General features: G+C 35.0%; 1 protein-coding gene across 4 annotated transcripts; it reads left to right on the top strand.

Annotated features, from left to right (window-relative positions):
- The first annotated feature begins 212538 nt into the window (after positions 1-212538).
- MGAT4C (MGAT4 family member C) lies at positions 212539-573006 on the top strand. Of its 4 annotated transcripts, XM_054057037.1 has the most exons (7): positions 212539-212818; positions 215693-215785; positions 289598-289702; positions 531672-531800; positions 558646-558801; positions 563843-563990; positions 565822-573006. In XM_054057037.1, the coding sequence occupies exons 5-7, from the start codon at positions 558703-558705 to the stop codon at positions 566976-566978; spliced, it is 1404 nt and encodes a 467-aa protein (XP_053913012.1). In that variant the 5' UTR covers positions 212539-212818; positions 215693-215785; positions 289598-289702; positions 531672-531800; positions 558646-558702; the 3' UTR covers positions 566979-573006. The 4 variants fall into 4 exon arrangements, with proteins under 4 accessions (XP_053913012.1, XP_053913013.1, XP_053913011.1 ...); XM_054057038.1 differs by lacking the exon at positions 215693-215785; XM_054057036.1 differs by lacking the exons at positions 212539-212818; positions 215693-215785; positions 289598-289702 and adding exons at positions 428783-428910; positions 524847-525042.
- Positions 573007-576716: the final 3710 nt, after the last annotated feature.

Genomic DNA, 576716 nt, shown 5'->3' with positions numbered 1-576716 from the left:
TAGCTTGCTTTGAAGATCTAATTGGTAATGTGGGTTTAAAAGCCTTCAGGTCACTCAAGGAAAGAAGCAAAACAAAGACACTAAATTTTATATTAGGTGAGAAACAAATCAAATGATTTAGTAAAAATGTCTCATCAAACTATTGCTTGCCAAGAAAACGTACTGTATTTTTAAATTGATTGATTTTTTAAAAATAAAATATAACAGAAAAAAGGAAAAATATCTAGTATTCAAAATATATGGTGAAGACAATAAGTAGCTAAGGATTTCTTATGCTAACAAAATTACTTATTCCTGCTGAGCCCTATATTTAGATGCACAGGATTATAGACCACAGCTTCAGAAATAAATTGAACCGTGTACTTCCATTTTCAAAAAGTGTTGCAGAGCTCTAGACATTATGGGATGTGTTTGCATAGAAATGTTATCTAAGTCTGAACTGAGAAATTGATGGTGTCTTTTGATGAGAACACCTGCAAGAGAGATTTTGAACAACAATTTAATAATCTGCTTTGCTCCTTTTCATTCATCGTCCCAATAAGGCAGAATACTATGCATTAAATTTTTGTGAGTATTGAGATTTGATTGTGGAGAAAGAATAAACTACATCACAACAGGGTCCCTTTGCCTCCTTCTAGCAGAAATATGTTTATATTAGAATATCTTTCTTAAAGTTCACATAAATAGTTTATGTTCTCTTATAAAACTTGTGATGACTAGAAAATCCACCATGGTATTCTTTGCTAGTTCTTTTCTGTTTTACCTACCTCTCCTTGGCTATTTTGCTTGGATTTTTTTTTGGTTTGGTTTGTTTTTTTTCAGAATGCCCTTTCATTTTACTTTCAACAATCCATTACACCAAAGAGACGGAGGATTCCCCCTTTCTTTCCCCCTGTCCCCACAGTCCTTTCCAACCCAAACCATTCTATGATTCTATGACTCTCATTTGTGGATAAGAATTATACAAATAAATTTCTTTCCTCTGTCCTTTACATGAAAAATTTTTTTTTGCATACTAAATTTTCAAAGGAAAAATCTCTTCTTGAGATCTTGGGTGAGTTAACTGCATCTGAGCAACTATAACTACTTGATTACTGATGGCATCAGTACAAATCACTGTGCAGGTGACAAGTGATATGAAACTTACTGGTTTTCCAGAGGGAATTTTGTTTGAAACACAGACCACCCTTTTAGTAATGATTAGAACAATTTGAATCAGACTTGGACTTCTGATCCTCCATTCTTTCAAGGTGTAAATAAAAGTCTTATTTAAGTGAGCCAATTTTTGCCATTTGCGATGGTGAGTACAGCTGGCCACATTTTATCATTTGTCTGACAGTGCTAGTGCACCTCTTCCATGTTTTATTTGACTAAGTCCATAACTTAGTCTTGTTGAATATTGGAAAAGCTACAATGAATAAGACTTTGGAGAGGAATATGTCTGAGTGTGCTTTCCCTAGTGAGTAGATGCTAGTCTTATTTTACTCAGCCTAGTGTATATTGCAGTGGTAACTCATGGGTAGTGGAGTAAATATTCTTCCTTTGTTGTCAGTCTCCTTGGAGATTAGAATCACAGAATGATAGAGGTTGGAAGGGACATATGGATGTCGTATAATTGTTTTCTCTGTTTGTTCTTCTATTCTATGTTAAAAATTCAGAAACATTTTGGTCTGAATAAATTAGCAAAAAAAGTCATAAATAATAGCAGAAGGCATAAGTGTTGGTACAAAGATTAGAAGCTAGAAAAAGGGAAAAAAAGACTGGTCTGTGGAGAGTTCGTTTCAGTTTTACGTAATGAATGTACAAATGGTATAATAAAGATAAAAAAATTATGAAAAATAACAACAGTAAGATAGAGTTAAAAAGAAGAGATTCCTAGTTAGTTTTAGAAAAAAGTTTTCAAGTATCTTGGCTTCATATCTTTTCATCAGACTGCAGAGGAAGTAATAGCTAAAATAAAGAACACCTTCTTCTCAGTCTTTTTGTCCTAACAATGCAAAGTCTGATGTGAGGTTTGTCAGTGATGTCCTTCAGAATAATTTGCTGCTCTGCTTGGTGGAGAAGAAGGTGGTGGATTGACTTTGGATGGATGTTAGATGCCCATCTCACTGCTTTCTCACTGCAACTCTTCAGAAGGACAGAGAGAGAAAATAATATTAAAAAGCTCACGCATTGAGACGAAGACAGAGAGATCACTTACCAACTACCATCACAGGTGAAACAGACTCAGCTTGGAAAATATCGATGCAATTTATCGTGAATTAAAATAGTATAGCATTGGATGGTGAGATGGTGAGAAACAAAGACAAAAACTGAAACTTCTTTCATAATGTCCCTTTTTCCCCAGGCTCAGCTTCACTCTTTTTTTCCTGACTTCTTACATTCCTCCTCACTCCTGCTGAGCAGATCAGAAGGGGATGGTTCTTGCAGTCAGCCCATAAATATTTGCCATGGCAGCCAAGAGAGCAAACTGATTGGTATATCGAACACGGCATAACCAGATGGTCAAAAAAAGTGATTATCCCAATGTATTCAGCATTTGTGTGGCCTCACTTTGAGTACTGTGTACAATTCTGGGCCCCATAATTTACAGAGGTGCTTGAATGAATCCAGAAGAGGACGAAAAAGCAGGTGAAAGGACTGGTAGGAATGTCCTCTGAGGAGCTTCTAAGAACTTTCTGCTTGTGTAGTTTGGAGAAAGGAGGCGGAGGGGTGATATTATTGCTCTCTATAGTTTCCTGAGGAGCAGAAGAGTAGAGGGAGATGCTGATCTCTTCTCCCTGATAGCCAGTGATAGGACATGTGGAAATGGTTCAAAGGTGCACCAGGGAGGTTTAGACTGAACATTAGGAAGCATTTCTTGACCAAACACTGAAACAGACTTCCTAGAGAGGTGATAGGTGACCCAAGCCTGTCAGTGTTCATGAAACATTTGGACAATGTCCTTAATGATATATTTTAACTTATGATCAGCCCTAAAGTGGTCAAACAGTTGTACCAGATAATCCTTGTATGTTCCTTCCAACTGAAGTATTCCATTGTGTTCTGTTGTATTCTATTCAATCAATTTTATTCCCAAACTGGACATAGCATTCCAAGTATGACCACACTAGTGATGAATAAAGGAGGATAACCTCCCTCGACCTGCTGGTAGTGATCTGTCTGATGCAGCCCAGGCTACCATTGGCTTTCTTTGACATAAACACATGTTATGAGCTCATGTTCAACTTGGTATCTGCTGGGACTCTCCGGTCCTTCTCTTCCAAACTCTTCCAGCCAGTCAGCCCCCAGCATGTACTGGTGCATGGGGTTGTTCTCCAGTTGCAGGATTTTGTACTTGCCTTTGTGAAACTTCACAAAGTTTCTGCCAGCCATTTCTCCCTCTTGTCAAGGTCTGTATGGCTCTATACGGCAGCACACCCTCCGGTGTATCAGACATTCCTCCCAGTTTGACAGTACCCACCTGGTCTCCTCCATGGGCTGCTGGAACATCTCTGATCCTGTGCCTGGAGCACCTTCTCCCACTCTCTCTCTCCCCTTGGTGTCTGCTTTTTTCTCACTCTTCTACCTCAAAGCTGCTGTACTATATAGATGTACCCAATCCAAATTTTGTCTCAAATATGTTTTAAAAATCGCCCTTGTATCTTCAGAAAGATTATTTGCTGATATCCTGTGTCATATTATAGCAGCCAGGAAATTAAAGAGAAATAGATATAGGTTTCCATTCTAGCTCCTAGAGTTGTTCTCTCTGCTAGTATTAAAGCAAAATGCACAGGTGGTGGCTTTATTTAATAAACTCTTGATTTATATTTTAACAGACTCCATTACTGAAAGAGATGAGCAATTCTCTAAGGCTGAATTAAATCCTGTGGTAATTCTATAGATTTTAGCCAACTGGAATACTTCTACCACTTTTTAAATTTTTTATTTTTAAAGAAATTCTCTTTTTTTAAAAATTATTCTGAATAGTACTTTTAATGTGCCTAGTTTTCCCAAATTCAAAAGAAAACCACGTGTATTTCTGAAAGAATATGAAGGATTAACTTGTCCACTGGAGATTTTCAAGCATTTATTTTCATAAAAGAAATTCTTTTTTTTTTCTTTGCCCTTGAGGGAGAAAAATCTCATCTAGAATCTCTAATCTTAGTACTCCAGGTTTGCTTGGACTCTCTGTTGCTAAAGTGTTGTGCTGATCATGATTAATGTTTTACTTTTATAAAGGTGTTTTTTGTCGATGTTGGAGAGTAATATCCACCATAAAGGTCATGACTTGTGAAGATACATGAAATGAAGTGAGTGGCACAAAACAGTTGGTAGCAAAACATCACACAATTCAGTGAACTACAAGGTCAATTACTTCATTACTACTTGTAGTTCGGCACAGCTGGACTGAAAAAAAGTTGTAATGCCTGGCTGGCATTCTGCAGCATTTTAATGCAGAATAATAACAGAGTTCAAATCAGCAGTTTACCAAAAAGTGTCATTCTGAGTGGGCAAGTACAGAAACAAGAATCAAGCTGTCTGTCAGAAAGGTATTACAAAAAGAATGAAAAGCATCAGCAGAACAGAAAAGAAATAAAATAGCATACGGTACATTTCTTGTTAAACTATGGCACCAGCATCCTAAATTTTCATACAATTTTCTATATTAAAACTGACTGGTCAGACTATTACAGGAATTCTTTACTATTCAAGCACTGCTGGTAGCTTTTTTTAAAGCCAAATTACCTCGGTAAAGAATTTCCAAATAATCAACATTTGAGTTCAAAAGTTCAGTTGCACTAGTAAAATCCTTTAAAATAAACAAATGTAGTGATTATGTACATTACTTCAAGTGCTGCACTTTATTGGAAAATAATTAGAAACACTGAAGATTAACTCCCTAAATCCATAAGAAATATTAAGCAGTACTTTAATAAGGAGAAAGGAAACTAGAAAGAAATAGAGGAAAGTAAAAAAGAAATCTAGCACATACTGATAACTCTCCTGAGAGAATCTCTAGTACATCTTCCAGGTAGTTGTAATAAGATGGACCTGTCAGGTAAAGCCATATATATCCTTACACAAATTTTGTAATTTTGTAAAATTGACAGGAACTGCTACAAAAGTACAATACATTTGAGTTATTCTTCTCAAATTTTATATCAAGTCCGTTGTTACAGGCATTTTAATGCTTGTATGTAAATTCAAATATAAAGTTACTTTAGAAATTGGACAATATTTTTGTAAGAATATTTTTGGCATTATGTAAAATAGATTCATTAAGATGGAATAACATCATTAGTATAGAGAAAGCCATTGCAATTTAATGGTTCTTAGCTGTTCGTATATAATTTAAGATACGTCATCAGGTTTTTATTTTGGCCAGAAATTAAGTAAAAAATTGTTAATGTTTTTAATGATATCATTTTACTGAGTAGGTTAAACATATTTTTACTGATGACTCAGAAACATGAATGCAGTGTTAGGATCTGGAAAACAGATTTAATGGAAAAAATTTAGCCTTTCTATATTCATTATTTTCTTGTCCAGCCAGTATAGAGTTGTAAAATTGTAAGAAAAAGCTTAACTATGACATTTATACTTTCTCTATTTTATTTCTATTTTTCTCCAACAAAGACATCACTTACAACATCCGTTCTGGATTGTCTTTCCATTGGTGTTTCCAGCCATCCTATTTAATATGTGATTTTTGTGTTACAATTTGTAACCCTGTGTTCCTTATTGAAAGAATATGTAGTATATAATACTTCTATAATATATAATATAATACTTCTTCTGCTTTTCTGAGTCCACCAACTTCTGGCTCTTTTGCTTCACCTTCTTTGCAGGTGAAGTCACTGTGTGGAAAAAAAGTGTTTTCACCCATATTTCTGTCTTCACATCGTTGTCCTGCTATTTCACTGTGTCAGCTGGGATGGAGAAGCAAGAATTCCAGAAGCAGGTGGGATGGGAAAGGTAGAGATGCAAAAATAAAGGGTACCTGACAGCAGAAAGCTTTTTTTTGCTATTTATCTTCAGTTAGTGGGACAGCAGTGACCGTGCAGGTTAGTGGCCAGTGTTCTGATTATTTTTAATGAGAAATCTGGCAACCAGATTTCCAATCTATATCTAACCAAGAAGAACATATTTTCCCTCAAACATGTAAACTATGAAGTTCCTTTACTCAGGGGAATAAATTTTATGCATGATAGGGAGTTCTTTCTTACAAACCTTCTCAAATCCAACCAATATATTTTCACATGCTTAATTTTTCTGAGTTATAGGGTACTAAGAGCATGGTTGATGCCAGCTCATCCACCTCAGAAATCAGAGTAGTAACTAAGGATGTTTCTGCTATTATCACAGCTTTTACTTTCATACTTTCAAACGATGAAATTTGTTTTGGCTGGTTGTTAGGTCAAACAGTAATTATAAATTAGTTTTCTTCACTGAAGAACCACAGAGTTTGTGCCAAAGATATTAAAATCTCATTCTTTTAGAGACAGGGTAGTTATTGTACTGGTAGTATAAGGATTGTTTCTCACACGAATGTAGTAATTCACATTGGGATTTTTGCAGCATGAGAACATACATTTACAACAGATTATCCATTGCTAGAAGCCTGCTGCTAGATTAAATGGATAAATGGCCTAATCTAGTGTGGCAGCATTCCTAAATTGACTAAAACAAAATTAACTTTAGTACTATTAGCAGCGTACTTGGCTGTTGTGTATATGACAATGCCCTGAGAAAATTATGATTGACTGCTCTCAAGGCAGCAGTTCCAATACAAAGTGCAAGATGCAAGATAATAAGACAAAAGTGAACAAAATTATGTGTTCTTGTAGTTGCTGAGATGACAATGTCAGCAAGTTCTGATAGTTTCATTCAGTCTTGCAATGTACTTAAGGTTTTCAACAAGCAGTTAAACTGTACCTTTGACTGATTCTAGCTACATGTTTTTTTCTCAGGTAACACCATTTTTTTTTTACCTAGATAATGCTCTTTTTTTTTCTGTCATCAGAAGAAAACTTCTCTTCCCAATCAAAATTTATACTTCAGGAAAGGATCAGTCATAAATATATTCTGCATGGTTATGCCAGGTGTTCTAGGAGAAAGGTGATTTAAAAATTTTCCCCATACATGATACTGTGATGTAAATATCACAAGGTAAAACCAGACAGCTACAAGTGGGCTTTCTCCTAAGCTTCATATCAAGAGTTTTTAGCTTGTTATCTGTAGTAAGGATTATGAAGTACATAACTTCTAACTCTACTAGCTAGTTCTGGTTTTTCTTTTCCCACATCTCTTAGTAATAGACCAAAAAATATGTGTGAAATGAAATAAATCCTCAATTGTCTAAACTTTCTTTCCCTCACAGGAGATTTTTAAAAAAGTGTAATTTAACTCCCTTTTTTCTTATTTTTTTTTTTGTCCTCCAGTTTCTACAAAATTGCTAGATAGTTATGGAATATTGTTAGAGACCACTTTCCCATATGAAATTCTAAAGAGGGTTAGGAGAAGAGCAATTACTATTTAATGACATTAATTTCCTTTTCAACAATAGGATTATCTAAGATCTCAAATACCAGAAGAATTTCTGTAAAAATTATGTATTATTTAGCCTCCTCAGAAGCAAGGTCAAGAAACTCACTATTACTTGATTGAACAGATTTTTTAGTAATAGGAGAGGAATAACGCATATTTCAAGGGTTGCAGTGGTCCACCTATGCACTGAAGTGCACTAGTGCGTAGAAGTACCTCAGAGGTTTCTCACTGCAATTGCTACTCTGAAGTTGTTCATTTACAGCATTTTGAGAATGCATGAAAATGCTCCTTTCTTTCTTCCAATACGCATGTCTTCTTCTAAAACCAAGATAAGAAATTTGCTTTAGAACTTAAGTATTAAATTAATTTATGGAAGATTTTGGATTTTTTTTTAATAATTTTCATGAAATTTATTTTGAGAGATAAAAAGTAAGAAAAATAACCCACAACATTCTCAGCTATAACCTGAGGGAAATATATATTGCAGATTGTCTTTGATAGACAACGACTTACATCATACACAACTGTCTACACCCATTAAATAACCTGCTACGGATAAGAAACTACATAATGACATCTTAATGAAGAGTGACCTAGAAGCTCTCATACACACTGAAACTGCACCTGCTGCCAATGGTGCATCACTTCATATGTAGCCCCACTGAAACCAATTATGATAAAAATTATTTTCTTAAATTTGGAAGAAATGCATTTAAAATATCTATATTGGGATGTATCTATCTCATATTGAATTTTAGGAAGGGACTGTTAAATGACCACGTCAAAATTGATATGAGTTTTAACTGAGCAAATACTAGAGGATCTAATCTCCTTAATGTAAATTTTCAGTGACTATCTGACAGAAATCAACTGAAATAAATAGAGCGAGATGAGGAGGAAAAAGTAACAATTAACTGGCCTGCAAGTAAGCAAACAGCTCCAGCAACCTGCTGTTAAATTATTGCACAAACCCTCTGGTTATAAAATGAAGCTACAGCTATTTCACATTACTTTTTCATGTCCTTTTATGAGGCCAGAATGCCACTAAGTTAGAGTGATAGATCCATTGGGAATCTTTCCAAAGCATGTTGCACTCTTATGCATATACTGCTAGTGTTTTCACAAATGTATGGGAAATTATAGAACAGCAGCAATCACAAGTTTATAGGTGAGAACAAGGGGCCCTGAAAGTCTCAGAATAGAGAGGGAACACCTGGGTTTTGTCGAAAAGTAGCAGTTGGTGCTTGAATTTGTTACTTATAGCCTCTTCACAAAGGAGTGGTCTCTGCAGTCTACTTAAGAGCCTTAGTATTGTAAATATATATGTGTTCTTCGGATTGCTACATGACAAAGATTTTCAGCATTTTGGAAGAATCTGAGAACACATTATGGAGTTTTGCTTTGATTTTTGCTTTCTGAAACATAGCACAACTGGAGAGAGATGACAATAGAAAACCTACATTGATTTTCTCATGTTTAGATGCACATAGTGACCTCCAATATGCTAACAATTTTGTGAAAAATACTGTCCCCTGGACCCTGCAGATCCTGAAAATTTGATACCACAGTTTGTGGCTTAATGACTCACCTGAATGGAGGGCAAAACAAAGCTGTATTGTTTGGAAGAGCAGGGGGAAGACTGAGATAAAGGAACCTTCCCTATCAGAGTGCAGAAAAAGTGGTGTTAGCCCCGTTACTCTTTCTAATGATTGCCTGTTACCTTTCCTCGTAAGCCTCCTCTGGGGCACTGCCAACCCAAGCAACTGACTGAGCAAGAAATCTCTTTCCCTTTTGGAGTACAAAATCTATAACTGAACTTAAGGGTCTGCCTCAAGACCTTAAAAAAGATGGACATACATTAACCTTTCTTCTAGTCTAAGTTTTATCATGACTGATTGTTTGATGATCATTGTAATACTACAGATAATGTGGCACTTGATTTTACTGTAGTCTGTATGTAAATAAAATATATTGCATGAAATAACTTTTACACATGAGAATTTAAGAGAGAATCTATGGATTTTTTTCTTCAATGGAATAAATATACATGATAATGTATAATTTTCTGCAATTTCCTTCCTTCCTTCCTTCCTTCCTTCCTTCCTTCCTTCCTTCCTTCCTTCCTTCCTTCCTTCCTTCCTTCCTTCCTTCCTTCCTTCTCTTTCTCTCCTTCTCTCTCTCTCTCTCTCTTTGTCTCTTCCTCTCTTTCTTTCTTTCTTTCATAATTTTAAAACCCTTGTCTTTTCTGCGAATATAGGGGACAATTTTCAATGAGAATTAAAATTAAACAGGAGATACGTGGGTTTTAAAGCCAATTTTCCCTATCATAAAGTAAATACATGCATCTCTTCTAAAGGATAATTGCTCTTCAGTATCCTTTACATGTAGGAATTATCTTCATTGAATTTTCAGATTATGTCCTGAGCAGTGACTTTAAGCTGTTACAGCTAATGCTGTAGTGCACTCACATAACCATTTAATAAATACATATATACCCCTAGTTACTAATTAACTACTTAAGACTATAATTTTTAAGGTAGGTTTTCAGAAATAACAGGTAGAGAAAGCGCAAGTTTAGGAATAAAATGAATTTAGCAGCCCAACACATGGATGTATGCTGGTCTCAACAGGAGTCTATGACATAAAATTATTTTCTCATCTCCTCCTTGCACATCCTGTGTCAGTACTCTTTCTACAGGAAGCATTGCAGTAAATGGTATTTGTGACTCCAGCACTCTGTGCTGTATCGGTACCACATAACCAGAAAAGACAAAAAAATTTTAGATGCTCCGTTGTGTCTCTGTGTGTTTTCTTTCTTTTTTTATAAAAAAGAAAAACAAACAGGCCTTTATTCAAGTCCGGGCATCAGAAGATATTGTATGTATATATATATATTTAAAATGGTGCAAAATGATCTGAAGATATTCTGTTCTTATAACCAAAAGTCTCTGTTCTGACAGAGGGTATATTTCTATATATTTTGCTCACAATTTTTACTCTAAACATTACCACATCAAGAAGAGGACATTTTTTTTTCTATAATATAAAGAGTATGGAGTTTCTGCATACAATAGTTGATCTCGGCAGAACAGATATCCAATTGTTTCTATGCTTGAATAAGAAAGAAGTGCAAGGCCTGTCGAAATAATAAGTACACAAAAATTGTAGCAGGTCCTTCAGCTAATTCATCATGCAAATCTAATTGTAAATGGAAAAAGCCAGTTTTAAATCCCGTACTGAAAGCAGCATCTGCTGTGGGATCCAATATGGTGATAAGTTTTCTTACCGCCTTGAAGAGTTCAGCTATACAGCATTGCAATGCCATTATATAATCTCCTATTAATACCTTAATTAGAATGTCTTATATTTTGTGGCTTCCGACTTTAAGTATCCTTGACACTCAATATAAAAGCATCTTCATTTTTAATCAACTTGGTGGACAGATGTCCTTAACTGAGCTAATAACCCACAGACAGGCTAGAACACAATCCCAACCCTCCTGATTCCTCTGCAGCTAATAGCAGAGAAAGTCTGAAATCTTCCTTGCCATAAACTAAAGCCCCACTTAAGCCCAGGCTACTTATTTAAGCAGCCCATTTAGGGGTGTTGGAGGGCCCTGGGGATTTTCTACACAGAAGACTGTGGGCATAAATATATTACGGCAAGGAGGTGTCCACCTTCTAGGCAAAAGCGTCCACATCTGCTAGATATTTGTGAGGGAGAGCTTAATCCAAATATGGATCAAGTTGTTTGTGCTATTGCACATTGGAAAAAAATTATTTTCAAATACATATAGAGAATTCCTGTCTGCACTGTGTCATCTACACAAATGAAGTGGATGCAGATATTACAGCATATGTATATACATTGGAACAAAACCATCTAAACCAGTGATAAGAAATGTCGATGACAAGATTGTGAGTTCTTGTTTGGTAAGAGTAAAAAAATCCACTAAAATAAAAATATCTAAAGATATGGCCTTGTGTATGCGACATAAAACGACCAAGTTTAAGGGATTCGGTTTTGGTACTTATGGCTTACAGCCATTGCACTTACTTAACAAACATTTCATCTCCTTTAATTTCCCCTAAAAACTAAATAGGGCATCATCACTTCATCTGCAGATGTTGCTTAATACATTTAGGTCAAATGGAAGATTTTCTTGAAGTCAATAGCTATATTGCATGTACACCTGTGCACTTGCATATGAGATTTTCCCGTCTTACTCATCTACAACAAGATTTCCAGGGGCAGAAATTTAATTTGAACATTCATTTTCTGCCATGAAGGACATAAGAATCCTAAATTGACTATGAATCTAAAGGCATCGGATTTTAAAGTTGTTAGACACTAGTAATGACAAGTCTCCTTCTTAATTAAGATATCTTAATTTCATTCAAGAGAGTGAAATTCATTAAATCTCTTATGCTAATTGAGGGTCCATCAAGCTGACAAACATCATGTTATTCATTTAAAAACAGTCAAAATGATCACACATCTCAGTGATTATAATAGGCAGTTACTGACATTTGTGACAGGACATATTTCATTAGTAAGACTTCTATAACATGTTGGTAGCTGTCCTGCCCTTAAAAAAAAAAAGCCCCTCAGTAATGGAATCAGACTTATGTTGTCAGTCAGAGCAGCCAATAAATCACCTGTATCTATAACTCTGGCTCAAATCTAATTTTATTGCCTGAGCACAGAGGCCACTTAAAAAAAAATCAATAAATCCCTAAGGCCCAATTTTGAATTGCAGAGTAGTTATAAGACATATTGTCTTTTTGGATGATACAAAATAACTACTGTATTTAAAGTTTTGAGGTACCAGTTTATCAAATATTTTAGAAGCTGATTACCTCAAAAGTAGTACTAGCTAAAAGCAGATTCCAGCTCCACAGTTCACTCATATCTTGGTATCTCACAACTGTATGTAAGCGGAATACCTTATCTTGATGCCTCAAGTACTAGTAATATGATTTATATTGTTTTTTGTACCTGACATTTATTTGTTTCTCTTCTCTGACAAGATGAGAAAATAACGTGTCTTGTCTTGTCTCAACACATACAACTCAAAATCCATCTTACAAATCTGGAGAAACATGCATCTTTTTGTTATATATATAATTCACCTACAATCAGTTTAGGTATTTGTGGACAAGATTATACTTACTGTCTTGTTCAGTATACCATGTTCTTTCTCTATCACCCAAAGCCTTTAAAGTGTACAGGTTAGATACTATGTTCAGTAGTTGTCTTGGTTCCTTTAGATTTCATAACAGTATCTTGGTTTTGGCAATTCATCTACAAGTTGTGACAATTCAGTCAGGTATTACCGCTAGTGGCTTCACACAGTTTATGTTCTTAGTGAGCTAGCGAATAGCTTGACCACTGTTGAGGAGATCTTTTTCATATATCTTACCAGGAAACAGTAGAACACGTTTCAGAATGGACAATGAAATTACATTAGACTGGCAGAAATTAGCAGCAAAATTCTTTTGAAGACTTGAACAACGGCACAGAGGAAACAACAGAATGAGTTTAGGCAATAATAAAAAGAAGCACGATTATACATGCAGAATATGCTGCAGTGTCAGAATTATACTGTCTTGGCTGATCCAAACAGGATTCAGTAACTTTTGTAAAATCAGTGATTCTGAATTTCAAAAGTTGGAATCACTGCCTGTGGTATCATTTATCTCATTAAAGAAGACAACACAAAGCCCAATTAACTCATGTTATCTTTAGTCAAGGTCAGGAGATAACTAAAGCAGAAATCATGTAGCTTTCATGTAGAGGCTAAACCTAAACTGATTATTCCACTTTTCTATCTTAGAGTGTCTTGTTAGGAGTAGAATGTTGTGACAACTGGTAACAGCAGTCTTGGCAAAGGTTTGAGAGAACTGTGTAAATGTGTCTTTTATATCTCGTCTTTATATTTGCAAAATCCTTCAAGTGGTTTCTTTTATATGTTAAGGTGTTCATTGCTGATAAACTTAATGTGTAAAACCATTTTATTATTGTAATTAAAAATAGAATTGTATTAATAATTGACCTACATTTCCTAATTTATCTTTCCATCACCAACTTGTATCCTCTCACTAAAACAAGGCCACCATTCTCTGCTAATGCTCCTAAAATACTATCAATTTCTGTCAAAATCCTAATGTCGATAATTTACCACCTTCCATTTCTATGGAGCTGTAGTCCAACAAAGGCCAAAACCAACAACTGTTCTTCTGGCCAAGACCTTACTTACCATGCTCATCAAAGCCAACCTTCACTTAAATTTTTCCTCAAACCCAGAAGTCAAGCTGAAATTTTCTGACACTCCAGAAAGAGCTCTGGCTACGAGAACTGTGAGAAGGAGTGAAAAAATGGCTCCCTAATGTTCCAGATCAGAGGAGGAAAGATTTTTCTGACTGCTTTTTGGCAGGAGAGGGAAGAACACAGGATGGATTTGGTCTCCCTTTGTGTCCAAATATGTGTTGTCTCCAATGTAGCAATATTCTAATTAAAAATGTGTCTGGAAAGAACACCAAATGGACATAGGCTGTTAAAGCGCATATTTGGCAATGTCTTTGTGATTAATACAGCCTGTTGGTGAAACTTTCAATTCACATCTTTCTACCTGTTTTCAGTAATTTTCAAAGCCATCTGGTTTGGGTTACGTTTTTAAATACCCTTACTCCAATATAAACCCAGTAAGATCATTTTCAGGTATACTGCTCTAAAGAAGAGAGAAAAAGACTCTAAATGGTAACTAACATGTGGTCAATATTTTACATACTTATACTTCAAACTCAATTGAAGTTTTGTACAAGCCTAGAGTGGTAATATTTAATTTTGCCATATTATATCATGCTACATAGCTTTATTTGACAGCTTAGCACAGATTGCAATAAAACTACCTTGAAATTCAACACTCAAATACTTTAAAAGCAAGAAATTGATGTATGGCTTGAAAATTAATTTGAAGTTCTTCTTGAACATCCTATAGAATCATAGAATCACAGAATGACTAGGTTGGAAGGGACCCACTGGGTCATCGAGTCCAACCATTCCTAACAATCCCTAAACCATGCCTCTCAGCACCTCGTGCACCGGTCCGTTAAACACCTCCAGGGAAGGTGAATCAACCATCTCCCTGGGCAGCCTCTGCCAGTGCCTGATGACCCTTTCTGTGAAAAACATTTTCCTGATGTCAAGCCTGAACCTCCCCTGGTGCAGCTTGAGGCCATTCCCCTTGTCCTGTCCCCTGTCACTTGGGAGAAAAGGCCAGCTCCCTCCTCTCCACAACCTCCTTTCAGGGAGTTGTAGAGAGCAATAAGGTCTCCCCTCAGCCTCCTCTTCTCAAGGCTAAACAACCCCAGTTCCCTCAGCTGCTCCTCGTAAGACTTGTTCTCCAGCCCCCTCACCAGCTTCGTTGCTCTTCTCTGGACACGCTCCAGAGCCTCAACATCCTTCTTGTGGTGAGGAGCCCAGAACTGAACACAGTATTCAAGATGTGGTCTCACCAGTGCCGAGTACAGAGGGAGAATCACCTCCCTGGACCTGCTGGTCACTCCATTTCTGATACAAGCTAAGATGCCATTGGCCTTCTTGGCCACCTGGGCACACTGCTGGCTCATGTTCAGTCGGCTGCCAACGAACACCCCCAGGTCCTTTTTCTCCAGGCAGCTTTCTAGCCAGACTTCCCCCAGTCTGTAGCACTGCATAGGGTTGTTGTGCCCCAAGTGCAGGACCCGGCCTTTGACCTTGTTAAACTTCATGCCGTTGGCCTCAGCCCAGTGGTCCAGCCTGTTCAGATCCCTTTGCAGAGCCTCCCTACGCTCCAGCAGATCCACGCTTCCTCCCAGCTTAGTGTCATCTGCAAACTTGCTAAGAGTGCACACAATGCCTTCATCCAGGTCATTGATAAAGACATTGAACAGAGCTGGACCCAATACTGACCCCTGAGGAACTCCACCTGTAACTGGCCTCCAGCTGGAGTTAAGTCCTTTTACCACCACTCTCTGGGCCCGGCCATCCAACCAGTTTTCCACCCAGGAGAGTGTGTGCCCATCCAGGCCAGAGTCTGACAGTTTCTGAAGCAGAATGCTGTGAGAAACTGTGCCAAAGGCTTTACTGAAGTCCAAGAAGACTACATCCACAGCCTTTCCCTCATCCAGTGGTCGAGTCACTTTGTCATATAAGGCGATCAGGTTAGTTTGGCAAGACCTGCCTTTCATGAACCCATGTTGACTGGGCCTGATCACCCGGTTCCCTTGCATGTGCTTCATGATAGCACTCAAGATGACCTGTTCCATGACTTTCCCTGGCACTGAGGTCAGACTGACAGGCCTGTAGTTCCCTGCATCCTCCCTGCAACACTTCTTGTAGATGGCCACAACATCAGCCAGCCTCCAGTCTAGTGGAACTTCCCCAGTCAGCCAGGACTGCTGGAAGATGATGGAAAGGGGTTTGGAAAGGACATCCACCAGCTCCTTTAATACTCTTGGGTGGATCCCATCTGGCCCCATAGTTTTGTGGATATCTCGCTGGGCAAGCAAGTCTCTAAGCTCCTCCTCTTGGATCATGGGAGCCTCATTCTGCTCCTCTAACTCATGGGTTTGTACACAGGGGGAACAACTTCCCTTACTATTAAAGACTGAGGCAAAGAAGGCACTAAGTACCTCAGCCTTGTCTTCATCCCCTGTCACTGTTGTTCCTTCTGCATCCAATAGGGACTGAATGTTCTCCCTAGTCCTCCTTTTCCTGTTAATGTTTTTGTAGAAAGATTTTTTATTATCTTTCACAGACTTAGCCAGTTTGATTTCTAGTTGGGCCTTAGCCCTCCTGATTTCTTCCCTGCACAATCTCACTTCCTCCCTGTAGTCTATCCAAGATGCCTGTCCCTTCCTCCAAAGCTCATAGACATTCCTCTTCTTTTTGATATCTCTCAAGATCTCCTTACTCAACCACGCTGTTTTTTCCCCTGCTGGTTCCTTTTCCGGAACATGGGGATGACTTGCTCCTGAGCTGCTAGGATTTCATTTTTGAAGAGCACCCAGGGCTCCCTTGCCCTTAAGGACTGTCTCCCATGGGACTTTGCTAACCAGCCTTCTGAACTGTCCAAAGTCTGCCCTCTGGAAGTTTAATGTGACTGTTTTGCTAATCCCCTTCTTCATCTCACCTAGAACTGAAAACCCTATCATCTCATGATTGCTTTGTCCCAGGCGTCCTCCAACTGCCACATCCCCCACAAGGCCTTCTCTGTTCTCAAACAGCAGGTCCAGGAGGGCACCCTCCCTTGTAGGCTCACTCACCAGTTGTGTGAGGAAGTTGTCTTCCACACACTCCAGGAACCTCCTAGACTGTTTCCTTTCCTGGATGAAGGCATTGAGTGCACCCTCAGCAAGTTTGCAGATGACACTAAGCTGGGAGGAAGCGTGGATCTGCTGGAGGGTAGGGAGGCTCTGCAAAGGGATCTGAACAGGCTGGACTGCTGGGCCGAGACCAATGGGATGAGGTTTAACAAGGCCAAATGCCGGGTCCTGCACTTGGGGCACAACAACCCTATGCAGCGCTACAGACTGGGGGAGGAATGGCTGGAGAGCTGCACAGAAGAGAAGGACCTGGGGGTGCTGGTTGACAGCCGACTGAACATGAGCCAGCAGTGTGCCCAGGTGGCCAAGAAGGTGAACGGCATCTTGGCTTGTATCAGAAATGGGGTCACCAGCAGGTCCAGGGTGGTTATTCTCCCTCTGTACTCAGCACTGGTGAGACCGCACCTCAAATACTGTGTTCAGTTCTGGGCTCCTCACCACAAGAAGGATGTTGAGGCTCAGGAGCGTGTCCAGAGAAGAGCAACAAAGCTGGTGAGGGGGCTGGAGAACAAGTCTTATGAGGAGCGGCTGAGAGAGCTGGGGTTGTTTAGCCTGGAGAAGAGGAGGCTGAGGAGAGACCTTATTGCTCTCTACAACTACCTGAAAGGAGGTTGTGGAGAGGAGGGAGCTGGCCTCTTCTCCCAAGTGACAGGGGACAGGACAAGAGGGAATGGCCTGAAGCTCCGTCAGGGGAGGTTCAGGTTGGATATCAGAAAAAAATTCTTCACAGAAAGAGTCATTGGGTACTGGAACAGGCTGCCCAGGGAGGTGGTCGAGTCGCCTTCCCTGGAGGTGTTTAAGGAACGGGTGGATGAAGTGCTGAGGGACATGGTTTAGGGAGTGTTAGGAATGGTTGGACTCGATGATCCAATGGGTCCCTTCCAACCTTGTGATTCTGTGATTCTGTGATTCTTTCTGCTGTATTGTACTTCCAGCTGATATCAGGATATTTCCCATGAGGACAAGAGGCAGCGATCTAGAGACTATCCTCAGCTATTTATAGAAGAGCTCATCCGCTGCTTCTTCTTGGCTGGGTGGTCTGTAACAGACTCCTTTCACAATGTCTACTTTCTTGTGGGCACCTCTGATTTTAACCCACAGGCACTCAGTCCCTTCCTCACCATAATTGAGCTCAAGGGTATCAAAGCACTCTCTAACATAGAGGGCTACACCACCTCCTCTCCTACCCTTCCTGTCCCGCCTGAAGAGTTTATGACTCCCCATGGCTGCACTCCAGTTATACGGGTCATCCCACCATGTTTCCGTGATGACAACGACATCGTAGTCACCTTGCCCTACAACAGCTTCCAACTCCTCCTTCTTATTGCCCATGCTGCATGCATTGGTGTAAATGCACTTCAGCTGGGCTGGCAAACCTTCAGCCCTCATAAAGGGAATAGAGCTCATTCCCGATTGACTGGTCCTTGGAATAACTAACTCCACAGTGCCAGTTACATCCTTACTGTCCCCAAGTATAATCACCCCCACTTGCTCTGAGGTGATGTACTGGCGGTCCTCTCCAGCACACCATCTCTCAGTTACTGGAGTCCCGCACTTCCAGGCTCACTCCTAACTAGCCTCAGAATTATTATTCTACCCACAGAATTATTATTTTTGGCACAAATATTTACCCATGTAGACAAGTGGAAGTTATATTCAAAAAGCATCAAAAAGGAAAATAAGCTAATAACATGAAGATCCTATTTTTTTGCCTAGTAAAAACTTAAAAAGATTTCATATCTTAATTTAAAATGTGAGCAGTAGTTTCTCAAAGTTGTTTTGCTTATTTTACATATTTCTTCACTGAAAAATCATTTTTCGCTACTGAAGTTCAGTGTAAAATACAAAAAAATTCTGGATGGTCTGGCTAGCGACATTTTTATTAGTATTGTTCTATGCTTTTAATTATAAGGTTAAGGTTATAAATGCTTACTAAAATATAACTATCTGAGATAAAATATTACAGAGCAAGTGTAGTATTAATATTAAATCCAATGATTATTTTATGTTCAGCTGACTGATTTCTCAGGATAAGTTTAAGAAATGTATTTGTGGAATTCTATCATAAAAATCTTTGTTTTCTAAGCAAAGAACAATCGGTTTGCCTGACTGGGTTTAAAGTAAATGCAGGATTTTTGAACTTACAGATTTCAGTAGCTGTTTATAGGTCTGTTATTCTTCATAAGTTGTTTTGCATCCAAAGGAAAGTGACTTGTTTTCTTTTAAAGCAATTGTAACATAGCTTTTTCCTAACTGGTTGGTATTTGATGAAATACTTTCTATCAAGTTATCAGACATTTATAAAAAGCTAAAAAAATTAAAGTCCCTCTAAAGCGGTAAATAAGGAAAAGAACAGTAAATTATACCAGCAATAAATATTTTCTGTTACTATCCCTCTTTTTGAGTTGAAGTATATACTAGATGGCTTTTTATTTGTATGAGTTATAAGCAATGCTTATGCAACACAGTTCTTTCCAATTCCAGCATGTTTCCCTGAGCTAAAAAGGTATCACACAGTATGGAATACTAGAGTGAGCTGGTGCCAGTACTGTCTCCTTGCCACATTTGTGGTCCTACACAAGGAGAATTCTGACTGCTGGAATTTTCATAACTCAGGAGGATGAAAATGGGAAGGAACCTGCACATTGGCATCATGGCCTTAGGACCACTCTGACTAACCAGAACTATGGAAGACACAAACCCTCTACCAGATCTAGTAACAGGTGAAAGGAAAATATGACCAAAAAACCTGAGCTGGATTAAGAGTGTAAGAGTAGTTTGATTTGATATTCAGGAATTCTAAAAGGATTGTATCCAGATCTAATGAATCTCCAGTGTTTCATGGATGAGACACATCTTCAAAGGGCATTTCAGGACACCTAAGCTAGACTCTTGATCTGAATCCTTTGAAAAAACCCTCTTTGTTTCCCTTTTTTCACCCTTTTTTTCCCCTTTGGGGAACCATCTCCTTGGCTTAAGCTGTCCTTTGCAGATATTTCCATCTAGTCAATTTAACAGAAAAGATAATAATAAGGGCAAGTTGCATCTTCTAGTTGGATCTCTTTATTGATCAAATAAAGTCATTTGTGCAATAATTTTCATGAGTATTTGAGTTCAAAAGACAATATTTTTGGGAATTGATCCATTTTATTAAACAGTGTATTGGTTTTGTAGTCAATAGTTTGATGAAAATGCATTTGTCTCCCACTTGCTTCAAATACGTGTGCAATTAAACCTGGCCAATCAGAAGATGGCTAATAATGTTCCAGCTGTGTGAAAGTGATAGATACTTCTTTAGTGCATTGTTAGCTTGATTGGATGATATACTTAGTTAAAAATAGGTAAAAGATTTTCCAAATTGCATAGGTAATCTGTACAAGTTAAGATTTAAAAGCTTGGACACAGCCATTTTTGTAGGAAAGGGATGAAGGATACAGCTTAACTATATTACTTTGAACACTGCTTCAACTTCCAGTCTGTGTTACAAGTGAGGTTCATAATGTGAAAATAGGATGGCGTGCTAATCACAGAACAACATACAAGATTATGGGATAATATAAAAATATTTATTCACATGTAGGTCAACTGAATATGAGAGTAGAAAACTAGAAGTCATTCAGTCCAACCACTACTACACTGGGTAGCTAATTAATGGGATCTTTCATAAGCTATAATTTATGGCGTCTTTCATAAACATATGAATTCCCATGGTAAAACTAGAAAAAATATTAGTAGGTAACAAAAAAAAGCATATTAAAAACTTCATCTTCTGCTGGATAGAAATCTTATTTGCAGCTTGAATGTATTCATGGGAGTTTCTGCTCGCTTTCTTTTCTGCCAACAGTGCCCTTCAGCTTAAATGACTCAGTCCTTTCTGAAGTTTACCCCCCAGTGTGTTTAGAGATAACAGTCATATTCTCCCTCACTGTTTTGTTAGGCAAAACAAGCCTTTATCATGTATTCTCCACTGATAAGATAGATAGTCATTCTCCTGCTGAGAGACAGGGTATGATTAGCTCAAGAGCAGTTCTACTGCAGCCGCACAGCTTCTGAGCAGCACTTGGGCTGAATCTGCCCGGCTGGAAGAATGTAAATACAGTTATGTCCACCTATGTAGGCTAAACCTTCTTAGCATTTTCTGTGTCTTGGCTTGAGTTAATCTTTAATGGAGATACATTGCCAGAATTGGAGATCATAGGCATGAAAGTAAGGGTGTTGAAACGATGAATAGACCGTGCGAGCAGGAACTGAATTGAGTCTGCTGAAAGAATGGCCTGTCAAAATATTTGCCTAGTTTAAATAAGCACTTAAATCATATTTTCTTTCTTACTGGAATTTTGAAATTTGTCAGGAACTTGCTTTCATCTCAACAATTTTGCAATACATGAAATTAAGCAAGAAAAATATACTTATATAAACTTCACTGTAATCTGAGGCTACCATCTCAACCAAGCTCTTAACCAAGTGAAAGTATTTAGAAACAAGAGACAATAATTTTGACTGGCCATGGTATACTTTGATTAAAAGGGAATATAAGGCTCATATCTTGATGTTGAATACTTTGATTGATGTGGAGAGGGATGAGTTGGGGGTTTGTGTGTTTTGTTTTTTTTTTTTCTTTAATGGCCACTTATTTTCCTAAAAGCATAATCTCTATATTTTTCAAAACTTTTTACACACCTCACTCTTTTTACATACCTCACTCTTAAACATCCAGAGTGACTACACCATTTTTTATTTCCCTTCTTCTAAAATAAAACCAAGGTTGCCTGAATTTTGCTGAAATATTGTTTATCTGGGATAATTATGAAATGGAAGAAATGCTAGTTATGAAAAGTTTGGTCTACAGTTTGCTTTGATTTCATTTCAAGAGTATTTGGAGCTGAAAGGACCCAAATAATATACTCTGAATCTCTCCCTTCCCACACCTGAATGCTCAGCCATATCAAGCTAGTAATAGTGGTCTATAATCTGTTTAACCTTAGTTTCAGAAAATATGTCTTATTAATGTTTTGTGATAATGTATTTTTGATACAGTGCATAAAGTAAGCAGCAATAAAGAAATGTTTGAAAGATCAGGAGGGTTATGAGGAGGTGCATATGTGGAGGAAAGGTAGAGAAGAAAGGAACATTAAGGAGTGAAAAATATTATAACATCCTTTTCTATTAAATGTGACTTTTTAATCACTGCTCACTTAGAAGGGTCTGTGACACATGGGGTCATTCCTGTAGAAATTACTATTCAGTCAGCAGAGACTATTGCTTTATGGCAAGATGTTCTAATAGCAGCGAATTGTCATAATGTCATTGCAAAACTTAGAGGTGGATTTGGCAGATGCAATTTCTTTTTGGAGCCCTATGATAATAAGAGCAAGCTATGTGTTATGTAGTGTAAAAAATCACAGCCAACAAGGTCTTCAGCTGGCACAGTGACACTGACAGAAATATCGCATAGATTTGTGTTGAGATAGTAAAAGGAAAAAGTTTGCTAGGATAAACCTGAGAGTGAATTTTCCAGGACAACCAAAGTGATATTCGTTTCATTTTTAGCGCCATAATATCTAACATAGTGCTAGAATTCAGGTTATCTGGTGAATTACTTAAAGCTGTGACAGAACAAATGAGACTTCTGTAAGTCTACAATGTCAAAATACACAAAATGGAGCCTAGATTTCCAGAGTCTATTGCACGACTGAAACTATCAAAGGAAATAGGTCATTCCACAATTTCTTCAGGTTGGATGTAAGACACTCATTTGAAAAACAAATACTTCCCTTATGGCTTATGGAATATGATATTGTTAAAATTGTGTGAAAAAATAGAGAATATTTTCTAGGAGATAGATATAAGCAATTAATACAGTTTTCAGTAGCACCATACTGTGAGTCAAAAGGGAGGAAAAAAAGTACTGTTTGGAGAACTCATTTAAGTGAAATAGTTTTATAAAAACAAGTTAACTAATCTTCTCATTTGTCTGTGAATCTGTCTTCGTGTGAGAAGTCTTAATAATGAAATGTTATTTTAAAATGCACATAACTACTTTGTCTTTCAACAAGAACACGTAAGCAGTAGTAAAACTCTTTACAGAAATTACAACAAACCATTATGTCAAAACAGAATGACTTTGGGCAATATATTTGTATGATAAAGAAAGTACAATGAATGGCCAACCTGCACGTTTAAGTGTGAGTCGCTCTCTGTGTCAGAGAAAGAGTTTGAGGGTACACAGTATAAATTAATATTTTTTTTTAATAGACATATTATAATTAATTTTTGTTGCTCTGCTTCTATTACAAAGAGTGAAACTTCTGTTTGTCAGGCAGGTTTTTGTGGAGTTTTTCAAATAGTTCATGCTGTGTTTTGAGACAGAGAGATCTTTATCATTATATTCTTGGCTGCTGAATATATTGTCTTGCAAATTTTTCCTGTTAATTCACTGTGTAGCAGTAACTACACTTGTTTCTTTTTGAAAGTGTAGCTTTATTACTTTCAAAAGTAAGGCACAAGAAATATTTTAATATTCTTCATTCTATTTCATTCTCTGGGCAATAAAGACAGAATTAAGTTGAAATAACTGGGAAAAGGTGGAGAAAATATCAAAAGATATTTTACTGCCGTGACAAAACAACACTTCTGACTAAAAAGCCAAAATTTTGAAAGATTTAACATTGCTTCCTTGATTCACAGCAGTGCTAGGATTGTTTGAATAAAAATTCAAGGGCTTCTAAAGAAGAAAACAATGTATTTTACCTCACCTTTGCAAAATGTTAATATACAAAGATGTAAATAAAACTATGTACCGAAGTAGACAACTACTGTGGGAAATTTCAGTTCAAATACTGGAAGGCTGTCTAGCAAAATATAAGCATTTGGAAATGTAATGCAATACCAGAAAGATCCTGTGAAATTTTTAATCATATTGATTCTACTAGCTTCAGGCCTTCTGTGCTCTTTTTATGACAGTGCTCTATGCATTTCAGGTTTAAAAATATCTGTACAGATATTGATAGACTATGTTTGGTTCTAACAAAACAGGATTAAGTTTTTATATAAATTTTACAGATTTTAAACTACATTTCTGAAAATGATAGTTTGAATTTTGAGATCCTTCATCTCTGAAAGTCAAATATCTCTATTGCACGGTCATTTGTATGAGAGCAGTAGTACAGCAAGAAATCTGTGATCCAAAGAACAATGCATAATTCTTCAAACAGTCATTGACTAGAATAGCAGTGATGATTGATGAAAATGATTTAAATGCTAAGGACTTGCAGTACATATTATTTTAGCAATGGTATCTTCCTGTAATGATACATTAAAAGAGAATATCCATAAAAATACTTTGGTTTAATGAACAGAAAATCATATTTAAACTCTTATGTTGATTTACTGGAAGTGGTTTTGGTGGGTTGCTTTTATAGAATGGCAACTTGTGCATAATTAAATAACTTATGACATATTTTATAGTTATGTATATGTAAAATCATTGTTCTGTACATGTTATGTAAAGTTAAGTTCAGTCAAATATTTCCTATGAGTCAGGGATATGACATAAGTGAATATTATGCAACATTATATGATTTTTTTTTGACCTCTAGTATGCATTCAGGCAGTATCTTAGAATTCAGTATGCTAACTATCTACAATGTTTAAAGGATGGAATTAACACTCCCTATTTTTTTCATGTTTGTTTTAGGTATCAGATTAATGAAAAACAAAATTTGATTAAGGTGGAAATTGGCCTCCAAGATTTTTCACTTATTTTTTAAGATATCAGATTAATTAAAAAAGAAATTATTAATACTTTGGGTAGAAATTGGTTCTAGACAGACACCTTAGCTACTCAGTTTACAAGAGAGTACATATCTATTCAGAGTAAGTTTATTTCTAATTATAATTGAAATTTCAAGCCTAATTTTTTATTGTTAACACCAACATTTAGTTGCCTTCATTTTGAATAGAATCCCTGCCCACTTAGAAACTTCTATTTTCAAGATAAACACAGATTTTCTTGTAGATAGTTTTCTGATTTGAATAATATACTTGTTAACAATTTAGTAATTTTTGCAAATTCCGAACGATGTCAAGAAAAGCTTTTGTAGACATATGTAATAATTTTTAAACAAACAAGAAAAACACAGACGAAACTCCTCTTCACCAATATAATTTAATTTGATACAGTTCTCCTAATCTGATCATCTTCAAAAGTTTGGTTTTTTAAAAAAAATGAGTTCAGCAGGTGAACTTATGTTTTAACCACATCTGTGTAGCTGCTGAAAGTTAAGCCTCTTGGATCTTCTCAGCTGAGGTTTTTGCCTTTGGGAAGCTGTGCTGGTGAAACTGCTTGAAAGTTTACAAAATCCTTAATTCAGCCTGGCTCCCAACAGTTTTTACCTGTTCCTTTAGTTTCTATTTTTTAAAAGAATTGTTTTATTTTACTAAATTTCCAATAAATTCACAGTAGTAATCAAACCGTAACCTACAGGTGAACATGAATGCCTTTAAGCCATTCTAATCGTATTGTGTGTATTTTTAAATTTTATCTCACTATGTATGAAAAAACTCAGGGATTTCATGAATATTATATGCAACGCATTTAATCACAGAGGACTTCATCACTTCCCTGTGTTCCAATCACAATGTTCTGTTTATAAAGCATATAAAATAGAATATGTAAGTGTGGGGGAAAATTATATGCTTTATTAGTACAAAACATGCCACAACTAAGACATTTGTGTATTAAATGAGTTTTGTCATTTACTTAAATCTTCCCTGTAAAATCATATTTTCAGTTGCAAGCTAAGAGCTTAAGTTTAGGAATTCTGACAGCTTAAAGTATTCTCACACAACTCCCCAGCGAGCTTTCTTAATCCTAGACTTCTCTCCAGAACAGGCATGGAGCTAGACTACGTGATTTCTGTGACACTTCACCAGTGTTTTTGAAATCCTGGATCATAATATCAAGTGTTAACTCGCACTGTATCCTTCTTTTTAATATTATCTAAATTTTATTCACAGACTAAAATGTTTGTAACAAAACCAACAGCTTCATAAACCTCTGAAATAAACCAAAGAATCCAAGTCTCTTAATGATGTGTAAATTTAGGATTATAAAAGTTGTTGCTTTGCTGTTATCCTTTGATAATTCAATAGATCTCTATCATTTGGCTTCTCTCTATGACAATTCTTGGTTGTATACATCTCTGTGAAAGTTTTAGATTTATTTAAACACTCTATTAGGAAGGTAAAATCTCTTATGTACTCATCAAAAATATAAGCACGAAAGTCCAGCAGCAAAGAAAACAGTACACTGAGTTTTACACTGTCTAAATTACTGATATTTATAAATAAAAAAATTATACTTATTTTTCCTATATATTAAATTTAAGTATATCTTATAGCTTTTATTATACACTAATACTGAATTAGTGACTCAAAATTTACTGCAGTGTGAAAACTAGAATTATATTCTTCCAAAATCAACGTATTATATGTGACACAGAAATTTTTGAAAAATCACTGCCAACTTTGCTACCTGTCTTAGAAACATAGTTTTAGACAGATTTCACAGTTAGAGAGCAGTTAATTTTCACCTCTATTTTTCTGGTCATGGCAATTAATCTTTTACGACTGCCAACCGGAACAAAACATTTGCATGTTTGATACCACATATATTCCAATTACATTATATGAAAATAAGTGATGACATATCTATTTTCAGTTTGAAAATTCAGAAAGGTCTAGCGAACTTCACAAAACCCTGCCTTCTGTGTATATTGCTGATTATGAGGCAAAAAATACAACAGCCATTGGAGGAGAGATACTGTTAAAACAGAACCATCCTTTTAAGTATTATACTAAAATGAGCTTCTATAAACATTTCTGGTATTGTGTAGTGATTAGTGTAAACTTTTAAGATTCAAAATAGTTCTGAAAAAGAGAAAAAATCAGGAAAAGATTCATTCTGTTTCCTGACAGAAATAACAGACCCTTATTACCTATTACCTGTATCAGTAAAATGCACGGATGTTCAAGGCGTGCAATGGTTGTGTTTTCTGTTCATTCAGTGTCATAAAATACATTGGATCTTTTTACAAAGCATTTTGTTGACAACTAAATTGAAATATTAAAAGGCTCTGAATTCTGATGAAGTAAAACTGTTGGTTTAACTAAACAACCATCTTATCTATAAGAATAATGAAACCCTGTTCTTCTTTCCTGGCTTCTGTTTCTCTGAAGGCTACAAATGCATCCTGATCTGTCTTGATTATTGAAATTCTCTTATTACTGTAAATGTATTTGTTTAAAGGAATATGACATTGCTAGTATGTTATCTCACATTCTTCTTTCAAAGAAATCTGACTTTAACAAAGGCAAATGGAGGAAAACTGGGGAAAGAAGAGATTGGAATTACTATATTGTAGAGGTAAATCATTTGGATTGTGTAACATCATACTGTCTACCTTCAGGAAAATATAATCGAATGTCATATTTCGTACTGCCTTTTCACATGTACATCCTGACTTCTTTGCCATTTGGATGATAGTACTAATTAAAATGAAGATAAGCTATGTTAAGATCTAATGTGTTTCTTTCTCATCTAAACACAAGGAATTAGTAAAAAAATCCCCATTAAATGACACATGGAATCTAGCTCAGTTATTTCCAAGCTGCTTTTCTTTCCTTTTTATATTCACATTAGAATAAAAAGAATTAATAGTACCACAAATGTGGATACTGGAATTATTCAGAATTGTACTAGTATGCAAAAGTCAGCATATTGCAAAATACTAGATAATGGTTGCACCTCTCAAAAATTTGTCTGCTGACTTCAGTGGCATTGGAATCACCTGTTGAAAAGTGTAAAATTCAGTCATGTACTTACGATAACTTAGGTGTCTGTAGATAATTTATAAATTGCAGCTGTTCAGTTTCCCACTGATCAGACCACGTTAGGGAATCAGATGGATATACTGGTTTTGGTTAGGCTAGAGTTAATTTTCCTCGTACTAGCTAGTTTTGTGCTGTGTTTTGGACTTGTGCTGGAAATAGTGCTGACAATACAGGGAATGGTTTTTGTTATTACTGACCAGTGCTCATACAGAGTCAGGGTCTTTTCTGCTTTTCAGTGAGTAGGCTGGGGGTGCACAAGAAGCTGGGAGAGCATACAGCTGGAGCAGCTGTCCTCAACTGACCACAGGTATATTCCATACCATAGGATGTTGTGGACAGCACTATAAAGCTGAGGGAAGAAGAAGAAAGTGAGGGTCTTTAAGAGTGATAGGTTTTGTCTTCCCAAGTAACTGCTACACATGATAGAGCCCTGCTTTCCTGGAGATGTCTATCCCATCCCTGCCAATGGGAAATAGTGAATGAAGTCCTGCTTTTTCTTTGCTTGCATGTGGGGCTTTTGATTTGCCTATTGAACCGTCTTTGTCTCAAATAATTAGTTATCTCACTTTTACCCTTCCAATTCTGTCCCCCATCCTGTGATGGGGCAGTGAGTGAGTGGTTGTGTGGGGCTTAACTGCCTGCTGGGGTTTAAATTACAGCAATGGACTATTGCATCTAAGAAAATTAAAAACTGCACATGAAGATGTTTGGGAGCACAGATTTTCAATGTTACTTACTTTAATTTTAAAGATCAGTGGATTATCTTGCTTAAGACTACTGGATATGAGTCAGGTATTGTAAACAGCTAACCAGCTGATGATGAAACTATGGTATGAGTTTTACCAGATTGATTTCTGAAATGGATCCAGCGTTTTACAAGATCTAACTATCTATCTTTCTGTGAAGGGAAATGGAGGTATAATAAGGAACAATGCAGTCTGCAAAAATTTAGCATCTCGGTCACTTACAGATTTATGTAAGTTATGTAGTTCCTCTTGGACCACATTTAACATGGATTGTTGACCCTTGAAGAGCCTTAGTATGTCTGAACACTGTCAACTGAAGCTGAACATTCGTCTGCTACATTTCCTCCCTTTTTCTGTGTATTTCCTAATGATACCATAAATTTTACTTTTTCTGATGTGAGACCTCATCTGGAGGTCTCACATCATCACATTTCTTTCGTGAGATCTCATCTGGAATACTGTGTCCAGTTCTGGAATCCTCAACATAAGAAGGATATGGAGCTATTGGAACGGGTCCAGAGGAGGGCTACGAAGATGATTGGAGGGCTGGAGTACCTCCCATATCAGGACAGGCTGAGAGAATTGGGCTTGTTCAGCCTGGAGAAGAGAAGGCTCCAAGGAGATCTTATAGTCACCTTCCAGTACCTGAAAGGGGCTACAAGAAAGATGGAGAGGAGCCATTCATAAAGGCTTGTGGTGATACTATGAGGGGGAATGGCTATAAACTAGAGAGGGGCAGATTTAGACTAGACATTAGGGAGAATTTCTTCACCATGAGAGTGGTGAGGCAGTGGAAGAGATTGCCCAGGGAAGCTGTGGATGCCCCATCCCTGGAGAGTTTCAAGGCCAGGTTGGATGGGGCCTTGGGCAGCCTGACATACTGGGATCTCCCTGCCCGTGGCAGGGGGGTTGGAACTGGATGATCTTTAAGGTCCCTTTCAACCCAAACTATTCTATGATTCTTTGATTCTATGTTTCTATGAGCTGGTCTTTGTGGTTCTGCATATAACTGTCTGACTAACTTGCAACCATTGTGACATATTTTTGTTCTTACTGTTCATCTGCAAAGTATTGTGGTGTTTTTCTAAGAAAGGAAGAACTGAGCAGCAATGATGGTTACTTTCATTTTCCAGTCTCCTAGAGGCATGTTACTCACTGGATTGATTTTTAAATGCATTTCAAACTACTTGAACCGTTATGGATTTAATTTTATTTTTACATTGTATCTATTTTACATCACTGACAGATAAATCTATCTTTAAAAGTCAGAAAAGAAACTTTGCACAACACACTCAGAAACAACTCTGTTAACATATACAGACAAGTTCATTTTCTTATTTATAATTATAATAAAGGTTAAAGAATTCAATAAAGAAAATATTTTTAAAAAACACAATATGCACTAGAGGTGATTTTTTGATTACTCGCACATTAATAATAATTGAAAAGTGTCAGAATATTTTATGAAACCGGAACAGCAGTTTTCAAATGGGTTTATTTACCTTATAGTGCTTTATTAGGTAACTATATTGAGCTTTTCTAGTGCTAATATTGAATATTTATTTTTTAAAAATATCTTTGTGAAATAAAGACTCCATTATCCTCATTTGAAAGCCAGGGAGAGTATTAACAATATGTAAAGGTATTTACTTAAGATCAGCCACCTACTGTCTGCAGCAATCTCTCTTTCTTTTCTCCCTTCTGCAGACACCTTGGATGAAAGATGCTAGGTCTAAAATTAAAAGAATGACAGAAGTTGTGCAGTTCAGACTTTGTCATGTATAGAGCAATTTTCATAACTAATGAAGCAGCACATCTGCCATATGCAGCCTTTATTAAGTATATTTAAGAACTGTCATCTGTTTGTAATCTCTCCTTTTTTTTTTTTTGTTTAAGAAATAAAAAAACCTAGAAGAAACAGAAACACCCACTGACAGACCTTCCATTTGACAAAAAGTATTAAGTAAAATGTCCTTGCAAAAATGTCAAGTCAAATTGTTTAGAATCTCAAATCTCTAATGTTATGGGGTTTATTTTCTTGCCAGTTTATTATTTCAATTTCACTTTAGTGATACGTTTGAGTACAGCAAAAAATATTGCATTCCTAAGGCTCCAATTCATGTTGAATTGAAGAGTTTAAAAATGCTGTATTGGTAAGAACTGATAAAAATTCATTTGAATCTCATCTCTGGAGGATGCCAGTATTAAAGTAGCTCAGCTACTTCAGGGTGAACGGAGAAGGACCTGGGGTTCTCAATATCTTACAGTAGATTATCATAACTAAAAAATAATACTTTGCATACAAAGCTAAGAGATCCTTGTTTTCTTTTAGTAGAGATTATTTTAGATATGATTACAGAAAAAATTCAGATCACTCCTAGAAAACAAAAGAAAGTTATATGCAATTTCATAACTGCTGAGTATATTTTCCTGAATATCAAATATCTTGATGACTTGTCAGGTATGGCATTCATGTTATCTTCTCAGACTTCAACATTTAGGCATTTTAAACAAGGAAGGTGTTGCAAAGTATCTTTAAATGTAATAGCAATAACCAACTGGATTTGAATTGTATCATACAAATGTGAGCTGTATCTTATAAGAAGTCACAGACTTTGTTAAGTTTTGTTCTAGGGAAAGCTATGACTCTTTCTTTAATTGAACTTTTTGTTTTGCTTCGTTATAAAGAGTTGTAGCTATTTTAATGTCCTTTAAACACAGCTTGAAGGCCGAACCATAGAAAAGGACCAGCATTTTATCTTAGCATGCAGATCACTATGCCCTCTTAGAGATAAACTATTACATTTCTTGTCATCTTTATGGCAAACTTTAAATCATTTCTTGCCATAATTCCTAAGTGAGTTGTAATCTTTCCCAGGATTTGCTCTTAGGCTAAATAATAAAATGAAAAAAAATTGTCTGCAAAGTTACTATAGTACCTATAATCTTCTGCTGATCATTATTGATCTGTTTTATAAAACTTTGGTGAGCTATACTTTCATGTTTTGTTCATTTGGAATTTGAAAATTTGAAGAAGTTTGACTTGATATTGTTTTTCTGTAATCTCAGTGGCACTGTGACATTTTAACATTATGTGTAGATTTACAAGCGGATACAAGCAATAATATCTAAAATGTAGATCCTCAGATCCTTGTTTGGTCTGAAAAAAAAGCTCAGTTCTTTGGACAAATAAATTTCTGCTGGCAATATCCTATAGACATCTAATTTTCCATTGCGGGGCATGGACAGACGGTTGAAATTCTGACAACACAAATCTGTTTGGAAGCTATCTATAAACTGCAGTGGAAGTCATAAATTAGAGATTTCTGTACCTGTCTCTGTACAGAGTGTAATCCTGAAGGCAACACAGGCAGAAAATAAAATGGTAACTTTCAGTCTTTATTGTTTAACAGTTTTATGCATGACGTGGTATAGCATGATACTGAGATACATCAACTGATTTAACAATAATAATAGAAACCAAAACCTTCATAAAATTTTCAGTTATCTCTGTGTTGCCCACCTGTTCTCTCTTGTTCCATGTATGTCATGCATTCCTTTAAAGCCCTTCCAAAAACTGTCTTAAACCTATGTATCACATAGGAAACTATTACTCCATATCTGGCTATGGTAAGCACTCCAGTACAGACTGATAGTAGAGTCTATTAGGAAAAAAAAAACCAAGTTGAAATAAAACAAGCTACCAAAACCTCCAATCCTTAACTTCCTAAATAAGCTTAGCAGGAAAATTGCTTTCCAGTTGTCTCTAAAATACAAAATCTGATTTCCTTTTCAAATTTCTTAGAGAAAATAATTTGCTGTTCAAAGCAACCTCATTCCACATCAGTGCTTAAAAACACTATGTACAGCATATTTTTTCAGGATAATACATAAATCTTAAAAAATACATTAAAAATGCCAGTATGGAATTTTTCATGACTTCTGAAGTTCTTTTCAGATTTTTGGTTTTCTGTGTTTCTGATTATTGGTTACATCATGTAATTCTGTGTTCATTTCTGGGGCAAACAATTCCTGAACTTTCCTTCTGGATTATGAATTAAAGAAGGACTATGTAACAAAACTCAAACAACATTTTCAGTATGGAAGGATGCATAGGAAATGGTGTGATTACACAGAGGAAAACAACTTGTTAACAGTATCTTGCTGCAACATATTTTCTTTAACTTCTAATATAGTAGCATAGTGATTTATCTTAACAAATAGATGACACAAAGATCTTATGAGTAATACACAATCAACAGTCAGTCTTTTTTAACCCTTTTTATGCTTTTTGTGATTTTTTTTAACCTCTATCACATCTCCTGTAAATCACCTCCTTTCTAAGTTAAAAAGCCCTTGACCACCTACCTTTTCAAGATATAAGGGCTGATTCCTACCTTTGATCACCTTTGTTGCCCTTCTTTGAACAATTTATGTTTTTCAGGCCTGTATTCTTTCTGTAGATGAGGGAAAATTACTACATGCCATGTGCAAAATGGAAAAAACTCATCTATCTGTACAGTGGAATAATGAAATTTTTATTTGCTTCCTTGTTATTTTCTAATAAAATAAAGCAAATTAAATGCTAGAATTGGGTCTTTACTCCTGAGCTGCTGGTTTCATGGAACTGTCTGTCATCAACATCACTCCCACACCCACCCTCTGGCCATGATCATTGGCTGGTTAATAGCATTCTTTTCAGCATCTCTCATGAAGAGAATATATGAAACTGTGATTATTATTATAAGCCACTTTATGTTTCTCTACCTTAGGCTTCATAGGACATCTTATTGCTGAGTCAGTCAACCTTATAAGATGCTTCTAGAAGCCTTTGAAATCTGCCTTTATCTTTACAGTAAGTCTGGTTCAGTAAGTAGACTTCAGTTCTTGGTGTGTTTTGCTATCTTATGCACGGTTATGTGAATTGCTACAGATCCCAGCTCAAATTTCTGCAAAGGGCTTCTGGTGATATTTCTTTGTTGACTATAAGAAGACTCTAAATGTACTCCTAGCACTTGTTTCCTGCCTTTAAGTAAATTATTTAGGTGTGCAAGGATCTCCACACTTCTGATGTGCTATGCTCATTGGCTTCCTTTGTCAAAAGTACTTTGGCAATCCATAGAAATTATACCATCTAGTTTACCTTTATTCTTGCATGATTAAGTATTATATCTGCATGATAGCTTAGGCAGATAGCCGAAAGCACAACTGCCTGTAAATAAACACACAGAAATTGCATGGATTCAAGGAAATTAATGTAAGACCTAGAATGGATAGCACAGTGTGCTGAAGTTCATTGGTCTGGAGACTTGCCTGGAGACTTGTCACTGCTTCATGTCTTTATTCTCTATATTTGGTTTCAAGGAGATTATATCAAAACCTGCACAGGAAGATCAGGAAGATGAGGAAATAATGAATGTCAGGGAAGTATTTCCACCAGAGATTATTTTTAGGATATGAAGATACTGTAAGTCCTTTCCTAAAGAGTTTGCAGCAATGAATCAGCTGTCATTTGTGTAGAAGTGCTGAATTTTTATCCAGCTATTATAGCTTCACTATTTCATCCTGGTGACAATCATTTTACAATTCTATTATTCTGTCATTGCAAACTGGACTTAGAGAACAAAGTGATAACATGTCTTATTTCTGTTCTGAGAATCCAGAATAGCTGATGAAATGCAGAGGCATGAGAGTAGTTGGTTTGTTTTGCATTTTGTCACTTAAATAATGACTGTTTGAAACACAACAGAATTTAACCAATACGCAGTCTCTTGAGAACTGCGTCTTTTGAAAGCTTCTGTTGTTGAAACAGAAAACTGTATGTGGGACGGGCAGAAAGAGAACTCAAAATCACCTATGAAATGTAGGTAATAATTTTTCACTGAAATAAGAACTGATTTCATATCTTTCATTTATTCCTTGACTATCATAACATAAATCTCAAGCAAGTGTAAACAAACAAACCCTAGTAAAAATGAAAAAATATAACAAAACACTTCTCAGAAATAATTTTAAAACCTTTGCATTCTATATTTTAATCAGCATTGGCTAAATCGTTATGTTATTGTATTAAAATATAATTGGAATATAAGTTCTACTTGGCTTATTTTAACTTCTCCATTGATAGCCGTGGCAGAAATACACATCAAAACTGAGACATCAGTGCTTTGAATTAGCAAGGGTTACAAAACTTGGAATGACCTATACCATTGCTGCGCAACTGCTGTATCTCAGGCAACTAATTGGAGAAATTATTACTAATTGTGTGGATAAACTACCTTGGTTTTTTTTTTTTATCAGTAAGTATTTTGTCTTACAGAGGCCAATTATTTTGATGAAATAAAAATCTGAATTTTTAAAGTACATTTACTAGGGAGAACTTTTGTACAGCATCTATATAGTAAAGGACAGCTAATAAGAAAAGTATTGGTTAAAAGATTGTGGGGAATAAGCCCGATCTTTCATTGTGTGCTCCATTAAAGTATTATTTACTAAGGGAAACATAAGCACTTTTATTAGCTAAGTGGTTGTTTATAACATTTTTCCATTTAGCAATATTAGCTCACATATAGCTACAACACAGAATATTTTTAAACACATATAACTATTGAATACCTAGGAAATTAATTTAGTTTTAAAGATTCTTATATGTCTGGGTCTTGAAGTTGTGTAAATGAAACTTCTGCTTCAAGGCTTGACCTACAAAAGAAAGAGGAAATTATGTTTGGATTCCAGGCCTTCATAACATTTTCGTTACACAAGCATCATATCACGGAATGAATGCTCTATGTCTATATGACTTTATGCTGATTTAGTGATATTGATCTCAAGACCTATGCTACATTATTTCCTCTGTGATACAAAGTTGTCCTGCACTACTTTGTGAACAGACCTTCTCCATGGTTCTCCTTTTTTTGTCGAGCAGCATTTTCTGTTAGAAAAAAGTCCCTTAGAATCTAAATTGCTTTTGAAGGCAGTGGGCAAACCCCCATAAACTGGCCTACTGTTGTTTTCAATCTATTTATTCTGCCAATGAAAAGAAGAGTTTCACTTGTTTCAGATGAGATGATAGCTTTTTTCCACTGTTTTACCAGCCTTATTCAGAAACTTCTGTAGTGACTGAGAAAGAAACAACAGTTTCACAAAAGGACATCTTTCCTTATTTCATTTCCTGCTGTACATATACTGTTTTTCCTTTCCAGACTGTCACATTGACTGTTGTACTGAAACCTGCAACTACTTTGTATTTCCCAGTTCCCTTTGACCTCCACATGCATTTTTTTTATGAAACCTAGAGAGAAATGAAATGGAATCCTGAAATGCATTATCAAATAATAGAAGTTGAAAACAATTCAGAAAAATCATTCTTTCTAATTTTAAGGTTGTCTTCATCCACTTTTTCCAACAAGGTGTCATCCTTTGAGCGTTTATACCAGTTATCCATGTAAATATCTCCTGTCTTTATCTTCTGAAAGAGAGAAATAGTCTCTACTTAGTTTTGTAAAAGATATTGTTTTTCCCTTTTTTTCTTATCTTTCTCTTCTCTCCAGTCCCTCCTAAATCAGGTACTCACATCAAGTACTAAGTTTTAGAGGTAAATCTTTTTTACATTATGTCAGGCTTTAAAAAAATGATTCTGTAATCAGCATTTTCGCATCTATGTACTCAGAGTACATCTTCAAGTGACAAGAAAATACTTCTGTCCATTCTCTTATAGTTCAGAAATATGACATTAGTGAGGGAAAAAATGTTTAGGAAATGTCATGGAGAAAGGTAAAGACACATCTAGGACAACTGGGTCATACTCTGACTGCTTTATTTGCTAACCCTGCTTGTACTGTCTATGGAATAGATGAAGTCCCTTTATTGCCACACTCTTTGCTATATAGACATGATTTTGTAAGGACTTTGTAAAGTCTTCAACTTTGAACTGTTGGAAATATAATTGGAAGATAAGGGTATGTCTTTTTTTTCATTACTACAAAAAGTAGCGAAAGAAAAGCATTTCTCTGCTCAATTGTAAACTCAGCTTTCAGATCTTACAATGAATTCATTGTCATTTCCAAAGGATGCAGCAGTAAATTTGGCTTGTTTGGTGTTTTTAGCTGACTTAAAAGGTCAGGCTCCCTGGTTATGATAGACAGCACCATCATAATGGTCTAAGCAATGAAGCAAGTAGATGTCAGATCTACCTCATTATGCTGAAAAGCAATTATCCAATGAAACATTAAACTTCCAATAACAATTTTTGTCATTCATTTAACAGGTAATTTTTAAAGCTGGCAGATATTTTGGTAGTTTTATTCCCACCAGTAAGGGTCTATCTTGTACTTGTCATCAGGTCTATCTTTGATTAGCAGGGAATTCTTCAGGCAGAATTATTTACAATTATAAAGAAATATTAATGCAAAATTAATGCAAATTAATTTTAAATTAATTTGCATTAAATGCAAAAAAAAGCATGTAGAATCCAAACATTCTGACATATATTTCTGATTCTGAGGACAAGATGTGTTATGTTTATATTTCCATTGTTCTTCACAAAAAAGCACAAGATAATTCAGTCTGGAAGGAATCTCAGAATCCAAAAACTTCTAAGAATGGAGCCTGCATAAGCTCTTTAAGTGGTCTGTTGGGGTATTAAGGGACAAATGATTTATGGAGATGCAAAATAACCTGTTGCAAAACCAAGAAAAATTTGAGTGTAATCTATCTTGAATAAAAAAATTTCTGGCAAAGGAAATCTTATGTTTTCATTTAAATCAGTCTTAAGGCCAATATTCTCTCAAAGATCTTAATTTTTTATCTATGCAGAGAGATTTGAATAATATTGCTTATATTTCTGCTTTTGTCCCTGAAAGAATTTTAATTTCAAGTCACTTTCCAAGCAAAGTGTCTGATTATGACCAAATATAGGCAAGTTAAATGCCTGTAGTCTAAATTCTCCACAATGTACTCAGTATTTCTTTAAGTTGCTATGCATGCAAGTGACTCTCTATCTTGTATATTAACCCAATGTATTATTATTGGTTGCTTGAGATATTAAGATGAAGTTATGCTTCCTTCAGTTACTACCTTGAAAAATAAAGATGACATGATATGCATGAGACTAGTAAGATTGTGCTACATGTGTTGAAGAATCTTCAAGGAAAAACATGAACAACTTAGTAAATACCCTTCCCCAATTATTAGTGTAATAAGAAGGATTAGCTTAATTCCAAGTAATTAAAATCATCCAGCTAAAATATTAAATGATTAATCTGTCTCTTTATGATTGCTAAATATAGAAATGCAAATTCTAGTGGGATGCAGGCAAGAAATAGTTATTATATTTTGAAATATATTGATGTCAAATAAATTATTTGTTCATATATTGTAATAAAACCTGCAAGGCATTTTTAACAAGTGTTTTCCAGAGCAAATCTCAGCTATAAAACTGAATGCAGCTAAAACCTCAAGCATGATCAATCTTTGCAATGGTTTAAATTCCATTTCTCCACTTCTAGCTTTGCCTGAAAGGGAAATTATACTTCTTATGTGAAGCCCAATTAGAAAAATGTATCCAAATAAAGTCTAAAATCTTCCTGGTTCTTTTTCGACACACTTAAGATTACTCTTAAAAATGATGTTGTATACGATCATATTGTTAAAAAATATTTGTGATCCATTAAAATAGTTTTAGAATCTTAATTGAACGATTGCTGATTATATGGGATGCAATGTCTTGCTTCTGTAGGATTAACCACAAACAGCACTTCACTTATTCTCATTGCTTAGAAGACAGACTAAAAAGGTCAGCATTTTATCCATTAAGCCATCAAGGTTTTCCTTCTTAAACATTAGATAAGAAGCTTTAACTTGAATGTAAAGTTCAGCCGAGTTTGTCGCAGTACATATTGGTATTCAGTATTCTAAATGTCAGCACACAATGACAGTGTCAAATGTGTTGAATCATATCACTTTAAGCCAGGAGACAGAGCAATTTTCAGCTAAGTCAAATTTATGTTTATAAATGGAAAGCTCAGTTTGAGCCCTACTTAACTGAACAGACAATGCTTGCATTAGGTTAGATTTTTATATGAGCCTGCTTGTTTATCTGTAATTATATGCTAATCAATTTGATTTCTCATTTAAACTCAAACTAGGCTGTTTCCATTTAGTAATCAACCTCATATTGAAGCAACAAAGCGGCTTTATATTTACCCCATCAGCAGGATTTAATTGCACATTTGGACAATGAGAATGAAGATGGATTCAGTTTCATTGTCCTTACAATGTAGCAGTATACAATGCATTTCTAGTTTGAGCTGACACATTTATGGTGGAGATATTAAACTGTTACATACAAATATTTGCAAACATACTGCCAAGCAATCTTGTTCATATTATTTTCTAAATGATGTATATTGACTCTGCTATATTTTCCACCATTTAAAAATATTGATACTAATTATATTACTTTGGTACAGCATAGGTCAAAAGAATAAAATTATGAAAAGGTAGCTTTCCAAAAATGAAACAGAAATAGTCCAAATTAAATATGAGGAGCACAGACTTACTTCTTCCTGCAAGTCTCAAAACAAGTTGTTGCACGAAAAGCATGCTGTATTGATAAACCTATGTGCAAATGCCAGCTACTGCATGCGTACTGCAGGAAAAAAATTGGAGTGGTGGAAGTACATTTTTTACTACTCCTACAGATACACAGTCATGATGATTGACAGTACAGTTGAATCAGTGCAGTTAAAAGTTTTATTTCTTAATCAAGTCTTTTCGTTACGCAAACCTTTAAACAGTTGCTACATCCACCACTGTGAATGTGCTTTACTGAGTCCAGTACAAGACAAAACCAACAACCAAATATTTGTGTGAGTTGATCTTGTGAAATGCTCAAATTAATATCATCAGGAAATGCACCTGTTTTATTTGATTTACTTGTGAACCTTTTGACACTGAACACATTGAAATTATCTAGTCCTATCACTACATGCCCTCTTAAAAAGTCCCTCCCCATCTTTCTTGTAGCCCCCTCTCAGGTACTGGAAGTTACTGGTTTCAGCTGATCACAGGAAAATAAATCTTACGACTTGTTCGTAGACAGTTCAGATACTTTAAAAGGAAAGCTACCAATTTTTGTTACTAGTTATTAGCCCATATGGGTGCTGTCCTTAGGATTTTCCTTTCATGGATGTGAGCAAGCTTTCAATGAATTCCAAGTGAAAAACTATGCCACTGTACTAACGTGATACTAAGCTACTAAATACAGTGCTGCAGCACAATACCACACTGAAATGACTGACGTTCCTTTTAGTTTGGCATTCAGCCACCTAAGAGAAGGGACAGAGCTTTCACGTGCCTTGTAGAAACAAAGTGAGAACAGAATCACTGTAAGTTTCAGTTGCTGAAAACTTCATCTAATTGCCCCTATTTTAATACTCTTTAGGATATGATACTGTCAGTTTTAAGGAGAGGTCAAAACAGGCCATGTCAATCATCCTTTATTTCATCTGGACAGATTACATCAAATACTCTGAATATGATGGTGGTAATGTTTTGCAAAATATAACGGTGAAAATATTTAACAAAATGTGTGGCAGTCAGGCTTCCACCTAATCTCACCAAAAGTATAACGACTCTGCACCATGTACTCTAAATGAAGAAATGATTTTTTTAGATATTCTTCTTGTTAAATGCTAAGTTCACTGCAACTCTTAGAAGGGACTCTAAAAGAACCATCTCTTGATTTTGCCTTTGGAAAAAAATATCTTTGAACTCATCAGGCTTCGGTTCCTTTGCCCAGCAGTTTCTTCATTCACAGCAGCTTTAATTCTGTTTTGTTTCAGTTGATGCAAAGCCATTTCATGCTACTTCATCCTTGAACAAATCTGCTGCATTTTATCTTCTCTGCTTGTCTGAACACATTCTCTTTCTCTATTAGTTCAGGAAGCAGTATGATCTCACCCATCAGGACCCTCCCTTGTGGACTCTGTTTTGTGCTATATCCCCTTCTTAGCACAGGAATAGCTTGTTTGACTCCTGTCTTGGTAAGAAAACAAAGACTATGTAAAGCATGCGTGATAAAAAATTCAGCTGAGCTGAACCTTGGGGAAATAGTGTGGAAAATAGGAAGGAAGAATGGAAGCATCAGTTGAACAAGAGGTATGTCATACAAGGAAAGAAGGCCAAGTAGAGCATCTCTATTTACATTTTGATAACATTGGAAGAGAGGCTATCATATGATTGCTTTGCAAGGGTATAACAGAGGGATGAAAAGTGAACAGTAAGATGTTCTTAAATGAAATGAGTATATATTAAGTATTCAGCAAAAAAAAAATGGTGATATAAGTGTCCTGTGGATAATACAAAAATATATATTGTGAACTGTTTCAATATGTTATACAGAAAAGGAGGTGAAGTGACCTGGAAATTATAATGCTACTCTTTCATTTATTTTATATAGGTTATTAAGCCGAACAAGTGCCAAGAACCAATTAAAGTTCATATCTAAAAAGCATTTAAGACTATAAAAAAGAGCTATGATTCCACTTTCTAAAAGTAAAATATCATATTTCAGATGAACAAACATCTAGTTCAGCTCCTTCTCTCTTTCTGAAAAGTATTTGAGAACATAAAGAAAAAACCACCTGAAACTATGTTGTAGTGAAAAACGTGAGCTGTAAACTGACTAGCAGGAAGGGAAAGAGAGAAGGATGAAAAAGCAGAGTGTATAAAGAGCCAAAAGGCGTGTGTGAGAGAGAAGAGCTTATCTCTTTATAACTTGCAAAGGACATTCATAAGTGTTTGACATTGTTAAATAGTAATGTGGATACTACTCAGCAGGAAGTCTACAGTTAAAGAATAAAACTACAGGAGTCTGATTTGGGGTTTTTATCACTACTAATAAAGAGTTCAGAACAATTGGCAAGATGATTTCCAGTGTATTACCTCATATGTTGTACTTTTGCCAGAATATATTATTGATGCAGATCTCATTGAGATCTGTATAACTATGTGCTCATGTTATTGTACAGGATTTAGGAATATTTTCCGAGTTCCATCAGCAGGCCATATTTATAAAACAATGCTTTAATAAGTCTAGTTTTAGTAAAAAAAGAAAAACAAAAGAAGAAAGCAGAAAAGGTGTTATTCATTATTTAAACTAGGTGCACATTTCCAAAGAATCACAGAATGGTTGAGATTGGAAGGCACCTGTGACAAAGCCCTCCTGCTCAAGCAAGGTCATCTAGGGCCAGTTGCCCAGAACTGTGTCTAGATGGCTTTTGAATATCTCCAAGAATGGAAACTCCAGAACTACTCTGGGCAGTCTGTGCCAGAGTGAAATGTTTCCTGATGTTTAGAGGGACCCTCCAGTGTTTCATTTTGTGCCCATTGCTTCCTGTCCTGACACTGGCAATCACTGCAAAAAGCCAAGTTATGTTTTCTGTGCATCCTCCCTTCAGGTGTTTGTACATATTAATGAGATCTCTGAGTCTTCTCTGCTCCAGACTGAACTATATCACCTCTTTCAGCCTCTCCATACAGGAGAGAGTCTCTAGTCTTCTAACCATCTTCATGGTTTTCCCGGTCTCTCTCCAGTATGTCCATGACTCTTTTATACTTGGGAGACCAGAACCGGATTCACCATTCCAAATGTGTTTTAACCAGTTCTGAGTAGGTGGAAAAGATCCTCTCCTTTGATCTGCTGGCAGTACTTTGCCTTATGCAGCCCATGTTACCGTTCGCTCTTTCCTAACATCCTAACTACATATAATTTGGGGACAAGTCTAAGCTTACTTTTGGGTTTCAGTGTAACCTAAACTTAGACCTACAGAAGGATTGTGATATTTTGTGCTGCAACACTGAATGAAGGCTCATTGGCCCTGGCTTGAGAATAGCTCTGAATAAAGCCTGTCCTTATCTCAGCTGGTATATACCTTTGGAACTGTTTTTCCCACAGAAATATTAGTTCAGAAACCAATATATCTTTGTTCATACCACATAATGGCAAGTGGCTCAAGGAAATAAAATCATTCTTTTCCATTTGGAATGTGATCGAAAGGCTTCCTACTCAGCAAAAATATATTTTGCAGTTCTATATTCTTGAAACATGTTTCTCTCATAGATGATGGTTTCATTTCTTATTCAATATTGGGAATATTATTTATCTTAGATGTTTAGCTGTTGACATCTAGAAGATCACTTATCTCAGAATGGGACACAGAACTGAGTAGAAGAATGAGATTCTTGAAGTTTCAAAGGAAATTTCAGAGGAAAATAAAAATTCCATAGAAGCTCTGTTTTGATGTTGACTTCAATTTCCTTTACCAACCTTTTGATTCTCAGAAGGTAAGTGACATCCAGATATTTCTTTCTGATATATGACAAAACCTAAAAAGCAACACTTACCTGAAACCAGTGTGATTAGGCAAGGTAATGTTCACCCGCACCTTTGTTAGCCTGTGGTATTGCAGAGAAAAAAGACAAGAAAGAAAAATCAGAAATCAGAATTTCTTTTACATTTTGTTATACTTTAAGTTTTTTTCTACTTTTAATAAAGAAGAAAACCAAATTTATAAAAGAATTTGAACATAGCTAACAAGATATTTTTGAAACTAAAACCTTCCTATTTTCTAATGATAACAATTTCATGGTGTATGTCTAGAATATTGTCTTCAAGAGAAATCCCTAAGCACCCTCTGTAAAACAGTTTCATTTAGAACTCATTCGGTTCACTCAAATGCAGCCATGGGGTATAATGAGTTTGGTATTTGAACAGTAGAGAGCAACAATATGTTCCATTTAGGGAAGATGGGAGGAGTAACTTTTCCCTGTGAAATTTCTAAGATCATTTAAGTGGACAGAATGTAATTACTAAACTGGAACTCAACCAAAGGACTGGCACTATCTATTTCTTGCTTGCCAAAGCAAACAAAAAAGATAAACAGAACCACCAAGATGTCTTTCATGACAACGAATCAGGATCTGAAACTTGAATCACATTCAGTTGATTTAGTAGCCAGAATTTAAAATGCTAATCCCTACTACTTGTTACTTTGTGGGTTTTTTTATTCTAAATATAATGGCAAACAGTTGCTTTCATGACTGTAACAGCCACAAATGAAATTAATCTTGGCTGACTAAGAAAGGATCTTTGTCAAGAGTCAGGACTGCTATATTTCTGTCCAAAAAATTATGCTTTTCTATGTTGTGCGGAGAAACCAATCTATGGCCTAGAAATCTGGGCTTAATAATAACAACTCAATGTTATCTCAAAAATACTCCTGTGCCAATCTTGTTTTTTAAACTGGCCATCAATTCTTTGACAAGTCCATCCCTTCCCATTTTACTAGTGAATTTCTCTGATATGTTCCTAGGTTCTTTATGTCTTTTAAAAAGATTTTTGTACCCTTTCATTTGTAGTTCTAAGCACACCTTTTCTGAGAATCTCACTGCTTTTTAGCTAATACTAATGATTATTCCACAGCAATATAGTCTTTGTTGGATTTACAGATTATTTTGTACTTTTTGTTTGTATGAACTATGATGCTTTCCCATGTGAAATTGCAATGCTTCTCTCTGACAGAAATATAATAGGCTGTTAGAGGCTTGAAAGTAGTGCTTTTAAGATTTGGAAATCCAATTAAACTTGTACTGGAATTGCCAGTGTGTGGGATAGGAGAAACTTTTAAGAAGGAAGTAAGATAATGAAAGGCTATGTTGGCTATTAACAGAAAAGAAGCCTTGGGTGAAGATGACAAAAAAAATACAGAAAGTTTCTTGAGTGGCAGAGATAGTAACATTTCTTTGAAAGAAAATGTAACACTAAAAGTATTCAGGAAAGAGTCATTTTGTGGAGGTTAAAGTTTAAGAAAATTGTTCACTCATTCACTCTCATTTACTGTTAGGGTGACTGAGCACTGGCACAAGTTTCCAAGAGAGATTGTGAAATCTCTCTCCTTGGAAATATTCAGAAGGCCCTGCAAAGGCACAGGTCTGTTCAACTGGCTCTAGGCTCTAAGTGACCTTGCCTGAACAGCAGAGGTTGGATGAACCAGATGACCTCCAGAAGTTGCTTCCAGCTTCAAGCATTCTATTTTCTGTGATTCATTGATTCTGTGAAACTAGCAACTAAATTAAACCTTTTTTAGCATACTTAGCTTGTAGTTCAGACAGAACCTCCTCTATCTCGCTTTGTGCCCCTTTCCTCTCGTCCTTTCAGCAGGCACCACTGAAAAGAGCCTAGATCCATCCTCAGTGCATCTTCTATTTAGCTGTTTATATACATTAATAACATCCCCAAGAGTCTTCTTTACTCCAGGCTAAGCAGTCCCAGATCTCTTAGCCTTTCCTCAGAGGAGGGATGCTTCAGTCTTTTAATCATCTTCATGGTCTCTTGCCGGATTTTCTCCAGTAGCTTCATGTCTCCAATATGAGCTGTCTAAGCAATATATTGTTCCTGAGTACATCAATCTTTATTTCAAGTATATTAACCCTTCTATCCTAATTGCTCATTTAAGTAATTTTCAAGGTAATTTTGAATTAAACAAGGAATTCATATGACCCTAAAACATAATGAGATTATTAAAACAGGTGGTGTGTGTTTATTTACAACACACAATGTCAACAAACCTAACATCCATTTTGAAAGGATAACTGATCTCCTGGAAATTCAAAACCATCAGAAATTAAGAACATATGCCAGTAACATTCCAGTAATATCAAAGTTAGACTGATCAAGGTATTATTCTCTGAGCCCTCCTTTTCCTCATGGCACATTTGGTGGCCATCCAGCTCCATGGAGTCCTCCAAGCTTTGGTTTTACTGGCATTGTCTGTAAATATTACAACTTGATAGGGCAGGAAACCCCTCCTAAGAGTAGAAGGTACTACAAAGACTCTATTTGAAATGTTAACTCCCCCAAAAATTTATTCTTCTATTGAGAATGGTAATAAAATTCTCCATAGAATCCCTACTAAACCTTTTGTTAGGCTGAATAAAGCCCCAGGGAAAACTTAGAGGAGTTATGTATATAGTTGTAGTTAATGAGGTTTTTTAAAGAACGTATGTGTTTACAGAAGAGTGCAATGAAACATTAAGTTTACAGAAAATTGCAGTGTTTCAAAGCAATGTGTCATATCTCAAAACCAAGCGGAAGAGCCAGCAGCCAGCAACAGGAGGACACCAGGTAAGTATATTAACAATCTTTCTTATTTGCCAAGCTAGATTTATATAATTTTTGTTACAACCACATTAAAATAAAGATCCTTGTGATTTTACTTTTAGCTGATGGAGTCTCTTGAATTCCTGGTTTTAGAAAACGTGGTCAATTCATTGCTGCTTTTTGTTAAACAAAAATATTCACAAATGTAAGGGTCCTACTTGACTTTCCTTAAACTTCAGTAACTGTTCTAGCAGTAAGTTGTAAGCCTTTTTGAATTTTATTTTGATCACTGTAATTTCTTCTATGGTACAATCATGTTTTTCTGCAGTCAAACTAGCGATACATATTTACTTTCATATGACTGCCATTACAAAAGCTGCTGACAGATAATAATATCTGTCTGATGAATTACAGAGCTTTGATTTCTGTTGTCTACTTTACTATTGTGCTACAGAGATGGATATTAGAAGAAAATACATACATTCAGTTCTTCATGTTGTTTGTTTTCATTTATCAAAGTTATGTGTCCTACTCTTTATGGAAACAGAGTAGGACGATTTCAACAATATTTTGTATAGTGATAATGTCTCTTCTCTTTTTACTTTTTAATTCTGTCTGCATAAACTTAGTCTTACCTGCAGCTGTATACAATCTCCAGTTTTGAGGTGGTTTTTACGCACTAAGTGCTGCAGGTTTTTAGTCTTTTTAGTGTGCTAACAGACTGTTCTGCTTCATACATACCCTCTGGATGGTTTTCCAGAAGAGCACCAGCTAAAATTATTATTAAAGACAATATTTTTGGTGCAAACTTCCCGCTTCTGTTTTGCAGCTAATAATGATAATGCTTCACTATGTTGTACTGAACCACAACTATATAGTTTGTTTCATACTTTTTTATATTGTACATTTCTGAAGCCAGCACATTACATCTCTTCTCACATACCTTCAGTATTTCCTATCCAGCCACGCAGAGATTATTCTAGAAATTTAGCATTTTCCTAGCTTTAGATTTTTTAAGTACTAGGCTCATTTCCAGTCTTTAGTCAGGAGGCTGTTAGAAAGCTCCTTCATGGTTAAACTGCCTAAGGTAGTAATACTGTTCTGAAAGTACTTTCTTTGTAATGCTTATCACTGAGGAAGAGAAAAGGAGTAACATGTTAAACTAAAATTTTGATTCTGTATTTGGTATTATTCTTTGATTTTCCTGACTGAATTTTATAGATGCAAATATAATACATTTCATAAAGCTTCTCTGTACTATCCTTTAAATCTGGTTATAAAATATACAGCAGCATAAAAAAATTCCTTTTTCCTGTTTTGCTAATTTGCATAATGTATGCAGCATTTCCCCCCATGTTGTTTCGTTTAGTTGTCATCCATGTTTAAGCTTTGTATCTGCTCCCTTTTGATATACTTTACCTGGAAAATTAATTTCAGATTTCTATATAGCATTTATTTTATCTTATGTATTCTATACTCACAAATTAACACATTTTGCTTAATAGAGATCCTTTACTGGATCCAAGAACATTATCTGCTCACTGTGCCCTGAACAGGAATTTAGAGCAGCAAAGTTTCTTTAGCAGTTATGGTACTGATTTACTGCCTCATCTGTAATCTGAAAATAATTTTCAGAGCAAAATTCACTGAAATATCTACTTTATAGTAATCAGGAAGAAAAAAAATACAACCACAGTATTCTTTATAGCTTTAATATTATGCAAAATATGTAATACGGAACAAATAACATTGCCAATGAAGTAATAATTTTGAACTTTTTAAACTTTTCATTATTTATAAACACTTAATTCAAATTATCTTAGTAGTTTAGAATAGACTCCACTGGTTTTATGAGTTTTTATAAAGCCTGGTGACAAGATAAAGTCCAGGACCTTGTTTCTATTGCAATTTTTTAATATTGCCATATGTATTCATAAAGTCTTTCCATAAAAGGGTACTGAATTTTTTATTAGGGCTCAGAACTTCAGAGGTAGTACCTGGAACTGCATCAGAGAAGATTGCACTTTTAAGAGGTGAACAATTGTTTCCTTGTATGAATGTAATGCTTTCTGATAATGTGGATTCACCTTCAGTTGTTTATAATTATGTAAAAAGACAGATTCTAAAAAGTAAATAACTGATGCTTGTAATTTTAAGTTGGATTTATTGCTGCAGTTATTCACTGGAAAGCATAAAAATGCAGTAACTGAAAATATACTTTTAAAATCATAACAGTAATTACTGGATGCATATTAATATTTTGAGGAGTGGATTCATAAAGTGTATGTTTTCCATGAGGTACACTGTCATATCTCGTGAATGTGTCTTGATAATGAAAATCTTTTTGTTTTACGTGAAGCAAACCCACGTCTCAAAGAATCTGAGAAGCAGCTGTTCTTGAAACCCACCAAATCAAGGTTCCGTAAACCCCACACTCTCTCATAAAGATTGCCTGTTTAGTTTCAGCTAAGGGGTTTATAGGATCTTTGGCTCTATGACTTATGCCTCTTTTTTTCCCTATTCCACTGAAGAAAAGAGGATAAGATCAAAAATTGCTAGGACTGAAATAAAAAATCAAAAAAGAAAAAACCAAAAGATCTATAAAAGCAGCTCTTCCTGTTTTACTCATTATTCCATAGCCATAGCATCTTTGAACTGTGGTCATAGGCAAGTCACTCTGTCTGTTAGATTCTGTGCAAGTAGAAAACAAGAAGATCATCCTGCCATATACGGTTTACAGAATAATGCTTTGCTCTTTATTCAATCCTCAGACAAATCCTTGATGAATGATATCATGATGCATCAAACATTGAGGCCATGAACATTTATAAAGAATGGTGAATTGGACTGATGGGCATAGAAAAGCAGAGTCCTGAGACATCACACATTGTAGATAACCTACTTTACCCACATTAGAATTGTTGTATCTGTACTGTAGGCTGTATCATCTTTCTTTCCCTTCCTTTTTCTTTGCACATAAATTTATCCTTACTGTCAATATTCTCTTTCCCTTTAATACATGAAACAGACGCCATAACCAACTTTGTATATTCCTCTGAAGCTAAAAAATGTTAGAAGCCTGTCATAGTGCTGTAAGGCAACCTCATTCCAAATACATGCAGTACCCTACGGAAATTTATCCTCCTCTGCTGAAGTAATATTATTTAATTTGCATGAGAAGCACTTTTCTTTTGAATAAAATGACAATAATAATCATGATAGGCTTATACTTTAACCCCCTAATTGCAGGAGTCATACTTCTAAGGGAAAAGGTTCCATTTTCTCATGAAATTTCCTGTTGTGAGAAACAATTTTTACATGCATAGAATAAACTCTATGGATTATTCATGAAGCATTGAATTTGGTTATGTCAGAATGTATGTTTGAATTTGGTTATGTCAGAATGTATGTATGAATTTGGTTATGGCCTGGGTTGCTCAAGTTACTGCATAATCAAGCTATTGGGTGTTGGAGTGTCTAGATTTTTTCTTTTTTCCTCAAAAATACCAAATATTTAATTCTGCGTTTAGATGTCCATGGTGTACAAAATTAATAAGTATTTAAATCTGAAAAGCTTACACTGCATGTTTCATAAAGAGAGTTTTCTTCATTGTTGGAGTCCTTTAGGGCTTAAGGATATATATCTACCGTATAGAGTTTTGGGTATCCCCTTTTAACACTGAGGTGGGAAAGATGACAGTAATTCAGTTAAAGATGAATCTTTTTTCATCACTTTTTCTTTATTCTGCTATATCTTCATGAACCCTGCTTCTCAAATAAGCTGTCATTCATAAATTACTTTTACAGAGATTGAAACTACTTTTTTTTTTTGTGTTTGGGTAAAAAGTTGATTTAACTCCCTAAAGAACTTTGGCTATGAGGATGTCTTAATAATTACTTAAAGAAAGAGTCTGGAAAGTGGTAAAATACATATAATATACAAGTAAATGAAAAGGAGCCATAGGCAAAAATATGTACGAAATCCTTGGATTTATTCACACTTACCCTTTGCAATGCTTCATGTTAATTTTTTTCTTTTTTTTAACAAACAGCATGCATTCCTTTTTATATCTATTGCCTCCTCTAGAACTGAATCATCGTGAGCAGTTATGGTAAAAATGTTGCATTAGCATTTGATAATTCCCTCGTTATCTTAGATCATTAGTTTTTTACGGATTGTGAGTCACTGTAAGTTATCTTTTGGCAGACGTGGTACTCATTTGAATTTTCCAAGAGGCTTGTGATTTTGGTAGTTGTTGCTGTTAACCTAGGAGAAGTCTATGCTCAGGGATGACGGTGACTGTAGAGATTTTGTTGAAAGCTCTTGTTCATAGCGTACTGTAGATATTGATTCAAAACTTGAGACAATGGGGTATGTTATAACTGTGCATCTTAAATTGACTGCAGTGGTCTGGAAAACTAGGGGTTTTTTTAGCTCCTTGAGCCTGTTGTAAATTATCTAATCAAGAGCAGTACTCAAACATACTATTGCAAAAAAAAAAAAAGCTGGGGGAAAAAAGCAATCTAAAAGCAGATTAAGCCTAGCTATGAGCATTGTGCCTTGCTGGGCTGTGCTTGGTGGTAGTGATGCAGCCACTGTGAGGTCCTGACCTATCAATTGTGCAAGATCTAGATATTAGACAATTAGGCATTACAGAATGGACAACATGTGATGAAGAGGAGAGGCATGTGGGCACTTTGACTGTGTTTAGGAAGAGGACAAGGAGTGTGGAGATATGGAAATTTTCATGGAAAATCAGAAAGGAGATAGGAATTGAGAGCCAGAAAAAAGGAGGAATATATTGAGGTACTCAAGTTGCTTAGTAAGAGGGTATTGGACACAAACTCAGGAGGGCATTTTGAATTTGTCAAAGGACATAATAGTTTGAGAATTAATAGGACCAGTGAATCGTAAGTAATGAAAGTAATAAGCAAATAAGATTATCTATTAATTTAAATGGAAATATGTATTCCATAAGGATCAGTTATCGAGCAAGTACTGTAAGTACTAGCAATAATCATTCTTTTTCTTTGGCTGGATGGAAATTTGATTATTCCACAGAGAATGAAACATCTTTGAAGAAGAGATTCAGGATAACATTATATCCCATTTGTCAATCTGATAGATTATTGATATCAAACTTTTGCTCCCTGCTCTGTCTTCTTTTCTGATCATGATCCCTTTTCTTGTTCTGGGGAGCCTCTGAACCTGCACTGAGTGAGTTTGCTAAAGTAACTAAACATTAACATGACAAAGGCTACTTTTTTCCCCTGCTTGGTGGGTTGGATCAGATCGGTAAGGGGTCTAATGAGTGCCAGAGTCACTTCAAAGAAAGGTTCAAGAGTACGCAAACGGTAAAATTATGCAAGAAGGAAGGAGAACAAGCAGCAGCAAATAGTGAACTGGTAGATTAGCTGAGACATAACACAGGATTTTATTCTGGGAGAAACAATATAATTGTTTATAGTTCAGTGTTGTAATCCATTGACGAATAGATTTATAATCAGATTTTGATTAAAATAGACATGTTGGACCACAAAAAAAGAAAAGAAGAAATAGTTGCATTTAATTTTCCTTCATCCTTGAAAAATTTAGACAACTTAAAATGTTCATTTTTTATTTATTATAGAATTAGCTTACAACACTAAAATAAAATGGTAGCATTTGTGAAACCTCTTGCTTTCCTTCGTCCAGTGTCAGGTATATAATGACTGCTCTGGTGCTTCCACTGGCTCTCCAGAACAGGTTTGCTGTTTTTTTTTTTTATGAGGTGGAATTTATAGATACTAGCATCTACTGTCCTCCCACAACTGAATGCTCATGTCATTCCCAAAGGAGGCATCATTTGAGCAATACTGCAGACAAGCTCTTTAAGCGCACAGGTCAGCAGAAGGAATCTATTTGTAGTTTCTCAGAAAATAAAACTGACACTGATGACTCGTAACATATCACAGTATAAGGCAGTTTGTCTGGCTCTGCGGTTGTCCAAGAAGTCTTACTGCTAGTCCTCCTTCATACTGCAGTCCTATTACTTATATAACTTATATTGCAGTATTTACTTAAGGTGTGTGGAGACATTATTGGTAGATTCTCTCTCTCAAAATAAAAATAAAAAAAAAGACGGGAAAGGTAGCTCAATCTGGAGAAAAACAACAATATACCATACTAAGCCTGGGAGCTTGCTTGCTTTCCACAGCATTTGGGAGGAACTGTGACCACCTAGGCTTCTTTCTTCAGGGCTTTCTTTGCATAGTGTGTTTTTCAACCTGTAATTGTCCAAAATGGTCAAAATGATCTTATTTTAGTGGTCCAAAAAGAATTGAAAGTGTACTGAGGTCAACGACGTTTTTTGGTCTTCTTTCTATAATAGACTCAATTTTAGAAAAGATGACAGGGATAGTTTCTGGTGCTGCATAATATCTGCAAAAGCTTTTCACTAGTGCCTCCTCCATAATATGAGACATAGGTGATACCTAAATGTTGTGTCGCCTTGATCTACTTTAAAGAAATTCCCAAAGCATACTGACTTGCTCAGATGGAAGCAGGGAAATATGGAAAAGAAAGGGTTATTTATGAGCAGATTTGGTATCATTCTAACAGTATGGTTTAGAAGGTTTAATATAATTGCTGATTATTTTCATCTATAAACAGAAGTGGATTAGTATATTACATACTGTCAAAACAGATGAAACAGTGGGATGCTTTTCAATTAGTAGCTTTTTTAGGTCAAAATATGTGAGTTTTTCTTTGATTCTTGCAATTCCTGCTGAGATAGAGATAATATTGTGTTTTGGAGCAGTCTTTAATAACAGTCCTTTACTTTCTTTCTTTGCACATAAATGAAAAGTAAATAGAAAATATATCTTGTTTATAGAGAGGTAATTTAAAATTATCTCCTAATTGAGCTTCCTATATTGTATTTTGATTTTTTGTTTATACCTGCAGTGGTTCTAGCAAAATCAGTCATGTTTGGATGAAAATGTAACTTTTAAGAGAGGATGTAAGAAAAGCAATATTAAAAAACTTCCTTACCATAAGAGCCCTTGACATTTGTAACTTCAAGTTAACACAGCTGTGTCACATTAAAAAAAACATCTTCTTTTCAGATTTTAATTACAGGGAAATTCGTGACTTTAACCAGGATTTGTGATTTTATGATACGAACCAAACATCTAAAACTATTTCTAATAATGCATATTAAGAGTCAAAACTGCACCCTAATTATATTATTTTAATGCATTGTTAAATGCATTTAATCTACCTTACATCTATTTAATTGAAACTTGTTCAAAATATAATCCCTAGGAAGAAAAAAAAGAGAAAGAAAGATAATGAATGGTCATACCTCCCATCCTTCAGCATTATTTTGATCTTTTTGGTTTTGTCTTCATGGATCAATGTGTGATTTATGCATAAATACGTAATGGAAATACTTTCCTTACTGTTGCATAGTGTGATTAGAACTGTTTCTGAATCACTATGTATTATATTATATTATATATATTATATATTATATGGTCTGTAATGACATGAAAAAAAGCTTATAGCATGTAATATAAAAAAGTTGTTTAAATATGCACTCTTTCTCAGTTACACTTTTCCCTTTAACCTTTGCAACAGAAAATAATCTCTGCTCAAAAGTGCATACATTTTAAACAGATAATAGGGTACTGAAAACGTGTTACTTGTTCACTCTCATGCATCAGGTCACGAGCACAGGGAACACAGCTTTGCTCCTCTGAATTTACTTCTGAGGAACATCGTATCAGTGGTTGAGGGATATAATAATAGAAACAAAATTTATGTTTATAATAGTGAAGAATTTAAATTCAGGCAGATTAGATAAGAACTCACTCTCGTTTAGAAGCAAGTAAAGACTTGTCTGAACCCAGTTTAGTGAAAGGGAAAAAAGTCTTAAAGAGATTTTCTGAAATATCAGAGAGAGTTCAACTTAGGAGGAACCAATGGGATTTTGAAAAGGAAGCTATGTAAGAATTTGTGAGGCTTCCCAGACTTGTACTTTCTCTCCTGTTAGTCTCTGTTCTCTCTTTACTTGGATGTCCTACGCCTCTCTTAATGATCTATGCAACTTCCATGTTAACCATTACCCCAAAGCACTCTGTCTCTTTTAGCAGTGTTTCTTATCTATTTCAACACTCTTTTACAAGAAATAAGCCGCCTTTACTCACATGTCGACCCTGTTCCACTCCTTGCATGACCTGCTGAGAAGGGAAAGGAAGAACATTCTGGGTTGTGACTTCTTTCTGCTTCTGGAGGAGTTGTAGATGGTAGGGACTGTCATCTCTCCCTGGAATTGAAAGAGGGGAGTGGTGATCACTGCTTTTCAAAATGATTAGTCAAAACTGTGAGACAGAAAGTATTACATTTCATGGTCTTTTTCAGACACTAGTGTTAATTAGAGATTTAAGATCTTGTCTCTGTTGTCCTGCTAAACTAGGATTCCCCTCCAAGACATTTTCTAAACTCTTGACCTAAGAGACTCTTGAAAGGTTAAACGGACTTAGAAACTGCAGTACCAGAAAAAGACTTTCAAAAAAATTTGAATCATGATATTTCCATTTCAAAATACTTTCAAAGGAAACACACTTCAAGGTACTTTCAAAAATATAGCAGTCTTTGAACTTGTGAACCAGGAAAACTTCTTTTAATAATTTAGGAGTGGCTATGGCCCTACAATGGCACACATATCTCTTACTAAGGGCTAGCTTTATAGCCTGATTTGCTCATTGTCAAATTTACTTAAACAGCAGAAACATTTTTCTAGATTGAAATACTGTCTATCACTCAACAGGAATTCATTTTGGTAATCTGTTATCTCCTTTCTCCTACTTACTTTGGTGATGCACAATTTCTTTGAAGTAAATAAGTCTCATGTAGTTAGATTTTAATATCGCTACCTTTAATTATTTATCTTTTACACGTCTATCCTTATGCAACACTAAATTGCTTTCCTCATTGGAAATAAGAGTTTATTACATATAACCTCCACATCTTTTTCAGTAAACAGAATGATCTAAGAGTAATTCAGAGCTATATTGTTAAAGAGCTGAGAATATCTTACTTAAGAAATAAAAATAAATCATGCCCTTTGATTTTCAACTAGATTGTGTGAGAAATATCTTCAAAAGTCCTTTCTAGGTATAAAAAATAACTACTTTTCCAGAAAAAAAGCTGGAAAATTGCCATTCTTCCTTTCATGCAACATACAATAGTGTTAATGATTACCATGTTAAGTGTAACTGTTTTTTAGAAATGTATCACCCATGCATCAGTGTTATTATTATTCGTTTTGTAGGCACTTTGAATTTTTAAGGAAGAATTTTTCAAAACAGTCAACCAGTGTAACCGACAAATAATCTGTTTTCTGTTTTAAATAATTCCTTTTTTTCCAATAAAAAATAATGAGTTACATTTAACTAAGGAAAAAAAAAAAGAGTGGAAAATAAATCTATAACATATAACAGCCTCACTTAAATACCTAAACAGATACAAAATGCTACGAACTCAATCATCAGTTTACATGTGTGTGTCAACATACAACTGATTTTCCCTGTCTATGTATGCTCATAAATTTCATAACATACTTCCTTCCTCAACCTAACTGATTCTTGGTCTGTGCTGTTTCCTGTCCTATACATGTATGGTACAAGGAAGCTAAATAATATTTATAAATAATAAAATATTTATTTGAAATACATGGACATTTCAAGGAATAAATGTTTCTAAAATAGTGCTTTTCAGCTTCTCTTATGTCAACCTCTTCGTTCCATAAGAGAGCAACTGGCTTCTGCCACAGCTGGTGATTTTTGCTGCATTCATAGTTCCATGGCCCAGACGTGCTTCTCTTAGACTGATGAGGTCAGTTCAAAAGGTTAATGTCATTTTTTAGTTCACCACTGTTATCAGTAAGGTTAGTTAGTGTGCTATTTGCTTTCTTGGAAGATGTAAATTCTACAATGCTAGTATGCCCTATAAAAGTTCAGTTTATTTATTTATTTATGTTTGTTCTTCATAACATGATTACTCTTCTGCTGGAGGTGCTAGCTAGTGAGGTTTTAATCTCTGCAAGAACTTCCCAGAACTCTTTCCTCACCCTTATGGAATATACTTAAATAATAGACTGTTGACTTTGTTTGTCCAGCTGCCTTGACCAGCTGTGATACGCTGTTCAAACTAATTAAAACACTTTTGGTGCTGAATTTCTCTCCAAAAGCCATCCAAGATGAACTTGCCAGTCTTCGCTGCATTTTGACTCTTGATTTCTCTAACAAACCCTAAAGAATGTAGGACAGACGTGCCAGTCTGTCCTTTGTTACCTTGCATGTCAATGTGAAGCACTAAAAACAACAGAATTTTCCCCAGCTTCCGAACCTCTGTTCCACAACTGATCACAGAAGGACTAATTCACTCATTCTTTAAAGCAAGTCAGGAAAGTTCGACATGAGTTGATCTTACCTATATTTTTTTAAGAAACCATAAGCAGGATGAAGCTGGTAGTTTATTTTTTATTTTCCCAATTATAGTAAAAACATTTCTTAAGAATTTAGTCTTTGGACAACTCAGATGTATTTGTGATTCGAATGCATCTGTTCCAAGTATCAGTTAGAAGTCTATCAAAATACTTGCCTTAACATGAATACAATACCTTTTTTAGACCTTTTTTTCCTTAGGATGTGGAAGAAATTAGAATTCTGCTGCTGCTATTTCCAGTTTCTTTATGAGAGAACATCAGTTCAGTTCAGCTGACCCTGAAGAAAAAGGCTAAGATATGAGTCATTTATTATTACCTTCTGGGTTTCACCTATTGTGCTTTTTAAATGCTAACAAGTAGTTAATTATCATCCTTTACTTGTGTGGGATATCTGTGCATATTCAATTTTATATTTTCAAAAATATGATTTAATATCCACCATTTTCTGCTGCTGGTTGCTAATGCAAAGTGTATTCCTTTTATTACTAAGAAAACAATAGTGCTAGATGTGATAAAATATAGTTGATATCCTCTGCTCTTTTTCATCCCAGCATTTAAACTTTTTTAATTTTTCTTACTGAATTTCATCTTATTTTTCATGCTAGCAAGGTCTTGTTATTCCCTCAAACAAATTCAGACAAAAATGATATTAAGTAGATTTTTCTTGGTATTAGTCCCGAAAGGAATCTTCAGTTTCAAGTACTATCAATAATTGCCAGTGATACAGACTTTTTCTAATATCTCAACATAGTTTACAGATATTAATTTCCCCTTACAATAAATTTGTGACATGTTGTAGATCAACATTTGGATGACTTATTAAGCAAATACAAGAGAAACATTATTACACCTTCTGACTTTCTAATTTCAGTTCCAAGTATATGTATTTTGCTTTGTCAGGTAAATTGTTGTTCAATTTTATCAAGGCTACTTTGGAAATTGTTGTGGGAACTACAGGTGGATAATTGTGGGGGGTTTCTTTTAATGCTTTAAATGTAAATTTAAAATTAATTTTTACAGTATATTTGCTTTTTCTCTTGGAATCAAGATTTTGGTTTTTTTCACAGAATCCATAACTTGATTTTATTTTAGTAGAAAAATTAATTCTAGTTGGATAGCTTGTCAAATTCCTTCAGATTAGAGGAGAGAAAATATTGAAATAGTCTCTTTCTGACTTTGGAAAGTATATTTACAATCTTGATTAAAGCAAATTTAATTACTCAAGAGTATAGTGAATAAAATGATTGAGAATGAGGAGTTTTCACTTAATAATACTGAAGTGACATTTTACAGCGGTTTTTAAGAGACAAAGATGAAGAATATTCCACATTGTTCTCACAATTCCTACAATTGCATGAATTTTAGAAAGCATGTTCCAGAAGATACAAATCTGATTAGGAGTTGTGCTTACTAAATTAAGAACCATTGTTATGCAGATAGACATTGTTGTCACTTACAGATTTCAATCTTAATCTCTTTCTGCAATTTTTATACTTAAATTTGCAAGAAAAATTAGGACAGTTCAGAATTGTTAACTGGAAGAAGAGCTTTCAGTTCTGTGTGTTCAGAGGTTTTCCTGAAACCCGTGGGCTTACTAATGGAGAAAGAAGGATCCTTTCTCAGTTGCTATGTACTGGGACTTTGGAAAAATAAATTTGCTGTTAAATGCAGATATTTTTATTATCTTTTTGAGCACGTCTATTCCTTTTGGAATTACATAATTCCAATTTCATATTCTGATCTCTTTACTTCCATTATTTATGTGGCTACAAAACTTGTTTTATGATAATTACCTTCTGCCTTAAAAAGTATGTTATTGTCATATTATCTGCCTGTGAGGTAGGCGAGTATTTTATGACTTCTTTTACATATTTAGTTTCTTTTTTCTCTTATCCAGAATGGTATACTATGAAGGAAACAATTTAAAAATCTTTAACATTTCCTTTCTTGTTTCATGTGGAAGGATCTCTAGACTATGTCGTGTTCAACACATGCTTATTTATATTTTAAGGTTTATGCATTTATAGATTAAGGTATATGATATATTTTCACTTGGAAAAAAGATTAGTTACTAGATTTGTTAAGAAAGTGGAAAATATGAACATTTTCATTCAGTAAGGTAAAGGAAATAAAGATATTAGATAGCATGCAAAATAATATCTGTTAAGAAAGTGGAAAATATGAACTATCTCTGCTTTTTTCATGACTTCACAGTGGCCATACTAATACAGGGTAGTGATCTAAATACCACCAGGGAGAGGTCAGATAGTGTCTCTTCTGCTGCTGAAAAGAAAACAAAGTATTAGTCTGCACAGCTACAAGGAGAAAAAACAATGTGGGCAATGTTAAAGAGTCAAGTAAATCAACAGTATAATTTCATTTGAAATTATACATGCCTTACCAATTTATAATGTAAAGTTACATTCCCAATACTTTATCATTACGTAGAATTTAGGGATTGCCACAAAAGTGGCCAGTGGTATTGAAAAACTCTCATAGGAAGAAAAAGAAAGATTTAAACTAGAAAAATGAAGAATGAAAACAGAATGTTAACTACCTAAAATAACGAACTGCTGAAAATGTGACCTTAGGTAACCTAAGGTAGTAAGTAACCTGAGAGGGTAGTAAAGGATGGACTCAACAGAAATGCGTTTCATTGATAGTGGTAATTTATCTCCTTTAAGGAAACAAAATCAAAATAATCCCTGCCAAATACGTCTTCTGTTTTTCTTTTTTGAGCAATGGAAATTCAGGAGAAACAAACACTACATACATAGGGTAGCATTCTGATAAAGAGGTCTGTGAAATGTGCTGGTTTGGGATTTTTGTTGTTGTTCAGGATAAATTAACAGCTCTTCTTTTGCATATTTCTCAAAAGACTTCTCCTCTGAAGGGAAGACTTCATCTGATTCTCTGGTGAACAGGGCTTGAGGGTACAGACATATTAAAGAACTTAGTAATATTCAAGAAATGTACAACTGCTTTCTATAAACTTTTTAAATTATGAAGTCAGAAAGATATATTGCAGTAAAGGTTGCCCTGAAGTACCATTATGAGTTTATTGATTCACTTCTAGAAATCTCATAGACTTCATTTTCAACTTTATCATACATGTATATCAATGTGAAATGCTGAAATACAAAGACACCTGTCCAAAATAGTCAACTATAATTGTCAGTACCTTCATAATTGATGCTAATACTTGCAAATCCCTTTCTGCAGGGCTGGTCTCCAGGCTCCCGCTCCCTCGTCTGTGTGTGTATTCAGGGATGCCATGTCCCAGGTGCAAAACCCGGAACATGCCCTTATTAAAATTCACGTGGTTGGTGATTGCCCAGCTCTCATATTTGTCTAGATCCCTCTACAGGACATCTTTGCCCTCAAGAGTGTCAACAGCTCTCCCCAGTTTCGTGTCAACAGCGAACTTGCTTAGTAAATCTTCAAGTCCTTCATCCAGGTCATTTATGAAGATATTAAATAACATTGGTCCTAAGATGGATCCCTGCAGAATCCTGCTAGTGAATGGTTGCCAGCCCAATGTAATCCTACTTGGTATGACCCTTTGAGCCCGACCCATGAGACAATTGTTCACTCACTGCTTTATGTGTTAGTCCAGGTGTATGATGGACATTTTGGTTAGGTGGATCCTGTGAGAGTCATTATCAAAGACCTTCCTGAAACCCAGACAGATTACATCAATTGGTTTGCCTTGGTCTTCTAGGTGGGTCACTTTGTCATAGAAGGAGACTAAGTTAGGCAGGACCTTTCCTTTATAAAGCCATGCTATCTGCGACCAATGACTCTGTTGCCTCTCAGGTGTTTTTCACTAGCTTCTGGAATAATCCTCTCCATAATCTTACCAGGCACTGAAGTGAGACTAACAACTCTGCAGTTATTGAGGTCATCCCTGTTGCCCTTCTTGAAGATAGGGACAACATTTGCCGGCTTCCATTTAACTGGTACTTCTCCAGATTCCCAAGAGAATTGAAACATCTTTGTCAGTGGTCTCACTTTGACATCAGCCAGCTCTTAATGTACTGTTGAATGAATGCCGTTAGGCCCCACCAATTTATAACGATCCAGCTGGAGCAGCAAATCCTGCACAATCTTGGGGCTGATTGAGAGTTCATCATTTGCACACTGATCATTGTAAATATTCATATTTTGAAACTAAATGCTTTCTCTTATGTTATGACAATATATCAATAACCAATATCTCCCTTGTGGTTGAAAAACTTTAGCTTAATAAGACTTGTTCAGACCTCAATTTTTCTGACAAAGTGGAAATACATATTTCAAATGAACTTTTTCATCACAAATTTAACAATTCTTTTTTTTCTCTTAACTTTACTAATAATTGTAAAAACAAGACTACTATTTATTTGAAGTAAGATCTCCCCCATACCCTGTGGAGAAAAATACCCCTTTTTTTATTTGCCATTCACCACATTTTATTACTGCAGACTCAGTAGTAAAAAGAAAAGTGGTATATTTTACGATTCGTAAATTAGGGTTAAATTGTTTATGAGTTCAGTGAACTAGAATTTTAAGAGTGTGCCTTTCTGTGTGCATCTACGTGTGTACTCTGCTCCAGACTCCCTCACAGAAAGACGATTGATGCCAAATCACAAAGTAAAGAGTAAGCCGGAATGCATCAGATGTGTAATCCTACTTGGGTGACAGCTGACTAATCCTCAAGTATATCTTGCACAAATTTGAAGTCACATCACATTTCCAACCTGAGAAAAATATTTTAGATCTAAATGATAAAATACTTCACATCTTACCTCTATGCCTCCATTCTTCTTCAGTACAACAAATAAATTGTGTGGATACTTGATTAAAGTTCTGGAAATATAATCCATGCTATTTCTCGAAACCAGAGATGGAATATAGTTTGATTTGTGTTTGACCTCTTTGAAGTGTCTACTGCTGATGAAAAGAAAAATAAATTACAGATGATCCACAGTATTCTGTCACATACACATAAATAACTACCTTCAGAAGTTATCAGTCTAAAATAAGGGTTCTTTCTGTCTGTTAATGTATTTAGTTTGAGAATTTTTATTCGGGTTCGAAAGTAGAATACTCTTGGGACCATTATGTTGTTTACTTTCCTTGAGACCAGTCAAGTAAGAAAAGAACCATCAAAAGAAGGCAGTGCAACTAATTGCTTTTTTGGTTCAGTTGCTTGAATGAAACAATTGTAGAAACAATCAGGTCAACCTGAAGATAAAAGTTTTCTGTTTTCATGATGAAACAAACAAACAAACAAGTTTAAAATATTTAAAATATTTTTATTTTCTTGAAATAACTACTGTATTCTTCAGTTACATGCTAATATTTGATACTTTGGTTAACAAGTAGTCCTTCTATGACCCTAAAGCAGATATTTTTTTCTCATTCTTTTTATTGTAGTGGCAGTATTAAGAAGGTCATTACTGTTATAACTACAGCTTTTCAAAAGTATGAGATTCAGCTCTATTTCCATAAAATTTATTTTCTGTAATTTCTGTTATAAAAAACATTTGATGATGCAGTACCCTTCTTATACCACTGTCATAGTAAAGATGAACAAAATTCTCTTATCATAGAATGCAACTCTATTAATCATAACTTTGACAATTTAGTGCTTAGACAGCAGCATTAAGATGTAATTCATTAAAATTTGTTCCAGGCAGTGTGAGTCATGCAGTAAAATATTTATTACTGTTTTCAGCACTTCTGGCAGAAAATTAATTTAAAAAATAAAGAATTATTGTATATACCTTATATATTGGAAATATCAGCCTGTAAGAAAAAATTACAGGAATGTGTGATACACTCTGTAACACAGCAGTTTTGTTCCACCATTCTTGCATGTCTTCAAAATCATCCTTCCAAACTCAATAAATGTGTGATTCTGTATACTACTTCTGTTTTATGCCTCTTCCTATGCAGAAAATATACACTTTTAAGTGATATAGATGTAGTAGACTTTTTAAGGGCTGTATTTGAATACTCCAAGTTTGTACTGTTTATCTGGATGTTGATCCAGTGCTCAATGTATTTCCCTTGAAATTAGTAATATAGAAAATGAAATTAATTCCAACACTGTTCTCTAACACAGGAAGCAGCAACTTCTTCCTAAATTTTGCAGCATTTGAACTAGTGGAGTCAGACTTACTTCCAGCACAGGCTGAATCGGTCTGAGCTGCTTCCCCTTGTACCTTGTCAGTCCAATTCTAACTCCAGCTGCAAGTGCCTTCTCCCTTTTTTATGCTAGCATTGGTGCTTGTCTACCCTGTAGAAAACTGAATCAAAACAGCAGACCGGAAGAAATCTAATCCAGCAGAGAAAAAGAATATTGTTTATGTCAAGAAACATAAATGGATAAACTCTGCATGAAAGACAAGGCTTTAAATACTGGTTTTGTATGTGTAAGACATTGACTTATATGTTCAGAGCTGATGTGTTCTGTGAATACAGAACATTCTGCCTCAAGGAACCTGAAGTATTAACTCCTCTCCAGGATAAGCAGGAATGTAGGGAACAATGATCTTCCCTCCTTCCTGCCTGCCTCTGCCTATGAAATAACTTCATTCATTACCTCTTAAAAAATGTACTGGCCCTGTAAGTTTGCTAACCTCTCTATTATCCGAAATCACTGACTTCTAGTGAAGCTTTACTTTCAAAATTTGTCCATGTTCCTTGCTTACTGCTTACCACCTGATTTGATTCAGTCTTCTAAACTGAATGAATAAAATAAAGTGTTTTCAAGAGGGTGCACTGTTGTCTTGGTGATAATTCATGGCTTTTCCTCTAGATGAAATATTTTACTGACTTGTAGATTTGGTAATCTATCTTCACAAAAATTAGAAGATTGTTTAAGATGAACAGAACACCAGTCTTATTGTCTCTGAAGATATTTTTCTTGAGAGAGGTGAATTTCAGAGGACAGTAAAACATCTGTTCTAGTGATCCATTTAAGATTACAACACTGTAGAGAATTATTTGTCAGAAGGAAAAGGAGGAATGCTGTTATTGCTTGTTGTATGGAGAGACTCTTGCTCTGTGAAACATCATTTACAGTTCCAGAGATAAATTAGCTAGCTATGCTCTTGCAGACAGCCTTCTCTTTCAAACAGTGTACTACTAGCTTATTTCAGTCGTGAGATATCCCCCCCGACGTGTTGCACATTTTCACACAATTCATGCTGGTTAGATATTAAAGCAAAGTACTTAATAGCTGTGAAATAATAAATACAGTATATTTATTAATTTTTGGGAATGTTAGAAGAAGTTACATATGTAAAAATTATGTACATATATTAACTATTTAAATATATTCTGGTTCAACAAAGTTTTAATAAAAATGTGTTCATTTTCCTATTTTATTTCATTAGGTGGAAACAAGATACAGAAAGGCATTTAATTAAAATTTGAAACATTGAAGGCCAGTCCTTTTCCCTCGGTGTATACTGTGGACAGATTTTGAAGTCACACTGTTCTCTTCCCTGTCCAATGAAGTATAACAGATCTAAGAAGACAGTGTAAAATCAAGATGTGCTGTAAGAATCTGAATGCATTGATCTTGACAGAGTGATAGATCTGTGCATTTATGAGATCTGTTACAAATACTTGACTTGCATTCTTGGACACGTGATTGTTTTGAATGTCATTTAACAACTTCATATTATTCAAGTGTTCGGTATATTAAAGGTCTGATAACTAAACTGTAATAAATCACTGTGCCTTCAGTGATGAAGGGTTTCAGATTTACAGAGGAAAAGAATTATGCGATGTATACAAATATATTACTACATGATAAGTACTGTAACCACTTTAATTGATATCCTTTCCTTCAATATTCACTTTATTTTTTAAAATTCCAAAATATAACTTTCCAATGTATAACTTGTCCATTGTATCTAGACAATAATTAAGTATAAGCCTAGAAAAGGACCTGAATCACTTTAAGATTATTCAAATGTCTTCTCTTCAGTTAATGTTTTAAGACATACATATAATGGTTTATTATACATCAAGATAATGCAATGGAAGGTCTGAGAGACCCTTAACTACTGCAGAGTTGAAATTGTACAATAATCTCAAGAAAACTATGTGAGAAGTGTTTTGTTATTGTAAAGAAAAGATGAGCGCACACATAATTTGATTTCATGTTTATAAAAGAAGAGGAGTGATAAGGTAATAGGAAAGCAAGTGTGACTGTATGATAGCTGCAGGAGTAGATGTTTCGGAAAGTCTGCTGCTTCAAGCAGAGGGGCTTTCCTAGGTACATGATATTTTTAAATGGAAGATTTTTAGTTCTGGATGTTTCTTTCTTCTGATCTCTCCAAATACTGTTTGTTGACTTTCAGAAGACAATATAAAACCTCCTGGTTAAGTGAATAGGAAGAAACATTTTTTTTCGGAAAGTAGAAAATGCAGTAATCACTTTACAGAAGTGGATTAGTTTGCATATCTGTAAATAATTTCATAATGTGTAAATTAATGCAAAATTTTAGATTCAGTATGTGCCCATAGAATTAAAATGTGTTATAAAAAAATCTTGCAGCAAGACTCATTTACAGATCTCAGTTCAGTGCATTTATAAGCATTAACATAACAGAATGTGTTATACATTGTTGTCAGATATAATGACAGCAACACTGAGCACAGATTGTAGCCCTACTGGGTAGTATTTGATAGTACAAAAAAGAAAATTACGAGACGCTCTCTGCCCAGTTCTGCTTAATTGAAATATGACTGAAGACAGCTTTGTGCTAGTCCTACAGCTAGAAAAATTGGAAGTTCTAACTTGAATAAGGAAAGACTGAACCGTACAGGCCATATTAGGCTACAGCATTTATCCAGGCAGCTGAACCATGCAGCAGGTTTTGACAGACTGTGGCTAGGCTTGTGAACCAACAAAAGTACTCTTCCCTTTGAATCTTTCCTCACTAGAAATGACCTGTGTAATAAGGTTTTGACTGACTGCTTTAAATGATAAAGTATAAAATGTGTATAAAATATGTGCCTGCATGTAAAATGTCTTCTATAATTTCTTATCAGTCAAAGAAGTCATGCTTTTTTTTATTAAGAAAAAAAGTAATATTTTTATTAGAATTATGCTAAAATTGCTATAGTATTTCAATTCAAAAACTGTAAGAGAGCAGGTATTATTTTCAGTTATATGGAAATAACTTATGAAGGATTTAGGTCTTACTTGTGCCTGGTTTTCTACTTATGTAAGAATTAAGATAAGATCATTGCAGACGTTGGAGTATTTAGTTGATTTACACAATGTGGTAAACAAAACAAGTATATAAGCAATTGAAAACCAACTAAGTCTGTGAGATATATCTAGACTCTCTGGAAAAGGAAAACTGTTTAAGTAAAAGGCTTGTTTCAAGTATACAAAAATGAAGATTTTCAGATCGAAATATATACGACATGTCTTATATGATTCAAGCCTTTAGTACTGTGATAAATGTCTGGGAGAAACATACAGGGACTGTTGAAGTTCATCGATACCATTCATGCCTACAATTAAGCATCTAAGTTACTCGATGATGAGAGTGCATTTATGATGATTCACTTATAAAAAAGTTCTGCATAATGTAAAAAATGCCTTATCAAATGCTATCATTATTTTTCATGCTTTAAAAATGTCTATTAAAAGTGTCATCACCATTGGATCAACGCTATTGAGATGTCCTAAATACTACTCTGTTTAGGAGGTTCTGTAACAGAATATTTCTTTACAAGATAAAGGCCTTTAAACATCCATATCAAACCTCATATTTCATTTTCAGAGACTGACTAAAAGAACGTTGGGTAGCTAGTCATCTAGTTTATTTGTTGTGTTTGCTAACATTGCTGCTGTTTCTGAAAATAATATCCTTTTTCTTCCCACTACATTGGAGTCAAATTTTTCATCTTTTCTAAAGAGCAATAACATCTGATGCAAAATTTTAAGCTTTCCCACATAAAATGACATCTTTTCTTACTATGTTTTCAAGGGCACAAAGAATTATGAAATCAATCCCTTTAGTTCTCCTGACAGAGGTTTAATACACTGTAAACAGTACTAGGGGACAAAAAATATTTTGCTTAGCTGTGTAGTTGTAGAGTACAGATTTCATGGATTTACATTATTTCTAAATGTTCTTGATGACTATTTTAATATTGGCAGATGGATAGTGATTTACATAATTCAAGTATATTTTCCAAAGGAAAAAGAAAAGAAAGTAGCTTACGTAAAATATTGAAAAAGTGATAATGATTTCTACAGGGAGCTAAGAATATTAAAGAGCAACTGAAGGTTTCATGTGGAGGAACCCATATCATCTTTTCCTCAAGGAGTTTTGCTTTGGAAAAAGAAAGTGATATCTTTGCATTTTTGGGGACTATAGCTAAATAGGTCAGTCTTAACTCAGCATCTCTTTCTATGGCTTTGGGCACAAGTGAACATGTGCACAGAATACATAACTTCTTTGTAACAGGAATACCTTCTTTTCTGAATTCTGCCACTTATGTTTTTGTTCAGAAACCCCTGCTTTTACTTACAGAAAAGAATACATTATGAACTAACTCTCTTTTCAGGTTTTATTATTAATTTAAAAAACAATATCAGTGTGGAATTGCGTTTGCAAATGATTTTACATCAGTTGTCTAAAAGTACATTTCATATATTCTTGTGAAATTATGCTGAAAACAATAAATAAAGTACACTAGCAGCATAAAAAACCCATAATGGAGACAACCATATACATGACAGTCATCACTTTAATAAATACTTGCTAAAGCACAGCATTCCGTCAATAATAAGAAGAAGCTCTATGTGCTCTGGAGGAAAGGACAGGCATCTCGGGTGGACTACAGGGACGAAGTGAGATCGTGCAGGGAAAAAATCAGGAGGGCCAAGGCCCAACTAGAATTAAAACTCGCTAAGTCTGTGAAAGACAACAAAAAGTCTTTCTACAAGTATATTAACAGGAAAAGGAGGACGAGGGAGAATATCCAGTCTCTAGTGGATGCAGAAGGAATAACAGTGACAGGGGATAAGGACAAGGCTGAGGTACTTAATGCCTTCTTCGCCTCAGTCTTTAATAGCAAAGAAAGTTGTTCCTTCTGTTTACAAATCCAAGAGTTAGAGGGGCAGATTGAGGCTCCCGTGATCCAAGAGGAGGCGGTTAGAGACTTGCTTGCCCAGCTAGACGCCCACAAGTCTATGGGGCCAGATGGGATCCACCCAAGAGTATTGAAGGAGCTGGCGGATGTCCTTTCCAAACCCCTATCCATCATCTTCCAGAGGTCCTGGCTGACTGGGGAAGTTCCGCTAGACTGGAGGCTGGCTGATGTTGTGCCTATATACAAGAAGGGTTGCAGAGAGGATCCGGGGAACTACAGGCCTGTCAGTCTCACCTCAGTGCCAGGGAAAGTCATGGAACAGGTAATCTTGAGTGCTATCATGAAGCACATGCAAGAGAACCGGGTGATCAGGCCCAGTCAACATGGGTTTACAAAAGGCAGATCTTGCCAAACTAACCTGATCACCTTCTATGACAAAATCACTCAACTACTGGATGGGGGAAAGGCTGTGGATGTAGTCTTCTTGGACTTCAGTAAAGCCTTTGACACAGTTTCTCACAGCATTCTGCTTCAGAAACTGTCAGCCTCTGGCCTGGACAGGCGCACACTCTCCTGGGTTGAAAACTGGTTGGATGGCCGGGCCCAGAGAGTGGTGGTCAATGGAGTTAACTCCAGCTGGAGGCCAGTCACAAGTGGAGTTCCTCAGGGCTCAGTACTGGGTCCAGCTCTGTTCAATGTCTTTATCAATGACCTGGATGAAGGCATCGAGTGCACCCTTAGCAAGTTTGCAGATGACACTAAGCTGGGAGGAAGTGTCGATCTGCTGGAGGGTACGGAGGCTCTGCAAAGGGATCTGAACAGGCTGGACTGCTGGGCCGAGACCAATGGGATGAGGTTTAACAAGGCCAAATGCCGGGTCCTGCACTTGGGGCACAACAACCCTATGCAGCTCTACAAACTGGGGGAAGAATGGCTGGAGAGCTGCACGGAAGAGAAGGACCTGGGGGTGCTGGTTGACAGCCGACTGAATATGAGCCAGCAGTGTGCCCAGGTGGCCAAGAAGGCCAACGGCATCTTGGCTTGTATCAGAAATGGGGTTACCAGCAGGTCCAGGGAGGTTATTCTCCCTCTGTACTCAGCACTGGTGAGACCACACCTTGAATACTGTGTTCAGTTCTGGACCCCTCACCACAAGAAGGATGTTGAGGCTCTGGAGCGTGTCCAGAGAAGAGCAACAAAGCTGGTGAGGGGGCTGGAGAACAAGTCTTATGAGGAGCGGCTGAGAGAGCTGGGGTTGTTTAGCCTGGAGAAGAGGAGGCTGAGGGGAGACCTTATTACTCTCTACAACTCCCTGAAAGGAGGTTGTGGAGAGGAGGGAGCTGGCCTCTTCTCCCAAGTGACAGGGGACAGGACAAGAGGGAATGGCCTGAAGCTCCGTCAGGGGAGGTTCAGGTTGGATATCAGAAAAAAATTCTTCACAGTAAGAGTCATTGGGTACTGGAACAGGCTGCCCAGGGAGGTGGTCGAGTCGCCTTCCCTGGAGGTGTTTAAGGAACGGGTGGATGAAGTGCTTAGGGACATGGTTTAGGGAGTGTTAGGAATGGTTGGACTCGATGATGCAATGGGTCCTTTCCAACCTTGTGATTCTGTGATTCCCTAAACATACAAAAGCAAATTAATGCTGTGAAGCAAACACGTTAAGAAGGACTTTCAAACTACTGTTTGAGTTGTGCAATAGCAAATAACTGGAGGCTTGAAAATCCATTGTGTGGAGCCATGTCATCATTCTTTATGTTCAGAAATCCTGAATATCTAACATGATATTGTTTACTGGAGCAGGGGTTTATCCATGCATTTGCATGGCATCTTGATTCCTTGTCTGGAGACTCGTCCTACCACTTCAATAAAATCCTACTGAGTTCTCAAAGCACATTTGGTAGCATATAACTTCATTCTACCTGTGGTCAGGCTCTGAAATTTATAGCCATGGATTCAAATATTGTCTCTGGGAAGACAAACTTTCAGTTCGAATACCTGAATTCCCTTTGAGTGCTGCATTTCTTACCAGCTTTTCTTTTTATCAGTCTCCTTCCTAGTGATCTCCTGCACTCAGACTAATTACTTCTTTCAGTAGGGTACCCACACAGAGGCCTGATGGATGAAACTTATCAGTCCTGAGAAAGGCTCAGGCTTCCCATAATTATTCTGTGCCTTAAGTTAAATACTCGCAACAGCAGCAAGATCTGTTGGCCAGCATTTTCAGAGACACTGTGTGACTACTTACGACCATCAGAGACTGTATCTGTCCTATCCGTCAGACAGCAGACATACAGAACTTGTACGTTAGCCTTCAGAATACCTGTAAAGAAACTCATCTCCTCGATCCCTTGGTGCCGACAGTCAGGATGTTTGCCAAGCTTTATTTTGAGCCTCCACAAATCTACATACTTTTGGACCCACTTAAGAAACTGTTGTTCTTGCCTTAAGTAACTTCCAGCAAGAGATACTTGTTTCCCAATTCTATCTAAAAGAAGACAGCATTTTTTTCTCTGAAAAGTATAATCTAGTCCCTAAGGTAAATTTATGTGCCTGCGCTCTGTAACCCCAATGCAAGGAGCCCCTTTTGTTTTAGGAGTGGTCCTAAAGGGTCTCAAACTGATGGTTTTGATATTTAATATCCATAGCATAAATTTCTCAATGCAAAAGCTCTTGAAGTGGTTACTGGACTGTGTTAACACTTTTGATGAGACAATAAAACTTCCCATCTAAGAGTATTGGGTATGAAACAACAACTTAGGTAGTTCAGTGGTCTCTCATATGCTTAACTGTCCTTTGAAATTTTAACCACAGTTATAGGAAATGAAACTATCAGAAAGTTTGTCTACACTGATGAAAGGCACTCAGAACGCACATTCTGGCATTTTAGTAAGCTTGTCCTTTATTTTTTTTTTAAAAACACAGGACTTTGTGATCTAACTTCAGAAAACCATGAATGCTCTGGGGTTACTGGCTGACTAGCTCACTGTGTAATTGGTGTATCTCTTGAATACTGAAAGAGTTTCTTCAGTATCTATAGGTCTGTACATCCATACAGAAAATTTTCTGCCCTTTTTTCGGTTTTCAACAGAACCCTTAAAGTGTGTGGCAGCATCACAGTTCTCTGATTGAGTCAGATCTGAGAAGGCACATTTAAGTTCTACCCTACATAGCTCTATAAAACACACAAAAAAGGAAGTCTAACAAAGTAAAAAGCATCTCATCTTCACTGCCTGCGTATATATGTATACTCACTGTGAAAATGTATGTCAGGGTTATGTGTTAAATGAAATATACTTGTTGATTAGCTCTTTTGCATTTTTATTTCCAAAGAGTTTGGCCTGTATTTTGAATACCGTAGTCTGAAACATTCAAGTGTATGCCAGACATTAGTCTTCAACTAAGATAGTTCCTGCTCCCTGTCATAGCTCAAAGGGTAGACTACACATCAGGCAGTTTGGATTTTTGTCTGGAAAAATGATGTGAAATCGAATCTCTTTACTTTACACGATAAATAAAATAACAACAACAAAAAATCTGTTTTGCTGGCAAGTAATCACTCATTTTTCTCTATCTTATATTTGGAAGGTATGATGCCTAATAGGATTCACTTGTCATACTAAATACATTCTGTGACGCATTTTAAAACAAGGATTTTAATTATACTTGTCATCTTTGAGTTCCTTTCTGGCAATGACAATTTCTTGCAAATGCAGCATTCGTTCTCTTTCTATTTTCTTTGATTTTAAGCATTTCTTGTACAAGTAGTTGTAGTGTAACAGCAGATACATGTATCAGTTAGGAAATCAGAGATCAATGGGATAGGACTGTTTAGAAGACAGAAAACCAGACCATTTTTAAACTATAAAACTGAGTTAATTCACTAATGACACACTATTTGTAAATGGCCAAGCCTGTTAATAAATTCAATTAGTTCTTATTATCAGTTAAATGCATCATTATTTCTATATAGACAAATCTTTTATCCTTTGGCAATTATACTCTAAATTAACTGTGAGTGTACCATACCGGAGACCTGAAACTGTGTAGTTAGCAGCTATATATGTTGCCTCTGTTGGCTTTTAGCCATATAATAAAAGAAGTCATAACAGAAATAGTCTTGTCATTTTTCTTTCTCTGATTTTGTTCATGCCTGAAATTTTTATGGTATTTCCTTGTCCTTTGAAAAAAATCTTTTTTTCTTGGATCCTACTTGCAACTACTCTGATCTCTGTATATATATTGTTCACATACTCATATAAATTTTTTCTGACTATGGTATGCTATGCTATTATGCTCTTGCAAAACAGATATATGACTTTGTTAACTGTAATATTTTAGTAGGCTTATATTCAGGTTCCAGGCAAGCTAATATCAATTACATACTTATTAGTGTATTAATAATTTATTATCATCACAGGCTTCTGTTTTGGCTACAGTAGTAAGATTGTAGCTTTTATAAACAATGATAATTAATGCAGTGTATTCAGCACACTCTAAACAGTCATCAGGAAGCAGAGGAAGGGATTGTGTGATTCATGCAAATCACAGAATCACAGAATCACCAGGTTGGAAAAGACCTCCAGGATCATCGAGTCCAACCATTCCTATCAAACATTAAACCATGCCCCTGCATATCTCATCCACCTGTCTTTTAGATACCTCCAGGGATGGGGATTCAACCCCCTCCTTGGGCAGCCTCTGCCAGTGCCCGATGACTCTTTCTGTGAAAAAATTTTTCCTGATGTCCAGCCCGAACCTCCCCTGGTGCAGCTTGAGGCCATTCCCCCTTGTCCTGTCCCCTGTCACTTGGGAGAAGAGGCCATCCCACTCCTGTCTACAGTCCCCTTTCAGGTAGTTGTAGAGAGCAATAAGGTCTCCCCTCAGCCTCCTTTTCTCCAGGCTAAACAACCCCAGTTCCCTCAGCTGCTCCTCGTAAGACTTGTTCTCCAGCCCCCTCACCAGCTTTGTTGCTCTTCTCCGGACACACTCCAGAGCCTCAACATCCTTCTTGTGGTGAGGGGTCCAGAACTGAACACAGTACTCAAGGTGCGGTCTCACCAGTGCATTTAGGGTACGTATCCAATAAATTTAGTGATGTGGAGATCTTCACTCTAGATGGTAGCATATCTTTTGATCAAATTTCATTGCATTTCAAATATATCATGAGGAGAATCCTATCATCTTAAGTGCAGTGATTTTGTTGACAGTAGTGTCTAGATAGTGCAGTATTCAGTACAGAAAGATATTTGCAAGCATTTGCTTTTTATTCAGATGTAATGTAAAAAAGCAAAGCAGAACTCAGGGTGGGGACCAGATCCCCCAACCTTTCTTCTCCATGCTTAATGCTTCACTTAAAAGATTGAAAAGTTGGCTATACATTTGTCATCTGAATACTTCATTCTTGTTTTCTTGTCTATGCAGCAGCTGTACTTCTACAAGAATTACAGAGAGTGTCTGGCTATGTTATAACCTAGAGGATAAGACACTTACTAGGGAATTGGGTAAATTAAGCTGAATTCCTCTAAGATTTAGGAAGGAAATGATCCCTGAATGCTCACTTCCTAGATGTGCTCTCTATCTTACTGGCTATTATTATGCAAATGTAGGCACTGTGGCCATCATTATTTTTAAAAGTGATAGCTGCCCAGTCGTATATCTAACCACAGCAGATGATCCGGTGCACTGCATTCAGAATAGAGGAGCTTGATAGAAGCCTTTTGTCAGGTGTCTAAATTCAGAAGGGAAAACTTCCTCCATTTCACGGACTGGCAGAGGAGAGGGGGCTCAGTGCTTAAAATTCAGGAACATTCTTTGGAGACACGTAGCTTTCACTAGAGACAGTAATGGTTGTGCTCCTAAGGGAGTTGCCTGAACTACCCATCCAAATATAAGGATGGTAAGGAAAATAGATGCTTTCGTTCTGGACGTGTGTCTCTGACACAGTGAGAACATTTGGCATAGGTTCTATTTATTTTTCAGTGCAATGAATAATTACTCCTACTGCAGCCAAATCCCAGAAAGGGCAGGGCTCCAAAACTCTTCTGCAGTCTCAGTATCTCTCATCTTTGCTAATATAAAAGCTTAAGGCCAGATCCTTTTGATCAGAGAATAAAAGCACTTAGGCTCAGTTGCCCGTGTTCACGCACCCTTCTTGTGCCCACCTTCTAGACCCAGCCAAAGTATTTGTTCAAGAATAATCCATAAGATTTTCCTAAGCACCTCATTTAAATATTTATTGCAGTGTTACTCAGCATTTACATAACTGTTATACACATTATACAACAATTCAGTAAGAATGACCTGCGAGGTTAACGTTTCTTGATAGTTAATGACTATCGAGAGGAGTTTGCCCCTAAAGTGAAGTAATCACTTACTGTGAGAAAATATTAATCCCAGAGGCCATTATTTATAAACTATGCAAAATTAAGGATATATAAAGTGATATTTTCTTACACCTGCTGCACCTTATCCTCTCTATGTGACACTGTTGAAGTAATTTTCTGGCAGTTAATGACTGATATTGTAACAATAGGAAATCATGGCTTCATTTTTAACATTCTAGTATCCTTATAATAAACTTCGAATCTCATATTCCTTCTCCCTTTCTTCCTTTAACAAAATCCTTGTCAATTACTGATTGAAAAGCTCAAATAAATATCATTTTAGGAGCCATTTTAACATTGTACCTTTTGTTTCTTTGTTAAATTTTAGACAGGCAATAGGCAAGACTTGTTTTTTCCATTTCTTTTTTAAAAGCTTGCTCAGAAAAAAAAAATACCCAGTTTCCATGTAGCATATCATAGCTCAGTTCTGTATCAGACAACTCTAGCTCCAATTCAGCCTGTGCAAAATGTCTTGCTGAGATATCATTGGTATCACTTATGTAACAAACTGGCTTTTTTTTTTTTAACTTTTTCTGCAATTTTTGTAATTTGATGCTTAAGTAGAGTACTGTTCTTATGGTGATTACTTCAGGATGAATTTCGGCTTACATTCTGGAGGGAACCAAATAAAAATGTTATTTTGATGTGCAGCTTCTTAAATTCTTTAATTTCTTTGATTTTCTATTATAAATATTTTAAATATTTAGGATTTATTTAAATTATGTGTTATAAATTTCTCATACAAACCGGATGCATTCTGAATTTTCACCTTAACGTAGCGAACTACTCCTGGACAAAGCCATTGTACAGACAGATTTAATATATTGTATCACTGAAGCAACATTTTTACTATCCAAAATTTTGGCATTTCTTGACAGTATTCTTAGAACTGTATCTAATCATGGAGTTTTTGCTACAAAGAAACATCAGGGATTTACATTTCACAGGCTGACACAAAACACTTCGTTTCTTCAGTAATTGATGGAATATCTGTATCTGGATATTTTAGCAACTGAAGACACTGTTATTTATTATTCTGAGAAGTGTTTTAAAGATGCAAATCTGTCAATATAAATCTGTAAATATTCTCAGTGTGTTATTCAGTTATTTTTGTAAAGTGTTTACAGTCTTCTGTTTAGTTTTCCAATACAAATGTGTAATAAAACTGGTCCAAATACATTTCAGTGTATTGGAGCAGTGAAAACAATCCACAGTACCTTTTATAATAGATCTGTTCAATTTCTTTCCTTGTTCTTCACTGATTTATTTGATGTGTATATTTTCAGGCTATTACTCACTAGAAAAAACTGTAGGTAGTTAAAAGTAATCCATTGCATAGTGACAGGAAGATGGATATTACTCATTCTCAACATTTTTGCAGTCATGTCCTTTTATTTTCCAAGCAAATGTACTTGATAATCCAAATTGAAATATGTTTACCTTCCTGAAAGAAAAATTAGGAGAGTTAAGACCATAATACTCATTACCAAAAGATTATTTATCATTTTTTTCTTATTTGAAGTATTTGTTATTGAAAATAGCTACTCATTGGAAATAATTTAAACACAGTGGAGATTGTTTTGAGTATTTAATGTGTACAAAAAAATCACCATAAGCTTAATATTAAAAGCACTGTATGTGTACAAGACATGATAATGGGGAGAGCATGAGACAAAATGTAGTAATGTTAAATGGATCAGTATGACAGATAAATATAAAATTAAATTATATAGGGAAAAAAGAAAGAGATCAGATCTGATTAAGAAATAAACTCTAGCCAAGTGATTACAGGGTTTCAGGATTTTGAAAACGTGGGAAAGGTTTAATGATGAGGGCAGTCAGTTCCTTCTCATGCTATCCCTGTACTACATTTCTGACAAATGATCAGGAAAATCAGAAATCTGTTATTCTCAGAAATTATCTGGAGCATCTGCTGAAGGAATATCATGTTTTTTCTTATTTAAATGTTATTTCTTCATGAAGCTGAAGAACAGAATATTAAAATCATGTAATACAGATAAGAAGGTAGAAAGCAAGGATAAATTAATTTTTGAAAACATTTCTAAATAAACACAGTGCAAGGCAAAATTTAATTACCTACTTGTACAAAGGTTAAAGTAATGCAACCTAATAGCATTTTTAGTTAATAGCAAGTCAGGTTACTAAAATCTTGAAATCAACGCCCTTTTGAATAATACCTAGACTATTGTATTGCATATTCTTTCCATTAGTGCTAAAACTTCAGACAAAGCACTGTTTGCTCATTGTCTGTCTGTAGAGAGAGTATATTAGGATGTAGAATGCTTCATATAAAAATCAACCTGCGTGAAGATGGGATGTTGTGAGAACACCCATAACAACCAGTCAATTTGTAAATATGTTCTTTAATTTTACTAAAGATAGGTCTTTTTTCTAATGTAACATTGTCCCTGCCTGGAAAAAAAAAATTAAAAAAAATAATAAAAAAAAGAAAGTAAAAAAAGGTGGCTTGTTGTTTGACCTAGCACAGACAGTTTTAATAGAACTAAGTATTTGGAGCAGTGATCTTCAAACTTTTAAATGAGTAGAGATCACTTGTAAGTATCAGAGTTTAACATGACTCTCACGAGTTCTTACTCAGTGCTTATTTGAAAACATTTTGAAAGTTATTGTGTCGTGCAGATTAGTTAAAGGCTTCAAGCTATGGATTGCAATCTATTAAATGAAAACTACAAATATTGTAAGTTCTTGTTCTGTGGGGGAAAGGAACAGAGGACCCTTTAGGGGGAAAAAAAATCATCTCAATAACTAAACACAAGTCCCAGAAAATGTTGCAAGTGAATATTAATATCTGAATTCTGAGAATCGGGAGAGGATTTGCTTAGAAAGAAGTTCAAACAGATGCAAAGCAAATTAGCCCTGAACTCAAAGTTCAGAATAAACTGATGTTTGCCTCATTAACCAATTACCATACTGAAACTCGGATAGTAAACTGATACATGGTTAACATATGTTCTTACCATGAAAAAAAGGCCAAATGTGAAGGAATACATTTTATTTTAGCAGTGTCTCATTTTCAACTGTACAGGAAGTTTAATACGGGCAAGACCATCTATTTAACAGTCATGTTATATTTCAGTGCTGTTCTGTCTCTCAGCAACTTATTAGTTCAACCAGAACACATAGATTTTCCATCAGTCTTTAATTTGCTTAATTTCAGCAAGTTGTTGTCTCAGAAATTTTTCCATCTTTCAACCCTGTGACTGCAGCTTGATGCCTTCTGCTATTGTTTCTTTGTCATTTCCATTTCAATATAGATTTTATAGTTCATTACTTGTCAATCAGTTTTAAATTGTGAAGTGTTCGTTTTGTCATTTCCTGTAAAGGTGCCTTGGCTTTTTTCAATGTCTTACATTTATTTTAGTTTGAGCTCTCTTTATTTCTCTAAGTACTGCAGGTATCTGTAGCTAAGCTCATTTTAATGTGCATTTATTTTTGAAAATGCAATACTTTGTTTCATATTGCTTTCATTTGGCAAATTTATTCAAATAAGTGAACTTTGACTCAACTGGACCCTGAAATAGACTTAATTGTAGCAAACATTTTTTCCACAATAGTTTGACTTGTTGTAGACCTTGACGCTTATATTTTGAGTCTTTGTCCTAATTTCCCCAGAACAAAACCAGCAAATTAACACAGAGATAAGTACTTCTGTGTAAGAAGTTTCTGATTGTTCTTCTTCTGAAAATTTGCTGCATGCCTTAGCTCACAAAAGAGCCTCTGCACTTTCCTGGAAAGACAAAATTGCTTCAGTTATTTGGTAGAAGATTTTCTTCTTGGCATTTTCTGCTGACATTAAACTACTTGCTTTGGTTTCCATTGTATGCCATTATGTTGAGGATTGTTACAGAGAAATTGTATGAGCAGAGACAAAAAGACTTCTCAGATATACTGATGCACGACAATCTGAAGCAGTTGAAAAATTTTATGTTATTCGCATTGCTAGAAACTCTAAATTCTGTGCGAATTTTACAAGATGAGATTAGGGACAAAAAATAGTATTCAAGTTAGAATTATAATGGAATTATTTTTAATTAGTTTGTGTCAAAAATATTGTCAATAATCAAGTATATTTATACAATTTATGTCAACTAGAGTGCTGAATGCTAGCAGTGTCACCTAAAGCTGTTGCATAGTTTGTAGAGATGACAGGTTGTTCTATTATTTCTGCTCCAGGTACAGCATGCTATCTCTGTTATCCAGCAATAGAGTTAATATTTTTTAAACCACATTGCCTTTGTTTTCTGGAAGTACTTTGCTTAGCGAGGCTATAAGGCAAGGTCAATAGTGGTTGTGAATACTTGGAGAAGTAGATGGCATGGACAGTTTCTGTGGAAGTTTGAAGTATATCTTGGTTGTTGGGAGATGTATCAATTCAGGTGAAAACGTGAGCTTGAATATGTACATTTAATACACGTACTTTTAATGAACAGTCATTCAAAAATAGGATTAGCTGTTGTCAACTTCATAATAGTTTTGATAGTTACTTGCACAAGTGAGTATCTGTATCTGTATTTCCTTGCTTTCATCTACCTATTTACATTTGAAGTAAACAAATGCCTTCAGCCTTGGCAAGGTACATTAATGATAATTTTAAAGATATTCTTTATTCATTCTACTTTTTTAAAAAAAAGTATTTTCTAGTGCACCTCTATTAAGCTAGTATTTTTCTGTTTTACCATCAATGTGATTTTTTTCATTCAGTGTTGATACACTGCATTTCTCATTGACCAGTCCTTGAAACTGCCACACTTATCCTAATTCTCAAAATGTAGACTCTGATCTAATGTATTACTGACGCACTTGTTTAGCTTTAAGCATTGAAAGACTTATAGAATGCAATGCTGTATTTGGAAACTGAGTGCTTATAATTTTTTTTGGACTGTGTATAATTCTTGATCTCTGTGGAAAAAAAAATAACTAAAGAACTTCTAATTCAGCAGAATTGTGTGAAAGCCAAGATTTTGTACTAACATTTTCTCTGCTTCAAGAAACTCATATATGCTGCTAATACTGTCAAATTTTTTTTTATTATAGGAAGAGAAAAAAAACACTACTGATTTTTTTTTTGTCTGATGAACAGAAAAGACAAATTAAGGCTTTCCTATTGGCAGAAAGCACCATGCAGTGGAAAGAGCTATAGAGCGAAGCAGCTGGCATGAAAAATAGATTATTCTACACTACATTTCAAGGGGGCAGAATTCAGTCCTATGGACTGAACAATTGTAATGTTTGCAGCACATTGAGGTTTATTTCAGTGGTGCATCTCTCAGTTTATTTTCACTCGATCAGGCTGCTCAAGGCCACATCCAACTTGGTCTTGAACACTTCCATGGATGGGGCACCCAAAACTTCCTTGGGCAACCAGTTCAAGTGTCTCACCATCCTCATGGTGAAGAATTTGCTCCTCACATCTAGTCTAAATCTTCCCCTCTCCAGTTTATACCCATTCCCCCTAGTCCTGTCACTACAAGCCTTTGTGAACAGTCCTTCCCCAGCTTTCTTGTAGACCCCTTTCAAGTACTGGAATGTTGCTATAAAGTCTGCTTGGATCCTACTTTTCTCCAGGCTGCCTCTCAGGCTGCCCCAATTCTCTCAGCCTGTCCTCGTATGGGAGGTGCTGCTGTCCTTTGATCATCTTTGTAGCCCTCTTCTGGACCTGTTCCAACAGTTCCATATCCTTCTTATGTTGAGGATTCCAGAACTGGAGACAGTACTCCAGATGAGATCTCACAAGAGAGGAATAGAGGGGCAGAATCACCTTCCTCGACCTGCTGGCAACACTGCTATTGATGCAGCCCAGGATACAATTGGCCTTCTAGGTTGAAAATGTGCATTTCTGGCTCATGTTGAGCTTCCCTTCAGTCAGCACCCCCAAGTCCATCTCCTCAGGGCTGCTCTCAGTCTCAACATCCTCCATCCGGTATTGAAACCACGGATTGCCCTGACCCAGGTGTAGGACCTTGCACTTGGCCTTGTTGAACCTCATGAGGTTCTCAGAGGCCCATTTCTCTAGCCTGTCCAGGTCCCTCTGGAAGACATCCTATCCTTCCAGTGTGGCAATTGCACCACTCAGCTTAGTGTTATGTGCACACTTGCTGCGGGTGCACTCAATCTTGCTGTCAGTATCATTGATGAGGATATTATACAACACTGATCCCCGTATGGATCCCAGAGGGACACCACTTGTCATGGATCTCCATCTGGACATCAAGCCATTGACCACTACTCTTTGAATACGACCATCTAACCAGTTCTTTATCCACCGAACAATCCACCCATCAAATCCATATCTTTCCAATTCAGAGAGAAGGATGCTGGGATGTTGTGAGGGACCTTGTCATAGCCTTTACAGAAGTCCAGATAGATTACATCCATTGGTTTGTGTAGTAGGTATTTTTTAAGTGACAAACACAACACCTAATTTACAGCAAAGTATTGTTTTTAAGATAAGCAATAAGCCTTCAAATCTGTGCGATCAGTTAAATGCCATCTTAAGTAGGGTCAAAAAGTGATTAACAACAAAAAAATGAAAACACTCCCCCAAAAAATTATAAGTGAGGCTTATTTGAAATCAACATAAATATTTGCAAATATCTGGGTTTCAGGATTATAGTAAAAACAATTGAAATTAAACATCTGTAACAGAGCCTAGTGCCTGCAGTTAATGTGTCGTACAATCATAACTCTGTTTCATAGGGTAACTAAATTAAGTTTAGCTGTGGTTTCCTCTACTGTTAAGTGAAGTGTTACTATACAGTCACCTTTCATTTAGAGTTATAAACCTTATCCCTTCTGGTCAACATTATTCACAGTAGACTTAAATCCTGTCTGTCAACTTTGTCATTGAACTTGAATAAAAATTCTCTCTCCATGATATTTAAATTCTTGAGTATTAGTTGAGAGCAATCATTTATTCTGACTGCCTTAATTCTGTCTGGCTAAAAATCTAAATGTTTTAAGTCTTTATTGTAGGATCCATTTGAAGCTTCATTGTTTTAGAATGAAGACTATCTGACCTCTCAATTCAAGTCCACTAAATTCTTTGACCTATTTCTATTTATGCGTTCTTATTAACTTTCACACAGTTCCACTTGCACTCCACTACGTTCAGAATAAAATCTGAAACAAAGAATTCAACTAACATTTGGTTGTGTCTGGAGTATCTTAGATGAAACCTTATTTTCACAAAGCTATTGTAGTCGTTTATTTCAGATCTCAGCTAATTCTGTAGGTTTGCTGACAGTTTCTGCTTTATTATTCTATTCTTTTTTATTCAAAATACTGCTTTTTATTATGCATAGTATTTTACATGTATGAGATAATTGTTCTTTGTTTTCTTTGTTACCCTTAAAACAAGTTTTACCCAGCTTAAAAGGCTGTTTTTCTGCACTGACCGTCAACATCTCTTTCTAGACCTAGGGCCTCTGGTATTTTCAAGGACACTATCATCCAGTACTTTTATACACCACTTCCTCCTCCCCCAAGGTCATAGATACCTCACTTTGCAAAGAACAACTGTCCATAGTTACTATCTGCTAGTCGCAAAAATATGCAAACATTATTATAACAACAGATGTTCAACCGTGTAATTGCACAAAGTTAAGAAAAAGCTAATACAAGATAGATAGCTGTCACTTGGTTGTTAAAAATCTGAGATTGTTTGGAAATCCTGACAAAAACTAACAAGTTCCGAGGGTTTGCACCATTGAGCTAACACAATGTTTCTGGGCCTGTCTCTAGAGATGATAATGTCTTATTTACAGGGCTATATGGTCTATCAATTGAATAATTTCAGAGGTCTCATTTCTATCTTTTTTCCTACCATTATTGCTGTGATTATTTAATTTTCTACCACCTATTATTTTTTTTAGCATTATTTTCTTGTTCAACATTGATAAAGTATTTTTTCTTTTCCAGTATTATGATGATTAGCTTCTTTCATTATCATCATCTTTCTTCTGCTGACGTGGCCTTCCATGTTTTTTTCTTCTCCATATTTACTCATAATATATTTAATTACTAATGAACTCTCAGTAATAATTTGAAATATTTATTGCTTAAAAAATTACAATAAATTATTCCTTCAGCCTGCAGGGATTTGGTTTTTTTTTGTTGCTGTTGTTTTTAATATATTCCTGTCAGGAAAGCATGAATCTAACACTACATTGAATTTTGTACAAATAACAGTTATTAAAATGTACGGAACCATAACATGAATTTTTATTTATAAAACTATAGCAATTGACAGCTTTAAAACTTTAAAAAGGTTGAAGATACCTGACACTTTTTATCTTTTCTAATGTCAGTTTGCTGGTGATGGTGACATGTGAAGCATGACACTAAAATTACTAACCAAAATCTTTCCATGTCCCTTGGTCATTTTCAGGAGTAAAACAAAAAATGTTGTATAAGAATGTCTACAAAATGGGAATCACTGATTTACTTACACCACATTATCATTCTTGGAAATACAACTTCAAATGCTCCTTTGAAGATTAATGTGTGGCTTGGAGCACCACAGCAGCTCAGGTAACATTTGTTTTGAAGCCCCCTTTGCTGTGTCAATAGAGTAGGAAAGGATTAAAACAATGGAAAAACTGTGGTTTTGAATCCTTCCATTCTTCTTGTAGCTTAGTTAATACAGCTTAGTTAACTTAGAAGTTTTTAATATTCCAAAATCATCCTTAGTTATACTTTCTTATAACAGGTAGAAAAGGGTCGTGAAGGGGACCCTATGAAATATTACCACTATCTTGAGGCAATTGCAAACCACAGACAATAAAAAGTAAGAGTCTATGTGTTTTTTAGAGTGCATACTAAGAAGTATTATCTGTATGTGACTAGCTTTCTGTATAATGGCATTACTGCTTCAATTACCTGTAACCTGTTGCTGTAAATAATGATAGGCCATGAAACAAATGTAACCAAGTAACTTGACCACAGTATTATGTCTTTGGGCTATTTTATCTATTTGAGTTTATTTTGAAGGGTAAGGGAAAAAAAACCAAAACAAACCCAAGGAGTATGACTGAGAAAGGGAAAATAAATTAAGGTTTGGTGTGTCTACTTAAGACTTTCAGAGAAGTTTTATTGTGAATTAGTCCTTGATCATGAAACCTGGGTTCTATGACATTGCTGTGTATGAAAGTGCCTTTTGATGCTATTTGTTTGCCTATAGACACTTTTATGGTACTAACTAACTTAGTATCTGAGCATTTAACAGGAAACAGTGTAAAATAAAGTTCCTTTTGTGTTTCTATTTTACATAGTAAAAACTGAGCAAAACTGGTTTGTCTTTCATTCTCAGAAGACAACAAATATTTTATTAGCACAGGCTAGTCATGCATATGTCCTTGTTCCAGGGTCTTTGAATAACACCCAACAGAAATAATACACTACTAGAAGCAGAGTTCTGCTATCTACTTGCTGCAAGGATCTACTAGTTATGATAACATCACTATAATGGTATCGAACTTGCTCTGCTACAGGCTTTTATTCATCAGACGAGGTTGCAGAACCCTTGTGGAAGGCTGTGATATCCAATTCTGCTTTTTTTTTTTTTTATTTATTTATCTTTAGGCTTACAATCTGAATGAGATAACCAAGAAACATATGAAATATGTGTCTTGGTCAGCAATGCTTTTTGGCTTGTAGAGGGAAAAAGTATGCTGTATGTTACTCCTTTTACTGTTCCTTCATCTAGAGCCTTAAAGAAATTCCCTAGCTTTTATTTCTTCCCTGCTAAGTTTTTATTTCTTCTCTGCTAAGTATCAGTCTTGTCTCTGAGCTCTTCTCTTCTTCTAAGTGAACTGAAGAAATGCCAAAATCTATCAATATCCAATGCTATGTTTTATTATATTATGTATCAGAATGAAATGACACCACCTACAGAGAAAATAGAGATATTTTGTATAAGACTAAAAGAAATAAAGAAGTCTGAAAACTTCTTTATGCTCTGCCATTTTATGATTGCAAAATGGATCTCTTCTTCCAGCAATATTCAATGTCATTTTAGCTTTCACTGCATTTTTGCACATTTTTGTTTCTAGGAAAAAATATTTTTCATTCACCTCCAAAAATTTTTTCTACATTAACATTTTTTTTGGATAAGTACTATATTTTGAAAGCAACTCTACACATTACCACTATTTATTGTATATTGGTTTACTTACAGCGTGCTCTCAAAAAATATTCAAACTAGAATTTCTTAGATGTTATTCAGTTAGGAGATACATTTCAGAAGCACATGTTTGTAGTTCTAATGTGCTTTCAGTTCACCAGACTGAGGTAAAAAATTAAGCTGAAATAAATCCTGCTGAAGTATATATACTGCAGACACCACGTCCTTAGCATCAGTTTGCTCCACAGGACTACTAATACTGGGTCACGCTAGCTGCTACTGGAAGATAGCTTGAGGTGCTTGGCTTTAGAAACAGTACTTTCTCAGAAGCGATAGTTTCCAGTCCTTAGAAACTGAGTTTTGTTGATTTTCTTGAACTACAGGCTTCTTCCTTACTGGTTGCTCTCATTCTCAACCTTCAGTCCAGGAGTCTATTCCAGCTGACCATGCTTGATTACTGTTAAGGATCATCCTTTCTCACCAGCTTCACAAACAGTCAGCAGTCAGAAGGAGTCAATCCACCCAACTTTTGATGTAAAATATAATACACTAAAAATATTGTACTGTAAATAATTAACAAAGAAAGATAAGAGATACTGTCACAAGTGAAGTATTCGTTGGAAATCAAAATTTGAACTTTATGATTTGTTTGATTGATTTCTTGGAAATGTTATTGAAAGTGGTTTAAACATTGTAGCCTTACTTAGGGGTTTTCGATGACCTGGATATTTTGAGTCAGTTATCAACTGCTGTCATGCTTCTGCATATTACATATGTATATATATATAGATATTAAAATTTTAGATTATATATGTATGACTCTCCATAAAGCACAACTCAGAAGATAATAAATGTTTCAAAACCTCAAAAATTGTTTCAAACCCCTTGTGAACCTTTTGGTGTTTAACAATGACTTATATTTTCAACAATCTTCCTATGAAAGGGGAAATGAACGCACAATACCAGTGTCATAATTTAATGCATTTAATATATGGCAGTCTTTATCCATACATTCCTTACAATATACCAACATTCAGACATGAATTATTATCATTACTTGAAAACAGAGATTGTTTGTGATATTACTGTTGTTACCTACGTAAGTACTTTAACAAAACATATTTGGACTTATTTCACAATGTTCTTATTTTTCATATGATTCAGAATTGTGCATTGCCTCCTTATAGCAGATGGCTGAATTGTGATTTAGGATGATAATTAGTCTTGTGCATTTTCCAGCTAACCTTAGGTAGACACATTCCTCTGAGAGGTGATTAAATTACGTGGTTTTAAAGACTAGCAGATATTCTCTAAAAGACTTTTGTAATGAACCCTTTATAAACAATAAAATAGTGATTAAGTCTGGTATAGTAAAAACATGATACCAGCAAGACAGTAATTAACAGCACTGTGACATTTTAAAGGAGTGATTTACATGTTTTAGCATTCTTTTACTGTGAGGGCTCTTCAAAAAGAAGTAGGAAATGCTTGCAGAAGTTCAGCAAAAGCCACTAATATGATGGACACACAGAATCTGTTTAGGGATCTGGTCATTTATTAAGCGGCGACATAGAAGGGAGAAAATGTGTTACAAAAGCCAGTCATTGTAAACAAAGCATAAACAGAGGGACACATGAAATGAAGGCTTGGAAATGTACACAAGATAAGAGCCATGACTAAATTTATGTGAAAATATATGTTTTGTTTCATACAGAAATTAATGTATTGAAACAAAGAAACAACATTTCTGTTTAAATGAGAAATTAGTCCAATAATTTGATTTGCATCTCTATCTCATTAAATAAACATAATTTGGAATCATATCAGAAATAATTAAATGTCTAAGGACAGCGAAGCATCAAAGTACCCTGACTTAATGCACCTTATTTGTGAGGTCATATATATTCTTATATCCTCATAGTATTAGTATGCAAGTAATTATTGCCCAAGCGAAGGGAAGAAAGTCGTAAAATATCTGGATACTTGTGTCTTTACTGCAGATATTAATGATTTTCAGTATTGATAAGGTAGGATAGGAATGAGAGATTCACTTTGAGAGGGTAAATTGTAATATTAACATTTTGAGCAACCTTGAACTCATTGTAAGAGCTTCGTCAAAAATATTCTTCTTTTTCTACCATTTCCTACCGTACCAGAAAATGTTTCTTAAAGAGAATATCGTATGCTGACAATCTGTTCTAAAATGCACATTTGAGGTGGTATCACACTTGGTTAAATTTATGGGTCAAATGTTATTTTGAAAAGAAAATGATTATGAGGAGAACTGGTTCTGAAAGGTTAAAGAGCGTGTGCTAGGGGGAATGTATAAATTGGAGATTGATATAAAGCAAAGTGTGATTTGAATCTTTGCTTTATCCTTTCAGCACTGCAGGGAGAGTCAGATAATTGACAATTTCATGGATGGCTTCTAGTCTTTGTAATCCTAGCAATTTAATGTCATGTTTATTATTTGCTTATTAAATATAAATATTTGGGTTGTTGATACTGTCAGAAAAATACATATTTCCTGGCTTGCTTGGACACATTCTGAGGTCATTTCGGCATGTGACTTATTATATTGTTCACCACAGGAGGTATTTTTTTAAGGGTAAGAGGTAATAGCTAATAGGAAAACATTCTTATGAAAGGAAGGTTATTTTTCTGCAATAACTATTTTCAGTTTTGTTCTCATCCTGGCTCTCTGCATTTCACAGTATTTATTACATTTCAAGAGATAATTGGCAAATATTTTAAATAAATACGTGAATACCTTATTATTTTGTGTGTAGGCCAGATCCTCAAACCCAGATATTTAAAACTGAACTTATAAATCCATATTTAAGCATCACTCGTGCAATATCCCCTTTTTTGAAGATGATGGATCAGCTAGAATTTTTCTTTCCGTTTTGAAACAGAGCAGCAGCTGCTCACTTGAGTAATTCAGAGGAGGTCACTTCATTTCGCACTTCTGTAACTGTAAGGAGAACATTTGAAAAGCAAAACATTGTTACAGAGTACTGCATTGCATCAATGTCTAGGTCTATTTTAATTAATTCCAGAGCAGAAGACTGTTGAGAGTATCTATGGTTTGGTTTGTTTTTTTCCTGAAATGCTCAGAAATTGATAACACTCTTTGCAATTCACACATTCACAGAGGTTATTCCTTTTTAGCTTAGCTATTTAGTCCGGATTGAAATTATTAATGAATAGATGGCAGCGTAACCTTAGTTACGGTTGCTTTTGTTGCATAAGTAGTAGCAGGACATAATATATAAAGAAGAAGGATAATCACACCACAGTTTGGCCAAATGACACTCTCATTCAACACTAGCCATTTGTTCTAACCATCAAATTTAACATGGTCCAAATGATACGGACTTCATGTTAAATTTGGGGATTTTGAAGTCACGTTGACATTTATCCATCATGGGATTCAGTCTATCTAATTCTTGGTAGTTTTAGTCTGGCCGTCTAGATCTCACTTAGTTATCCTAAAGTCTGCTTTTATAAAGGATTTGATTTTTTTTTTACAAATCTACTTTAGGCTTAGGAAATTCACAGTGTAGAAATGACTGTTTCTTTTACTGGCTATGGAAGATGGCAAATGACTACTTTAAGTGACAGACCCTTATTAAAGTGATCATATTTCTCATCATCTAGTTATGTTTCCTTTTCTAGATTTTTTTTTCCCCAAGATTTCTGGGTATTTGGCTATCATATGACCAGAAATCTCATGCTGTGCCTGTAAAGCATATTTAGCACATGTTTATGTATAGCACAAGTCCAATTGCACTTATCTCCACTCTCCTAATATTCTATAAGCCGGACGACTGCCAGATTACTCGATACAGAGCAGATATCACAGGCAGAAACCTGCTATAACTGTTACCACGATCGATTTTTTTCTAAACCTGAAACTACAATGCACTGGACTGGAAGGAGCTTCACGGATCATTTAACCTAATCCCTTCTTTGAAAGGCATCTATATAGCAATAATGCATAATTCCTAAGAAGATCTGGCAATAAAAACCAAATGAGATACAGAGACCAAATACAAAATTTACAGCTTGGAAAACATCATCCATCAGTCAGTAACAGCAACATGCAATAAGGGAAAGATAGATACCAAACGCAGAATGATAGCAGAGAATGTCTGTCTACCTCAGGTGAACCAGTGTGTGTATGAGTAATTTCTGGTCAAAAATTCGTGTTCCTGATAACAAACACTGTAAAATGGTTTGCAGTTGCTTTGATATTAGTCAATGAATATCTATAAGTTTTACTATTGTTCACCTGTATTCAAATGTAGAAGGAAAAAGGAAAAACTTCAAAAAAAACAAAAGCAATGAAGATAAAATTTCACTATCTGTTTATAGTGGGGAAATAAGCAATTGCTTCTTCAAGTATATTAACTTGACTTTCCAAAATACTAATCGCATAATTGTCTTGAGTTTATATGTCAAGGTTCTGGTAGCCAGGGGAGCTGCAGGGGTGGCTCCTGTGAGGAGATGCCAGGATTCCAGGAGTTCCCTCCATGTCAATAGAACCAATTTCAGCCAGATCAGTTCCAAGATGGACCTGTCACTGTCCAAGGCTGAGCACAACAGCCTCTGGCAAGGAGGATTGAGAATATGTGAGAGTAACAACTCTGAGGACATGAAGGTCAGTGAAGGAGTGGAAGGAAGTGCTTCAGCTGCACATATCGATATTACATATCTGCTGCAGCCTGTGGGGAAGATCACGGTGAAGGAGGTTGACCCCCTATAGACCACAGAGGACTACAATGGAGCCAATATCTACCTTGAGGCATGATCTCATGCTAGAGCAGGTCTATGTGCCCTGAAGGAAACAGTAACTCCATGGAGAACTGTGGCCCCTGGAGAGAAGCCCACACAGGACCAGATTTTCTGGCAGGACCTGTGACCTCAGAGGGGCTCCAAGCATCAGCAGTTCATTCCTGAAGGTCTGTACCTCATGGAAAGGACCCATGATAGAGCAGTTCTTGAAGAACCACAGCACATGGGAAGGACCCACATTGGAGAAGTGCGTGAAGGACTGTCTCCTGCAGGTGGGATCCCACACAGAAGCATGAGAAGAGTGTGAAGAGAAAGGAGCAGCAGAGACAAAACTTTATGAACTGCCTGCAACCTCCATTCATCGTCCCCCTCCAGGAGAAAGCAGAGAAATTGAGAGTGAAGTTTAGCTTGCAGAGAAGGGAGAGGTGGGGACAAGGTGGTTTTTGGATTTGTTCTAATTTCTCAATATCCTGCTCTATTTAAAAGACAATAAATTATATTAATTTCCTCAAGTCAAGACTGTTAATTTATTTTTGAAGACTAGATCCATAAGCATTGGTTTATGTTTATGAAACAAATAGGATTTCATTTTTTTCCCCAGAATCTCTGGAAATACAGAAGCCTGTCATATATCTATTAGCTTCAAATGGGCTTTGGATCAGGGCAAAGGGAAAAGAGATACATAATGAATGATATTGATTTCTTTTTCTTCAGGCAAAGATATACATTGTTGTTATTATGAATGTGCACCACTAAACAAATTCAAAGAACAATCATTTTGAAGCTCACTAAAATATATACTGGTTGCCTATGTCTTTTTTTTAAACTGTGAACTTTGTCCATAAGTGTAGCACTGGAAGCTTTAATCAAGATCAGTGCCCTCTGATATTGTAGTGAGAGTCCATTCTTATGGTGAAGAACTATCAATCCAAGTAGATAAACAGAATGGCAAATGTATTGTTATTACCCTCATTGCATTGATAGAAAACCAGAACATAAACTTAAAGTTCTATTCTCTGGGTTTCTTGACATTAATAACTAATTCTCTTTGATTTCACTGAGATAAAATTTAGTTGGTCTGTTTGCTCTGAAGTCTCTAGGAATAGCTGTGGCAGAGCAAGGAATTTTTCACTTCCCATACACTTTTTTTTCCTAACAAAAAGATAAGTCGATCTCAGATCTTAGCATTTCATAGAGTATTTTTATAAGCATCTAGATTTTCTTGTCACGTTTTATTACTCACATTCCAGCTGTTGAAACTCTTCATAGACTTACAATGGTATTGCCAAAGAGTCTCTAAAATCTTCAAAGAAGGAGGAATAAAGGAGATTGGTTTCCACATACCTGTATGAATAACTGGTCAAAGGCACAATTTCTGGGACCAAACTGAAAGTTATGTGCGGAGAATAAAACACAGAAGCTAAATGAGCATCTGTCACAGAATATTAATAAAAAGAGGTTATGATAATTTACTGAAAATTCTGCCAGCAAATATAATTAATATATGTCTTTAAACAATCTAGACTAACATAGTGACTTTCCATGTATTAACAGACAACTCATTTGAATCCTTTTTACATTAGTTAGCTTGTGTTCAGAATGATTGTTGGAATACAGTTTGCTAAAACTTTCACACCCAGGTAGGAACTGCAGTGTTGCAATTTCTTTCTGTTAATTTTTTCAAAGGATATAGCTGAAAAAGGCAGATTTTAACAGGTTGATTTATCTGGTGAAGAGAATAAATATTGAGACGGTTCTATTTTTGTGAAACGTAACCATTAATCAAATTTTTACTTGTTGGGTTGTTTTGGAACTGGTATGTTTTGATTTTCATTGACATAGTCTAAGTAAATACAGAAAAAATTGCATCTCTTTCCCATATAATTTCAAAGCATTGATTGTTTTCAAACTACTGACATACATAAACGCTGCAATATTGCTCCAGATAGATCAAGTAATGTACTTTACAGTATAAATGCAACTTCTGAAGAAAAAGTCTTCCATCTTTTAGTAACATTCTACCACACATAGTGTAGGTTTGTATACTTGAAGTTGATCAGGCACTTTGGAGACAAAATAGTGTGGCTGTCCATTTTATCTGATGAACAATAAGAGTCAAATTTTCTTTAGGCCTTAACTTTTGCCTGTGAAAAAATATAAATGTTATTACTATCTTTAATGAAGAAAGGCTAGGCCTGTAGTTTTCACATGCATGATTCATGGGAATTAAAAAATTACTATGAATTGGTTTTGCACAAAATGTGTTCTGAAATGGTTTTGGGTTTTTTTCCTGGTTTATTTGTTTGTTTGATTGTTTTGTGGGTTTTGTTTGGTTGTTTATTTCTTATACTGAGTCTGTGTACAAAGTCATAAGAATGTATAACTTTTAATACAAAATTTACTATAGTTATGAGATACAGAGAAGACAAATTTACCCAAAGCAGACTGCTGTTGGAATGGTGTTAAGAGGGTAGTGTTAGCATAATAATTTAAGCAAAACACCTAAAGAAAACCATTTCTCAAGCATATCAAGAAAGGTTCTACAAGAATCAAAATTTATAAAAGATACGTATGCATAAAACGTTTGTTAATTTAAGGATAAAAATGTTCTATTTATGATGTGAAAAGATCAATGACAGCCTTATATTTTTTTTGATTCATAGGAAATTGAACTAGATTGACCTTCACCTAAAATAGCTATAGACCCTTGTTTGATGTCTTTTAGGTTTTTATTTTTATTATGTTGGAATTCGCAACTTCTGTTACAATCATACTCTCAAATGAGCTACAACAGCATGACACTGTTTAAGCCCCTGTCCTCTACTCACCACATTTCTGCAATGTGTGAACAATTAAACCACTAAAGCATGAGATGGCAAGTTTTGGAAACAAGGATGTAATTCCAGGCATTTTCTCACAGCTATATCTACTGCAGTTGTTATAATTAGTCTCTGAATCAAGACTATCAGGTCAGTGGGTTTTATCGACAGGCATTCTACAATAATATACTGAAGAAACCCACATAGCATAAACAATGCAAGTAAAAATTGATTTACAAAGGATTTAATTTTGTCCTCAGTACATCATATTCTGGTATACCTTATATCAAATAGTTGACATGAGATAGCAGAGTTGGAAGACATCAATGAACAAACAATACTCAAAAGAAGCCTCTGAATGTATCTTTATTGCTCACTATTTGTCTTGAATTTGGTATCTGGATATTAGTAATGGGAGCTGGGGACCAGGTAGGATTAACATATTCATAGTCTTCAGTTATAATAAAGTTATAAGTTGAGCCAGATCTTAGCATTCATACCTCTCCTCTAATTCAAGTATCAAATGCTGCAGCCGTTTTTCCCAGATGCGTGTTTTGATTGTAACAATCGGAAGACTACCTGTCATAGTCACTTTAATTTTTACAGCTTTGCCATCATGAGCTGTCTGACTCTGCAAGCAATTTTTTCAGTGGAAACACAGAGGTGAATAATACATACCACTACCAGTGAATTTCTTCAAATGAGTCTAGATATACTGCTTTGTTGTATTATTGGAAATGTGCACCTACTTGGTCCTGAGAGAGAACTTATGGCATGGGGAATAAAATAATGTGTTCTCCACATCCAAGGATGGCTGATTAGCTTTCAGTACTTGTAAAGTTAGAACTAGTTGTGCTTTTTGCCAACTTCCCATTTGCTATATTTTCATTATATGTGACATTTAGATTTGTTGCAGTCTATTAGCTGCAAGCTGTGGGCTGATAAAAAGGAATTTAATCCAAATATAAACCTCAAAAATGAAAATCTAAAAATCTGAAATGACAAGGTTGTCGCAGTAACTTTACCTTAAATACAACTCGAAGAAAAGTGTTGGCGGTAACTCATTTCAAAGCACTGAATGAAATCAATGGTGAATGCCCAGTGGTAGTGCTCAACGTTATAGAAAGTACAAAAATTATCTTCCTTTCTCATTATAATTTTCAAAGCCCTGCTGCTTTTCTTAAATTGCTGTCATGTACATTCTAAATGAGGTAACAATGGAAATTTCTCTTCCTGGTGTACACTGCAGTCCTGACTGTCTGCAGCAGAACATGACCAGAACTGCTCAGACATAATGCTCTGAACAAAAAGTGGCAATGGATTAGAACTGCATTAAATTATTGAGTTCATTTCACTTTTGATAGCTTAACTCACAACAGATGGTTGTTATAGTTATCAGTCATTGCCAACAAGTATTACTGAACATATGGTTTTAAGAAACTGGATTTTATTTTCATGTAAATTTTGGGGTTATCCTACGCAGGGACCGGATTTGGACTCTATGATCCTTGCGGACTCTTTCCAGCTCAGGTAATTCTGTGATTCTGTGATTCTGTGATTCTGTATTGCTTGCACCTTGTAAGAGATAAAGGGTGATATCCGAAACTAAATCAGCTAATAAGTGAAAGTACTATATTTAAAAGTTCACAAAAAATTAGTAAACACAGGTTGCATATGAGAGTAATTAAAAGGTAGATGCTGTTCTTAAGACAGATTTGCAGTACTGAAGACTGTGGACTTTCTCATAACACTTTTGAGAAATAGTCTCAAATTCAAGGGGAAAAGAACTTTTTTTCCATTTGTATTATACGCTTTTACTTAACCACTTTCTGGGCACTCTTCCTCTTTAAAGATTTTCTTTTCTTTTCTTTTTTTTCCTCTTCTTTTCTTTCCTAAATCTGTGGATTTGTTTCCTAACATTGCTGCATATCTCATAGGTGCCTATACCACATGAAGACTGATGCCATTTTCACCACAAATAGAAACAGATAAGAGAATTTCCATTTGTAAACATATTTTGGAATTACTTCCTGATAATGGTGAATCATACACAATTATGTCTACCAAATCAGTAAAAATGGAGGACATTTGCTGTGCTTGAAGGCATAAGGTGGTTTCATGAAGACAATAGAAAGCTTAATGCAGACAATTAGGCTTACTAGACTGTAGTGATAAACTGTTGCTAATCATAAATAGTTTTACATGGATTTAGAAGTAAATTTTGAAAGATGTTTAATCTGGATGCTAGTACATAAAAGTGTACAATAAATATTGTACTTTTCTTTGGATTTAAGTTGCATTTTCGTACTTTGACAATAAAGGGGGAAAAAGAAGGAAAGAAAAGGAAAGAAGGGGTGAATATTTTTTCTGAATGTTTCCTTGCATTGTCATTTGATAACTTTGTTTTAGTTATTTTGACCTCTTTACATATCATTTATGTATCTCCAACTTTATACATCTTTGTTATTTGTCCCTCAGTGCAAAGACTGTGAAGAATTCTGACTGCTAAATGTGTTCCTTTATAACTGTTCAGAAATGTTCACCGTTATCTATGAGATCGCATGGTAAAATAACCCCAAAACCTTGACCCTTTCTCTGAAACAGTAAGTAGGCTACCAGACTATCTTGATTCAAGTAATCCAAAAGGTGAACTGTATAATACGTGCAGGTCTGAAAGTACTCTTGGGATAAGGATTCAGTATATATTACTTCCTACTTACCAGTGTATTGTTATCCTGGTAAAGAAATTAGAGTGGGTCTGAAATAAATTATCTGTGAAGCTAGATGTTGTCTTTATCTGTAAAATGTTCTTGATGCAGTGTTGATGGTGTTCAGTTGGTGTTCTGAATTTTGTGAAGAGAAAATATGGTCCAACATGTCTAATTTTGATACACAAATAGTTCTGCATGAAACAGTTGTAATTCAGTCCATGGAATATGGAATGTGAAACTTGTGCAGATACTGATGATTGATAAAACAAGAAGTATTTTGAAAGGACTTGCAACTAGTTTTTTGAAGCAAGAATACTCTGGAGGTATCGGGTACGATGAGCCTCATAAACACAGAAGTAAAAGGTTATAAACCTAAAAGTTCTGGTGTCCCTGCCCACAGCCAAGGGCAGTGGAACTAGATGATCTGATGATCTTTAAGGTCCCTTCCAACCCAAACTATTTTATGATTCTATGATTCTATGATAATATTTTCTGCCAAATTTGGAGGTTTCTTTTTAATATCCTATTCCTGTTTAAGATAGGTGGGAAGAGGAAAGGCAGTTCAGATTGTAAATGGTACTTCAGCTTTACCTTCATTCTTAGAAATAGCCTTTGAAAGATAGTTAACTGCTGATTGCATAGGAGATACCAAAATTTCTTGGAAAACACCCACATATTTATGAAGTCGTTTCATTTTGCATGTCATTCTTTGAAATGAGATTGTAGCTTTTCAGGTCAACTTTCTAGAAAACTTAGGCATTCTACGGGCATGTTGAAAATCAAAAGCAATTTACAACATGATAAGACAGAGTCTATTTTTTTGGGTTTTTTGTGTGTTTCGAGGTTTCTTTTTAATTATTTTTTTTCTGGTTCTAGGTTTATGTTTTTCTTTTTTACTGTTAAATTAAGATAAAGTTAGAGTTAGGGAATTGTTCTGTCTTTCCAAAGTTAGAGAGTCAGAGATTCAAACCATTCTGTATAAGGTGATTTTTAAGATGGTGAGAAGAAGCAAAAAAGTTACCAGACTTCCAATATTGTTACAGGAATCTTAACACTGTGTAACGTGCCTCATTTTATATATTATGTCTGTTTCAACCTCAATAAGAATTTCTTCAGAACAAATAGTAAAATGCACTTAAAATTCAGTACATGTTCTTGAACAAAATTGTAAATTTGTTTTCCTTGGATTTAGTACTAAAATGATGAGCCTTATTCATCTGTTCAGTGGTAATTCTCTCCTGCTATTCTCTTTGGCAAGGCACACAGGGACATCAGTCTTGCGTTTACCAGTTTGTCGCAGCCTTCTTTATGCAGCACAGTTCATTACAAATGTTATCTCCCTCACACCAGATACCAAGACCCAAGTGGCTGCACCTCTGCAACCACATATTTCCATATGAAGAAAGAGCAAAGTAACTATTTATACAAAGAATATACGTTTTATCATCATGTATTCTGAAAGCTTCTACTTCTGTTGATTGATTATGAAAATTATCCGTATCTTGTAAACTATGCAGTACATCTAAATTTGGCTCCTAATGATTCTAAGAAAGGGGGACAGTGACATTTTTATGGATTTAATTACAATATGCATAGATGAGGGTAAAAAGCCTTGGCATTTCTACAGTATGCATATGGAGGCCAAGACACTTAATACCGGAGGAAAGAAAAAAAGAGGGAGTCATAGTATTTTATACAGTACACAAAATATAGTAAAGCAGGGGCAGCTAAATCCATAGTTGTTCGTTTATGGTTTTTCCTCTTTGCATGAATAATATTATTTTAATTACAAAGGACAAGAGTAATTAATTTCTACTCATATTTTAAAAATACATTATTCGCGGACTCCATTCTTGCCCTTTGCTTGTGGCTTTTTTCTGCTGTAGTGAGTAAATAGACTTTCATTTTCTGCAAAATATTGTAACATCAGGGAAAATCCTGTGATATATTGGAACAGGCCTTCATTGAATAATTAACAGTGTATGAGATAATAATTAGCCTGCTATTGTGTAAAAACCTGATCTTTTTTTTGCGATGAGCTAACAACTGTCAGTATTAATAATTCTATCAATCATAAGGACAAAACTGAGTTACAGAAATAAACATTTACTATGAGTGCATATTTGATATATGAGCACTGCATACTCTTTTCTACTCCTTGATCTTGAATAGTGTGTGAAATACATTAATATATTTTACAATACTTTGCCAAAGCTTGTTATATTTTTAATTAGTGCAGAGTACAGATTTTTGTAGTGACAGAGATTTAGAATGCAAAAAATTACTTCTTTTTTTGGTTCTTAGAAGACTGTTTTGAAATATGCAGTATATAAGAGATACTTTGAAACAGATTGGAATGCCAAGCATTGATTTTACGTAAGTAAAATTTACAGGAGTTACCTGCTTTTCTCATTTATGATCATTTAAGTTGCTTTGCTACTAGCAAAATTGCATAGTCATCTTCAGCAAAAATACTCTTGTGGTGAGAATGTTCTTAGAAAACTTGAAGATACTAGAAAATTCTGTTCATATAGATAGCACAGTTGTGCCTGCAAATATTTGGCAAGTCTGTTGTCTCAAACATTGGTGAGAACTGGCAGAATCAGTTGATTTATGAGGTAGGCAAAGCACCTGTTAGAGACATGACACTGGACACCTTTATGTCTTAAAGACTTTAAAACACTGCTTTACCAAATTGCCTTGATGAGTTGCTGCAGTTGGTAAGCAAATCTGATTGAATAAGAAGCAGGAAACATTGATATGGTTATCTTTGAGAACATCATTAAAGGTCATATCTAAGAAAGCATTTTACCTAAAAACTAGGCTTCAAAATTCTTAAATGACTGAGAACTTGTACTTGTAAGGCTGATTGTAAGGGATTACTTCCAAGCTGTGTGTGAGCTATGCGCCTATAGGTACCTATGCTGAAATCTGACCAGTTATGTCTAAACCCAAGCAAGAAATAGTACTTCCAGCATATATATCACTTTATTATTTCTTATTGGTTGTTTAGTTGGGTATGTCAGTGCTCAGACAGCTGAATTTTGTGACCGCTGAGTACAGTGTGTAACTTCTTATGTTCAGTGACACAATACTGACACTGTGAATCTCTTTCTTGGAGCCAAAAGCTTACTTTTATCTGTTTCAGTGCTGAATTTCCCAATGTCATTCTAGTTACTTACACAAAAAGCTTTAAACAGGAAAGGTTTGATCTAACCCTGAGCAGACTTTCTGATGTTCTTCATTCTTTTATGTTTGTCTCTTTCAAAATATGTTTCCAAGACCTTGGGAAAAAATATCAATTAGTTTTCATTTTCAAATGATAATGAATTCAGTTTTAATGATTCTAAAGGGAGTATTGACCAGAAAAGAAAATAATCACCAGCCACTGTCAAGGGCTTCCAAGGTAGCACCTCAAACAGTATAGGAAAGTCTGCAAAATTTGTTGATAGGCACCAAGTAATTGAGTATTTTTCCTGATTTTCAATGGCCTGTTAAAAATGTTCTGAAATCATGCTGTAAAATATACTGTTGAAGAATGTTTATGAGAAACAGACATGTTTTATTCACTGACTTCATCATAATGATCAGCAAGACAAGATAAACAATGAGATTGTTAGTAACCAAATAATCTAATTCATAATTATTATTTCCATGCCATTAATTATTTTGATGTTTTCATGCTGTTAGAATAGAAGATCAGAGTACTGTGAAACATATCTGTCTGAAGGAGTTCAATATCAGGTTGGCAAACCTGTGATGTCACGATGTTTCTGTGCTATCATGAAGCTGACAGCGAATAGCATAAACTGTAAATTAGCTACATGTTCTTTAGGATGAGGAACAAGTGTAGGTGGCAATCAGTCTTGGAAAAGGCTAGATGTAGGTTGTTTCTTTGAAAACAGCAATACTGATAGATAATTACATTATCATGTTTTCTCTTAGTTGTCATTATGATCTTTATGCATATCTAAAGGAAAGATAAATTCCCCCATGTATTTTTTGTGCTTGTTTTTTTCTTAATGGGTCCTGGTCCTATAAAACATTTCAAATTTTTTAGGAGGATATTTATTCTCTTATTAGTTTATGTTAAAATTTAAGAAAAAAGCCCACACTTTGCTATTTAGCAGTTATGCCAGGACTGTAAAAAACACTGGGAAAACATAAAGAAAACATCTGTTTTCTCTCCCCTTTCTACTTCTAAGTTCATTACTGTCAAGTAATTATCTTTTTCAAATTTTACTGTCTGAACTTTACTTTTGATTCTTTTAGAAATCAAAATTTTCGAATGAAATAATTATCATCTGGCTTTTCCTCTAATAGATTTAATGCATGTAAAGTATAATGCATGATTAATATTTCAAATGCAAGATTATGTGTTTTCTTTCAAAGGAAAACAACCCAGTTTGCTATTTGCTATTTATTTTTTAGTAACCTAGAACAACGGATATCTATAGTACTTTCATGTTTAAAGTCTAGTGTGACCACTACTGACCAATATTAAACTATTATTAAGGTCAAAATTGGTGTTATTTATAATATTCTGATTACTTTGAGGACACTGGTGAAGCAATAGATCTGTGTAGATTTTTGGCCAGGATTTGTGCTGTGTGGTGACTCACTTTAATTAGATGAGTGGGCTTCTTTATTGTCAGTTATTTTCTCTGAAACTTTACATTAGAAATGTACCAAATTTAAAAAAAAAAATCTTTAAAGCAAAGGAAGGATACAGAAAAGATGTGCACTATAGGCAATCAAGCCTTTACAATGAGATTCGTTTTAGTACTTTGCTGTAACTTGCTGTAAAATTTTCAGTACATCCTTTCATATAACAATTTTGAGAATTTAACACTATTTAGCAGGTTTTAACAAAATGCTATGTAAACCACTTCCAGTTTTGCATATGAGGTAAAGAGTTTACATCTGTTTATGTCAGAAGATAAACTAGAACTTGAACTATCTTGGAAAAAAAGGTCTTTACACTATGAAATATGACTTATAACAGGAAACATAGGAATACAATAGATCTGGTTAAGAATTCACATCGAAATTACAATATTACCCAATAACCAACAAAATTATAAATATTTTAATATGAGTTGGAAAAATGTATTTCTGAAATATTTTTTCTCATTCAGATGGTTTCATATTATCTTAAACTAGATTTAACTCATTCAGATTAAATGTACGTAAGAATAATGCAATGTTTCCATTGTTTGTTAACAAAGTTTACAAAGAAATTATGTAGAATGAAAAATTTCTGGATTTGTTCCTAGCTTTTCCTACACTTCACTATGATATTACTGAGCATCTTCACATTGCATGGTTCTACCACAGCTGTTTACCCAAATATATTGGCTTGCAGGTCCAAAACTATGTTTTGCTGTTACACTATTACATCTTTTAGAAACTGCTTGTATCATTACTTTTCTTGTCCCTTATGTCAGTATTTCTTGAGAGGACCAATACTGAAATGTGAAAAGGTGCTGCCAAGGGTCTATAGCAGAAACACCACAACTGTCATATCAGATTATGAATATTTACTTTTATTAGGTCCCAGAAGAATATTTAACAATAGTGAAACTTTCATAATAATTGCAATATTCTTAAACATACTCTTCATTGTACTGTCTGGCTTATTGCATCATGTTCACCTAGAAGAAATCTTTCAGAATTCATTGCTTTGTAGAGGAACTAAGTAGAAACCAGTGCATGTACTTTTGAAAAGCTACGAAGTTAAATTAAGACACTTGTTCTGCAATAAGCAGTACCTGAGAAGAGATACTTGCATAATGCCCTTAATACTACATAAAACCACATTCCTGACTGATTTTTTTTGCTGCAGCAGAATATCTTTTAAATTGACAATTGTAAGATTTTAAAGAAGCGTTTATGAAAAATAATATAATGAAATAAATACTTAAGAGTTTTAATAAATATTGTAATTTAATACATATGAAGAAAATAATTTTCCTGTCTATGTTCTTTATTGTGGCTTCTAGATTCTGAACAGGAACTCTACCTGCTTCTTTCAATACTAGAAAAAATAAAAGAGTTGAATTAATAGAAAGTGAAAGAATTTTACTCATACCTAAACAATTCAGGAAAAAAGTCTTTCTGATATAGAATTCTTTTCCTACTACGATGCTAAGATCATGCTACACAAGTTCTATGCACTTATGCTCTGTGATACAAGGCAAAAGTCATAATTTCATCTAACCCAGCTTTGTCGTTGCCAAGAAAATGCTAAGTAGACTGTTAATAACAGTTTTTTATTGGAGGCTGTTCAGGAATGGAGGATTCAAGTATGGATCTTTCTCAGTCAGTTTATTGTTCTGGCCTTAAATATGTTTAGGCAGATTTAGAAGCTGCTTGAATTTTAGTGTCCTAGATTTCAATGACTGACAGCACCCACTGAATAATCGGGGTTTAGGAATATAGTTGTCTTGTGTTTGAACTCTGGAAACTGTAAGAATGTAATCTTCTGCAGTTCTCTCATTATAATTCTCCGAATTTTACATATCCTAGTAGCAGTATGATAATACTTTATTTGAATGAATAAAAGAAAAAATCAGAACCTCAGTTTGAATACTGTGACTTTTCCAACCTTAGAGTTTAGATGGGAAAAATACTGATAGAGAAGGCACAAGCACTGAACCCATGAGCATCTGGCCAAAACCTTCTTTTCTTGATTTTGTTATACAACTGTATGCAGGTAATATTTGGATTTGTTTTTCAAAATATTAATTTCAGATGTAACTTCATTACATGTTGATAAAATTTTGTCTTAAATTATAGGCGGACCTCTTAACTCCTATATTAAGCACAAGCTTCCAGCTCAGAGAATTGTTTCTGTCATACAAAAGAGTCATATGTAATTTCACCTGGGGAATGTAGAGCATTTCAGAGAATGGAAACTAAATCATATTTTCTGTCAGTTGCACCACAAAATATTCTCAGTGGAAAAAAAAATCAGATTCAAATATATTGCTTGAAGCTGAATGGAGAAAAGCAGAGGAGTCTTGAACTATTATTATTTATAATACAGCATAACAAGACGATGAGAAGAAAAGATATGAGTAGATCTCTCAGTGAAAAACTCTGATTTGTTCCTTCTGGCAATGGAGTATCTTATTACAACTTGCTTTAAAAACCTCGAATGCTGTCCAGGATACATTATAGGATACATTTTCTAGTGGGAGGTAAAAATGAGTATAAAATGGATTCCTGATTTCCCCTTCCTTTGTCTGTTTTTAAAATCTGCACAAAGGATCAAAGAGATAAACTCAAAAATTGCAGAAGCAGAAAAAGCCCAGCCACTTATATTTCAAGTAAAGCTCAGTTACAAAAAGCATTTTTTTTTTATTTTTTAAATAGACATTTGAGATTCCTATGTCCCTTTAGATGCTTTTGAAAATCTTAAACATTCTCCTAAACATTGACTAGACTGTGGGGTGTTAGTTGCCTCATTAGGATTGGAAGATTTTATTTTCTGGTAATGAGCACCAATTGACAAGGAAGACTTGTAATCTTGTTTTTGAATCTGCTGCCAATCCATACTGAGCTGTTTTATCCTTTGAATAATTTGATGCTACATAGTTAGTTTCTTTCTTGTGATTTTATTGATTAAGGCTCCATGTCCTGTACAAGGCTTCCACCTAAGCTGTCATGCATTTCCGCTAGCCAAATTAATGAAAACAGCTGAAGACAATATACTTTCCTGATATATAAGGGATCTAGAAGGTTTACTTACCTCTGTTGACTCTGCCCATGCTACAATTATTGTAGGACAATGCTGAGAACTATTTTTGTACATTTGTGGTAAGAAGGTGTCTTAAATATGTGGGGTCAATGGTAGGAATCTATAGTAAAAGAAGGGAAGATAAAAGAAGAGTTATAATTAAGAAAATTAATCACTTTGTATGGAGCAGTGGGGATTCTTTTTTTACCTCTGTTACAAATCCACTAATAAGGGTTGTCAAAGTCCTGCAGATCCTCTGTCACTCTTCACCTTGTATTGCAAACAGTAATATCTCTTCCTATCCTCTTTTTCTTATCATTTCCAATACATTATACGGATTTTCAGCACATTACCTTAATAAGCTCAGAATAAATGCATTTATTCAAAACTCATGGAAAATTTTATAGTTGCTTCCATTTTCATGATAGTCAACAATAACAAAGATTGCTTTATAAGAGGTGAATTTCTTTTCAGGAGTTACCAGGAAGGAGAACTAGGAAGTGTTTTCCATTCATGACATCTTTCATACACAATTTTTACACCAAATACTCTGGATGTTAAGCCTGTATGTTTGTATTTTGTAAATAGAGCAATAACACAACAGCAGGTGATAAGCTTACACATTCCTTTGCCTGCATATCATCTGATGGATTCTTTTGTGGGTGGTGTACTCCCTGTACAGAGACTACAACCACAGGTCTTATTGCTGCTCCATGGAGCAATTCCCGCTTGGGTAGGATCGAGTACATTTACCTTGTGAGGTGGTTACTGGAATTCCACAAACTAAGCCTTCATTCCCAAAGTCTTTAATTTCACTACACTATGTTTCATTTACTGTACGTTTTTCCTGGTGATGCTTTAGTATAGTTCATTCTGCAATATTTGACTGTGCTCTACAGAATTATCTTATTTTTATAAAGATGGATTTAATTCATCTACATAGAGAATTAGAAATCAAGATTTTCATTTTATCCTTCATTTGAATTTTCATTCATTTTCATATTTATTTTCCCCTGCAATACTTTATAAAAAAAAAATCAAATCTTCATGTAAATAAGAAGTCAGTTGAATTTGAATTAAAAAAATACTTCAAATCTCTTGAAAAGTGAGAAATTTTATACTGATATTCATTGATCTTCAATAGGAAAATTCCTATAAATAGGAATTTCCATTCCTATTATTTGATTGAATTATGTAGCAGGCTGAAGGCCTAGTAGGGTAAATGCAATATGTTTTCTACATCTGCTAACTTCAGATCTCTGTAGGAAGATGCAGGTTCAGTTCTGATAACTTACGAGGGTAAATACACTATAGTAAGTTTTACCAAGCGCTGGTAGGGTCCAAAATCACCTTTTTGGCAGTTGCAGCTATAAATGCAGATTACTACTAGTAAACATAATAGAATAAGAATCAAGCAGAAGGGGAGAGAAAAGGATGTTTTTGTGTAGTTGAGAGACAGAGATGAAAAATTCAGTCCTATGTTTGCCTCTGTAAATTCCTTATGTATTAAGATAAACTCGGTATTTTTTGTGTGAATTGTTTTTTTTAAAAAGAATAATTCTTTACTGCATCCTAGTGGTGTTTTACAGAGTGAATAACAAATTTCCTTTGTTTGGTTTCTCCTTTTGAGAGCCTGCATCTGCAGAAGCATGTACAATACTCTCCTGAACAACAACTCTCACCACATCTATGTCTATTGAACAATATATTCAATAACCAGCAGAGTGGAAAATGGAGCTCACCTTTCATTCTAAAGATAGTGTTTCCATAAGGCAGAAAAGGCACTGTAAAACATCACAGCAATTAAAGAGGATCCGACTATCTTTGTCTTCCTTTTCAGTGAAAAACTTTATTGGTACTTCTCCTTTTATATACTAACTACCCTACTGCAATATCAACATCAGTACATAAATTCCTCTTTATATAGAAGGTATCATTAAGAACTGCTTTAAACAGTCCTACCTTCAGGGTTTATCCAAGATGCTATCATCCTTTTATTGATGGGAACAATAACACTTCACAGTTCAAAAGGCAGAGAGGAAAAAATATCTCTTCAGAACTTTTCCTTCACATTAAATATCATGAACAAAATATTAAAAAAGATACAGCATAAGAACTTCCACTCCCTCAGAAGGATCAAACTGCAGAATAAAAATGCAGAAGGTGCCTAATTCTCCGTTCATTTTGTTAATTTTATGTGGATCCAAATATTTTTGTGTACAACCAAGCCTTCCTTGTGCATTCTGCTGATAATATAAGCATCATGAAAGCTTTGTTTATATAGAAACCTTTGTTTTCTTTAGGAGTGGCATTAGTTTGAAAATTGAATTGCTTTAAAACAGTTTGATTCTTATTATTAGTAATATACTCAGAATATACTTTATTTTGCAATAAAGGATTAATAAGACTATTAGAAATTTTTATTTTCCATATGAAAACATAATGTACTGACTAAAATCCTAATTTCTCCTGCTATCTCAGCACAGACCTATTTAAATGAGTGTTTAGACAGCTGTTATTTCAGTGAATTCCAATTAGAGATGTGTGAGGACATTTAGCAGAGAAACAAGATTTTGGCAAGTAAAAGCATCCTTGTTTTCTAAAAATGTGTATTTGGGCTATCTCAGAGCTATAGAGACTAGATAGGAATATAAAATGTTTTTCCTGAAACTAATGCTAATTTAAGGACTTTTCAGAGCCAATTTTGATATCTGTGTCTAAATAGGAAGCTGTTATTTTCTAGTTATGTGCTAACAATGGATGGTAAAAAAGGCAAAATGTATGTGTTAGTCATGTTCCATAGCTCTAAATTTTGTAAGGCATGTCTATGCTGCAAAGCTTTCTAAACATCTGAGTGAATTTTGGGAGAGTGGGAAAAAAAAATATAAATCTTAAGTGTAGGAAAAAGCTGTAATCATCTATATGAGATAATACTGCAAAAAAAGAAGATAGCTGTCATGTGGGGACTGGTTATTTATTTTATTTTTGATTTTGACACTTTGTCTCTACTGGAGAACATCATGCAGCTACTGGCAATACCTTTATTGTAGTGGTCTACAAGACTTAAAGAGGCTGGTCTCTTGTAAGACTGAAAAAAATTACAGGAAAATTTGTGTTCTTAGGAGGTCTTCCTAGGAGTTACAAGCCTGAACAAGTTTTAATGAATTTAAATTAGTGATGAGGAGACTCTCATCCAGCAATAACGCATTAGTAAACTTGATATTTGTATGGTGGTATAACTTGTAGCATTAATTAAACAGAAAATGTCTGAAATGAGGGAAGCTTCAAGGCTCTCAAAAATAAAGGCATTTACATTTATTTTTGCAGAGCTCTGGGAGAAAGCAACAACCACTTTGATAAAAGAGCTCTTGAGGACATTGTGTCTGGCTCAGTACTTGACTACCCTCAGTGCTTATGAGCCCCTTCTTAAGTTTTATATTTTCTGATTTATATTTTGTATTCTCTAAAATAAAAGTAATGTGCAGATACCAGGGAAGAGTTTTATTTACTTTTTAATTTAATATCAGGGACATAAATCCCTATAGCAACAAGGTTATAGAAATAATTTAAAGTCAATTAAATGAATGCAAGCTTCGAACTCCTGTATAATACCATATTTACTACTTGCAATTGGACTTACTTTTGTTCTTCTGTTAATAAAAATTAATTTGTAAGTCCTTAAGGGTATTGATATATCCCAGTCCAGAAAAAAAAAAAATAATACATTTGACTGTCAAATGAGTTATTTGAACACATCAATATTATTTTAATAACAAAGCTTGTTATAGATATTTGAGCAATTTTCATTACAGTATTCTTTTTGTAAGAGTGTTACAATTATAATAGAAACAGAATAAATCACATGGTGTAACTCGTTTCATTGGATCACCGTAGATTAAACTCTTCCTTACTTAAAAAAAATGTACCTCTGTCTGTGCAGATGACACTGTAGCCATAAGATGTAGATATAGCAGTCTCCAGTTCCGCCTGATTAGCGGAGGGTTGTAGACAAAATGTTGTTGTCCATGACAGAGTTTGATACAGAACAGTCCTTCAGCTTCAGAAATTGTAGACACCAGCTTGGACAATACTTCCACAACCAATTTGGCACAAAAGGTGTTGTCAGGGTAGCATCTGTGAACCAAAATTATTGAGATGACGGGCAATACTCACAGCAGGTGTAGCATGTGGTTCAAGGAGTGTGGTAAGCACATGGTTAATCTTGAGCTGAGCAAAAAGATTTTTTTGTTTTCTTTCTCTTATAATTCTCTTAGGATTGCTCATTTCATGTGTTACATATGAGAAATGACATTTTTTACTAACCTACAAAGTAATTAATTGTTACAGGAATTACCTGTATTTGAGTGGTAGTTTTAGTAAACACACAAATTCTCACATAAAGTCAGACAGTGGTCCAGAAAGAGGACTTTAGGCCTATATATAACTTCTTCTATTCATTTAAACTGCAAGCACTAGAAATAAACTCTCATGTACAAGTGTCACTGGGACTTTTTCCAGGAAGATGTAAAGAAACACTAGCTGATACTCAAAAAGTGCAAAAAAAATGTATATATCCATCAACTGTAGTAATTAAAAGTTGTTTAAAACTTTCAGGTGCTGTAAAAATACAGATTCATCTCTTTCAGCTCTTTCCAATATCACATTGTTTTTTCTACCCCCAATACGTCTATCATTGTTTAATTGTATGGAAAATTAGCACCAAATCTTTCTCTCAATCTCAAGATAAATCAGTACACTGAGAAGTGTTACAAGGTTTTCTTTTTTTTCCTGTTAACTACAGATGATCATCTGAAGTTATTTAAAAAGGAAAGAAAGATGAATGGAGTGTAATGAAAAGAGGGTGATATCAGGATGAAGATTTCAACCTTCAGCAACATAATTTAAAGTATGGAAAATGCTTTAGTCAAACAGGAATTTTCATTAAGAAATATTGTAAAACCATATAACAAAATATAATTTATTATATAGTGTTTTGTGTGATTCTGCTTGTGTTTCAACAGCTTCTCTTCTGAAATTTATATCACAAGGCACACGTCATTTCAAGCTCTGTTTTCTTGTAGACTTCTGTGTACCATGCAAAATAAACAGCTTGATTATTCCTCAGAGCAATTAAGAAATGCACCTAAGAATTGTGTGACTCACAGACACTCTTATGCCTTTATCTATTGCAATGTTCCTTGTGTGACAAGACCCGAAATAATTCTTCAAAAGTGTAATTAGTGTACTTTTCATCAGTTTCCTGTTGGCACATAAGATAGGAATGTACAGTTCTTTTAAGATGATTTCTGCCTAAAACCATAAACTTTAATAACAACACTACTCAGTTCAGGATCTTTACAACACAGCCGCCCTTTATACTTTTTAAAGGTATAGTATGCCTATTGTGGTGCCCTAACATTAGTACAGAAGTTTCTGCCTTTGCTCAAGGCAGTAGTTGAACTTCTAGTTGACATAAGTCGTCAAAACAAAAATAAACAGAAAAATTGAATGAAAATTCATTAAAATAATCTTAAAATTCTAGTACTTCTAGAAAATGGTTATCTTATTACTAATATTAAACAACAGATACTGATGTGACAGAAATAGAAATAAAATATACTTGGTTCTACATTTCCTTTTTTTATCACAGCACGGTGTAAAAAGGAATCTAAATTGTAGCCCTAAATAGGGAAAGCAAGTATTGCCTGAGGGAGGCCCTCTGAATAAATATGAGAAAGGACAGATTCCATAATACAGGATTAATTAATTAAAAAGATGACTTTAACAGGTTAGAGAGCAAGAAATACCATACAAAGGACTTGGTCTTTTCTTAAACTAAAACATTTTCTTCCACAGTAAATTCATAGCTCCAAAGCAATCTATGTGTTCAGCTATCAAATGATAGCCAGAAATGTAAAGTATGGGCTTTCTTCAGATCTGAAATTCAGTGGATACTGCACTCACATGACATGCAACTGATTTTTTAGCTTTCATTTTTAGCTACCAGGAGGAAAGACCCCACTAGGTTCTTTTACACTAAGTACTCAGTATCTCTGACTGGTCACATACTCCGTCTAAAGCTGGTTTTTTGTGTAGTTAATTACAGTGGGTTTTTTTTTAAGAGGAAAACAAAGCATGAGAGAGAGAAGGCATATGGCATGAGAGAAACAGAATAACTCATGCTAAATTCTGTTTCAATATTTATTTTGATTTCCTGAACAGTTACTATTTAATATAAAAGATAAAACATTGGCTCAGGTACTAGAACATCCAGAGTGAGCATCCTCATCAGTAGAGTGGAGAGGCATGATAACTTACATGCTCTTTTTCGTTCTGTTCATCTTTATTTATACATTGTGGAAAGAGTCGAAATTCTTACTGTTAGCCCTTACTCCCAGCAAAAATCTCCAGTAGAACACATCATCCTGGAGTGTCAAGGGAGTTACTAGGGAAGAGTGGGAAGTCTGCATCATTTTAGGCGAAGCAGATAATTGAATCCACATTCACTACCTCTAGAAATACTTGCTATATATTTTTACAGAAAACCTGATCTTCAAAATCTGTTTAGAACACATCAGATTGCCTCAAGCAACTCTGGTTGATGAACAACTATTTTACTTATTTTAACTGGACTTATAGAAGAGAGAGATGCAAAACTGTATACACTGAGGAACATCAGAACATGCTAGGAATAGCTATGTCACAGGAGTTGAGGAATCTCTGGATATTACACGTGCCCTTAAAGAGACGAAATAGCATGCAGAATGAGAATAAATTCACTTTGTACAGTGCAAAGTCATCTGGATAATTGCAGACCAGCTACTCAGCATTTTTATAGTAGGAAAGACCCAGGATGAACAATCCTTTATCAACTGAATGGCTGAGGCCCTTTCATTCCTGACCCCCTAAAGCACAGACAGAGGAGTCATGCGTGAAGAGGTATAATCTGCTGCCGAAGAACTGTTATGACCCCAGAAACTTCAGTAAAAAGCCTTAGACTACGCATTTCTGACGTGCTTCTCAGATAAGGACACTTATAGCTCTCAGAACATTAGGCACACAAAATTAGCTAGGTAGGGCTTCTTTGCCTTTTACTCTGGGAGACTAAATTACCTTTTAATGAAACAGTGGGTGTATGTCAGTCCAAAATTAGTATAATAATTGGTTATATGCAGTGAATGACTGTGCACTGATTAAACTTTAATGTCAATGATTTAAACTCACAGGTCTTTGAATCTGGATCAGAACTTTCTTTAGAATCCTTTTGTGTTGTAAACTTACCAGACTCCTTGTTAAACTGGACATAGGTCATATGAAATGACAGAGGTGGTTACAAAAATATGGATAGAAGTGAAATAGAGCCAGGTGAATTCTTTTTTTTCCCCAGTGCAGCCAAGATTTAGTACAAATACTTTGAAAAAGCTATCAAAGATTCTTCTAGCATTCTTTGCAAGTTATGCAGAAATCTTTATATGGTAACAATGTTTTATACGAGTATTTTTGTGCCTGTTAAACTCTAAAGGTAAATGATGGTGATTTTGTTGGGGGAAATAATATTTTCTAGTTTTATTAACCCCATCCATACAATTGAACCCCCCATCCCTCCCATTTTCTTCGAGTGTGTATTGAACCTCATGCTTAGCTTAATTCAAAATCAAACAAAAAGCTATGATCTGTTCATAATTATTTTTAACTAACAAAAACATTTCAGTAATGGGATCTAGAAACTGTTGAGGGGGTTCTATATCCCACTTAGTGCCTTACTTCTTCCTAGTAGGTTTCTCTTCCCCATATTGATATTTCAAAGTATATATAATTAAATAATTCATTCTTGCTAGGTGTCTAATAACAAAGATAGTAGTTGGAGGTTTTTTTTAATGTATGGTATGTTACTGCACTTTGATACATATCAGAGCCAGCAAATAAACTCCATTAATTTATGTGATTTTTCCTTTGGACTACAATGTGAATAAATTCAGGGTTGCATTTTCCACTCCAAAAAGTAAATGCTTTCAACTTTTTTTGTTGTTATTATTATTATTGTTTATTTGTCTAGTTTAAAGTGTCTTAAGTAATTTTAATATATTTAATTGTTATAGATTGACTTTTTCCATTTTCCAAGAGGCTACTGAGTGGCTGAATAATCATAACTAGAACTAGTGGCTGAACTTGCAGAACAAATATCAACCACATCTAACTAATATGTAAAAATTAAGAGCACCAGTTTAATTAAATTGTCAATTACTACACCTAAGTGAGTAAAACCAGCAGGAATCATATAGATAAAAAAGAATAGGAGAACAATAGGAAGTACAGTAATCACATAGCTGAAACTTATCTTTACTTACCAAATTAAGGATTTAGAGCTTACCTGTCTTGAAGTATTTTGTCTTTATCTTCATGTAAACAAGAGAATTGGAAACTAGACATTTTTGCCAGCAAAAATCATAATGCCTAAAGTGATATCTATTCTCCTAAGGATGTCACATAAGACTAGACATAATTGCCTTGAAAATAAAGCTTATTTGCATTTCAAGATTTGTCAGCTGCCTTTTGAAGAAATGAAATAATTTTGAGGAAAATCAGGAATACTTCTGCAAAATTATTGAATTATTTTTCAACTGAAAGTGCTCAGATATTTTTAGATATTGTAGCTAAGGATGCACCTACTGCACAATTAATATTGTTGCTAGACTGATTTAATTACTCAGTGACTTGTTTATCTAGATTTAGGAAGGAAGGTAATGTTAAACCCCTACAAATTACTGCTTTGATTCCAAATACTAAAGGAATGAGTGCAACAGAACTTCTACTTCACAACATTTCAGGAATTTTTGGAAGGATTAACAGATTGAGAACAATGACCCTATATGCAATATGTTTGAGCTTGCAAGGACCATGACATATTAGTGAAAGGGAAAGCTTGAATCTACCTGTAGTCTGTAAGGTAGCCTGGATTTTATCGTGTAATTCTCATTCTTCTCCATACTGTGACTGAACTATTCTTTTGAGGTTGACTGGATGAAAACAGACATTTTTAGGTCATTGACATCAAAGTCAGATGGCTGAGTTGATGGAAAGATCATGTTTGAAGAAAAAAAAAGTGACAGCAAGAAACAACATTACAGATATTCTCCTTCTGGGTTTAATATGCTTAAATTCTATGACTCACACTAATTTATGTTTTCACTATGCACGGCATAATTGGGCCACGATATAGACTTGGGTATTAATAAAAAATCTATAGATTGTTTGCATTGTATCTCACTGCATCAGAAGAGTTTATGAAAATTGTTTCCATTAAAATGTAAATATATTTCCAGTATGTGAACATTCCAAGTAATTCTAGATGTGTCAACATGTCAGAAGAAATTTCTTCCTTCACTGTTGTCTTTTATACGTCCTTCAACAATCAAGTTCCCAAAACTCTGATCCCAAGAGTCTGCATTGATTAAATAACTCTTTTTGTAAATTTTATTTTTAAAATTATGGATGAGCTTTTAATGGGCCTTTATTTACTTATGCAACACAAAAAAAATCCATGTTTACATATGTAGCAATGGGTACGGTTTACGTGATATTCTCTTCACTGCACAAGTATTCCAGATCAGGTTAATTTTGCTCAGTTATGAGTTGATTTAAAAGAAATAGAAGAGGCTGGAAACTTCTTTCTCTTGTTCTTCTCAGAAATGCTGTTCCTAGAAAATCTGGAATAAATAATGCAACTGTTTACTTTGGCGAGTCAGATTATATTCTTAAAATCAAAGGGAATGTGAAAAAAACCCAACCAAACAGAATTCTCAGAACAGTCAAACTAAAAATAATAATAATAAAAATCCTTAAAGAAGCAGTGTGATATAACCATGAACATTTCCTTTGTAAAGGAATTCATAAGGATCAACTCTGTCTTAAATATTTTGACTTCTAAGTAGATAAGAGGTGATTAAACAAACCATTGTTCATTATTGTTAATAATTGACAGGTATTCATACCATAGGTAAAAGCAGAAATATTTATACCTGAGGATTTATTTAGGAAAGATATACAGAGACAGCAGGAATTATCTCAAGTGGACTTGTTATACGAAAGGAAAATATGAGTTATTATTTATATTCTCTTTCTTAGGAGCTGAACTCTTTATTTTTCCTTTTTTTCTTCTTCCCCTTCCCCTCCCCCTTCCTCAAATTCATTTGATCATTGTCAAAGTAGCAAAAATAAGTATCAAAAATGTGTGAAAAAAGTAATAATTAGCAAAATAGAAAAAAACACAGATCTGCCTCTAGTTTTTTTTAAAAAAATCCATTTTTTCCTATTCTTTTTAACAACCTAATTAAATTAATATATATCTAGTGAGCACACTTAATTAGCTTGACCTGTTTTTTTCCTGGGTAAAATCCAATCCTACTACATTTTTTCTATTGCCTTCTGGCAATTTTTTTAAGAGATACAAATTAGAAGTTCTTGTCAGTCTACCAAAATTGCAACCAGCATAGTATTTCATGCAAACTCCAGTATATTTTATGTGTCATACAATGTCCTTTTTCTATTTAAATTTCTCACAAAGAACTTGTAAGTTGCATTCTCAAAGCAACTGTACTACTGAGACAAATGTGGAAATAAGGAAAATAAAGGTTAAAAACAGCCAATAGACCCGTTAATTTCCAGCCATACACTCTCAAGTGGACAGCAGAGATAGGTAGATGGTCTGATCAACTTCTGATAAGCAATGCAAAACAATTTTTTTTTGGCAATTTTGGTGATATTTATATTCTCTCATAATTTGAATTCCTTAATCTGTTCTTGAAATCCTACCTGAACTTTATTTTCAAAGCGGAGCAGAGCTTAATTGCTCTTGGGAAAGGATTTTCCATTTCTGTGTTTAGCGGGTAGGAGCAGGATGTGGGCACTTTGAGGGAATAATATAGGAATTTTTTTGTTCCTTTTAATTTCTTCCACTAGTGCATATATATCAGGTTGGAGCACAGGTAAACGCCAAATCTAATGACTGGGATTATTCTGAATTCCAGTTTCTACTAGGTTGAGGTAATACTACAGCAGTTATTAGAACAGAATACAAAGATCAAGACTCTGTCATCTGTAGGAATATTCTAACAAGTGGCTGAAAAACAGTTCTTATTCTTGAACTTTAGCTTAATAAATGTGTAATTATTTGCTATCTAATTAAATGGTTTCAACAAGCGGGGGAGAGTGCTCTGCTCAGAGATACCTCAGTTACTGTGCTTGGAAGCTTGAAAAGTGGGTTTAATACATCTCAGGTCAAACAGGGGAACAGAACTTGATGACTGCATATCCTGAGTCATCAAGTGAATGTGGCTGCTCAGTGGTATAAGGAGAGGGACTTTCTACACGAGATTTAAGAATAATGCTAAAGAATCATAGGTTCAGCAGGATTCTCTTCTCTTCTCTTCTCTTCTCTTCTCTTCTCTTCTCTTCTCTTCTCTTCTCTTCTCTTCTCTTCTCTTCTCTTCTCTTCTCTTCTCTTCTCTTCTCTTCTCTTCTCTTCTCTTCTCTTCTCTTCTCCTTATGAAGGCGGTTGGATGTCTCCATTGACTACTGAGATTAGTTACAGCTGTGTTTTAAATAGCTGATTTACCAACAGAGGAGAATGGACACAGGACCAGGTGAAAGAATAATCAAATAAAGCTATGCTGGGGTGATCTGTCTTTTATGCTATTTCTCCTTTTCTATTTGTTTATGCTTTTATTATATCTTTACTCTAATAGGTTTGCTTGGGTAAAATTACCACAAGTGGTAGGATTTTAAAAAGGAGGATTAATTTGAAAAGATACAATGGGATTATAACAGGGATAGCTGACTATTGTTAACCTATCATTTATGTACAAAATGGACACAACTACATTAAGGATTTTAAATATGTGTTTAGCCACACTATACAAACACACTTTCATTTCATTATCTTATCATTGTAAAATGGCTTGTTAAAGTCCTTATGCTGAGCAAAGAAACATTTTGTTAAAATAACTTGAGACAAAAAAGAAATGGTAAGAGGTGAAAGTCTCAGGATGACTGTGGCATTGAGAGTTCTAAGGTCAGGGAACTATAATATCTGGTTAAATGCCTTATCTAAGTCTCATTGTCTTTATATTTGGGTCATACTCATCCCTTACGCAGAGCTGCTGAAGCAGTAGATGAACTGGATTCTTTCATCCTCATCCAGCTGACCCGGCTGGGCAAACATGTTTTTAAAGACATTCTTTTGGTGTACACTGACTTCATTTTGGCAGAATGTATCAAAGAAAGATAAATTATTTCTGTAAAAAGTACTTGTAGCATAAATATGAAATAAAACATTCTGAAAATCCTACTGTTGAAATATAGACAGCTCTGTCTCACAGGCTTACATTTTTAATTCATCGTGATTGGTATTTTTGCTTTTTTCTCTAAAGCTTATTTTGCTCTGTAAAGCTCATGTAAATGCTGTCTCCTCAGTTTCTACAGCACTATGTGCTTTTATACAACAGTATACAAGTCTCAAAACTAAAAGAAAAAAGTTAGTGAAGAATACTAAAATAGAATAAGGAGTGTGCTCTTGATTCAGAAACGTGCAATTACATCAAAATACAGGAACGGATGCAAGCACACTAACCTATGACACAAGAATACAAAATTCCAAAGGAAAAAAAGATCAAATTAACTTTCAGTAGTGTAGAGTTATTCAAAACATTCATAGAACATTGTACTCAGGAAACACTGAAATCAGTAGGAAGACAGTGTTAAATACTTCAGTATTTCAATAATTGGTAAAATAATATTTCTCATTTTTATGGTTTCTTGCACCTGCTGCTCTGTCTTGAATGCTAGTGATGCTATGAGTGGTTACTGAGGAAACAGAGATTCTTGGATTTAATTAGGACTTGTCAGGTAAAGCTCTTTAGGTTATTTGACTGCTCTTTTTTTTTTCTAAGAAAAAAAACAACTTTCAAACCAATGTAGCTGAAAATCAGTCCGCATACACCCAGTTGCTAATAAAATCACCTAAATAGATTTAAAATAGCTACAAGCAGTTCTGCTTCATTCCAATTCTTAAAAATAAACAAACATAAGAAACCCCTGAACACATACAAGCAATTAAAAATAAGAATGAGGGTGACAATAACAAAATAGCCACTCTAATTTTTGCTTTATTCTGCAATTTCATTTCAGAATTAAAGTAAAATATATATGAAATATCATTTGAATTCCATTTAAAGTTCTTGTGTGTTATAATATCTATCACAGCAAGAAATAATATCTGCTTATAGCTCACTGATATCAGTATTTCGCATTTCACTGATAGCTCAGTTTCCAAGATTTCATGTTGAATGAGTTTGTCATATTGAATAAACTTTCCAAGGGGACAATTACATGGCAGTAAAATTCTTATCTGTCAGTTATCCATTTCCTCCTCTCCATGGCAGGGAAGACTCTGTATGATGAAAAAAATATAGTCACTGTGATAATACTGAAAAGTGCTTAGGCTCTGTAAAGTTGACTAAAAAATCAGGCAAGGATTTTTAGGCAAGTACCAGTCCTATAGGAAACTGTTAATAGTAAACTTAAAAATGTGAAAGGAACAGTGTTTTTAAACAGGAGATTTTGAAACAAATTACGTTTTTTTCCTTTGGGTTCCATATGCAATATACATCTTAAATATGCATCATCAACAAGTTGGAAAACGAGTAAATTTTCATGTTATTTTATATATATATGTTTATATTTATATATTTGACATTCTTCTTAGTGGCTGAAAACGTTCTATAAAACAACAAAAAGTAATCAGAAAAAGGAAGGAGATTAGTTTTTGTTTTGTTTTGGTTTGTTTTGTTTGTTTGTTTCTAAATTATTATTATTTTTATTTGTTTTCTCCCTTGGTGGTTACTTCCTGTGCTTCTTTGTCATACATTTCTCAGTTAGTTCTGATGGCAAGGTTGTACAGAATATATTTTCACAAGTCTCAGATTTTTTTTTCCTAATCTCATATTCCTTTCAGCAAATGGTCTCTTTTCTATGTCCCTTGAGTCCTTCTTTTTGTACCTTCTTTTACATTTTACTGCTTTTCCTGCAAAGCTAACTTTGACCTCAACTTTCTCTTCATGAAGAGGACTTAATTTTATACTAAGTGATTATGAGGTACCGATTATGAATGCTAGTATCCTAGGAAAACTCAGGACTCCAGAAACATAGCAAGCATTTTTTCTATACAAGAAACAGAAAAAGAATCTGAAATAGTACTATGCTCAACATTGGCATAGTTCTGTTTCAGAGCTTTCTATTATTATTTTTAATTATTTTTTTAATTTGAGTTTTGCCAAATAAGCAAGCAAGAAATGCAAATGGCAGGTTTTTCCTGTGTGGAAAGAGAATCAAATAATACTCTTAATGCAGCTCACTGTTTGGTTTGGATTAAGTTGAATATGGATTATTTATTTGCATCTTCCATACATTCCTGTATTCTACCGTGGCTTTATATTTTAACACAATTTATCTTCTTCATTGGTTTGATGAACTGCTAGATAGACTGTGTGTGATCTCATAACTTTACATAGATACTATCTCCAATGAATTCATAGAATTATAGAACGGCTTCAATTGGAAAGGTCATTAAAGACTATTCAGTTCCAAACCTTCCACTAGATCAGGTTGCTCAGAGCCCCTTCCATACTGGTCTTGAACACCTCCAGGGATAGGACATCCACGACTTCTCTGGGCAACCTGTCCCAATGCCTCACCACCCACTTCTTCCTGATATCTAATCTAAACCCACCCTCTTCCACCTTAAAACCTTTACCTCCCATGTTATCACTACGCTGCCAGACAGAAAGGTCCTCCCCATGTTTCCTGTATCTCCCTTGAAGTGTTGGAATGTCTTCCCAAACCTTGTCTTCTCCAGGCTGAACAAGCCCAACTCTCTCAGCCTGTCCTCTTATGGGAGGTGCTCCAGCTCTCTGATCATCTTCGTGGCCTTCCTCTGGACTTGCTTGAACAGATCTATGTCTTTTCTGTGTTGTGGACTCCAGAACTGAACCCAGTACTGCAGGTGATGTCTCATGAGAGCAGAGTAAAGGGGCAGAATCACCTCCCTCAATCTGCTGGTCACACTTCTTTTGATGCAGCCCAGGATATGATTGGCTTTCTGGGATGCAAGCACACATTACTGGCTCCTGTTCAGCTTCTCATCCACCAACATCCCCAAGTCCTTCTCAGCAGGGCTACTCTCAATCCATTCTCCATCCATTTCTCAAGGAATTTGGAAACAGTTGTTGTCAAGATTTGATGCTGTCATTATGTGACAATGTACTACTCAGTATGCAAGGAATATTTAATCAGTTCAGAATATGTAAGATCTTAATTAAGACAGGGCATGAGTATGGAGTATAAATATATAAATCATTGTAGCTGAAGTCCAGTTTTACCAGAGGACTTAATTTTAAGTGGGAATTCTAGCAGTAAGTACTAATGGTTAAGTTATCTAGGCACCAATCTATAGCACTCCTATCATACACTAATTACATGTGCTGATTTTAATTATTAACGAGTTGATAACGCCAGTAAAAACAATTGTCCTTCTAGAATTCTGATCCAGTACTAATATGCAAGAATAAGTTATTCACAGGAGTCACAATTAGTAATTTTTTTGAGTACAACAAATGAATAATTTCTGGCTACATCCTGTCCAAGGTCCATCAAGAACATTCCTACTTAACATTTAAATGGTGCCTTAAATCTATAAACCATGGTGTAAGAATGTGTTATTAGTTAGACATAGCGACATTCACTAGTGGCGTAACAGTCCTGAAAGTATACAATAATTTTGAATAGCAAAACCAATTTTAGAATTGGGTTTAACTAAATAGTGGGTTTTTTTTGGAAACTAACTGGATTCTATAGTAATGATGCATTTAAAACTGTATTTTTGCTAGAAATTGTAATAAAACCTTACCTACATAATATTCAAATTTAAAAAGAGGAAAACTGAACAATAAGAAAAGTATCAATTGAATAGCAATTAATTAAAATTATTGATATACATTTATTTAATAGATATTTAATAGATATTTAATGAATATAATTAATTAAATGCATTAGTATCTTCATCAATGATATAGACAGCAAGATTGAGCGCACCATCAGCAAGTTTGCAGATGACACCAAGCTGAGTGGTGCGGTTCTCACACCAGAAGGATGGGATGTTATCCAGAGGGACCTGGGCAAGCTGGAGAAGTAGGCCTGTGAGAACCTCATAAGGTTCAACAAGGCCAAGTGCAAGGTCCTGCACCTGGGTTGGGGAAATCCCTGATTTCAGTACAGGGTGGAGAATGATGTGATTGAAAGCAGCCCTGCAGAGATGGACTTGAGTGTGCTGGCTGATGAAAAGCCTGACATGAGTCAGCAATGTGCGCTTACAACCCAGAAGCCCAACCGTATCCTGGGCTGCATCAAAAGAAATGTGGCCAGCAGGTCAAAGAAGGTGATTCAGCCCTTCTATTCCTCTCTTATGAGACCTCATCTGGAGTACTGTGTCCAGTTCTGGAATCTTCAACATAAGAAGGATACCTAACTGCTGGAATGGCTCCAGAGGAGGGCTAAAAAGATGATCAGAGGGCTGGAGAACCTCCCATATAAGGATAGGCTGAAAGAGTTGGACTCGTTCAGCCTGGAGAAAAGAAGGCTCTGAGGACACCTTATAGCAACCTTCCAGTGCCTGAGGGGGAGCTTACGGGAAACTGAGGAGGAACTTTTTATAAAGGCATGTAGTGATAAGACCAGTTTATAGCAATAGCTATAAACTGGAGAGGGGAAGATTTAGACTAGACATAAGGAAGAAATTCTTCAAAATGAGAATTCTTCAAAATGAGAAATGGTGAGACACTGGAAGAGGTTACCCAGAGAAGTTGTGGCTGTCCCATCTCTGAATTCATTTTCTGAATCTTCCATGATAATACTTAAATAAATACTTACCTAAAATTCTATTTAATTTGTAGGGGAAAAAATATAGTCTGCATTTCTACAAAACTTGTTGTTTGGTGTTTTTTTTTTTTTCTTTCTTTTATAGGGTAATTCTGCCTCTTAATCTCAAAACTTCTGTGTAAATTGTCATTATTACACTGAGGATAGAATGGTCCTAAAATTGTATTTTTGTCACAACAGATTATTTACAATTTGAAATAGTTGATGGGCCAAATAATTAAACATATCAAAGTAAAATAGTTTGTTATTTGGGTTGTTTTTATTTGTAACCTCCCTTAAACTGGATTTTTAAAAATGGCTTTACTAAGAATTTAAGCAGCCTAAATGCTTTTGAAATTATACCTAGACGCATGGAAATATTTCGGAATACTTTGAATAAAATTAATAACTGAGAGGGTAAGAATTCTGGACTAGAATTAGTACCCAAATTACTGTGTTTTCATTATGTGGAAGTGAAATAATGGTCATCAACAGCTTACTAAGTTACAGAAAGAACACCGTAGGGGCTCATAAGTGAGCCATTTGAAAAGTATGTGTATGATCACAGCCGAAGGGTCTGGATCCAGAGACAGATTAGTACTCCCTGCCGTGGATGCTTCTTCTCATCTCCCTCCCAGAGGTCAACACAGATATTAATTTGCAACTTATTATTTTGATTGATTAATAAAGGCAACTCAATGACGTGTTTAGCTAATTACTGCTTAGTGTCCCCTTAAGACAGGTAGATAACTGTACAAGTTTGAATTACTTTTATTTGTAACACAATACTTTCTCTTCATGTACTCTTCTCAAAAATGTTTCCCTAACAAACAGAAATCTGATCACTTTTACAAGTTTTCTTGAAGGAAATTAAGATTGCACATAATTTAAATACTCTTCCCTGCCCTTTGAACCATAGAGGGCCAAAGAAATTTTAAAATAAGTTGCACTGCTTTGCTTATATGTTGAAAGATACAATCAGCTGCCTCATGCGTCTATAGGACTGGGGTAATGAAGTATAGTACTTCTTCTGTGGCATAGTTTATCAAAGATTTGAATAATTTTTAAGTGCTGCTCAAGGATTTTCAGTATGTAATTTGTATTCTGTATAAAGATTGCACTGCAATGCAAGTGGAAAGAAATATTATCTGCACATTATATGTAACAGCTTGCCCAGAGATCAGGGATCAGGATGCATGTAGATATTTCAGTCCTGTCTACTCTTTATCAAAGATCGACTGCTCCATATATCTTTCAGAAGGGAAGTTTATGAGGTACTTAAATAACTTCTCCAGCAGTGCAAGACCTTATCATGTAAATTATCCTGTAACACTTCATCGTAGATGCACAGCATAATTCAGTTTGCCAAGTGATAGAAGAGTGTACAAGATACAAGAGGGATAATCTAATTCTTGCTCTCTTACTTGTAAGTATAGTAATTACCTGGGTTGTAAACTTGACCCTTGCTATTTGTTGGTCCTTGAAAATGCCTGTAACTGAGTAGTATTCCTCTTGCAATTAAATGTAGCCTACAGTTTGATAATGTTTCCTACTGTCAAGCAACAAATACTCCAGCAGTTTTTAATGTTCTATAAGTCAGATTAATAGAACTGATCTAAAATATTCCAGTAAATAAAACTCATTACCATTTATCTTCCTCTAAAATCAAACTTAAATAATCTCACAATAATACAATTTAAAAATACAATTAAAATACTCATTTTATTTGTATGCACAGTTATTATTTTAGGAATATAAAACACATCTTTATGCTATAGTATTACATTTATATATATATGCACAATGACAGTTTATTTTCTTATGTGTTAAATAATAAAGTAGATCACATAGTCATGCATTTATCTTAGACTCTTTAAATCAGTCAACACAGTCATAACTATAAGTAAATACATTATTTATCTGGTAGGGTAAGATTATAAATAAAGAATACTAAACAATCTGTAGGAGAAGTTCTGGTTTTACATTTTTCATTCTCTCTCATAAAATGAAATCTCAGGCAGTCACCTGTTGCTTGTACTGACAAAATATACTGCTGGTCTTAGTACAGATATGCAACCAATGAATAGGAATTCACATCTAAAAAAGGGGAAATAAACTAGGAATTGAGGCAGGCAAGCTGAGAAAGGCAGAATGCTACTGACATGTAGAACCACTACTGAACATACTGCTAAATATTATCTGCTCACTTTGCTTCTCTGTAAAGTTACAAAAGATCAAATAAATCAGTAATTAGAATGAAATCATCATTGCTCAACACAAATGTCTGGTTTAAAGAAATGGAATCAATCACAATCCTTTAAAGAAGTATATTTGACAGGGAATTATCCCATATGTTTGGTTTTCATTTGATCACTATCAAAAATATTCATGGGCTATACAAGTTTCAATCAAATTCTAATCAGTAAAAGGTTTTTGTGTCAGCAGAGTTCATCTCAATCAAGAAAGAAATGAATGCATTTGAGTTTTATGAGGACATGTGAAACCTTATTGAATATCCTACTCAATAATAAAAGAAAAAGAACTTAGTACGTAGGAAACCTGAATTTCATCTGTAACTCAGCTTGAATTGGAGTGGTTATCTGAAAATTATTATCAGCTTCTTTCCTTTTTTATCAGAATCTTTTACAAATCTTTTTCTTATCGATGCCAAGCAGTTCTTCTTGTAAAATTTGAAAACTAAGTCGTATAGAAAAAATCCTATTTCCTCCCCACTCTTTTAAAGGATTACTTTTGAAAAATTACAGACTAGTATCTCTTAGCCATAGAAGAGGTGTCCATCTACAGATAGTAGAAATGGCGTATTTTGTTCATATTCAAAGATTACCAAAGACTGAGGCAAAGAAGGCATTAAGTAGCTCAGCTTTTTCCTCAGCTGTGGTCACTACATTTTCCCTCCCACCCAATAAAGGATGAAGATTCTCCTTGGTCCTCCTTTTGTTGCTAAGCTATTTATAGAAACATTTTTTATCGTCTTTAGCAGCAGTAGCCAGATTAAGTGGTTTAACACACATTTTTCATCTGGAAGGAAATATATTGAAACTTTAATAGATATATTGCATGAATGGAAATGCTTTTTTTGTTGCTAGAGAGTTTCCATTTCTGTTTTTAGATTGCCTTTCACTTGAAACCTGGCACCTCCACACCCTGGTGCTGTTCTGGGGTAACTTGAGATATCTTGGCCAGGTGCTTCAAGTGCTCTTATCCTTGTGGCCTTGCACTAGTGTAGTTTGAAATGTTGTCATTAACCTGAGGAAAGGAGTGTTTTCTGTCTAAGTCATCCTGTGTATCCACTGCCTTCTTACTTCATATATAGTTTCATTTTACCGCAATGCTCCCACCTCCTTTTCCCCTACAGTACCTGTCAGTTTCTAGTTTGTTGATTCCATAATACAACAAACACAACAGATAATAAGCAAATAACGGTAATTTTAATATCCAATAAATATTATCCCCAAACAGATGTGCTTAAGATCTAGCAGTCAGGTAGGGTACAGATTGTACCTCATTAAACATCAGTGCCAGCAGTGTCATGAAACGGAGACCAATAGAAATCTTGAGTGTCAATAGAAAGTATTACTCTATAGGGGAAAAAATGCCATGGTGTTTCTTCTTTGTTTTGTTTTGAATATGATTGTGATCTGTTGCTACAGAGAGGAGGAACCTCAGGAGAGAACTCTTATTGGAGGGCCTCTGCCACTTCTTGTATAATCTCTTCCCTATCTGTGTTTTTTGGCAAGATGACCTTGAAGTGGGTATATACTATCAGTGGAGGGCCATAGGAATAAAATTTGTGTATATCAACTTACCTCAACTTTCATTAATCAACAAGATTTCTTTATTGAAATGTAAAAGGGAAAAAGAAATTAATGTATTAAGTGGAAATAGTAAAACTCTCTCACTTCTGTTGTTTCTGCAAAAGTTTGTGTAGCAGAAGTGAACTGGCTACTTACTTTTACAATAACATTTGCAGTTTTGCAGCTGAGCTCAGAATAATGTCTTATTTCAATTTACGTAAAATAAAACATGCTACTAGGGTTCCTAACTGTGACTTTGTGTAAAGTAGAATAAATCAAATTGATATTGCTCTAAGAATACATGTTCTAAACGATATGTTTTGAATATCTTTTAGGTGAGTAGCATTCATTGCTGTTTGAGGTGAATGAACATTTTTTTATTAGATAGCTATGTAACTAAAACCATTATGTTTGATGCATCTCATGTTAATGAAGGAGACAATTATAGCTCTCTCTGTATAGGCAATTATATAAAAAAAATATCTCTGCAGAGGTTTGCAAAGTCTAGACTATTTCTATCATAACGTTCACATTGCGTATGCATCTTGTTCTTATTTAAAAGCCTGAATGTGGTCTTAAGCTGCAGAATCTGTGCACAGACTTTCAGCCTTCGATTTTTATGTGATTCTGGTGCATGAATGGATTTTGTAGCGGGGATCTGAAGTTTTATTTATGCAACTCTCATAAGAGTAATATTTTCATTTTGTTCTTAAAGTCTTAGTGTCAGGAAGTTTCCAGACTTGAAGAGTAAACATCATGCATTTAATCTCTGAAGTGCTTTCCTAACGTCTAACATGTCCTTTAGAGTTTTGTTTCTTTGTGAAGCTTTATCATGATTCTATCTTTATCAGGATCACTGTTTCTTACATGGTTTTAGGTACATGCACAACGGTACTGATTCATCTATATGGATTCACCTCTGTGTTCAAAATAAGCTACATTGTATTTTCTGTCTGACAGTTTAGAAGACCGAATACATCATTTTAAATAGCAGATGTTCCCTATGTAAACCTAATCTTAGTCAGCTTCCTCAGCTTCTTCCTTTTATTTACTATTCAACTCATTGAAGAGACAGTAAAAAAAGAGAAGTCTTAGGAAATATTCTGAATGTGCTGAGTACCTATATCAGTTTCCTGTCCATTTGTATCTAGTCTACTCAGCCTTTCACATGAAGGTTATACAAAGATCTTCCAATTTCTTTCATCCATAATATTTGAAAATATTGACTTCTTTTCGCATAGACTGCTAAAATTCCATCAAAGGCCTTTCTTTTCTGCTACTTTTCCCTTTGTAGAGCAGAGAATATTATTTTTTTTCTTCAGACATCCGTTTATCACTAAAACTTTCTATTGAATATAGGGTAAGGTTCAAAATGGCCTCTCAGTAGAGCAGCCTTCATAATTATTGCTTCCTCCAAACGTAGATATCAATTTGCAAAAGTGTATGAACCCAATTAAGCAGCAGCAGCGCACCTTGACGTAGTCTCTGCTGATGACATCTCCAAAGGACATGGAGGAACTTGGGAAAATTTGTGGCACAATCTGTGAAATAGATCAATGTGAAGATACAAACTAGTTGTTTCATCACCACAGTCTTACTGAGAATGTCATGGTATCCTCTTTTAATATTGTCTATACAAGGCTTCTGCTCAACAAACCAAATAATTTGGAAGATGGCTGCCTGAGTAGCTATCTCCATAGCATGTATGTTCTGGCAAGATGACTGAGAATTACATAGCAAAAGAACTCTTGTGGTGTTAAGTTGTGCCAGTTTTAGCTCTGTGTCATTGGTTCTCCTTCAGCTTTGCCTCAGACTTAGGCATGCTAAGTGGCATTAAAAACCCTGAAATTTTCTGGTAAAATTTGAAATTTGGCTTTTTATGCACAGATGTTTTTAGGTGGAGTACTGATATTTTACCCTTTCAACCTTGTTCAGAGAAAGAGATGGAACCATCTATGTATTAAAATAACTTGACTCTATATCCCTGTTTTTTATAGACAGTATTTACAATTTTTTTAAGTAAATATTTTGCATATCTTATTTCAATAAGTATATGTATATCTATGTTTTTCATACAAATTCCATTAATGGTCTTGTTTTCTTCATTCATTCATATACCCAGACTTTGGAACAACAGTGTGTAAAAAAGTAAAGTTTAAAAACATCAAGCATCTGAACTGCAAAATTTCTAAAAGGGTTTTAAAAACCCCATATCTATGCTGTGCTTTTGCTTGTTGATGACGTGAACATGATTGAAACAAAAAATTGAATCATTTTTATAGTGTTTTCTACAACATAGTGATAAGTCCAAATCAAATATATTTTAAAGAAAAGAAAATCAAGATCAATTTATATTGAGTTTTCAGAAGAGAACTATACGGACTAATTTTTTTTCTCTTTTTCTTTTTACCCTTGACCAGCGCATTCCAATGGGAATAGAAATGACATTAAAGGGTCTTTTTTTGAAGTATTTCCATTTCCTTTCATTTTGCAAATCAAATTTAAGTTAAAAGTTATTACTGGAAATGATACATGTGAGAAATACAACATCTAGTTCTCTCTAAAAACTACTCAGTGTGATTTTCTACACCTATCCTTCCTTTTTTTTGGTAATGTAGTCTCTGCAAAACTGCTATTAATTGAAGAGATTATGAATTTTTTGTCTTGAGTTTGGAAATTCTCTACTGGAATAAAATCACTTGGACTATGACAGTCATGATCATGTTTATGTCACATCTTGCTCTCTTCTGGAATTAAATGAAAGAAAAAGTGTTGTATTTGAAGCGATGAATTCAAATTTAAGGACTCAAAAAGTGGAGCCATCTATTCTTTCCTAGTTTAAAACAGTTCAATCTTGAACTCTGCAGAGCAGAGCTGCAGATACTATTCATTGTAGAGGGGAAAGCAGAGAGAGGTAAACATGAGATGACTATGTCTTGGTGAATGTTTAAATTATTATATATCAAGCCGGGATTTTTTAGTGTGTTATGAGAGACAGATTTACTGTAGAAGGGCAAAACCACAAACTCATGGATTCCAATAACTTTTCATGTCAATAGAGCTCTTAATTGAACCGACAGTGATCTCAGATACCTACTAACTATGAAGAGCTGGTTATAAGGACAACTAGTTTTCTGCTTCTTACTGTTATCTTAAAAAAGCATACAAAATATCTGTTACAGCGATGCAAGAGCCTAGGGGAAGCTTTGTTTAAATAATTGTTTAAACAATTTGTGTTTTAATTATTTCTCTTAGAGTATGTAACATTCTGTGAAATAAGATGTTTCACTATTAATGTAGTCACTGCCTGATAGTGAAAGCATTGACATGTCAGAAGTCTTTTATCACCTGGGATAAGATACCTCTGCTAAACTCAGAGGGATTCTGTTAAATACAGCTAAGGTGCTTGCACATGCAAAGCCCACAACAGATATCAGTTGTACCTGAAATCTGAGCTAGAGCACATTTTTTGTGCGGATTTTTGTCACAGGAACAAACTTCTCCCAAAGACACATGCCTCAGTTTGCCCGAAGCTTTGTTTCACCCTTCAATTTAAATGTAGAGTGCAGTATCAGTCATGGGATTTTTTTTTAAACTAGCAAACATGGAATATTTTATGCAACCATTTCTGAACAGTACTAAATGAAAACAAAATGTCTATGTATACAGGTTGAACTTTTTAGCCCACACTAGCACTTATATCATCATAGATATGCTGTTATTAGTACCTAAGATAACTCAAATATATCTACAGAGGTAGTTAACAGAGATCTGAACAGTTAGAAAAAACATGCCATTAGTTACATTGACTGGTAATGTATGTGATTATTGCTAAGCTAGAAATATGATTAATTTATGAGTACAATTTTCTTGGTACATGGAATTCAGAAAAATATAATATAGCTTATATAAATGCAAGGCACACTATACATATGTGTAAAGATAAAGTTACTTTATTTCTAAAGGAACTAAAACTGAAATAGTGTGGGCTGAAAAATGAATGAAGAAATTGCTAAATGATGATAAAACTAAAGCTGTGGATGTTAATAGGTACATTTGTGAATGTCTTGTAGTGAAAAGCACGGATTATAACTGATGATTGGTTTGGTTCAGATAAAGAACGAGGTACAATAGTACTGTCCGTTTATGTTTTGATGTGTTGCAATATGGAACTTGTACTGGAATTGCATATATCAGAGTAGAACATGCAGGAATAAACACTCCTCCCAATGTCTTCAACAGTAATGAAGATTGATACAAAGCCAAGAAATATGCAAATAGCAAAGCAAGTTAAACTTATTAAAAGTGAAAAATAGTGTACATTCAGGGTCAGTTTTTGGAAATTATAGGAAAGCCTGTTTTTCGGGATAACTTCTCTCAACTCATATTTTTCTTGAACATGGTTATGCAGTAGCTTTTATTTCTAGTACTAAGGTAAATCAAAGCGTGAGCCTGGAAGAATAGTGATTATTTGTTTCTTGATTAAAAAGCTACAGAACAGTCACCGTCGAGCTGGAAATAAGTACAAGTGCTCCAATTCGTCTGCTCAGTTTATTCTAGATCACACTCTCTCCCTGTAACTTTCATTTCTTCCAAAGGCACAATCAGAAATTTGATCTTTGTATGACAAACTCAAGCTGGTGTTTGGATGCTGTATAAAAAAGTGCCAGTCTATTACTAGACAATTTGTGACATAGTCTCTGCAGTACTTGCACAATATTAATTAATGTGTTTGCATTTCATTGGCTTTGCAGAGTGTTTCACTGATTTTAATGGAGGTATCTGAATCTTCCACATCTACTGAGTCAATGGGAATTTCACTGTGGCTTGAAAAGAACAAAGATTTTACCATTCAGTTTCAGCTTTATAATAGCTAAGAGTTTTTCAGCTATCCTATATGCATCCTGTTGCAGTTGTCCTGTACAGTTCTTTACCAATAGTTGTAGCCTTTCATATTTCTACAAGAAATAGAAAGAGCAGTTAAATTCTGAGTTTTCTGTTATGCCATGGTTCTTCAAACGATAGAGGAAAAAAGTATTTAAATGTTTAAAACAACAGCTCTCTTTTGCTCTACTGACTTCCACCTTTTCTCTTTCTCCTTCTCCCTCAGTAAAATCGAACAATGTCATTCGTGGCCTATTTAGCCAGAGGAATAGGCTGCATTTTAACCATAGATGAAACATGACCCAGAGCAAACATACCAGTCCAGGTTTATATCTTTCATTGCTCTCAGTCATGATGGGTAGTACTAGATTAATTTTTCTTTAAATGTAGATGTGATTGTCCTGAGTTCATATTATTCTCACTTGCTGATAAAGGGTTTGTGACAATTCACAAACCTTACAATAACTGCGAAAAGTGTTATATAGTCCTTGAAAGGTAGTAGTAAACAGAATTACTTTTGATTTTGTTAGCTTTTTAAAATTTCATTTGCTAGTGACAATTTTCCATGATTACATCTTTAGTCATCTGTAACCAAAGAGAGCAACAAACGGGCAACAGAAAGCATAATATTGCAAAGGCTAAAGCAGTACAGGTAAGATGCAGATACTGTAGTCTACCTCGAATTTTAAAATTTAAGGTTAAATTAGAATCTTAGAACTATAGAATCATAAAATTATAGAGACATAGAATCATAGAATATTTTGGGTTGGAAGTGACCTTAAAGATTATCTGGTTCCAAGTCCCCAGCCATGGGCACGAATGTCTCCCACTAGATCAGGCGGCATCCAAAGCTTCCCTGGCAACCTGTTCCAGTCCCTCACCACTCTCATGAATAAATTCTTCCTTATGCCTAGTCTAAATCTGTCCCTCTCCAGTTTATAGTCATTGACCCTAGTCCTATCACTACATGCCTTTGTAAACAGTCCGTCCCCAGCTTTCTTTGTAGGCTCCTTTCAGGTAGTGGAAGGTTGCTATAAGATCTCCTTGGAGCCTTCTCCAGGTTGAACAAGCCCAACTCTTTCAGCCTGTCCTCATATGGGAGGTACTCCAGCCCTCTGATCATCTTTTTAGCCATTCTCTGGACACATTCCAACAGTTGCATATCCTTTTTATGTTGAGGACTCTAGCACTGGACACAATACTCCAGATGAGGTCTCACAAGAGAGGAATAGAAAGGCAGAATCACCTTCCTTGACCTGCTGGCCACGCTTCTTTTGATGCAGCCCAGGACATGGTTGGGCTTTTGGGTTGTAAGCGCACGTTGCTGACTCATGTCAGGCTTTTCATCAGCCAGCACCCTCAAATCCTTCTCTGCAGGGCTGCACTCAATCACATCATTCTCCACCCTGTACTGAAATCAGGGATTTCCCCAACCCAGGTGTAGGACCTTGCACTTGGCCTTTTTGAACCTTATGAGGTTCTCACAGGCCCAATTCTCTAGCTTGCCCAGGTCCCTCTGGATAACATCCCATCCTTCCGGTGTGAGAACTGCACCACTCAGCTTGGTGTCATCTGCAAACTTGCTGATGGTGCGCTCAATCTTGCTGTCTATATCATTGATGAAGATATTAAACAGCACAGGTCCCAGTATGGACCCCTGAGGGACTTCACTTGTCACAGATCTCCATCTGGACTTCAAGCCATTAACTACTACTCTCTGAATACGACTATGAAACCCATTCCTTATCCACTGAACCGTGGGGGCACCATGTCATAGGCTTTACAGAATCTGTTGGTTTACCCATGTCCACTGCTGTGGTTCCCCCATCATAGAAATCTACCAAGCTGGTCAGGCAGGACTTGCCCCTGGTAAAGTCATGCTGGCTGCCTCTAATCACCTCCCCATCCTCCATGTGCTTTAGCATAGCTTCTACGAGGATCTGTTCCATGCTCTTCCTGGGCACAGAGGTTAGGCTGACAGGCTGGTAGTCCCCAGGGTCATCTTTCCACCCTTTTTAAAAACGGGCACAATGCTACCCTTCTTCTAGTCACCAGGGATTTCTCCTGATTGCCATGACTTCTCAAATATCATGGGGAGTGGCTTGGCCACCACATCTCCCAATTCCCTCAGGATTCTGGGATGCATCTCATCAGGTCCCATCAGGAATCTGATATGTTCAGGTTCCTCAGGTGGTCGTGAACCTGATCCTCCTCACAGTGGGAGGTGGTTTACCCCCCTGGTTCACATCTTGTCCCATGACCCTGGAGGTGTGAGGAGAGCAGCTGTCAGTGAAGACGGAAGAAAAAACTTGTTAACCACCTCAGCCTTCTCCTCGTCTGTCAATACAAGGTCACCATTTTCAACCATCAGTGGGGTACATTCTCTTTAACCTTCCTCTTTTGATTGACATGCCTGTAGAAGCCCTTCTTGTTAGTCTTCACTTCCCTTGCCAAGTTCAGCTCCAGCTGCACCTTGGCCTTCCTGACCTCATCCCTACACCACCAGACAGTGTCCCTATATACTTCCCAAGTTCCCTGTCCCTGCTTGTACTGCCTGTGCAGTTCCCCCTTGTTCTTCAATTTGATCAGCAGATCTCAACTCAGCCATGCTGGTCTCTTCCATTTCTTATCAAATTTAAAGCAACACTCCTATGAATGCTTTATCTCCACCTAACATTATGCATCAAGATACTATATCTGAGAAAAATAGTATTAGTATTAGTGTTAGTCTTAGTCTTAGCATTAGTGTTAGTGTTAGTATTATGTCTTGGTGCTCTTTTTCCTTGCTTTCTTTCCTACACATATGGCATTTTGAGAAGCAACGGGAGATGATAAATTCATACTCTGGTTACAGAGCTGTTCAACAGAGCCAGGGGGGACTAAATTAATTCCTTTTAGGCCTTTTGCATTGAATATACACTCCTGCAGGACTGATAATCTCAATTTGCCAGGGTTTCAATACAGAAAACGGTGTGGCTCCATTACTATGAAGGATATTTATTAATTCTGTGAACTGTTAGGATGTGACTGAGTATAGTCCAAAATCAAAAGAAAACTGAAACTTTATAATAATTCTGTTGGAGCCAAGGAAACCCTTGTTTGGGATATCAAATCACTTACGTTTCTTTTGTCTTTTTTTTTTGTCTTTTTTTTTGGTCTTTTTTTTTTAATATAACTCATGATTTTTTTCTATTCTGTTGCAAGATCTAGGCATATTTTCAGAAGTTTCTAGAATTTTAAGTGGCTACGTAAATCATTAATGCAATTATAACCTACTAAATTGTTATCAGTCATGATTTTTGCTGCTTCTGTAACATCAGTCCTTTATGTCTGATACTTGCTGGCACACTTTCACAGTAGGGAGCCAGGGAATTCAAAACGGTATTTAGTGCATCATTTATAACTCTTACAGTGAGATTTTTCCTAGCAGTATGATATAAGGGCTGCTTTAGCAAATCACAGCAATACTCTGCTGAAGGCATAATTAATGCCTGTGCTAAAATCCCTAGGGTACAAGTATCATTCTCTTTATACTATATGCTAGCTTGTTCATGATATTTATTGGTCTTTTGCCTTTCATTTGTTTTTGCTAACTAGAACGTCTACTCTGCAGCTGCAAGATACTTTGGATAGTTGTTGTTCTACCTTAGCCTTGTGTAACAAAAATTCATTTTGAGCTGTTCTACGACTTTTTCTTGTTCAGATGGAATACAAACTACACAATCTTGTAAATCATTTGGTTTCAACTACTTATCTCTGACTTAAGTCATTAGAACTGTGAGATTTTGTGGTTATTTGGGTTTTTTTTTAAGGCTTTGTTTAACCTTCTGTATCACAAGTGTAATATGGTCCAAATATATAATTTTGATGATGGAGTTGATGAATGGGCATCGAAGATGAGTTTTTTTGGATGAAATCCAGACTTAGATAAAAATGCAACTTAACAGATTTCGATAGTATGTTCACTCTGTTACTGCTTGGAGGAAAGGTACAGAGGAAAAATTGGGTTATATCTGTTTATAGCTAAAAGCTTGTATGTATTTATAGTCAAAGAATTTTATGCTTACGCTTGATTCCTTATATCACTTAGCTAAGATTTCAAAGCATTATCATGTTTGTCCTCAATTCATTTACAGTCAGTCTGTGTGTCCAGCATGAGTTCTCTTCGAAGTTTTCATCTGAGGTTCCATGAAGCAAAGGCGTAGGCATTTGATTTTACAAAATAAACCATTTAATAGAGTTGTGTGACAGTATGGTCAGCTCCAGAGTCTCTTTTGGAGACTGGTCTCTTTTCCAGAGAAAGGGCTGACATGAGTGAAGAAATTCATGGACAATTATACGCTTACAGACTACTTACCTACCTCTCATGTGATGGTTCAGTCCAGTAATAATATTTGGGCTGGAGTCTTCTTGTTCCTCATTGGGTTATTTCTCTGTCTTTCAGACAGGTCATTATCTTAGCTTAGTGCAATCAGTGTTGATGGTCTTTACCTTCTGTTTTTTATTGACTCTGGAGGCCTTGTTTTGAATGAACAGTTTTTACACAGTAGAAAATTATTTAAGTGGAAATTCCCAGTTTGTGGTCTAGTGTTTCAGCAAACTTGCAAAACAAAGCTAAGCAAACAGCATACACAATATTATTAATGATTTATTCTCTTTAAAATGATGTTTATTTAACCTAAACAATGAATCAGCTGAGGCCTATGTCTCTTCTGGAGCCTTTACCAAACTGCTTCTTGTTTTGTTAAGGGGGAGATGACGTGTGGGTAGGATTCGAGTGCATCCATCACATTGAGAAAGCTTTAATGGGAAAAGGAATGAGGGAAATACTTGAGCGTGGAAGTGTGAAAATCCATTGTCTGTCATCTCACTGATATAGTTGTGAAGATGAATTTTATGTTTTTTACTGCTTAGTTTGTTAATGCTCAAAATAAATGTTGATAACAGTGATTTCAAACATGGATGAGACACAAACAAATATATTTGTTATTTTTTTACTTCTCTTGGTCTGCAGGTGATAAGTGCTGGCATGTAATCATACCAGCTGCAGCTGAATTTAAATCAAGTTTGCAGTAGTGGACACAGCCCTGACATATCAATCAAAGTCCCTTGGGGAAAAAAAAAAAAAAGAAGAGGAAAAAAAAAGAATTCTGATTATAGTTTGAATCTACAAAGTCAATATTCCCTGTAAGATTTTGTTTGGGTAGGTCTAGAGATGTTAATGAAGAACATGCTATGGTTTCTATGAATATAATTCTGCATTTTCAGTTGATCAACAGAGTGAATGTTACCCTAAATGTTATTAGGTAGTCTGTTCTGTTACTTTCTGCTGTGGTTTCCAAAATATTAACAAACTGACTGCAGTTGTAATATGTAGAATCCAGACAACTGTTTTAATGGTATTCCTAATGACGTTCAGATATCAGGTTTTTACTAAACTTGTATAATCTGATGTGTATAATAGAAAGTCAAGGCTGATACCAAAGAAGTTATCTACCACTTTTGATACTTTGAGGTGTAGGTCAGTTTTATCCTGCAATGTAAAGGAGACACAAGGCATATAATGAATTGTCCTGCATACCAAAGTAAGTATTCATTGCTAGTTAGCATCACAAAATGAATATTAATTTATACCTATGATTAAGTATGCTCATAAATATTTCCAGAATTTATATCTACAACTGTGTGTAAGTTGTAGAACAACTTCATAATCCATTTCTCGTTTGGGGTAAACCTTCATGGCTTTGTAGTTTCATTAGAGCTGTCTTGAATAAACTCATCATCATCAACTTTAGTAAGAAACTTATCACGGTTTATCACAATTTCTTCTGAGAGGCAGTCAGCAGGCTTGTGACATTCCTTACATTTCTTATAGCACTGTGTCTTAAGAATTGAAAGATTTTTGTTAGAGATACTGTTTTTGTGATGAAAGACACCACCTTGCTCTTCATGATCATAAAACTGCAAGAAAAGCATTTTGAATCATTACACTTATCATTTACCTGTAAAAAAAAATGGAAGCATAATGATTACTTTATTAACGTCCTAGTCCAGCAAAGTTGATAAAAAAAAATTTAACTCAAAGCAGTTGTGCAGTTCTTTTGATGTAACTGGACTTCCTTACATACTCAGGTGCTTAACTACTTATTTAGATGAAGAATTCAATTTCACCAATATATATTTATGTTTTTCTCTTGCTCAATTTCTGCCTTGAAATGAGGATGTAATTAGGATTAAAGTAAGTCTTTCTCTTGCATATTAAAATTTAAAATGAGTTAGAGTCATAGGAATGCAGAAAGCGGTCCTTGATACACCAGCTATTACAGGGTGTAAATAGGAGCTGTATTTCATTCAGTGTTACAGAAGTCAGTTCATTTAACATAGTGATGAGGAACCTGTATTTTTAATTACTTTTATGCATCACCAGTCTTACTGAAATGCATAAATTGTAAGTTAATTTGATTGGGTTAAAATGGTCTTCAGGTTAAAAGCAAAACAACCCCCCAACCCCAGACCCCGAAATTACACAATCATACACAACGGTGGACTGCCGCATTGGTAAATGTTTACATCACTACATTAAGTGTGAATTACTTGATTTTTCAGGAAGTCACTTCCTTTGTTCACAATGACTGAATGAATAAAATGCCCCTGGATCTGCCTGCATCTTTGGGGCAGCAGTACAAATTGAAAAGTAGTTTATAAATCTTGATCATTGGCTGCAAAGACTATGGTTTGGTTTAATTTTGGTCACATTTATGATGATGTTTAAGTTAGAGGATGGAATGCTTTGGTGATGATTACCGAGGGAGAACCAGAGGAATTTTTACTTCAGTGGGCAGGAATTGTTTCACAGCTTCACCATAGTATGTAGTTTCAAACTTAATGCAATTGCCTAACTGTCAAGATTATTAGGATAATAATAAAAATAAATTTAATTTCTAAGTCTTCTAAATGAATATACCAGTCCTCTTTGCATGGAATACCCCTGAAAACTCATAATTAGCTCTCATATGTTTTAATAGGTCTATCTTATTCAACAGCTGTGAATACTAATACAGTTATTAGTCCAAATATACAGTTATTATTCAGATTTATATTTTATCCGTTTCAATGAAACTGTATGGGAAATAATGGATCAAAATTATTATTAACCATTAACTTTTATGGATTTATTTCAGGCTCACATTACAGGCTGGTTGGCTGGGTTTTTTTCTTAGAATTGCTGACTGGCGGGGACTTTATGTGGGGAAGATAACATTCAGGAAAGCAAATGTTAATCTGGGAAGACTGGGCTCCTTCTACAACTATGAAGAGAATCCCTCCAAGAAAGGACAGGCTACCAAGATTAACTTGTAGATTTCCAATAAACTTCAAAAGAACTTACCCCTGCCTGTATCAGGAATCCGGCTACATTAATCTCAGTAGGTTAAATTGTTGCTGCTGAATATCTTGCTCACATCAGCTCACTGATGATCTCTATTTTCTTATCCAGATATGAAGAATAATTTCATTCCCATTAAACATCAAAAACAATCAAAAGTTCATGATTCTTGCATGAGGCCAAAGGTAGAAATATATATGCATGAATTAGACAGTATCACAATAAAATGAAACACTAATGTGCTTTTAACCCTTTTTGGAGAAGAGATCAAAAACTGGTTTTTACTTGATTGTGACTGAGGAGTCTCTGATCTCCGTGTTCTCACTAACATCTTTTTTCCTCTGGAAACTCCACAATACAGGGAAGGCAGCAGCATGCAGTAAAGGTGGCTCTGCAACACCCTGATGGTCTCCTGCTCTTCTGAGACACGGAACAGCCTCCCTTACCTTCATTGACTAACTCCAGTGCTTGCTGCATCTATGGTCAACTTCTGTACTTGGCCAAAAGGAGAGGTAGGAGTACTGCTAGCAAGGGGAGTACATGGAGTGGCCTACCCCCACCACTTTCCTACCCACAGCCCCCTGAGCCTGCTGCTCTGATCAAGTTGTATCAGCCTGGAACTGTGGTGCACAGTTGAGAGAAACAGGAGAAACAATGCTGCAATGCTGAGCTGAAATAACAGCAGTGGTGCAGAAAAGACCCTAACTAATAAGAAATGTGGAAATACATTATTATGATAAAATTTCCTCCCCTACCACATTCCCTAAGCTGCTTAGAATTAGTGAGAGGACATGTAGAAGATCATAGAATCACTAGGTTGGAAAAGACGTCCTGGATCAAGTCCAACCATTCCTATCAACCATTAAACCACACCTCTGAGAACCTCATCCATGCGTCTTTTAAATACCTTGAGGGATGGTGACTCAATCACCTCCCTGGGCAGCTTGTTCCAGTGCCCAGTGACCCTTTCTGTGAAAAATTTTTTTCTGATGTCAACCTGAACCTACCCTGGCGGAGCTTCAGGCCATTCCCCTTTGTCCTGTCCTCTGTCACTTGGGAGAAGAGGCCAGCTCCCTCCTCTCTACAACCTCCTTTCAGGCAGTTGTAGAGAGCAATAAGGTCTCTCCTCAGCCTCCTCTTCTCCAGGCTAAACAACCCCAGCTCTCTCAGCCGTTCCTCATAAGACTTGTTCTCCAGCCCCCTCACCAACTTCCTTGCTCTTCTCTGGACACACTCCAGAGCCTCAACATTCTTCTTGTGGTGAGACCCAGAACCAAACACAGGGTTCGAGGTGTGGTCTCACCAGTGCGGAGTACAGGGGGAGAATAACCACCCTGGACCTGCTGGCCACACCTTTTCTGATACAAGCCAAGATGCCATTGGCCTTCTTGGCCACCTGGGCACACTGCTGGCTCATGTTCAGTCAGCTGCCAGCCAAGACTCCCAGGTCCTTCTCCTCTGTGCAGCTTTCTAGCCACTCTTCCCCCAGTCTGTAGAGCTGCATAGGGTTGTTGTGCCCCGAGTGCAGGACCCGGCATTTGGCCTTGTTAAACCTCATCCCATTGGTCTCAGCCCAGCGGTCCGGCCTGTTCACATCCCTTTGGAGAGCCTCCCTACCCTCCAGCAGATTGACACTTCCTTAGCTTAGTGTCATCTGCAAACTTGCTGAGGGTGCACTCTATCCCCTCATCCAGGTCACTGATAAAGACATTGAACAGAGCTGGACCCAGTACTGAGCCCTGAGGAACTCCACTTGTGACTGGCCTCCAGCTGGAGTTAACTCCATTGACCACCACTCTCTGGGCCCGGCCATTCAACCAGTTTTCAACCCAGGAGAGTGTGCACCCATCCAGGCCAGAGGCTGACAGTTTCTGAAGCAGAATGCTGTGAGAAACTGTGTCAAAGGCTTTACTGAAGAAGACTACCAACACAGCCTTTCCCTCACCCAGTAGTCGAGTCACTTAGTCATATAAGGCGATCAGGTTAGTTTGGCAAGACCTGGGTTTCATGAACCCATGTTGCCCGGGCCTGATCACTGGGTTCTCTTGCACGTGCTTCATGATGTAAGCACTCTGTTTCATACACACATCCTAAACAACAAAAACAAAGAATATATTTTGGAGTATATCTTATTTAGTATAACTGATGTTTCAGCAAAGTCCTTTCTGCTTTGTAGTTTCCTTAGCAAAACAGTATGACTTTTGAAAATAAATCATGACGATATTAAACACAGAGAAATTGTTCAGTACTGTTTACAAGAAATAATTGGAAAGCAAATGGGAATAAAAAAGAATCTTCTTTGCTTTTTTATCCTTTCATTTGAAGTGTCATCGTTGATTATTATCTACTGGAGTTATCCAATGTAGTGTTCCTTATTGTCCCTCAGGTATGCACATTTAATTGTTTCAATTACATTTCTAAACTACCATTTAGAAATTGTTTCCAGGATTCAACTCACTTTCTGAAGATTCGTGTCTTCCATGCCTCTGATGACCTAGTTGTTTTCTTTGAATTATTCTTTCCCCAATAAACTGAAATAATTTTTCTTTTATTTAAAGTCAGCAGTAAGAAGATTAAAATAAAAGTGCTAATAATGATTTCATATTCAATTTGTATACCCTTCACTGTACCCAGAATACTGCCTTCATTTACAACTATTTCAGAAATTTTCTTCTGTGAACCATCTTTACTCAAAGCAAGTGTTGTTGATTGCCAAAAAGTTGTTATAATAGTGCTGAGACTGCCCTTTCCTAAGCAGTTATAAAATGACGTGAGTTGGTAAAGTGTATTTCAGCAGCAGATTCCCTGTAATGTTCTATTTAAATTAATCCCAGTGCAGCTTTCACTGTTCTTGATCATTCTGCCTTTTAGGGCAAGTCTATTCTACAGTTCGGATAGTTCTGCTAATTAATGGATTGAATTTAAAGGGCATTGTATTCCTGTATGAATGTCTCTTCTTTTTCCTACCCTCAAAGAGGTGAAGCTGAAGCAGATTAACACTACCTGTCTTTTGAACGAGAGTATCAAAGAGGTATTAGGTATATTTTATATCCACATCTTTAATTACTGCAGCTTAATTTTCTTTAGAATACAAAACCACGTAAGTGTAAATTCTAAAGTTTTAATCCCATTATGACTTTAATGACTAAGCATTTTATTATTACTTTCAATTAGAGAGTGCTCCTAAACTCTGTTCTCTCTTTCATCAGTTTTGTCCCCAGGGGCTATCAGGATGTTACTCGCACCCTTACTGTATGTGAACAATGAACTGTTCTACTCTTTCTTCCTTTGCTCTTGTCTAAAATGTTTCATATTGAAAAGAACATAAAATTCAGACAGTAATGAGACTACAGAAATGGTGATGAAGACTGTAGTAGAATGACATGAAGAAAATTGCAGCAGAAGTGAAAGGTGAATGGACCCTGTATTAAAAATAAAAGGAAAGAAGATTGAGGCAATTGAAATTAAAATTTGAAGTACACATGATAACAATACAAAGGTTATATTCAATATCACTTTTATTCTGTCACCCAGGTAATGTAGGATTTTAATATAGAATAATACATTTACCACAGAGTGTTTATAAAATCATTTCAGTCCAAAAGAATACTAACAGAAATCACTAAGGTGATCCTTCTCTTTTTTTAAAAAAAACCCCTCCTTATTTCTTTCAAAAAGGCATGGACTCTATCTCTTACATGTGATAGGAGATTAAGCATGAGTATGCTAACAGATCAGAAAAATGTAACAAAATCAAAGAATGAATGAAGATGCCTTTTCCAAAGGAAATGTGGGAATGGAAGTGGGCACAGAGATAGGATAGAGAAGGAAAAAAAAAAGAAAAGCAATTTTACTATTTACTACTATTTATCTAGCGTATTTGGTATTGCACAGAAAATTCTAGAGATGTGTTGCCTCATATTAGATTAGGAAACAGATTTGTTTGCATGAAATGAACCAAAATATTTTTTGTTTAAACTGAAACTTCTTTCTTTCTTTTCATTATTTTCCTTCCTTTTTTTTCCCCATCTCTTCTTTCTTTAATTCCCTAGTCTTCCATGAAATGTTTGGTTTAAGTGTTGTTCATCTTTTGAAACATTGGTTACTGTTTTTTATATATAATTTCGTTAGCTCATGCAGTGTTAAGAGCAGAGTTTTAAATTTGATTAAAACTAAGCCACCAGATGTACTTTTCTGGTCAGTGTCCAAAGAAGGGGAAATATTTGAATCAATGAATATATGTGCAATATTCCTCAAAATATTCCTCATTATTACAGAGCCTCAATGTGCTATATTGCTGGTTTTTATCAAATCTCTGTTTGTTCCTTGGATCTTCCTTGCAAAGTAAACATTATGTTCGATCAGTTTGTTCCCAGCAACAGGGCAACGATTTCTGCATGCTTCATCTGTTTTTTCTATATGTACCATACAACAGAAGGATAGAGAAAGGTCATCCACCTCAGAAGTATATCATCTTCTAATAATTACATAGATCCCTTTAAATGGTGAAAGATGAGGGACAGACACACTATCAAAGTTAGCCCAGCTGTCACCACTATGATGGCTTTGCTAAGGACACACTTCCTGAAAAGGCAGGACTGTATTTTAGGGTTTTTTCACACACTGATATCCCTGTGGGGTTTTGAGCTCTCACTCCTTGTTCTGCCTTTCTGGCCCAAGCCAACATGCTTTTTGCTGAATTCTTGATGGGCTTTTATATAATTCAGAGTTGTATATGTATCAGAAAACTGGAGGAATAATACTCTGAAGAATCTCTAACTTTCTGAATCTGATTGAGCATGGACAAATCTAAGTTTCATTGAGATTCCAGTGGAAAGTAGAAGAAACAAGAAATTACAAAATCAGATTCCAAGAGAGAGAGAGTTTTGCACAATTAATAATTTAGATAACCACTTACATTTTGTGGCAATCTTATAAAAAGTTATTCTAGGAAGAAAACTTTAGGGAATATAATTCAATTGAAACAATACTGCATTATATCTGTATAGGACCAACCATTATATCTGTATATCTGTATAGGACCAACGCCGTTTGGTGAAAATGTTATCTAGTACTTATAGCTCATTCATAAATTAATGTTAAATTTAGATTGTGTTGAATGTGCAAGCTTTAATACTGAATAGGATCAAAGAAACTCATTTTATTCCAAAATTCTTCAGCAATTGTTCAGGTTAGAACTCTGAATGAAATCTCTTCCCTTCCCTGTTTATGAATTATTCATGAAGGCCTAAAACTGTCCCTCTGTGACCAGGAAGATTACTCTTTTAAAATTCTAATGTGATTCTATTCTTATGTACTGAATTATGGAGCCATCAGATCAGCACCTATGGAGTAAGGAATTTCAGATGATTAGAATTCTTAATGATTAACTCCACAGTGTACATTCTACATTGCCTCATTTGTATGGAAAAATTCTCCTGATGCTCCGCAAATGTCCTACTGTTGTATTTTAATGAACTGAATTTTAACTCCATATCATTTTAAAAAATCTGTCCTAACCCTGCTCCAGAATTTTTAATGGAAAACGATTAAAATTTCAGCATTCTTGTCTGAATCCAAGATCTGTCTCAGTAAAGGGGCAAAATAATACATGAAGAAAAGAACATTTGACTTACTTACAGTTGGAAAAAAATTATACATTTCCAAGTGTTTTGAACACTTTCTTCAGGACAGTTTTCTATCATAAAATGCCACATTTGTGACTTGTTTAATTTAAAAGACATAGGTTTTCTGTGGTTTTATTTTTCTCTTTTTTTAAAAAAAATACAGGGTAGTGCTTATTTTCCAATATAAAAAATAGCTTTTCTTTACTTGTGAATTATTTTTCCAGTAAAAAATATCTTATATATGTGTGTGTAAAATCCATGAAATATAAACCAATCACGTTCATGTCCACTATGTTTTATACATATTCATATATAAAAGTATTATATATACAATAATATATTTTATATATGCAATGATATATTATTTATATGAAATTGATTTTTTACATAATGTAATTATAATGTATTATACATATAGACTATATGAAGTCGTCTAAATAATATAAAAAAATATTTTCTTCTCTTGTCCATTTAAGTTTTGAACATTAACTCGACTTTTTTTGTCTCTCGCTTAAGCTTTGTAATTAAAAAAAAAAACCCATAGACCTTAAAGATTTCTTTTAAAGAAAACTCATTCTCTGACTGGATCTACTTGGCCTCATTTACGTCCATGCAAATCTACAGTTAGCTGATTTGCATCAATGAATAGTATGATTGCTAATGTAATTGAGAATAAAATTTCCTACCCTAAACTTCCTAGAAGTCAGTTTAATTTTCCAGTGTTAGTAGTTTTATGCCCGAGGTATCCTTTAACAGAAATATTCAACTAGCTGTATTTCAGTGATTGTGATTTTAATTCTTAATTTCATTCAATTATCTTTCCCTCCACAGTTTCTCTCTCCCACTCCATTTCAAGATTTAATCTATCCAAAAACTGCTGCTGCACCTATTGATTCACAGGTCACGCAGGTTACCGAATGTTATCTTCATTATCAGGTTTGGTGTTCAACACTAACATGCGAAGTAATTATTTGCCGCTATAAATAAATGCTAAATTAGGCATTTCTTTCTGCCCATGGGACTTACGTTTTTGTCCAGCCTATACGCTGTTTGCAGTAATCACATCATGAGATAACACCATTAGGAGAGTGTAAAAATAAATACAATGTGCTTTGTGAAACTTGATTTTCTACTTTTCAGCACTCCACAGCAGTCACGAAGCTAAATATTCAATGGGATGAAGTGAATTAGCAACACTTAAAGTGAAAGAGTGGGAAATTATAACCCTCAGAAAATCAGCTGAGTCTTTTGAATTCTTGAATTAACTGTTCCAAATGGAATAAAATAAGATTTATTTTTTTTTTATGCAGAATGATGTTATGACTCTAGAAAGTAAAGAATACCATATGAAATATTCAGATGTCTTTGTGCACGTATTTCTATATGAACCAAGGACTCTGTTCAGTGCTTTGTTGTGGTGGGTTGAACCTAGCCAGAAAATAAGCCTCCACCCAGTCCATCACTCACTTCTACTCCAGCAGGATGGGGGAGAGAATCAGAAGAGGAAAAGCTGAAAACTTGTGGGGTGAGATAAAGTTTAACAGGTGAAGCAAAGCTGTGCATGCAAGCAAAGCAAAATAGGAATTTACTCCCTATTCCCCATTGTCAGGCAGATGTTCAGGCACTTCCTGGAAAGCATGGCCTCAGTATGTGTTGATGTTACTTGGAAAGACAAACACCATAACCACTAGTGTGCACTTCATTTGGCTTAATTGAAATACTTAACTATATCTTCATTTACTGCAACATGAGGCTCAACAGCTGACTAACACAGAGATGGCTAAAATCTAGATACACAAATTTTGGATTTTTAATCTGGATGTGAGTCCTCTTTCAGAAGTTTAATACTTGCTTCTAGGAATGATATCAGTGAGAATTTAAATTGACCATAAAAATAATATGTCACAATATATTATAATTTACAGAAGGGAGCAGTAATATTAAAAGGCAATACAGTATTTAAGCAAATTAAAACTATAAAAGCTTTAAGCACATAAACAAAAAGGCTTGAGATATATTTTCCTCACTTCATTTGGGAGAGGTTAAATTGATCTCATAAGAGTTATTGATGGTGCTTTTCCCTTTTCAAATTTCTTCACCACCTCAAATGCTGCTCAGAACCAGGAATTTCTTCACTGGAGGTGTTCTGAAAGGATGAGGGGGAAAAGTTTTCCACTGAAAGAGGACAGATTTAGATTAGCTATTATGAAGGAATTTTAACTCTGAGTGTTGCGAGGGACTGGAATGTGTTGCCCAGGGAAGTTATGGAAGTCCCATCCTTGGAGGTGTTCAAGAAGAGGTTGAATGAACTTATCAGTGACCTGGTCCAGTGGAAGGAGTTCCTGTCTATGACAGAGGGCTTGGAACTGGTGATCTTTAAGGTCCCTTCCAAACTAAATCATTCTATGATTCTATGAATTAGGGTGAATTTTTTTAGAAAGTGTTTATTTTTAGAGGAACCTAGAATGCATACCACAGAATTGAAAGTTTTAGATGAACCCATACAGAAAAAAACCCTAAAATAATAATCTCAAGTTATTACTAATATATCTGGAGTTTGTTTTACCATTTTGATGCTGACTTTCTAGTCTTTGTTTTATTTTCCTTCTTTTTCCTAAAGACTTGTCATGTGATTTCACAAATGACTTGGCTGGGTCTGTGCATTTATTCATGTTTATTTCTTTTTCAATATTTTAATGCTGTTAAGTATGTGTGCATGTACATTCATGTGTTATATACTGTACCTCTTTTTATTTTCACGTTTAATAAATTTTTTTATCACGTTTTCTTTCCATTTAAACTATCTCTAACTATTTCTTCTTTTATTCTATTCCTCTCTTCTTTCTTTGAATGTGTTTCTTCATTTCTGTTTTTTTTCAGTCTCCTTCCCATATGCAGTTCACGTATACATATATATTTAAAGTTTTCTCCTCTTATTCTGCTCTAGATGCTGCCTCAATTTTTTCCATTTTATCTTAAATATATTTTGCTGTGATTGCGGTTTCATTAATGAATAGATTATGAGATGGTGTGTTGAAAGTGTTCTCATTCCAACGACCATTTTTCGGTCTTGCACATACTGAATGCTTAATTGATTCAGGTCTTGACCCTGAATTCAAGCTCCAGTGGGATTCCACCCTGCAGAGTAAGGAACAGAACTGGATATACAGCTAACTGAGATCTGAAACATAAGGAGATAACGTTTGCAGATAGTCTATTTTAATAGGTATTTAGAAATATTTTTGCGCTTTTGAAAAGGGATGATGCAGTCATCAAAGTTGTACATCTTAATATCTTGATGTAATAGGAGAAAAATAGACACTGGCTAGCCAAATTTCTATTACTTTGTCAAAGGAATCCTTTTGAAAGACGAAATGTTTGAACTTTGCAGAAGTCTAGTTCTAGTTTTACTTTTAAAAGATAAGATCAAACATCTGCCAAAACAGATTATTCACAGTGAAACATTTCACTGATTCTGTTCTCTAGGTACTTTGAGGCCTATATCTTCTGGCAGTATTACTGCAGCAGCAGAACTGCCAAGAGGGAAAGGTTATTTACAGTCACTGGGAACAACTCTTCCCTGACTATGGGCAGGCTTTTGAAACTGAGCTTGTATATTGGAAAATTGAGAGAATTCCCTCTGTATATTTTATCTCAAAGGACAGCAGGGAGCTGCAGTGAATATTTTTCTTTCTGATTTTGCTTTCTGCATACCTCTGGTGACATGACCTACTTCTTTTATACATCTTTTTTAAAACCAAAACAAAATAAAACAAACCCAACAATTTTAAAACCCCCCAAAAGCACTCTCTTCTACATCTTATGTCTTCATTAAGGACAAGGTTGCCTTCTAACTTTTCAGTATAGTGAAAATTCAGTGAGATGAGTTGAACCTCGAACTGTGTCTAAGCTTATAAGCTGAATTTTACTCTTGGCTATGCTACGATTGGTTTCAAAAATCTAAGAAAAAAAGCATATATATATATATATATACACACACACACGTGCACATATAATTTCATCCTGCTCTTATCACCTATGCAGTTGTCCTCTGTGGCACTTAACCAAGGACCTATAGGAAAACCTACATTTGGAGACTGCAAAAAAACAACTACCCCAGATCCATAACTACTTTGAGAAGGTCTAACAATTGAATTTTGCCTAGGTTCTTCTCAGCAGGTCTAGAAGACCTAGAAATCTTTGGTGAGACTTCTCAGGCAATTACTTTAAAATTTTAATGCTCTGAAGTTCAATTTCTGGTACTTTGCTCACATTTGCTACCATTAGAATTTGGGGTTTTTTTTAGAGAGGCAGGGCCTGTGTGTGTTTATTATTTCAACGTATGCTACAGAGAAACCAGAATGCTTGCTAGTTCTCAGAATTTGAGAGGAATTGGAATATGAAAGGCAAGTTAATAAATGCCAACTGCTTCTAGCTAATTAATAAAATAATTATATTTCAGCTTTAAGTACTAATTAAAATGTGTATTTCTTATAATCCTTATTTACATATGTAAGGAAGTTGTATAATAATCATAATTCTTACCTGAGATAAAATATCAAGCTCTGTTTGCCTACTCCGAGCTAGTTGTCTTCTCTTTATAGCCAAGGGAGACACACAGGCGTGCAATGACTTATTTCAGCCTGAACCAAGCACCTAAGATAAAAAAGATACTTTAAGTGAATCTTTTTTGAAAAGTTTAGGCATAGATTACAGAGGGATTTAAACAGATTAATTTATAGTAGCCCCTACATTTTAAATATCTGGGGATAAGAAGGCTCTCAGTCAGGATTATTAGATAGAAATACATGATGCTATCAAAGGAAGAAAGTTTAAATAGACCAAATTCCATATTTTTTTGCTATATTACTTTATAAATATAGCAGATGTGGCATTAAATACTGATGTTCAAGTGGTTATAGCAGACAAGTAGAAAAATGAAAAGCCTCTCTCCTGTTGATTGTTTACTAAAACTAGACATAATTACAAATAAGAGAATCACTGAATCCTTTCTGAAAAATCACAAAATAACTCTTGGCAGTAACTAATATATCGAATGATATCTTGCAATTATTACGCCAACTCATCTAACAAGTCTGAGGTCACATTCATTATTCAAACTATATAAAGGAAAGACAGAGTGATTGAGAGGAAGTGTCAAATTTCATCTAGCATTGCATACGTAAGTGATCAAAGTTTAATTAATTAGACTTTAAATATTTATCAAATGGAATCCAAATATTTCCATTCTAATGGGACTACAAAACATGTTGCACAGGCCTATTAGACATAGAAAAGATAATTCAGAGTATTTTTCAAATTATTATCATTACTTATTTGTTTCTCATGCATATGACTGTTGTAGACTCGATTCAAAATTTTCCCTTGCAAAAAGCACTACAGTATTTTATAGATTTAACTCTCGTTTAACATAATCTTTAACAATAATATTTTTTTACTGATTTTTTTTCCTAATCATAATGGAATATGATAAATAGAAGGTGTGAAAATTTTTGCTTTGCATAATTTGCTTATGGATTCCTCTATATTGATTATATTTTAAGGTGAAGTCAACTTTTGTGCCAGTTGCTATGCAAAATATCTCACTTAGCCTTTTTTAAAATCTGATTCTGCAAAATATGAATACTTTTAGTCATGAGTATTTTTATCTGAAATAAACTAGAAGATAAAGAATACAAGCATTCATACAGATTGAGCACAACGGAGCCACCATGAGAATGCACAAAGTCGAGTAGGTTACGCATTTCATCCTGCAAATAGCATTAATATTACTAAGATCTGTACATATTTTTTTTCCTCACATGGAAGTCTAGAAATAAAATAATGTGTCTCTTTAAAATAGCAGTATTTTAAAATAATTTAAGAAAACTCCAAACACCACAGCAATATTTTTTGAATTAATAAGAACTGTGTTGGTGATGGACATGAGTGCGTTTACTCTGATACCTTATTATGTGATTCTTAGCATTTAAAACATTTTAAAAGATTATTTATTGTTTTCATATCTAAGCTTTTTTGAGCTAGCAATTAAAACTCATTATGGGTTATTATTGACAGACTGTATTTTATAGGATGCTAAATTCATTTTATAGAAGCAGCACTGTAGCTTTCAACACTTTATAGTTATACTAGATTCTTATATTACAGTGTATAAACTGTGCTCAGGAATTTAATTTTCTTCATATGAAGGTTGCTAAGCAACAGTGCTCACAACATTCCTGTTGACCATAAACGTAGCTCTGTGTGGTCTCAGAAAGAAGAATACATTTTCATTTTTATGCTTAAAAGAAGCTTAATATTTATTTCAATTTGCTCTGAAATAGATATAATAATAAGACAAACCTGACTAAAATTATATTAAAATTTTTCACTCAAAGTTCACTGCTTTTACTCAATAACAATGTTAAATTACACTTTTTAATGCAGGAGGAGTTTGGTACCAGGAAAATGCAACTTAAATTTATGAGTAAAAATTTATTGTAAGTTTGACTGCTTTGTATGGTTTGACCTTCCTAAAACACTTTGGTTATATGGTGTAGGGAAGGAGAAAAAGCAATTTTGTATTTGAGTACGTGAATACAGCTAAAAGGTCTGTGAATACAGATAAAAATCTATAATAGAAACAGACGTTGAAAAAAGGTGTAGGTAAAACCACACAGAGACACATAGCTTTTGCAATTCCCTCCATCCAGTCTCCCTGAATTTGAAAGAATTGAGTATCACCAAACCCAGAACAGACACCAGATTTCACCCTGGCTATGCCTGTGATCTTTAACAATAGCGAGATCTGGCCTCAGCGTATAACTAATCTTTACCTTCAGCAACCACTCACTGCTTCTTGCAGATGCCTCATTACAACACATCACAGGACATTATACATAAAGAAAAGGCGTTACCATTGCTGTCTTATTAGATACATCATCTAGTATATAAGGATAATGCTTTTAGTACATAAGATGATTCTGAATTATTTTCTTCTTAGCAAAAGTATTAGCTACTTATAATGGCTGTTTTGTTTGTGGTTATGTAGGGGTGTGGGTTTTTTTTTAGTATACCTTGAAAACTTTGCAGTTTAGGCTCTTTGAAGCATAATTTTGATTGACACTTTCTGGATATATAGTTTTAGACTAACACCTGTGGGAGTATTATGATATTTTTGTCAGCAGATGATTTACAGGTAGATATGTTAATGTACTGTTAGTAGTATGAATTGTTACTATACTGAGTGACTAAATATAGTAAAAGTAAAACATACTAAAATATACTTATAATATGGAGAACTAAATTCTGAGTTCTCCTTAGATTATAATAAAATATTAATTTAAGCTAAATAGAATGAATTCTTTATGTATTATCATCTAATGTGATTAATGAATAGCAAGCCTAATAGAAACCTTTTGCAACTAGTTAGATAAAAATAATTCTTAAAGCGTTAAAGCCACAGATGACTTGCAAGAGTAAATTTTACATTTTTGGATGAGTATTTCAAAGGTTGCATGAAATGAAGTTTCTCTTCTGATCCATATCAATTTGTATAGGTAGGCAATTCAGCTTGCTTCATGAAATATATTCTTATGAAGCATGACAAAATCCAATTTACCAGTGAAATCCTTTTAAATTAAAATCAAAGTGTAATCTTCATGAGATTCACTACTTGTACCATAATGATAAAATGAGATAAGATACCTGTGCTGTACATTTTTGTATCCTAATTATTTTCAACCCTATTCAGCAGAAATTATCCTCAGTGCAAAAGCTGCAAGAAGATCATAGAACTTACTTTTTCACTCTGCTAAACCATTCAAGCAAGAAACTATACTAGGGGTCATTTGACAGATTTACCTGAGAACTGCTAGTAGAGCTGATATGAATATACCTACCTCACTAGGAGAGAGGATTTATCTTTATTCCTTCTCTTAAACACCACTTCAAAATAATTTTAGAAAAATAAGTTCTTTACATTACTGTAAGAAGCTCTTTGGGATGTTTTAAAACCGTCTAAATTTTGGGGGGAATATATTTTTTGTATTAAGTCTGTGTTAATATCTGGTCAAAATAAATTAATCCCCTAGTATGACCTGATTTTGCAGAGGCATAGGGAACTTTAAACTTCAGACAAACTCTGAAAAATCAGCCCAGGCCTAGCACTGCATCTAGTCGGTTTCTCACTACCTTTTGTGTTGTTCTTCAGTTTTATCTTGACTGACTGCTACCACATTTTTGTAAATATGGGCTATGATGTATTTTCTACAAAGGTTTATACTTATGGCAAAGTTTTAGCAAAATTTCATTCCTAATTCACCAAAGTACTTAAGCATGCATTTGGTTTTGATATCTACAGTCAATGAAAAAATGCTTGTGCTTGGTTTTACACACGTGCTTTTTTGTAAGATGATCATCATTTGCCTACTCAAAATCAGGCATGAAAAGTACGAGTTACTTTCATTTAAATAGGGTGCATAGTTCTAGACTACTAAGCATATATTGAAACATGAAATTGTTCATGATTAGAATGGATCCTGGAAACTCCTACCTGAATTAAATTTAATATTGGAGATTTTTAAACATTTTACAAAAATATTAGTGCCCATCAAACATTCATTACTAAATTCTTGACTGCAGCTGTATAAATTTGCTCTGATCATGGTCAATCAGAAAGAAGGAGTTACAGTACTCATCTATAGGGAAAACATGCTTAGAGGTGCTTAAAGGGATCAAATACTTTCCAAATAAAGCAGTTAGAATGTACTTGTTTTAAGACTGTAAATATTTTTTTGAAGAAGACAGAGGAAAGTACTTTCTCTCTTACCTAATAAGAGAGTAAAAGCAGATTAAATAACTCAGTTATGACATGCATGATTCTGTAAGATATTGAGGTGTGTTAGGTGAAAAACGAGGGTGAGTTCCCACAGTAAAATATTTTTATTAAATTTTAAAAATCCTGTATAGTTTAAGACAGAGTTAAAAAAAACCCATAAATGTCCGTGTTTATTTTGGTTTAAGTTATAAAGCTGTGATGCTTTTGTTTCCTAAAGATTTTTTTTAAATTGCATATATGAAACCACATATGAAAGAAAAATCATGCCACCTAAGGAAAAATAGTATGCAATTGTAAAACCATTAACATAATTATTCTACTGTTTTTAATTGCTAAGCAGTTTAGAATTTGAATCTGCATATCAACTAAAATCAGTCAAAAAAATTGAACTCTTATCAGTTTTGATATGGCTGCACATTGTTGTAGATTTCTTGTTGGGTACATTGCTGCAAAGGATCTTAATTGTTTATTGATTTAATTTAGGAAGTCGGTTACCTGTTTAAGGAGTGCAACCAACATATTTGTCTTGATCCGCTTATTCAGTCAGAGCATCTTGGAAGCCTAGGAGAGTTTCTGAATAGAACAATCCATCATGAGATAATTTTTCAGTAGAAAAACTTCTCTTCAGTATGGAAGTTCATGTAGTTCTTTTTCTGGAACTCTGCTGGCTGTGTGATAAATAATTTCATAAGATATTGGATTGATTCTTGTCTTTCTTGCAGAAGTAACAGTTGAACATTGTTCCTTGAGTCATCTCACTGACCAATATTAGGAAAAAAAGCAGAATTTAGATCTTGAAAAGTTACATGGATAGAACAGAAAAAGTAAAAGATAGTTGTGTGAAACTCAGTATCGACTCACTTTGAATTTTGACTTCCCTTATTTTTTACCTGAACTGTGAAAGTTTTTAGGTTTGCATTAAGTAGCACACTGTTTGCAGTATAACCCTGACTAAGTGAACCTTGTCTATTGGCAGGTGGAGTGTTGGTTTAGGACCATGTTTATAAATATCATATTAGGTGGACAAATCCATCTCAGTAGAATGTATTTTTCCTTAGGATATGTCTACTTGCACAGTGCTGAGGAGTATGAAGTCTGACACAAGAAAAACAAGACCAGACCTATAGCTCAGGAATCAGGAGTGGGAGGAGAGAGACAAAGAGATAGTTACATGAGGCCTGACACACAAAAAAGAGAGTATACCTGTAGCTCTTTTCATTTAACAAATTAAGAAAATCAGCTATGATCACCTTCAAAATAGTTTTCCCTTCTGAGTTGACATGCAGCTGCATATTATGCTGCCAATGTTCAAAGCAATTCCACAGATAATTTTCTGAAAGACTCTTGGGTATCTCTGCTGGTTTTGCTTTCACATCTTCCAACAGCAGAAAAATGTGTTCCTTCGAGCATCTACTTGATCTTTGTGAAGAGGTAGCTATTAGCTAAAAACTGAAGTGTGGGCTGGTACATTGCCTTGATGCTAACTGGCTGTTCATTATTGCACATCAACATTTCCCAAACAAGGGTAAGAAAACACCTATATTTGAACACACTTCCACTCATATTGAGTGAAGCAGTAGAGTTGAGCCTTCTCTCACTGTGATAAGTTTGAACATGTTCTATAACCATCTCTCTGTCTTTTCCCTCTGACCCTTTGTTCCTGAGCTGCAGTGTTAGCCTCTTTTTTTGTGTGTTGGACCTCATAAATAATTTTTCTTGCTTATAAACGCATCACATACATTTGGCATAGAAATCTGGGGAAACTAGCAACTGATTTTTCAAAATACATACATGGATCTGTTTTCATTTGACTGACCAAATGAACCAGGGATTTGAGGTAAAATTTATGGAGAGTGGGTTGTAATATTTTTAATTTGGGCTTCTGATTAGTTTCAAAATTTCAGTGCATGTTCTAGACATTAATTTGTGGAATGCACAAAAAATCACACATCTGATTAGCCAACTACAGACTTTTAACGATTTGTATATATATATTTGTAGAGCAAAGAAATGATTGATAGCAACTGTTGTCATATTCAAACATAAAATTTACCCTCTCCTCCACTCCTTTTCGTCACTGTCTTCTTTCTCTAGAAATAAAAGAGAAAAGAAGTATGAGATCCAGCATAAAGATACAAAAGAGAGGGTCTGGGGAAGAAGGCAGAGCTGCTGGTAGAGGAGCAGGTGCAAAAATAGTGGTCATAGTGCGACAGAAAAAGGAATAACATGTCAGAATTCCTTCCTCTGGTGCCAGGAGGGAAGGAAGCATAGTCTGTGATTCCCTGAACTGATGGAAACAGGTAGCTTTGGCACAGATTTCCTGCACACACTGTAGCAAACAAGTTAATTAGCAATTTTAAAAAAGCACTTACTACTTGTTTGAGTTCATTCAGTTTTTATTATCCCATAAACTGCTGGGAGTTAATGTTCTGTTTCAGAGAATATTTTTATTTGGTAGAGAAACTGAGAAATATCTTTATTGGGATTTCCTTAAGACAGAATTTTAATTCCATTCCTGTTCTGCATAGATAAGATCAGAATCAATTAATCAGGATCTGAATTGGAGTCTACACTCTATTTTTGTGATCTTATTCTCTCTGTATTTATCCAAAGTATTCATAATAATGATTTTATCATTTGCCTATTTTTTTTGAATATAGTTTCTTTAATGTTTGCAAAATACCTGGATTTAGTTCTTGTGTGGGCTTTCTAGGTAAGTAATTACACATAATATTATCTCTCTGATTCATTTTCACATCTATAACAGAATATAGACAGTACTCTCTGGATCAAGTGATTTCAAGGAATTCAGTTAAGGCAAGAAAATGGAACAGAAAATTAAAAAACGGTATGATTGTCTGGTATTGTAAAATAATAACGGGAATAAAACCCCTATTAACAATGAACACTTGATTGATAAAAAAAAATCCATTTAAATGGTAAACAAAACTGAATTATCAGAAGGGTGTTTTTATATTTTAGTTTTTAGCTTTTGTCAGAAAAAGTCTGTGCTACTTCCTCTGAGTGCTGTGGGAGGGGAAAACATCTTTCCCCCCGTATCCAAACCAAAGTCATCGTATTTTGACAAACATGTCTTAAGCATGTAGTGTACCAGAGGTAAGTTTTCTCTAAGCTGACTAAATTAATTTTTATGTCTTTTCACAGTGGGATTAATTTAATCTATTTTTATGTCTACAAAACCCTAATCTTGCCTAAATTCCTAGGTTCTTGGTATTATCACTGGAAAGCACCAAGTCTCTGCAGAGAGTGATTTTTCTCACTAATTTCTCTTCAAGAAATATTAAAAATGCACAGATTAACACTTTAGACTTTTAAGTGGACAGAAATAAGCAAATTAATCTCTCCCTTCACAAATTATGGTCTCCTGTCTTGAGGCAATTGAACAATTCCTATTAGACTGGAACTCAGATAGTCTCTAGTCTAACCTTCTGCTTTAAAGCTGGTTCAGGTCTGTTTTTTCAGGACTTTGTCCAGTTAGAAAGACCTGTTGGAGCAAGTCCAGAAGAGAGCCACAAAGATCATTAGAGGACTGCAGCACCTCCTATATGAGGACAGGCTGGGAGAGCTGGAGTTGCTCAGCCTAGACAAGACAGGACTCTGGGGAGACATTATAGCAGCCTTCCAGTACTTAAAGAGGGTCTATAGGAAAGATGGGGAGAGGGTCTTTATCAGCAATTGTAGTGATAGGATGAAGGATAATAGTTTTAAGCTGAAAGAGTATAGATTTATATTAGATATTGGGAAGAATTCTTTTTACTGTGAGGGTGGTGAGGCACTGGAACAAGTTGCCCAGAGTACTCATGAATTTCCCATCCCTGGAGGTGTTCAAGTCCAGAATGGATGAGGCCATAAGCAACCTGACCTAATGGAAGCTGTCCCTGGCCCATGACAGAGGGGTTTGGAACTGGATGATCTTTAAGGACCCTTCCAACCCAAAAAATTCTATAATTCTGTGATTCTATGATACTATGGTTCTAGTCACCTACCCCAAACAATCCCAACTATTGCAATATCTTGTCTACAAAAAGATGAAGTATATTTAGAATTCATGCAAGATAGCGATACAGCGGTGTGTGTGCTGTGAGGGAAGTTAAGGCGGGAGAACAGGGTGACAGCTTGGCAGATAGGGCAGTGCCGTCTCTAACAAGAGGTCGGCCCTACACAACCTGAGGACGAGCAGAGCACATTTGGTGATAACAGCCAAACCCATAATTATAGTCTATGTTTGAAGCCAATTCAGGTAGACTAGCTGTGGTTATAAGGAAGACCACAGGTATTTCTAGAGTGTAGATCAGGATGGGATCAAGGGCAAGTGTTTGAGTGAGCCTGAAGGCACAGGTAAATGTTTCCTATCTTAGCTTCCTCACACAGATCCTCTCTCAGCAGTGTGATTCATAGTGACTTGGCTGCACCATAGAAAACCTGGCTTTGAGCACAGGCAGCCATAGCTCAGGTGGGTAAAGACTGCAGAGTCTGATAATCTGCTCAAGGTCCTAAAAATAGAGTTTCAACTGTCTTTCTTGCCTAACATCACTTGTCATCTCTAGTGATGAATTTGTTACTCTAAGAATGGGGAAAAGACACGTTCAGAGGAATGATGTGCAGTGTGCTGAATGCCTTACCAGTTGTTTTACCGACGGCCTGTGTACATTGAAGTGCAGATTATTTACATTTCTCTCACAAAGTAGTCTGCAGTGGAGAAAATTGTGTTCATCTGATTTTGAAAACTGGGGGAGAAAATCAGTTTTGTTGGTTATGCTTTGTCTGAACGGGCTTACACAAGCCCATAGTTAAGTTTCCAGATAGTAGTTTAATAACAGAGCCATTTCATTACCCCTTAAACTCAGGCTGATTTGTATTTTGAAGATTGTAACCCAAATTGATTTAAATCACTCCTCAGCAGTTTGTGTCAGAAGAATAACAAAGAAGTATGTTTCTTCAGTGAATGATAAATCCAAGAATCTTTTAAGACTTTTCATTTAATGTCTCAGCCAATGCTTGTTTCCATTCATCACTGAGGAAACAATACTCTTTTTCAATTTATTAGTACTTAAAAACTAGTACTCCCCCTAGCACAGAGTGGCAACCTGCAGAGAGGGAATGCATAGTTTGTGCTCAGTTCTTTCTTGTTCCAACTTTCTTTTATTTCATAGGTGTTAAATAACCCAGAAAGCATGCAAAGTCAGAACACTTTTTTGTTGTTGTTAAGTTCTGTTTACTTTTGTGTTGACAAAATTATCATGTTTTGACCTAATCTCTATTTTAATTGCAAGCTCAGTTTTACTTTGAAGTGTTTTTAAAAGGAGGAAAAGAAAAAAGAAAAAAAAGTAAAACTGTGCAAGCTGGTGTACTATGTTTCACATTGAGCAGGAAATTCAAAGTAAAATTTCTAGAAGATGCATAAAGCCTGTATATGTTTTTATAAATATGTAACATAATTTATCTTTTTGTTACCATGTCTGAATCAACAGGGTCAAAAATTACACATAATATTGTCACTGTAAGGGATTGTAAAAATAAGCGCAAAGAGTAACTGTGATGATAAGGCCTCAATCTGAAAAAAACCAAAATTAGGTGTTCTAAGAATTTCTTCATTTTTTATCCTGAAATAAGCTTTTAATCGACACTCATGACAACTTTAGATCTCTTAATAATATTGAGTGGGATTCATTAAATATAGCTGTGTTAAAATTAGCTATCTTGTCTAAGTTAATTATGTTGGCCTCTTCTGCAGACAACAGGGACAGATCAACAAATACAGACCTCTGGGACAATTACTTCCCAGTAACAGAGATATCTGTGATTTATAGAATCATAGAATAGTTAGTGTTGGAAGGGACCTTAAAGATCATCCAGTTCTGACCCCTCTGCCATGGGCAGGTACATCCCACTAGATCAGGCTGCCCAAGGTCCCATCCAAAGTGGCCTTGAACACCTCCAGAGATGGGACAACCACAGCTTCTCTGGGCAACTTCTTTCGGTGTCTCACCACTCTCATAGTGAAGAAATCCTTCCTAAGGTCCAGTCTAAATCAACCCCTCTCCAGTTTATACCCATTCCCCCTGGTCCTATCCCTACAAGCCTTTACAAATAGCCCCTGCCCAGCTTTCCTGTAGGCCCCCTTCAGGTTCTGGAAGGTCGCTATAAGATCTCCTCTGAGCCTTCTCCAGGCTGAACAAGCCCAACTCTCTCAGGGAAGGAGCTCCAGCCCTCTGAATTGCTAGGTTGTTGCTTATATCTCTCCATTGATTACAGAAAGCGTTTAAATAGTTAGCTTAATTTTGATCATCTGCCATATCTAAAAGTTTAAACATAGCTAAGCTTTCCTAGCAAGTTCATTTGTCTCATCTCTGCTCTGTGTCCAGTTCATCTTAATACATGAATAATTAAATAAAGGAATCTATTGCAATAGGCTTTAACTGGAAACATAACAAGCACACATTCAAACAATCATCTCCTGTTGCTTTTGTATGGTTTAATATTGTAAAGTATAAATTTCATCAAAAAGAATGGAAAATTAACTAAAAACCTTTGACAGGGACTCTTTGGTCATAGGCTCATCAATAAAATTTCTCTGTGGAGAGAAAAAAACCTTGCTTAGAGTCAGTGACTAGAGTGAATATTGATGAGAGAAAAAAGTACCTTGTCACAGGTTGCTTCAGCAGAGATGAAACTTTATGTTAGGGTTTTTTTTGTGTATGTCTTTGTATGTACTTAATGAGTAAAGTTTATCAGACCAGCAAGAGAGCCTTTAGAAAAGTAATTCTTGATTTTCAATGAAAAAATGATGAAAATGCATATACCCACAAATGCAAGTAGAATTATTTTTTTTTAAAACCTTCATTTCTGTATATTTCAAACTTTTCTTTTTTCTTCTTCCTTTTCTTCTTTCTTCCTACAAATAAACACAAATTCACATTTCCATTAGAAACACTTTTTCAGTCACATGAAAGATCTTCAGAAAAACTTATTCAGACCTATCACTTCATGCTACAATTGTTGAACATCATAGTTGTCTCTTGAGAATCTTTAAAAGGATGCAAATCATTTTCTACTTGTATATGTCTCCAAGAAATGAGAAAAAATACTGTACTGAGCTGCAACTGAAATTTAGCACATAACAAACAATAAGAAAAATAATGTTTAATATTTTTGCATAGGTTGTATTTTCCTGATTTTACCTATATGTGCTTTAAAGTATCTTTGGCAACTTATTGATCTCTGCAGTGTGCTGTTGTGTATTATGAGTCTGAATGAGCATTTTGAACAATGACACCTTCTGCAGTTGACACTAAAATACAGCTTAGTTGTGATGTCTCATCTGGATTGAGTGGGATCTTTCCTTTGTGGCCATATTTATTTACTAAAGCTTAAGTAGCAAAGTTTGATTTTAAAAATTCATCAGAAAAACATCAATTTTTTTATAATTTCTGATATTTTAATTGTTACAATAATTCAGAATAAAATCCTGTGGTGGTAATTAATTCACTGATAGTATGTATTGATATCAGAGACGTTATATGGATGTTTTCCGAAATTAAATTTAGGGATTTTTTTTTCTGCTATTTTCTGAGTATTTTCTAAAAGCTGGGGTACTTTGAGATCAGATTTTATGGTTTTCTTCTTTTAATTAGAAGCAATGAGAGAGCTGAGACACCTGAAGGTTTTATTAGAGCTTTAGAGAATACAATTAATTCAAAAGGAGAACAAAACTCGTCCTGTATCATCTCCCAGTCCTCCAAAGTCCTCACAGATGTATACAGAGTACTAGGTTCTCTACCACCTCTTAACAAGGAAGAGTTAAAGACCATATGAAGAGTTAAGGAGCTTAAATAACTGGAATACAAGAAAAAATCTGCATAACAGGAAAAGGTAAAAGAAATAGGAGTGCAAATGTTTTCAAAAGAAAAACGGATTTCCCTCACTTCAGTTTCTGCAGAGAACAAATGTTTCCAAGACAAAAGGACTCTGCCATATTGATTCAAGGGAAAAGTGTCAGCATCAAGAGGCTTTAGAAAAAGGTCAGAGAACAGTGTGGTAGCTGAGATGAGGTTAAAACTATATTTACATAACTGTGTCTTTTAAGTAATTGAGCTCACGTTCTTTCTCAGTCATGGGATCAGACAAGAAATGGGTACCTAAAGCACGCTTTGTGAAGTGAATTAAGTTAACCTAACGAGTAGGAAATCATCCTAGAGTTAACCTAATTCTCTCACCCTTTTTATGCAAATTGAATTGCTGAATTTTAGAAGTGTAAGAAAAGAAATACATGCTGAGAATTTTAAAATATTTAATTACTATAAAATTTTGCAATCTACAGTACTGTTCCAGGTGTGGAATTTATTAATTTCTAACCACTTCTCCCTTCTCCATGCTCACAAGAGTAACCTTGGCTTTTCAGCATTTTTATCATTTCAAGTGTAGATTGCAGTTGAATTTTTAAATGCTTTTATCGCCCTTGTGCTTTCATGACTACTTCTAGCAGTCAACAGAAAAATGAAAATTTAAGAGACATAAAGGTATGAATTTTGACATTTACAACAGTTAGCAACTGTTAGCGTTCCTGGTTTGTTAAGAAATTCAGGTTTAAACACTCCCATGGATCTGCACATCTGTGAGTTGTGTCAAAAATACTTCCAGCAAATTTCATCCCAAATTTCACTGAGGTGTAGAAAAGCAGGTTGTAGTGAAACCAAGATACTTCAAAGCCCTGAAGTCTCTACAGATTCCAGGAAAACTGGTTATCTAGAGGAAAGAATAAAAGCTGAAGCAATTACCCCCACTGGACTTTACTCTTTATCATGTCATAGAATGATAGAGTAATTTAGATCAGAAAGGAGTACTGGTGTTCTATCTCTGTCAGTCTTACAAGTCCTGGCCTTCTTCCTTATTACATGTGTAGAAGCCATTTCACATCTTTCATAATTTTCATTGGTGTTGTCTGGGTCTTTTTAAGTGCTACCTTAGCCTTTTGGAAATAAAGAGACAAGAACTACATACTATATTTAAGGCACAGGTAAACCATTGGAAGTGATGTATTTATGTATTTGTTTTATTCTTTGTTCCTTTCCTGCTAATCCATGACACTTGTTTTGCCCTTTTAGTCCCCACTGAATACTAGGCTGATGTTTTAATGAAGATATCTTCTCTACCAAAACTACAGGTAGGGGTTAACTGCAAAAGACTATTAGTAAAAGACTAAAAGATTATAGACCTAGAGAAAGAAGAAGAGTTTCTTAGTTCTGGTTTTTTTTCACACTCTAAAGAAATCTTAAGAAGATAGAAAATAAATAAATATGGCATGAAACATGTCTTGATTCTGAATAATTTATTCACTTACAGAAAACACTGAGGGGTTTGTTTTTAAACACTACATAATTCTTGTTTTATTTTTCTGTGCTTCAGTGTTACTTGCTTATAGTGAATCTGGAACTTCAACAATTTGGGGTTTATTTTGTTGGCAAACCTAGGTATGTTTGTTGATCTTTCAGATAGTTTTACTACTAGATTTTCACCTCCTCATGGAAAATTAGAGCAATAATTAGGAGACAAAGCCTAAGTTTAAAGAGATTTTTTGTCATTTTATCTATTATATCTTACTTTAAAATCTAACTTTATATTTCTGTTAATTTAAATGGAGCCAACTATGTGAGGCCCTAGCCCCCAGCCAGTCCCACAGGTGGTACTGTACATACAGCCAAAAGAAAAAAAATTAAGTCAATGTAATTAATAGTTGTGTAATCACAGTTTATCTTTAAATGTTTATACATAAAGATTCTGCATGTATTAAGTTGCACAAATTACCTGACTTTAATAACTTCCTAGCTTGAATGCTTTCACTTAGCAGTCTTAAATTTCTTAATAAGTTTTTGTGTTTAATAATGGATTCACTGAAATGCCACCAGCTTTTTGGAGCCACAGTTTCTCTCAATGAGTTTAGGTCTGATCTTTTGCAATGAAGAATAAAATGACTGCATTGTCTTGAAATTAGTCCAACAGAACACATTTATTATTATAGGACTAGCACATTGACTTGATAACATGAGTTAAAAATCATCTTAACATGTAACTATGCAGTACATACTTGAATATTTAGTAGGATGATGGAACAGTTAATCATTTATTATAGTAATTGATAGTGTGTGTCAAAGGCAAGCAAAGAACGGGCCAGAATTATTCTCAGTAAAGTATGTGAAATTTCCTTCTGTTGGAAAGCATATGGAAATCGGTACGTGCCAAAGGAAAACACTCTTCTTGTGCCATGACAATAATCAAAATCTAACTGAGAAGTCTGACATTTTCATGATTGCAATTTCTGTATATTCAGTAGCTGCTCTATTAATTTAGGATAATAGAAGAGCACAAAGTGTACTGTACAGATTTCATATAGGTAATCTTAAAATGAAACTCACTCAACTTTTCATGACCACTTAGCAGAAATTAAAAAAAAGGAAGTTTAGATTTTCTGGTAAAAAAACAAATAAACTGAATTTATTTTTGAATAAAAATGCTGTGTGATCAGTTTTAGTTTCTTCACTTAAGACGATCACATGACAGTATAAAATAATGTTTTACAAAATTCAAAAGAGCAACATGAACTTTTCATTTATTTGTGTAGGACTTTGATATTATAATAATATTTAATACTTACCTAGCAAACATTCCATGATTTAGTTAAAGATATAAATGTAATCTCATATCAGAATGTAATGGTTATTTTTCTGAGATACTTGCTGAATTCTGTGTTTTTATGTATATGAGTGTGTTAGCATGCAAAAGACTTTCTGAAACTAGAGCTGTGAGGGGTGCCCCTTAATACTAGTCAAGCCCATAAAACACACTGTATGGTCCAGGGGCATTGAAATTTATACTCCCAAAGGATTCGAATTTTGAAGGCATGTTTCTCCTTCAGATTTGTTTCCTCCCATTTTTCTCTTTGACAGGCTCATATTTCTGAGCCTTTTTAGTCTTCCAACAAAGCCCCAGAAAGCATGAATCATCATAAAACAAAAACTATTTTACTTTTAATATTTTGTGCCATTACCAGTATGATATAACATTTTTCTTATTCACCTGGAAAGTACACTTCAGCCCGTGGTTGTATGGGTTACTATTCTAAAATGTTGCAGTCCAGCAGAAAGAGGAGGATAATAAGTTTTGATGATAGACCAGAACACAAAGGCAGGTTGCTAGAATGAAGATGCAGATTTGAATGCATATCAACTGTATGTCGCGGCCTTGGACTTTTTTCTTAAAGATAGAAAATCACCTTCAACTGAACCAGTTTCTCGTCCTGGAAATGGATATCTGGCATTATCCATGTACTACCCATCAGAGAGTTAGCTAGGCTGCCAAATGTTAATGAAATGCAAATATAATTGTTGAAATCCTTCTGCCTGTTTTTATCCAGTGTTTGTGACTATGTTGGAAAGCAATTTCATTGACTCTGGCCTTTACTTTATACTTACAGAAAATAAATTAAGTTTTCTTTGTGACTGTATTTGGAGGACATGAAAAGCTCTGAGCTGGAAAAAAATCTGAACCTATTGTTCACTCTAGCCTACTCAAACCTACTCGAACAATTTTTAAACAACTTATATGTAGTTCTGAAGCAGTTCTGTCCCATCCCCAGGAAAACAGGCCTGGGGAATCTTCTATAATTACATGATAAGATCAATATTGATACAATATTAAAAGAAGCTCGTAAAAGCAAGAATCTTTTTATACAGCCTTGAAGGTGTCTTGGAGATTAAAACTAGTATATTTTGCCATGTTTAATCAGGATTTTTTCCAAGTTAGGCAGCCTTAAATACGTAATAGTCCCTGAGGGTAAAATTGAATGATGTTTCTCTTTTGATTTGCAGTGGCTGTACAGGGAGGATAACTTTGAATATGTGTGTATTCTCTGAGTGATTTACAGTTCTTCCAACACAGATTTCAAATACACGCGTTGATATATATATATGCATTCTCCTTGGTGGTTATCTTTTAATATATATATAAGCTGAAAGGTAAAGAGAGTAATAATATGGAGATTTTATGAGAAAAATCTAAAATATGCTATCCCCAGCAAAAAAAATATTATGAATTATTTACTGATCTCAAAAATTGTGATTTAACACCAGGTTCCATGCACAGATATTTGAGAAAGCTACAAAATTTACATTTTTAGTAGAAATCCCTTGTAAGGTAACACAATGTATTTCTAGATTTCAGAGGTGTTAGATTGTTATGGGATTAGGACATAATTTAGAATATCAATATTTCTTACAAATAGTCTTTAAATTTCCATCTCAAATACTTTCTTGTCTTTTATTCAGTAAGTAGTGGAATAAATAGAATAGTATTATATAAGTACCTCTAAAATGACACCCATATATACAAAGTTTGACACTGGAGTTGGAGTTTATCCTTGCTAATAACAGAAGGTTATGCAATCTCTAATACCTCCTACATGCCTAATTCAGCTGCAGTTGTTAGAAATCCTTTAAAAGTGTTCACCTTATTTATAGTTAGACCCAGATTTTAGTCGTATCAGTGAGCATGTTACTGATATAGGGCATGAATATATCTTTATAGAAGAAAAACAAATAAAAATTATGAAACAAACATCAAAAATGCCCTGTGAAAGATCGGGTACAAAATAATTCTCTAGAAATGTTTCATCTTAATATAATCAGTATTTTATTTTTGAGAAAAATGACACATTGGATACTCTTGGGACTTTATTGCTAGTCTTGTAAGAAACGCTTACTGTTAGAAAACTTGCTTGGATTTAGAATTAAAACCTTAATAAATTCCAGCTCTATGGATATTATTTCTCCAGGAAGTGAGCTTCACCTTCTTGACAATACTAAAGAATATACTAACTGCTGATATTCCGACGACATTCCTCTTATTCTTCCCTGGATGCCACTGAAGCTGCGCAGATTTATATTGGCCAAAGAGCTCATTTGTTATTCTTTAAAAGTCAGGTTGCATTTGTAAGTGAAATACAGAAATGATGAATGGGACATTGAGTTCAAGACTAGCTGAATTTTGCCTAGTAAGAATATTGTCTCATGACGGATGGCAAGGCTATGTTTATTTATTAAAACATGAAAGCAATCTCCTTCCTACTTTGGGTCTATACTCTTTAAATTATCCTGTGTTCTTACAACAAATTCTGTCTGTACTTGGAGGAATGCAGCAAGTGTGTACATCTTATTATACAATGAACAAAAATGACATGATCAAGCTATGTGAATGCAAGTCACAAATACACAAATTCAATAACTTATGGGTTTTTGGACTGAGTAATTTTTGACTTCTCAGTTCGTCAATGAGGTGCACATGGAGGCTGAAGTGACTAGTGACATTTTCTTCAGAATATGTCCTTTCACAAAATCAGTTTCAAATATTGCATTTGTAAATTGTTTTATTTTCTTTTTTTAATCCCTTTACCCTCAGAGAAGTGGAGAAGAATTGAAACTTATTATGAATTTTCCAATAAATCTTTAGCTGAAAACTACATAAAATATAACAAAGAAAAAGGAGTTTAGGATTCATAGATAATCAAAATAACAGACCTGCAGAGAGTTTAATAGAGGTATTTTCCTGAATTACGTGAGTTTTCTTCCATAAAGAAACATTTTCCTAGGGGATAGATGGAATTTTTTCTCTAATAAATGAGACAAAAGCAATGAAAATTGTGAATATTTAATATCATAATTTGCTAAAAAAAAAGTTACAAAATGGATGCATACTTGAAGAAGGAATGTGTTTTTATGATTCTATTGTTAGCATCCCTGAAAAGGATAGATTTCAAAAATATCTGGGTTTTGTGCAAAAGTAGTGTAGTTATATGACATATAGAGAATTTACTAGAACATAAAAGTTTATTGGTAGAATCATTTTATTCATTACATCTTTTGCAGAATTAGAAATAAAACAGAAGTTTTATGATAATTTGGTTTGACCTATTGCATAACGTGACAGGGAATTTCAGCTGAAGAAAAAATGAATAAAGTTTATACTCCCTGCAGAAAATGAGCATGTTCTTTCAAATAGTATTTAATTACTCTCAAATCCTGAAGCAACAGAGAACTCATTGTATTACTCAGTAAATTATTCTAGCTCTGTGATCACTCCCATCCTTTAAAAGTTGACACATTGTTATTAACCTGACTATATTATTCCACATAAATGTTAAACTTTATTTTTGTTATGTTCTTTTTTTCCAGGATTAAAAATCAGCATAATCTCAGAAATCTCCTTTTTACATCTCTATATGCAGAGGTAGATCATAAATCACGTATAAAGCTTAGCTTCTTTATTGGGAGGGAAGATTTTGACATTTTTTTTCCATTTCCAACCTCCATCAAAGAAAATTAGAAGATGGTACATTCTAAGTAATACATGCCAAGAAGAAAGTGATATTTGTCTTTTATGTCTAAGAGTTTTAGATGTTTCTGCATTTTCTCAGATGAATTCCTTAAAAAATGGAAAAGTGGATCTTAAAAAATAAGCATTATCATTTATATGCATCAACTGCATCCAGGGAAAGAGTCTAATTACTTATCGTCTGCTCCAGAGTTACATTGGCTGTGTTCCACCACTGATTCATTGCCATTTACACACTATTAAACTGAGGGTGGCTTGAGGCTTTTGGAAAATGTTTCTGTGCTCTATTCTACACACAGGTTTAAAACGCCTGGTTGTTTTTGGTGGAATTGAGGGTGAGGACAGGGGGAGAAAGAAAAAAGCTTATCTATTTGCAGTACAATCATGTGCTTGTTGTCAGCAATAATCAAAATCAGATATTTCAGAAAAAAAAAGAGGAAAAGATTTAAAGACTTCATCTGTTTGTGTACTATTTATGTTTGCATGGAAAAAAGTTAAGAAGGAAAGGAAAAATGGGAAGATTTAAGATGCCACTTTTTTAACCTGGGAAGAAATCAAATGTGGGAAGGTAATTTCACCAGCAGAAAGGTGAAACCTTTATGCTGGAAGTGTACTGTGTGGTGTTTACCAAGTAGGAGTGTACCAGATTGAAATCCTGTCCCGGTTAACATTTACAGCAAAATTCCTATTAACATCATTACAGACTTAAGTCTATGTTTAAAATGGGATTTAGTCTTCCACAGAATCCAAAGACAAGAGTCATATTAACAAACTTCACCTTCCCTAAGGAAACCTAAACACATTAACAGCTGCAGAGTAACATGAAAACAGGTGGCACGATACAGTATCTCATAGTTAATAGACTGTTTTACAGAACATGTGTCCAGTCACAGGTTCACAGCTCTGTATAGTTGTCATGAGCCATGAATTCCAAAAGAATAGATCAGTGCTAGTCTAATCACATCCTTGTCTCAACAACTTCATGATATCTTCAAAATATTTTACAAGCACCAGCCCTCCTCAACTCCACGTGCTGGAAAAGCATTTGTTTTTCCAATTATGGTAAAGATGGGGTTTCATTATTTATATAAAGATACGACAATTAAACAGGTATTCAAATCACAGAGATAAGAATGACAAAGGTGAAAGAGAAGTACAGGAAGAGAAATGACATATAGATAAGGGTAGAAAATGGAACTGAAAAGGAATGCGTATCTCATTTTTTGTGTTTCTTTTCTGCTGATATCTAATTGCTGCTCCTTATTTAAATGATGTTCTGCAATTCATAATCTGATCAGCTTATTTCTCCATTGTTTACTTAAATATCACATGATTCTTTTCTTTTATGAGAACTATAATGAATGAAATTGCTGAATTTGATATTCAATATACATGCCAAAGCTTAAGCTGAATTGAGTCTAAAAGGTGCAGAATGATCCCAAAGAACTATGTCAGAATTTGGGCTACTTTCACTAGTTCTGGGGGAGGGATGAAATGCAGTACCTTCATTAAGCCAAACAAAAATAAAATTGTAGAATAATTTCTTCTGCTCCAAATGCAGCTGTTCACTCTTAACTTTGAAATCATGATTTTTTTCATAATTTTTAATTTCTTTTACATTATTCTTCCTTCTTCAGCAGAAGCTTGTTATTATATGGTTTCTAACCACAATGGCAAAGATCCCATTGAGTGGGGTTCACTCCAAAGCTCCTATTTTTGTCTTTATGCACTCTGGATTTTTTTTCAGAATATCATACTTGAATAGTGCTGTCTAAATGAATTCACTTTGAAGTTATGATAAAAAAATAAAGGCAGCCTTGATGTCACACATCTTAGTATTTAACTAAGCATATTAACTAGAAAATTAGACAAAATTAAGTACACATTTAATTAAATTATTCTATTTCAAAATACTTTGCTAAAAAACTCCACTTTAAGATTTCATTTTGGTGCATGACAGAGCATTGTCAAAAAGCCAGGCTTTGAAATTACTTAAAGAAAATTTTTGTTTTACTTGCTTCACTCTCTAAAGCTAACAATGGTTATTTTCTTTGAATTATTTCAATTCTGTCTAAGAACCCATACAAAGCGTAAGGAGAAACATAATCAACATAAACCATAGCAATTGCAGTTATTCAGCATGTCAATTCATACTTTCAGTATTTTCAGAGTACTGAAATGCTGATATGTTTTTGTTGCTGAATTCTACTTCCTAAGAATCCATTTAAATGGTACTTTTAGGTCAAAGTAGTTACAGGAACATCAAGTCCCCTTTTATTTGTCAATCAAAATTCAAATAGATGGTGTAGTTATTCAATCTAAAAATTGTTTCAGTTGTGAACAGTTTTAAGTAGATGAGTGGAATTAATAATCTGCATAAACTCTTGAGCAATCCACTTGAACTCTGGAGTTATCTTACATGATACTTCTGAGAAATTCAGTTTTTCAAATAAATAACAAAGGAGCTACCAGTCCTAGGAAAGACTAAGAAATATAATCATTCATGACATTTTGTGATACCAGCATCTTTTGTGATGCCAGCCTTTTGAGTAAATTCTTCACCTTTTTTTTTTTTTTTTTCATAACAGTGGCAAAAGCATGTGAACAAACAAGACTGTCATTGGATCACAGTCAGTGGTTTGTGAAATACTGAACAAACAATGATAAAACTTTGAAAAACACTTATAGGTTCAATAAAATCCTTTATTTTCTGAATTGTCTTAACAAGTGATACATTTCAACATTTATGAAATTAACTCCTGTACTTACATCAAAACCAATACACAATATTTGTATTCCTTTCTCAAGACCTGGGGGAATTAAAGGAATCTTAAGTAAATGTTCTGAAATAAGCAACTGTTTGAGGAATTAAAAAAAAAAACAACAACCCCCACTCAAACAACAACCAACCAATCAATAACAGAAACAAACCCCATATCCTTAATATTCCTGAAGAAATTATTCTTTTAAATACAATTATTATCTTGAAGATGAAAATCACCTGTAGATATTATATACATGGCTAAGTAGCTAGTGGTAAAAAAGAGTATTTACTTTTTATTCTTACTGTCTATCATCTTTTTAAGTTCTAAGAGGTGGAAAACTAATTTTATTTACTTTCTATTACTTAGTTTTGGTGTATTCTTTGTTTGTTTTTAAGGGAAATATTCCCAATTCTGTTCAGTTTCTTGTCTGTATTTTTGAATTTTTTATTTATGCTCAGTTTGGTGAAGGGATGATCAAGGCGTCTTTCATTCAAGAAAAAATAAGGCAATATATTTATACATAAGACAATTACGACCTTAGTTATATTCTCAACAATAAAATCCTGGATTATTATGGGTTTTTTAAGACAGAATTAAGAAAGAGTCACACAGATCTTTAAGCTAAGAGAGATAGTTATTTTACAAACAAAAATTTCATGCCTGAAATTACACACCTCTTCAAAGGAAAGATTTAGTGGATTTCATCCTATGTTGTAGTGTCAAACATAAGGGCTAAGAAAGCATTTCATTAAAATGTTTTTCCATTTTAATTTTTTATCAGTTTGAATGAATTTAGGTTTCCAGGGTGAATATAATCAGATGTAACTGACCTGCACAACATAAAACCTTGCTGCTTGAATGTGTTTATTGTTAACCACATTAATATGACTTTTTAAGATGTGCCATCATGAAAAATGTCACCTTTTTTCCTTAATGCTTGAACCATGGCTCCATCTCACAGCTCCTCCTAATGGCAATAAAGACACAAAGAGTATATCTGCAGATCTATGCTTGCCATTTTTCTTAAATTTACCAGTTGAAGCATTTTGAATATTGAATAGAAATACTTTCGAAAAGGCAAAAAAGGATAGTGGTAATTTTGATTACCATTTTTGATTACCACTTTTGTTATGTCTTGTAACAGGCCACAGCAGCACACTTACCAGTTTGTGAGACGGGGTTTCTTGGAGAAACCGCAGTAACAGTTCCTCAAAGGTCATTAGTCACCGTTAACAGTCTGCTTGCACTCAAGTTGAGTTCAAGACCCTTCAGACATCTCTTTTCTGAGCTGTGGGCACTCCACATCCTGTAGGCATGGATGTGCAGAACTGAATGAACTTCTTCTCTAAACATTCAGCAGAAGATATATTAAAATGTGGGCAGCTAGGAAGATAAATTGCCCCTTACTCAATTTCAAACAAGGTACTAGAAGAGTTTTTCTTCTCAGAAGATGTAGCTGGGCTATATAGAAAAGGTAGCCAAATCTATGTCAAATCTTCAGTTAAGCCTTTTACTGGTTGGTCAGTTGTAAGTGTAAAAAAATCATACATTTCTGACCAGTGTAAGGATAACAGTAATACACATAAAGCCAAATAATAATTTTTATATTGTGGCTTAACTCTTTAGCACATTAGCTATTAGCAATTAGTCATCTGCAATACCACCATAACAAGAGGGATAACGAAAAAGACTTCTCTGTAGACTTCTGTCTACTAAGAGATTACATTTTTTCCAGCATTATCTTCATTAAATATAGTGTCATAAGAACATGAAAACACGAACTCCACATTTGGAAACTAGTTAAAACTAATTTAAACATCTAAACTCACCTCTCTTCTCCTTATAGCACTTCTCCCTAAAGAAAAAACTTTTAAACAGATGTGCTCAAAGGTGTAAATACATTACTGTAAAATTTATTAAAAATGGTTCACATAGATCTTGAGGGTGCTTTCTGCTGCTTTTTTTTTTTTTTATACACTCCTTGAGAACCATGTGTTTCTCTCCATTTGGAAGAAATGTTCAAAGAAGGCAGCTAACTTAATAAAATGCTAGATAGCAGACACTGAGTCCCAGAGTGATCATCTATATAATATATAATGAAAATGAGGAGGTTTATTACATTGGAGGTTATATATTTTACATCTTTTTCCCTCCTTAGCTTTTCATTTTTCCTTTTAAAAATTTGCAGCACATTAATATATACTTGAAAATTATTTTCTTTTATTTATGTAGCTGAATATATTGCATGAGTAATATATATATACAAATATAAAATATAAAATACAGGAATGTATTTTGCCAAGAAAGGGGAAATATGTAAGACTATTGACATTAATGAGAAAATATATCTCCTTATGATTACTATTATATACTATTTTTCCCTCACAGAATTATCATGCACTTTGATCGTTTGCCAGTTTTTCTCTACTGACCAGGAATTCGATTTTCCACTCTGGCTCTTATTTTGAATGATCACTATATCTAGGGCAATGGAGTTGTGATCTAGAAAAAAGGAACAAAGAGTAGTCTGGTAAGTAATTTTCATACAATTCAGCCTATACTTTAAATCAAGAAAAGCCTTACAAAAATATACTTAACTCTTTTCTGTTTATTGTGGCCTATTGAAATGATGAAATGATGTGAATTATTTCTGGTATTAACTTAAAAAAATAAAAAGTTTCTATATGAAGTGTCAAATTAAAAAAATTATTAGGCAAATCCCATGACCCTTCCAAAATTAATAAAACCAACTTCACTGACCTCTTAATACAGAAATTTCTGTGTGTATTATAGAAAACATATGAAACAAATGTCTCTCTGTATTAAAATGCCACTTTAGAAAGCCTAATTTGTTGTAAATCAGTCTAAATTAGATCTTACAATGAGAACATTGCTACCTTGCACTTAACATTAACAATGCTGTATCCTAACAGCATGTAAGCCATCACAAAATTTAGAGCTCAGCTCAATCAGGGACAACAAAATTAGAAATAAATGGAGAAGGATCAATACAAAGTGTTGTTTGGCATAATGAAACAGCCCTTAGGTAGAAAATCTATTTTATTTCTCTCTCAGCAGCCGTACTCTTTGACAATCTCTGACCCAGTTCAGTACACAGTCAGGTTGCTTATTTTATTGAGAAAAAACATAGAGTTACATCCCTTATATTACAGAAATATTATTTTGTTGACCAGTAATATGGTTTAAAAAATTAGATTTTATTGTTATAGATACTTGGATTAACACCGTTTTTATTTAAAACAAAATTAGGAATTACTTTGTATTTTATGCTGTTATGGCAATCAATGCTTAGCAGGAAATGTCATCCACCATGTTTTTATGGGACATTAGTATTTGTGCCAGATGTTGTTGATCCATTCTAATACTGATAGAAATAAAAACATTCCTTATATGACAGAACACTCTGTGTCTGATATGGAGTGCTCAGTGCTTATTCCTTTCTTTCCTTTTATATTTATGCTGAAGCCTGAGGAGACACTTGTCTGCCCGGACTGGGATTTTTAACTTAGAAATAAGCTTCCCTCATGTCTCTCTATGCTTCTCTTTCAGTGCCTCAGTGCTGAAAATTCTGCTTCTGTACCATGCCCTTCTGCACAAGTAGTTCAGGCAATAGTCAGGGATACAGATCATGATTTCAAATCTAGTTTTATAGGTACTAGGTTGTTCTTGAGAACTTCAGCTGCTCTTAAAGGATGAATTTGATGATTTTCCAGAGTTCTATTTACTGGCCTTGCAACTGCACTATCAGACATCTTAAAAATAATTGTGGAGATGCTCCTCTCTCCTTTATATAATATACTAATATGAAAGCTTTCTTCAATTTTCTCTCCTGTCAGAAGGCAATTAAAGCTTAATTCTCCCAAGAGAACCCTATGAGACCCTACTCACAGGGAAGTCTGCTGCCTCCCAGAAGCCTGGATTAGGGATATCACCAGGAAACTCCTCAGTCTTGTAAGGCCATCACACTACTACCTGTTATTGTTCTACCATGTGGGAGGTAGTGAAGCTGTAGTACGTAGCCCAAGGATGATAGAGATTTTAAGGTCTTGGGATGGCTAGTGAGGGAAAATGGGACCCAGGTGGTTTTTTTCATCCCTTCTTCCAGTTACAGGCAGTGGCACTTGAAGGCTCAGATGAATCCAGTCTATTAATACATGGCTCTGTGGCTGGTGTCACCGTAACTTTGGCTTTTTTGATGATGGATGGCCTACATGGCACCAGGTTTAGAGGTATCAGATGGAAACCACCTTTCTCAAGGGGGGAGGAAGATGCTCAGGAGCTTGCAGGGCTCATTGATAGGGCTTTAACTAGTTGTGAAGGGGGAGGGGGATAATATCAAGCTTGCCTGTGACAAGCTGCGGAAGGACACACAGTGGTTAGAGGGATGGGATGCTGGTATGGGCCCTCCAAGCATTGCCCCGGGACGTGCTGGGGATCACATGGCACAGTTGAAGTCTTGCTGAGATGAGTGAAGGGGCTACTGAGGTAGTAGGTGGCAGCAAGGAAGCTTCCACAGAACACCTTAAATTAAATAACGGATGTTCCATTAATAAGGTGATGCAGCCAACAGCCCAGCTGAAGTACCTCTATACAAATGCACTCAGCTTGGACTACAAACAGGAGGAGTTGGAAGATACCGTGCTGCTAGAAAGCTATGATTCACTACTGAAACTTCGTGGGACGAATCCCATGACTGGTATGAGGCTACTGACAGCTTCAGGCTGTTCAGAAGGGAAAGACCAGGAAAGATGTGTGGCGGCATTGCCCTCTATATCAGGAAATGGATAGAATGAGAAGAGATCTTTGAAAAGTAGCCACAAACAGGTTGAAAGATGGTGGGTCAGAATAAAAGACCAAGGCAGCAAAAGGAACTTTGTGGTTGGTGTATACTACAGGCCACCTGATCAGGGAGAGCCTACTGAAGAAGCCTTCTCCTTCCAGCTGCAGGAGGCTTCATGCTTGCAAGCTCTTATCCTACTGAGGGACTTCAACCACCCTAACATATGCTGGAAAAGTAGCACAGCAAGCTGTAGGCAATCCAGGAGACTCCTAGAAGATTGAAGATAATTTCTTAACCCAGGTAATAGACACCCCTACCCAAGAGGATGCAATACTGGACCTGATGATCACCAATGCAATTGAGCTCATCAATGATATCAAGATTGGAGGCAGACTGGGCTTCACACATTGGTGGAATTCAAGGTCCTGAATGATATGAGACAGGTGAGGAGTATAGTCAGGACCTTAAATTTAAGGAAAGCAGACTTATGGGTCTTCAAGGAGTTTGCCAATAGGACCCCCTGGTCCTCAGGGGCAAAGGAGAGGAACAGAGCTGCCAAATGTTTAAGGATGCTTTCTATAAAGAGTAAGGGGGGTTGGAACTAGATGATCTTTAAAGTCTCTTCCAACTAAAACTATTCTATGACTCTATGATTGTACGATTCTATTTACCAAGAAGTGCTTTAATTTGAGCACCCTATACCACTGAAACAGAGATTGGCTGAAGTTGAAAGGGACCTCTGAAAGTCGTCTCATCCAACATACTTGCTCAAGGAGGGCCACAGAGCTACTTGCTGGGACCGTGTCTAAATTTGGGTTTTTTTAACATTTCCAAGGAGACTACTCTCTCCCTGGGCAACTTGCACCAGTGCTCAGTTATCCTGACAATAAAAAAGTATTTTCTGATGTTTAGAGGAAATCTCCTATATTTCAGTTTGTACTCAGTGCCTCTGGTCCTGTCACTGGACATCACTGAAAAGAAAGATCTGGCTCTGTCTTCTATGCACCTTCCCTTCAACCAATTTCATCCTTCTCTTCTCCAGGCTAAATAGTCCCAACGCTCTAAACTTTCCCTCATAGGAGAGGTCCTCCAGCTCCTTCATGATCTTCATGGCTCTTTGTTGACTCTCTCCGGTATGTCTGTTTCTCTCTTGTACTGAGTAACCCAGAACTGGACGCAGTGTTCCAGGTGTGGCCTCAGCAGTGCTGAGTAGAGGGTAAGGATCCTCTCTCTCAACCTGCTGACAATAATTTCCCTAATGCAGACCAGGATATCATTAACCTTCTTTGAAATAAGGACACATTACTAACTTATGATGGGCTTAGTGTCTTTAAATTTCAAATCTGATGATGTGGATAGAATTGTACTCAGATTTCTTATATGATCTGTGAGCACTTAAATCTCTACAGTGTTTTACTCGAGGGGACAATAGTAAAGTGGAAAGGAGGAAGGTTAGCTTGGACAAAGGAAAAAACAAAATTAAACAGGAAAAGGATATGAGTTATGTAAATTTCCAAACACACAGAAGTAACTTATGCTTATAATTAAGACATAACACCACAGAGACTGGAGTTTAAAACATGACCCATTTCTTTTTGACTAGCTCTAGAAACTTCATCGTATATTCCATGACCTGTGGTATGTTCTAGATTCTCTTCAGAGCTGTCTCAAGTCAGTGCATCAATGTAGAGGCACTTCAGATGGTATTTCACTGGTGTTTCCGTGTTTGCTCCTATTATCCCCCTTGGTTCATCCTTAAGACTTAAAGTGTGCTGCAGTGTAACCAGCATGTCTTAGAGAACAGGCTGAGTCAAACTTCCTGTGCCACCACCAATCTGAAATAAGATGAAAGAACAACATTTTTCATAAGATTCTCTAAGGCTTTAACAGTAATCAATCCTTCTCCTGCTGGAGCAGTTTCAATTTATTACTGCTTTAAAAGTGACTTGTTTAAAAGTCTATAATGTGATAAGTTTACACGCATTTGTTAGATTGATAGCATTAAAGTCTTTCTACCAAGTGAAAAAGTATCAAGTTTTTTTGGTATTGGGGATGAGAGTGAATTGAATATGTTTGCTATGGGTGTTGATTACTGAACATACAATGATATTATTATGAACTTTGCAAATATGAACTTAGAGGCCTCAAACTGCCAAAATAGATGGTAAATTTACATCCAAGACTACAACCCCCCCAGCTTCTGTGTGCTTATTCTAAACTTTTGAGCTGTGTTTCAATAAAGTGCTTGTTTTAAGTAGTTGATAATCAATGAAAACTACACAACTAGTTTAACCAGAAAATGTTTTGCCAAAAAAAATCATAGTCATATTCATCTAAAGTTCTGATTTGGTCTAATAGTATACTCTGGGATTTTTTTAATAAATCTGTATAAATGTTATATATTTAGTTATGTGATTAATAAATCCAGAAGTGTCTTAATCATTATTGTAAATATGCAGATTAGAAAGAAAGAATATCTATGACCAGCAGCATTGAATCCATTCTGCTTTTTGCAGAGTCATTAATAAGGTGGAAACGGTGCATAATTACTCTTTCAGCTATATATTTGTGATGACATACTACTACTGCAACACCTCAGCTTTGTGTGAGAATGGAAACCATCTGCCTAGTTTTCATTCTTTTAGCAAAAACCCCCTGAGACATCACCTCTTCCTCAGCTACTCATAAACAGGTCATTACTTTCTCTGACTTCTCAGACACCATCTGTTAAGAAGTTTTATTTATTTTTCTGATTGTTTACTTGTCTTCCTTCCATGAAAATGGAAAGACAGGAAAACCAATAACCAATGTTTGTCAGAGATGTCTTAGAAATCTTTTACCAGAAATTAGAAATCCAAATGGCTAAACTGCTGCCATTTATTCTTTATTCTATAGCTCTCTGGATTAATTGATTAATTCTATGTGATTAAAACGTGTTGTAAAAGCAGAGTATTTCCACCATTTGTTATTCTTTTGCCTTACACATGGTTTATTGTTCATCTTCCCCATCTCAAAAATTTTATTTTCCTATTCTCTGCCAGTGGCAAGGTTTTGGGTAAACTTAGCAACTGTCTCATGCTTAATTTGAGGAATTTTTAGCACATGGTTTTAATTATTTTATAACTGTTTTTTTCCACATTTTTATAATATACAATTTAAATGTTGTTTTAATTTAATATTTGAAAGAAATAAAGTCCAGTATTTCCCACTTGAATCAGAATTTGTATGCATTCAGTTGGGCAATGTGACTTTGTATGGTCTGGATATGGTATTTTTAATAATTTTTTCCCCATTATATTTTCATCTGAAAAGCTTCTCAGAAATGCAGTAGCTGAAGAAGTTCAGTGATGTGTGCTCTGAATACTCAAAGACATTTTGGAAAAAAAAATCCAGACAAACCCAAAATCAAATGAAAACCAAACCCTGTAAAAAGAACTGAAAATATTGTGAATTTTTTAAAAAAGATACAACATAAATTGCAAGAGGTAGATTGGAAAATTTATCTACCTTATGCTGAAAACAGGAAGGGATAAACTAAATTGAAGCAGTTTTACTGCTAGCAAAAGAAAACCATACATAATTAGTTAATTAAGCACAAAATCTTGTTTATGAGAAATACATTTTTCATTAATATGTCCCTAATAATCTCTGCAACTTGACTTCAAAAAGGAGTGCACATAGAGTTAATTCAAAGCGTCTGAAAACACATGGCATCCAACATAATGCACATCGAAAAACTGTTATTTGGAATTTGTATTAATTCTGGTAGTTCTAAATATTCCTGACTTTCCAGTGAATGGAAACTGTATTTAGGTGATCTATTTTATAAGCATTTTCCAGAATATTTTTCTCATTTCTCCTAATACAGCAGGCACAGACTCTTGATATAGAAAAATGACTGGACTAGACAGATGGGTAATCTGGCCCTGTATGACTAATTATACATTCTCTACCAAGGTACTTCTCTATATCGACATTTGTTTTCCAAAGCATTCATTTTTTTCTAAGTATTTTATAAAATATTTTCTACATCTTTAAAGAAGGTTGTAGATTCATGTATAAATTGCTATGTAAGATTTTTAATTTTGATACCAATTAGGATTAACAGGAAAAAATTGTCCTGCTAGAATATGTTCTGATGATATAATCTGTTTAACTTAATAATTAAAACAGAGTTATAAACAAAGCAGCTGAGCCACAGGACATTATCTACCCAAAAGAGAGATCACTCTTGGGGTATCTGATCCAAAAGCGTAAAGGCATGGCTGGGTTTGTTGGTTGGAAAATGAAAACATTTTTGAAAAATATATACTATTTGATGTTCAATGTGTTCCTGCACTACACCTTATGGAATTGTGCATCTGGGTTTGATCTGCCTCATGGGTAAAACTTTGTTTGTAATTTGAATATCATATGGAGACAGGCAGGGCAGTAGTAGTTGAAAACTGGATCCTATCCTTTTGACATCGTCACAGTAGGTTGCATTTGCAAGTTTAATAACTATAATAATGTTGTATCTGTCTGACCACAGTTTAGTGTCTGTATCCATAGCTTTGGATACCTGACAGTTACAAAAAGTAGTTGTCCTTCGCATTTCAAATGCGCTTAATGATAACCTACTGTAATTCTTCTTTCTGAATGGATATGTTAAATTTTTGCTCCCTGCTCACATTTATAGGTGTTCCAGTGAAGGACAGAACAATGGAAGCCATCAAATTACTGATGTGTTATCACCTGGTAACATGAGAAAGGTGTAACATTTTTAATAGCAGAGACTAGATTAATGTCTTTTCATCCACGAGGAGCTGAGAATCAATTTCAATGCTAATCAGTGGTTTAAAGAATAGATTAGTAACGCAGTAAATGCCATTAACCTTTCAAGCACCGCCACTACATGAAGCTTCCTGCAGAGGCATAAGGCAGTGTGCAGCTGTGGCACAAACAGAGCAAATACAGTATCAAAAAGTAATGAAGTCTTTCTCATTCTATTTTATGGCAAAACTCTGCTCTGAACAAACCTTACTTAAAAAGCAGAAAAATCTTGTAAAAATAAAATCTAATAAAATGTTTTGATTTGAGTTTCATTTTTCTGAAACATGAAGCATCACCTATACAAATTGGGTTTTGTGCAAATTATGTAATATTCACTGGCATGAAGTTTGCTTTCTAAAATACAATAGGATTTTTACAACTTCAGAGTGAAATAGTGTATAAGGAAATATGTATGTGGCTTTTAAAACTGCTGTGCACACATGGTCATGGAGAGATTCTAACATATTATTTATAAGTCTTCTCATCCATGTTATTGTAGATGATGCAGTCAGTACAGACAGGTATTGTGATCATGATGTTCCTCTTAATGATGTCAGCAAAAGGAAAATCAGATTTTTACACTTTCTGATGGTCAAGAAAAAAATGGTATCCTCTTGCATGAGGCAATATACTCCATTGCTACTGGAATAATTCAATTTCTGTCTGCAATGTTCTCCTAGAATGACACTCTACACCACTGGAAAAGAGAGGGATTTAAACAGAGGTCACAATAACTGAGAAAGGTCTCACAGTCTTATAAATATATATTCTTATCAATGACTCATTCTAGTGCATAGAAAAGCATGTAAACAGCTAACCATTGTTTTTACATAATTGTTCCACAGTTAAATAAATGTGGAATAGATAGGATATACTCATAGAAGGTAGAACTCATTAGTTTTTATATGATCTTGGCAGTACAGTACCTGTAAGACATGCAGTATTTTCTGTTATATTCATTAAAAATTGTTCTCTGAGTACTAAAAATATTATCCTGATATCAACATTTTAACAAGACTATCATCTCATTTTTAATCCTCCAAATGATACGTTATAAAAGTAATTTGCAACAACACACATTCCATGTGTAAGAAAGTTCTGTGACCTTATATAGAAGAAAATAGAAACTTTAATTCCTCTTGCATAAGGGCATAGGCCTTGGGAATCTAAGCTTTAATTTTTGCTGTTCTTTTATTCACTTTTTAATGTTCAATCAGAATGGTGAGATGATGATACATGTTCCCCAAGCTGTTTTAGTCCTGGCATTCCATCATTTTGAAAGCATTGTTGATACAATCAATGATGATAAATGATTCATCTCACTTAATTAGGCCGAGTAAGAAGTGAGATACTTCAAACAAAACTATTTTTAAAGGATTTAATGTTTAGTCCTACCTATTCTTCTTAATTTCCATGTATGTTAACATTTCTTCACATTCCCATTAAGGAAGACATACCAATATTTCATATGTCGAAGATAAACAAAAAAAAATATTTAGTCCCTTAAATGCAGATTTTTCCCCAAGCATGATCTCTCTTCTGTTTGCATATTTTTTCATCTGATGGAACTGAAAACATGTTATTTGGTTCATTTGTTTTGCTGCTTCAATCAAATGGTCATCATAAACACCAACTTCACCAAATAATCTATATATTTATTTGAGGAAAATTAGAGCTTATGACCATGAAGCAGCAAACAAAAATGGTTAATGGTGCACTGACACCTAGGCTTAGGTTTATAAAATGCAGAATAAAAATGACTACATAGCTTATCACGACAAACATTGTCCTCTAAGCCACAGTTAACTCCCTGTTATCACCAGTTCCAGTGCTAAATCAGGCTATGTTTAGTCAGGACATTATTGTTACAGACAGGAAAACAATGAATTTTGAAAGAGCGAGGATGGAGGAGGCTAATGATTATATTTTCATTGCTGATTCTTTTTTATATTACAGTGTTAAACTAAAGATGTAGGAAAAAAAAGGAAATTTGAATGATTTTGTTACATGATTTCAAAAATGAACATGTAGCAGCAGAAGCAGCAGAAGCTGCTAGCGATATCAACCATGCACTTGGTCAGGGGACTGTCAACACACAAATAGGTGGACACTGGTTTCAAAACACTTGTAACTGAAATTAGAGCCTTGAAGATGAGGAGGATTGTGGATATATTTCTGCCATAGATGACAACCAGTTGAGAGTCATTACTGAAGTGGACCCAGGCAAAACAGCTCAAGAGGTCGAAGAACTTCTTGTTGACAATTCAGCAGTTGTTAAGCATTTGCACCAAGTTAGAAAATCAAAAAAACTCGAAAAATGGATGGCACACAAGTTGAATGAAAATCAAAAAGATAGCCAGAGTGAAATCTGCTCTGCACATTTTGCACAACAATCACAATCTATTTCTTATTCTCATTGTGACATGTGAAGGAAAGTAGATTCTATATGACATCTAATAACATTCTGCACAGTGACTGGACTGAAGTGAAGCACCAAAACTCTTCCCCAAACTGAAGCTGCATCAAAAGAAGTTGATGGTTACTGTTTGTTGGTCAGCAAGTGGAATCATCCACTACAATTTCTTGAATCCTGGTAAAACCATCACAGCAGAGAAATATGGCCAGGAAATTGACAAAAAGCATCAAGAACTGTAATGCTTACGTCCAACGTTGGTCAACTGAAAAAGATCAGTTCTTCTCCGTGACAAAGACTAATTGCATTTCTCAATAATGACTCTGTCAAAGCTGCATGAATTGGGCCATGAAAGTCTAGGTCACTCAGCTTACTCACCAGACTTCTCTCCCACTCATTACTGCATTTTCAAGCATCTAAACAACTTCCTGCTGGTAAAGACAGACTTGTTTCTTGTTGGAAAAAATTGCATTGATTCCAGTGGTTCTTATTTTGATTAACACATTTTATTCTAAGCAGAGATATACTATTTTAAAGTTGATGGTTAAAAAAACAATTACTCTTGCACCAACCTGTTGTGTGGAGTTTAACTCACAGAGTAATAATATTAATCCTGGGTTTTCCACTCATACTTTCTACTGAAAATTGTGATAACATAAAAACATTTTTTAATGTGAATGAAATTAACTAAGATGGAGAAGAGTTCTCCCTCAGTCAGAAAAAATCTGCACTTAACAGACATTCAGTACAGTGTTAAATGGCAAAACAATGGGTTTCAGAGGGACCACTGATACACACTTTTTTTAATTAAAACATTTTATGTAGATAAATGACAAGAAGAATTTTTCATGTAAATAGTTACTCAAATAACAATGGAAAAATTAGCCAGATGACTAGACAAAATCCCCATTCATCTTAATTTGAAATGGGAATTTTTGACAATCATTCATCTCCTCTCAGAATTATACAGTTCTATTTAATATAATTTACATATTCAGGAAGAAAAATATAGAAACTTGATTAAAAAAGCTACAGCTATGACAAAAAACTAGTTTCAAGGAGAAAAGTATCATAAAAATTTTAATACTCATTACATCATTAAAAAATCAGTCAGAATACGTCTTTGACCATGTGTTTCATTTACTATTCCAAAGTTTTCAATTCTTTCAGACATATGAAACCATAGATATAATAACACAAAAATATCAACTAAATACTACACAGGTGTTTTCCCCCCCAGCAGAACATCTATTTCGCCTGGACTGGTCACCTCCCCATTGGCCTCATATGCTAATAAGGCATATATTTTTACAATCAGCAAAGACATGCCATGAAAGATGGAGACATTAAATATGGGTAGTAAAAATACGAAGTATCTGTGAATTTGGCAAAAGTTAGATATGTCTATTACAGGGAGATGCAAATCCCTGCTAAAAGTAGAAGTAAAATCATAGTTGCAATAAAAATAATGCACTTGTTACCCATTCTTTACTTTACATTTATAAAACTGTGGTAATCTGTATGGACAGAAAAAACAAGCAAACATAAAGCTAACATAATTTTAGATAATTCCTCTAATGAGAAAAGATTTGCAGAAGAGTAAAAACATTGTGTTTCAGCTTCATCTGGCCTGCATATTTTTTTCCTCCCTATTCATTTCGTTCTTTGAAATAAAACAAATAATCAAAACAAACTTTTTGTGAGTAACACACTGAACTGGCAAAAAAAAAGGAGAAGTTTCAAAATAATTTATTTTAAATGAAGCTGTTATTTTTATATATATTAAAATATATGCTTATACTCATTTAAGAAAAAGAGAGTTTTTAATAAGAAGAGAGTTTTTAACAAGAAGAGACCACTTTTTATTCTTCATTTTACCACACTGATACTGCCATGGCTGAGGTGGGACAGGGATAGAAGGGAGGTTAATGTCACGATGAGTAGTTGTAAATGGCAATTTTTCCATCTTCACATCAGTGTTTCAAACTTTAGGAAATTCTAGTTTACATGGGTTAGTTCGACACTTGGGTCAAAGGTTTTATAAGCATATATTAAAAATACCATCACTGTATTTGCTAACAAAACAAAAAGATCCAAGATCTATCCACTGTAGATGAACAGGAATTGATGTTAGTGGTCAGATACGATTTAGATAAGATAGTACCAAACACCTATTAACTCCAGTAGTTTTATTTCACTGAACAGCTTCAGAGATAACAACAAGATACCACAGTTTTATACAACAAATGCTCAAGCATTTGTTAGTGTGCACCATCTTCCTGTCCCTGCCTTTTGTATCTTTGTACTCTTTATTGTATTTTGGAAAAATTTCCGTATTTACAGCTTGTTAGGTGTCTAGTTCTTATAGATTATTTATATTACTAAATTCCATTAAGTCAAATTATTACAGCATTTACTGTATTATCATAATTATAGAGTTACAGTGGCTTCATTATTAAACGAAATCTTTTCTAATAGCTGAGATGTCATAACCTCACCCAACTGTCTTGTTTTTCTTCCATAATTAACAGAAAAAGACCTCACAGCCTTTGATTCTATAAAAGCTAAGAGATTTTCTAGTGCCTAGCAGAGTTATTAGACCTAAATTTTGTATGCATTTCTTGTAAATGTTAAAAAAAGGAAGAAACAAATACACTCAGGCATAGTACTGATATGCATGAAAAATAATATTAGCTTTCAAAATGTATTCACAGGGCAACCTTCATAGATAACTCTCTTGAATGAAGAATACTTTATAAAATTCTCACAAGCGGGTTATATGGACTTGGGAGACCACTTTTTTTCCACAACAGAGAAAGAAACAGAGTATTCTTTGTTTGGAAGAGAAAATCTGCACTGTCTCTCATAGAAATTCTTAAATTATTTGATTTACAATTTATTTTATTTTCATAATCTCTTTAAATTTACTGTTTTAAAGAACATTAAGCAACCGAAAGTTGGGGATAGTTATTAAATTGAACAGTGGGAAGTTTTCCAAAAAACTTTTTTTCCCAGGACATTGTCATTCAGACATTGTTCTTTTTTTCATCAGACCCATATACAGTCAAATCTTACTGAAGGAAAGATGGTTATTAAGAAATCAGATTTTGTTTAGAGAAAGTTTATTTCACGTGCTTTGTGAACACTCTATGTTCAGGCCATAAAGTAGACCTCAATTTTGAAGTTCTAGTAGGCTGCAGAATAGAGATCTCTCTTCTATAGTAATCTCTGCAAGATTTTCTCATAGATTCAAAACTTAAAGCCTTAATTTGCTAGAACTTAATGTTTCTTATTTATTTAATAAGTTAAACACTTATCCACTTGAGTGTTCCGACATAAAAGGTTTTCTAGTAATTAGGTTTTAAATACATTTATAAGAAATATTTTACATGTCAGCAACTGCACTGTTATGAGTTCTGGTGTGGTATGTCTGAGAGTCTTCACTTTGAAAGATAACCTAACTAGTTTATGAAAAAAGTGCTCCTTCTAGCAACTACCTCAGTTCACACAGTTGTAAATTTACCAGTCCCTGTGACAGAATCTTTCGTTTCAGTATTTCATGAGAAAAGTGTTTGCATAATTGTCTTTCTTTTGCAGATGATGTATATAATTTCTGCAATCTGTTTTTCTTAATCCAGTTAATGAGTTGCTACCAACTCAGTGAGTTGCAACAAAGTGTCCACACAATATATATTCCAATATATAAAATATTCCAATATAAAAATATTCCAATATTCATGTTCTATCTGGGGACAGTCACTTCTGATAGTTCCATTAGATGATGGTTTTAAATGATGTATTGTACAGAATCAAACACAAAGTTTTGTGCTGGAATTACCTATTCAGTTGTCTTATCTAGGCGATTATTTTGATTGAGCAGCATTATGGGATTTTTTACTAGGTTCAAATGATTTTTCTCCCTTTCTTGAAGCTACTTGAGAGTCACCAGAACTGGCTATATGTTGTCTAAGATTTGAAGAGGAAAATAAGTAGCTGGCTTATAGCATAGGATTTTTTTTTTAAATGTATGTTTTATAGATATTTTCTGAATGTTTTCTATTGATAAAAAATATTAGTATTATTTTCTTAGTCTTTGCAAAGACTCTGAGATTTGGGGTTTATTTCTTTGGTTAATACTTTTAATGGGGACTGAGAATACAAAGTCAGAGGTACAACAAAACAAGAAAAAGGTTTTAGTGAAACAGATTGTTCTTTTTCCAGTGTTCTAGTTATATGTAATTCATACAGATAATACATATTGAAAACTTTCTGTTATGAAAAGTTTAGTCAACATCCCTTTTCCACAGACAAATTCCTGAACACAGCAGTCAGCAGTAAAATTTGTACTGTCATGAGTTTTAGAAGTAATGAAAAATCTGTGGTGTACTTCGAATCCATTTTTGACAAACTTCTCTTATAGATTTACAACAATTTATCATGGGTGCTGAATAAGCTTCCTTTTGTTCACACCTCACCACACCACTATTGTGAGGCTTAATTACAATGCTGCCTCTTTTCCATTTAAATGTGTCAGAATTTATATTACAACTTTCACACTTAAACCACTAAATAGTCACATCATCCAAAACAGTGTTCCACTGAACCTGAAAAAATTAATTTTTGTTGCAACTAAGTCCAATCTCCTCTTAGTTTCCTTTTCCCTCAGGAAGGATATTTTAGCAACATGTTTTTGTTGCTAAAACATGTAACTATGAAGTGTATGCCTTTTAGTATTTTGTGCCAATTAATCTTAATTAAAAACACTAACTTCAATTTCTTAAAAACACATTCTAAATTGTTTAGTGTAAGTTGACTAGGATTTAGTTTTTTGCAGGAAGAAATAAAATATTTTGTTTCTAACATAAAAGTTAGTTTTATGATATTTAGATCAAATTGTGAGTCCATACCACTTTTGTTTTACACTCATTTTTATGTGGTATGTTCAAATCAAATAGCTTCTTGCTCAGAATGAAAAAAAAATGTTCCATACTTAAGAACTATTTATCAACTGTAATAACTTATCTAATATAGGCTTTATTCTTTAGAAAATATCAAGTGGGTCAATTTCAGCACCCACACAGGTCCCTGATGATATTATGGTATTGAATTTATTTCTTCATTTTAATTAATTACAGAAAAAAAGTCTCCAGAGGAACAGATCAAAACAACATTCTTGTGAGTTCTAAAAGAGCTGCCCTTACTGGAATAAAACCAGACATATTTAGTGGAGAAAGACATAGAATTAGGTAAAATTTTAGTAGCACTTGTGATTCTATACTAATTTTTACCGCAATGGAGTATGTGATGTCTTCATTGGAAAATACTCAATTGTAAAAAGCTGCTTCGATTTGATTCTTCTCACTTTTGTTTTTATTTGCCAGCTTAAGGCTGCTTTCTAGGAAAAAACAAAACAAAACAAAACAAAACAAAACAAAACAACCCCAAACATTCCTGTGCATAAATGTTTTATCAACAACATTAAAGATTATATGAACTCAGTTACTGACAGTCATCACAGCCCAAAATACTTTCCTCCTGTAATAATCTTATGCTACACCTAAAGCTGTTGTCTCCAATGCATCAGCAAAGGAGGTAACACATAGTGAGATCTAAGATCATTGGCTTACCTAACTACTCTATCCACACTGCCAAATATTCTGAACTTTCTCGTGTGTATTTGGCAGGATGCACTTTAACTCTGAATAACTATGAATTATTAGTTATTTTTTCTGTACAAATGATACTTTGAACATCCACTGGAATCTGCCTGGGAAAGTATTGGCAAAGTCTTAGTATTTTTGTGATTTAACCTTAAAACCAGACTCTATTAACACTAAAGAAGATTCCATTTTCCAAATGATATTTCCAGGCTGGTCAACAATCTTGAATTTACAGTATCTCAGTATCTTAACAGAAGGATTTCACCATATACATAAAGAATACCATATGTGGTGTACCTTCTGGTATCTGTGTGTGGATGCTTCATGGAAAATGACAAAGATGACATGAAGCAGAGCTGTATGTTCAGTGGTCTTCCTCATACAGACACCCGATATTGATTCTGCCAACCACGCAGCCGAAATAGTTATACTGATCAAACCCAAAACATGTAAACTCTCCACCCAGGTTTTTTTTTTTCATCTTTTTTTCTAGCACAAGATAATCCAATGAAGATTTTCACCTATGATAAAGTTTAAGTTAGGTCACTTTCCATTAAATTCCACCTTACTCTAGATGACATTAGAGATGATCTGTGCATTTTGCGAGGTTCGTAAATGGGAACTTTTTATAAATAAAAGGCCTGAAATCTTTCCTTACAATATGAAATGCATGGGGCAAATAATTCTACCTGCAGTGTTCTCACATTGTGACCTTTAAACCAACTCATTAGTTATCTCAATCAAATCTTTCAAAATTAACTAACTTGGAAACAAGGACTGTAGAGTAGTCTCAGAAAATCTAGCATTACATGATGAAAAATGCTAAAAACAACATGGAAAATGAACCAATAAAAATTTAATACTTAAACAAATCTGAAGGGTTTGTTTTTTCTATAAAATGTAGTTTACAAGTAGAAAGCAATTCTGTAGGATGATATAAATGGTTTTATTGGTATTTCTGTAGTTTATATAACATATGAAGTTGCTGTCACAGCTCTGTGGGTAACTCATTTATACAGTAACATATCAAACACTTGCTGTTTTTCTTCAGTTCTGTCTATCCCATTCTGTGTTCAATTCATTGAAGTACAGATCTGATTTTGCTATAAAAGTGAGGCAAAGTAATTTTTTTAAAGATTGTTAGCTCAGAAGGAGATAGTCCATCCTGGAGCTTCCAGATGCCCTGCTATGCATCTTTAGAAATGGGTGGTTGCCTCTTGCCTTTCAAATTGACATGAAGTTCACAGAACAGTTGGTCAACATGCTCATAAATACAAATGCATTGAAGAAAACAGAAGATTTATTTTATTTTCCCTTTCTCCTGTCCTAAATGTAGAACACAATGTGGTTTACATCACAATATTATGATTTCAAGAGTTCTCACTCACTGTTGGATATGAGAGCAGTAAAAGCTACCAATTCACAGAAGTGAAAAATTAATTTAAAATATGCAGAAATTTCACATACAAAAATGCTATTATCTTAAACTCTATGTGTTGGTATATCATATTGTCCATGCCGAAATCAAGAGTTGTAGTCTTTTAACACGTGAATCTATTTTCCACCACATCCACTGAACTTAGTTGGCTAATTAATAGGTAGTTCAAAAACCTGATACTTTCTGTTAAAGAAAAGAAGAGCTTTTTCTTATTAAATATTCTGAATAAGTTCTTCCTTGATTTTCTTAATTTTCTTTTTAAAATATAAATGATTAACTCAACTATAACGTATGTTTGACAGAAATAATTTGAAAGTAATTATACAGAGCCAAGCATTTAGACTCATGGGTAATTTGAATTCAGCTTCTTTCACCCTTTATAATTATGTACTTTTTGGTGTTGTGCTATTGAGTGAACATTATCCTTTAAAACATGCAGAGAAAGATTTAACTATTTACTCTCTGGTATGAGAGATCAAGTTATTGTGCAGAAGAGGAATGTGGAACAAAGCAAGCCTTTCTGTGAAGTCCAGTTGACTGACAGCTCTCAAAATCATAGGTATGTGATTTTTTTACTGTCATGAAAACAATTTCACTACTTTGAGAAAGAACTGTACAAACTGCTTGTCTACAGACACAGACCTGACACCTGTGACTCTAAGATAAATGATCTTACTTTGCCTCATTTTGATTTTGCCTCTGGTCATTCATCAATAGAGTGAGATGGTTAGCGTACTAATGGATTTTAAGCCTAGTTGCATTATTTAAAATTCAGGGATGTTTTACAATCAGTAGAACTGTTGTGGATTTACCTCAGTTAAAAGACAACAGTTATGTCCCTCCCCATGAATTTACTTCGACATAATATCAAAACAGTCATTACTATTATTCTAAGTGACTAATTACAAGCTTACAAGTAATTACTTTGTAATTACAAATTACAAGTTTCTTCTTTACTTTCTTGTTGAATTCTTCGTTTTGAACTGTACACAGGATGTGATGTGGAGGAAGTGCTACACTGAAACTCTAGAAGTGAAATATACAATGATGACAGGCTCGTTGTATCTGTTGGTTCCAACTAATAGATATTCCTAGTTCAGTTCACCCCCATAGGCTCCTGAGTTCACCGAAAAGATGTTTCTTTCAGAGTAATTTTATCTTTGATCTAAGACAATATTAGGATTTTACCGGGTCAGCTGTTCTGAAAATGTGACAGAAGCATAATTATACTTAATCCCACTGTTAGTTGATGGGTTTGGTTACTTTTTGAGTTTAAAAATAAATGTGTTATTTAAAAAGTATGTCCTAGAAAACTCTAATTAAGTACTCCTTTAACATGCGGTCCTCAAATCAAACCACTTTGGGGAATGAAGGCAGCAAAACTCCCTTACTGTTCTGTGGTGGGTTAACCTTTGAAAACCCTCAAAATCCCATCCATCTGCTCACTCACTTCCCCTCTATATATAGGAGAAAATTGGTTGAGAAAGCTCCTAGGTTCAGGTAAAGATGGGGAGATTGCCTAGCAATTACAACCTCTGGCCAAACAGACTTGACTTGGGGAAAACTAATTTAATTTAAATTTTTGTCAATTAAAATAGATTTGTGTAGTGAAAAGACATACATTAAAATCATCTTTCCTCCCCCTTCTCCCAGGCTCGAATTCACTCCTTTACTCCCAACAACTCTATCCATTCCCGCTCCGAGTGACGCACCAGGAATAGTAGAGTTTATGGTCAGCTCATAATGATTTACCTCTGCCACTCCTTCGCTCTCACACAGTTCTCAGCGTTCCTAATGGACGCAACTCGCCTTATTTATAATAAGAGTGAATATTACATAATCATGGCATCTGAATAGAGGTGTTGGCTCATAACCAGTCCAGCTACAGGGCCAGTCAGCCCTAGCAACACTATATTGAAACTTTTTTTAACTTCTCTTCCAGATACAAAAATTTACACTTTTTTTTTCTTGTTGAACTTCATGAGTTTTCTGATAGCTCAGACATCAGCTGTACTACAGATTGAAACTCTACTGTTTCTTGTGTCAGCCACTCCTCTAATTTAGTGTCATCTGTAAATTTGTTGGTAGTGCACTCTATATTATTATTTATATTTTTTATGAGAATGCTTCAAAGTAAAGACCTTGGTTTTGAACCAGAGTGTCCTCCACTTATTATGGGCCACTAGCCAGGTATTAAAGCATTGACCAACAACTTTTGAGCCCAGCCCAGCCAATTATGAACCCACCTAACAGTCAATAATTCCAGCAGATATTTCCTTATCTTACAAATGTGGGACACAGTCTCAAAAAGCTTAGAGAGGCTAAGGTATAGAACTTCCAACCCTCTGCTTTATCCATATAATCAGTCAATTTGTTAGAAAGGGCAATAAGTTCACCTAGCTGATATGCCATTGGTAAAACTATGTTGACTGTTCCTTGTTACTGTCTTGTCCTGCATATGCCTAGAAATGTATTTCAAAGGCCATGCTCCCTTCCAAGGACAGAGAAGAGAGAGCCCAACCCATAGTTATTTGGTTTCTCCTTCTTTTCTGTCTTACTGATAGGCATAATATGAAGCTTTTGCCCAGTCACGGATACCTCCTCCAGTTGTCACTGTTTTCCACAGAAGTTATACAATAGCAATACAACCATGATCCACCAACCCTTTCAACACCTTCAAGATGAAGAAGCTGTTGAAATGCTGATGCTCTTCGAGCTGATGGATTTACATGTATCCAGTTTCTCTATGTACTTTTGAGCTATTGCCCCCAGCTGTTATCTCTCTTACTCCTTCCCAGACTATGCTGTTACACACAGAGGACTGAGAGCAGGCAATATCTATGAAGATCAAGACATAAAGGGACTGAATTTTTTAGCCTTCTCCATGTACCCTCTGACTTGCTAGTTGCTCACCCACTAGTAAACCCACTTTTCCCCTGAACTTGTTTTTGAAATTAGTTTAACTGTAGGATCCATTTCTTATCTCCAATGTCCCCTACTAGATTGAGCTCCAGCCTGGCTTTGTTCTTGAATTTCTGTCTATCTGAGAAATGCTTCTGTAGTTCTCTTTTGTTGCCTCTTCTTTCCATCTCTTGAAGGCTGCTTTTCACATTTCAGTTCAAGAGGTATTAACATATGTGCAAAAAAAGTAGGTCATATTCAACATGAATAAGTATTATAGCAGGATAAAAACTTATGGAGTTTAAAGTCTAAGCTATGTGAAAATTTTGGTGAGACAGAAATTCTGTAGTTCTGAGTAGATTTTTTGAAAACTAAATGTGTTGCAGATACATTGGTGTATCTTACAGCCCTGTATTTTTTGGCAACTTTTAATTAACACAACAAGGAAAAACAACAAAACCGCAGATGACAACCTATAAAAACATGCAGTCAAAATGGAACCTCTGTATGCAGCTGACCTAAAAAAAAAAAATAGAAAAAATAATCAGCTCACTGTTTATTTCAAGCACAGAGCTTTTTAATCAGTTCTGTGAGGAAGGAAGGAATCTGCCACTTTGCTTGTCTGCATTGTTACAGGAAGTACTCTCCTGTGTTGCCAGACTCGCTGTGCTGCCTCTATCTGGCATCAAAGCACTATCTTTTGCTGCCATGCAGTCTGCACTATGCGATAAAGTGCAGTTCTCTGCCTTGCTGATTATCAACTCTGCCATAGGCAGTGCTCGCTAGTGCTGCAGTATTGCATTATGAAGTGCTGCTCTGTCCTGCTTGCCTCGCTTCTGAAATGCCAATCACAACGAATTTTTAGTTGACTGTTTTCACTGAGTTTTTGTATCATATGCTGTCTGCAAAAGTGTTATTGGTTTAATTTCATATTTGTGCATGTGTATTTGAGTAATGCGGTATTGAAAAATCAGTAATTGGAAGATGATACCCAAATTTTATTTTTAGGATTAAAACCATGTAGTACAAACAATTACGTCAGAGGATAAGCAGAGAATAGAAATAGTATTATGTTGAACTGATCCATTTTGAATGAAATTCACCTTGAAATAAAAAAAAAAGTAATCATGAATGTCTTATCCATAAAATAATAACTACAATTATTGTTCCGTCTTGGGCCCTGCACTACAAGAAAGACATTGACTTGCTGGAGCGTGTCCACAGAAAGGCAATAAAGCTGGTGAAGGGCCTGGAGCACAAGTCTTATGAGAAATGGCTGAGGGAACTGGAGTTTTTCAGTCTGGAGAAGAGGAGGTTGAGACAAGACCTCATCGCTCTCTACAAGTACTTGAAAGGTGGTTGTGGTGAGGTGGGTGTTGGTCTCTTGTCGCAAGTAACAAGTGATAGGATGAAAGGAAATGGACTCAAATTGTGCCAGGAATCCCAGGCCTTCAAGACTAGAAGGAAAGTGTAGAGCAGGGAAGAGTAATCCTTATTGGAGAAAGACCAAGTTACAGAACACTTAAACAAACTGGACATACATAAGGCCATAGTTACTAACGGATTGCACCTACCAATGCTGAGGGAGCTAGATAAGATTTGGGACACTGTCTCCCATCCTCATAGACTAGTTGACGAAGTACAGGTTAGGTAAGTGGAAGGTGAAGTACATTGAAAACTGGCCGAACTGTGCCTAAATAGTGGTGATGGGTGGCACGAAGTTCAGCTGTAGGTAAATCACTTATATTTTATCGCAGTGGTTGATACAGGGCCAGTACTGTTCAATATCTTTATTAATGATGGGACGTATTGCACCCTTAGCAAGTTCAAAACCAATACAAAACTGAGAGGAGTGGATAGATTAGATGGTTGCACTGACATTCAGAGGAACACAGACACGCTGGAAAGCTGGAGTATGAAGAATCTCATGAAGTTCTGCAAGGAGAAAAGCAAGAACTCCACCTCATGTGGGATAACCCTGTGCACAAATACAAAATCGGAGCTGACTGGATGGGAAGTATCTCTGTAGAGTAGGACCTTGGGATCCTGGTAGAAAACGGAGTGGTCCCTCATGGTACACACTCCTGGGAAAGAACACTAATAGCGTCCTGATATGCATTAGAAGGAGCTTTACCAGTGGCTTAAGGGAGGTGATCCTTTGCTCTACTCAGCATTGGGCTTGCTTTATCTAGAGTGCTGGGTCCAGTTCTGCTTTCCCGAGTTCAAGAGAGACATGGACTCATATAAAGAGAGACTGAGAGAGACAGGACTATTTGGCCTGGAGAAGAAAATACTCTAGAGGACCTTTCCAAAGTGTACAAACACCTAATTAAGAGAATGAAGAAGAACTAGCAAGAATCATCTCAGTGATGTCCACTGACAGAACAAGAGGCAGTGGGCACAACTTAAATAACATGAAATTCTTCATGAACACAAGAAAACACTGTTTTTTTGTAAGGGTACTCAAACATTGGATGAGGTTGCCGAGAGTCTCCATCTGTGCAGATATGCAAAACCTGACTGCATATGATCCTTGGCCACCTGCTGTAGCTGCTCCTGCAGTGAGCAGGAGAGTTGAACTAGACAGTCTCCAGAGATGCTTGAAGATTCTGTTTTTATCATGATAGGTAGAGAGTAGATTGTCACTTAAACTTCAGAGGAGTTTAAGCATGTTTCAGAGAAGCCATGTCTTAAATCTCTTTTCTGTGTTTCCAGGAGATTTCATTGTCCCAAGCCTCAGAAGTTTGAAAATTTTCTTTATTCAAAACACAAATTAGAGTCTTTCTTTGCCCTTTCCCATTGGCTTTTAATGAGTCAATTCTAAAACCACAAATGTCATCCATGTTTCAGAAGTAAAAACAAAACCAAAAAAATCCAAAAACACAAACAAGCAAACAAATTTAACTATGATAAGACAAACCCAGCTTTCTGGAGCGTTTCCTTTGTCAGTGAATGCTGTAACCATTAAACTAGTACATCATCATCAATATGTTACTTGAACATAATATTAGAAATCGATACCACTATTTTAACCTAATTCCTTGTAGATGAATATCAGGCTTCTAAATTAGGTTAGGGAGCAGCAGGAATCAAACAAATGTTGTATGCAGTGCTGTTCACAGGAAAGGTATCAGCAGAAAAGGCCAACATCTGTTTTGAGATGTTAAGAAGGATCCTAACTCATTCAAATATATATTTATTGTGTATCTGCACCACAGTATACAGAAGGGTCATAGCTTTTACTTTTTGCTTTTTATTTCTCCTACGTTAGTGTGCTGTTCTGTGTTGGCTGTGTTGTACCTATGGGCAAAACATAAAAAAAGGATTACCACACCAGTCACCTGGAAAAGCTGGCAGAGCACATATTGCTATAGATGACAAAAGCAGGAGCACCAGGTTCTGGAGAAAGAAACTCCATCTTGAGCCAGGTGTTACTCTGCAGTTTACCCAGCTTGATTAATTTTAAATTGTTTGAACAACAAATTTGTCCTTGGAATAAAAAGGTCTTGAAAAAAATCCTATTAGTGGGGCTTCCCTTGATGTATTAGCTGGCGCGTTGGCTGCATGATTTACAGAGGAAATGAATTGAAGAATGGAAAGGATCCGAGGATGGATTTGGAAAGAACTTGCTACGAAGTAAAATCCAGGCCACTCAATCAAATGGAAATAAAACTTCCCACATACCTGAGAATTGTTTGAATAATCTTTTTATTTGCCTTTTATATGCATATATATATGTAAAAGACCTACAATGTTAAACTTCTCAGCAAATTAAGCATAGGCAAGAGCCTATGCTTAATTGAACAATTAATTAATGGTTTATTTTTCCCCAAAATGTAAAAAAAAATAAGAAAACATTTTTTCTTGCTTTATTTTCTCCCAAACTGCCTGATTTACAGAATTCAGTTCCAAAAGAGGACACACTACTGGTGGAAAAAAAGCAAAACCAGAATCCTCCAACAAACAGAAAACCTCTATGGTCATCACTTAAAGACTGGAGTTAAATATGATTGACTTATTTTGTGGCAGCAAGGAGCTAAAAAAATCCCTCCTTCGACAGCTCGATTCTTTATGGTCCTCTGCTCTGTGGTCTTACTCTAGCAGTAGCCTACTCTTATAGGATTTTAATTTCCCTTAGTATGAAATGGACATCAGTTCTTCAAACAGCTACATGAATAATTCCATAAGCAGACAATTAAACAATCTAAATGACTACACACATGTTACAAGATAAACACATATACAGAATAACAATGTCCTCCATGCCCAGTTCATCCAACCACTCCAGTCTTTGTGAAATAATCTCTGTCAGTGCTACGTGTTGAGGATCAAAATAATTTTATTTTTACAGGGTTAGTATTACTTGTGTGATTGCTTAAGTTAAATTGTAACTTCTGTACCTTAGCATGAATGGGCTTTGTTTAAGACTTAGAGTAAGTGAACTTTGTTTCTTAGTATGAATGACTAAGTAGGAGAGGAAATAGAGGAGTATTGGACGTCCTGCACCACAAGATAAGAGGGACCAAATCTATACCTCAGAGAGGAAGACCTTCAAAACAGGCAGAAAATGACAGACAAAACCTTGATACAGATAAGACAGGAGGATGAGCTTAAGTTAAACTTTTATTGACTTATTGAGGGCCCCAGGGCTGGATCAAGCCAGAAAATAAGGGACATAAACCCAGCGGTAAAATCTGAAGATAGGGAAGGAGACAGTCTGCTTAGAGGCAAGGAAGGAACCCAGTGGGATGTGAGAAGACTCAGCTCCTGAAGCACCATTGAACCAATTGTTTCATAGACAGCACATGGCTGAAGTTTTAGATTGTAAGAATATAATTGGCCAGGGGGTTCTTTTTCTGAGGTCCTTCATTGGAAGGTCCCAGCTGAAGCTGAAATAAACCAACCCTGTGGCAGAACCTAGGATTCAAACTCTCATTACAGAGAGAAACTCAACAGAGTGGGAGAGTGAGTGTGTGGAAAAGGGAGTCAAAAGGACATCCATGGGGTGACTGGAGTTGCCCAGTATGTATGGGCCTTGGTTGTAGCAGTTGAAGTTTTGGGTAGTGTGAGTATGAGACGTAGTGTGATGTGTGCGGTGCATGTGCTCTGAGATTTTTCCTGTAAAAACGTGGAGGATATATTGCTTCCTTTGGGTAAGCAGGCTGTTTTTCACTCTCTCTCCATTCTGAGACTTGCAGGGGGAGGGATCTGGACAAAATGACAGGTTAGTGAAAAAATTAGTGCCCAGCGTTGAGGATGTATATATGTTATATGCTTTTTTGCATGTGTCTGTTTTACTTTTCTATCTTCTCTTTGGAAGTCCATAGTCCAAATTCTCCAAAGGTATTTCTCTCTGCTTTTTGGCAGTCTGTCACTGATTATGACTATGAAAGCCTGATTAATAAAATGGCAGCTATTAAATTTCTGTGACTTATAACATATCTAATTTTAAGGCTGCACAAGCTTCTTATTATAATATTCTTCTGTGAAAAGCAGTAGCAGAACAATAAAATTTGTAGCTGCGGTCTGAGAAAATCTCTGTTGGTACCATGAGGTATAATCTTTTTTAATTAAGGGAAAGGTTGATTAATCTGTTCATTGCCTAAGTGACATTGTTATTTAATAACTGTTCTAATTTTGCAAAGATCTACATTGTAAAAGTTTCTCTAATAGGCAAAATTAAGCGGGAAAAATTGGATAAAAACCAACTTTTTTCTCACTCACTATTTTAAATAAATTGTAGTCTTCTTAATTATTTATTGCTCTTGTCTTTCTCTTGCAGGTGGCAAAGTTTGCAGTACTTGGAAACATTAACACTGAAATTAACATATAATATTAGTTTATAGGGTTTCACATTACATCTTCATGCTACTGGACAGACATTTTAGTCTCAGTTGCTGGTGTCTGCAGAACATTGGAAATCATTAATACAAGATTTTACAAGGAAATGTCTAAAAACCTGTGTGCTTATTCCACTGTCATTCTTCAAACCTTCTTCTCCTTCACAGCTGAGTTCGTTTAAAGGTAGAACAGGTAGAATCCCACATGTTAGATCGAGTTCTGTATGTATCTATCTTGTACAGCCAACTGGAAAACTCCAAAGTGTTAATAACCACATAGAAGCTTTGTACTTATGAAATACAAGTATAAAACCTATGTTACAAATGGAAACAGGAAATAGTAGCAGCTTAGCTTGCTTTTACTTCACCTCCAGTGCAAACTTTTGCTAGTCAGAGCAGGACACAGCTGCAGCCCTTTAGCATTATCTGAACTGCAAGATCTCCAAAATCAAAATATAGTGAATAGCAACAGCTAGTTTTTATTGCTGAGTCATATTTTCCCCAAGTTTTAGTACAATTAAATTATTTTTAGTGGTATACTAAGGCCTAAAAATGGGCTTTTGTGAATACCTCTCTCTATTTTTTCTATGTAAGACGCTATTCAGTGTAACAGTACTCCTCCAAGAATGATGTTCCTTCTCCTTTATTAAAATCCTCACAATTCGAGTTAGTGTGTCCTTGTAGAAAAACAGGTAGATTAAAACTTTTCCTGCCTGTTTGATGAAATATACTGGTGTTGTTTTCTCTCCTAAATAGTCCTATGACTTGCAGAAACTATGATAAAGAATGAAAAACTGAAAAGAGAGATAAAAATCTACAAAATAAATGGAAAATAAAATATTATTATGGGAGATGTCAGCCACTGAGTGTTACAATTGTTGTCTACTTACCCATTCCAACCCTAAGCCCAATTTTTGTTAGTGGAAGAAGAAATAGAAGTATAAAGTATAAGAATAGAATAGAATAGAATAGAATAGAATAGAATAGAATAGAATAGAATAGACGAGCACTGAAATATTATTGCTTTAAAATCTACTAGAAAGAGTTAAAATTTAGAGATTTAAAAAAACTTATCTCTTACTTTCTTCCTAACTAACTTTTCTCCTCCCTTTTAAGCCTGCTTCATAAATATATCTGATGGTTTATATGTAAATAAAGGACAAACTGAAGGACTTTTTTCTACTATTATGAATGACATTATTCTTATATTCAGAAGTGGGCTTGATGTCAGAATTGGATGGAGAAGCATTGATTTATGTTTTTTTAAATGCTGAAAAACAGGAGAAAATAGAGGTAAAAATCTACAAAATAAATGGAAAATAAAATATTATTAGGGGAGATGTCAGGCACTGAGCGTTACAATTGTTGTCTACTTACCCATTCCAACCCTAAGCCCAATTTTTGTTAGTGGAAGAAGAAATAGAAGTATAAAGCACTTGTGAGAAACAGGTGGTATCTGGAAAACTTGGCCAATTCCAGTGATAATCTACAAATAGAATCCTTTAAAGCATGTTTACTGTTTTGACAGCTGATATTCCAGTCTCTGATAAAAGGTCTCTCACTTAATTGAAAGCAAACAGACTATATATTACTGATATTGCTTAGCTTGTTGAAAGGTCTGTGATGTAGGTAACATTGTGGAATTTGCTATGCCATAAAATTACTGGTCAAGAACATTCTTCGTAGATTCTGTCGCCTGAGTTTTCTCTTGCTTACGTAATAATTTTTGTAGTCAAGAAAAATAAAAGGATCAACTTTGCGAATAGGTATATGTGTGTTCAATTTATGTAATTTCTGGATGTCAATAGCCTTCCTTGTATATGTTAATTTAATCATCAGACCAACTATTTCCACTTTCATATCTTGAATTTACATGACACCTCAACATCTAATTACTAAATGCATTTCAATAAACTACATTTCAGAGATTCCTTTAGTAGCTCAGAATAACATAGATGTGGATGCATGCCCTGGCATGATTTCAGAGCTTTGACAAGTATAAAGTTAATAGTATACATATGGGTGTACGCTTCTTCTGGCTTAGTGCTGTGAGGAATTACAGGAAATGAAGAATGGGTGGTTACTTACTGTTATTTTCTGTCAGTAGTAGTAATTTGTTTTCTTCTTAAATATGTCTTACTAGGACAGAGCAGAGTAATAAACCAGAAATGGGCAGAGCTAAGGAGCAGTTAGCTTAACTGACATGCTTTATAGCAACTGTTGAATAAATCAACAAAACTTGTGTTAAACATTCATTTGCCTTTGCTTCCCAACAGTTATGGGTGAAATTTCTAAATAAAATGACTTTACTAACAGTATTTCCCTGCTGACAGCAGTAGTAACTCTACTTGTATAAACAGGTGGCTGCCAAAGACTACCTGAATCACATTATCTTCCTCAGCACAGAGTAGGTGTAAAACAACTAGTGTTTTATGGATCCTGATTAATTAGATCCAATTTTTAGTTAGGCTAGGATCTCTTGTTATTGAAGATGTGATGAAGCTGTGGTAGCTATGAGAAATAAAAACAATATTTATATTAAAAAGAATGTCATAGCAAAGGACCATGTCTGACAGGAAAAATGAGGAGAAATCATTCATCATAGTGCATGTTGCACATGATGCTTGAGCTCTAGAATAGTTTCTTGCTGTTGTTTTTATTGACCCTGTGTTTATTCTGTTTACATCTTCAAGCAGAAGTATGAGTCAGATCTTAAGTAAAATATACGCAGATACTGGTGTAATGATAGTGTCGTGAGTGTTACTGCTTGAGTCACTTGAGCTTGAATGTGTTAGAGCTACACAGGCAGGAACTTCTAAAAAAAGTTATAACATAGTAATTAAGTTCATAAGTCCTTCTAACCCCTATGTACTTCCAGTATTGCTCTTTTCCTCCAGTCTTGTGTTTCACATAGCAGCCTTCACTGACTTTTGGGGCTGCAACAAATTCCACACAGGTACCCCTGGATATCCAAAAAACCTCTTTTCAAGTTTCCTGTGAAGTCTGACTATTCATTTACTCACTGCTCTTCTCAGGATCCTCTGATCTCTTCTTGCTACACATTTCTCATTCTTTTTTTTCCCATTTCCTTTCACGTTCTGGAAAAATATCCAAACAAAGTAATCTCCCCTGATCTATGTGAGCATCAAGCATATGGCGAGCTGTTGATCTATGTTGCATCTTTTCACCGGAACATACTGTGCGATGTGTTATGCATAACAAAGACCTAAAATAGAGATCATCCATCTGAATAGCTTGTATTTGCAATGTGTTTGTTTCCTATCCAGATAGAAAAGCCTTTTTAATTTGTACTTGAGTAAAATATTCTAAATATCAAAGCAATGAAAAAAGAACATGGAGAGAAGAAGTTTATTTACTTATTTATTTGTATTATAAATAATCAGATGTAGACTTAATAATAGAAGAACACTGAAATATTATTGCTTTAAAATCTACTAGAAAGAGTTAAAATTTAGAGATTTAAAAAACTTACCTCTTACTTTCTTCCTAACTAACTTTTCTCCTCCCTTTTAAGCCTGCTTCATAAATATATTTAATGGTTTATAGGTAAATAAAGGACAAACTGAAGGACTTTTTTGCTACTATTATGAATGACATTATTCTTATATTCAGAAGTGGGCTTGATGTCAGAATTGGATGGAGAAGCATTGATTTATGTTTTTTTTAAATGCTGCAAAGAAATAACAAAGCAGATTTCAAAAAATTTCAACTAGTGCTGGAAGTACTAAAGTAATACAAATGTTTACAGTCATGATATACCCAGTTGTAGTCTACACCTTGAATCAATGGATAAAAACCTTTCTTTTCTTCTTCCTCTTTCTTATTTTGAACTTGCCAAGAACACCAAAGAAATGTTTTGTGTGGCAGCTGACAAGGAAAGGTGTGTAGTGAGGGTGCCTCTTTGAAGGGGAGCATTCCACTGGCTAAGCAGGATACTTGAAATACACAGAGCTTAGCATCTGGGCACCATTCTGAGATCATCCATATAGTCCAAGGGCACTCATCCTACCTCACCCTCAAGGCAGAATGGCGTGCATTTGTCTCAGAGCAAGATCATGGACCAGATCTTCCCGGAAATTCTGCTGACGCACATGGTGAACAGAGTGGTGACTGGTGACATCCAACATGGCTTCACTGAGGGTAAATCATGCCTGAAAATTTGGTGACCTTGTACAATTGAGCTCAAGTGTTGGTAGATAAGGAAAGAGTATATGACACCATCTACATGGACTTGTCCAAAGCATTTGACGCTGTCCCACACGACATTCATGTCTCTAAAATGGAGCAATATGGATTTGACAGATGGACCATTAGGTGGATATGAAGGAGTTGTGGTCAACAGTTCAGTGTCCAAATAGAGAACAGTGATGAGTAGTGTTCCACAGGGGTCATTTTTGGGACCAGTGTTGTTTAACATCTTTGTTGGAAACACGGACAATGGGATTGAGGGCACCCTCAGCAAGTTTGTTGATGACACCAAGCTGTGTTTTGTGGTTAACACACTGGAGGGAAAGGGTGCCATCCAGAAGAACTTTGATAGGCTTGAGAGGTGGACCTGTGCAAACCTCATGAAGTTTAACAAAGCCAAGCGCAAGGTCCTGCATATGAGTTGGGACAATCCCAAGCACAAATACAGACTGGGTGGAGAATTGATTGAGAGTAGCCCTGAAGAGAAGGACTTAAGTGTATTGGTGGATGAGAAGCTCAACATGTGCCAGCAACCTGCACTTGCAGGCCACGAAGCCAGCTGGATGAGGCTTTGAGGAGCTTGATCTAGTGGAAGGTGTCCCTGCCCAAGGCAGAGAGGTTAGAACTAGATGATCTTCAAGGCTCCTTCCAGCTCAAACCATTCTATGATTCTGTGATTGTGATCCTATAAAATATCTGGGTTAAGCGGTTTCTTTTCATTCTACATGCACATTCATTGAATGCATAATTTATTAGAATCATTTAACCATCTAAAAGATTAACCATAAGCATGTTCTCTGTTATGAAAGGTCAAATAGTCTTGAATTTTTTTTCTGAATCTGAAGATTTTGTGAAACATTTGTTTGAATGAAGTTTTTTATGTCTTTTCTCAGAACTGTTATGAGTGCCGTCCGTGCAGCTAACAACATACTAGAACAAAGGATTTATAAAGAACTTCTGTGCTTTTGTGTAGATAATAAAGGTCTGGCTGGATTCTGCACAGAACAAAGTAATATTAAAGTAACTCCAAATGTGTTAATTAACAATATTTTCAAAAAGACTTACACATTAGGTAAGAACACAGTTTTCCAGAAATGTTTTGACATTACTGTAAAGCTCCAAAACAAGTTTGATGAGACAGAAAAGTAGAAGAATGCCACACCCATCAGTCAAGTGCTTATTTTCTCATTCTATAATTTTTTAAGTCTTATTCTCTTACTATCCCAAATTCTAAGTTTAATTAATGCATTAGTAGAACTTATGTGATGTGCAATATGCAGGAAATGTAGATGTCCAAAATGCAGAAATAGTTTTTGAATATTCTTCATAGTACATGCATATGTAAAGTACTTTCAGAAAACAAAATTTTTTTTGATTATTGTACTGAAAACCTTATGAAGCTTATATAATGATCTTTGAATTTTATTCATAAAGAGAAAAGCCACTAATTAATGCAATAAGCCAAGTCACAAACAGTATAATAATATAATCTTTGTAAAAAAGCCCTTGCATTTTATCATACCATGAATGCTCAATTTGACTAAAATTTGAGGGTTTTCTTTTTTTTTGTTGTCTTTTATTTTTGCCAGCTAAAATCCTTATATTGTTTCCTTAGACCAGGGAATAAGTGTTAACCTACACTAACTATATCTAATCACTGTTAATCAAAAGGAACATAGTTCGTATCAGAGCTTAAATATTTTGCTCAAACTTCTTGTGAGTCCTAGTAAAATATAGCATTTGGTCTGACAAAAAAAAAAAAAATTGATCATGTGATGTTCAGTGTCAGCTGAACAGCTATTTCAATTTTTTTCTCTTTGCAAAATCCATTTCTAGATGTAATGACCTCCCTGCATGTGTTAGTAACAGAAAGCCAAAATATTTTGTGGATTAAGTTACAGCCCCAAGTGCGTGCTCTAATTAATTTTTTTTTCCCTAGAAGTTTTTGCTGTGTGACTGTAAGTAGGAGTAAAATTTTATTAAAAAGAAAAGGAAGAATAGAAAACAATTTGTCACTGGTCAATAGAACCCAGTGTAAACTCTGTTGTCTATTATGTTTCATGCTGAAATGAACGACATGAAAATTGTTGGTTGGCAGGAGTATTCGGTTTTCACTTTAAATCTCAAGCCATTTTATTTAATTTAGACTTTAATTCTAAGGTCCCACTGAAACACAAATTTCCTTCTGCTGAAAGTTGTGTGAGCAGCAAGAGATGTTTTCAAATGATAATTATCTATTTGCCAAAACCTGAATATGCAGTTGTTTTTAAGGAAGAACATGGGATGGAGAAAGTGTCTGCAGAATTTTTTTTTTATCTCTGTGATTACATGTAATCCAATTAGATGCATTTGAACCTGCATAAAAAAAAGAATAGGCTGCTTAATTTAAATACTTGTTGTAGCTCTTTGTGGCCCAAAGCAGTCATCTGCAAAGCATTTGAGTACATGAATGTATGCTTATATCTACCTGTAAGAAAATGTTTAGTATAAAATGTTTTACATCCCTATTTATTTTGGGGACATAGCATCACTATATTATCTGGAGTGTATTATTAAGTAAATAGATTTAGTTAAGAAATCTGATGTAGGCTGGAAATGATTAGCAGCTTTAATGATATTGATATATCAGATACTTTAGCGCTGAGGTGAAAGAAGAGATCTCCCACACAAAGCATGCTATATTAACTGTAACTAAATGGGGAAGAAAAGTTGCTTTGAAATAGTAATAATCTAAGATATTAAATGCATCAAGAATAAAATTACTCCCCTTGCTCTGTCTTATTGTACTGTATGAAATGTAACTGAATAATGAAAATTAATAACATGAATATAATCACATGTATAATATCATTGAAATTCATGATAAATGCAGTATATTTATGCTTAAATATTTGAAAAAGACTATCATAAGAATAAAATACGGTATTAAGAGCTTATTTTTTTTAAAAAAAATTATATTTTAATGCTGATATTGAGGTACTTCAGAGTTGAAAAACAAGGATAATTTCTCTTTTTGGTTTAAAGAGAATGGTCAGACTTCCTCAGATATGGTTGCTTAATGTTAGTTTCTTTTCATCCATGCACTTTGTGCAGGCCTTCAAAATTATGCTACAAATTGTCCACAGAGAGACTTAAGGAATAAGACAGAGAAAAGGAGGGTGCCTGAAAGGAAGGAAGAAAGAGACAATACGTGTTGGAGAGAGAGAGATCGCTATGCTGCTGGTATTTGTCTACTCACAAACAAAAGCAGCTGCCTGTAGGAGATAGAAGATATGTGTTGAAGAGAAAAAGTGTGACTTAGACTGACCCTTTATTCATTTGACATCCTACACTGCTGATGGTTGCAATTGTTGCATAATATTCAGAAAGGTGAAAGCTGTTGTTTTGAAGAGAAAAAAATAGTTAGAGCTCAGGGAAGATGTACTTTAGAGAACGTGAAAGGGTCTTTGAGTAGGAGCACACCATTGACCACTTGGCCAGACCTTTGCCTTCTGGGGTCTGAGAATGCACTGCTTCACGATCCACACCCTGAACTTAGCATAAGATTCTTGAAAGGGAATATAGATATGAGGAAGACCTTTGTCTGATTCTCACCAACAGCCCCAAGGACAAAAGTAAGCATAGGCTGAGATGCATTGCCCTTAGTTGGAAAGTAGAGCTATTAGCCTAAATCATTTTGCTTACAGAAATGATGCTCTGCCTTTGCCCTCACTTTCCAAGCAGCATGAATTCATGCAACATTGTTGGGTGTATAGAATGGCATATTCTTGATGATGAGACTTTCCCAGTCTCTGCGTAACTGTGAGCATCATGAAGTACAGGAGGCCCATGGACCTCAAGAAGAGTGAAGAAGCACTTTCATGTCCAGTTTAAGTAGGTAGCTTGCAGATAGGATCAGCTGCGCATGGTATTCCTCAAGAAGGGTCAGTGAAGATGTTCTGTCTCATTAACCGGTATGCCATCATATCCGATCAACAGGATGTCCATGGGACAGCACTTCGTTTATCACTACAAAATGGGAATGTGGACAAACTTTTGCACCAGGAGGAATTCCAGGGTGAATTTTTTTAACTACTGTGAAAGCAATGCTGGTGCTCTGCAGAACTCAAATAAGAGACAAGTTCAATCCTTCCTTGATCTAGATCAGTAGAACCTGGCAAGGAAAAGGCCACAGTAAATATGAGAACTTTTTGATCTGTTGAGATAGGTTCATATTCTCATCATGTTCCTCCTCCTAGATTTTTGGTTAGAAGCTGATAACATCTTCCTCATTCAGCTGCTCCAACGGTCACCGAAGTTGATCTGCATCAAGTCGATGAAAATGCTGCACGCAACTAAATGGAAGTAGTCACAATGTTTGCAGTTGTGTTTGCTTGAAACCAATTTTTATTCATTGAGAAGGTAAAAGTTTAAAAAAAAAGTGTCAAGAGCATAATGTTAAAATAGGTCATCAGTAAACCTGTGATTTTTTGAGAGTGGGCAAGTCAGAAGACCCATGTGGTAGCCATGGTGAGGAATTCTTTTTAAAAATTTGTCTAAGTGCAACAAAAATCTGTGTGTGAAGGATTAGTTGTTTTTTAAATGTACAAGCAATATATGTGAAAGAATCTCTTTTTTTTTTTTTTCACCAGTGAGAAGGAAACTGCTGTATTTATTTATTTCATAGTAGAAGCAGCACTGGGAGAGTAAAATAAACTTTGCTCTACGCTGAATTTAAATAAGTGCATGTTTCATTGGAGTGCGTATGCATTTTGTTGTTACTCTCCTTCTTTCATGTTCTCCCACATTCCTTAAAAAGAATTACATTAAAGTTAATTTTGGTACTTAAAAGTGTGGATGTTGAGAGCAAAAAAATATATAGCTAAACTGACAGCTTTAAAAATTCTTTTTTTTTTTTTGGCAGGGGTAAAATATAATGAAGGCTTAAAAACAGTGATTAGGCAGAAATTATTTTTCATTTTACTGCTTAGAGAAGAAGGGAGTTTCTCATCAATAAAGTTTTTATACTGAGGTAGACTTTATGTATTGTAAATTATTTTAAAGACAGTCACTGATTTCTTTGGAGAGCATTTGCATGTCCACAGAAGTGTAACAGTATGTTAAAACTGCAATTCAATCTACAGAAGGCTTTTTAATTCTGAGTTTTCAAGTGAGGTCTTTTTCTTATTGTAGTGCAATAAATATTCAAAACATACCTGACTTAGACATTTGGCAGATTTTCTGATGGTATCACAATAGTGAATGGCCTGCTCTTTACGCAAATTAACGTATCAAATGACTGGTGCTGCACCTGTATATCTTTCATGTCATTAATTATCAGGATGAGTAAAGGAAGTGTTAGCGACTTTTTTAAACAGAGATGTGCCGGTCTTGGAGGGAGAGTGATCTCTAAGTAATTTGTTGCTTATTTTCTAAAATCCACATAGTACAACTGGAAAAATCTAGTTTGACTTCCCATATGAATAGGGACAAGTCCTGCCTAAAATATTACTCTTTGAAATTCAATGTACTTTGTGATACACTAGAAGAATTGACCACCTCATTAATTTAAAAGACATAGTCTGTCATCAAAAGAAAGAATTTACTTTGATACGAATGGACAATAACAGATGTATTGCTAAGATTTACTTTAAGTCTGCCCAGTTTTTCAGAGACTCGCTTTAGTCTGTGTGCTACAATTCTCAGCAAAAATGCTATCAGATTACATCTAAAATTTCTGCTGAAAAAAAATTCTCTGCTCCCTACTGCATGTGAATCCTGTTGGATCATCCCCACTCTGATTCCCTTTTCCAATAACATCTTGGCACAGGTTCATTTTATGGAATACCACTAGAGGTTTTTTGCTTTGTTTTACTTGTTTTCCTTTGTTAATTAATGTATTCAGTTGTATTAAAAAAAATAAAAAGAACAGTCTAGGAATCAAAAGCTGAGTTTAAACTTGTTATTCCAATACAGAGATGATTTTGGAGATCTCACTTTATAATGTTTCATAATGAAATCCCAACTTTATAAAATAGCAAGTCTGAACTTTTTTGAAGCTTAAACTGTTCTCCTTGCAGCCATTAATCTGTTTTTGTGCCAGTTTTGAAAAATAAATTATGAGATCCATGTAGTCAATTGCAGTACTTTTCCTTATTTCTGGGGTTTTTTTTTGTTTATTCATTTGGACTGAAATTCTTTTGCAGCATATCAAAGGAATATTCTCAGATGTACAGTCATATATGATGAGGTTTTATCTTAAATCGTAGGTCTATTGAGAATTCATGTGTTCCGTACGAATTCAGGCTGGCATTTTATCTTTGAAATGCATGTCTTTGGATCAAAATCAAATCCAGATACATAAAACCCAGAGAACTACGTTCAATGTTAGACATGAAAAATACAGTTTTATTTGGCTAAATTTCTTTTTAAATATAGCCACCATCATTTCCCTTCCTTCTTTTTTCATAACGTAATATATTGAAAAAAATATATTAAAAGAGACACATTTACAAATCAGGTTTCATACCCTGAATTCTTGACTGTGAGCAAATTATTAAACAGTCCTCAGCAGTGGATACATGTGAGAGTCTGGTTAGTTGACCACTATTTTAATTAGAAGGAGAATTTCCCATGTTCCAGGATTGCTATTTTCTATATAAATTTATTATTGAATTAAAAATAAGAGCTGTTTTATCAAGATGAGCTTTCATTTTTCTTAGTTTTTAAGACTGATATCTCTCTGTGTTCTATATGTCAAACTAAACATGAAGAATAATACCTTGAAATTTTGAAAGAAATTCCAAGAGAGTCTATTTTTATGTGTAATGTATTCCATTTTGATGGGAGAACTAGAAATAAGATATGAACCTTTGTATTATATTCCCTACGTTTTTTCCTTAAATAATCTTCTATAACATGTTAAGTGGTAAAATAAGATGAAAGGAGATTTTTTTCCCCTCAATATCTGATTTGTAAGATAATCTTAAGATTAAAGGCAATTATTCAATTTCAGTAGACCAAATAGCAGTCTGTTAATTTTCTTCTTTATTGTTTTTATTTATTTATTTATTTGACATGATGATGCTCAGGGCAGGTTGATCACATTTTATCTTGGCAAAACCACTCAACTGTACCTTAGAGCTAAGCACAAGCTTTCTGAACAAACGAAAATATTTGGACATGCTTGAACATGCTCTGAATTCCACAATACACTCCCACAGGGTTCATGGTGTTTACATCCCGTGTTTCTTTATTTCTTAAGACATTATTTCCTCTTCAACTGTTTATTTGTATTGTAGCTGTCTGTAAGCTGTGCTCCACATGGCTAGAGTTACATATCAGGGGTTTTCTTTTGCCTTATTTTCCTCCAGTATTCTAATTACTTGCTCACAATTCACATACAACTACTGATATTTCAGGCTGTGTAACACAAGTTTTATGGATTTCAAGAGAGGCACATTAAACTTGCCCTGAGCTTTGGAGATGAAAGATGATGTATGAGTTCAAAGTAAGACCTTATTCACTATAATGCAAATAAGAGCTGAAGGAAACAAATATGTAGCTAAAAGGTTGAAAGCAGGAAGTTTGAAGAATCTTTCATCACTGATTGCTGAAATTGTAGAAGTGCATGTTCCCATTACAGTCTGGATAGCGGAGGCGAAAGGACAATGGGCACCAGAACAGAAACACATGTAACACATTTCTTATTGAAAAATTTAACACACCTGTAATTAAACTGAAATTAGATCTCTTAATCAGTAAGTTTCTATTTATTTTGCAATATAGGTATGGCATTGCTTTCAAGACAAAAACAAATTGTGATTTTGTTGTGTTTTTTTTTTTTTAAGTACCAACAAGTAAAATGTATGATTGACTGTTTTTTTTTTGAATGTATGATATTTGAAGCCATAAGTGGAATTATCTGATGAATTGAAGCAAAAAAAAAAAAACCAAAACAAAAACCAAATCCCAACCCAAACCCAAAAACTTCAAAACCCAAACAGCTTGAAAATGTTTATGAAAAACTGAAGTATGGAAACAGAATTATAGAATGGTTTGGGCTTGAAAAGGCTTTTAAAGATCATGTAATCCTCTCCCACCTGCCATGGACAGGGACATCTTTAACTAGATATTTCACTATAAAAAAAAAGTTTTTAATTTAAAAGACTGACTGTTAGTCAGTTAGCAGTAAACCTGGGAAAAAAACAACAGTGACACTAGACTTGAGTGAAGGAGAGGGGTACTTTTTTGGCGTGTTTGTACATAGGTTTTTAACTACTTGAATTATAACAAGTCATAGCCTCTCAGTGAATTGTTAAATTTTACAGATCTTATCTTTCCAGTATTCACATCTTGGTGTTAATAGATATGGTCAACTTCTCTTATAGCAAATATGAGAGTCCTTGCATGTATTCTTCCATGTATATACCTGTTCATGATGTATTTAAAGCATACACATGCTAGTAATGAGAAGTAGCTTGTAACAGAGATCATGTGACAAACTTTGAGTCTAAGATGACAACAATGAAATTATGTCTTCAGTTGTCAGACAATGACTGTAACTCTGTATAAGGCAGAATTAGGGTAAACACACCTTCATGCAGAACTTCAAATTAAGGATTCTTGGATTATATTGATTTTTATTCTCACGTCTTTTATTTATTTGTGGCCATCTAAACGGTTGAAAGACCTTTGGGTTATAATTGTTCTATTTCCTTCTGTTGGTGTGAAAATGGAATAAGGAAAGAGAACTGGATAATCTACATACCTGCTTATTTTGGGGAATGGAAAATAAAATCACACTTTTTGATATTGTATGTTCCAGTCCAAAAACTGTTGCCTTTCTTAAAACACAGTGAAGAAGTCTTGAAAGTGCAAAATTTAACAGTGGTCAAAAAGCAGAATGAACACTAGCATATTCAGAGCATATATTTGAACCGCTCTCACTACATCTCAAATGTTTCCTTCTAGGAATCAGAGAATGAACATTAGCATATGCAGAGCATATATTTCCAACCTTCTCCTCACTAAGTCTCCAGTGCTTTCTTCTAGGAATTGTAGAAGGCAGCAGACTGAATTCTGAAGAGGCCTTTTCAGCTGTCATTAGCCTAAACCACTCCCTGTTCCAGGGACACAGTTATTTCTCCCACTGAAGTTGTTGAATCAGTTCTAAGTAGCACACCACTATATAATCTTCCTCTTCAAATTTACATACTTCTATCTTGGATATCATTTCCCACATTACAAGCTGTTAGTGTATGAAAACCACTGGCAGAAGAGCAAACTATGTCATCCTTACATATTTGATTGAGGTGTACACATAGTGGAAGCTAATATTTTCCATACTAAATCTTAAGACTAGTAAAAATATTTCTATTAAAAGTAACTTTATCTTCATCCAGACCTAATTCTCTGTGGATCTAAGATAGAAAAATTAGCAACAACCTACAGACTGGAAAACATGCTGACACTAAGAACGGTGTAATGTGAACGGCAAAAACAAAACAAAAAGAAATTTATGTTGCTCCTAAAATTATGCAAAATCTCAATTCACAATGATGAAAAAGCTACTTCAAAAAGTTTACTAAATGTTTATATGTATACACACTGTGTTTTTACCAAAGTTATTATGTATATGCATAGAAAATACAATATATAGTAGGAAAAAAATTCTCACTTTCTGCCTCTGAGGTTTTCGTATTTGAATTGCATATCTCCACTCCCACCGGGGTTCACCATTAGAAGGTTTTCTCTGTTACTAAAATCTAATGCAAGAAAGGCAGGCTAAGGCATGGAGAAAATATTCTGAATTCATTAACTACCATTTTGTCTCTAGTGAAGAATGACAGGGAAATGGAAAAGACAAACCTTTATCTAAATTTATCTAAATTTAGTTCTTTCCGTCATTGATAATAACAAACTAGATGAGAGTTCCAGTTCTGAGGATTTAACCAAATACATATACATTTTTATTAAGTGTTATTAAGTAGAGGGATTTTTTTAATATTTTAAATAACTTCCTGGTAACTCTGGAGGCGCACTACTATTCATGTTTAAAAACGTAATAGGCCCAGTGTATGATTTTGGCTTCTAGAAATTAACTTTCTTAAAGTTCTAAGGTACACCTGGGTCAAAGTATTCTCAAAACAATTACAACTCCTATTATCCAAGTAGGTATCTTGTCACAGAGTTACAATATGTACCACTCCATCATCACCTTTTTCAGCCTCTGCCCATAACGCCGCTGTTGTCTTTGGTTGTTTTGAAACATGTTTTCATAACTGGATTACAGCACATCATAAATGTCTAGTATGCTATGCCAAACGCTTCCAGCCTGAAAATGTAGGATTGTCCATTTGATTTCAAAAGTATATTAAACTGTACCCGTAAACAACTTGGGAGGTGAAATTACTTTTCTTTTTTTTCTCCTGAAAAGTACTGAGAAATTGTTGTGAATCTATGTCTTGTTTTAAAACTCTGTAAACCTACTGACTATGCTTTGCTAAGTGGCTTGGGCCTATTCCCCAATTAACCTTCAGGGATTATTAAACCTCTTTTTCTGGAAAAAACACAATCATTAGTTCCAAAGTTCCCATTCTTTCTTTCTCCACTTATTCTCTTACAAAGAGAACGCTGAGCCGAATATGTGGTCAGATCTGAGAATTTTATGAAGATATTTAGAATTACTTTGTTTTGTTGGCTGAATTGCTTCCATGCCACACCCCAAAATCCAAGAAGAAGCCTCTCAGAAGCTGTCATTTAAATTTTACTTACTTAAAACACTGAACATGAATGAATCATATCTTGTAAAATAATGATACCATTAGAAATACTGGATTACAATTATTTTATTTATAAAATCTTTTCAAGCTAGTGGGTTTTCATGAACAGAAGCTGAGACACTAATGTGGCTGTTTGACCTAAGTTACTGAGGCTCTAAGGAAAAGAGTAGCTTGTCGCTTGTAGTTACATAAAGGAGTAGCTGTTGAGAGAGGGCAGATATAAATGATACTTATTCTAACCTTTATAAATACCATACAAACCAACCCTGTCTTTAAGGCTAGCAGATAGCTTCCAGCTCTAAGAGTCTTCCATCAAGCCTTAACTTACTATGAAGATGGACAGCCTTGGGATCTTTGCAGCTAAGCTCTTTCTCAGTGAAGTCTTAGTCAATATTTTTTCCAGGCACTTTCAGCAGGAGATGCAGTACCTGTGTGAGCAGAAGAGAAGAAGAATACAATAATCTGCCTTATTCTAGAAAGATGTTTTGAACAATAAAAATCTTTAAAAAATTAGGAACCATATTAACAGAGAAAAAAAATCACTGGTTCCATGAATTAAGGATTTTGATGGTTCCTAAACTAAAGAAGAAATTACTTAGTTGAGGTTGTAAGGGACCTCTAGAGGTCATCTGGTTTAAGCACTGTGCTCAAACAGGACCATCTAGAGCTGGTTGTTCAGAACCAAGTCCTGTCAGGTTTTGAATACTTCTAGGGAAGGAGGCTCCACAACTGCTCTGGGCAGTCTGTGCCAGTGCTTAGCCACTCTCATGGTAAAAAATATTCCCTGAATTTCAGAGGAATCTTTTGTTTCAGATTTTTCCCTGTCACTGGGCACCACTGAAAAGAGCCTGGGTCCATCTTCTTTTCAGCTATTTATACACATTGACACGATCTAACTGAGATCTCTCTTGTCCAGACCGAGCAGCCCCAGCTGTTTATGCCTTTATTCATAGGAGAGATGCTCCAGTCCCTCATTTTCTTCATTGGTCTCTCTCCATTATGTTTGTGTCATTCTTGTAAGGAGGAGCCTTAAACAAAGCAGGCTCACCAATGGTGAGTAAAGGTGAGGAATCAACTCCCTCAGCATACTGCCAAACCCTTAAAATGAAAACAGATGAAAAAAGTTGTTCCAAATGAAAAAGCTTTACTTAAAAATCATTACTGAAGCTGGGCATGTTTTCTTTCACTTACCACAAATCTCTTCTGAAGAACTCCTTAGAAAAATAGTTTTGCAGGATAAACTGTGTTTCATATGCCTTACAAAATGTAACTCACTTGTGTACTAGTGATGGTTAAATTCAGTCAACTAAAATTCATTTACTTATCAATGTTCTCTTTCTGATTTGCAAAACTGCATAAAAATTCTCTTTGAGAGTTTGTTTATATTGATTGGTTGGGTTTGTTTGGTTTTTTTTTAATTGTTGTGTATTATTTACACAGAGAATGTACAAACATTAGTGACCACAATTGCAACACATTTAGTCCACCTAGATTTAAGAAGTGTGATTGTTACAACACCAGAAATAAACCTTGCCTAGAGCAAGGCAACATGGGAAGATAATCAGTTTTTAATCCCTCCAGAAATATATGCTCTTTGGGGTAATGTCTACTTGTATTGCATTTACTGAACAATTTGGTCTCATCAAGTGCTTGTATATGCTCCAAGGGGTAATTGCTGGGACAAAGGCCAAAGGAGCATCTGTTTGAAAATTTAGGCTGGTTGTAAAGCCTTCAGCATGGAAGAAGGAGGCTCTGTGGTCCTAGTGGCTTTAGTGACACAGCACCTAAGGAAATCCGTTTATGTTGATTGTGTCTTTTCACTTCAACTGGTAGAGTTCTGTTATTGTGAGTGCAGTGTATGTTTTACCTCAGAGGGGTGAGGAACAAAAGAGACCTCAGCAGTCACACTCATGTCCCAAAGATTTTCAGAGCTTCTTCATGCCTGATTGATAAAAGCATGTCTACTTCTGCTTTTTGGTGGTATACTTATTATCAGAATACTCTAAGACTACAGTTATTCCCATGTATTCCCCTGCATCTCTATTTGTTTACAGTTTAGGGTAGAGGCCTAAATTTCCACGATACTGAGAATACAAACCTGAGAAATTTGCTAGTGGTAGATACGTAGGGCTTTAGAAATCCAGATCAGTTGAAGCTAAAGAAAGGATTTGCAAAATTGCCTGTTTAGTAGGAAGTATGACTGGCGCTGTCTCTTCGAAATTATTCCTTTTTTAAAAAAATATCATGTCCAAAGTCTGAGAAGATAAAATATTAAACTGAATCTACTAAGCGTAATGATAACCTCCTGCACCTTCCCTGTTTACATAACAACTTAATACATAACAGTTTGAAATTACTGACTTTGTCAAACAGCTCTGGCATTAAACTGATATCTACAAAACTTCAATTCTAGCTTCCTTGCAAACTACTGCAATCAGAGAAATGTTTTGTAATTAAAGATCAACAATTTGTCATAATGTTTTGTTGGTTTTCTTAACAAAACTTTTAGTAGCATGGCAAAATGTCGTTTTAAGTTATTATTACCTACTAAGGCTAATTATGTTAATTGTTCAGATTTTTAGTTGTTAGTTCATTTTTATTCAATAAGGAGAAAATACTCCCAGAACCTTCAAAATGAAGATAATTGCAAAGAAATGCTAACCATTAAAAGCAAAGCAGAAGGTAAGAGAACAATAATTAGAGCAGAAGCAGAAAAAGTTTGGAAAACAGTGAAAATTTCCCCTACTTAGATTATTGAACACAGCTATATCACAGAATATGCTGCCGTTAATAAGCTAAAAAAAGTTTTAATTTCTTTGAGATAGAAACATGTAGGGTGGTGTTATGTGTTCTCTTTCTTTTTCTAACCTGTGATTTGAAAGAAAGCAATAGTGAGAATGAATTTCATGCTAGTAGACACTTTTAAGACTAGATTTAGCTGCAGTCACATTAGCTTAGATAATGGGAGAATTTTTCTTCATTGAAAATGCTCCCTGTCGCTTAAGAAGAACTCACTGAGGCAGCCTGCCATCTAGCTTTTTCACAGCAAAATAGGCTTGCAGACTGCAGATGAGAGACTCGGGAGCAGAGACAATTTTAACTTAGCCATCCCTAATTTATCTCAAGCTTTTCAATTCATCTTCACTGCTCTGTGCACACTGGAACACCAGATTGTCAACCCCTGGGAGCAGAATGCAACCAGGGATCTAGAGAGCTGTCACATCCTGAGAAATATTTAAATTGTGCTGATTTTCTTCTGGAGTGCTGAGCAGAGGGAATGAAACTCTCAATCAAGTCATAGCTTTGCGGGCAATAGATCAGAGGATACTGCCAGTTTTTCTAATGGATTATTGTTATCGGGCAGGTTCTTCCTGAAGGTAGGTAGTTACTCTCTCAATTCATTACCCACAGTATTTATCAGGTAATGATCTAATGAACTAGTAATTCAGATACATTAAGAAAAATGTTAACTAAGTAATCTGTATTGATTGAATGATGGCACTTTATTGCAGCACGTTTGCAGGTAAAATATTCTGATCTACTTACTGTAGATGTGTTGTACCTACTGCCAAGTGCTTTGTCAGCAATCCCCCCAAGCAAAATACAATCCCTAACCTTTCAACAAAAAAAGCAAACATGCATTGTGCTGCATATAACACTGCCACAAGTTGATGCTGACTGTCCACAGAATGCTGCTTTTCTGACACAATGAATAGTGAAGGATAAAATCATACTTCTGATTTTAAATATGTTATAGGTGAGTACTTATTTTGCAAAATATTTTCCAAACATGAATATGGACAGAACATCCCTTAAAGTAATAGAAATTAATTGTGGAGTTAGACATTTTCTTGCTTACTATGATGTTCCACCCTTTCACATGAGGAGTTAAGATATTTAATTCCGAAAATCTCTGATGTTACATATGTAACAGAAGCCTGTTTTTGCATCTGTGCTGCCAGAATCAAGGAGCTTTTTAGTAAAGCATCAGCACTGTATACCACAGCAGTGATTTTCAAAATGAAATCTGTAAAGAAGAATTTCTTGCCTTTTAAACTTTTGTATTTAAATAGGTGTCACAGCATCTGTCTCCTAATCTGAAATGCTTACTGCATGTCTGTCAGTGTAGCTTGTGAGGCAGGCTGACCTAAAAATGCAAGATCTCTAATTGCAGAAGCAGCCAGACATTTTTGAACTATTCCAAGCGCGGGAGTTACTGCAGATATGGGAAAATCACTGCCACAATCAAGTTAACATCCTGGCCTTGTTTCATTCCTGAGTTGTCACTCATACCTGAGTACAAGCTCTGAGACGTGAACACAAAAAGACAGATGCAGGGCTAAGAGAGTTAAGCCCTGAGGAAAAATCTTACCTGTGGCTTCTTGTCCAGTGCACTTGCTCTGTTGCTGTGTTGCTGTCATGCTACCCAGAGTAAATGATGTATGAGATTGCATACGGTGTACTTGATAGTGCAGTGGGTCTGCTGAACTGGATGCTTAGTCACAAGTGGCAGATGTTTGTCATATTTTTTAGGGTACTGCTGAAAGAAAGAAATGTGGTAGGTAAAAATGATAAGGGAAGAAGGAGATTTAATATGCCTGCAAGGGTTAAAATCAGTAAGTCTGAGATAGAAGCATTTTCTAGTGTGTTTAACTTCCTCTGTTTACAGAATAGTTTCACAGCATTACTAATAAATTATGGCGGTATATATTGCTCCTGTATGCAATGTCTGAAAGTTCCTTTCTTCTAGATCTTTGGAAAAGCTAAGGGAAAAAGAAGAGAGATTGATTCTGTCTCATTTTCAATGAACTCTATTAAAGTATTTCCTTTCCTATGGACCTCAGAAAGAATGAGGAAAAGAAGCTTTCATTAAACTCTCCCTAGAGGCTCCTACCACCAGCAAGCTATTTTTTAAATGAATTACTCACACTAGCTGTGTTTTTCTCAATCTCCCAAGCTTCTTGTTTAAATATATAGAGGCCTTTTAAAATGCTTCTGTATACCCATGGATATTTCAGCATTTTGTGCAGTCACTTGTGAATGTCAAAGCCTGAGATGGTAACAGTGTCATTACTCATTATATGCTACTCATAAGAAAACCTAACTTTTCCAGGTCTGGTTCTATTTTGACCACTTTGGGTCCATTTATATATTTCCTTTTAAATGTTGGGTTACTTAAAACAAGTGTTTATTAAATATAATTATTTCTGATATATGACATTCAGGAGTACTCAGCAGCAACATAGCCATATATTTGGTTATCTATGAAGTAAGATGAAATAAAACATTAAAAATATTAAATAAATTGGTAATATTGAATAACAGGAAATAAATGGAAGATTAATGCCTTTATGCCCTATCTTTAACTTTACATTGTGATTTTTCTTTTTATCTATGTTGTACAGTAATAGCTATGCCCCCTTCTCTTAAGAGGAATCTATGACGTGCCCACATATTATGCCATTTTCATCTAGAACTTTCTGCTGCCTTCTGAAATCCTAGGCCAATTGTGTAAATAACTGTACTAAAAAATGTAGTATAGCATAAAGAGATGAAACTGTTCTGGGAAGAAAACTCAAACAAAAATTCTTTGTTATAGTGTTAAATCCAACCTCTTTAATACTTAGTCTTCTGCCCATCCTGGCTGCACTGGTATTCTTGTTCCACTATTAGCTTACTATTCTCTTCTCTTTCCTACATTAACAATTTCTTTAAAAAAAGAAAGATAAAAATAAAAGATAGTTTTACACAGGAATTTACATCAGTAGAGTGAACTGACCCATCTTGTTTACGTTCTTCAGTAGTCGTTAGCTAATGCCACTTATCTGCAGTGCTCCAGTTTGCTTGAGTAAGTAAGCTTAGTTGTTGACTCTTCTGATTCCTTGATATCTTATTAGGTTCTGCTCCTTTCTATTCTGCTGCGTGTTAGAAGAATCATGAAATCAAAAAAACAGGTTTTGTCTTTCGTTCAATGCTGTTGGTTTTCCCTTGTTCATATTTAACAGCTGTTTGAGTTTGGTGTTTATTCTTCCCCAAGAGTGATCCTCCAAAAGGTACAGGATGTTATGTAGGACTTTGTGCAAAAAAGGCACCTTTTTACTTGTGTTATAGTCTTCTTCCTTCTTGTTTTATATCAGTCTGTGATAACTATCCTAATTCTAGACAATGGATATAAAAAACTTTTATTAGGGACTTTTGGGGAAAAAAAAATCATGACTTTTTGACCTTATCTGTTCTTTGGACTCTAACAGGTACCTACTGGAAAAGGTGCTTAGAAAAAAAAAGGATCTAGGGACCTGGATAAGTACATGATTTGCAAAACCAGAATGAATGAATGCTTTCAGGTAAATCCTGTGTATTTCAAACATGAGGATGTGGTATGATCTCATTTGTTTCTTCCCTTTATATGTCTTTTGGGATTTCAGGAATGACTTGTGACAATTTACAGTATTTATGACGTGAAATCATTACTTTTGATTATGTAGTAATTTTGTTAAGTCTTAAATAGGTTTAATGACATAAAGAAATCTGTTTTCACACACATTTCACTATTTCGAGTGAGCAAGAGTGAAAAGATGGTTTCTCCTGAACATCATATTTGATTATTGTAAAGCATATCTAGAAACAGCAGTAGAAAGAACATACAAAGCTAATTCACGTTTGCAGAGCTGTCTTCTTTTGGTTGAAATGCTTTAGCACCTTCTCAGATTGTGATCCAGCTTCTTAAACAGTGGGATACCCTGCCTAGCTGCAGTTACAAGTCTGAGACCTCACATAAGTCTTATATTGTGTGTTCCAGACTCTTGTTTCAGTTACACAATATCTAAACTTGTGGTGGACTCTGATTTTCAAGCAACTTAGTAGATACCTGTTCATCTTTTCTTAAAAATAAAAAAATCCCCCAAAATAAATTAAATAAACAAAAGAAAAAAGGCAAGTATGTACCAAGATTCACATACTCTTGCTCTGTCCTCATCTTTGTAGAGAATTCTAATTGAGTAATAACACCATTGCTTCCTATCTTAAACTGTGTCTACTAATAAGCTTTCAAAGTTAGACTGTTTACACAAAACTGCTTCTGTTTGCTTGTTTGGCTGCAGCTGAAGATTAGTAACACTTTTCAACTGTTCATAAGTTCTCAAATTTTGGAACCTTCTTTTGTCAGGATTTAGAGTAGATGAACAAACTCTAGTTTGAAGAATTTTAAAGAATTCCTGGACTGCTTCTTATTAATTTGATGTTCCATTTTTTTATGACTTTAAGGATATGAAATATATGTATTTTATATGAGTATTACTTGGGGTACACTCCTAAGATGTGTTGTCATTACACACACTTCTTTTTAAAAACTTCAGTTTCTAATTTGACTACTTTTCGAGTAGCAATCAATATTAAGACGTCTTGGCATGCATACGCATTGTAACATGAACCAAGAAGAATTTCTAATCTGTGTTTTCAAATGTGTAGGGTATTACCGTATAAGAAATGATGGAAGAGTTCTGTATAAAATGAAAGTACACCCTGAATCAACAAGGAGTTGATAATTGTCTCTGCTTAAGTTTTGCTTTCTTTCTCCAATATTTGCTCTTACCCTTTGTCCTCAGCTTTCATTTGCCAGGTGGAAATTTTCGGGTACTGAATGACAAAAGTGAAATTCAAATTTAAGAGATTTTGCTTTATAAGGATGTTATTTTTTAAGAAAGATACAGAACACTAGGCTTTCTGCAGCTGTTTATTTTGTGTACAGGAGTAAAAAGGAGTTAATAAGCTATTTTATCTCTCCTCTGCTCATGAAGTCATGAAGAGAATAGACAGCCAAACTGAACAGAAAAAAAAGACTCCAAAATATTTAAATACTCTAAGAAAAATATTTGGATCCATTTTCTGTGTTCTGTATTTCCGAGAGCATCTATAGATCTGTTGCAAATTATGTAGTGCAGCCTTTGAAACTTGTTTAGCACTTTGAAACCACTGAAATGTCACTCCTGTATCTGGCCTTCCTTGCTCAGCAGTTGATTCGGTCATTCTCCACTCCCTCCTATGCACAAGTTGTTATTTTCCTTCTTGCTCTAATCCATATTAACCATCATATAATACATTTTAGTATTGTTCCTTGTAAGAAGTAAGGGTGTCTATGAGTATGGTGCAACAACTGAGCCACTTTAAAATCTTGCTAACAGTGTAGAGTAATCATGATATGTCCTTCACTCTTCTGGAAAGGCTTTTCAGCAGCCTTGGCTCTCAAGTTCGTCATACCCCTCCATAAGCCACTTTAAGCACAAGCCTGATGGAAATTAACTCAGCAGAAGAAATGCAGTTTTCCAATACTTTAGTAATTTTAGTCATGTCACCTAAGGGCATGATGAATCTGAGACCTGAATTGCATCAACAAAAGACCCAGGGAGACTGAGGTTGTTAGAGAAATGGGGTGGAAGGAGGGGTTTCCTCCTTTTTGCTGCAGTGAACTCTTAGATTACAACAGCTATAACATTTAACGTCACCTTAAAACTGTCTTTGTATTTCTCCCTTCCCTCATGTCAAAAAGCGTCAGTAAAGGAAAAACGAGATCTCTGCTCACTTTCAGAGAAAGTCTTATAGACCTAGTGTGTCCCTCCTTTGGGAAAAACAGCCTGGCAGCCAAACAGAGAGACTGAAATCACTTAGAGCTTTGAAGTTTCCCTTGCCATCAAAACACCCACTAGACAAATGATAAGTTAATAAGAATCTCTAAGAACCAGCTGTATAATTAATTAAGTCTACTTAAACAAGGTCCGAACCTGATCAGTTTTATTAAAAGGGAACATGGTCTTACATACTCAGTAGTGAACTTAAGATTTTATTTTGTACTTTTTTTCCTTGATAGACGTTGTTTTTCAAAAACCTCTTTGGGTTTTGTTTTTGTTCGTTTATTTGTTTGTTTTTGTAGTTTTGGGTCTGCTGGTCCTGTGCCCCCACTTTCAAAGTCTGAAGGTTTCTTTCTCTCTTTTCTTTTTTTTTCTGGCTACCACTGCAATGCTGAAGATTAAAAGGGCAGAGAACACTGCTAAATATCTGAGTAAATGTTGAAATCCACAATGATTTAAGTGTTTCCAAGTTTTATTGTGCCTATTGCTGCATCTTAATCTTCAGGTTGATAAGGACCCTCTTTTTTTCCCATATATTCAGACAAAGCATAATTCTTGAGTGAAAATCCTACCTAATACAGTAAAAAAGGGTCACCTCCCTCAATCTGCTGGCAATGCTTTGAATAATCCAACCTAAGAGTCTGCAGAAAAGGCCCATTACTGGCTCATGATCACCTTAGTGTCCACCAAAACTCGTGAATACTTTTCTACCAAGCTGTTTTCTAACTGGGTGGCCCCTAGCATATCTTGTTGCATGAGGCTGCTCTTCCTCAGGTATATTACTTTACACTTCTCCTTGTTGATATAAATACACTGCTTAAAAAGATTATAAAATATACTTGAATCTACCTCAGTTTTGGAGACACTAGGCAGAATTACTCAACTTGTTCCCTTTTTGTCTTATTTCAACTTAATAACTCCTAGCTCCTCTGTAGAGGTATGACACCACTAGTGATCACCAGTGGTGATCATCAGGTTTTCATTCTAGGGCCAGTTGTGTTCAATATATTTATCAACATCTTGGATGCAGGAGTTGAATGTACCATTAGCGAGTATCATTGTTATTGGTCGGTAACTGGGAGGTGTTGTTGACTGTTTTGAGAGACAAGAGGCCTTACAGAAAGATATAGATAGCTTGGAATATTGGGCTGTGATTAATAGGATGAAATATCGCAGGTCCAAATACCTTATTCTGTACCTTGCACAGAGTAATGCTTGGCAGTAGTGTAAACTAGGAGAAGACTGGCTAGAGGTTAGTCCTTCAGAAAGGGGTCTGGAAGTGATGGTCAACATCGTGCTTAGTATGAGTCGCCAGTGTGCTATGACAGCGGAGGAGGCAAACCGTATCCTGGGGCATACCAAACATAGCAAAACCAGCTGCCCGAAAAAGGTACTGTTCCAATGTGTTCAGCATTGGTGTGACCATAAGCACTGTGTGCAGTTTGGGGCTCAACAATTTAAGTAGAATGTCGAGGTCCTGAATGCATCCAGAGGAGGACAACAAAGCTGATAAAGGGGCTGGAAGGAATGTCATCTGAGGACCATCTAAGGACTTTGATCTTGTCCAGTTTGGAGAAAAAGAGGCTGAGCAGTGATCTGATTTCTCTCTCCATCTGCCTGAGAAAAGGAAGTGGAGAGGGAGGTGCTGATCTCTTTTCCTTGGTATCCAGTGAAAGGACTTCTGGGAATGGTTCAAATCTGTGTCAGCAGGGATTTAGACTGGATATTAAGAAGCATTTCTTTACCAAAAGGGTGCTCAGACACTGGAACAGGCTTCCAAGAGTGTGATCAATGCCCCAAGCCTGTTCGTGTTTAAGAGACACTTAACAGGACAGCACTGTTAACAATACCCTTTGGCGGCCCTGAAGTGGTCAGGCAGTTGGACTACATAATTTCTGTCAGTCCCTTCCAACTGAAATATTCTATTCTATCTTATGCTATGAAGAAGAAATGTGGAAATGATCTGATAACTGCACCTGTTGGTGAGAAAGAAGAATTAAATGAATAGGAAAGATATTGAATTTGAAATCTTTGGTTAAAAATGAAAGAAGGATAATTTAATGTAATTTTAACTTTTGGATAGTAAACAAAACTGCAGACAACGTTTCATTTGAGAGGTTATCTGAAGGAAGACTGCAGTCTGAATTCTTGTCCAAAGGAATGATTCAAAACTCAAGAACAGTGAAGGAGTAAGGGGCTCCTACAAAGAATCCCTCTCCTGCGGCTGTGATATCAGGGGATTTATACACAATTTACCTCTTAAGATTCTGAGTTATCTTCAAAGTGGCAGTGAGATCTGAGTAACTGATGAGAATACACACACCTATTGTAAAAATATGTAGCTGAAACTCAGCATTAAATAAGGAGCCACTGACTGCAAATAGGTCATCCCCCAAACTGCTTGTTTACCACTTTTTTCTGAGTAGAATTACCATGACACCTTGGGGGTTGGGGGAGGAAAACAGTGATTTATTGTTGGAATAAAGCTTATTCATAAAAGATTGCCAGTACTGAAAATGAAATTAAGTGTATGAGCCAGAATATTTCGAGAAGTTTAAAGCACCTCTTGCTTCCAAGGCCAAATTAATAACACTTCAAGAACACAGAAGAAAAAAGACCATATACATATTTATGTATGCATACATATATCAGACTGTATCATTATTATCATTGAACAATATGTATTATTATGAAAGTAGTATTGTCTAAATCATACTAGAATTTTTTTTTGAAAAATCAAAATTAAGTGTTTTGGAATAAGGCATGATGGAAAAAGCAAGAAACTGCTTGCACATTTAATAGTAGCACTAGCTGCAGGTGTCTAGCATATTTGAAACCTATCTGCACTGAACGGTTCTTGAACTGGTGAGATTAGTCTGTTTTTCCTGTAGTGGCTGAAATTAGCATAATGTTTAGTGTATAATATTATGTGCTATTTCATGTTACTTACATAGCTGGATCCAGCCTTCTGAGGACAAACATAAAACACAACATACTTTCCTTTTGAGTGATAATATATACATAGATAAGCTGAAGGACATTTTAGTTTCGTATTCTCTGGACATCTCTGTACTGGCCACTGCCAGGAATGTTTCAATAGTATACAATTTTTTTTTGCATTGTGATGTCTTTGTATATTTTAACAGAATTACTTTGCCATCATTGGCTTTCGCATTTCACTTTACTACTTGCAAATGCAATTACAAACTATATATTGCAAACATTATAATTTTCTATGAAGTTTCCAAGTGGAACTTAATCATATACACTTCCATGTAATTCTGTTGGTAGTTTTCTTTAGTTTACTATTATTAGAAGAAACAAAATAGCAGGAACAAAAGCTAAGCTTTCACTTGAACTAGAAATTTCCTAGCCACATAAAAGTGACAATGACATATTTTGTAATATTGATTTTGAGTAAATATTGATAGACAACCATGTTCACAGAAAGAGTGAACAATTTTTATACTGAAAGCATCTCCGCATGTCTGAAATGAAAAAGGGAATATGAAAGATGAGATGGATAGAAACTCAGATCAACATTTCATAAGAAATATTGAACACAAGGCAACATTCAGTATAGTGCATTGTTTCATAACTGTCTTGGTAGAGAAAACAGGTAGAATGCTTGGGTTGAACCATAAAGAGCAATTTTTAGAAAGACCACTTACTGGATTTGATTTTTCAACCCAAAATTTTTTATTCAAAATAAAAGAACTGCAAACAGTAGTTTGCAAACAGTATCTAAAAGTATAAGAATGGCAAGCTTCCAGATCATGTTGGGGAAATACTTGCTCTCTGCAATAAAGTAGTCTTCTAGATGCACACAGATGAAATCTATTAAATATTTCCTAGAGAGAAATATGAAAAAAAAACCCTACATTGATAAAGCAGTAGGCAAAATCAGTGCACATGAAAGATAAAACAAATTTCTCAAAAATTTATTAATCCATAATTCCATGCAGGTATCTGACATCTGCAGGATGCCTTTTCAAATCCTGTATTTGTATGAACACATAAGGACAATCTATTGATTTCTAGTAGCTTAAAATTTCCAAGCCTTAGATGTGTTTTAATTAAGGAAGGAAATCTTTTCTTGTGAGTATCCCGCTAGCCTATAATAAGAAATTTGTACAAGATATTCACTAGCACTAGATATTCTTCAAGTCAGCTTTGTTCCATAGCCAGGAATTCCTGTAGGGATTTCCTGTAGGTCTCTTACTTACTCTTTGGTGAAGATTTAAATTTTTCAGTATTGTCAAGTGGTGTAACTGAATCTCAAGAATGCACAGCTGATACACAGTGTCTATTCCCAAACACAGATACACCCTATGCAAGTAAACACACATTTGATTCAACACCAAAAGTGCATGTGAAAATTCTCAGCTTCAAATGAAATCTGCCTTATCCAAGTAATACACGTACAAAGGTTCATACAGAGAGAAATGAAATACTTTGGAAGGCCTTAAAAAGTATTTTATTTTTCAGTTGTGCACTTTTTCTAAAAAAAGAAAATAGGTTTAGTTAGCTGCAATAGAAAATGCTACTTCATCATCAAAAGAATTGGTTTTTGGCTAAAAACATAGAAAAGCTTAATTTCTGAAATTTATTGGTTTGTAGTGCCAAATTGAACTGGCTTATTCACCTGAAATTTTGTTCTTAGTGATTGAATTATTAATTTTTTAAAAAATCTCACTTTATTAACAAATTTACCACATAGAATTGATAATATGTGTGTAGTACATTGACATGTTTTATTTTCAAGTATATTATTTTAAGTACTTAGAACAAAAAAATGTTATGTATTTCATAAAGTGTTAACGCACGTCCTCCATCTTTTAACTTCATCTACTACTCCATTATTATTTAAAAAGAGAAAAAAGTGACTAAGATAGGCTTGCTTCTGATGTTAGATGACAAGAGGTTTTGTATGTATGTTTGTGAGTAGATAGATAGATATGGATAATAATGAAAAATAGTACCTTGTGAGAAAAATAATGAAGTAGAATTTGATACTGAAGTGGAATATTTAAACTTCATTTGAAAATCAGTTTGAAGATACACAACATTCTCACATACATAACTACAAAATCCTATATTTTCTATAATCTTTGCACGTAAGCACTAAAGAACCTATCTGAAAAATAAGGCACTCTGCTTAGCAATTAAAATACTGTTCAGCAGCGTTTTGATTATTATTCTTAGATTAAGAGATAACTGGTTTGCATAATGGACTGTTAAAAGAGAGTTTGTTTTACCTCTCAGAAATCTACAGTGTGGTTCATAAAAAAGTACAGACTACTTTATAAACACACAAATTCTGCTTATCTGCCTGAATAATGATTTTTCTCAAAAGTGGTGATATACTTCACTGCACATGTTTGGGAATAAGGAGTAAGACCCAGATATTATTCTCTGGATAACAATGTTTGCCTTTTCCATAGAAGCCCTCTTTGGCAAAGACAGGATGAAAGAATTTCTTAAGTATAGGAAGAACTGTACCTTTTAGTGTTCAAATAATAAAATTTGAATTGACCTGTGTCAAGTAACACTTCCGTGCCTCTTTTCTCCTCCATGTGTCCCCCACTGCTTCCTTGTGTCATAACTCAACAGCTGACTTAAGTCAAAAATTTTGGACTAGGCAATCTTGCCCTCTAATTTTTTTTCTGACACTGCTCCTCTTATTAGTATAGCAGAAAGAGATGTACAGGTGGCTACCTGGCTAACTAAACTGGAAAATATCACATAAAAGTGCCTCTGAAATATTTTCCATTTCCATTTAAGCCATCTAATTGAAGAAGCTCATGGAAGAATTTCTTTGGAAACTTAGGGTGATTGTTTAATCTCTCTATTCAACATTATTTCTCTCTCACTATAGCTGGTGTTTAAAGAGAAACTGACTGAAAGTCCTCTTACCTTTGTAAGAGTTTCTCCTGTTGAATAAAAGTATTAGTTGGAAGAAAAAACAGTGATGCACTGCACTTCGTTTTTTAATGCAGTGTAGTGTAACCAGGAGCAACTTCAGTTTAGTGGCCCGGGGATCAGTGTAGACACTCTCCGGAAGCTGATTAGATTACTGTTCAAATTTCTGTGGAGTTCAATGTCACAGCTCAAATTGTTACTGATTACTAAAACTAGTTCAAGTACCTGTGTTCTGCATTGCAGTGTCACTGTAGACATATATTTTGTATTGCATTTCCTTGATGCTGCAGCATTGTTATTGCACCCTTTCTCTCCAGATGAATCCTTAGAACAGTAGTAATGAGGCAATGTAAATGTGGCCTGCAGCATGCTTAGTGCTATTTTTGCTGTACGGAGATGGGGACTGGTATTCTGTTCACTCCTGACAGATTTAATCTGCAGATTACTACTGTAATCGACTGACATATTTTTATTAAGCAAAATTCACTTCAAGTTTCTTGCCCTGAAAACACTCTGTTCATACCACAGTCTTGCATGGATATTTCTTATATTACAGGAGTTTGATTAGAATCATAGAATCATAGAATAATTAGGGTTGGAAGAGACCTTAGAGATCATCCATTTCCAACCTCCCTGCCATGGGCAGGGACATCCCACTAGATCAGGCTGCCCAAGGACCCATCCAACCTGGCTTTGAACACCTGCTGGGATGGGGCATCCACAGCTTCCCTAAGCAACCTGTTCCAGTGTCTCACCACTCTCACAGTGAAGAAATCTTCCTAATGTCTAGTCTAAATCTGCCCCTCTCCGGTTTATACCCATAACAACTATTGAAGAAGTAGGTTCATTCATTCATTTAAAGATCAGTGTTGCTTAAAAGCCAAGTTATGTGTTTTAGCAACACTTATACTTATCAACTGAGATAGGTTCTGTTCCCAGACTGTTGACATGTATAGTGATTGTTTCAATGAAATTAGTTTTTATAATGTGGAAAGAATGTAAGCATGATGCTGTTTAATCAATTAACAGAGAAACAACAAAAATATCCTCTTCTTGTGGATACTTGACTCAATTTCTCCACATGCTGCTGTTGGAGCAGATGATGGATATTTAATATTAAATAGGTACTCTGGTTTGTATGCTGAAATATTACTTCATTACTTAAAGAACACAGTTATAGGACTGATATATTGCATTACTTTGACGTATTGTGTCAAGCTGAATTGACTTACAAAGTGAACTGTGTAACATGGCGTGATGCCCTGTAATATGCCATAATTTGACGTAATGTAATTTAGCAGGTCAGTAACGTAAAACAAACAAAACTTTGTCCATGATGAAATTCATGCTGCTCGTTTAAGCAAATGTGAAAAGAATTTTTGCCAGAAAATAGAATAGAAATATATTTCACATGATGGCTGTTTCCCTAGAAATATTCCCTCTACAACACAGAATTGTTTAAGCAAAATGATGAATGGTAGTCCCACTGACGGTAGGTCTAAGAAATGCCTTGAATGAATGCCAGTTTCCTCAGAAGCTATCAGAATATACCACACTAGTCTAGGATCTACCTGACATAGGTATGTTAATGATCAAGCTCAGGCAGAAAAAATATTTTTATATGTAGGAGTTAGTGGACTCACAGCTTCATATCTGATCGTTAAGTCAAGAGATTTGTGTATAACATGGAATCCATTTCAGCTGGAACTGACAGTGTCAGACAGGTGTTAGCTGCAGTATAAAAAGATGATTGACAGAAAGTTCATTACTTGATGAGGGTCTTAGTTGTATTGCTTACTCAAAGTAACACCTTCTTATCAGCCTCAGGCACTCATTGGGGAATAAAGCCCTGGGACTACAGAGAAATAAGAACAAGGACACACACACACACACAAAAAAAATAAAGTTATTCCATTTGTCATACAGTTTTAATTTTTTTTAAACTGTTGATATATATGGTGGAAAAACAATGCTCCAAATAAAGCAGGAGAAAATCATACATTTTATTTCAAGTGATTTTTGGCGGTTACTTTACTAAGCTACAAGCATATAAGATAATATAAAAGCTCACTGGTCTCAGTCTTGCATAATTCGCTACTTTTACTATTGTGCAGAAGTTCTGCACCTGCAGATTTTTAATTTTGGGTTTTTTCCCTGTCCTTAACAAGAAAAATTATTTTTGTACAATATCTAAACTTGTTCTGAAAAAAAGTTGTTTCAATGTAAAATGATATCCATAGTAGAGAAGCTATTAAATTCTTTGTTACAAACATATCACATGAATACATATTTCAGTCTTACTGCACTGTTATACTACTAATGTCTGTATACATTAGAAAATATGTTCTTCTCAGAATGACTTCTATTAATTTGGATTCAGCTTAAGACCCTTCCGAATTTAAATTCTTATCATCTCCTGCTTTCACAATGATTTCCAGGGTTTTTTTTATTATCATTACTGATTTTTTTGAGAAAATGAGAATCCAATATTAATACTACACCTAAATTGATGTTATTTGCACAACATTTGTCCTAGTTTCTTCAATAATAGGAATTTCATTATTTTAAGTAATTCCTCGGGTTTTAAGAGACAGTATATCAATAAGTCTATTGGTTTTGGTGATGGCTGCCTTTTTAAGACTCTTTCAGAGCTTGTAAATGTTAACAAGATTCATAGATTCAATTTTCATTAACTAACTGCATACTATGGTACGAGAAAGTGCTGACCATGAAAATAAATCAAGGCTTGATCAAGGACAAAACCAAATTAGAACAATGTTGCAGCCTTAAATGATTCTACCAGTATTGCACTGATCTGTTTCTTTTTCATGCTTCAGTTAAGTTTATAGACAAGTCTGTAAGTAATTGGAATTTGTAAGTAAGGTCTGTGTATCATAATCGTAATGATACTAGCACTTAGGTTACATTTTGAAGTATTTCTGCTTACTGAATATCCTAAAATGTAAATACTTAATTAGAAAAAGCAAAAATGGCATCAATTATTCTGTGACAATAAGAGGTGATCTAACTGCCTAGTAAGTTCATTCACCTCTTGTTTTACCCATGCTTTTTGGTTTAAAGGATGTAGGCCAGCAGCAGAGAGGAAGACATCCTGATGATATTATTGTGACCAGTGCACTTCAAACAGGAGTAATTTTTCATACAGAGGAAATCTCTCACAGCACTTAGCTCACAAGAGCTTCTGGAGTGTAATATGAGACAGATCTGAAAAGGCTTACAAGAAGGAAGCCTGCAAAAACAGATATAGCTGTGAGATTCTTGAAAGGAGAGGAGTAGTTTTTTGGCTAGTAAGTCACAAACAGGAGAAACTTTTTCTGGGACTCCCAGGGGATAACACGGAAAACTTCTTCCCTGCAAATCAAAGTTACTGGAAAGAAAGAATCAAGGGGATGGCATTTCCTGTTCCAGACTTTTGGAGAGAGTAAAATTTCTTCTCAGGTATTTTAGGCAATGTCTCTTCCAGGAGATTTAAGTTTCTTCTCTCTACAAATTTATTTCCTTCAATATTATTTTTTTTCCTACAGTTTGATAAAACCTAACTGAAGTGTTTATTATTTTATTGTCTTTGGACAAGCTTATGTTAAGAAAAAAAGAGGCAGTAGTGTGAATATGCTCATCACAAGCTCATGGCTGACTCACAATCCCATTACAAATGTATGCAAAATTATCTTTTATAGACTATTTGTTCATTGCTGCTCAGGAAAGATCAAACTGTGGATGCCTGTTTAGTCAGTACAGAATTTTAGCAGTGCATAAACAAGACACGTTCTCCTGTCCTGTAAAGCTGTCTGAAAAATTAAGCGACTGTCCACTTCTACACTCAAATAAAATAAAGCTCTACATTATGGTAAGAGATCTCCTTCAAAAGTCTTGCAGTTGACTTTTCTTTAATCTGAACCATGCAAAGTACAGGTGGCTTTTGTTCAAATCATCGCTAGTTAGGAGCCTGCCCACAGTGTTTCCAAGTTTCACACAGAAGTGTGAATCTTGGCTTTGAGAGTAAAGTATCTGTGGTTCAAAGTGAATAAATATCATATGCTTGTTGTAAATTTAGTCTTGCTCCAAAAAAAATAATGGAAGGAACAGGGATCAAATGTTTTAAAATGCTTTCATGTGGTTAGATACATTTTAAAAGGTAACAGAAATGGACAAGGGAATTTTAAAATGATGTTGTGGCAAGTTTGTGCTTTGGCAAGCAACAGTGATAAAACTTTTGCCACTGAAAGAAAATGAGAGTATTTCAGGACCAAAGAGAGAGCAAATCAGTAATTTTTTGTGCACAAAAGAGGAAAATTTTTCCTTCATTTCTTTCAGACTAAAACTACCAGGAGAGATGTGTGTTTATATATTACATCTATGAGTCTTTCAACGGAATAAAAAGGATAACAGAAGTCTTTTTGCATTGCCTTTTGAGAGACTGTTTTTCATTTCTCCTTTAATTTTTTGATCCTAAACAGTTAATACTCAAGTTTTCAATGCAGAAAATAATTATTTAGAGAAGGTTACTCAGCCTATGGATGCAGATTTTCAGACACTTAAATATCAGACTGAAATTATGGCCTAAATCTCCCCAAAACTGTCATGGTCCGTAAAGACAGATTACACAAAAGACTCAAGAGGACACATGCAGTACTTTGTCAGGTATAACTTTAGAACCACTGTTAGTCTAAGAGACAATCTAAAGTTTCAATCTGGAGAACTATTTTCATTTAAAAATATTAGAAAAAAACTATTTTCCTGATAAAGTAAGAATCAGGTTTTATAGGTAATCTCTGAAGTCATAATTTCAAGGGAGAAGTGTTACTCAAAAAACAGTAAGTTTCCATTAGTTAGTTCTTCAATGTGGCTTTTTAAATTGTGATTTCTTACCTGAAATTACTTCATTTTAAGATTAAATCCAAGAACAGGACTGATATCTGTTAAAAGGGTTTAAAACAATTTATGATTCATATGGATGGAGATAGCAAATGCTTCTGATACACTTTGATCTTGAGAAATACCGTTATGGTCAGATTTGGAAAATGGTGAATCAGTCTATTACATCTTCAGAAATTTTTGAGACTAACTACCTTGACAATTATATTAAAGTTTTTGCCATGTAGAAGAAAACACAGGTTACGTTAAGCTATTGCTTTAATATTGAACAGTTTGTTTCTAACTTTAAATTAAAGCAAATAGGTCTCTGAAACTGGTACTGACTACTAAACATAGCCAAAAATACTTCCTGAGATCCTTTCCTGCTGTGTTTTAAGTTCTGAAGCAGTAGCTAGCATTAATCAATCTCCTTGTACTAATGTATAAGAGGAATATACAAAGCAGAATATTAATTTAGGTCAGATATTATTGTTTATCATTAGAAAGACAATAGAACTATCAAAATTTGCAATAAATGTGGGGGGCATGCTACAGTTTGCTACTTTCTCGTACTTGAATACAGTTAATGCAGAAAATGGTTGTACAGATTACACAACTACAGGTTGTCTTTGGGAGTAGCTGATCCTTTGTGTTTTAAGAAAATGTGAAAGTAAAAGAGATCTCTCTAAAAGGAACAGTTAAAAGTGACTGCATTTCTGCAAATTTTTTGAATGTAAAAAGAAATTGCTGTGAAATAATTTATCACTTCTTCATTAATAAAAAAATTAAGCAGTTGGGACTGATACCATAATTAAAAATGCTGCAGACGTTTTGAATAGCTAAGTACCTGATATCAGATCTGGAGAGGTTAGCAAGACAAACTCGGTGCTTTTAAGAGGTGTTTTCTGTTATGCATGTTAAATCTTAGTTCTACAGTAATGTCAGTGTCAGATGTAGATATACAAGGACATTTCAGAGAAGATAGCAAGAACAGAGGAATAAGAATGAGTATTCTCGTGAAATATTTGAGCCTCAGCTATATTTTTTTATACTACTAAGTCAGTAATGTAATTATAATGAATGATGGGTATGGCTATTATAAGCTTGACTATTTAAATTATGTAAATTTAAACAGAAAATGCAACAAAGAAGCTAGCATTGCTATTGTTATATAGAAGGAAACCACTGGTTTAGCCAGTTACTCAGGACTGGAATCTAGAAACTCTTTGAAAAGAAACAAAAAATCATTCCATTATAGTTTAGAGGCCCACTCACATAAAATATGATATGTGCTCAGATTATGATTGGTTTTATTTCCCTACAGTCATGTCCAGTCTTATACCAGACTTGTTATTTATCACTGTTCTTAAGCTTTTGGTGTAGTTTTAATACTAATTTAATTCTTAGCTATTGCTACACAGCAGAGAGGTCAGTTCAGAAACTAGTTTGGCAAATTCCAACATTTTGTAAATACAAAAGTTATTCAGAGGGATTCCTTTAAATCCTCAGCTGTGTTTTTGATCTCTTCTGTGTCTTTTTCTTTAGTATTTGCTATGAACTGCTCCCTGCATTTGATGATGACATTTGAAAGAGAAACTTCACTGACAGTACCCATTACATTTATGGAAATTCAGGACAATAAAAATTTTAAGGGGCTCCTTAAGTTTTAGGAGCTTTTGTGATCACATAGATGCAGTGTTTAATAAGACTAAGACTTTATAGAGTTTAGGAAAAGCGCATGCACTTCTATTATTTTGTGATGGTTTTTTTCTGTAGTCCCAGTTCATATGCTAGCAGCAGCAGAATAATTATGAGATAGAGAGATGAACAGTGCATAACAAAAGAAAGAAAGAAGAATTGTTTTCTGCATCCGTTATCACACATTTTTCCCCCTGCATAACAACAAATGTAAAAAAATCATCATCCTCAAAAGACACTACTACATTTTATTTGATTATTATAGAGGAATTATAGGGTGTGTAGAATTCAGAGCAGGGATGTTCAGTTTGTGTAATCTGGTGAGTCTTTAAAGTAATTTATCTAAATCAAACCAAACCTTATACGGACACTACCTTGCTTCTTGTATATAATATTTCCTCCTGCCTGTTGTAAGACTGCCAAATTCCCTACTTTCCATAGTGTTCCATAGTGGCTTTGACAAGTTAGTGGTACTCAGCATTGCTTAGGAAGTCAACAGTGACTTTATATACCCAGTGAAAAGTATAGTCTCCTGATATCTGAAAATTATTCTGTGTCCATGTGTCTTAATTTTCAGTCTTTCTGTGCATCTCTCTCTTCTGGCTCATCTGGACTGTTTTTTTCTCAAGAAGACAGTAGCTAAAATGATAGGAAGATTGGAAATAAGTTTATTGATTTTGTACTTCTATGAAATTTGAATTTGAGTGGCAATTTTTGTGCTTCTCTAACTGCAGGATTATCACGGTACTGTATCCTTTAGGGTGGTAACCCTAGGAATACATGAAATATCTTTTTGTGGAGAAATGATGCTTTTTTGATTTAGGAATAGATCCAGACTTACCATCTGGGATCCAAATAGTTATAGTACTCTAAATGTAGATACCTGGAACTGACTCATAATGACTCACACTTCCCTACACAGTCAGTATAATAAAGGATGATATGGAACTGTAGGCAAAGAAAGGCTGCAATAAAGGAAGATAAGAGAAACCAGTTTTATTAAAAAAGGGCATGTAAACAGATATGTAGTGACTAATACTCAAACACTGTAGAAAAATCTCAATGTATATAAAGGATGGAATATTGCTTTTGTTTTAAAGCAAAACTAATTTTATTTATTCACATTCACAGTCAAATTCACAAATTCACAAGCACCAAAATGTTTGTCTCTGTGCAGTAGGCAGGCTGGTAAATATTTTAATTGCTCTCGGCTGCCAAATGAGCATGAAATTTGGTAATATAAATACAAATTATTCCATTCTTGAAGAAAGAGAAGGGAGAAAGCTCATCATATTCAAACTGATAAACAGATATTTTTATACTTAAACATTATAATTATTTCTCTTAAAAAGGAGAGAAAATACTGAGAGGAATATAATTATAATTCTCAAAGAATCCAGACCCAGTTCTGCTGCAAGATAAATAATTTTTTGAAGAAAAATATCAAATCCACCCTCATTGACTTGTTCAGTGTAATATGTATTCATCAGTAAAGTGTATCATTTAAGTAAAAATCTGTTCCTGGCAAACTGACAAAAGTAATTTAGAAGCTGTCTTTGTAATTTTCTCAGCCATGGTAAGCAGAGATATTTTACCCAAACACCATTTATTAGCTAGGGGATATGAACATTGCCTTTGAAATCTAAAAAAGCTATATTAATAATGAGTATAATAAATGTCAATGAACAACTACAAAAATTTGCAGATAGTAACTTATCTGTCTCAAAAGACTCAGACAAAGCTTCCACCTGATCGCCTGCTTTGGGAATCTTCTGAAATTACCACATCACGGTTTTTCTGAATAGGCGGGGAAAGAAATTGTCTTCATTAGTATAGAGCTTGCAAAAAAGACACTCTGAGGACATAGTGCTTCCTCAGCAAGGGAGTGTTCCTGTGCTTTGCTTACAGATGATAATTTAAAGAGTGAATCTTACTTGAGTGAGGTAGGGACCACTTGCTGTGATTTGTCTCATTGTATTCCTGACATAGGCATGATCAGACAAGTGCTTCCAAGTACAGTGCAATACATGGTAGAGCTCAGATTATTGGTTTACTGAAATAAAAAGTAAAATGAATTGTTTTAAATAGGTAGTTACCAGATTTCAGTTGAGATGGTCCTTTACTGGGTCCAGTAAACGTGGCTCATGGTGACCATTCCATATGACTATAATTACCATAAAATGCAACCAGTTATACTGCAGGCTGTCTTTATTAAACACATCATCAGTAAAGAAGACCTCAAAGATATACACATTATGACTCAATGAGGAACTGGGACTTAATTTCACATTATGCAATGTAAGTCTTCTGTATGCTAACTTCTAAGAGGTAATCTTGCTATATAATAACTTGCACTAGAGACTTGTGAATATGCATATGCTTAGCTTGTGTTCCTGACTGTCATTTAAAAAAAAAGAAAAAAACATGACAGGGAATTATACTAAAAATTGCTTTACCACTTAACTGTCAAAGACATCATCAGTTCTTTAGCTTTTCATGTTTATAAACATCAGCCTCTAGAAATAAGAATACTTGGTAAGGTTTAGATTTTATCCACTTACATTAAAAATTGTTCTCCTAAGAAATATGTCTTCTCATTGTGTGTGTTCTCAATTTTCTTCTTTGCTTTGAATTGTATTCTTCCTTCAACATTTTCTATTAGTTTCCACTTTTTAATTGATTTTTAAAGTAAGCAAATACAAATGTTAAATAACATTTTCTTTTTACTGCTTCTCTCCAGGATTTGTAGTAGAGATAAAAATCAAGTTTTTAACAGTCACATCATCTGAGAAAATTAGATGCCAGAAGGCTAACCCTATCATTATTATTTCTGCAAGCTGTGATACAAAAGATACTCCTGCTTATAATTGTCATGAAAGGAGTGATTGCTTTCTCTGCTGAGTAGAGAAGATATCTGCTAAGTTCTGTAAAATATCTAAGTGTCTGAAGTTAGATGATGTCATTCATCCTTCATCTGTTTTAAAGACAGCACTAGGTGTCACACTTCTTCGTGGTCTTTACTGCTGAATAGAAGAGGGAAGGAGGTGAGTTCAAAACACTAAATCACAGATCATCCATTGCTTAACTGTTAAAAGATCCTTTTCATGGTTTTTACCCCTATCAGACAGGGCTGTCTGGGGTAATTGCCCTCAAGGTGTTCAGAGGAATGTGGCAGAAACTGCTCTCAGAGGCTGTTTAGAGAGTTTATTTGCATCATTTCGACTCCTTTCAACTTAACCTAGCTTCATCTCAGACATCTCATTCACTTTGGTATGTCATTAAGTCCAAACCTGGACCTGCAACACTTACCTTCCACTCCACACTGTGGAAGCACAGGTAACCAAGACATCAGAGACATTTAGAGACATTAAACTGAAAACAAACAAACAAGCAAAGGCGGAAGGTGTATCTAAAGGCGGAAGGTGTATCACCAAACTGATGACTTAAAGTTGCAGGTGGTATGCTTGAGAGAAGGAATGCCTTCCAGAAGGACCTTCATAGGTGTGAGCAGTGGGCCCATCTAAACCTCATGAAGTTCAAGAAGGCCAAGTGCAAGACCTTGCACCTCTGTCAGAGAAAGCTCCAATTTCAATACAAGCTGTGGGGTAAATAGAATGCGAACAGCCCTGTTGAGAAGGATTTGAGGATACTGGTGGATGAAAAATTGGACATGAGCAATGTCTAATTGCAGTGCCATTGCAGACCAGAAGACCCACTGTGTCTTGGGCTGTATAAAACGAGGCACGGCTACTAGGTCAAGGGAGGTGACTCTCCTCTTCTCTGCTTGTGTGAGTCCTCATCAGTTCTGGAGTCTCCAGTACAAGGAAGACATGGACCTATTAAAGAGAGTCTAAAGGAGGGTTACAGAAATGGTCAGAAGGCTGGAACATCTCTACTCTGAAGAATGGCTGAAAGAGTTGGGGTTGTTCAATCTGAGGAAGAGAAGAGAAGGCTCTAGGTAGACATTATCGTTACTTTTCAATATATAAACAGGACTTAAAAGGAAGATGGAGAAAGACATTTTACCAAAGCCTGTATTGACCTGACAAGGGGCAATGGTTTTCAACTGAAAAAGCGTAGATTCAGAATGGACATAAGGAAGAAATTTTATATAATGAGGATGATGTGACACTGGAACAGGTTTCCCAGAGAAGTTGTGGACGCCCCAACACTGGAAGTGCTCAGGTTCATTTTGTACAGGGCTTTGAGCAACCTAATCTAGTGAAAGATGCCACTTGCCATGGCAGGGGAGTTGGACTAGGTGATTTTTAAATATCCCTCCAACCCAAACCATTCCGTGATTCTTTGATCGCACTGAGCTCAGATGAGCTCTCAGATGAGCTCTCAGATCAAATAGTAAATATTGTGGATGTGAAAAGGCCATGTTACTTGCTTGGAAACCAGAGAACAACTCCTGGTCTTGTCTTTGCTTATTAGTACAAAGCCATCACAGATTGTATTGTAATATTATTAAGACGAGTTGAGATACAGGTAAATTAATTACCATAGGAAAGTTTCTTACTGATGTGCACAATTTAGTCTGAAATACACAGTCACAGTCACAGTATATACTGAAAGGTAACTTTCACACGTAAATCTCAGTTTAAGCTTAGCCTATGATACAGAGTCATCTTACGATTGTTCTGTCTTCTAGTTTTGCATATGCTGAAGATACACTAGATCAAAACTGACTAACAATGAGCTTTTTAATAATTGCATTGATGATTTTTGAAAAACAGCATTTTTTCTTTCATTCTGACAATTTTGTGAAATTATTGAATTTTTGAAATAATCTTTTAAAGATTTTAAAAGGTATTGAACTGTCATTCTTTTTTCCCCCTAGCATCAGTATAAATAGAAAAGAAAAGCATAATTTCAGCTTTTTCTAAGAAGTTCTTTGTCTAAGTGGAAAGGACCAGCAGTGAACTATTGAAGTGTATAGGAATAAATGCAAAGAATGGAACGACACCTGGCATTAAGAATGGAATCATAGTCTTGTCTTACAATAAAATAGCTTGTGGAGTTCTACTATTCATTTATTATTAGCAAAATGTCTCTACTTTGGCAAAATAATAGACTCCTTGACTCAACTCTTATGACTATAACATATTAAAATGATACCAAAATGTAACGGTTTTTTAATTACAAACTTATTATATGTATACAAATTTTTATAGATACAAGGATTAACTAAGAGTATTTCATATTTGGACTGGGAAAATGTTACAGTAGAAAGTTTTCCAGGAAAAGACCACATCCAAGTTTTGACTCTAGTGTTTTGTCTTTTTTTTTTTTTTTTTGAGGGATCACTTATTCTTTAATTACCATGTTATGGAAAAATATTGCTATACATGATGCGTAGAAAAATATAAATTTATTTAGTCAAATAATAGATTTAATATTTATCTATTTTAAAAAATACTTACTTAATACTGTTTATTTATTATTTAATTATTTAACTTCACGGCAAAACCAAAAGCAGCACTCAGTCATCAAAGCACACAATGTCAGTGTATTCTGGGACTGAGTATAAGAGTGAGACAGACAGAATGAAACCCAAGGGAAGAGCAGAGAGACCCATCAGGAACTGGCAGCCCTCGCACGTGAGGCTTGGGATATTTAAACAGCACTAGTGACCAGGAGCAGAGCAAACATGGTGAGCACACGGGTCATGGCATGTCAGCCAGGGAATGGGGCAGCAGTTTGTGTGGCTGTTCATGAGGAAGGGCTCTGGGGCTGACTTGTGGAGCTGCAGCCCAGGTAAGTGCTTTAGGTCTCTGCCAAAATCATGGGCACTCACCTCAGAGCAAAATCTAGTGTTCCTAAAGAGAAAGCCCCTGAGATGTTCAATGTTTCTACCTAGGGAGAAATAGTAAAGAAAGGGACCTCAGTGCAAGCCGTAGTGCAGCAAGTGCCCAGTGTGCAGTGTTCTTGACACTGAAGTCATAAACAAAGTAAAAAGGTCATGTCATGATTTTTGTGATTTCAGCATTTTTTTTTATTCTACTTTTTAATTGTAATTTCTGGGCCTGTCTCTAGAAGAGATTTACAAATCAAAGAAAATACTTAAAATAATCTCTTTTTTTAAGTATATCTATAAAACTAAAGCTCTCTGCAAGATATTAGTTCAGACTTTTCTCACACAATACAAAATCAACAAGGTTTTGTCATTGTTTTTCATACATCTACGCTTGGGATGCTTAAACCACACAATGAATTTTCATTATGAACTCTTCAAGTTTTGTAGCCATTAAGTCCAAAATTTCGTCTTCACTTTCAGGGCTAGAGGATAATTTATCTTAGCTGAAATAGTGCATATGTTGTATCTTGAGTATACAGTAGCTGAGTTTATCTCACTGTTTTCCACTCCAGGTGTCTGTTACCACATAAGTGGCCACTTTTAACTGAATAAAAGGATGCTTCTGAAGAGCATTTCCTTTTGAAAACCTTTTCTCCCTGTTTAATGTTCCACTCTGTTCCCTATTGAATGACACATTTTTGTTTAATGTATCCTTGCTTGTTTTTTTCAACTTGTCTATCCAATTGATCTGTTGCTTTTCTCCTCTACTTTTTCTTTTGCACTAATTTGTACTAGATTATAATTTTGGATTAGAAGGATACCTGTGCTTTACTATTAAAGAATAAATTTTTTTACTCTTGGCCTGAGCAGTGAATAAAGAAGCTTTCAGTTATCTAGAAATGCAATGTAAATTCTAAATTACTCTGCTTACACCAGAACAAATACTGTCTAATATTTGCTGCTTAAATAACAAAGATACATGAAATAGCTTCTAAATGGCATGAACTATGTTTAACAATTTTTCCCAGAAAGACTGATGAATAATTTAAGGATGCCTAAGGGAAGGTCCAATTTGTTCCCTGGCAATTTGTTCATGTTTCCCTGACTTTTTGAATTACAAAGTGAATTATGAAATTAACTAAGAACTTGTTTAACAGAGCAGGGTTTTGTTATGTTTACCTGATATGCTAATGGTACATGAAATTTGACGAGTATCCTTAAATCTACCTGATATGGCCTTATCATCAAAGTACAGCAAACTTTTTGCTAGAAATTTTAACCTGTAAACACTTTGATACATTATAATGAAAACCGAATATAAGTACTTTCGATTTGAGTGCGACCTTGCTTTAGGAGGTTCAGTAAAATCTTCCTAGAGACTTTCGCAGAAACTGTAGGAAGGGATCTTCCAGCCTGTCACTTTACTTCAGCATCCTGCATTAAAGTCACAGCAGGACAAAATGGTACTATATGCATGTACAACAATCACTTATGCTGGCTTGGAAGTTCGGAAGAGGTCTGTGACAATAAAGGCATTTGACACTGAAGTTTTATTGCTGCAAGAAAAAGACACTTTGGGTATAGACTATCTTACATCAAACTTCTCATTTGTTTTTTGTTATAGCCTCTGAAGTTTCCATAAGAAAGAATGTTGCAGAATAAAAGTTTACTGGTACAAAAGCCATTATTCCCAATTCATTTAAGAATTGCTGGAAGTCTCTCTTTATTAAACATGCATTATGCAATCTTCTTTTAGGATCCTGAGTTTTAAAAAAATATTGAACGTTTCCTCTCTCGCACTTATGACAGTTTTTTGATATTTGTCAAAGTACCACATATGCTACTGTGAAGTGTAAATAATACCACAAAACGTCTCATTTGGAACTCTGAAAATAAACCCTTCAGAGTATATGGGTTCTTATAAGCTCATCTGTTATTGCAGGGGAGAAATCTCCTGAAATAAAGGATAACATTTTTCCCAAGTTTTAACTCTTTTGCCATAATGAATTGATGAATGCACTTATTCAAATTATCCCAAACTAGATAATTTGATCATTTAATGTAATTTCATTTATTATTGCTCTATAAATTGTCACAGTGAGGTGTCAAGAAAGGTTTTACTGAACTAACCTGGGAAAATATCGTTCCACTTTTATTCTCCTGAAACATACAAATTGACCTTCATATGTGCATTGGCTGAAATAAAACTCTTCAGAACCTCATCTATGGTTCATCTATCTGTTGTATCACAAAACAAACTTGTGCAAGTTACTTGCCAATGATCTACTCTCTTAACTTTTTGTCTTGTAATAATTTGCAATCCTGAATTCACAATAAAGCTATGGTTCAAGGTGGTGAAGAGCCACTGAAAAATAGAAAAGAAGAAAACAGATCATTCTAATTTAAATGAGAAAACAAATGGTTTGCAATTCTAGGTTTTGAGAATTGGGGGTATTGGGAAACATAGTTTTTAAATCTGTGCAAAAAAAATAATCCAGCTTTAAGCATTTTCATGTTGTGCCCAACTTTCACGTATTTTTATCAAACATGTAGTTCCTACTCACATGTAGAAGAAAGAAATATATTTGTTTTGCTGAATTTAAGGCCTAAAAATCAGCGTTTTGGGTCACAGAAAAAAAGAATTTCTGAAAAGAACTTTCCTGTAAATTACTCTTTACATTTCCCTTCCAGTAGTTTTCTGTTTTCTTTTCCCTCATGCTGTGAGATCTGAAATGAAGTCAGAATATATTTCTGCTAGGTGTTGGCTTTCTCGCTTTTTTTCTTATGTTTCATCCTGATTTTCTACAAATTATTTAATTAAAAAAACCCTTTTTAAATTTTTTTTAGCTATTTTAATGGTTATTTCCTGGAGTCTAAATTGAAGAAAGTGAAAGGATGACTGCTTTACACATTTGTGCACACACATGGAGACAGAAAATTTATTCAAAAGGACGTATAGGCTAATTCAACACCAAGCCTCAAATGAATGTCATTGTTTTGATTTAAATAGAATTCCTAAGCAATATTTCCAAAAACATTCACTTTAAAGGAGTTTCTTGCATACATAATAATGTCGATAGTTATTATTAATGTTTACAAAGCACACTCAAGCTCTTTCTATAGAATTTGATGATTTTTTTTTTGATTTAGCAGGAATAAATATCTGCTCCAGATTAAAAATTGGGTAGATTGCCTTGTTTTCTAACCTTCATGGGGTTTCTGTGTGTATCTGTTTGTCTGCACGCGTTATATTTTCTGAAGTTTTATAAGTTGTTGAAGCCTGAAAATGGCTGTTGTTCTGTCCGATGTCTTCAAAACATTTTTTTATGTTATTGAAATATATATGCAAGACGTTCCATGATTTCACCTTCTACATCAAGTTTCAGTGATAAAAAAGTTATACCAAACCACCTCCATTTATCACTTCAATATAGTAATATTGAGCCGTAATGAATGTTGACTCAGTACAATAAGTGACAAAGACACATATGTATATAGACTTCAAAGAAATAAAAGCCCTTAACAGTCAGCAAATGTAACTGTCAGTAGTGTGATAGTACGGTACCAAAATAAGTTTTCAAATGTTATTGTCCTTTACCAAGACTATGTGAATGGCTGACCACTCTGCATTTTCCACTTTTTATGTGCAGGGAGATGGAAACTTGCTGCTGATGTTTTTCCTTCATTTTGGGTTTAAATTCACTCCATAAAGATGTCTGCTGATCGTAGCAGAAACTTACCGTATTTTATTTTAATAAATGGTTAGTGAATACATCCCAGGAAAGTTAAATTATTTGTGAATACATCCCAGGAAAGTTAAATTATTTAAGACACACACATGCAAATGCTTTGCAACACAGCCTGCATATTGATTCCTCAGATGTGGTAAGAAAATTGACCTGAAAAGTAAGAGTCTCAAGTGTTCAGTTTCTTAGTTCATACTGAAAGTACTATGCTTTACTGAAAAATCATATCTTTGTTCTTGACAACATAGTACAATTACTCACACACCTAGAGGAGCAAAAAAGGCATTTTGCTCAGCAAGATATTTCTTTCTGTATTCTTGCATGATTTATGTCTGTGACCTCTAGATTTAAGAGGAGGAGGGAGAAGGCAAAGGGCAGGAATTATCTTTCTTCCATACACTTCTTATCTTTCAAGATATCTTTTGAGTATGGATGCCTCCTGGGATGTTTGATGCTTGCCGATCACCACACGTTTTAATTTCATTTGCTTTTACCGGATGTTTTTCAACAAGAGTCTCTGCTAATCTACTGTTGGTCTAAGCACACACAGTAATATTTATCACTGATTTTGATCCATGACATTTCTGAGGAGCACAAGATCCCCTCAGAAAAGGCTGAACATACTCTTGGTTGAAATATCATGACGTCTTTGGCTTTCAAAATTTTTCATCTACACAATAGAACTTTTTCAGGGATCGCTAATTAATAGCATCCTCTGACGTTAAGGAACTACCTAACACTCTGCAATCTGGCATCCAAACTGAGTGACTGTCCTATTAGTGACTGCCCCGGTACCTTTCCCAACTCCTCATAGGCATTTCTGGTTTAATTCACTAAAAAATGACAGGCAATGTAGAAGATGAGTAGATTAGATTTCCTTGGAAAGAAAAGATGAACTGACATTATGTACCAAAAAAAGATAAAATTAGTATTTTATCTATTTCATGTACTGAAGAGCAGAAAAAGCACCCATAAACAGCAAGACATCTTCTGTACCGACTGCATCATAAAATAATAGGCAAAGTACCAAGGTACATTTGGCTATTTTCTCTCTTTACACTAAGGTACCTAAAAGACCTAGGTGTATAATATTATGAAAACCTATCATTTTTAATAGTTTACTTTGAATGATCACCATTTCAGTGTTTCTTTGATGTATGCCAAAATAAAGGGGCAGTTACTGGCATCACTTTTTTCAACAGGGACAAAATAATTTTGCACTGGTGATTTTGTAACTTGTCAGAGGCAGTTATGCAGTCCAGATCTCCTTCTCCATATGAAATTTGCACTTTCCTCTAGTGGCCAGAGTTACTTGACTTCTTTATGTAGCTCAGATCCCAGTCGAATAACAGAGTGCATTTTTTTCCTAAAGTGCCTTATAGAGTAAATATATAATATCAGATTAAATTATTTTAAAAAGTGGAATAAATGTCTATGCTGTTAAAATGAAAGGGGGTTTATGCAAAATGGTTGCATTGAGGTTTTTTTACTGTTCATCAATGATAACAACATCAAATATATTGTAAATCTTTGTATTAAAGATAACATTATGAACTTCCAAGCCCATCACTATGACTTTCAACCTTCTTATAATATGTCTAGAAGGAAACACAGTTTTAAGTATGTCATGATCCCTCTCTGTGTCCTCTTACCCCTGTGACCCACATATGTGATCTCTTAAATTGAATGCATTGTTCATTTATTACTAGCTATATTTTAATTTCCTCTCCAGCTAACTCTGCAAATAAAAGACTTCTAGCTGTTTTAATTTTCTCCTCTGACAGCAAAAGACGTATCTACATGATTAAAATGCCAGATATCTTTGTAAATGTTATCAATTACATTAATTAATAGAAAATAGAAGCAGAAATTGCATGGGGGAAAAAGTATTCCTCTAAATTTTAGTTAATTCATAGTTGTCTGTAAGAAACCATTTCTCCCACACCCCACTTATTTTTTACGCTTTCATCTATTTAATATTAATAAAACTTCATTTACACGTATGTTGTATAGTTGTTTTTGTCAGTATGAAGGAAGTAGAGACCTATTGGATTGTATTTCTCAAGCTGAGAAGAAAAGGAAATTGTCTTTCATAAAACAAATGAAATATTTCAGATTTATCATTTCTCTGAGATTTTAAGGATATCTTTACACTTTCTAGTGTGGGTAGATAACCATACTTATGTTAGTGAAGCTCTTTCCCTCACTCAAATCTTGTGAAAACATTCTTGTTAGGCAAAATTCCTTGCTGGAAAGCATGTTTGTTCAATATGGACTTAACAAAACATTCCTGTGAGAACAGTGACTTATTTTGCCTAACAGGGGAGATAAGGAAATTTTACATCAGTTCTGAGAGTCAAGACTAGAGGTTTCTATCTGTCTGTACCTGCACTGTATCCACAATCATGCTTTGGCTCTCCAGCTCTGCCGTTTTGCTCCCTCTGGCCTCTTATCATCTGCTTCAGCCAACTGATCTTTTGTTCTGCAGCCTGGATCTCTCTGAGAACCTCTGGGATTTACCCAGATTTGCCATTTGCTGCCTGTCCCTTGTTGTGCTGTTTTCTTTCCCCTTCTCTAAGCTGTAATGTGTTCAGCTGTTCACTAAGCTGCAGCACAGGAAAGTGTAGACACAAATCTTTCAGAAGTTTTGAAGTTTGTCTATAAAAAAAATCCTACCATTTACATTCCGTACCATAAGAGTTTGTCAAATGTCTGTACAAATTATTCGGGTGCATTCTGTGGAAACTCTGACATTCCTATGCTTTTATTTAACTGTATCTTTGTTTGCACTATTTTCTGGTGAAACTTGAGTTTTGGTTTACAATGCTGTTGGGTTTTTTTTATTATTATTTAACGGACAGTCATTGTGTATGTATACATGTATGTGTTGAAAGCTTGTTAATTGAGGTTAGTTCAATAGGCACTTAAAGATTGATTTTTTAACAATTTGAACACAGTGTTTTTTTAATTTCTGAGTTAAAAACCCAGATCTTTATAAGAATACTCAAAATAATACTCACACTCTTGTTTTATTGCTGTTAAAACTGACATCCAAGACACATGCGGATAGCTGAAATAATATGGGAAACCGAAATTTACCTTCTAGATTGAAGGCTAGACTCACAATTACTTGTAGGAAAACTCCAGAAGTGCTTGAGAGAAAGGAATCTGAGGGGGGAAAAAAACCAATCACTTTTTCTGAAACATTTAGCACCCAGCAGTGGAGTTCTCCTCACATTTAATACTTTTGCATTTCACAAAATAGCTGTTCATCACAAATGAAACCCACAAACTGAAAAAGACCAGTAAGAAAAGCTAGGACTCTTGCAGGACTTTTTTTCTCCTTTTTTTTCCTATATTGCTGCTGTAATAGAGTCAGGCTATTATAAACATCTCTTCTTCCTTTTTCTTATAGGAGAGAGAAAGCAAGAAACTGTAGTACTTTCCCTGGTCACCTGCACTTATCAAACAATTCTCAGCCTCTCTGAAGGTCTTCCGACAACAGTGAAAACGTGAAACGCTATAGCCAAATTTGCAGAGTGGTGGTTTTCTTTCAGGAAACAGAAAAAGAAGTCGAAATACTAAGAAGGTATATATAATTTGTATAAAACAAAGAAACAATCAAAAGCAGAGAACGTTAAACTGTTAAAGTGGAATAAAGTCAGGATCCTTGGCTGTAAAGCACCCTTTCTCTTTTATCCTCTTGTGTTAAAATGAGGACCTAATATAAAATATCATTCTTGAAGATGCACTGTGAAAGTACTGCAATTAGGCTGTTTATATATGCTCACTTTCATTACCATGCTCATCAGTTCTTTCAAATAAGTTTCTATTCCACTCTGATTTTACGAGAGTGTTACAAATAGTTACAGGCAGATTTTTTTTGTTTCTTTTCTTCTTTCAAAACTGATTTTCTTTCCCTAAGTTCTTAATTACAAGCAAGCAAAAGTATGTCTCTTACTTTCTCAACTATTATTTGGTCTTTTACAGAAAAACAGTTTGTGGTTTTCAAAAGACAGTCTGGCAATCTTCTGGAAAGTACTCAGTTAAGAAATTGGTTCCAGTGTCTGGATCATGATTTTGTTAATGGGATATTCTTTTCTGTTTTGAAATGACAGAGGCACAAAATTGAGTGTATGTGTTCAATTCCAGAATGGGAGGAATCTGCCAAATACAGTTTTGATGGTATTAATTTATCATTGTATCCAAGTCTCTACGCTAAATTTTAAAATCCGTGATAAAAATGAATGATAGATTGTCTTTGGGAGGAATGTCTCCTGTTGTAGACCAAGCAATATTTCACTCTTTGCATTGCTGAAAATCTTACTATTTTGTTATTAAATATAACCATAAAAAATAATTTTGACTACTTTCTGAAATATCTGTGTTTAGTTGTAGGGTTTTTTTTTTTTTTCAGTTTTCCTTTAGTGCAAATGTGTTTTCCAGAGAAGCTTGTTATAAATATTGAACAACAGTAAATTAGTTTGTCTTGCTTGTAGAATTGATACTTTTAATTGACTTCTGTTAGCAAACCTTGATATGACTTAGAACCACCTTTCTCTAATGTTTTCTGGCAATGTTTGCAACAGAAATAGAAAATTACAAATCATGATCATAGTGTTGTGGTTTTTTTCTTCTTACTAAGATCAATAACATCTACTACACTTTTAACAAAAGTTCAAAGAGCAGCTTCATAATGAAATAGTAAATCTGAGTAGCTAGGGCAGAAAAGAAGTCAATTCAACCTCAATTCAACCTTAAAATAATTGCTGTAGGTAGCTAGAAACATTTCCTTTTCTAAGGAAAAAAAAATATACGTAGTAAATAGTGGTTTATTTGAGATCTGTGCTTTCACAGGGAATTTCTGGGCCACCGGACCTTATTATTAAAGTTCTGCAAGGGACCAAAGAACAATCTTTTAAATTAATAATTTCTGAGCTTTCAGAAAGTGGAAGGAAAGTAATTCAATGCTAATAAATGGTGGTTATTCAATGAATAACCCACATTTTATAATGAAGAAAGCATAATTCTTAACCTTGGTTTTATTTCAGAAAAGTGCTTTTAGTATGTGACTGTTTAAATAGCAGAATATTCGGTGAGTGATCAGTCTTCTTCTTGAAATACTGTAAAATAATTTTGGCTTTATTAAAGTTAATTTCAAAACTCATGGAGTTATTTATTTGGGCTTGCATTTCATCTGCAGTACTTAACTGATTCACAGATGTGAAAGTAACTGTGAGAAACTGAATTGATATATACCTTGGAAGATGCATTATTACTGAAAGTCTATTGAAGCTCTTCACACTCTTGCAGACTCTTCATGAAACATTCTTTAGAAGTCTCGACATATATTCATCACCAAGAAAACAGTGAAAAAATAATGGAATGAAAATCATTTGTTTTCCTCTCTTAAGTCCACAAATATTTGCCTTATGGGAGAAATATCTGTTACATTGCCTTCAGTAGACACTATTGCCAGAATATTGATCACATCTACTAATTACTTAACCACTACAGGTGAGAAGAAGAACAAAATCATAAAATTTCAGCAGTTTTTGATATAGGAATCCTTTTATATACTCCTATCTCATATACCATATAGCTTTTCTTTAAATACTTGGAAGCCACTTCATCATAAAGCATATAGATTATGTAGTGATGCTCTGATGTATTTTTTATTTGAGCGGAAATCTTGACAGATTATTTATGAATTTTTAGGTCCCATGCTATTTTCAATATAGCTTTTATCTTTACCTCCTTTACCTTTTATGCATTTATTTTTTCCTTTGACCTTGTGAAAGAAACAACGTGGAATTTCTCAAGAATTTTTTCCCTTCCTCTAAAACTGTGAAAAGTTTTGTAAAGGAATATAATTTTAGGTAAAAAAAAAAATTACCAGTTTCAACATTGTTTGAATATCTGGAAAGAAGGAAACATTTTTTATTTTTTACCCTAAAAAAACAAGTAGCTTGTAAAACAATAAGTGAAATATTTGTTTCTTTGTATCAAAATAGAACAGCTGCATTGAGTAATTGAAAGAGATTTATAGGTTTAGATTCATATGGCTAGATATAGATAGCACAGTGTAGATGTCTACCTCTGAGTTATCCGTTGCACAATCTCTTTAAAGACATTGGACTTTTAGGCTGCAAAGATAGAGGAAATTAGGAAATGACTCTTCCTGTCCCAGAGTATGATACATGAAATGCATATCTCTGTGATGTTGATAAGTGAAGTGTGAGGTGACTTACACAGTCATAGTTGTCTAAATTTGTGAGAATAATTCCAGTGACAGCAACTGTCTCACCATTACAGGAAAAGATTGTTGGGTTTGATCAATGAGCTAAACCCAGAATGATGGCACACTACATGAATTCCATTCAGCAAAATTTCAGAGGTACTGAAAAGGTGCACTTAATTTGCTACTCCTGCTTAAAGTGCCCCCTTAACACTAGGTAAACTCTATCAGTGTAGAAACCAAATTCTGTATGATGATTTGCCCAAACTGCCAAGAAACTACAGGCAGAAGTAACTCAGCTGTTATTGATGTGGTATGAATATTAACGCATTGGATCAGTACTAGTCCCGGGATTTCATTATCTGTTTCGTCTGTACTTGACTCTGTTTGGAAATGTGATTTTAGATATGTCTTTAGTACACATATCAGTCACTTGATAGTAAGAAGAGAATGTGAAAACTGAAGTTGAGATCTCTTGTATGACTCATGTATGAGCAACTTTTCCCTTCCCTCTAAAGATTTTATATTCATCTCTTTGCATAAGAGAGTCATTTCTAAACACTGTTCTAGTAAAACAAGAAAATGAATTATTGCTTGTATCTATAAAAATCCATCATCAATTTTGCTTAATTTAAGGAAAAATTACCAAATGGATTAATAATTAAGTAGATTAATACATATTCTCTCTTTCTTCCCTCATGCTGCTGGAAATCACTATTTTTCTTTTCTTTCATAACTGCCAACAATCATCAGTAAATCACAAAGAGACCCTCAACAATAAATTAAGCATGAATCTTCTCTCTTTGCCTCTGGGCATCCCTCAAGTATCAGCCTTCTGAGGAACATCAGTTTCACATACTTAGATTTCTTGAACTGGATCTTAGAACTATGTTTTCAGTCAGTTTCTATACAACACGTTCTTCACTCGCAGACCCTCGGGTTGGCAGCAGGAATTATTTTTAAACTAGCATAGCTTAATAAAATTATTTTCCAAAAAGAAGACATTATTTTAAAGAAATTAAGAACTGTTCAGCAGAGAGTTCATTGATATTTCACACTGAGCTAATCAACTCCCTGCTTTTTAAGACCTTCCCCATGTGCATTAAGGTTTGTCTGCAAGACTTTGTGTTAATTCTATTAGTAACAACTTCATTTAGAGCTTAACTAGCTTGATGTACAAAGTCATTGGTTCGATTTGGTATGTAAAGAACTAGAAATATTAAAGATAAATATTGCATACTATTTTTCCTGCTCTTTTGCTGAGGCAGGTGTAAACAAAACTGGTTAGTTCTAATTAAAATGTTTTTGCTTCTTCTTGAATGTTTATTTCAAAGGTACTTGTGTAGTGTTCACTAGGTATGCTCTATGCCTTAGCAATTTTTTCTGAAGTACCTACGATATAATGTTTACGGACATTATAATTACTTTGATCTTTAGCTAATATGAATATAAGCTAACATAAATTGATATTTGCCAAACACTGCACTTTTTTTTTTTTTCTTTTTAAACAGCTAGGCTTTTTTTAGATCTAACAGTATTTCTTTGTCCCATTTGAATTGGAACAGAATAACAATGTACAGAAAAAAGCTGTGAAGCACCATTTATTTTCTCTCATATTTCTTGAGCTTTCTCTAGATTAAAAGCATCAAAGATACTGATTATAAGTGTGATAAATGACATTCACCTGCCTAAAACCATTTGCTGAATTCACTTAAAGGTGAAACACAGTATCTTGTAACTTTTTCTAGTTAAGTAAAAAAGAAATGCGTAAAGTCAGTATAGAGCTTTCAAAGATAGAATGACTTTGCGAAATGTGGGTAGAGTTCATTTTATAGTATTGTGCAAGGAGTCTCACTGATTAACATTAAACAGAAAAGCATAAATCAGCGAATATGAACCATATAGCAGTGAGGAGAGTTGATTTTGCATTAGAAATTAGTTAATCTGTTGTAAATTTGTTATTTGATTATTCTAAGTACTGAATCTTGACTCAGGTATATACAATGTAACAGTGAGAGTATAAACATCACATAGACTACTTTTTATAAGTCATACATATAAAACGAGTATATTCAGTTTTGATTGTTATTTTTGTAATGGACAAACAAGGAGATGAAAGAATTCATAGACATTATTTTGTGGTGGTGCGTTTTTTTCTCATAGAACACATAAAAGTACTTTCACGCTACCTTCAGCCACTGGGCAAAGTGGACAAGAAAATCAGAAAAACAGCCCTTGCGAATTTCAGACAAATAATTATTGTAAATGTTACTAAATATAGTACGGGTCAGTGGGAGTTACTTAATCACTTACAGATCCTTTCCTTCAGTTACATTAATTAAAATAATTTTTTTGCTTCCCCCAAAAAATAGTTAAAATGTGAAGATTCAAATCCAAAGATTAAAATCCAATTGAACTTGTCTTGCAAGTATCTATAGATTTATGTACAGAGAAACAGCATTCCAGTACGTATTTTTTACTTTTGATTGTTTTCTTACATGATGACCTTTAAAGAAGCATGAATTAATTTTTCAGGAGACTCATGTACCTAGAAATATTTTTTGCAAAACTTCCTGAACTTAGAAGCCTGTGAGCTAAAGCTGAGTCAGCCCATATTTTGTGGATTTAACACCATAATTACTTTCTATGTTTTGGAGGTAAAAATTCTATATAAGTAGGAAAGGTGACCGTAGATATTTTGAGGTACCATTAGTAGTTGCAATCATTCTTGCTAATCAAAATAATATATGATAGATTTCCTTCTAAATATGCTGCAGAAGTGTTGTAAATTTATGTCATCTTAATAGTAGAATATTTGATAGAAGATGTAGGTATTATTTTCTTCTCCTTTTATACTTTTAACATCCCTGAGACTAGATTTCTAGCTTCATTCTTTGTTATGATAATATACTATTTTCTTAATTCTTTGTTCCTCATGGCCTGTGAATATGGAAGGCGCATATAACTGCAATATTTATTAAGTGAAGATACTGAATCAAATTGCAATTAGGTGATGCACCTTTCTTTTACAAGATATCAAAAACATATCAAATAACATAAATTGAGTACAATCTCAAAAAGAAAAGGTCTAACTGGAAGGTGTTAAGATTACACAATCTCAAAAAATAAGTCTAACTAAGATTTTATGATTGCACTTCTGTAATAGTCTCAAATCATCTAGGATCACAGAAGTGCTGAAAGATAATATACTAAGACCTCTCAAAGTGCAACATCTTTTTTTTCTACTTTGATCAATTTATTTGAAAATATAGAAATATGTGGAAGCAAGAAAAAATCTGTACTACTATGAAACACAGGTCAGCAGACAAAGGAGAATAATCTTTTACTTTGGCAGTTGTCAAGAATCTTATGTGAAATGTATCTATTTTGATTATGGAATGTTTAACTTAGATATTCTAACTGACTTACCCAGTCTTGTTGAAGTTGATAAGAATCTTGCCATTAACTTCAGTGAAAGGTGAACTCAATTCTAGATCAGCTGAGGATCTTAGTGATGACTTTCCAGCCTATCAGTGAAAGACAGATAAGGCTTATCACATCTTATTATTTTGGTACTCCAAAGATGAAAAGTTTACTTTATTAGTGACTAAATATACAGTATCTACTTTATTTTGGCACATGCATGATTCCATTGTGGGTGAATTTCTGTGTTTCTTAATTACTCATTTAAAGTACACTGTACCAACTCTGAAGGTATTTAGAAATACATGCTAACAAGTTTTTTGTAAGAATAATTGATACATATCATAGAAGTTCTACTAAATACACAAATTATATCTGTCATTTTTTTGAATAGTCTTTCTGCTTTATCTTTTAAGAGGAAGATATTATTTGTTGTGGGGATTATGCCTGAATTTAACAAATTCTTAGTATTTCAAAGCGCATACTTTGGCTAAGAGACAGAGAAAACAAAGAAAACTTCTGAAGATATATAATTCAGATATGTATTTATCTAACCTCCTCCACCACCAAACCCAAACACCATTAACCTCTCACAAAAAAACACACCCTAAATTTCCTCTGATTGTGCCTATGAAAGTTTCAATTTCTCTCTTATTTCCATTTGAAAGCTTTTACTTGGAAAATATATTTTTGTGACTACTACAGAACATAGGTTTGTTTAGTTTTCAGTATAAGATGATGAAAAAAGTTTGAGTTTTATCTATTTTCTTTCTCTCTGTATTTGTTTTTTTCAATATTATTGTGCTCAACATCTGCTTTCCAGATCTTTACATTGAAGTATATAGATTTTTAATAATACTGAATCATATTCGAGAATACATTTACTAGTTCAAATAAAAATTTTAAATGCTGTTGATATGTAACTGTTGTTCAGCTGATTTAAAGTAAACTGTACCTCAATCAAAATATTTTAAAAAATCAGACAATCAGAAATCATTGTATCTGTAGCAATTGCCTATTAATGCCGTCAATAAATATCTACCTAAATAACTTGTCAATCGAGGAATTGTTAAATCAGTTGCATTAGAAAATACTAACGCACTTTTCTCAAGACACACACAATGGAGAGTATAAAGAATATTACATTAACAAGAATAATCAGCATGAACTTCTTTTGAAATAATACCTTTGGCATGAGTATATTCTTTTACGTGTGATGTGTGAAAAAATATTATTAAAGTAGAAGCTGCTAGGCCAAAGTAAAATGCTGGACTTAAGAAAATGAGAAGAAAAAACAGGAATATTATTCAGATCCACACAATTTTTGTGTAAGTCTTCTATGTTTTGAGAACTGGAACCCAGTTGCCCACATTGATTAAAATTATAAATGCTTTATACCTATATAACACTTTGAACACTAAATGTGGTAATAGTTGTATAAGGGTAATCAAAAAGGAAGAAGATCTGATCTTCCTTTGTTTACTTGTTTCATCCTGTCTGCTTCACAAATTCCAAGAGCAGCAGTGATTTGTAATAAACTGTCTGAAATGGTGTGGGCAGATATCATCTATGTGTACGGTCAGTCAAGTGGCAAAAAACCCTAAATTTCTGCAGTGAGCAGCTTTTTATATACTTTCTTCTCTTTAAATTTATTTTCAAAAGTTCTCTTGGGAACAATAATTTCATAAAGTAACTTTCCCACATTTAAATCCTGGCAGGGGGCAAAATAGCTGCTAATTATTGTAATTGCATGTTTTAATCTATTCTAGAGCACCAGGAATTAATCTCATATGAAATGTGATCTGCAGACAGTTCCCTTAGTTTGTTAATTTGCTATTCTTCTAAATCAATGGTTTGTTTTACTTTTGGTGCTTGAATAGATTGATCCTCTTCTTGGCTTCCACTAAAGCTATTTGAACAGTGTCCTACTATCCTGTCAGAGTGAAAAATAAATAGTACAATTCCATTTTGCCATGGTAGTAGTTCAAAAGGTGTTTACATGCTGTGATTTATATAAGAACTACTATTAATATAATGCAGATGTTGTTTTAACAGAACATGATTAATTTCAAAGCAAATTGTGAGTCTCCCCTTTAGGAACTGAATTAATCAATACAAACAGGACAATTCTAAGGCCTTTCAAAAAGTTTATCAATTCAAATGTCACAGAAAACCTTTCCAAAGGAAGAAACCTTATTTAGTGTATATAAATACTATCTCAAGAGGTCTATAATAATACAGCAATCCTTGCCATTTGCACACCTGAATCAAAACATAGGTATCACCAGTGGTGAGGTAGAATTAAGATTTCAATACCTTTGTTAAAGGCTGTTAAACCAGTGAATACATTAACTGAAAATATTCCTTCCAAGAATATGAATTTCTTACAGCTATCTGGCTTTGATATTGATGGAAATGTACATTTTTAATATATATCTCTGATTTTAAATGTGGAAATTTAATAAAGTGAGAATTTAAATGATAAACTTAAGTCTCAGAGGAACTCAAATTTTCAACCTAAACTTCTAAAGTAGGGATCCAATTTTCAGTCCATTGTCAAATGCAATTGTATCTCCGACAACACTGTCCTAGAAAAATCCACTTATGATCACCTAACCTTATTTTTTAATTGCTTCAGGCTCAATAGAGCAGACACTTTCAAATATTGTCTACTATGTTAGTAATAAGCTTCCTTAGTCAACCGATTTATTTTCCAGATCTTAACATTTTGAATTGTTAATTGTATCTAACATACATTGCAAGGTCCTGCACCTTGGTTGAGGCAACCTCCAGTTATCAGTGCAGGCTAGGGGATGAAGGGATTGAGAGCAACTTTACTGAGAAGGATGTGGGAGTAGAGGTGGATTAAAAGCTGGGCATGAGCTGACTATATGTACTTGCAGCCCAAAAAGCCAACTGTATCCTGGGCTGCATAAAAAGAACTGTGGCCAACAGGTTAAGGGGGATGATTCTTCCCCTCTACTTCACTCTGGTGAGACCCCACTTGGAGTACTGTGTCCAGTTCTGGAGTCCTCAGTACAAGAAAGGTGTGGACCCCTGAGTGGGTCCGGAGGAGATCCATAAGAATGATCAGATGGATGGAGCGCCTCTCCTATGAAGGCTGAGAAGGTTGGGGTTGTTCAGCCAGGAGGAAAGAAGGCTCCGCGGAGACTTTATTGCAGTCTTTCAATACTTAAAGAGGGCTTATAATAAAGATATGGACAAACTTTTTAGCAAGGGAGTATTGCAGTAGGACAAGAGGTAATGATTTTAAATTAAAAGAGGGTATATTTAGGCTAGATATAGGGAAGACATTTTTTTACAGTAAGGACACTGAAGCAGGTTACCTGGAGAGGTGATAGATGCCCTATCCCTGGGAACTCTCAAGATCAGATTGGACAGGGCTCTGAGTAACCTGACTGAGTTGAAGACATTCCTGCTCCTTGCAGGGAGTTTGCCCTAGATGACCTTTAAAAGTTGCTTCGAACCCAAGCTATTCTATGATTCTATCATATATAGTCTTTTAAGACTTTATTTTTATATTCAACAGTTATTTTAACACTCATATTTTTTCTGTCCATATGGACTAAGCCTTTCAATTGATTATACCTTTCATCTCACGTAGTTAATACCGTTCAAAAGAGTGAACATAGTAAATCAGTTATTCTGTTATAATTCATAAATAAATCAATATATGCTCATTTACAATTACTAATAAAAAAAAAGAAATGTTTAACTAAGCACTTATTTTAAAACAGAAATTAAATTTTGGTATCATGTTTAATTTTATGGTTTCTAATATAGGCCTTTAGAAGTGTGTGGACTTTCAAATAAGCTAACTAAATATTGCATTTGATTTTGTACACCTTTATTGTCTATTACCAAAATTAATTTTATAAATTATTCCACTGACCTGTTAAAAAATCCACAAACCCTTTATCCAACAATATTCCCATAAATACATCTATTTTACCACATAGTAAAGGAGCATTGCATTCATAAATACTTCAGCCTAGAAAGATCTGAAATCTTGGAATAGGCATAAAAATCCAAAAGATACAAGAATTATATCTGTATATTCTCTAAACTGAATGCCTGTAACCATGCGGAAAATAAGAGAAAGGGGAAGCTCCAAGGGATATTGCTAAAGCAATAGCGCCGATGAATAGTACAGAGGGTTATCTGCATCAAAGGCCTTAGTCAGGAATGATGTGATGTGTGTGTGTGTCTGGTTTTCACGAGGCTACAGGATCTCATTTCCACAGGTTTATTACAAGCTGTGAAAAGAACGCCATGCGCTTACGCAGAATCACTCATACATATAATAAGAGGTAATATATTTGGATTGTATGACTTGGAGAAGGAAAGAAGCCTCTGATTGGACTACAGAGGCACAATCAGAAATTTGATATTTGTATGACAAACTCAAGCTGCTGTTTAGATACTGAATAGAAAAGTGTCAGTCACTTACTAGCAAATTTGTGACATACTGTTTGCAGTACCAGTGCATTATTAATTAGTGTTTGCATTTCATTGGCATTTGGGTGTTTCACTGATTTTAATGGAGGTATCTTACTCTTCCACATCTACTGAGTCAATGGGAATTTAACCATGGCTCGAAAAGAACAAAGATTTTTCTCTTCAATTTCAGCTTTATAATAACTAAAAGTTTTTCAGCTATCCTCTATGCATCCTGCTACAGTTGTACTGTACAGGATCTTATTTCCACAGGTTTACTATAAGAAAAGAACGCCATGGACTTATCAGAATCACACATACATATAATAAGAGGTAATATATTTGAATTGTATGGCTTGAAAGAACTAAACCTCTGACTGGACTACAGAGGTTTAGAAGGTCATTGATGGCTCATCATGGGTGCCCAGAACCCTTTCTTCAAAAGGCTATTTTGCCCTCCGAATGTCATATAAAACAAAAGATAAACCATTGTTTTATCTTTGTATAACTAGAGGTGTAATTATATGTACAGGTGAACCTACAGTTAAATATATATTCATATCTGAGAAGCTTGATGTAAGAGGTGGTTGGTGAAGTGTTGGATTGAATTGCATATGTCTAACATACTACAAGCCTGGTAAGCCTCTGTTGATCTTACCAGACATAACTGAATTAGAGGAAAGACAAATAATATGCACCATACAGATAGTTGTAGACTTCACAATCTGTGTGGAAATATTCGTCAATTTGAGTCCAATGTCTGTAGCAAGAAGCAGAGGTGAGGTAAAATAGTTTTATTTCATGCTTTCAGCTGAAAGTACGTGTAACTCTCAAAGTAATTTGCATATTGTTCTCCCTTCTGTCTATTAATTTGCCATTATTGTTCAGTTCAATCATGACTGTAAGTTTGTTCATTATATTTACAGGACACCTTTTATAACACAGTATATAGTTATAAATTTTTAATTGGCATATGTAGTATATATTTTTTGGTTTTGGATTTCTTTTCTCGATATGACCTCTGTTCCCTGTTGCTGAGCAAAATGATGTTTAAGAATCATATCTGAGAGCTGTTAACTGGATACACTAAAATTTCTTCCCTACTTCTGCCTCTTTCAGTGCAAAGGAGACTTAAGAACACTTTGCCTATGTGTGAACATGAAGGGAAGTCTCTTCATTTATACAAAGAGAAGCATAGCTCTTCATCTAGACCTGATGGTTAAAATTTTTTTTACCTAAAGATCTCATGTGACATCCAGAAATGAGTAACCACAGGTTTTCATCTTTATTTTCTTCATACAAGTTTTTACACATTTTTTACACAGGTTATAGAAGGTATTTTCTGATATGTTTTTACTCACTTATAAGAAGTCCAAAAGATGTAGCAGGCATTACAATTCTGAGCAAAATTTGATTACTTTTGTAGTGGCAAAGCCTAGAGTATTTTTGTTTGTCTTCAGAAATTTTAAATGAGATCAATGTATTTCTATTCATCCTCATACTATTTCAAGTGCAGCATAATTACTGATCAGTTCTTGTTGTGATCCTACCAGTTTGCTTTATTAAACCATATAATTGGAGAATTCAGGTAACTATAAACACTGAAATATTCCTGTGGTTAAAAATAGCTTTTAACATCTTGTTTCTGGACCTAGAATTGTTTAGATGATTTCCTTAACACTGACTCTGAAAAATTGTATTTTCCTCTTCAGAAAAATTAAAATAGAGCTTTCTTTATTAATGCTGGTATTCATCAGAGATTTTTCAAAAAATAAACACTCAAGGAAATAGAAGAAATCAACTCTTCTATTGTCTCATGAGATCATTTGAAGGTAGTTGGTAGCCAACATGGCACTGAGCAGGATGGTGAAGTCATCAGATACAACAGAGACAAAGACTTGAAAACTGAAATCCAGAACAATGATAGTTCATTAAGTCTGACTCTGCTTTCACTGTGAATCTCGTCACACCATAAGAACATCATAAAAAGAAAACTTGTATATTCAGTTTGGGTCATTTGCCACAAATTAAGCCTCTTCAGTCAAGTCATTTGTCACCAGTTGTCAATGACACTGCAGGTTCCCCGTTTACAAGTGACAGCCAACCCTCACTAAGAAAGCCATAGATGTGCTTCAAAGATAGTTTTACCACAATTGGCATTTTATCGATACAGAAGAAACACTCGATGCCTATCCTTATAAGGATAACTGTAAAGATGCAAAGGACTACTCCTGATCTAATCAGACAGAGTTAGATCTATAGATTTAACAGTAGATGAAAAGCATAAGGCAGAATATTATTTTGATTAGTGAGAACAGTCATAAGTAGAATCTTATAAAAACAAGCATGTTATGATATTATAGAAAATTATGGAGTAATGATTGAAAATGGGAAGGTAGAAGTAGACCTCTATACATGCTGTGAAAGGATCACTCTTGGAAACCTCTCGACTGTTAATGGGTTCTTAAGACTTATTTTGAAGTCATTATTGAAACAAATCAGTCTTTGAGGTTTGTAATTCATTAGTGAAAGATATTATTTCCTTCTACCTAGGTGTCTGATCTACTTCATAGGTCTTTTGATATAAGCACACTTTTTCCACAGCAACTGCATTTAGTGGTTGTTATAAGATGATGGTTTTAAAATCCGCAATTTCTATTATTTTGTGGCAGGTTTTTTTTACAATTATAATAAACATGAATGAAAAAAACAGTTTGTGACTTGTTAAAAAGAACTTCAAAGAGGAGATGATAAGGATACAGAGAGCAGTTTATTTTTTCAGTAGTATTTTACTTACTTTGCCTGTTCCTGATTTAATTTTTATAGATTAATTTACCTGAATAATTGCATACAATTCCTTTGTTTTTTTGTTTTGATGTGTAAATACATGTATGAGTAACTAGCAGTGAGGATTTTATTTATGAAAATGAAAAAGCAATCATTTGTTATGAAAGTTGAAAGGCTGCTGCTTTTGAGGATATTAGAGATTATTTCCACACAATATGTAAAAAGAGTAATGAGTATTTTGACAGGCAGCTAACAATTTTTATTAAGTCTTATTTCTATATTTCCTGTACTACATATGACTCTGTTTGCGATGTCCAGATGAGAATTTAGTCAAGCCACATTATTACGATGACAGAAATTTAGACAATATTCTCACTGCCTTTATGCTATTTTATGTGTGATCTGTATAACACATATGTTTGAGAATTATATTTAAAAAAAAATGGAAAATGTCAGGTTATTGAAAACATATCCTTTCATGAAAGTAGAGCTGTTTTAATAAAAACATCATTGTGGAAGTTTTCCTGACCGCAAGATGGAATATCTAGTCATTTCTATGTACAAACCCTCCAAGAAAAGAACAATGATAACGTATCATTTCTGGACTGTAGGAGCTCTATGAACAAATATGTTTCTCGTTTTCTTTCTCTCTCTAATTTGTTAGAGTGAGTTTGCTTGCATTTCTTTTATGCTAGGTAATTTTCCTATGCAGTAGATAATAGATTTGTGAGTTTTCATCTTTTCTTCCCCTGGAACTTTTAGTAACATATAGAAAATAACAAAAGGAAGTAAATATCTTTATAACTTGAACATCGCTTGCTCACCAGATGGCAGCAATTCAGTTTCTACTCTTAATATGTTGATACAGATTTTGAACTTTTGTCCATCCAGGAGAAATTTACTAGCTGCTTCAGAACACCATTCTTGTTTTCCTTTCCCACAAAAAATACCAACAATTTTTATTTTTTTTTCAGTTAGAATAGGAAGATAGAATAGATAGAATCTGATGTCAAAACTTTGGAAACCTTTACTTTCTGAGACAGTCCTAAGAAACAGAGATACAGAAATGTTGTAAGAGAATGTTACAGAATATTTGAGGTAAACTGTAACTGTCCATTAACAGTCTAAAAGCATAGGCTGGAAACAGTATAGGTTGATTTACTGTATACATATATTTACCATGGAAGTGCAACAAGATGATAGGTGTAGAGTTCATTAGGAAAAAAGGTAGATTTCTAGCAGAGCTGGGAGCAGATTGAATCTACCGAAGTTCTCTGGAAGGTCTATGAATAGATGTATAAAAGATCATGAAGTTATATGTAATTGAAATGATGGAAGGAAATGGGATAAAAATAGTAAAAGAAGGCATCTAATACAGAAAATGTACCCTAGTGAAGGCCTTAAAAATGGGCAAGTGCAATCAATCTACCTAAAATCTTGTTACCTGTCCTGATCTATATTATTTTCTTTTTAAAAAAACAAAACTCGTTTTAGCAGTTGAAGTAGATTCTGTATTTAAAATGATATAGCTAAAGCTGAAGTTTTAAGTAATTCCATTACAAGATTTTAAAAATTAGTTAAGATTGCTGGATTTGATTAGATGTGCGTCATAGGCATCGACTGGCTCAGGATTAACTCATGAATAACTTTGGATAAAACAAGTGCAGAGAGAAGAACCAATAAACAAAAAAGCCATCATTAGATTCTTGATTAGTATCAGCATTAGAAAGCCAATATTGACTATCTAGATGGTATTAAATAAATGAATAAATAGATAGATATATAGATTTCGTGACTGGATTTTTTTTCATGTAATATATATAAATAGCACAAGTTATATTTATAGACAAGACATATTTCTCAACTTATGAAGTTTTTTCTTTCTCAGCAGCAGAATTGGGAGATGTAAAAAATATATCATCATACAGCAGTTTGGAAATACTAGTATACAAATAAAACTTGAACTTTCACACAAAAACTTTAGGCGGCTAAAGTACATATTGCCAGAACAGGACACTTCTGACCAAAAGAACCTCAACTGATAGATGAAGTTCAATTTTCTCATTTCGTTGTTGTTTGAAATGCAAGGTTGAAGGACTGTGAAAAAAATAATGCTCAGCCTATTCAGCACTTACACAATGAAATTGGTTATATCAAAGTTGTTTTCTAGAAGATTAACAGATAATGCACAGATAGCCATCATATCATAACAGGAAAAAATTATGTACAAACATTTGATAGAATAGTAAACAGCAGTTGAATGAGCTGGTGATTTTCAATGGAGTGACCAATTGAATTTCTGGATTTATATTTTTCTCTAAGTTTCTTTCTGCCATAATTATTGTATATGAAAAAAAAATCTTCTTTTCTTTCTTTCTAATTAACTGAGTTTCAGCTATCTGAACCTTGATCTATTTTTATATATCTGTGGTTTTATTTCAGAATTATTTTATATCTTGTTGAGATCCTTCTGTCAGGTACCAGAAAGAAATACACAATCAGAAAAAAAACAGCTTAGGGCTATTTGCATATAACTGTCTAAATCTTCTCTAAAAGTAGACCTGGTCTTATCATCTCTTTCCATAAAACATGTGATGTACAAAGAATTGCATCCTTGTATAATATGTATTTCTCATTAACACTCTTCTGTGATGACTCTTTTAATTTGGAAGTGACAAAATTTGCAAATTGTTTGTGCTTTCCTCCTTTTTTATATATAGAGAAGCTCTTTTTTACATAACTAAATAATTGTGTAGCTTTTATTTAGGTATAAGAAATTATTTTGATCTGTTTTAATGTTTTTATTATTGCCATTTTGTCTAATGGCAGTCTTAGCTTTATGTTTTTCTCACCAGATTTTTCAACACATTAATCATCCAATAGTAGTTTTCTTCTTTTCAGTGCCAGACCTAAAGTAAATGGGGATCCAGATTAATCCAGCCACTCATTGCGGTACCTCATTTCTTCTTGTACTTGTCTCGCTTCACATTTTACTTTTTTTATGTCCTGCCCAGATGTCCCATTTTTCTTAGAACACTTGTCTACCTTGCAAAAAGGACTTACCTTTTTTTTATATTTGTTTTAGATTTATTTCCTGAATATTTGTCCTGAGGTTGAGTTGTTCCGGTCTGCTTTCTAAATAATTACTGCTCATCATAAATATATATTCAAAGAGAAGTAATCCTGCTGCACCAAGAAGCAGGATCAAGACAGTGCCTTATTAATTCAAACTGGCAGTGTATATTTCTTTGAAATTATTCCTATTAAATAGCCACAAAATTATGTGCAATTCTTCCAGTTAGAGTCTAGAAGTTTAATTAATCATTTGTTTTGGAGTGAAAATGCATAATTTTACATGGTAGCAGCAGGGATATCTTAATTTTTAGAGATATAACAGCATGATAATTCCACAAATTTCTTGTTTGTCTCATAGAATTTTACCTAGTCATCCCTTCTTTTCTTGCATTGCTTCCATAGAGGAATTTCCTGGACATACAAATTTAAATGAACAAGATACTCCTTTCTGTTATTCAATTTAAAAACAAAAAAGAAAAATATATTAATGTATTTTTTTTCTGGCTCATTAGTAAATGTCTGATAAGAATTCTTGGAGTGTAATGAAGTCCTCCCTGAGCCTGATAGTGATCTTCAAGCTGTAATCAAAATGGATAAATGGATTAAATCCATAGCCTTGAACTTGAATATTAACATGGTGGTAAAAGTCATGGCGTAGACCCTAACAGTAAAAATTAAATGTAGACATACAGGTCTTAAAGCAACGTGTAAGTCCAGCTGAGTATCTACATGGTCAATAACTACAACAGTGTCAGTAGCAAAATAAGACAAATACAAGAAAAATCAAGGATTTGGACTGCAGTCTCTCTCTTATGTCTCTGTACTTTTTCTCCTCAATATAATTTCTGAAAATGTTTTAAATGTAATATGTAATTAATAAATGTGACAAAGGATGCTGTAATTAGAGACAAGATCTATTGTTCCAATGGAGATTGAGCTGAATATGTGAATATTACCCATGCTCTTATAAAGCTAACTTAACCAACCACATTTCTAATAAAGATCGAAAAATATATGTCTACTTTACAAAATCACTTATTTGAAGAATAATGCAGTATCTGTATCTGACAGTATCTTTATCACTTTTGGAAATGGATGGGTGATTTGAGATCTTAAGAATTTAATTAGATATATTAACAACATTAAAGATATTAGATGAACTGCTAATGAACATGAAGCCAGAGAGGCATAATTTACATATTCCAAAAGTACCCTGGAAAGAATGCTAAACAAGGCTCCATTCCCTGGCACAGATTATATACTAGCAGGTTGATTCACAAAGAGACTTCCTTGGCCTCTAATGATACGTGTGAGTTCTGGCTCATTTCTGATATACGTTCATAGATACAGTTTGGCAGTATCCATAAAGAGATTTTTAAAATAGCTCATGAGAGAGAAATACTGTACACAATGTCATGACTTTACATCGTCCTGTTTCTGAAGTCATTAAGATTTGCATTACTAATCAATTTTAATTTAAATTTATAACCCATCATGTTCATTTGGAATTCTTCGTGCAGGCAGTAACAGCTGTGCTAATGAATTTTGTGCGATACTTTTTGAATAAATAATTTTCCTTTCTATTTTTTGCTGAAAGAAGAATTAGCCTTATATTACTGCTGTTTGCTTAAGAGGGTATCAAACTGAATCTGAGTTTTCTACTATATTTAACAAAATCTTGGTACTACATATGCATGATAACATACAGGACCAATTCTTCATTTTAGACCAAACAGATGAAACATCAAACATATCTTCCACATGAAAAGTTTAATTTACTACAAAATAATAAACAGGTGATCTAAAGCATTAACTAAGAAAAGACATTTTGTCTTGATATACATTCTATACCTGAATAAGAATAGGAAAATCTTCACAAAACCTTTCACTGCTTGGTTGAATAGAAGCTGAGCCAATTCTTGGTGCCTAAAATTAATCTTGAAACCCTTTAGGAATGTGCCTGCAGAATAAGTGTATTCAAGATAAATTGAACAACATCTGGTTCAGTCCCCTTCTTGAGGTGAAGTCACTCAATTTCTACACTGTAATGCATCCTATTTCGGAACTTCTTCATATGGATAGCTTGAAAACTGGACCTAAGTGACTGTTTTCTTAATTTTACTGTGTCTGGTTTTGCAGTTTTATTTTATTATGTGTTTGTCAAAGACAGAATTAATTTGGAAATGGATATGATTGTTGTTGATAAGGAGAAATGATGTAGGGTTTTTTCAGTGAAGTAGGAATTCGCTTCCCTATCCTTTTCCTGTCAATATATTAATACATTATTGTATCAAAAGAAGATCAGATTCTGGAGTCATTATTTAAACAGAAGTCTCATTGGGATATTATTCTCTGAGTTACATCAATCTGAATTTATATTAACAGTACAGCTCAAATCTTACAATAAAAGCAGAAACCAATTCACTGTCCAGGAAATACTGAGATAGAGTAGGAATCATACCAGTTAAGAACAAAAAAAAGGATTAGTTCTTTTATGGAAATATTCTTTAAATGTTTTTATTTTATATATTTGAAGTTCCATATATTTAGTGAAAAATGTTTTTTTAAACATTTTTACCAAGAATGTCAGCTGGGTTATTATATTAAGTATTATTATTGTTATGCACAAATTTCTACTGAAAATAGTATTACATTTGTTATATGTTAAATCGTGTTAAAGTGAACAACAGCACTTTTTTTCCTCAAGGGCAACAAAGTGGTTCTATGATTCTAGGAAACAGTTTCTTCGTACCATACAACAAAATTCATCAAACTTTTTCTTTACATTACTTTTCTTATAAGTTCCAAGCAAACTTTTTTTATTTAATTCAACCTAAAACTATTATGCATATTTTCCCCATCCTTTCAAGTATCTTTAGTTATTCCAGACTAGCTTTTTGAGAGTTTATTATTTGAGAACCAAGTGACATTAAACTATATCTTATTAATACTGTTGCCTATCTTTTTTCATTGCTGAGCACGCGCCTTGCAGAAAGAGGAAAGCTAAAAAATTTAATGGGGTAAGACAGATTTCCTAAAATACAATGAGTAATATAATTAACCATATCTGAGGTGAAGATCATGCAGAGATAGATTTACAAAGGATAAAATATTGGGAACAATGGAAAAGTACAGCAGGCATTTAAACATCTGAATCTTTCTTTATATTGATTTTATAAGTATCTCAGTTAGCTTGGTGGTGTTATTCTTGGTGTTATTATCCTCATTAACAAGCCATAGAGTATTTTAAGAGCTAAGTGTGTTTGCAATCAGGTCACTGCAGAGAAGGGAAGAGGAATGGAGATTTTTATTGAGCTAGGAACTGCATAAAATTAGCTGATAAGATCAACATATTTCAATTTATTGAACAGACAAAAAATTTCTTTTGCAGGTAAATATGTAACAGAAAAAAAAATATGTTTTTTTCTTCACATAACTTTTAAATACACAGTCTTGGTAGTGAGCTGCCCAGGCTTTTGTCTTTCAATGGATTTATGGATGTTCATCTCATTTGCTGTTGCTCTACTAGAAAATACACTTTCTGCCAGATTCTAGAGAACTATGAAATAGAGTCACTCTTTTGAAGGTAGGTCATGATGTAAGAGTGCTAGAGAGAAAATAAACAATGGAGACCTTGTACCTGCATTAATCTGGAAAGGTTTCCTCTGAGAATGGAAATTCTTCAATTCCTTCTTGAATGGATACACTTCTGTCCTCTGACTTTTGCTTGCTAAACACACAGTTAGTCCCTGAACATAAGAAAGGGAATCAGGCTTTCCTAATGCTAAAGGACTCCGCACGGTATTAGATCTTAGTCAACTCCTATCAAGTTTGATTTACAGTGAAGCAACCTGGAGCCAAGGAAGGTCTCCTATCTAGAGTAATGTGATGTTTAAGAAACTTTCCTGATAAACAGAGGCCATGGGTCAAGATTGAAAACTTTGTAGCTTGAAATTCCTCTTGCTTAGATGTGTATGACAGCTAAATTCCCCGAAGAAATATGAGTCAGAAGCTGTGATTACTATAAGGAGAGAATTACAAATAAATGTTCTAGGTTTCCTAAATCTAAACCTCAGGTTCCTCTGAGGAGTACCACACAGCACTTTCTCAATGCTCCCACAATTTATTGATCTAGGTAAATAGAAATCAGAAAAAGAGAGAGTCTTCCTTGTCTTACAGGAGATTCGTGCCACTATTTGAAGCTTTCTAATCTGAGTTGAACTCTAGTCCATAAATTTACTTACCTTTCTGCCTGTGTACTTAACTTCACATATGTTTTCAAAGTCCGAACATTCAAGAATATTTACTCTGTATATCTTCTGTTCAATAGCAACAAAGATTTCTAGGCATCCCGTATAATTGCACTGTTTCCAATACAAACACTAAATACCTTTGAGTAATTAACTAAGTAATTATAGCCCGTTTACACATGACTTAGAGTTATGCGTCCAAAGAAAGATCCCATACGAATCTTGAATCTTAAATGAATTTAAGCCTTTGCAGCTCCCCTTCTGTCATTCATGCTGGTTAGTGTGTAAATGATTCTTATTTGGAGTATAATCAGAAACATGAAAATTGTTCTCCTTCACACAAGTTTCAATAATCATATTCCTTGCAATCTTAGAAACCATCAAAACTTTCCTGTTACTGTGGATTGAATTTTCTGCAATATATGTTGTTTTTTTTCAGGAGAGAACAACCTGACTTGCCTTCACTGCTGAGATATCAGAAGTATGTAATTTAAAGAGAATAAGAATGAATACAAGTAGATGTCCCAGCACTCTGTGTTTATCTGCTCACTACAGCTCATTTTATGTGAAAAAAGATATCTACTCTTCACTATGAAAAACAGATAGACTCTAAATATCAATGTTTACTTCAAATAAGAATTAATATTCTAGTTAAAAAATAAAAAATATGACTTTGCTGTCCACAGCATTTAATACACCATTCTACCACACCCATTAGCTACAAGCATTCTTTCTCCCATCCCCTACCTCAGCCCACTTGTTTTTCTAATCAAGGACTTGCTTTCTCCCCCAAGGCAGGTGGGAGTTTAACAATTACTTGCAGCTCTAGCACCAAGCAATTTCTTCTGGGACTGCAATCTGTTAGAGTTCAATTTTCTCAGCCGTAGATGAAATGATCAGAGTGAATTTATTCCTACAGAATGAAACAGAATGAATAAAGTAAATGTGATTGAAATGAACTTATGTAGCACTCATACCTAAACTCATAGACTACTTTTGCGCATTACACACTGCCACAGACAAATTCAAGTTCTGGCGTTTCAAATAGCTGTTAATACTGACTCTTTCTTCCTACTGCTTTTTCTTTAGGATACATTTTGCAACTAACAAAGATACACCCTCAGCCCTCCATCAAAATTACACCTCTCCGCTTACTTGCAAACTAGCTATTCTATGGAAACACTTCCCACATTTGCCTTTCTGTCTTATGAAGATCCATCCAGATTTCCAAGGGGGCTTGGCAGTTGAGGGTGTGATTTACTTTTAGTTTTGTTTTGGTTTTGTTCTTTTTTTTTCGTTTAAATTTGATTCAATAAGTCTAGCAAACTAGCTGAACAACCCCAACTCTCTCAGCCTGTCCTCGTAGGGAAGGTACTCCAGCCCTCCGATTTTCTTTGTAGCCCTCCTCTGGACCCGTTCCAACAGCTCCATATTCTTCTTACATTGAGGATTCCAGAGCTAGACACAGTATTCCAGATGAGGTCTCACAAGAGAGGAATAAAGGGGCAGAATCACTTCCCTTGACCTGCTGGCCGCACTTCTTTTGATGCAGCCCAGGATATGGTTGGCCTTTTGGGCTGCAAGCGCACATTGCCGGCTCATGTCGAGCTTCTCATGGACCAGCACCCCAAAGTCCTTCTCTGCAGGGCTGCTCTCAATCACATCATCCCTCACTGTGTACTGAAAATGGGGATTGCCCCGACCCACGTGCAGGACCTTACACTTAATCTTGTTGAACCTCATGATGTTCTCAGAGGCCCACTTCTCCAGTCTGTCCAGGTCCCTCTGGATGACACCCCGTCCTTTTGGTGTGGCAACTACACCATTCAGCTTTGTGTCATCCACAAATTTGCTGAGGGTGCACTCAATCTCACTGTCAATATCATTGATAAAGATATTGAACAGCACCGGTCCCAGTACGGACCCCTGAGGGACTTCACTTGTCATGGATCTCCATCTGGACTTTGAGCCATTGACCACTACTCTCTGAATATGACCATCCAACCAGTTTCTTATCCACTAAGTAGTCCACCCATCTCCAATTTAGAGAGAAGGATGTTGTGGGGGACCGTGTCAAAGGCTTTACAGAAGCCTAGATAGATCACATTCGTTGGTTTACCCATGTCCACTGCTGTGGTTACCCCATCATAGAAAACTGCTAGGTTGGTCATACAGGACTTGCCCCTGGTGAAGCCATGCTGACTGCCATGAATCACCTCCCTGTCCACCATGTGCTTCAGCATAGCTTCTAGGAGGATCTGTTCCGTGATTTTTCCAGGCACAGAGGTGAGGCTGACAGGTCGGTAGTTCTCAGGGTTGTCTTTTCTACCCTTTTTAAAAATGGGCACAACGTTACCCTTCTTCATCACCAGGGACTTCTGCTGACTCCAAGACTTTTCAAATGTCACGGAGAGTGGCTTGTCAACCACATCTGCCAATTTTATCAGGACTCTGGGATGCATCTCATCAGATCCCATAGACTATGTTCAGGTTCCTCAGGTGTTTTTGAACTTGATCCTCCTCTACTTTGGGAGGGTATTTACCCCCCTAGTCACCATCTTGCTGTCCCAAGTAAGTCTGCTAAGTCTACTAAACTCCACTATTCACATACTTTTAAAATCCATTTTTTCTTTTTTTTTTGTCTGAAAAACTTTTACAACTTAAAAATGACCTGTTCAGTCTTTCATAGAGAAAGATATCTACTCCATTAGTTTTTGGAATATCCTGTGTATGTTAGCTTGAATGACAGTATTCCAAAGGAATAACTTTTTTCTTCCCAGTCAAGCATTTAGGAAGCTACCATTTAAAAGTAAATACATACTTGAAGTATTGAGTTTGATAATCATGTTTTTTAATCTTAGTTTATACAAGTGGAACCATTGAGCCTGATCTAGTCACTGTAAAATCACTTTAAAGAAACTATGTTGTCTATTTCTTGATACTGATGATTTTACAGAGGCTGGGTGACAGTCACTAATAACTCAGTGTAACAGAAGGGATACGAAAAAATATGTATAACCAAATATTTCCTGTTAAGCAATGAAAATTTTTTAAATTTTTAAATTTTTTTAAATTGCACCTAAATTTTTTTAAATTTTTTAAATTGCATCTTATATGTGATCTTCTTTATAGTACTATAAAACATTTGTTTTAGGTGATTAATTGCATTAATTGCTTTTTCTATCTGAGGTAACACACATTTAATTGATAGCGTGTATGATCATTCTAGTAAAATATAGTTTTTTAAATAATATAAAAAGCTAAAAATAATAAATAAGCTACTTTTCTGTATCAAGTGATACAAAAAAAAAGTGGTTTTTTAAGTGATTGGTGTTCACAGGCTGCCTTTTCAAACAGTTAAAAAGCTGAGTACCTTAACACGCATATGTTAATTATGCTAGTGCTAACAATTCTCTCACATATGAAAAAGAGACTTCCTGACTCTTAAGTAGTTGCGGTAATCAACTGTACTAATACTTCATAAATTCTATTCATCGTTCTTGCCTTAGGACAATGTATAACTAATAAACCTTACGGAATGGACTCTAAGTACAGAAGAATTCTGCTAAGGATTCCTTCTTTAAACAGCAAACATATTCACATCTGGGTGATTATTTGAACTGATGCCACAATAAACTATTCCATTATTCTATTATGTGTGTGCATGGGGGAAATGCATTCTGTGAACTTCCCGAGTGTTGTCAATGTCCTTTTCTACATAAAATAAATCAGGATTTTTATGTCTTTAGAATAATAAATTTACGATTTGTTTTGTGATCTGCAATGCTTCTTTGGAATGAGTAAGATCTTTGTAAGTACTGTGCTGGAAGAATTTCTGGCTTTAAACTTCTTAATGCATTATTTTGTTAATAATATAGGAAGCTAGTAATAAAGTGAAGTGTCTTCAACAGAAAACACAGTTTTTAAGTGCAGCTGAGGAAGGAGTGCCTTCTTCTCTCAATCTAAAATTCTAGAAAGTTTAGCTTTAAGTGAATGTTTTGCTTTTAGAAGCTCATTACATGAATGTGTCTAGATTTATTGGTCCAATTGGATATGAACAATTATTTTCTTTTTATTTATTTATTTATTTTAGATTGTGAGGGTTTGTTTTGTTTATATTTCAGTTCGGTGACTGGTCCTTTTGACTCCTTTTTTTTTTTTTTTGTGAAAACTGAACCTTTAGGCATGACTTGAGTAGCCTTTAGTGAAAATTTACTGCTAGTCAACAAGCTGAATTTAACAACACATGCTGCTCAAACTCTCTGCTTTCATTTTTTTTTCATCTGAAACTTATCTTGATCTCTGTGTACGAAAAGGTGTAAGCAAAGAAGAATGTGCATTACAGCTATTATAACGGCCTGCTAGTCTCTCATGAACCTAAACTGAATCCAAATTTACTAGTAAATTTAACTCTTTAAAATAAAGCAGTCAAATACATTGGGAATGCATAAAACCAACATGAATTTAAATGGAGAAAAAGATCTGTCACTATCTTTACTTTAGTCTCTTTAGACTGGAGTAATTCCAGTTTTAATAGATACATGAAAAATGTTCCTGTTCATAGCTCGTGACCTTCTGGATTTTGCCAATCTCCCCTCAGGATAGCTGACTAGATATGGCACTTCTTTGGGTGTTAATGGAGCTATTTTTTCGTATGCAGACACTTGGGCTGCTAGGGGTGTTTCTAAAGGATACTCTGAGTACAACATTTCTGGCACACAACATGGGTTTCCCTTTAAGACGTCCATGCGGACAACACACATCACAGGCAGCTCCTCTTCTGTCCTCCCCTTTCACTCTTCCAGAGAACAAGTCCTTAAGGGTCCTTAAAAAGTGTCTCTCTAACCCACAACGAACAGCATATGGAGGAAAAGAAAATGAGGTTTGGAAGAGGTATAAAAAGGAGGGATGGAAAAGCTAAGGTGCAGGACATCATAGTGGGAGGCTATTGAATTACACAAAGATTCTGTATATTTCCTTTCTTATTACTTGTCAATTTGTACATTCATTTACACTGTTACAAATTCCTAACATTTTTTGAAATAGACAACCCACTCTATTAGGCATTACAGCTCCCAGTTACAGGTAAAATATCTATAAATAATCAATAATCCTAGAACAGTTTAAAAAGACAAAGAGCCAGTGCTTCCTTACTGGTTAAATCAAACAATTTGACGGCTGTAGCTTTCCTGAAGGTTGAAGATTTATATAAGTTTAATATTATTCAGTGTCTACTTCCTTGAAAATATAATTTTGTGAAGGAAAGACTGACTTACTCAAGAGCCTGGTGGATGTAATCTGGTTCTGTAAACACAGTATCTTGATTATCTATTCCTTCCTTGAATATTTTTTTATTCACAATTTTTCTTATTCTGATATACACTTGGCTACTGTTCTTGTTCCAGTAAGGAAGCAAGAGAACTAACATTCTTGTGTTTTCATGAAGATACTTTAAAAATGTGAATTTCTTTCTTTACAGAAAGTTCCCATGAAATTAAATAGTCATCTTCAGTTGATATCTGATCAGGGATAGCTATGAAGAATACACACACACACACACATTGAGTAAGAAAGCATAATTTTTGTACTCATTCCAATTATTAAGTACATTCCAGAAAAGTTTGCAAGGTTTGGCTGATTAGTAATGAAATTGAGAACTTTATACTACAAAGTAATATATTTTATTTTAAAAAAGTAAAATTGTTGTAGAAATAAGAATCCTGCCTAGTTTGATACGGTGTGCAATGTTCAATAACATTATTGGTTTAACTCATGAATTGTGGAGCTGATCATGAAACTGTATGATTTACATACTTCAAAAAAATTACTACCAGCTGCTTGATATGCAAATTTTCTCTTTCTGCACAGAAAGAAATTAAGACAAAACACAACTAAAGTCATTTTAAAAAGTTTGGATCAACTGCAGATCTCCGTATGACTTCACTAAACACTCTCTAGTGTCCAGAACCATGAATCATAGATACATACATGTTAAATTTGCAGATACTTGTAGACCATCTGTTCCGCTATTCACAGTGATCTAACATGCTAACCGCTCTAACATTTTAACAGATATTTACACAAAATGCAAGAGTAAAAAAGAAAGGAACAAATTAAAATAAAATTGAGCTGAAAGTCAAGTTTCGGAGATGTTAACACAAAGCCAGTTTACGAACATTAATGAATCGACAACTAGAAATACAAAGAGAAGGAATTCTTAATTGCATACACATGAACACTGGAAGTCTGGACAATATAAGATTTACAGTTTTTCAGTTGTGAATATAGAATTTAAAATCAATTGGTATTCCTAAGGCTTGGTGGTAAATTTGCACATATGGAAAGTTATTACTACAACTGAAATGTGAGCATGTAATAGTGTAGATAAAGAAGAAGTTATAACTCAAGTAATTTTTTTTTCTTTGTGTGAATGCAATTATCACGGTTTAGGGTGTAATTACATGTTGCAGTGTCCTAAAAAAAAATATATATATATATTTTTTCCTAGTAATGGACAAGGCAGCAGGCATTGGTTTGAGGAGAAATTGTGACTTTCATTGGAGTCATTGTAAATGAAATTTGTGGCTAGAGAGTACAGAGAAGGCAGCTGAGTCAGAAGGAAGTGGTTTGTATATCAAAAAGTCTTCTATAATGTTATAGTAGTTTACACATTTATGAATAATATGAAGGAGAAAACAAAGGGACCAAGACCAGACCTCTTTGGATTATTTGAAGGATCACAAAGATAAGAAAGAAAAGTAAGTAAAAAGATTAGATTAAAAAGGGTTAATGAGGACATGACAAAGACACTAATTACAGAAGAGAAGAACAGTCAACTGTATTGTAATTACAGTCACTTCAAGAAGGACAAGGTTGGAGGTGACATTATGGGGAGATACTGCTCTGTTAGTCATCTGTTTATAAATACACAATGGCTTCGTCAGAAGACCTTTATTGCCTGAGAATGAATTTTTCTTCTAAAACTGATCAAATTTCATTTATATTGGTATGTCTTGTACATTCTATTCCCTTTTTATGTATAATACAAACTTAGTATGGCAAGTTGTTTCAGTGGTCTGGCCTTGTATTTGCCTTCTCATTTTCAAGTCACTTTAAAAAAAATCCAACAAACATGCCAGAAGTGTAATTCTACTGCAGTCTAGGGTGTTTACACAACATAATGATTTTTTTTTTTCTTATTTGTTCAAAGTGAAGGTTTTCTCACTCCTCTGCAATGATTTTTGATCTCTAATCTTTCTGTTACTTTGGTGTTATGTTATTTCTTCCCCACTAGCTTTTAATCTTTCACTTCTCAGGCAGCCATCACTCTGTGTACAAATTACATTTTCCTTATGGATACACAAGTGAAATGTCATTGCTACACGTTTAAGAAGACTATAGAGCTTTTCTTAAAAATCCTTAGATTCCTCAGAGCATTTATTCCAGAAGTGTCTTTCACAGAGCAAATTAACCATTATCTGTGAAGAAAAAGCTTTTGGATTGATTGGCAAGTTAACTGAATTGTTTTTTCTCAATTTCATTCTGTACCACTTCAAATTCTATTACAAATAATATAACAAAACCTGTTTTTATACTCCTCTAAGGAAAACGCATTGAGCTTTCAATGCCAACTTTGCTTTACAAACTTTCAGGCTTAATCTTTACCTAAAAATCAGTGTAAAAATGTAGGTGGAGATAGAAAAACCTTCATGGAGCCTTTTGGAGTACCATGGATTTTTATGTGGTTTGCAGTTTGTAACACTTATTTCTGCTGTGGGAAATGGCAGATTGTGAAGAATGTAGTTTGGAATTACTGTCAAGCATTTAGTTAATCAGCAAATATATATAAAAATGCTCAGCTGCCAAGCCAAAGACTTGGCAAGATGTAATTGATTAGTATCAGATTGATTAGGATTAATATCTGATTAACAACAAATTTGGGATTTGGTATGAAAGCAAATATATAAGTCATTCAGCCTTAATATATGCTTATCAGAAACTTAGTGGCTTAGTGCTAATTGCAGTGAGCATGTAAGAGTCAAGTAATGTGATGATATCTAGGATTTGGAGGGGAGGTAACAGTGAAAAATATTCTGATTTAAATTTCTAAGAAACTTTTCTATCCTTCAGGTTATAAGCTGTAAAGTGCCAGATTGAAAGTAATCACGTGCAGAGTGGCCAGATTGTCTGTAAAATGGATTTCTCCTTCAGGTTATTACTGTGCCCAGGATGCTTTGAGGAGGACAGGATCAGCAGAGGCTGGAGAAATTTCACTTTTGTGGGCCTGAGCTGTAATGCACTTACCAAGTGTGGCAGGAAAGGCATTTTCATTGGGAGTTTTACCCATTTTGATTCAAGTTTTCTTAAAATTTTAAATAATAAGTAGGCATTTCCTAGAGAGAGGCAATCAGTAAACAGTTCTTCAGTTTCTCTCAAAACAGTGATGATGGGCAAACACCTCCAGTTATTAATGTAATTTGTTAACATTTATGTGATGAAGTACAGCTACATAAGAACTTCTTTTTTATTTCTTTCTTTAAATTTATACAAAGAAAAATACATCTTCTAGTAATGGCTCTATTTGTAGAAATCACTATATTATAATTGACCATGTTTAGTTAGAATATCAGGAGGATGATTCAACTAGATGTTACCCATGTCTCAAAAGAACAAAGAACTCTCATTGGAGTTTTTCAAATTGTCTGAGTTATTTTACTTAGGAAAGGGAAGTGTATCCTTTATGTTCAAGGGAATCAGGCTGGAGAATTTACTAATGTAATTTCTTCTGTTATTGGTAAAGGTCTTTTAATAATGATAGTTTCATCTCCAGCTTTGAAGAGAGGTATGCATTACTTTCAGATTTCTTATGAGATGAAAGGATTCAAATGATTTGTTGTTCCTCTCTAATATCCTGTAAGAAAAGCTAAGTGAAAATCAATGAAAGCTAAACAAATCCTAGCTTTATCTAATAAATGTAAATGTCTTATATCAATTAACTATTATTTTAATAAATTAAGCATTGTCTATTTAAGTTATAGATTCTCAAGTGACAAAAAACGACAAGAATACATTTCTACCCCAGCAAATTGCCTATTTACAAGGTTAAATTATATGTGCCTTGCTTAATCAAATCCAATGACAGATCAGTATTAATCTGCTGCTGGTTTTAACATTATTTGCTTTTCTTAAGTTGTAAATATTACTTCTATTGTCGGCTATTCTAAACTAACAGAAATAGCAATAATACAACATTCCTTTCTCTCATAAGGGATAGAACATATCTGATCTAACTCATAGTGATCTTGGGCAGGTACAGCTATGCTTTGTGCAGGTAATTCTAGTTCTGAACATTTTGTGGTTTTTTTAATACTGACAAGCAATTTTGTGATGAAAAAGAAAAGGTAAGCAAAACTGTGTTTTGGCAGTAGACAAATAGTCAACCAGCTGTTATGAAGTACCCTGAAATTTCATGCACATTAAGTCTTAATGTAAATTGTCTAAAATTTTTCAGCTGCTTACCCAAGCAATGACTTTTTTTACTTCTGTTTTAATCTTATGTAGGTAAATCTGTAATGTAGGATAAAATATCGAGTAAACACAAGTGCTTTCAAAAAAATCATATATTTAGAATCTCTGACAAATAAGACAAAAAAGAGAATCCTCATTCAAGCCAAAATTGTTATCTGCTAGTGCTCACATGGTCTGTACACAGAGGTAGCATGGAGAATATTTCAGTTCTGGAGTCCACAAAATGCCACCATCATGGGAAGTTGATCTGAATGGTGTATAAAAACATCGTTAAAAACAATTACAAAATTACTTTAATTGCCTTTCTAAACTACTGAATTTAGATTTTACCAGAGTGAACTTATCTAGTAATCAGCTTTCTCTGTTTTGGGAAAAAAAAACACAGCAGGGACTCTCCTGTGGCTGACCAGGCAGGTTTTCTAGTTTCTTAAGTCATTGTATTTTCTTGGAAATGCATCTCTTCATTTGGAATTGAGTGTGGACACTAAATCCTCTCTGCTAGTTAAAGCAAACTTTTTAAAAACTCGGATTGTGTGTTCATAGGAGTTTAGAATTCAACACGTCTTCAAATGTGTGTTTTGTTGTTATGTTGTTGCTTGTTTATTATAGTACTTCATCCTAACAAAGACCTGCTAGCATGAGCTGCACAACCATTGTTTGTCCAACGATGGCTTTAAAAATCTTTTTTGCTGTTTTTTGTATATACCACCTCAATATCAAGAAAAAGGAGTAACAAAGAAGACAAAGGAAGTAGAACTTTAAATTGGATTTGCAGTCTAGCAGAGAATGCAAGCATTCAAAAAAAAATTACAAGAAATTCCCAAATCCCCAAAGCCACAAACCAAAAAATAAACAAGAAAAATAAAAAGTAAATTCTGCTTTTTTCCCCAAATATCACAGATAGTAATTAAATATTGTTTTTAATCATTCATTGTGCATCAGTAATATGTGAAGGTTTTATTCCAGATAATCTTAGTAATGAGCATAGACTTGAAAATAAATTAGATGAGTGTCTTTAGAAACTGATGTTTTAAACAGTTGCCTGGTGGGTAAAATTATATTTAATAAAAGTCACAGATGTAACTATGTTGTTATATTAACAGTAATAATTGTTAGTTTATGTCTACCTTTGAAATATAGTGGGAGAAGACAGTCTTTGTTTCTATCAAGTGAAAATACACACTTCTAGCACCAAATGAGATGAAACATATCTCATCTTATTTTATATTTGACCCATAATTAAATAACAGTAAACTTTGAAGATAATTTAATTGTTACATATAGTGCTTGTGTGATATGACATCAGATATTCCTGGCAAATTTTTTGACTTAGTTTAAAAGATTTTTGCCAAGAAAGAAAATGAAACTTATGATTGTGTTTTTCATATTATTACTACACACAGCATGTGAATGTAGTTTGGATACATTTACTTTAATCCAAAAAAAAAAAAGAAATAATAGATCAAACTATCTGTCATGGGGATTTAACTATTAAGTTTTGAGTTTTTCTTTTGGAACAGTTATGGAACACATTATTCCAATTTTTATAAAACATGTCATCCAAAAGAAAAAATATATTATTAACAGAATGCCTGAATGTGATAAACACAACTGACCCTAGGAAAGGGCTGGTATAAATACAAGTGAAAACACTAAGTGTAAAACAAGTTAAGAATCCAGATAGAGACTGGCTGACACATTCCCAGAGTGTGTCCGTATATACAGTGAAGAACAGCATAAATGACAGAAAAAAAATTGTGTGCGTGTAAGTAGATGTGTCAAAATCTTAACTACAGTTAGGTGGGTTGGTCTGCTGTGGGACTTGAAGGAAGGGGTGAAAGGTTGTTGTTGCTTATTTTCTGTTTTTCCAAAACCAATGGTCAATATCCTTCAAAATTAATCTTAGATTTTTGTTTTATATCTAAGCATAATCAGTTGTGAAACATTCTGGCTAGGCAGAATACTTTTCTAAATATAAGCAAATTTTAAATAAAATCAATGTTATATAGGACCTCATCAGAGTTGTTTCTCACATATTTTCACACCTCTCTCCACTGCTGTTGTTCAGTGCAGGTTTTATTCCTCTCTTCTTAAATATATTACCACAAGGCTGATGGGCTCAGCCTTGGCCAGCAATGGGTCCCTCTAGGAGCCAGTTGACATTGGCTCTGTCAGACACAGGGGAAGCACATATGAACCATTTAAAGTAATATTCATTATGTCTCATGATCTTAATGAAAGATAGACAGTATTTAAGTAATCACTGAATTTAATCTAGCAGTCGATTTCTGTTTCATTGCAAGAATGATGTTTAATACAAATTTCATTACGTTGTAGGCTAGAAAATAACTATCATCTGAATTTTTAATATATTTCTAATTACTAATTCCCAGTATATTTCAGAAGCTTCTAGTGCTGGAGGCATCTTGCCTTCATGGATGCCACTTACCTTGAAGTCCTACATATCATCTCACATTTTTTCTTATTGTACAATACTGAAGAACCTAAAGCGTGCAATCATCGTTCATGATGTGCCATCATGAAATCTCTGCTTTATTGAAGTGGTCTGTAGCTGACAGTTCACCAAAGAGATGAATAAGTTATTTTATTTAGATTTTTTATTCTCTAGGGAAGATAAACTAAATTCTTTGAACTGCAACTTGCAGTCAATATACCAGAAAGTGCTGAAGCATATAAATAATCAGTTGATTATCATAATTAATGGCTGCTTATGATCCTATAGCATCACAAGCACATATCTTTTCTGCAGAGTGATAAAATTCCAAGGACAAAATTGAAACACTTGTGTGTGCTTCTGCTTAGAGTGACACCAGAAGCTGTAGTAATCCAATAAATTATGCTGAAAACATAATGCCAAATAATAGAGCCTAATTTTCTTACAAATTCACCCCAAACAAGCAGAAATCTGACACAATTCTTGAAAGAGTACATGTAGGAAGCAGTAACAGTAGCACTCTTATATCTTTGTTTCAGGTACTCTTGTAGGTTTGGGTTTGGGTTTTTTGGTTTTTTTCTGCATAATTGGGTTGTACATGAAAAATAATAATTTATAGGGTTTTTTTTTTCTGAAAGAATAGGTTATTATGGTCAGTGAAAACTTAACCTCTGACAGCTACACTCTCTGAAGGAATCATTTACTACAAATAGGAATAATATAGGTCCCTCAATGTGTTGGTGTCATTCTTTTCCAGAAAACTACTTTCCTCTTCATCTGCTGTAGTGCTCTATAGCCACCGATTCTTTGTCTGATTGGATGTTAGCCACCTCAGCAGCTGTCTACTCTTGTTAATTGAGGAAAACATCCACTGTAAGCCAAAATGAAAAGCAGGTGTCTCTTTTAATGAAGATCAATTTAACTCAGGATTAAGACAATGAAAAAAAAAAGAGCAAGTTCAACTTCTTCCAGTCAAGACATTTGGAAATATAGAAGACATTTAATCTGACAGGCAGAAGGAAATAAAAAATTTGCTTTGCAAACAGATAGTGTTTCACATAACAATAGCTTTTTTTAAAACACAAAGGCTTAGAATAAAAATTTTAGACAAGCATATAATGTTGATCAGAAGGATAGAGCACCTCTGCTATGTAGACAGGTGGAAAGAGTTTGGGTGGTTCCACCTGGAGAAGAGAAGCTCCAACGAGATCTCATAGCAGCCTTCCAGTACCTGAAGGGGGGATTAGAAGAAAGCTGGGAAGAGGCTTTTTACAAGGGCATGTAGTGATAGGACAAGGGGGAAAGGCTTTAAATTGGAAGGGGGAAGATTTAGACTACACATTAGGAAGAAATTCTTCAAGGTGAGTGTGGTGAGATATTGGAATAGGTTACCCAGGGAAGTTCTGGATGCCCCCATCTCTTGGAATGGTCAAGGCCACTTTGGATGGGGCCTTGAGCAGCCTGATTGAGTGGGAGGTGTTCCTTCTATGTTCTTTGGGGAAAGTAATGTAGTAGCTACTTCTTCAGTGAAAATAAAAATCTAATAAACCTATAAGTTTACTATATATTTTTTCTATGTAATATGTAACAATTTCTCTTAAGATACGAGTAAAGAAGTCTTTATGTAATTCATCTTCAGAAATTTCCAATAGATCTACATCACTTGAAGTTTGGATTCTAGTGAGTTTTATCATCCATGTAAAATTTCTTACAATGGCAAGCTAATCCTGTAATGGTTCTCTTTACAAATAGGTCAGGTTTTGTAAAATACAAGCAGATCAGGGAATATAATGTGTTGTTTAACACTGGTTACCTCTCTAGACTTCATAGACTTCACTTTTCAGTGTCTCTCTCACTGTATTTAAGAGAGAATTCTTTGCCTAACGTGTTAAGTCCTGTCACTTCTCATTCAATATGAGGTCTTACACTGATTTTTAATTTTCTGTCCCCATAAAACTGCAGCCTAAACTGAAATAGTGATCTGTTGGAAAATATACTAACCTTCTAGTAAAACGTTAAAGTTAAAAATATTGAATAAAGATTGTACTTCTCAAAAATCCCCTAAATAAATAGGGTTTCCTGTAAGCCCCTTAGCAATACACTAGCAATCCACATAAAATAATTTTGAGAGTTCCCTTGTACATAGTCGAAGCCCATAGTGGTATTAAATCAGTCCTTTTACTCAAAGCATCATTGAAGTCTGCAGGTTTTGCTGACATTTGAACTTTGCTTGCAATGAAGTCTTTCAGGGATGTCGTTTGAGATAGAAGGAAAGTCTCAGAGCAGTGTCTGGTATTATTAGCAATTCATCTTCTTGCAAGGTTGTCAGGCACTAAAAGTAAGGCCATAATTCCGTGGAAGCATCAATTTGTGTGTGTGTGATTCCACATTATCTAGCAGTTTGAGTTTTGTCTTAGTGGTACATGCAGGGCTTTTTGTTTCAGGGCTGACTAAATAAGAATTAAAAATAACAATTGGAAAATGGCTTGAAATGTTGTTGAAGTGGATTCATGGAAGGCCTACAAATATATTATCTTTTCAGTTCCAGTATATCGCTCTATCGACCAAGATGGATATTGCATGGGATTACTGAAAACTCAATGTCTCTCTCTTATTTTCTAAATAGAAAGTAAAGTGTGTGGGTTTTGGTATTTGCTACAATGTTAGTGCTTGGTCTTGGGAAATTTTTGCCTTTGTCATTGTTGAGAAGGTATCTTCAAAAGTTTTTTTAGATATTTAAGAAAGTATCTTAACACACATCTGTGTCCAGAATTCTAAAACGTAGAAAAGTGAAAGCATATTTTCAAGTTTAAAGCTCAAAAGCATAGTTTAATTAAAATTGTCTCCTCAACTACAGTTCTTATCAGAGCTCGCCTTTTTCAATTTTCTAGTCTGATGATTGAGGAGCAGATGGGTGAATTTTGTGGCACTGACTTGAAAGTATTTCGGGTTTTTGATACATTTCAACTACTTGTGTGTTTTGTTTTCTCTCAGTCTAGCATTTGATTTTTGTGAGTTGCTGAGCACTTTTACCAGCAGGAAAAGCCAAAAAAAGTACTAAATTTCTGCACAGGCTTTTGAATAACATGGAAGAGAAGTCGAGAAAGTAATAATAAAAAATCTGATCTTTCTTATACATTTTTTTTCATTGGTGATTCTGAATAACTCAATGGTAAAATGAAAATAGACTATTTCAGTGTTCTTCAGATGTACACCTGCTGAAGCTCTATAGTGTGTAGAGGAAAGGAAAACAAAGAATTTCTAGTAACTTCACCGTTGAACTTTCCTTGATACAGCTGTTCTATGTTATCTACTTGACAAAGTGCTTTAGGAGATATGACAAAAGCATTTCAAAGGGGAGTTTTTTGGTGTTGTTTTTTCTCCTACTTTTCAGAAAATAATCCAACTTGTTTCACTCAAAGATATCACTACTGTGCTTGGAGCCAATCACTGAATGCAACAGGGTTAAAAAATCTGTCAGTCTAAGTAGTGACTGACTACTGCTCTATTCACAAGTCATTCAGAAACACACAATGCAGATATTAAATCTAACCACTTTTATTTCACCTCAGACCATGTAGTGTGAGATAACAGATGTTCAAAAGCAGCTTCCTAGGACTGCTATGCTTTTTTTCTAGACTTGTGGACTGCTGTTTCAGTGGTTTCACATGTCAAGAAAACATGACAGAGATTTAATACAGGTTAAGAGGTTTAAGGCTAAGCTTAAGAAACTTCTGAGATAGGGTTGGGATTTTTATTTTGTTTTAAGGGATAGGAAATATAGATCTGTGAAAACCAACTGTTGCCTGAACAGTCTTTTGTATAGTCTTAAATTTTGCATTTGTGTAGGTTTGGTTCAAGTATTTGAGAGAACTGTAAGATCTTCCTGGTACAGATTGCTCAAGCCATTCTCTCTACAAAGTGGCCTTCTCAGGACTCACACACCAATGTCACTCTTCTTCTTTTTCCATAATCTCAGCAGCAACCTAAACCAGGTCTTCGTCATACCTGGTTTCTGAAATCACGTCATTGTTACACTCTGTATTGAGCACGGTGATCGGTACACACCGAGTTATCTTGTCCAAACTCCTGTCCAAACTGTTCACTTGGGAAATAGTCTGCAGAAGTATGAGCTGGATCCGTTCCCTATCCTTATTGTTACAAACTGTAGTTTGGATTTCTAATATATTGTAAAAAGCATTCTGTAAAAAGCATGATACTGTTTATTTGTGGTTTTCATAGCCTAAATACTACTTTACTGAATTTTGCTTTCCCCTTTTTTTAATTCTTTCTTTGTACAACGCTACTTAATGATTGCAAGTTGAAGCTGATTACTTAAATCAAGAAATATTTTTTATGCTCTTTAGGTAGGTAGGTCTTTCTCATATATTAATTGTAATGGTAAACCAAGGTTTAACTCCTGGAAAAGAAGTAGTTAGACCTTCAAGAGATGCTGAATCAGAGATTAAAAAACTTATACTTCTGAGCTCAAGTTGTTTCCCAAGACTTAGTAATTATCCAACATTAATTTAGTTTAAAACATGTTGTACTGGTGCAAGATTTGAATGTAGGGTATATTAACTTGCATCAAGTGTTTGCAGATATTTCTCTCCAGTTTTGAAGAGTTCGTTGGGAGATTGCTCTTTTCCTTGCTTTAGTCTGCCCTGCGTTTGGCATATCATCATGAAGCAGCCAAATAATAGTAACTGTAGATGTCAATACTCTGATATTCTGAATATGCAATCTTAACAGATGCTTCTTATAAGCTTAATAAGCTTAGTTCCTCAGCCATTGTAAAGTGTAAAGAAAGCATGAGTTGGCTGACTAAAGCAATCGTATTTGTGAGATGTTTTTTTTTATCCCCTGGTGGTATCTTCCAGTCCTCTAGACCCCAGCCAAATTGTTCTACATCCATACCGCTAAAGTTTTTTCAAGGCAATGTTTTGTTATATCAGCAGAATCCCAGGGGTGATCTTAATCAAATATATTAACAAAGTGTATGACTATGTTTGGATCAAGGATTTTCATAAGAATGTGTAGATTAGTGCACTATTTAAGCAAAAATATTTTGAATAAGGATTAAGTGAATACAAGGCAAGAACCTAAACAGTTAACCCATTTAAACTAGCCTAATTTCAACTAAAAGGTAAAATCTATTTTCATAAGAGCTGATGATGAGTGATGCACAGAATTTTTCTCTCTGGGTGTATTTATCTATTTCTGTCACATACACTGGAATCAAAGCAAAAATTAAATTGCTAACTTCAACTCTATTATATATTTAATGCACATAAAGTAACAGTTAAATTTTAAGAATGTTGACTGTATAAAGTACAAATAATTAAAAGACAGAAAAGTCGCACAATTGCCAGGCTTCAGGAATATCTTTCTTTAGCAAGTGCTTAGTGATGAAGGGATTTTGTTTATTTCCTCATTTTGTATTACAGTGAAGAATTGTACTGCAAGAACTCTTTTTGAACAATGTTGGCAAGAAAGGTTGACAGTTGTTTCCTATAATAGAATAGCAGAATAGTTTGAGTTGGAAAGGACCTTAAAGATCACATAATTCCAATCCCTCTGCCACGGACAGGGAAATGTCCCACTAGATGAGGCTGCCCAAGGCCCCATCCAACCTGGCCCTGAACACCTCCAGGGATGGGGCATCCACAGCTTCCCTGAGCAACCTGTGCCTGTGCCTCACCGTTCTCATCATGAAGAAGTTCTTCCTTATGTCTAGTCTAAATCTGCCTCTCTCCAGTTTATAACCATTGCCCCTCATCCCATCACTACAAGCCTTTGTTAAAAGTCCCTCCCCACCTTTCTTGTAGGCCCTTTTCATGTACTGGAAGGTTGCTGTAAGATCTCCTTAGAGCCTTCTCTCATCCTGGCTGAACAAGCCCAACTCCCTCAGCCTGTCCTTGTATGGGAAGTGCTCCAGCCTTCCAGTCATACTTGTAGCCCTCCTCTGGACCCATTCCAACAGTTCCATATCCTTCTTATGCTGAGGTTTCCAGAACTGGACACAATATTCCAGAGGAGGTCTCACAAGAGAGGAACAGAAGGGCAGAAACACCTCCCTTGACCTGCTGGCCATAATTCTTTTGATACAGCCCAGGATACAGTTGGCCTTCTGAGTTGTGAGCACACATTGCAGGCTCATGTCAAGTTTCTCATCAACAAGCACCCCAAAGTCTTTCTCTGCAGGGCAGCTCTCAATCATATTATCCCCCATCCTTTATTGAATTTGAGGATTTCCAAGACCCAGGTGTCAGACCTTGCACTTGGCCTTGTTGCACTTAGGTTGGTCACACAGGACTTGCCCCTGGTGAAGCCATGCTGGCTGCCATTAATTATCTCTCCGCCCTCCATGTGTTTTAGTGTAGCTTCTAGGAGGATCTGTTCCATGATCTTCCCAGGCACAGAGGTGAGGCTGACAGGTCAGTAGTTCTCAGGGTGGTCTTCTCTATCCTTTTTAAAAGTGGGCACAATATTACCCTTCTTCCAGTCACCAGGAACTTCTCCCGATTGCCATGACTTTTCGAATATCATGGAGAGTGGCCTGGAAATCATATCGACCAATTCCCTCAGGACTCTGGGATGCATCTCATCAGGTCTCAATTATCTAATGTAGCTAATCAAGACTGTGGAATATAGTGAAATATTTAACTTTTGCTGCCTGACAATTGGTTTAATGTAAAGAATGTTAGCATTGTTGATGTAACATGAATGATAAATTAACAATGAGGTGATCTTTTTCTTTCTTTATACAGTTGTCATTCAGTTGTCACTCATCTCTAATGAGCATCTTGAGCTCCTGAGAGCCTCAACTAAAAAAGTATTATCATTTTCAATGTACATGCTGAAGACTGAAGTAGAGCTTTTGATAAATGAATACCTTTTATCAGCCTTCCTCTCTGGGATCCATTAGGAAAAATTTTACAATATGTATCATTTAGGAAGCTTAAGATCTAGAAATACGTTGAAATAAAAATAACACAAAAGTCCAAATGTTTTGATACACAAATATTTATTTGTAAGGTTTCTTGGGCTTTAGTGTAATAGGTAGAGCTGTAGTAATTTGTAAAGAATTCAGAGAAGGATTTTTGTGACTTTTTCTGTTTGTGTGAAATCTGAAAGTATCCTCTCAGAAGCAGAGAGAACTGTATTTAAAAAGACACTGCTTAATATATAATTAAAATTGGATAGACAAAAGTGACATCACTTTGTCAATGGAGAAGTTATAGGTTAGCTAGAAATAGAAAATTAAATATCTTGTCTGAGGAGTTTTCATGAAACACAAGAAAGAGACCTCCAAGACAAGTGAATGACAAGCTAAAGCTGACTGGTCACAGTTGCAAAGAGAAGTGTATAAAAAAACACAAAATAGGGTAGGGACCACTGGACAGGTGACGAATAACGTGCTCATGCTGTCTCTCATCTTTCCAGAAGAGTTTTGAGAGAGGAGAAAAAGAAAGAAACTGTCTGAGAGGGGAATGATGAAAGTCAATTGATACAGATCTTTCCTTAGAGGCCTGACATTAATGAGCCAGTAATGGACTTATTAGACTAAGTTATCTTTTGCTGAAATAAGTAAAGATAAGCAGTTATGCTAATAAGAAATAGTATCAGGACAGATTAAAAAGGGAAGAGTCAAAAGTAAAATATGGAACATTACATTGCTAGTCAGTTACAAGCAGTGTGACTGTAAACCAGATAGAATTTAGGATTGCAGGACCTTGATATTTTCAGTTACTTAGTTAGAAAACTAAATTATCTCCTTTAAGATGATGTATTTTTCATACACTGCATAATATTAGTTATATATAAACACACACATTTATATAAAATTTATATGAAACATTTCCATTTTTTGTAGTAAATATAAATGGCTATAAAACTTATCCTTAATAGAGACTTTTCTGTCTCTACAGTTGAGGTACTGCCATATTGGACATTTTTTTGGCTCTTAAAGGCAAGTGTGACAGTATAAACCAAATAAATGACTTCACTAGTATGTACCAGGTAATATAAGTTACCAAAGTACTCTTTACTGTGTAATGCAGGGGGCTGGAGGAAGAGATTTTAGTATGTTTGTTTGCTTCAAAATTTTGAGAATTTGATTAGTTTTACAAAAAGTATGTTCTCTCTTTATTCCTGTTCTGTTACTATCTGCCAAACCACCCATCAACCTCAATAGCTGAACTTTAAACTAAACTAAAGTAAGGTAATTAAGCTGCTACAGTTTAGGACGACATTTGATTTGACTAGGTTTTATCTTTGAAAAGTTTCATTGAAAATGTTTTGTGGAATAGTTGAATTCAAGATAGCATTTTGGCAGGACACTTCCACATCCTGGGCCACTTGATGCCTTTCTGCAAGTCCCAATGTTTCTGAAGTCTTTCTTGGAAAAAAGCATGCAGAAAAGATATAGCCTGATCTAGTGGATATGGAGACTTTGAGGATACTCTCTGTAGGCAACAGATTCCTGAAACTGTCGGACTGTGACTGCTGTCCTGGGAGCATAAAGCCCTGGGATTCAAGGTCCACTATCTGAGTGACTTGACAACGCTATGGAACTTTTACATTTGTTTTGTGAAGTCACAGGATGACTGAGGTTGACAGGGATCTTCTGACGTCATCTAGTTCGATCCCCCTACTTGTATCAGAGTGAGTCAGAGCAGGTCACTCAGAGATTCAAATATCAGACTTTGAATATCTCCAAGGATAAAGACACCAGAACCTCTCAGGGCAATCTGGTTCAATGTTATCCTCACAGTTAAGTCTCTTCTCACACTGTCACAGTTTAGCCCCATCCAGACAAATTCAGCCCCCAAAACTGTGAAGTTGAGCCTCCAAAATCCCTTCTCCCACACACCCTGCAGGGAAAGGGGAGAGTGTGATGAGAGGAAAAAGACTTACGGGTTGGAAATTTGAACTACAGCTTTAATGAAATTATAACAATAACAGTAATAATGAAAACAATAAAGTAATGATATAGACACAAATATATAAAATCACCCCCCCACTCCACACTTTGATGACTATAAGTCACCACAAATGCTGCAGAGCAGACACGAGGGAATGGTTCCACTGCTAGGAGGGCACTGCACTTGGGAAGTGGATTCAGGAATGCACAGATACAAGATCAGGAGAAACCAGACAAACAAGGTCCTCACTACATGTTGGCCATCGCAGAAGAGAGAGACACCCTCATGATCTCTGAATTTTATACTGAATATGACGCATATGGGATAGAATACTCTGTTGGTCCGTTTAGAATCACCTGCCTTATTTGTCCCTCCTTGCCGGTGTGGCTCCTTTTCCGGCAGCTTGAGGATGGCCTTGGTTAAGTATAAGCATTGGCCTTTTTACATACCAGTGCCCTGTGTTGTCACTTTAGAGAAGAACACTGTCTCAAAAACTTGCTGTCAGTTTTCAGAGAAATGAAGTTACTTACAGCATCTTAGTCATAAAACTGACTCATTTACCTCAAATTACAACACATGGAGATGAATTTTCCTGTGTTTCAGTTTGTGTCTTATGTTTCTTGTCCTACCACTGGGTGCGACTGAGGACACTCTACCTCTCTCTTCTTTACACCCTCTGTTCATACCTTACTTTTTGGTATGCCTTCTTTTGCAACTTGGGCTGGCACCAGTCTATAGATAGAGAAGGAAGAATGATAATTTTTTCAACGCTTCCTGCTGCAGAGCTACAACTTAACTTATAACTTTTTTTGAAAATCTAGAAGAAAGAGCAGATGGAAAATGCTAGGATACTTTTATTATGGGAAGTCTGAGAAGAAAAAAATGTTTCATTTAATTTGGACCAAAATTAATTAATTAAAAATAAATACCATAAAATCTACCATAAAAAAATCTTCACTGGCATTTTAGCTGCGCTATCTAGACTGATCACATTTACACTTCCTCCCCCGACCCAATGCATAGTTTTGCTTATAAGTTTTGTAGACTAGTTTTACAATATCATTAAAACACAGTCAAAAATTGCATCTGTAAAATCTGAGTGGTCCTTTCTAGTAGGAGCAACTGCTGGTAGCTAATAACATTACAATTACATATAGTGTGAACATATAACAATGTATTTCAGTAGGGTCTAGGAGGTTTTGTACATAGCTCTCACATTGTGGTCTTCACTTTAGGACATTTAACATGAAGGTTCACAACATGAGACTTAGAAACGTTTTTATTCCATGATTCAGCCCCCAGATACAGCTCTTCACATAGTCATATTTTCATTCTTTAGCTTTGTTTCCCTGATAAAGTTCATTGACAGTAAACTTTTAACAGCTATTTTCAGTATCTGTAACTGATTAGAGAACAAGAGTCTGCTTCCCACATTACAGCTTTCCACGTCTCTTTGCAACTAAGAGTGGTAGGTGAACAAGAAGGAGAACTGCTTGTTTAAACTGTCAGGTGTGTTTCTCATCACAAGTATTTTTTCCCTAACTCTTAGAACAAGAATATACATTAGAATCCACCACTAACAGTGTAGTTTGTCTTCAGGCATAATGTGAAGAAATATGTTAAAAAGTGGGATTTTCTTCTTTTATAACTTTCTTGTCTATAGGTATGAAGGAATCAAAGCAAATTTTACTTCTTCAAGTACAGAAATCAAAACCAAATCGAAGTATAATATAAATATTGCTTAGGAGCAACACTAGATATGCTGTAAACTGATTAGGTTTGTATGTTTAGATAACTGTATAAGATAACTATATATCAACCACTAAAGCATAATCCATTCGGTTTAAAATATTTTAGAGCTCAGTTTTTTAAGGTATCTAATTGCATTCTAATGTACAGGAAAATTATATGATCAGGACATTGTGCAGGGATTTAACTATAACTTCTTTGAACAGCAAATAGATTTGATTATAACATGATATTAACAACGATTAAAAAATTATTTATAAATCTTTCCATGAGAAAACAACACCTGAAATTCACACAGTATTTTTGTTTTGAAAGTTGCTTTTAGTTTTTATGGTGGATTTTTTTGAGTCTTGTAATTGACACATGAAATTTAATTAAAAACAAAATTAGTTGAACTGGAAACACATGTATCATAAATATTGCCTTTTCTGTGGATGCTACAGGTACTCTGGTAGTGAGAGAGCTCATCTTGGTTGGGTTTGGTTACCTTAGTTGGAGATGTATCTCATAACATTCACATTGTCTTAAAAGAATGCCTGAATTTTCAGAGGTGACAGGCATTTCCAATAACATTTTATTTTTTAAAAAATCATTTTATTTGTTATTATGAAAGTCAATGATATAATACGCTTAGCTCCCAAAACTATAGTGAGCTGTCATTCAAGACTTTTTGCTTTGAAAATGAAAGCATATGTATTTATAGAATAGAATTTATAACAGAACATATTTGTTTACATTAGTTAACGAATATTTATCAATTTTTTTTCAAACTTGGAGTATGTTTAACACAATATCTTTGGGTCAGTATTAATAGTTGTGCCATATGCCTGAATATTTCTGAACTAGGTGTCTGGCAATGTTGTATACTTGTGTCCAGATGAGCAGCAGTTCAGAGACAGCGACGAAAAAAATCTCTTGTAATGTGTACAGATTACTATGAACAATCCTTGTTTTCTTATTTGATGTTCTTGTTCAGTTCCAAATATCATTTCAGCAACAAATATCCTTTTCATAGGTGATCATTCACTATTGGATAAATACTTGGGGATGCCTGTTGATGAGAAGCTTAACATGAACAATGTGCACTCTCAGCCAGAAAGCCAACCATACTCTGGGCTGCATCAAAAGAATTCTGGCCAGCAGGTAGAGGGAGCTGATTCTGCCCCCCTACTCCTCTCTTGTGAGACCTCATCTGGAATACTGTGTCCGCTTCTGGAAACCTCAACATAAAAAGGACATGGAACTGTCGGAATGGTTCCAGAAGAGGGCTACAAAGATGATCAGAGGGCTGGAGCACCTCCCACAAGAGGACAGGCTGAGAGAGTTGGGCTTGTTCAGCCTGGAGAAGAGAAGGCTCTGAGGATATCTTACAGCAACCTTCCAGTACCTGAAGGGAGTCTATAAGAAAGCTAGGGAGGAACTGTTTATGTACAACTAGTGGCAATGGTTATAAACTTGAGAAAGGCAGATTTAGACTAGACATAAGGAAGAATTTCTTCATTATGAAAGTGGTGAAGCACTGACATATTTTGCCCAAGGAAATTGTGGCTGCCCCATTCCTGGAGGTGTTCAAGGCCAGATTGGATGAGGACTTGGTCAGCCTGATCTAGTGGGATGCATGCCTGCCATGGCAGGAGGGCTGGAACTAGATGATCTTTAAGGTCCCTTCCAACCCAATCTAGTCTATGATTCCATGATTCTATGATATGATTTAAAGACAGATGTTACTAAACAAAAAACATCAATATTAACATTATTCCCTCCGCGGTGCTATTGAAGTTGACAGTATTGTACATCTTTCTTAAAAGTGCACAGACTAGTAGGTGCTGTATCCCATATTTTCCTAAATGTTCATGTGTCTCTATAGTCAGAATAAACTTCTTTCCATAAACTCCACTTTGTCTTGCAATTAACAACAGCTTAGCTCATAGATTTCCTTGATTCTTAAATACTTCTTCTCTGCTATAGAGCAGAAGCATAGCTCTCTTCAAACAACTCAAATTTCATTTCTATTTTTGGAAACAAATTAGAAAGAGCAATTTAAGAAAGGAAGAACTACATATTCTTCCAACTCAAACCACCTACCATTCAGAATGATATTCTGTCATTCTCTTATCATTCTAAATGGACTGTGTGTAAGTGTTTGTCAGCTAGACCACTACAACTCTTCATCACATAAATGAGAAACAAAAAATATTATACAGCCATGGTTCTGCTCTATCCTATCTGAAAAAAAGGAACATTTAAATTTTGTCTTGCAATTTTACAGTTTTAATCTTTATATGCATATGGAAATGTCTCTGCTCCACTGAAACTTTGAGAGGTATGTATATAAATTCTTTCAGAAGAGTCACCACATGCAAGGAATGTAAATTCCGTAGTTCACCCTCCAGAATATACATTTAATCTTTGAGAAGTTTTTATCCTCATTAATTACTGATTCACATTGTGTGGATCAACCTATGTTAGCACCATGAAAGAGAATGTTAATGTGACGAAGTTAAGCTAATTTGTACACAAGAAAATAATGTTGTAAGGTGAACTGCTATGCAAAATATAGAGATGCTGAAAGATTTATACAGATTTCTTTTGTTTCTGCAGACTCTTTTCAGTGAAGCAGCTGTAGCTTGGATTCCATTGTGTGACCTTGACGCTTACTGTCAAGCCCTTCAGATAGGTAACTGCTTGATTTGGCAAGGTTAAAAGGTAAGTGAAATTTTAAACATTAAAGAAAATAAGCAAATGGAAACGTCTGTATTTAGTAGATATTGTTATTGATATTATGAATTAATACATCTGATGCCTGCAAGGAGAGGGTTTTTTTGTAATCTGTTTCAAAACATGTTTAATCTATTTGTCATAGTTTCCAAGTTGTAGGATAAAAGAAATCCACTTACAGAAAGGAAATAGAGAAGTGGAATTGCAAACAAATCTTTCTCCATATGACTTGGCATCATTAAGACAAGAATTCAAGTTTCCAAATCTACTACATGTCACAGGAGGGCAAATTAAAAGTGGGATGCTATGTATATGTGTAGGAAACATGCTTCATCTGTGGATTTCAGAATAAGGCGAGTGTAGTTTTCATTTGGTTTGTCTGTGTGGTTGGTTTTTTTTTGTTTGGCTTTTTTTCTATAACAGGCAACAAAGACTGGCCATCCCTAATTAAAATAATTAAGTGAAATTGAAAGATTTAAATAAGCACAAGGCTGACAAAGCTGTGATGCCACAGCTTGGTCATTTACACGATGGTAGATATACTTTGTGAAATAAAACTTAGTAAAACCGGGGTCACCAACTATACTGATTTTGCTAGGCAGATTAGAGCAAAAGTATCTATGTAATTAGCCCTTTACACTGAATATAATATGTAAAATGCTTACTTAAAATAATAGAATAAATCAAGTGGAATCGAATGAACGCTACATAAATCAGCATTTCCTTTATCTCTCAGGAAGTAATTTTTCATCCTTTACATATTTGTGGGTCAGATATTGCCTCAAGGAGAAAGAAAGTTCATGAATAATTTTAAAATCACCATTTCTGTTTCTGATGAGAGCAATAAGAGCAGCATTCAGGGCTAGTTATGATGAGGAGTACTGTTTATTAAAAAAGATATCTCTTTTGCTGCATTCAGTACAAGATAAACATGGGCCTTTTACAGACAGTCCAGAGGAGAGCCATGAAGATACCAGAACATCTTTTCTATGAGGAAAGACTAAGTTGGTTTTTCAGCCTGAAGAAGAAAAGTCTTATGAGGGACCTTATTACAGCATTTCACTATGTAATGAGGGGGGTGTAAGAAAGATGGAGGAGGACTTGTATCAAGGCGTGTAGCAATAGGACAAGGGAAAATTATTTTAAATTGGAAAAGGGTAGTTTAGATTGGACATAAGGAAGACATTTTTTTGAGATGAGAGTGGTGAGGTGCAGGAACAGATTGCCAAGAGAATCTGTGGGTGCTCCATCCCTGGAAGGGTTCCAGGACAGCCTGGTCGAGGCTTTGATCTGCCTGATCTAATGAAAGATGTCCCAGCCCATAGCAGGTGAGTTGGACTAGATGATTTCTGAAGGGCTCTTCCAATCCAAAGCATTTATTCTATGATTCAGTTTTGTGTTTGTGTGTTTGAAAACACTGGGAAAACATTCCTTATCTTTATACAGAATTCCTAAATCCTCCTGATAGAAGCTGTTCCTTTGATTGTGAAAAATGTTGAATGACTCATAAAACAGAAAAGGCTTTAAAAATACTGTTCTAAGCTATGTAAACTGCTATTTACAAAATATTATATCCCACTGTTCTGTAGCAAACTTATCTTCCTGAAACAACACAGACCTCTCCATCTGCTATTATCCTTTATGATTGTGTTTGCTATGTCATTAATAATGAAGTCTGGGCTGAATGTCTATTTTCACTGGCACACAATGACACCAGAGATCTGGTTTAATCTTTTTCCTTTCCTATTAACTTCTCTTCTGACACTATCCTTATTTCATATCTGCTTAAATACCTTCTGTTGATCTTTTGCTTATTGGCATAGAAAAATCCAATTTCACTTTCATAATACCAGCAAAATCAATTGCTGAAAACTGGGTTTTCCTATGAAAGTAGTATCTTTCTTGTCATTACTTAAAACTGTGCCATTCCTGTGTGGCTTCTTCCAACATTCTACTGACCTGTCATTATGCTTACATATTACATTAAGATAAGAAACCTTGTCAACATTATGAAAACACACAAATCTATGGAATAAGTATCTCTAGAGAGAGAATGTGTCAATTATGAGCAATCACAGTGTGAAAAAAGTTACTAAGTGGATCTTCTAATAATTTATCTCTTTACAAGAATTTTAACAGTTTATTCTGGTTGTTTGATGTCTAATTCTGTCTGAAGGAAAATAGGAGCAGAAAAATTCAGTGGAATTAAATTATTACATATGACCTATATTCACTTAGTCCATTATAGCTATAAGTATTAAAATATAACACATAGTTTTCTGCCAAACTGTAATGTACTTTGTGGAAACAGAGATTATACATGTCTTGGAACTTTAGGGAGCGTGACCAATCAGACTTGTGTATGAATCTCATCAACACAGTAAAATCTTCATAATGAAAATCTTCATAATGAAAGATTATAACCTAACCTAAATACTAAAAGAACCAATTCTGCATTAGTATCAGTGTCAAGAAATTGATAGTAGAAAAAAGTCTGGAGAAAAAAAATGGATTACCCCTACTGTACCAAACTACTAGAAAATTGGAACCACAGACCTAATATTATGATGATTTATTTTAATACAGATTATGGTCAATCAATTATTGTACTACACTTTTTTATTTTTCTGAATCATGTGTTAATAGCTCCTGTCAAAAGTGAGCCTGGAAGTTACTAAGAGTCCTCCCTTTCCAAAACCTTTGCTACCCATTAATAACAGCTCATTCTTCAGCTATCACGACTTGTATTCTCATTTTTTTTATTTACACTTATTTTCTCTAATAATTGACTTAAATAAGTCACTATTAGAAATCTGCTGACATGCTGTTGCTTCTAGACCATTGAATATCACTTACTCTTGACCTACTACTAGTTTATGAATAAAACCCAAATTTGATTATAATTCAACAGAGAAAAAAAAAATCCCAAAACTTTCGTCAGTATAGGAATATTTTGGCAATATTGTTCTTGTACTTACTCATCAGGAACATGATACATACTTTTTTAGGTGGTGAATTTTGCTATTCAGTCTTTCTGCATGACAAAATTAATTCCAATTCATGCTCTCTCTGGTCACAAGAAGAAATAAGCTTTTATTCTCTGTATCTTCAAATCATGCCATTATCCTAGTCTCTGACTATACATGATCTGCTTTACCTACCTGCTGATATATTGCACTGCATTTTGAATAAAATAACATTATCTGATATATCTAATGTAATCATAAATTCATATTTTTTGTTGAGTGCAGAAGTAAATTCCTTTACAAAGTGTATTTGCTATATGAAATCACATTCCGTTTTCAGTTTTGATAGGCTTATATTTAGTTGCTAATAAAATCACCGACACCTATGTCCATGTAATACTGCATATACCAGACAGAAAGATATATGGAGCAAAAATGTGCAACATATTTTACTTGATTGGCTGTAAATTCACTGATGCATTTCAGAAGATGAAAATAGTTTTTCGTGATATATTTCAGGAATAAATCCTTTATATCTGATTAAAATGCAGATGAGCATCATAAATAATTCTAATTTCAAAGGGTTGATCTCTTGATGCAATCTTCTTCCATCTGCTTCATGTGTAAACCTTAAAGGGAATTTACCACAATTACTAAATGCAATTTGGGTTCAGAGTCAATCCCCCAATCTGAAAGTCCCTATGTGATCAAAAGCTCCATTTTAATACTTCTGAAGTTTCTGTTAATCCAAAAGATCCTGCAACTTTATAGCAAAGTCATTGTTAGTCATGAGAAATTATGGAACTGTCAGTGAAAATCTGCAAATGGAAAATCTAAATTACCATAGGGTTAGGATCTAGTATTTCGAATCTTAAAGTATTGATAATGCTATTTCAGTATTTTTTAGTTCTTAAGTGCTTTATTTAACATAAAGAACAAGCCAGATATCAGTGTAAGTGGCTTAAAGACTTTTATTTCTCTGTGATTTGCAGCTCATCCCTAGATTTCATCTATTGCTAGCTAGGATTTTGTACTATGGGATAAATTACAAAACCAGGGAAGGGAAGGGAAGGGAAGGGAAGGGAAGGGAAGGGAAGGGAAGGGAAGGGAAGGGAAGGGAAGGGAAGGGAAGGGAAGGGAAGGGAAGGGAAGGGAAGGGAAGGGAAGGGAAGGGAAGGGAAGGGAAGGGAAGGGAAGGGAAGGGAAGGGAAGGGAAGGGAAGGGAAGGGAAGGGAAGGGAAGGGAAGGGAAGGGAAGGGAAGGGAAGGGAAGGGAAGGGAAGGGAAGGGAAGGGAAGGGAAGGGAAGGGAAGGGAAGGGAAGGGGAAGGATCTAAGAGTAGCTTGTAGACTTCAACATATTGAACAATCAATAAAGATGATCTTTAGAATACCTATACCTATAAATCAGTAGGGGGACACAAATTTCTTAATGGTCACTAGTTGAAAAAGACTATGACATAAAAGTTATATTACTGAAAATGTGATAAAGGCAAAGGGAAATTCTGTAAATTTTCTATTTAATTGGTGTTACTTTTTTAGAAATATATATCTTTTATTTAGTAGGAAGAATAAGAAAACTGCCCTTTTAGTAAAATATTGTACACAGTTTCTGCAAAACAAATAGTCTGCTTTGAAAGCTGGCACTGAAAACAGGGATCAGCAGTCATTTGACATTGAGATATTTAACCCAGTTATTTAGTGGCAGGAAACTATACTCAATGAGCAGAGAAAAGTAGATATAGCACTGAGCTTGCAAAGAACAGTATTACTTTGTAAAATAGTTACCTGCTAGCAGGAGCTTTCTTTACAACATTCATTACTGAAAAAAAGTCATTAGATATTCCATTCACTTTCTTTCCCATTGATTTTTTTAATAGCCTGAATGGCATTGTTTTATAAACTATTTTCCAAAAAATGATCTTATTTAAAGAACACCTGGATAACTCCAAATCTGCAAGATCTTATTTTTTATCTTTTTTTTTTTTTCTTTTTTTAATGATGCCTGGAGTTATGTGGTCATGCTTAAGTCCTGAGCAAGAACTCTTCTGTTAGAGAACTACACCCTTGAACACTAGAATGTCATATCTCAGGCTGCTATACTGAAGAGATAATTAACATGGAATAAGTGAAAGTAGATACAGACAATAACAGAAATATTCTTAAGGGTGAAAGAAATTAAAGACTAAGCGATCATAGAAACTTGATTTTTCAGAGTGTATTGCCTAGTGAGTATAAGTATTTGTTATGATATTTTTATCACAGATAATAGCTAAAAACTAATACCTTCCCAGGAAGATATTTCCTGCATACTCACATCTCAGAGGGGCCAGAAGTGAGGGGTCAAAACCACGTGGCAGGAGTAGGGGAGGGAGAGGGGTAATTGAATGAGAAAACAGTGAGCATTGTTCCTTTTGCAACACCCATTACCTTCAAGTGTTTTGATTCTGGAATACACCACAAAGATGTTTTTGTCCAATTGTTTGTCAAACATATTTCACTTTGAGGTTTTACCTTTAGCTTCCTGAAACTCCCGTCATTCTAAAATTCTATGAACAAACTAAAGTTTTCAGTTTTATATCATGACCGTTTTTCAAGTCAGGATTGTTTTTACAAAAAATAATTTTAAATTAACTTACTTGTTTCAAACTTTCTAGTAATGAATAAATTTCTTCATGTGCTACAGAAATATGTTACTGGTTCAGAACATTAAATAACATGTTCACTAAGTCTCTAGATAAATTTATTTATAGATATTCCTGTATCACGCAGGAATTCTTCTACTGTTTTCCTGGCTTGAATGTTTACTGCAAAATCTAATGATGACATTAAGTATTTCTTCATAATCACTTGTTATTTTACAGTCCTGTTGGCTTCATGATCATTCCCATCTATTATTTCAAGATATCTTGGTGGAAATGGAATCTGTGAAGTACAGCTGATATTCGTTGTGAAATGTGCTGTACAAACAAATAAGGCATCCAGACGTTACCATGACTGTGTCTGTATATTTCTGTGATTCTTCATAAAAAAGATCACTAATGCCATCATCATCATTTGTCCACTGTGACTTCAGTGTTCTTGAAGGACAGATGCCAGGGATGTTGTCATTATTGTTTTCATTTAAATAGAAATTATTTGTTCTATAGTAATACGTAAGTATTAGTGAGGTATTACAAATCAAATTCTACAATTTGTCAGACCTTTAAAACATGTTGTGTTTATATTATGACTTCTCATTTTAATTTACTGAAGTTCTTCCTCAATTTCCAAGTGATTCTAATATTTGACATGTTTATGCTTAGCTGTAAAACGGGCAAAAAATTTTACACAAAGATCATTGAAATTATTGCACTGATGCGTTTTCAGTAGCTGATAAAATCGAATCCTACTGAAGTCATTAATTTTAATTAATAAAGTCAGTTTTAGTGCAGGGTAAAGTAGTCCAGCTTTTCATCACAAGATTTGTAGGTGAAAGCTATATTAATTCTTCTATAACTCTTTCCATTTAGTTTATACTCTTTAGACAGTAGTTCCCAAAACTGGGCTAATGATGAACCCTAATGATGGTTCTTTTCCAGTCACAACCAGAGTCAAATATCGGATTTAGAAGTTTTCCTCTGTATTTTTCCCTCTTCATACAGAAATCACCGAACAGAAACAAGTCATGTACCTGCCTCTGTTTGCGTAGTTGATTGTTTCTGCACTACACATAGAAACACACTTAAATAATTTGTCTGTAAGTGCATGTATCTCTAATTAAAAATATTCTATTGTTTTGCAATTTGTCAAGGTAATTGCAATTTATAGTTTTGTCCTAGAGCGTGCTGTTGTCTTCCAATGTTTTGAATTGTCAGAAAGAGGAATATTATTTCTTATTACATTAGACATGTAATTTATGAAAATATTGAACAGAGCTGGACACATAACAAAGAGTTGTAGACCTCTGCTTGAAACAGCATCCACTCCAAGAGGGTTCGTATCAATGTGTGTTACATCAGCAAACTCTGCTTGACAAGAACAGCAGAAATATCACTGTGTTTAAATTAATTCTGCTGATTTTCCACCACCTTCTCATCCATAAGAGTTTCCTGAAAGGGAGATTTTTTTCCATAATTAGATGCTTGGGACCTACAGTTCAGCAACTTTCATGTGGCTGCTTGGTGGAGTAAGCACAATCATCTTGCTTGACTCTTAATTCTAGTTCTAAAGTCTTGAGAATAAATGGTTAAGTTCTAGTGTAAATTTAAAACATGTTGAATCAGTCTAGAATATAAATTAGCACAATATTCATTAGTTTTCTACTACTAATTAACGATAAGGCACAGAATTGTTGGGAGGGAAAGCTCATTTATTTTTCTTATATTTTGTTTTGCATTTGTTAAAATATGCTACTTTGCATTCTTTTAATTCAATTTCATCCCATGGAAGCTGATAGATTAAGTTAATTAATGAAGCCATATTAGCTCTTACTTCCTCTGAAATAATCTGAGCCAATAAAGCCTTATTAGTTGTTGCTTCTGAAATAATCTGAGCTCTTGGCTATAAATAAACTTTTTTCCTTGATGACTGGACTGGTTTTGTTAGGAAAAGGAAGCAAATATTTGATGAAGAGAAAAAAGACAACGTTTTCAGATATTGAATGAGAGTGGTAAAGGATTACTTGTATTTCAATTATAAGGCATCTATCTCTAAAATGTATTCTTTCAAAAGACTTTATTTTTTCATTACAATGTTTTACAAAAATAGTAGTTATTTTTTCTCCTTACCTCTAGAGTTATGTATTTACGGAAAGAATAATGCTAGCATCAAGTAATCTGAAGCAACACCATTTTTGAAAGGCATTATCACATATTTAAGAGTTGAATAAATGAAAACTCATCCTTAAGTCATCTTTTAGAATGCACTGTAAATAGTTTGTCTATCTGAAGTTGCAGAATAATAAAAAAAGAGGGACTTATGATGATGCTTAGGCTTTTATCATTGAAATTGATTTAGATAATGAAAATTTTACAGTTCATTAACTTACAATTTAAAGCACTCTTTCTTCTTTTTTCTCCACATAAAAGACGAACATTTACCAAGGTTTCAAATGCAGCTGCCTTTAATGAAGAACACAATTTAATAGTATTAACACAACAAATATAATTATCTAAATAAAGTGTTCATTTAAAAACCAATAAACTTCAAAGACGTAGCTTTAGAGCTTAGAAACCAACAAAAGCAAAATAGTAGGCATATCCAGTGAAAGAGAAACCTTATCTAGTGGAAAGAGAAACCTAAGGCAAGGAAAGTATATGTTGAATTCTTAGATCTTCACAAAGAAGGTCAGCCTAAGTTCAATGAGTATGTGTTTATATAAGATCTACAAAGAAAACTATTCGATAAGAAACAGGAGTTAAGTTTCTAATGCTTCTGTAATGCAGTGACTATATTAAAGGTTTTAAGAAAGTGCTATTACCGTGTACTAGACAGTGAAGAAAGTTTCATGAAACTTGTTTTTTTTTTTAATGTCACGGAAGGCAGATTTAATGCTTTATACATTTTAAGTCTTTAATATGTATTTGCTCTGCCGCATGAATTAATAACACAGGCTGATTTATGACGGAGAGTGTTCTGCCAAATAATATAAGAAAATCTTTAATAGCTTTTTTTTTATTTTATGTGGCATATTTAAAATAAATATTTAGATTTTATGAAACATGCTGGATTTAGAGGCCTCGTAATAAAATCTTGGCAATAATTCACAGAATGAGTTCTCTATGGACAAAATTCTTAACTTTGCCCATTATTTCATTTAGATCAGAAAAGTGTGGATAACTCTCTAGAAATAGCACAGGGAGAGTTCTCTGTATTTTATTCTCGAAATAAGCCCATTTAAACAAAATAAGAAATATGTCAGACAAAACCCTGCAGTTTTGCATGGTAATGGGTGATATTTCTGTGAAATTTAAATGATTTCCTATGTATTAAAGTTGACTTTTCTTTAGATTACCTATTTTATATTATTATATTTTATACTATGCTATGATATATTTTATATTAGACCATTCACAGAGTCAGTCACAGAATCAGAGAATCATAGATTCTTTATAACTTTTAAGCACAAATTTTTAATGCTTGAAGGTAAGGAATAGGCAAGAAAATAATGCTCAATTTTGCTCATTAAAACTACTATGTGTTACCACCTCACCACTAAAATAGTCTTAAATTGGGTCATTTGCTTGAAGCTTTGCTTCTGCCTCAAAGAAGAAAGAAACAGAAAGAAAGGGAGAAAGAGAGAAAAAAAAGATTACTTCAATATTCTTCTAAAAAAATATTAACATTTCCCTTCCTAAGCAATTAATTACATTTTTTACTGGATATTTTAAATAAAAGGACTCATATTTTTTTTTTTATCTGCTATATTTTGAGTTCATCTACTATTCCCTGAAGTTCTGCCAAAACAGAAATATCAAAAAAATTGAACAACGTGATTAAAATCTATTACATTACTAGGATTCAACAAAAATTTGGCTGCCAAAACAGAAATATCAAAAAATTAAACAACTTGATTAAAATCTATTACATTACTAGGATTCTCTTTCCTTTTTGTAGGCCAAATAAAAACACCATTCACTTCAGATGTCATTCTATAAGTCATTCTCTTCTCCAATATATGTATATAAAAATTTCTACGTTTAAAATAAAAGAACACGTATGCAAAGAAGATATTTCTTAATATTCTGGTAATGCTTGCTTTCATTAAAACATTCTACATGGTTCATAATGAGTGCTTTATATTACACGTCAGTATATAATGAACAGCATAGGTTATAGTTCATGGCAGAATGTGCATTTTTCACATGAGCACTGAACAAAATTTTTATATTAATTCAGACAAAATTCATCACATGCTTTAGTCACTGTCTAAATTGCCTGCTCTGGGGCTAGGGGTTATTTTATAATCAGCTTAGCATAAGTATACAAAATACAATCTTATTGCTAAAAATGTAATTTTTTCATACAAAAAATTTCTTTATATTCCATGTGAACATTTGTGCACAACAGACAGTACTGTAAAAATATCGAGTGTCAACATCCTGTATAATTACCAGATCAGATGAAAGCAGTTCAGCACATGCTGGTAACACACTTACATGTAAGAACCTGTTATTATAGTAACAGATGATGTTTATGCAATCACCAGATGTGCCAAAGATTTGCTCTAGAATTGAGACTACAGTGTGAAATCTTTCCTTGATACATACAGGTTGCATCTTTATTTCAGAGTATCTTTAAGTAAAAATACAAACTTAGGTACATCAAAACACAAATGTAAATGTGATCACGTAGGCTTGATGAAAACGAACAGTACCATTATGATTGATTTCAGAATTACTTTTAAAACAAACATAAAAATGAAAATGAAAATACTGACTTTTATCCATATGACAGTAGAGAAATACAAAGTGGAACATTAAAACATATTAAAAAGAACAGAACAAAATCATATTTTCATAATCAAACCAAGGCAACTTATCATTTTGCTGCATAAATATATATAGATGTTTATTCTGAAATTTTAGATGAAAATTTGTTCAAGAATATACTGTTTCCTATTCTTTCCTTTTCGACTTCCCCCTCCAGATCAGTGATTTGATGAGAATAATCCTTTGTTTAGAATTTATACCTTGTTGTTTGAGTATTACAAAAAAAATATGTATTTTCAAATTTGGATATAATGTAGTTAGATAACTCCCACATACATATAGAATAATGAGAGCAATAAAAATATGATTCATGATATACCTTTCTTTCTGTGCATGAAACACCTCTCCAGACCAAGTAGAAGGCTTCTATGATATGTTTAATGAATAATTGCAAATAACACCAGATTGGCCACAAGGCACTGATATTTATTCTCTTTATTAAATGGCAAAAGCAGTTTTATATAGGTGTAGATACAACACTACCCAGTCACAAAGGTTACGCCACCATGACTTTCTCTTTCCAACTTAATGAACATTTAAAAAGGAAAATATAACAAGGTCTCTAAAAGGTCAGTTACAAGTGGTGCCACTTATGTGATACCTGTAAGATCAGCTAAGTCTTAATTTAAAAATTGCAAAGCCAGAATTGCAGGGAATGAAAAACTAAAGTAAAAATTAATCAGATGAAGTCATGACCTTTTGTTCTAAAGACTAAATAGTAAGAGTGAATTCTTTGGGAACATTTAAGAAATAAGTCTATTGCATGGTCAATGGGAAGAGTAACATAGAGAAAGTAAAGCATCAGTTTCAGAATTTCTAATATTTACTGAGGATGTGTAACACCCCCAATAAAACTTTTTCTTTATTTTATTCAAATTTATAATCTTTGAGACATGTGGCCCAGAACATATGCCATGTCTCCTACTTCTCCCTAGTAGATTGAATTTCTGTCACAATCCCTAGCAGATCATCCTTGCAAAAATGAATCAGCCCCGCTAGGTTACTTCTGATATATGAAAACAATTGACTGCGCTTTGTTCTTGAGACTCAAATACAGAACTCATCAGAACAGCCCAAGATGAACAATTATTTCAGAGATGCAATAAAAACTTGAAAAATAGACTCTCTAAATCAATTCTACTGAAAGGAAAACTTTTCAGACCGTACTCTTTTCTCAGCTGTGGTACCAGTCTTAGGGGAAAATATTTGTCATTTAACCTGGGTGTTATCAACACTTATTCTGGGAAAGAAAATATTCCAAGTAATTCTGCTAATACACTACAAAGAAAGATATTACCTCCTGACAAATAATGATTAAAATAATCTTGTACATAATCATGACCACTACTGAGTACTTTTCTGAAAGTACTGTTACTGCTTAACATACGATTTTATCCAGTCCCTATATCCCAAAGTACCCACAAATTTCTGGATTTCTCTTCTGAAAAGCATATGGAAAGATTATCCATTACCTCATATACACACACACAAAAAAAAAAAAAAAAAGGAAAAGGACAATATTACTATTACCCAACCTCTCTCTTTTTCTTCCTCTTTTGTTTTGTTATTATGAATATTTCTCATCTTCAAATTTAAACATTTCTGCTTTCACTGTTTTCCATTCTCCACTGAGGTGGCATGGTATATTTCTTTCACAGCAGATTCTGCAGATGCTCAGATTTTGTGCTTGTGGCTATTAAGCAAAGAACCTGATGAGGTGTCCTTTTCACTTTGGATCTATTTAACCCATTACTCTTACAAGAAAATAAACATAATATATGAAGAGAGAGTCATCCATAACAGTACAGTTCCCTGGTTAAAAATGGTTGAATATTACTTACAAGCTTAGTGTGTTAGGTATTTAATTTTGCACATATCACACTCCATAACAGATGTGTCATGAAGATTTGTCTATTAATAAACACAAAGAGAATTTATATTGATTTTATTCATCATTTTGATAATTAACTGTGTATTAACAGATATTTCATTGAGAGAATATATTATGAAAAATCCCCGGATGTTCTCTTTCCCTCTCCCAGTCCAGCTCTCCCAATTTAGGTACACGAAATAAACAACATTTCCAGGAAATGACAACTTCCATATAAAGTGTTCCATCTAGGTAGACAGAGGTTGTGTTTTTCACAGATGACCAAGATTTTACCATACAGCCGCAAAACAGTATCTGAGTCCCCACAAGGTACTGCAAAAGAAAAAAAAAAAAGGAAAAAAAGATTAGTGCAAAAATGGCAAGGAAAAATCTTTCATTTGGTAAATAAAAGCATAAATATTATTAAAGTCAATATAAGTCTATGATAAGTCAAGCTGCAACAGCTAATGGGAACTTCAAAAATAAGAACTTGGCACCACAAATGTCATCAGTAGGAAGAAAATTATCATTGCCTCCGTTTACCAAATCATATAGGGACAGAGAAAACAAGAGTTGTCCATTACCAAATTAAAGTCTGGTGTAGCCAAACTGAGAAAGGAGTGGAGAACCTTACCTATAAAATCATCCTTTACAAGACATTTAAGGCTTTTGACACTGTCTCCGGGGAGGTACTCATAGAGAAGCTGATGAGCTATGGACTGGATAAACAGATAGAAAGGTGGGTTGCAAACTGGATGAGTGGCTGCACCCAAAGGATTGCCATCAGTCACATGGCACCTTGTTGGTGGTGAGTAATTAGCCTGTCCTTCCAGTAACTCACACAGATGGATCAGCACTCAACGGCATCTTGTTCAAAGTCTTCATTATCAACCTGCCTGATGAGGCAGAGTGTACCCTTAGCAGTTGCAGAAAACACTAAATTGGAAGCAGTGACTGATACACCAAGGAATCAAGCTGAAATCTAGAGAGAACTTGACAGACTGGAGAAATAGACTAACAAAAACTCATGAAAGGCAATTTCAACATGAAATTTTCAATCTCTAAAAGTACAATGAAATCCTCAATGTCCTTAACCAATGCTCTTTTCTAAGTAGTTTCATTGTAGTTTTTGTTAACTCTTGCTATGGCATAATAAAATAGATTGATTTGCCATGTGTCATCCCTGTTCTTGGCTTCCCATTCATTCACTTAGGAAAAACACCACCTCTGACATTTCTCTTTCTTTAAAAAGTGTCTTGAAATGGAAAATAAAACTGCAAGCAGTCAATGGTATGTTAGTGATACTATTCTCACCTGAGAAACTGTTTATATTTGATCTACGTTAAAACTGCACTAGCTAGCATCATGCAGCAGTTTATTTTGGTACTGCCACAAAACTGATGATCTTTTTGATTCAATGCTACCTTCAACTAAATCTTTGGGAGATGTCCCAGCCCATGGCAGGGGAGTTGGAATTAAATCTTTAAGGTCCCTTCCAACTCAAGCCATTCTATGATTCCATGATTCTATGATTTGATACACTATTGTCCTATTGTAAAAAATCAGTGACCATAGTACCGCTTTAGTCTCCATAACATTTTTAATGTTTATTCTTTAAGTACATGGCAAAGCAAAATAAAAAAAGGAAAACTCTAGGTCTGTGAGGCAAAAAATAATCTTGCCTTCAGGTGATCTATGTAACCTACATTAATTCATGCCATGCACATTTTGAAGTAGGAATGATCTACCAAAAGAAGTGTGGGGTGATTCAGCAAAAGTTGATTCCAAATACTTTGAGATCTAGATCTGTTTTGTTCCTTCCGTCTGATTATAAGGTGGGATTTGAACTCTTCTGCATTTACAAAGTAAAGAAAAAAAGTTATATCATTTATTTTCTTTTATGTTTCTAATCACTGCTGATAATAAAATCAAGGAATAATTTGGAGTTACTATTAAAAAAAGAAGATAACTGAAAACCCCAACATACACCATCTTCTGTCATACTGAGACATCGATCTACTTCGTTGCCTACACACTGAGAAACTGCCTTGCAATTCTGTTACTTGAAATAGTGTTTACTAGGAGGATTTTTCCATAACCTTTTGACATTTCACATTTTTTACAAGCTGCAGCATAAATTTTTGCTTACCATTTCCCTTTATTTCCAATGCATTATTAATGTTAGAATCCTGCAATCTGCTCCGTCCCTGCAACAAAAAAAATATACTGTGGCTTCGTAAATAAATAAATCAGTATCTATTCTCTGAAAATAAAATGTCTTCTTTCTGAATATTTTAAATTGTCTCATAATATGATGTATTTTGCCTTTAAATTATTCCCTAAACTATGAATGACTGCTGATTGTTCCTTTCTTAAAACAAAGACAATAACTTAGTAAATAAGAAATTATACGAAAGAAGTTAAGTACAGATGACTTTGCAAGAAAATGCACTAACCTAAAGTGGAATAGTCACAAAGGATTTGTTTATGTACGTATTTGCATTTCTTGATGCCTTAATAGTAACTTCAATGGAAAGCTTTCAAAGGATTAATTGCTTGGTTTTGCTCAAGTTCTTTATTTATCATCATTAACAGGCTTCTTTGAAAGAGTTTTTTCATGGTGTAATGTATCATGTACTGAAATTCTCTTTCTGGCAAGCTGACAAAAGGAGTATATTAGATGTTATGCTGTCTAATTACATGGCTTGATTTTAGCAATCATTTCCAATTTGTTGGTCTCAAGACACAGGAAAACAGGGAAGTAGAATATTGTAGAACAAATCTTACTGTTCTCCTAAGGAGAGCTATATCTAAGGTAGAATAAACTGTTGGGAGAATGTATATTGTACAAAACTTGTGCAGAAAATAATTAAGTCTAGATTGTCTGAAGTGAGGAGGAAATAATTAAAAAAACCCAAATGTACCACAGAATGTTTTCTTTGAATGATAATAGTACAATATCATAAATTCTAATCTATTTGAAACTGGCGTTGAGGGCAATTAAACTGGCCTAAAATAGATTATTCTACTTAGATTATTTTACAGAGGACATTTCTTACTAAGTTTTATAACAAGATTCCAACATAAGTAGTAGTAACAATACATTAACTATAAGATAATTAGAGCCAGAAATTAATGGGCAAAACACAATCAGTACACTGATTTTTTTTCTTGTAAAATATGAATGCTAATACTTTCTTTTACATGAAGTGAAATTATTAATTTCATACATTAAATCAATGTCTACCATATTAAAAAACTCCTCATATTGTAATTTATTAAAATTATTACTACTTTTAATCCTTTTTGAGGATGTTAAAAAAAAAAAAAGACTCATCCTTGGTTTCATGCTCTTTTCTGCAGAGATCCTAATTATATCAGTGAAAGAACTCTCACTAACTATTTTTCCAGTGTGGAGACATAAACAAATTAAGTATAAAATGATGCAAACACACAGCTGAAATATCAGTTGCACTACTGTCACTTCAAGTATTTTGAAACCTGGAAAAAATATGATTCACTATTTTCTCAAAAAAATATAATTTAAATAGAATGTATCAAAAAAATTAAGAGATAATTTTTGACGGAACAAAGAGCAGGAGACCAGACTTCATGTTTACAATGGTTCTAAAGATATGCTTTAATCTGGATGTTCTTATAGTTTGTGTGTATCTTGTTATCACAAAATGGTTGCTCTGAAGTTTTGGTATAAGAAAAGTGTACTGGAAAGTTAGACCTCTTGTGCAAAGTAAGTTTCAGTGCTACAGACATAATTACTTATTTTGCCACTTTACGAGCACCTAAAAGATAACACCTTCCAGTTTCCTTCTTCCCCTTGTAATGATATACCCCAAAGAACATCTCCTGATTATTAGAATTTTCCTCCTCTGACATCTTTAATACTTCCCCATAAGTCACTGTAGGTATGGGCTCCTTCACCCTCTCCACGCTGATGAATCTGTGAAATTTTTTAAACTCTCAGTGTCTGAGTCACAGATGTGCAGACTTTCAAGAGAGGAACACTTTTTTATTAGGCTATAATTTACACTTAGCTCCACCTGAAGTAAGACAACAGGCATGTAAGAGCATTTATAACATCAAAATACATGACCGGTTGATATATTTATAAAAGGAACACACGAATACAATTCCAAACTTCACTGCAAAACTAGTATATTTCTTTTCTCCCAATAACATATTTGCATTTAAATCTTTTGGGAAAAAGATATGTGTCAAGATCCAATTAAGATTTATTTAATGCTTTTAGGTATAAAAAAAAGTGTTTCTTTATCTAAACAGATACTAGCTGCTGATCTCGATTTGAGTTTAGCATTTATTGACTCAACAGTTAGTCTTTCATAAGCAACTCATGAAATACCTGTCTGCATAAAGTGTCTACATATATATTAAGTGCATTTGTAACAACTCTTTAAATGGGTTTGATATATTTAGAGTATTTCTGCAGAGCACATAATAAAGTCAATATTTGGGCTTTGGCTGTTCTAGGCAATATATGTTATCTCTGCATTTAAGAAACATTAAGTAGAAAACACAGAGTTCTTGGAAAAAGACTAAAAATAGGTGCCTTTAGACATCTAGCCAATGTCAATGTCAATGTTGTAAGTGATAGATTGTCCTTTGTGTTCTTTTCACAGTATGACTGTTGTCTCTTTTATGAAATCAGATACACACAAAAAGAGAATCTAAAAATATGTTAACTTTACCCTTTGGATATGTTTGAATATTGAAATTCATTCCTAGTCAAAATTGAAGCAAAGGTATTATTTTAAACTTTTATATTCAGAATTAAAACTTCTAAAAACTATTACTTTAAAAAAAATACTCTTTAACATTTTAAAAGCATAAGTATTTAAAATGGACTTCAGACAGGTATTTCTCTAGGTTTCTGAGTATGCAAATTAGTTCCTGCTTGAAGTGACAACTTCTACTCATTTTCCTTTGGTCAGCACTGAAGATTCATTTAATGATATTTCTCCTTGAACATACAAAAAAGATATTTTACTTTCTGTTTTTGCATTTTGAAATTTCTCTTTTCTGGAATAGGAATGAATTCATTTTCTGTCGTAAAATTACTCTCATGAGTGACGGGAAAAATATAAAGTATATTTTTTAATCTAGGTCTTGCAGGTTTCTGTGGAATTTATCATATTTAGAATTTCTGTGATAGACTTACACTTGTTTGACACTATTGTTGTGTCAACAAACATTTTTGAATACCACAATCTAGCCTGGATATAGCACAGCTTTAATTAGATTGTCACAGCCAAAAATATTTCAGTCATATGCATCCTTAAAATGCTGTTACTTCTTCTGTATCATTGCAGTGCATTCTTAGCAGAAATAATCTTATTCCAAACAGAATAGGGCAGGTAAGATAGACTGTACATATTGAGTCCTCTGACAGCCCAGGTGCACTGTATACTGTATCTTCTAACCTTCTGGTAACCTTTCATTTTTCTGTCTCTAACATTTTGTAGGTAATATTTTAAATCATTCATTACAAATGGTGACAACATCATTACATTCAATTTTTTTTCATACAACCATAAATAATCTTGACACCTCCCTATGTTGGGGGAAAAAAAAATCAAGATAGGCTGACTTTTTCACCAGGAATTTAGACAGTGATATATTTTGGAAATGGCAAATAAACATGTAAATAAAATGTCGTCATGCTTCTAAAATAAAACTATGAACATTCTGCTCAAAGATATCTTGGTGAAAAAGTGAAGGGTAATTTACCAAATCTGAGAATCAAAGACATAATTTTGTTTAAATATCTACTTGTTCTTTCATTTCAAAGCCTGTTTAAGTGTCATGTTTTTTCAGGTACTCAGGTATCAAAATGCTCTGATTTGTTCTCATGTGCTGTTCTCATTTGTTGGGGTATACAGAAACTGTTACTGTATACAACAATACCTTCTTCCTTAGCTGCACCATAGCAAAACTCTTGGGTAGAGGTGAGCCAGGCTTGAGCAAGCACCAGTCCCTCATGTGTGTACTCAATAGTTTGTGAACTCATTTTTTTTACCCAGAGCTCCAAAAACAAGATCCAGATAGCAGCATGAGCACCATCCAAGCCAGCAAGAAAAAGCCTTACAAGGTTTTCTTCGAAACAGAACGATTTTGCAAGGCAAATATTTACATTGCAGATATTTTTATTCTTCTTTTTCTTATTTCAATGTAGTCCCTTCAACCTCATTGCGAACATTTTAGTAAGAAAGAGAAATCCATTGTTTTGTTAAATACATAGTGGAAGCCCCACATAAAAAGAGCTGAAAAGTCATCCGATAAAAATGTGAAGTGAAAACCAGAGATATTTAGTTTGATACATTTAACCATCCTTTTACTCATTAAGCAAAAACAGAATGATAAGTAGATGTTTTCTTCATCACAACTGTATAAACAGAAATAGGCAATCTTTACCCCTAATTCACAAAGAAGTCACAAAAAAGAAAAGCTAAATATGTTAGATTAATGAGAAAAAAACCAAAAGCAGCTACTCACTCTTAGAAGTGAATGAAAATCCAAATAGAAATCGAAATAATTTGAGATGCCTCAACTATACTGAGTACTAGATGCACAATTGCCAACTCTATGGGCAAGTGTATGTTCCCAAGATTCTAGCAGCTCGCTCAATCCCTAGTCAATACATCTGAATTATGGAATAGCATGTGTAAAAAGACAAGCACCAAGGTTTGACTGCTCACATGTTCATATATTCACATGTTCATACCGTGTCTTTAATGGCAGTAAAGTTGACACTGAAGCTTAGGCACATACTGGACAAGCACAAAGAACTAACTGGTAGGTGATCTTATGTCCACATTGCAAGTGATGTTCTCTTAATGATGCTCTGGTGCACATTTCCATTCTTCATTATCATAGAGATAGACCACTTTGAGAGACAGTGCCCACAAGTGAATACTACCAGACTTCAAGAAAAGATGAGATGCATTTATATCAGAGAAAAACCTTTCCACATTACATATCGCTAAGGTTAGATGAACCAGAATTTTCTCTTGTGGTTAGGGGGAACAATTAGAAGAAAACAGAATGAGAGACAAAATTTCTCCTTAGATTTTTCTCCTTAGATTTCTCCTTAGATTTTCAAGACCATATCTCCTTAGATTCTCAAGACCATTTCTCCTTAGATTTTCAAGACCATTGCAAACTGTCCAACCTCTACATAGCTACACTAAGCCTTTTTTTGGCACAGGATATCCAGGTGGCAAAAAGAGAAATCATATGAGATCTCCTCACCAAACTATGCATATGCATTCTATCACATTAGGAAGGCAACTTATGTATGAATATTGTTACTGTTCAGAAAAAAATAAAATAAAATAGGTAGTTCTAGCAACACATAGTCAGAGGGATGGATATGGATATAGATATAGAGATGGACTTCCAAGCAGAGAGAACTACACAGTGACTTGTTCGTTGGATATAAATATTCCAATTTCGCAGGGTAAATATTTAGGATATGAAAGCTGCACAGTGCTAATTGGCTTAATTTAATGTAAAACAGAAGAATGTAACTAACATTTTAAATTTACAAGCTAATAGAAAGTATTATAAACATGTGAGTATTTGGCTTATGATTGTGAGCAGTAGCCAGAGGGCACAGAAGAGCACAGAGTATGTCAGAGTGCTTTCTAATACTGACATGACTCTCCATGGATAAGAAGGCAAGCAATACGAACAGAGAAAGAAATGGACTTTGCACTGCACTGTAAGTGCCTGAAATTCAGGGGGATAAGGAAGCAAATTGATAAGGATATGGGAAAGGAATCCATTGTGCGCTACTTACAAGAGTGGCACTGCCTGTTTTTCATAGTGTCTCAGTCACAAATCTCTAATAGTGTACAGACTGTGCTGGGAAATACAGCTTCATGTTTGCTATTTTCTTATGTGCCTGACATTTTTCTTACACATCTGCCACCGACCACTTTCAGAGATCAAACATTAGGACATCCAGCTGATTAAAAGGATTTGGTCATTTCAATTTGTTTTTTCAAAGATAAACACTGTGTAAATTGTATATTTCTACCTTTCGTATATCTCATAAACCTGAAGAACGGTTCTGTGGAAGGTTGCTAGGATTATAAGGTACTATGAGACGGGACATGTCTATTGTCTTCTGAGACGAATCAATGTTTGACCCTCTCTAAACAATACTTGTGGGAGCTGCCACACAAGCCAGTCTGAACTCCAGTGACCCCAGAACTCGTGTTGGGGCTAAGGATCGAAAGTACTTTGTAAGGAAGAAATTGACTTGAACATAAATATTTTGCTGTCCTCTACAACGATAATACTACCTACCTACTACAGAAATCTGAAAATGTATCTGTCTTCTTCTGTATCATCTCTCAGATGATTCTTTCATACCATTGAGTTAAAAGTAAGACTAGGGAGTTCAAAAGATTGTCCTTAAAATTTTGGGCTTTTAATTCTTTACACCACCTACATCTATTCAATCATAAATAGGATAATTTACTGTGTTTCTGAGAGCTTAAGAGAAGTATAAACTATAAAAAACCATAAACTATATAAAAACCTGCTGGGTTTTCCTTTTATGTCAAAGAATATTTATTTTGGAAACTGTTGCAACTGAGTCTTTACCACAGTGTGGAAGGGTATTTTAAAAAAAAGAAATTAGCTTAAGTCTCAGTTGGGATGAATTTTCCAGTTGATAGATGAATAGCATGAGACTTTTTATATCTTAATTGCATCATTCAACTGAATCATTATTATGAGAAAATCATCATGGAACTTTATGGTACAATTTTTGCACAATTCAAGCTCTGCGGTCTTTAGTTTCCATATCCTGCCCCTGCAGTGAACATTTAAGAGAGAAAAAGTCCTCACAAAATCAACTAAAACAGAAGTTTCAAGCTCCAGAAATCTGAGGCTTTTGAAATACTAGTCACCTACTACAAAATATTCTCATTATTATTTGAAAAACTCTCTGGGTTTAACCATCCAGCCAGTTTTTTACCAAATGAAGAGTATACCAGTCTAAGCCATGGGCTGCCAGCTTCCCTAGAAGAATGCTGTGGGACACGGTGTCAAAAGCTTTACTGATAACATCCACAGCTTTTCCCTCATCCACTAGACAGGTCATTTGGTCATAAAAGGAGATCAGGTTGGTCAAACAGGATCTATCCTTCATGGACCAGTCCTTCATGGACCCATGCTAGCTGGGCCTGATCCCCTGACGGACCCGCAGTTGCCTGGTAAGCGCATTCACAATGAACATCTTCATAATCTGTCCTGGTACTGAGATCAGCCTGACAGTCCTGTAGTTCCCTGGATCCTCTTTCTGGCCCTACTTGTAGATGGATGTCATATTGGCAAGCCTCCAGTAATCTGGGACCTCCCATGTTGAACAGGACTTCTGACAAATGATGATGAGTGCCTTGGCAAGTTCCTCAGCCAGTTCCCTCACTACTCTTGAATAGATCCTACCCAGTCCCATGTTTTACAACCATGTGGCAAGCAAATAATGTTATGACATGTCCAATCATTATCTGAATATAGCCAGTAGCGCTGAAGTATCTGTTGATACCTGAGTCCTGTGAATGTCCCTGTCTTGACGAGAAATGTGTCAGCATTCCCTTGAGTCTAAGGCAGAGTAACAGAACTCAGGTGATATGCATCCTTCCTGATAAGCCTCCCAAACTGTAGTTTATGCAAACACTAATATCCTGGAGTAGGCATGAAAGTGAAATTTGGAGCTTGTCAACACCACCCGTACACCAGGAAAACACAGAGAAGAGAGATTCACGTTTCCCACATCCAGATGATTTCATCAATATTTCTCATGTACATTGTCAGGAAGAAAACTTGAAAAATATTCTCTCCAACTGATCAGCCATTAATTGATAGCTATTACAAGCTTCATTAGGCATTGCCTTTCCTACATTTAAAAGCTCCTTAAAACTCTTCTATTTAAGGTAACGTGTAGAATTGTATAAAAACACCTATACCAGAAGGCTTCAGCAATGTCTTTCTGTATTTGAAGATCCTGCAGCTGGGGCAGACTGTCTCTCTGCCGAAGAGGATGAAATCACACCAGGCTGCTAATGGAGTTGTCTCCAGGGGTCCAAGTCTCTGGTCATCCAAGGGCCAAATCTGTTAACAAGGCAAGGGCTCTCAAAAAAAACCACTGTGTGTATCATTGTCTTCAGTCAAAAGTACATTGAGAAAGTTCAAGTTAAATTATCCAAGGAGATCAGAAATAGTAGCTGTCATAATCATAACAGCAATGTCATCATTTCATGCCCCTTACTCTCATACAAAAATGCATGCACACAAAATTAGACTTTTTTACTATCACAGGCCTCAGTGGTGGGAGAAAATTCAGGGATCAGAATCAGTTACATAACTTATGCGTGAGAAGAAACAGAAACATGCTGGAAAGAGATATGGATACAGAAATAAGATATGCTTCCATGTGTAAAACCTTACATGCGCACAACTATCAGTAGAAGTGCTAAATGAATGAATAGCACTACGTAGCTCTATATGGGACCCATGGTTCAAAAAAGAAACATTGCTGGAGTAGCTGTCCTTCCTGCTCCTTCAAACCATGTATGTAATGAAGATGTTCAGGCTAGGATCCAGGCTAACTGTAGTCTAAAGTAGGAACACTAATATGAAGAGTATTCCACTTTAGTGAATTCCTGTTGTGCATTAACAGTATTGATATTACTTGGTATTTTCCATATAGCGTTTGGCTTTCCTTTGTTGCCAGAGACTCAGCTAAATTCACCCAGGTTGTTTTCAGCCAAGCTCTTTTCTCATGTTTTGGACTTTCTGTCACATGTATTAGCCAAATCTACAATGCTCAGGCATGGACTATCTTATATGTTGTTATTCCTTGCTTTTGTATCGTGAAATTCTGGAAAAAATGCCACAATTTGTGAATGTTCAGGTGGTTGTCTCCCTTCCAGTCACTCATTTCAGCTTCATATTTCCACTCTTGTCCTTTCTTCTGCTCTAGTTCATTCTCATCTGCTTCATGATGACCAACTGAAGACATGCTGGGCAATGGGTATGTGAAAGTGTGTGTGCCTATGAAATAAACTGCAGTTAAAATTTTTTTTGTTGAGTTGCAATATGATTTAAAAGCATAAAAGGAAGAAGGAAGCTGATATATATATATACAAACTTTTTATTTTAGATAATTTTCCTTTAAAAAAGGGATGTAAAGGGCAGGACTACAACTGAACACTGACAATACTTCGGGAACAACTTTCTGGTCTGGGGTAAAATACAACATTTGTTGGGAAAATAAACAAGAACTGTACGTTAAGAGTCTTGCACAAATACATTAATCTAATGGAAAATAATCAGACTGATTACTGCACGAGATATTTCTTTCAGTATGTACAAAGGCGTGAAAGTAGTTACGGAATTGAGTACTAATACCTGAGACTGATGTCACAAAGGTGTTTTAGAAACATCTAAGGAGCATGATAAGGAAATGAAAGAAAAATATGTGTACATAAAGGACATTTGTGGTTCTGCTGTTTCCCTCATTTATTTGGATATAATTCTTTAAACAGCTCTTTCTGGCTTTCACTTATACTGCGGTCTGCTCTGTTTGTCTAACACAATGGATTACAACCTTTACAACACAGAAGGCCACACTGACAGCTTTTCAGGAACTAGAGGGATACAATACATTTACATATTCATTTACATGAAATTAGCTGAAATTTGCATCAGCTTGGCTTCTTACTTTGTACTGGGAATAACTAAGATTAGTTTAAATCAAAATATATTTTTCTCATGGTTTCTGAACTATTCACTTCATGTTATTGTTTTGTTTTATTTGTGTATTTCTTTTACTTCCTCATTATGCTGGGCTTTAGTGGTCTAGGAGGGGGATATTTCAGATCAAGTTAGTTCAGAAAAAAAGAAAAATATCACCTATGCTAGCAGGCTAAAATATCTATGTTGCATGATATAACTTTTCTCATAAGATAGTGTAGGTTTAATTTTACTGTTAACATATGCTTGATAAATAAATGGAGCTGCACAACTGATTATTTAGAGAAGTGAGTTTTTTGTCTGTTAGACTGTAAACAAAGATATTAAATGCTGCTTTTTTCTGTTCTACACAGTGTATGCAACAGTACTTCACATTCAGAACCAATCTGTCTGACTGAATAGGATGTCTGAATACAGGCCAACAACCTCTGCTCTCCTCCAATGCAACTCATTGAGAAAAGATTTGTTTTTTTCAAAATGTGCTTGACCACATGTGCACATTGCCTCTTAAAAAATGTAGAAATAATAATAAAATCCCATTCTTTTCACCAATCTTCCTACAAAGTATCATCATTTTATAATAAGGCATATTTTAATAGGATTCTTCCTACAGGAGATGAAAAATATGTATTAAACTAAGAACATATTTTAAATGTTTCTTTATAAGCATCAGAGTGTGTGTGTAGTAAGTTACCACACAATTTTCCATGTTGTAGGTTTTTTGTAGCATAGAACACATTTTAAGTAGAAAACACTCATGTTGATAAAATAAGTGATTTATTGCAAAACTAACACTTTTAAAGCATTCACAAGGAAGTATGTGCGAAGAACAGTAAATAGTAGTAACTGGTAAATAGCCTTAATGGATGGTCATAGTTAATGACAATTTCCAATAGTCTATCTTGTAATACTTTCTCAGTATTGCAGGCATTTTTACTGATAATTCTTGAAGCCAGAAGACAGCTTTAAAGTGCATTTAGATTTTTTTTAATTAAAGTGCATATACTTTTCAAATATAAATATTTATATTGATATGACAGTTAAGTGAAGGAACTGTGAAAATCCTTTGTCACTTTACTTACTATGATATTTCAAAATATTTGAAATGCAATTATTCAGAGATACGGTTAGATCACTAAATGCTATTTGAAGCTAGTAAGGCAAGGTATTTTCTTGAAACAGTTAAGAGAGCTTTGAAGAAATACCAAGTTGCTTTTGCAACTGATATTTCTCAGTATAATTATGAAGATCTTTGCAATCTCATATTATTTTGTTTCTATAATAAAATCAAGAAAGCAAAACTTGCAGAGAGGTACATCCTAGAGCACATATCTTTCCTTGATGAAATTCCTGTCTGTGCCTGTATGTTAAAGCTGTTGTGGAAGGTTCAGATAAAGATTATAAAGTCAGTGGCAATTCTATTTGTACGTAGGCATAGATGAAAGTAGAAATGTGCTTCTCAGTCTAGCCCAAGTGATGTTTGGTGTACACCACTGACATATTTACCTTTTCATTTCAGCATTTCTAAGGAATGAGAAAAGGTTTATTATTAACACCATACTTCCAACACATATTCTTCTTTTACTTCACTTCCTGTGAAAAGTTCTCTTTTATCTTAGATTGGATCCAGTCTATTCAGTTAAACTAATGTGAATAATTTAAATGAACTAAATTAATCCCTTACACTGTCTTGTATTTGAAAACAAAGAATTTGCTGTTCTTTTGACACATTTTTATGACTGATTCATTTTGTACTTAAATACAAAAAGTCTGCAAATAAGAAAAGACCTGTAACATCAGCTTGTGCCAGTATCATTGGAAGGTTAATAAAATGATATTACAAAGGCTGCCCTTTTATTAATGAGGTAGGGTTTTGTGTTTTTTTTAAAGGAAACTCTAACTCCGAATTTATTTTACAATAGTGGGAGAGGGAATGTTTAAGTTTTGGAAATTTTTGCTGGGCTTTAAGGGATCTTAAAGCCCTTTACTCAGTGGATAAGGCCATGACTTTGATTTGCAGTCATAATTTGGACTTCATCTATGTGGGTGATAGTATTGCTTACTACTGTTCTTGTGCTATTGTTCAAAAGAGGCAAAAATCACTTTTTTGTTTGAGTTTTCTTTCCCAGTTTGTTTCTTCTGATGTGAGTGTATGTTTGGTTTGGGAGATATTCATGTGACAATAGCCCTAGAATAGGATGAAATAGAATTAAAAATAGAATAGAATTGTAAAAAAATCAGAAATTAGCAGAATGCTGATATAGGTGCATAAGTGAGGGAATAACTTTGAACAGGGTCTAGACTTCAAGGCGTAAACAGCTGAGACAACAGTCTACAAAATTTTAGAAATATATGTGATCTCTTCACAGTTAGCTAGGGAGACAAGCATGACGTGTTCTTAAGAACCTATTTCTGTGTTACAAAAACCTCCTTAGTTACAGTCCATTAAACCTTTTGTTCTTTTCCATTATCTGGCTTGCAGTAGGCAGTAGAGTGCATATTATTGTTTGATGAGGTCATCTTTTGAAAGAAGTACAGCTACATGGTCCTTCTGTAATGAATTTGAATAAGCTTTATCCTCTAAAGAGGATTCATGGAAAAAGTTCATTTCTGAACATCACACAAAAATATCTACTATCTAGATTGGTACACGATTCATGCATATTATAGTATTTTTTTCCCTTTATTTCATTACGTTTGAATGATCTGAAGATAATTATCTGTTACCAAATGACTTAATCAAATCTTAGAACGTCATTTCTCTGTGAGGAAGGGAAAGAAAAGAAGGCAAGGTGGAAAATGATATGTTTTGAATACTGTAACCACTAGCCTGAACTTTCATGCTTTCATTTTACATGCCCGACACTCATGTACTATGAATCACAGAGGTTACGTTCCTCGCAGCAGAGCTGTACTGGATTATGTCAACTGATACAGGTCACTGACATTTTATTTTATTGTTGCTGTCATGCATTGCATTGCATTAGAACACTAAATGTCTTTAGGCTAACTAGAGTGCCCTAAACAATATAAATATCTACTTTTTCTGTCATCTTTGTTTTATGCTTATTATTGTTTATTTCTGCCTCTTTTAACATTATTGATCACCTATCTTTCCTGGAGATACACCTCTTCGAGAAAGTTTCTGACTGTTTTTCTAATTCTGACCTTTCCTTCACTGATATCTTCCAGTACTTCTTCACTGATATCTTCCAGTACTCCACAATTTCTATTGGTAAAGCTGTGTTGCTTCCTCTGTTTTACAAATGTTTTATCTTCGTTGAACCTGTGTTACACCAATAACTGGCTTTCTGCCAGTGACAAGCTGATTCCTGATCCTACTGCATCTCTCTGTGCTTCTCTCTCTCCTCCAAGTACCTGCCTGTAACGACTTTCTAGTCTCTCACCTTGATCAATTTTCTGATTATTCACATTAAAAAAAGTTCTGTATTATCTCATTGAAAAACAACTTTACAGAAAACACAATCACAACATCCCCCATCATGTACTGAAAATGGGGATTGCCCTGACCCAGGTGCAGGACCTTGCCCTTCACCGTGTTGAACCCCATGAGTTTCTCAAATTGTCTTATTTCCTTATTATGGTCCTCATCCCGTCATTAGAGGCTGGAGAGTTGTTTCAAACCTCTCATGAGGATTCTGCTTCTGTGGTTAGGAGGAAATGGATATTCCAAAGAGTGGAACTTCTTTAATATAAAAAGAATGATGAACTGCAGGGCACTTGGAAACTCACAGAATGAACTTCACCTGTATGTCAGAGCTATCTCAAGGTAAATCTTGCATTTCAATAACTATGGTAGTAACACAACTTATACCTGTAGCTTTCTCTTTATTATGGCTTGATTTTTTTCATTATTATTACTTGTAGTCAAAGTTCTTCCTTTTCTGACTCCTGATGGGAGTGTACTTACATAAATATTTTGAATGGAAGTCCTTTATTTGACAAAACCATCCTTAATCTCCTCTAAAAGAGTAAATACTTCCTTTCTGTTATCTTCTGATAGACATTGAATACCTGTTCAGTAACTTAGGTTTTACATTACTTCATCAATATAGGAATTTTTAGCTTTGGTGCATGAGTGTGAAGTTTGTTGTCACAAACTGAAGATAAAACTCTGTTTTCTACCTCATACATTACACCTATGATGTACTTCCTACTGTTTTTTTTTCTTTTACTTAACAAATTATTCAGTTTTCCGAATAATTTGTTATTTAAACTGAGGAATCAGTTTAAATAACTTGACTATTAAGAATTTAGATTTTATTTCATACTTTTGAAAATCCTTCGATATTAAAACTTTCGAAAATCCTTCGATATTAAAACTTTCACAATGTCTATTAAAAATGCTTGTCTTTAACTTTTATCTGTTGCTTCCTCATTTGTGCAGGTTACATGAAATAATTTTAAAAATAATTCAACAGATCCAGCTTCTGTATAAGATGGAGAAAAAATGTAAATGTTACAATATTTTCAGGATTGCACACAGATTTCTTGTATCCGTTTCTGATTTTACTTGGTTGGAGTTTTCTGTTGACTACAGTTTTCTCTCTTCCAAACAACTATTGCTCCTTTTGGACAACAAATAATGTCCAAAATTGAGTAAGTTGGAACCTCAGTGGTCGCACATCTTCCTCCAATTGTGTCTGCAATTACAGCCTCTCATCTATTTGTTACTTGATAAGGTCATTCCTTTTACCTTAATGATCTGACTCTCCTAAAGAGACTGTTCTCATGTCACTTATTATATATTCATTTCCTATATAACTGGCTTTTCCTTTACCTCCATATTTCAAGCTACAGATCTTTTGTATGATGTCAGCAAATATATCACACTCTATACCCATTCACCTATTCAACCTTCATGGGCAGTTGCCTGCAAATATCGTGTTTTAAATTGCTGTTCCTGCAATTTTCTAAAAATTTGAAATATTAGACCTACTTAATATGCTGCCAATTATGATATTCAACACCAATAACACCTCTGCAACCCCCAACATTTTCAAGCATTGCTTGCTTTCTGCAAGAGAGGACTCAATATGCATTTTGTAGAGAGTACTTGTTCAGGTGATTGCAACTGTATCTCAGTTTTATCAGGAATCACTCCAGCACTTCATATTTTCAGCAGCATTAGCACTACATAAGCTACTCTGTCTGGCTACAATGTTTTCTTATACAAATATCTACTAATGGTTTCCTACTGCATTTTGCAAGGCTGGTTTGGTATCAGGGCTGTTGATACTTTAGTTCACCAGAGACTAGAAAACACACTTACCTAAGACTGTTTGTTTAAAACCCTTAAATGCTTGGTGTTACTCAAGGTAAAGAAGGAATACTTCTGGAGTTACTGTTACACAAATGAAAAAAAAAACAAAAAGTGGCAAAAAGTTTTGGGGATTATTTTCTAAACTGGTAACAACTTTGTGATCCGGTGGAAAGACTGCACAGTCTGATGGCTATATCCCAGTCTTCAGAAATTAAACATTTGGAAGCAGAGTGATGTGTCTCAAGCGATGCCAAAAGATTCCTCGTAAGAAATATCTTGAACGATGCAGTGTTTCAGATTTCTTACAGAGAATAAGAAGTGATTCAAAGAGTAAGAAACCTCTGAATCCCAGGTAAAATGTTGCATTTACCATTGTCTAGTACAATTCTTAAATGATGAGGGACAGTAAAATTTTGTGTGTGGACAAGCATCAGACATGGATCAATAATTATTCATGAATAGGCTACTATACTATAGGTTGCCTGATGCAAAGAGTTACAGCCTAATGTGCAAAACTGCCACCTTAGAATGTGTAATTCTTTGAACTGTGTCAGAATACTTTTCCAAAACCTGCATAATATTATATGTTTTCACCTGTGTGCAAAAATATTAGAAGGTTCTTTCACGGGGGTACTGTTTGACAAGATCTTTCTTACTAAGGGGTTCTACCACTCATTTTTCATGTAAGACAAATGAGTATTCCTCTTCATCATTTCTGTCTGTGTATACCTACATTATTAATTATAACAGCAGAGCTCCAGGAACAATTTTTTTTGTAATTAACTTCCTTTCCTTCTGCTGGCTATTTGCCAGTACAAAGTGTAGAGTACTAAGAAATTAAACTCTGATTGTTTTTTTTTGTTTATGTGCTCATCTTTTTTTTAAAGTTTTTGAGTAAGTGTTTTGGATTTTAGAGAAAGTAAGATTGAAAGACATCTACACTGCTTGTCAAACCCCTTTTCATCATCTACCAGCAGTCCTGGCTGACTGGGAAAGTTCCACTTGACTGGAGGCTGGCAGATGTTACACTCATTTACAAGAAGGGCTAGAGGGAGGATCTGGGAAACTACATGCCTGTCAGTCTGACCTTGGTTCCAGGAAAGATCATGGAACAAGTCATCTTGAGCACTATCACACAGCACGTGCAAGATAACTGGGTGATCAGGCCCAGTCAACATGGGTTTATGAAAGTGAGGTCCTTCCAAACTAACCTGATCTCCTTGTATGACAAAGTGACTCTCTTAATAGATGAGGGAAAGGCTGTGGATGCAGTGTACTTGGACTTCAGTAAAGCCTTTGACATTGTTTTTCACAGTATTCTACTTCAGAAACTGGCTTCCACTGACTTGGAGAGGCATATCCTCTGCTGGGTAAAAAACTGTCTGGCTGGGCCCAAGGAGTCATGGTAATTGGAGCTAAATTCGGTTGGAGGCCGGTAACAAGTGGCGTTCCCCAGGGCTCAGTGCTGGGTCCAGTTCTGTTCAACATTTTTATCAATGACCTGGGTGATGGGATTGAGTGCACCCTCAGCAAGTTTGCAGATGACACTAAGCTGGGAGGAAGTGTTGATCTGCTGGAGAGTAGGGAGGCTCTGCAAAGGGATGTGAATAGGCTGGAGCGCTGGGCTGAGACCAATGGCATGAGGTTTAACAAGACCAAGTGCAGAGTGCTGCACTTGGGATGAAATAACCCCATGCAGTGCTACAGACTAGGGGAAGAGGGATTAGAAAGCTGCCTGGCAGAGAAGGACCTGGGGGTGTTGTCTGACAGACGGCTGAATATGTCAGCAGTGTGCCCAGGTGGCCAAGAAGGCCAATAGTATCTTTGCTTCTATCAGAAACAGCATGGCCATCAGGTCCAGGGAGTTGATTCCATCCTTGTACTCGGCACTGGTGAGGCTGCACCTCAAATACTGTGTTCAGTTTTGGGCTTTCCACTACAAGAAAGACATAGAGGTCCTGGAGTGCATCCAGAGAAGGGCAACGAAATTGGTTAAGGGGCTGGAGAACAAGTCTTATGAGGAGTGGCTGAGGAAACAGGGTTGTTTAGCCTGGAGAAAAGCAGTCTGAGGGGAGACCTTATGACTGTCTACAACTACCTGGCAGGTGATTGTAGAGAGGTGTGTGTTGGTCTCTTCGTCAGAGTGATAGGTGGTAGGATGAGAGGGAATGGCCTCAAGGTGTGCCAGGGGAGGTTCTAGTGCTTGTTCATGGAGGTGATTCAGTCACCATCACTGGAGGTATGATTTAGTACTGGACAGGTACTGTAGGACTTGATGATCTCAAAGGTATTTTCCAATCTAGGGATTTTGTGAGTCTATGATTCTATGATATAATTAGATACCTTATTCCACATCTTGAAAGTATACAATAGGTGAATTGAGAACTTTCTTCTCTGCTTTTCTTAAAACAGTAGGGTGTGAATTAATACCCTGCTTCACATTCCATTTTATCATATAAAACCTAACTTCAAATGGTATTTTAAAATTAATTTAAATTAATATTGTTTTCGCTATAAATAGTTAATCAACATCTCTTCAACAGGAGAGAAATTTTGAACTATAATTCAGTGTAAGAAGGTCTCTTTTCCTTGGATTACCTCCAAGGTAGTCTATTTCAGCCCAAAGGAATGGTTTTTCATAAGAACAATTAAGTGAGGTCATCACTACAAATATGTTGAGTGTTTTTACTTCATATTGGATTTTATTTGCTTACATAGAATGAATAAGAGGTTGGAGGCAATTAACTGTGTTCTTAAAATATATCATCTGATCCCAATTTTTATCAAAAAAACACTAAAATCCACTTTTTATGCACATCATGTCCCCATCTGAATCAAAACGCAGTAAGTAGGCATGACCACTTTGAAAGCACGCTCCTGGTATGAACTCAAACTGTAATGTAGACTCAAGCCACGTGGCAGGGAATGAAGTTGTGACAATCTATTGTCCAGATTTCTTTCATTCAGTTTGGGAAGGGAGACAAAAAAATGGAGATTTCAAATTCAAAGCTTTACAAAAGACACTACTATTTTGAAAGAACTGACTTTAATGAGTACATCACAAACACATCACAGAAAAGAAATCAGCCATAAAAATTTACAGTCCTCATTAGCCTACTGAAAAGTATAAGGAGGCAGAAAGGTAAGATGAGGAATGATATGGGAGTGGAAGCTGGCACAGAAATTCCTGTGATGCAAGGAGCACTGCACTTCTGCTGTAGGTCTAAGGCTTGTTTAATCTTTCTCTGTGGTTCTTGTCAAAAATAATTCAGCTGGTTTTAAATCATCTTTATTTTGTAATCAGTTTTAGGTTAAGGGAAGATTTTTTTCCTGTGGAGTATGAAAACTTTCAGTGGAATGCAAGATAGGGAATGGCGCAGTACTGCCAACAAGGCAGGTAATGCACTAATAATGGAGCCATGTGGTGATGGATCAACATTTTCTGATTTATAGGTACAGATGTCTCAATAGTTCTGAACACTAAAAGCTAGGATTATGAATTCTAGAGTTTATAAAACATGGGATTACCTAATACATGAAAAAAATTAAAGCACATAAGATACAATGTTACATGTCTCTTTTGCCATTCTACTTGAAAAATAAAACCTTAATGCTTTTAAGTTTAGAAAAGTATGTGTTTTCTATTGCAAACTAGCTGCAAGCAATTTTTTCATACCTATTTTAATAGTTTTCCCGGTTGTATGTTCTCTGCATTTATTTATACACGAATGAGACACTGTCTGGTCATTGACAAATTGAAGTCTCAAGCATTGCAATTCTTTGTAATTATGTGGTTTGGGAGATGAATTACCTTTGTTTCTGTTGCTGTTGTCATTGTCTCTGCATTAGAAGATTCAATTATTGTTATGTATACATTAACAAGGAATTTTTTGTTTAAGTTGTCATTTAATGGATTTAAAAATTTTAGTCATAGTGAGGTCTGCAAATTTCACATCATTGCTTGATAGATTTTTCTTTGAAGTTGAGAGTAGTTATTTTTCTGCAAATAGTATTACTCCTAATAACCTCAAGATAAGTAATTTTTAATAAAAGTTCTCAGGCTTATAATGTTTTCCAGTTTCAAAGTACTTTTATAAACATTTAAAGAGTACTGATAATATAAGATTGCTCTACATGTCTGAAACTACGTTTCTTCTAATGATCTAGTTTATAAAAAATCTATGTCACTAGGCTGTTCAAGTAATGTGACAAATAATTTTCAGTTTCATTTGCTGAGAATCCAGTTCTATTGCAGGTTAAATAATTGTGATAAAATGGTTAATCACTAATTTTATTACCAAATATTTGTGATTTTGTTGCTCTTGAAAATACTCCCCTTCATATTCTTCTGTTACAGTAGAACACATCCTATACTTTAGTTGCATATTTGTCTTCCTGATAAGACTCGTTAGTGCCTTTCCTTTCCATATTTCTTCATCTTCTATGTGAAAATGTAGCTGTCCCAGTCGATTGTCTCTTAATGTCAATCATAATGTTGTACAAAGCATGTTGAAATGTTTCTAATTAGTATTTCTAAAAATAGCTAGAAAGAAAATTTTTTTATGCTACAGAAAGAGGAGTCTTGTGAATATTTTTCATTAGAAGAGTCAGTATGAAATAAAATTAAAAACCTGAAAAGTTCTGAAAACTTTATAATGTGGAAAGCATGTTGGTATAGAACAGTATACAAGAGGTAATTCTCCACTTCTTATTCAAAATATGTCTCAACAATTATCAAATTTGTATCAGACATATTGTAGAGAAAGGTGTCACTCCAGAAAATGACAACATTAGTACTCTCAGTGCTCTTCATTAAGGAATCATCGTTGGATCAACACTCTATTAAATCCTGAGATCTAAGTAAAAATGTCATTGAAACCAACAGTTCTGTATTTGTTACTTTATCTGTAAAAATATCTAATAAAGTATTGCAAAGACCGTTTATAGTCTGTTTTAAATTACAATCATGTTTCAACACTTAATGAAATTGAATGCAAAGTAAATATTAAGATAAAAATCTTTAGGTCATATCATAGGAGAAACAAATCACGTGTATCACCTAGGTTAAAGAAAAAGAAAAGAAAGCTGTTGAGTTCATAGTGTACTAGAGATACCCCTTACCCTTCTGGAATCAGATGGGAATGACGAATGTTATCCAAGACCAAATTTTACTATGATAATTTCATATAATAATCAAATGTGTCATATTTATTTCTTTATCTATATAATTTACATATAATTTTCTGAATAATATGTAAAATGTTCTTTGATAGAATCATAGAATCACTAGGTTGGAAAGGACCCACTGGATCATAGAGTCCAACCATCCCTAACAATCCCTAAACCATGCCCCTCAGCACCTTACCCATCAGTCCTTTAAACACCTCCAGGGAACGTGACTCAACCACCTCCCTGGGCAGCGTCTGCCAGTGCCCAATGACCCTTTCCATGAAAAATTTTTTCCTGATGTCCAGCCTGAACTTCCCCTGGTGCAGCTTCAAGACATTCCCTCTTGTCCTGTCCCCTGTCACTTGGGAGAAGAGGCCAGCTCCCTCCTCTCCACAACCTCTTTTCAGGGAGTTGTAGAGGTCAATAAGGTCTCCCCTCAGCCTCTTCTTCTCAAGGCTAAACAACCCCAGCTCTCTCAGCCGCTCATCATAAGACTTGTTCTCCAGCCCCCTCACCAGCTTCATTGCTCTTCTCTGGAAACACTCCAGAGCCTCAACATCCTTCTTGTGGTGAGGGGCCCAGAACTGAACACAGTACTCAGGATGTGGTCTCACCAGTGCCGAGTACAGAGGGAGAATAACCTCCCTGGACCTGCTGGTCACACCGTTTCTGATACAAGCCAAGATGTCATTGGCCTTCTTGGCCACCTGGGCACACTGCTGGCTCCTGTTCAGTCGTCTGTCAACCAACACCCCCAGGTCCTTCTCCTCCAGGCAGCTTTCTAGCCAGACTTCTCCTAGTACTACACAAGGTTGTTGTGCCCCAAGTGCAGGACCCGACATTTGGCCTTGTTAAACCTCATGCCATTGGTCTCAGCCCAGCGGTCCAGCCTGTTCAGATCCCTTTGCAGAGCCTCTCTTCCAGAAGAGGGATCCACGCTTCCACCCAGCTTAGTGTCATCTGCAAACTTGCTGAGGGTGCACTCAATGCCTTCATCCAGGTCATTGATAAAGACATTGAACAGGGCTGGACCCAGTACCAAGCCCTGAGGAACCCCACTTGTAACTGGCCTCCAGCTGGAGTTAACTCCATTTACCACCACTCTCTGGGCCCGGCCATCTGACCAGTTTTCAACCCAGGAGAGTGTGCGCCTGTCCAGGCCAGAGGCTGACTTTTCTCACAGAAAAGTGAGAAACTGTGTCAAAGGCTTTACTGAAGTCTAAGAAGACTACATCCACAGCCTCTCCCTCATCCAGTAGTCACATAATATGATTTTAATAATTAAAAAATTCTATTTTTCTTTCTTTGTAACAAAAAAAAATTCCTTCTTTTTTCTACTTCAGTTTTGAATATGTTGAATCTTTTTTCAAGTTGCCAAAATACAGTTCTGCATAATTTTTTATTGCTCTCTTATTTCATTTTAATTTATTGCTTTTCTTTTTCCATTTCTCTGAGGACTGGCTCTCTACAAGCAGTTTGATGTGTTATTTTCTATTAGTCTGTCCATGTTTGTACTGATTACATTGTTTCAGTAATAATACAGAAGAAGAAAACTGTTGTTTTAAAAAATATATATGCAATACAACTATAAATTCAGTCATACTTTAGTAAAATGAAATGTAGCCCACATCTCCTGCAAGTCCCTTAGTTCTTTTGACAATGTTAGCAAACAGGCTCTCAGGTTTTCCCATCATAGTTTTAGAAAACTGTCTCTTGTAGTAACTTAACTGCAAAGAAATAGTTAAATCATCGTCTTTACTTTGATGTTGTGATGTATTTGAATTACAGCCTAGGGATCCCATACTCATTCATCAGGTCATTTTGGCGGAGTTTTACTACAGCTTGTGCAGCTTAACTGAATCAGAAAAAAAGTAATTTACACACAAAGCAAAGGATTTGGCATTAGTCTAACTGAAATGTAAACAAAAATAAAAAAGTTATTTTTACTCCAGGTCAATTATTAGACATAAAGAAATTATTACAGAACTTCTTCAATAACACTAACGTTTAAAGTTTTGTGTATACTTCCTAGCAGTCTATCACTTTTTTTTTTTCTTGTGTTAAATCACACTTTCACTGCTCTTCTTATTCCCAAGGTCAATACTTTACTTGTAAAGCTGTATAGGAGTTCATTTAAAGTAAAGTATAATAATCTGGGTGCTGCTATTTTTGTTTCACAGTTTTCTGTCACAGAATCACAGAATCACAGAATCACAGAATCACAAGGTTGGAAAGGACCCATTGGATCATCGAGTCCAACCGTTCCTAACACTCCCTAAACCATGTCCCTAAGTACTTCATCCACCCGTTCCTTAAACACCCCCAGGGAAGGCGACTCGACCACCTCCCTGGGCAGCCTGTTCCAGTACCCAATGACTCTTACTGTGAAGAATTTTTTTCTGATATCCAACCTGAACCTCCCCTGTCGGAGCTTCAGGCCATTCCCTCTAGTCCTGTCCCCTGTCACTTGGGAGAAGAGGCCAGCTCCCTCCTCTCCACAACCTCCTTTCAGGTAGTTGTAGAGAGTAATAAGGTCTCCCCTCAGCCTCCTCTTCTCAAGGCTAAACAACCCCAGCTCTCTCAGCCGCTCCTCATAAGACTTGTTCTCCAGCCCCCTCACCAGCTTTGTTGCTCTTCTCTGGACACGCTCCAGAGCCTCAACATCCTTCTTGTGGTGAGGGGCCCAGAACTGAACACAGTATTCGAGGTGCGGTCTCACCAGTGCCGAGTACAGAGGGAGAATAACCTCCCTGGACCTGCTGGTGACCCCATTTCTGATACAAGCCAAGATGCCATTGGCCTTCTTGGCCACCTGGGCACACTGCTGGCTCATGTTCAGTCGGCTGTCAACCAGCACCCCCAGGTCCTTCTCTTCTGTGCAGCTCTCCAGCCATTCTTCCCCCAGTCTGTAGCGCTGCATAGGGTTGTTGTGCCCCAAGTGCAGGACCCGGCATTTGGTCTTGTTAAACCTCACGGAAAGCAGAAATGATATCCTGTGTAAAAAAATCTTTATGTTACCTAAGTTCATCTGGTGTATTCACTTCATTCTGTGGTTTGTTAGCAAGAAGAGCTAAGAGGATAATATTTTGGCTAGTCCACAAATGTATTTTACACAGTCTTTGTATCTTTTATTAAGCATAAGGGATTATTTTGGATTTAGGTTTATAATTTTCAAGGCAGTTACTGCCAAACAGTCCGTGCTGAAATGGTATATGAAGAGAATCATTTAAGTTTCACCATTTCATAAAGGAAAAAAAAAATAGATCTAGTTCTGACCCAAAATAAGCTTTTATGAGTCCTTTTGTCTCCCAGCAGAAATTAGTAAAGAATTTCTATTTCATGTTATTCTCTTTCATTTTGACTCATTTGAATATTCATTCAAAGAATCCAAAGAATTATTTTTCTCTTTCTTTCCCTCTGCTATCCTTTGTCTTTCTCAGTTCTTTATTGTTTACTATTAAATTTGATGATAAAGCAGAAGAGCATGCTGATAGTCTTTCCTTTCTCTTAAATAGTAACTCTGCTGTTGGGGTAATTACAACCTTATTTCTTTTAAGACACGCAGTTGGGGAGAAATATACAGCCTATTATGATGTGTGGCAGAATAAAGCAAGATCCATAGCTGTGTACCCACAATTTACTTGTTCCAGGACAGTGTACCCATTTATTTTCTCTTATAATTAGATTGTAAATTTCAGCAGAGAAAGTTCTTCCTTGTAAATCTAATACTAGCACCATATAGTCCAACTCTGCCTAGAACATCTCAGAATTTCTACCATAAAATTAAGAAGCATTGAAGACTTATTCATAATTATTGCATTTCATTTTTCTCTCAGCATTTCCCTAATACAAATCATCAAAAGACATTACAATACATAATGATTTTCTTCCCTGTTCTTAGTCCTTAAATGATATAAATTCTCAAATGATCCATGTATACCTTTCTGTACATGACACAGAGAGGACATAGCGTAATGCACACTTTCATACTAAGGATTAAGAAGGACAGGATTTTCCGTGCTAGTCAGAAGACTCCCTTGAACATGGGAACATGGCCCTCTGCAGTAGCTTTACCGTCATGACACCATTTGTGCATTTGAATTTTTCTTAGTGGTTCTTATCTATGTAATAAATGGCCTTCAGATACAACCAAATGGGAGCAACTGCAGTGTTCATCCTCTGTACCAAGACAGAGAACTTTTGTCTTTCATGTGACTTGGAAATCAATTTAAATCTCCCCAGATGAATGTCTGCATATCTATAGCTTGGATACTTAATTACTTCTAACCAAGAGGGAAATGTCTTTATCTCTCTGTGCTGTTCTGTTTACCAAAGAAACGTGTTTAATTATTTCAGCCTGCCCTAAAGTGAATAAGACCAAGTTAGTGGCTGGCAGGGGCTTTGTGAGATGCTTTTTAGGCAAAAGCTTAATAAAAAAAAAAAAAAAGGAGGAAATAATGATCATATTTGTGACGTTAGAAAGAAAAAAATGTTTTTCCAACAGTGATACTGTAAATTTACCACAAAAGTTAATATTTATGTTTTTCCTTAGTTTCCTATATGTGAAGTACTTACCAATTCCAATTGAAAATGCCAAAACATTGCTTCTTTGTGTATCTCAGATCTGTCTTTCTTTAAGATAACTTTCGTTCACTCACTGTCTTTCTGAAACACTGGTAAGACAAGAGAGTGTTTAATTCTTCAGTTTCTGTAAGATAAAACAAGGTATTTTATCAAATTCATAAATTTCATAGAGCACTAACATATATTAAATTTAAATCAAGTTAAACAGTATTTTTAAAAGTTGCTCCATAATTAGGACAAAACTTGTAGTTGTTTAAGAGGCAGGTACAGATCTTTTTATTGGTTTCTATTCTTTCATCTTTGTGCCACATTAGCACATTTTTTCTTATATTAGGTTAGTTATTTTGACATAAAAATCCTACTATGGCACGTACTTTAGCTTTCCATCATCTTTTTCTCACTCATCTACTAGGAGATTACTTAGTATTTTGATTCTGTAGAGATTTGTGTTGCATTTCAACTGACTTTCCATGAAATTCTGAAGTGATTTCTGGTTATTGTCTCAATGCCAAAATCATACTCTTTCAAGGGAAAATACTGTTGCATTCACTGTTTCAACCCTTTCTTTCTTTTTTGTTAGTTCTATTTTTCTTATTGTATTCTAGCAGATTTTTTTTTTTAATGACCTCCTAGAGACTGTGTTTGATGAATATTATATAGTACTAATGCAACTTTACTATCTGTAATAGCAGGTTACTGACAATAAAGTGGGTGTTTGAATATCATTCTAGCAACAAGCTGTGAACACTTCTTGACTCCCAGCTTTTTAATCCATGGAAAAAAGGGAGACAGTCTGAGAAAAAAAGGGAATCATAGGGGGAAACTATTCTTACCCAATTTCTCAAGACAGATTTATGACTCTTGTTGTTTTGGTCTGTATGATTGTGTTGAGAATCTTTATAGCTATGGTTAAAAATATAACCTCTGTTTTATGTTAAATGTTACTCATTTTATTATTACTCCAATACAAATTGTAAGAAACACAAGAGGATCCTTGGGAAGTTTCAGGAAAGAACAAAGTTTGCTGGAAGCATAAGGGGAGTAAACCTAGGGTACAAGGCGAACCCAGGATATCTGAGTAAAGAATATTTACAATGGGTTTTGCAATATTACTTTTTGTTGAAACAATTTTGCTATTGTTGTTGTGCAACCTTCAATAGATAAATTATTTTTGATCAAGTTAGTAATCTTGCAAAACTAGTATGAGATGTGAGAATTACTCAAAAAATATTTTTTCTATTTTGAGTATAATATGCTTTCCTCTTATTGTGGGCTGCTGAATATTAGACACAAGATGAGAAAAACAGAGATATGGAATTGACCCTGATAGTAAAATGGAAACATCTTAATTTAGTTGCTCAGCGGTCTCAGTTCTTACACATTTTGGGGGAGGGGAGAACATGAGGGGAGAACATTTTGTTAATAACTAAGATAGGCTTTTTTAAACCTTCTTTTCAAATATCAATGACATTTATTTTTTCTGGAAATCAGATAGCTGTTTCAGATCCTCATTTAAACTCAAACATAAACTCTTTCAGGAAGTTTTCAGTACAGCACACCTTGAAGTAAACCCCAATCTTAAGTACCAGTGAGATGTAGTTTACAAGAGATCCTTAAATACAGATGATGAAATGTTATTTTGCAAATGTCATTCACTGAATGAAGTTCAGAAAAGATTTTTCATTTTTCATGCCAAGTAACTTGTGATGTGATTATATTTCTACTCTGCCTTTGAAAATATATGCATTGATTGAATATTTCATTATAAAAACCTGTTTGCTCTAACTGAACACATACTAGTCATTTTCATCTTTGCATATTTAAAATAAGAACCATGTTTTGTGTTTGTTTTGTTGTTACTTTCCCTCCTTTTAATGTTTTATTTTGAAATTGTTTGGCAGTGAAAAAAAAGTGTATATTGCACAATTTTACCTTAACTGGACTCTTGTATCTCAATGCAGACATATGACTGCTGTGCAATGTGTGTTCAGAGACTTAAAATATTTCTGTGTGCTCAAGAGTCTATATAATTTGCATGGTAAAGCAAAATGACTTATTCTTTACTTTGAAAGCCTGTATGTTGTGCAACTGTGCACTACAATCTTTTTCTGTAGTACTTTTTGGTTAAACAAATAACCCAGGAGCTGGAAAATCTACAGGAGTCCTTTATTCCAAGGGATTGGAATTTGTTTCCCATTTCCAAACTGAACATCCAAACAATTATCTCTTTCATCTGATGAGGATATCAAGAGGCAGACGCAACATATTTTCTCTTTAAGTGCAAGCTTCTTGTTTCAGAGTGTTATTGTGGCAGGCTTTGTGCCAGCATCTGCTTTATCTATGTGTAGTAGTAGCATAAAATAAGATTTATGTTAAAGTTCTAGTGCAGAAGAACCCTGTTGTTCTCCAATTAAAAGCGACCACCCCCAGAAACTATTATTTTGTTAAAATAAAGTCACTTTGAAACTAGTGATAGAAGATTCATTCACCAGTTCTTTGTTTCCTATTTTTATTCCAGTGACTGCCTAATACAAAATGCAGAAATATCCTTCAGATAGTACTTATGAAAGGACATAAACCCTTATATTTCCTCCACTTCCACTTCAATCCCTTCTCCACATCATAGCCAGCCTATTTGCTTTCCACTTCAATCCCTTCTCCACATCATAGCCAGCCTATTTGCTTGCTATCCTGGCTACATGACATTGAAGTTAATCCCAAGCAGCCTTGTGTGGGAAGTCAACTAAGATTACTGTATCTGTGAGCATATACTGTTAGAAAAAGTGCAGACACCTAATTAAGAGTACCTGGGTTTTAGTTTGTTTCATTTGGGGCTTTCCCCCACCCAGGAGAAATATGCTAATATTATCTGTGGGATGTCGGAATTCTTTTTTTAAGCAAGTTCACAACCAAATTCTACAAAAAGCAGACTGAAAAAATTGCATGGGCAGTGCTTCTCAGACAGGGAGCAAAGAATACATTAAGCCAGAACTTCGGCCAAGCACTTCATAATGTGAAGCCTTGCCTCAGGCAACAGAATATATTAGTGCCTTTTCCTGAATAATTCTCATTAATTTGGATATCCAAATTCCAAAAGAAAAAAAAGGTACTGAAGATCTTATCTATAGAGAATTTCCTGATACACAGCTATGTTACTCAGGGGTATATCTGTATCTACATCCATATATCTCTTAATTCCGATGCATCATAAATTCCTTTTGTAGTAAAATAAACTGCTGTTATACTAAAAATTACAGGTAATACAGTTAATTTAAAGCCAAACTTAAATTAATTGAAGTTTTTCATCGTCTGCTCTAAATACTTAGTCTGAATGCAAAGGAGAATCATCATCCATTTGCCTTAAGGAGTAGGGCATATATTACTTACATATAGCTGTATGTTAAACCATCTTGGAATACAACTAAAAGCCTCTCGTGCTACATGAGTTAGTCACAGGAATAAGTGTTTGCACCTAAAGAAAGGACTGATAGAAAGATAACTTGATGTGATCATAAAAGGCTTTTGTTTTCTTCAGTGATCTTTTGATTAGAAACAAAGGTCCCTCTCCATCCTAATAATGTTCTTCTTAACAGAAAAGTATTTGAAAGTTTAACCTAAATCTATGACTGTAGTATTTCTTACTGCATTGCAGTTTGTCTATTTCTTTGACTGATTACATTTAACTGTATTTTTGACTCCTTTGTTAATCACCAGTATCTTGTCCTCCATCTCAGACTTCCAGTCAACAGTATTTTTATGGGTTGATTACAGGGTTTAAGACTGTAAGCTCCTTAAAGTTTACTGTGATGACTTTATCCACTCTGAAACTAAGTTAATATTGAAGAATTTTCTGTGTTCCTGAGTATAGAGGTGTTAATTAATTCATGTTATTAACTAGTTAGCCATTTTTCACAGAACATATCATTTGAGACATCGGTGAGAAAGTGTGGATGATAAAGCAATAATTGTTCTCAACCTGAAAATGTACCGTCTGTCACCTACATAACATGTATTTCCCTAATTTGGTAAGTCTAAATTATTCAATTTCTTAGTTCATTTGTTATTGTGAAGATACTTTTCTATAAGTTAAAATTGTGGTTTTGATTTATTAGACCTCTCGAGACTACCCAAATAGCATACCTCTCCATCTGTACATATAAATGCCTTGTATTTCCATGCACATCTAGGAGTAGTATTTCCAAACTTACATTTTATGCTACTGATTTGCAGTTACTATCATCCAGGAAATTCATTTTTATCAGGAAATGCACCCTATGGGCCAAGAACACAGCAGTACTTGAAACTTGTTGAGTATTCCATGTATTAATAACATCTGTTTTTTATGGAGTCTTTGAAATATCCATCCTTCCAAAGCACCGTGTCTTTGACAGGATCTAAAATTCTAATGTCTTACTTTATTAACTTTTTAAAATCTTCTGATTTACATCTATAGATTTTTAGTGAAAACACTAGATGGACTTTGAATGCCATCACAGAAGATTACTTTTTTATGTCCTTGCTATTTCCAGTAGACCAACAGAAGCAATAGAATATATATACTGTCTTTAAGGTTTTTGAATAATCTTCAAGATGCATTGCATAAGTCCGTAACTTCAGTTCAGAGTATACAGAAGACAGCCTACTTCTGAAACCCATAAATTACAGTCAGAAGCATTCAGACCAAGAACATTATTTCCCTGGACAGCAGCTGAAGTCAAGCGTATACTATTTTTAATGCAAAGTGATTCCTATGAAATTCGTAACTTTTTATAACTTTGACAAATCTGCATAATTTATGCTTTAGGTAACGTAATTGAATTCTTACTTCATTTCTTATAAATTATCATTTTTATGACAAGCGCCTAACAAGACTACTTAAGATTCACAAAGTTTCTTCATATACTTATATACTTAAGTTACTATCTGTTTTAGTTTTCATTTCTCGGATGTAATGGAAAAGATGAAGTACACGTATTTGTACTTACGGGAAATATTAACAAGAGATTTAGGGACAGTAAAGTATAAAAGGAAGCAAATCAGAATCAACAGGGGAAAAAAAAAAGAGTAGAATAAAGTTATTTACATTGTTGTATACCTACACTTTTTAGGTGTGTATATCCTAATATGACCTACATTGACAGGCTTTTACAAACTAAAAAAGGTCCCAGGAAAACCATGAGTTTTTCCGCCTTAAATATTGGATGCATTCCATTTTCTAATCAGAGTGAGAATAGCTGAGTAATAAGTGCAAATAATAAACAAGTAGCTGGTTGCACAAAACAGACTGAATTCATGCAATTTACACTCAGATGCAAGAGCAACGAACCAGAATATAGTTTTGGATGAAATCTGAAGTCATCAATATCTTACAAAAAGCTGGAAATTCTTGGAGTTTTTTCTGGGTTTTTTTGTTGTTGTTGTTTGATTTGGTTTTGTTTGATTTTGGTTTAGAATTGTGGGGGTTTGGTGTTGATTTGATTTGATTTGGTTTGTTTCTTTTTTTCTCCATGGCCAGAGTTACTGCAGAGCTTTGTTCCTTGCCAGAATTTCTGAATCAAAGAAATTCTAGGAAATATTTCTGTTATTGTGTTAACTCTGTGGCTAGACATTCAGAGTCAGTTAGCTGCTTGAAAAAGAATGTCTTACATGAAAAGCAACCACTGTTGGCTTTTATACTGTATTTTTAAAGAACTTGGAGACAGTGATTGGAAGACCTTTGCTATTTCTAACTTTTCAAAGCTGGATTTTTTTTCAATATCCAATTTAGACTTTCTTTCAATTATTTTGGGACCTCGTCACAAAGAATGACAAGGTGGAAACGAAAAAACACCAAGCCTTTCTGCTTCGTTAGCAAAGTTTGTACAGTAAGAATATGTTTTGACTTTGTCAGAGATATCTTCATTCCTTTAGGGGTGGAGAAGCTCACAATTTTTTGACAGCTTCATCACAAACAAGAGCCTCCAGAGTCTGATACCTCTGCCCAGCTCGTATGTGATAGAATAAATTAACATACGATTTTCTTTCCCTTTGAAGTCATGGCAGTATTTTAGCTAAATGTGATTGAAAAGAACTTAAGTGTTACAAAATGAGAAGCTGTTTTTGTTCTCTTGAGTATGACCTAAAAATTTAGGTGCAGCAATTAGCTAGGAAGATATTTCTCCTTCTGCCAAGGTCATTTTCACATTAGATTTATAGAAATAGTAGATAAGTAACATAAAACTTTTTCTTAAACAACATTTTGGTCAAAGTAATTATGGCAGTCAATGATCTTTTATTGAAGAGATATCAGCCATACCTGTACCGGCAATTATCTTTGTGGAAGAGTAATAAATGTACTCAATGTTGTGCTTTGTTATTGTTATCACCTAGTTTCCTGTTATTCCAATACAGCTGCAGTTAAACTTTCAGGTATACCCATGAGACTTATGAATCTTAGAATTGAGATCTCTACTAGTTGTAGAAGTTCTTCTGTATTGGATGATGTGTGAAATTGTCTTGATTCAGGAAAATATCTCAGTTTCAAAATTCATTGTCAGCTGATTTCTCTTTTATAATGGGAATAGTTGGGGCATATAATTAATGCCTGAAGGTCCTTTCCATGTCCTCAGTTTCAGAGCTTAAGACAATCAGTCCTTGCTTAGCAGATATAAGTTCAGGAATTTACAGAAGCACTTCAATTCAAATATCATCTCCTATAAACAAAGAAGAAAGACAGTGCTTAAAATGTATGGAGAATGAAAATTGCCTGATTGCAGAGAAGAATATGGTGATTTAAATCTATCACAATGTGAAAATTTTACTGGAAATTTTTATATCAGAACATTATTTACTTTGCATCAAAAATTAGCTTTTATCTTTTATATGAAGTTTGAATTTTGTTTTTTCTTCAATTTGAGAAATAAAATCTTTACAAAGAAAAGCATGGAATCGTAATCCTCGAAAACCAAATTGTAATTCAAAACCAATTGCATGTATATTAAAAGTATTTTATAGTCAATATTCCTTTTCCCGTTCTTCTTCTTTCTTACTTTAAAAAGATTGATTTAAAAGGACCCTATTCTCAGAGCAATTACAGACAGAACATGTTTGACTTTCTCAAATGGAAGAAATTCATAAAGCTGAATTCAGACCCCTGGGACTGCATTTTAAGATTTAAAGGGTGGTATGATTTATTTGAAGATTATTTAGAAAGACATTTTACAAAGTATCTAGGAGCTTGCATGCCGAAGATATTATTTTGAACATCCACAAAAGTTTTGGGTTTTCTCTTTTCTTCTTTATAGCCCAGTTTCATTAAGAAAGGCTTATACAATCACTTGTTCCTTCTATCATTCCCTTTTGCCTAATAGTTCTTTACCTGCTGGCCAATTTAAACGAAATTCGACACAGAAGTACAGAGCTCAAAACCAGCATAGTGTTCCAATTTTATAAAATTCACATAGATAGAATTTTATATATTGGTGGATAGAAAGAAAATATATACCATATTGAGAAAGAAAAAAACTATAACAGGCGCTGAAGAATTATCACTTCTTTCTAAATTCTCTCATTGCAGAATAGGTTGGCTGTAACCTTGATGATTCCTGTTCAGTACTGCCCAGGTGATATGTGGGAAAAAAGGCACAGGTGGAAACAGAAATATTTCTTAGGCAGTGTCACACCACAAGGGAGACAGAGCAGGACCCAGAACTGTATTTAAACATTTAGTTTATTACCTATAATGTTACAATTCTAAGTCGAGAATATTAAGCTTAAGTCTAACAAATATTAGCATCCTATAAGGATTTGTGAGGGACCATACGACCTGTACGGAGTTCGGTGATAAAGTCTTTAGATGTTCTACAAAGGCTCTGGTGTTTGTAGATTGTTGAGGTTGGTGGGGGATCTCAGACCAGCTGAGAGGAGGCTCCAATTAAGGCTTGCTCCTTTCATTCTCTTAACATTTCGGGTGCCAGTCTGCCCATCTCCTTTACTTTGGTCAGTGGCACCTGATTGTGTGGGACACAGTGGATTGCTAAATCCCCACCAACTGTGTAGGAATCCAGAAAATCCAGGGTCATACATAAGGATGTTTCCATCACAAAAATTCATAGTCTGAATCACCCAAGTACAACATACGTAGATTTCTTTTCACAAACCTTATTAATACTTCTGTTTTGAGGATCACCTCTGAGTCTTTGTTCTGAAATCTATGGTGTAAATCTGATAAGGGAGGGGATGACCAGGCTCCAGTTTAGTCATCCTGATAGGCAAACGAGTGGCAGAGACATAATGGCTCATTCTCCCCGACTCATCCTTGCTGCACAGGTGGGCTTTGATATGGACGCTGATGTGGACTGGTCACCAGACCTCCATCTGGCCTCTCTCCACACTGTGACTCAGAAAAACAGCATCGTCAAGATGGGGAGGGATATGTCAGGCTGGCAAGCAGCAAAGTGGTAAACTGAAGATATCACAAAGCAGAGGTATCAGAGGCAAAATATGACATACTACTGTAGAGAAATCAACACAAATCTCTGGGAAACTTAGTTAGTTTCATGGTTCATTTAAAAAATGTGACAAATTGAAGTAGTTTTTTAACTTTCCACTCTTGTAAATCCTTTTGTGAAAATACTGAAACAAAAGTGATCCTTAGAAGCTGATCTAAGCAGCAGATAAAGAGTAAATGTTGATAAATACAAGAGTAATATGATTATATAAGTTGTCCAGGTACAATAAACTTTGATGGAAGAATGTAAGCAAATCTCTACGTCTGTTAGTGAGAGTTCATTTACTGGTGGAAAATAGCATCTCTATTTCAGCGCTGCATTTAAAAATTTAAATCACAAAAGAGATTCTAACCTTAACAGTTGCCGTAAATACATGCACATAGATTTCCTACTTGAAAGACCTTTTAAAATTTTGTACTGCCCTTTACATGTCTGAAAACATGTCTGATTCTAAAGTGGGAAATAAATGAACAATGATCTTAGGCATCAGTGTTCTAATTTTTACAATAAATGTTTAGTAAAGTATATCTTTGGCGTTTACATCCACATATCTCCATCAGTCTTTCTGTCTTCAGCACATGCAGTATTGTTGAAGTATTTGGAAAAAATCTAGAACTGCTAGCTCTTGCATGGTGAATATAGGTGAGCTAAAGATGAAAGTATGCTTAATGTGCACTGCCACAGTGCTATGATTTGATGTAGATACAAGTAAATATATTTAGGCAGGATTTAGTATGTGATTGAAGACAAATGTCCATGGGTTTATAATTTTTGAACCTTATAAAATCTCTTTTGAAGCTCATAAATCTTAATAAGTACTTTTTCCCTTTTGAGACTGTGGTGTTTTCTTTGTGATTATTTGTTCTTCTGAACACACTTCCAATTTTCACTATTCCCATAGTAGCACTCCTAAATAATTGTAACAGGTTAATAATCTTGCTGGTCTGTCTGATAATTGCATGAGTTTTAGATTTTTTTTTTAGATTAGCTGTCATTTGATTAAAATCATGTTTTCTGAAATAGACAATAGCTTTAAATTTGCACACAGAATCTTACTAAGACAGGATTCATCTCTTCACTTTAGATCTCAAATCAGAATAAAAAACTATGACTGGCAGGTACATCTAGTTGTTATAGTCAGGAAAACTGACTGTACTTGAAGTAAGGCTAAGTTCAAAGCTTGAGCCAGATTTCCCTTTGTGTTTTTGGGCTGAGTTTTGAATATCTTAAGAATGAGATTACAGTGCATCCCTGGACAAGCTAGTCCACATTTAATCATTCAAATGTGAAGAGATTTTTCTTTTTATCTAATAATTTTTCTTCTGGAAATCTGTGCCTGTAGCATCTTATCCTGTGCACCTCAGAAAGCAAACAATCTTTCTTATTTGTACTTTGTTTAGGGATAGTTTTCCTTTTATTTTTGGTTTTCTCTGTTTTGACTGTAATTGTTCTATTAATATATGATCTGGCAATAACTATTGAGAAAGTCGCTTGTGTGTGAAGAGTCAAATTCATGATTACAGCCTTTGAAGACTAGAGAAGGAGTTTAATCATAAGGCTTATAAAACCTTTAACAAGGCTAATAAATAAAGTTTTTATGTCAGCTTTGCATTTTGTAGGATTAGATTGGAACATTTTCATGCAGGGCTTTCATGTTTAAGAGGCATGATAAATTTTGGAATAGAGTTGCTTTAGTGGGGTGGAACTAAAAAGACTTTGTTTTAATTGATGATGAAGAAGTAAGAATGTCCTAAATATGTCAGAACCAGACAATTTTCTTTGGTTTTCTTTTTGTTCTGCCTTTTTTAGCCTTTCTAGAATTGTGACCAAGGTGAGGCTGGAACATGGTATAGGAAAGCATTTTCAGAATCATGGTGGTTCCTACGCTAAATCAAGTGATGGAAAATTTCTTTGTCACTCTAAAATGACAGGTCTTTCAAAACATACCGTGTTCCAAGGAAACACCAGTCACTTTTATTCACCTTATTTATCCACTTATACTTGAAATTGTAGTTATTTCTAGAGACAGAACTCTGCATTTTCATATATACATAAAAAGGCCTGCCCATGTTTATAGCCCATGTAAAGATGTTTCATTGTCAAAGTATGTAATATACATCTATATTTTTGGGAAAGGAAATTTATTATAGAATTTTTTTCCAGTGAAAGGTGTAGGACGTGGGACACATCATTAAGTAGGTGTACTAGCAGTAGATGTTATGTATCCAAAGAATACTCTTTCTTGGTAAATAACATTCAATGAAAAGACATTGCAAAATGAGAAATTGAAGTTAACAGTTTTATACAGACAGGTTTATGGACAGAGAAATGGTATTGCAGATATTGGATTCTTTACAGAATCTGAATTCATTATAGGGTGAAAGTATCTGCATGCATTGAGATGAAAACGTTGTACTTTCAATACATATAAGAGTGGTATTAATTTGTGTTTAAGGAATGTGAGAGATATGTTTCAGCATTTAATTTTAGTTGTACTTTCAACATTTTTAAGTTGTTTTCCATTCCTCTGCTGACTGAGTTTACCTAAAAGTATAGAAAGGAAAGTTTACTTTAGATTAAAAGAATAAAATAAATCTCTCTTGTTCTCTTATATTTCCCCTGTCTTCCAGTAGGTTCACTAGAAAACCTAAAATAAAATACTGTAGGAAATGAAAAACAGACAAATGGTTAGAGCTACAACCATTGCTGATAGAGCTTGTGTCATTTCTTATATCTTAGTTATCCAGTATGGGGAAAATCTAGCTTCACTTTTCCTTTCTGTCATAGAAAATATGAGTCTTTCACATCTTAAACATACATTCTCTTCTCTGTTCTCACAGTTTCCTCCTGATCTTCCAGTTTAATAACTGTTCCTCTTGTAGCCCCTTGGATCAAATGAAATTGTTTCCAAGAAAACTATCTAGAGAAAATGATTTTGAGTTGCTAGTAGTTTTGAAGTTACCTAAACTACAATGTTACAGACTTCCTTTTTCTTCAAAACTTATCTTGCAGCTGGTATTTGGAGTCTTTTAGAGACAGTTGAAAAATCTCAGTGATTTAGTAAAGTAAAAGGAACTCGGGAGTGATTATGTTTCCAGATTATGCTGTCGGCATTGTCTTCAGGTTTGGTAAAACATAGGTGGAACAGAGAAAAAACTACTTTAAATACCCAATTTTGACTGTGGGCATATACAAAAGCTTTTTCGGGTTCATTTAAAGAAGAAAATAGATTAATATAGACTGGAGTTTTGGACTAGAGAAGCAGTTAATTCTGTTAAATTAATCACTGAAGAGACTGATTTTTTTTTTATCTAACTGTGTGGATGACATTTCATGGCTACCACAAGCAAGTGACCAAAAATGTCCTGTGAATTCTTTGTAGTGCTACAGCCCTCCAAGCAAATGAAACATTTCTGGAAAACTTTCAAAGTAATGGAATTAGTCCCTATTTATATGGCTGTGATGGAATCTGATGTTTTATACAACATTCAAGTGTAGAGTCTTACTTCAGTAATAAAGCATGTAAATTGGAACAGTTTGTTTTCCTTACTAATAAATTTCAAAACAGTGAAATAAACAAGAAAGTGCCTAATTCAGATTCAGCTGAACTCTGATTCTATACTTCTGTTGAAGGCAATTCTTAGAATCTACACCAAATAAACTCTTTGTACTACATGTACACAAAATTAGCTTTTACTGTTCATTTACTTCATTAGTTTTCTGCACTATTCAAGTGCAAATAATGCAGAATTGTCCAGCTCTGTTGCTACTTTGGTAGAGAGGCTTTATTTTTTAACAAATCCATAGAAATTGAATTTAAAGACACCAAAATTTTTTTCTTTTTCTAGTGCAATTACCAAGGTAATTTATTGCCAAAATTATTTTATTTTAGTTTGGTTTTATATATTGAATTAATAAAATATGACATAACTGAATACATATACAGGTTAAAAAATTAGTAAATCAAAGATGAGAGACGTAGTGTAAAGGAATGAAATTTAAAATGAGATATATAAATAGACAGAATACTACAGAAAAATTATGGTTTGATTATCATACAATTTGTAAAAGAAACTGAATTTTATGGCATTGTCTAGGTGATATTTTTAACCACGTAAGACCTTTTCTTGAGACCAATTCAATTAGTTACTGATGGCATAATTCTTTTCTGTTTCATATTAGCATCACAACAAAGAAAAGACCTTTGCAGCTCTTGCAAAGACATCAGTCGAGCAAGCATTACACTGGTGAGGAACAAAGTAGTTTTTTGAACTGTTAATGACTTATAAAGCACCAGTATGATGAATTGTCCTTTGAAAGATGTGGCAATGTCATCTTTTGACAGGCACAAGGCTGTAATGTATATCATACAACAGTATTTGCGTAACATTCTGCTGTCAAACAGTACTTTAAGTCAAGCATTAAAAATATGGAGCATGAAAAGTTTAACGTTTAATAAAGTTGGAATACATTCTGTGTGAGCATCTGAAAAACTGTAATTACTGCATCTAATTGTTAAAATATATGTTTCAGATTATTCTTGACTCTGCAATATCTCCCTTGGCTGACAAGTTTCAGTATTAATTGCCAGCCAGTTCATTAATTTTATATATAGGATTTTTCAGTGACAGGCAACATTCATCCTCATTATTTAACTAGGATGCTAAAAAATGAGGCTGCAGTGAAAAAGGTTAGAGTATCATCATCAGGAAACATTCCAAGTCCACCCAATTGCATCAGGAATGCATCTTATGTTCAGTGGTGACAATAGAGGTGAAGGAAACTGCTGTTTTTTTCTGCATTCAAGGATCTGTGATTACTGGGTAGGTGGAAATGTGCCAATGTGTCTAAGCCTGCTCACTGGTGACTGGTATGACAATACAGATTTCCATACCCTCATCAAAGTAGGAAATTTTAATTCTGGCAGCAGTTTAAAGAAAAACGTGGACAACAACATTGTGGGATTAGACAGCAGATGGCAAATACATTATTTTTAAATATCCAGATATAAACTGTAGAGTACATCTGCAAAGCGTGTATCAGTGAAGGATTTCAGTTTTCTATAGGAATTATAGAATTGCAGAATCATGGGATGATTTATCCTGGAAGTGACCATAAATATAGCGTAAATCCAATCCCCTTGCCGTGGGCAGGGACAACATCCACTAGATAAGATTTCTCAAAGCCTCATCCAACATGGCTTTGAACACCTTCTGGGACCCTCACTTTCTCTGAGCAACCTATTCTAATGCCTCATAGTGTTTGGCTAAATATCTGTCCATATCCTACAGCTGTACAAAAAACTATCTTAATTAAAAATATAATAAAACTATTCCTATGCATAGTACTCTAAGCCCATTTAAGATACCAGCAAGAAGCTAGTACTTTCTTGACAATCTCTGATAAAGAGCCGAAACTTTAAATCAGCTTTTTATACCACAGGTTCATCAATTTCCAAATCAAGTGTGAAATCTCTACATGCTGTCTGCCTGTCAAAATCAAGAACAGCCATGAAAATAAGAAGAAATGTAGGTGGAGAGGTGATTATATTTTTCTTGAAATTAGTTCATAGAACACTTTCCCTCTCCAAAAAACTGTAAACAGTTCTGGATGGAGCTGTTGCAGTAGACATTTGACAGTGGATCTTCTTAGCAAAAGCTTAATATATATGATTTGTGAAAGTCAACACCTCTGTTAATCTTTCTGTACAATGTCAAAACCCAGAATGAAAACATCTATTACTTAGTGAAGTAAAATGAAGTAGGTCTACAGAATGAGAAAAGTAGTCTGCAAGGTGGATTATTACTGTTTTTCTGGGTACATCTCAAAATAAAGAGGAAGAAATGGGATTTTTTTTCCCCTCAAGGATTTAAATTTTTTTTTTCATATGCATCTATGCAATGTCACTACATTTGAATACTGTTTCAATTTAATAAAATATATATAGAAATGGATGTAGTATAAATGTTCATATGGACTATGAATATTCAGATGAAATATTTGGATTTTGAACACTACTTCTCTTGTCAAAGTTAAGCAGACTTTAAAGGAATTAAATTCAGAAGTCTGAATAACAGTAAGATAAGCTCATTAACAATTAAAACAATACATTTGAATCCTCAGACATTTTATGGCCGCTTGTGATTTACTTGATAGTGCACATGATATATATATACATATATATATAATTATGTCTCAATGTATAAAGTGGATTAATAAAATTAAAAACTGGTGCTTTCTGATAAGGACAGAGAGTTGTTTCAAGAGTTGATTTCTAGCTAAATTAACGATCGTATAATAAAATAAAATGGCAAAAGGGACATTAATTCAGCAATAAGAAAACTGCACATGATATCGGGACATATTTTTAACAGTGTACTTTTTCCCTGAGAAGTAACCTTGAATCTATAATTACCAACACTATTGTAATTCTACTGGCAATTGAACTGGACTTCTAGTAGTATTGCAAGGAAATTGCTTCTATTACTGATTGAAATACTCTTGTCTTGTCCATTGTGGTGATTAGTGGTTGAACATTTTCTTGAAACATTTTCTCTGCATTGACAACAACAATAGCAAAGACAGTCTTTCACAGTTTAATGTTTTGCCTTTAGTTTGTTTACCTCTATTCTTATTTTAAGCTCATTCCACATCTTGGGGGAAGGTAGTTTGTGTTTTTTATTTAATATATCTTATGAAAGATATCCAGAGCTAAAATTGTCATATTTTTTAATGCTCTAGATATTGTTTGAACTATACATGAGACTAGAAGAATTTTATATTTGTTACTAATAAATTGATATCTTACAAAATGTCTGAAGAACCTTAAAAAAAATGATTGCAGTCTAACGCACAGCATCTTTTTGTTCATTTCAAAAAGATCAACACAAACATTGAAACACATCCTTGTAAATAACCAGAATCTACCCAAACCCCTGAAATATATGTTTATACATGCATACACACATACAAATATATGTAATGTATACTTTAACACATAAATAAGGGTTTCTAGTTAGTCTGTTTAGTCTATGATTTATCAGCATTCATCAATATAGAAATATGAATGTTCCAGTTTTTCTTTTTATCCCATGATTTTTTCCCTGATAATAAGAGGTACACGTTAAACTATCTCTTTTCCTGTTGATTACTCATAGTCTTTTATTACTGAGAGATGGTTTGTCATGTTTATGAAGCCAAACCTCTTGTACAAAGATAATTGTTGTATTTATGCCCATTTGGTATTGTAGAGATATAATATTTTTATTAGTTGCAACTAGATGACATTTCACATTTACACTTACATTTACATTAAGAAATTAATTTGGAATTTATGTGTAGAATGTGACTGCAATGTACGATTCTGCTATGACTGACGCTTAAATTTAGGTATGTACAACCACATAACAACATATAAACCTCTCTGACAGTTGACTTTATCAGTGATGCCCAATGCGTAGTTCAGCTATCTAAACATTGATTTAGTCAACATAAAATGTGTTGTGCAGTCTATGAATGCCATTCCAGCAAGGTACAGGTTCTCTGATAGGCTCTATGTCACATTCACCAGCATGATGTGAGCAACTGCTTAGTGCTGCAAGTGGTACTTAACATTTCTCCTTAGGAAATGACATTCCATATATAATAGCTAGACCAGCAAATGATTATCCTGCTCCTGCCGATTGCATTTTCTGGCTCTTTATAGACTGTTACAGAAGGTTAGATGCCAAGTTCACACATATATACCTAATACTAATTTTCTTAATTCTACGGCGAATCTCATCCAGCCACCTGACATATCATCTCTGGATGCAATCCACATCCTTCATAAGCCTGATCTCAAGTTATGCTGGGTTTCTAAATATTCATGTTATCACTCTAAATCTGTTTACTTTCTTCATTTCTTCGTAATGTCTAATTAAATCTTCCCCTTTCTAATTTAAAGCCATTCTCCCTTGTCCTATAACTTGTAAGAAGTCCCTCCACAGCTTTCTTGTAGGTTCACCTCAGGTACTGGAATGTCATTATAAAATCTCCCTGGAGCCTTCTCTTCTCCGGGCTGAAACCCAAATCTCTCAGCCTGTCCTCATAGTGAAGGTTCTCCAGCCCTCTGATAACCTTTGTGACCTTCCTCTGGCCCTGTTCCAACAGCTCCATATCCTTCTTATGTTAGAGATTCCAGAACTGGACACAGTACTCCAGATGGGGTCTCATGAGATTGGGGTAGAAGGAGAGAATCACCTCCCTCAACTATGTGGCCGTGGTTCTTTTGAAGCAGCACAGGATAGGAGCTGGGATTCTGGGCTACAAGCATGCATTGATGGCTCATGTTGAGCTTGTCATCAATCAGCAATGCCAAGTTCTTCCCCGCAGAGCTGCTCTCAATCACATCATCCCCCATCTTGTATTGAAAATATGGATTTCCCTGATCCAGGTGCAGGACTTTGCACTTGGCCTTGTTGAACCTCATGAGGTTCTCACAGGCCCACTTCTCCATGTTGTCCAGGTCCCTCTGGATGACATCTATCCTCCTGGTGTGTCAACTGCACCACTCAGCTTGGTGTGAACTGAAAACTCCATTAGGGTGCACTTGATCTCACCAACTATATTATTGATGAAGATAATAAGTAACACTGGTCCCAGTATGGATCCCTGAGGGACACCACATATCAATCAGTAAATAATTTGAACTCACATTTATTCCTTTCTTATTTTGATTAAAAAAAAAAAAAAGAAGTAAATTAATAGGGCAATGATTACAATGAAAATTAGATCTGATAGATTTTGTATTTTGGAATATTATTATAATACAACTTTTAGAAAATTTTACATCAGGTAGGGTAAGCAAAAGAAATGTGAAGAAATGAATATACACAAATATAAATTACATTGCTCCATTACCAGTACCTATGCAATAAATTTTATTTTTATATCAGAAATATTTTCTTAAAGTTGTTTTTTTCTGTCCAGCCATCTGTCTTATTACGAATTTATCCTTGGTGCCTTTAAGACTGTAGCCTTCAGAGGGCTATTATTGTACCTAAAAACTGGAACAAAGTTGTTCTTTCACAGTCTTTTTTCCACAGTGTTGTTGTACTGCTGAAAGTATCTATTGCCTACTTGCTTCAGCAATATAAATGTTAAAAATACCTTGCTTCTGTATAATTTCTGTTGCTATTTCTTAGTAGAGAAAAAACAAACTTTTTGTCAGAAATTAAAATCAAAATTAGTCTAAAAACACAATACCTAAGTTTAAAGACACAGAAGTGTCAGGTTTTCTGCAGTCTTTGTTCTATGTCACTTTACAGTGCTTAAATATCAGTGAAATGATGTACTATAGTTCATGTTAATATTGAAAGCATCACTATATGTGTGTATGTTCCTCATTAACATATGTTAAACTTTTCTCTCACATCAGAACTGTATTGAAATATTTAAATATGTATCAAAACTTTATTTAATTGAATCTCTAATCACTTCACTTCTGAGTATCTCCTCTTAGTTCCTGTTTTATTGACAAGGAGGCAGGTTCTGAAGAAAAAGTTTTAAACCGGATCCTTGAACTTTCATGTTCAGTTGTAATCTCAATAAGAACCAGTCATTTTCTTCTTTTTGTTTAATACTCTTTTGGCCAAAATATAGGAATATCAATAAAAATTCATCAATCAAATCAAGTCCAGTGTTACAGTAACTGTTCCACGAGCCAGAATTTTATTAATTTTGGGTAATCCCCCTGGTCTTTGAATTCAGTGAATGTTGTTTTTGTGAATCTAAGAGCAGATTTTATAAATGTACATCCTATGGAGAACTTTTGATAGTCAAGACAGCTTCTTTTCTTCTGTGTTGCCTCAAATACCCATGGTTCTCATGCCCGTTCTCACCTCCAGGGCTCTTCAACATTATTGTTTTGGAGACGACCGTAGTTTCTCATTCCAGCTACTCAAGTATCTCTAGGTTTTGCCTCCTCTCGTCTTTCTAGAAGAACCATCGGGCTTATGGAATCTTGTTGTAAGCAGACAAAAGAATTACCAAGGATTATTTTCTCTTAATCCTGTCTTATTCTGTGAAACTTTCTCTTTCACGCAGATGTCCTACTTTGGAATAGCTTGAAAATATTTTATAGATGTGTTGTATTGTAGAATTTTTTAAATGTGAAGCAAAATGAGTCAATGCAAAATTGTAAATAGTCTTTGACTCATCTCCTCCAGAATTTAATCTCCTAGAGCTCTAAATTACACGGAAAAGAACTGTGGAGAAATCAGGTAATATAAAAAATGATGGTAGACATAGTGATTACATCAAAAAATTTTGGGTCCCCTTCACTTTATCTTTACATCCATTCTTATAAGAGGGTCTTGGGTTAGATTGAGTTGGCTTATTTCTTCTTTTATATTGCTATTCTTTATGTGACTATTGCATATTTCATTAAATACAAAATGAAACTTCTAGTCTTTAAGACTGCAGAACAGAAATAATATCCTTTTTGAACTTGAAAAATCTATAAATATTACTGAATGTTTTGAAAGATTCTGAAATGGTTTGGAATAAAACATAATTTAAAAATCCTGTTCTTTTATCTTGGTGGTGCCCAGCTAGGTTTCAGTGACAATAACATAAATTTTAATATTTACTATCTCTTTGATGAGAAGAGTACATCAGAAAAAAATAATTCATGTGACTGCAAAAACAGACCTAGTTACACCAAAGCAAAATGTCATAAATTTTCTGTATTCACTAACATGAAGGGAACCCACACAACCTAATTTGTCTTAAGAGGTCCAAAACAAAAAAATCTGAGACTAAGCCTATAGTTTGGGAGAAATAAAGAGATAACTATAGAACATATTTTAACCTGTCACAGTAAGAAAAGACTCAATTCAATTGTTTCACTCAGTACATGTGGATGTGTCCAAATATAGATGTTTTATTATCCTCAGTCAGAAAATATTGGAGTGGAAGAATGAACAATGAGTTAAAATCAAGTTTCTTGTGAAACTGAAGAAATCCATGATGGAAACTTTTCAATTATTGACTGGGGCTTATGGTAAAGAGATCCCAAAGATCAGATCAATGCTCAAAGAAACCTATTTTTTGTCAGCAGAAGATATGAAAGCAAAAACAATGAAGATCTTTAACAATCCTTCAGAAACTGAACTGCAAATTACTTTGAATGTTGGCAGCATCGTATGCAGCTGTGTATGAATTCAGAAGGGAGCTATTTTGAAGGTGATCATAGTTAATTTTCTTAAGTTGTTAAATAAAAAGAGGTATAGTCTTCGGGGGGGGGGGGGGGGGTTGTGTCAGACTTTGTAGTTCTCTGGAATACACTTAATAAGAAAAATACTATTCACCTGAATCTTATTTTGGTTAGGTAATGTATAGTTGACATAGTAATTCTGATTTTGTTCTCCAAAGCTAATATATCTTTGATAGAAAGTTGGGTGGAATTGGTCAACTAAAAAAAGTTATCATTTCCATTCTGAGACCTGGGTAACTCGTAGGTGGGGTAGTAAGAATTCCATTTAATTGTAGAGAAGGAAGGAAAGAAGTACATTCAACTTTCTACTTAGGAGACCTAATACTATGTGTCATGTTTTCTAATTGTCTCCTTTAGTTATGATGCCAAATCAGAAGCTTCGGTGGATTAACAACTTTCCATGGAGTTTCAATGCATTATACATCTTATTTAAATAGAGTAGAGTAGAATAGAATGGTTCCAGTGTGAAGGGACTTACAATGATCTCCTAATCCAACTGCCTCACCACTGAAAGGCTAACCAAATGTTAAAGCATGTTATTAGGGCTCACTGAAGTAAAATGTAGCAAAGGAAAGTAAGTTTATATTACTAAACACAGTTTCAAACCAGAGATCAAAAGAAAAAAATGTAATAGAGAAACTCAGTGACAAAGACTCCATCTTTCATATTAGAAATGGAAAGTACTTATCCTCAGTTATTTAGTAAGCCATATCAAAATGTATAATCCTGGGGCCTAAGTTGCAGAAAGTTCTACATATTCTTCCGTCCAATATTGTATACAGGACTGAACAAACATTTTTGTAGTGTTTGCTTTTTAAAGCGATGATAATCATTAGTTGATCAGGAGCCCAAATGACAAGAAGTGATGAATGCAAAATTGAATTAAAAAAAAAAAGTCTCTTTCAATACTTGATCTCATTTTTAATTTTAAAGTTCTCAAAAATATAACTGCAAGTGGTATCATTGCTTGATCTGGAGGCTACTGAATTATAAATTTTACAATTATCTGATTCAGCATTAGCTATGAGAAGAACTGAAAGACTATGTCTGTGTTGTGTAGCACTGAAAAGCACGCCCCTGACATCTCAGGCATTGTGAATATTTATTATTACCGTAATCTAGAAGACAGGAACAGTATCAAAGATCTTGTATTTCTTTATCAAATACACTACTGAACTAATTTTAAATTCATTGTATTCTTTACATTGCGGTAAGTGTGCAGATGCCTTTCTATATCTTTACTCTCCTCAACAAATAGCTATGAGAGAATTCAGAAACAGTATGTTAAAGTAGTTTATAAAGCAAAGAATCAAACTGCGGAATGAAATACAAAATGACATCTGTTTTTACAGTGAACACTCTTCATGCTTCTTGGAGTACATTTTAATCAGGGATGTTGTAGCACAACCAACAAAACATAAGCGCGCTGGTTCTTAGAGGAATGGTTGTTGCAGGATGGGTTTCTGAGATTTCCTAGAATATCATTAAGCTCTATACAGCTCTCTTAATGGTAATTCAGTTTTGCTTTGTTAAAAAGAAATCTTAATTATGACGCTTATGTTGTACTTGTATAGCACTTAGGATATCCCTCTGTAAAAAGAACAATCACAGACCTATTTTATAATAAGAGAAATAGAATTGAAATGGAAACCAAAAATCTGTCATCAACTGGCTGCATACAGAATAAATGGTGAAAGAGTTGAATCTTTTATTCTTACTGTTTGAACTGAAATGACAAAATGTGATATTATCCACTTACAGATGACTGTCTCTGTATTAAGAAAATTGCCCAGCTACCAATAAAAATACCTAAAGAAAGCATTCAATGAAAATGTGCAATTCAACTTTTTAAAACCAACTGGACTTAAGTGACTGGGCTTTCTTACCTTGTTTTATATACAAAAATCATTAAGAAAGGAATGAGGGTCTTATGTTTAAGAATATAATGAAATTGAATTAGTGAATACAGTTTTTTATATATTATTTTGCAGTAGTAATTCAATGAAAAAGAATATTACTGCATGCCTTTCCCATCCTTTCCCCTACCCTCAGCCCTTTCTTTTTCTGGATACATATAGAGTAAAATCACAGGAAATGCATTTTATATGGAGAGATGAGTTGCCTGGCAACAACATCAGCGTCAGTTTCTCTTCAGTATATAGTATGTGTCCATGTCTAGAATGCTGTTTATCTTCATTAGACCTAAGTAATTTAGGTTGTCAAGTCTCTGGTGACTATTAGGTATATGATAATCATATATTTCATACTCAACCAGATGCACTTATAAGCAAAATAAAAACAGCATAAACTTTTTATACCAAATTTTCTAGATCATGCCATCATTAATATTTGTGTGTTGCATCCCTCTTCTTTGTTCCCTATTCTGATTGATATCCATTCAGTAAACTGTGCCAGTGGATAGTGAAGACCAAGCCTTAATTATCAACATTCATTTAAACAGTAGTACTGTTCTAACTATGACTGTCTTAGCATAACCATGCCTCATGCATTTCAGTTAATAATTTGTAAGATAGTTTTTTTCTGGTGAATTGCCCAATAAGACTGGCAAATTGATAAAGTCACTAAAGGCGGCTCTGGACCACTAGGTGCAAAATTTCACTGTTTGAAAAAAAAAAAAAAAAAGAAGCCAAACAAAAAACAAATAACAAAAGGAAAAAAACCCAAAGTAGAGACAATAAAATCCTTGTATACCTCTACATATCTACATATACACATATATAAATACATACGTATGCATGGCTGTATCTGCACATGAAAACACCCTGACATTTCTACACCAAAGCTGTGCTGCAGTTGCAATACAGAAATTACGAACTGTCACAGTCATCTTGCAATGATATATTCCTCTGCTGAAGGAAAAAGATGTGCTGCTGATCATAATGTTTCTCCAGTGACAAAGAGAATTGCACCTTCCCTCTCTATTCATAAGATTTAAAAAAAAAATCTTTACAATAATGTTTTCATTTGAAGATGTTTCATATGATGTCATTAATTATATCTAGCTTTCAAAAACTTACCATATATTTTTAAAAGACAATATTTCTAACTGCAACATATGGTAAAGGATACAGAGAATCAGAAAGAGGCTTAATGCCACTTGAACCGGAAGGGAAAAAAGAGTTTAGTCTCATTTAATTTGACCCTTTTACACTTGTTGAATATCCTTCTGACAAAAGAGAGACTTTATATGAAAATATCAGTACTAGCCATTTAAATGCTGTCAACATAAGTGTTTCCTTTATATTTTCCAATGTGTAATGTGAAGTATCACAACAAATGTAACAAAACAAATTGGAGGTTCTGTTCAGTGTGGATCTGCTGGAGGGTAGGGGGGCTCTGCAAAGGGATCTGAACAGGCTGGATCGATGGGCTGAGACCAATGGCCTGAGGTTTAACAAGGCCAAATGTCAGGTCCTGCACTTGGGGCACAACAACCCTGTGTAGTACTACAGACTAGGAGAAGTCTGGCTAGAAAGCTGCCTGGAGGAGAAGGACCTGGGGGTGTTGGTTGACAGACGACTGAACATGAGCCAGCAGTGTGCCCAGGTGGCCAAGAAGGCCAATGACATCTTGGCTTGTATCAGAAACAGTGTGACCAGCAGGTCCAGGGAGGTGATTCTCCCTCTGTACTTGACACTGGTGAGACCGCACCTTGAGTACTGTGTTCAGTTCTGGGCCCCTCACCACAAGAAGGATGTTGAGGCTCTGGAGTGTTTCCAGAGAAGAGCAACGAAGCTGGTGAGGGGGCTGGAGAACAGGTCTTATAAGGAGCGGCTGAGAGAGCTGGGGTTGTTTAGCCTGGAGAAGAGGAGGCTGAGGGGAGACCTTATTGCTTTCTACAACTACCTGAAAGGAGGTTGTGGAGAGGAGGGAGCTGGCCCTTTCTCCCAAGTGACAAGGGACAGGACAAGAGGGAATGGCCTCAAGCTGCACCAGGGGAGGTGTCTAAGGAATGGGTGGACTAGGTGATGAGGGGCATGGTTTAGAGAGTGTTAGGAATGGTTGGACTCAATGACCCAATGGATCCCTTCCAACCTAGTGATTCTATGATTCTACAATCCTATGATTCTATGATTCTATTAAGTAACCTCAACTTACTTATATATACTATGCCTTTTGGACCAAACAGCATGGCTGTGAACTGTTGGAAATAGAAAAACAGGATTTATGGATTGAATATTTAGATTAAATACATGTATAATTCTATTTTTTAAAATTTAGTCTCCCATTCTTATATGTTTTATTTCAATATCTGAGGTAACGTATTATAGCCTATCCTCAACAACATTTCTAAGTGGTAAGATTATCTTTTACATGAAGATTTTTTGAGAATGATATGTTTAAACAGATGAAAATCAAATATATTAAAAATAAACCATTTGAAAGGGAGAGTGCAACTAAAACAAACTAAAAATGCAACTTCAGAAAGGAAAGGAAAAGAAAAGCAAGAAAAAGACTCAGAGATATTTCAAAACACTCTGTTGTGTTTACCAGCTTCATATTCATAGACTCATAGAATCGTAGAATGGTTTACGTTGGAAAAGACCTTAAAGATCATTTAGTTCTAACCTCCTGCCATGGGCAGGGACACCTCCCACTACACCAGGCTGCTCAAGGCCCCATCCAACCTGGCCTTGGAAACTTCCAGGGAGGGGGCATCCGCAACTTCATTTGGCAGCCTGTACCGGTGTTTCACTACCCCCATCATGAAAAATTTCTTCCTCATGTCTAATCTAAATCTTCAACCTTCCAATTTAAAGCCATTCCCCCTCATCATAGCACTACATGCTCTTGTAAAATGTCCCTCCCCATCTTTCTTGTAGCCCCTTCAGGTACTGGAAGACTGCTATAAGATCTCCCTGGAGTCTTCCCTTCTCCAGGCTGAACAACTCCATCTGAAAACTCAATTAGGGTGCACAAGTCCTGTGTGAGATAGATGTCTAAATCTCCATAACGATCAGTATAAATTCATAGCTAAATTAATTTTTTTAAAGCTGGACATCCAAGGCCATTTCAGTTGCTGTAATTTATTAAGTACACTTGTAGAGGACTAGCAGAAGTTATAAGACACACATCTTTATGGAGTGGCAGTTTGTGGCCAGGCAGGATACTTCAAGGTATTTTGAATGTTACAGCTTATTTGTGGCAAGTGAATTGAATACTTATTCAATACAGTAAATAGAGACAGAAGAATAGCTGTTTATCTTGTAGCACATGCTAAGGATGGGATTCTACATCCAAGCATGGACATTTAAGATTTTTTGAAATGTCCTAACCTTACACTTGTTATCCAGTAGCTAATTCCTTGGTTAAATGTATCAAATATCCTTATTTTGAAACATTACTGGATGCCTAAGTTTAGTCTATTGACTTGCGGTTTGTCAGGGGAATCACTGCAACAGTTCTACTGACTAGATATGTTAACTATGTAAAGAACTCAGACACTTCTCATAAATAGATTTCTACATGTAAACGTCTCAGTTTTGAATTGAATCACTGAATCGTGTAAATTTCCTATAAGATGATAAATTAGAAAATTGCTTAGAATTTCATGGGATATACCAAGAAAGTAATTCTGGTTGGCATAGCAAAAAGAAGAGGCAGTAACTAGACTGTGTTCTGGAAACACATATCTGAGTGCAGTAAGCTGATAAGGAGGCTATTTAAACACTAAGTTACAATACAATCAAATACGTTGAGAGTGAAAGTGGATACAATTTAAAGAGATAAGGTCCTTTTTTAAAAGCATAAATAACTGATCAGCTAACTGTGTCTTTGGAGAATTCTTAGACACTTGTAAATTTTAAAGAGAAGCATCCATACTCGCCCACAGATATATACTTCATTCAGATTAGAACTAATTAATAAATCCATTGGACTGAGATTTAGACATGTAAGGATGCTTATAACTTATTCCCTCTATATTTATAATTCATAAATCTATAAATCTTCACTTGTTAGAAACTGGTAATGAATTAGGAAACCTATAGATTTTCTTTTATTTCCCGGAGATCAGAAAAAAAATATGGTTCGGTTACTCCTTTCCAACTACTTCCTTAGTTCTTGCAACTTTATTTGTTTGCTGTAGACATTTCCCATGAACAGTTAGATAATCACATTCTAGATAAAATTTCAAAGACATAGTCCTATTTCTTACAAGAACCAGGAAGTTTACAATATAGGTAGCTTTGTTAGATCTGTATGAGTGGTGTAAGATGCTGAATTCACCATATTAGTATTTGAGTTTTATTTGTAAAAAGGCCATATTCTTGTACTTATGCAACTTTTTCAGAATCAGTAAGGACTATATTTTTTTTGTCCTTGTAATCTTATCGCTACTTTACAGAACATCATGAAGTTGCTTTGCCTGGATTTTTAACTCAGCATGAGGCCGGGACAGAAAAATTGGGATTTGGGAGGAAGTAGGAACCAATACTTCTAATGGTTGACTCGTTTTTTCCATCAAATATTCGCAGCAGCTAGATTCAGATGCCCTATATAGCTTCGCCTGTACAGTTTTAACTTACAGCACTGTTGAATTAAAGCAGCTATAAATGCTTTTCCGAATTAAACTATCTTAATTTAAAATTCATATTGTATTCATCATTTTTCTTCTCTAGAATTTTTCTCAGATAATGTATTTCATTAAAACTGGCACACATACTTTTATTATATGCAGAGAGAAAGTATTAAATATTATTTTTATTTTAGTAGAAAATTCTTATAAATCCATTTATCAGGCAACATATAAATGTGATTGCACATAATCTTGCTCATGTACAGGTTAATTAAAGGTAACTTTCCACCACAACTGTTAAAGCATTGACTCTATTGTAGACCTTGAATTGCTATTGTAAATCTTTGCAAATAACCAGAATTATTACAGCCTAGTACAAAAGCATAAGTACAAAATCCTAGCATGTCTGATTTCACTTGTCTCAGGTATGGAGGAACTCTATTCACCATTATGGTATTTTTCAAGGAGGAAAAGAATCCAATTATTTTATAGAGGTTTTATAGTTGCCATACTCTGAATAAAGTCCCTTCCCATATTTCTTGTAGGCCCCCTTCAGGGTGACCTGAATAAAGCAAAAAAGGCCAGCGTATTTTCAAAAGCTAAAAATCCAAAGTTGCTCATCTAAATTCTGATTCAACTTTTGTGCCACGACATAATTTTTGTAACATTTTCCACCAGATACTTGCTTTCAGACATGTTGGCCATCTAAGAAGAAGGAAAATGGGACTTTGTTCCAGATTCCTAAAGACAGAGCGGAAAAAAAAATGTGTTGAGTGGCCTTCTTGCAACGTGACCAAGAATAACTCAGACCAAGGTGGGGGCTTGCCAGACTTAGCGCTGCTGTGTATTTTCTTCTGCTGCAATTGTAAAAAGAGGACAGCAAAAGTCCCTGTTGACTACTTTACTCCTTATATTTAAGTCTGGCTGTAAGATTTTATCTCCTCTGTAAACCATCTTTGCAAGAGATTGTAGAATACAGATGATCAAAAGAATGGGGCACTGCTGGATTTGCTACTCATAAACCAAGAAAACCTGCTTTGTACTTTCTCAGTTAATGATAACCTTGGATGATCATGATATTCTGGAGTTTGAAATACTGCTGAGTACACTTAAAGTCAGTTCCAAGACCAAGGCTTTAGATTTTAGAAGAGCAAACTTAGCTTGCTTAGGGCACGTTTGGAAGGGATCCCGTGGGAAACTTTCATAGAGGATAAAGGAGATAGTGAGTGCTGGGAGTTTTTCAGGAAGACTCTCCTAAATACACAAAACCAGTTCAACCCCTCTAAAGGTAAGAGAAATAGGAGGAGCAAGAGCCCACCTTGGCTTAACTGCAGGCTTCTATGTCTGCTCAGAACCGAAAGGGAAATGTACCTAAGATGGTACAGGGTATGAAGGGATGCAGTTAGGAAAGCAAAAGCTCAGCTTGAAAAAAAAATATGTAAGAAAATTACTGCAGGAAAAGAGAAAGATGGCATTGCTTTTGGTTTTTCAAAGAAGCTAGCCAATGATAAATGCCAATGTTTGCATTGCAGATTGAAACATGAAGAGATTGTATGACTGCATGCTATGAGAACAGACAAAGCAATAATAAAATGTGGTGTGGCTATAAAACAGGAGCAACAATGGAGGGGGTTTCTAATTTCCTGCAGTTTCTAATTGATGGACGGTTATGAAACTGCAGATACATTGGAGAAGGCCATCAGGACTTTGTAACAGTTAAGAAAGGGAAAACAAGATAAACCTAAGGATTTGGGATTTTTGAGGCGATCTATGAAGTGTTTAGAGGAACAGGATCAGGGAGGAACATTGCAAGTCTGTACACTTGTCTAACTAAAACCTACATTTGTTCATGTGCTTTATCTTCTTGTTAAATCCTTTCTTAATTCCCTTTCCATGTAATCTCACTCTGTGTCCTGTGCATGAGGGCGCTGTAAAGACTAAGTGCCAACTACTGGTGAGGTAAGCATGAGCAATTTGGTGTCAGCAAGTAGTCTGACCAATGTGTATATGCCCCTGTGATGTCAACTACTTGTGGTAGTAGGGGTCTTAGTTCCAGCAAGTGGAGTGGGTGAGTCTTCATCACCAGCCACTGGAGAGAGAACAACGTATGTCCCAAAAAGCAGCTACTGTGAGAGACTGGTGTGAGTGGGGCAAGCAATGGCCTCAGTGTTGGCAACAGAAGTGGGTTTGTAGGTCACAGACCATGTGCTTGGTTTTGGCTGTTGGTGGGGGCAAGTGTCTTTATCTTCTCTAAGCCTGTTCATGTGTGCGGGGTGTATGTGTAACTTGCTAGTAAACTTCAAACCAGATTAGCTGGTGAGTAATTGTCCTAAGGTCCAGGCAGGGGTATCAGGTGGATGGAAGGCTAGTATTTGAGGGGACTTACAAATGAGAGATGCCGGTCAGGTGAATCTGTGCATGCATGTCTTTATTTCATAGTGAGCACTAAGGTAGGCTAGCTGGTGAGTGGGAGACTTACGATCATGAACTGGGTAAGAGGACCCAGGATCTAGGTAGGAGTGCTGGACAGACCAGGGGGCTGTGCTGGTACTTGAGGAATCCATATATCTGTTTATGTTTCTGCCATCTGAAGAGAAGAAGGGGAACTGACTGCTTCCACTTGCATTTAGGTGAATCCTGGTACTGGGGGGTGTGTGATTGGTAAAGCAGCAGCTCTGTCTGTAGACCTAAGACAGACACCCCCAGAAACAGGGGCACACCACACTGTGCTCAAGCAGCCAGGGAGGAGGAACCTCCAGCCCCACTTCTACAGGGAATGGTGGTCACTTGATAACAATTCTTAAGGAAGTTCTTTGTCTGTTATAATGTCACAAGAATGTCAAAGAATGTCAAAATAATCCTAGAAAGCTGAACTGCAAGCAAATGGAAAAGTTTCCTTTCAACGTGCCCACAGCACTCTCTCTATGTTAACTCAGTCAATACATGTGGTCTCGTTACCATGTGTTCTTTCACCATAATATCTGAAGTATGTATTTGCAGAATTGTACTTATGTTTGGGTTGACAATCTGCCCTACAGCATATGACTATAAGACCTATTGGGTTTTTTTTCTACATTATACTGAAGGAACAACTAAAGGGCTTTTTCAATTTAAAATAAAAGACCATCTTTGCAAAGCATCTGTATTTTTACTTGCAGCATCTCTGTATATTTTTATATTTAATGCATGTTTCACTGTAGCATCGCTATTCCGAAGCATTATTCAAGTCTTGTTTTTCTTTGTTTTTAAGCTCTACATCTTTTTCTGTCACTTGTCATCTTCCTCCCTTGAAAACTGTTTTCAATAATTGGTAGATTTTCAAAAGTTGTTCTGTGTTAGTTTTATAAGTCATTTGCAATAATATAATGCCATATAGTAACAATGGTTTGCACTAAGACTTTTAGATTTAATAAATTATTAATAAGTTTCTTAGGAGATTGAAAGCATGCAAACTTTAGCCTTGTGCTTGACAGTATACTTGATGAAGCTATTAATGAATCAATAAGACACATTCTCATGTGTTTTAATTTCAGTTAAAATGTTGGAACTATGTGAGATGAAGCTGATGGGAAGGTAAATAATTATGTTTAATAATCTGTGTGTATATCCATAAATAAATCCACACCTCTACAGCTGGTTGTGCTAGATGTGTTCTTTTCTCTGCTTGTCCTGTGAGCTTCAAGACTTAAGAATTCCTTCTCTTCTGTTTGTGATATTAATCCAAAATTTAAAAATTTAGTATGCAGAATTAAAATTTGCATTTGCCTTTAAGTACTTTAGGACATTCACATTTTTCGCAAAAAGAATTGTATTTCTTCTTCTATATGCCAATATAGTCATCATGTTGGAACTGCCTGCATGTATTTTTTCTTAGTATTTGTAAGTTTTGTTTAGACAATTTTTGAGGAGTTTGAACAACTGATTATAATATAGACAGATATATATTACATCAGCTTGGCTGAAATCTTAGAATTACCTTTGGATGGGATTGAATGTCCAGAAATTATTTTCTATACCCACTATATTTACAGGATGAATCTAAATCACCCGTGGTTTTTTTTCATGTTTTTGAAAAGTACAACCTATTCAATGTGAAAATGTTGAATTTTTACAATTTTGAAGATTACAAAGGGAGATATATTCTATTTTAGGCTTCAGAATTTGTACATTAAGGAACTATATACTCTGTTTGCAAGCAAGTATTCATTGTAGGCAGGCAATAACCTCTCTTTGTGGAGAGAAGTAGTGTCCTTTGAGAAAAAGTTTGAAGACCAAATACTCTACCTCTCTTTGTTGACTAATGAGAGTCCAAGTACCTAATATTCCCATTAGGAACTGCCTGGAGTTAATTAATGAGAAACATTAAGTATAAGAGTTTGTCTTAAGAGGTGGTTAACCCTAGGATGCAAAGTAGGCATTTCCTTACTTGGAAAGCAAAAGTCATTCTCAGAAAGAAAGAATCGTATCTCTTAATAAATCACTTCAGGGCACCTGCATTGGTTTTTTTCTTGATTTTTTGAGGCTAGTTCTGCTGATGTCTAGTAAATATCAGTTTGCTGACAGTTCAGGGGAAAACCAGAAAGATAGTGTGTGTTTAATTTGGCTTTTTTTATTTCTGATCTGAATATAATCTAACATATTTTAAATAATAAACTAAATTAAAAGTTAAAAGCTATTCCAAATTTAAGAAAAACATAGTTGTTTAGTTTCTTAATGGACAAAGTGAAATACTTAACATCAGAATACTTGTAATGTTTCTAAATTTATATATATTAAGCTGAACATTTGAACTGAATTTGAAAGATTTCTTCAAATTTTTCAAAGTATAATTATTGTCATTTTTCACCTCCTCATTGCTAGTTTAGAGCTTTGTGGTTTTGATTTTACCAGCTGATATTATTAATCAAATCAGGCTACAGTACTGGTGGATAAGGAAAGAGCAATTGACATCATCTACCTGGACTTGTACAAAGCATTTGACACTGTTCCATACGACATTCTTGTCTCTAAATTGCAGAGATATAGATTTGACGGAAGGACAATTTGGTCAATAAGGAATTGGCTGGATGGTCACACTCAAGAAGTTGTGGTCAACGGCTCAATGTCCAAGCAGAGATCAGTGATAAGTGGCACTCTGCAGGGGTTGATATTGGGACTGGTGTTGTCTAACATCTTTGTTTCTTACATGAACAGAGCGATTGAGGGCATTATCAGCAAATTTGCCAATAACATCAAGATGTGTGGCATGATTGTCATGCTGGAGGGAAGGAATGCCATCCAGAGAGGTTTGACAGACTTGAGAAGTGGCCTATATGAATGTCAGGAAGCTCAAAACGGCCAAGTGTGAGGTCCTGTACCTGGGTCAGGGCAATTCTAAGCACAAATACGGGCTGTGAGGAGAATGGATTGAGAGTAGCTCTGAAGAGAATAACTTAGGGGTGTTGGCGAATGAGAAGCACAACACAGCACAGCAATTTGCTTTTGCAACCCAAAAAGCCAACTGTATCCTGGGCTGCATCTAAAGAAACGTGGCTGGCAAGTTGAAAGAGGTGGTCCTCCCCCTCTACTCCACTCTCATGAGACCTCACCTGGAATACTATGCTCTGTTCTGGAGTCCTCAGCACAGGAAGGACATAGATCTGTTTGAGTGAGTCCATAGGAGGGATTCAAAGATGATCAGGGGATTGGAGCACCTCCCATACAAGGACAGACTGAGAGAGTTGACTTTGTTTAGCCTAGAGAAGAGTAGGGTCCAGGGAGACCATACAGTAGCCTTCCAGTACTTAAAGAAGGCCTACAGGAAAGACAGGGAGAGACTCTTTCTTAGAAGTGTAGTGATAGCGTGAGGTGTAACAGTTTTAAACTGAAAGAGAGAAGATTTAAATTAGGTATTAGGAAGAAATTTTTTACTGTGAGGGTGGTGAGGCACTGTAATAGGTTGTGCAGAGATATTCTGGATGCTCCATCCCTGGAGGTGTTCAAGGCCCGGTTAGATGAGGTTTTGAGCAATCTGATCTAGAGGCAGATGTTTCTGCCTATGGTATGGGGGTTGTAACTGGATGATCTCTAAGGTCTCTTCCAACCAAAACCATTTATGATTCTATGGGGTTTAAAAAATACTATCCTTATAGAAATCGGTGTAAAAAAAAGAAATGGAAAGCAGTACTTTTTCTTTATTAGTTTAGTATCTGGCAACAGAACTACGTATGCTGTTCATCATGTCATATTTCTTCATAAATAATACACTGCTGACATTAAACTGAGCAATAGCAAAGATGGAAAGTAGGAGATATATTTCACTACATGGAGAACTCAGTTCATTTTAAAGTAACTGCATTTAGTATGTGGATTTTTCAGTTTTCCTGTCTGGTTGATCAATTATTTCTTCTTTAATTTTTCCGCAGTAATTCATGTCTATTTGTATTAATCTTATTCTGAACTGAAAAGACTTAGTTTTATGCTATCCGTAACTATTGTGGTTCTTTAAGGTCTCTTGTTTTTTGATATATTCTCTCCAAATTCCATGACTTTGAGCCAGTATGTTACCGATATTTAAATATAGTTTGAAAGTTCCATGCTGTTAGATGATTAACAGAGTTCATTAGCCTCTAGAGACTGATCTGCAAAGAAAAACAGAGAAAAGTCAGTTTTATGAGAGTGTTTCTAGTAGTCTTCACATTTATATTTGACAGATGAGTCTTCATTAGCATTTTAGTTTCAAGCAGTAATGAACTTCTGAAATTAATTTCTTGATCTTCCTAATTTGTTGTGATTGGTTTTCATTCCACAGCATATATAAACAAGATTACTTTCAGACGAAAGTAGGTTGGAAAACCCATTCGAGCTGAGCACCATGTGTTTTCTCATAGAGCAGGCATGAGACTCCAAAATAGTAACTGGAGTTGTGCTACTTGCTCCAGTGCCCAACATCACCCATACTAAAAGATTTTCAAACCAGTGAGGATTTTCATTGTATCTGAAATGTTATCTAAGAAAACAAAACTAATTTGTGCTTTAACATTTGTTGGCAACCACTAGAATTCGGGTTTTAGATCTCATGCTTTGTTTTTTTCTGCAGAGATTTGTTTCGTGTTTTGATATAATCTCCTGTCCTTCTTGTCTTTCCCTTGGCTGTTGTGTCTTGTTACTGGACACCTTTCATTTTCTTTTTCTGCATTTCTCCTTATTGCTTATTTCTTTGCCAATTTCTTTCTATTGGGCTTTCCAAAAGTTCAGTGTGGTATATTATCTGAGGTCATGAGAAAAAAAGGTGTTTCACATCAGTCTACCTGTGGGCTAATGGCCTGACCCAACTTCAACTTGGCTCCATCCACACAGCCCTGTTGAGACATCCCGGGGTTGTATCAGACACTGGTTCCCCTCACCAGGCCAGATCCTCACTCTCCCTATGGAGCTTCCAAATGCCTGGGGTTTTAGCTGCCTCAGTTCCCACTGGCTGCCCTGCTCCAGGGTGGGGAAGTGAGTCTCCTTCTATCTTCCAGAACCTGCTCTGCTACCCATCATGGAATCCCTACGCCACTCCCAGTCCCCAGCCAGAGGGACCTGATGGCTCTCACAGCAACCTGGCACCAATTACATTCAGTCCAGATATTCAGACTAATTATAGTGCCATATAGACCTCCTCATCCAAGTGTGCACATTTTAGCTGTAAGTTCTTCCTCGCCTTGACCTGCTAATCCACTTGTAATCATCACATTACTTGTGAAAATAGACATAGTATCAGAATTATCTTTTAGACCTTTAAGCAGAGGGTATCTAATCTCTACTATTGTATATAATATTAACTGAGAAGATCAGTGCATAATCACAAAAGTTCAAGTGGGTACATATGTATTACCACTTCCTTTAAGGGCACCAAAATGGGTGAAATGTTGGGGAACTCTCCCTAACAGAGACTGAGAACTGCTATAGACCAACAATTTTAATAAATTTCTCTTATTTAAAATAATCAAGATAAAGTATTTTTTAAAAAATTATTTGGTTATTACAGCATTGTATCAAAGAAAATGATATTTTATTTCAAAGATAAGCCTAAGGAAAGAATCGTGCTAGCTATTGTTAGGCTAATTGTTCATTTTGATATCATCATCCAGAAGTAATTTCTCTTATCTTTTAAAGACTATCAGGTTTCTTGTTGTAGGCATAGACTGATTAGGCCAATCTATCTTTGAACCATGATTTTAGCAAAAATGAACAGCCCATTTTTTTGTTCTATATTTTTCAAAATCAAACAATGAAATCAGGAAAGAAAAGCCTATATTTCATCTACGTTCTTGTGTGAGAAATGCTATTTTCAGTCATTCTTCTCAATCTTATATTCACATGTCGAAGACTAATATAAGATGTGACTATATATAAGACTAATATAATGATGAGACAAAAAGCATCATTCTGGCTGACCATACAGCTTTATGTGAAGAGGAAACACCTTCCCCATTAAGGTAACAGCAGTGTAAGTTACCCGAGACAGTAAAGGTTACATAGTTTAACCAATTTACTGCTTTTTTTGATGGATTTCTTCTCATTATCATTTATTTTTTGAGCCTTGAAACTGAGATGTTTTAAATTTATATTAGAATCTATTTCACATCAATGAGAGATCTAGTTATACTTCTTCACACCTCCCAGACATCCTTCTCACCTCTTTCAAGATTTTATAAGATACTCACAACGATATCTTGTATTAAAGGCAAAGAACACAGTAGTGTTTCTTAACGTATACATATGCACAGGCCTTGTTGTCATTTTTGACAATAAGACACTGAATAACATCATCATAAAGCTTAAGTTTGGTTTGTTTTCACTGACTTGTAATAAGCTTGTCTATAAGAGTCAGGTCTTTGAAACTGAAATGCGAGCAGCCATTTATTTGGTGTTACAAAAAAAAGGAAATCATTAATTAATTCCGTCTTGCAGATGGATGTAGTGTGTACCATAACAAGCATGTTCACCTATCATTAACAGGTAAAGTGACATGCATCCATTGATTATTAGGTGATGCTGCTTTTCAACAAGCTGTCAGTTACTCAACATAATATTCTTGTAACCTCCTCATAGAGATATGCTAAAAAAATTAGTCTAGCCCATTTTATTTTTCCACAGATAAAGTACTTCTTACTGAATGTCTTTACCACACAAAGTCTAGTTTCCTTACTTTCAATATGAGAAATATATTTTGGGGGTCTTGTTTGGTTTGTTTTTAATTTGTATTTATGTTTTTTTTAATTATAAAAGTATAGTTTTATTTTTAAAGTAAAGCTGAAGATCTTCATCCTCGTTATGAAATGCAGTTGTATTAAGCAGATGGTTGTGCGACTTCCTGTAATATCTTACATTCATCAGTTAAATCTCATCAACAATATTTATATAATATTATACATTTCAAACAACCTTAATCTGAAATTAGTTTTTAATAGTTAGCAAAAAATGGAAAATAACAATGATAACAGGTACAATCCGGTTGTAACAATACCATACTGAATCTCTATGATTGATGCTACTGCCACAAATATAATTAAAGGTTTGACAATTATAAAATATTGCAGATCTTGTAAAAAATTTCTAGAATCTGTGTTTTATGATTCTGTCACACTTAATGTATTCCACAAATTGTACTAAAGTTTCTTCAAATAAGGTTAAAGTTTCTCCACAAAGATAACTTCTTTACATACTTCAGAGGCTTATGATATTTTTTATATCATCCTATCAGATATGTTAATATCACTTTTTATAACCTGAAGAATTACCTCACTCTATCTTATTTTCTGCTGTCACTTTAATCATGATTTATTATTCAAGTCTTAATTTTGAACTAAATAATGCTCCCCAACTGACTTTTAAGTTTGAATTAACAATTTTCTACTGCATGTGTTATAATTAATTGTGCTTTCAGTACTAATCACAAAAGCACATTATTGTAAATACCACTGACTATGCTTTTTTAATAAAATAAATACTTTCTTTTCTTTCAATGACACTGCTATACCAGTTGGTAATGCTTCCTTTCTACACAGTGCTCAAGTAGGAAACTAAGATGTACAGACTGCAGTTTCTGCAGTTTTAGATACATTTTTCATTCACTGGAACTGGTGATGTTCACAGGTTTTATTTATGTTATGTTTATTTGGTTTATGTTCTCTTTGGGTGAATATATTGGAAAGGATAATTAGTTGTAGCATTGATGTAGGATTTTAGAAAGAGTTGTCTTCCGTATGTGAAGAGTCCAGTTTTTCTTGCTCTCATGCTGGAGCTGACCATGAACAATCAACTGAAGCTGATAGAAATCAAGTTGGCAATATAGAAAACTGGGTTAAATATGGAATAGTGAGTAATATGGAGGCATAATTCCAAGAAAATTCAGTGAAATTCTGATTTTAACGTGGAAGAGATGCTTTTGAAGTTAGAGTTATCTTAACAGTGACTTCAGCATTTTTCCTTGAAAATGTTTTCCTAGCTTGGAAATAACTGAAAATTAGATACTTGGAGCAAGCTCAGTTGAGAGACACCAAATTTGTTAGGAATCACAGAATGCTGGGGGTTGGAAGGGACCTCTAGAGATCACCTAGTTCAACCCCCTTGCTAAAGCAGGTTCACCTAGAGCAGGCTGCAGAGGAGTGTGTCTGAATGAGTTTTGAATGTCTCCAGAAAAGGAAAGTCCACCACCCCTCTGGTCAGCCTGTTTCAGTGCTCTATCATCCTCACAGTAAAGAAGCTTTTCCTCAGGTTAAGGTGGAACTTCCTGTGCTCCAGTTTGTGTCCATTGCCTCTTGTCCTGTTGCTGGGCACCATGAAAATGAGTCTGTCCCCATCCTCTTGACATCTGCCCTTTAGATATGTATAAACATTGATAAGATCCCCTCGTAGTCTTCTCTTCTCCAGGCTAGACAAATCCAGGTCTCTCAGCCTTTCCTCATAAGAGAGATGCTCCAGTGCCCTGATCAGCTAAGGAACATTTGCTGCTGCTCTGATTGGTCTGACTTATTCCCCAGTTGGATGCAAAGGCGTGAGCATTGCCATTTTGGACTGCACACCCCAAGTCCTTCAGTTTAAAGACCTCCTGAGCATGTTTGCCAGCTGCTGCCAAAGATTCCCTTGCCTCTTCTAGACAGGTAGATTCCATCCCTGTCTAACAGGTTATAGAGTTCAAAGAATGTCCTGTTGTCATAGAAGCCAAAGACCTAACATCATCACCAGCAACATAACCAGAAGTTGAGAGACGTTATATGTTTATTTCTGCCTACCCCTTCCCTCCAGCTGATAAGATGGAGCAAAGATAACTTGTGCAACAATGTTTTAATGCTTGTTATTACCCTTTTATATCTTGTATACCACTATTTTAGTTCCTCAAATCGGAAAACTCTCTGTAAAGGAACAAAATTGAGTTAGGTATATAAAGTGGGAGAGAAATTATCAAAGCACACAAAAGTTATTTGTGCAGCAAGGAGACAAACAAAGGGTCCAATATTTTTCATGGATTGAAGTTCTTTTGACAGAAAGGAAAAATTGTTTACATTTACTTTATGCAGCACAATAATGCAGATTTCTTAAGTTTAATCTTAATTTCCATTTCAATTAGTATATTTCCTTTGTGTAAGATCTATGTGTGGTGGTAACAAGTTAAATGTTGTGAAGACACCAAGCTGAGTGGTGCAATTGTCACACCAGAAGGACAGGATGTCACCCAGAGGGACATGGAGAGGTTGGAGAATTGGGCCTGTGTGAACCTCAGGAGGTCTTTTTGAAACCACTATGCCTGAGCATTCCATGTTAGTCTATGCTACGCACTGGAGAAGGCCAAATACCTGTTCTGTGCTGAGTAGCTGAAGCTGAGTGAGGCAGGTGTAGGTGTGGATTCTGGTCAGAAGAAAAACTGTCTCACAGCAGGCAGTGCTAATGGGGAAGGGTGCCATATATCCCTATTATCAAAATGTAATTCTATTTTTGAAGGGCTAGCTGAATGTGTTATGTTTTTATTATGACCTTCGGCAGTAACTAATTTGCTTACTTTTATTTGGGGGTAAGCTTGAGAGTGAGAGGAGCTGAGGACCCTCCTTTCTTAGATACTTAAATGGAAAGAACTTAATTTGCTGCCAGATCCATACAGCTGTGACACTGCTGCTGAGAATTCATCCTAAGAAGGGTGGGTTTTTTTCTTTCTAAACTGTGTATGTCACAAGCACACTGAATTTAATTAGAAAAGTTCCAGTTCAAGTTTCTAAGCATTCATTTCATCTTTCCCTATCAATGTCTATAGTGGAGTTGAAAGTCTTTTTGTTAGAAATCAATTGTGCATTGATTCTTGAACCACTTAACTGAGAAGTTGATTTTTCAGCCAATGATCACAGTTGCATATCTCTTTTCAATTGCTGCAACCTAGGAAAATGTTTATCATGGAGGATTAGCTAAAGCTGTGTATCACCTTTTCAAAGACTCTAACTGATCTACATTGAGTCACAAATGAGATAAGTAATAGTACTAAAACTGAAAAGTGTCAAGTTATCTGCAAATGCAAAAAAAAATATCTAATTCTATACCTAGGTTCCTATGGCAAATATAAGTAGATTTTGGGTTTGTATGCTTTATGGGTTTTTAGTACCTTTACAGTTTATCGGCTTACTGTTAAGTTTTTGACAATAATTTTTGTGCGAAATCTTTGACACAAAATGGAATTTCTCTCCTTTCCTGATGTTGATTAATACAATTTTTTTGATCATTTATTTTTAATATGTTACGTCTTTTATGTTTACCTCTAGTTAGATTTGGTTAATCTACGCGTAGATCTTACAGCAACCTTGGGTGATTACACAACACTTTTTTTCTTCATTCTGTACCACTTCAGATGTCACTTATCAAGACTTACTTTCTTGAAAACTATTTTTGTTCCTGTAAATATCTTTACTTATTCTGTTAGGGCTCTTTACTGTGTTTCTTTTATCTCTTTTTTTTTTTCTGAAGACTCTTCAGTATGTGAGTTTCATTGCTTTCTTTGCATAGAAGATTTACTTTTTACTTCTTGCCTCCATTGAGCACGACAGTGTGACCAGGTTCCATGGCAACTCTCTTTACTGCTGCCTGTTCTTTTTTTTGTCACCTTCTCTTTCCAAGGATAAACCTTGCTTGTTTCTCATGTTTTTGCTTGGTATTGTTCTCACTTTGCTAGCTACATTTGAAAAAGGTGCCCTGATTATGCAACCTTCATCTGCTGTTTTCTTATCTCTGGTTACCTTAGATTTAAGGGTAAATCTTCAAATCCTTGTCAGTAAAGTTCTCTGCTGGTGATGTTGTATGTTATTTATTATCCATTGGTCACAGTAAAGAACATTTATGGCATCTATATTAGCAAATAGTGAGATCCAAAGAGATTAGCATCTGACATCTCCTAAGCATACAGTAGTGCTTGCAATAACTGGGGTAAATGTGAATAAACTACAGATGAGGAAGCATTATACCATACAGAGACGTGTTAACGATGACAGGAAAAAGAGAGGCATAGTACTCTCTTCTTCTGCATCCTGTTGAACTTAGTTATATACATACCTATGTATTTATATTTATATTAATATCTAAAGATAGAAAAATAAAAGTAGAGCTAGACATAGATCCAAATATGTATGTAAAACATAACTTCTGCAGGAAGACTTCCTAATTAGTCTAGAACACTCCCAAATTATTTCCAAGCATAGTACAAAGGATCTTGTTTATATAATGGTAGAAGGTATATTATGTGAGAAATTTGGAGAAGTATAATCTTTTTGAGGGATATATAAATATCTGTATATTCATGTAAAGGTACAAACACAAACGAATGCATATATTTATAATCTATCTTTTTTAAACACATTTTAATCTACTCTTAAAATAAAATGTACACCTTCAAAGTACAGTAATGAAACTGAAGGGTAAGTTTTACAACGAATGTGTTAGTTTTAGAATATTGAAATATCTGAAGCACATTTCTAAGAACCTCTAAACATAAGTTACAAAATTGTTTTATTCAAGTATATTTCTTAAAATAATCAATTCCACATAGGAAAAAAAAAAAAGGAAAGAAAAAGCTCTCTTAAGATACTGCAGGTAAAATAAAGGCACTGATAACAAAGTGTATTTGCAAAAAGGATTTTTACAACTAGATAGGTCTAATTTGTATAGTGCTGTCAGTGACTGTAGAGTCTTAGGAACTTCATTTGTTGATGTGCGTTATTTCAGCAATTGCTACCAGTAATAGTTGCTCTGGCTGAATTATTTTTTATACTTTTTAGCTTTTTAAAAGTTCCATTTAGACTTTATAGCAGTTGAAGTACATACATATAAAATTAAGATAATAAATTATAAACAGTTTGACAGATAATGCAGTAGAAATCTGTGTATACTATTAATTAATGTGAGATATATTAATTCAGTTTCTATCTGCAAAATTAGCTGTTTTGCCTGAATTTGTTTAAGACGATATTACAAATATTAAAAGAAATAATTATGCATTGCTTGTTATTTTAATTATGTTCTTAATATGAGATAGATAAATGTAGAATGGTGGCACATACTTCCTTAAACGTTGTCCTTAACTACCAGTTATAACAATACAGAACAGTACAAATGTATATTCAAAACAGAACATAGATAATTTTTCATACAAGCTTCCCTCTTAAAACATCTAACTCAGTCTTGAATACATGTATGAAATTTAAAAATGAAAACGAGAAAAATAATCCTGGATTTCTAAAGGTGATGTTATTTATCTCATCCAGCAACATATGCATTGATATTTGTATGAGTGGGAACTAGATGGAAAAATGAGTCTTATATAGTTTACAACTAAAATCTATTTATTTATTCAAGGTCAATCCACCACCACTATTCTGTCTTGAATCATATCTATCAATATAGAATCTGGAGAATACAACGTGTTGATGCAGCTCTATGCCTAAAACCATTGGTGTTTGAGCCTAACAGTGTTTAAAGGGTGACTTGCTTTTGAATATGTTTTTCTACGATGCGTCTATTGTCAAAATCGTATCTGAATGTACGTATATGCAGAAGCTGTCTCTCACTTTTTAAATTATTTTAGTCTTTGCACATACTGAATATGTATGTGTGCAAAAATTAACATTTTGACAGAATAGGAAGTTAAGATCCTGTCTTTGTCTTTGTTTTAGCAGGAATTTGCATTGTGGATTTTCTAATCAGATTCCCAACTAGTTTTTTGACTTGTTAAGAGTACTACTGGACATTGTGAAAGGTAATTCAACTTCACCTTATTGTTACCATTAATTGTGAAAAATTTAAGCCATAAATTTCCAGGATTAAATTAACATAAGCAAATATCTTTACGCTTGTAGCATCGCAAACCTTGTCTTTATTAGAGGAAACAAGGTGACAATGCATTTTCTGTTTATTTTTAATTGAGCATCATGGTGAAGTGTTTTAGTCTTTAGTAAAACACATTTGTATTAAGCAAGCCTCATATAAGACATATATTATTTTATGAATATTTTAAACTAACAGTTTGTAATTGACATGGTTAAGACAGGCTACCTATGTGTATTTACAATGGTTCCAAACATAAAAAAATCTTTCTAATATATATATTACAAGAGATATTTTAATATTTCTTAGTTTTATTAAGTTTCAGAGAGTACGTAGTTCTAATTTTTTTTTTAAGATTTCTAATTTTTTTTAAAAACAGTGACAGCTACTAAGGTAAATTTGCTGAGATCTGGGCTCTCATCTCATTGTCTAGAGCTCAATAAACTTCTTTGTGTTTGGCAGCTCGTCCTCCTGAAACAGCCTCATTTTATAGCCCTGCTGTTATGTTCTTGACCTTTGCCATGGCTACAACCCTGGGGCATTTGAGCTGTCAGCTAAAAAAGTGGAAAGAGAGAGAGGCTGGTGAAAGTTGAAGAAGGCAAAAAGCTTTGTAATGCACTGATGAATTTCCTGCCATCAGATAGTTTCCACTTCACCTCCATTCCTGTCACATTTCCTTAAATAATAGGAAGACTTTTCCACTAGGGGACAATGGAGGCTGTTTGCCTAATGAGAACTTGCAGAGGCAGCCTGCCCTGTGTCTTTATCTTTTAAAGTGAGGTGAAACAAGTTTGCCTGGTTACTGGTAAGTACTAAGAAGCAGTCCTATTCAGATATACCTGTCAGTAATTTATCTGGGTTTTTTTGTATTCATATATATACTGTTCTATGTGCAGTAGAGCATTAAATTGCTTTCCACTGGGAGCAGGTCACATTCAGGGGTCGTCAGAATCATGCTACTGGATGGAACATGTTTAACTCATACAGGCTGTTTCTATCAAGATCTTGGCAGCTGAAATCTCCATCTAATTAGAGATTCTACACTAGATTTTTTTACTTTATTTTTAATGGAAAAGCTGATTATTATTTAATATAATGTAGATAGCTCATTCTGCGTAGAGTTTCTGTGTAGCTTCTACAAGATTAAATGAATGTTATAAAATGTCTTATAATTTCCATTAGTAAAGATTTTTGTTGCAATTGCTATATATAAAATACAGATCAATCCTTTTGTTTTGTCACTAGATACAACTTTGGGGGTCAAGGGAGATAGCTGTTGAAAAACAGAGAGAAATTCTAGGCTTATTTTTGTGGAGATTTGTTCAAGTCTAAGACTGTCCTAAAATCTTCCTGAATTCTTAATCCCTACATCAAACCATCTTAAAATTTTTAAATAATGTTTTTTTTTTGTTCTAAAAATCTATTGGCATAGTTGCAATGGAACAAGACACATTAACTCAAAAAATATTTTTGTTGTAACTTCCTTTCTTTCACCTAGTGTGGGTATTAGAGAGATTATTTGGTACATTTTGTTGTCATTTACCAACTTGAAAAAATAAGCTAATATAATAAAGAACATGTAAACTACAATATATAAGCATTATTACTGATATATTAAACCTTTTGCCATAGTCTTTATGTCTATGTCCATAGTCTTTATGTCATATTTCTATGTCCAGAAATCAGTCAATTATCTTCAATTGAGAAATGAATGTGCTATACTGGGACAAAGCATAAACTAAATGCAATCAGAAGCGGTGACAGATAGAGTACAAGCTTCTAAACTCATTTATAAATAAGAAGACATAATTCTTCTTACAACTCTTCTTAAATTATTAAATGTTTTAATTCTCCTTTTTCAATAACATATAACTAAAACTTATGTCTAGTTAAACATGATTGCAGGTCAACCATGAGTTTCAAATACTAAACAGAAAATGGCATCGCATGAAAACCCAACAATTTCCAACCTATAGAAACATAAAATATTCTGTGTTAGCTGACTTTTGAGCATGTAATGTCAGAGATATTAAACTTACTGAAAGCTAAAAGAATCTGTGCACAGTAATTTGTAAACTATTTTTCCTCTTTAGATGAAAATATCTTTGGCTAACTTTTGTAGATATATTTTTAGTCAGGCAAGTGCCACCTAAATTCCATAGATGGTCTTTGAATGCTTATCTCACTCACTTAATTTTTTTGGGTTTATTTAAATATTCTTATTTAAAGTTTCTTATCTCAGCTGTGTTCATTTCTAGGTAGTGCATGAAAATCAAAAGAAAATTACACAAAAGACAAAGAAAATTAATCTGTTCTAAGAATATTACTGTTTAAGGAAAAACATGTGCATGATTCTATTAGCACTTTAAAGTAGTAGCCCAAGAAATTACAGTTTTAAGACCTAGCCATAGAGATGCATGCTTCATTGGATGATTTTAACTTTCTTCTTGTGGTTCAGAAGCTATCAGAACAAAGATGGGATTTCTGGTAATTCTGAATCTATATTTCCATTTTGTTTATTTCTTTAAGCTTCATAGTTTCATTTTTCTTAAAAGGAAAGAGATGAAGGTATAAACCTTCTGCTGAATGAAGTAGAATTGCTTCTCCATAATTTCATATTTAAAAATCACATTTTTTTTTCGTTTCAGAAGTACTGTAATTTTGTTGGCCTTTGCTGACAAGTCTATATCTATTTGGTTGTAAAGCTTGTTTAATATTCTCTAATATACCTGAATATCTTTTCTAACTATATAAAATTGACAGTTTTGCTTAGGTGTGAAACTGAAATGGTCAGCCAATTAAAACAGTATCGAATATTTAAAAGTAGGAAAAAATGTCACTGCTCTGTCATAGCATAATAGAATTAGAAATCGTCGTGTAAATATGTTGGTCTTTTGATAGAAGCCTAAAGAAAATCCCTTGTCATTATTAAAAGAAATGAGGCAATCTGGATATTCAAATGAGGTTTATTTACAGATTTAGACTTATACTGCCCTCCATACTGACTAGAAAGAGAAGAACAAGATCTGTGATGAAACGCTTTCTTCCACATATGGAGGTTGCTTATAGGAAGCGATATGAAGATATTTGTATCTGCCTAGAAAAATCATGTTCATAGTACAAAGATTTGCTACATAAATATTTCCTACAAGTTTCGGTTTTAGTTTTATAATCTTGCTAAATTCTCTTGCTATTGTAAAAATATAACTGAATATTATATTTTCATTTTAGCTGAACTTTCAAGAATCTGTGGCTTTCTAAGAATCTGGTGGCAACTTTCCTTACTGATTTAAACACAAGGTCTGATTTACAAACACTAATCACTTCTCCCTAAAAACTTATCTAGATATCTGTTACCTGAAAATCTGCAAAAATCTGATGAATGAGGTTTCCTGGAAATCAGAACTTTGTGCTTAATTTAAGGTACTAAATTTATCCCCCTTTACATCTTCCATTAGTCATTCAATCTTCTTCTTCACTTATTTCTCCTCCTTTTCTGTGATTTTCCTGAATCAATTTTGTTTCAAACAAAGAGATAAAAGAAAATAGTCATGCTTACCAGCACTCATAGACATGAAAAAAATCTTCATGCTATGGCATACTACTTAACTTAATTCATCAGTCTTTCAGAAACAGCAGTTTTTCATCCCATTCTCATTAATGGATGCATTAACTGAAACAGTTATGCTGTAGTGATATTTTTTTTTTTCTTTAATTTTATAGGTTTTGCTCAGCTTTGGTTTGTCTGGAATTGTGACTATTATTTGCAACTGTAAGAAAAATCAAATTTATGGAATAAGAGTTACAACATCCTATATTAATTATATATAGGTTAAGTATTTCATGAGATTTATTGCTTAGCACACTGTAAGATTAACCCTTCAAATGTAAAACTACCGTTCCAGTAATACACAAGACATTATAAATATAAGAAAGGCAGAGATATTTCATTGGATCCATTTTTTTTCCTTTAAATACAGTGATGCTATTATACTGGCTAAAAGGTTTCTGCAGCATTATTCCAACATAAAATAACAGACATAAAGCTTCCGTGAACTGTGACTTCTGTATCATCCTGTGAGTTGCAAATAAGTTTGCTGACCATAAAATGCCTTTTCTGTAATGAGTAACACTGCTATATCCTGTAAGATTTAATTACAAATTGACTAGTTCAGCTTTATACAAGGCCTTGGAGACCAGGGTTTTGGCATGGCAATAAAGGCAGCTTAAAAAATCCTCTCCCTTCCCTTTGATCTGAAAATCAGGATTTGTATAGACAAAATATGCTGTGCAAACTATATGTCAGTTTAAGAATTCTCTGAAGAATTCTGCATGTACACAGTATTTGTACATTGCATTGTCAGGTATGCATAAATCATTTTTCCGACAGGTATAAGCTGGATTTTGTAGGCCATTGGTGAACATATTCTTTATATCTGCCTAAACAAGTATTAATGTATTCAGCAACTTAAAGCACATTAATAGGGTTTTTTTTGTATACTTCCTGAAACTTGGTAGAAAATTGGAAAGTCTGAGCCTACGGTGAAAACTGCAGAAAATGCCTGTGCCTCAACTCATTGATTTCTTAATGATATTTATGATATAATGATATTTCTTAAGATATTCTTAATGCAAACAGGAGAGTGCAATGCACATCACTAGCCGACAGGCTATGGATGTGTTGAAGCCAGATAATAAAAATGAAGCCCCAAAGTTACTCTTTCTGACTCTTAGCAGGGAGCTTAGATCCAGAAAAAAAGATATTTAAGTCTAATGGGCTACTGTGAATGTCAGAATTATGTTTAATAACGTACTTGCTTCTCAATTCAATACTATATTTTGCATGACTTACGGTCATGCTGATGTCTTTGGAATACGTTATTTAGTCACTACTTATTCAGTGACTGCCCCTGAGCTAACATATTTATTTTCTATTTCAGTGCAGTTAATAACATTTATTTTCATTACTATGAAATTGACATTGTAAAAATAGTCTTAGTTGTTGTATGTATTAATATAATTATTCTCTAACATATCGGTAAATTAATGAATCATTTAACTGATATTTAACTATGTACCACTGTAAAAAGGAATTCATTCTATTGCTTCTCTATACAAACAGAACTCCAGAAATCTTGTTTTAGAAAGCTTTCAAGGTGGTTTTTTTTTTTAAAAAAAAACCCCATCTCTCATTTGAGACACTTGTTATATCTAAAATTCCAGATGAACGGAATTAAAACTGCAGTCAGGTGTATTAAACCAAAGAGAAATTTAATTTTCTTAATAACTGCAGTGTAAAATAGGAGTGAGGATTCACTGCTGTCATGTATTTCTGTTAGAGGAATATTCTTATTAAAAGGAGGATGGGAAATAAGAGAAAATAAGAGATATTTTGAAAGTGCACAAGATTTGTTAAACCCCATCCTTTGAAAAAATTAAACTTTACAGACCTGATGAAAGCCCCAGAAATCATACGAAAGTAGTTTGGAATCGGAACAGTGGGGCTGGCTTTTGAGCATCAGTATTTCAGAAGTTTACAATTGAGAATGTGCAAGTTAGATTCTCTTCAATGAGTTTCCATGGTTGTGATATTTGGAGCAAATAACTCTGGACTTGTTGCTTTTCTGTTTTAATTCCCTTGTTACATTCCTGACTCCATTGGTGAGGAGTGGAAAAGGGACAGAGTACTTATCTTCAAAAAGTCTGGTTTTATTATGTTATCTTTAAGCTTACTACGTTGGTATATCAAATATTTTTTAAAGTGACAGTATTTTTAATTAGGTTACAGAGAGGCAAATACTGGAAAGTCTTGTTTCTTTATGAATTATTATTTTTATTAATAAAAAGAAAATAATTCAGCCTTGAGTGAAAGGCTCTATATGTTAAATAACATCTGTTTTAGATCACCTAAACTTATTTTCAGTGTTTCTGCAGTTTGTGTGAAATTATGACTGGAAACCAAATTCCTGTGGCTAATGTCAGTCACATGACATATTTCACTAAGAACAAATGTTGTTACACCTATTTAGTATGCAATTTCTATTGCTTGATCATTTTCAAGACATCAGTCCTGCTTTCTATGAATAAAAATGACTTTGAGACTGTATCCTGTAGTGCCACTTCTGAATTAAAATTTGTTTGTATTTCTGCTACCATAGTTACAATATATTTCTTTCAAAAATCATATTATAGAATGCAGGTTCATAAATAGGATACATAGTCTGACTGTTCTTTTTAAAGATGACATTTTTAGTAGTTTCAACATTGGCAGTAGTGATGGAATTTTCTTTTTTTATTTTCCAATGAAGCTCTCTCTGCAGGAGACCAGGTACCATCAATCGCTTCATAAATCATTCAACATTTGAAAAAACCCAGTAGTGAATCTGTTTTTTCAAGCTGAGTGGAACTGGTTCTGTCTGGCATGATGACAGCCCCCGATCTCTTCTCACAGAGGCCACCTCTGCAGCCCCACCCTCATCATAATCTTGTCACATAAACAAAGTAAAATGACACCAAGTACTTAGCTAATTTGAAAGTGTAAGGTCAAAAAATCTGTTTAGGTGGTCAGTTTGGCCAAAGTCAACAAGGTTTTTGTTGCCCTCAAGTCATTAGAATTTTTGTGAGACACTATAGATACCTCCCAGTCTTTGGTTTCTTCATGGTTATAGTTATAGGTATTACTTAGGTTTATTAAATTAAATATCACCCTGCTACTTAGCGACAAATCCAACTATTGATGTTGTTTTTACTAGTAATGACACTCAAAGACATCTAAACTAAGACCTTTATAGTATATACATCTATCTTTGACTTCCATAACTGTTATATGTAACTGCCATTTATGTTGTTCTCTGAGCACAAAACTCTTTCTCTCTGGTACTCTGACTGATACTCTGGTCTAGACTGACTTTTTTAATATTCATTTTATTGAGTACTCATGCCTTGCTTAATTCTTAAAGTATAGTGAGAAAACTTTCTGAGTTACTTTTTCACCTCTTGACATTTTTCTTAGGCAGCATTTGAAAGAGTTTGTTTTCTCTGCTATTTAAATCTACAAATTCACATATAGAGCAAGAATGTTTGAAGTTTAACCTCATGAAGTTCAACAACAAAAAATTCAAAGTCCTGGAAATCCTAGTGGTTTGCCAAGGATATTTGTTAGGATGTCATGGCTTTTTCAGCTATTTTATCATCACAAGTTACATATATGCTGATGACATTTTCATATCCAGAAGCAAGAGAGAAAAAAATATTGTTCTTTTGAGCATAATTTTGCTACATTAATAGACAAGCTGGTGTTCTGTATGTACAGGAGCTCCAATGTGCAACAGTCATGCTCTGCCTACAGACCAACAATTTTCTCTTTACACTGTTGTTGTTTCCTTGTCAGTGTAGCATTTTAACTGTAAGAAGCTGCATCATTTCTGTTTTGCAATTTTTTTTCCGATCGTTCTTTCACTACCACATGAAAACCTTTTCTCTCGTCCAGTTCCCACATGTTTTAAGAAGTTAATTTCATTACTCTCACTATACATGTAAAATGTAGAATGATCTATTATTTCTATATGTTTCCCCATACATCTGTTTTCTTTCTTGTTACAGCTTTATAAAATATGAACGTTTTCTGGATGGAACTAAGTACTTATCTTCACTCATGCTGGACATATGCTTAGCTTGTATATATTGAAAACTTGCTATTACTACTTTTGTTGAACAAGTCTTTTGTGCCCTGCTCTTACACTGTTATGATTTAACTGAATGCATGTCTTTGACTCTCAACTAGCATTGTGTGAATAGTTCTTCAAAACAAGTGTTACAGACTGAATATTCTGTGTATCCAAGATACATTAAAATTTTTTTCTTAACATTCAGTGCCCTGCGAGAAAATTTCTGCCTGTTTTGGTTTTACTTTACTCATATTTATATTAATCAGAATAACAGTCTTTCTACAGAAGGACACCTTATTACTAACTATAGCTTGGTTATGTACTGCTATTCTATTGCTTGATTTCTAAAATCCCATGGTTTCCTATGTGTGTGTGTGCTACACTTCCCCGCTGCGATAACTGTCATATTTCAGTTTCTGTGTTCTTCCTATCAGGAACCCGTTGTTATTTGCAGTTCTTCTAATATCCCCTCTTCTCACTGGAATACTTCATGATTCTTTACGTGATTTTTAACACCAACATCTCCCTCTCTCTCTCCCTCTCTCCCTCTCTCTCTCTCTCTCTCTATATATATATATATATATATATATGTATATTTGGACTTCTGGTGACCCAGTAACTGCTACTGCACAGCAATATACACTGATTTTCTAGCTAGTGACTAACATAGAAATGAGCAAGTGTTGGACTATTATTGCCTTTTCCACAGTGGGGAAATTAAAACAATCTCTTTCTTGCCCTTTCTCAGTAAGAAAATTTATTAAGCACGTAGCCAGTATTTTCTTTGAGGAGTCTCAACAGTAAATGAATCTAAAAATACATTTAGGTATTTTTTTCCTTTTTTTCTTTCTTTTGTCTCTCAATCTCCTTTCCCCCATAAAACCCCATACCTTTTATTTTCTTTTTTTTTATAGGATTGCTGTGAAAAACCTCTTTGCTGAACACACTGGTGCTGCCTTAGCTTATAAGGGCCCTGACTATAATTCTTTATGTGATGCTGGAGGAAATTCTGATTTATTTACATGTCTCACCCATACCAGGTCTTTGGGAACCAGGTGCTTGTATTATTCTGCATGAAAGTTTAATTTCGTTTAATTTCTCTCCATTGTTGTTCAGAAGAAAAGACACCCACAAAAGATGAGCTTCACAGTATGTGACACCTGCTTTCTCTCAGCAGGTCAGCACATAAAAAAGAGCAAGGTACAATAGGCTATAAGCTGTTAGTGTTCTGTCTAGGGAAGATATATCAATCAGATAAACATGTATATAGTAACACACAAAAACTTCCAAAAAAAACAATATACTTCATCCTCATTAAGATTTGTGTGTACCATTGTAGAAGCATAAATTCCTTTAAATAAAATGGGAAATCTTTCTTAATGTATTCTTATTCTGTTACTTTTCACTTCTTATTTTTACCACCCAGACTTGATAATACTAACATAAATACTATGAGATCTTACCATAAAAGTCAGTTTCAGAATCCCTCATGTAAAAGAATGTAAGGAAGATAACATGTTAAAACTCATTGTAAAAGGCTAATAGTTCAGAGGTATATAAAGACACAGTATCGTGGATTCCATTAAAAAAAGAATATTTTAAAATGCAGGGAGAATGGCATTTTAATTGAAGCTGTTGCTATTGTTTTCCTTTATAGGAGCAACCTAGGTATTCTTGATGAACACGCAAGGAGGGGTTTCCAAGAGAAATGTGATTTAAATCAAGAAAATAGTATTGTGCATGAGGGTAATGTTTATAAGGTATATTCATTTTAAGTATAAATAGGGTTCCCTATAATAAGTAGTTCTTAAACTTATTGCTTAGTTTTTTAAGGCAGACTAGTTCGATGCTTGAAATACTCATCAGGGAATAATTCTGCACTGATGGAATAAACTCCATAGCAACCCTTAAGGTCTTTTCTATCTCTTTTCTTACAGAGCACGTGAGTCAATACTAGCTTATCTTTCTCAATTACACAGGCAAAAACATTTCAAGCATGTAGGAATACATTGAACAGAATCACAGGAAACTATGAAGATACTGTTTGTTGCTTTTCTATAAGTTTCAGGGAGAAAAGAACAATCTGCTTCTTATATGAACTTACATTTCTCTCAATTTATCTGTGTTTAGTTTTGTGGTGTCTGAGTTTCAGCAATGATCTTAAAATGTATAACCTAATATAACATTTATGATGACAACTTAAATTGCAAATAACAAGAAAACTAGGGTTTTGTACTCAGATCCTAACTTTTGGTCAAAAGGAAAGGATTTACTTATCATTAATGCGGACCTTGTTTTTCTCTTTCATCTGTGTTTATCAATAACTCTCTACAGAAGATTGCAACATGGTGAATATTTACAATTGTCAGCAAATTAACAACAGCTGTAACAAGAGAAAAGTCCTTTGCATATGTCTGCAGATAAAGCAATACAAATTTCATGGTTTTCAGCTGATTAATTTTACTCATATATGGGCCCTGTATCAAAAATGCAGTGGTCAAATGCTTTCTTTACTTAACTTCAAGATAGGATCAGACTGTGAAATGCTCATAAAAGCAATGGTAATGGGCAAGATAAAAGACTCATAATACTCCAATATCTTGTGTTAGACTGTGGCCAATTTTGGATGCAAGAATAAACTAATACTTCACTCAGTTTAACCTCACCTTATCCTGTAGCTTAGGACCTTCTGAACTGGAGTTTGTCTATGTTTTCTTGTGTTTGATACCCCGTAATAACTGCAACAGCAATTGTAATGGCACAGCATATTGTGGATAATTTTCACAATTCATTTACACATTGAGTGGAAGAAAAACCATTTTTAGTTCAATTCAAGAATTCTTCTTGACTATTTATTTTGATGATGCTTTGGGTTTGTATTTGCTGCTAAGAACAGTTGTTTTTATAAAACTGATCACAGCTACTCTGTTTTTCCTAATCTGTTAGTTTAGAACCCATTCTTATATATACACGCATATATACATTCGTCTGACTTTTTTCCTTATTTGTTTCTTTACACTTATTATACTTATTATATTTATTTATACTTATTATACTTACTATATTTTACACTTATTATACTGAATTTCTCCTCTCATTTTATCATCCAGTTACATAGTATTATAAAACATCTTTTCAATTTTTCCTGTGAACTTTAACTTTGGCTATTCTGAATAGTTTTAATATCATCATATATTTCTTTGTTGTTTAATACCTTTTCCAGATCATCCATCTATGAATATATTGAAAAACATAGCTTCCCTCACAGATTGTCAAGGGATCTTTTAGGTAATCTTCCATTGTTAAAGCAAACATTTATTCCTCTCTTGGTTTGCAGTTCTTTAGCCAGCTTCTAGCTGTGAAAGAAGGTAGCATATGATTAGTGTCTGGTAGCTTTTGCTTTAGAAAACTTTTCTTTCAATTAGGTAACTACGCAACTTATTAGAAGAGCACCTTCGTAAACAGGGCCAGAATGTACTTCCACCTTTAAGTTAGATATTCATTAACTTATATTAATCAGTTTTAGACATATTTATCATCTTTGCTTATCAAAATACATAAATAAATCATTATTTAACTAGTCATTCAGTATTTTTTAAAAAATTATTCTAAGATAAACATTAGCTGTCTTGGGTGGCAAAACAGTGAACTAATGAATATGCTGTTGACTTGAAATTTCAAGGTCATTCAAAATGAGCTTCTTGTAAAGATGAATATGTCCCAAAATGTATTGAGTGCCAAAATATTGTAATTGCAAAATATATTTCAGAGCTGAAGTTTGCGAGTAACCTGATATAAGAAGTTTACATTCAGTAAATGCACCCTCACACGCAAAAAGAATTTATAGGTTCAACTTAGCAGTTTTTTGTCAATTCTTAGCTGCTTTAGGAGTTTGTGTGTGAATTGTGAATATATTTTTCTAATAAATTAAAATATACTAAAGCTACAAATCAGTTTTTTACTTGGAGGCAACTTCATTTTCTTGTGTCATATTTATGCATTGACTTAGTGATTCATACTTATAAGTCACTAGTATAAACTGCATATGTGTATATAAAATTCATAGAAGTGATAAAAAGATTATATGTAAATAAGTTAATATAATGGTTAAGAAACCCTAAAAGAAAGCTCAGAAAAAAATAATTACAAAATATATATTCGTTTGATAGCACAAGCCCTGCATGAAAACTAACCAAGCACTGAAAATCATTAGTATGCAAATTTCTATACTATGCTTATTGCCAAACCAGTGAAATATACAGTTTTGCCCTATCTGTCATCATCTCTGATAACACTATCATCTCTAGGGAGTCATTTGCAGTACAGGCACTGCAAATATCTATGTAGATTACTAAAATTAGCAACAGTGTTTCTGACATGGAACACACTGCTTGACAATGCAAGTTGCCACAAGGAGTAATCCAAACAATACAGAGAGGCCGCATTACATTAATGAGCAGATGATGCAAACTACTAATACATTTTAATCCGTGTATGAATTATTTTTGCAATTAAGTTTGTTTTTATTAGATGCTAAAGAAACTTTCAGTTTCAATATCTAAATAAAGACAAATACATTCTTTTGCCATTCCATCCAGCATGACAATTGCCTGTTGATATAGCTTAATAGGCAAATATACTGAAGAATCACATTGTAGGTGAGTTGGATAAATTGCCATGATTCTATGTTATTCTAATATAAAGAATAACTGTTTGACATAACTAACTGTGCATATCTGGTCAGTAGAAATCAGTAATACCTTGTACTGTTGCTGTAATTATGGGTAAAGGTACGGATTTCTGTTCATCTTCTTCCCATAGTGCTGTAAGTTTGGTCTTCTAGAAGTAACTGCTTGGTCACTAATTCTTTAAATTAATTATTCCGTGGAAATTTGTTTCAAGATGTTAGCTTCTTACTATAAAATAAATTACAATAACAGACAATAACTCTGTCATGACACGAAGAACTCTAGAGTGCAATCAAAATGTCTGATTCTTCTGCCTAAAACAGCTCAGAGAATTACTTAATAGGCATTAATCTCACATTCAGGGTTCATTCATGTTAAAAATAAATTAACCAAAGAATTAACATTTTTTGTGTTGCATGCCCTCATTTAAGTTATGCGACAGGTTGCTAAAGAATTTAGAAAACAAATATTGTTGCCAATTCAAAAAATGCACTTTCTGTCTTTTGCTGAGATTGAGACTTGCAGAACTTTTACAAAGCTAAAATGAGATAGAAATGAAAAGGGGCATTTGGGGCTAATGTTACTAGAAGTAATGGATATGTAAGTCGATATTCAGTGCGTATTGAGCATCATACTAGAGTCTTCTGTCTGAAATAATAGTGGTAACCATAAATAATGAAGAAATAACTTCCCACTCTCAGTCCCTGTTTATCCTTCTAAAGGTTTCTGTTAGTGTACTTGTATTACAATTCTCTTTTCTACTTATAGCTCTAGAAACCATCTCCCTCAATCAAACATTCACTCTTGGCAATGCACCCATAAAGCAAAGACACCTTAATCTAAAAAGTGCCAAAGCTCTGTCTCATTCACATGTTTACAGACACTACCATCCACTTAATCTTTCTTTCTCCTCCCTTGCAGCATCCCATACATATTGAAGAGTAACTCAAAGGAGAATCCCAGAGCAGAAGTCTCTTGGTGCAGATGAGCAATTGCCTGACTCCACACTCTATTGGAGAGGAGAAAATGGAACAATTTAAGCTGTACTTTTATATTCAGCTTATAGGCAGTTCATCTAGTGAGAAAGAGACCCAAAGCAGTATAGAAGTCTGTCTGCATAGGACCCACAATCAGGGCCATCATAGTAAATTTCGTATTTGGTCTGGCCATCAGATGAAAGGGGTGAAAATAGAAATCTTTGGACTCTTCAATATTTCCATCAGCTACTTTTCTAAGTTTTAGTCTTTCGACAGTGAAGAAAGCTGATGAGACAAAGTTTCTTGAGCAAAGTCCTAATTGCTGTTCATTCAAGAGGAATAGTGCTTTACTAGAGAGCAACTATTTTCAGTATTAAGCTGCACATACGAGATTTTAATGACCCTTGGTGGATTTTGGTTCAACTCAGAGATCATAGCTGAACTTCAGTGGGTGGAAGAAGAGAAGATATTGCAAGCATTTGTAGTTTCTTTCTTAAAAGTATCCATTAAAGCCATTTGGTGCATATCAGTTAGCATATCTGAAAAAATACATCACTACTTTTTTGAATACCCGTTCTTGAAAAAGGATAACATAATCAGAATGACAGACAGTAGAATTACCATAAACACTTTGAACAAATGCTACCTAGTTATGTAAATGTTTTTTCTCTTAAAGTGCCATGATCTGCGAGATGACCACAACCACCAGAAGATTTAGGATTAATTTACAAATGAGAAAGTAAACTACTATCATATTTTTGCCATGAAAGGTGTCTTGCATTGAAACTTGCAGCATGCCTGTAAGTTATAGCTGACAGTACTGCATAGTGAAACTGACATTAGCATCAATGTTATTAAATTCTTCATTAATTTTGATTCACGGTGATATTTATACTTTTGCATTTTGACTTTTATAGCTACATTAAGTTCAATAAGAAATTGTATCTTTATGTCGGGTGACAGGGAGGTAAGGTTCCTTTAGGTGTCTTGTTCAAAGAAGCAAATGAAAATTATCTGCATGTTATGCTTACATGCATTGGGGCAAAGGTGACATTGTTGGAAGAAACACGAACTAAAAAGGATGTGTGCATGTGTGCCATTTGATTTTGTTTCAGCCTTTTTCGCATGAATTTTTGTTATGCCATAGCTGTTTGGCAGTAGAAAAAAATAGTATTCTTTGTGCAGCTAGTATTCACTGTTGAAAAGATGTTCACATCTGAAGTTACATCTAGCAATGCTCTTTGTGTCACCCCTCCTAGTAATTATCTTCTGATTAATTACATGTAACTTCTTTCAGGTAGAGGTAATTGTTATCTTATTTAAGTCCATTGTATTTTCATCTAGTAGGAAAGGGTGTCTTTGTACTATATTAAATATGTTCACAGTTCTCTCTAACATTCTTTACAAAAACATGCAGCAAAAGGAAAAAGGTGAAGGAATTTTTTAGTGAGGTATTACAATGTACAAATGAAAAAGGAGTGCTAAGCATTAAAATGTAATAATCAACTCATCATTAAATTTAACTTTAAAAAATTCAGGACATATCAGCCCTAATTTCTTTAAAGAAAATCCAATCCTAATAAGCAAATTCTGAGACTGGAAAAGCTACTACATCTCTGTTACATTACAGTTTTTCAGTTCCTTCTGAGGTCTCCCAAATACTTGCTGTATTTAAGTGAAACACATACAAACAAGTAGAATAAATATATCAATTTCTGAGAAAGGACTGACTGTTCTTACATATACCTAGGAAATTCTAAGTCTTTACATAAAAAACTTTGTTTCCCTCAGTCTCCCCTCTCACTCAAAGCTTTTCTTCAACCATGTTATAATTGTAAATAACTGAGACAGTAGGGTTTATCTTTTTCTCTCAAGTTAAGCGCTTTGGCAGACAAGAAGACACATAGGAGACAGAGTTTGTCTCCATCAGTTAAATTAAGGATATTGATCATGACCTGAACATAAATCCTTAACTTTTTTCTGGTGATAACTTTCAAGTAGGATAGACGTTCTTTGGACCTAGCTCACAAGAGATTAATAGCTTTTCTTTTATGGCAACTCTACCTTTTGAGTGAGTCGTTAGATATAATCTGTGGAGATCATACAGAAAGGCATAATACTTACCAACATGAATTAATAGAATAGAATCATACAATCATAGGATCATAGAATGGTTGGGTTGGAAGGGACCTTAAAGATCACCTAGTTTCCCCACTCCCCTCTGCCACGGCAGGGACACCTCCCACTACCCCAGGCTGCTCAAGGCCCCATCCAACCTGACCTTGAACACTTCTAAGGAGCGGGCATCCACAACTTCCCTGGGCAACTTGTTCCAGTGCCTCACCACCCTCATCATGAAGAATTTCTTCTTAATGTCTAGTCTAAATCTTCCCCTCTCCAATTTAAAGCCATTCCCCTTTGTCCTATCACTACATGCCCTCATAAAAAGTCTCTCCCCAGCTTTCTTGTAGGTCCACTATAATTTTGTTGTTATTATTAACACAGTTGATCCTGATATTGGGCTAAATGACTATTCAAAGGCTCCTCCATGCATATTTTCCATGTTTCCGTATGTTCTTTGGAACCTCATAACAATTAGCTACTCTTCTACACAATGTAGTGTTTGATGAAAGGAAGATATGGCAGTCCCTGTTCTGTCAATGACCACGAGTGTTAGAAGTATCTTATTTTCAGTAATGCGTCCAATTCTGAAGCAAAATTTCCTCTTTTTCAGAACTATATAAAAATTCTTTATAAATCCTAGTCTTTAAATTAGCTACCACCTTATGAAAGAACATACATGGTACTACTAACTTGACCTTAATCAAAATAACAGTAGGTTTCAAAGGGGCCGGAACATTGGTTCAGGGTCCCATAGTCAAATCTATCTATTTGTAATCAAGGTCAAATTCTAGTTACAGCAATATCAGTCCTGAACACTTTAAATTTACAGCATATGTTCACTAATGTATACATAGCACAAATGTGCTCACCATTGAGGATAAGGATAAACTGTAACTGTGCCAATTTATGACTCTGAGATCATATGCTTTATTCACAAATTCCTCTAGCCAGTTTATTGCAACTAATAAATACGAAAGAATGTGGATGGTCCTCCTTTTACAGCTAATAACTGAGCCACCATCTTGCATGTTTTGATAAACAGCTCAAATTTCACTGCCCCTGACTGGAATTTTGGGTCAACATCAAGTCTTTATTCTTCCAAAATTACTTTTCCATGAAGGTAGACTTTGCAGCTTTCTCCATATAGAGTGGTATGATTGATTTTTTTTCCTCAATATTCAGCAAACCTTTCATCATCCTGTAATGTAGTATATTAGTCTTCAATATTTGCCTCTTAAAAGAAGCTAATTCCTCATTTGTTGTTATTGGTGCTAGATTACTAGATTACTAAAAATTCTTGGTTTATCCTTCCCATCCACTTCTAATGCATTTTATACTACAGAAACACTGAACTTATTGAAAATGATAGAAGTGTAACTGTTTTAAACATTTGTATCATTTAAGCAGAACTCAGTTGGAATATGAAAATATATGAACAACCTGGCATTTAGTTTTGTGTATTGTATTATTGTACACCTTACCATGCTGGACTGGGTAGCGGATCTTTAGACAAATGTAATGGGCATTACTTTTCTAATCTGCTCATTGGACTGATGATCAACCCTTATGATTTTTAAATGTAATACTTAGCAAGTAAATGGTGAAACATTTATTTGAGATATGAACCAAATATTATCATGAAATAATTGGGAACTGTATTTCTGAACAGAAAACTGTCTTCTGACTTTTCATCAGAATCAATTTAATTTTATATTTTATTATTTGAAGGTATTTATTGATAACTAAAAAAAGCAATTTCTCTATTGTGAGATTTTTTGAAAGGATAACCCAACCATTTACATATTTCTCTGCAAGATTATGAAACCTGGTTCCTGGTTTTCCGGGTAGAATAAGATTATGGCTCTATAATGCCAGAAGAAAGTAGATTGAAATAGATTTAAGCCTTAAGAAATACTTTTTCAGCAGGACATAGAGGATATAGATAATCAAGCATTCTTTTAATATCTGGCTTCAGTGGAAAACTGATTGTGATACTGTCTGTAGGGAAAAGCCCGCTTCTGTGGACTTCAAAAGAGAAGTAAGATACAGTTGTTAAGCTATTCAATAATGCTATGTTACTATTTTTCTGCCATAACAAAACATTCAGACTCTGCCATGGAAACACTTCCTTTTTTAAACAAACACAAATATTGAGTATTACACCTATAAGTACCCTGCAGCTGAAAAAAACTTACCTGAAAATAGTCGTGGCAACAAAGTAGTGATGGTAAAGGTCACATAGTTATTTAAACACATGGAGGTGCAGTTTTAAACATCTGTCCTTGAAACAGTAATATTTCTTGTAAGTTTCCATTGCATTAGAAAGAGTTTAATAAAGAGTAAATACATATCATACAATGCAATGCAATACAGTATAATATATATACACGAAGTATTTTTTCTCTCCTCTTTTCCTAGGTAAATCAAGAAGTACTTCTGGAGAGAAAGCTTACACCAACATAAGATGTGAACTGAGATATAACAAAACCTAAACTAACTATTAGAGAATACGTGAACAAGAGATCTCTGAAGACATTTTTCTTTCATAAGTATGAATTCAAACAAGGAAAATATTAAATTCAAACAATAAATAGGTTCTGGGTAGAATTACATATTGGCATAGTCAGATTTTTTTTGCATAGCATAAGGACCATGTTCTCTTTGATCCTCTTTCATCAAACTGCAAGTTTATGGACCACTCGTTTCTTTTTATCATCTGATTTTTTCAGGGACACCCTGAATTTTAAATAAATTTTTATAATTTCACATTGAACTAAAGGGGAATCTACAACAAAACTCAATTATAAAAGGGTAAAAACTCTTTGAAATAAGTCACTCCAAAAGCAGATAGTGTTTGATTTCATAAAACTGCATTATCTGTGAAATTAAGGTGAATCAATTTTTTCTTAAAATCTTTTGAACGTACTAAACTTCTGAATGTGTTGGGTTTCCTTATTTGTCAGGCTACATTGGAATTGTGGTACTGTCATGGAGAACAATGAATCAAAATGTTTTCTCTAAATTCTTCTGACGCTATGGTTCTGTGCATAAAAGAAATAGGGGAATTTTAATAACAGCCTTCAAGAGAACTTTCACTTTTGCATCCCAAAACTTCACAATGTAATGAAAAAAAAAGCTTTAAAAAAATCCTGTTTATTTCAATTTTTGTGTATTTATAAATATCTGAGAAAGAAAGATGAGAAAATTTATGGAGAAATCCAATTCAATTTTTTTATTTCTTTTTGTCGAATTGGCAATAGAATTTCAAGAACATTTAATATTATGTAAGTGTAATAAACATACAGAAACAATAAAAGAAGTTTTAAGTAGAATTGCTTTAACTAGTTAAAATTCTGTTAAAATAATGTTTTAATGGGGTAACATATTAATTTACTTCATGATTGACACTTGATGGCCTGTTACACAAAATGTTATTTCACTGATGTATGAGCTAAAGGAGTTGTTTTCTCAGCATTCCAGTAGTCAAATTTTAGCATCACTGGCATTTTCAAAGAACAGGGCATAATAGATTGGACCTAATTTTAATTTCAGTTGTGCGGTAATTTGTCAGGAACTACTGTGAAAAAATAGCCTTTGTAGGTTTTATCTAATGCTGTTTTCCGAATGCAACGCATATTGTTCAAGCTTTTACATATTTAAAATTAGAATTGGTCTATGAAACTGTTACCATTATTTGTTTAACTGCATGTGGAGAATTTTGCCAAAGAAAGAATTTTAAATGGCATAAACTTCAGTAGCATTCTAAACAAATAATTCTGGAATATCTTGTGTTTTAGTCCAGGAACTAGCTTAATTCTTATCCTTTTGCTCTCCTCTGAGTTATGTACCTCTGTAAAGATGGCTTGTACCTGGCAGAAAAGCAAACTGCTGTTAACTTTGGTAAAAGGGGAGAAATTTTGAATAAATTTTAAATGAAAAAGAGAATCAGCAATTCTAGGATACTGTTTTCCCCAAATTTCCTAAATTGTGTGATATATTTTCTGCATTATTTATATGATACATACTATTGATCCTCAGAAGCCAACTTTTTTTTCTGAAGATTTTTTATTTTTCTTGAAAATTGGAAAATCTAGGGATATCTTATGCCATTTTATGGCTGGGAAGATGAGGAAAAGTTTTGTTGAAATTATGTACTTCTTTTCACATAAGAAATTTACAGATCCATTTTGAAATGGAACAGTTAAATATCTTTTCTTGTAATAAACTTCTTCAATTCTGAGGTGGCTTACATATCGATACCTTGCTTAAATAAAAGTTTATTAGAACAAAAGGGACAGAGAAAAGATTTGCTCATTTATTTCTTTATTCCAATAGAAGGCTCCTACTGCCATATTTCACTTGTTGATGTTATCATGAAACCATCATTTCCAAAGTGAGTAATTTCATCATGGAGTTTAGTAAGAAAGTGGTAAGAGTCAAATATATCAGGGCATTAAGAATCAAACTAGATAGAAATGTAGTGAATAGCATGGATAATTTCTTCTTTTTCAGAATAACTCATTAGTTGTATGATGTCATATTTGTTATGGTTTAACCCCAGACTCACCAATTTCAGCAGCTAAAACTGAGCATCTGGGCTCCCAGTTCCCTCTCCCCCTCCCCCCCCCCCCCCCCCCCCCCCCCAGGGAAAGGGAAAAGAGAGGAAAAAGACCTGTGGGTTGCAAACTAATCTAAAACAGGTTTGATAAAACAGTAACAATAATAAAGAAAATAATATGAAAATTATGACATATACACAAATTTATGAAATTGCACCCCAATTCTGCCCCTTGATGGCTATATATACCCACAAGTGCTGCAGAGCAAGTTGGGGAAGGGGTCAGCAGCAGGAAAGAGGTGGATACAGGAACCAGATTCAGGAATACACGGATATGGGGTCAGGGGCAAACAGACAGACAAGGTCCTCACTGGACATCATCCACGTCAGAAGAGAGTGAGACCCTTGTGATCTCTCAGTTTTATACTGAGTATGACGTACAAGGAGTGGAATACTCTGTTGGTTGGTTTGGGGTCATCTGTCCTGTCCACCTCTCTCTGCCGTTGTGATCCTTCTTGGTCTTTGACTTATGCAATGACCTTTCTGCATACCAATGCCCCATGCTATCACTTCTAGAGAGAGAAACTGTCTGAGAAAACAACCAGTTAACTTTCAGAACTGAAGTTACTTAGATGAGACTTAGCAGAGGTTAGAAAACTGATTCTACTTTAGCTCAAACCACAGCAGCATTCTAAGACTTTTCAAGTCTAGAAATAAAAGGACTTGTTAAGTCACCTATTCTATCACTTTTTTCAGTGTTTCCACCTATGTCTTCCGTTTGATGAACCCCAAATATCTGCAAGTTGTTGCATGGTAAATTTTTAATATCGTTCAAGAAAAAATGAGAAATTTGACCTCAGCTATTTAGCTGTGCTTATTTAATATTATTAGAGCTACATGATTTAAAGCATCATTATCATATAAAATTATGATCCACAATTAAGGAACCTATCTTCTAGGTCATTTCTTCTAGAGAACGGGAAAGATGGTCATCTAAAAGGGCAGGCAAATAACTAATGGGAAAGTATTTCTCAGCAATTTGTCCCTGAATAGCTGATCGTATTTAGGATCATAAATGCAGAATGGAGGGTAAACATGTTTTATGCCTTGAAACTCTTTGAAAACATGGATGAAAAGTTAGAAATGAAGGTCAAAATGTTTAATCTTAGTCATTGAGGGCTAATTCTCATAGCTCAATTTAGAAATGCAGAGAACTTATCTCTTCAATCAAAGTACATAGGAACTGTAGGTGGAAAGCACCTATGGAGAAAAGAAAAAAATCATTCCAGGCCTCCCTCACTGCTGCACATTTTTGCAAAATTTCCTAAACTTTAGCACTAGCATTTATTATAGCAAGACTAGCTGTGTATTAATACTGATATTTATCTGTGTAATTTTTTAAGTCACACATTTGATGTGAATAATTTGTCAAATGTACATTTTCTAGTTCTGACACATTGCTTCCACATACAATGTCAGCTACATATTTTTGTTCTTGCATGGAAAAAAAAAAAATTATTGGCCTTGGGCCATTATGTGAATTGATGGTAAAAAGCCTTCACTCTCAATCTTTGTGAAATAAAATCTCAACCTTTTTATTACTAGTGAGGTGACCAAACCAGAATTACTATGGTTGAAGGTGTAGTTTAGATGTTTATTCACTCTTTTTAACTTGTATGGGCATCAAACCATAGGAAAGAACACCATTAAAGCAGCCTAGCAAGACCTAGCAAACGTGGAACCTTTGGAAGGCGTTCACTGTGAAGAGTGATTCATTGTAAATTATTGTGCAGAGTAGCATATCAACCTCATCTATTGTAAGAAGGGCGTATTAGGGCTTTCTGGCACAGAGATTGAAGGCTTGTGAAAGAATTGTAATTAAAAGATCCACTGCTTGTAAAGAATTTGTGAAGTGTTCGGTCAGTTGCAAAGCCAACAGCTATCACCAGATGGTTTTATGTAGCTAGGAAATTAGCAGTTCTCACTCATAATAAACAAAGATAATGTGGTATTGCGGACCAGCAGCTTCCAATGAACTGGGACTTCAGAATGACAGGAACACAGCAGAAAGGTACACTTCTTTAGGTTTTATTTCGGTTTTGTTTCATTTGATCTTATTTACTTTTAATATTTTAAATTTAATTTCATAATAGATGGTGTGATTTCCACAGACACCTTCCTTTTCAATAGGGAAAAAGAGTCTTGAGAATACAGCTAGATTTATTGGCTTTAGACACAGCATCCAATTACATGAATGTTTGATATGGTGCCCAGTTCCAAGTAAAAGGGTTTAATTTTTATTTCAGATTTATGAATACAGGAGAATGTTAATGTAAACATTAATATAACCTGAAATGTTAAATATGAACAGGAGGGTTTTCTATTCTCTTTATTCCCCCTTCTTTCCCACAATGTTCTCCATTATAAATTTTTCTCATTTTGTAAGTGTTCTGCAGATTTCTAATTTAGATAAGTATTGAAGTTTCTTTTCCTATGCTGTAAATACACTAAATTCCTTGCTAGATATACTAATTTCTATATAAGCTGCACAGAATGTTGCATCCTATTAACAGGAAAAAAGTAGAATACCTGTGATCCTAGAACTCTGTCTTGATCCCCGTGACTAAGCAAATCATTTGTATATCTGTTTCCTGTCTTTGCTTCATCCTTCTGTAAAACAATAGTCTATGCCAGCGTGACAGTGTGTTTGCCAAGGAAAAGTGAACATTCATCACTATTAATATTTTTTCTCAGTACTTTCTCTCTTTGACTTCCTATATAACATTTATCTTTGTTTTATAATGAAGGGACAATTGCCACACTCACTCTCACTTTTGATTAGAATATGTTTGTTTTGAAAAACCCCTCCGTACTCTTTCCAGCTAAGTTAGTGCTGTAATCACTGGATAGATTTAACTGATATTCTGGGGTGCTTCTGAGGTTGGACATATATATATGTGTGTAGTATTCAGTTTACATGATTTTATGAACATTATTTGGCAGAGCTTTTGAATTTTTATGATGATGCTTTGCCAGTCATTGCTGCATGTTCTCACCTTTGGAAAGAACTAGTGATATCTATGTGTCAATGTCTCCTCAATGTGCTGCATAAATTCTTTATTTTATTGAGGCTTACTTTTTTCAGTGCATTTTGGTTGGTTTATGGTCTAGATGGATAAGTATATAAAGTATAAATATAAATATAGATATATGTTTTTGTTTAAATCTATATAATATGTAGTATATATTGTAAAAGTACCTATTACATTTAGGTTATATAATGTGATATGATATCATTAAATTATATTTATTTAAGCTACTATTGCACAGCTTAAATACCACACAAAAAAGAATTTTTAATACTATACAGTGAATGTTATTCAAATAGAATTCTATATCTTCATTATTTCATGCAGTTTTTAAATTAAAATAAAAAATATATTTACCTACATATGTGTACATGTATGAAGGGGGAAGTAGTGAACAAATTTTGCATCAGAAGAATATACTGTCACCACAGAACTGAATATTTACCTGAGGAATGGTTAATTTTTCCCGCTTTGCCTTTGTTTCATTTATACATGATTCATTTGACAGCATATAAAAGTCAGCTTCATATTTTTATTTTAATATCGAAAAGTCAAACTGATTGTTTGTAGATGGACTAGCATAATTCATAACAAATTTAGCCCTAGTTCTGGTAGGTATTTTGCTCAGACCTACCATCTCAAAAGGGTATATTTAAGGTTTTTTGCAGCTCTAACTTCATAGGATAATCCTTTGTAGTTAACAAGATTTAGAAGTGATGCTGTTCCTCTGCCTTCTTTAAAGTTAAAAAAAACAGATCCTGGCTCTCCAGCCATCAAAAGTGATAAACTTTTGGCAGAGGTTTAGTCTGATTTGATGAGCAGCTTGCTCAATTATTTAACTACCTGTAAAAGCCCCATTCCCAAACTTTCTTCACTGAACCCCTCTCTTTTTTTCTCCATTACCTTATGTTATGGTACCTCCTTTTCTTGCGTCAGCTCTACATGCTTAGAGCTAGACTCTTGAAGAGTGGGACATTCAGCCCTCGTTAGATCACTACTTTACTTAGCCCCATATTAAAAGTCGCACTTCTACTCATTGTATATTCTTTACAAGCAATGGCCACAAAGATATTTTGACTATGAATTTTGGACATTATAGACATGTAGAATAGTAATGCCAAAATGTTAGCCTCATCAAACAGATCTGAATTTCCAATATGTATTTATATATTCTGAATCATTACTCCAATTTCTGTCTGAGAAGTAACAACTTTATAAATATGATTTACATCAGGGAATAAAACGAGTCTTTCTGGCTTGGTTTAAATTATTTAAAAATTTCCAAAGAACTCCTTATGGAGTTGACAAAAGGTCATTCCTACAAAAACTAAAATTAGGAAAGAAATATGTTATTTCTTAATTATTTTCTTCACTAATTCAACTAATCCTAGAATAAACATCTTTTCCAGCAGTGAACTCTGCATAATTGAAATTAATTTAACAAGACTTTCAGCAAGAATTTGTACAACTGTCAGCTCAATTACCATTGTTTTTGTTAAATGGAATTGAGATTAGTAGTCTAAAAGATGTGCAGAACATAATCTATGTCACAGGGCAGTTTTCCTGGTTGTTTTAAGAAGTGGCAGTACTTTGTTCCTGGATAAAATGTTTAGCAAGCTCCCAAGGTACCCATAGTCAAAGCAATTCAATCTGCATTCTTGTTGTACTGTGAGCGGTCATTTCCCCAGTGCTATCAACCAAGTGTCAGCAGTGACAGCTTTACAAACCATGAACTTCAGTGGAAAAGTACAGTTATTTATCTAACTTCATCACTGTACAGTTTAGAAAAGAGAGAGATGAAGCTTCTCCATGTTTATATCAAAGTACTTTTGGAAAATCTTGGTGGTTTTTCCCCCTCTTGCCCTAAAATATTTGTTGTAATATTATTTTATTAAACACGTGTTGTACTGTAATTCTTTGCTACTAAAAAATCCAGTAATCCTGGATATTTTTAAGAATCTTGAATTTCAAGATATTCCCAGTGTTCTTTCCATTCCCTGCCACTACCGTTTGTCATTCCTGCCTCTGTAACCTGTCATGTTTTGCTGGCAACAGCTACTAGCGGAGTCACTTGGTAGGTGCAAGCAGCAAACTGATTCAGATTTTAAATGAATAATTCCATCTCCTGTCACCATTGCAACAAGGGTGTGGAATATTTTAAACTGATGTCACCACCTCTTCATATCATGAAACCACTTCTTAACAGTAAAGATCCCATTATTTTGCCATTAAGAAAACCCCAAACTTCTAATTCTTCAGGAAAAGATGAAGAGGGGTTTTTTTAATTATTTTTAGACAAACAGCTGATTAAACTAAAAGAAAAAGTCACCTCATTGTACAAAACTTTTTGAAACACCTTCAGCTCTGTAAATGAGCCAATAAAGACAATAAGCCAGCTGAAAAGCTGCAGAAACAAGTATTCAGTGATACATTTCTGAGTCACATATAGTAAAGCTTCTACGTATGATATTGTTCTATTTAAACTAGTACTGTACTTTATGTAAATTGCTCAATTTGCAGCTAATTATTTGATTGTATACAAAGTGTGAATAACGGTGGGTGTATAAGCAGACGAGCTTTGATTTTTCCTGCTAGGAACAGCAGGAGCCAGCAATGGAGATCAGTTATTTGCAAAAATATATATAAGAAAGATGGAAATTTACTTGTTAATATGATGATATTTCTACATATCATGTAGAATATGAGATATAAATCTTTTCATTTGCTTACTAATTCTATACATAGTTGAACAGAACAGAAAGTTCCAACAAAACATCACTAGATGAAATCCTTTTCAAATGGAAAACTAGGAAAATATAAAGGTTTCCCATGTAACCAATGACAAACAAGCTTTAAGATATTTCTGCATATAGCATTAACTATACTATAAATTAGTGTGCATTTTCCCTAAAGACAAGATATTCCTAGACAGCTACAACAGCACTGTAAATACAATAGGAATTTACACACATGCTGCATTAGGTGCTGCTATTGGTAACCTATTTCCAGAGCTGTATTAATATATTTCTTGCAGCAGCTGGTTGATCAATACCCAATTTTAAGGTCTTAAAGTGTTTGGATGTTAAACTGAAGGAATTCTCAGTAATCTTCACAAAATCCAAACATTAAAGAATGACACATTTTCTATAAACCATGAGTTAATATTTACTACCACTATGATTATTGAATCAGTTTTAAACCTCAGACATATTTCCAGATCATTTCTCTATATTTTTTTTTCTTCACATCACTTAATTTTAAGAAGCATTTCTTAAAGTTGGCACAAAATTATGTGACTGAATATAGATAGCTTTCACAGACCCACTAAATGCAGAAGTTGTTATGGAATGATATGATTGGTTTTATGCACTTTGACAGAAATTTACAGGATTGCATGCTGAGGTTTTGTAATTTACAAATAACTTGTCTGTGATTTTTCTATTTTTCTCTGGGGCACTTTTTTTTAGTACCTAGAAATCACGTCAAAGTTAACATTTAGGACTTGGAAGCAACTGTTATCCTTTAAATACTAAATCCTGAATTTTTAGTTTCAATGTATTATAAAGAATTCCATATACTGTGACAGAGAAGAAAAAATGTTTTCACCCTCTGGAAAGATTTTTTTTTCCTTCTTGCAAGATGTATTCACTTGCAGAAAACATTTATTCCGTCCCATCTACAGGTTAGCTTTTTTTTCCTCTTAAGTCCTTCAACATCACTTAATAAGGGTGACATCAGTTGTTGAAAACAAAGTTCAGTTTTGTTCAGAACTTTAAGACTGTGAATTTAAGCCAGCTGAAAACTTCTTGATTTTTTTCCACAAAATTGGATATTAATTTTGCAACAACGAAAGCCTGAATGCAGTGGGGAGGAAAAAATGTTCAAATTAAAATTTTGAAATTTGTCTCAGGTTTCAACACATTTCCCTCTCTGTTCTATGTATGTAGCCCACAATCCATCTTTATCATCCTCTGCTGTCACTCCTGTTTTTTCTTTCATATCAGCTTGGTCTCACTAGCTTTTCTTTTTTATTCCTTTCCTATTTGATTCACTTCTGGATTGTCTTCTTCACTAACCTCGTATGACTTCAGCCACAGTCCAGCTTGCTACTGCTGTTCCTCATCAATACTTTCCTCCTGTTTTACTAAGCTAAGTAGTTATTCAAGGAATTCTGCTGTGAGAGACCTCAGGATGACAAAGATACAGTTCAAGTTATTGTAAAAAGTAGAAGAAAATGGTGTCCTCCTACAAAAGGCAGAAGAAATACCCTTCCAATGAAGGAATAATTCTGAATCTTTAGGTGAATGTATTAAATCAGATATAAGAGAAAAGGGAACTAAAAAGAACAATTGAAAATCTGTGATAAGGAACTCAGCCTTGGAAACTGTGCAGAAATTGGAAGTGGACCTTGTCAATAGCAACTTTGACTAAATCATTCATTACCTGAAAGTGAACAAAGTCATAATTTTTGCTCCAAGGAGTTTATCAAGATCAAATTAAACTATGAATCACTTCCTGAAACTACAAGTAATTAGTAATATGACTCAGGTGTCTGTTTAATACCTGTTCCCTTAAGGCATTTGTTGGAATGCTGAACTTCTCTTATCTGGTTTGATTTTTTTTTCCCCCAGCAACTTTCAAAGACATCATCGTTCCATGTAAGGCAGATACTGACATTATGTTGACATTGCTTCTCTTAAAAAAACAATTGAAAGCTTGCCTTTCATGCTGTTTGACCATTTCATTTTTGTACTGCTATTTGAATGGAATGAAAGCAAATTCACTAGGAATGTGTCTGCAATCTCTACCACTAATTTTTAATCAAAAATTTAATAACATCTCAAATATCTTTCAGGAGCAAGATTAAGTGTCTGGTTTTTTTTCTTATATCATATATAGCAAACTTGTAGCCTAGTAGAAAGCTCTAATATGAGTCAATGATGACATTTTTATCAATTGACTAAAGAAAGTGCTCTGAAGAGAAGGGAGAACACAGTAAAAAAAGACCTTAGACATTTAAAGTGAGTGGATACATGTCACTTATTTTGCTGGTCCCCTAATGTGGAATATATTCATAGGCTGCATGGCTCATTAGTCTCTGAAGTGACTAAATACTTGCTCAGGTAACAGTATAGGCTGACATTATTTTTAGACTAAGATGTAATAGGAAAAGACAGAGGCCTTCAGCTGGGTTCTTTGTTATTTGTACTTTGTAAAATGACTAAAAAGAACCAGTAACTACCCCAAAACTACTGTTAGATTTGAGGTCTTGTGAACATAATGAAGTTCTCTGGTTATTCTAGATGCTTAAACTCACAGAGTTGGGTCAACACACCACATATATGTTTTACTGTTGATGTAAATGTAGCATCGTTTTGCATTTTCAGTGCTGCCCTGCTCTTCTGCTGATATACCATTAAGTACATGTAGCTATTTCTTTCTATTGTATTAAAAACATTAATCATTGCATGTCATATTTTAAATGAGAACATGTAATTAGTAATTGCACATAGTATCTAGGTCTTCTATATCCAAATCAGAAAGGGACAGTGGTTATTCAAAAGAAAATCTTTCTCCCGGCTCAATAGAAGTCAAACCTCGTTAATGTTTTCTCACTTTTTTAAGTCATAAAAGAAGCTGAAATCTCGAAAGCTTCATATTCTTATTAGTCTATGTACTTTATGTTGTATATAGCTTTGTGTTTGTAGGAAGAGTAACATGACTACTAAGTAATATACTGCTAAGTAAGAAAACATGAAGATAGATTGAAAAAAAACTTCTAATGATCTGTGGAATGGAAATTTATGGCTTTAAACCACACCATTTATTGAAAATATTTATTGTAAAACTTTTTCTTTTTCCACCATCACTCTATAATTGTGTTATGTGTGTCCAGATGTGTCTTTTTCAGTAAGCTGGGCTAATGATGGCGAACTCATCTATCAGCTTTATTTCTTTGCTTGGCCACAGTTGTCATCCAAGTCTAGCGGTGTTCTGTACCAGTGCATGATGATCTCTTAATCACTTTCTCTATCAGAAGTTAATATAAAATACTGGAGCCTTAACATGCATATGGAAATCTCTACAAGGTTTAAAATAAAAATGTTATTTAAATACATGTGAAGTTAGTAGATCAAATTCTAATCTTTCTAGTTCCTCTCTGTGTTCCCATCTTCTGGAGCATTACTATCTAAAATAGATTGCTATAGAACAGTTTCTGGAAGCATGGCTTGTTGATGGTATTGCCAAAGTAATAAAGTTCATCTTCAGACTGCCTTTGGGCAGCCTTCTGTAAGCAGTTACCAACAACCAACTAATGCTACACATGCAGGTTTTCATAATTTTAACATACCAAGAAAGGTATGAGTAGAAGTAGCTGGCAGACTAAGCGTATCTCATACAGGTATGGATGTTAACCTCAGATGCATTCTTATGTTTTTACATTTGTAAGAATACATACACACAACCAGAAAAACAGAGACCTCTTAGATTTAGGAGAATTTGGGATATTATCAACTCTTAAAGCTCGTAATCACACATTTAAAAATCCTTGATTTACTGCTTGTTGTTGGGAAGAACAAAGCTTGTTTTTTTTATCTTTGCTTGCTTTAGTGTGTTTTTTTCCCAGTACTCAATATTAAACACATCTCTGGAATGTAAGCAGATTGTCTATCCGTGGGTTACCTTTAACCAACTGTGCTCAGAAATTCAGCCCTGCTTACATCTGCGAATTTGCAAAAACACTACTGCAACTTTTTTGTTGTGATTTTCCTGTACCTCTCTCTCTTATTTATAAGATCTGATTTATAGTTCCAAAACCCATAGTTCATTACCATTAACATTTCACAGTTATGAATGACTGAATGCAACTGATACATAGGAATTTTGTTCTCTTAAAATAATACTCTGTACCTCCAGCCCAAAACTGACAGGATAGCCAGTATGGGAGTATTATCCAAATACATGAAGACCAAACAACATTTGCTTGGATGTGACCCCTAAAATTTCTACGTGGCCACAGAAGAACCCACAGGAGGGGAAAAAATATTCAGTTTTCAGATGCTGTTTCTCAGTACATCATATTTGTCTGTAGGTAACAGCAGTGTCTGTCAAAGGGTGAAGTCTATCTGAAAACACTGCTTATATAGCTGAGGACTAGATTACATCTGGCCAGTTGTAACTGACTAATTTTATCTTCTTTTACGTGCTGAAGAACAAAGAACCAACAGGTGAACTTTGTAATGCAATTGATGTAATGCAGCCTTTATTTTTCAGCAGCTCTAAGTGATTAAAAGATTCAGATATTCACTGGAAAATTGCAGGAGGACCGATGAACAGTTAATGATTTTACTTCTTTTTAACAGCTTTGGGGTAGTAGGCTAGAACGTGAGAATCACTCATGAAAAAAAAAGAATGCTAACTGTCTTTATATGTGAGGAGTCAAAGAGATTGACCTGGTCATTAAAGTGACCAACTAAAACTCATGTCACTGGCTTGAAAAACAGCGTGGAAGAAATGCGTGTGATAATGAGAGAGAGTTCTCTTCACAGTAGCAAGGACTGATTATGATTTGTTCCTTATAATGTGTTTCTACGTGTGTGAAAGTTGATTCCTCACCAGAGGGCCTTGATTTATAACTATCCCCCAACATTAATACCACAGGAAATTCAAAGCTAAACTAAGCAGAATAAGAAAGTTTTGTCTTATGGTTTACAGATCATGTACAAAAGTATTTTTTGTTTCTAAAGACACCTAATTGCTATTTTAAAGAAATCACTCCAATAGTTGTTTAATGTTGTTTCATAGTATGAAATAATCTCATTTACATATAAATTAAGAGTCTGTTTATGGCATCTATGATGCTAAAAACAAGTGAGAGGGTCAAAATTCTTCATTGTATTTGCTTAGTACTACTTCATTTGTGTTTGCTTTAAAGTCCCATCAAATGCTACCACTTTAAAATATAGTATATGTCAAACAGTTACTATCAAAACACCCTGACTTCATAAAAAACTTTTTAGTATTCAAGTGTCAGGATTAGTTACTTAATCTAAACATCAAACCTTAAGGAAATCGGAGCATCACAGATCTTATTGGAATTCTACTGCCTACCCAAGAAAAATCAGACATATGTTCTCTGTTATAAAATCTTCTAAGTCACAGAGCCACAATAATAAAACCTGATACATAAGCATAGCAATATATAAACTAGGAGTGCATTTAAATTGGATGAATTTTGTCATTAAAAAAATGCTTAAGTTTTAAGATGGCTGAGGGGTTTTTAAGTTTATGATAAACACTGAAAACTAAAGGTTTCAGCTGTTAGGACAATTAACTTTATATCCTGAAGACATACTTTTAAGTAAAATTTTTCTGAAGAGTTCATAAGAATGATATATTCACATACGAGGTCCAACACAGAAAACAAAAAATGAGAGACTACCCTCATAGTTCAGGAACTAAGAGTGGGAATGGAGAGACAAATGAGATGGTTATAGAACATGTGCTAACCTGTCACAGTGAGACAAGGCTCAGCTCAATTCCTTCACTTAGCATGAGCGGATGCATGTTCAAACATAGATGTTTTCTTACCCTCGGTTGTAAAATGCTGGTTTGCAAGACCAAACAGTGAGTTAACATCAAGTTTCTTGAGAAACTGAAGAGATCTGTGACAGAAGCTTTTCAATTATTGGCTGAGGTTTATAGTTAACAGATCCCAAAGATCAAGTCAGTGCTCAAAGGAAAGCATTTCTGTCAGTAGAAGATATAAAAGAAAAAAACAATGGAGATTATCAACAGCCTTTCAGAAACTGATCTGCAGGACTGCATTGAACATTGGCAGCATTGTATACAGCTGGGTGTCAACTCAGTATGGAACTATTTTGAAGGTGATCATAGCCGATTTTCTTAATTTGTCAAAGAAAGAGTTATAGACACACTCTCTTTTTTTGCATCAGATCTCGTATTCATTTTGCTAGATAATAAGAGGAAATTGCTAACATGGTGTATTAGTTATGCTTGTTTAAATGCTTTCTGTGTAATTACATCTGTTTAGTCCATTTTTATAAAGCAATTTTATTTTCCTGTAAAGGAATTGTTCTGTCATATAATTACTTTTTTAATTCATTTCTTTTGCTTACTGTCCTATGTGTTCTATATATTATTTCTTAAAAATTCCACTCCGCGTGTTTTAGTTTTCTATTAAATATATATCCCATGTTGTTTTCAGGACTTCCTGTTGAAGTATGAAACCCTTAACCTTTGAATCTGGCTGACTTTGAGATTTTAACTGTGCATACTTAATGTAGAATTAACACAGTGTTTTGCATTTAATGTAATATTTATAGATATTCATCCATCAGTTCTCAAACTCTGATCTGCTGAACATTTTCATGTTCCATAGAGATTCACTAGATTATGTGAAACTCTCCCAAGTTTCACGCAATTTCAACTAACTTTGATGCTTCATAACAGTGAAAAGAGTAAGCTGAAGAAAATTCTAGGGAGAGAGAAGTCTCATCTGTTGTGTATAAAATAAGGAGAAATAGCTTATAGTGCATGAAACAGAGACTAGTGAATAGGCGAGGCACAGAGAGACAACTTTTCTTACACAAAAAAATAGCATAGTTATCCCACAAAGGTCCAAGTTTCTGAGCAGCGTTAGAGAGAATACTGAATAAATAAGTCTATAAGAAAATGGTCCACAATATCATTTTACCTTTTCAACTTTTGTTCATGGAAGGAAAGGGGTGAGAAATGAAATCTCCTATTTTGTCCCACTGTAAGCAGTTCTGTATTTTTTTCTCTCTCCTCTCTACTACTATTTTTCTTTTTATAATTTAAAACATGTTAATAAACTGCCCACACTGTTAGTAGTGGGGGTGAGTGGTGAACAAGATTTAATAATTTTTTTAGGAAATCAAATTAATCTACAGACAAATAATCAAGTAATCAGTTGTGCTACCTGTAATTATCTAACTCTTGAATTTGAAAATGATTCATTACCATATTTAGTGAGTATCTGCTAAAGGAAAATAAAAGACCACAAATATTTTGCTTTAATCAATCAAAAAAAAATTTTTACCAAAATACTTTCAGTTTCTACTAATATTTAGACAACATGTTTATGGTGCAAGTTTTTTTGCTGTCTAGGTGTATGCCTAGTTCAAACTGCAGTTTTCATTCTCTTTCTGACCACCTTTATCCCTTTTTTTTCCCTGTTCATTCAGTAGTAATTTGAAATATAGCTGTTTATATTTTAGTCCTTATTCTAGTCCTTATTCTTCTTCTCCAAGGAGAAAAAGTTGCTTCTTTGCACTCCCAGTAGCACAACCTACTCTTCTAGAAAGTCAGGTTTATCTTGATCCTATATTGTGAGATGGAGAAGGTAGGACATGCCAGTCCCCACCCCCATTTGTGTCAGTTGGAGTGAAAACTAGGAAAATGGGCAACGAATGCACAACAATTCATCCCAAAGTCTAGGAAGTGGAGGGACCAAGTCTCTGTGACTTGCTAGGATATACAGCTGAGAACGTAAAAGCAGCCTTAATGTCTGTGAAGAAGAGGAAGCCATCCCTTTTGAATGCAGAGAAAAAAGGTAGAGACCTAATCAATGGAGAAAAGCAGGAGTTCCTATAAAAGGTGATTCTTGATATGTAAATGAAGATCTAGTAATTAAGCAGAATAACAGGGAAGATAAGAAAAAGTGTGGTAAGATATGTGAAAGGATACATTGGCACATGTTTGGGTAGTTTTTTCTTTGTTTTCAGGACCCATACAGCCATTACTTGGGTAATTTTTTCCTTCAGCTGTGAGTTTGAGAATACTTGTTCTCCTTTTGCATGTTTTCTAGGGAGGCCCACTTTAAATTAAGTGAAGAAATTAGTATTTAGAGCCTGAATATAAGTGTATGAAGTTCAGGAGCAACAGAGGGAATGGGGTTGACCTACATGGTCAGCCTGGATGATGGGACATAGACAAGTGTGCAACAGTGGCTAGGACAGAGGAAGGAACAGGAGTTAAACTGGATGAAAAACTTCATCTGGGAAGGCTAGAACTAAGTCATTGAGTCTGAAGATGCCAAAAGTGTACTAAATGACTGGAAAAAGACATTCACAGAAAAGTAGTATTTAATCAAGAGGTTATGCATACGTAAAACACTACTAAAATAAGGCTATACTAGAGTCTTTAACTTGTTTGAACTTTCAAAAAGTGAAATGTGTGTTTCTGTTATGTTTTATTACAGTATTTAATAATCAACATATTTATCACCAGTAAAATCAAAATTGTTTTTAAGGTTTTCTTTTTTTTTCCTCTTTTTAAAAATTCTAGAGTTTTACAATAATTTCTAAGTTCTTTTGCTTAGAAAACACTTTTTGTCTGTCTTTTTTCTCCCACCTATTAGGAACTGCAGTTATTTTGTGATGTCTTTTTTGCTTATTTGGTCCCAAAAGTAAAATCCTTTCCATGACTTCCATTAGTGTACTCTGACTTAATTTACTTTCTACTAATATCTGGTTGAAAGAATGTATGGAGGATCTGAAAAATGATGCCAGGTTTCAATTCCATGAGGGAGCACCAAGTGGGTTCAAGCTAAAGCAAGACAGGGAAAAGCATCCATCTATCCCTAACGTTTTTAGACAGGGAGATCTAGAGCATGAAGAATATGTAGGTTCCTTAGAGTGATGACTTATTGTCATCACAGTGATGTGAAAAGAAGCAAAAGAGTGCTTTAGAAGGTGCTTGTGGCAATTTAGTTCAAGCTCTGTTAGTCTGGATTGAGCAGGTTCTATTTCCTGAAAGGAGCTGAAAATGGATAAAGGAAAGAGAGAAAACGAAAAAGGCAATAAAATAAAGTTTAAAAAACCCCAGAACGAGAAAAAAGCCACCACCCTTATAAAACCCCCGGATGGTCTTTTCTCACAGAAAGGAGGGAAAATGCACTTTTCATCTTTCAAGGAGCTCTGACTTTGATACTTACTAGACGATATACTGCTACACAGAATAGTCCTTAACACTAGTTATTGAAGGTCTCAGGAATTAAGGAGGTACTTTGTCTGACGCTCTTGTCTATAAAGCACTTCAAAACAAAGCAAAGAACACCAAACCTAATATTCCACTAGAAATATGTTAATCTTCGCACAAACACAAAATACAGAAATCCTAAGGATTTACATTTTTTCCCCATCGGAAAAGTGATTTTATATGAGATTCAATAAGTACAGAATTGTGTGAGAAATTGCTTAATACATTGAATTATTCCTATCCTATGACAAAACATCATTGCTCAGCTAATGGTAGAGACAGCTATAAATTAAGAAATACCGTGGGAGGTCACCATCGTCTTTGGTCACCTCGAAAAATGCTCTTGCAAATGTATGTACTCATACCATGTTGTCTTTGTGAGATGGACTACTTGGCTCCATAACCTTTGCTTGCAACGTTTTCTCCAGAAACATATTTACTATAGAAGGAGAGGAATGTTTTGTGATTAATAATTAAAATCAGAAGAAATAAGAAATGCCAAATCTTGTTCTTTATGAACGGAAAGACTGGTCTGCTGTACCAAAGGGTTAAAAGAAACTGCTAAACAAGACACAGACAATACTGAGAACTATATCATTTCTTATCGCCATCAATAAAAATGCAGCAGTTTGGGCCCGGCTTGTTCAATAATTAACTTGATGATTCCTCAGAGATTGACTTCTCATAAACGACATTTCTGGAGTGAACCAACAACTTCAAAAGCAGAGTCACCACTCCAGATGGTATACACTAAAGACCCTAAAAAAGCTTAACTGGGAAGTGGCTAAACCAAACCCAAAAAGTCCATTCTCTTATTCTAAGCAGCTCAATGGCTTAGATGTTTGGAAAGCAGAAATTTTAACTGTAAATTGTTTTCACAGAACTATACAGAATGGTTGAGGTTGGCAAGGACTTCTGGAAGTCATCTGGTCCAACCCTACTGCTTAAGCAGAACTACATAGGGCCAGTTGCCATGTCCAGATGGGTTTTGAATATCTGCAAGGAGAGAGACTCCACAATTCCTCTGGGTAGCCTGTGACATTGCTCAACAGCTCTCACAGTAAAATAGTGTTTCTTTTGTGTTTCAGCCTCTGTCCATTGCCTCTTGTCGTCTTCTTGAATTTAACTATGTATTTTAGCTATAAATGCTATGAATGTTACCTGGGAAATTCATACCAGTCAAATCTTTCAATCTGTACCTGAGAACTGATTGTTGGGAAGTAATTAAAAATAGACCAGTAGAAGACATGGAACATCATGAAATAATGGAACCTATTCCATACAGTGTCTACCAAGAAAAATATCTTTTACCCAGTTCTTCAGATGAACTGCAGGTGTCAATAGTTTTTAGATTCTTGGTGCAAAACAGTTGTCAGTTCCTTATCATCAAAAATAAAATGAAGGCTGGGGTATAAGAAAAAAATAGTCATGTTTTACACACAGGATGGAAAAAATTACCATTTCTGTATTGGATGCTGCGTAAATATGAGAAGCTCTTATAAATCATTCAACAATTGCTGGAGATGGAGTCAGGCCAGAAAGAAAACAAGAAGATGTCCAAACATGGAAAGTTTGTTCATTTAATTGAAATTCAAGATTGAAAATTAAAAAGTTTGTTTTTGATCTATCCAAAAGTGCACCTTTTATCTTTTTTTTTTTTAATAAAAGGAAAGTTTTATTAAATGTTTATCTTGGATACAGATCATTTGCATACTCTATAACTACTGCTTAAGAAGGCTGGGTTGAAAATGCAGCATTATACAGTTGAGAGATATTATTCTAATATATTGTAATCAGGAATGGTTGAACTATATTTTCAGTAACAGCAACTTAATGTACTATGCAAACACCTACTTCGTGTGACCTTTCTGAGAAAATATGTTCTGTGACTGCTGTAGTCATCCAAAGGGAAAAAAACATAACACATTCCTCAAAATTCTTTCTTAACATTTCTCAGTGACAATTTAAAATCCTGTTATTGTTGTTATTTAAGGTGGCAAGTCATTCCCAGATACCTATAACTTGCAACTGAAAGGAGCATGAGATGCTGTAAAAACAGTACTGCCGTTATGAAAAAAGGTCTCATATATGAAGCCTGAAGTATGAATAATTCGATTTAATACTCACAAGCGAAAAATCAATATGTATTCCTAAGCTTCAGTGCATTCAATTATCAAGATATTCTGGAAAACCTTGAATAGGTTCAGTCCAAGATTTACAAATCTAAAGTGATTCATGGATATTTTAGGGTCAAGTATCAAATACTCTGTCACTATTTTTTTAGAAGTCTCTGTAAGGTGTTATCATTCTTGACCAGAAAGCAGAAATAGAGCCGGGGTGGGGAAGGGAGGGGATGAGGAGTTACAGATGATTTTACAAACTCATGCATGTTAAGCAGATTTTGTGGCACATTACCAGAGTGATGGGATGTCATCCAGAGGCATCTAAACAAGGTGGATAAGGCTTGCGTGAACCTCCTGAGATTCAACAAGGTCAAGTGCAAGGTCCTACACCTGGGCTGGGGCAATCCACAACTTCAGTATAGAATGGGGAATGATGTGATTGAGAGAAGCCCTGTAGAGAAGGACTCGAGGGGTGCTGATTGATGAGGTACTTGACGTGAGCCGGCAATGCATACTTGCAGCCCAGAAGGCCAACCATATCCAGGGCTGCATCAAAGGAAGTGTAGCCAACAGGTCGAGGATGGTGATTCTGTCCCTATACTCCACTCTGGCGAAACCACATATGGATTATTATGTCCAGTTCTGGAATCTTCAACATAAGAAGGATATAGAACTGTTGGAACAGGTCCAGAGGAGGCCCACGAAGGTGATCAGAGGGCTGGAGCACCTCTGCTATGAGGACAGACTGTGAGAGTTAGGGTTGTTCTGCCTGGAGAAGAGAAGGCTCCAGGGAGACCTTATAGTGACCTTCCAGTACCTGAAGGGGGCTTACAAGAAAGCTGGAGAGGGACTGTTTATAAGGGCATTTAGTGAAAGGACGAGGGGGAATGGCTATAAATTGGAGTGGGGAAAATTTAGCCTAGACATTAGGAAGAAATTTTTCACAATGAGGGAAGTGAGGCACTGGCACAGGTTGCCCAGGGAAGCAGTGGATTCCCCATCCCTGGAGGTGTTCAAGGCCAGGTTGGATGGGGCCTTTGGCAGCCTGGTCTAGTGGGAAGTGTACCTGCCCATGGCAGGGATTGGAACTAGAGGATCTTTAAGATCCCTTCCAACCCAAATCATTCTATGATTCTATGATTTCATGATTTCAATTCATAATTCAGCACCTAAAATAGTCAAGAATGTAACAGAGTAACTGCACTTGAGGAAACTCATGCTACTTTTCAAATCTAACCAAATCCTACAGACAAATTTCATACAGCTGAACAAGCTTGGCAGAAGTTAGTCAAACCCCAACAAAAGGTTCATATCATTGAAGTTTACTTTTTCCATCTGTTATGTTTAAATTCAAACAAGTATTAAGAAATAATAGTATTCTGTATATTCTGTAAAGATCTGTATATCACCTAGCTGTGCAGACTGCCTTAAAATGAAGGGAAGCAGGTACTTAAACAGCAAAATTTCTCTATCCTAATTCATGTCTCAAACAGAATCTCTAGTTCCTACCTGGCACGTACCTAGATATCAGTAAGGACTCTGGATCTGTTTTGCCACTCCAAACATTCTTGTCTCTAAACTGGAGAGACATTGGTTTGATTGGTGAACTGTTAGATGGGCAAGGAATCAGCTGAATAGGCACATCCAAAGGGTTACAGAGAATGGCTCAATGTCTAAGTGGAAATCAGTAATGAGTGGTGTCCCTCAAAATTCTGAACTAGGACAAATAATATTTCTTATCTTCACCAATGACATGGATAATGGGATTGAACCCACTATCAGCAAGTCTGCAGATGACACCAAACTGAGTCATGCAGTTGATATGCATGCCACCCAGAGGGACCTTGACAAGCTTGAGGAATAGGCCCATGCAAAACTCATGAAGTTGAACAAGGTCAAGTACAAGGTTCTGTACCCGGGTTGGGGCAATCCCTAATTTCAGTACAAGATGGAGGGTGAAGCACAACACCCTTAGTAAGTTTGCAGATGACATCATATTAGACAGGACTATTGATCTGCTTGAGGGCAAGAAGGCTCTGCAAAGGGATATGGACAGGATGGATCCATGGGCCAAGGCCAGTTGTTTGAGGTTCAGGTGTGTCAGGTCTTGCACTTTGGTCACAACACCCCCATGATATGCTACAGGCTTGGGGAAGAATGGCTGGAAAGCTGCCAAACAGAAAATGGCGTGGACATGCTGGTCAATAGTAGGCTGAATACGAGCCAGCAGTGTGCCCAGTGACCAAGAAGACCAAAAGCGTAACAACCTGGCTTATAACAAGAACAGTGTGGCTACTAGAGCCAGGGAAGTGATCATGCCCCTACACTTGGCACTGGTGAGGCCACACATCGAATACTGTGTTCAGTAATTGGCTGCTCACTGCAAGGAAGACATTGAGGTGCTGGAGTGCATCCAAAGAAGGGCAGAAAAGCGGTGAAGAGTCTAGAGGACAAGTCTTATGATGAGCAGCTGAGGAATTTGGTTTGTTTATTTTGGAGAAAAGTAGACTGATGGGAGACCTTACTGCCCTTCTTGATGCACCCCAGTAACCTGTTGGCTTTCTTTGCTGCTGCAGCACACTGTTCAGTCATGTTGAGCCTGTTGTCTGCAAAGACCCCCAGGTCCTTCTCCACAAAGCTGCTCTTCAGCCAGATGAAACCCGATCTGAGCTGCACTCCAGAGTTGCATACGCCCAAATGCAACATCTTATGTTTATCTCCATTGAACTTCATAAAGTTCCTGACAGCCCACTCTTGTAGCCTGTCCAGGTCTTCCTGTAGGGTAGAACTTCCCTCTGGAGCATCAGCCTCCCCACTCAACATTGTATCATCTGCAAACTTCATCAAGGTGCTCTTCATCCCAGTATCTGAGTCACTTATCACATAAACACAGAATGACCTGAGTTGGAAGGAGCCCACAAGGATCATTGAGTCCAACTCCTACCCCTGCACAGGACAACCCCAAAATTTACACCATGTGTCTGAAGGTATTGTCCAAATGCTTCTCGAATATTGCTAGGCTTGACTATTTCTCTGGGGACCCTGTTCCAGCAGGTTGAGGGAGATGATAATTCTTTCTCATGAGACTCCACTTGCAGTATTGCACCTGTCTCTGGGGTCCCCAGCACAAAAGAAAATGACTTGTTAGAGAGGGCTTGTGTATGTGTCTAAAGTTTGATGAAATTCAACTGACATTCAAACTGAAATTACACTTTTACTTTGATCTGCTTTTCAACAAAAATCCACATGAGTGAATTCCTTCTCCTAGTCTTTTCAAAATCTATATCCACTATCAAGTGAAATATTTACATGGCCTTGACAAAAATGTTAGTCGTACAGAGATGAGTCACAGCTTTGCTTGCAGTTTCTAATGATGATCTGATGCTTGAATGAGTTCAGTCAAAACATTGTTTTGTGATGATAAAGTATCTGAGAATATATAGAATAAATTATAGGGAAAAAAACTGTACTACACTACTGCCTGTTGCCGTATAGCCTGTAGTTCACATTTAGTGTCTAATGGCACAGAGCCATGAAGCATAATGCTCTTCTGTGATCAAGGGATCAAGATTTCCTTTTACTACCCGTAAGACGTTACAGTGAAATGCAATTTTCTGCCACAGTCAGGGAACACTGATTTGCTTCTGGTCAACATTGATACGAAGTAAAAAAAGACTATAGGCATCCGGATTTCAAACTTCCATGACATCTAGGCAGATGTCTTGAAAACTATGCTGCCTAAAGTGACATTGACACTTCCTCTAGTCAACATGGATGAGAAAAGGTCATTTTTTTGCCTCTCAAACCATTCACAATTTTACATTCATCCTTCTTGTACAAAAAAGACAACACTATTTTGTTCTTAAAGCTCCATAGCTCAAGGACTGTATAAAAATAGTCAGTAAATCAGTCCCCCAAGTGGCTGACATTCCTTTTCTTGAATACACATAGATTATAAAATAAGACTGTGAGACAAATATTTTATTCTTTTGGGAGAAACAAAGTATGATAATTAAAAAATAAGCTATTTTACTTGAACACAACTGGCTCATATATGGAAAATGTGGAGAAATTTGGAGCTGTAGTGATAGTGTAGCAACTACAATTAGGCAATAGTAATGATTCACTACTAAAATCAATTGAAAATGGAACAGGAATTAGATGGTTGTGTTTGGATTCATATATAAAGTTTGATGCATTATTATATTGGTCTCGTGCTGCTAAATCAGACTTTCTTCCAAAGAAAGCTACACTATCATGCAAAAGTAGCGTTACTGAGGAATATAAATGTAAGAAAATAGGACAAAAGGAAAAAAAAAATAACATGTATAGACAACAAAAAAATTCAGTTATTTGTTATTGTCTTTCTTAATTTTTTTTCAGAAAATTTGTGATGTGCAAACATTTACAGATGATGAATGTGTTGGAATAGATGTATATATATTTAAATACTTGGGAGTTTGGTAGTACTCTGTTTAGTTCATTCTGGGGTTTTGTTTCATTTTTCAGGTGATGATGCTAATGACATTTCCACAATATCCCTAAAAAGGGAGTATTTTATCCCACTTCAGGATAAAATAATAAATCTTACAGACCAAAACCAAGTTGTAAACAAAAAAAAAAAAAAAAAAGAAGTTCTCTTTAGCTTTTCACACAGTGAAGTCTGTTCTTAATAAATTGAGTTTAAGCAAAAGTCTTAGAAGCCACACTGTCAAAGTACCTTTCTTTGCGAAAGAACACAGGACAGCAGAAATGCAAGTAAAAAGAAAATCATGAAAAAGGCCAACAATCATTCTGTAAAGCTTGAAAAAAAAAAAAAGCTTGATGAAAATTCATTTTATGAATATTTAGAAATATTTTTCTCTCTTAACGTGGCTATTCCTGCATACGTAATGACAGGTGAATATTCCTAGTAGAGTTTATATGTAAAATTCATAAAGACTGGAACTGCAAAAATGTTTTAGCACAATGAATAACACACTATCAGTACCTTAATTAATCTTTGTTTTCGGGTGCGATATTCAAAAGAGGTGTGATTATGTTTTAGTTATAAGACCTATGTTAAGTTATTTATTTTCAAACTGGCCTACCTTAAGTAAATGCAGTTCTTCTCTGGGTACCAGCATAGTTAAAAACCAATCTGTATTTCAATTATTCTGTCCTCTGACACTTAAATAAGTTAATTGAACTCCGTGCTCATTTTTTTCTTTTTTTTTGTTAGAGAAAAAATAATTGTAATGATATTAAAAAAAATAAATTATAATTGGTATTTATCAATGAATTAGTCTATTATTCTTACACTTCAATTTTTTCAAAAGTAACGTCAAAATCTAATGCTGCAGAAGAACTTAATGGAATAGAGGTTTATACATAACTGGCAGTCAGTTTGACATGTTTCTTTCTCCCTTTATGAATTGCGCTAAGTGCCACCGGCGAAGAATTTTTTTGCTTTGTTCTGTTGGGGTTTTGTTACTAGATCTGTAAGAAGGAGACAACAGAACAAACTTTTTTTTCTTGTAATGTCTCCTAGTTTCAGGAACTCTGACTCTCATTAACAAAGATAGGAAAAACCTTCAAGAAAATTACCAACTGAAACTTATGAACAAATCTACTCATTTAGGATGTTTTTCCCACACCTTAGAATCTCTCTATTTTTTTTCTCTTTTTTTTTATTATTTCTTTATTGCATCCTGATTTATTTCAAATCCATTCTAAATAATCATATCTCCAAATAAATTTTCATTGTTCTGCCTTTCTCACTCCAAACTTATCACCTGCAGTAGCACAGCATGCTTTTCCAGGAAACTTTAAAGTACTCTGTATGTCTAGCACTGAACCCCTAACACATGTGCTCATGTTACACCATTCCTACCCGCATGCATACGCATGGTTTATATTCTCACGATTTGACGGTTTTTCTGGCCTATCCATGTACACTTGTAGCCATATGATTTCCTAATGATATCAAATTTCTAACTCACATTGATCCTACCTCCTGCTGCCCTTCATTACATCCTTGGAGATCAGCGTGTTCCTCTTAGAATACATTAGTCATTCATTACTAACACCATAAAAGCCCTGAAGTCCTAGAAGAGTCGAGTCTTTCCTTTCACGTTTCTGTTCACTCACTATTAATAGATAACTCCCAGCTGTTATTTCATTTTTCTTCTGTCATGAAAGCTGTAACTACATGATGAAAATGGTGTACAGCTTTAAAACTGCTATCAATTATACTAATTAAGGTCAAATAGAATGTAACAGCACTCTTTGTGGAAAACAAAGTAGGCAATGTAAACCTCTATTAATTTAAGGGTATCATATGCACATATGACAGTTTCTACAGACATTGTTATTAATTAATTCTAGATAGTCTCTTATACTCACAGCTCTAAAACTTCTTTTGCTTTTTTTCTTCTAAGAATAAAGAAAATCTGATGGAGATGATAGCATTTTTTTTCTCTTTTTTTTTTTTAACTGGGTAGGCAGAAACGACTTCTTTTAGGTACAAGATTTATTTTCTCAGGTTTCGCTTCTGCTTAAAGAAAGTTCATTATGAATTTTCAACATTTGCCTTCCCTGTAGCTACACAGAGTCTAATAAGTCAAGTAGGACCTGACATAACTAAGATCTAAAATAAAGTTTTACAAAGTCCCTCAATTCTATCTGTCTGAAAGACACACAGTATGAAATTACATTTGTGGGAAAATTACATGTAGATTCTATGAGAATTTTTGAAGGAAATGCATGCTCTAATTTTTGTTTTTAATCAAGCAGATTCTTTTCATTCTGAATGAGAAAGAAGCTGAAATTTGGCTCAAGGAATTAAAGAAAAATCCAAACAAACCATCAAATAATCTACCTTTAAATATTTCATAAAATCACATAATTTTCATCTCTTTACTGAGAGACCCTGTGTAAGAAATAACATCTCCTTTCATGTGCACTCCTCTCTGAATAGGCAGTCATTCCCTTTAAGTAGGGAATCGAAAGGAAGACATTTTTCATGTTAAAAGGCACTCAGAACGGGAACATGTTTCCTGTGTCAGTATCAGCACTGTTCAGTCCTGACTACCATAGTGCTTTGCCCTTTTTTCAGGGTGTCTGAAGTTCCAGAAGACGGCTGAAAAAAGTTGTTCATCATGGAGAGTGAGTATGGCCAAAGAGTATCATCCTCGAACAAGTATGATTTGTATGAACATTTCTTTGAATGTGAACCACGGTCAGTTCCAAGTCCAAAATAGTGTTTCAACAGAGAGGTAGAAAATAACACATTAGAATCCTTTAATTTTTAAGCTTTTGAGGCATAATCATTGCCATGTTATGACTGTCTCTCACTAGTGCTTCAAGATGTTGAACGATACATACAGAAAGGGAGTGAGGGTGAGGGGATTCAAAGAGCTGCTTGAGAGAATAAGGGATCTTAGGCAGCATGAATGACCCATTGTAACACATTGCAAATAAAAGTCTCTGTAGTTAAATTATTCAGGCTAGATAAGCATTGTAATTAAAAGTAGTTATTATTCCTCCCTGATTACGTTCTAAAGAATTTTTCTTAATGAACAGAATAACTTCATTAAAATATTTTTAATGATCAAAAATTTAGAAATGTTTTAGTCATCTTTATATTTCTTCTAAATGACCTCTAATTAACCTACAGGAACAATTCATTCATAAGAAATGCTTTGGTAAGCAGTGAAACCCTTAAACTAAAAGTTTACAAAGTCTCGTTTAATTTGCGAAGATAACTGAATTTAAACAATCAGAGCTGCACCAATTTAAATTTGTAGGAGATCCAGCTTCATGTAATCTGAAGATAATAACTGACATTTTGTTATTGACTATAAGTTCCATATAACCTGAGGTAAATCTCAATAAAATAATTGGTAATTTTTTCACTAGTTCAATAGATTTAGGACCAGGTCCTCGTTTGGTACGGTTTCTTTCTAACTTCCTTTTATTCTTTTCTAGTCAGAAACTGCCTAGATAATGTAGTCTAAACATGACTTTATAAAAAAAAAATGCAAATCCTAATCACACTTTAGATTTCTGTCATGTCAGCAATGACATTTTCTACCAGTTTCAGAAGATATCTTACATTATATGGAAACTGCCAAATGATTAACAAAGACACCTTAGAGTTAGAGGTTGACCAAAAGTCCCAAATAGCGTCTCAAATGTCTGAAATATGAAGTATGTGAACATTTCAGATAGCTTACAGAACAGAGAATTAGAGCTTAATTGGAGTTTCTGGTGTATGCACACTCCATTTTATTTCAAGTGTTAGGTTTAGTTCATGCTAAAAATTCTGTGCCAAAAGAATAAATAAAAAGAAAAAAAAATTGCATTTTTCAACAAAGATACCATCAAGTGTGGTGAAGACATTTATTTTTTAAGCCTTTTTCTTTTTAAGAGAAATAATTTATATCAACTTTGGAAGTTCATAAAAGTCAGTCAGTTTTGTTTGGTTTATGGTTTGTTTTTGTTTTCTCCCCAGGGAACTTCTGTTGAACTATGCACATCTAACAGTTGCACATAAATGAACTGGGGAAACTCTATAATGACAAAACTCATTTGTATGCTTAGTGATAATATAAAGTCTATTTAAAGACTCCAGTTAGACTTAGGTGTTTCATAGACTTTCTTCTTACCTATTGCCATAGAGATGAATTACAGCCACACTGCACATTATTTTTTATGCACAGAGCTACTTAGCTAGAGACTTCAGGGAGCACCTCACTGAGTAAAAACAGAAAAAAAAAATACAAAAATACAAAGAAAATATCTAATTATTAAAAACTATAAGAAACATATGGGATGGGGAGGGGACATTAATACGTTACACAGCAAATTAATCCTTTAAAATAATCTTAGCAGGTTTCTGGTTTAGACCTCTAATGAGACCAAAGATTTATGGCAAGGAAATAAAGAATGTTCTCATTTAAATAAAAATGATGCTAAACTGGTTCAAGGAAACTACTAATTTTATTGAAGAAGACAAAGTGGGGTTCAGCAATTTAGGACTTAGAAAGTAAAAACAGACATGAAGATTAGTTCTTTAAGACTAAGAAGGATAACAAAGGTCATATAGGTTATTAATTTCAGAAAAGAAAAGATAAAAGAGGATTTAAAATTTTATTAAATTGATTCAAAGCAGTTGAAATGGAATATATGGTTCATTAATTTCAATAAAGAATCTCAGAATAATATTTATATAATTTTGTAAGTTAAAGTAAGGATAAAATGAAGAAAAACTGACTAATCATTGACTGAAACTAAGATAAGTTATACCATAAATTATAAGAAAGTTATACCATAAAGCAGTTTTTAGAATCCACTTAGAAATTTATTTAGATTAAATGAAGGTAGGGAGGAAATATGAGTCTACATTTTATTTAGGCAGTGTTGGGGAAAAGGTCTAGTAAATATCAAATGGGCGAACATCTGTATAAGAAGTCAGCATAGTCAATGGCAGTAGAGTGGTCTGTGTCCAAATGACTTCAAGCATCTCTCCAATTGTATTGTTTAAATAGGAAGAAATTGTGCATCACTATGGCATATCTAACAAAGGTAAGATACCATTTCCCTTCACAAAATTCATAGGCTCAACAAGATGTATAAGACTGTCTAAAATTTTTTGTCTAAGAAAGGTATGCTTTTTTTTTTAAAAAAAAAAAAAAGCTATTTCATCAATCTAATTACACGCAAGAGGAACTCGATAGAAATAGTGATACTGTAGATTATATAATTTCATATTTACACCCTGAATGATATATTGTGCTAATAGATGCTAATACCAAAAAATAACTTCTTGGCATGGATTTCAGAAATAAGAAACACGAGAGAAAAACCCTATAGCAAAGGTCTAGCATAGGATGAAAGCCCTGTGTTGTCATGTTGGTATTTATCACAGATTTTTCTGAGGACATTGAACTTCAATTTTACGCAGAATGAATCAACAAACACTCTTCTCTAGATTTCCCAATATCTGCTTCATCATTAAAAATATATATTAAAGTTTGTTTAAAAAAAAAAAAACTGACAATCTCAGCCTCAAACATTCCAAGATGAAAAGTAAACATTATAGAGAAGTGCCTCCTCAGAAAGCCCATGAAGTCTCACAGTCCTGCTGATGAAAACAGCTATAGTGTGTCTTAGGTAATATTGAGACAATAAAACCTTTTAGTGATTACCATTCTTCCTTTGCTTTGTGTACAAGTTCAAGACCTATGTGCAGTTTATGCTCATGTTTTCTAGAATTACAATTACTGGGATTATTTAAGTTCACAGTTCAGTTTTCAGGTATGTATCAAAAATGAAAAGAACCGTGCATTCCTGACAAAGGATTTGTTTTAAAATTGCTTTTTAGCTAGGTGTCATATAGGGTAGTAAGACATAAAGTAACAGATCAAGATGGTACAAAAAGGTGTGTGTTCACCTCCTTCATGCCCTCTGCCAGTCTGCAAATGAAATTATTGAGTTGATTATTAATATTACATTTTCAATAAACTTCAAAAACATTGCTGAAGCTGTACTTTCCTAGTGAAAGTCTTATAGGGACTATATTTCACAATTCCATTGTTTATTAAAAGCTGGTTTCCCTGGACTATTTCTCTAACGGTGTAATATAGATAATGTTGAAGGATGTCCCATGTTTATTTTCCTTATTTTTAGGACATTAGAATAAATATGGTGTTCCTAGAAATAAGGTTAAGATTCACTTACTTAGTTCAGATTCAATACACATAATTATATTGGTTTGTTCTACGCTTGGAATGGATCATGAGTGGAAAAAATATTGAGGAATTTGTGGTGGAGGGAGTGGCTGAAGTAATTAAGTGCTTATTTTAGCAAGTGAGATCAAAGGAAAAATATCAATCCTGGTTAACATCAAAAAGGTGCTATTTCACCTCAGTAAACAGGATTCAAATCATTATCAAAACATCCAGTGCCACTTGAGATGATGTCCTGTGGTATCGGAGATGTCTGCACATGGATAGTGAGTTGTAAGATCAGTGGAGAACTCTGCCCTCTGGGCCTAGGTCAGATGGATCTCAAATAGCAAGCATCAAATATGGGCACCTGTATTCTAATAGCTGAAGTTTTCCCACCAGTCTGAAGAATTACTAAAGGAATTATTCAGTTGTTTAAACATGGAAATGTTCTGCCATCTGTAATGCTTTGGATAAGCCGTGTGGCCTGCAGACCTTGTACAAGGAGGGTTCTTCGGGTATGTTGACATGTCTGTGTTCCAGATATCCTTGGCCATCTAAAAAAACAACTCCTTTACTTAGGCAAATGTATTTCTCTATAGATGCCTAGTTTAAAGTGAGCTAAACTTATTTCTAGGCTCCAGTGATTGCATTGATTAGCTCTGCCTTGATTATAAAGTGAGATAAGATACCTAGCTTACACATAGACACTTGAATTAGTGAGTGTTCATCTGAAACTGAATCCCATATATAGCAAAGCATTACCATTTTAAATCATCCAGACAGATTTAAACCCAGACAGGTTTAATCTAGTAGGTTAATTGAAAATTCCCCCCAAAATTCAACAGACTCTTTATCTTGTGCAGAATGGTTTGAACATCTTTAATTACTACAACTGTTCAACCCCCTAAGAGGTTATCATTTAAATAGACTGTGCTTGAAAAGTAATGGCTAGTGTTGTATCTTGTGTATAATATTCAATCTACATATATGACACAGTATGTGTGCTTTACTGACTATTAATTACTTTAACAGTAATAAAAAAATGCATCTCAGTGTTATTTGAAATGTTATCTGGGTAGGCATTTTGTCATAGAGTCATAGGATCATAGAATTGTTCAAAGATCATCCAGTCACCCCCACTTGCTGTAGACAGGGATATCTCTCAATAAATCAGATTAATCCAAGCCCCATTCAACCTGACTTTGAACACATCCAGTGATGGGTCTTCCACAACATCTGTGGGCAACCCGTTCCAATGTCTCACCACCATCACAGTAAAGAGTTTCTTCTTTATATTCAAAATATATCTACTGTCTTTGAGTTTTAATTATTTCTCTCTGTCCTATCACTGTTAATGTCCACTGGCATTAATGTTATCGAACAATATTGAATACTTGTATTAATAATACCTTTTTCATTTTCTTTTAACTCCTAACTTTGGAAAGTGCATTTTTAAATATGCCCATCTGTATTTTAGGACATACAATATGTATCATGCACTATATTTAACTTTGTATACCAATATAAATGTAAAAATAATTCATTGTCATTTTTAAATTCAGCCAGCCAGCCACTAGCAGAGACATCTGACATCAAGCTGTCCTTTCCACCCTTCTTAGAACACCTTTCCACAATGTTAGAATGCGATGTCTTCAAAACTATGTCTGTTAATAGCTTATTCTTCTAAAGGTCTCTGTCTTGGATTTTTATTTTTCCTTGAGCATTCAATGAACACTGAAGATAACTACCTTTCCTAGTATTTTTTTAAAAATTTTTAAAAATTTTTCTTCTATATCTTCAGTGTGTACTGTTTAAATAATACAATGGTTATATTAAATATTGCTGTACACATACTTTTAGAAATAACATTTTTGAGTAAATTGGCAAAACATAATGAAGTTTTCTGATGTGTATAAATAACATATATGTAGCTGTTTGTCAGTTGAAATTTAGCTTAACAATTAGCACATCAGAAAGGTTGTTTAGTCAGTCAGCACAGAGCTGTACCTCAGTCAGTCATCTCTGCCTCTTTAGTAGTTTTGCACAGTGTCATGCTAGCCAAAGAAACAAGTTTTTCATTTCATACTGGCTCAAAATGTCCTGGTAAAATATCAAACATTGACATGTTTTTCTGAATAATTTCCTCTTTGATGAACTTTCAACAGAGCCACTAAAAAAGGTTACCTTGTTAGGATGACATTCAGGAACAAGTTTAATCACCATGTGAATGAGGAAGGGTTGCACAACTGTATGGCCACTGATACATGATGTGATACATTTATCAAGTAATGTATGTCCTTCACAAGTTGGCATTGATATCCAGTAACTTTAGCATCTCCCGTAAATTTGCATCTGGCACACCCAACAGTGGAAAACTTGAGTGAAAGGGAAGGAAGCTTATAACATATTTTGTAGTGATCAGGAGAGGTGTTCTCAAAGACCAGTATTTCAGAGCTGGACCTGCAAAATTTGCTCCTTTTCTACTGATTTGAATGTTAATGAAGCTCTCTTCACTGCAGCAGTACCTGAAAACACCACTCCTGGATGGTCTTACAGGTCAAAATGTTGAATGGAATATTTACTATTCTAAAACCTGTTTTCAGTCAGTCCTGTTAATTCTTTTACCCCTGTGATCTTTGGACGAACTATATAACATGGCAGTCACAGCTTCCAGCAGGTCTTTTGATCCTGCTGTTTGGGCTAAACCTTACACACAGAGACAGTGTTATCAAAATAGAAAAAAAGTGTTCAAGTTATATTTTTTAATTGAGGATGTGATCTAACTCCTAAGTGTGAAGTGATTATGAGACTTTTCTCTTATGTTTGTACTTACAAAATAGCATTTTAGCTTTCAAATTTTAAATTTTAAATGGCTTATATAAGAGTCAATGATGAAGTCATTTATTAGTCAAAATATGATTGACTAATAAATAAAGACTTTCCAAAGCAATTGTGTAAGCTTGGTGCTAAAGGAATGATTTGTACCAGTATGGAAGCACTATATGATCCCTGTTTTATGCGACTATATTCTTATAATTTTTGTCTTTGAAATTTTTTTCCCTGAGGTCCAATAACACAAGTTCTTCAGAGATAGTGTATGAATACCATCCAGGTCTGGAATAAGAACCTGTGAAATTGTGGGAAGGTTGCAGTAATTGAAAACTTGTAACCATTCAAAATAGAGGTGCTTGTGAGCAGAGCTTTTCAGCTGAAGTGCTGCAGTAATATAGTAGATATTTCCATATTTCAACTGTCTTCATCCTCTGTTTTAATCTTTCTAGATGATGTCTGCATCATCCTCAAATGAAGGTCAGTCAGCTGACACTTCAGATGTGGACTAGCAGTTCGAACAGGCTCTGTTTTGAACAAAACCAATATTTGTTTTTAAGTAAGTGTACAGAACAGGCACTCCACTTGATTTCTATGGTAGAGATGAGGCCAAATGAACACAGCTTCATAGTACCACCCTTTTCTAAGGTTATGGTGCATTCACAGCTGTCTCAGACATCTCTCAACTTAGACAGTAAGAAAGCTAAATCTTAGATACATGAAACTTAGAGTTGAAGTCACTTGCAAAAATATGGTTTAGCCTCATAAATTATGTAGTCTTTTGAAAAGCTTATCTTATATTTAAATTTTATCTGAAAATTCTTATCTTTCATGTTGTAAATGTTAAACGTCATATGTATTTTTTATTGACAATGTTGCAAATTCTCAGACCAAGTGCTTTTACTGCAGCATACTAATCTGTAAAATATTACCTATTTCTTAAAAAAAAGTGTATTAAAATAATTGTTACGTGGTAGGCCAGAGTACAACAATCAACTTATCCACTGATAGGAAACCCTGATATAGAACACACCACACACAAACATAGAGAAAACTTGAAATCTTTTTCTCCTAACACCCTTTTCACAGTTTAGTTTATGGAATGGAAATGTAATTTCATGACATTAATGTATTTTGACATTCTCCGATGAAAGACCAGCACTTCTGTTATGGCAAGTCGCTGACAAGACCAGTGGTGTACAGTTACATTGTGGCTATATGAATATGTCGCTGTGGGACTGTAATTTGTAGTGAATCATCTGCTCTGACATAACTGGCTGAATTCAGGCTCATATCATGCATTGGGCATCTTGCCCTATTTTCACACAAATCTAAACTACCTGAAATTGCTTTTATCCTTCTATCCTATCACCTTTTTTCTTTAGACCCTTTTTATCTGCTTCTCTTCTGCTGCGCATGTCAATGCTGATGTGACCAAAGTTAGTAATCATGCTTTTGTCCTCTGGAATTTCACATCCCCAAATTCTGATTTTCATTACCTAAAATGCTGTAAGAGGAGGTATGCACCCCTAAACTATGACTCACTGCTTTACTGACAAGTTAACCAGTTACTGCCCATTAGCGCATCCATGATAACCATTTACATATGAGCTCCTGCCCACAAAACTCAAGAAACAGTTTATTTCTTTTTCATAAAGAATTATGCCACGTCAATCTCTTTTGCATTTGCTACAGTCTACTAGTACCATCCACCGGTTTATAATGACATGGTTTTGAGTCAGATGTAAGTTTTAGGTAACTAAGAGTTGCTTAACCTTCTCTGAGGGATGAAAGATTCCACTGAAGAATTGGTGTCAAAGACTGCACACAGATAATTACCCTGGCCCAAATAATTTTCTTTGAAATGGACATCACATGGGCAAACTATTTCCATGTTAAATTATGCGTTGTTTTATTAAAGTTTCATTTTAATTTACTGGCTTTCATTGACAAAGAAAATGCTTTCACATTTTATGTACCTTTGGTCCAAATCTGAAATTAAGATTCTTGCTAATCATTTCAGCCATGAATTATCCCCCTGGAAAGAGCTGGACCTGTTAATTAGTGTTCCTTTTTACTTTATTAATTTTACCAGGCACAAACTGCTATTCTTTATACAGTGTTGATCCTTACAGTTAAACATCTCAGAATTTTTTAGCTTAGAAATAATTTTAATAGCATAGATAGGCATTCTTGATGAGTTTAAGTGTTAAATGAAAGAAAAGATACAATTATCTATAGAGGAAACCTATTGACCTGCATTTACCATTAGACATACAAGCATTTCCTTTGCTATAAGTAGAACTTTTTATACTCTTTAAACTGAATCTGATAAAGACTATGGTTGGATTTGACGGCCTAGATATTGAAGCATGGGAAAAATGGATCTGAAAGGACATTTCTTTCAAAACTCTAAAAATAAACTTTATGTGTGGTTAAAAATTCTTCTTATGATCTGCCAAGACTTCAGCAAAAATTTGGCAAATTTTACCTGAATATTGTTGTTAATTAGTTTTTAAGTATTGGGATTTTTTGAGAGTTTTTTAAAAAATTCTTCATGAGGTAGAAAAGCACATCTGCTAAAAAAATTAAAAAGCCAGACTCGTTATAATTTTCAAGTTGAATATTGCAAGTAGTGACCATGCAAACAGAGCTGCCACCTTGTGGATAAAAACATCCTAAGAGCAGATGGCTCACATTGTCAGAATGTAGAAAAAAAATTACATATAGTAGTCATCAACTTTACCCTGACTCTGCATTCAGCTCAGGTGCAGGAATATGGCAGCTGTAATTTTTAGCTTGTACATTCAATTTCTAAAATTTCTTATCACCTGACTGAGTTCTAATTTTCCCCAAAATCCACATTGGAAGGACCTAGTCCTTCTAATATTAATAATTGTTAATATTAATAATGTTAAGTAACACTGAAAAACTGCTGGTGTTTTTCAACTAGTATCTGGTTCAGAACTATGCTTCATAATATAAATAATAGATTTAACCATTAAATTGATGTGACACAAATAATTGTCAAGCACATAAATGTAGTAAAGGTTTCAACTCATGGGAAAAATATACTAATACCCCTGAATTTCCCTTTACTTGAGAACTAAGATGCCATAAAATCATAGAATAGTTTGGGTTGAAAGGGACCTTAAAGATTATCCAGTTCCAACCCCCCTGCCATGGGCAGGGACATCCTACTAGATCAGGCTGCCCAAGGTCCCACCCAACTTTCTTGTCCTGAATGCCCCCAGGAATGGGGCATCTACATCTTCCCTGGGCAACCTGTGCCAGCGCCTCACCACTCTCATCATGAAAAATTTCTTCTAATGCCTAATCTAAATCTTCCCCCTTTCAATTTAATGCCATTCCCCCTTGTCCCATCTTTACAAGCCCTTGTGAACAGTCCCTCTCCAGCTTTCCTGTAGACCCCCTTCAGGTACTGGAAGGTGGCTATAAAATCTCCTCTGACCCTTCTCTTTTCCAGGCTGAACAAGTTCAACTCTCTCAGCCTGTCCTCATATGGAAGGTGCTACAGCCTTCTGACAATCTTTGTAGCTTTCCTCTGGACCCATTCCTACATTTCCAAGTCTTTCTTATGTTGAGGATTCCAGAACTGGACACAGTATTCCAGATGAGGTCTCACAAGAGAGGAATGGAGGGGCTGAATCACCTTCCTTGACCTGCTGGCCACATTTCTTTTCATGCAGCCCAGGATACAGCTGGTCTTCTGGGCTGCGAGCGGACATTACCAGCTCATGTCAAGCTTCCCATCAGCCAGCACCTGCAAGTCCTTCTCTGCAGGGTTGCTCTCAATCACGTCAGACCCATCGTGTACTGAAATCGAGGATTGCCCCAATCCCAGTGTAGGACCTTGGACTTGGCCTTGCTGAACCTCATGAGGTTCACACTAGTCCACTTCTCCAGCTTGTCAAGATCCCCCTGGATGACATCTGAATGTCCACTCTTTTTAGATTCCTCAGCATTATTTATATATAAATTAATTTTATGTTATAGAAAGAAATGATACAGTAATTTACTGAAAATAACTAGTCACTTTTCTTTCATTCTCCTGTTCTTTCCTTCTTCCTTTTTCCATGTGATTTGTATTTGAAACTATGGTGTTGAAATATATCACCAGCAACAGTATCCACACAGTCTGTGCCAGACATGAGAGTTAACAAACTAGTCTCTATCAGTTCAACCACTCATGGCACAATGACAGGAATACATGAATTGTGTGTTTCTGGATTTTACACGCAGCCATGCATATCCATATCCCTTTTTGAGCTCTTCTAATGTATTCTATATGTTTATTTAAATTGAATGATCTTTCATTTAAAGAAATAATGTCATGACTGGGTTTGGTTGAATTGACTGGATAATACTGGATATGTAGAAACTATGACATAAATTCTATGATTTCTTTAATTGTGAGTAAATTTTCTACTAATGTAAGATATGGCTTACTTCATAAAGCATAAAACCAGTATTACCACCATAGACAAGGTACTTTATGAACTCTGAAGTCTTTTGTAAGAGTACAACAGTCTACCATTGAAAGCTGTCCAGCAGGTCATCTGTGAGTGATACGCTCTGTTAAGGAAGGAAGTGTAGTCTATGTAAGAATAAGAAATGTGTAGAACTTTAATTTATCATTTTAAGCTTAACTAGATATGGGAATTCAGTGTATTTTTTCAGGCCAAATCAACCCACATAATCAAATTTTGTCAACAATGTGTCTATTTGGTCTAGCATATTTAGAGCACTAAATTTTCAGGAGAATATAACTCATATATATGATACCTTTAAGCATATTTTATCTCATCAATAATTCTTTTACCCATGATTCCTGTCTTCTTAGCAATTGCTATGTCTTACATTTATCATCAATCATACAAAAACAAAGCTGGCGTTCCCACTGTCCAAATTCATATTTTCGGATCTGTAATCCAGTTTTGTCACTTTGCATGGCAATGAGTCTTTTTTTTAATATAAATTTCCAGCTGAAGTTCCATATCTTCTGAGAAAAAATAATTGAACAGAGGCTTTCATTTTGGTCTAAAGAACATTTTGACTAATAGGTTAGCTTCCAGATCCCCACACAGAACTGCTCTTTATTAAGTCACCAGAATTTAATCTCCTAAATCTCTATAATTTTGTGAAAAAAACACAAAGAAATGGCAGAGCTGTTTATCAAGTTTATGCTAGATATCTTGTGTTTTGTGTCTTATATATTAAGCTAAACCGTGTTTCATTATATTTCTTTTTTTTTCTGTGTATTTGCCTTAGTGAGGTTGGTTCTCTGTTTTTGCTTTTTTCTTAGAGAGTAAACTGAGTAAGACAATTTTTAAAAATAATACTTTTTTTTTTGAAGAAAGAAAATTTAGTCTCCATAAATGGAAGAAAAGGTGATGGAGAACAACAGATACAAATACAACATGTGTTAGATAAGATTTTTTGTGTTTTTCCATAGAATAATAGGACTTTTGGTGTCTTAAAGGTGAGAGATCAGAATACTCATTTATGGAAAAAGCAATTCTTTAAGCACTGATTTGGAGTAATTCAGATAAGTTCACATGATTTATGATATTGCCTATAATATAGGAAAATACTTAGTGCCACTATATTTTGGATATCATACATTTGGCAGTTTGTTTCATGCCTCATTTACTACAGAATGTCTGGGCTGCTACTTAGCATTCAAAGAATAATTGTGCATGTACATTTGTGCATCTCTTTACTTTTGTTGTTAGTTTTAAATACTTAAAAAGACACAACAATCAACTTGCTATTGCAACAGTACAATGTTCTTGCATTTATTCACTTTCAGTGTGTGCCTTTGTTGATCCCACTTTAGGAGGAGGCAATGCAAAATCATTTAAAAAGTGAGTTCCTCAGGTGGTGCATGCATTAACCTTTCCTTTAATACCTCTTCTGTACATTATTTTGGTGATTACTGTCATTTAGTAAACAGATTATGAAAATGCAGATACCTGAGGGTCTTGCTTAATAATTTAGGCAAATTAGTTCTAAGATTTTTTTTTAATTGCTACATTCAGTTGCTAAACACAACCACCTGCCACTCCTGGTCCCTAAAGCAGAAGCTTCTTACTCAGTTTTCCCCTAGGAAAAAAAAAGTAGTAAAAACTTGCACTTGCACCCTCAGCAGGTTTGCGGATGACACTAAGCTGGGTGGAAGCTTGGATCTGCTGGAGGGTAGGGAGGCTCTGCAAAGGGATCTGAACAGGCTGGATCGATGGGCTGAGACCAATGGCATGAGGTTTAACAAGGCCAAATGTCGGGTCCTGCACTTGGGGCACAACAACCCTATGCAGCACTACAGGCTGGGAGAAGAGAGGCTGGAGAGCTGCACGGAGGAGAAGGACCTGGGGGTGTTGGTTGACAGCCAACTGAACACGAGCCAGCAGTGTGCCCAGGTGGCCAAGAAGGCCAACGGCATCTTGGCTTGTATCAGAAACGGTGTGACCAGCAGGTCCAGGGAGGTTATTCTCCCTCTGTACTCGGCACTGGTGAGACCGCACCTTGAGTACTGTGTTCAGTTCTGGGCCCCTCACCACAAGAAGGATGTTGAGGCTCTGGAGTGTTTCCAGAGAAGAGCAACGAAGCTGGTGAGGGGGCTGGAGAACAATTCTTATGAGGAGCGGCTGAGAGAGCTGGGGTTGTTTAGCCTGGAGAAGAAGAGGCTGAGGGGAGACCTTATTGCTTTCTACAACTACCTGAAAGGAGGTTGTGGAGAGGAGGGAGCTGGCCACTTCTCCCGAGTGACAGAGGACAGGACAAGGGGGAATGGCCTGAAGCTCCGCCAGGGGAGGTTCAGGCTGGATATCAGAAAAAAATTCTTCACAGAAAGAGTCATTGAGCACTGGCAGAGGCTGCCCAGGGAGGTGGTTGAGTCGCTTTCCCTGTAGGTGTTCAAGGAACGGGTTGATGAAGTGCTTAGGGACATGATTTAAGGGAGTGTTAGGAACAGTTGGACTCGATGATCCAGTGGGTCCTTTCCAACCTTGTGATTCTATGATTCTACAAAAAAGGAAAAAAAAAAAAAAAAAAAAAAGAAAAAAGGGAAAAGGGAGAAGGGAGAACGGAGAAGGGGAAAAGGAAAACAAAAAGGGAGAAGGGGAAAGGAGAAAGAGATAAAGAAAAAAGAAAAGAAAAAAGAAAAGGAAAAGGGAAAAGGCAAAAGGAAAAATAAAAAAGGGAAAAGGAAAAACAGGAAAAGGGAAAGGAGAAAAGGAAAAAGGGAAAAGAAAAAACAAGAGTGAAAGGAAACAGAAGAAACACCTCCACCCCCCCCAACTGTGTTTGTGTGTGTGTATGTGTGTGTGTGTATAATGATTAGAGAGCCCGGTTTCAATCCGTGGCTGGCAGTTTAGGGTTAAGGTATGATTCCAGGTGAGGGAAGCCAATGAGAGCACGCCCGGCTGATGTGTCTGACATCATCCTGCACGGGAGCGCCCAGCCCGGCCGGGGCAGCTCCCGCCGCTCCAGCCCCGCCGTGATGGATGTTTACAGCTCTTCCTTGAGAGCCAATTATCTCGCTTTTGTGTGAGGCCCAAGGACCGCTCCAGCTGCCTGCCTGCACTCAGCACTGCTGAATCTAGCTGAAGCAATTGTTTTCCTTGTGTCTGGTAAGAGTCTGGTCTGGTTTACCTTCTCTTTCAGAATAAAGGTGATGCGCTTAACCTGCGAAGGGAATCGCCTTCCTAGTTCAGAGGCTTATAGGGCTGTAATACGTAGAGAGTGGCGTTTACTGGAAAAAAAAAAAAAGAGATCCTTTAGAAAGGGAATTTTTTTAAAGGGAAAACAAGCCTGTGTCTGGCAAACTCTACGATATGGAAATAAATAGCCTGCATGTTTATGCTGCTCCTCAGGTGAGCTACAGAGTTATCAGGTTGGCAAGACGATTGCACAGAACAGTAACTTAATACTTGTATTTATCCTTTCCTTCACACCTGTATTTTTCCTTTGAAATCTAGCTTGTGTTGATGAACAGAGAAATGAGGAGATTTTAGGAAGAGGGAATTTAACGTTGTAACAACTTTTAAAAAAATGTTCTGAAATACTTTTGCAGATATAAATCAACCCCCTGAGGATTAATACCAAGATGTTCGAGTTTCTAGCTCTGGAATTAGTTATAGTTACTTTGTTCTGCTAATTTCCATAATTTAAGGTGAGAAGAAAGTGAGTAAAAGATTAGAAGTGTTTAATGTACAATATGCTAGGAGCAAAACACAACATTGTTTGTTTGTTTGTATGTTTTTTTCCTTTTGCATTCCATAGCTCGTATTAAACACTGCCTTATTCTGTAGCTATATGAGTGTATGCACAGAGGCTGAAGAAGTGTTTATATCTTTTACGTTGTTGTCAGCTTTGTGGTTTGAATAGAGGGAAGAGGAAAAGCGGAAGGATTCTGTCTGTGTGACTCGCTAGTTTTGCAACAGAATGAGTACATTTAATGCTTCTGAAACGACGTGGATTTAAGAGATTAGAAGTGACACTGACATTGACAAATCAGATGCAATAAAGGATTTAATTGACTGAGGGAGTTCGGGGACTGCTGTATGAAGAATCCAATAACCAGTTTAACTAGTCAAGTAGTGTACCTAATAGGAAATAATAAATAGCAGACTCCAGTTAATTTAAAATCGTGATGACATTTATTTTATAATGATTAGAATTCACTAAATACTTAGGCCACTTAAGAATTCTCTGCCTTTAACTCAGCAACCCATGGTCATGCAATACAAAGTTTTAAATAATGACTTGTACAGGGATTACTAAAAGTGCTTGTAAAATTGAGATATATTGTCATTCAGCCTAGCTACGACTAGGTCTACTCAAATCACTGTCAGAAGAATAATAGTTATTTTCAGCTTAAGACAGTAGGGTTTCTCAGCTGTATTATACTTTGGTACTTTTTACTAGTCCAGTCTTGTCTATGCAGCTCTTGGTATTTACCATTTTTAATTCAGCTCTGGAATTTAATATGGCACGAACAATACCAAGCTTCTATTAAATGCCATTATCTGTAACACAGCTGAAGTTGGAACAATGCATTTTTATTAAGGTGAAACCATCATTATGGTTTGTTGCCTTTTTGCTGGCAAAAGGCAGATATTCCACCTCAAAGGTGAGAAGACTATGACCTGTGATGTGAAGTAGTATTTGACATTTTACTGATTTTGCCTTCTTGCTTACATCATTATCAAACTCAACTAAAATTTATTTTATGCCAGGCTTGTACTTATGTCCTTATTTTTTTTTAATTAAAAAAATAGAAGTATTTGGACTTCTCTCTCAGTTTTACATATCTACACATTACATAGGCCCATGTCATTTATCAGTGCTTCATTGCTAGGTTTCATGTCAGACCTCACAATACTTCTGTTCTTACTCAATTTAGCCAAATCCACACATGAACAAATCATCAGTTATTTCTGCTGAAATACAGGATGATAGGTCTAATGTAGATTTAGTGTTGATTTGCAACACACTCACAATATTCTGATCCAAAGCATCTTTTGGATATTTTTAATGTGTAAGTCCTTTTAAGTACTAACGTACATTGCTTTATCAGGTAGTAACCTTAGACCTAGCCAAGACAAGGAAACCTAATGTTATAATACAGATAGCGATCAACTTCTTACAGGAAATTAGACTTTCTAGTTTAGTTAAATCTTTCAAAAGGAAGAAAAAACATTTCTGGAAGAACATTTTATAGGAAAAATGTGGGTGGATTTTTGTGCTTATTTTCAATCAGTAACTAAGTTCAGCTTAAATTGAAGAAAACCATGTTTCTTGAATAACAATAGTAATCTAACCATTATTTTTTCTTTAAAATAATAAAGAAAACTATGATAATAGTAGCACATGGACTGCATAGCAGATTGACCATTGGTCTAGGAAAGAGTCCTTCTTTTCCTGTGCTTGGATGACACATTATGTCCACAGATTATATTCTGTGAAGTCCATATGTGAAGTCAATGGCTTACCATGTTAAAGGAAAAATTAACATCAGGTTGCTTGATTGTAAGAACAGGCCATTTTGTTTGTCTGATATCCTATGAATGAGTCAATTCATACTTTTTCACAATGGCATCAGGTAACAACACTTACAATGAAGATTTGAGTCATTCCTCCTACATGAGATACTCACTTCGCTTGTCAGGTAATTTTGAGTAAAGTGACAAAAAAAGATTTTCTTTTTTAATAAAAATTCAATGCTTTTGCTATTTCTTGAAGCAAATAGAAGTGTTAGCTAAGCAATAATACAATAATTGCACCAATTGCTGAAAAAGTATCCATATAACCAGCAGTAAAAACATGAACTAAAAGTAATTCTTCTTCCCCTATAACTGTCAAAGGAAAACTATGCTTAGAAAATACAAATTAAACTAGGATTATAATAGCAAATTTTCTTCTGTATACAGTTTACAATAAGTACAGGAGACAAGAGTTCCTTCACACTCCAGGCTTTGGTTCAAGGATAAGATTTTTGGTTTATCTAGGATAGATTACAAGGAGGCTCCTCTAGGAACTTCCAAATTATAAAAACGGCCACAAAACCTTGCACTGCAACCCTCCTTCTTGTCCATCAATGAGCTCCTCTATGTGTAAGGGTGCCAGAGAAGGAGAGTCAGGAGTCTACTCTATTCCCCTGTCTTTTCTCTCCTTACATACCGTTAGCCAATACAAGAGGAAAAAAAAAATATGCCTTTCACTTATATAATCATAAGGAGGGGTTTTTTTCTGTCTTTATTTCTGTGTTAATAAAGCCAAAGGTAGCAAAGATTAGAAAGAGTATTTCTAATGTGGAAAATGTGAGGTGCTGATCAGCATCCATCACTTCAAGTCATTGTTTTTCTTTGGAAAGAAATACAGATATCCAGATGTACAAACACGGAGTATGTCTTGGATATCCTCCAACAGGACACCTGCCTGGATGATTAAAGGACCAGTAATGTAGATCACACATCTGTCACACAGTACAGACACTGACAACTTTTTTGTTTTCTGGGTTTTTGTTTTACTTTGTTTTGCTTTGAATCTTAAATGATACACATTAATGATTGTACTAAAAGAAGATTGTATTCAAGGACCTACAACTCAGATTTAAGGTAGTTTTGCAACCTCAGTTTAGATCTCTTGCCTACATGATGCTTTTTGTGGAAATGTACGATTATAGAAATAAAGGGATGTTATGCTCTGAGTGCATAGAGTTAATTCTGTATGGTTTAGTGAGGGTGATAATTTTGGCTAATTTCAATCTGGAAGCTTCCTCTTATAAACTGTGAAGAGAAGGAGACATCTCCAAAACAGTTTAACTTAATCCTTAAGATAATTATTTCAGACAGGTGAGATGAATCTCTTTGTGGAGGGGTCAAATTCACTCCATACAGACAACTTCTCTGAATGCTTTCTATCATGCATCTAACTTCTAGACTTTTAAATATGATCCTAAAGATTTCTTAGTAGCAGTGAATTCCACCAGTAATGATGGGTGTATTTTTTTGTTTGTCTATTTATTATTTGCTGCATGTTGGAGTCAGTTATTTATTTCTGCCAGTCATAGCTGGACTCTGAACCTTATCTCTGCAGCTACAGGGGTGATGACCAGAGCACATGGCCCGAGACTTTGATGTTCTACAGGTATTTGCTGGCAGTCAGGAAATGTACAGGTCTGGGAAGTGTAAATCCATGGCTGGCAACGGGAAGAAGTGTGCTCCATCGTTTACATTCATTCAAGAATTGTCTCCTATGTTTAAAACTCTTCCTATTCCTGTGCCTGACTGTTTGTTTACCTGCTCCCAGAATCATTGCAGGCTCTAGCTATTGCTCGTATACACTGCGTATTTTCAAAGCATTTCAACGTGGCTAAATTTGATTGGATTTTTGTCTCTGAAAGACAAAGACAGCACACATTTTTTTCTCATCCCAGAGTTCGAGTCCCTGCAGTAATATTAGGGACTCCTCAGTCTGAAGTATGGGCAAAGAAGTGTCACTTGTCTAGTTTCATTCTTTGACAACAGCACTAGGTGTGTTGGATCATAATTTCAGAGCAAATGGTCTGTGTCTATAATGTTAAAAAAGAGTTTTTAAACATGGACGTTGGGCAGATAGCCTGTCCTTCCAGTTGTCAGTCCGTCCTTTTAGATCAGCCTCTGTGCAGGAGTTCCTAAGCAATATATTGAATAGTGTAATAACATACTCTTCCCCTATGCACAAAGCAACCCATAGAATTTAATCCAGTAAATCCTTCCTCAGGCCCATGATTTTGGTTGAAATATTTTGTTTCAGTTTAACAATATAGACACATTAGATAAGAAGATTGTGTTATTCCTTACAAATCCAGACACGAAGCTAGAAATTACTGCATACAACATATTGATGTTTCACTTATTAACTATCGTAATCAATCTCTATATAAACTTTGAATTTTAGGATTTTTATTTTCTTAGATAGTTACTTAATTAGGAACTGAACGATTCTAATGGATAAACAGAAGGTAGAAGTATACTTTTAACAGAGAAAATACAGAAAACAATGTGAAAATATTTCTCTCCCTCTATTCACTGACTTATAAACTCAACAATTAAATAAAATATTGTGGTCAAATTTTCAAAGAGTAAGAAGACTTACTACTTCTTAAATGAAACATAATCTAAATAATCTATTACAATTTAGCATAGAATAATATTACGTTATCACTCGCAGCTGGGAAGTATGTCTTTCATAGTTGCCAAGCTGCACTTATCCACATCTGATGGTCCCCATTAATTTTTAACAATCGTCCTGTCACCAGACCAGTGAGCTGTAGAAAATACTGTGGCGATGTCACATTCCTTGATGACTGCCGTTAATGCTGCGGCCCCTCTGAATCAGCATGAAATGTAGACACTTTTATGACTGAATCTGCAATCTGGGATTTGATCATGCTATTTATAGTATTGCTAATGGTCTGTACACTGACAAGGGGTGTGTTGAAGCCATTCTCTCAGTTACCCTTGTTTTCAGTTGTAAAGGCAGAACAGACATCTGGATTCTACGTATCAGTAACCAGACAGAAAATAACAGCACAAAGAGGTCATGACTTTAACTGGTGAAAGATTTTAATAGGTTAGATTTATTCTTTTTTAGTGTCTATGGACTTTTTTACTAATATTCTTTCGGAGAAAAGGGAGCAAATTGTTTTGATCTTGTTTCTAGAAAGTCAACTGCAATCCTATGGCAAAACAGAAGGACATTTAGTGGCATCTCCGGAAAGTAAAGTTGAATGAAAGAGGAAACAGCTGTACAGGGGTTTTAAACAAAGGAATTCAAGTTGTTGCTAATTAGCAAAATGCAATTTCCAATTTTTATCAAAACATTTCAGAAACACTGTCTCACTTCTGAGAAGGAATTATTTACTTCCAAACCTATTTTTCTTCCAAACCCAGTTCCTAAAATGTGCTGTATCAGGTTTGATTTAATTTTTAAACCTGAAAAATATTATGTACTTTGAAAACTAATATTGGGGAAGAATTCTTCTCAAGTTAATAATGGTAAAATGCTTAGAGTCCCTGAATTTTCTTTCTCTCTGAAAGCGTGTCTGAATCTTACCATGCCCAATATCCTCAAAATTATTAAGAAGCCTATTTAATGCTACTGCTCTCATGACTGCTGCTGTAACCAATGTGTAAAGAACAGTAGGAATTACACTATCTTGCTTCATTATTTCATCTTATAATTCTTATAGAACCATGGGGAGCAAAAAAACAACAGCAACAGCTAAGTATATTAATAATCCCTGGAAACAGTGCTTGATTTCCTATGGGTTTATGTCCCTTAATTAATTAACTTTTAAATGATTTATGCTAAGATTTCTTGTTATCTCTCCATATGCTTGTAAAATTAAGCCATTCTTCTCCCTGCAGGACTAACAAGTGCTGCCTTGTGCCAACTAGTTAGAATCAAGTACTATCACTACCGTACCAGGAGAGCTGTGTTTTATCACTGGCTCTTCCAGCTTCCTCCAACACGGAGCACAGGGAGTAAAAGATGGGTTACTCTGTTCTGCTCTAATTAGCACTAGAGAATTGTTCCCAAGGTGTCTAACTTCGGTTGTCTACTGCTACATTCAAAAGTTATTATGAGGGGATGAAAAGTAAGCCTATTTTCTCAAGCAAGCAAACAATGTTATTGCGTTTAAATGTATGGACATCAGAACTGTACCACCAAAACTCTGAAAATGTTCATCAGCTGAGCATATCACTGGAGAATGGATCCGTCTTCTTCCATAGGGTGCTGGGAAGCAGCTGGAAATTTGCAGATTTTAGAACAGCAATTTAGAATGAGCTACAGAGGTGACAGAGTTCAGGGACACTGAGTTAGGAAGGCATAGTCTAAAACATGTCCAGAAACATGCTAGTGTTTCGGGTGTAATTATACCTCTAGTTTATATAGTAAAATTTTACAGTTAGTTTTTCCTATTTACTAAATTAGCTGGCATGAATACGATTTAGTAAGACCTTGAAGTATCCTCTCTAACAAATCATTTTCTATGGGGTCTCAGAATCAATAGTAATAGTAATTCATAGTAATATTTCTAATCATTTTCTAATATTTACTAATGAATAGTAATTCATTGAAATATTTCCAGAACAGGTAAATCTTCTGAATGCTGTAGCTCTCTAAAAAGATTAACTTCTTTGTCCAGCTTAAGCAAAAATTTCTAAGAGGTAAGTGTTTCATTCCCAGTTGGGTAATTGGTTCATTCTGGTATCTGGCAGAGACCTTAAGGTTGCTTCTAAATTAGAAGTTGACAAGAGAATAAGCAGACCCAAATCCTCAGTAGGCTTGTTAACTTCCTTCCTGTGACAGAGAGAGGAGGTATCCATTTCTTGCACACTTGCAGTGAATTCCCTCCTGGGGCTGGCAATGTTTCACGTTGGAGGTGCAGTAGGCTGTCTGAGCTCCAGAAGAGCTACACTAAAATTAATGATCAGACTGACTTTGCTAAGAGTTTCAAAAATTCAATAATCACAGAAGTCTGTGACAATTATAATATCATTGATATGTATAACTGTACTTAATCATGCAGATAATAGGAGATAATTGACTAGGTCCCACCTGCTCCATACCTTCAGATGCATTCAGAGTCTAAAAATCTCTGTGTTTCCACTAGAATCATACTTCCTTCCAGGACATCCTTACTCATTTTCAGTTATTTAGTTGCACTAGATAGATTACTTTTAATCTGCCTTTTTATTCAGCATTCCATTTACAATAAAGGATACATACTTTTTTATTTATTTATTTTTTAGTTTATTTTGTCACTATAATGTGCTCTATAGGGATCATATACTTTATTTGACATAAAAGGTTTTAAGCAGCTCCACTCCTACATTAAACAGGATGAAAACAAGAATCTTGAAATTGAATCATTCGTTAAATATTTGAGTTCTAGGAAACATTTAGTCTTAAGGATTTGAAACCTGTGTCATTGCCTTTAGAAGTTCGTATCACAAACCCTGAGCAGCAGACAAAGGGCGAGACAGGGCTCTTCTCACCCAGCCAGTTGAATCTGGAACAGCCACAAAAATACAGGAATATAGGCATGCTGGCTCTGTGGGAAATTAAGCAGTGTGATCGCTTTGTAGTACTCTTATGAGTGAAAAATGCTCAGTTATTTTTTAATTTTATTCAGCGATGGCTTAATAAAAAATAATAAAAGAATTCAGGAAGGTGGCTGCAGAACCAGAGCAGTTATGTTCCAAAGAACGTACTACAAAGCAGATGCATTCCATCGTGGACATCAAAGGCTTTGTGTGCCCATCATGACCATGCTTTATTTTCACTTTGTGATGAGAATCCCAGACCTTTGCATTCCCCTCTGAAAGAAAGATCAGGTGCCACTGCATACTCCAATACCTGTTTTGTTCTGCTCAGGATGATTAGGAACTACAATAGCGATGTAAAGCACAGACTGTGTCTGCTCCACATGTAGATACGGTGCTGTTTGTAGGCAGCCTGATGTGGGTCTCTGCTCAGCATATCATTCCTTGACAATCACTTGAAGACTCTGATACAGATAGGGCATTCAGCATAGGCAGTCATCGTTGGTGACTAGTCACCTGTATTGTTTGTGGTCTAATACTTAAACTTACTGTTTAAAATATGCCATTTGATCTTGACCTTATGCCCAAAGAGAAGTGTTACTCAGAGTATATAGTTCTTCCTCATTCTTTTAATGATCTGATTCCACTTTTAGTCCTTGCTTAAAAAAGAAAAATATGTTTTTAATAGTATATTTGACATTAAGTTATCCTACCCTATTCTGTCTTCCTTACCTGTATGTCTACTTTACTACTCCTTAGTGTTGAAAGGAGCTAATAAAGTTAGTCTATGAAGGACAGAGAAAATGAAGACAGTTTGAGGACTTTTGGTGTAGCATCTTTCCCTTGCTAAAGATTTGTGATTATAGTAGCCGTCTATAGACTGAGACCTCTGGTACACAGGAAACACCGTTATTTCTCATACATTTCCTCAACTGACTGTTGTCAGAGAAAAGCCTGTAAGTCTTAACTAAATGCAAAGATGTCTTAAAAGATACTTGTCTCATCAGAAAGAGAAATTGGCTGGGGATACTAATAGGAATGCCTTCTAAAGTTTCTCTGGGTTTAAGTACGAACAAATTGGTGCCTGGTGAAAAAGGAAAAATACATGACTTTTTGCTTCATTCAACTTTGTCTTTTTAAAGTTACAGACTCCGAAAGGTAGCATCCTGTGTATGCAATATGAAGCCACTTTTGCAGTCTGATTCATGCTGTTCTGGCCAGTGCCATTGCATGCATTTCCTCAGTATCTGTGGTCCTGCACCTATGGGCAAAATTTGTCACTTTAGATTCTGAGATTCTTGAGAATTAGAGAGATCGAACTGACTTTTTTTAACTCCTCATTGATTTCCTCTTCAGGTTTTTTATTGACCAAAAGACTATTTCCAGCCCAGAAAGCCAATCATATCCTAGATTGCATTAAAAAAACAAAACCACCCACGTGGTTAGGAGACTGAGGGAGGTGATTCTGCCTCTGTACTAGTTTCTCATGAGACCCCACCTAGTGTACCACATCCTGCTTTGGAGTCTGCAGCACAGGAAAGACGTGGACCTGTTGGAGCAGGTCCAGAGGAGAGCCACAAAAATGGTCAAAAGAATGCAACACTATGGAAGACAGACTGAAAGAGTTGGGCTGTTTAGCATGGAAAAGAAAAACCTTCAGGGATACCTTACTGCAGCCTTTTGATACTCAAAGGGGGCTTATGAGAAAGACAGAGAAAGACTTTTTTACCAAGGACTGTAGTGACAGGAGATTGAGTAGCATATTTAAATCGAGAGACAGTAGATTTAGATTAGGCATAAGAAATTCTTTTTTTATTAAGCATGATGAGGCACTGGAACAGTTGCCCAAAGAAACTGTGAGTGTTCCATATCCCTGGAACTATTCAAGATCAGGCTGGATAGGGCTTTGATCAACCTGATCTATCAAAAAAGTCTCTGACCATAGCATGGGATTTTGACTAGATGATCTTTAAAGGTCCCTTCCAACCCAGTCACAGTATGAATCTGTAATTCTATGGAATGTTTCTACCTCCACCAATAAAAGCACCACAATGTTGTCTTTACTGAGCCATCATAAACACGAATGCATTTAAAAAAAGAAATACTCTTCTACTCGTTCCACAGTAATAAGAAATTATTGGAAGTATTTCTACAATATATTAAATTGATTACAAAGTGGAGATTACAATGTTTACCTAAAAGATCAGTGTAGCAGGCAGGACTGTCAGGAGAATCTCAGCACCGATGAGGCCATAGCTGGAGTACTATGCCCAGTTCTAGACTTTTCAGTACAGGAGAAACATGGACATACTGGAAAGAGTTGAATGAGGAGCCATCAGAATGATTAAAGGACTAGAGCACCTCTGCTATGAGGAAAAGCTGAGAAAGTTGGGACTGCTCAGCCTGGGGAAGACAAGGTTCAGGGGAAAAACTCATTAAAGTGTGTGAATACCTGAAGGGAAGATGCATAGAAAACAGAGCCAGGCTCTTTTCAGCTGTGACCAGCAACAAGACCAGAGGCAGGGGGCACAAATTAATACACAGGATGTTCTCTTTAGATGTCAAGAAACACCATGAGGGTGACTGAGCACTGACACAGGCTGCCCAGAGATGTTGTCGAATCTTCCCTCTTGGAGATATTGAAAAATCATCTGGACACGGTCCTGTGCAACCGGGTTCATGTGGCCCTGCTTGAGAAGGTTGGTTGGACCTCTGGACAGCCTTTCTAACCTCAGCTGTGATGTGATTCTTTTATTCTTCATATTTTGAAGAGACCTCAGAACAACTGCTGGTTTTTCCTTTGGTCAAAAAAATCAGAAGGACATTAAAAATTCTCAAGAGTGAAGAATACTTGAGCCTGACAAACTTTCTGGGCAGTGGCTTAAAGCTACATAGGTTGGAGCTCCGTGGTTTGCCTCCTGACGCTGTACAAAGTCCATTGATTTTGGGGGGCATAACAATTTGGTTATGTTCTAGTAAGAATGACTAGATGGATCAGCAACAGCATGTGAGAAGAGATCCTCTTTCCCTGATCATTTTGATCAGGGTCATGACCCACACACTCACTGTTTCTTTCCTAGCTTTGGGTCTCCTATGTCTAAATGTTACCGGAGAACACATCTGGAGCAGCCTCGAAGTGCTGCTTATTACTTGTATTGCCTAATTTAGTCAGTAAAATTTTAGATTCACTGACACATAACTGAACATTCTTCTTGTGATCAGAAGTATCCCAGGGCCTAGAAATTTGTCAGATGTCTACTTCATTCATTACTTGTTCCCTGAGCAGCACCATCTATGTCAAACCTTTGTGTTGCACAATGATCACAAATCACCCACACAAGCGGTTCTTCAGTTTACAGTTCACCTACTGTTTTAGTATTTTCTTCATGTTTTCTAAAACCCTGCTACTCTGTAACAGTAGTCCATTAGAAATGCAGAAAATTAGAAAATGTCAACATTTAGTACAATTTAGCTTATTTTCTTAACTGCAACTTAATTTAAAAGTTAATGACAAACTCTTGTTGCAATATTGTGTGCTTTACAATACAAAGACATTACGAATATATGACTTTGATAGAACTTGCTTGAAAGAACTTGCTGAAAGAAAAGCAAAGGTGATGCTGTTATTGCTCTTTTTTTTTTTTTTTCCATGTTGATTTAATTTGGTAAAGATTAGTGAGCTGATTTGGGAAGCCCTAGAAGAGTTTTGTTGATGTTACCTTCTAGTTCAGTGCTAGATCACGCAGGTGACAGCTCTTCAGTGGTCCAATATGGACCAGCTTTAGTAACATAGATATGTATTTTTGTAGCAATGCACTGTCTACTTTTGCAGCAATGAGATTTGATAGGATTTATGAGATATTATATGAAATCTCATGATTGATTTCCAACTTCAACCCAAGTATCATTACAATACAGCTTCGGGTTTACAAAAATAATTTGTTCATCTGAAAATACCACCTATATAATACCAATTTTTGTGCTAATGTGGACTTCCAACTGTGTAAAGCAGAAATGTATGTAAATTCAATTTAGTATGCCCAGAGGCACAGACTTATACACTCCTTTCTGAAACTAATCAGTTATTCATTCATGAATCTCATTATCCTTGGTCATCTTACCTACTTTACACTACAGCCTTTACACTGTCTTATCTTCCAAAAGTTGATATTCATTTACGAACACTGAAAAATATTTAATTGATATCTAAGATACCCCAAATAAGTTATTTGTAGTTTATTTTCCCCTCAAAAAGCACCTCTGTTTTCCAAAGAGAACAAGTATTACTTCGCTGCTTTCTATGAGAAATGCTCAATTTCTTCCCCACTTCCTAATAATTTTTTAATGTTTTGCCTAGTTTAATAGAGAAAGTCAAAGTTTAGAGACGAACTCTTCAAGTTTTGCGAAAACTAATTGCAAGAGGCAGATACTCTGAAAGATTCTTTAAGGCAAGAAACCCTACACTGTTTTATGTAGTCTAACAGAAGCCAGCTGCCCAATTAGCACATGCACACTTGCAGATGAGGTAGTGTGCCTAAAGCTTTGATATATCTCATGGCTGGCAATGATGTCATAAGGGTTCACTTCATGTGGAGATGACTTAGAAAATGAAAAATAAACATCTTTAGGAAAGTTTCTGCTTCGGTTTTGTGCAGATAACTTTTTTTTTCCTGGTAAGTCTTTTGCTAAGAATAGAGCTTTTCCCCTGTTCTACCAGGTTTCCACTAATCTGTGATTAGCCTGAGCATATTTCTTTTCATTGGCATTTCTTGACCAATGTTTTAATACTTCTCTTTCTTCCTTTCCTTTCTTTTGAACTTTGCCCTTTGCCACTTTATCTCCTACTCAGTCATATTTGTACTGATTCCTTCTCTCCTGTCTGGTGATCATGTCTTTGAGCTATTCCAGTGTTTCTCATCTTGCAGCATGTGGACCACAGGTGTTTCACAGATGCCAGAAAGTGGTATATGAGATGCTGAGTTGTTTTTTAATCAGACACATTCACACACACAGATTCAAGTAAAGAAATAAAACAGATAAGATTATAAACCTACTTGCCAGTGTGTATTGTATGTCACTTGTTAATTCTTGTTTTATCCACCTATAATTCCCATTGAGGATCCCATTTCACCTGTAGTTACAGACAGTACTTTTTTTTCATCTCATGTACTAGCAGTTTTTCAGTACACTACAGAAACATAGTCTGCTCTCATACTTTTACAGTCTAGGTAATTCAGGATGGTTTTCTTGTATTCCCTCTATATTCCATTGATAAAAAACAATAGAACATAGACTCACCTGCTAGGGCTCAGGTTTTAGTATTTGGACTGAAATTCTTCAATGAGAATTGCTCCATCTGATCCTTTATTTTCATTTTGGTACTTTACTTCAATTGTGTTATGGTGTTTGCAGGCTAAGAAAAATCAGGTATGTCTATGTAGTACTGTTCCTGCTATGCTAGAATGTAAGTGAAAGCCATGTGGCTTTCTTAGTATGGGGTAATAATTTCTGACATAAGGCAATTATAACATAAGGCATACAATTCCAACACTATCATTTGGCTCATGGGTTCATCTGGTCGTTATTCTGCTTTCCTGCAGTACTGCAAGAGAGATGAACTTGTTTCTTCTTGCCATGCAGCCTGCTAGAGAGAATGTTCAAAGTAAGAAGCAGTAGGTAATAGAGCAACCTCCCCATAAACCTGTGTTCTTCAGGTTCTTGTAAAACCTTTCCTTGCATTCTTGATTAGTCTGATTTGCTGGCAATTACTTTTGTTCATAGTGTTATTATTTAGTAAACATATGCTGATTTGAGTGCTTTTTCTCTGGTAGTTTTTTAAGTGTTGACACTATGTATCGCCAATATTGATTAATACGTTTTCTGTTTACTTGAAAATAAAAGACAGAGCTAGTCCTTTCATCTTCTAAAGAAAATGATGAGTTCATGTAGCTGTTGTCCAAGGAATTGGGAAATTTATACAGAATAGTTTTCAGCCCATAGAACTACTCTTTAGTTGCCAATTAGGCACTTATTAACTATTTCATTATATATTGACGTTTTAGTCCAATAATTATAAACAATCATGAAAGAGGGAATGACCGAGGCTACAGACTTTTTCACATAATGACTATAAAGTCTGAGGTCTAGACAGCTCCTCAAAACATATTGCCAGTATGAACAAAGATAATATTACTGTCTGAGAATATTAGTCCAAACTGGAAAATAAAAGGTTAATATAGAATATGCTGACAGATGAAGCACATGGTAGACATTAGTAGCTAAATTAGCATATCTTGGCTTTGTTTAAGGTAGGCAGATTAGTCATATCAGATGTAGATGTGACAAAAAATACTGGGTTTTGAGTACTGTGTCTCCTCCATGACTTCAGCTGTTCAGCAAGCACTCCACCAGCTGGTACAGGGACGTGAACCTTTCCCTCTCTTCGGCACTTGTGAGATCCCATCTGGAGGATGGCGACCAGTTTAAGGTTTCCCTGGTGTGGGTGGGATGGTGAGGGGCCTGGAGCACCTGTCATACAAGTTTGAGAGCTCCATCTGATCAGCCTAAGAAAGAAGGTCTCAAGGGAGGCCATATTGTTACCTGATCTGCTAGATATCTCCCAGAGGGGTTCAATAAAGGGACAAGAAACAGCAACTGGAGACAAGCTAGAAGATGGGAAATGCTAACTATACACAAGGAAAAAAATACTGTGTGTGATCACATGCTTGAAGAGGTTGTCCAGAGATGCTGTAGAGTCTCCATCCTTGCAGATATTCAAAACTCAGCTAATCATGACTGTGAGGAACTTGTTCGTGTTGAAGCCCTTTACAACCTACATATATTCTATGATTGTTTGATTCTAATTTTATAGCCACTTTATATATATTCATATATATTCATATGTGTGTAAAGGTCTACAAATCTGCAATTCTCATTCACTATCTAAATAAAGTTTTGATGTCTAAGCTTGATGCAGGAAAATTTATGGGAATTCTTGCTGCTGTTCCAAGCATAATCCTGCAGGCAGACATAGGTGCTCCATGCAACAAGGAATCTTGCATACCATTTACCCAAATGAATGTTGCCCTTAATTCATACATGCTAATATTTGTAAAAGGATGTATGGTACAAAACACTCCCCCTGCCTAATATGTATTTTGTTTCTCTTCATTTTTTACTGGTAATAAACCTCTGTTATGAACGCTAGTAAAATATGCAGTCAGGTATTCTTCACCTTATAGCAAATCTGTTTAATTTGAAAAAATAAATCTGTTTATTTTTTTTTTCTAGAATATATGTATGTAATGCTATTTTTTTTGGTCATCCTTTATTTTTCTTACAGTTAACTGTAGACAGGTTCTGACAAGTTTGATATCCTAGTCCTACACAACGGCAAAGGAATTTATTTTTAAAGCTAGTGCCAAAACCTGTCTAGATCAAATAATCAGAGATAATGATAACTGAATTTCACATGTGATAATGCTGTTGCTGTCTTGGGGTAGTGATGAAATCAAGCATGGTTGTTATTCTACACACAGCTACTCTGTAGCTAAAGAAGTTTCTTCATTGATTAAGTAAAATGAAATTTTTTGCTTTCTAAACTTTAACAACTGCATCATGGTTAGTAGTATACAGCTGCCTCAATTTGATAAAGGATTTCAAACTCATCTCTAATTCACAAAGGATTTAAAAACCTGTTTCAGGAAACTTCAAACCTCTCAAGATTCATTGCTATGACATTTCCCAATTGGACTGAACTTTAAGACGTTTGTAACATATTGTAAATAATGAAAGGAAATCTGATCTCCTGCACTCCAAAGTGACTCTTAAAATTAATGAAGCTGAAAATTTTTTGAGCATGAGTATAATTTGTCCAAGTGTCCTAACGAATGCGAATTGTAAACTTTTTTCTTTTGAAGATTTATGAGCTGAGATATGAATAAAATATGTGCAAACAAAGAAATGCAATACACTTATAGTTTTTTAAACATAATATAAATCTGAGTTCTTCTTTCGTGACTCCTGAACATTAAATTCATTATGTCAGACAAATGAAGACAGAATGTGTATCCAATCGATGTTGAAATGTAACAGACACTATAAACTCACTTCATTTGAATAAGAAAATGTGATATGCTTATCACCTCAAGATGAAATTAAAACATAGAATTCAGCAGTTGAAGTCAAACTCTACTTCCATGGGAAATAAAGTTCATCACACATTAAAGGATTATTTTGTTTTCTGCAGAAAGCATTTTTTGGCATATAGTAGGGAAGTTCAAGAACATCTTTCTCTGACCTTTATCATAGATTAAATGCAGTGAAATAAATTGTGTTATAGAGGGTATTGACTGCAAGATGAAATTCTTGCATCAATGAATTTTCCGTTTAGTAGTATAGCCTACTTTCTTATTGGAGTTGTAACCAGCACATTTCTGTTATATTTCTAAATCTAAGTGTTGCAAACATTTTTTATACTAATAAAAAAATAATAAAATATTTATGAGATTGAAGATATCCTAGTACAAATATTATAGATTATGTGGAGGGTAAGGAACTTTTAATTAAGAGTGTAGTTTTGTAAGAAAATTAAATTCAGGTATTGTAGTTAGAGGACTTCCATGAATGAGAAATATAGAAATTATTGCCTACGCTTATTCTATAGCTAGTACATCTATAACTAATCTCTGTTTCCATTAACCTTAAATTTCAGGATTTAGGCTGTTTAATTTCTATTAGCTATGAAGTTATCCAATGTAAAAATCAATTTGAGTGTAGATGTCCCTTATGAGCTTCTTTCCTTGTGCTAAATATGCATCACTTTAGTATCTGGGTTTTTTTATTTCCATATGTCCTTACCGTCACATACCACCTACCAGAAAAAAAGAATGCCTTGGAAATGCTTAGTGAGACTGTAAGTTCTTTCAACATATACACATACCTACAGAAGCACCTATTTTTCTGTTTAACTCAACAATACAAGTAGTCTTATGATAAGTTTGTTGTTATGTTGCTAGGTAACAAAAATATACATTAGTTGTTTTGGGAACATGGACATATTCATCTAAAATCTGACGAACAGTAGAGAATTAATGCCCATTGTGGAGGCTTGATCCTATGCAGAACTGACATTTCAGATGATAATGACTTCTGTAACCTCATCTTTTTCTGTTAAGACATAAGTATATAGCTGGAGAATAAAAGTAATACAGTAATTAATACTGTAAAAACTATATAATATTAAAGTTATCTTCAGTACTTTGAAAACCAAAAGTAATATATTTAATGAATTAATTAAGTGTAAAAATGCATATCCAGAAGTCTTATTTTGTTTGTCTCAAAAAAACCCCATTCAAAGTATTTGTGAGTGGCTTGTTGTAACAGAAGGACAACTGATCTTGTGGCAACTCTACGAAATCAGTGACAACTTTGATTGGAATATGGTTGGCTTTTGCCTTAAACTTTCTTCTGATGTGTTTCTAGATCTTGTCACAGAACAGAAGAGAACAGTCGATTGAGTGAATCTGAAGAGACCTCAGATTCTGCAGTCTCACAGTCCTGTATAGGAGATGCATTAATGAAAGCTTTGATAGAGAGGAGGAAAGAAAAATGAATCTTTATTTTGTGTTTTGAGAGAGAAAAATGGCACAGTTGTTTGGCTTCACAATTTTGGAAACTGGTTTTCAGCATCATGTTTACGTGATTATCTTTGCAATTAAAGTTTATAAGAAAGTTGCTTTAATTCAATCGTACGGTATATTTCATGGTTCCCAACATCAGCTTCCCATAGCAACGGCCTTGCTTAGAAGGGCTAGAGTTTCCACTGTGGTCTTAATTAGTTCTATAATGGCTGATATCAATTTATATCAATTGATATCATTGACTGAACTTTGTGTGTGTCTTACCCAGGACTGAGATTCTTTTGTAATAAATTGGAAATAATATTCATTTTGCATGAATGTTTAAAGTACTAAATACGTGTCCAAACAATGTTCTGAAAGGTATAAGAAGAAAATTCTACAAGGTAAATACAGTGATTACTCTTTGGCAACTCTACATGCAAATTAACATCATAAAAGTGGGAGGTAGGAGTGAAAGTCTGCCTCTAGAATTCTAGCTTAATTACTTCTGCTTAGTTGGTTTTACTGAATGTCCAGAATGTGGGCAATATTCTGCAGGACACACCAAGTCCAGATTTTCAAACTTTGACTTCAGTTGTGTGGCATTTTTGAATTTAAGATTTAATTTTACCCAATACTTTTTTAGGAAATTGTTTATGAGGTGGTATTTTTCTCTTTATGAAATAATATAGTGGAAATAAAACAGTTTAATGATAAGCGTAGTGGAAAAGCTTTAATAAACCAGGTTTTAAATGAGTACTTCCAAAATTGTTAGACACCAGAGAGATTATTTATTTTGAACACATTCTTTATCTGGCTTTTTGCTAGAGGTCGTGGGAGGGGAAGACACTGACGTAGATGTTATCTAGAATGCTCACTGCAAATGAGTTCTGGGGAAAGCCTCATGCAGTAATGTGAAGGAGGTGTAGTGGGGCTGAGTCTTTATTCTAAATGGATCAGCCAAAGACATTGAGGGGAGCACTGATTCTTCCTGAACAAACAGAAACACACCCTTTGTGTCATTGTTTTCATCACTATTTGTCTTTTGTGACTTTGTCATCTGTGTCCTCTGAGTTCCAACCAGAGTTCTCCAGAGACCAGAGAGTGATGAAATACTATTACCTTCTTGCATTTTCGTGATATTAAGATAGCAGAGCTCCTCTTTAGTGTGTTTGCTGTCTAGATTAGCAACCATGTTTCTGTTTTATTATTACCAGGAAACCTTACTCATTCAGGCTGAGAAACCCACTGTGAGTTACTAAAATACGTAAGCTAGTCAAGAATTAAGGCTGACCCTCCTTTTCCCCAATACAAAGTGTACTTGATTAAATGATCTGTAACAAATAACTGTAAACATATTTCCAGAACTTCAGGAAATGGAATGGATTGTAGCAGACTGACAATGATTTTTAAAAAACCACAGGAGGGAAAGAACCATTGTAAACAGGATGAGTATATGTACAAAAGACTGTGTGTGCATACTTGCTATGAACAGTGCAGCAGCTTGTTCATATTACAGCACAGGCTTGTAGCTGTAGTATTTGCATTACTCTGTGGTTATAGTTTATTTCTTGTGTTGTGATAGCGCCCAGGAGTCCAGTGACAGACTCCAAATGGGCTTCATTCTCTATTACACACAACAAAAAGATTCTCTCTCCTCATTTATTTCATTATGAATTGTTTAACAGGTTTCTCCATATTTATTAGAGTTTTAATGTAAATGTAAATTTAATTATTTCTGATTATTGCAACGTACTCTAAAGTTAGGTAAGAAATATTTTGTTAGAATTAATGACAATTAAATGTCATTCTACTGCAAAACCTCATAGGATTTGGAAACCAGCAGACGTTTTTCAATACTAATTAGAAATGACTTTTCCTCTCTAATCTCAGAATAAGCCACTGTTTTTTTTTTTTTTTTGTCACTAGCTCATTTAGAACAGAATTGAAAGGAGTTTTGTCACTGTTCTTGTTATTGCATAAGTTTTTGTCCGCTACTTAAGCAATAGAAAAAGCGAAACAATAAAACCAGGCAAATCTGCAGAGATTGTTGCAAACTAACTCCAAGATTTTCATTTAAAATACTTTCCTTTCCACAGAGTTACACTAGGTGGACTCCTTCCATGCTACAAGGGGAGTCTAATGTCTCCAGCTACCTTGAGTTCCTCCCATCACTCATTTGTTTTGCATATAAACAGGACTCATAAACATCCTTCAAAACAACCTGTTCTCAAAACCTCTGGCTGTTTGTTTGGCTTTGTTTCTAACACTTTTCCATGCCACGTGTGTGAAAAGGTTTTCTGGAATGAAGAAAATGACCTTCACTTTAGACTCAGGTGGTTCACTGTTCTGCAACTGCTGCAAAGAGAGGGGAAGATTCACTTTCCTATACCTGCTGGTGGGATACTTGCCCAAACAGCCCAGGTTACAGGCAGCCACCTTCGGTGCTCCGTAGTGGCTTCTATTTACTGTCTAGCACATAATTTTCTGCAAAGATGCTATCTGGCAGCTTTCTAGATAGATAGATGGACAGATAATTGCAAGTATATAAATACGTATACATATGGGTTTGTGTACATATTCACAGAGGGATAAAGGTGTACATAGTCACCTTTATGGGTTTGTGTACATATTCACAGAGGGATAAAGATAAAACATTCTTCCTTTCTGGAAAATATTGTAACATAAAATCTGGATCTGCTGTTCTCCAAGCAGAAGTTTTGCACAGATTCCAAATGAACCCACCAACCTCAACCTCACTGTATATGCAATTAGTTTTTTCTAACTTAGAATTCAACTGGTTTATATTTATATATGTTATACATTTTTCTAATTTAAAATTCAACTGTCTTATATCTGTCTTTTCCCAGATTGTCCAAGGCACAACGATTTAATTTAAATAGCAAGTTTTTTTTTTCTTCTCTAGATGAATCAAGAAATTAACTTACGTAAAAGACACACTTAAAAGGGACAATTACACAAGATTTCTAGATTGAAAATACATGCATTTACCTTGAACAAAGATTTCAGCTCCTCAATGCTCATTGAAAGTGAAATGAATGTTTTTTCTCCACAAATTCTTCCTTTAGTGTATGCACATATACCAACAAACACACATGCAAAAACAACATTATAAGCAAGAGTAAGTTATTCATATTGTAATTCATATACTTCAGTAATATGCATATTTGCATATATTCAATAAATGCCTGTATATATATTGCATGACAAGTTTATTTTCATTCATCTCCTGCAGTATTTAAGAAAATGCTAGTTCACTGAGAGTGAAATTTTATGGTCCTTTCTAAGTATTTTAGAAATCCAGAGAAATAAGTTATGTATTTTGAATTTTTTTTTTTCTTCCTTGGTTACTAATGTTTGCACTGAATTTCCTTTGTTGGTTGAGAATTGTCTTATGAATCCATTATGTCAGAAATATAATTCCTTTCTGGTTCCTGAACAAATCATTAAAAAAGAGAATAAATTAAAATGCTTCTGAGGGAAAGATCTGCTTTATAAGCAACATAGACACTTATATATTAGACACTAATATATTAGATCTAATGAAATAGGTTACCTAAACACTGAATACTTTAAGTTACATTATTATATACGTTTTTGTTTATTCAGAGGTGCTCAGTGTAACAGAGGTGCTGGTGTCCTTTAACAGCAATAACTGCCTTCACTCTGCAAAAACATTCAAGAGAGGAAATAATTTCTCCTGTAGTCTAATATCTTCTTCCCACTTCCCACATAAATTAAGGAAAAATAATTGAAGTAAAGGGGCTTGGGAGGCAATTGTCTGATATAGGTGTAATTTCCAGTGATGTCTTTTACTATGAATATAGCAAGAGTGATTACTGTGTTCCTTTTTACTTAGTCTCTCTCTCACAGCTACTGAAAGTGTGTCTGTTTGGTCCAAGTCTCTGTTAGAGGAGAATTTAAGGTGTAAAAGACAGAGGCATAAAGTGGCATGGTGATTTATAGTTAGTGTTTCTTTTATGGGCTAAAAGAAGTAAATTTCTAATCAAGAAAGTAAGCTTATTTTAATAAGACACGTGTCCCTGACACCATCGGAATTTTCTGATTTGGCTTTAAGTACTTTAAGTTCTGCTTCTGAGAGCATTCAAAGAATTCTGGACCTGTCTATTGCTTAAAATCGGATTGATTTTGCTTTTCTGACCTGCCATTTCCAAAATAGAGACTTCCTCTCCCAAATCTTAAGATAAAAATATTCTACCCAGTGGTCCTTCCTATAATTCTTCGTTAATACGTAACTCTGCTTAGTAGGGAAACCTATGGCAAATTCTGGAATCGGCTAGTAAGAAATCAATGCAATCTTAAGACTTTTGTTTATCAATGTTTCATGAACAAAATAGACAAACAATGATTTATCAGAATGTTTTCAGAAAGCTTTTGTAAAATGCAAGAATTAAAAACATGACAAGATCCTTGCTTGTTCTGCCATGCTCTCGAAAGGTTACTGTGATATCCAAGTTTCTGGATTTTACTTGACAAATAACAAAGGAGAGGGAAATTGCTTGCCTTTATGATATCTACAAATAACAGAATTCAGTTGTATTTTCATTCTTTATGAAACAATTATTGCTTTATTCTAACTGAAAAGTAGTAAACCTTGACTTTGGTCAGGGTGTGTAAAACCAGGGAAAGCAAACCGTGCTCTACCTTTGTGCACATGCATAACCTCAAAATTGTTTCAACGGCAATTCTGCCTTTTATATGGTTGCACTAAGAGTTTTTTGATCCTTCTGGGAAGAACTGTAGTGTACCTGATGGAGTCATCCACAATGGTGCTGATTTTATCCTATCATTTTTCATAGAACAGTTCATGTTTTATGGTGCATTAACTGTGGGAAGGATTCTGAGTCCTCAAAATCTTCCAAAAATTATGTTTTCTATATAGTCTAACGTGTTCTTATTGAACCATTACTCTCTCTAGAAAATATTTATTTCATATTTGCCATAGGAGTTAGTTAAAAAAAGATTTTGCATTTTGCTAAATGTTTCATTAGTTCAGATAAAATTAGACTCCTCTCTTAAATGGCCAGACTGATAGACAAAGCCAAACTGTCTTTAACTTAAGAGCCAGCTTTAATCTTGTGTCTCAACAAACAAGTAATAATATTTTTTTTTAATTCTAAAGAGTTTCATACTTTTGTTTATTTGTTTGTTTGTTCATTTGTTTTAAATTGCAAACTCTAGGTAAAATCAGAACGAAAATTAAGATGAGGGCTGATGAGTCTGTTTCATCCAAGATGTTTGTTAGAGATCTTGAGAGAGCTGTCATAAAAAGGAGACTTATTTCCTGCATTTATAGTACGCCTAAGATGACCAGGCAAGGAAAGACAGAGAATTTTGACACTCTCTCTATATATTTGTGTTTCTTCCTTTGAGTTGCTCAATGTAAGATTTGTTTTAGCATGGGAAAGGAATGATTTCCCACATTGCAATGCTGTTTTTTATCACTGCCCAAACAAAGCTAATACATGCAGTAGCTGGGCAATGCATAGCAAAGACATCGCACATATGCTGAACCCAAGCCACCGCAAAGGCGCTTTGCAAGCCAAGACAGCAGAGTAACTGATGTGCATGGTTGGCTGCTCAAATGGGATCTGACCTGCTACGCTTTCTCAATTGTAGAGGTCTGTGCACACAAGTCCTAACCATTTATGCGTGTACAAAACAACACTTTATACCCCACAAAAATAACAGCTAAGAGGCTATGTCTAGTCCTCTTCTTTAAAGACATAAGGGCATCAGCTCCAGGAGTGAAGTAAAGGGCAAGCCGGCACAAAACTGGGTGGGTAAAACAGGCCAAGTGTTTAGATGGAAAATTGCAAGAAATTCTTGTTTTCTTGAGTATTAGTGAAAAGAATCAGCTTCTCAATATTAGGCTGGGCAAAAAGCTAAACAAACCAATTTTAAAAACAAAGGTTGGAAAATTTATACAGCAGTTGCACATTATAGTTTTCTTGAATAACATGAAACTGGCCTTGATGAACCAGAAGGTCCCTTGAAGTCTTACATTACATCAAAGCAATTAATTTCAATTCATTTTCTATTAAATTGAATATTCAATCCATATTGGAATATATAATTCTTCTGAAGCACATTTTAAATGGAAACCTTTGAAAGATTCCCCAGATTATATGATTTTGAATGAGGCATATTAGTATTCCATTGCTAAAAGTGCAGAAGAGTCACAGAGAATTTTGTTCCTTCACGTCCTTGTTTTCCTATGGATTATTTAAATTTATCATCTTTTTTGAATTGATGATCAGATAAACATTTCTCCCACTAATACAGGAAGAAGTATTACTGGATACTACTGGACAAGGCCTCAAGCTGTGCCAGGGGAGGTTCAGATTGGACACTAGGCGTACTGGCATAGGCTGCCCAGGGAGGTGGTTGAGTCACCATCCCTGGAGGTATTCAAAAGGCAGGTAGATTAAGTGCTTAGAGATACGATTTAGTGGTGGACAGGTATGGCTGGGCTTGATGATCTTAAAGGTCTTTTCCAGCCTAGTGATTCTATGATTCTAAGACATACAAATTCATGATACACATTCTTATTTCTAATTTCAAATTAAGCAAAAATACTTTTTGGCTGTAAAAAAGTGAGAATCACTGTTTTCATAATATGAAATACAATTCCTTTTCTAAAATTTCTTCTGTTAAAGATGTAGGAGTCTTTCATATTACACGTCATTGTTAAATTATACATCTTAAGGGTAACAATAGTGAATAGGAAATTATATTCAAAATTTCCTGAGTAGCAGTTTAACAACGTAACACAAATGATATTTTCTGGCCTATTTATCTTCATAAAAATAAAGTACTGATACTATGAATATTTAAGTTTGCACATGAGTTTTTCATATGTATTAATCCATTATTAAAAAAATATTACATAGTCATTTACTTCTCCCGTGTACCCAAATGCATCTCATCATGACTATGTATGTGAGAAGCCACAGTTCATGTTTTCTTGACAGTATCTTTGATAATTGCTGATAGCATTCTCATGCTGCTGAAGGACAGTTTCTTGGGGTCTCAGTCCACAGAGTCTGTCTAATTTGACTTTGCTGGTCCTAACAACAATGAATTCCCTTAGCACTGATGAATGTATAAATACTGAGGCCTGTCTAATCTGATCCAGTATGCAAACATGAACTAAGATAATTATTGTACAGAAAGCTATGTGTCTTAAAAAATTATAATCCATCATATAGTTTTATAAGTAAAATCTCAGTTCCTTTCATCATAGCAGTCTAAAAGTAGAAAAATTTGAATTTGTTAGGAGTATAAGTTTCAGCCATGCATTAGAGCAGTAAAAGGTTTAACACAAGAATTTAAAATATTTGTATTTCGTTGCTGAGTAAGTGTGAATCGTATTCAGAAAGATATAACCCTTTGTCTGTCTAGAGGAGATGGTTGTTAGTGAAAAACACAATTCCAGACACTTTTGTGAATATCATAGATGTCTATGTACTGCAAATTCTCATCTGAGTATGGCCTAAGGTATTGAAGAGCAAGAGCTATCAGAAGGGTTTCTTAAGTTGACAAACTTGAAGGGTTTAGTTACACATAGATTAATCTAAGTTTTTGGTCTGGGACTTGTTTTTTTGGCCAGGGAACAAGAAAGTCTGCCAATTCCGGAACACTCAAACATACCCGATATATTTTAACTATGAGATGCAGTGTCATTTTCTGAGAGACAAAAGCAAGAATGATAAGCATCATTACACGATGGAAATATATTTTTGTTTTAGAAATTACTGTGGCATCTTCGTGGAACAGGAATTAGCAGAGTCAGATCAATTGTAAACATTCGGTACTACTGTTTGATGGCCAGCAGAATACATAGACAGAGAGTTAGCACCTTAAATATATAGGAAATAAAGCATATTTGTTATTTATCCCTGTCTGTTCCCTGTGAATTTTTTTTTCATTTGTAAAACATATATTGTATTTTAAAATATTTTTATGCATGTATGTGTTATATGTTGAGTGCTTCTCATTCTTAGTTCTCTTCTTTGGATGGAGGACTTGACCTTCTTGTTTGATATGATTTGCTCAACCCCTCTTCTCAGAGAGTTGCTGCAAATTGAAAATCACATTAGAAATTAAGAGGTGTCAATTTGCTGCAGTGAATCTCAACACATCTTTAATACAACACCAAAATATTAATGTACACAGTGTTTTAAAATCAACTGTAATACAATCAGAGTAGAATAACAATGTAAGGAAAGCTGGGAACAATCTGCATTGGACCACGTGCCAATATTGAGAATGAATTAAACTGAAACACACGATTAATATATAACCTAGCCCAGAGAATAAGGTAAAATTTAATCCATACAATTTTACACATAGCGTGATAACACAAACCACTTCCATTTGCCATTTTCTAGTATCTTTTGATTTGACATGAAAGCACACATATAAAAAGTTTGCATCCTGATGCCAGTCTGCGCTACTTCTGTGACTATCTTCAATAACTATTATACCCATAGGGCAAGAACTGCTGAGATTCCCGTGCAGGCTCCAGCCAAGACTCCCACCTTAGTGAGGGAGGGAACAGGCAGGTTACACAGATGCAGTGCACGACCCCTGCTCGCTGACAGCCAATGCAATGGGGCTGTGTGCTTTTGTAACCTGACTGATCTGTCAATATAGATGAATAATGTTAGGTACCAGAAGGGAAAGACTATCAGAAAGTCTCAAGAAAATTACAAAGATGTCCTCCAGCTGCAAATTTATCTTCCTATCTAGCACAAACAGCTAATAATCTGGAGGTCTAGCAGTGGAGAGAGAAAACAGGTGGCGTATCTTCCTAATAGACATCACTATCTATAGACAGTCACCTCAAAATTCTTCAGAAATTAAACATCCTCTCTCAGTTTTGCCAAAGACATTTGGCTCTTTAGAAAGAATGTCAAATGGGGAATTCTCACTTTTCTAAGAGACAAGTTTCAGCAATAATAACCGAAGAACATTTTTTCCTAATGTCTGAAGATGAAGAGTTGGTCTTTCAAATTAGGCACTTCAGAATCTGTGCAGTATTAGAAATCAGAGGAGTTTGGGCTCTTATTCCTCTAAGCCCTGCTGGATATTTACCAGTGGTATATTGTTCAAGTTTTATCTGTTTCGTATGGTGAAGACTTTTTAAAAAATCAGGCCATTAAGAAATATTTGCAAAGCAGTACTTTGTAACTAACACCACTTTTTTTCTCCAAAAAGTAACCTTCTTTTTAAAACTTTTCATTTGAAGACTGAATTCTGGTCTTTAAATGTGTTTTGTTTTACTTTGCTTAAAGAGCAAGTTAATTCAATGCAGACAGTTTCAAAAGTAATTCTCTTTACTTACCATCTCGAATGAGGTGTTTGATTCCATCCAGATCTCAGAATAGTTAGGGGACACTTATTTAACTTTGTCACTGTCACTACACCAGGGATACTCACTAATCATATATGTATCTTAGGTTGGAAGTCTTAACAGCTCTGGTTCTTACACTACTTTCCAACAGATATAGAAGCTGTTTACTTACCAAATAGAGGTGCAATAAAGATCAACTAGTTAATATGGATACAGTACTTTGAAAACTTTGACCTTTATATGAATGCAAAATATTACTTATTTGGGACCGATGCCAAGATATTCCATGCTGTTACTTTACTACCGATTACATACTGTTTGATACTCTACTATGTTCACATATGCAAAAACTTCATTTAACATGTCCTACTTTCTAAGCCCTATTTTTTTTTGTTGACTTTTTATTTTCATTTGAAGATATTGTTGAAATAATGACTATCCTAACTTTGGAAAACTTCAATAATAGAGACATCATATCTAATTTCAATTTATCACTGATAGTCAATTAAGAGAGAAATCCAAATTAGTCCATAAAGTGTTTTAGCTGTTATACAATAATATGTACTTTGAAGTCACTTTGTGCATTTTGTCTCTGCCATGTTTAAAACCATTCAGTTTCCCATACTGTCCACATTGATGTTTTTCATGTGACTGCTATTTTTGTTTTCATTTGCTTATCTTATTTTAAAGGAAGTGTCAGAAGTTATTCCACTTTAAATGACATTATTTACACCTTCTTTCTTCTCTTTCTGTTAAATTGTGCTAAGTTAGTTCATATTTTGAAATATATCTGAAAAGAGTGGTCAGGCCTAATTTTCACAGACTAAGAGAAATAACTTGCTGCAATGAATTAAACAGAAAAACTCCTATTAATTTAAGTACATCTATTATTTGACGCCATCTCTGAATTTAGCATATCTGTTTCTAAGGAAGCTCATTCTCTCATTCCTTCAAAGGTCATCCCACCTTTCAAACCATTCTGCTTCTTCCTCTTCACCTTGGATATGATAGTAAAATAAAGACACTGAAATGACATTTTTACATTTCAAGATTTATTAGGGGAGTATCACAATACCCATGATGCACAACACTGCTATTTATTCCTTCCAAAATACTATTATAAATCATTTGACCTAATGGAGCCCTTCTACCTTGTTACCTCTTTTTATAAATATACGTCATTGGGAGATTTTACAGAAGAAAAGAGAGGAAAGGGAGCATTAAGTATCTTACCTAAATACATCTTGTATTAAATTTGTGTGATGTAACTAAAGTAGCAGTTTAAATACACTTGATTTCAAATGTCACATCTGAAAAAGAATAAAACCTACACGTTTTATTCATTGCAGCTTTATAAACTTCTGCAGTGTTTATGTAACTGGATTTATGTTTGGGTGAATCAGTTCTTAAACTGACGCTGTATCAGACATACAGGTTGGTCAGGTACATTTTCATCTCTATTTTTCTGCAAGCTCAACCCCAAATCTTTAATATGTCTCATAGATATTAATAGGATAATGACTTAAAAGGCATTACTGATAGAAAATTATAAAGTTTAATTAATTTAATTATCCTTCTTTGGAACATTGTAGGAAGAGAATATTCATGTGTTGGGTTCCTCCTCCCCCTTTAAAAGTATGATGAATGTTTAAATTGCCTTTACGTTAAAGCAGCACAATTTCAATTAGGAGCTAAATGTCTGTATTAAGAAGAACTGACATAAAAATGATTAAATTTGGACAATGATATTAACATAAAAGATGAACCATGGCAAGAAGATCATGCAATACAGAACATATTAAGTTATTAGTCTTTACTGTAACCCTAAGTATCCTCTCAGTGAAAAGTCACAGCAAAAAGTTGGATGACCTAACTGTGACATGAAATTTAATTATCATTAATCTTTGATTCCTATGATGAAAACATGCTAAACTGAATTTATCCCAAGGAAAGAGTGTAGGAAGGTTTGTGCATTCACTCTTGTTATCTACAGCAGACTCAGTTCAGCATTGTACTCAGTGAATATGAACTTCAGTTTCATTATGTGATTGCTGCCTTTGTCTTCATGAGATGGTACAGGCAAGCTTTTTGTAATTAGCTATTTTAACTCTATTTGTGGCCATTGTGACTTTCAGACAGTATTCCTTCTCTTCTTGCTTCTGGTGTTGAGCTCTGTCCTCCTCAATTTTCTCTTCAAATGAGTAGCAGACTGAGTGGAAAGCTCATGGTTTTTTTTTCACTTGGGATGCATCAGGAAGATTTTCAGATGTGGGAATGAACCATAGAAAGTTCTTCAAAGCAGGGCTAAACATAGCAGAAAACTCCTCACATGATGATTGGTAGCCGAGCTGACAATGAATTAAATATTCTTCATAAACAGGAAAGTTTGATCATCGAGAGGATAAGAGGAGACAAGGGTGGAAAACATTGGACAAAGCTAAGGGGGAAGAGAGAAGTTGATGTGTTAGAATGTATTTGCAGGTTAGATTCTGCAAGTCTTCACTTATGTGATTCCTGGGAAGATTTAATGAAAGTAAATACTAGAGAAACTTTGAGCTTTCAACATAGAAATGTGACTGCAAGAAAAGACTGTTGCATAGAGGAATGAATTTATTATTCATGAATACAGAGAATGTATATATTTAGACATTAATTTCTAAGTAAAGAATGTGCAGCAGTAAACGAGGTTTTCAAAGCAATTATTTAAGTTCTAATCATTTCAATTAACTAAAATTTTCACCTTGGCAATAAATCTTTCTCTAAATTTATAGTTTTGTGTGAATGTAATTTGTTGTCAATTCTTCTTCCATCTGTAATTGTGATGCTTGGCCAGTAGTAGACATGTGAGATGCTTTTTTAAAGCTATATTTCAATATCCACAACATCACACAGCTGAGCCTGTAGGACATAAACTAATATAATAGTTTAGTGAAGTCAGAAGGACGCTGCAGATTCCCTAATTGATAGGGGAAAAAAGTCATTGAACACTTGGCCATCAAGAAATAGTGTTTCAATGGGAGAAAAAAAAATCATGCAGTAGAATATAATTGGTTGCTAGAAACAAAAGCTGAACACCTCTGCAAAAACTGGACTTCTGTACCATACCTGACAAAACGAAGAAGACCAGATAACATTATCTGTAAGAAGACATTTTAAGTCAAATTTAAAGAAGAACCAGCATTTCAGGTGAATAAGCTTTCTAGAAAATAGAAGCTTTTGTCCAGGTTAACCAGCATATGTGGTGTTATCTGTGTATTGATTACTTCAACGTGTACTGAAATACTCAGACATTTGGAAGGCATTTAGAAACCTCCATTAAAAAAAAAAAAAAAAAGAGAGACAAAATTGTTTCCTCTTCTACTAAATTTGAAGTTTTGGGGTTGTTTTGGAGGTTTCTATGTGCTTTTATAGCTATTGCTACTCCACTATCTGACTAATGCAGATTGTTCTGCTGGAAAATATGAGTTTATACCTGAGTTATCTAGCTGACAATCTTTTAAGTGTTCTAAATCCAGTAATTTTGAAGTAAGAAATTTAGTCTTTTATTCTCAAAAACAGATACTGGAAGAACCCTGTTGCTGCTACCTCCTTTTTCAGAAGTGATAGTTAACTGGACAGTCTTATATTACTCATTTTCCTTTTGTATATTAAGGCTCAGGTATCCTTGACCAGAGGCTTTACCTTTTCTAGATCCTCATCGCTTGACTCTATTTTTTTTTTCTTTTTAGAAGCACTCTAACAAATGAGCTATTAAGTTACAGGAAGTACCTTTTTCATCTATTTGGCAGTTTTCAATGAAAATCTCTGTAATGTCTGCTTTAACCTCAATATTGTCCTATTTGGTCCCCTTTAAAGGGTAAAATATGTGAACTCGACCACACCCACCTGCTCCCTGTAGGAGCCAAATCTATTAGTTGTGCTCAATTTACAACAGTCGTGTTTAATTCTTAAACATATTCCATGAGCACGTTGTCTTTCAGATATTTGTACACTTCTTTTTTTTTTTTTTAAACTGGAGGAGTATGCCTTATGGATTAAGTGCATCCAGTTGCATAGGTAGAATTTAAGAAAACATCTGCAAATAATAATAAATTTCTTAGTCTGAGATAGTTCTGAGCACAGGTATCTGAGGATGTTTCTGACCAAAACTTGTGACATGGAACAATTTTATAAGTATATGCTTCTTAAAAGGAAATGGTCAAGTTAACTATAGTGTTTTGATGTCTGAACACAATTACATTTTTATTTTCTGAAATATTACAGGATCTGTAATTACTAGTAAGTAACTGTCAGATTCTGTCTTTCTTTCTTCCTTGCAGTCCGGACGTTCTCTCTTTCTTGCCGTTCTAGAGCAAAACTATGTAACTTTGAGCTAGGATTACATCAAGAATATTACAGCTTCTGATAATTTGGTAGAACTATTGACTGTTATCTTACCCTACTAGTGTCCACTGTGAAGTTACTAATTTTGTTTTCTATCTCTGTAACGAACTCAGGAAAAATATGAGCTCAGTATACATAGTTTAATATGGATAAGGGTTAGAATTTTCTCTTATAACTTATTTTTTACCGTTTTGCTTTTAAGATATATAAGATACATAATGTATGAGCTCCTTTAGAAACATATTCATTCTTTCGTCCCATGAATGCAAACTTCTGCCTTATGGTCTACTTTTCCACTAAAAATGCATGTGAATGGCTATTTATTATAAAGCTACTTGTAGTTTTCATTTTGCATACCTTGCAGTGTTAAATACAGATGGTCATGTTAATTGAACATATTAATAATATTCATAATTATAATTTAGGCAATATATGACTGTCGCCTTAATCAGATAGCCATACTAATCCTTCAGTGTAAATATTTATATGTTTTTCCTTGAAATTAAAGCCATTTATACTAAGCAATGTTAATTTCTATTCAGAAAATTGAAGAATTTTTCATAACACAAGTAATTCTTCATAGAAAGCTGACAAAGGTTTTCATAAGTAATTAATAAGATGGACTTCTGTATTTGTACTGTACCTAGCAGTTAACACAACAGGACCTCGATCTTCATAGGGACGTAGGCTGCAACAGCATTATAAATATTTAATCATGTTAATTAAGCATAAAAGGAGGGAGTCAAGAGTAAACTCATTTGTAAGGAGTCTGTTAGATTGGCTGAAACAAGACTCGAGTGGAAATACATCAAAGAGCTGTAAAACTTGAAGTTAAGAAATAAAAATAGAAATAGCTGTTTGAGGTCAATGTTACACTTTAGCATACTTAAATTTAAGTAATGTCCCTCCAGTATAATGAGGTATTAAACAGTTACAACTATTTAATATAGTAGGCAGCTCATTAAAACAGTTTAGTTCTGTAATATTTCACAGTAGGGAAGAATTTTGGCAAAATGTGACATAGGAAAAGACTGCTGAGAGACTGAAGGGAAGAAAGAAAGAGGGAAAGGAATATAATAGGATTAAAAACAGGCTTTTTTTACAAGAATTTCTATTTTACAAGAATATGCTGTCAGCTCATTTACAGGAAAATGAAAAAGCATGCCTTATAAGTTCACCATTCAAAAAGGAAGTTTGACTATTTCACAAAAAGAAAAAAAGGGGGGGGGGGTATCTTCATTTTGAGCTTTGTTGGAAGATGTTAATGAATGGGAATATTATGGGTACCCTTGGGCAAGGAATACCAGGGAGTCTAAAATGGCAATATACAGATACATTTAGACAAAATAGTAAGTCTTTATTTAATTAAGCTTAGGAAGTTATTCAGTTGAACAGTCACCAGACGTATACTGTGGTTTGAACAGATTCTCTATGAGAATCTGCTCTTACAAAGTAACCATACAAGTCACTTGGGTGTCTGAGGATGCCTCAGATGTCCTGGACTACTGGCCAGCTGATTTCACCTGCCCAGCCCTTTGCAGAGCTCTCAAATACCTTAGGATATCTCAAAAGGCACTGGCTGCCTCTAAGAATGTATGAAACCATAGATCACCTCTGGCCGTTAAGGGTTCCTACAAAAAAGCTCACATATATATATAGTAAATCTACATTGAAAGAGAGTGATTTTGAACTACATCCCACTCCAGACACTTACCTTTGAGTTAGTTAGTTGGATTACAAGTCCTTCACAGAACAGTACAAAAGCACATGAGATGCCTGAGACAGTGTGGGACGGGCCTAACACATTGGATGCCAAGCCTGTGGTCCTCTGGAGGGAAATACGTGGGATACTTAAGAGTAGTACCATGACATTTGTCATCTGTGAGGGCAAGCATATCAAATGTCTCAAATCACTTTATAGCTAAGCGAAGAAGCAGGCACTGCTTGAGAGTGATTTATCAGATTCTCTTGTGGATATTTGAAATAGTCCAGAAGTGCCATCTTCTCCAACAACACTAAAACAAATCTACAGAACTAAGTCCAACATAAATATCTATATTGAGAAATCTGATTAAATTATTCTTAGTCATCTTTGTGTAAAACTTATTTTCAGAATGCACACTTAACTTCCACTCCAGTGGAGTGAAAACCGTCTATAGGACAGCACACCAAGGGAGCAACATTGCAACGTATTAAAATGCAGAAAGCATTTCACAGAGTACAAAAGCTAATTACTTATAGGAGTGTTCTTTTAAACCTTTGCCATGATCTAGAAGAAATGCATATGACAGTAAGGAAGCCTGTATGTTACTTCATTAAGAGAACCAACCAATTTCAGAATTGATTTGAAATCTCCTGTCTTTGACACTCAAGCAACATGAAATAATTATCCCTCAAGAGGAAAGCTAAAGGTAATCCGCAGCAACTCTCTGTTGTGAAAGTTTAGTTTGTTAAAGTTGCAAAAGAAAAAGGAATAAGACACCAAATTTGTGCCTGGGTAGAGTTTTTTTTCTGTTTTTCATATTCACTTTTGATGCAAATAAGGTTGGGTTTTTTTCTGACAGTTTCCCAACCTGCACTGAGATGAGAATAGTCAGCATTTTAAATTCCGTATTGAAGTCAGTGAAATGATGTGGTGATTTCATTTTCACATCAGATGACCTAGTCAGACTGAAAGAATAAAATTTCAATTAAAAAGAAACTTAATTGAAAGAGTTTTCAGACAAAGAAAGAACAGTATTAAATTTAAATTATTTAAATTATATGTTAATAATTTCAAAAATATGTTGGTCAGGGCAAAAGAACAGAGAGATTTCTGTCTTGTTAGATGTGTAAACCTAGAGAATACATATATGGGCACCAGTTCTTGGGTTATGGATCCAAACAAATGTTCTGAATATCAGGAAAAAGTACTGAGGAAGGTTTTTAAATGAAGACTTACCTCCAAAGGAAACAGTTTTTTTTCTAACTCTTGGACAGTTTATGTATGCTTATATGTACGTTTGTATATAGAGTCAAAGGAAAGTATAGTGTAGAATGATATTTTTAAGAAGGAGATTGAAGAACTTGTATACATTTCTAATGGAAATAATGTCATTTATTGATGTCAGCTTTGGGGCTATAATATTCTAGAGAGTGATGCCTAGGATATTTAAAGCACTTTAATAATATCAGAAACACATAAATGTAGATCTAATTTCTAGTTTATGTTTAGGTTACTAAAGCAAGTCATCTAATTTTTTTCTGTGTTCCCCAGATATACATTGTGTTGCATTATCTCAGACTAGGTCAAAAGTGCATGTTATTAAAGGTGTGTAATTGTCTTGTCACTTTTTACAGAAGCAGCACAACTCCACATTTACTGTGTCCGTTCATGTTCAAAGTATTTGTGAAAAAAAAAATCATATTTCATGACCATCAATGGTGCTCATATCCAAGCTCCACATAAAGATTTTCATGAGGTAATGATGCCATTTAAACTGCAATAAGACATTTAGTGACCTTTACAATTCCCAATTACAAATCTGTCCATTCTTGCAGTGTTTTCATTTACTTTTCTTAATCTTTGTTTCTGTTCATTTGTCAAACAATTAAAACTGCTGTTGTTTCAGGCAATAAATTAACTGTAATATTTACTATCCTCCTGGCACATATTTCTTTGATGAGTATAGACTAAACATTTAAACTGACAGAGTCAAGCTACCACATGAGTTTAACTGAAATGCTTGTATTTTGAATGCCTTATTTTGGCATCAAGAACAGATCTTCAGCTGCTATTTTAACTGTAGTGACTTTAAAAGGTCTATGTCACCCTCTAATTCTGAAAGACTAAATCACTTCAATTTTCTGATTAGTTGATGCCTTACACTATTTGTTCCTGTTTGTTCTAATACGTTAATAAGAAAATATTTCTAAATATTTCCTATGGAGGAGGACAGTAATTTCTCTTCATTTACAAATGTTCCATGACTTAAATAGGTTGAGTGCTTTAGTCCAACTAACAGAATTCATTTAATAATGTGTTTTCCTTTATAATGTCCAGTTCTTGCCTTTTTGTTTACTAGTTCATGTAATTTTTAGATAGATCTAGAAATGGTGACTTCAGTTATCAAAAATATGTTCATAACTCAGGTAAGGAAAGTCTTAAAAGAGAGCACTGACTCACAGGGGTTTTGTCACAGTACCTCCTTCTTCATTTTTCTTTTCAAGCCTTCTTTGCTTTCTTTGAATTTTTTTTTTCTCTCATGAAACTGCCTTCCACGTGTGTTATTTTGCTTTTCTTATTCTGACACTACTTTTCAACATGGGAATCCTCTGGAAATGTGTTATTGCTGTTGTTGTGTAGCTGTGTTTCTCAGATTCTAAAAGGAAGTTCCTTGAAAAATGTAGTCATTCTGTCCTTTTTTTTTTTTTTTTTTTCAGACAAAAATTGTGATGGTTCAATAAGAGAATGAAATATTTTCCCTTCACATCCTTCCCCCAAACCCATTCCTTCCTTGCCCTTTTGATTCTCCTCCCTTCCCTTCTTTCCATGATCTCAAAATAATTGTTTATTCCTAAAATGTGTCAGCAAGATAGTATCATGCTGTAGACTTCCTTTTATCATCAAAATAAGTTAATCTACAGCAGTATTCGACTTGGAACACAGATTGTTTTATATAGGCAGTTTCTGTATATATATCCAAGCATACAAATAAAGTTTTCTTCAGATAATTTACTTTCATTAAGATGATGATCCTTTGCTGTATGTTTGTGAATAAACACACCTTTAGAAGGGACGTCTGTCCCCTAGAGTGATTAGAGTAATTTCTAAATTACTTATGTAGCAAGGATTTCCCATATTTTGTCTTTCTCTGCAAACACATGGCAAACAAAGTTACGTTTTCCATCCCTAGGGGTTTTAAAATCTGTGGTTAACAACAACTTTTGTATTTTGCCCTTACGGCATCACAACATATCCAATTTTCACTCCTGCTTTTCACCCTCCAGAGAGTTATTGCAATGCTTGAGTGAATAGCATATACTCCAATCACTTCACATCATCATTTTACTAAATGGATTTAGTCTGCATGATGTGTGTTTCTCTTCAGGAAGACCTTCTACTTCATCTTTGGATGCAACAGAAAATTGAAACCATGTATCTGGTATCTATAAATAGGAAATCTATAAAAGTTTTAGAAGTGTGTGTATATAGAGATGCTTTAGATTATAAAAGAACAGAAATGTGTAGTCAGCTGTGACAGATGCCTCTTTCTCTGTTATCACAGTGAGCTGGGAAATTATTTCTGAAACGCGGACCCTCACTTTTGATCAATTTTTTACCAGTCAGAATTACTCTGTGTCACATATTAACCAAACTTTACCTCAGTATAGTTACAATGCTCCTCAAGAATATGGCTTCTTTTACAATATTATTCCCCTGTCTTCCACACTGGATACTGTTTTTCTGAAACTCAGCTATATACTCTGTCTTTAATTTACTGAAACTGAGATAATTGGACATTACCTGTGAGAGTGTTGATATTTAGGAGACAGCCTTATTCCAAGGCTCTGTGGCTACACAAATATTTTAAGCACCCTGAGCAACACGACTACTCATAGGATCCCATACAACTGTGGGAAGTGGTAATCAGAATGCTCAGTGAGTACTGGTGAAGGGTAATACTCTTTATTCCCAGTATTTTTTTTTTATTCTTAATGGGAAAGAAATCAAAGTGTTATCATCATTTCAGTGGTTAACTTGTGTCATGATGGGGGTCTTATGTACTCCATGCCACACAGTATTCACACAGCGAATTCTGGGGACCTAAAGCTATAAATATCACCTTGAAATAATTCTGTAGCTTTAATTCCTATATTCTAAAAGGAGACTCAGTTTGTCACAGAGCATTCCAGGCACGTGTATTTTTTCCCTAGCAATGCAATTGAAAAGGAACATCACAATGTATGTATCCACTGGGATTAACATTAGTGAAACAGATTTCCTGCCATTAAAATTATTCCCCAGCTCATAAGGGGTAAGAAAATTTAGGTGAGAATCTCTGGAGGAAACCTTGGAGAAATAAATTGGAAAACAAATTCATTGTTTGCAGCAAAATTGCATCTGCACTTTAGCTGCTGGCACTTGACTTGCTCCTCCAATTTGCCTTGGGAATGCGAATGTTAGACTGATAAGAGTATACTTTAAAAAAGAAATAGGACAGAAAATCAAGAGAAGAAAAACAGAAAATATGGAACATATTCCATTAAACTCCTGACAACTTTTCTATTTTTCACTTTTAGGAAACAGATAAAGAAATAGCAAATAAAATTATATCCATCACAGCATAGAAACAGATATCTAAAATCTAAATCCTTCCTGATGGCCTCATATTCCTGAGCCCGCATGAAACTCGGTTTCTTAAGAGTTTTCAAAATATATCCCCAGGAGGACATTCCATTTACTTTTGGGGGGCATTTGCATGTTACTTTTGCTCTGTTTCAGAAGCATATCAAAATCAAATCATTTGAGTCAAAAAAGAAACACAGACCTGTACATAATGGAACCAGTCAGAATTACCAAAAATTCATCCAGTGTTCAGATGATAAATTGAAATCTGCCAACGAGATGCTTTTGTACCTGTTCAGACTTAAATATCACAAAAGACTAGAAGCATTTTTTTCAAGCATTTTCCTATTTTTCTTTTTGCGTCCTGTCATTTTCCAGCTGATCTTCTCTTTCAAGATTATAGTTGTGCTCATAGTTTCACATCAGTTCTAAGCAGAAACAAGAACTGCTACTTTTATCAGATTCCAAAGGCCAGTATATGGTTTAGATTAGAGAACGTACAAGCTCTTCCGAGTGTCTGGGACTTGGTTCACTCTCTAATTACCTCTCAGTTTTATCCTGAGATGCAAGTATGTACAAACTCCCTTCCTTTCCTAGAAAGTAGCTTGTATAGAAAAAAATGTGAATATCCACCTCAGGCAGAAGTTCTACCTTATGGCAAACAAGGTGAACTTCAGATGGTAGGAATAAACACTGTATTTTTGACCATTGGTACAGTGAAAAAAATCATTTTACTAATTCTAACAGTTTTTCTGCAGCTGATTCAGAAAATCCCATTGCATCTCACCTACTAAATTTCTTGCCCTATCATTTCTCAGCCTTGATTAGTAATTTGCTTTGTTCAGTTCATACTAACTCAGTATTTTCCAGCTTGTCTGTTTTGCAGACAATCTTTGGATAACCACCTAGTATGAAGTATCTTCACATGTCATGCTTATCATGCTCTGGTCTACTGTGATAAGTACAAGGTGACAGTGAAAGTAAATACAAAGTGAAAATTTACATCCTGAGTACTCACTATTTTCAGCCCCTGAGCCCTGTTTAATAGTCTAGATTATAACATAAGATTCTGTAAACTTACAGTAAAAATTAAATAATGGTGCATTTCACAAGTAGCTACCCGTCCTGCTGTAAAGTATTAGTATCCCATACATTATAATGTGGTCAATATGAAAATAAGTCCAATTTTACATCAGTGACTATAGAGCAAAACCTTGACACTTGGCTGAAAATCTTAAACGTTTTGCAAATAACTGATATCAGAATTGTTATTCTAGAGTCAAGATTTGCCATTACACGAGTACACGTCTCTGTGTATGGAATGTTGGTTGTGCGTGTATATGTGCTGTTAAGAAGTGTTTATTTCTTTCAGAAATTTCTACAAAGACTTCCACAATGTGTGAGAGAATATGAGACAAAAAGTGAATTACTGGATGTTGTGAGGCACAAAGTGCAAATGACCATCTCATAACTTGCCCTCTTCCCTCTACATTTTCCCTGGGTGCTCCCAGTAGGCCACTGGCAGAGGCAAGGCACTGGGCTAGGCAAATCTAGTGAGATTTTTATTTACTTTAATGAGATAACAATTAAATAATTCCTAGAAAATAGTCCACATGTGGGTTTTTTTGCACAAGTCAAGTACAATAGTAAAAATTTTCCAGATGATTTTTCCTGAAACTTTTATGCTGTGCCACTACTTTGTGAAATCAGAAGAGAAGGAGGTATATCAAGAACAAAAGGGTTTGGAATTTTGGGGAGGGTAAACAAAAGAAAATAAGATGAACACATTTAATATCTGTAAAGTTAAAGAAACGTTTCTACAAGTCATGTAGGAGAAGAACTATATTGCTTAGCTTTGTTCAGAGGTAGAAATCATTTTTTTCAGAGAAAACTGACCCTTGCATACATTTAATGACAAGTTCTACATACAAGTCTGAAAAGCAAGTGTGATTTCATGAAAGCAGAACTCCTGGTGTGCTTCAGCAATCTATAGAAAGCTATCCATAAAGAATTTTTTTGTCAGGCTTTTGCTTGTGTATTTTTTATCCAGTTTTGACTGGTTTATATACCTTTGCTAAAGGCTGCCCTCTCTATTATATTTCATGAACAAATGTGATGCTTTTATTCAGTGATAAGAATAAATACACTCTCATGTTATTAGCATATTCAGGACACATAATAAAGGAGATAACTATTTAGAATACTGTGAACCTCTTTCATAAAATGTAAATTATAAATCTCCATCCAAAGGACTGATCACAATGCATTAAGTATCTTTTCTGATAAGCAGGAAAATTGCAGAGTGAGATTCAGATAGATACAATTAGCACAATATAGAAAAGTGGGGGGGGGGGGAAATATATTTCTAAAGAGGCTCTAATCATGGGTTTTTAAAAGAAATCCTTTTTACAGAGGATTAATTGCACGGCAAAGCATATTTTCCTGATCATCGAAATAATGATTGTTACATATGTGGTTTCTTATTATCCTAAACAACAAGGATGTGGAAGTGATCAGGAAAGATGTCATACATTTTATGATACTTCTGGATATAAACTGTTTATAAATCATATTTTGGGATTGAAATCTTAATAAATAAAAATATTTGGCAAAATTATTGACTATAGTTAATAAATTTACTTTAGGTTTTGATTCTCTGAAAGTTTATTCATGTAGTTGAAAGATTTTGTTCAGTCTCCTTCTTCCTAAAGAAGGATTGTCCTCTGTGTTTGTATTGTTTGAATTCTTTCCCAATTAATTTAATGCAGCTTGCCACATAATTATTGAGAGCGCTGTTCAGTTATTTCACTATTAATACAAATTACACTCATACAAATTATAGCATGAAATATTTGTGAATCAAAGACAAAAGGAGCATCTTTCATATTTCACTTTTAGAAAGCAGGGAAGGAGTGGTCCTGTAGTACCTATGTTGACGTATTCAAGCCCTCAGAAGCTCACAAAATCACTGTTTATAACTCTTCCTGCAAGTAGGAGTCATCCTCTCTGAGCTGTTAGAGGATCTCACAGTGTAATTCTCATTGAGACTTCTGTCATCAAAATAGTCTACATGTAAATAAGTGTAACCTCTCAGAACAGCATAGTATTACTTATATGAAGACTGCAGTTTCCAATAACATTTGATGCTGAGACAACTGTAAAAGCAGTAACTCAGAAGTAAAACTAAGCACGCTAGAAAGGAAAGGCATACCTATGAGTATGAAAGTTTATCAAACAACCAATATACACAAATTTTTATTCTGTTACGTCTAGAAATCAGGGAAGAGTTGCAGAAGAATAGTCTGATTTTGCTGTTACATATAGGCGTTTTTACACACTTCATATCAAGTAATCAGTGAATAAAATGCATAAGAAAGTACTGAAATTCAGGAACTTCTCTCAAAGTTCAGTTTCTGACATACTTTTTTCTTCTTTGCATAATTGACATGTCTATATCAGTATTTTAGTTTAGATCTGGAGTGAGCTTTTGAACTGCATTATTTTCTCTGCTTTCTGAAAACTATCTTGGAATAATCTCAGCCTGTACACTGTAAATTCTTTTCCCATTGAATTAAAACTAAACGTGTGTTTCTATGGCTTTCAGCCCACAGGACCAGAGATGAATTAATCAGAAATAAGCCTCCTTTTCCCATCACCACACCCCTACCCCGGATATGCATATAATGCAGAAATTGGGTCCTCAGCCTAAACACATTTGGATCTACAGACTCTTTCTGGGTCACACCAATTGCTAGTGCAGCCAGTGGCACAGTTTTTACATGTTTATTTGGTGAAGGGCTCTTTATTAGTGAGTGCAATGATAGGATGAGGTGTAACAGTTTTAAGCTGAAAGAGAGTAGGTTCAGATTAGATATTTGGAAGAAATTTTTACCATGATGGAACATAAATAAATAAACCTGGAACATGTTGCCTAGAGAATTCATGGATGTCCTATCCCTGGAGGTGTTCAAGACCAGGTTGGACAAGGCTTTGAGCAACCTGATCTAATGGAAAGTGTCCCTGCCTATGGCAGGGCAGTTGGAACTGGGTGATCTTTAAGGTTCCTTTCAACCAAACCAGTCTATGATTCTATGAAAAATAGAATACTGTTTTTTAAATTCCTCTCTGCAAAAGCAGATGATAGATGTGGATTTTGAACATGCTGCTGTGCTGTCATCAGCCTACTGAGACTTTGAAAAGAACGTCCTTTAGCCCAGGCTCCATCCTCGTCTAGCATCTTTTCAATGACTGTCTTAATTATAAGTTGGACACAGTCCTTTCCAGATTCCTAAGTATGGTGTTTCTTAATTTTAGACATGTAGATCTATATGTGGTCCTTGAGCTTCTCAGGAGCCCCTCAGTCTCCATGGTGATGTGGTCTCCCAGGTCACCACCACTGAATTATACCGGATGCACTCTGTCTGTGCAGCCTGGGAAGACCTGCAGACTAAGTGCCAGGGAAGGGCAAACAAATTGTTTTCCTCTCTGGACCACTATATCCTGGTAAAGAAAAATGACATACATTAACATGTGCAAACCCAAGTCTGTCCGTTGCCACACATTTGACATCTCCACTAATACTTTCAAGAACAGGACCTGTCAAAATAAAACTGTGGTTAAGGCATTTTGACTTTGGCTTTTATGCAAGAATGGGTCTGTAGAGCAGGTTTTCTTCTTTCCTGTTTTTAGATCTCTGATCCTGGGGAAACGAACCTTGAATTCAAATAAAATTGTAACTGAACTCATTGCACCTCTACATTTGATAACCTTTGGGTTGAAATTTGAGCTACTGTTCCCTTTCTATCAGGTATCAACTGTACTGTGTTTTAGATACCCATGTCGTTCTCTGAATGCTATCCTTCACGTAGTCACACACACTAATATCTTCCCCAAAATGCGAATCTCAAGCAATCCAATACACTAGCATATTGATTCAGTTCTGAATTAAACATAATTACTAGAGGTCAAAATAGTTAATTAGGTCCAACTGTTCAGAAAATACCCTGATTTTTAAAGTTATGTTGAATGCTGCACACTATTCAGTGCGTTGCCTGTCTATATTTATGATGCTTAATATTACGTTCTTTGCTGTTTCAGGCTACAGTCAAAGCTCATTAAATTCAGTGAGTTTTGAGTCAGGCTCCTTTATGTTGGCGTAGTTGTAGGAATCCCAAGAGTTATAAATTAAAATTGTAGTGATCAACAACGAACCTCAAACTTGTAAGATACTGAGAATAATAATCATTAATGGGAATCATATTGAGTCAGCAGCATATTTCAACTATATCACTGATCTAACTTGTGTTCTGCATCACAGTCAAATTTCAGTTTCTTCTCTGAATCAGATGGTTAGGAAATTCAAACATGTTTTCCAAGTGTTCAGTTTCTCTCTTCCCTGCAACATAAATAATTTTCTTGCCTTCTAATATATTGTACCAGTGGTGTAAATTTGCTGCATAGAAATATCACAGCACTACAGGACTACATTTACAGAGCAAGTTTTCAACAAAAGCTGTAGGGGAAAGGTGTAATTCATATCTTGGGGAGAAATACATGTAAACAATGTCTAATTTTGCTATATGCCTCAGTGTAATTTCTGTCTCATTTCTGTGGTAAACAGAAGGACTATTAATTGTAAAAAGCCCCTATCTTTCACCTGGAGTTTGGTTGTCCATAGGGAATTCTATCTGCTTTCTCATATAGAAAATTTAATGGCATGAATCTTGTTTATAAAGAAAAGTAACTCAGCATACGTGGGATAACCTCCAACTAAACTTCTAGTATGCTTCTATCTACCTTTCCTTCCTTCTGCAATTAAGTGTATTTGATTCTGTTTTAATTCTGCTTTTCTGAAACAGGCTTCTAGGCCCTAGAGACTCACCTTTTCTAATTTAAGGGAATATTCCTCCCTTGAAGGTTAGCATTTGTATTACTGAAGGGTGCAATAAAGAAACTAACTTTGATGACCTTATATACCAGAAAAATCAGGATTTTTTTTTTTTTTTTGCATTTTGTATTCTGCAAGTTTATTTTAAAAGAAAGCCTAAAGATACTTCATGATCTTAACTGTTTGGAAAGCTTCAGTAACTTCAGAACTAAAGTTGTAGCTTCACAGTGTTGTGCATTACCTTCTGAATAGCATATACTATACATACAATAAGAGAGATGTAGTACTATTGATCTATTTTTAATGTTACTGTTATAATATAATCCCTTGCAATCAATTGCTTGAAGAGATTGTAATTAGAAATAAGTTGGAAGAGAGGCATAGTGATCCATCTGCTGAATATCTTTAGACCTGCCAAGGTTGTAGGTTAATATACTGATAAAGAAATACTTAAGGTAAGTGTTTTTTCCATTTTTTAAATGGTTTTTATTAGTTTCAAAACTGTAATTGAGTTCAGAAAGAAGTAGAGCTGTTCCACCAGGGTTTTGGTATTATTATCATGGAGAGTATTAAGTGAGATTTCCGGAAACACATTGGGCTATAAAGCTCAAGCACGATAGGTTTTGACTAGTTAGAAGAATTCTTAAGAAGTGTTAATGGAATCTAGGCTGAACACTATAAGCTTAATCTGCTGTTAATTTCCTTTTCTAGAGTAAGAAAATTACAATGATATCTTGTGCCTTTGATATCCAAGTTTTTGAATAGTGAGTAGAATATTGAAAACAAAAACGTGTTACATTTCCCCAAGGGAAAGGCATTTCATTATAATACATTACTTTCTAGTGGTCTGATTTCTGACCTTGTGATTTCAAACTATAAGCAAAATTATTACCTTGTCTTAAGCAGTCCTTTGAGAATGACATTTGATGTTTTGAACTGTTCACTAAGAATTTTCTGTGAACACATTTCTGGAAGTGGATAATAATATGAAACAATGTAAATAAAAATAACAAGTTATCTGGAGATGGACAAACACTTGCTAAACCATGAGCCATAAACTACTGGACACCTGCAAAAACTATATCTGTTACCTCGATCACTGATTTCATGCTACTTAGTCTTTCTTTGTGCTTGTTAGCATCTACTTGCATTACTGTTTAGATAATTAAGTTGATTTTACATAATGTTGGAAAACTGCCATGAAACGGTGGCTAATCTATACCAAAGCAATCATTGTAGTGCTGAGATTCAGTATTTGGTGGTGTTCTGTATTAATATAAATACAAAAACTGCATTTACAAAATATTTAATGTGCCTATGAATTAACAGTTCAACTTATCTCAAATTTTTCATATTCTGAAATGTACTCTGAACATTTATTTGGAGTAAAATTTTATTAGAATTACAACACTGTTCTATTACCTGCTTTTTCCGTGATGAGGCAAGATTGAAACCTTCCTGCTGCAGTTTTGTTATTTTTTTGAAAGTAGGCAGTTGTTCAAACACCATATGTGCCTGGAATAAGAGACACACATTCTGAAGACAGCCTCTAAAATTATATTGTTACCTATATGTGAAATCCTGGAAAAAGAACTACATTTAAAAAAAAAAAATCAGTAGATGGGCAAGTAAGGCAAAACATAGTTAAATCTAATTTGTACACTTACTTACAGGATCAATTAATAAGAAAGGTGATTTACAATGGTTTTCTTGGCATAGGAAATAGCTAGGAGATCTGAAAAATATAATCAATAGGTTCAAAAAAATAACTACAAACCCACCAAACCCCCACAAAAATCCCCACCCAAAGTCATTAAATCTCTTCTCTATTGTTAATCTTGCATTTTCTCATGTTGTACTTGTCAAAGAATGTCGATCTTTTAAATGTGAATCAGAACATTTGATCAATGCAGAATATGATATAATAGCAGTAATGGAAATTAAGCTGAGGCTTAGGAAAACATGCATGTTTCCACAGCAGGAGCTATAGAGTCTTTAGCAATTCTAAAAATCAGATATGCCTGTTTCAGATTTTAGTCTACAGACAGTTTGTTTCATCCCTCTATAATAAAGTGAATGACCTTGCTATCACCATCATTTTTTCATAAGTGTTTTTTCATGCTTTGTAAAAAGCGTTAGCTTTCCTGGTCAACCACTTTTATGTTCTCTTTTAGTTGATATTATCATTGACTTTTATCCTGGGGTGGTCAGGTAGGTTACTGTTTTTCTGTTAAACTATCCTTATGATTGCCTTTATAAGGGCAAACACATTCTTGGAATACTATTGCTACTTTCTTACCGTACTCTAAATGGCACTACCATTATAGTTTTCTATTATAATGACAGTACATCCATCCTAGTTTGTATTTATCCATATTCCCATCAATGCTGAAAATACACTTTTGAAATTGAATGCAACACACAGCAAATAAACAAATAATCACAGCAAAAAGCGGCATTTCTGAATATTATATCCAAAGGCTAAAAAAACAGTTGTAAAGGTCTTCACAGTGTGTAGCACAAGGTGGACTAAAACATTTAATATGAAAATTAGTAAGTAATATGACTTCTTATAGGAATAGGACTGTTAAGGAGTAATAGGTTCTTAGTCCACAAAAGCTAGCTAAAACATTTTCTTGTATCTTCACTAGAAAACTTGACAGCATTTCCAACATCAAAGGAAAACCAGGAATCTCTAGGATTTCAACTTCTCCTTTTTTCTATATAAACCTCAGTAGCAGAAACAACATAAAAAAGTCAGACCAACTACAAGCAGATTTCATAGCTTCAAGCAAATATCTTAAATGCAAATAAATATTCAATAAATATAAAGTTGACAGGACTGCTGCAGTAAATCTTCCTAAATTAAATAAAACGTTGTAAATTTTTTTGTGGGGAGGAGGATACATGTAATGAAGGCTTTAGGTAAATGAGAACACCCAGGAACCTTCATTTCAGAGGAAGGAATCATAGATGAATGTTGAATTGACTCATGTCCTAAATGTCACAAGATAACTTCAGCAAACTGAAATGGAATATTTTGATTCAATAATACAAAAATGAATCCTTAATATTTGAGTTCTGAGTGAAGATGAAAATTTATTTGGAAATATTGAAATCAGAATGAAATTCTGGCCTTTAATATGTTTTTTTTTTCTATCTAAGAGGTTTTCATTCCTATAAGAAACAAAAGGAGTTTTTGCAGACTGACATAATAAATTGTATGAACAACAAGATCATATTTGACTATACAATGTATTCTTACCCCCTGTTCTGTTACCTTTGGGAGTAACTAGCATCTTTTTCCCTCAGTTCAATGAGGTTCCTTTGGTTGAGGACTGCCCTCAGTCACCTTGATATATGCAAATCTTACCATGCTTGCAGAATGACACAATATTCTTCCTTAAAACAATTGTCAAATTGTTTATTTATGTCCTTTTGTTGCTAAATGTGAAGTTATTCAGCTGCTTTAAGAGTTTACCTTAAACTAATAGATAGTGAAGGTGTTCACCAGTGTTTCCTGGTGAACAGAGAAGAAACCTAGAAGGAAATCTATGCTGAGAAGACAGGTAGATTTAGAGTTGCTACAGGAAGAGTCTTATATTTTGAGGGATTGAGGTTATGTGAAGAAAAAAGGCGCTTATTCAATTTGTCTGTTTAGCAGCATTGAGTAATGAGCCTAAGTGTCCTGATATAACAAGATTTCTCCCCCATTGTTACAATGATTAGCACTGATTGCCATCGAAACACACCTAGTAGCAAAGTGGAATGAATATAATTTTCTGCATTACAATAGCTTTCTGTGATGAGCGTAGGCTATTTGTTGGTTTTTATCATTTTCAGTTAATAAAATAAATCTTGAACCAGCTTTTTTCTTCTAAATCAGGTAGACCAAGTTTAAACTTAATGATACGTGTAGCATTTCTTCTTTCTCATGCATTAAATTAAATTACCAAGACAAAATAGTCAGAGAAGTTATCATATACTTTTTTGTATATTACTTTTTCCCATTTTCTAGCTTTTGTTAATTTGAATATTTATTTCCTCTGTCTTAAATATCATCTTATGGTGGGTTTCTGTCTTGTGCATACTACTTTTTTTGTCATGGTTGTTTTTTCCCATTGATCACACAGTATAGAACAGATTTTTTCGGCATGGTTAGAACAGTCAAATTAACAGCTTCTCCGCCAAATGTTTTTTGTGGACTTGATGCTTTAAGAACTGCAGTAAATATACAGAGCTTTGTGGGTTTGGTTTTTTTTTCTTGTGCTGGAAGGTTAAATGAAAGCTTTCTCACAACTTTTAAATTATAAACTTTATAATTTCCTTTCCTCTTGATTACCTCTCTTCTTAATCTCTGAAAATAGTTTTCATTCTCCTTAATTATTTACTACTCCTTCCAGCAAGGTAATTTCCTTTTTTTCCAAATTTTTCTAATTTCCAAAATATTTCCATTCTACACTTGGGGAGGAAATCTGGATATACTAGGATGTCAGCTGAATGTCTTCCCAGCCTTGCTGCCTCCATTTCACAACTTCTTTGTTAGTTAACTCAGAAAGAAAAACCCCAACGGAGCCTTCTACTGCGGCACCATATGAACAGGATTCTTAAGGGATATCCTTCTTTCTGGTATTTAGAAGCTGTACCTGGAACTTATTTCTTTAAGGATGTGAAAAATCCTTTCTGTGACTTTCCACTAGCAGTTCTAGTCTTCTTTGGACCCATCCAATCACAGTTCCTCAAGATAAGAAGGGGTAGGGTAGGTTCCACTAGATAAGTATGTGTAGCTCCTCAAGTTAGTTCCTCAAGTAGATTCTGGCAATAGATTGCCTGAATAATGACCAAGAAAAATAAGCTTGAAAAACAGTGGTTTGTATGCTGTGTTGTTTTCTTTTGTTTTGTTTTCTCTTCTATTTTCTGATATTGGTAATAATAGAGGGGGAAGAAATCAAATAATTTAATCGCAACGTACTTCATATTTATGTTACAATAAAACCTTCTTTTGTGTCTGGAATATTGAGAATGGAGAAGGGGACAAGTGCAACTTAGTTACTAAGTCCACATTAACAGCAGAAGTAATTCAAAGAGTGTGACATACATTAAAATACAAATTCATGAGACATTTTTTAAATTACATTTATCTACAGCTTGCATTGGACTCAGTTTTGTGCAATTCTATATTTATTTACCTCACCTGTCAAAATACCTTTTATTTATCATATGCATAATTTAAAGATTTTAAACCTGTTCCTGTGCTTAAAATGAAACATGGTCTTAAATGTTTAGCTAAGATGTGGTCAAATATTCAGCCTGTTGCATTATTGAACATATAGTGATGGAATTTTTTTTGCTGCCAGACAGACATCTGACAGTGTAAAGAAAATAATTCCACTGTTTCTTACACTAGATATAAAACCAACAGCACAGAAAAAAAATGAATGAAATAGAGTTTACCTCTTTTGAAATATCATTCAGAGGAAAAATAAAGTAAAGGTTTAGAAATTAAATGTAGGTGAAGATAAATATGACTTCAGCTTCTTTATTTCTTTAATTATGGAATGCATAAAACCAAATACAATTAAAATGTAAGAAGATTATTTTTAATATGGAAAAAGAATTAAATTTCCTGATGTGTTGTTCATCTGAATATGAGGCCTTCTCATTTCATCCTTTTGAATCATGAATTCATTTGAAATAAAGTATACATTTCAACTTTTTAAACTTTATTGAAATTGCTAAGACATAAATCATTTCAGACATGTCTTTGATGAAGCTTGCACTCAGAAACGAACATTTGAAAACTGATTTAATGGCAGAGTACAAGCTGACCTTTAGCCTCTTGATTAGCATGTTTGTTCTTATTTCTAGGAAAATTCAAGAAAGTGAAGATAGAACAATGGGAATAGTAGTTCTTTCAGAACAGTATAAAAATGCAGACATTAATTTCATTCAGATGAGGCCATTCATGCAAACTGGTCAGACTGCAGGCTTATCTCAAGCCTATGACTTGTCTGCTTTCTATAGTTGCCTTTAGGTTTAAAAAGATGACTGCCTCCATTGTACATTAAACATGTATGACCACTACACATTTTCTGCATGATAACGAATTATTAATAACTATTTATCTTGATATGTTTTAAAGCAATCTTCTTCATTTTCTCTGTGTGAAACAGGATATGTGACTGCAAATCAGTCAGGGTTTGTTTTTTCTATTACTCCTGAATATTTTCCTCCCTTCCTTGTCAGTATATATTTTTTTTTTAATTAGACACTGAATTAACTATTAACTCTAGTCCTTTTTTTCAGCAATATTTAATTGACTTGAATATTTTACTTAAAAATACTCTTTCATTCATACAGATTATATGCAGTTTCTACCGTAAATCGTACTGCTTTTCAATACATAAGTTGCAGACTTTTTTTGCATTTCCCTATATCGAAGACAACAGGTCTTGCACAAATTTCTAGACTGATTATCATATGCAGATGCCTCGTAGATGACCCTTAAGCTTTGGATTTTGGAATCTTTCAGAGGCCAAAGAGCACAGGAGCAGAGGCTCAAGGCTTTCTGGTGGTTGTAAGACGAAAGAAAAACTGGACCCTCAGAGGAAACCCATGCTCTACAGCTTTACTATGCAATCATGTAATGAATAGTGAAAGAAAATAGAATCTAGGAATAGAGGAGCCGAATAGTCCTGATATACCAGTATCTCAGAGCCCTCTCAAGCCCTGTCCAGTCTACCAAAGAAGACAAGGGAAGAGAATAAGGTAGCAAGACATCAGGTCATCAGTGAAATGTGAAAATAAATAAAAATTACCTTGAAAATTCATGAGGCCACAGTTTCCTCAGGTTGTTGGTGGTACAGGAATTTCCCTGTGAAATTGGTATGTAACCAGTAAGGCAGAGCGTGTGTCAGTAAAAACAGAGTGGGAAGAAGGTCCACATACGCTGAAGGCTCACAGCCTCAAGTCCTAGGCAGTGCTGAACTTCATCGACCTTTTGCAGTGACTGGGGAGCAAAAGGGCAGGAAATGGGTACAGATAATTTGCTTTGTAGAAACTATTTAGTCAGAGCTCTGGATGAATCAGGATTGAAGGGAGACGTCTTTCTCTGTCTCTTAGTAAACAGTGGCAGGTGTTAGCATTCTTTGGCGGGGCTGATGCAGTGCAGAGGTAGTTGTTTATGGAATCTCTGCATCCAGATTAAGCCCTCTCTGCTAAGGGCAACAATGCTTAATTAACTAGAGATGTTTAATCTTTTAGGTAGATTAAGGAAACCTCTTCCAAGGAATGAAGAGGGTTTTTTATACTGCATTCTGGAAGTTTCTGACTGTTGGATACCTATGGTTCAGAGCTGGGTGTGGAGTTACTGACCACTGTGGTAGAGAAGTTTATGTTCCTTTCTTTCTGCTAATATATTTCTATTGTTTTACATTTCATGTCAGCACTGCCTGCTAAAAATGTCCAAGAGAAATGGTTATTTTTTCTGAGATTCCTTATAAATGCTTGAAATAGTTTATCAAACATGAGATGTATTTAAATGTTGTTATATCCATTAATGCCTTAGATGCTGCCATTAGCTATATGTTAAAAGTTTGAGAGTTCAAAAGTAAATAAAACAGATATTTTAGAATTAGTCCTACAAAAGAAATCAAGATATAAATGATTTTAAGGGAAGCAAGGCCATAACAGATGCCCCAGTCAGTATTTACCTAAGGAAGCAGATTTATTGGAGTCAGATACAGAGCAGCAGATCTGTGGTCAGAATTTCAGGTTCATTCAGATTATAGATAGAAGAGATATTTATTTACCTCAAGAGGATTAGCTAGTCAATTTTTTATTATCATTGAAATATTTTCTATTAATAATTTTATCTGGGGAAAGGAGGCCTGCACGTTCTAAGTTAATGAGAAAAGAAGGATGGTTTAACTGATTACCTGGGACTCAGCCTATATGCCTTCAAACGTCCACTTTTTTTTACTGTTACTCTGTGTGAATTTTTATAGCTTACCTCTGCAACAAGTCCCACTTGTAAGAGGAAATAGTGATGTTAAAAGAGTCCTATGAGGCTAAATATGTGAAAGATAAACTACTATCATAATACATTATGTGCTGCATTCCATATTACCTTTACAAACTTTAAAAAAATCAATCTACTACCCGTGTAACATGTACTAAATGACAGATGTTCCACTTCTGATTGTCCATAAGTAATCAATCACCCATGGAGATACACAATATGATTTAAAAGAAAGACTACTAGTATCCTTTACTGATTTTCTTATGAAGATTTTTTTCTGCCTTGCAGGTTGTAAGGGAAGTGGTTTCAAATGTAAGGTTAATTTTGCAAATAAACTCACATCTTAATAAGATACTGCATGAAATGATGTTATTATGAACTGCTGGAAATATATTCTTCTATAAGATTTTCTATTCATTTTACACTCCTCTGTCATGCTTGTTAATAACATAAGAGGATCCATTTCTAGAGAGTAAAATGTAATGCTAATTTTTCATCATAATGAGTTAAATTCATATTAAGTCAGATAATAAAAATATAAGTGAAAATTACTATATTAATGCGAATAATCTCTGATTGGATACGTCATGATGAATTGCAATGTAATGAATATATGAAACGTTAAAAATCACTAATGACATAAAATGCAGTAGTCTAATATAACAGTTTTAAGGTCTCCCCCTCAAGCTTATAATTAGCTGTGGTTATATCATCAAACAGCACTCTATATCAGCTTTTAATGAATATTTTTACTAAAAATGTAATCATTTTCTTAGCCAGTTTCTCCTTCTTCTGTTAGATATGTCTTCCAAATTCCCCCAGGATACCAAACTCAAAGACTTCCTTAAACGTATTCTACAAACAGTGAAATACATATTTTTCACCTTTATGAATTAGTCTTTAGAGAACATTTCCCTTAGGTTTATTGAATTAAAATTATTCCATTAACTTGAAATCACCTATTTTCCACAGTGATTATAAAGTGGTACTTTCACTGTTACTTAAAATATCTCAAATTTCTGTATCTGTTTTTTTAACTCCTGATTCATGTTTGTTCTGTCTCTGACTGAATTGGTTGCATTTATTTTGCAAACCCAATTTATGTCAAACCCCTCCCATGGAATAATGTTGGCATCTGTTCTCTAAATGCTAGAAGTCTTTCTTTCAGTTATTACAGAAGTATATTTTCACATTTATTTCTGCCATATGAATGAGAAAAAATTTTTTTCTTGTGCCTCCTCTCCAAATTTCTATTAAGTGTCCCTGGACAATCTTTAAAACTTCTCTGTAAAATCATGTTTTAGAATTTACTAATTCAAAATGTAATGTAAGATTAAATTGATAAGAATTTTATTTCTTCTACCATAATATTATTTCACAGCCTAATAAGAATTGGGGGGAAGGTATTATTTGTTTGTGTTTTTTTTAATATACTCAACTTCCTTATTTTCATCTTATTAATCTGTTTATGCATTATTCACTCTTAAATTAATTATATATATTTTACAGTTTATGATTTCCTTATAATCAGGAAAAAATTACCTATCATTTGAAAACAATGTTTCCACTTTTGGCAGCAAATTATATATTGAATTGAAAGAGAAATTTTGTCTTCAGAGTCAGCAAATATGTCAGAAGATTGGCTTTTTTATCATTTTCAGATATTGCAATGCCTTTACCCAAACTTATCTTTTCTTGACATTTCAGTTCTTACATGTTATAGTTCATAATCTTAAAGAAACACTCCAGGCAAACCTGCATAATCAGCCTAAAGTGTCTGCGGCTCTGAAGTGGCTGAGTGGTTTGGGATGCATCTTACCTTCGACTTACTATTGACAGAACACTATATGTTTTCTGACCTGTGTGAATATCCCACCTTGTAGCCTGTGTGTAAGCTCTGTATATTAAGTGTATATTCTTACAATTGATTTCAAGAAATACAAAATCTTTGGTTCCAGTAGTAATCATTCCCATGTGGAAAACCAAGTATCTTGCAGAATAGTGGTCATAAATAAAGGGTCTGTTCTGGAATGAATCACAATCACTTCTAAGCAAAACATTTATGCCCTTCCTTTCAAATCTTAAGTCCTGCAAGTCCTCCAAAAATTTAATCTTTGAATGAAGAAGTAAACTGGCAGTTGGCATTAGAAGACACAGCAAAAGGACAGGGACGTAGCATATGGAATTTAGAGCATAAATAGAACTGAGACCTTGCCATGTGCTTTTGAAGCATTGCATACACGTCACAGCCTCACAAGATACCCGAGATGTGGATCTTTTAAATTAGTGAATTCACACTGTGTTATAGGAGAGAAAAGACTGTGAGGCACGAAATAGGACTAAGTTTCATGATGAATGATACTCTGTTATCAGTAGTTATTGGTTTTGACACTATCAGTGAAGAAATCATCTATCTAAGGACAGAGCAAAATGGTAAAATATTGACCTTAAATGCTCCTTCTGGAAGAACAGCAAATGAAATATGTTTTATGACAAGAAATTGAAATACAAAGAATTTTGTGAAGCACATTTAAAAAATAACAGGTAGTATCACTGACTGAAATGCCCAGATAACTGCAGGTGACTGCAACGTGGAAGTATTAAAGGCACTTGCATAGAAAACATTTGTTATGAATCAGTCTTCATGATTAAATGAAATGAAGAAGAAGGAAAATAATGAATTAAATTTATACAAAGCTAAGTCTGCAAAGAGAAATGTATTTCATGAACTTAGTGCTTATCAGCAATCCTAAATGAGGTAGGATATTAGGTGTTATCAATCAGCTTAATCATGCATTTACTGATTCCTGACAACAACAAGAGCAACTTCAGGGGATGTTTACACTTAGGCTACTGACTTAGAAGACTGTTAAAAAAATGCTTGTTATGACAGATGAGCAGCATATACAATACAGAATCTTTGTGAAAGCTAAAATATGGACAGGAATATGAAGCTGAGAGTAAGGGGGTTGAGTACAGTTCTGTAGACATCAGATACTGTTGATATCATGTATGACGTGTTCAGGCATATAATAAAAAGAGACACCAGAGACCACGGAAATGAAGGACAGGGGATGGTTGAGGATACAATTCTACAGCTTCCTGACTGTAAAATGAATTGCAAACTACATTCTGTTTTCAGAATCAGTGGCATCTTGAGGAACGTAAAAATGAAAAGAAAAAAAAAAAAAAAGAAACCAAAGGAAGAGACTGTTAAGATGTCTCAAAAGGAAATATTTTATGGTTTGGTGAAGAAAAAGATGATGGAAAGAAATACTAATGATTTGGGAGTGGTTTGTAGGAATGTCAATGTAAAGAAAACTATCAAATAAGAATAAATTTGGCTAGGACAATAAATACAAAAGTTTAAGTCACAAAAATTGTTGTTACAGAAACATGACACAGATACAAATATAAGCTTTGAACTAATGTTTTCAGATGCTGATCTGATTCATGAGCAGGAGGAAAAGAATTGAACAACCTTAAAAGTTAATGAGAATGAAAAAGCTTAATATTTTAGAGGATTCTTGATAAATTATTTAAGGCAAGAAAGGTTAAACCAAACTAAATGCTTTGCACATTAATTTTGTCTTTCAAAATCCCGAAAGAAAATACAAAGAACTTTTCAAAGAAGTTTTGAAAAAAATGTGATGTAAAAACCATGGCAAGACACTTTTCCTCAGAGCAATCAATAGAATAATATTTCATATATACCTGTCTTATAAAAAAGGTTAACAAGACAGAATGAGTACGATTTGTAATACCCAGTAATCTGTTCTCTACTAAGTACAGTAATTGACTACTGTAGATGTCAAAAATTTGGACAGTTTAAATATCTCTGAGTACTAATGATTACCAATAATTTAATATGAAAACATTATTATAGGGGAAATTTGGTTGTTTAAGCCTGCAGATAATTTTTACATTAAAAAAGACCACTATAATTTTACAGACACTTAGATGCTACAATGTCAGCATCTACCTATAAGTAATGAAATCTCATCACTTACTAAAAAGAAAGCAAGATGACTCTCTGTTTCTTAAAATATGAAATAATTTTGAATACTAAGGTGATTTTTTCTTGAAACAGCAGATAAAATTTATAAATGAAAAAAAATCTAAGAAAGACTGCAGGAGCTCTATGCAAAACTACATATAGCAAAGTAATGGATTGCCAAAAACACGATTCAGCAGGGCTTGCAGTTAGAGTGACAAAAGCTAGACTAGGTAATTTTTTCATTGAAGAACATTCCTCCAGTGTTCTCCCTCAGGTGAAGGGAGAGCAGAACATTGCAAAGGACCGGAAAGCTCTTGATGTGATTTAACAGAAAGGAGAACACAACCCTGGCAGGAGGTGAGATCCTCCAGAGTTTAATGACTTCTAATACAGAGATGCTTTCAGAATTGAAGGAGCGGGTTGGATGCAAGGAGTTCCTCTATAGGATGGATGACTGGCTGATTGAGAGCTTGTGTGTCAGGATCAGAGAAGATAAAAATGGCAAGTCCTCTGCCTGGGATGAAATAACAGCTTCCAATGACAGAGAATAAGACTGACCAGGTGGGACTGGCCAGGGAGCAGCTCTGCTGAAAAGGCCCTGTGGGTTGTGACAAACAGCAAATTGAATAAGAGCCAAAATGTGTTCTGATAGCAAAGAAGGCAAATGGCATTCTGGACTGGTTTGATTACCCTATTTTAATGAGGATTTATTAGACTTAATATATGAAACTGTGTCCAGTTTGGGGGCCCCCTCAATACTAGAAATATATTGGTGGGTTTGAAAGCTAAAGAGAAAGAGCAATTGGAGATACAAGAGGGAAGATAAGGGAAATCATGAAGAAAAGACAATTGGTGAAGAGGAGAGTTGATAATAGATAGCCCATGGTATAAGAGTGAGATCCCAGATATAGAAAATTTGTTTTCCAAAGTCATATAGACATATGATCAAGAAAATGCAGGACAAGGATGTACTAAGATATTTTGCCTATGTTAAAGGTATAAGCCTCAAAAGATCTTGGCATCAGGCTATTAATAATCAAGAACAATGCGTATATCCTGAAAACAGAAAATTATCTGATTACAGGTGTGCATGCTCACACACATACACACAAGTGCATATGGTGTAAATAATTCTGTAGCACATTACAGAATGATGGGTCTGTGCATGTATATTATATTTACAACCATACTGTTGAAGTATTTTAGCACAAATTCTGTTGTCATGATGAAATATTTAGCTGGCATGATGGCACTTGGTATACATCATTGAAGCAGCAGCTATTAGTGTTATATAGTGCATCATCGATGTGACAACTTTGAGAGGATGTGTAATATATAACCAGAATAGTCCCATTTGGACATCAATATGTGTTATTTACTGGTATTAATAATGTAGTGGGTTTAGTTTCATACAGCAAATAGACATAATTCTGATTCTAAGCAGCAGTGAAATTCCTGTAAACAGTGCCCCAGCTGCTTCTACCATGCAGTGACTTTTGTGATAAGAAATGTCTTTCAGACTAGACTCCAAGTATACTGGTACCCACCACTTACCCTACTATAGGAGTAAAAAAAAAAAACCAACGCCAACAAAAAACACTTATAAAATTAAATCAAGGAAAACCTTAACAGAAACTAGTCAATCATTCCATCACCAGAACAGTGTGGTAACACAGTAAAAAATTATCAATGAGGGCAAAATGGACATCTTTGAAAACATAAAAAACCTTTGGTTGTTGTGGAAATTGACATAGAACATAGATGCTAAAACTTCATTATTTAAACAGAAAATCATGAAAATAAAAGACAATTATACCCCAAAATAATTCCTGTTAGTGTTACTTCCCTCCTTAATCATGTGCAAGTTTCTCCTATATTATTGTCTATGTTCTTTTTTTCACTCTTGATATAAAGCATAACTCATATGTGAGTGTCAAAATTAGCAGGTTACAGAAATAAAAGCCAGGCAAAATTTACATGAGCAATGGCTCGTGTAGAATCCAGCAGCAAGTCAAGACAATGCAAAAGAAGCTTGCACTTACTCAGCATATCTCCAAAGCGTCTAGTCAACCAATATTTCAGGTAGTTCTCTGCTGCAAATAACTTTTCCACCTTAATAGCACTTCTGCCTCCACCAGCTGTATTTCAAGATACATCTGGAGGTAGAATTCGGTCCTAACAGCATTACCTGAAGGTTTCCTCCGATTTCAGTAGATTTGCATGATACTCTAAAGACTTATTTTTCTCAGTTGGAGCTTAAAATTTTAAAACCAAAGAAGCTTTACAGCACTGAATGTAAATTTCCTTCTTCCTCTTAAACAAGTTTCCTACTGAAAATACCTTCAGCATTTGTTCCGTACATTTATGTGTCCTTGGACCTGACAAAAAACATAGTAATTTTACTGTAAATGAGAGAACCCCTTACTGAATGTTATGCTGAGTAATTCCTTCCTTGCTCAATAAACTGATGTTTTTATCAAGCAACACATAGCACAATGCATTCCTGATAGCCAGCAATTTTCCACCTTGGATTTCACCTATAGTGACTGCAAATTCGTTGTTTTATAGATTTGTACCTTCAACTTTCCTCTCTGATAAACTAACAGGTAAATTTGTTGGGGAAAACCTTCTTAAAAAAGGATGAAATGTCACTGAAGAAAATTCACTTTAAAGCTTACGTGGATAATATTGGATTGTTTTACATATCATTTATGGAAATGTTTTCAAGTCTTTCATGTAATTTTTTGACCTGTAGTAATATCTAGTTAGAAAGAGTCATTTTTGAATGACAGATACAAATATTCTTCCCATGTATGAATATGAATCTGACAAAATGTGCAAACCTAAGCATTATGCATATTTTTGTTAGCCTTCCTTGTTCTTTATCAGTATGCTGAAAGAAAATATGTATTGTAATATGTTTGTTAAGATGTAACAATGATTTTTCTAATCAGAAAAAAGTTCATTATAAATTGCAGTTTTTGAGTATGCTTCATATTACCAGTTTGACCTAATAACAACCAGAATGATAAATAGATTCAAGACACCTAGATACACAGATCTCTAAAAATACATTTAGGTTATGAACTAAACAAAACAATTCTAAGAATGGTTATTTCATGTAACTAAATGTGGCTTATACCCCTAGATGTTTTTAAAAAATGAAGATAAATAGTGTGTTATTTTATTTCTATTTAAATTAAAGTTTTATTGGTTTGGGGTTTGTTTGGTCTTGGTGTTTAGTTCGTTTGTTGTTTCTTTTCCTAGAGAAGAATCCTGTTAGGATGCTTTAGGTTATAGATAAAAATATTAATTATCCTATATACATTGAAATAGAGATGCATAATTTTGACTTTAATTTGCTGCAAACAAGGATGCATACGTACATATATATACGCACACATAAACAGTCCTGCTTTGATTTTGTTTTAATTGGTCTATCTTATATTTTGTGATAATACCTCATTTTAAAAGTCTGTCCCTTGGGCTGCTTTAACGCAGACATCCTTTGACTAAGGCACTTGTGTATCTTATGTTTATTACTTCAGTAAATAGAATTCTAAATACTCAAAGAAGGTTGTGAGTCAAAAGGAAATCTCTGAATGGGTAGGCAGATGCTTCCAAAATCTTGAATTTTACATACTGTTTCCTGTATCAGCAAAAAAAAAAGGCAGGAAAAAACACATTAATTTTATAGAATTTGAAAATTACTATCTTTTAACCTACAATAAATATGTTGTCTCATGTGAAAGAGAAAAAATGAGAAAAAGAGAAAAATGAGAATTAAAAAAAAAATCAAACCCCCCCCCCCAGTATAGATTTAGCCCTTTGAAGTGGGGAGTTCTACTGAGTTTTCAAAACTCAGCCATTTTTAAGGAGGAGAACAATGACTGATCTCTTCACCGGATGAAATGTATCTTACATGTAATCACATTCATGTAGATAACTTGATCTAAGCACCCTAAACATTTTAAGGAAGCTAATACAATGTAGCAGAAAACTATCTACTGTGAAATAGTCTTTGCCTTACTGTGTAAGTAGTTGGTACAAGAATTCCCATTATTTTGTTATAAAATATACTAAGTTATGTCTTTCATTTAACTTTAGTGAACTTGCCCAATAATTATAAATACATTTTCTGACTGTATTTTCTATGTGAAATATACATTTTCCCATGGTTGGCTGTAAGATGTCTATTCTGTTTAAATTTCGCTTAAATCCTCAAAAGATAACATGTAGAATCATAGAATGGTTTGAGTTGGAAGGGACTTTAAAGATCATCTAATTCCAACCCCTCCGCCATGGGCAGGGACACCTCCCACTAGATCCGGCTGCTTGAAGCCCCATCCAACCTGGCCTGGAACTTCTGTACTGAAAGCTATAAACACTATAAAAATTCTATGAGAGACTTCAGGGTGGACGGGACACTTCCTGGTTCTTTTATAAAGAATGAAAAACCTTCAAAGCCCTTCAAAGTCAGTGCAAAGATTCCCAGTGGCTTTGTTCAGCATTTGCTCAAATCCTGTTTCTGATACATCAAGTTAGTATATTAAGTGAAGAAAAAGAAGAAAAATCATTGTACTTAATGGAATACAGCAAACATGATGCACAATTAGCTGCTTATTTCAACACCATTTCCCAGCTATTTCATAGTAATGAATGGGGGCTGTATTTTTGGGAATACATTTGGTGATTTATAGCGTAATTAAACAAATTCAGTTGAACAATTGGCTAGCTAATAAAACATGAAGTATACTTGATTTAAGAGTATCTTTTATGTTTTAATTATTGATGCTCGTGTCTTCTCTTGTAATATGTTCCTAAAACATTGTTAATTACTGTGTAAAAATAATATAATTATGTTAAGAGCTTAAATAGTAAGTCCTATTAAAATAGCTCAAAATATAACCATATTTGCATGTGATTTTGCTAGTTACCAGATTCTAGTCTGGTCTGGTCTTGTCTGGTCACATTTTTTAATTCCTGTCCCCACCCCTAGTCCATACTAAACTCTCAGATATTTCCACCACTGTACAGATTTTGACCTACCTCTCTTTGCAAATAACGTGCTAGTCTTAAAATTTATGAAAAATAATTTATTTTTACTTCAGTTCAAATCACATATTACAGACAGCCCTAGTGGTTGGATTCTATGAAAAACTGCTTTCCTTGCACCTTTTATTCCTGCTGCTCATCATTGCTTCCTTGGATATCAGAGCTACTCTCCTCTGAATGTGTTAGTCATTCATGAATAATGACATAAAAGCCTGGCAATGCTTTAGAAGAGGAGCCCTTTATTACATTTTTCTAACAACCATTAATATCTATAATAATCAGCAGTTTTCTGATTTTCTTTTGTGAAAGTACAAATCGGGACTGTATGGGAAAATGTCACAGGGTCTTCAACTATTATTGGTTTCATTAAGGCAGCTGAAATGCAAGGAAACAGAATAATAGATTTCATCTGTGCCCCACAGGGGAAACTTCTAGGTTTTCAAGCACCTCTTATCTGCTTTCACTGAATTCATAAACATTAATTAGAGCAAATGTGTAGCATCATGGTCACAACATTTTTCTTTATCCATGTGTTTGAAAGAAAGCAAGGCTTCATACTTATACAATAATGTTCTTCCCATAAAATATCATTAGAACTATTTTTCCCATAATAAAAAACATACAGTTGCTAATTATAATGACTCTAATTCTACTTCCAAGGGCTGTAACCTTCTGAGATACAGAAAATCTAAAAGATATAGTCCGTGCATGCTGAAATACCTGTTGGGCATGGGTGGAAAGAAAGACTAGAATTTTGTAGCAGTCTAAGGGATAATTCAATATAACAATGTATTTTCCCAAAGTGACTTGCTGACTTTTGTTCTATGGATAGGTAACACACATAGGTAGAAAAGTCAATCATCCAAATGTATTATCTGAACAAAACCTTTGGTATACTTAATGTACTATGCATACTTGTGGCATTCTGATTAATTCTATGTAAGCCTATGTTTACTGTGCAGTATCTGTTTATTTCTTATTAAATGTTGAGAGAATTTTAAAGTTGTGTTCTTCTTGGAAGGCAGTAAGTCAAAATTTCTACTGTGCAGGATCAGCTCAGTCTCAGGTAGAACTCTGAAGCTACATATGAGGAAATGCAATTTGATTCTTAGAATAACTTCCAGGAGCAGTTAATATGTAGGTACTTTCCAGACATCTTAAGCCTTCAGGCAAGTGTCTGGCACAGCTTGTCCAGAAATGATATAGAAGTTCCTACTTCGCTCTTCCAAGCAGTACTAGTCAATGGCTGGTTCTAGGTAAGAGATTGTACTAACATGCCTAGAGGCAGGTCAATGTATAGAGACAAATGTCTATAAAAGTCTAAGTTCAAAGCATTCATGTTCTAGCAAGAATCAAGTTCACAATCCATCAAGAAAGATTGTATCTAAACCAAATCTGTTAGCAGACAACTCCTCTACAGCTTAAGAGATTGATAGACTGGTCTGTAATGTTATTTGTAATGTATATAAGGACATCAATGTACATCCATAACGTTGACAGTAACTTAAAACAGAATTTAAATTCCTTTTCCAACCTCAAAATATTGGAAAAAAAGTAGCAAAATACATTACTAACAAAGACTGACACCTTCACTTCATGAAGTATTGGAACACATAGTGTAAGGTCTACAAAACAAATCTTTAAAAATAATGGAACCATCTTTCAAGATAACTGATATCATTATTCTTGCAATTATCCTTCCTCTTTTTCTCCACTGTGCTCTGGGCAACATGGGAGGAAAGAGAAAGGAAGTTAATAAGCACTTTCTAAGGGCTGTTGTATTCCACTTCTACTGCCTATGAAGATCATTTTTATCGTATAACATGATGGACCTTGTAACCCCACATTGCTACAAGCCATTATGTAGAAGAAAGATAAATATCTTAATTAGATAAGATAAATATCCAAATATATTTACAATATACTTCTAATTTATAGCTAGTAGCATCTGAACTGTTTTTCAAAATCATTATTTTGCAATCTGTCATTTCATATATCCTTTTTTCTATAGAAATAAATTATATATGTTTATATCCCTTGTCAGGCATCTTGCCTTGAAAATATAATGTAATTTAAACTATGTCACTTCAGGAGAAACCACATGAGAGGAACACAAAAGTAACTTATTTTCCTCAAGTAGTGAAAGTACAGAGATTTTTCAATATCTCAGTTTCCCATAGCAACTCATTTGTTGACCCACTTTAAGAAAACTTTGTCCATTTATATCTGATTTTTTATTTCCCAAATCATTATCAAGATGTCTAAAAAGTTGATAGGACTCCTGAGTTTACATGTTGGATTTTTTAAAAAGATTTTTTTTTAAAGCAGTCATCTAATATTGCTCTTCCAATGTCGATATTATAGTGGTTTCTGACATTAGTCTATATTTCTGTACATATATTAAATAAATATAGTTTCAGATTCAGAATGGGTTAGAAAACAATGAAATCATAGGGAGGTGCATTTTAAAATGTGTATCTTTATATGAATAAGACTTCTATTAAATGCCTTCAGCATGAAAGATTTTAGGAGGAGAAATACATTTTGGACATGAGAAGAAGAGAAAGCAAAATCAGCTTCCTAGGAAGACAGGTTTGTTTCTCTGTGCTCATTAGCCCTTGGACATTTCAAAAATTTATTGTTGGTACATTTTGTGTAACTATACTAGTTTCTGTTCCGTTCCATAGGCACATAATGACTAGATAATCTTACAGAGCTTGTAGGATTTGTCCCATTTCTATTATAAGTTTAAGAATTCTTTTCTGAAATTCTTTCATCTTTAAATCGTGATAGAAGCAGTGCAAGGAATAGTTTTCTCAGATTGTCTACTCTTTATGGTCTGAATGATCCCAGACAGCAACAGAGTGATAAAAAGTTAACCAGGCTTTTATAAAACTAAACACTAAACATTTAGGTAAATTGGCTAAAATTCTGCTGGATGTTTGGTGTATCTCAGAAATGGTCATCTAGCTTGCCTAGAGTTATAGCTGCATGTTAGGCTGACTGATAAAGGTGATACCAGTCTTTAGAAGTACTTGAATAAAACATACTGAATAACAGAATTCAGCAACCAAGCAAACAGAATTCATGATGTGATGTCTGATATGAAAATACACCCTGTTTTCAATGGCAAGTGTACTTATATTCTACATATATTGATAAATTGTATTTGAGATATCTCCAATATTATAATTAAAAAAAAATCCCTCATTCTATACTATTCCTACTTTTCTACTATTAAATCACAATTAATATAGTTAGTTTATATACTGTACTCTTTGCTAGTATTTATCCAAATAAGCAATGATAGAGTTTTTGGTTACATTTTGGTTGTATTTGACAAATAGGACTTTAGCTTCTACATCATTTAGATTGATGAAGAACCATCCAGATTTTCAAATTATTTAGAATTTAATGACACAAATGAATACTGCAGAAAATATCCAAGGAGGTAATTTAAAAAAAAATTAACGAAAATCTGTCTACATCTGTAGGTGTTTTCAGAAAACTAACTTCAAGTACTTATGTTATTAAGTATCCAGAGACATCCAGTGATTATTTTTCCGAAAATTCTCATAAGGCTACTAGTAGATTATAAAGTTATTGTCACCCTGCAAGTGTGTAGTAGACATCGCCTTAAGTGTAACAGAAATATGCATTCACATCCCTTCTCCACACAGTGTTATATTGTATTAAAGATTTTTCTATCAATATAGCCACCAAACTAAAATTAAAAGTTTAGTTTGTCTTTCATTAAAGAACTGTGAACCCCTTTGATTTGTTATAGTGGGTTTTTTTCAAAATGTTCTTTATTGATTTTTTTTTCTCTACAACTGCAGTTTGATTTTTTGAGCAGATCAAAACTCTAATATTTACCTACTGGAATTAAACTTTATGTCAAGGAAATTAATCTCTTGATAGTTCAGTTGTAAGTAAACTTGATAGTGCCATGATTGCTCTTGAAAAGCTATATTACAAACTCCAAAAGAAACTGTCCCTTATAAATAGAAAGCTAATTTTCAGTACAAGCCTAAGAAGAAATACTCTGTTCTCTTTGTAAATCTGCATCAAAACCTCAGTCATCAGAGTTACAGCACATTTTCCCCAAATGCAAACCTGTTCTTTACACTAGAACTAGTTAGGTTTTATCTGTCTTGTTAGCAGTTGTACCAGCAGGTATTTTCTTTGTTTATTAACAAATAACTTGGGGTGCACTTAGGCTCCACTAATCAGGAACTGGTTAGAAACTGACAGTACTGTAACATTGCATGAATTAAATACCACATGATAAAGACGTAATTTATGAGTATGTTAAGGATTACATTAAAAAATGGATGAAAACACTAAAGAGGAAAGAACCGTAATTTTGTGAGAAATAATCTGTCTGTAAAATAAGCAGTGATCTACGTGTCAAAGCAGAATAAAGTCTGGTAATAAGAAGCAAGCTGTGGTACCATTTCTTCCTCTGATAAAAATGGAATTTGTGGCACTTCATAATATAAACTGTATTACAAACAGAGGTGGCTGAATAGCATGAAAGAACAATTTCCAGAAATGTCTAGGATCATCAGGTCTTAGTATTCACACATTGTTATGGAGGAAAGCTGTTTAAAAATAATTTTATTGTAATCATTTGCAAGTGGAAACGAGTTTCTACAATACTTTTTTTAGATGACAAATTATATACATAGATCCATGCATATATATGTATACATTTATATTCTATGACAATATTTTATTTTTTTTCAAATTTGAACTGATAAAAATGAATTTTGACTGAGAAGAGATTCGATGGAATCAGTTGAGCAAAACATTAAACTGTTTCTTACTTTCATTAAAATGCCATTTAAGAATTATACTCTTAGTACCTATTCTCTTTTATAGGGCACATTTATTTCGCTAGTGCACTTAATTGTAGCACTGAAAATATTACAATAATGATAATTTCATGTTTCTGTTGTTCAATATTACCAATTGAATCAGAAAATTGTAAGCAATGTCAGTGTACTTTCTTTCTTTTAGTTCAATATTTTTATATCAGTTTGAAGAAAAGGACAGACTTTACAACATTAATTCTAAAATTCATAATCAAGTATTACATCTCCACTAATGTATTTTCCTTCCATATTTCTTTGTCAATTGAACAGTCATCATAGGAGTGGTCATATTGCACATGAATGGTCAGGAATATCTTCTTTTTATTATCACCAATCCAGTATTCATTATCAATGTCTTACTCTAAAAACAATATGCCCTATTTAGAAATAATAGTAATGTCATACTTTAGACACACAGTCAATACAGTAGACTTAACTCTGCCAAAAAGGGAACAACTTGCAAATATGCAAATGCTGATGTGGGCCAGAGTGCACAGTTGCATATGTTTATTATGTTTTCACTGTCAGGTATATTTCTAGAAACTACGTCTTGCATGAGGAAAAAAACAAACTGGACAGAGAATATTTTTTTTTTTTTGTCTCTCCAATTTAAAAAAAAAGGATAGGTGGAGAATGAAAAGGATTAAAAGATAATGCACCACTTGGCCAAATTTACTTGCAGATATACATACAGGATATGAAAAAAATGAATTTCTGATTGCCATACCACCATGCAATGTTGTAAATGGAGCTTCTGAAGATTTTTTTCCAGGTTCGCAGTGAAAGCGGTAGTAAATGGAAGAATAAGTTGTGTGCATTTGCAGAGTGGTGAGAAAAAGAGAGTTGGAATAATTTTATAGTGCCTAGGACTCAAAAAATTCCCTTTTAGCATCAAGGTTTTTATCATTGAATTAAGAAAGAACAAAGAGATAAATTAAATAAAATATTAGAACAAAAACTGTCTTATGAAAAGCTTCACTTTAAACATAGGACATATTGGCAGGGGGGGTTTAAAGCAAATGAGGAACTTTAAATTTTAGGATGCATTTTTCTGGTTTTCTGCAATATTCTTCAAAGTTAACTTAAGTAGGCCCAGTACGTGGTAAAAAAACCCTAAACTATATAATATAAACAAATGCTGAAACACTTAGGTAGCTTCTGCACATAGTACACAAATTACTACTTTCCAATCAATAGGCATTTTAAAATTCAATTGGTATTCTGGAGCTATAATATGCAATCTGTGCTACTGATGTTATGTATTCACATCATAGATACGAGCTCCTGAGAAACAATTACAATATATGCTCCAAATGCATATTAAAACACAAATTGCATTAAGGACCGTGCTTTAAAAGGAGACATAACCTATGCCTCAATTTTGCACCTGCAGTCATTTCCAGAATCAACTGTGTGGACACATAATTGCAAACCAAATGTTTGTATGTAACTATTGCGATAGTTAATTTTCAAGTTCAGTCATCTGGTTACATATTTCAATCTTGTAATTTGTGTCACAACTATTAATGTCTATAAGATTTTTATTACAAAATTTATCTCGCTTTTATAAATTGAGTCTTAATATCCATGCACTTTATTGTCTTCAGGTACGTTATTAGTCGAAGGAAAGGGGGATATTTGTAATAATGTGAAAAGGGTATTTACTTTTTAAAATTAAATGCACATTTCTGGTGCAATTTCAAATTAATGTAATTTGTGGTGAAAAACATATTTTTTTTCATATAAAAGAAATATTTGGGGGTAGAAGAGGTCCAAAGTAGGTTAAAGCTATTTACAGGGTTTTTTCTTCCAAATTGCCATCATATTGAAATTCTCTGCTGGTTAATTTTCTTAGACCTCTGAAGCTGGCTTGCTGCTATTAGCCATTTGACTGTGAGAATGTTGTTCCCACAGACCAGCTGTGGTGAGTTGAAGGTGTTAATTTCTGTGCTGGATAAAAAAACCCTGTGCCATTGACAGGCATCTCCGAGTATCCCTTACTCTAAAACAGTTTTGTGAGGAACCTACACAAGAATCTTTAAATACCACCATAAATTCAGAGGAAGGTTTAGACAAAACCTTCTGGAACTTAATGAAATACTAATTTTTAAAGAAACTTTGCTCTGTTAGAAAAATTCCAGCCAAAACTTCTCATATTTGTGCTACCTGACCTTTGACTTGCCTCATAAAATATTTAGAATCATAGAATCACTAGGTTGGAAAGGACCCACTGGATCACCGAGTCCAACCATAAGTTTCTTATGGTATTTCTTAATTACCAGTTCATAGCTGTGCAAATCATAGAATCAAAACTTCTTTTAGGTTGACCTTTATTATCATCAAATCCAACTCTTAAACTAAGACTGTCAAATCCACCACTAAACCATGTCCCACATTTTCATGTCTTTTAAACACCTACAGGGATAGTGACTTGACCGTTTTCCTGGACACCCCATTCTAGTGATTGATAATCCTTGTGGTGAAGAAAGTTTCCTGATTTTCAATTTAATACGTTGGGGCCATTTCCTCTCATCCTATCACCTGTCTCTTAGGAGAAGAGACCCAACCATCTCCCTACAACCTCCTTTCAGGTAGTTGTAGAGAATGGTGAGGTCTCCTCTCAGACTCCCTTTTCTCCAAACTAAACAAACTTCAATGGCACGCATCAAAAAATAGTTCAATGATTTCTGTATGCCTTAAATCCCGTATTACATGTTTGTTTTTATTTGCTTGTTTGAGCCATGGCAGTAGGTGATTTTCTAGGTGTTCAAAATATTTTGCTTGTTTCAATTAAAAAAAGCACATAGATTAACCACTCAGTTATTCCTGTCCTCAGATTAGAATTCAGACCTGGGGATTAGAATTATCAAAGTACTGCCAGCACAGATTAACTGAGATTCGATGTATATTTACAGATAATGTACATCATAAACAAGGTACAATAATCAGAGAACTGTGCATGGCTATGGAGTTTGACTATTATCCAGTATAAAAACAATTTCTAGCACTTGAAAGGGGTTTGGAAAAATGATAGCTAAATTACTATCATCACTCAGGGTAGGATTTAGCTCACAGATTAGGGCACCAATGGATACCTATTTATCTAGTCAATATTGATCAGTTCCGCAAGTAGATTCTCAGAAGCTGTTTAGCTGATCAGCCACCCAAACACAAGATTGAGTTTCCCAGAGGTGTATGCTTTCATTGCAAACAGTGTGATATATGTTCTTAGGCTTCACTTACCTCTTCATTTCAGAAAGACGAATGTCTCTGCAGCGTTGATGTTGTATCTTTTAGCCACGTAAGCAAGCTTTGGGTGCCCCAAAGTGTCAAAAATGGCATTAAATACTTAGTCTGGAATCCCACCTTAAATTGCTGTATTACAGAGGGCTGAATTGCTCTTTAAACTCCACCGGCTATAGCAAATAAGCACGTGGGTCAGGTTCCCGCATGAAGGCACTTTGTGTCATTTTTAGGTGCTCTAAGTTATCATCATTGATGCAAATAAACTTCAGAACCTGTAGGAAAGCAGAATTCTAGTGATACGCTGGATGCAAAGGTATTTGAGACAATTTCAATTGACTGTAGATATCTAATGTGCAAATGAGCTGATCTGTAGTTCATACGTCAATATCTACACACAGACATCTTAGTGTGCAAACAGAATTTCACTCTTGTTTTCCTGGACTTTTTGGAGTACACTTATTTTCTATGTGTGAATTGGTGTGGAATTCCTCAAACAGAGGTTAAATAAGCAGCGCTTGTAGACACAGCTGAAAAGGAGAAAGGCAGCCTGGTGGATATAGAGGTCCAGATCTTTAGCTGATGTAGATACTCATAGATTTGGTGTCTTCAATAGAGGTACACTGATTTACATCATCTAAGGCACTGACTGAGCTATCACAAGCACTCAGTGTTACCTGAAGTCTGTACTCTGCGAAGTTAAAAAAGCAACCTATCATATGGCAAAACCATTTATCTTTAAAACACAAGAGGGAAAATAATGTTAAATTGTCTTACAATTTTAGCCATATTTGCATACAAACCCTCATTTCTTTAATTTTTCATGACTGTAAAAAATGTATTTCTTGGAAAAATTAATTTAAACTAGCTAAGTCTTCAAATGTAAACAATGAAAAGGCAGTGATTTCAGTTATTGGAAAACTGGCTTTTAGAAAACAACGTTTGTGATTTACCATTTAAGAGAGAAAAAAATAGTTAATTTTGTAATTCGGTGCTATTTCTAATAGTTTTAAAACTATTTCTAATAGTTTTAAGCAATATCTTGATAACTTCACTTATAATTATAACAGCATTTGCTGTTTATATTACAGCTCTGTATTTCAGCTTTCTATTACTTAAAAAGCAACATCAGTAAAAATTAATTCGTAAAAGATCTGAAGTGAATCCATTCTGGTTTTTTTTGTGATAGCTTCTTTATATACTCCTGGATGCATTATTTACTTGTTTCTAGAACATTTATGAGTACAAACAAAGAAGGCTATTTTGAATTGATTATTGTAGGTTTACTTTGTTTTCACATGCACTCATGCAAGTATGAAAAATAAATGTCTGAGATGGATTCACATTTTCCTTCAAAAGAAAAAGCTCACATTTCTGTACTCTCCTTGAGGAAAAGGTTTGTGTACTTTGCAAAGCCACTGAGTATGGTTTAGACTAGTGACCTGAATCATTAAACACTATCAGAAAGGAGCAATATTGTTCTAGTGACATCAATCAAATGGAAACACCCTTAGACATTATTCCTAAAGGACTCTGAAAACTATAGCAGAGCTATGAGGTGTTTTATTATTTTACATTAAATACTAAGCAGAATTTTTGGGTGGGCAAAGGGATTACATGGTACACCATCAATACAAATCTCATTTTAACAATTTAATACATTTATTTATGGTTTTATTTTTTATATATATATATATATATATATATATATATATAAAAGCACTGTGGATTGCATTTTCATTGTTTCATGTAGCACCTGTACAGGATCATACAAAAAAATCTTGTCATTTTGGTCCAGGCTCTGGGACTGAGAAACACTAAAGGATTAGGCTGTAGTTTAACTCTTACAGAGAACCTCAGTAATTCATATCATCGGAGTTTTCTAACCCAAACTATTATACCCAGGACAGGAATACTTTTTACCTGTAATTAATAAAAATATTAAATACATTCTGAAGATGTGTCCCAATATTTGCTCGGTACCAAAGACATGCTTCGTGTCACTCATGCGTAACAACAGAGATAACAGTAAAGGCATCTTCCAACTTTTCCAACTATTTGGCTTGATCCAGTGCTAAGATGCTTTCTAGCTAATCTATAATAGCTGAAGGTCTACTTAGACTTTGCCTTTCTTCACATCTGGCACTTATTCCAGAAACAGCTCAAAGCAGTATGTCATGAAAAATGTTCAGTGTCATTTTTACAGCCCTGGAGAGATCCTTCTGCATTCTAGGAAGCCCTAGAGATGCCTAAGGGCATTTTCCTGAGAGTTTCTAAATCAATTTCATTAAGTAAAATAGGAGCTAAACCCAGTACATTTTTTATATAAGAATAACTTAAAATTATGGAGAGGCTTGATCAATAACTTAATAAATATTTTAGCTCTCCAAGTACAATTTTTGGCTATGATTGGCCATATTTCTTTCTTGTGGATGGAATATAACTTATATTTATGACTCCTATCTATATTTGTAATTGGAAACCTGGCTGGCACAGCAAACTCTGTAATGAGGTAGTTCACTTTGTTTTCTACTTTAAGTGAGGTAAAAATTCACTTTCCTTCATGTGGTCAGATAACATCTAAAAGTACCCTGTTTTTCCTATGCTGAAATTCCATTGATAGTGGAATAATGAAGGGAGTCTGGTATCCTGAATACTTCTGGTGAAGAGAAACACATGGGATGGGATTATAAAATAGTCATGAAAGCATATAACAATACCATTTGAATAATTTTTTCTCCTTTGATTGAGTCTATTAACTACTGAGAGATTCAACTAACTTAATGAAGTTGAGGGTTTTCAGAAAAGATTTAGGTAGCCTGGGTTTGCATAAAAAGAACAAGGCTTCTGTGCTAAACAGTATGTTAATTTTAATATTAAATGTGACTAGTATTTGGTGTCATAACAAATTTACAATAAGCAGTTATACAAAACCAATTAAAACACTAAAAAATCCTTAAGATATTTTTCGTGATCAAAAAATCTATCTACAAGCTTTCCAGAAGATCCTTTTTTTCTCACTGCACCTGAACCCATAGGTGCTGGAATAAGGTGAAAGTATATGTAATTCCTAATGAAAGTTTTTTAAAAAATTAAAATGCCTATAAAATGCATCCTTGTCTATAATTAATGGCTTTTTCTTCATGGAATAATTGTACTCTGATTCATGACTAAATAGCTCAACAGAAGTTACACCTTTATTATGTCTAAATTTTTGATAGTAAGGAATATTTGCAGAGAACTTACATTTCAAAAACTTCATAACAGCACAAAAAATGAATGGCAATACACATTTAGAAACAGATGGGTAGCCTTGCCGTTCAGCAATAACTATGGAAGAATTTGATAGATATATTTTATTCCATTTGTCTGTGGGTTTTATTGAATTTCTTTTAGTGTGGTAGAGGTATTCAGCATGAGAATGGAAGCTCTGGGAAGGCTGGCAGCGTCACCTTTGAAAAAAAAATAGCTATAAGAGTTGAGTCTTTTTTATGTGCTTTCATGAAAAAAAAAGTTAAAATGTTTTAAAGCATATTTTTCTCCTTAGTATGAACATGAATAATTCCTGTTAGCCATTCCATCAACCTAGCTTATACACAGAAGGGGGAATAAATTTTTCCAATTACTTTTCCCCTTAACAATCAAGCCAGTGATTGTTTTTCTACTCCTTGGAACAGTAACTACTTAGACTGGATCAACTCTAACAAAGGCCAATACAGTAATACTAGTAAATATGTAAAAACCAGAAAGTTTTCTGATTTTTTTTTTACAAACTTTAATAAACTCATTGTAATTTGAGTCCTATGTAATAATTATACGGTTGTATACTACTTTGATTATCCAAAATAACTTATTGAGAAATCTTTTGCTAAGCATATGTTTATAAGAATATATCATAAGTAAAACTGAGTGAAAATACTCTTTTGTTAAATGATGTCAAAGAATATTAAAACTGACAGGAGCTGATTCAAAGATGTTGAAAAGAAAGGTTCTCTTCTTACCCTCACACCCAAGTTTGGACATTGCCTGAAAGATAACTTGTACAACCCTTGGCAAAGTTATTACCTTGAATCAATATAAAGAATGTCATATGTTAACTTCTGTTTTCCTGAAATTTACAAATTGAAAAATAAATTTTGAAAGAAGTACATTTATCCTATTTTTTTTTCATTTGAAGATAAAATCTGTCAGTTTTCTTGAGCAGATGGAATACAAGGAATATCAGCTGGTTTTACCTGAAATTTTTTTTACATTAAAAGAAAACCACTACCTCTACTAACTTTCCTATATTTTTCAGTTCAGTTGCTATGACTCACATCTCTGACTTCAGTTTATATGCTTGACTTGTTTTTTGGTTTCATAGGAGCTTTCTTGTTACTAAGTCTATGTGTGCAGGAGTAAATTGGCTTATTTATTTCTAAAGTCATCCTGGGTCTTCTATACAATGAAATGCTAGAAAAGCATGAATAGTCAAAACCTGCAACATCTGTGCCCATTTGTCTCAGTTGACAGAGGGTTTTGGTTTGTTTTTCTGGGTTTTGGGGTTTTTTTCTGTTGTAGTTCAGTATTAAGAGTCAAGGAAATGTTATAAAATGAACATGCCTTACAGGTTTGCTTCAAAACAAGTATCAATCAGACTATTCCATGAGTGTTGCAATTTATTGTTCAATTGTTTTAGAGCTGTCTGTGAAAATTAAGGTAAGCTTTGAGCTATAATACTTACAAAGAAAAAAATGAACCCTCTTAGAAATTCAGTTGAATATACTCAGGATAGAAATATTAATAACATTTTATTTCTTTCTTGTCCTCTGAAGGGATTCAACTTACTTTTTTCTCTTTGAGCCCTGAGGCTTTCCTAATTAAAAATCGGGTAGATCTGGTTGATAAGGAAAGGTGTCCAAAAGGCTACGAAAAGATAGTTGTAACCCACTTGAAGGAATGTCACAAAACACTACTACTGGTTGTGTAATGAGCTTCCACTTATTTCCTCAATGGTAGTGATATCTGACAGGGGGCTAAGCCTCTTTTTTTCTCTGATTTAACACTCATATTAAAAAAAAGGTAAAGAAAGAGGACAAGTTGCCATCAAGAAAAAGTAAAATGAGAAATTTTACTTAACGCAAATGTGTATTTACTTAAATGCTGTGGTTTGAACATTGCAATAGGGGAGTGCGCAGTTGTACAGGAATTATGGAGAAAATTTAAAACTGATGGAATTTTGATTGGAAGAAACTATTAAAACTAGCTAACAATAGGTCGAAATTAGCATATTTTGTGCCTGGGGAAAGACAAGTTAAAATACATGTCATTTTGGAAGAAGTCATAACTTGACTGCTATAGACTAAACTCAACTAAACTCAAGAAGAAAAGAAAATCTCATCTAGAACTGTATGCTTTATAATGCAAATTTATTATGGACCACCTATTAGCCTTCTTAGTTTGGTAACCTGTACCAAAATAAAAAAAATGTTTTAGGAGCCTAATCCTATTTGCCTTATTCTGATAAAACTTCCCTTTATCTCATTGTCTGAGAATATAATCAATAAAAAGCTCCACTGTCTGATCTACTTATGTTACTGTACACTAGCTAAGCATAAAATTGAACTGGACTTCACATCTGTCTCCCAGTCAAGATTACAGAACAATTTGGTTCATATATATTAGCAAACAGTTGTTGCAAAACAAACAATAGAAATTTACTACTTATAGCTAAGGGCATGTGAATATCAATGTGAAAATAATTACATATAGGGGCTGGCCCCAAACGTACTCTAGAAATCATTCACTATTTTTTGTACCTAACAGTTGACACACTAGTTCAACATGCTCTCTAATCTCTATGGACCCTTTAAATCAAATTGTCTATGCTGGGTATCAGCTCTACATTAACAAATCTTGTGTAATGTAGGGCAGCTTTATGATCTGTTATCCAGGTAGATGTGAAATAGCGTGAATAAATAAAAGAATCTATGAGAAGTTTCCCAATCAGGACACTCTGAATAAGGTATATGAGATAACCCAGGATTTAGGACTGAAATAGTCTTACTGTATATCACAAACTCTGTCCAGGGGCTGTAACAGTTTCTGTATGGAGGAATTTAGTGTAATGAAAATGTTTATTTAATCAGGGATTATATTTGATAGTTAATTCCCATTTAACAGTAGTCCTCTTAGTAATTCCATGTATTTCAGACAGATTATTTCTGGACATGATTACTACACAGATAATTTCCTGTTACAGTCTTTTCTATATGAACCTCTTTTTTGTTTCCAGTTAGCTTTGTATTATATCAATCATGAGGTGACTGGCATTTATAAGGAAGGACCGTGAAACCGTTATTATGATCAGTTCAAGCAAAGTGCAACAAGAGAGTCCTGTAGAGCTGAACACAAATCACAGAAAGATGGACATTATCTGTATGAATAAAGAGAATGTAAGATCCAAAGGGGAATAAACCTTATCCCTGTTGTTGATGCCGTTCTGTTTTCTTCAGATAATCTAAGGTCTATCCTTCTGTGCTGTACTTGGAGTGCTTTATCTAATAAAATTCCACACTATTTACATATCATGATGTGTACAGATAGATTGCATGGACAGAGAAGAGGCTTGGATAGAACATGCTGTGTCTAATATTTTATTCTGGGCTTACTCGCTTTTGTTGTACAGGTTTTTTACCATACATCAAACTAAATTAAACAGCAACATGTTCATGAAATACAAGAAAAACATGTGTTTAACTGTCACAGGAAATATTGTCTCTGTCAGAAGCTTGGTTTGTATGAAAAAAGGAATGCCCTGTAATAAATGGAAGATTTATCCAGCAGTAATCATACAGTAAGACAAGAAGGACATTCATTCTACTGCAAATATTTGTCAAAGCTGTCTGATTCATCCTCCATTGACAACAAATGCTTTTGTGAATTCTCTGTGATCTGAGTGTAAACTACTTGCCTCCCAGCTCTCATAGATATCAGTCAGATTCTTCTACATTTCAGGATCAAGCTCAAAGGCAGTAGCTTCAAAGACCTTTTATTGTTTCAAGAAAAAGAAGAATAAGCTTAGCTAATTTATAATACACTTTAACGAAATGAACCCAATTAACCTGTCTGTAGTATGTTTCATATTAATTTCCAAGCGCTTTCACTGAAACTTGTTACTAGTTTAAAATTCTATATCCATCTGGCAAGTATTAAAATCTGCTTAGGTTTGCTTCATATTAAGTCTTAAATTTCCATTGAAATTACCATTTAAAGTCTTCTTCAGCTGTTTCTTATGTTAAAATAATTCTGAGTTAACTGTATGGGAAAAGAAAAAAAAAGAAAATCCTGTATTTTTTTCTGAATCAATTTTTTGTTCTTCATTACCCATGGACATTAATGGAGTTTTAATTTGTTGTTACACCAAAGTTTTGCACTTCATTAAATCACTGTGCCAATAATTACGGGCCTTATTGATTTCCTGTCTTTTTAGGTATTCAAGAGATCTTCAGGGCTTGTCTTTCCCTGGATTGTTTTTCTCACACTGAAATGCCACTGTTAATCTTTCAAAAGAGAGGTTGATACATTCTCATCTTCTTTACCATGTTGCAATTAATTAGGTGGACTGACAAGACATTTTTTTCTGATACAAAGAATAGCACAGAATTTCCTACATTGATTCTTCCATAGCAAAGCATTTAAAAATCTCTCAGTAGTCCCACAGTATGTAACATGGTACATCAGCAACACAAAAAAATAGCTAGAACATTAATTTGGAGCAAAACAATATAAAAGAAAAAAATAGGTAAGGATTGTGCAGCATTTATATTCAACACCAAGAAATGGACTTAAGCAATTAGAGAAAAACACAGGTAGGTAATAGTTGCTTAAATCTAAAATACATATTCCTTTTAGTTTCGATGCTACCTGATCACATATGTGACTAAGCTTACTAGGCATGCCTGATTTGACCTAAAACCTTCATAGAAGTGTAGTTCTACACTGTATGTAGGTATAAAGCAGACCAAGCTAAATCATGCTGGAAATTAAACTAGTCTACTGTATACAAGATAAAAAAAAACTTGGCAGAATAAAGCTGCTGCTTTTGAAGGACTACAAGTTCTTAGGACATACTGGCAGAATAAGAACTGCAACACAACTGTAACAAGTAATACCTTTTCCCCAGAGAGCTTTCTGGAATGTGATTTTGTCAGATTATAGTCTAAACTTTATGGCATAATTATCCAGCTTTCATTCTGGATCTGGGACAGTGTGTAGTAAACATTTCAACAACATACAGGCAACCCCACAGAAAAAAAGCACCAACAAAGGACCTGATCTTTGGCCAGACAGTTACAACCGCTGGCTGTGAGAACTGAGTCCAGCTTTTGGGTGTGGATTCCTTTCAGAGTGATTTTTCTGCCTTATCTCTGTTACATGACAAGTTAAAACAGTATTCCTATTTGGCTGGTGGAGCAATCCCTCAGGGCAGGCGAGCAGCAGGGGATAAAATTACACCCAGATCTCACCTTTAGCGTGCAAATGCTTTAACTGCTAAGCTACAATACAAAAGAAGACTAGTGGTGACATATGTGCTTGATCTTTTAGGTACATGTAGATTTGACTGTGTCATTCTAGTAGGCAACTCTTCTCAGAAAAAAGAATTGAATTACAAGAAAAAGGGATTTAATACAGCAAAACTCGTGTCTGTTCTTAGAAAATCTTGGCATCACCCTGTTACATTAATGTGGCACTTTAAATATAAAGTTGATGTCATGCTTATTATTTTTTGTATCTAGATTTATTTTTCTTTTCTGGATTAAAAATCATAGAATAACAGAATCATTCAGTTCGGAAGGGTCCTTACAAGGTCTCTAGACTGACCTCCTGCTCAGAGAAGAGTGATCTCAGAGATCATATTAGGGCTTTATGAATTTGGGCCCTGGTAATTAAAATAGAAAACTTAACATCTAAATAAATGAGTATAACCTCACTTCTTTTCCACAAATTCATTGAGGAATTAATTTCATCTTTCTTAACTTCGTCAGAGCCCTAAATTGCCATGGATTTTTCCTAGTAAGAAGTGAATGATTGAAGAATGTGACTCAGATGTAATAATCAAGTATATCAAAAGACTTCCTTAGTTTAGGATTTATTAATTATGCCCGGTTTTACAAGACTGGAAATAATTGATTGACTTTTTAAAGGTTTATGAAGTATTTCTAAAGATTTATGTACTCCCATCTACCCTGTGTAATTTGTTTTCCACACAGCTCTTCATCAGTACTATGCTATGTTTGTTTTGTCCTATGGTTTTAGCATTAATTACTTTTATGTGGTATTTTCTTTTGTTTTTTACGTTAAGTATCTCAGTGTAACTCAAAAAGACACCTTGCTACAAATGTGCATTATATCTAGTTTCTGAAGTTCTAAATTATATCACTTTAAACTGTGAATTTTAACAAAATTGTTGAGGACTGATTATTCTTATATCTGCCCTTCTTAACCTAAATCTTCATACACAGTGTTGATGAACATTACTGTCTGAACATGTGTCCTTACCTGAACAGTTTCAAATCAATCCATCCTTGACCATAAGGTATTCTTAACCCCAGGCCATCATAAAATCTGATTTATCCTTCTTTGATAGTTTAATCTTTCTGTCTGTTTTGATGATAGACCAGAACACAAGGGCAGATTAACAGAATGAAGAAGTAGATTTGAATGTATTTCAGCTGTATGTCATGGCCTTGGACGTTTTTGTTTAAGATAGAAAGTCACCCTTAACCAGGTCCTTCTGCATTTTTTTTTCTTTTTAAAGCATTTCTTCCAATAATTGCATCCTGATGCATTCTTGTACCCTAATGCTGCAAGAATGATCCTTTAATTATACCTGTGAAACTAATATTTCATTTTAAATTCATAAAGCAATATAGGCCTCTTAGGAAAAAGTGAGGGAATGTGTTGCAAAATATCACACTGGTATTTTAAAACTCTTTAATGACTGTGTTTCCATAAATAACTCTATCTTTGATTTCTTAAGAGAGAAATTAAATCAGAGCACATAAAACCAGTATTACATATGCCAGTATTCAGGATACCTTTAGGTTAAGTTCTATAGAAAATGCCATTTAGTATCATAATAAATGCAACTTTATGGAATCAAATCTTAATAATAATGGCATTCTGTTGCTCAGGAGAACGGCAATGACATATGATGGCATTCACTCCAGAGCTGTTCTCTCAAATCCAGCCTAATTTACTAGTTTTAGAATATTAGCAGCTTATAAATATCTCCATGCTGTCCAATATTAAACTATGTGACTTTCTCAATTGCCTCCCTCATAGACAGGTATAGAGAGCATAACTGTCAGTCCTACCAGGAAATCAGAAGAAGCTGAAGACTGAGTAGTAAAGGAAGATAAACTCTGGTCTCTCTAGATATAACAGGTGGACTAACCACTGATAAGACAGAACTTTTTTTCAGGATGTTTATTTACCTACCTAATTAGACAACAAGCCTTACGAGGAGCAGAGTGAGGGAACTGGGGTTGTTTAGCCTACAGAAGAGGAGGCTGAGGGGAGAACGTATTGCTCTCTACAACTACCTGAAAGGAGGTTGTGGAGGGGAGAGAGGTGGCCTCTTCTCCCAAGTGACAGAGGACGGGACAAGGAGGAATGGCCTCAAGCTCCACCAGGGGATGTTCAGGCTGGACATCAGAAAAAAGTTTTTCACGGAAAGGGTCATTGGGCGCTGGAACAGGCTGCCCAGGGAGGTGATGCAGTCCCCATCTCTGGAGGTATTTAAAAGATGGGTGGATGAGATACTCATGGGCATGGTTAGTGGTAGATAGGAATGGTTGGACTCGATGATCCAGGAGGTCTTTTCCAACCTAGTGATTCTGTGATTCTGTAATTCCTACAGCTATTCTAAAGAAATACGCATTTTAATGAAATTAGCAATTATATGAATAAGAATACAAATATTTCTGGATATTTGTATAAAGAACTAGCTGAGACTAAATGGGTATTTGGCCTTCAAACCTAGTGGATGTTGAGGCCTATCATGTCTTACTTAATCTAGGATTAGAACTCTATAAACAACCAATTTTTTTTCATGTAACAAAAAAGATATATCCCCCCCTTACTATAAATAATGAGAAGTAAGAGACTAATTTTTACAGATGGGCAACTTGATAGAGAAAAAGAAAAACCTTTGCAAGTAGAATTAAATGCTTTAATTTGCTGCCACAAATGGCCTACTAAATGTCATTTTTCCTCAGCTGTCAGAAACCAAAGCACACAAGAAATCTATAGGGAATCTGGGCCAGATAAGCCCCCAGTGGTGTCATATTTGTAATTTAGCTAGAAATACAGACAGGTATTCTTCAAGAAAATATATTTTTTAAAGGCATCTAATGTAAGGGAGTTGCTTTCAAATCATTATTTCTCCCCAGTTTGCTTATGAAAATGTTATAAAGGCAATATTACAAGATAACTTCTGTTCCATGTATTGTCATGCCTGTTATTTCTTAATAATTTCTTCTTTATAATAATAAATAATTTCTTGATATTTTTTCCTAATATAATCTCCAACATCAGAAATAAACTGATTGACCTATAACTCCCCAGGCATTTTTTTTCTTCCCTTTATTAGAAACAGCTACTATGTTTATCCTTCGTCTTATCTCAGTCTTTTCTTTTTTCCAAGGATCTTTCCAGTCTCTGTTAGACTGCAAAATAAAACAAAAATTCATTGACAGGTTATTGGGAGGGTTGTTCTTGTTGTTGTTCTTGTTGTTATTGCTGTGGTTTTTCCTTCCCAGAATTTAAGGGGAAATATTTTCATATATTTCTCTTTGAATAATTGTATTTATTAGAACTCGGTTTAATCTATTCTATCTTTCTTCTCGCATTTACTTCTATCTTTTTATTCAAATTTTGTGTGTGTTGTGTATCTGGTCACAACTTGTTCTGCAAAACAAAGGGAAAGAAGGTTCTTTTACATTTTAGCTCTTCAGAGTAGTTCACTTGAATGTTTTCCCTTCCTGATAAGTAATGGTACTAGACTTCCTTTTTCTCTCCTTCTTAGTTTCTACTGTATTATCATCTCATACGCTTATTTTTTTCAGTGTCGTCAGAGAACTGGAATTCTCTTCTGGTTTTAATCTTTCTGACTTCATCCTTGCACAGTTGGCCTATTTCTTTGTACTCCTTTTTAGTAATATATCATTGCTTCTACTTTGCGAATCAGCTTTTTTATTTTACTGTCACCAAATTACTACTGAAGGGGTCGAGTACAGCTCTTCTTATGCTTTACTCTTGCCTGTGGAATGAGTTCATTAGCCATTGTGTATTTAGGACTTTTTAGTGGATGTCAACTTACTATATTCCCTTTGGCTACATAATTCTTTTCCTTTATATTAAGGATATTAAATATTTGGCTTATTGAGTTCAGATTTTTAAAGTCTATTAGTCTTCTTTCCAATCTTACTCCTTACAAAGTACTTTTATAAAAAAATTACTTTCAATATTCAGGTGGTTAGGTTCTTCCATTTTTAATTCAGAAAAATAATCAGTTTAGCTGAATATTATCTCTTTATATTTCTTCCATTCACTGAACCAAAATGTTGAACTGGAAAGAATTTCCCATGTTACTGAATCCAGAGTATTGCAGTTGACAAGCCTTACAGCTGCTCATCTAAAATGACTCATCTTTGTCTTAAATACCTTGAGTTTTAATACTTTAACTGATATTTAAAAGTTGTTCTAGAAACTTACCTTCTTATTATTTGAAATCTAACTGTGTTTATTATATGTACATAGTTCTTATGCCAGTTTTTTCCTTTATTCTACTTATTTCTTATCTTTTATCTTGCCTCCCTCTTCTCCTAAAAAGCTATTGACAGATTCTAAGAATATAGTGAGTTTATGTGTACTGTATTTTATTCTTCAAAATGAAGATTTAAATGTTTAAAACATTATTAGATTTTGTCTTTCCACTGTTAGTTGTTTTTCCACATCCTCCTTGCTTTCTTCTTCCGGTGTTTGGGGGAAGAGGGGTCACTGTCTACACAAGCATACAACTGTCATGTCAACTTCATCTGAAGTCAGAATAACTGTGTATGTTCTGAGTATGTAGTATTGTGCTTCCACCTTTTTTCCTGATGGGAGGTCTGCATAAAACATAAGAATATATTTGTGTTATCTGGGATCTTAGGTCCTGGTTACAGTTAGACGTCCAATATTTGTATCTTTTGTTTGTGTCATACAGAATCTCTAGCAGCAGAACTCTGTTTGCATTTGTTCCAGATTTACATCAGTATTGCTGCAATGAAATGATATATCCTAGAATTTAGCTACTAACAACTGAAGAGCCTTCTACCATCATTTCAGGTAAAGATTTTCCAGCTCTCTGACAATTGTGAGGAAAAATACTTACACAGCATTCATATCTTGCATTTAATGCATGTGACCGGATTAATATAGGATAAAATTTAACTCATTAGTTTTCACAACTGCAGTCACTACAGGAATAAAAATCCTGGTGTAGCATTGAGCACTAAGTGAAGCAAAGGAAAGAATTACTGAGCATTAAATTAAAAAAAGACAAACAGCAATGTAGTTAATTACATTCTAATTCAACTGTCTTAGTTAACATTAAAGTTGTACCTGTGGGAAGATTCCTTTAACATCTTTTTCACATCAGCTGAAAAAAAAACCCAAGTAATTTGTCTGTAAAGCAGCCCAGTACAAAACAAACAAACAAATAAATTCAAGACAATATGCCATTATTTTATCTCCTAGAATCTAAAAATGAGTCTAAACTGCTCAAGCATAAGCACTTAATATGCATACTCAGCTCTGAATGTGTAAGTGTCATTTACTATTCTGCTTTTTGGAAAACAATCATCAGTGGAGTCAGAAACATACATGAGGTTTTCCAGACAATACTTGCACATTTGAATAATATGTTATTAAAGCTGTTATATTTCCCTGAATGCTTCCTAGAAAATGGATTTGCTCACACCTATTGTTTTTTGAAATCCAGGGAAAGAAAAGAGTAAAGAAAATTTAGGCTCTATTTTTCAGCCTAGAGAACTTAGGCTTTCATTGTTGAGATAGAATGACTGCACATTAATATATCCTCTTTACCAGTCAAGTGTGAGCCCACATTCCGTTATATGCAGAGCTCCAAACCATTTCAGAGCGAGGGAAGATTGTCAGGGCCTTAATGCCAGCATCAATCCTCTTTCAGGTGTAATGGCTGTATCAGGCCTAAGCAAAGCCAGCTGCGTTACAGCCCAATACATCAGCAGACATTTTCAGTTTAGAATTTGCAGAGAACAGCCTGGAGACTTGTACTGGGCATAAATGACAAAGACTGGGCAGTGAAGGCTGAAGGGAACTAGCACAACGTGTGGCAAGAAGAAGGGAAGAAGATACAGTTTACATCTTCTATATTACCCAATACATTTACAAGAAAGGCCGGAGGGAGGATCCAGGAAACTACAAGACTGTCAGTCTGACCTCGGTGCCAGGGAAGGTCATGGAGCAAGTCATCTTGAGTCCTATCACACAGCACACACAAGACAACCCGGTGATAAGTCAGCATGGGTTTATGCAAGGCAGGTCCTGCCAAACTAACCACATCTCCTTTTATGACAAGGTGACCCACTTAATGGATGAAGGAAAGACTGTGGACATAAAATCCCTGGACTTTAGTAAAGCCTTTGGAACTGTTTCTCACACAATTCTGCTTGACAAACTGGCTGCCATTGGCCTGGACAGGCATACCCTCTGCTGGGTGAACACTGGCCAGCCAGGTGGGCCCAAAGAGTCATGGTAAAAGAAGTTACATCAAGTTGGAGGCTAGTCACAAGTAGGTGTTCCCCAGGGCTTAATTCTAGGTTCATTTCTATTCAATACCTTTATTGATGATCTAGATAAAGAGGTATAGTGTACCCTTAGTAAGTTCACAGATTAACTCCTCCCACTGTAGGGGAAGATCAGGTTCGTGACCACCTCAGGAAGTTAAACATAAATAAGTCTATGGGACCTGATGAGATGCACCCCAGAGTCCTGAGGGATTTGGCTGATGTGATTGCTAAGTCACTCTCAGAATCACAGAATCACAGAATCACAAGGTTGGAAAGGACCCATTGGATCATCGAGTCCAACCATTCCTAACACTCCCTAAACCATGTCCCTCAGCACTTCATCCACCCGTTCCTTAAACACCTCCAGGGAAGGCGACTCGACCACCTCCTTGGGCAGCCTCTGCCAGTACCCAATGACTCTTACTGTGAAGAATTTTTTTCTGATATCCAACCTGAACCTCCCCTGACGGAGCTTCAGGCCATTCCCTCTTGTCCTGTCCTCTGTCACTTGGGAGAAGAGGCCAGCTCCCTCCTCTCCACAACCTCCTTTCAGGTAGTTGTAGAGAGTAATAAGGTCTCCCCTCAGCCTCCTCTTCTCCAGGCTAAACAACCCCAGCTCTCTCAGCCGCTCCTCGTAAGACTTGTTCTCCAGCCCCCTCACCAGCTTTGTTGCTCTTCTAATGATATTCTCTCCATGATATTTGAAAAGTCATGGCAGTCAAGAGAAGTCCCTGGTGACTGGAAGAAGGGTAACATGGTGCCCATTTTTAAAAACAGTAGAAAAGATGTCCCTGGGAACTATGGATCGGTCAGCCTCACCTCTGTGCCTGGGAAGATCATGGAACAGATCCTCCTAGAAGCTATGCTGAGGCACTTGGAGGACATGGAGGTGGTTAATGGCAGCCAGCATGACTTCACCAAGGGCAAGGGCTGTCTGACCAACCTAGTTGGTTTCTATGATGAGGTAACCACATCAGTAAACACAGGAACTAATCTGTCTGGATTTCTGTGAAGCTTTTGACACCATCCCCCACAACATCCTTCTCTCTAAATTGGAGAGATATGGATTTGATGGGTGGACTGTTTGGTGGATAAGAAATTGGTTGAATGGTCGTATTCAGAGAGTAGTGGTCAAGAGAGTTCGGTGTCCAGATGGAGATCTGTGACAAGTGGTGTTCCTCAGGGGTCTGTACTAGGACCAGTGCTGTTTAATATCTTCATCAATGATATAGACAGTGAGATCGAGTGCATCCTCTACAAGCTGAGGTGCTGACATCAAGCTGAGTAATGCAGTTGCCACAGTGGAAGGATAAGATATCATCCAGAGGGACCTGGACAAGATGGAGAAATGAGCCTGTGTCTTATGAAGTTCAACAAGGCCAAATGTAAGGTCCTACACCTGAGTAGGGGCAATCCATGGTTTCAGTACAAGATTGGGGGTGATGTGATTGAGAGCAGCCCTGAAGAGAAGGACTTCAGGGTGCTGGTTGATGAGGAGCTTGACATGAGCCGGCAATGCATACTTGCAGCCCAGAAGGCCAACCATATCCTGGACTACATGAAAAGAAGCGTGGCCAGCAGGCTGAGGGAAGTGATTTTCTCCTTCTACTCACATGGAGAACCCACATAACGTTCAGTTATGGAACCTTCAACATAAGAAGGATATGGAACTGCTAGAATGGGTCTGGAGGAAGGCTACAAAGGTGATCAGAGGGCTGGAGCACCTCCCATATGAAGACAAGCTGAGAGATTTGGGCTTGTTCAGCCTGGAGAAGAGAAGGCTCTGAGGAGATCTTACAGCAACCTTCCAGTACCTGAAGGGGGCCTACAAGAAAGCTGGGGAGGGACTTTTTACAAAGGCACATAGTGACACGACTAAGGGCAACGGCTATAAAATGAAGAGGAGCAGATTTAGACTGGACACAAGGAATTTCTTCACCATGAGAGTGGTGAGGCACTGGCACAGGTTGCCCAGGGAAGCTGTGGATGCCCCATCCCTGGAAGTGTTCAAGGCCATATTGGATGGGGCCTTGAGCAGCCTGATCTAGTGGGTTCAAGGCCAGGTTGGATGGGCCTGCCCATGGCACAGGGATTGGAATTATATGATCTTTAAGGTCTTTTCCAACCCAAACCATAGTATTACTCTGTGGCGGAAGTGTCAACCTTCTTGGGGATAGGGAGGCTCTACAAAGGGATCTGAACAAGCTGGACCAGTTGGCTGAGACCAGTGGTATGAGGTTTAACAAAGCCAAGTGCCGAGTCCTGCACTCGGGACAAAACGGCCTCCTGAAGCACTGCAGGCTTAGGGAAGATTGGCTGGAAAGCTGCCTGGCAGAGAAGGACCTGGGGGTGTTGTTGACAGCTGACTGAATATGAGCCAGCAGCGTGCCTGGCAATAGAACCTGGGTCTGTATCAGAAACAATGTGGCCAGCAGGACCAGGGAAGTGGTTGTGCAGCTGTATTCAGCATTGGTGAGGCCACACCTTGAATACTGTGTTCAGTGTTGAGCCTCTCACTATAAGACACAGAGGTGCTGAAGTGTGTCCAGAGAAGAACAACGAAGCTGGTGGAGGGGCTGGAGTACGAGTGTTGTGAGGAACAGTTAAGGGAACTGGGGTTGTTTAGCCTGGAGAAAAGGAGGCTGAGGGAAAACATTATCATTGTCTACAACTACCTGAAAGAAGGTTGTAGCAAGGTGGGTGTTGGTCTCTTGTCCCTAGTGATAGGCAATAGGACAAGAGGAAATGGCCTCAAGCTGCACAAGAGGTTATTCAGATTAGACATCAGAGAAAGTTTCTTCACTGAAAGGGTTATTAGGCACTGGAACTGGCTGCCCAGGAAGGTGGTTGAGTCACTGTCCCTGGAGGTATTTAAAAGACAGGTAGATGAAGTGCTCAGGGATACGGTTTATGGTTTAGTGGTGGACAGGTAGAGTTGGACTCAATGATCTCAAAGGTCTTTTCCAATCAAGTGATTCTATTAATCTACGATAAGTCAATCGTTAAAAGATAATGTTAATTGGCTATAAATTAAATTAAGTGAAATTTCCAAAATCAAGATTTTTTTAGCCAGCCAGAAATCTGTGAGGTCATATTGCATTTAGGCCAAATCAAAAAAGGCAAGTGGAAAAAAGCATGATCTTGAGACTTGACGTGCTTAAGCCTGGCTCTATTGTTCTTTGGCAATGTAGTTAGAGCTCTAGTATTCTATAGCCGTGCCACATAAGTAATCAGAGACAAGCATAATTAATTATTGATTAGTAGTCATGCAAATATTCAGTGGTGTTTGTCCTCCTGAATGGTTATCAAAGAGAAAATTATAATACATCTCAGAAGAATTGCAGTTTTCACTAGCTTCTGAGGAAAGCACAGCATGAAGTTTAATGCTAAGCCACATAGTATTTATGAATGCATTTTCTACCCTGCTTCCATGAGCATTTGTGGTGCTGTTCATCAGCTCTTATGAGATGTTTATACCAGCTAACAGCAGTAATGCTAACACTGACAGGTTCCTTTTAAATACCTCCACGGATAGTGACCCAAACACTTCCCTGGGCAGCCTGTGCCAGTACTTGAAAACCCTTTTCATGAAGTTTTTCTTTATTTCCACTCTGAACATTCCCTGGCACAACTTGAGGCCTTAACGCCGAGATGCTGAGGCCAGATCCTGAGATGTGATAGTATCAGTGACTACTGACGCTCATTATTAAATGAAACATCACCTTTTCAGGAAGGATGTTTTTAAATGTTCTACTATATTCATAACTGGCTTTCTTCTCCTATGTTATTCGAGATCTTGGATCTATAAACTGTAAAATACAATGAAGGCCCTGCTCTGAGCTCTTTCTTTAATTGGTTCTATTATAGTGATATAAATAAATCTGTAGCATTATTTTTCCCTCATGCAAAATCTTGTTTTTGATAGGTTATCATTGCCTTTTTTACTTTGCAGTAAATGTAAAAACAAATATTTACTTTCCTTACTTCAATTAACTCAGCATTGCTTGAAGTAGTATTAAAACACCCATTTCCTTGTCTCTTCAGATGTGATTGGATTTTAGTGGTCCATTACATGGTCCTATACAGATGAAAAATGTTATTATTTCAGCTGAATTTATAACGTGATCCAAATATTTTTGGAATAATAAAAATAAATTTAATGAAGACTGAGATTTTTCTAAACCACTTACTACCATTGAAAAACTGTCTAATACTATTTCTAATTCAGTGTTCATTTAATGTTAAGGTGTATGAAAACTAAGAAAAATGTTAAAAGATCCCAATCATTTGCTTTGACTATTGATTTTATCAGCAATTTTATGTGCTCAGCATGAAGAATTTAAATGAAGGCTGTTGATTGTCTTCATATGCTTGTTTTTGAATGGGTATACTGGGTTAAAACTGAACCATATTATGTTTAACGGTTCAGGAACTGGCTGGTCTAGGCTAATGTTCTGCAGAACCTTTTCTTCTTTTGCTGATAACTCTAATTCAAGCTAGATGGCTAAACATCACTGCTAACCAATAAGTCTCTTTTACAAAATTAAATTAAATTAAGGTCCTACCCTAGCTTCCGATAAGGCATACTCAAATGGGACATTATCAAGACGGAAGCAAAGATTGAGCAGATGAAGCAACCACACTACTCCACTAATTCTATAGTTTGTTCCTGTTTCATGATTGAAACAAATGTGCATTACACTTAAAAAAAAACATGCTTATCCTCATGGGAATCACTTAGCCTTCCTATCTGCAGCAAAATATGTTGCTTCTTGTTCACAAATTATGGAATTAAAGAGCAGCTCAGTGTTCCCTCAGGATAAACAGAAACAAAATAACTTGTGACTATACCACTATCATACTAGTTTTGTCCCAGGGGCCAAGTTGAGAGTGAATAGGCAGGCAGTTGAGGTATTTCCTAATTTTTGGCTACTTGACTTTCAGCACTGTTACTGATCTTTTAATGTAATTTTGTTTGCAATAGCAAGAAATTGGATTAGTTTACTTGCCTGTGTGTCTATTAGCTGTCTTTTAGAAGCAGAGAATCTAATCAAACCAGGAGAACTTTTATTTGTTTTTCCTCTTGTTTTTCTCTCTAGAGTGCTGTAGCATTCTTGTTTCTTTTATAAGTTTGTCAATCATTCTCCTCAGGGTCCTTTACCTTTCTTGTGGTATCGGTATTCGGTTTGCTCAAAATTAAAGTCTTTTTTTATCATCACTTGTCCACTACTTCTTCTCAGTTCCAAGTAGAGAAGTCATTATTTTGTAGAGACTTATCTTCCATTTCTTTCCCTGAGTACTGAAGGTTGAGTTGAGGTCATTGGCCATACCAGAATTATCATGTCAAGCTTACATTCCAATTCTTATTTCAAGTATTATTTCAATTTTTACTGAGTGTTTTAGTGAAATTACACTACTACAGTTTTCTTGGATTAAATCTCCCTACTTCTTTAACAGCTGTTATATAAAACAAATAACACTGAAGCTACAGTAACTTGAAAAAAGGAAAGTAAATACTGCAAGATGTGGTAAAAAGCATCATATATTTCTAAAACTGATATAACTATACATATATATGTACATATCATACATTTATGGTCCACTGCTAAACCACACACAGAATCACAGAACTGTTTAGGTGGGAGAAGACCTTTAAGATCATCAAGTCCAGTGGTAGGTAAACGTAATGCTGCCAGATCCCTTACTAAACCTTGTCCTTAAGTGCCACATCTACACAAACTTTAAATACATCCAGAGATGATGACTCAACCACCTCTCTGGACAGCCCATTCCAATTCTTGATGATCTTTGAGGTGTAGAATTTTTTCCTAATACCTAGTCTAAACCTACCCTGGCACAACTTGAGGCCATTTCCTCTCAAATGTATTCTTGTTCTGATCCAACGCTAACCAAACCTTGCATTTGGGACTCTATTGTATCATATTTTTTAAGAAAAACCCGCACTGATATTTAATATGGTTAATCTTTCATGTTACAGATATTTTTCAAACTTTTTTTTGTGCAATTGACAAAATGTTATGATTTGACTTCTGTGGTTGGAAAGTGACATACCTTCTTGATGTAGTGCTTTCCTTTTCTCTTGTGATACTTTGTTCAGATTTAGTGGAGTTTCTATAGTATTAGAAATAACCTTTTTACTGCTTTCTCGCCTGTATTCCTTCAAGATACATCGCCAGAACCATTGTATGCTCCCATGTGAAGTTAGAGTCTGCCAGATCATGGAGACACAGTGCAGGTCTGCAAGGCCTTTTGTGTGAAGATGAGGTAGAAACAAATCCTTCTCCCCCAATAGAGCCTCATGGAATTGAACTCCTCCCAGCCTGTAGGACGCTGACAGATAAAAAAGCATTCCAGATTTATCTATTTCAAAACAACTTTCAGACATCATGCAGGTGAGAGGTTATCAGACTTTATTGGTAGGGATGCAGGGAATAAGGGTATCTTCATCAGTAAAACCTGGACAGCTACATGTCCTCAAAACTGTCTTTGTTATGTAGAAATTAGCTAGGGAGTACAGCCTGTGTATAGGGCAAAGTTACAACAAATGCAGTACTTAGAGGAAAAAAAAAATCTTTCACAATAAGATTATTTTTGTTGTTATTCTATGCATTGATTCAGTAAGCTAGCTAAAATAGCCCAAGGAAACAATACCAGCACAAACAAATGGATAACAGCACAGTCCCTGTACATATCTTAGAGGAATTTCATTTTGTATTCTCCAGACATAACATACAGTAAATGTTTCTGTGAGCCACATTGTTTTCACAAACTAGACTATTCAGGATGGTTGTCCAAGAGCATAACCACAGATGGTGATGGCTGAATTATGTAAGGCTGTTTTGTCTTATTGGTAATTTCCAACTGAGATTTTAAAAAAGCTTTTATTTGGAGGGTTTTTTTTGTTGAATTACATTAATATTTCATAAGAAAGACAAAATGTACAGAGGAGTTTGATAGTGTTAGTCCTCTAAAACTACTGAATAAAGCAGAGTATGTTTCATTGTTCTTGGTAAGAAGTCTGGACAATTATATATTGATGCATTGCATTATGGATCATTAACTAAATTCTTCTGATACAGTAGTTACAATAGACTAAAAATTTATTTGAAGATTGTTCAACACAGCATATTTCTCATAAAACATTAACTTTGAAAGCACTGAAAACTGAGGGGTTTTAAGTTGCATTATGTTCTCTCTTTTTACTGTGTGTACGTGTAAACACATACATGTAATACATATGCATATGCAATTCATACGTACATGTTTAATTGCACCAGAATTAAATTTCAAAACAAATTAAAAATGAAAATTATTTTGAAAGAAAGTAAAAATTAAAAAGAATAAGCAATTTTTTTTTTTTTTGCTTTAGAAAAATAAGCAGCAACCTAATCTCTCTGATGTGTGTCAGTTAGGTTATGGTCTAGGAATTCACCCTGTAACTTTAAAGCATAGTGACCCTTTCTTTTTCTGTAGACATGTTTCTATAGACTTGAAAATTCAATACTTCTTTCCCCCTTATGTGCCTGAAAGGGCTCTTAAGTGTTTAAGGGTCTTTTCTCAAAATATTGTCACCAAATTGTTTTTGAAGACCTGTATTATGCTCAGAAATAGTGTTGAAAACCTGAGGGTTACAGTAAGAGTCTGTGTCCCCTCTATTCCACAAATAATTCTGCTAAGGGTCTTAGGGCTTCTGCTTGCTTGCAGAGATCTCCCCCCTGCTTTACATCTGATAACAGTAACTCCCCAACAACAGGATTTAATGAAGACAAAAAGATCAAATTTGGAAGGTGGTGGCAGGTGAAGAAGGGATGTTTCCTAAAGATATAAGAGTTGTGGGCAACTTTGTTTGTCTTTCTTCTGTAATTTGAGATGCAGCTGACTCCCTGATAACATCTGAGAGTCTTCTCTACTAAATCCATCCAGAGATGTAGCGTGCCGACCAGTGCCTTTGGTCTCCCCTATTTCTTTTCAAGGAAATGTATATTCACATCTCGTGAACTTTTGCTCTGTAGATATAAGTTTTCTGTAAGACAGGAGGAAAGTTTTCTGACCTACAGTGAGTGGAGGACTGTGAAGTAGTTTGTGGACTCTTTTGGATATTATGTCTGCTATACATTGTAAAGCATTAGGTCAACAACCCAGTTGATTTCTTTAAAACCTTGGTTACCCTGGAACTGGGAAGCGGAGTAAAATGTCTTGACCAAGCTGACACAGCTGATCTCTAGGCGATAACTACTGCAGTTTTCCTGAGTTACCTATCACCTCTGATATTTTACTGGTTTGCTATTGAAAGATTACCTACCTCATGAAAATATTCAGGTTTTAAGAGTCAAATATATTTTCCTTAATGGTAGCATAAGGATGTATAAAAATTACATCTCCTCCTTTCCCTTATGGAAACCAATTAATAAGCCTTTGATTTTTTACTGCTTAAGACTACAAAACTCTAGGTTATATCAACATCTTTTCCATCAATTATTAAGTTTCTGGCTTTTCAACTGAAGCAGATGGTGGTCTACTGTATAGTCCTAAAATCAAAATTTGTGGTGTTTGTAAAAGTGCTTACAGAAAAAGCAATATATTTGAGTGATTTTCACAAACAATGAGATAGCATTTCTCTTACAATTTACGTCAACCATAGCATTAATTTCATTAGTTTTCTGCATTTAATAATGCATTGTTAAATTACCCCACAGTAGTAGTGAGTTCTATCTATAATCAACAAACATTTAGCATTTTTACTTTCTAAATATATCAATATACATACATTTCCTAGAAATCAGAAAACCAATGTAGGTCATTATGCAGTTCACTGAGAGTCTTTTGGGAACTGCAGGACTCTACATGGCTCTCATTAAGTGAAATATCTGTAAAAATAATAGATTATTTTGTAGGCTGATTAAGAATCTGGTATAAATTAACACTTTAATATTTGACCTAATATGAATTGATATAAATATAAACTATATAGATCAGGATTAATAGATTTTCCAAGCTTGTCTGAAACTAAACTTGAAAGTACTCTAAAGAAATATTTTAGTGAAAAAAAGGATACCGCCTCTCTGTCCCTCTGAGACCTAGTTTTCAAGGATTGAATGTAAATATTTGTCAGCGAGAAATACATGCATGCCACACTCTAACAACTCTCCACATCTAGACAAGAAAGACAATATGGCAACGGGTTGCACTATGGCGTACTTGTTTGTTGTCAGCATAAACTGGGCAAATTACTGACTGCCAGAACTGAGGACATTTCCAAACTGTGAAAAACTCCTCCAGCCCTAAGTGTCTGTCAAAGTAAAAAAGTAAATAAAGGTAATAAAAGTATGAAAGATAATTGCATCTGGCATATCATCAGACTCCTCACTCAGAAATTTCCATGCTAAATACGTAGTCTGATTTCCTAAGAAAACAAATATGCCACAAGAGCCTTATAAACAAAGTCACTAATTTTAAGACTAAAAATGATGATAATTCTGGTAAATGGTTAATTCCATGCTCTTAAGAAATCAGAGGGTAATAAATTTTTGGGGTAATGAGTCAAAGATTTATGAACTACCTTAGCTGTTATTCCTTCAAAACCCATTGCTCATTCAGAACTTTGAGGTATATAGTCATATACATGGTCATATAACCAAAGCAAACTAAGAGTTTTAGTATCAAGTGTATTTTGAACACTCCAAATTGCTCTTACACTTCCTTTTGAAACCCTTCCAATTTTTAATGGTCTTCTTGAGTTATTTCTACTTGAAAGACATTAGTCTTTCCATTAATAATACTACATTGTATGTAATGCTAGCTCAGTTTTTACTGGATGCCTGCTTCAATGCATTTGTGTTTGTACAATGATTTTGTTCACTCATATAGTATAGTCAGATGTGATTCTGTAACCAGACTATGGAAATTCACTTTTATTTGGACATCTTTCAGTCTCCCTTTAAGTTCCTGGTTTTCCACCACTGAAGTCCCCATGTTCTTTATTGTAAATGTGATTTACACACTTTATTGAAAAATATACAGCCTGCATTTTCCAGTCTTAAAAGACACAAATAATTACTATTTAAACAACTGAGATAAAGTTTATTTTCATTTTCTCATCTTCCTTCCACTAATCCAATAGTTAATCTAAGACAAACACCGTAAAACGCAGCAGAAATGGCTTAAGACTGAAAGAAATAAACAGAAAATCGTTATTTATTAATGTAGGTCTTATGCTTACATAGTTGTCATATTTGCCAGTCCCTCTTACTGATCTTATACAAAATAATAGTTCTGGTTATTCCAAGTTAGAACATGCTAAGTCACTAGAGGCAGTTTTAGCTTAATTAAACTGTTGATTCCTTTGTCAAATATGTATTCTGAAAATTGAAGTCTTTCGAAAATGTTTTATATTGATAACTTCTTCCTGGATACCACAATGACTACTTTTTCTTACTGCACCATGAAGCACACATTTATCCTGAAAAGGCAGTTTTCCACAACTAGCCTGTGAGCTTCAGAATGAATCAGAGTATGAAACACAGAGTGGCTCTTGCCAGTTCTTGTTCTTGCTCATGATAATATCTCCTACTCAGGAGTCTTGTTGACAATGAGATTCATGATACACTTATATATTAGTGATTACACTTATATATTAGTGATGTCAGAGCACTGCTGTGAAGATATTTCTGGAGCAGCAGCTGGCTTTATTGTTTGTCCTAGTGACAGGTTTTCTAATGAACCTGCAGGCTTGGAGTCCTTTTCAGCTGTGATTGTAGTTCTGAATTCATTGATGTTAAGACAGCAGTGACAGTGTTTTCCTGTGCCCTGGGCAAAGGACTGGCCTACACCATGCCTGTTTCACTGCCTGTAGATCACAGCCTAACCTCCAGGTTCATGGCTGTGCACAGCAGGAGCTGGCTGGTGGTTACACGTTCCTTCACATCTCAGCAACTCGTATTCTATCTGGTGTTCAGATATCGTTCCAGAAGTACAGAGGTATCCCGAAGATCTTTATGAGTGCCATATAATTCCAAGTAATGTGTTTTGGAGCATATTAAGTACAGCTTTGTGCTGCTCATTGTGGTGCATGATGTACCTAGAGACATGAGGATCAAGGTAATCATCTGTTCCATATTCCACACTTCTGCTTCCTGGGTTCTGAGATGGAGCTATGAATTACAGTACTCTCATGAGACAGGGGGTAGAGAGCTTTGGACTGCCTGACTGCCAGAGCATTTAGAAAGTGTCTCCATTGTCCACGAGTATAAGGTTTAGTTTCAGCTCTGAGGTCTCAGTTACTCTCACCCTGGGTCTTGCGATTCATCCATTGACCTCCAGAGAAGACACTATTCAGGCGGAAGGAAGGGCCATGCCGCCTAACATCTGGAGATTTAGCATCTCTAGCACCTGGCAGTAATTGACACCTAGTTATTGTTTGCATCATTGTAAATATGAGAAAGCGATACAAACAAATGTATTATTTGTACTATTATTTTAGTACAAACTCGACAGTGCTATTCTGGTTCAGGTGTCAGGCCCACTAGAGGACTATGAAACTGCAGCTGAAAGAACTCTTTCTCTCTTCTGCGAGGTTCTGGATGCACAAAGGAGTAGAGGTGACTCAGGATGATACCCAGAGTGCCAGTATTCTCCATTTCAAGAGGTTTAGACTGGACATATATACCTGCTTTCTTGGGATGAAACAGATAAAGAAGACTAGAGAAGATGTTAAATATTTTAATTTTGCTAGAATACTTAAATACCCCAGTGTGCTTTCCTCAAGCTATCTGCTGGTGTAGGGTTCTGTGAGGTGTTGGGTGTGCAGGGCTCTGAAAGCAAGAAAAGAGCAAAGGGAGGCTACTGAGCTTCCCATTCAGGAAAAGAGAAATTTGTGCTACAAATTTATTTCTGTTACCTTACAAACTGGGGGATCTCTGAAACAGCATCCAAGCAGAGGAAGCGCAAGAAGGAATGCAGGCAACATGGAGCTCAGTCCTTGCTAGAAAATGTGTGTGCAAGTCTGTTGTTTTGTCTGTATTTATTAGGGAAATAGCATAGTAGTTTTCTACCATGCTTTTATCTTTCTCACAGTGGGGCAGGAATCTCAAGCATGTTTTCTAAGATGGCTCTGGGTTTATCAGAGGCCCATGTTACCTAAACACAAAACTTCTTCTGGTCGAGTGCACAAGACTAAAGAATGATTAGCATTATTTGTGTTGTTTTCTGCATATAATTTGCAAGGTCACTTGAGCATATTTTATGATTTCTCCTCGCCAATCTTCTATTATATTCCCACAGACTGCAAAACTGAGAAAGGATGACTGCCCTGTGTGACCACATTGAGTATCTTCCAGCAAGTCGTTCAGTGTCTTTGCTGTTTGCCAGCTCCTCTTCTCCTCTGCGTGTCTCATTCTTCTGTATTGCACTGTATACACTGTCCTTTGTCTGTAGAGCTCTTCCATCTCTGCAGTGCTAATGGCGCGTCATATGCAAGGTGAGCAATGAGTGAACAATTCCCTATGTAACACGGGACCGTGTACTAGTCCCATAGAGCACTGTTGGCAGTGTCTGATGCAAAGTCTCCAGCTAAGTGGATTTCTGCAAAGCACAGTGTCCTTTGACAGGCCTTTCACTAGGGACAGAGATGCCTCTCCATCCTCTGTTTTATACAAAGTGACTGAGAGGGAACACTCGCTGAGATAGCAGCAGTACTAATCAAAGTGTCTGATATTCCACGCGGATCTAACTTATGGGCAAAGACCAGTTTTCTAGTCTTTCTGGAGAAACTAATAACTACAGCTATGAGGAAGGGAGCGTAGTGCAAGGATGCCTGTCAGGACATGGAAGGAAAGAATTTGTTGCAAATGAGACATATAAGAGATCTAGTGAGTGATTCCTTTGAGGTAGATAGTTTGGTATCTCTCTTGGGATGTGGAGTGGGGAGAATACATGTCTTTAGAAGTGAACTGAATTGCCTATAAACAGAGTTTCAGAAAAATGCTTTTATTTGAAACCTAATGAAGCATTAAAAAGTAGCCAGTTCCAACTTCACATTTTGCAGAATATATTACTTTGCCAAGTCATTCATGAAATGACCAGTTTGTTCAGATAAGAAAAACCTGCATTTTTTCAAATGCAGTCACAGTTCAAGAGTTTAACAGAAAGTCTAAGAGAACACAAAGAATATAATAGCTTTATTTTCATTCTGCAGTGATAATGTAAAAATTGGTCATTTTCTCATAAAAAAATCAGTTGTCAAAGCACCTAATGTTTATACATGAATGAATTTTAGGCAAATAGGTCTACCGATTATAAGGCTTTATTTCTTTCGCTCGTCTCTGAAAACCAAAATTGCTTTAAAAATCTATTATAAGATCTTTTTTGTCTCTCTTTCAACAAAAACTACAACACATATGCTCTCAACACATATTCTAGAGACTGATGAAATACTAAAAAGGAAGTCATTAGACTTTTATATGAGTTATATTACATTCTTAGTAATATCTTTACAGATTTCTAATGTCATATCTTTAATCATCTTATGATTCCATAATCATATCTTTACAGATTTCTAATGATCTACTCAAGTCAATAAGTTGAAAGAGCACTTTCCATTTCTATAATTTCAGTTCAAAATTCTTTATGCACTATTACTGAAAAGGTTTTGGTCTATTTCAACAGTATATCATAAATATACCACTAAGTAAAGCATAAAACTAAATCATTCTTATAGTGTCACCATATAAGCACATCACTGTGTTTAAAATTCTAACATGTATTATGCTATTCTTGTTCTGTTAATGGTTTTGATTGTCTTTCTTGACAAAATTATTTTCACCTTTATTTATATAAAGACTGTAAATAAAGAAATCATAAAATGAATATATATTGAAAAAGGAAGCTCTTCTTTAAGTGCTAATATTCAGTAAAGGGCTTTTCAGTGACATTTTATGAATGTAAATACTTTAGATATTTTCACTTCCATTGACCTGACAGAGAGCTTTTCTTTAAGAACCAAACTGAAAATATTACATCTCCTTTACAGCCACAATTTAATGAAAAATAATTTCAATCATTCATTAGCATAAAATTGATCTGTCTTCACGTACATAAATACCATGAGGATTGAGATGTATCTGAATTATTCTATACTTTTTTCTTTCACATAGAATTATTTCTAGGATTAATTACTGTCATATCTGAATAGATATCTGCAATGCTATCAAATAGGAAAAGTATATCACTGTGTAAGGGTAGAATATGCAACTAGTCCACTCTGTCATTACATGTTTAAAATAAATGTCATAGTATGAATAGTCTAAACTTCTTCCAGGCTGGATAAAAATTTGCCTTTTTTTCCCTTAGTGGTAAGTTAGCAGTCAAAAGCAACACCATAAATTGACAGAGAATTTTCAGTTCTCAGAAAAACCTGGTCAGAAGCTCTTACAAAATTCTAAAACATCTTGGCTAATAATCTTGATCTGTTTCATATATATTCACTTCATTTTATAATTTTGCTGCAAAGTGATCTGACAGAGCAGAGTTAGGGAGAATATGAATAACAAATGTGTACCATTTAAAGAAAATAACTAAGGCTCAATGATTTTAAACACTATGTTTCGAGATTTTTTTTTTTCATGGCAGTGAGGCTGGTTTCCAACTGAAATTAATACTGCTTTTCCACTCTATAATAGAAGAAAATTTCAGTAAAAATATAACATTTGTGTGATTCAGGTAACAAAGAGTGGTACTTCTAACAGTGTTCACTGTGTAATTGTGGATAAATATTCATGAACTTATATTTTTGCATCTGTAGTGGAGTGTGGCTGGTGGTCATAGTGCTAGTGGAATTTAAAAAAAAAAAAAAAAAGAAAAAAAGGAAAAAAGCTCTGGTAATTCACCACTATTAACTTTAAATGAGTTTCTCTTTTCTCTCTTCCTTCCCCCAGCCATTCTTTTAGGTAGGCACAGATATTTAGGAAACTGAAAATTTTGTTAGATATCATTTTAATCCATTGGATACCCTCCATTACTGTGGACTGAAGTTTTGTTGTTCTTTAGCCTTTTTTTACGGTATGTGTTGAAAAGGTGTTAAAATACATCTTATTTGCTATTTCATAAATGCTGATTGAAACTGTGTAGTATTTGGAGATTCCTACTTGATACAGTTCTATTTCGAATCAGTTTCAAATTTAGAGAGAGCATTACATTCAGGGGTGGGGGTGAGGGGGAGGAAAAAGGATTTCTACTGGACGAGTGTTTCTACATGGCTTCAATGGCCATGTAGACCTTTTCCCAGCACTAACTGTCCCCGTGTGAGTCAGTTACTTGAGTAGCTTTGTGGCATTACAGAACACTATAGCTGTTCACCTAGCTCTAACCATTGAATTTTACATAAAAATGATATAAATTTTTATTAAGCTTATGAAAAAATTGTCCTTCGGTAACGTTTAGGGGTTCAAATAATGAGTTTGACTTTGCAGGGTTTTCTGCTTCCCAGCAGCACCTGCACTCGCACCTCACTTCTCCGCTGCAACTTCTGGCATTTATACAAGGTTAGCACTGAAACACTTTGTCAATCTGCAGGGAGCAATCACTTCTCCTGGACCAGTAGATGGGAAACAGTATTTTAATCCAGAAATCTAGATACATTCTTCTGAATTATAGATACGTCAGCTTGTTTACTTTTTGCCTGAAACTAAGAAAAAAAAGGTGTGGCTTGATCTGAACACATATCTGAAAACCTTTACTACTCGAACACAGTATGCAGTAGCAATCATTAGAAATTCATCTTTCCAAGTGAGTAGCAGAGATGATTGAAAAGATCGAATGGCCATTGACAGACACTGACCATTTAGGAGGAAAGCTGTCCTTCTATAATGTGAAAATAGACAGTGGCTCTGTAAAAACTTTAGAATACTGAAGAATAACATTCAACAGGAAAAAAAAGAGGCAGTGTAGACAGGTTTTAAAAATTGTCTTTGCATGAAATTGGGAATACAGCCAAAGTTATTAAAAAAATCCAAATTTAGCTTTTAACGTCTTAGTAAATTTCAATGGTAAGTCATTCACATGCTTTCATTAGCAAGCATTTATTTATCCACAGACAAGGAAAAAACATTACTTAAAATTATGTTATGGGCAAATATTTAAGTCTAGAAAAATTACAGCTCATGTTAAATTAGTTCTTTAAATCTTTCAGGTAAAGCTTTAAATGCTGCAGCCCATTTTGCAGAAAGGGAAGTGTCTTAATTGCTGTGAAAAACAATCAAAGCTGATATCAGATGCCAAATTTTAAGAAATATGTCCTTTATATATATGTTATATTATATATGTATTATTTCGTTATTTTCCTAGACTTATACAGATTCATAGATTTAACTAGGCAAATTAAATTTAACATCTTTAACAATGGGTTTATAAATTTCTATGACAGTTGCCTTGTATCTGGAGAAAATCCGCCTCTTTACAGTTTAGAAACTCCCTTTGCTAAAAGAGATGAGTCTATATACAAATATTCCCTTCCATTCTCTGCATTCCCTTCTTAAATCCTTAGGAAACCCTGGAGATCCACACAGGGCAACAAGAGCATTGACTGTTCAAACTACAAAGATAGTCTGGCTTGGCACAGCATCCCTCACATACAGCAGAACTTTTCTCTAGAAATTGTATAGGTTCAATGAGTAGGCTTCAAAGCAACTGTCAGCATTCATTCCTGGCAGATGACTAATGGAGACGTGAATGGGCCTTGCTAGGTTTCAAGGTATTAAAGTATAAGCACTAGAATAATGTGGCACAGGGACAAGCTTGCCTGTCATCCATGATGACTATTGGAAAAAGGAAATCTGCTTGATGGTTACTATAAAGATTATAAAGAACATTGGTATGAGTTCTCTTTCAGTACAGTTCTAGAAAAACACCAGAATCTGTCCATCGTAAGACAGTGCCTTTAGTGCAAAGAAATCTGGGGACAATATTTTATGGATAGGCAACATATGAAAGTCTAAGCCATTCAAGAAGTAATTTTAAAATAATTTCCAGGTATGATTCTGAGTCACTTTATTCAATAGCTTATACAGATAAATGAAACGATCAGCCTCAACTTTTGATATGTGACTAGTGACAAATTAAGAAACATCGTGCACTCTTTACCTTCCTTTTCTTTGTTGATTAACATGAAAAAGGAAACTTGAGGAAAATACTTAAACTGAAGAACTGTTCCTGAGATGGCAGAAAAAGGTAATTTCAGTGGACCTGTGGCAGTTGGCATAAAACAAGTATTATGAACATGTTTCTCTTAGCCTTCTCCTAAATAAAGAGAGCTAGTATAATTTTAGGGAAATCCATTCTTCGATCAGCTTGATTTATATTCTTTTTCCTTTATCACAAGCAGAAACTCCTCAGTTAGAAGTCGTTTAGTTCTAGGACAAGTGCCAAGAGTTAGAATTGTTATTATCCTGGGTGGGTATTATTACCATATTGTGGAAGTAATGCAACATATAAATGTTAGACATCAGTCCTAATTTACATATTTATTTTTCAGTGCCTAGAGTTAGACTGCTGCAGCTCTTTTTTCAGCTTTTTTTTTTCCTCAGATGCACATGCATAGCCTCATGATAAACTGTTGGGAATGAAGCTATTGCTAGCCAACTCTGTAAGAATCTTTACCTCCCAAAAAAACACTTGGCCCTGAGATAGTTCTCATAGCTTTCATTGCCAAAAGCCTGAGGATGCATTTAATTTAGACAAGAGTTCTGCATTTCTGAATTATGTTACGATTCTTTTTTTCTTCTGCTGGCAGTTTGACATGCTCACTTTTGTATTATTATCATTATTATTATTGTTGTTGTTATTTTATTGCTATTGTTCTTGTTATTTTCATTATTGTCCTCTATAATTTAACAGCTATCTTTTTATAGCTATGTTGAGGCCCCCACTGTCTAAGTAAATATGTAATTCACCATAGTTTGTCTATAATAATAATAATAAAAATATATCATTTCAGCTTTTTTCTTTGCTATTTGTAAGGTTTTCTATCTTATCTACTCAGGCTTCATTATGCTCTGAAGACCAAAGGTTACTTAAGTATGTCGATGAATCACAAAAGCAATCTATCTGTCCCCACAAATTTTGTATTTAAGAGGTAACATTACAAAGGATTTTATGGCAAAGGACAGTCTGATCATTTGTTGGTACTGCATCCCTGTGCTGAGCTCATGACAACACAGGAAAGTTATGAAACTAAAGGTTTAGCTGAGACTGTAATTTCTAATTTTATCATAGGAAAAAATTCTTGTTTCGTTTTACCAATACAATTATAGTGGCATTAACGTGTAGGAAATCATAACTGGTAGAATTTAAGAGGTTAACAGTTGGTGAGAGATATTGAGCCCTTTCCACAGCTGAAGCAAGACCTGTTGGCTCATGATCCGAATCTCGGTATCCTGCCCTACGCTGTTCTGCCATGCCTTCCCCTTTCTTCTCCTCTCCTCTCCTCTGCTATTCTTCACTTTGCACTTTTACTTATTACTGCATTTTCCTCTGCTGTTCGTAGGACAGCTTCTAAGACAGTAAGAAATATGCTCTGACATCCATAGTGTGCTACTTACTGTAGTACTCTCCCCTTTATATAGATGCTTAATAATGCTTTCAGAATTAGGGTCATTGGACTTATTTTTGATGAAAACATGACTGATCTGTTGGAGGTTCACAGTCACATTTTCAGCTAGCTTTATTCATTCATGCCTTATTTAAGGCATCTAATTTAGAAGCCTACTTTTCCTAAGATTTTACTCTAGTTGTTGGAAAGAGATATCACATTTCAGACTCTGATTTACCTTCTTCCAGTCTTCTCCTTCCCAATTCTTGCTTCTTTCCAGATATCACAGTTAGACTAGTTTTGAAAATATGATATGAGGATGTGGTTTTACTTGAACATTGCTAATACAGAGTATTCATTATTAAATTCTAATATATAGAAGACTGAATATTGTTTACATTTTATTTGTATTACAGGTAATAAGGTGTTTTTCCCATTGGAGTAAACTCTTAGTAAGTACTGTAACCACTCCCAATAAAGCTGATGAGATTTCAAAAATTTTATTTTCATTTCTTGTCTTTCAGTTCTTGGCTTGGACCATCAAATGTTGAGGCATTCTCCTAGGAGTTTTAATTTCTTTCTTATGAGCTGTTGTGAGATGACTTTGCACTGAAGTTTTCAGTTCCTGCATCTGCTGGCACAAATGAAATGTTGTAAGTGATTTTATTAATTTTTCATATTTCATTTTCATATTTAATGTTATGTAACATAATGGCAGTTTTAGCTCTCTGCTGATGCCAGATATTATAGACCAAGCATTTCTGATTAGACTCTTGTTAAAGAAAAATCCACTAGAAAGGCAGTGCAGCACTGGAACAGGCTACTGAGGAAAGCTATGGAATGTCCTTGGAGATTTTCAAGCCTTGGTTAGACAAAGCCACACTTGGACTTTTCCAGTGCTGGCCATAGCCCCACTGTAAGTAGGAACTGACCTGCCTGTACACCATAGACATTCCTCCTAACCAACATTTCTAGCAGACTGTCATAATGCTGTGGCTGAGTAAAGCAGAAAAGGTAAAAACAGTCAGCTGACATCACAGAGGTTGTATATCAGGATCAATATCCTGGAAAACTACAGCTTTTAGACTTATTGATTTCCCGAAACTGCTCCGTACCACACAAACATACTGTGAAAAAAAGGGATGATAAGAAATCTGATCAATCCTTATATGCAGCTGATATAGTAAGGAGAGCTATATTACAAACATAAGTCTCTCTATTTTCATGGCTTTTTCTGGTTGATGAGGAGTTGCACCATTTCTTGCTCAAGGCTGTCTGTAAATTACATAGTTGTTTCTTGTCACCTGAGTCAAACAGCACAGCCTAGGCAGCACAAACAAGGAATCTGATCTAGGGAGCGTTCAGGTGGTCTCTAAATCTCCTATATCAATGTATTGCAATCAAAGGGTGATTCATGGTCAGCCTTCTATAACTGTCAAGTATTAATGGAGTTATAACTGACACCTGTATTTATTCCTACATAAATTCATTTGCCATAGGCAAATGCGTTATTGCTGCTATACCTCAGCATAACAGATAGAGTTACTACAGAGCATAGCAAAGTGCTTCTGTTCTTATATTTTCACATATCATTAATGCAAGTAGGCTCACTGAGAAACTATTTAAAGTGTGTGGTTTCCTCAAGTGCCTCTACCTTTGTAAATGCTTCTTGATGCATTATTGAGATTCATTAGTGAATATAAGAAAAGAATAATTTCCTTTTTGTATTCTTCTAATGCAGATAAAAAAAAATGTTGATAGTTTTAACTTGAAATAATAACCACATCATACAGGAATCCACAGCAAAGGATTTTACTTTATGGAATGGCTGCATAAAATGAAGTGTGTATGTAAAAAAAACCTCCTGCAAATAGCATTCATCATATTTTTGTCTTAATGGGAATGCTGTCCTATTTGTGTATGCTAATGCTATTTCTGCTGTTCAAATAAAGCACTCCATGCACAGATCAGTGTTTTAGGCGACAGTGAGTGAACTCAATACTTTGCTGTGACATCTCTATAGTAGTCTGCATTTTACCTCCTTTTTGATACTGATAAATTCTATTATTATGCCCTGCCTGCTTAAATGAAAGAAACATTTTTCTTCAAGATTGGGCAGATCAGTAAGAGCCATAAAATATTAATGATGAAAGCTTTGGGAATTAGATGTGTCTGTGACTGTAGGTTTATCTTGTTGGCAGAGCTTTCTCAGTCTAACATTTCTTTTCTGTGATCTCCATCTGAAATGATATACTGTAAAAAATATTATGTTTGCTCAGATTAGAATATGTATGGTTTTTCAGACCCAATAAAGGGCCTGAACTTTTTATTTAATGATCCAAGTTTATTTAACATCTTTATAAATTTTGCAGCGCAGTTTTGTTCAGAAGCAGAGCTGTTTGACAGTATGCCATTTGCTTTTTTTTCTCCTGCTGTCACACTAGTTTGCAGAATGCTGTTCCTCACAGAGAGCTAGAAGAAAGGATAGAAGAACAAAGAAAGAAAGTCATAGTTTCATTTGTAATCTTGCACCACCACAGGGAAAAGAAATTTAACCAGCTAGTTGCCATGATGGTTACAATGTACGCTGCAGGAGAAGCTGTTAAGAGGCTTCTAGCTTTTTACTAGTCTCTGATATTTGGGGAATGAAAGGGAATCAGAAGTGATCATACCTTCTTCCTTTCCAATACTTTTTTGATCCCAGGTGTTTGAGGCTTGCTTATGTTAAACTAAATATTATAAAATATTTTGTCCCAAAGGCTTGGAGGACTGAGTGAACCCCTTCTTTGGTTGAGGGTTATTTCTTTTTATCTTCCTTATGGCGGTATCTCATAGCTTTTGATTTATATCTACATTAGTTAGCTGCTGTTAGCTTGGATTAGTTAAACTGAAACAACTCCTGGGTTGAAGAGATAGCCATTATTTTGAAATTAATGTTAACCTGTGAAGGGTAGATTTTAATGAACTATCCAGGTGTAACATGCATGGGAATGGGTATCCCGACTCTTCAATGAAGAATAAAAGGAATTACATAAGAACAAGTCATGCTAAAAGTCCATGTAACAGCTTTTTCTATTAATAGAATCACAGAATCACTAGGTTGGAAAAGACCCACTGGATCATCGAGTCCAACAATTCCTAACAATCCCTAAACCATGCCCCTCAGCACATCATTCCCCCATCCCTTAAACACCTCCAGGGAAGGTGAATCAACCACCTCCCTGGGCAGCCTCTGCCAGTGCTCAATGACCCTTTCCGTGAATAATTTTTTCCTGATGTCCAGCATGAACCTCCCCTGGCAGAGCTTGAGGCCATTCCCCCTTGTCCTGTCCCCTGACACTTGGGAGAAGAGGCCATCTCCTAGTCCTCTGTGACAATGTGGATTTTTTACATCCTTTATAAATTAGTTTTATAGCTCTAGGGAGACTGCATTTTTATCTCCTACTTGAGTCACGCTGTTTGCTATGCCCTTATTTCTATGTTCTTTTGTTTACTATGTGATGGGATTTTACCTGCCTGTTTAAAAAAATATTTGGAAAAAAATGGTTCTGCTTGTCTGCAATCCTCAAAAATTACAGAGCTTCTAAAGACAGGAGTAATCACACCTATCTTTAGTCTTGCAACAGTGGAATAGATGGAAACACAGCCTGCTTATTCAGAGTACCTTCCTTAAATAGCTATCTTAGTACAGGCTTAATTATTTTATAATGTGTACCTAGGCAAGTAGCCTTAGACTACACGACTAACAGTTAGGTGATTGAAACCATAAGATGAATTGTCTCTCCATGGTTTAAAGCACTGCTGTTTCTGTTGATATTACTGTCAGTCAGATTCAGGATACTGCTTTCATGGCTCAATAGCAACATTGGAGTTGATTCTTGGGTTTATGTATGCCTTGTTCAAACCTCGTACTACGTTGGTAACTCCAGTCTGTCTTCTTGATTATTCTATAAAAATTATTTCCTGTCAATACTCCTTACTAATTGTACGCTTCCACCAATAATTTGGACTTTAATCTCATGATCTTCCAGTCCCAGATTCCCTCAAATTCATTATCTACTGTTGTCTCCTTCTGTCCATTTCTATAGCTCCTTGAAAATCAGCACTTTGACAGTCCCAAAGGTATACCCAGGTTCCAAAGCTGATGCAGTTTATGGGCTCTGCACACCTTCTTCTTTGTGTTAGTAGCTTCCTGTGTGTGCTGATGCTTGTTCACTGAGAGTATTTCCGAGAGTGAGAAGGAGTGAGAAGTTTCTAGTGGGACATAAGAAGGACAGCCTGATGCTCTACTGGAGATTCCATGCTTATGGAACTTCTTTAACATTGTATTTTGCTATAATGAGAACAATACTTTTCTCAAAATGTTGGAAAAGAAATGTAAGTTTCAAGACGACTTGATGCTTTGTTGAAGACGACATAAGATACATCTTGAGATGACCAGAAATCCCATTGCACAGCACAGTCCTGTCCGATGCCCAGTGTGCATCACAGATCAGTGCTAAGGTGGCAGTGGTGGATGAAAACACTAGCCCATGGTGTTTAATCAGTCTCATCCCTACTAATCTCTCATTTAATTACCTCTTTTTTGTTTATTTAAAAAAAAAAAAAGAAAAAGAAAAGGAGCTTTCTTTTACTCCACAATAAAATAAAATAAAATACCAAGTTATACGGAAGAGGAAGAATCAAGCAATTTACTGTCTTGTATGGGCTTTTTACATAGTGTTAAATGAAATCACACATCTCCCTAACTTCCTGATTATTAGTACGCTGCATAGAGGAAGTCTTTCAGTAATTAATGTTTCTGTTATTCAAAGCACATTTTCTTCTTGTCTCCATTCTACAGACTATTTTGGTTTTCCTTCCTTTATTATTTTATCTTCTGCTTTGTGCTCTAGATCTTACCTTTGAAATAGTAAGATCCAGTCCCTGATTAACAGCTATCAAAATTTTGAGCTATACTGTAAAATGACAGAGAAAAGTAAAGCTTATTTTAATTCCAATAATTCTGAATTAAAATATCACTTTTAGTCTGACAGAAAAATTACTCACTAAAATCCTGCACACTCATAGATGTTCTGCTTTTCTTTCAGCCACAGTTTATTATTTTTAGAAATGTATAACTTTTTTGTAAAGAGAGGTGTAATTGTTCCTTTCACCTACAACAGAACTACAAACTTAAAACTGAGCTTACATATGACCTGCAGATTTTCTTTTCATTTGCCACAATGTTCCCACTATATAATATGCATTTCTTAGATTTTTTTTTGTCATTGTACTCTATGAAAATATGGAGCCTTTTATAAACTAAATACAGTACAAGTAGGAGGCTTACAAGACAATTTACGCAACTATGAAAGTATTCATGATTTCATGAAGTTTTCTAAGCATGCAGAACAGAGACATCAGGTGAAAATCCTCAGAAATAATTTTCTATTTTATATATTAATAAAAATATGGAAATAATTTGACAGATTAGAACAGCATAGAATTTTTTTTCTCTTGTATCCACTTCAGCAGATATAATGATGTATTTCAATTCAACTATGTGGCAGAGTCTCAATGCTAAAAAGTCAGCCTAAAATGATCTGCTAGTTGATCTCATGTTTTATCAATATTTCATAGAATCATAGAATCATAGAATCATAGAATCATAGAATCATAGAATAGTTTGGGTTAAAAGGGACCTTAAAGATCATCTAGTTCCAACCCCCCTGCCATGGGCAAGGACACCTCCCGCTAGATCAGGCTGCAAAAGGCCCCATCCAACCTGGCCTTGAACACCTCCAGGGATGGGGCAGCCACAACTTCCCTGGGCAACCTGTGCCAGAACCTCACCACCTTCATTGTGAAGAAATTCCTCCTTATGTCTAGCCTAAGTCTACCCCTCTCCAGTTTATATCCACTGCACCTCGTCCTATCACTACAAGCCTTTGTAAACAGTCCCTCTCCAGCTTTCCTGTAGGCCCCTTCAGGTACTGAAAGGTGGCTATAAGATCTCCTCTGAGCCTTCTCTTCTCTAGGCTGAACAAGCCCAACTCTCTCAGCCTGTCCTCATATGGGAGGTGCTTTATTGAATTAATTAATTATGACCTTCTACATGTGTGTTTGCATAATTTTTTTCCTTAAACTCGGACATGCACTTAGAAAAGGCTACAAATGAACTTCTAGAGAAACAGTGTCCCATTGGGAAGCAACATTGACCTACTTCTGAGGATTGCAGTACTGAGGGATTTACCACTGTGCAATTGTCAATACATATTTTTTCCATTAAAAGAAATGGCTTAGGCTATTTAGAAATTTTGGCTGAAAAGCAGTGGTCAGCTTTAGTTAACATAGAGATCATCGTTAACAAATTGTATGGGACACAGTGGAACTAGGATTCCTCCTAGTTTACTTATCAGCACAAGAAAATATGGTTTTCATTTGCTGTCAATAAGAAGCAGCTGAAATCAGAGTCAACCCTTCGGCTTCATTTTTTGGAAACAAAGTCCTCTGTCTGACTGCACTTTCAGAACTACAAAAGAAATAATGAGTTTACTTTCAGCAATGAAAGTTGAAATTGTAATGTCGAAAAACACAAGATTATTCAAACAAGAAAAAAAGTCTCATCTTGCAATATTAACTACAATTTTTCCCAAACCTATTTTTCTCAATCCTATTTCCAAGTTCTATTTCTGTCTTTAACAATGCTTCTGGACTGATAAGAACTGTATGAATATTACTCTAAAGGACCATCCACTTCTCTTCAGTTAGACTTACACTTTGTTTTATATGAATATTCTTCTGGCTAAATTTAATATATACATTACTAAGGAACATACGAATTTTACAATTCAAATTGCAGCAAAAAAAGGGTTATGACCTATCAACTGGACAAATAAACATTCTTTGACATCTTTAAGCCATAATAAACATGATAAAAAAGGTAAGTATTCCCAGGGAACAAATTCAATCAGGACAAAGACCGGAAATAAAAAATATTACAAATATCTTAAAATAGCTGAATTCATACTTTATTAATGGCTTTTCTCCAAGAAAAAAAAAATCTAAAAATAAGCTAAATGTATTACATAAATTATTCATTGCAAATTGTTTTCACAGCAGTAGTTAGGAAGCAATTTTTTTGTTGGTTCTACACTTGCTTAATGCTGGAACTGTCCTGTCATGAGTCAGCCCCTTCCTTCCATATTAGTTTACATTTTTCCTTTGTATATTTATACTCAGCAGCACAAAGTGTTAAGATACAAGCTGATACTAAGCAAAACCATAATTGTCCTACATTTTAATTTCACAGACTGTTGTTGTGGGTTTATTTAGCAGAGAAATGTGAATTAAACTAGTCCTGTGTCCATAGTGTTATCTGCTGAACAGATTGTTGCTGCCTTAATTAAAACATCTTGTCAGCCGATACTTCAGGAATATGAATTTTAACTCTAGTGCTTTTCCTGAAATATTTCAGAGTGAATGGCATTTGTTCCTAAAATTTTTAAAAATAGGAATAATATTTTACATAGCTTTAGTATAATAAGCTATCTGGAAAGCAAAGAATTCACAAAGAAGTACAGTACCATAGAATGGTTTGGATTGGAATGGACTTCAAAGATCATCTAGTTCCAAACCACCTGCCATATAGTAGTATAAAGCTATAAGCCTGATTGATCAGAAAAAGACCTTCTACAAATTAAAGTTATGATTATATTCAAATTTAATGAGAATATCAATGCTAACAAAAGAGCAAAAGGGGCTGTAGTGCTGCCCGTTCAAAAGCAGTTTGCAAATAACAACCCTGAAAAGGTGCTTACTGATGAGATACACTGATCTCCAAATGTTAGCTATGAAATCATGAGAATCAAAGGAACCAATGTGAAGAAAATAAGCTTTTTTCATCCATAGAGGCAATAATTTTATCTATTAATTTAATAATGCCATACAATGAACAAATAAAGAATCATGCAATAAAGATGATGGCATATGTGAAACAGTGATAAAAAATACATTCAAATATAATCATGCTGGTATGGGACAGATATATAAAAATGCCAATGAACAGAAAAATTAACAACTAAAACAAATTTAAGAGCGCTAAATAGGGTTTAATATCAAAAAAAAAAATGTACTTAGATGAACTCCTTAAGCTTCAAAAAAGTCTTGGACATCTGCAGGTGGGAAAATCTGCCTGCACAGATGTTCAAGGTCAGAGGAATGTAATCTTTATGGTAAAATCTCTGTATAGTCCTAATAGTACAAAATATATTACTCTATACAATGTAATAAGATAATGTTTTATTATATATTCTTAATGGGAAAAGCTTAAAAATATATTTACGGGTGAGCTGACAATAAAATTGTTACTTTTTAAGGTTTGCTTGTGGAAGACTATGCTCGTGTGTATTTTGCACCTTCACTATGACCTGATAATCTTATTTCTTAGCTTAACTAATGTTAAATTGACACAGGCTGCCTGTAGCTGACATTCATTACTAAATTACTGTACTGTTCAACTTTTCATTTTATTCTGTTCTGTTCTAATAGTTAACATATTTTGTTTCATAACTCCCTAAATGAGACTAAATGGTGGTTTGCAGTCATGCAGAATGGGTTTAGCTGTTTGTTCAGAGTTTGCATGTTAATGAACACTGTTCAAATGCTGCGCCTGAGCAAGGATGAGGGAGATTTTCAGGTTGTCCTTCCTAGCTAGAAGGGGTCTAGAAGAAAGCTGAGGTGGTGGAAGGGGCGGCAACCACAGATAGCAGTTACCCTATAGCACTGACAAGGAGTAGACACAGTGACTATTATTGGAGATGATTAGGGAGATTTTTTCTTGCGGGAAACAAAGTGATTTTGCAAAGTCTGTTGCAAACAGGGAACTACTATGTCTTGCTAATCTGAGATATTTCACAGACACAGAGGGTCTGTAAGTATTTGTTTCCAAAATGTTTTATTTCCATCATCCCGTTTTGAGCTTCCTCTTTTCTAAAAATTTAACTGTTTCTTATTTCTGTCTAATAAATCTAGCTGTTCAAAAACACCTTGACATGTGCAGATCTTACAGTTTCATCCCAGCAGGTTATGAAGCAGGTGGGTTCTGCTTAGACGGCCATACTGCTCCAATTGTAAACACTCACAGAAAGTCACAGTGAAGGGTGCTTTTTAAAATTAGCATAAGGGATATCATTACACTAATTCTTTCAAAACACCTTCAAAACATGAGCTTGGGAATGTAACGTGTCATTTTATTAACCTCCAAAAGTCATGGTTTTAATGGTGATGCTGAATTTATGATATAATGCTAGTTAATACGTTATACATATGGTAATTACTTGTCCAGTCATCCTAGAAGATGTAAGTAAATATTACCCCCTTCTTGCTCTTAGTCTTACTACAGGCATCGGCTCTCAAACTTGTAGATTAGTATGAGTTGAATACAGTCTCCAAACCCTATACAGTTAAAGTTTACTCTCTGTTTCAGTCTCTTAGAATAACTTTCATTCCCAGTAGCCTGACATTTTGATAACGAGCAGATCCAGCAAAACACATTTTTATGGTTTCTTTACACATGCCTAGATCTCCTTATTCATACCACTGCTAGTAGTTCCTTCTTCATTGTACTCCATTTCTAAAAATTTTATTTTACAGGCTAAATGTTAGTTAACCATTAGTTTCCAGGATAGGTGTTATTAGACAGAAAGTAATTTTTTAAAGAGATGTTGAATACATGCCCTATTTAATGGATATGGAAATATTCTTCCATATAGATTTTGTAAACAGAAAAAAAAAGAAATACGTTTTGAATACCTAGTCCTTTTAAGTACTGCATGATCTCGGGTCGGTTGTTTACCAACGTATCTCTAGTAGAATATATTTAATTTATTACACATAATTGTACGTGCATGGACTATGCATTACTTTCATCCTGTGAGCATTGTCATTGAATCTTTTTTTCCTTTGGTTTGCACAGCACTACTGCTGAAGTTCCTTTAAATACTCCAAATAGACAATATGGGTTTATATGTCTTTTTCCTAAGTGAAAATTATGGATTCCAAGAAGCAGCATTTTTCTTCCTAACGTACTACCTAAAACATGTTGATATATTTTTATATCTATAACCAATGATGCATTCATTTTACTGCTTAACTAGGCAATAAACATGCACAACATTTAAAGAATAACTGATCGTATTGAATTCAATCATATTTTAGCAGAATCTCACTGTTTTGCCTGTTGATACATGTTTTGTACTTGGACTCTCTCCCACCACGAAAAAAAATGAAGGTGTGGAAACACACATTGGATCAAAACAAAATGGAAGGATCCAACTACTTAAATACATTTTTCACTTCTTTATAAGTCATTACACACTATAAGCCAGTAGAGAAACACTAACGTAGTTTTTGTTTCATGTAGTTTAGCAGAAACAGCAAGCTGTAAAAAAGTATTATGTACTACTGACCTACAGAACATGAAATATTCATGGAGAAAAAAATGCACCAAAATGCAGATAATGTAAAGCCTGTAATTTATTTCTAATCTTTGTTCTTTATAAATACTAATGGAAAATGTTTAAGCTGTTTACTGCACAAAACCATGCTGGAGTATACTGCCTTTAGGCAACTAAATGTCTAATGTAGCAATTTTAAATTCAGGTATTAACATAGTCAAGTAGCAATTTTAAATAAAGTATTAACATAGTCAAAGGGGTCCCAGAAAGATGTCGATTCACCTGATGTTACAAAATTTTATCATATCAATGCTAGAGGATTTATGCACAGTTCAAAAGGACTTTGAAAGCCTCGGCTAATATCTAACTGCAGTCCATATGTGTTAGAAAGTGACACAGAAAACAGTGATTTTATATGAGAATCTCAATGGTCATTAGAGCTCAAATATTCAGTAGAATGAAAATACTGGCAACTCCTCTCCTCCCAAACTCAAATCTTAAAAAAATACACACAAGCTGAGCTATGATTCGATACTATGTTCACAGTGGGAACTGATGGCACCTAAAAATGTAGCTGCTGCATTCTGGCTTTTGGTTTCATGTTCTGGAAGTCACCAGGAAGAAAAGGAAGCTGTTGTAGCATTTTGCTTGTCAATTCACAGCTCTTCTTTAAGTGTTTATTACCAAAATTCCATGGCATATAATTAAAAATAACCCCAACAAACACGCAAAAATTTTGCTCGCAGAAATTTCTAAGAAGGTTCCAATACATAATATAAGCCCCTTCACGATTGTATCTACTTCCATGAAACAGTGAAAACTATCAAGGTCAGAATTTTGTGTTTTTTTCCTTTCTTGATTATTTTCTACACTAGGGATTTATGTAACATTAACAACTGTAAACTTAGAATAGAAGAAGCCAAATATCTATTTGATTTTTCAGTTGCAGGCAATTCAGCCATTTTCCTCTAATTTGTTACAATTATATGCCTGAGTCACATATGTGCTTGCTTGCCTGCATTTGCAGATATGGTTAATCCCACTTCTGTCATCCACATGTACAGTCAAAAAATGTGGCTGCTAAATATTTACAGTACAGACCAAAAATATTAATCATCAACAATAGAATGAAGATTCTCTTTTCCAAGAAGATTTTGTCTGAGTTTGATGTCCAGAGCCTCTGGAGTTCCAATTAAAGAGTGAATTCTGACACAGTGTGATTCTAAGCAATCTTTCAGCCATGCATTAGCAGTGCTTCCTTTGAAACTCTACAGACATCATGGCTTAGACCACCACATATTACCATATTCCTGCCTGACAGAAGTGCAGCTTTTGGAAGCCTGATAGTATTGTGTGCCCTCATGTGCACTTTCTCCTGCCATTATTGAATGACTATTTAGTTTGTGCAATGGAATACTGAACACATTTCTGCTTAGCTGCGTTTTACTCACTTATCTTCCTGGGGTTTTTTTGTTGTTCTTTTTTAAGGGGGGGGTGTGTGTGTGTGTGTGTGTATGTGTGTGTTTATTTTTCCACACTGCTTTGGATGTGTTACAATATACGGGCCAAAATCAATGGAGAATTCTAGTTTTTCATTAAACTTGTGGGTTTTCCATTATTGATCATCCTTAGATAAAGGTGGTCTGGCAGCAGTTCTCTTACATTTCACTAAAATTGAGAAGGAGGAGATTAGCCTTTGAAAATAGGCTGCCAGGAGGAGAAAGATTATATTGTAATCCCCGAAATAAGCAGTACTATGTATATTATTTGTTCTCAATTATTTTAGAGACAAATATTGCCACAGTTAAATTTTCAGATAGGCTTTTAATGTTAGAAAAGTTTTAGAGCTTTTTAGAAAACACAATTTACTACACTGTCTACTGATAGATTATAGGCTGATAGTAGTAACAGCAAGCTGGTGTCTATCCCAGCTATATTTAACTATCTAACAGTTAGGGATCTATGCTAAACTAATTAAGTAGGTTATTTCTATAGTCAGTAAATGAAGAGAAAGTCACTTCGAAGAAGCATTAATTCCTCTCTTCAAACTACTATCAAGGCAATTTAAATGAATCACACTTGGGAATTGTTAGCCAGTACACATTGACTCTATATGGAGTCTAAATCAGCTAGTTTAGATAAGACAAGTAAAATAAAGTAACATAAACCTAAAAAGATGTTATTCTATTAAACAGAGAAGATAATATGCCCTGGGAGAGCAAGTAACAAGTTTAAACTGACATAATGTGTCAGGCTACAACTCATCCTCATTTTAAATGGAAGATGTCATCCAAACTGTGCGCTCTGATGAAGAAGCAAGTTTTGTTGGCCAGTAGTAATAGAAGGGTTAAATCCTCTTAATTCCACATCTTCACCTGCCTGAACACCACCACAACTCTACAGGAGAGAGAGAGAGATGCACTAACTACACTGCTTTAATCTTTCCTTTTCTCAGTGGCAGATATACAGAGGATGGCACAGAATTACTGTCACAGAGACATTTTACTGTTAGTTTCGAACATAATTAGGTTTTATCAGAACACAGCTCACGTATCTATTGCAGAAAGAGTGCTAAGGTCCCTGTCACATTCATTGGACTTTTGCTGATTTAGGAGCTAAAGATAGTCATCAGGAAGATTTGTCAGCATTTGAAAACTTACCAGCAGACAATATAAGCTCTTGTGTTTTACTGATTAAAATGAAAAGTTCAACAACTAGAATAACATTAGAAGAAACTTTGGACAAACTCATCTAAATTTGTACTAATTTTTATATGTATCTTTGGTCTTAGAATAACATAAGGGAAAGGGTATTGATTTTCAGTATTCTGTTAGGCAAGTATTCTTAGGACCATAAAGAAGTGTTAGTGAATTGGTAAATTTAATGTAAATATAGCTCATGATTTTTTAATAAACCCCTTGAAATTCTATCCCACCTGGATAGTAATATTCTCTTCCACTTCCTCCTGCTATACAGTAGTTTCTATACCATACCTTACTGATGTAGCAAGAAAATCTGTATTACATTCTACACACTAAATGGATGTTGGCTCTTAAAATGCTGTGGTCTTAAATGAGATACAAAAAGACAGATGAGGACTCAGTGGTTTTCCAGCAAGCCCCAGAATCCATAGATTAAACTAACAGAATAGAAACAATGGAAAAGTGTCCTGTTCTGGAAAATGTTTTTCAGCTAAAATGAAAATGTGTAATCTACTGCTGGACAGATTTAGGATCACATCCTCAACAGATTTCAGATTGTTGACGACCAGTATTTTGTATGATACTTGAGATTTAAATTTAAAATAAAATCTGAAACAAATTCTTTCTACTGCACAAGATTTTTTTAAGAATGTTCAAACCCAAAGAATATTTGGTCTCTTTCACATTCTCACTCACTGCTTTGTACACTACAGAGAAAAACTGAAGTAAGCTAGTATTGGAATCATTCCTTCAATGATATTCCACCGATGCAAATACTTAATTGAACCTCAGAAAACCATTAGTATCACAAATTTATCCCGTAATTTTAGGACATGGTGGATAACAAAATTTATTTATACTTTCCTGGGATTTCATGCATCTCAGGAGTACTACAGATGCCAAGTTGCTCCTTTGATATACATGGTTAGCAGTGAGCAACTCAGATTTCTAGAAAATGAGTTTGCAAGTACCTCAGTTTACTTTGCAGTTTATTGGGGTAATAAATAAAGTCCTCTATTGGGACTTTATTCAAAGTTTTTGAATTCTTTAGCCATTGGAAGCTTATGGCATATTTGTTTTATTATTTGCTTGATGAAGTCATTACCATCTTATAGAAGACTTTTCCAATTATTGAAGTCGATAAGATTCATGTCACCTCATTTTAGGTACGTAAAATCTGAAGTACTCATCCATGCTGTAATGTTCTCTGTTTCATTAATGGGAATAACTGAATTAATCTTGTTCTTTTAAATGCTTAGAAAAGTTATGATGGCCTCTGGAAGTTTCCATATGTGCCTGGTGACTACAGAAAAAGACCAGAATCCAGCCTGAATAGGAATCTAACACTGAGAAGGATAGAATGAAATCAGACAATTCTCGCTTTTACAGGCCAGTATGATCTCTGTAAACTTTACAGAGACTTTTTTAAACAGCTTACATGAATCATAGAATAATCAGGTTGGAAAAGACCGCTTGGATCATCGAGTCCAACCATTCCTATCTGCCACTAAACCATGTCCCTGAACACCTTGTCTACCCATCTTTTAAATACCTCCGGGGATGGGGACTCAACCACCTCCCTGGGCAGCCTCTGCCAGTGCCCAATGACCCTTTCTGTAAAAAAATTTTTTGATGTCCAGCCTGAAACTTCCCTTGTGCAGCTTGAGGCCATTCCCCCTTGTCCTGTCTCCTGACACTTGGGAGAAGAGGCCACCTCTCTCCTCTCCACAACCTCCTTTCAGGTAGTTGTAGAGAGCAATATGTTCTCCTCTCAGCCTCCTCTTCTCAAGGCTAAGCAACCCCAGTTCTCGTAGCCACTCCTCATAAGACTTATTCTCCAATGAATATACACCTTGAGTGTTTATATTGTGTTTCCAACAGAGTTTAATTATTTAGTTATAGGTCTGGAAGATGATACCAAATTGCTAAGTCTGTACCTTTAATAAAATTAAACCTAACCCTTGAAATATCATGTATCTTAGATGGGGTCTAAGAAATTCAGACATTATGTTAATGCCTTGCATAAACATTGTTTCTTTTGAGTTAGCTGGCATCCAAAATTTACTGCAGTATGAACTTTCTGAAGCTTATTCCAGAAGCTAGAAAGAATGAACTCAAAACCTCCCTAATTCTAGGTAGGTACATGAAAATCTAATAAAGGCATTTAATCCTCAGTGGGAATGAACTACCCCCACCACCACTCCAAAAAACCCACAATACTTTGAGACAAAATACATCACCACACAGCTGACAACACGGGCATGCATAATGCTGGGGTACTCAATGTCTTACTTCTGTTTAATACCTTGAAACTTCTGCTGGAAAAAGAAGCTCTTTGGTGAATATAACTTGCAGTAGTCTTCAGCAGGCAAAATGTGTCATACCTGGGGAAGATCTATGATTTGACCTTGTGTTATTGTGAGAATTAGGACATTTCTGTGCTCAGAAAAGGTGTAGGTCCATGCTGTAAGTACATGCTTTGGAACTTGAGACAGTGTCTTATTGCTTATGTGCTGTGTCTAAAAAGGCAGAAAGAGAAACAAAGGCATTACTAAGGGAAAATTTGAATTGAATCCCTTTCTTTTCATATCTGTATCTGAGTCAAGCATCTAAGGGTGGGATTTTTTGTAGCAAATGAAGAAATATGGATATTTTTAGAGCACACTTCAGCTGATATATTTTAGACAGTGACTTTCCAGTGAGATGAATCACAGTATACAAACACTTATTTTTCTGCATTGGCTATAAAGGGAGCCTAAGTGTGACTAGCTCAGACATTCACATCCTATAATGTGAATGTTTGTGTTTGGTCAAGTGAATGTCATTCTAAGACAAGAACAAAAAACAATTCCAATGAGTTCTGAAAGAATGGGTTTATGCATCCAATAGACATATATTTTAAAATTCAGTAACGGAGTGTCCTCGGGAACAAGGCCTTTGTGCATCAGTCAATAAAGTTATTAAGTGCTCTTGTGTTGTAGTCCTTCCCAGGAGCCTTGTTTGAAAAGATTCCATCTCTCCTCTCATTAAGGGTCACTAAATCTGTTTACATCATAATTCAACAGAAAACTACAGAGTACTGAATATTTTAGGAGCATTTACAGTACTGTTTCACATCATTGCTGAGTTAGACTTTTAGTTTCCCGAAGCTCTCTGTGTTATCCCTGACAAAGAGAGGCCTCTGCAAGAGGTGATTCGGAATAATATTGCAAGTTAGGCATGCTAAAAGAGTCATTCTGAGCAAAGTGGTATGTATGCCATCACATAAGACTCTCCATAAAACTAATTTCTGGTTTTTGGGAGCTATTTAAAAAATGAGAACTAATATACATACAAGGGGGCAAAGATAGGAATTAATGTAAAATGAAAAATAAAAAAAATGAAAGTTTTTTTTAACCTGCAATGGTTTCTGTTTCAATTATTTGTATTTTCATCTTAAGATCGTGTGGATATTCTGTCTGTTTTCCTTCTCATTAAAAATGCTTCACTTTATTCCTAGTATTTAGGATCAACTAAAACTTTAAACTAGCAATTGGTCTTGTTTGAACTTTATTTGCAAAATATCTGGTTTTTTAGTGAGCAACTCTTTCACTGTACTTCTCTTTCCAAAGACTCTAAATTCTATTTCTTTCCCAAACTATACTGTAGTTACTGGTATTGCAAAAATGAGAAAAATAGATGGCGGAAGTGCATATTTAGACTTAACAAACTTATTCTTGACCATATCGAGGAAAGTTCCTTTCTGTCCTTTTATTGTGTTTGACTGAAGTAACTGGGGTTTGTATTAATCATCTTTATGATATTGGTAAGATTTAAGACACACAAAATGAAAGCCTTCTGTCACTACTCTTAAGCAATATTTTACAGTTTCCTCAGAAGAAAACTGGGTTCGAAGTTTAGCTTAAAAGACTCAAGATAAAATCATCAAACATATTTTTTAAAGATTTATTCACTCCCTGCTGCCAAGCTAAATTTATCTGTTTCTTGGGAAAAATAGAAAAGTCAAAACCAATTTTGTCATTAGAAAGCTTCCTAGCAAATAGCATTTTATTGTCATGGTTTCATGTTATTTATAAGTGATATATATAATAGTGGAAAAGGTCATTTAAAAATTTATTTATCATCACATTTGTCATATGCTAAGGATAAGAAAGTCTATTCACCACACCTGACATGTTGGCAATATAATCCAGACATTTTGTTGATGTTTCTTTTCCTGTAGGATTTTTTTTTTTTAAAAAAAAAAGGCAAAGTAGGGGAGGGAAGTGTTTTCCTTGGGTTACAAAGTTATCTCTGCCACAACAGAACATATACCACAGAACACAATGTTAGTAAACAGATAAATTTAAGCTGGAAGCAAAATGAGATAAGCTTCTCCTAAAAAAAACTGGAAACTAATCTGCTACAAGACAGAGATAGTAATCCCTTCTCCTTCTCTACTATCCCTCTGAATAACGATGCATCAGTTTAATGAAATGAGGCTGCAGCTGCTCACAGCATAGCAGAGATATCCATGGGGAGATGCATGTAGAACTATGCAGGCTTCGGAGAGATGTTACCTACCCAAATAGAATTAGTTTTACTTGACCACTCACAGGGATATAGGGTGGCATGGCCTTGCTCACTGAAAGCAGCTTTAGATAAGTCCATGTGCTCACAGAAATCCCACGCTATTCACTTTCATGGATGTGAAATACCTATTAGCTCCATGTGTAGCTATTCATCAGAGGTCTCTTTCCACCCTGCCTTGAGCCACATTTCCAAAGTGTATAGGAAATGTGATAATTGAGATTGAAATAATCATCATGGCAGGTGAAAGCTGCTGCTGCACCAGGTCTGCTTCTTTTCTATGAAGCATTTATTTACAAGGTGTCTAACATTAACTCAGAAGGCAGAAGCAGTGATGATGATGCTTCTAACTCCTCCTGCTACAGATCCTGCTTAGCTTGCATGACCTAATGACACTACAGTGCAAGATAACGTTATAGATTTTATAGTACCTCTAAAACTGTCCCCATCAGTTACATAATCAACATCAATTAATGTAATAGATCAGTGCTTGCTAGACTATCCCATAAATAGCAAAGTCCACAGAACGGTAAAAGTAATTTTAATTCTTTCTTGTTAAAAAAAACAAATAAATGCACTCAACACTACCATTTTTTGAATCTACTAATAGCTTCAGAGATATTAGTTGTGTTTCTGTTAGCAAACCTGGTTCCAGAGTCAGAGCTGAAGATGACAAAATTTGGATGCATCTTGTCTACACTGGATACCTTCTACTGAAAAGAAAAGCAGAGTATTTTGTGTGTGACAATATATGAAGTTCAGCACACAAAACATTAAAAATTGTAGCCTTTGATAAAGAATTGGTTTAATTTTATAGCTCCTTATTAATCAAGACTTACTGAAGTTTGCTGGCTTTTTAAAAAAAGAACAAGCCAGTTATTGGTCACACACACTCATACCTGGTTTTCTAGGACTTCCCTATAGAACGACTTATTTCATTGATCAGGAAGCTGTTGTCTGCGTGCTCAGTGGAAAGTCTTAATGAAACACTTCACTTAGACAAAGATTAGTAATATGGCTAGTGAAAACCAGTTTTCTCACATTTAATGTCCAAGTCTATTTTACATTGTTTCCCAGGAGTACCATGAACTTCACAGACACACAGCTTTGTGCATATAATCAATTATATGGTAAAATTTCACGAGTTTGAGAGTTTCTCTGTAACAGGCACCTTTCTGAATGGACTTTTTCATCGTCTGCAATTCTTTAACCTTGTTTAACCAGAGTGTAAAGGACCTAGCCATGCCATTTGGGAAAAAAAAAAAAAAAAAAAGAAAAAAGATAATATTTCGAAGTCATACAACAAAAATTCATTGCTTTTTTATCTTGGCAGGACAGCCCAAATGCACGTTACTACGTAAACTCTGTGAAATAGATAAGTAGTCCATGTTAAAATATCTTTCAATACCTGCCATAGTTCCATTATATACTACGCAAAGAAATCTCTCCCATATGTCCCCGGAAGCACATACTTATTGCATAAAATGTATCTTGTTCCTCATCATATAAAACCTCCCAGAGCTGTGCACCTCTGGTAATGCCACCTTCTAATAAGCCACAGAAATTGTGATGTAAGAAGAGGATGGAAAAGGATTATGACACCTCAATGGCCAACATCAACTTTTGGGTTAAGTTTACATCAAATTATTGATCCACATTAGTCATACATTTATGCAACTACATGGAGCCTCTTTTTTTCTCCACATCAGGATTATAAATGACTAAATGATTGCAGGTGACATGAAACTTGGAGGAGTGGCTGACATGCCACGGGGTCGATCGTGCTGCCATCCAGAGGGACTTCAACAGCTTAGAGAATTGGGCTGACTGACAGGAACTTTCAACAAGTCATACACCTAGGGAGGAACAAACCCAGGCACCAATATACGCTGGATGTCACCCAAATGGAAAGCAGCTTAGCAGAAAAGGACCTCAAGGTCATGGTGGGACTTTGAACAAGAGCCATTGATGTGCCCTTGTAGCAAAGGAAGTGAATTATATCCTGAGCTGCATTAGATAAAATTATTGCCGGCAAGTCATGGGAAGGGATTGTTCTCCTCTCCTCAGTGCTGGTGAGGCCACACTTAGAGTACTGTGTCCAGTTCGTGCTCCACAGTACAAGAGTGATATGAACATTCCAGAGAGTCAAATGAAGGGCCACAAGAATGATTAAGGGACTGGAGTATCTCTTCTATAAGGATCTGCTGTCCTCGCAGGGAGACACCAGAGGTATGCTGCCTTCTGAGAGCTAAGTTCTGAGATCTTCCCAAGAGGATGCCACAACTTGTCAAGAGTACAGACTACTTTCCAATGCTACTCTTTATGTGGGCACAAATGACACTGCAAGCCAGAACCTGGAAAGAATCAAGGAAGACTACAAAGCCCTAGGGGGGCTAAAGAAAAGTATTGGTGTTCAATTTTTTTTTCTTCCATTTTACCAGTTGAGGTTAAAGAGGCAGCCACAAATAGGTGTATAATGCAAATAAACTTCTGGCTTTGTGATTAGTGCCATAGTGAAGTTTTGGGCTTTTATAACAATAGGACATTCTTCAATGACTGTAGTCTCTTAGAGAGGGACAGAATCCACCTGTCTAGAAGAGATAAGGAAATCTTTGACAGCTGGCTGGCCAACTTAGTGAGATGGGCTTTAAACTGAAAGACTTGGAGGGACAGGGTCCAAGGTGACACTCACACCATTGAATCCAACTAGGCAACAAGCCAGGCCAACCAGAGCAGTGACAAATGTTCCTTAGCTGCCTCCGAAGATAAGAACCAGAAGATCAACTTCCCCAAGGGTATAAATGCCAATGCACAGAGCCTGGGTAGCAAATAGGAAGAACTGGAGCACTGTGCCCAGTCAGAATGTTATGATATAGTAGGAATACCTGAAATATGGTGAGACAACTTGGATGACTGAAGGATTACAATGGGTGGCTATAAGTTCTTTCATAAAGACAGGCAGAGAAACCGAGAAGTAGTAATCACATTTTCTATTAAAGGGAACCTTGAAAGTACACACTTCAACTGTGGCAGCTGTGGAAGCCCTATCAAATGCCTCTGGGTCAAGATCAAAGGGGTAATCTCCAAGGGGGATTTTACAGTAGGCATCTGCTATTGACCTCCAATCTAAGACAATAAGGCAAATGAAGCAATATTTGAGTGACTTAAGCAAGCTTTGGATCAACCGAACCTGGTTCTTCTAGGTGACTTCAACTACATAGACATTTGCTGGAAGAATATTTTAATATTCAACTGGTATCAGGCCATCTTGTCTAGACCATGCTTTTCTCAAGAAAGATTGGACTAGATGATTCTTGAGGTCTCTTTGGACCTCATATTCTATGATTCTATGATAAAAGGCTGAGAGCACTGAGAGTGATGGGGCTGTTCAGCCTGGAGAAGAGAAGGCTCAGGGGGAGTATTATGACTGTACATAAACAGCCAAAGGGAGAATGCAAGGAAGATGGAGCTAGGCTCTTTTCAGTGGTGCCCAGTGACAGGATTAGAGACAATGGGCACAAACTGAAACACAGGAGAGTCCCTCTGAGCATCAGGCATCTCTTTTTACTGTGAGGGTGACTAAGCACTGGTACAAGTTGTACAGAGAGGCTGCAAAATCTTCCTCCTTAGAGATACTCAAAAGTCATCTGGACATAGTCGTGGGCATCCAGCTCAATGCAGCCGTGCTTGAACAGGAGGCTTGGAGCAGGTTACTGTCAGAGGTCACTTCCAACCTCAGCCATTCTGTCATTCTGTCATTCTGCTGCTCACCTTTCTGTTAGATGGATACAGAATGTGCTGTAGAGAAAACCAAGACTTTTCCCTTTTCCATTAAGTCTAACTGGTTTCGGTCAAACACTCATATTGATCTTTTTTTTTCACCTCCAAATAAGTTTTTCTACTTCTCTGCGCAATTCCATTCCAACAATGATGTCCAGCATACTTGATTATGGCAAAGGACAAGCTCTTAGATATTAACCTCATGTAAGAGACTGTGGGATCTTGAGGCAAAGGTTAGCTCACAGGGTAAGTATTGCCGAAATATTAGCTCATAGAGTCTCTGCTTTGGGTAAAGGGACTGAGATATGCAAGGTTGTCTTCATACCAGGACATGCCTGTAGTTTATTAATTTTGTTGCCTAGTAGACTCAAGAAATCTGGTTTGCCTGACAGTCTATTGTATGTGATAATCCCTGTACCAACATACTCTACAAATGTACAGTATGATAATTGTCCATGGAAGTTTTAGCTTGCTGTTGAATTTATCAACACTTGTATCCACATCTTTCTTAAATTTATTGATGAACCAATGAATAAAATCTATTGAACATCTGTTTAACTCAATTTCTATCCTCATCTTTCTCTGAATTTTTTCCACTTAACAGTGTCCAGCGCTATTTTCAATAGTCTGTCATTTCTGCCTGTATTTCTGATGCAGCCTATACCTCCACTCTAATATATCTAGAAGTTTTTAATCTCACCCTCCTTGGAGGTTATAGTGAGCTATTTCTTCCTTCTTCATGTCCATGCTGTTCTATTCTCTCTTGTACTTTGTCTCTGTGGACCAGAACTTAAGGGCTATTTCAGATTTATTTGTCTTTTTTTTCTCGCTTTCCAGGCTCTACCTACATCCCATTAACTCATTGTCTACATTATTTTCCTAAAACTCATCTTTTACACTAGAGTACACTTGTTAAAATATATCCAGTGATGTACCCTATCATCCGTCCAGTGATGGATTAGATAGTGCTTTACCGTCTAAGTCTTTACACGTCTTAGTCATCACACTTCTAGTCATCACCTCCCCTGAATAAACTTGACTCTTCCATACCAGAAGTAATACATTATGTTTTGCTTAGGCTCTACAGTCAAAGTAAGTTTTGTGGCTCCATTTCACGTCTTTCTGAAGCTGTCAGACAGGAAAGACAGTTATTCCTCCAAAGCTCAAATAAAATTTAAGCTTTTTACTTTGTTGTACCCACATAAAATTTAGGCTTTTTACTTTGTTGTAACATTTTATAACTTGCCTCAGCTGCAGCATCTGTTCCCTCCCAGATTCTCATCCCTTTTCCCACATTGTTTGGTTCTGTTCTTCTTTATGCTACATCAGTGTTTGACATAATGAAAGAATCACAAAATGGTCCGAGTTGGGAGGGACCTCTGGAGATCGTCTAGTCCAACCTCCCTGCTAAAGCAGGTTCACCTAGAGCAGGTCGCACAGGAATGCATCCAGGTGGGTTTTGTGTTCCTTCAGAGAAGGACACTCCACCAACCTCTCTGGGCAGCCTGTTCCAATGTTTTGTTACTCTCAAAATAAAGAATTTTTTCCTCATGTTCAGGTGGAACTTTCTGTGTTACAGTTTGTGCTCATTGCCCCTTGTCCTGTCACTGTACGCCTTTAAAAAGAGTCTGGCACCATCCTCTTGACCCCTGCCCTTTAGGTATTTACAAGCACTGATAAGATTGCCTCTCAGCCTTCTCTTCTCCAGGCCAAACACACTCAGGTCTCTCAGTCTTTCCTTATAAGAGAGATGTTCCAGTCTCCTAATCATCATTGTGACCCTCTGCTGGACTCTCTCCAGCAGTTCCTTGTCTTTCTTGAACTGGGAAGCCCAGAACTAGACACAGTACTCCAGATACAGCCTCGCTAAGGCAGAGTAGAGGGGAGGAGAATCTCTCTCGTCCTGCTGGCCATACTCTTCTTGATGTACCCCAAGGTACCATTGGCTTTCTTGGCAATGACAGCACATTGCTGGTTCATGGTTAGCTTGTTGTCCACCAGGACTCCCAGGTCCTTCTTCTCAGAGCTGCTTTCCAGAAGGTCAGCCCCTAGCCTGTAGTGGTTCACGGGTTTATTCCTCCCCAGGTGCAGGACTCTACACTTGCCTTTGACAAACTTCATTAGGCTCCTTCCCACCCAACTCTCTATCCTGTCCAGGTCTCATTGAATGACAGCACAGCCTTCTGGTATATAAGCCTCTCCTCCCAGTTTTGTGTCATCAGTGAATTTGCTGAGGCTACACTGTGTCCCATCATCCAGGTCATTGATGAATACATTGAACAAATAATTTCACACTTTCTATGAATTACAGATCAATGTGCCTTTCAAATGCATTTTTAAACCACTTCTTTTGCCCATCTTTTTAAAGAGGTTAATTTTTGAGTAAGCTACACATTTATATACTTTTTTAAAAAATTCCTGTATCTAGAATGCAAATTTCAGAAGACATAATGATCTTTAAACCTTTCAAGTGTGTAGAGCTATACAATGGTAAGACACAAAAAAAATGTGCTTATAGTCAATTTAAAACCTGAGCCCTACACTCTGAATTTGTTAACCTCATTCTGAGTTAAACCTTCCTTTCCCTCAGACAAGTTTTTACTTCCCTGCTGCCAGTGACAGCAAACATCCTGCCTGTCAGCTTTAAACATTTAATATCTACTTTCAGGCTTTCAGTAAGACAGACAGTGAATCTTGCTGGGAGTCTGTGCTGACCCCTGTGGAATAGTCTATCCATTTTCTAATTTTCTATTTCACTACCAACTGTAGCTCAAATGTATACCACAACTTAGGCTTTAGGTTTTTTTAAATCTTGCGTAAGAAAATCATGACATGCAAAATCTAGTAATAAGCATGTAAAAAGATTCCTTTTTAATTTTTGTTTTTCCTTTATTTTTATTTTTTTATGGAACTCTTTCCTTTGCCACTTTGTAAAGAGGACAATGCAGTCCTTGAGCCATCACATGCAGCCTTCCAAAAAAGAAAAGCTGAAAAACAAATTGAAGAAGCATTAAGAACTGCAAGTAAAACAATTCAGTTGCACAGTGGTGGAGTGGTATGTCACAAGGCTGAGGAATGAAGGACCTGCTTCTGAGCATCTTAGTCAAATCAGGGATTGCAATGAAGTTCACAGTGGGTTTAATAATCCAAGCATGGTGGTTTGTGTGTTATCTATGGATTTTCTTGATATAATAAATGTAGTAGTGGATCTGTTCTACTATACCTCCTTGAATACAGATTTTGCAGTGACAGGGAAAGCTACGTACCTGATTTGGAAATGTTATAGTTTAAAAATAATGCGGTTGTCATTTCTGACAGCCATCAGTTCCTCTGCAAATAAGCAATTTTTTTTTAGCTGCTGGGACCAAGCACTCAAGCAGACCAGAATACAATACAAAGATGACCTTGTCGCTACAACTCTGTACAACTGTAGCCACAACCTGATCCACTGTATTGATTAGTTAACGCTACAGTGATTAGCTCCATTAGGCACATTTAAGGGTAATGGAACACCAAAGGGCCTTGTAGGTACCTGTTTCAGGAGGGAACAGGTCAGGAAAGCAAGCAATAATCTCTGAAAGCAGGACAAAGCACAAATCCCTAGTATTGTCAGAAAGCAATAAACAGAGTGGGATGAATATGAAAGGGTTTATCACAGTGAGTGTATATGTATGTGATCTGGAGAAGTTACTACAGAGCTGGCAAAAAAAGCTTTTTCCCTGAAAAAGAGGAAAGAAAAGAAAAAAAAAATCTTTATTTCTTCCACTTTTTTTTTTCCCCTTTTCCTCTAGGAAAAGCCACATTGACATCACAATTGAAAGATGTTTAAAAAAAAATTTATCTGCTTTAAATTTAAATATTTTAATTTTTTTATTTTTAAGTTTCAGGGATTTGGCTTGTTAAGAACAGGCTCTTACTGGAAGGGCATTTGGAGTTTGCTTTTCAAAACAATTTTAAATTTTTTTCTGAACATTGCAAATTCTGCAAGAGAAAATATCATACTATCATGTTAAAATCAGTCTTGGCCTTTATACAGCTTTCACACTTTTGCAGATCCTGTAAAAGAGCTTCTTCGCACGCTAAAGGCATGCCACTGCATTTTTTGAACCTCATTGCCTTTTCATTGCTGTATCATTTTAGAAAGTCAAAAGAATTATAGTTTCGTATTACTATGTAAAACTGCACATGTGTCTGTGATGGTAGATATATATTTAGGGATCATTAATGTGAAGAGGTATCTCTGAAGAAACAGAGGAAAACAATATATCTAATTGAGAAATGAAAATAATTATAATTCGTGCACGTTTATTAATTATTACATTTAAGTGCCTAATGCAGGCTTTATGAAACAAATTACATTTATAACATCCTGATAGCTACTTAATTGTGCATGAATAATGAAGGCATGAAATCTGCAAGCAAAGCTGTGACTTTAGAATTGAATTATGATTTGAAGCCTTTATTTTCAATATCAGAGTCTTGCTCTTATTTTCAACGTAGTGATTTTTAAAACATTTTGTGCATAGCCAGTGTCCATTTACTGCAGTTCATCATGAGTCTATATGGACAAAACCTTGCAGTTAAACTTTTGCATTACTAATACTTGATGTATTTACTTCCCTGCTCTCAGGAGTCTAATGGACTCATATTTTATACTGTTTGATATATTTAATCAATTTAGCAAAGCAAATATAGATGTGTGCAAATTTTGCACTTATTTTTTTGTCATTAGTCCAGAACATTTCCTGTACGACATGACAAGTCTTTTATGGAACTCCAAATTGGGCCTATTTTGTGCCAGTTTAGAAGTTCAGCACTTTAAAAAATGAAAGTAATTAAATGCAGTGTTTAACCACTCCACATGTAGGGCTTTTTACCACTTTACATAGTCTAGTTTTCAACTCTCCATTTGTACAATACTTCAATATATTACATTTGATAAACAGACACTGTTATGAACAATAAACAAAATATACTTGTACTTATAATATATACATATTTATACAAGTATATATATCTACATATATATATATTGGTACAAGTAAGATCATAAATGATGAGTTTGCATTCCACTTTTTAATTAAGAATCTCTCAGAGTTTGGGCAGTAGGATTTGGAGTCTCTTTCTTTAGTTTGTAATCAGTTCTTGTTCAGACCCATGTAGTCCTACATGGGTTAATTCTTATGATTTGGTAGCCAGGAACAGCATATAACTTTCTTTAAATAGTAAATTCACTGAACTGAATATGTAACATAATGATATGACTACACAGCCCTCTTTCCTGATGTTGAATCGAACGACTGAGAGTCTTTCTGATCCCCCATGACATCTTTCTTTGATTCATCTAATTGGGGCAGTAAGGACCTTGCAATATACTGCCTAGATGTGTTCCAAGGTAGACATCCACATTTCTTCTTCTGGGGAAAATGACACCTCCAGTGAGAGTCTTTCCAGCCTAATGCGGAGATCTAAGGCTAAGGGATGCTGCACAGCCTTCCTACTGCCTTTGCACTGCAGGGAAGGTACCTCATTTTTGCCTGGAAGTTCTGGTATGTAGACTTCTCCTGTTGTCAATGATACTGAGTCATGCAACAGCTTCTTCTTTGACCGTTGGCCTGAACTGTCTTTGGAAGGAGACATGGGTACACACGGAAACAGTGGACAACATTTATTTTTTTGACATCAAGTTGGGAACCCACAGTTATACATGAAAAACCGAACTGTTAATGCACTCCTACACAGTGTTATCATAATTCCGTCCTAAAATGGGTAGGATAAAGTGTGAGGTCTTTTCTTTACTGACAGACAAAAAAAAAAAAAAAAAGTTTAAATTATTGTTGAGATTGTATGTTAAATCTGAAGATGACCATGAATAAATTAAATTATTTCCACCTTAAAGGATATAGTCTATGTATGTTTGAAGGGGTAGATATTTTTAAAGGTAAATTGTTTTGCTATCATGCTTATCAGATTAGTAGTTCTTCTAACACTGTGGTTTTCTTTCATAGGTGACACTACCATATGCTTTTCTTCATGTGAGACACGACTTGAAAATCTTTGATAAAATGAGATGCTTGCGGAAACGATCAGCAGCGTCATTCTTAGGAGTCCTTGTCATTTGCTTACTGTTCATGAACTTGTACATTGAAGATAGTTATGTTTTGGTAAGTTTCTTAGTTGGAAGAAATCATCCCAGGATGATAGAACAGGACACATCCAAAGTTAAGCAGCAAATTTTGTAATTCCTGCTATTTCCCCTGTTAGAGTACCACTAACAGTGAAGTATCCTCAAAATATGCTCCTTACAATGAAGCCATCTTATCATTATATGCTACACAAGGAGTGTGTCAGTAAGATCTTAACAGTGCTTTTCACAAAAACAACATATGTCATTGTTTAGTTAAATTACAGAAGATATGCAGCAAAACACAGAGACATCTCTGTCAAATATCTTTTTTTAGTCAAAATATCCCTGTATATTCCATACTTTTGAATTTCCCTCAATTTTAATGTTGAAAATGTCTATATGTGAAATATGCATGTGAGCTAGGAGCTCCTTTTTCAGTCCACACTCAAATCTCACCTATGAATACTGTAGTAAAGAATATCATAGAAATACAGTTATAGAAACAATATTACACTAATTCCATGTCTTTCAAAGTCCTTCCATGAATAATTTATTTTTAGTGAGTCTATTCTGTTTTTTTTTTTCTCACTTACTGTATCCCAGATATGAACCTGGCAGGTTCAGTGCAACAGCATTAACAATTAGACATAAATGATACTGAATGCAAGTCTATGACCATGAAAAAGATTTTTTGAAAGATCTGTGTTAAGAATTTCAACAAGTAAGCTACTGGCAGTGTAAATGAACTCTACAATTTATATGTAACCTATTGGTGTCTCAGCATTGAATGCCAAGGGAGCTCTGAAGACTTGATTAATGGATTGAATTTCTAGTTCATCTGAGGTTGGACGGGGCCCATTTAAAGAACATGATGGTTTGATAACTGGAGCTTAAAAATAGTAAAATCACTAAAGAGAACATGCAACATTGTGATAGGATCAGACAGTCCTCTTCCCTGAACTTGAACTGTGAGGTGGCTTTCTGATTGTGTCTGCCACCCTTCTTTGATTCATAAAACTGGGACAATATGGATTTTCCAATACTCTGAAAGATTAAGTCAAAACTCAGCTGGATCTGATGTAAAGCAACATCAGAGTGTGAAAAGCATGCACTGCATAAATAGTAAAATCCTTGGAGGAATTTATCAGAATTGATAACTTGCTAGCAATTTAAATGTAAAACATTATACTTTTTCCTTATGAAAATATTGTAGATATTGTAAATATTAATAAGAATATCCTACTACTTTTTTAAACCATTCAAAAGATAACCCATGGTTCTAGTATGCTACTATATTGCAGACATATTGCTTTCTCTACCAATACTTGCACTAAGGCTTTGCACCACATTTTATTTATTTATCATTTCTTAGTTGTGATGGAATTTGACCTGGCTTCTCACACACTTTTTTGCCCTGTGGTGTTTTCCCTCATGCTTCTTTTCCTTTCACTAATTGCTTCAAACTCCCCCAGATGTTTCTGAAAGTGCTTTTATTATCACTGTTAATGGTGGAGTTCTTAATTTGTTTTTGAATTCTTTTCCTGTTCTATTTGCCAGTTCCCCAAATGGCTCCATGTCTTATCCTTAATTTGCTCTTTTTTCACCGTTTTTTAGAAATCCACTCTCTTTCATAGCTTCTCTCATCACAGTTCTGGCACATTTGCGCTCATATAGCTCTCAGCCAAGTCTCTTGCCAAGTCTCCTGACCGTTCTCCAGATCTCCTGATATCTTTATGGCCCATCAAGCATTTTTCAAATGTGTTAGGCTGTTGACTTTCTACTTTATTTATTTATTTATTTTTATTATTTACTTTCCTAACTGTGTCTGTCAGCTTTGTTAACTTGTCTAGCTTGTTTTCTCTGCTGAGACAAAAGATGAGCAGTTTCAGTGTTATCGTGGTTTAACCCCAGTCAACAACTAACACCACAGAGTTGCTCACTCACTCTCCCCCAGTGGGATGGGAGAGAGAATTGGAAAAGTGAAGATGGGTGTGCTCGTGGGTTGAGATAAAGACAGTTTAATAGGTAATGCAAAAGCAGCACAAGTAAGCAAAGAAAATCAGGGAATTCACCAGCTGCTTCCCATCAGCAGGCAGGTGTTCAGCCATCTCCAGGAAAGCAGGAGTCCATCACACATAATGATTACTTGCAAAGATAAATGCCATCACTCCAAAAGTCCCTGCTTTCTATTTTCTTCCCCCGGCTTTATAAACTGAGCATAACATCATATGGTATGGAATATCCCTATGGTCAGCTTAGGTCACCTGCTCCATCTGTGTCTGTCACAGCTTCTTGTGTACCCCTAGCCTACATGCTGGTGGGGCAGTGTGAGAAGCAGAAAAGGCCTTGACTCTGTGTGAGCACTGCTCAGCAATAACAAAAACATCTCTGTATTGTCAACAATGTTTTCGGCACAAATTCAAAACATAGTCCCGTACCAGCTACTACGAAGAAAATTAACTCTGTCCTAGTGAAAACCAGCACAGTGATGAGGAGAGATACACTGAAGAACCGTTTTCAAGGACAGCAAACTAACCATTTCCCCTAAGGAAATGGAAATCTGAAAGTCCCCAGGGAGGTGAAGGCTCTCAGATTTTCTAATTGTAATACGTTTCCTGAAAGTAAATGATAAAGGAAGAGTGCGAGTGACCCCAAGTTTCTCTTCCCAGTCTCTGGCAGCAGGCTGTGCAAGGGGATGCAAGGCTGACACCTGTTTCACCAGATGTAAAATCAAAGGAGTGGCCTTTTTCAGGATGTAAGAATGTTAAAATAAGATTAATTGTGGCAAATTTTAAGAAGGGAGAGGACTTTCCTTTTCACTTAAACACTCTCCTAGGTCCAAAGAATCCTCTTACTGTTTTCTGCATGGCATTTGCTGTGGAAATTGAAAGCAAGGGCCAACCTGAGGACAATTCTTAAGCATGTTTGATAAAGGGTGTATAGTGTTGATCCACGTTTGTCAGCCAAACAGTTAAGATGTGTCTTCTGCAGAGTGTGTACTACATCTGATCAAGCATGATGAAGATGTACTGAATTAATATAACCCATATAACAATATCTGTATGATTTGCAGTGATTTTTTAATATGTATTCTGAGTAGTAAGTGCACTGTAAGTGAAGCATGCCTTATGAACTCTCCTATGAATACTAATCATTATCTGGGGCACTGTGAAAACAACAGTACTATCATAGCTGACAGGATACTCAGTGGAACACAGCATCTCTATAAAGAATGGATAACTTCTGGCACTTCTTCCCATGGCACCCACAGGAACTTCTCCAGCTCCAGCACACACTGGAATATAAGTTAGAGGTTAGTTAATAAGCAAAACTAGAACTATCATAGAAAAAAAACTAGAGAAGACAGCTAAAGAGAGCTAACCAAGCTCTTCAGCTTCACTGACGTCTGCATAGGTAGAAGAATCAAGTATTAAGATTGAGAAAAATACATATTTCAGTTTTGCTTTTAATTCAGCAAAGGAATAAAAAACACAATTTAGGAGGAAAAGAAAAATGTCGTTATAGCCACAAAAGGCATTTCTTAAAGAGAAAAAAAATGGAAAATTTTGTGATCGGTTCAAATATTTTGCTTGTTAAAATCAAAACATTTTGTCCTGACAGTTCTAAATATTTTGAAACTTTTTATGGGGAAAAAAACAACTTGGCAGAATAGATTTCCATACCAAAACATTCTTACAAAAGGAAGAATTTTGGACCTCCGTTTGTTTTTTCCATTTGACTGTTTTCATTAACATCTCTTGCAGTTTTGGGGTGTTCTCCTCTTAGCCCACTGAGTTACATTCTAATCTGGAATCTGATGAATCTTTTTTTCATAATTTAGGAGGAAATGGAAAGTAGCATAGCAACACTAGAAAGAAATTACTGGAGAGACATTGCAGATCAAGAGAGCAGGGGGACAGGCGATGCCCGTGGATGTCTGCCAAAAGATCTTTACTAAGCCCAGAAGTGGATTATTTACTACTTCTATGAAAGAAAAATAATGAACTTAAAATGAAACTAGAATCAGATTACACACATTGATTTGTGCTATAAAATACATCTTTGACGGGTTTTTTGTGTATTTCTGCCATTAAATATGAGTGCTGTTTACTATTTCTGTGATGTTCTTGTTAGGGGCAGTACTATTGCTATGCTCCCATTTGACGACAGAGTAGGAAGTTTTTAATGTGCTAACATACTGTTCATATCAGAGGACATGAACTCATTCATTCACTGGCCTGTCATCAGACTAGAATCAAGCAGCGTAAGTTAAATAACCATTCCTACCTTTAAACTGAGTGTCATGACACCACAAACCTGTTAGATATTTTCCCTTTTCTTAGGGACTGAAGAACAGATTTTCCCTGAGACCCAACTGAGCTTATGGATAGGGCACTGCTAATGAAGCCACTCCTTCCCTTGTGTGACTTTACTATGGCTCAAGAAGCCTCTTGGAAGAAAAGACAGGAGAATAAGGTGGGAAGAGGAGGCATGGTGATAAATTTGCCTTTTTTATATACCATTAGTGTTCACCAAACCTAGAGAAAGCTTTGGCTGTTTGGATGATCACATACATTTCAGCTTATCACAAATCTGATTTGGAGTTGCTCAGAAAAGTGGCAAAAGGAGCCTGATGCAAGGTTCTAGTTTCATCTGTCCTTTGCAAGAGTTTTGGTGGTTTTTTTTAAATCACTGAAAACATTTTAAAAAAATCTCTACTACTTTACCATCTATGAAAATTACCTGATACTTTCTTATCCCTATGTTAAATAACGCAGCTTTTTTCTGGTAATAATTTAGTGTTTGCTAACTTTCCAGAGTTTTTGTCCAAATTTTTTTTCTTCTTTTCCTGTTACCATATTCTAAAGAGTTCTGGCAGATTTTCTGTAGCCAAAAATGCATGATATTCAGTAATGGGTTTTTGAAAAAATGAAGTGACATCTACATACTTTCACGAAAGCTGACACTGAAAAATGTTATGCTTGGAAACCTGCCTGTCTGTGTTTCCTTCTGGCTGGCATTCACAAATGTGTTTATCTCTCTTCCTCTCCTATTCTTTTTTGTTTTCTCACTAATAGGAAGGGGACAAGCAATTAATCAGAGAAACAGCCACGCACCAGCTCAACCCAGAACGTTATGTTCACACTTTTAAAGATTTGTCTAATTTCTCAGGATCTATAAACATTTCCTATCGCTACCTAGCTGGCACGCCTTTGTCAAGGAAAAGTAAGTAACTGCAATCGGAGTGTTATGAAATGAGGTAATTTAAAAATGAGCAAAAATCCATGTAGTCCCTGTGGTATTTCTAGGCAAGTGGAGCTAAGTAGTCATGATTCTAGAGAGTTAGTGGGACACCTATCTCTCTCTGTATAGGCAGCTCCTGGGAAGCTGTGAGTTCAGCCCTAGTAGTGGCTGCCCCACAGCCTGGATACCTTCTGAGCAAACTGCCTTATAGCTGTCCTGCAGGCAGCCCATGGATAGTCTGTGTGAGTATATTTTTGTGTATCCCCTTTCCAGGCTAGAGGGACATAATTTGGAAAGGACTTGTGCTGGTAGTGCTCTGTAACCACCCTCTGAGACAATATTGTCAGCCACCATAAAACCAGTAAATCCAATCTAAGGAATGCTTGGAATCATTTAGATGCATCTTACAGATCCCCTGTTCTTCCAGTCCAGCATCTGTGAATGGATCTCCTAACAAGGAGATCCTGTGATAACAAAGAGGTTAATTGTGTTATTATGGGGATAGTAAAGACGGATTCTTGTCACAGCCATCTGCAAATGGACTACCTAGTCATTCTGACTCCAGGCAGAGTTCAAGACTTTATGTCCATACCTAGCTTTTAGACAGGTGTCCTTTGAGTTCCAAATCAGTCATTTCACAAACATAAACAAGGCTGAAATGTCCTAGTGCAACAGGTGACATAAAATAATCTGTGTATTGTTGACCTTCATAGGAAGCTATAAGGTAATGTTTGTTCAAATTAGATTTGAGAAATTTAAGTCTATGTAGGCAGCGTGAATGGATTCTTGGGGTTGTACTTCACTGTACAACTGCATTTTGTGCAGACTTAAGCCTTGAAGGAAACTGAATCATTTAATCAGAGCAGTGTTGAACAAAGCACAATATTTTAAGAAAACTGGATTAGGTGCAACTAAAGTACACTCCGTCAGTCATAAAGTCTTAACATTTTTTTCCACCAAAAGTTAGAAAAATAGAAATATATTAGCAATTACCTGAAAAAAAACCCTGATTTAAGCTGCTGCTAAAAATGCAATGGCAGTGACTTCAAAACAGCAGAGGTGAAAATCGTAATTAAGATGCATCTTTCCCTAGAAAGATGTAACAGCGTTAAAAATTATTTATACAAGCACAGGTATGCAGTAGTAAGTTCTCTTTAAAATCATATTTGTATTATGACTTGCAAGAGGGAGTATCCTGTAAAATGCTCAATGAGTCCTGAAAGAGGTTTAGAGGAACTATTATCAAGAAAAAAACTGCAAAAATTCAGTTAAAATGAACATGCAGAAAGGCATTATCCATGCAACATTCATAAACTGTGATGTTGTGCATAAGTGTAACTAATATTGTAGAGTGCTTAGATGATGAAAGATTGGCAATTAATGTATAGCTCACTTTTTTGTGCCACATTTCATAGTTGCTTGATTTAAAAATACAGTATGAATTGCATCTCATAATCTCCTTTCTTTTAGCAGATTTTACAGCCTTCTCATTGTCTATGTGGTTTCCTCTTTCAGGCACATATGTGTCCATTGCTTTGGCTTTTGTCCACTACATGCCATTCCCTGCAGTTAACAAGTGAACATTTAATGTAATAGTTTCCATATGTCTATTTGTTTGCAATTATTCTTCTTTCATGAAAAACCAATAAATATCCTTTGTTGCGTGCAACTCAGTAAGTTATATAGCAAATTTCTCAGACTTCAACATTCAAAAGGTTGATTTAATATAAGTACAACTCTGGAGGATAGCTTTGTGGTTAAATTGTTTCCAATGTCAGACACTCAATTTTTGTTTGAATTGTCTTTTCTATAGGGTATCTTACAATCGGGCTGTCCTCTGTGAAAAGGAAAAAGGGAAACTACTTGCTTGAGACCATCAAGTCCATATTTGAGCAGTCGAGTTATGAAGAACTCAAAGAAATTGCAGTGGTAGTGCAACTGGCAGATTTTGACTCATCCTGGTGTGAAGGGATGGTCCAGGATATTTCACAGAAGTTTGCACATCACATAATTGCAGGCAGATTAATAGTTATTCATGTCCCTGAGGAGTATTATCCTGTACTGGATGGCCTTAAGAGAAATTACAATGACCCAGAGGACCGTGTGAAGTTTCGATCCAAACAAAACGTAGATTATGCTTTTCTTCTTAACTTTTGTGCTAATCTTTCTGACTACTATGTGATGTTAGAAGATGACGTTCGCTGCTCAAAGAACTTTTTGACTGCTGTTAAGAAAGTAATTACCTCACGAGAAGGATCCTACTGGGTAACTTTGGAATTCTCCAAACTGGGGTACATTGGAAAGCTTTACCATTCCCATGACCTCCCACGTCTGGCCCATTTTTTGTTGATGTTCTACCAAGAAATGCCTTGCGATTGGCTACTTATCCACTTTCGTGGGTTGTTAGCTCAAAAGGAAGTGATCCGTTTTAAGCCATCTCTGTTCCAGCACATGGGATACTACTCGTCTTACAAAGGAGCTGAAAATAAGCTAAAGGATGATGATTTTGAAGAGGAATCCTTTGATATCCCTGACAACCCACCTGCAAACTTGCACACCAATATGAATGTATTTGAAAACTATGAGGCAAGCAAGGCTTACAGCAGCATTGATGAGTACTTCTGGGGCAAAGCTCCTTCTACTGGAGACTTCTATGGTATTGTATTTGAAAAACCCATTAAAATCACCAAAATTAAAGTTGTCACTGGAACTGAAGACCGGCAAAATGACATTTTGCATCATGGGGCCCTGGAAGTAGGAGAAAAGATTGTAGGGAGTAAAAAAGGGAGACAATGTACTACTTACTTGAGACTAGGGGAGTTCAAAAATGGGAATTTTGAAATTACAGATGTAGAGAACAAAGTTCTGTTTGATATTAACTGCATGAGAATACTTGTTACCAAAAGTCAAAAAGAATGGCTGATCATTAGGAGCATTAGCATCTGGACTTCACAAACACCAAATCAATAAAACAAAGCCAACTGAGAAGGTGCAGAGTACATACAATCAGCTGGGTCCCAACTGGTGCCATTCCCTAGAAAAACAGACTTATTTCCAACTCTTCACTAGAGACACAGAAAATCTAGGGAAATCACAAAACAAAAAAAGCAATTTATTTTTTACTAGTCTGGTCAGGCAATACACAAACACTTATTTCTTGAAAATTTTGAATTTTATAGGAAATGTAATTCTCAGACTTCTCTTGAGACCTGGAACCCCTTTTTTATTACCGTTTCTCTGTAAGAGAGATCTGCTGGACTAAACAGAACAAAACAAAATATCCTATAATTACCAAAAGATTTAAAGTATTGAAAAGTATGTTGTGAAAAAAATGGGTTGCACCTCATGCACATATAGTTTCAAAATGTTATAGTAGTATGCGTTCGTACAATATTTGGTGATGTAGTTCTTTTAAAGGCAGTTGTGACATGAAAATCTGTCCTGAAACTGGCATTTTCATTCTGAGCACTGTAAGAGGATATTGTGGCTAAGCATTGCAACTTCTTTTCAAAGGGGAATGTATGTAAAATTATAAATCTGATATGACAACTATGTAAAAAATAGATAATTGCATCTGTTATTCTGTCTCAACAAATATCCTTTTTTTTTTTTTTCCCCGGTCCTTTCACTGAAACAAACACTACTTGGATTCTGTGTTACTTAGGGGACCAATTTACTCTCCATATTTGAGCAAAATGCCTCACAGTAAGCAAGCATTCCGCTTGAGTGCAGGTGTTGCTCTCAAACCCAAGCACCTCAAGGTTCTCTTAGACAGTCATCTCAACAGATCTAAGTTTCAACATTTTCAGTTCCTTCAGCATATGCAGAGCTCCACATGTGAAATTTGTAAACAGCTGAATATCGCAGCACGCTTTCTGAGAACAGTTAGGCCTTCCACACCCACATGTGCAGTCCATGTACGATACAAACATAAAGCATAGCAGGATAATGAATTGAAGGTGAATGTAATCAGCTGGTTTTTCCTGGATGGTCTTTAGTGAATAGAGCAGATGCAAAATGAAGAATATTGATTGAATGTAAAGTTAATATGTTGCTAATCGGTTTTCTTCAGTATTCTAATCCTAATCCTGTTAATTTTGGAGTTATCTTCCCATTGCCTCTGGTTATTCTCTGTATTCTATTTTACCTGGCTTTAGCCAATAAGTAAGAAAATTCCCCTCAGTCCTCATGACTTTGATGTCAGCTCTGGGCTTTCAGCGCATCACACAGGGAGGATGTATAGATATGTGATTTATACAACAAGTATACATTTGGATTCACACAATCTAGTGGACAGGTTGACCCCCAAGAAATTTTCCAGACTCTGGAAAATCGAAGACACTTTAAGAAACCCACAAAGATCAAGCGTGACACAGATGAACACTGTATTGTCAATCTCATGAATACTGCGGTTATAATCTAACTGAGTGTATGGGTTTTAGTTAAATCTGGAAAGGAAAGGATCAAATTTCAAGAATGCGTGCATTGACCGGGAGTGACTAACTACTGTACTTCATACATCCAAACCTTACATGGCTATTTCAGATGAGTAAATTGTTAAAAATCTAAATAAAACAGCAATGTAATTGCCTTTCCTGGTTCATAAATCCTACTAAATTCAGGTCCAAGTTTGGCAAATATCGCTATACAGATGTAAGATACACTTAAAATAAATTTTCTGATACATGCTTCTACATAATTCATCAGAAAAGCATCCTCTTCTGAAAAAAAAAATTATTTCTTTGTTCCTTAATTAGTACCTAAATCTATTATTCATAGTATTCATATAATATCTTCAGTAAAATAGATTAAAACCAGTGTACTCCTTCAATCTGAAAAGGAAAATAATACCATTTTTTAAAAATTAAAACTATCTGTTAATCTCAAATGGTTATAAATACTTACAAAGGACTTGCTTTTTAACAGTGATTTCCTACAATTTTCAGATATTAGCTGATAATTAGTCAGCAGTCAACACCTATCTTTTTAATGAACTGTTGGTTTTCTTTTTGCTTTCCTTGTTCATCAGCTATTAGTGCCAAAGCAAATACAACTAGCTTAACAAGGACCATTACCTTTACTTTTATTCAGAACTGCAGTATGTCCAAACCAATCTTCTAAATTAGAATATATGCTCCACCCCAAAGTTTGAAATGTTCTTGTAACAAACCATATACAGTGTGAACGGCTAGTATGAACTAAATGCTAGCTCCATCAGCTTGAAGTGATTTAAATGATATTTTTTAGTTATGAGCTGAACAAAGGTGGTTTTCTTTTTAAAACAACAGTAGTAATGAGTTTCATCTTTGAAATCATGTCTTAGCAGTGAGAACTCCCTGGCTGTTACCAGTCTGAGAGGGTCAAACCCACAAGTGCCGAGTGAATAACTCCAAAGGAAAGTTTGCTTGTTTGTGGACAGTGCTATGTGCTGTAAATGCATGCACTAGTCTTTCTGTTGAATTTGAAGTGATTTGGGAAAACTAATGGATACTACATATATTCCAGAAGAGGTAAGAGGATGCTTCTCTAAGCTACTGTTTTGACCACTCACCTTAGTGCATGGGTTCCGGCTCCTTCTTCACAGAATGCATTTTATCTGACACATTCACATGAAAATTGTTGCCAAATTTTGAAAGAAAAAAAAAGCCATAAAATCCATGATAATTGGTTTTAGCCGGATTTCAGAAAGATACATTTGAAGATTTGTTCTTTTTTTCTTCATGTGCTAAGAGAAGTGATTGCCTTCAGAATGCAAAATGTTTAATCTGATGTACCTATGTTTACTAACAGTCTCAAAAGTCTGGATTTTCTTTTCTTTCACTGATGAAGAAAAAGATTAGCAGTGTCACAAAGCTCTGTTTATTGGTGTATACAGTTGGGTTTGTTGGTGTGTATTTCTTGTGTTTATTTCTGGATTGAACATTGATATTTTTGTACTGAAATGCCAATGCTGAAAATATTATACTGTGATCTGCACACTGATGGATCTATTCTTTACGCATATACATGTATTGTTCTATTGGCACTGTTTGGGATTCCTCATTGGATGATGTCCCTGGGCTTTTTTTTTTTTTGTTAACTAAAAGCCAGTTTGTTCTCTACCATTCTTCACGTAGTATAATCCCTCTGACACAGGGAACTATTGGGAAGTAAAATACTACTCACTGTGAATTAAAAGAACTGAGCCCTTACTTTAGTGCTGAGTAAATAAAACTAGAAGACAGTAATTGTCAGGCAGACCAGTTTTAGAATACTTACTATATTTACCATGATAAAGGTAATTCACTAAGGTGCTATATGAATGTGTTATTTTTTAGATCAATGTTCTAACATGATGGTCTATTTTATTCTCTTGTGTTAGACACTAATGTTTTTGGCTTTTATAAAGGGAAATCGGGAACTTGATCATTATTGGATTATTAAAAGTGAAATAAAATGCAAATTATGACACCTCAAAAATATTTCATCTTGAAAAACTATTAAAGGGAAAAAAAAGGTGGCTAAGCATCTTAGACACTGCAGATGCAATCAGATTTCATTGTGAAGCATTTTGGAGGTTCTGATGGAAATGATAGTTCATACTACTCTCATGTTAAATTTGCAGTTCTGTTAGGCTGTATTTCGATAAGTATAAATTCTGAGTAGTAATGCAGAACATGTATCATAAGCACAAGCTGTGTCATATCCTCAAAAGGTACAGCATAATGTTTTGCAAAAACCAGGTGGAAGATACAGATGTATTATAATGAAACCTAATTAAGGGATTTCGTTGTCGTATTCTATATATAAAGACAAATGAATTGAAGTGTCTCTGCCATTCTACCAGCTTTTCAGATAAATTAAAACAAGGGCCTTAATCCTTGTCTTTCTCTTATTTGTCCTTGGAGATGAAAACTAAAAAAATTATGCTCCTTTTAGTGGAAGCAGGATTGACCCATATATTATAAAAGCCTGAAAGTATTGATTTTGTAAAATATTATTTTTTTAACATAAAACATATTTTTCTTACATTTTCTACTTCAGTTTTAGCCACCCTGGAAGGCTGAAATGAAATAGTCTCCAAACAGATGCATTTTGGTATTTCCAGATAGCATATTCCAAATTCTTGCCTCTTTTACTACTTTTGTCACAGTAAATACATTCTGTGTCACTTAGGCAGTTGTGTTCCTTAGCAGCACAGTCAGGTGTGTAGACTGAGGCTAGACTGCTGCTTCTGTGGTAAATGGAGAGAAAGAGGAGCACTGTTCAGAGTCATCTCAGCATACAATGGTTGTGTAAGATCTGTTTCACTCTAATGACTATGGTGGGAGGCTATGCAAGTGGTTTGGCCTGAACGTTCGTGTCCTAGATATTTAGAGCTACAGTAGATCAGTTTCTGTTGCACGGTTACATACAGTACTTATAAATCTAGATAATAACACTATACATATAAACCTTTACAGATAATTTCCTATCAGCAGCACTACTTCATTGCGAGGATGTTCAGTATCGTCATCATGAACACTACCTTGCAATTTCAATGAAAATAATTTGTTTAGCTTTAAAAGCAGGACTATGAAGTCCCACCTTGAGCCTAAAGCATTATTTATTACGTTAGGTTAAAAATTAAAATAAGTACAGAAAAAGATTAATTGCAAAAATATTTCTGTAATAGTTGTTTATTGTTAATTTGGCATAAAACAGAATTGGCACCTGGGCAGACACCAGGCTATTTTTCAGCCAGGATTTAAATGTTTCTCAGCTATCATACTACTTACTATGAATTCTCAAATAAAATTCCACTTGGTCCTGACAGTTGTAAAAAGGGTCTTAAAATTCCATGTATAACTTGAAAGTACTTTAAGGAGTTATATTGATAATTAAACCGTCTGCCAGCCCTTTACTGGGCTTATGTAAGAGTTTCACATTTAATGAGTAAAGCTGAAGATTAAAAGCTGATGCTCATTTCCTTCATTCAGCTGGTTAAATAGCTGCCTTCCATCTCCCTTACCACTTACTCACTATTATTTGGTTTGCTTTTGCCAGTTCAGGAAAACCTGCCTGGCAGCCACGGAAATTTCAGGCTTTGAATTCTCAGCCTCAAAGGTACTGTATTTGTACTTTATGAAACATTCTCCTTTCTTAACAGACACATACCGTTTTTTTGAAAACCAGCATAAGTGTGGTGTTCAGCTTCTGGGGTTCTCCCTTGGTGTTATTAGAATAGGTTTTCTTCCCAGATAAGTGCATCTAGCAAAGATGTTAAAAAAGACATTGCTAGGGAAGAAAACAACTGCTACGCAAAAGACCTATTTTTATTCTTAAAACTGGGTTCAAAGGCAGTTTAAGTAGAAAATACGAAAATAGCACGATGGCAAGAAAGGGTCAAATAAAAATGTACATATGTTTCTGCACTTTAACTAAATTATCATTTAAATGTGGTTGGTTGTCAGTGTATCATCATTGTATGAACCCTTTTACAGCAAAAGGAAGGTCCCTAGAATTGCTCCTTTTCTGCTGTCTCAATAAAAGTAATAGATTCAGCTTTCAAAAGCATTGCCTTGGGCATGCACACTGATGTGGTACACAAAGAACAATATTGGCTGTCTGTCCAGCCAGCTGCATTGCAGCACTCGAATACTTATGTCTGCCAGGGTCGGGGTGAAAATGTAACAAGGAGAAGTTACTATCCTCGCTACAATACCTGTGATATTTTTGGAAATAAATGTAAGATATGAAAAAAACCTTTGGCTTAGTGCCCTTCTCTTTAACCACAGTACTATTCAGTTGCCTTTTAAGCATAGATGCTGCATTTTCATTCATTTAGCTTGGGCCAGAAGTTCATATAGCCCAAGAGGAAAAAACATACTTCATACGACATTTGACAAAGAGTTATTGTATACTATGCTTTCTCCAATGTATGTTCATCTTGTTCCAATAACCTGAATTTAGACTTCCTGCTTAAACTGGAATCTAGAGCTACAGTTTAAAACATTCTGGCATTTTTTCTTAGTTTGCCTTAGACCGATAAGAGGAGAGAACTTAAGGCATAAGTTAAACTCTTACACACTTGCTGCTACTGCAAATCCTTTGCTTTGCATTGATGCCACTAGGGATAATTAATTCATCTGCAACTCTAGAGTTTTCTAATTTCATGTTAAATTTTCACCAGCATACACAGGCATTCCCCTCCTTCTCTCTTTGATTTCAATACTGAATAAATTAACATCAGCTTGGGTAAATATTGCCAAACCACTTTCACCTCCATTCAGGAAACTGGTACTGGTACTGTCATTTATTTCTCAGAATTACTTCTTTCATACGGCCATTGCTCACTATATTTAAATGCCACATTTGCTGAGGAGGCAATAAGCATGCTATAATGAGACATCCTTCTAAGGGAGAAGTGCTAGTTCTTTTTTGTTCTATAAATCTAAGATTGCACTATTTGTTTGTGTGAAAATTATATGCATACCTTTTACCTCTGTGAAAATCTCATAAAACAAATTGGTTTTGTTAATCACTCTTGCAAATGGTTCCTGGCAGCAGTCCAGTTTTGCATTTAAGTGAGCCAGATTTCTCTTCTCCTGAAGAGAGCTGAATTGTGTCTTTCAAGGAATCAAAAAGAAGCCCAAAACTGGTTTGTCTCTAGTGGTTGTCTGCTACCTTTCAGAGATGAAAATTCTTCTGTATGCTTCCTCCTTTCTCTCTCTCAGAATGGTATATTAAAATCAACTCAGGATCCTTCTTCTTCCTGATATCTTAACTCCAATCTACACACTCATATTTTTCTTTAGGAAAGGGGAAGTTTGAGTTTATGCAGAAACATTTACATTTGGAGAATAAATGACAGAACACAGCCAGCAACTTTCTTAAAGGTCTGGTTTTTTTAAGCATTCAAAATGAGATATGTAATATATTACCTCAAAGGAGATAAAATGTGTGGTCAAGCATGTTTATGTTAACTGCTCCTCACACAAACAAACAAAAAGTCAGGTATGGCTTTTTAGGTAAGTAAGTGTGTGTATGTGCATGCATAAGTGCATTAATAAAAAAGCTGAAAAATACCACATCTATAGGTACCTTCTGCACCAAAGACTTTAAGCTCACTGGCTATGGAGAAAAAAACATTTTTTGGATCAAAGGAGTATGTCAGAAATAATTTTGACATTAACTTTTCTTCAGTTAATCACTCTTTCTTCTGATACTAAGCTAAATCCATAGAATATAATCTCTTGTGTAATATATCTTACCAAGCTGTTGCATCTATTTTGTAAAAAGATGTTACTTTTTCTCAATATTGATTATAATTAATACATTTACCTTGACCTTAAACTATTGATAAAATATTTTTTCTTGTCTTCTTGTATTAGAAAGCTTTTTTTTCCCTCTTTTAAACTGAGGGAATATATCTGTTCTCCTCTATAGATTTAGCATAAACATTCTAGAACAAAGGATTAGGAGCCACTTGTGTGTTCTGACATGAAACTGAATTCTATCATTGTACTTACAGCATATTTATGAAAAAGCATTTAAGCCATAAAAATATATTTAGGTATGTTGTGTTCTAAAAAACACTAGAGTGTCTTTATTTCAGGACTTGGTGAGAAAAGAAATGAGCAAGCAAGACCATATTACTAGAAAATTTCCCTTTCATAAACTTTTATTTCTTCTGCCAGGTGTGTTGGAAAACTCTAGTTTGTCTTACTAAAATGTAGTCGAATAACTAATAGTTCTAACAATTCTATTAAATATAGTTAAAAACTAATTACTCTGTTGAAATTTCGCTTGCTCCAGGGTATAGTCTCAGGTATCCCCATTTGGGAAGGAATGCTGAAAACTCTTACTGAGCCAGAAGAAATCTTATCTATGTTAACAGGACATAGAGTTGGTATCTTTTCTAATGCAAGCAGTAAACTTGCAAAGAGATAACAGTTTGCATAAAAATGTAAAGAATGCTGAAAATGTTGCAAGACCTGATGTGACAATCACCGAAATGAATATGTAGGTTGCATCCCTTTTGAATATGTAACAGATTGAGCAACACTTTAAGGATAAATGGCGAACGCGATGTGACGGTCTTGGAACCAGATTTGGGTGCGTACCCCTGGTTCCCGGGGCCTCGAAATAAAGCACCGCATATAACCTTCTTCGTATGGTTATGTGTTTGTCTCTACGCTAACAGTTTTGGCGACCCAGGTGGGACCTCGCGGGCATTGCTGAGGCGGCTCGCATCGATCTCGCTCCGGCCGGCACCGAGTGATTCTCGGGGAGCCATCGACCGCAACCGACCTCTGCTGCCCCCGACGGACCGAGGATTATATTGGTAAGACACGGTGCTTTATCAGGAATGGTACCATAGTTGTGGTTTGGTAAGAACCTGCCTGTTAGACGCGGCGAAAGCTACGCTTGGTTGGGTTAAGGAGCTCCAGTGGGAAGCCTAGGCGCCGTCCATAAGACAGTAGCGAAAGCTCTGCAGGTTCGGCAACAGTGGTCTGGTTTTGTATTTTCGGTACCGCAGGTTCGGCAACCGTGGTCTGGTTTTGTATTTTCGGTAATCTGTATTATTCGCTATGTGGAACTTTGTTTGGTTTTTGTTGTTTGGTGCTGGTCTGGACTGTTATAAAATGCCACCGATACCTAAGTCATCACCGTTAGGGTGTATTCTGATGCATTGGAAAGAGGGGCAGTTTGGGCAAGAAATGCAAAAAAAGGAAATTGGTTGAGTATTGTAATGTATGGTGGACACAGTGTGATTTGGAGGATCAGGTTCGTTGGCCAGAAAGTGGAACTTTAGACTATAATATCATCCTACAGTTGATGCAATTTTGTAGGCGCGAGGGTAAATGGGATGAGATACCGTATGTAGAACTGTTCTTTATTTTAAGAATTGTTCTTTATATTTAAAGAGGAATGGAAGAAGGCATGTGGAATAATGGTCGTTAATACAAAATCGGATGAGCAGTGTAAGGGATGTGTGACTGAGAAGAAATGTATGAAATGTCTGGCAGTGGAAAATGCTTTGCAGCATAAGGAGGATGATGATTTTGATTTATTAGTGGCTCCGTCGGCCCCACCAGCCCCCAGAGATACTGGAGTAGAAGGTGATGGGGAGGATGAGGTAGAAATAGAGGATCGGGAAAAGATGAACCCCTAGTGAAAGTGAGGTTAGGGGGAAAAGAAGTGCAATTTTTAGTAGATACTGGTGCAACACACTCAGTTTTAAATGATTTATGTGGACAGATAGGGAAAGACTGCTACAATAGTGGGAGCCACAGGGAAAGAGGAAACCCGGCCATTCATGCAACCCCTGGAATTACGATTTGGAGGAAAGGAAATATGGCATGAATTCTTGTATATGCCTGATTGTCCAATCTCCCTGCTGGATGGGATTTTTTTTTTTTTTTTTCTTTTTTTTCTTTTTTTTTTATCTAAATTAAATGCAAGAATTGTCTTTGAGGATGGAGAATTAATTATGCAAGTTCCAGAATCAAAGTCAGGACAGATACTAGTGTTGAAGGAAAATCCAAAAGTTCAATTACCCAGAGAGGTAGAAGAGGCAGTGATCCCTACAGTATGGGAAACTGATATACCAGGGAAATAAAAATGGCCCAACCAGTAGTAGTAGAATCGAAGGAAGGAACGAAACCAGTACGAATAAAACAATATCCCATAAAATTAGAGGCCCGATATGGAATAGTGAAAATTATTGAAAAGTTCTTAAAGTCT

Source organism: Cuculus canorus, chromosome 1, assembly GCF_017976375.1.
Source record: "Cuculus canorus isolate bCucCan1 chromosome 1, bCucCan1.pri, whole genome shotgun sequence".
Classification (NCBI taxonomy): Eukaryota; Metazoa; Chordata; class Aves; order Cuculiformes; family Cuculidae; genus Cuculus; species Cuculus canorus.
This window is presented reverse-complemented; position numbering and strand designations above follow the sequence as displayed.

Bases quoted from the DNA above. Each gene is read 5' to 3' on its own strand.
- MGAT4C (XM_054057038.1), top strand. From the start codon at position 558,703: ATGAGATGCTTGCGGAAACGATCAGCAGCGTCATTCTTAGGAGTCCTT. The intron at 558,802-563,842 runs GTAAGTTTCTTA...TCTCACTAATAG, and splicing joins TTGAAGATAGTTATGTTTTG to GAAGGGGACAAGCAATTAAT. The intron at 563,991-565,821 runs GTAAGTAACTGC...TCTTTTCTATAG, and splicing joins CACGCCTTTGTCAAGGAAAA to GGTATCTTACAATCGGGCTG.